Here is a 548,614-nt window from a genome sequence, read left to right as displayed (position 1 = left end):
ACCCACTCCTAGTGTATCCTCACCCATCCACTGTAGACTGTGAGCCCTTGTGGGCAGGGTCCTCTCTCCTCCTGTACTTGTGCGTGCCTTGTTTTACTCATGTTTATTGTACCTGTCTATATTTACCCCGTTCAGAGCACCATAGAATAAATGGTGCTATAAAAATGTATAATAACAATATATATATATATATATATATATATATATATATATATATATATATATATACACACACATATACATACATACATACATACACACAAAGTTTTTCTTGTCATCTTTAGGACAAACTTTAATGAATCATCTCTAATGATATTTAAGAGATCATCTGTAATTGTCACACGACAACAATTTTAACATGGTTGGTAAACACAGGGAATATTAATAATGTATATAATCCCATTAAATCCATTTATTCTCCATGTTCATGTGACTGCAAATAAATACATTTTAAATAAGAATCAACATGGAAAACCAACAAGACGATGCTTGTATTATTTATTAAAAGATTCACTGAACATATTCATGAATATTTTTCATATGTAAAAACTGTAACAACAAAAGCCACAGGCATTAAATAAATAGCATGGATACATATTCTAAATTAAAGATTCATCTCAGTGATTGAACGATACTCAAAGCCTGATTAAATATCTATTAGCAATTTTACATTTGGGTTTACTTGAAAGGAGCCTGCTATACTAATTGTCCTTGCTAAACATGTCCCTGGTTAAATAGAGTAGAGAATTGACTTGCTTTGCTCATTCCAGTTGTATGGCTGTTGCTGCAGAGGGTCTCCTCCCCATTAGCACGCCCACTCGGCTTTGAACCATGTCCCACCCAATCTGCGCTACTTCCCTGATGACTGGAAAGAGCAACAGTTTTGAAAATTAAAAGGGGTTCTCTGGGAATATACAGTGGGTACGGAAAGTATTCAGACCCCTTTATATTTTTCACTTTTGTTCCACTGCAGCCATTTGGTAAATTCATTTTTTTCTAATTAATGTACACTCTGCACCCCATCTTGACTGAAAACAAACAGAAATGTAGTAATTTTTGCAAAATTATTAAAAAAGAAAAACTGAAATATCACATGGTCATAAGTATTCAGACCCTTTGCTCAGTATTGAGTAGAAGCACCTTTTGAGCTAGTACAGCCATGACTCTTCTTGGGAATGATGCAACAAGTTTTTCACACGTGGATTTGGGGATCCTCTGCCATTCTTCCTTGCAGATCCTCTCCAGTTACGTCAGGTTGGATGTGAACATTGGTGGACAGCCATTTTCAGGTCTCTCCAGAGATGCTGAATTGGGTTTAGGTCAGGGCTCTGTCTGGGCCAGTAAAGAATGGTCACAGAGTTGTTCTGAAGCCACTCCTTTGCTATTTTAGCTGTTTGCTTAGGGTCATTGTCTTGTTGGAAGGTGAACCTTAGGCCAAGATTAAGGTCCAGAGCACTCTGAAAGAGGTTTTCATCCAGGATATCTCTGTACTTGGCCGCATTCATGTTTCCTTCAATGCCAACCAAGTCATCCTGTCCATGCAGCTGAAAATCACCCCATAGCATGATGCTGCCACCATCATGTTTCACTGTTGGGATTGTATTGGGCAGATGATGAGCAGTGCCTGGTTTTCTCCACACATACCACTTAGAATTATCACCAAAAAGGTCTATCTTTGTCTCATCAGACCAGAGAATCTTATTTCTCATAGTCTGGGAGTTCTTTATGTGTTTTTTGTAACAAACTCTATGCTGGCTTTCATATGTCTTGCACTGAGGAGAGGCTTCAGTCAGGCCCCTCTGCCATAAAGGCCCGACTGGTGGAGATCTGCAGTGATAGTTGACTTTGTGGAACTTTCTCCCATCTCCCTACTGCATCTCTGGAGCTCAGCCACAGTGATCTTGGGCTTCTTCTTTACCTCTCTCACCAAGGCTCTTCTCCCACGATTGCTCAGTTTGGCTGGATGGCCAGGTCTAGGAAGTCTTCTGGTGGTCCCAAACTTCATCCATTTAAGGATTAAGGAGGCCACTGTGCTCTTAGGAACCTTACTGTACTGCAGACATTCTGTTGTAACCTTGGCCAGATCTTTGCCTTGCCACAATTCTGTCTCTGAGCTCCTTGACCAGTTCCTTTGGCCTCATGATTCTCATTTGGTCTGACATGCACTGTGAGCTGTGAGGTCTTATATAGACAGGTGTGCGCCTTTCCAAATCAAGTCCTATCAGTTTAATTAAGCACATCTGGACTCCAATGAAGGAGTAGAACCATCTCAAGGAGGATGACAAGGAAATGGACAGCATGTGACTTAAATGAGTGTCTGAGCAAAGGGTCTGTATACTTATGACCATGTGATATTTCAGTTTTTCTTTATTAAATTTGAAAAAAATTCTACATTTCTGTTTTTTTTTCAGTCAAGATGGGGTGCAGAGTGTACATTAAAAAATGAAAAAATAAATAAATAAATGAACTTTTTTGAATTTACCAAATGGCTGCAATGAAACAGAGTGAAAAATTTTAAGGGGTCTGAATACTTTCCGTACCCACCGTATATAAACAAAAATGCAAAACGTAAGCATCATTATATCTAGATTCCTACATAACTTTAATTACTAGATATAACACTTAATGTGTCTAGGGAGGTAATAACTGTGAAATTAAAATGGCCACTACCTTGTTACACTGACAGAAAAACATCCTAGATTTTTAATACTACATGTGCAGAAGGAAACTGCGCCCCCTCCTGGATGTGAAGGAAGATGTGCTACCAATGGGTATTCTAATCTAATACAGGAGATATCTGAGGTAAGAAGAGGCTGCTCACACTACTGTCCACGCTGTCTAACTCGTCTTATACTGCAGATACAAGGGGTGCTGACATAAGAGGCTGCTCACACTGCTGTCCACCATATCTATCTGATCTAATACTGGAGACATCAGGAGTGGTGTGTAAGAAGAGGCAGCTCACATTGCTGTCCATCCTGTGCATCTTATCTAATACTAGCTACAGAAGGGTCACTGAGGTAAGAAGAGGCTGCTCACACTGCGGTCCACCTTGTCAATCTGATCTAGTACTAGAGATACCAGCAGTGCTGAGGTAAGAAGAGGCTGCTCACACTGCTGTCCACCCTGTCTGTCTATCTGAATGCTGAGAAGCTAGAAGAAGAAGCTGTGGGAGTATAATATTGAGTCATCCAAGGAGAAATCCAGTCAGATAGGTCCATTTTAAAATTAATTTTGTTGAAATTTGTATTAAAGAAAAAGTTTTCCATTAAAAATATCCACACATCATTAAAAAATCACAACCCCCATGTGGGAATAATAGTAATAATAATATTGAGTGGGAGGATCATACTGCCAAGTCATCATATTGTGATACTGTGGGGTATCATGATACTGTGGGGAAACTACATGGATATCATGCTGTGAGGGTATTATGCAGTGTTGGTGGCACTGTGGGGTCATCATACTTTGCTGGAGGTATTGCAGAGTCATGATAATGTACGTATAGGGTGAAATTGTATAGGGGGATTCACTGTAGGAATACCATATAGATTGAGTGTAGTTGGAGGCATTTTTGGGAGCGTCATACCCTATAATGGCCATAAGAATATTGTTTGTGAGAACACTAAGGGGCTTCAATAGAGACATCAACACACGGTATGTGCCACAAAACACGTCCTTCTCCCTGTTTTTAAAGGTTGTGAGATATGACTCTGTTCAATATATATATATAACACACTTTTTGGGGGTGGAGGGGTCATGGGAGTGGGCAGTTAGAAACTTCAGGGCTCCATGGTCAAAATTCTATGTTGGCCCCTGTTGATGGACTTATATTTTTTAACCTATGCAATTATGTCACCGTAGTGGAGCTTCCTACTGCACATACTCTGAGGCTCCTGTCCTATTAACATTCTAGGACATTTTTCTGTTGGTACAACAAGATGGCGGCCATTTTAATTCCATACTGATTACCTCCCTAAACAAACACGCATGATTTGCTCATTAGAGCTATTTCGGAATTTCTTCCTAAGGACATTCCCACTAGTTTTTTTTTCTATTCCCCGAAGAACCTCTAAGTTTGTGCATCATGCTAAGGCTGTACATTTATCCAGGGGCAAGTTTAGCACTGAATTAGGCTCGTTAAAGGGTCGACATTGACTGTTAGGATTGCTACTTCCAATAGGTAGCACTAGAGTTCTAGTCCTCTTCCTTTCTGAAAAGACAATTTGCATATTTCCCAGCGGAGCATTGCGGCTTTAAGTCTCCTCACCTCGACATGCTTATCATGTCACTCTCCGCAAGGAGAAACGATACTTCTTGGATCCCACACAGTACAGTGGCATGCTCCTGGTTTGGTTGGATTGGATGGACAGGTGGAGTATTACTGCATGGTAAATCCAGTAATTCATTATTAGAGTGGGAAGTGGTGTAGATGGTGCAGAGATAGTGGTTGCATGTGGGTCCTTCTGCCTGACGAGGCCCAAAGGATCCTTAGACTTATAAGAGAACAAAGATTTTGGACTGAACCCTGCAGTCATGTATTACAGTACTTTCTTCCATCGGCCCTGTCTTATAAATGGCCACTTGAATATCAATTTTTTTTATCCTATTGTATTATCTTGCAAACACCAGGTGACAATACTTCATAGAATCGCATTATATAAACCATCCTACAGGTAGGATCCAGCACGATGTGCTTCAAGATGAAATGCAAATATGCTTTGCAGATAATTGTAGTATGAAGTTTCACTTGAAGAGTCTACATGATGGTATCTGACAGCAACTGGAGACGATCGGGAATAATAAAAGTCATTTCTGACAGTATATACACATGAAAGTAATGTTCTTCTCATCCATTCATTCCTGCTTTCCCGTACTGTATAATTACAGCTCCTTGATCTAACCACAAATGAAAGACATGAGAACAGACAACGCACAAACACAAAGGCTGTAAAATATATATACGGTATATATATTGTATTATACCCTACATATATTCTCTGCTGACAAATATATGAATATTAATCAGAGAACTGCATGAATATTAGTGGGAAAATGGTCATTTGTAAGAAACAATTCATAATACTATTAACAAAACTAGTGATCCAATTTAGATCTAGACGGACGTATACATTTCTGCAACCAATTCAAAAGATAAACTGTTGATACATCCTGAGGTCCAGTAGAAGGAGTATCCTTTATTTTTTTGCTGAGTCTAAACAATGACGCGTTTTGTAGCTGTCTGCTCCTTTTTCAAATGACAAGACTGTCATATTTTTCGATAAAGGAGCAGACACATTCCGAAACGTGCCATGGTATAGGCTCATCCAGAAAAAAAACAATGAGCGAATACTCTTTCCTGATACATCCTGAGGTCCAGTAGAAAGAGTATCCGGTTATTTTTTTTTTTAAGGAGTCTAAACCATGATGCGTTTCGGAATCTGTCTGCTCCTTTATCAAACTACAAGACAGTAGTGATGAGCGAGTGTACTCGGGTTTTCCCGAGCACGCTCGGGTGGTCTCCGAGTATTTGTTATTGCTCGGAGATTTTGTTTTCATCACCGCAGCTGCATGATTTACAGCTGCTAGACAGGCTGAATACATGTGAGGAATGCCTGTTTGTTAGGGAATTCCCACATGTATTCAGGCTGTCCAGTAGCCATAAATCATGCAGCTGCTGCGAGGAAAACTAAATCTCCGAGCACTAACAATACTCGGAGATCACCCAAGCTTGCTCGGGAAAACTCGAGCAACGAGTATACTCGCTCATCACTATAAGACAGTCTTGTCATTTGAAAGAGGAGCAGACAGCTACAAAACATATCATGTTTTAGACTCATCCAAAAAAACAAATGGATGCTCCTTCTACTGGACCTCAGGATGTATCAAAACTTTACGTTTTGATCGGATGCGCCAATTTATACGTCTACCTGGATCCAGATTGGATGACTATTTTTGTTGTTTTTCCTCCGTAGTTTCATATCCACTCTACACTCCCGGATAAAGACTATCGGCAGCTCATCAACTGTTCAGTGGTGTTGTGCCTATCTGTAGTGTGAATATAAAAATTGCTATTTTGAGTCCATATTGAAATATACAGAATGCTTCAGACCATTACAAATCAGCATTTCTGGTCATACATTTACAGACAGACAATGCTTACAGTGACACTCTTGAGAACTGTTTTCTTATTGTCTGAAAGCTTTTAAATCACAAACAGTTCTGTTTCTCTATGTTTGCTGTTTGTTTTTGTTAAACATGAAGGTCTATTTAACCTCTATCTGTGGTGGAGTTATCTATTCATTGTAGCTTTTATATTCAGGGTTTATGGCCCATCCTTTGATGCTCGCCTGGTATCTCTGTTTCATCTTATCTTGAAAGTTGGCCACTGGAAGGGCATGGTGAAACCAGAGTTACAGTGTAAATCACTATATAAGGCCAGACAAACCAGTCTAAGATAGAAGCAGAAACTTGGGTACCTATACACGTGTACAGTTTTGTGATACCTGCATAAGTGGGGATGCCCGTGCAGTGTTGTGAATTTCCCAGGGGTTCTCTATATTGGTGTTGCTTCTCTGATATTCCAGATGGATGATGTTTAAACGCCTCTTGGTGATGATGTGAGTATATGTAGTTAATCTTTATATGTACTTAATCATTATATGTATTTAATCTTTATTTGTACTTAACCTTTGTATGTTAAAATATACAAAAGTGTACACAATCATACTATTCTTTTAATTTTGTACTTTGAAATAAAATTGTGTTATATTGCAAGTAGTAGCCTTCTTTAAAGCCGTATCCGAACCTTAGTGTTAAAAACTTGGCAATGCACTATCTCAGCATAACCAAGTATGGTGAGCCTTTAAATTCTATGCTGCTTATTATAGATATCAGAACATACTTACTCTATAAGTGCCTCTTTTTCTTGTTATGGTCCACTTCCCTCCACATAGACAGATATTCTGAATAATGCTATTACCACTTATTTAGTAATAAAAGATTATTTAAACACAGGGAAACACATAACGTTTCAGAGCTCCCTGTCAAATTCCTCTTATTCCCATTTCTGCATTCAGGGGAAAATATATAGAACTGCGAAAAAAGGCACGTGGCACCTCCTAGCCCAGTCCAATTTGAAAAGGAACAGCAGCTGCTCAGGAGCTTACTTGATGTTTCCTAGGCTCACCTGGTGAGGTGGATACACAAAGTCTCAGGTCCGGGTTGGTACATGGACCCTGAGTATTGGTGCAACTGGCTGAAGACCATATGGAACTCTGAGGAAATGGATAATCAGGTTATCACAGAATCAGGAAGAACAGATGAAGTGGAACCCAGCAAAGATAAATGCATGACTGAACAGAGACCAGCAATAGTACATATACTGTAGCTAGTGGGTAATTTCAGTAAAAGGAAAAGGTCAGGGTTAACCGACTAGGTTGCAGGTATGCAGGATTACAGAGGGTTTTGCAAGTAGTAATACACTAAGCACAGATGGTGGAGCAGAAACACAGGACTCTAGAGTCTTATTCCCAAGACACAGATATATGTCTTCGTGGACCTTAAGATGGCTAGGGAGATAATATCATAGAGCCACATCAGGCAATTTGCAAAAGCCGGAGTGGAGCACAAAAGAGGGCAGTGGTCTCAGGGGAAGGAAGTGGAGCACAGAATTCCAGGGACATGTGCTTAACAAATGTCTGGGAATCCACAGAAATAATTATCATAATGTCTGGAAAAAATATACTAAACATTGGATGCTGCTGGTTGGTGAAGAAGTACAGGTGGAATACAAACTGGTTCCAGTGCAATGCAGTTTTGATTGGCATTTTACTGTTAAAATGTCTATGTTAGATCTTTAATTTTATACCCATTTGTTAATTTTTATCATACTTTTGAATAACATTTTAACAATTAAATAACTATCAAATTTACGTCTTACTGGATCCACTTTGAATTTGATCTGGATTTGTCCAACTTGTTGCGCCCAAGGCTCAGCATATTTTTCTCCAGACTTCACGTTAAGCACTGCGTAAGGCAAGGAAGCGGTTTTATATATTTGGTGATTTAAAGAGGTCGTTCAGAAATATAAAAAAAAAAAGCATCAAATAATCAAAAGAAAAATAATTGTTAATATATTTCTAAATACGGTAACTTTAATTAGCAGCCCACATTCATTACAATAGAATTAAAATGAGGAGAGCTAAAGGGTTAATGTCATCATCCACCGTGGTCTAGTACATTGCAGACATTTATATCATCATGCCTAGTGATTTAGGACAATCCTATAAAAAGGGTATTATTAGATTTCCTGGTGGTTTAGGGAAGTAAATGAATTAATATCTCCATACGTAATATTTTATGAGAGTGAACAGGTAAATATCATAACATCTGTGGTAGCTGTAAAATACTATTATCCATTATTATAGCGCCATTTACAGTATTCCATGGCACTTTACATGTGGAAGGCAATATACATAACAAAAACAAATAAAATAGTCTTGAACAATATGAGTCACCGACTGGTACAGAAGGAGAGGACCCTGCCCGTGAGGGCTCACAGTCTACAAGGGATGGGCGCGGATACAATAGGTTAGGGTAGAGCTGGTCGTGCAGCGGTTTGGTGGTTCAGAGGTTACTGTAGGTTGTAGGTCTGTCGGAAGAGGTAGGTCTTCAGGTTCTTTTTGAAGGATTCCATGGTAGGTGAGAGTCTGATATGTTGGGTTAGAGCGTTTCAGAGTAAGGGTGATGTACAGGAGAAATCTTGTATGCGATTGAGGGAAGAGGAGATAAGAGGGGAGTAGAGAAGGAGATCTTGTGAGCATCAGAGGTTGCGTGCAGGTGAGTACCAGGAGACGAGGTCACAGATGAATGGAGGAGACAAGTTGTAGATGGCTTTGTATGCCAAGGTTAGGGTTTTGAACTGGAGTCTCTGGGCAATGGGGAGCTAGAGAAGGGATAGCGGGGGTAATAGCTGGATTAGTTGGGCAGCGGAGTTTAGGATAGATTGGAGGGGTGCGAGAGTGTTTGAAAGGAGCACACAAAACAGGAGGTTGCAGTAGTCAAGGCAGGAGATGAGGGCAACTACTACAAAAGATAATAAAAAGTAATGACAAGCAGTGCAGCAAAACATTATATAATGTTTATTTTATGACCATTCAAAGCTTGTATCAAACATGAAAAAGTTGAACAGGCGCTGACAGGTTTTCACCTCGATTAAATTTTATATATAGAAGTCACCCTTATGTAAGGAAAATAATGATCCCATATTTATCGCCCTCTAAACTAGCTCTACCAGACCAGAAGTGATGATAACAAGACCACCAGTGACTGAGAAAATGGATTGGTTGCAGGGTCAGTGACACTGACAGTGACGACATAATCTAATTTGCCAAGGGTGCTCGGGTACGCATCGAGTATCAGGGTGCTCGAGTGGCATGTTCGAGTCCTCTCCACCGTATGTTTTGTAACACAGCCATAAAACATGAGGGGATTGCCTGACATGCATGGTAACCCCTGCATGTTTTATGTTTGCTTAACAGCGGGCATGGGGACTCGAACATGTAACTCGAGCACCCACGATATTCTGTGCATACCCGAGCACCCTAGGCAAATTCGAGCAGCGAGCCCCCGCAATCATCACTAGTTGTAGTGAGTGTGCTTTAGTCTGTTTTCACCTTGGGGGTATATTATGAGATTTTAAGAAATCTTATGTACAGTTTGACAAGGTATCTGCAGTTTACACCGACCAGAGATGCCCGCTAATCGGCAGCACGCCAATCTATGCTGCAGATTTCATTCTTTGCAATCCAAAATGCTGCACAGTGGAAGCGTCACACGTGAAAGTATCACACGTGAAAGTACCCTAAAAAACGATTTATGATATAAAGTAAATGTGACGAGTTAAATGTAACACAAAAGAAAACCAAAAAGCTTATGTAAATATGTAAACAAATTACTGTAACAGTCAATTAGTAGAGACCCCGGGGCGGACAAAAGGCCACGATTTCAGTAGTAGCGTATCTTCTAGTCAATGTGACTCCTGTCCTCTGAAACTTTCCTGCTTGTTTGTGGGTCTCCGGCTTGTGAACCAGGGTCAGTCTGGTTTGGTGTCCTGGATAACAGTCTAAATGAAAGAAGATCAAATAGTTTAGTGTAGCTGGTAAGAGTCGTAGAAGACTAGAAAGTCGGAGGGGGGTTATTTTCCAAGAAACAGCACCACTCTGATTTTTGGGTTGCATCTGATATTATATTAACCTCTTTGGACGTTAATGAAGATGATGTGCAATACCAGACACTGTCCATGGGAAAAGTGAAGTGCCGTTTCCCCCCAAAAAAAGAGAAATTAAGAATAGAATTAATTAAACATTACCTTAAAGGGCCACGAGGTTCATTAAATGAGTGGTTGTCTCTATCTTTTTCAATGAAACAGTGTCAAGATGGTGTAAAAATATAGGACAGAGACTGGCTCTGGATAGCTTGTTTTGGCATACAGATATGTGATGCTTTAATTACCTCTGCAGCCAGTGATTGGTTGCAGTGGTCTTGAAGACCAGTGTTGGTATTTGGTAGTGCCAGGAAAGGAGTAGCGAAAGATCAGTTCGTATATACAGATTTATTAAGAAATATATATATCTAATTAAAGAGTAACTCCTGATTTACCATCCAGTTATTAGGGATTCTTGACAAATCCATTATGTAGGGGCCTTTCTCATATTTAGAGGTTAAATGGGACAATTGCTATAGGTTCACATTTTGTCCCTTCTCTACCAAAGGAGCCAGTGGTGGGGATTGGCACAAGATATTTGGACTGTTGCAGTGAATGGGTTTGTTGGAAAGCCATGGGAGGGTAATTCAAGATTATGGAGAGGAACAGCACATGCATGCCCTGCTCTCCAGCAACTACAAAATGAGGGGCATTAATGGCCCCTCATTCTCATTACTGGTGGGGTCCTAGAGGTTCATAACTTAAAGAACACATTTTAAATGTAAAAAATAAAGTACAACCCCTGTAATACAGGGAGTTCCTCTGTTGTAGCTCCTCTTAACCCGTGTGTGGAGCAGTTATATAATTAGGGTCACTTGCTTTGGATGACCTAAGAGAACCGGTCAGCAGGATTTATCACTATAAGGCCGGCGTCACACTTGGCGTAAGACAATACGCCACGTATTATATGTCCGTACTACGGCCGTAATACGGAGAAATGTTCCCAAAATATTGATCCGTAGTCAGGGTGTTTCAGCATATTTTGCGCATGGCATCCTCCGTATGTAATCCGTATGGCATCCGTACTGCGAGATTTTCGCGCAGGCTTGCAAAACCGACATCTAATGGATTTATGTGCTCAAATGTTAGGGAAAACATATATACAGTATATATATATATATATATATATATATATATATATATATATATATATATGTGTCATTGAGACACATATATATATATTCTGTATTTAGATTTCATTCAGTGCGATATCTGTGATAAGCCGGTAATTCAATTGCCGGCTTTTCATTTCTCCTGCACAAACCCGACAGGATATGAGACATGGTTTACATACAGTAAACCATCTCATATCCCCCTTTTTTTTGCATATTCCACACTACTAATGTTAGTAGTGTGTATGTGCAAAATTTCAGTGCTGTAGCTGCTAAAATAAAGGGTTAAATGGCGGGAAAAAATTGGCGTGGGCTCCCGCGCAATTTTCTCCACCAGAATGGTAAAGCCAGTGACTGAGGGCAGATATTAATAGCTAGGAGAGGGTCCATGGTTATTGGCCCCCCCGTGGCTACAAACATCTGCCCCCAGCCACCGCAGAAAAGGCACATCTGGAAGATGCGCCTATTCTGGCACTTGGCCACTCTCCTCCCACTCCCTGTAGCGGTGGGATATGGGGTAATGAAGGGTTAATGCCACCTTGCTATTGTAAGGTGACATTAAGCCAGATTAATAATGGAGAGGCGTCAATTATGTCACCTATCCATTATTAATCCAATTGTTTGAAAGGGTTAAAAAACACACACACACATGATTTAAAAGTATTTTAATGAAATAAACACAGCGGTTGTTGTAATAATTTATTGCTCTCTCAATCCAGCTGCAGACCCTCGCTTGGCAAAATAATAAACGCACAAGATACATACCCTCAGCTGAACCGTCACGTCCCACGAAGTAATCCATCTGAAGGGGTTAAAATAATATACAAGCAGGAGCCCTGCTAATGCAGCTGTGCTCCGTGCCTGTAATCCCCGGCGAATGAATGAAATGTAGGTCATTGACCTACATTTCCTTCAGTCGCGGTGATGCGCCCCCTGGTGGATGTCCTCATATGACCTGGAGCGTGGGAAAAAGTTCCCAGGCTGCAGTTCATGAGAACATCCACCAGGGGCGCATCACCGCGACTCAATGTAAGTACAGATCCAGCTTTCCTTTCAGCACCCGGGGATTACAGGCACGAGCGAGTGGTTTATCGCAGCTCGTGCCTGTAATATTAGTTAACCCCTTCAGATGGATTACCTCGTTGGACGTGATCGGACATCAGAAGGTATGTATATTGTGTGTTTATTATTTTGCCAAGCGAGGGCCTGGAAATGGATTGAGAGAGCAATAAAATATTACAACAACCGCTGTGTTTATTTCATTAAAATACTTTTAAATCATGTGTGTGTGTGTTTTTTAACCCTTTCAAACAATTGGATTAATAATGGATAGGTGTTATAATTGACGCCTCTCCATTATTAATCTGGCTTAATGTCACCTTACAATAGCAAGGTGGCATTAACCCTTCATTACCCCATATCCCACCGCTACAGGGAGTGGGAAGAGAGTGGCCAAGTGCCAGAATAGGCGCATCTTCCAGATGTGCCTTTTCTGGGGTGGCTGGGGGCAGATGTTTTTAGCCACGGGGGGGCCAATAACCATGGACCCTCTCCTGGCTATTAATATCTGCCCTCAGTCACTGGCTTTACCATTCTGGCGGAGAAAATTGCGCGGGAGCCCACGCCAATTTTTTCCGCCATTTAACCCTTTATTTTAGCAGCTACAGCGCTGAAATTTTGCACATACACACTACTAACATTAGTAGTGTGGAATATGCAAAAAAAAAAGGGGATATGAGATGGTTTACTGTATGTAAACCATGTCTCATATCCTGTCGGGTTTGTGCAGGAGAAATGAAAAGCCGGCAATTGAATTACCGACTTTTCACTAACACCGCTGCGTTTTTCTCGCAAGTCACACTGCTGGTCCGTGTGTAATCCGTATTTTTCTCGCCCCCATAGACTTTCATTGGCGATTTTTTTGCGCAATACGCTGACAAACGCAGCATGCTGCGATTTTGTACGGCCGTAGAAAGCCGTATAATACTGAACCGTAATATACGGCTGATAGGAGCAGCCCTATTGAGAATAATTGTGCCGTTTATTTTGCGAGTTTTACGGACGTAATTTCTGCGCTCTTACGTCCGTAAAACTCGCCAGTGTGACGCCGGCCTAATGGTAAAGCCATGGCCATATTGGCGCTATTACACTGATTACATTGATACCCTTGTTGAAGGAATCCAATCAGTGGTTCTTTTTTAATCATGATTTTAAGTTTTCTTCTGATGACGTCTTCTGTGCATCTGGGTGGGATGAGTCTTCTGCTCCGGCCCCTCCGCCTGCCTCCTGTGTTTCTACAGGTCACTGATTATTTAGACTATAAACATAAGGGTGAATGACCTCGGGGAGATCAAAACATCCAAACACCGCGGAGACACCATCACGTGTTTCTCAACGCAGTGATCCAGAACACTGCCCCCATCCCTTATGGGAAATATGCAAATGCATGTAGAAAAGCCGCGGAGACACCATCACGTGTTTCTCAACGCAAGCAATGAATAGCCAGGAACAACCACGGGAAGGGCAGCATCCAATAAAGGAAAACCACCTATGTCAAAACATGGTATCCATCCACAGACAGCTGTTTCGGGGTATTTGCCCCTCATCAGTGTGGAGTAGGAAACTGGCTGTCTATGGATGGATACCATGTTTTGGCATAGGTGGTTTTCCTTTATTGGATGCTGCCCTTCCCGTGGTTGTTCCTTCTCGGTGAAAGGCCTGGATATTCATTGCTTGCGTTGAGAAACACGTGATGGTGTCTCCGCAGCTTTTCTACATGCATTTGCATATTTCCCATAAGGGATGGGGGGAGTGTTCTGGATCACTGCGTTGAGAAACACATGATGGTGTCTCCGCGGTGTTGGATGTTTTGATCTCCCCGAGGTCATTCACCCTTATGTTTATAGTCTTTTCACTAGGCACTGCTCCTAATAGCCAGTTTCCTACTCCACACTGATGAGGGGCAAATACCCTGAAACTGCTGTCTGTGGATGCATACCATGTTTTGGCATAGGTGGTTTTCCTTTATTGGATGCTGCCTTTCCCGTGGTTGTTCCTTCCCGGTGAAAGACCTGGCTATTCATTGCTTGCATTGAGAAACACGTGATGGTGTCTCCGCTGCTTTTCTACATGCATTTACTGATTATTTAGAGACCTGTCTCAGCTTTAACATTTTGCGCCTCCATCATTATGCAGTGTGAGAGTCCACAGGTCTTCAGTAAAATGACAGAGTCGGCGCAGATCAAGATCTGAGCTGATATACTGGTCTGCCCATGCGCCCACTCTGGTGCCATTTTATTGATGACCCAAAAGACCAGATATGGAATCTCACACTGTGAACGTGCTACACACACACCGAATAATGGCGGCAGCGTGAAATTTCAAAACGGAGGCAAGTCACAATATTCAGTGACCTGTCGAAACCCGAGAAGCAGACATAGGGGCCGGAACAGAAAAAGACCCAACCCTCCGAGCCCCACCAAGATGCACAGAAAAGGTCATCAGAAGAAAACTTAAAACAATGATTAAAAAAAGAACCACAGATAAGATTCCTTCAACAAAAGTATTAATTTATTCAGTGTAATAGCGCCATTATGGCCGTACCTTTACTTTATAGTGATAAATCCTGATGACAGGGTTATTTTCACATGTAAGCGCTGCTCTGAAGCTTTAGTACTACTGCACTTTTATGATGCTGCAGAGGCTGTAAAACTGATTTTGCTTTTAGCTTTAGGGAGAATACAGTTCACGCAAGCGGCATGTCAATGACACTGGTCTGAACGGTCAACCAAGCAGGAGCACACTGCAAACCACCAAGCATAAAGCCAGGAGGCTGGGACGCAGTGTGGCCTGAAGCATGAACATAAGAAAACCCTTTTAAAAGGGAATCTGACAGTAGGATCAACCCTCCTAAGCCGTCTATATGGGCATGTAGGTTATAGAAAGCTGAATAAAATGATACCATGATATCTGCGATCTGATATCTTATTCCAGAGAAATCCAAGTTTTTCTTATATGTACTGTAAATGAGTTGTTGAGATCTCTGGGCGGGACATAGATCTCCCCGAGAATCTGCCTCCAGGGCTAATTCTAAATAAAAGGAGTCGTTACCCTTGTGAGACATGTAATGACTGACAGTCTGCTCTTCTGATCTATGCGCCTTACACAGGTAACACCCTGTTTTATTTACAATGATTTCAGAAGGAAGATTCTCAGAGATCTATATCCAGATGATAGATCTCAACAGCTCTTTCGCATATTGATTTCTCTGGAATAAGATCTGATCGCAGATATCATGGTATAATTTTATTTAACTTTCTATGACCTACGTGCCCAGATAGACGGCTTAGGAGGGTTGATCCTAGTGACAAATTCTCTATAACAACTGGTTGATTTCAATGAGCACTATGTAAAACTGTATTATTCGTGCAGTGACGTTGCATGGAAATTGAACACTTGCGGATGAATTTCCCCACAGGTTACTGACGATCTCATTGGAGTTCAAGCACCGAATCAAAACACACTTCAAATTAAAATAAATAAAAAAAAAAAAAAAAAGATATTGCAAAATAGACAACCCCTTTACGGTAATTATAATCATATAGAAAATGTATAAATGCCATGAGTAAGAAATCAATATTATTAGTCAATGAGTAACATTTACTGAACTCTATTTTTACTTTATAATTTCACAGTTTATTCGTCTTGTAATACGAGCTCGGAATGTCAGTAATAAGCAGGCACTCTTAGTGAACAGATATGGCCGGCTTCATACTGTGATGCCTACAACAAGCAAGATTGTTCGGGCGAAGCTAATATTTCCAACAAATGTGACAAAGGTCTCCCACCGGGGGAAAGTAAATAGAGTTTAGAGGATTTATTCTGAAAGACATTTTTTTTCCCTAGAATACAGGGCTACCTGCTATAAGAATATGCTACGCTACCAAGCGGAGGTTCACCGCTCCCCTCTGTGCTATAAAGCCTCACACTGCGAGGACCTTTGACAAATTAATATCATATTAATGCCAAATCGCCTCCTGCTACAAATGAATCTCTAAGCCAATGCATTTTGTCTGGATGCGGCATATAGGTTGCAGGCCTCACTTGTAAGACATCTAATGTATATATACAAGAGGGATTAGAGTGAAATGATGGAGATTATAGAGGAATAACACGGAGATAAGGCAAAATAAAACATGAAATCTTTAGCCATTTCACCCACATTTTTCCCATATAGAGCTCAGTATAAAGCTAAATCCACACATCTGATATACAGTATATATACACATACACACAGCCCAATCTCCAGCCCTGAACCCCAATGAAAACCTCTGGAATGTAATCAAGAAGATGATGGATAGTCACAAGCCATCAAACAAAGAAGAACTGCTTACATTTTTAAGCCAGAAGCAGTGTGAAAGACTGGTGGAAAGCATGCCAAGACGCATGAAAGCTGTGATTAAAAATCATGGTTATTCCACAAAATATTGATTTCTAAACTCTTCCTGAGTTGTTTCTAAATGATTATGAACTTGGTTTTTTTGCATTATTTGAGGTCTGAAAGCACTGGTTTGTTTTTTTATTTTGACTATTTCTCCTTTTCAGAAAAAAAATACAAAATTTATTGATTGGAAATTCGGAGACATGTTGTCAGAAGTTTATAGAACAAAAGAACAATTTGCATTTTACTCAAAAATATACCTAAAAAGAGAAAAATCAGACAAACTAAACATTTTGCAGTGGTCTCAAATTTTGCCAGAGCTGTATATGTGATATACTTATTTATATACATTATATATATATATATCTACATCTATTTGTATATCTATATGTATATCTCTATCTCTATCATATATACAGTACAGAACAGTTTGGACACACCTTCTCATTTAAAGATTTTTCTGTATTTTCGTGACTATGAAAATTGTAAATTCACACTGAAGGCATCAAAACTGAATTAACACATGTGGAATTATATATATTCTAGGTTCTTCAAAGTAGCCACCTTTTGCTTTGATGACTGCTTTGCACACTCTTGGCATTCTCTTGATGAGGTTAAAGAGGTAGTCACCGGGAATGGTCTTCCAACAATCTTGAAGGAGTTCCCAGAGATGCTTAGAACTTTTTGGCCCTTTTGCCTTCACTCTGCAGTCCAGCTCACCCCAAACCATCTCGATTGGGTTCAGGTCTGGTGACTGTGGAGGCCAGGTCATCTGGTGTAGCACCCCATCACTCTCCTTTTTGGTCAAATAGCCCTTACACAGCCTGGAGGTGTGTTTGGGGTCATTGTCCTGTTGAAAAATAAATAATGGTCCAACTAAACGCAAACCGGATGGAACAGCATGCCGCTGCAAGATGCTGTGGTAGCCATGCTGGTTCAGTATGTCTTCAATTTTGAATAAATCCCCAAGAGTGTCACCAGCAAAGCACCCCCACACCATCACACCTCCTCCTCCATGCTTCACGGTGGGAACCAGGCATGTAGAGTCCATCCGTTCACCTTTTCTGCGTCGCACAAAGTCACGGTGGTTGGAACCAAAGATCTCAAATTTGGACTCATCAGACCAAAGCACAGATTTCCACTGGTCTAATGTCCATTCCATGCGTTCTTTAGCCCAAACAAGTCTCTTCTGCTTGTTGCCTGTCCTTAGCAGTGCGATTTCTGAGGCTGATGATTCAGATAAACTTATCCTCAGAAGCAGAGGTGACTCTTGGTCTTCCTTTCCTGGGGCGGTCCTCATGTGAGTCAGTTTCTTTGTAGCACTTGATGGTTTTTGCAATTGCACTTGGGGACACTTTCAAAGTTTTCCCAATTTTTCGGACTGACTGACCTTCATTTCTTAAAGTAATGATGGCCACTCGTTTTTCTTTACTTAGCTGCATTTTTCTTGCCATAATACAAATTCTAACAGTCTATTCAGTAGGACTATCAGCTGTGTATCCACCAGACTTCTGCTCAACACAACTGATGGTCCCAACGCCATTTATAAGGCAAGAAATCCCACTTATTAAACCTGACAGGGCACACCTGTGAAGTGAAAACTATTTCCAGTGACTACCTCTTGAAGCGCATCAAGAGAATGCCAAGAGTGTGCAAAGCAGTCATCAAAGCAAAAGGTGGCTACTTTGAAGAACCTAGAATATAAGACATATTTTCAGTTGTTTCACACTTTTTGTTAAGTATATAATTCCACATATGTTACTTCATAGTTTTGATGCCTTCAGTGTGAATTTACAATTTTCAGAGTCATGAAAATACAGAAAAATCTTTAAATGAGAAGGTGTGTCCAAACCTTTGCTCTGTACTGCATCTATATATATAGGCATAGAGGTGTGTCAGTACGTGTGTATATACACAATATATAAATATACACACACCTCTAAGCATATCTATATAGATATATGTGACAGATATATATATATATATATATATATATATATATATATATATTATTATTATTTATTTATATAGCACCATTAATTCCATGGTGCTGTACATGAGAAAGGGGTTACATACAGAGTTATAGATATCATATACAGTAAACAGGTTTACAGTGACACACTGGTACAGAGGGGAGAGACCTGTTCTTGCGGACTTACATTCTATGGGATAGTGGGGAAGAGACAGAAGGTAGGGGGCGAGGCGATGCGGTGGCTCTGGCGATGGAGAGGCGGCGGCTCTGGCGATGGCGAGGCGGCAGAATGGTTATTGCAGGCTGTAGGCTTTCCTGAAGAGATGGGTTTTCAGGTTCCGTCTGAAGGATCCGAGGGTGGTGGATAGTCGGACAGGTTGAGGCATGGAATTCCAGAGGATGGGGGATATTCGGGAGAAATCTTGGAGGCGATTGTGTGAGGAACGAATAAGTGTGGAGGAGAGAAGGAGGTCTTGGGATGAACGAAGATTACGTGAGGGAAGATAGTGGGAGATTAGTTCAGAGATATAGGAAGGGGACAGGTTGTGGATGGCTTTGTAGATCAGTGTTAGTAGTTTGAAATGGATTCGTTGGGGAATTGGGAGCCAGTGGAGGGATTTGCAGAGGGGAGAAGCAGGGGAGTAGCGAGGAGAGAGGTGGATTAGGCGGGCAGCAGAGTTGAGCACAGACTGGAGCGGTGCAAGAGAGTTAGCAGGGAGGCCACAGAGGAGGGTGTTGCAGTAATCGAGGCGGGAGATGATATATATTATATATATATATATATATCTTATACCCATTTCAGTCTATAGGCAGTTTCAAGTGCTCATGTTTTTTGTGCAGTCCGAACGAAAAAAAAATGCATAAAAGAAAATAACACTTAAATGCATGATTTTTACTATTGTATATCATGAGTAAGAAAAAAACAATTTGCTTATGGTTCATTCTCACATCTGGGCAGATTGTCTGTATTTGAAGTGTGAAAAACTATTGATTAAAAAATAGTTTTCCATATTTTTAAGGATTTAAGCACGATCAGTCTATATACAGTGCTGTATTACTTAAAGAGCAGTGTTAGACACAACTGATGTTATAGAAATATTCCTAAAGAAAATGTTAAAAATATAGGTTATTTTGGATTTCAATTCCATCATGTCTCTGGATTGCTCAAGAAACTCAGATGTATTTTTAAAAAATTTGGAGGAGTTTATTGTTAATCCTTGCTGAAAAAATGCACCACAAAAGGATCAGGGAAGTGATGGCTATAATGCAGCTCATTTCTGGATCAAAAACATGGCTGTCACTTCTTGCCCTAAAAATCTAAACTGCATATATTATGACCCAGACATAACTTATAGGGTTGAATCCCCAGTAAATGAAGTTGCTCTTTAATGGCTTTTTATTATGGCTGCAGTTGTTACAAGACACCAAAGTATGCAAGTTATTTAAACAAATGGTTCAGTGCTTCTCTATACGAGTACTCCTTAAATTACTTGTTTCATATGTTAGCGAAAAAAAAGACAAAATTGAATTAAAGAAAATCACAAAATGAAGAATAGATACCATGAGCAGAAGGACCAATTTTCCTTTTGAATTTAGATACTAAAGACAATAAACTGGTTTGAGTAGTTGGGGTCTATATAAAGCACAGAAACGCTCATATCTGATATGACACATTATTTTCTGGGTCATATAATCCCAAATACATAACATCTCTTAATATATAACTGCAGCCGGCAATAGGCAGCAGCACATTCAACTCTCCTTTTGCCTCTCAGAGAGGGGCTATTTGCACGGACAAGGTGTAGGCGATAATGAAGAGTAATCTAGGACACACATCAGCTGGCACCAACCATGGGTAGTAAAGGGAGATGAAAAAAGAATCACAGTGGAAACGTGATGGCTGTTTAACAAGAATCTGTCACCAGATTTTGCTATTTCATCTGAGAGCAGAATAATAAAATAAAAGTGACCATTTCCAGCCATGTATCACTTAGTTTACTGGGTATAGCAATTGTGACACAATCAGAGCTTTCTCTGATGTAAATTTAGCAGAGCTCAGAAAGCAAACCCTGCCTATACCACAGCTTTCTATGTGCATTGTCTATTGACAGTGAGCTGCTAATCAGTGCTGGGGGCGTGGTCAGACCAGGTGTCACCTGAACACTAGTCCGGACAGTGAATTTCCTGCTGATGAAACATTAATTGTATACCTCTGAAGTCAGTATCTCAGCCCTTACCTCATGCTGCCCTCAATTTACATGACCAAAACTCTATCTGCTTCCCTATAGGGTCTATTCTTGATGCTATCAGATATATCCATTACTTCATTACTTCTGCTTAAAGTAAACTTGTCTTCTGAATCATGCCCCCCAAAGCATTGGCACAATGAAATAGAACCCGGTATATCGCTCTGGTATTTCAGAATAAAATATAGTTTGCACATCTGACAGGGTACTGCAGTCATTGGTGGGACTATTCAGGCACTACTCCAGGCTGGCTTCTCCCAGCGCCGTTCCAGGTGACGGACTGGTCTCTCACATACTGAATGACATGACAATCACCTCTAGCAGAGCCAAGAGACGCCGCCTGGGGAATTGCTGGATTAGTCTCATATCTGGCAACAATCCCCCATAGGGACGTCTAACTATATTTTCTCTGAGATGCCGGAGCAAGTGCAGTCACTCTCATGATGCTCAAACCACGGGCAGCATGAATTAAACAGCTGACCAGTTCCCTTTAATTATGAGATTTATGTATTATGTTTTTTCTTAAATTTAATGTTAAAGGGGTTATTGTTATGACCCCAGTGGACAGGGTCTCAGAGGAACGTGTAAGTCTGCAAGATACAAAAATCCAGCTCATAGGCTGTGGTAACTGGGTTGACCAAATAGCTACTCCTAACGCCAACACTAGAAGTAGCCGGGGATCATGCCTACGGTGATCGCTAGATGACTCGCGCCAGCCGGAGAATCTAACTACCCCTGGGAGAAGAAAACAAAGACCTCTCTTGCCTCCAGAGAAAGGGACCCCAAAGCAAGATACAAGCCCCCCACAAATAATAACGGTGAGGTAAGAGGAAATGACAAACACAGAAATGAACCAGGTTCAGCAAAGAGAGGCCAGCTTACTAATAGCAGAATATAGCAAGAAAACTTATCTGGTCAACAAAAACCCTATAAAAATCCACGCTGGAGATTCAAGAACCCCTGAACCGTCTAACGGTCCGGGGGGAGAACACCAGCCCCCTAGAGCTTCCAGCAAAGGTCAGGATACAGATAGGAACAAGCTGGACAAAAATACCAAACAAAACAAAAGCAAAAAGCAAAGAAGCAGACTTAGCTTGAAAAACAGGAACCAGGATCAGAGGACAAGAGCACAGCAGATTAGCTCTGATTTCAACGATGCCAGGCATTGAACTGAAGGTCCAGGGAGCTTATATAGCAACGCCCCTGAACTAACGGCCCAGGTGAGGATATAGGAAAAGACAGACGCTCCAGAGTCAAATCACTAATGACCACTAGAGGGAGCAAAAAGCAAAATCACAACAGTACCCCCCCCTTAGTGAGGGGTCACCGAACCCTCACCACGACCACCAGGGCGATCAGGATGAGCGGCATGAAAGGCACGAACTAAATCGGCCGCATGAACATCAGAGGCGACCACCCAGGAATTATCTTCCTGACCATAGCCCTTCCACTTGACCAGGTACTGAAGCCTCCGCCTGGAGAGACGAGAATCCAAGATCTTCTCCACCACGTACTCCAACTCGCCCTCAACCAACACCGGAGCAGGAGGCTCAGCAGAAGGAACCACAGGCACAACGTACCGCCGCAACAAGGACCTATGAAACACGTTGTGGATAGCAAACGACACAGGTAGATCCAGGCGAAAGGATACAGGATTAAGAATTTCCAATATCTTGTAAGGACCAATAAAACGAGGTTTAAATTTGGGAGAGGAAACCTTCATAGGAACAAAGCGGGAAGAAAGCCACACCAAATCCCCAACACGTAGTTGGGGACCCACACCGCGGCGGCGGTTGGCAAAGCGCTGAGCCCTCTCCTGTGACAACTTCAAGTTGTCCACCACAAGATTCCAGATTCGCTGCAACCTATCCACCACAGAATCCACCCCAGGGCAGTCAGAAGGTTCCACATGACCCGAAGAAAAACGAGGGTGGAAACCAGAGTTGCAGAAAAACGGCGAAACCAAGGTGGCGGAACTAGCCCGATTATTAAGGGCAAACTCAGCTAACGGCAAGAAGGTCACCCAATCGTCCTGATCAGCAGAGACAAAACACCTCAAATAAGCCTCCAAAGTCTGATTAGTTCGCTCCGTCTGTCCATTAGTCTGAGGATGGAAAGCAGACGAAAACGACAAGTCAATGCCCATCCTACTACAAAAGGATCGCCAGAATCTGGAAACGAACTGGGATCCTCTGTCTGACACAATATTCTCAGGGATGCCGTGCAAACGAACCACGTTCTGGAAAAACACAGGAACCAGATCGGAAGAGGAAGGCAGTTTAGGCAAAGGAACCAAATGGACCATCTTGGAGAAGCGATCACATATCACCCAGATAACAGACATGCCCTGAGACACCGGAAGATCAGAAATGAAATCCATGGAGATATGTGTCCAAGGTCTCTTAGGGACAGGCAAGGGCAAGAGCAACCCGCTGGCACGAGAACAGCAAGGCTTAGCTCGAGCACAAGTCCCACAGGACTGTACAAATGACCGCACATCCCTAGACAAGGAAGGCCACCAAAAGGATCTGGCCACCAGATCTCTGGTGCCAAAAATTCCTGAGTGACCTGCCAACACCGAGGAATGAACCTCGGAAATGACTCTGCTGGTCCACTTATCAGGCACAAACAGTCTGTCAGGTGGACAAGAATCAGGCCTATCAGCCTGAAATCTCTGCAACACACGTCGCAGATCAGGAGAAATAGCTGACAAGATAATACCATCCTTAAGAATACCAACAGGTTCAGCGACTCCAGGAGCATCAGGCACAAAGCTCCTGGAAAGAGCATCGGCCTTCACATTCTTTGAACCTGGTAAATACGAGACAACAAAGTCAAAACGGGAGAAAAACAATGACCAGCAGGCCTGTCTAGGATTCAGGCGTTTAGCAGACTCGAGATACATCAGATTTTTGTGATCAGTCAAGACCACCACACGATGCTTAGCACCCTCGAGCCAATGACGCCACTCCTCAAATGCCCATTTCATGGCCAACAACTCCCGATTGCCCACATCATAATTTCGCTCCGCAGGCGAAAACTTCCTAGAGAAAAAGGCGCAAGGTCTCATAACAGAGCAACCAGGGCCTCTCTGCGACAAAACGGCCCCTGCTCCAATCTCTGAAGCATCCACCTCAACTTGAAAGGGAAGCGAGACATCAGGCTGGCACAAAACAGGCGCCGAAGTAAACCGACGTTTCAACTCCTGGAAAGCCTCCACGGCAGCAGGAGCCCAATTAACCACATCGGAGCCCTTCTTGGTCATATCCGTCAAAGGTTTCACAATGCTAGAAAAGTTAGCGATAAAACGACGGTAGAAGTTAGCGAAACCCAAGAACTTCTGAAGACTCTTAACTGACGAGGGCTGAGTCCAATCAAGAATAGCTCGGACCTTGACTGGGTCCATCTCCACAGCAGAAGGGGAAAAAATGAACCCCAAAAAGGGAACCTTCTGTACACCAAAAAGACACTTTGAGCCCTTGACAAACAAAGAATTTTCACGCAAAATTTTAAAGACCATCCTGACCTGCTTCACATGCGAGTCCCAATTATCAGAAAAAAACAGAATATCATCCAGATAAACGATCAGAAATTTATCCAGATAGTTCCGGAAAATGTCATGCATAAAGGACTGAAAAACTGAAGGGGCATTAGAGAGCCCAAAAGGCATCACCAAGTACTCAAAATGACCTTCGGGCGTATTGAATGCGGTTTTCCATTCATCCCCTTGCTTAATGCGCACAAGGTTGTACGCACCACGAAGGTCTATCTTGGTAAACCACTTGGCACCTTTAATCCGGGCAAACAAGTCAGACAACAGCGGCAAAGGATACTGAAATTTGACAGTGATCTTATTTAAAAGCCGATAGTCAATACAAGGCCTCAAAGATCCGTCCTTTTTAGCCACAAAAAAGAATCCCGCACCAAGAGGGGAAGAAGACGGACGGATGTGTCCTTTCTCCAGAGACTCCTTGATATATGAACGCATAGCGGTATGTTCAGGTATCGACAGATTAAACAGTCTTCCCTTAGGAAATTTACTGCCTGGAATCAAATCTATTGCACAGTCACATTCCCTATGAGGAGGCAATGCACTGGACCTGGACTCGCTAAAGACATCCTGATAATCAGACAAGTACTCCGGAACTTCCGAAGGCGTAGAAGAAGCAATAGACACAGGCAGGGAATCCTCATGAATACCACGACAGCCCCAACTAGACACTGACATAGCCTTCCAGTCAAGGACTGGATTATGGGTCTGTAACCATGGCAGCCCCAAAACAACCAAATCATGCATTTTATGTAGAACGAGAAAACGTATCACCTCGCGGTGTTCAGGAGTCATGCACATGGTAACCTGTGTCCAATACTGCGGCTTATTTTCTGCCAATGGCGTAGCATCAATACCCCTAAGAGGGATAGGATTTTCTAATGGTTCAAGAATAAAACCACAGCGCTTAGCAAATGAGAGATCCATAAGACTCAGGGCAGCACCTGAATCTACAAACGCCATGACAGGATAAGATGACAGTGAGCAAATCAAAGTTACAGACAGAATAAACTTAGGATGCAAATTACCAATGGTGACCGGACTAACAACCTTAGTAAGACGTTTAGAGCATGCTGAGATAACATGTGTAGAATCACCACAGTAGTAGCACAAGCCATTCCGGCGTCTATGAATTTTCCTCTCATTTCGAGTCAGGATTCTATCACATTGCATCACATCAGGTGTCTGTTCAGACAACAACATGAGGGAATTTGCGGTTTTGCGCTCCCGCAACCGCCGGTCAATTTGAATAGCCAGGGACATGGTATCATTCAGACCTGTGGGAATGGGAAAACCCACCATAACATTCTTAATGGCCTCAGAAAGGCCATTTCTAAAATTAGCGGCCAGTGCACACTCGTTCCAATGTGTCAGCACGGACCATTTCCGAAATTTTTGGCAATACACCTCAGCCTCGTCCTGGCCCTGAGACATAGCCAGCAAGGCTTTCTCTGCCTGAATCTCAAGATTGGGTTCCTCATAAAGTAAACCGAGCGCCAGAAAAAACGCATCAATATCAGCCAATGCCGGATCTCCTGGCGCCAACGAAAAAGCCCAATCCTGAGGGTCACCCCGTAAGAATGAAATAACAATTTTTACTTGTTGAGCAGAGTCTCCAGACGAACAAGGTTTCAGGGACAAAAAAAATTTACAATTATTCCTGAAATTCCTAAACTTAAATCGGTCTCCTGAAAACAGTTCAGGAATCGGAATCTTGGGTTCAGACCTAGGATTTCTGGTAACATAATCTTGTATACCCTGCACACGAGCGGCAAGCTGGTCCACACTTGTAATCAAGGTCTGGACATTCATGTCTGCAGCAAGCTTAAGCCACTCTGAGGTAAAGGGGAAAAGAAAAAAAAAAAAATGAGAGAGGGAAAAAAAAAACTCAAAATTTTCTTTCTTATAATCCCACTTCTGCAATGCATTAAACATTTAATACTGGCCTGGCATACTATTATGACCCCAGTGGACAGGGTCTCAGAGGAACGTGTAAGTCTGCAAGATACAAAAATCCAGCTCATAGGCTGTGGTAACTGGGTTGACCAAATAGCTACTCCTAACGCCAACACTAGAAGTAGCCGGGGATCATGCCTACGGTGATCGCTAGATGACTCGCGCCAGCCGGAGAATCTAACTACCCCTGGGAGAAGAAAACAAAGACCTCTCTTGCCTCCAGAGAAAGGGACCCCAAAGCAAGATACAAGCCCCCCACAAATAATAACGGTGAGGTAAGAGGAAATGACAAACACAGAAATGAACCAGGTTCAGCAAAGAGAGGCCAGCTTACTAATAGCAGAATATAGCAAGAAAACTTATCTGGTCAACAAAAACCCTATAAAAATCCACGCTGGAGATTCAAGAACCCCTGAACCGTCTAACGGTCCGGGGGGAGAACACCAGCCCCCTAGAGCTTCCAGCAAAGGTCAGGATACAGATAGGAACAAGCTGGACAAAAATACCAAACAAAACAAAAGCAAAAAGCAAAGAAGCAGACTTAGCTTGAAAAACAGGAACCAGGATCAGAGGACAAGAGCACAGCAGATTAGCTCTGATTTCAACGATGCCAGGCATTGAACTGAAGGTCCAGGGAGCTTATATAGCAACGCCCCTGAACTAACGGCCCAGGTGAGGATATAGGAAAAGACAGACGCTCCAGAGTCAAATCACTAATGACCACTAGAGGGAGCAAAAAGCAAAATCACAACAGTACCCCCCCCCTTAGTGAGGGGTCACCGAACCCTCACCACGACCACCAGGGCGATCAGGATGAGCGGCATGAAAGGCACGAACTAAATCGGCCGCATGAACATCAGAGGCGACCACCCAGGAATTATCTTCCTGACCATAGCCCTTCCACTTGACCAGGTACTGAAGCCTCCGCCTGGAGAGACGAGAATCCAAGATCTTCTCCACCACGTACTCCAACTCGCCCTCAACCAACACCGGAGCAGGAGGCTCAGCAGAAGGAACCACAGGCACAACGTACCGCCGCAACAAGGACCTATGAAACACGTTGTGGATAGCAAACGACACAGGTAGATCCAGGCGAAAGGATACAGGATTAAGAATTTCCAATATCTTGTAAGGACCAATAAAACGAGGTTTAAATTTGGGAGAGGAAACCTTCATAGGAACAAAGCGGGAAGAAAGCCACACCAAATCCCCAACACGTAGTTGGGGACCCACACCGCGGCGGCGGTTGGCAAAGCGCTGAGCCCTCTCCTGTGACAACTTCAAGTTGTCCACCACAAGATTCCAGATTCGCTGCAACCTATCCACCACAGAATCCACCCCAGGGCAGTCAGAAGGTTCCACATGACCCGAAGAAAAACGAGGGTGGAAACCAGAGTTGCAGAAAAACGGCGAAACCAAGGTGGCGGAACTAGCCCGATTATTAAGGGCAAACTCAGCTAACGGCAAGAAGGTCACCCAATCGTCCTGATCAGCAGAGACAAAACACCTCAAATAAGCCTCCAAAGTCTGATTAGTTCGCTCCGTCTGTCCATTAGTCTGAGGATGGAAAGCAGACGAAAACGACAAGTCAATGCCCATCCTACTACAAAAGGATCGCCAGAATCTGGAAACGAACTGGGATCCTCTGTCTGACACAATATTCTCAGGGATGCCGTGCAAACGAACCACGTTCTGGAAAAACACAGGAACCAGATCGGAAGAGGAAGGCAGTTTAGGCAAAGGAACCAAATGGACCATCTTGGAGAAGCGATCACATATCACCCAGATAACAGACATGCCCTGAGACACCGGAAGATCAGAAATGAAATCCATGGAGATATGTGTCCAAGGTCTCTTAGGGACAGGCAAGGGCAAGAGCAACCCGCTGGCACGAGAACAGCAAGGCTTAGCTCGAGCACAAGTCCCACAGGACTGTACAAATGACCGCACATCCCTAGACAAGGAAGGCCACCAAAAGGATCTGGCCACCAGATCTCTGGTGCCAAAAATTCCTGAGTGACCTGCCAACACCGAGGAATGAACCTCGGAAATGACTCTGCTGGTCCACTTATCAGGCACAAACAGTCTGTCAGGTGGACAAGAATCAGGCCTATCAGCCTGAAATCTCTGCAACACACGTCGCAGATCAGGAGAAATAGCTGACAAGATAATACCATCCTTAAGAATACCAACAGGTTCAGCGACTCCAGGAGCATCAGGCACAAAGCTCCTGGAAAGAGCATCGGCCTTCACATTCTTTGAACCTGGTAAATACGAGACAACAAAGTCAAAACGGGAGAAAAACAATGACCAGCAGGCCTGTCTAGGATTCAGGCGTTTAGCAGACTCGAGATACATCAGATTTTTGTGATCAGTCAAGACCACCACACGATGCTTAGCACCCTCGAGCCAATGACGCCACTCCTCAAATGCCCATTTCATGGCCAACAACTCCCGATTGCCCACATCATAATTTCGCTCCGCAGGCGAAAACTTCCTAGAGAAAAAGGCGCAAGGTCTCATAACAGAGCAACCAGGGCCTCTCTGCGACAAAACGGCCCCTGCTCCAATCTCTGAAGCATCCACCTCAACTTGAAAGGGAAGCGAGACATCAGGCTGGCACAAAACAGGCGCCGAAGTAAACCGACGTTTCAACTCCTGGAAAGCCTCCACGGCAGCAGGAGCCCAATTAACCACATCGGAGCCCTTCTTGGTCATATCCGTCAAAGGTTTCACAATGCTAGAAAAGTTAGCGATAAAACGACGGTAGAAGTTAGCGAAACCCAAGAACTTCTGAAGACTCTTAACTGACGAGGGCTGAGTCCAATCAAGAATAGCTCGGACCTTGACTGGGTCCATCTCCACAGCAGAAGGGGAAAAAATGAACCCCAAAAAGGGAACCTTCTGTACACCAAAAAGACACTTTGAGCCCTTGACAAACAAAGAATTTTCACGCAAAATTTTAAAGACCATCCTGACCTGCTTCACATGCGAGTCCCAATTATCAGAAAAAAACAGAATATCATCCAGATAAACGATCAGAAATTTATCCAGATAGTTCCGGAAAATGTCATGCATAAAGGACTGAAAAACTGAAGGGGCATTAGAGAGCCCAAAAGGCATCACCAAGTACTCAAAATGACCTTCGGGCGTATTGAATGCGGTTTTCCATTCATCCCCTTGCTTAATGCGCACAAGGTTGTACGCACCACGAAGGTCTATCTTGGTAAACCACTTGGCACCTTTAATCCGGGCAAACAAGTCAGACAACAGCGGCAAAGGATACTGAAATTTGACAGTGATCTTATTTAAAAGCCGATAGTCAATACAAGGCCTCAAAGATCCGTCCTTTTTAGCCACAAAAAAGAATCCCACACCAAGAGGGGAAGAAGACGGACGGATGTGTCCTTTCTCCAGAGACTCCTTGATATATGAACGCATAGCGGTATGTTCAGGTATCGACAGATTAAACAGTCTTCCCTTAGGAAATTTACTGCCTGGAATCAAATCTATTGCACAGTCACATTCCCTATGAGGAGGCAATGCACTGGACCTGGACTCGCTAAAGACATCCTGATAATCAGACAAGTACTCCGGAACTTCCGAAGGCGTAGAAGAAGCAATAGACACAGGCAGGGAATCCTCATGAATACCACGACAGCCCCAACTAGACACTGACATAGCCTTCCAGTCAAGGACTGGATTATGGGTCTGTAACCATGGCAGCCCCAAAACAACCAAATCATGCATTTTATGTAGAACGAGAAAACGTATCACCTCGCGGTGTTCAGGAGTCATGCACATGGTAACCTGTGTCCAATACTGCGGCTTATTTTCTGCCAATGGCGTAGCATCAATACCCCTAAGAGGGATAGGATTTTCTAATGGTTCAAGAATAAAACCACAGCGCTTAGCAAATGAGAGATCCATAAGACTCAGGGCAGCACCTGAATCTACAAACGCCATGACAGGATAAGATGACAGTGAGCAAATCAAAGTTACAGACAGAATAAACTTAGGATGCAAATTACCAATGGTGACCGGACTAACAACCTTAGTAAGACGTTTAGAGCATGCTGAGATAACATGTGTAGAATCACCACAGTAGTAGCACAAGCCATTCCGGCGTCTATGAATTTTCCTCTCATTTCTAGTCAGGATTCTATCACATTGCATCACATCAGGTGTCTGTTCAGACAACAACATGAGGGAATTTGCGGTTTTGCGCTCCCGCAACCGCCGGTCAATTTGAATAGCCAGGGACATGGTATCATTCAGACCTGTGGGAATGGGAAAACCCACCATAACATTCTTAATGGCCTCAGAAAGGCCATTTCTAAAATTAGCGGCCAGTGCACACTCGTTCCAATGTGTCAGCACGGACCATTTCCGAAATTTTTGGCAATACACCTCAGCCTCGTCCTGGCCCTGAGACATAGCCAGCAAGGCTTTCTCTGCCTGAATCTCAAGATTGGGTTCCTCATAAAGTAAACCGAGCGCCAGAAAAAACGCATCAATATCAGCCAATGCCGGATCTCCTGGCGCCAACGAAAAAGCCCAATCCTGAGGGTCACCCCGTAAGAATGAAATAACAATTTTTACTTGTTGAGCAGAGTCTCCAGACGAACAAGGTTTCAGGGACAAAAATAATTTACAATTATTCCTGAAATTCCTAAACTTAAATCGGTCTCCTGAAAACAGTTCAGGAATCGGAATCTTGGGTTCAGACCTAGGATTTCTGGTAACATAATCTTGTATACCCTGCACACGAGCGGCAAGCTGGTCCACACTTGTAATCAAGGTCTGGACATTCATGTCTGCAGCAAGCTTAAGCCACTCTGAGGTAAAGGGGAAAAGAAAAAAAAAAAAATGAGAGAGGGAAAAAAAAAACTCAAAATTTTCTTTCTTATAATCCCACTTCTGCAATGCATTAAACATTTAATACTGGCCTGGCATACTATTATGACCCCAGTGGACAGGGTCTCAGAGGAACGTGTAAGTCTGCAAGATACAAAAATCCAGCTCATAGGCTGTGGTAACTGGGTTGACCAAATAGCTACTCCTAACGCCAACACTAGAAGTAGCCGGGGATCATGCCTACGGTGATCGCTAGATGACTCGCGCCAGCCGGAGAATCTAACTACCCCTGGGAGAAGAAAACAAAGACCTCTCTTGCCTCCAGAGAAAGGGACCCCAAAGCAAGATACAAGCCCCCCACAAATAATAACGGTGAGGTAAGAGGAAATGACAAACACAGAAATGAACCAGGTTCAGCAAAGAGAGGCCAGCTTACTAATAGCAGAATATAGCAAGAAAACTTATCTGGTCAACAAAAACCCTATAAAAATCCACGCTGGAGATTCAAGAACCCCTGAACCGTCTAACGGTCCGGGGGGAGAACACCAGCCCCCTAGAGCTTCCAGCAAAGGTCAGGATACAGATAGGAACAAGCTGGACAAAAATACCAAACAAAACAAAAGCAAAAAGCAAAGAAGCAGACTTAGCTTGAAAAACAGGAACCAGGATCAGAGGACAAGAGCACAGCAGATTAGCTCTGATTTCAACGATGCCAGGCATTGAACTGAAGGTCCAGGGAGCTTATATAGCAACGCCCCTGAACTAACGGCCCAGGTGAGGATATAGGAAAAGACAGACGCTCCAGAGTCAAATCACTAATGACCACTAGAGGGAGCAAAAAGCAAAATCACAACAGGTTATTGGGCTTTAGCAAAAATAACACAAGTATGTCACATTCGCACAGACACATCCTTCCCATATATTTTGTCTGGCTCGCTTTGTATGAACCCCATTTTCTAACAGAGGGACCAGCAGACACCAGTACAAACTACATTTTTCTTGATTTCACTCGTAATGGAAAGGTTTGGTTTAATGGTTCGGTTTCATTCTACTCCTAAAATTTTCTGCTCCATCAATCTGGCCCCATCCCTAGGCTGGAGAACGAAGGAATAACTCCCCCAGGTATGGTGGCTGAGTACAATACAGAACTTATTTATCTTGTGTCTTGATACATGGTCTGGTTGGCTGTTGATAATATCTTTTGGTATCTTCTATTTTTTTTATATTCTATTGCATGGATTTTTCACTATTATGCTAGTAAACTGTATTATTTCATGTAACCATGGGTGCATGAATCCATTTAGTCTTACATCTACAAATCCATTATAAAAACGTGTGTGGGTAGCGGTGGGATACTTGAATAAATTGTTACTCAAATGAATAGAGAGTTCCATTGGTTTAACACCGTCTTCTAGATTAGTTGTGGAAGAATGTGTGTTGGGACAGTATTGTGAATTCCGGACACTTTCATAGTTTTAAGATTGACAGTAGAAATGATCGAATTTACTCGGGTTCCCTCTTATTCGGCAAGCGCTATAGGTTGCCGAATACCCGGCTTCCTGGATCACAACAGATGCATGGAGAACCTGCTTGTTGTGCTCTCCATGCTTGTGTCGTGACCGTGACACAGCTGCAACACATGCAGTTGTGGCGCCGATCAGCTGATCGGCCAGCGCGATCCATGGATCTGGGTTCCCTCTGTAGCTTATTCAGCAAGCGCGTGTGCAGCGCCCAACCCACAGCGTCCATGTGTTACGGCATAGTGGATGGGATTTCAAGAAATCCTATGCCCATAATGCATCCAGAGACGCCCGCGTATCCCCCACAGAGACAGACGTGCAGCGTGTCTCTCCAGACCGCAGCATGTCTATTTCACCCTTAAAATGTATTGGACAGGGTGAATCCACATAGTCCAGTGAACACATGTGGAATCACCTGAGTTCAATAGCCGGCAGAGCTTTGGACACAGAGGCACCCAAAGCACTGCCAGTTCCTGATCGTCTGCACATACCCTTACAGTCGGGTTTTCCACTACTTGGACAACTCATTCACATTCCTCATGTTTGACCCAGTTTAAGTAAATGCACTTATACTCACCTCCGGTGCCGTTCCAGAGGTGTCAACACTCACGTTCACGGGCTCACGCGAGGATGTTATGTCATGTGAACCCTGTGCCCAATCAGCGCTGGCGTCACTAGCCAGGCCTTCGGACAAAACAAACATCAAGAGGAAGTTAGAGCAGCCACAGCCCCGGCTTCCTATAGACGTTCATGTCTGAAGGCGGGGACAGGAACTCCAGCACTGACATAACCTCACATGAGCCCTGGAAACAAGAGTGCCGACACCTCTGGAACGGCATCGGTTTTTAATTTACTGGGCCAAACATGAGGAATGAGAAGGGGCTGTCCTAGTAGTCGACAACCCATTTAAGAGATAAAGAGAATCAGAACATCTAAGACTTTTGTTCCTCAGAACCAGGAATTTATATTATTTGTTGGGTTTTGATGATAAAGTTATCTACACTCCAATTATATCTGTAAGGAGAGAAGATGGCAAAAGTATAGGGTTTATTTACTAGCACAAGGTCTGTGCACATGTTGCCTTTTTGTCGCATTTTTTCTGCGCCGTTTTGTCACAAAACTTGATGATTTCATAGTCCCGGCAAAGTGAATGCGATTCTTGAAGTCTCATGCACACGTTGCTTATTTTTTACTTACAGCTTTACAGCAGATTTACATCTGCAGCATGTCAATTCTTTCAATGTTATTGATGCAGATTTCACCCAAACTAATGGACAGGAAAAACGCATAAAAAACACGCCTATTTTATGCTGCCTTTTTCCTTCCAACGCATCAGTATTTGCAGCAGAAAAATCTGCTGCAAATCCCAAACGTGTGAACGTACCCCAAGGATGGTGAATCATCATTTCTCTATAATCGGCCAGTGTAAACAGGCTGCCAATAAACTAGCAAAATACTTGAGTACGTTGAGTGAAATGATAACGTGCTGCCCACTACTTTCACATTGATGGCCTATGTTTTTTATAGATCATCAAAGTCTGGTCGGTAGGGGTATGACACCCTGCACCCCCGCCAATCAGCTGTTCCTGGTGTCGGCGGCAGCTGGAACTGACCAGTTACGGAGCTGCACAGCACAGCTCCATCTACTGTATAGTAGCCGCGGCTCGGTTCTGCACTTTGTATTGATATGAATAGGTGGCAGATGTGCAGTACCGGCCGCGGCCACTGTAGAGTAGGCGGAGCTGTGCTGAGCAGCTCGGTAACTGGTCAGTTCTGTCCGCCACCGACATGGAACAGCTGATCGGAGGGGATACCGGGTGTCGCACCCCCACGGATTAGACATTGATGACCTATCCTAAGGATAGGCCATCAATGGTAGAGTGGAGGACAACCTCTTTAAGCTTGCTTTAAAAGCACTGTATATAAATTGAACTTGTACTACCATGAAAAATGACAGTCTGTGCACAAAGAACAGCCTATTACGATCACTTTTTGCACTTGCCTGTCTAAACAAGCAAGTAAATGGCTGCCGATCAGTGGTTACTTAATGCCGTAACCTGGGAACTGTAAACTTCTCCCAAAGGCCACCAATATTGGATGGCAGCCTAATGTGTAGGCGCATCCCAGCTCTCTCCCTACAGATGATATTGGGGGGTAGAAAGCAATAATCCAGGATATCCTATTTCAAAAAACAAAAAATTGAAAACAGAAAATTTCCAAAAAGTTTTAAAAAAAAACATAAAAAATGATATCACACTGAATAATAAGGGTCCCAAATTTTGAAATAATTATAAAAAGATTGCCAATTAGCACGCTATTCTAATTAATATGGCCCAAGTATCCTTTTTTTCTTACAAGTGCAATCATTTATTTTGGTAAAAGAAGATTGGATACTTGCAATTTTACATGACAATATGATTACTAGCTCGTGGTCGCAACCTGTCTGCTCTCTCAGGCGCTCCAATACAATGTCTACCGGAGAAATCAATTTTGAAGAGCAAGTATCCCATCTTATTAGTATGGGTATATTCATCCCTAATACCATGCATTTAGTTTTCTCAGAATTGTGTTGATATATGAAAAGCTCTGGGGTTTTCCTATGCGCACTATCATTGTAAAACCAATTTTATTCTACTATAAAAGGGTAGAAAAAAAGACAAACAGCTTACAACAAACTGTTGATTTAATCTGGTCATGCCCGAATTGTTTTTATATCACTTTTGCACTTGAGAAATCCCCTAAAGACATAGAGAGGGTGGATTTTCTTTAAATAGGGATGTCTATGGCTTTCCAAGTAGAAACAGATAATTCCATACAAAGCAAAGAAACATAAAAAAACATTAGATTGTTTCAATACATTTTATGCATTTTTATGCTTTACTTGTGGGTTTTTGTTACTTTTTGTGGACATTTTAGCACATCTTCAACTTCTAGTAATTTTGATGATCTCCTCATTTAGGATTTTATTGCCTGCCCCAAGACATTTTGTAATTATCAATGGGATAATCACTTGGAAAGTCGTATGCATATTGTTAGATTTCTTCACTTATTTAGGAATAGTTTATATATTATAATAAATGTTACTTATTTTCATTCATTTTGATTTGTTTTGTGTATTATATATTTTTTACAGTTTTGTGTAGGATGACTGTGGGGGCATCATACTGTGTGTGGAGGGGCTGAAGGAGCATCATGCTGTGTATGGTAATGTGTTAGAATAATACTGTGTGGATGCTCTGAGGGCATCATACTGAGTTGAGTAGCTGTGACGGCATCATACTGTGTGGGGGACGTTGTGGGGGCATCATACTTTGTGGAAGATGCTGTATGCTCTCAACATATCATGCGTGGGGCTTTGGAGGCACCTGTGTGGGGGGACTGTAAGAGCATCATACTGTAATGGGGGTCACTGTGTGGCCATCATACAGTGTGTAGGGGCAACTGTGAGAATTATGCTGCATGGGTAGGGGACCGTATGGGCATCATACTGTGGGCGGGGCTCGACGGGCATAATACTGTATGTAGTGGGACCACAAAGTGGTATTGTACTGTGTAGGAACATTATTGGGCTTCAGTAGGAGTAATATTTCTGTGTGAGCGCATATAAAGTACTGTGACAAAGTTAGGGAACTGACTGCAGTAAGAGTCCCCTCTGTCCTATCCTTCAAAGTTAGGATGTATGTTGAGAGATACAAAGTACAACAAACATGCAGTGCAAATAACATTGTATTCAATGCATGTGCTTACCTGGATGTGTGCATGTAATTTATAATACTAGATACTGCTAAGTAACCGACACTCAGGACTCCCGACACCCCAAATGACAGAAGCACAAGTCCACAAAGGACACAGAGCAAGGTCACACCGCACACTGCTACCACAATACCTAACAAAACAAAAACAGTAATAAAATTAAGTCACAATGATAAAGTAAAAAATTTCCAGTAAGACGTTTTTGACTTGTTACAAATTAGGAACAGTTTGCTGTCGAAAGGATATAGATAACTTTTATGAAAATTTATTTATTAATTTACATCCGCTTCATTCTTTGAGACTGTTGAACAAAGGCGAGCCCTGTACTCCCCAATCTCAGGATCCCTCAGGTCCCAGTAGTCAGACCCGTCACAATCAGTAAATTGTCCCCTATCTTATATATAGGAGAAAACACCATGCTGTAGTTTAGTTAGATCACAACCTGGAATCACATTTGGTAGCGGATAGTTAAAGGGTTTGTCCAGGCTTAGGCTACAAGTGTGCAGTCACCCTATATGACTGCAGACTTGTGAATCCTCACATTAAGCACTGGGCACTGTGAGGATCCTCCTCTGCCGATGCCGGCAGCGGCTAGTCATGGACCACAAGTATGCGATTTGCATACTCCCGGCCACATCCTAACTTGCTCTTCTTGTGATCACTGTGCTCCCTCCCTGCTTCATGTAGATGATGTGTCCTACTTCATCCACACAGTGCCCGCCATCGCCCTCCTGCAGCAGTGTACTTTTCTCTGCCCCGCCAAGGGCAGAGCAAAGTATTGTAGTGTGCATGCGCTGGCACTCTTTGTCCTTTCTCCGCGGATGTGCATTATGGTACTTTGCTGGCAGAGAGAAGTGCACATGCAGAGGAGCACGATGGAGGACATTGTGTGGATGATGTAGGAAGCGTCATCCACATAAAGCAAGAAGTGGACAGTGATTGCAAAAAGAGAGGAGGCTGTTGTGAATTTGGATTCTGGGCTCCCCCGGTGGCTACTGGTGGAATTGAACTTGTGACATCATCTTCCCTGTTCACCTGTTCTGATTAGATCTGGGTGTCGCTATATAACCTGGCTTCTCTGTTAGATGCTTGCCGGTCATCAATGTTATCAGAAGCCTCTCTGTGCTTGTTCCTGCTCCCAGACATCTACTAGATAAGTTGGGCATTCGTCCATGTTTTGTTTTTGTATTTTGGTTCCAGTTCACAGCTGCAGTTTCGTTACTGTGTCTGGAAAGCTCTTGTTGATCAGGAATTGCCACTCTGGTATTATGAGTTAATGCCAGAGTCCTAAAGTAATTTCTGGATGTGTTTTGTTAGGGTTTTCTACTGACCATGAAAGTATGCTTTCTGTCTTCTGCTATCTAGAAAGCGGACCTCAAATTTGCTAAAACTATTTTCCTGCTGCGTTTGTTGTTTCATCTCATATCACCGCCAATATATGTGGGGGGCTTCTGTCTCCTTTTTTTGGGCATTTCTCTAGAGGTGAGTCAGGTCTTATATTTCCCTCTGCTAGCATTATTTAGTTCTCCGGCCGGCGCTGGGCATATAGGGATAAAAAGTAGGACATGCTACCTGGCTACTTCTAGATGATGCGGTAGGTTTAGTTCATGGTCAGTATAGTTACATCTTCCAAGAGCTTGTTCCTATAGAGGCTTATGCTAGTTCTCTGGCCATGGAGATCATGACAGTTTGACCGGCCAACTAAAGGGTTAAAATCCTTGGCTGAGAAAGGAGAGAAATAAGAAGTCTGCTGAGAGTTTTTTTTTTTTTCCTCTGTGCTCTTGATTGGATCACTTGCCAGTCTGTCTATGCTGCAGTCTTTCTTTTTTTTCTCTCTCCTTATAATCTTTGAATGGCTTTGTGTTCACCTGTTAATAATGGATCTTCAGAGTGTAACTGCAGGTTTGAATAATCTCACCACGAAAGTACAAAATTTGCAAGATTTTATTATTCATGCTCCGGTATCTGAGCCGAGAATTCCTTTGCCGGAATTCTTCTCAGGGAATAGATCTAGCTTTCAGAATTTTAGAAATAATTGTAAGCTATTTTTGTCCCTGAAATCTCGTTCTGCTGGAGACCCTGCACAGCAGGTTGGGATTGTGATTTCCTTGCTCCGCGGCGACCCTCAAGACTGGGCTTTTGCATTGGCACCAGGGGATCCTGCGTTGCGCAATGTGGATGCGTTTTTTTTGGCCTTGGGCTTGCTGTATGAGGAACCTCATTTGGAACTTCAGGCAGAAAAAACTTTGATGTCCCTATCGCAGGGGCAAGATGAAGCTGAAATTTACTGCCAAAGATTCCGTAAATGGTCTGTGCTTACTCAGTGGAATGAGTGTGCCTTGGCGGCTACTTTCAGAGAGGGTCTCTCTGATGCCATTAAGGATGTTATGGTGGGGTTCCCTGTGCCTGCGGGTCTGAATGAGTCCATGACAATGGCCATTCAGATCGATAGGCGTCTGCGGGAGCGCAAACCAGTGCACCATCTGGCGGTGTCCACTGAGAAGACGCCAGAAAGCATGCAGTGTGATAGAATTCTGTCCAGAAGCGAGCGGCAGAATTTTAGACGGAAAAATGGGTTGTGTTTCTATTGTGGGGATTCTACTCATGTTATATCAGCATGCTCTAAACGTACTAAAAAGCTTGATAAATCTGTTTCCATTGGCACTTTACAGTCTAAATTTATTTTGTCTGTGACCCTGATTTGCTCTTTGTCATCTATTACTACTGACGCCTATATCGACTCTGGCGCCGCTTTGAGTCTTATGGATTGGTCCTTTGCCAATCGTTGTGGGTATGATTTAGAGCCTTTGGAAACTCTTATTCCTCTGAAGGGGATTGACTCCACCCCATTGGCTAATAATAAACCACAATACTGGACACAAGTGACTATGTGTATTAATCCGGATCACCAGGAGACATATCTGAGGTGTTTTGTGTCTGCTGACCAGGATGATTGGGTTGCTTTTTTGCCATTGGCGGAGTTCGCCCTCAATAATCGGGCCAGCTCTGCCACCTTGGTTTCCCCGTTTTTCTGTAATTCGGGGTTCCATCCTCGATTTTCCTCCGGTCAGATGGAATCCTCGGATTGTCCTGGAGTGGATGCGGTGGTGGAGAGATTGCATCATATCTGGGGGCAGGTGATGGACAATTTAAAGTTGTCCCAGGAGAAGACTCAGCTTTTTGCCAACCGTCACCGTCGTGTTGGTCCTCGGCTTTGTGTTGGAGATTTGGTGTGGTTGTCTTCTCGTTTTGTCCCTATGAGGGTCTCATCTCCTAAGTTTAAGCCTCGGTTCATCGGTCCGTATAAAATATTGGAGATTCTTAACCCTGTTTCCTTCCGTTTGGACCTCCCTGCATCCTTTTCTATTCATAACGTTTTTCATCGGTCGTTATTGCGCAGGTATGAGGCACCGGTTGTGCCTTCCGTTGAGCCTCCTGCTCCGGTGTTGGTTGAGGGTGAGTTGGAGTACGTTGTGGAAAAAATCCTAGACTCCCGTGTTTCCAGACGGAGACTCCAGTATCTGGTCAAGTGGAAGGGATATGGCCAGGAGGATAATTCTTGGGTCACTGCATCTGATGTTCATGCCTCTGATCTGGTTCGTGCCTTTCATAGGGCCCATCCTGATCGCCCTGGTGGTTCTGGTGAGGGTTCGGTGCCCCCTCCTTGAGGGGGGGGTACTGTTGTGAATTTGGATTCTGGGCTCCCCCGGTGGCTACTGGTGGAATTGAACTTGTGACATCATCTTCCCTGTTCACCTGTTCTGATTAGATCTGGGTGTCGCTATATAACCTGGCTTCTCTGTTAGATGCTTGCCGGTCATCAATGTTATCAGAAGCCTCTCTGTGCTTGTTCCTGCTCCCAGACATCTACTAGATAAGTTGGGCATTCGTCCATGTTTTGTTTTTGTATTTTGGTTCCAGTTCACAGCTGCAGTTTCGTTACTGTGTCTGGAAAGCTCTTGTTGATCAGGAATTGCCACTCTGGTATTATGAGTTAATGCCAGAGTCCTAAAGTAATTTCTGGATGTGTTTTGTTAGGGTTTTCTACTGACCATGAAAGTATGCTTTCTGTCTTCTGCTATCTAGAAAGCGGACCTCAAATTTGCTAAAACTATTTTCCTGCTGCGTTTGTTGTTTCATCTCATATCACCGCCAATATATGTGGGGGGCTTCTGTCTCCTTTTTTTGGGCATTTCTCTAGAGGTGAGTCAGGTCTTATATTTCCCTCTGCTAGCATTATTTAGTTCTCCGGCCGGCGCTGGGCATATAGGGATAAAAAGTAGGACATGCTACCTGGCTACTTCTAGATGATGCGGTAGGTTTAGTTCATGGTCAGTATAGTTACATCTTCCAAGAGCTTGTTCCTATAGAGGCTTATGCTAGTTCTCTGGCCATGGAGATCATGACAGGAGGCGCCGAATCAAGACCAGTGACTCTCATCGGACCGGACCGCCCCATAGACAAGTATAATAAAAGTTATTTTTTGTGTTATGCAGAGCACATTGAGGACATACTGTACAGTCATGGCCAAAAGTGTTGGCACTCTTGAATTTTTTCAAGAAAATGAAGTATTTCTTCCACAAAGTTATTGCAATTACATGTTTTGTTATACGCATGTTTTTTTCCTGTGTGTATTGCAACAGCACAAAAAAAATGAAAATAATGGCAAATTGGACATCATTTCATACAATACCCCAAACATGGGATGGACTCAGTTGTTTAAAAAGGGGAGAAGTTGACTCAATCGTTGCATTGTGTGTGTAAGAACTATTTGAGGACTTGAGAAGAAAATTGTTGAACAATATCAACAATCTCAAGGTTACAAGGCTTTCTCCAGAGATCTTGATGTTCTTTTGTCCACGGTGCACAACATAAATTAAGAAGTTTACAACCCATGGTGCTGTAGCTAATCTCCCTGAACGTGGACAGCAGAGAAAATTTTACAAAAGTTGCAACGCAATATAGTCCGAATGGTGGATAAGCAGCCCCAATCAAGTTCCAAAGAAATTCAAGCTTGCCTGCAGGTTCAGGGTGCATCAGTATCAGCACAAACTATCCATCGACATTTGAATGAAATGAAACTCTAAGGCAGGATAACCAGGAGGACCCCACTGCTTACACAGAGACATAAAAATTCTAGACTACAGTTTGTCAACATGTACGTGAATAAGGCAAAATACTTCTGGGAAAGTATCTTAGGGACAGATGAGACGATGCTGGAGCTTTTTGCTAAAGCATATCGTTCTACTGTTTACCGAAAACGGAATGAGAAAAGAACAGTACCTACAGTCAAATATGGTGGAGGTTCAAAGATGTTTTGGGGTTGTTTTGCTGCGTTTGGCACTGGGCATCTTTATTGTGTGCAAGGCATCATGAAATCTGAAGATTATCAAAGAATTTTGGGTCGCAATGTAGTGCCCAGTGTCAGAAAGCTGGGTTTGCATCTTAGAAGAAGTACCCACAAATGGATGGAAATAAAGTGCTGGATAGTTCTGAAGTGGCCAACAATGAGTCCTGATCAAATACACATTGAACCCCTGTGGAGATATCTTAAAATTGCTGTTGAGAGAAGGCGCCTTCACATATGAGAGACCTGGAACAGTTTGTAAAAGAAGAATGGACCAAAATTCCAGTTGAGAGTTGTAAGAAGCTTCTCCACGGTTATAGGAAGAGATTGATTGCAGTTACTTATTCCAAAGGGTGTGCAACCAAATATTAAGTTAAGGGTGCCAACAAGTTTGTACATCCCATTTTTGGGGTTGTGTGTGAAATGATGTCCAACTTGCCTTTTTTTCTCTGTTTTTTGTGTTGTCCCAATACACACAAAAGGAAATAATCATGTACAAACCAAATGTGTAATTGTAATTATTTTCTGGAAAAAAGCACTTTTTTTGAATATACAGAATTCTAGAAGTTGTACAGGTGATGACTTTACTTTATATAGGGAAAACCTTGTGACAGGTTGCCTATTCTGTAAGGTATATCTGTTTTAATGATATATATAATTAAAGAAAAACTGAAGAGAACTTTACGCCTTGACAGAAGATGAAAGGACTGTTTAAGAAAGGTAGGAGAAAATATTGCCAGATATTTAAAAAATGTAACATAAATGAACAATAAATGAGATGAAGTCTTGAGAAGCGTGGCTAGACAAAGCAAAAATGGGATTCAAACAATTGTTGCCAGAGCTCAGAAATAAGAATGAAAGAAAAACAGTATAATAATTTGTATAGAAGATTCAAAGTGCTTAAACATAATAAAGAATTATACGCATCAAATATCCAACAGTGCAAAAAAAGAGTATTCTGTCATGTACTAGCAAAGATAATTATGGGAAACAAATGCAAAGTATACAATGTGATTTCTGTGATTAACCGAAATAGGAAAAATTAAAAGGAAAGGAAATAAAAGCAGCGCATATAGGTGAAGATAGGCCAATGAACAGTCAATAATATGCATTGTTGAGTTAATCAAAAGCAATCATGCTGCTTGTCCACCCACTGACATTACCTGTATGGGGCTCCCAAGATAATTCTTTGTATGCAATGTGCAGAATTTGAATGAATTCCATTAATCTTTGTCTTGTTAGTACAAACCAGGGATTTAAATCAAATCACGGATATTTGCTTACATTACACCCAGCCACACTGTTTTATTAGGCATGCATTCAATAAAAAAAGTGCAAAATGTTTCATGCATACAACCATATTACAACTCTGTCCTAGTTCTGAGTTCATTGGCCATGTGCAAATACCTTTTTAGCAAAGTTTTAGCTCTAGAAGGGAAAACTATATTGAAATTACTATAGGGCAGAGGTAGCCACCCTACAAGTCAATGTCGGGCACTTTAACAAGCCTCGCAACATGACCAGGGATAAATGCCAAGTCAGAAACTTGACTACAAACACCTATTTAAAGGTGCTTGCTCCTCATGTGACTAGAGCAGAGTTATCGGCTGTATTTTTCAGTTTCGTTTCGCTGCTCTAGAGCTAGAAAAACAGAACTCAGATGACAAACAGATCTGTTCAATAACTGATGAAAACTAAAGCAGAAAAGCCATATTGATTATAATGTGGTTTATCTGGTTTGGATGCCCTGAATTAAAGACTGAGCTATTTGTACAGTGAATATTCAGTTGGCCCTTGAAGTCAACAGGCGAAACCCAGGGTTGAGCAAGAGAATGGCATGCTAGGTGCTTGGTATTTACTAGCTTGTATTATTGTGAGTAAAGTTAAAGTATTTTACTTGAAAATTTTATCGGGTGATAAACAGCCCCAACCAGTGTCATTGTGGCTGATAGATTAACTTCTGGAACCAAAAAATATTTTAAAACCTCTCCCAACATCTTTCTTTAGTCTCTTCTGACCCAGCCTGTCTTCAGTGGGGATGAATAGCTGACAAATTCCATTGTGAGATAACAATAGTCAAGACCCACACTCATGGTAAAGAATGTGCAAGTGAAGTTACCCGAAAGGATTATTCATCTGTATTCAAGTCTATTTGGGTCGTAAAATTGAATTTACTCACATTTTGTTTTACCATTTATTGGACTATCTGTTAATTTTCCCCATTCCGGTCTGAAGACATTTGTTCAACAGACCCAACTTCCCCATACACAAATGCTCGGCTCCTGTGTTCTCTTGTAAGAGACTCTACCAGCGGTGTCTTATCTTCCTTCTCTTTCCCAACATTATCTGTCTAGGAAGAGTTGGGAGGCCCTTTTAGATATTACACCATCGACTAATCCCACCGACTGTGGGGGAATGTTTATGGAGGCCTTTAGAGGAGTAAAGTGCGCTGTTAAAGGGATTTTACCGTGAACATGATTAACAAGAAACCCAGCCTACATCGGAGCCATATGCACTACAAAGCATACTATGTATTTTCCTACCACAAATCAGTGTTTTTACAGGATTTCAATCAACAGAATATGCCCATCAATTTCAGAGGGCACCACCAACATTACATGACCTTCTTCAGGCTATTCTTACTTCGTTTCCCAGAGTTCCCAGCTTTTTGGTGTGCTTCCGTTTTGATCCTAAGAGCAAGGCAAGCTAAGGAGCGCATACTTGGTATATACTGCCAACATTGGCCTTTTTATGATCTTATGAACAATGCAGCCATTGCTTCTGACACTTTGGGGAACGTAGTTAGACCATACATGCTACCGAAGGGGTCAAATTCACTGGCTGAAATATTCACTCGATCTAAAGAGATCTACAATGGTAATACATACTATCTATCTGTATACATGGGCTATAAGCTCCACAGGGTGTCTTGAGTTCTAGATAGTTTATTTTGGAAGAACATAGCCTCCACTTTTGATCTTACGAACAGTGCATTAGATCCTTCTGATACCCAACAGAGCGTGTATGCTTGCTCCCCAGGATGTTAGGAGCCATGATTGCATTGTACACAATATCAAAAGAGAGCATCGGTGTTGGCAATAACACTATATATGTGCTGGCAGAAAGTTTGCAGTGCGCATAAGCAAGCCACGCACATTCACGCGAGAAGCCGGCTGGCCACGATGGTGTGGTGGTGTATCATGACGATTCCTAGAGAAACTGGCTTCAAGAGGCCACATTATGGTAGCTACTCAAAAGACGGTCTGTAACAGCATATATATCAAAATACTATACTTTAGAAAAAAAAAAAAAGTCTCATTTGCAAAATTTCTGTATTATGAAAAGGTATTACTAAAATATATATAATCACCTGATACAGATTAAGGAAAAAAAAAAAAACCTAAACGTATCGTACCTTCCAAAATTATCACCCCAAGGCAGGCAGTCACTGCCGTTCCAGCAATTACAGTCAGAAATAAGCCAACAGGAACAGCGGACAGTGCAATAAAGACCAGGAGTGACAAGGAGAGAAATGGACGCTCATCCAAGTACTGTCCAACAGGGGAGTTCATAAAGGCGGCCACCTACACCAACATGAAAAAAAGTAAATAATGAAAACCATAATTACACAGGTATGCAAAACTTGGGTTTATGAAAATTGTTTCAAATCCAATACCTGATTCTTACACTTTCTTATGCCCGGCTGTCAAAAACACTTGTATTTTTAAGCATCACGTATGGATTTTGCACATAATGCACATGAAACTATATATAAGGGAAAAATCTTTATTCTAGCCAAAACTTTACACAATGTTCTACATAAAACATATACATTCATTCTGAAACTTTATTGGAAATTCTTGTGCCTTTCCTTTTCTCTTCAAAGCTTTTCTTGACACCTTTTCTCTTATAGAAGGCCTGTGGATCTCCTCTGTGAAGAATCCAGCAATTGCCCCCATGTTCACGTTCCATCTATCTTGATATTGTTGTTCCAACTCCTTGATATCCTGATGAAATCTTGTCCCTGCTTTTCACTAACAGCACCAAGGTTTTCAGGAAAGTGGTCCAAATGGGAATGTAGCTTCAAATTCATCGGACATCCCAGACATTTCAGCATGTTCTCCATGATGGACTTAAATTTTGGATCTTGGTTTTTCCCTAGAAATGTCTTCACTACTTAAAAATGAAAACTGTTGAGAAAAGGGCTTGGGATTCTTTTGTTTCGAACACGTTGTCCTTCTTGAGTTTCCAAATATCAGGACCCACAAAAATGCCTTCCTTCAGTTTTTCTTTGGACAGTCCCGGAAACTTGGTACACAGGTGCTTAAAAGTCTTTCCATCTTTTGGTAGAGCTTTCACAAACTGCTTCATCAGTCCAAGCTTTACGTGGAGTGGTGGCAGGATAACTTTAGTGGTATCAAACTTTACACAACTATGTTCTTGAGTCCATTAATTTCTATCTAAGCTAATGACACCAAAAATCAGCCACGAAAGGTCACACAAAGATCAAAATATGGTTCAAGAAAAGCCTATGTAGTCAGTGTTCGTAAAAAAAACTCTGAAAGATTTTTTCAATATTTTCACGGAGTTCAGCAATCGAAAGTATATAAAAAATCACCTCTTACTTTTCAACCAATTTTACCATTGCAGACCTGTGCTATAATTCTTAAACATCAGGGACGTGGGCTGAGTTCATACAACTGCCGATGTCAGTGGTAATGATGGTGCTCCCTTTCTTAGAACAGATGTAAGATCACACAATATTATCATCAACAAGTAATAAAACATACTGCAGGACATCTTAGGCTATGCGTGCAAAACCTTTTTCAGACAGATACTACCTGAAAAAAAGAAAAATCACAAAAATGCCCTATAAAATGGATGTAAGGCACAGATGCTGCAAGAATGACGGCAAAACCACCAGCAGACGTTTTCCTGAAGCTGCTTTGCCTGGGAAAACTCGCCGGCGTCTAAGAGGAGCCATGTGCACATGGCCTTATAAGGGTTTTCCAGTGGTGCAGAGGGTGTTGGATCCACACAACGGGTAGTCCAACAGCTACGTGTATGATGTATAAGATTTATATGTGTGATTACAAAGTACATATTGGTAAAAACGGCTTCAATTGCCTTTATATATTCATACATTCCTATTGCAGAACGGTTCCTATTGATGCCAAAATAAGTAGAAAGCCTAGATAGAACTTTCTGCGCTACTGAAGGAGATCTCAAAGAAATCCCAGGAGACTATCAACACCTTTCAAAGTCATCTGACTTCATTAGGACAACCCACACAGTCTAGAATTTTTTGGGATCTCCTTCACCAACGCAGAAAGTCCACCTATTTTCTTCTAGCATATCTCCATTTTTTTAACCCGTGGTCTGCATCAGCTGATAATTGCTCTTTCATTCTTTGTTGTCTGGCACAAAACTTTACCAGTTGAGCACCTCCCTGCATCTTTATGTCCCTCTCCACCATATAAGAGCCTATTGTGCTTTTTGTTCCCCCCAGCATATTTCTGTGGTTTTATCTTTTTAAACCAAGCATTGGTCTTCTTCACCAGTTATGCTTGGAGCACTTGGTCTGAGAGGTTTACACTGCCCATACATTTTTTATAGCTCCATTTATTCCATGGCGCTTTACACGTGGAAGGGGCAATTATAGACCAGTACAATAAACATGAGCAAAACAAGGCACTAAAAGGTACAGAGGGAGGGAGGACCCTGCCTGCGAGGGCTCACAGTCTACAGGGGATGGGTGAGGAAACACTAGGAGAGGGTAGAGCTGGTCTGTTATATATATATATACACACTCACCGGCCACTTTATTAGGTACACCATGCTAGTAACGGGTTGGACCCCCTTTTGCCTTCAGAACTGCCTCAATTCTTCATGGCATAGATTCAACAAGGTGCTGGAAGCATTCCTCAGAGATTTTGGTCCATATTGACATGATGGCATCACACAGTTGCCGCAGATTTGTCGGCTGCACATCCCAAAGATGCTCCATACAAGGCAGGATGGATCCATGCTTTCATGTTGTTTACGCCAAATTCTGACCCTACCATCCGAATGTCGCAGCAGAAATCGAGACTCATCAGACCAAGCAACGTTTTTCCAATCTTCTACTGTCCAATTTCGATGAGCTTGTACAAATTGTAGCCTCAGTTTTCTGTTCTTAGCTGAAAGGAGTGGTACCCGGTGTGGTCTTCTGCTGCTGTAGCCCATCTGCCTCAAAGTTCGACGCACTGTGCGTTCAGAGATGCTCTTAGGCCTACTTTGGTTGTAACGGGTGGCGATTTGAGTCACTGTTGCCTTTCTATCAGCTCGAACCAGTCTGCCCATTCTCCTCTGACCTCTGGCATCAACAAGGCATTTCCGCCCACAGAACTGCCGCTCACTGGATTTTTTTTCTTTTTCGGACCATTCTCTGTAAACCCTAGAGATGGTTGTGCGTGAAAATCCCAGTAGATCAGCAGTTTCTGAAATACTCAGACCAGCCCTTCTGGCACCAACAACCATGCCATGTTCAAAGGCACTCAAATCACCTTTCTTCCCCATACTGATGCTCGGTTTGAACTGCAGGAGATTGTCTTGACCATGTCTACATGCCTAAATGCACTGAGTTGCCGCCATGTGATTGGCTGATTAGAAATTAAGTGTTAACAAGAAGTTGGACAGGTGTACCTAATAAAGTGGCCAGTGAGTGTATATATATATCAGGTTCTATTGTCCCTAGTGGTGCCTCTCTATCATATCGTTTTCTGATTTTCTGTTGCCATCTTCTGAGACCCATAACTATGGAATGTTTCTGTCAATAGAGCCATATAACAACTTGCTTTTTGCATAAAAAACTCACATTTCTAATTATACCATTTTGGAATACATATGACTTTTTGATCACTTTTATTGTACATTTTGGAGAACATATATATATGTATATACAGTGTGGGAGAAGTATTTGATCCCTTGCTGATTTTGTACGTTTGCCCACTGACAAAGACGTGAACAGTCTATAACACTATGTAACACAATTTTTGTTCCTGGCTTCCAAGTGTAATATTTCAACTGCTTATGTTTAAAGACTATGGAAACCAACTTCATTCAGCACAAGCTTTGATTTTATGACCACAGGCCAGACCATTATTGTGGTCTACCTATGATGTCAATTACAGACCTCTCTCATCTTTTTAAGTGGGAGAACTTGCACAATTGGTGGCTGACTAAATACTTTTTTTCCCCACTGTATGTGCGTAAGGCCACTTAAGAGATTTTTGGGATTGGGAGATTCATTTGGTGTCTAATAAATGGAGCCTTTGAGGTGCTGGACCATCTCTGAAGGGTGCAGGGCCAGCAAAAATTCCAAATGGATGAGCCCTGGACTAAAGGATTGGTACAATGTGCATTTAGATCCTCATATCAAAAAATGCATGTGGTAGGCTTAAATGACCTATATCATAGTATCTAATGCAGCCAGGAGAGCGTATAAGTACAGTCAGCAATTTTTCCAAGTCCCGAATAGTCTATTATAAATAGTTACCGTACTTAGATATGAAGCAGTTATTTCAGATAATGTACTTGAAATCATAAAAGTCTGCAATTCTACAGTGCTCGATTCCTCAAAGGTGCATGTGCAGAATACTAATATAGTAGCGGAATGTTTTTACTGCTAATGTGTTACAATTGCAATCAAAATTATTCACCCTCCATTGCAAATTAGGCTGATTAGCAAAATTTACAAACTTTCTCCTGTTTGCAGTAAACCAAATCAAACAAGAACAATTTGACACACCCTTTCCCGACCGGGCGATTTTCCATTTTTTTTGCATTCCTCCCCTTCTTCCAAGAGTCATTACTTTCAATTTTTCCCTCCACAAGGGCTTGTTTTGGGTGGCACAACTTGTAGCTTTCAATGACACCATTCATTTTACCATTCAATGTGCTGGAAAACGAGGAAACAAATTCCACAGTGTGCAAAAATTTTAATTCCGCAATTAAGCAGTCACTGTAATAAAATTAGATGTCAACAATTTTAGCCCATTTGATTTTTTCCCAAATTGTTGTTACCCCAGAAGTCCAACAATTAATTGACCACCAAACCACTTTACATGGCCAACAATATATTTCCCAAAAACCTATATCCTTTCATTCCCATTCATGGATCCCCACAAATGTCCCTGAATAAAAAATTGGGGGGGGGGGGCCTTACCCTCAACATGGGTTTATTAAAAAAATCCACTCTGCTTTCCTATTGGGCAACAGAATCGGTCCACAGAACCCCTATATTTGCAGATGTCATGTCCGGAGCCCAGTTCAACGAATTTCATTAGGGCTTCAATTTTAGTGATAATTCTCCAGCCACACCAAGAAATGATCCCAACTACGATCGCCTTAAATTAAGAACCCTAATTTCCCTCATAAAAGATTAATTTCTAAATTCCTATTCCCCAGAACAAAATGTTGCAGTTGATGAGTCCCTCGTGAGTTTCAAGGGCAGTCCGTCATACCGTCAATTTATTCCCTTCAAGCGCACCAAATACAATGTCAAACTATACAAAATGTGTGAGACCACAACAAGGTACATAAGCGCCTTTCTAACTTATGAAGGTAGGGACCGCCAAATAAACCCACCAAACTGCCCCCAGACAACTGGCATCCTGGGTAAAATTGTCTGGGAACTAATGACCCATTTCTTCACCAAGATTACTATGTGTACACCGACAATTACTACAAAAACTACAATAAAGTTTACAAAACAATTCATGAAAGTGAATTGGAAAAAATGCAAATTGTGGTTTTTCAAAATAGTGTTGCCTTAACTGCATTAAAAAAATGGTGGTGTCAAACTACTCACTATCTCCCTAGAAAAATACATTAGATTGTATAAATTAACAAAAAAAAAAAAAAGAGAGAGCCCTTTATGGAGGTTTGCTGTTGTTCTTGAACCACACGGACTCTGCAAATATGACAATCTATTTCATAAAGAGCCAAATCTGGGTTCCTAAATTCAAATTTTGCCCCTTTCGTTCCGAGCCCTGCCGTTTGTCCAAACAGAACTTTTTGACTACCTGTGGGGTATCGCCGTGCTCATAAGAAAGTGGGTAACAAACTGTGGGGCCCAGTTTTTGGTGTGACCTCTGGCAAAAGTGAAAAATTTGGGGCTCAAGCAATATTTTGGAAGTAAAATTTTAATTTATTTTTCTTCATTACGATTTGCATCAATTCCTGTGTAGCACCTGAAAGGTTAATAAACTTATTGAATGTGGTTTTGGGAACTTTGAGGGCTGCAGTTTTTAGAATGGTGTCGCTTTTAGGTATTTTATTTCATATAGGCACAACAATGTCACTTTAAATGTGATGTGGCCCCTAAAAAAAAATGGTTTTGTAAATTTTGCTGCAAAAATGAGAAGAGAAAAAAAAAAATTGCTGGTCAACCCTTCTAATTTCCTAACAAAAACAAAAATTGTGTTTCACAAAATGTGCTGATGCAATGTAGACATGTGGGAAATGTTACTTATTAACTATTTTGTGTGACATACGGTAACTCTCTGATTTAAGGGCATAAAAATGTAAAAAGTTTGAAAATTGCAAAATTTTCTACATTTTTGTTATATTTTTTTCACAAATAAACGCAAGTCATATCGAACAAATCTTAACACTATCATGACGTGCAATAGGTCACAAAAAAACAATATCAGAATCATACAGATTTTTTTCTCCACTTACATCTCAGAATTAAAGAGGTTGTCCGGCTTTAAGCTACAAGTCTGCAGCCACTATGTGACTGCACACTGGTGAATCCTCACATCGCTCAAACTGTGCGCTGTGAGGATTCTCCAGTGCCGGGAGCTGCAGTCACGTGACTGCAAGTACGGTATGTGATTTGCATACATGTGATCATGTGCCGACTAGACGCGCGCGTCCTCGCTCATTGCAACTTTATTGAGTGAGGACAAACAGTCTAATCGGAATGTGGCGAAATTGCATACTTGCAGTTGCAGGAGCGCTTGATCCCTGGGCCAGCACAATGTGAGGATTCGCAAGTCTGTAGTCCCATAGGCTACAAGTCTACAGGCCCATAGGCAGCAAGTCTGCAGACCCATAGGCAGCAAGTCTGCAGGCCCATAGGCTGCAAGTCTACAGGCCCATAGGCTGCAAGTCTACAGGCCCATAGGCTGCAAGTCTACAGGCCCATAGGCTGCAAGTCTACAGGCCCATAGGCTGCAAGTCTACAGGCCCATAGGCTGCAAGTCTACAGGCCCATAGGCTGCAAGTCTACAGGCCCATAGGCTGCAAGTCTACAGGCCCATAGGCTGCAAGTCTACAGGCCCATAGGCTGCAAGTCTACAGGCCCATAGGCTGCAAGTCTACAGGCCCATAGGCTGCAAGTCTACAGGCCCATAGGCTGCAAGTCTACAGGCCCATAGGCTGCAAGTCTACAGGCCCATAGGCTGCAAGTCTACAGGCCCATAGGCTGCTAGTCTACAGGCCCATAGGCTGCTAGTCTACAGGCCCATAGGCTGCTAGTCTACAGGCCCATAGGCTGCTAGTCTACAGGCCCATAGGCTGCTAGTCTACAGGCCCATAGGCTGCAAGTCTACAGGCCCATAGGCTGCTAGTCTACAGGCCCATAGGCTGCAAGTCTACAGGCCCATAGGCTGCAAGTCTACAGGCCCAAAGGCTACAAGTCTGCAGTCAGTCTACAGGCCCATAGGCTACAAGTCTACAGGCCCATAGGCTACAGGCCCATAGGCTACACGTCTGCAGTCACTCAGTCAAGACCCCTATTAGTTTCTACTACTGATAATTGACTATTAATAAATCGCAATATTCATTAAAGTTTTTGTTGTTGAAGTAGTAAAAATGAAGAACCTTGGAGTTATTATTGATTGTCCCCATGACAGAGTTTATCTGCTTCTGTAGTCCATTCATTTTCTCTCCACATGTAGTTTCTGGACTGGCCATGCCGATTTCTTGTCAGTTTCCACAAGTGAGTTTCTAATGGCAACAATATCTTGAAAGAGAAAAGAAAAAGTGTTTTTATGGTCAGATTATATTCAGATTTAATATTATACTATATTTTGTTTCAGAGCCATCAATAACCTAAAACTAAGATATCTGTAACATACACATATACATGATTTAACAGTAGGAAAAATTAATTGGTTGCTGTTGTTTATACAAACATCACATAAAAAAATAGTACAGGTGAATACATTAAACTTTGTAAATATAGGTTATCAGGAAAAAAAATGCTTCTTTCTGCACTTACGAGCCACTTCTCCCCCCCCCCCCCCCGCCTACTGAACTCATCATCTACACCAGAAAAAAAGCTCCAAAGAGAATGGATTGCATGCTCACTGAGGGGTCAGATTGCAGCTGCACGGGTCTGTAGAGAGGGTAAAGAGGAGAAGGAAGAACCACAGTCACAGACACAGACAGATCATGCTGACACTTTCTAGTAAGTGTTTATCTCACCCTACACAGATATACAGGACAACATTGCTTATAATGTACTTCATACTGCTGGTAATGCTTAATATGTGCTAACTAGAGATAGGGGCATGAAGACCTCATGTCTCTGCTCAGACATAACTGAAAAATAGTAAAAGTATATGACTTATGCATACTCCTGGCCAGTGGGTGCAGCCTCGCTGTTCATACACTTGTATAGAACGAGGCCGCGCCCTCTAGCTCAGGCACACCATTGGCCGGTGTGTCTAGATGGGCGTGGCCTCAGTTCAATTCAAGTGTATGGAGTGAGGCCGCACCCACTGGCCGGGAGTATGTATAAGTCATACAAATTCTCCGGTCCCGGGCTGGAAACTGGCGAATTCACACAGCGCACAGTGCGTGTGCTGGGGGGGGAGGATTCATAAATCTGCAGTCATTTAAAGGGATTGTCTACTACTCACCATATACAAAAGAGTGGGTGAGAAACCTGCTATCTGTATGTAAGGAGGTGGATTGTTCCTGTTGCATTCTGTTCCCTGAAACACCAATTGTAATGCCATGTGTATTGTGTCCTGTAAATATTGTTGTGTGATGCGATACGTGAGTAATATTGGTAATATGTGTAGTTTGACCATAGGGATAGTTAGAGTTAGATGTAATGTTAGGGACTAGCCCAGAGTGGGAAGGGCAGAGTTACCGGTAAAACGACAATTTCCTGTCAGAAATTCAGTTAGGGCCTGGAATGCATAGTAAGTTGAGCAGTGACACATTCTGGGGTGACCCTAAGTGAAAGGAGACCAAAGACAAAAGGATAGCGAAATCTGGGGCACTAAGAGATAGAGTGACCTTCCAGGAACGGACCCTAGGAGATGACGCCTAGCCACGAGACCCTGAGTTTATAATGTTAGGATATAACGAGCCTAAAGCAGGACTGAATACGCGGGATGAGCAAAGTGTCCAGAGCGGGAGATCCAGAGCATTATCGCACATACTGGAAAGCTGAAGGGAATAGAGGACGGGGAACCGCAGAACATGTAGATGACACTCGTTGATCAGGATTGTTTTATTAAAGCTGGGATGTGGTGAAGTTGGAAATACAGAGGACACAGAACCCTGGAGTAAACTACTGAGGAAGGAAACTGTTGAAAACGTTCACAAGGCTGTGTACCCACTATACAACCTGGTATACAACCCTCATCAAGCTGCCGATCAGTAAGAAGCTTATTTTTGAATGGTGGTCTCCCTGTGTCCGTCATTGGACGTTAACAGGTTAAGTCATGTATTTGTGGCCATCTGTGCAGTACATTTCCATGTTACCACCTTAACATTTCATTGACCCATATTGTACCTCTGAGGTTTTTCTCAGGCTGTTTCATGGAGGCAACATACGACGGCATACAAGATGTCTAAAGGACAATAAAACAGATCTGCAAGGACTTTCATGGATGCACACATCCTACGCTAAAAATGATAAAGCTACAAAGTAAAAAAAAAAAAATCTAACTAATCTAACCCCTTTTAACAATGACATCTAGAAAATGGGAGAAAATACATAATTTCCCTCTAAGTGCTCCTACTAATGCATCTACCATGAGAATATCACACCGGAGGGATGGCCGGGAGCCTCTGCGGGAGTCCAGAACACCTTCTGCCTACGTGTATAATGTCTAGGGCAGGGCTCAGCAGGCACTTTTCTGTCGTTAATTGGAGGGCGATTAGTAGCTTTGTACAGATCCCCCACTTAAACATAGCAGGGTTTATATAGAGAGATCTATAAATGCAATATTAATTACATAGAAATGCCACCGGCTTCCATTTCACCCCATGCATTGTGTATAGTCATCAGTCATCTCGGTAGAACATAGCTATAATTCACTACCCCTAGAATAAAGAGCCGGTGTCTGAGGAATCATACTAAAGCCTATCAGTCCAAAATTATAACAATAAGAAACTATTAAAATATTGAAAAACTTTTGCACTTTCCTCCCATTCTTCCAAGTGCCATCAGTTTTTCCATTTTATGGCAATACAAGGGCTTTTTTTGACGAGTTGCAGTTTGGAATGACCCCGTTCATTTGTAAGGCCTCGTTCACATGTCAGTATTTTACATCAGTGTTTGTATGCCAAAACCAGGAGCAAAACTGTAATTGATAGATTGTCACCTGTTCTGTGTTTTGGAGACACTCCTAGTTTAGGCAATGAAATACTGATGAAAAACTGATAAAAAAAAAAATGTTGATGTGTGAATAAAGCCTAACACATAAGGCAAATCAAATGTGATTTTGCTACACAAGAAATCCTACCAAGATGCTTACACTGCGAGAAAATCTAAGCCTTAAAAAACAGAATTAGGCCAGAGTCACACTAGAGAGGAATACGGACGAGTGCTATTTAAAAAATAAATGAATAAATAAATAAAAAATTGCATAGCACTCGGACCAATGTTAATCTTGACAGCGTAGGAAAATGTAACGGATGAAATTTATTGGTTATTTTAAATTTTTGTGGAAATTGAAAAACTGAAAAATGCGGCGTGCAATATTATTCGGCCCCTTTAACTTAATACTTTGTTGCGCCACCTTTTGCTGCGATTACAGCTGCAAGTCGCTTGGGGTATGTCTCTATCAGTTTTGTTCATCAAGAGACTGAAATTCTTGCCCATTCTTCCTTGGCAAACAGCTCGAGCTCAGTGAGGTTTGATGGAGATCGTTTGTGAACAGCAGTTTTCAGCTCTTTCCACAGATTCTCGATTGGATTGAGGTCTGGACTTTGACTTGGCCATTCTAACACCTGGATACGTTTATTTGTGAACCATTCCATTGTAGATTTTGCTTTATGTTTGGGATCATTGTCTTGTTGGAAGACAAATCTCCATCCCAGTCTCAGGTCTTTTGCAAATGCATGTAGAAAAGCCGCGGAGACACCATCACGTGTTTCTCAACGCAAGCAATAAATAGCCAGGTCTTTCACCGGGAAGGAACAACCACGGGAAGGGCAGCATCCAATAAAGGAAAACCACCTATGCCAAAACATGGTATCCATCCACAGACTGCTTTTTCGGGGTATTTTCCCCTCATCAGTGTGGAGTAGGAAACTGGCTATTAGGAGCAGTGCCTAGTGAAAGGACTATAAACATAAGGGTGAATGACCTCGGGGAGATCAAAACATCCAACACTGCAGAGACACCATCACGTGTTTCTCAATGCAGTGATCCAGAACACTGCCCCTTTCCCTTATGGGAAATATGCAAATGCATGTAGAAAAGCAGCGGAGACACCATCACGTGTTTCTCAACGCAAGCAATGAATAGCCAGGTCCTTCACCGGGAAGGAACAACCACGCGAAGGGCAGCATCCAATAAAGGAAAACCACCTATGCCAAAACATGGTATCCATCCACAGACAGCTGTTTCAGGTCTTTTGCAGACTCCAAAAGGTTTTCTTCATGAATGGTCCTGTATTTGGCTCCATCCATCTTCCCATCAATTTTAACCATCTTCTCTGTCCCTGCTGAAGAAAAGCAGGCCCAAACCATGATGCTGCCACCACCATGTTTGACAGTGGGGATGGTGTGTTCAGGGTGATGAGCTGTGTTGCCTTTACGCCAAACATATCGTTTGGCATTGTTGCCAAAAAGTTCGATTTTGGACCTTCTTCCACATGTTTGGTATGTCTCCCAGGTGGCTTGTTGCAAACTTTAAAGGACACTTTTTATGGATATCTCTGAGAAATGGCTTTCTTCTTGCCACTCTTCCATAAAGGCCAGATTTGTGCAGGGTACGACTGATTGTTGTCCTATGGACAGACTGTCCCACCTCAGCTGTAGATCTCTGCAGTTCATCCTGCGTGATCATAGGCCTCTTGGCTGCATCTCTGATCAGTCTTCTCCTTGTTTGAGATGAAAGTTTAGAGGGACGGCCGGGTCTTGGTAGATTTGCAATGGTATGATACTCCTTCCATTTCAATATGATCGCTTGCACAGTGCTCCTTGGGATGTTTAAAGTTTTGGAAATCATTTTGTATCCAAATCCGGCTTTAAACTTCTCCACAACAGTATCACGGACCTGCCTGTTGTGTTCCTTGGTCTTCATGATGCTCTCTGTGCTTCAAACAGAACCCTGAGACTATCACAGAGCAGGTGCATTTATACGGAGACTTGATTACACACAGGTGGATTATATTTATCATCATTAGGCATTTAGGACAACATTGGATCATTCAGAGATCCACAATGAACTTCTGGAGTGAGTTTGCTGCACTGAAAGTAAAGGGGCCAAATAATATTGCACGCCGCACTTTTCAGTTTTTGAATTTCCACAAAAATTTTAAATAACCAATAAATTTCGTTCAACTTCACAATTGTGTTCCACTTGTTGTTGATTCTTCACCAAAAATTTACATTTGGTATCTTTATGTTTGAAGCATGATATGTGGAAAAAGGTTGAAAAGTTCCAGGGGGCTGAATACTTTCACAAGGCACTGTATATTATAAAGTTTCTCATATTCTGCACTATTGCTTTATGCAAAGTTTCTTGAAATGACAGTGACCACTTAAACTTTATATTGATTTTCCAGTATAATAAACGGTGTAGGTGTTACTCTCCTTCCTTACAAGTCGAAGTAACACTTCATCTCGTAGATATTGCATTTTCTCAGCTGTCAAACAGCACTTACTGCAAATCAGCAGGAAATGCACTAAACGGAGCAAAATACAAACGTCATAGTATCTAGAAGTGTGCAGATTAATTGTAACCTGGAAATGATTAATTTGCGGATAATGAATAGAAATGCTTCTCTCTTGGTTGGAGTTGCAATAATCGTTAAATTCAAAAATTAAATAAGCACTCTCCATGGCAACGATGATGAGTAAAGGGAACCTGTCACCCCCCCCCCTCCAGGCGTTTGTAACTAGAAGAGCCATCTTGTGCAGCACTAATGCTGCATTCTGACAAGGTGGCTCTTTTACTGTAGTTCAAGTTCCTGGCACTGCTGAAAGGATCGTTTTTGAAATTTGTTCCTCATACCGTGAAATCGCCAAGGAGACAGGTCTTTCCCCCCTAATCCAGACGCCTCACAGCAGTCAATCATGGCCTCTGCGCGCCGGGCGCCGCCTCCTCTTCCTTCATTAGCGTCCCCGGCACCTGCACACTTATTTTTTTGGGGCATGCACAGTTGCGCTGCCTTTCAAACTTACAGCTCAGGCGCCTGGGACGCTAATGAAGGAAGAGGAGGCGGCGCCCGTCGCGCAGAGGCCATGATTGACTGCTGTGAGGCGTCTAGATTATGGGGGAAAGACCTGCCTCCCTGGCGATTTCACGGTATGAGGGACAAATTTAAAAAACGATTCTTTCATCAGTGCCAGGGACCCGAACTAAAAGAGCCACCTTGTCAGAATGCAGCATTCAACCCACACTAATTGTGTACAGTGGAAAGCATGTATTAGAACCCTCCCCTAGTGTGTTGAATTCCAGATTAGGGTATGCTGGTTTATGGACTGGGTGGGAGATCCGTGTTTGGGAAAGTACCAGAAACAAGTGAAGCCAAGAGAATCGTGGCATGGTAGTGCACCCCGGAGAAAAGTGCTAGCCACAGTCTAGCCGAAAAGACCTTACTCCAGTATCACTGCTCTCCATCAGAAAGTGTCATAGGAACATACAACTGGTGATAGGTAACATGTCTCTTCCAATCCCACTGCTAGTTTCACCTTACCTTCGATCAACTCCATGGAACATTATAGAAGTAGTCAGGGATATATTATCCTTGTCAGACTCCTACTTTTTCAAGATTTCCAACATTAAAAAGGGAATATGTCAGAGTTTCGACATGCAATCTGAGAGCAGCATGAAGTAGAGGCCAATTGAGTTCAAATGTTAGAATTGTTGTAATAACTCCCACTTGCAAAATTGGTACCCATTCCAATTGTAAAATATCCCACAGCATTTAATTAGTCAATCTGAATTCTATTTCTTAGTTACCCAATCTGTTGTGTTAGATAAAATAATAATCTTTGGTTAAGTTAATACTTTGTCTTCATCTTCTGCGCCTTTTCATCCATGCACCTGTTTACACTCACTCACAGGGGCAGCACTGCAGTTACTTTTTTCTTGCATCACCGCCCCCTCTGAAGACATCCTGGATCCTGAGTGATGGACGCTGTGGGAGATGCGAGTACAGAGTCGGCAATTTGCCAGTATCTGTCTCTGCAGCCAATGGGGCTTCTGTAAAACAAGTCACCATCAGGGGGTGGAAATACAAACAGTGAGTGAACAGCAGCACCATAGTTTCTAGCACTGCCCCAAACGAATGGTCATCAAGTGGTGACACTTGTCATTCACTGCTTCTATCACTGCTCCCTGCTGAAAAATCATTTCAGGTAAATGCTAGAAGATATGCTAGAAGATGTGGGGCAGTACTGGTGTCAGACACTGTTTCTATTTCTCCCTCTTGACAACATCTTTAACAGTTAGGAGCTATGGCAAAAGAGATAGAAGGAGAGTGCCAGCACTGCACTCGCCATTCCCACAGCATCCGTCAGCCAGGATCAAGGATGTCTTCAGAGGAGGCCGTGATGCAAGAAACTAGTGAGTAACTGAAGTGTGCCCCCTGTTACATCCTGTTCCAAGAGAGGCGATAGACACTGTGGGGAATAAGTGCAGCCCTAGCCTCCTGTGATGTATCGTCCTAAGAGGGCCAGATGGACACTGCAAGGAGTGAATGCAGCCCCAGCCTCCTGCGACATGACATTTGAGACTCTTTTCAAATGAAACATCACAGTAAGTATAGTAAAAAAAACACATACAGGGATTAGCTATATAGGGAGAAGTGTAGGGTATTGTATAATAAAGGAAATTACTAAAGTGGTTTGGGGTGTAAATATATAAATTTTAAAAATACATTTTAGGTGCCAGACTACCCCTATAAATACTCAAGTAATCTGTTATGCAATGGTTGCTGGGCATGTCTTTTTCTGAACAGAGGCATTAGTACAGTGGTCACAGAGGTAGCAGTCGAACTTTAGCTCTAGCTCTTTAGGATATCTTTACCGAATACAGTTATAGGAAAGCAGCAATATAAATGGCACTTAGTAGGTGTAGGAGGCCATGGTTCAAATTTGCTGTTGTACCCACATGCTTAAATGTACAATCCCATATCTGACAGCTCCATTGAGAAGACTAGGATTGCTAGGCTTTGCTGCAACCTTTGTAACTACCCTGTCAGTCACAACTTTTGGCTCATCTTCAAAATGAAGATGGGCTGGCAGTAAACATACAGCGAAAAAATGAGGATGAGCTTGGCAGTGATCAGGTCAGGCCATTCCAAGTTCCAACAAAGCTAATAAAATAATACAAATGTTACTGTATTTCTGATTGAACAAAATCCATGGTAAGTTTGAAAAGACAAGTTGAAAAGTGATGTATACCCCTTGGCTGCAGGCAATCACACTCCAGGCTCACAGAGCAAGTCAAAAGAAAGTCATGGCTTTGCCCACAACAATGACTGTAAAAGAGAATAGGATAAGTGGACCATGGGGACACTGGTTCCTGGCCTCGTTGCATTTGGGATTTGAGTTAATAAGTCCTGTGTTAGAAAGGTCAATAAGCTGAATAGGTAATTGGATTAGCAACACCCAACATATACAATATAGGGGTCATAAGCAAGTCCACCACTAACAAACAGATTAGGTAGATCAAGAAATTTCAATCCATACATCTGTCCCAGAGGGAGGATGCCAGAAATTAGTCCATAGCAAAAAATGTTGATGGTTTATGGGTCAAGCTTGCAAAAAAAATTGACGAGAAAAATAAAAACAGCACAAGGTCGGGGACAAAGACAAGCAGAGAAGAGACAAAATTAGAAGGGAGAACAAAGAGAAGAAAAGCGTTGGAAGAGAATAGAATGATTAAGGAAAAATTAAATTGGGGATTAAGAAAAAAAGTATTGGGCAAAAGTGTAAAGAGGAGGGAATCAAGTTTGTATGAACATAATTAATCCATGATTCCCATTTGTACGAAAACAAGTACCGGTAATTTTTCTAGCAATATTTTATATATGTGAACCCCTATATTTTTTAGAAATGGTTATGTTAGGGCTTATTCAGACAGTTTTCCATATACGCGTTCTGCGTTTTTCCTGGATAGAACTTGTAAGTGTTATATTCTATGGGGCTGTTCACTTGTCTGTGTATTTTTCCATACCAAGTGTTGTGCACCAAAACAAAGACATGTTTATCCTACTTACAGATCAAACTCAGCAATGCAAGTCTATGGGTTTATTGAAAAAAAATAAAATTACTCAGATTCTACCCTTGTGCTGTCCAATTTTCTTGTTAGTTTGATATGAGAAGCTTTAAAAAACGTCTTGTACACAAAGAACATGATGAAACCGATGCTAAATGCTGACACACTGATCAAAGACTAATGAGTATCTGATCCAAAACACTTGTGAAAATCAGTCAATCACTGACAATTGAGTGAAGCATAAGGCTCAGTTCATGTTGTATTTAGCCTCCAAACCCAGAACTCCCAAAAAACACTTATCGGTGAACTGGAGTGGTGTTAACCACCCCGCCACTGAACTCTGGAGCAGTGCATGCATGTTTTGTGCAGTGAGAATTCATCAATCTTTATCGGACAGTCTTATGGACGAGTTTGGGTTTGGTAAATGCCAGGAGAATGTTACGTGGGCTGCTTCACTGCATTGTGTCAACAGTAGTTTGGTGGAGGAGAAATACTTGTATGGGTTGTTTTTGTGGGGGTTTGCCTAATGCTCCTTAGTTCCAATGAAGATAAATCCTATTGCTTCAGCATACCAAGACAATTGGACAATTATAGCTTCCAACTTAGTGGGGGTAGTTTGGAGAAGGTCCTTTTCAGTTCCAGCATTACTGTGGCCCAGAGCACAAAGGAAGGTCCACAAAGACATAGTTGGGCAAGGTAGATGAAGAAGAATTTGAGTGCCAACCCCACTCAACACCTACGAAATAAAGAAGAACACAAATTGCAACACTGTCCCTCTCCTCCAACATCAGTGTCTGACCTCACAAATGCTCTTCTGTATGAAGGAGCAAAATTCACTGCACGGGATGTGGGTTGTTCCTTCGCATTGGATGTGAATGCTGAAGCACATGTTAATGTCTGAAAATGTGTTACAGGATTTACACTCGAGGCTAAATGTGGAATAACGCTAAATAATTAACAGGAATGAAAGGTTTCACTGAATATAGCTTTGTAGCTTTGGAATCTGCTGCCCCACTTACACATGCCAAAGCTCGCAAAATCAACAGACAGCCCTGGCACACCAGCCTGACCAAAGAACTGAGGCGAGCTTCCAGGGCTGCTGAGCGCAGTTGGAAAAGATCCCACTCCAACGACCACTTAATCGCATTCAAACAGTCCCTCACTACTTTCAAGACCGCACTCGCCACAGCTAAACAAACCTACTTCTTATCTCTCATATCCTCCCTGTCTCACAACCCTAAACAGTTATTCAACACCTTCAATTCTCTCCTCCGTCCCCCAGCACCTCCTCCCTCCCCACTTATCTCTGCTGAAGACTTTGCCTCATTCTTCAAGCAGAAGATTGATAACATCAGAGACAGTTTTGGTCAACAAGCCCCAGAGCCCTTCCTCCCAACTTCCCTACCCTCCACCTCCAAAACCAACTACTCCACCATTACAGAAGATCAACTCGCCACTCTACTCTCAAGATCGCATCTCACCACCTGTGCACTTGACCTGCTCCCATCCCACCTCATCCCAAACCTCACCACAATCTTCATCCCAACCCTAACCCATCTCTTCAACCTATCACTAACAACTGGTGTTTTCCCCTCAAGCTTTAAACATGCCTCCATCACACCTATCCTCAAAAAGCCCTCTCTTGACCCATCCTCTGTATCTAGCTATCGCCCTATATCACTTCTCCCCTATGCCTCAAAACTACTGGAACAACACGTCTACCTTGAACTGTCCTCCCATCTCTCTTCTTGCTCCCTCTTTGACCGCTTACAATCTGGCTTCCGGTCACACCATTCCACTGAAACTGCCCTAACTAAGGTCACCAATGACCTCTTAACCGCCAAGAGCAAGCGACACTACTCTGTTCTCCTCCTCCTCGACCTGTCGGCTGCCTTTGACACAGTGGACCATTCCCTATTATTACAGACCCTCTCATCCCTTGGCATCACAGACTTGGCCCTATCCTGGATCTCATCATACCTAACAGACCGGACATTCAGCGTCTCCCACTCACACACCACCTCCTCACCTCGCCCCCTATCTGTCGGAGTCCCACAAGGTTCAGTCCTTGGGCCCCTGCTCTTCTCCATTTACACCTTTGGCCTGGGACAGCTCATAGAATCTCATGGCTTTCAGTATCACCTCTATGCTGATGACACACAGATCTACATCTCTGGACCAGATATCACCTCCCTACTAACCAGAATCCCTCAATGTCTGTCCACTATTTAATCCTTCTTCTCCGCTAGATTTCTGAAACTTAACATGGACAAAACAGAATTCATCATCTTTCCCCCATCTCACGTGACCCCCCAACGAACCTATCCATTACAGTAAATGGCTGCCCACTCTCCCCAGTCCCACAAGCTCGCTGCCTCGGGGTTATCCTTGACGTTGATCTCTCCTTCAAACCACATATCCAAGCCCTTTCCACTTCCTGCCGACTTCAACTCAAAAATATTGCACGAATCCGTTCATTCCTCAACTAAGAATCTGCAAAAACCCTAGTCCATGCCCTCATCATCTCTCGCCTTGACTACTGCAACCTCCTGCTCTGTGGCCTCCCCTCAAACACTCTCGCACCCCTCCAATCTATTCTAAACTCTGCTGCCCGACTAATCCACCTGTCCCCCCGCTATTCTCCGGCCTCTCACCTCTGTCAATCCCTTCACTGGCTCCCCATTGCCCAGAGACTCCAGTACAAAACCCTAACCATGACGTACAAAGCCATCCACAACCTGTCTCCTCCTTACATCTGTGACCTCATCTCCCGGTACTTTCCTACACGCAACCTCCGATCCTCACAAGATCTCCTTCTCTACTCCCCTCTTATCTCCTCTTCCCACAATCGTATACAAGATTTCTCTCGCGTATCACCCCTACTCTGGAACCCTCTACCACAACACATCAGACTCTCGCCCACCATCGAAACCTTCAAAAAGAATCTGAAGACCCACCTCTTCCGACAAGCCTACAACCTGCAGTAACCATCGATCGACCAAACCGCTGCATGACCAGCTCTACCCTCACCTACTGTATTCTCACCCATCCCTTGTAGATTGTGAGCCTTCGCGGGCAGGGTCCTCTCTCCTACTGTACCAGTTATGACTTGTATTGTTCAAGATTATTGTACTTGTTTTTATTATGTATACCCCTCCTCACTTGTAAAGCGCCATGGAATAAATGGCGCTATAACAATAAATAATAATAATAATAATAATAATATTTCTTGAAATGGGCTAATATATAGTACCAAGAACTTAAAGGGGATATCCACTTCTAGGGCAACCCCTTCTCGATCTGAATGTTGCCCTCTTGAAAATTAAAAAAGCTTATACTCCCCTCCTGCGTCGGCGCCATTCCAGTGGTATAGACACTCACGTTCCTAGGGCTCACGTGAGTTTGTTATGACATGTGAGCCCTGCGCCCAATCAGCATTAGTGTGACTGTCCCCACCTTTGGACATTTTAGTAATAAAAAGAAGTGAGCGGTCAGCCGCAGCTCTCACTCTTTCTACATTATGTATACGTCCAAAGGCGGGGAAAGTGATTGAGGGCCAGGCTCACGCGTCATAAAAACCTCACGAGCCCCAGGAACGTGAGTGCCGACCCTACTAGAACGACACCGACACGGAAGGTGAGAAGAAGTCTTTTTATTTTTACTGGGGCAAACATTCAGATTGAGAAGGGATTCTCCTGGGAGTGGACAACTCCTTTAAAAAGATTGCTGGTTTCAAACTCTGGCCAAATAAAGGAAACAATACAATAGTATAATTGTGTGTGGTAGGGCAATTTAAAAATAGTAGGTTTTAGCAGTATATTTAGTTGAGACAGGGGTGCTTAATACAAGGTAGCCCCTGTGCTGCGTCAATGACTCCTACAACAAATGCCTTATTTGTTACTATGGTTTTAACTGGGGTAGTACAAAAGGGGTCATATCTTACATTATAGAGGTCTTCTAAAAGCTAGCCTTAAAAAGAGAACATGCTCCATGTGGGTTATATGGCATAGAGATTTAGGTCAAATAAGTGATACGTAGGAGGAGGTATTGCAGAGTTTGATGAAGGTTTCTCTTAGTGAGGTATCTATGAATTAGATATAGTTGCAAAATTCTAGAGTCTCCAGAACTCATCAATTTCTATTCAAGATGGAGTATAAATGAGATTCACGGTACTGGAAGTGTAGTATGCCAGATATGGATTTAATACATGCAACGTGGAACTGTCCTCCACTATGTTGATTGGAGAGAAAAGAGAAGAGAGAATTAATAAATACTGTCAAAGTTTTATGGACAATATGATTTGTATTCTTGGCTATATGGTTGATCATCACGTGATGGACAGCCATCAGCTAGCTAACAGATCAAGCCCAAAAACATGGCCTCGTTTTGGAAAAACCCTGAACCTATTACTAAAAGGGAATTGGTAGCTAAGGTAAATAATATTCTAAGACTTGAGAAACATTTGAACCAAAAAAGGAGTACATTTGAAAACTTGTGGTCTCTGTGGTTGAATTCTCCAAATTTAGCTCCTCTGTCTGACTTGGTCCAGGTTGTTTTCTATTCAACCCTTTTAGCTCAATGTGCCTGGATACGTGGCAAGTGATTCTGTTGCTTTTCATGTTTTATATAAAAGATGTGTTACCTGGGACATGCATTGTTGGGTTGAAAGGATAGCATTTATGGGGTTTGATGATGTCCACCCTAGTCAAATCCACCTGGTTGAGGAACTCTACTTTCATCTATCAACTCCAGCACTGTGTGGACATATATTAATTGGGCTATCAGTTCTCTATATTATGTGGTTGCATTCAGGGCTGTGGAGTCCTTAAGCCAAACCTCTGACTCTGACTCCTCAATTTCATGACACCGACTTCACCAAAATGGGCTCCGACTCCACGGACCTGGTTGCATTGACTGCATACTTCCCATAATGGCATTTGGAGGATGGGAATGTGGGAGTTATTGAATAGGGTCTCTAAAGTTGTAGTTTTTCCAGAAAACTTGAAGGGGTTATATCGGCAAAGGGAGAATCAACTCAATATCAATGCCTTTGGATTTAGGATTGGATGTCGTACAAGGATAATCTACTGTAGGTGTTATTTCAGCTTTTTCTTCTGATTTCATTATAGAACTTTAATTTTGCAATGTTCCTGGCATAATACTGCTTCGGTAACGTCCCAAAATCAATCTCCTCGTAACAATAAAAAGCTTTAGTATTTTTGTAGATAAATTAACAGAAAAAGGAAGAAGAGATGGTTAAACTGGCGTCTTATTTTCTTGTAAAGCATCTTTTATAATAAGTTTTTGTCTTCTGAATGCTTAATGAAGCCCTTTGCATAGTAATGCAATCTATAGCACGTGGGCGTAATGAATGGATTTTTAAAGGTGTATTTGTTCCTGGCAGTTTGTGAAAATATAAGGAGGTTATTGGAAGTGAGCTACATTTATATGTAAAACCTGTTGCATTCTAGTCACCATAATGAGGAGTAATGAAAAGTTAAACAGAAAATATGCAAGGTCTCAAATTGTAGATAATAAGGCAGGAAGAATACACTGTCATCAAAGACATTCCTGAAATTCAGGTATATAATATGCATAGAAAGTAAATAAATGATATAGAAACGCTGAAAGAGTGAAGGGCAAAAGACTCATTACAATATACACAATACTACAGCTGTGTTTCATAGCAATGTCACATTCATGTTATCGTGTAGGAGGTCTAAATATCCCCATTATAATAAACTATAGTACAGATAAGAATTTAATCAAGGCAGAAAAACGTAAAAGGACAATACCGCTGAAAAGTAAGCAAAAAAAAAAAAATAACGAATTGGAAAAAGGTTAAAGAAATATTTCACACATAAAAGATCTGAACCACAATCATTTCATTAAATCCTATTACCAAATTTCTATAATACCCGGCCACTCGCCTGCATTTACTGTGACGGAATGGCTAGTGGTAAATATCTCCCTGATACCGGCGCGGTCCTGTAATAGGAGCCACCGGGATAATAAGTCATTACATTTCTTCCCTCCTAAATATTCCATCATCCCATGTGAGTGGTATTATTGAAAAGTGGAAGAAACCGCAGTAACTCAGTCACAAAGTGGAGAACATCTAAAGTTACAGAGCGAGATCAACAGTGCTGAGGAGCAGAGCACAGAAAAGTCACCAACGCATTGCTAACTCCATAACTCCAGACCTACTCTTGTGTTAACATCAGGGCAAAAACTGTGCACCGGGAGCTTCATGGCATGGATTTCCGTGGCAGAACAGCTACATGTATCCACACATCACCAAACACATTGACAAATGTAGGATGAAGTGGTGTAAAGCCACCACCACTGGACCCTGGAGCAGTGGAAACCCCATCCAACATCTATGTCATGAACTAAAACTGAGATTGTTAGCCAGACTCTCATTCAACTTGAGTGTCTGGCCTCACAAATGCTCTCCTGGATATAAGGGCTAAAATTCCCAAACACTCTAAAGTCTTGAAAAAAAACCTTCCCAGAAGAGTGGAAGCCGTTATATCGGCAAAGGGCGGACCTACTCCATATTAAAGGTCTATGAAATTAGAGTGGGAAGTCATAAAATATTCTGTCGGTGTGATGTGTAGGTGCCCCAATTCTTTTTTCTATATGGTTTATATCTATTCATATTAGCACATTGTGTACTTTTTATATAGAACATCAGTTCAAATAGACCATCCGAGTCTCATTCAGAGTTACAGCGTCATGACACTCAACCACTAGCCATTTCTACCTTTCCTCCTACTTTAGGTCTTGTTCGGGACTGAAACGCATTGACATGAAAAAGTAAACCGCCTCTTTGATGGCATCTATTGGGGGTTCATAGAGTCCTTTACTGTACCTACCAAAAAATAGAGAAGATCAGCATCCAATCCGGGTGAAAAAATAAAATTAACTCTTTAATTTGCCAAAATGAAATGTTTCGACCATTACAGGTCTTTTTCAGTATGGCCATGTGAGGACTTATGTTTTGCGGGACGAGTTTACTTTTGGACGACATCATTGGTTTTACCATGTCGTGTACTAGAAAGTGGGAAAAAAATTCCAAGTGCGGTGAAATTGCAAAAAAAGTGCAATCCCATGTGTGTTTTTTGTTTGGCTTTTTTGCTAACTTCACTAAATGCTAAAACTGACCTGCCATTATGATTCTCCAGGTCATTACGAGTTCATAGACACCAAACATGTCTAGGTTATTTTTTATCCAAGTGGTGAAAAAAATTCCAAACTTTGCTTAAAAAAAACAAAAAAAAAAACATTTTCCGATACCCCGTAGCGTCTCCATTTTTCGTGATCTGGGGTCGGGGGAGGGCTTATTTTTTGCATGCCGAGCTGATGTTTTTAGTGATACCATTTTGGTGCAGATACATTCTTTTGATCGCCCGTTATTGCATTTTACTGCAATGTCGCGGCGAACAAAAAAACTTAATTTTGGAGATTTTAATTTTTTTCTTGCTACGCCGTTTAGCGATCAGGTTAATCCTTTTTTTTTATTGATAGATCGGGCGGTTCTGAACACGGCAATATTTTTATTATTTTATTTTTATTGTTTTATTTTGAATGGGGCGAAAGGGGGGTGATTTAAACGTTTATATATTTTTTTTTATTTCATATTTTTTTAAACATTTTTTTTTGTACTTTTGCCATGCTTCAATAGCCTCCATGGGAGGATAGAAGCTGGCATAGCCTGATTGGCTCTGCTACATAGCAGCGATCATCAGATCGCTCCTATGTAGCTTAATTCCAGGCGTGCTATGAGCGCCGACCACAGGGTGGCGCTCACAGCAAGCCGGCATCAGTAACCATAGAGGTCTCAAGGGCCTCTATGGTTACTATCCTAACGTATTGCTGACCCCCGATTATGTGACGGGGGTCGGCAATGAGCGCATTTCTGGCCTCGCGGCGAGAAGCCGTAGTTAAATGCCACTGTCAGCATTTGACAGCGGCATTTAACTAGTTAATAGCGGCGGGTGGATCATGATTCCACTCGCCGCTATTGCGCGCACATGTCAGCTGTTCAAAACAGCTGACATGTTGCGGCTTTGATGTGGGCTCACCGCCGGAGCCCACATCAAAGCAGGGGATCTGAAAGTGGTTAAATCTCTCACTGGTTTATTAAGGGTGCTGCGTAAGCCAGTTCAGACTTAGCAAACATAAACATGGCTTTTCTGGCCTAAGGAAAAACATAAAATCGTGTTGTTGCGGGGATCCACCTGCTCAGAAGAACAACCACACAGCCCTACTGAACACAATGTCCCAGAAGGCTTACTATTAACCCCTTCCCGACGCCGGACGTAATAATACGTCCAGCGTCGGCAACCCTGCTTTGATGTGCGCTCCGGCGGTGGGCGCACATCAAAGCCGGGACATGTCAGCTGTTTTGAACAGCTGACATGTGCCCGCAATAGGCGCGAGCAGAATCGCGATCTGCACGCGCCTATTAACTAGTTAAATGCCGCTGTCAAACGCAGACAGCGGCATTTAACTACCGCATCCGGCCGTGCGGCCGGATATGAGCGCATCGTCGACCCCCGTCACATGATCGGGGGTCGGCGATGCTCCTCCATTGTAACCATAGAGGTCCTTGAGACCTCTATGGTTACTGATCGCCGGTAGCTGTGAGCGCCACCCTGTGGTCGGCGCTCACAGCACACCGGCATTTCTGCTGCATTGCAGCGATCTAATGATCGCTGCAATGTAGCAGAGCCGATCGGGCTGTGCCTGCTTCTAGCCTCCTATGGAGGCTATAGAAGCATGGCAAAAGTAAAAAAAAAAAGTAAAAAAAATGTGAAAAAAATAAAAAAAATATAAAAGTTTAAATCACGTCTCTTTCGCCCCAATCAAAATAAATCAATAAAAAAAAAAACCCAACCTACATATATTTGGTATCGCCGCATTCAGAATCGCCCGATCTATCAATAAAAAAAAGTATTAACCTGATCGCTAAACGGCGTAATGAGAAAAAAAATCGAAACGCCAGATTTAAGTTTTTTTGGTCGCCACAACATTGCATTAAAATGCAATAACGGGCGATCAAAAGAACGTGTCTGCACCAAAATGCTATAATTAAAAATGCCAGCTCGGCACGCAAAAAATAAGCCCTCACCTGACCCCAGATCACGAAAAATGGAGACGCTACGAGTATCGGAAAATGGCGCAATTTTGTTTTGTTTTGTTTTTTGCAAAGTTTGGAATTTTTTTTCACCACTTAGGTGAAAAATAACCTAGACATGTTAGGTGTCTATGAACTCGTACTGACCTGGAGAATCATAATGGCAGGTCAGTTTTAGCATTTAGTGAACCTAGCAAAATAGCCAAGCAAAAAACAAGTGTGGGAGTGCACTTTTTTTGCAATTTCACTGCACTTGGAATTTTTTTCCCGTTTTCTAGTACACGACATGCTAAAACCAATGATGTCTTTCAAAAGTACAACTCGTCCCGCAAAAAATAAGCCCTCACATGGCCAAATTGACAGAAAAATAAAAAAGTTATGGTTCTGGGAAGGAGGGGAGCGAAAAACGAAAACGGAAAAAGCTCCGGGGGTGAAGGGGTTAATGTCCCAAACCACATCCTGGGGTGGAGATATGGAGAAACACATCCTACCCACTCTATGGTTGTTCAAAAAAACAGACATTTTAAAATGGCTGCTTAACCTATCTCAACACTTGTGCTGGGGCAAAACCTGCCCTCTTGGCAGTAAGAAACTTGCTTCAGAAAAATCAGATTTTGCTGTTTTTTTTTGTTGTGTGTTTTTTTGGCAGCTTTTTTGTCAGGGCACATTTGTCTCTTGTGCATGCTGATAAGAGTTTCGTGCATAAAAAGATCTGATTCTACTTCAACAAGTTTTGACACTAAAAACACAGCAAAATCTGATACTTGCATTTTTTGCAGCGTTTTTGCACCACCAATTGCTTTCAATGGGTGAAAAAAAAATGCTCAAAGAAGTGACATGCTGCATTTTGCAAAAAAACAAGGTATTGCACAAAATACTGAGGACAAAAAAAACAAGCTGTGTGCATGAGATTTCTGAAATCTCATAGGACCAGTGATGGCGTACCTTTTAGAGACCGAGTGCCCCTATGGCAGCCCAAAAGCCACTTTTTTTATGGCAAAATGAGAACACAACAATTTAACCTAAATACTAAGGTTTTAGTTTAGAAACAACTTGTACAGAGAGAAGGCGGGGGCAGCAGAAAGCAGCCACAGACAGAAGCAGGAGTACCAGACTGCAGATACAGTGGGGCAAAAAAGTATTTAGTCAGTCAGCAATAGTGCAAGTTCCACCACTTAAAAAGATGAGAGGTGTCTGTAATTTACATCATAGGTAGACCTCAACTATGGGAGACAAACTGAGAAAAAAAAATCCAGAAAATCACATTGTCTGTTTTTTTATCATTTTATTTGTATATTATGATGGAAAATAAGTATTTGGTCAGAAACAAAATTTCATCTCAATACTTTGTAATATATCCTTTGTTGGCAATGACAGAGGTCAAACATTTTCTGTAAGTCTTCACAAGGTTGCCACACACTGTTGTTGGTATGTTGGCCCATTCCTCCAAGCAGATCTCCTCTAGAGCAGTGATGTTTTTGGCTTTTCGCTTGGCAACACGGACTTTCAACTCCCTCCAAAGGTTTTCTATAGGGTTGAGATCTGGAGACTGGCTAGGCCACTCCAGGACCTTGAAATGCTTCTTACGAAGCCACTCCTTCGTTGCCCTGGCGGTGTGCTTTGGATCATTGTCATGTTGAAAGACCCAGCCACGTTTCATCTTCAATGCCCTTGCTGATGGAAGGAGGTTTGCACTCAAAATCTCACGATACATGGCCCCATTCATTCTTTCATGTACCCGGATCAGTCGTCCTGGCCCCTTTGCAGAGAAACAGCCCCAAAGCATGATGTTTCCACCACCATGCTTTACAGTAGGTATGGTGTTTGATGCATGCAACTCAGTATTCTTTTTCCTCCAAACACGACAAGTTGTGTTTCTAACAAACAGTTCCAGTTTAGTTTCATCAGACCATAGGACATTTTCCCAAAACTCCTCTGGATCATCCAAATGCTCTCTAGCAAACTTCAGATGGGCCCGGACATGTACTGGCTTAAGCAGTGGGACACGTCTGGCACTGCAGGATCTGAGTCCATGGTGGCGTAGTGTGTTACTTATGGTAGGCCTTGTTACATTGGTCCCAGCTCTCTGCAGTTCATTCACTAGGTCCCCCCGCGTGGTTCTGGGATTTTTGCTCACCGTTCTTGTGATCATTCTGACCCCACGGGGTGGGATTTTGCGTGGAGCCCCAGATCGAGGGAGATTATCAGTGGTCTTGAATGTCTTCCATTTTCTAATTATTGCTCCCACTGTTGATTTCTTCACTCCAAGCTGGTTGGCTATTGCAGATTCAGTCTTCCCAGCCTGGTGCAGGGCTACAATTTTGTTTCTGGTGTCCTTTGACAGCTCTTTGGTCTTCACCATAGTGGAGTTTGGAGTCAGACTGTTTGAGAGTGTGCGCAGGTGTCTTTTTATACTGATAACAAGTTTAAACAGGTGCCATTACTACAGGTAATGAGTGGAGGAAAGAGGAGACTCTTAAAGAAGAAGTTACAGGTCTGTGAGAGCCAGAAATCTTGATTGTTTGTTTCTGACCAAATACTTATTTTCCACCATAATATGCAAATAAAATGATAAAAAAACAGACAATGTGATTTTCTGGATTTTTTTTTCTCAGTTTGTCTCTCATAGTTGAGGTCTACCTATGATGTAAATTACAGACGCCTCTCATCTTTTTAAGTGGTGGAACTTGCACTATTGCTGAATGACTAAATACTTTTTTGCCCCACTGTATAAAGGAATATGTCCCCACATCCTGATATAGGCACCCACCATCCTTGTGGTATAGGCTCCCCTCATCCTTGTATATGCCCCGGCAGCCATGAAAATGCTTCTCCAATCCATGTATATCCCTCCAGTTATGTGTATATGCCCCCCATCCTGGTATATGACCCCTAATCCTTGTATATCCTTCCCCAACCTGCCGGCGCCACTGTTGTTCAACACATAGAAAAAAAAACACTCATACTCACCTTCCTTCCTCTACCTCGCCACGTGGTCTTCTGAAGCTGGCAGCTGACTTACCATAGGTATTTAACCCCTTTACGACCTTGGAAGTATCCATACATCCAGGTCGCCAGGTACTTAATGACCTTGGATATATCGATACATCATAGCTTTAATGCGACACTGAAAAAGAGGTGACGAGTGCGTTACAGAAGGGGGATTAGCAAGGACACCACTTCTCAATGAGACACCTGCCCCGACAAACCTGGCCTGTGTATAAAAGAATGCTTCAGACTGTACCACACATCCATGGACTACTAAGATCATTTCTGACTCACGTATACCAACCTGAGAAACACTACTCATGTGCCAACCTACCGAACACTACACTACTCACGTATGCCAACCTGATGCACTCTACACAACTTGCGTATGCCACTACATTATAAAATTCACATACAAGGAAACAGTTGGTCAGTTCCAAAATGGGGTCACTTGTAGGGCATTTCCATTGTTTAGGTACATCAGGGGCTCTCCAAACACAACATAACGCCAGTAGACCATTCCATCAAAGTCCGCATTCCAAAAGTCACTCCTTCCCTTCCGAGCCCTGCTGTGTATTCAAACAATGGTTTTCCTCCACATATAGGGTATCCGCATACTCAGGAGAAATTGTACAACAGATTATGGGGTTTATTTTTTCCTGTCACCCTTATGAAAATAAACATTTGGGTCTAAAGTAACATTTATGAGAAAAAAAAAGGTAAATGTTCATTTTTCCTTCCACATTGCTTCAGTTCCTGTGGAGCCCTTGAAAGGTTAATAAACTTCTTGAATGTGGTTTTGAGCACCTTGAAAGGTGCAGTTTTTAGGCTGGCCTCACACTAGCGAGTTTTACGGACGTAAGAGCGCAGAAATTACGTCCGTAAAACTCGCAAAATAAACGGCACAATTATTCTCAATGGGGCTGCTCCTATTAGCCGTATATTACGGTTCAGTATTATACGGCTTTCTTTCGGGGCATGTGCAATTGGTCTACTGGCACTCTGGTAATGTATGCTTGCATTTACCTTTGACTATCTAGGCACTTTGATATGGGGCACGGAGCATGGACTCAGCCCCCTGCCCTGAGTGATTGTATACCCATAGATCATCAGTGTGATTAGGATCAAGTGTGACTTAGGTTGAATACCAAACATACGTGTACAAATTACCTGCACTGAATGCATATGGGTTAGGTCGCATGGGACCATTGCTATCAGGTGTATATTGCTTGCATATATGTTATTTGCACCTCTATTATTCATATAGGTTTTTTCCTTTTCTTACCAGACTACTTTCTGTGTGGTAGACCTTTCTTGTCTGGTGTCTTTTTGCATTTTTGTATGTCTATGGCACCATCACTATATGATGGTTGCCTTTGGTTTTAATATGTCATTGTTAATAAAGATCATTTTCTAACTTTTAATATAAAACTTCCAATTGTCCTTCTTTTCATATTGATTCATGGAAGTATATAGTACTGTTTGTGACTGATGGGAGTCACAAAAATGTATCTGGAAATTTTGGTATTCATTATACGGCTTTCTACGGCCGTACAAAATCGCAGCATGCTGCGTTTGTCAGCGTATTGCGCAAAAAATCGCTAATGAAAGTCTATGGGGGCGAGAAAAATACGGATTCCACACGGACCAGCAGTGTGACTTGCGAGAAATACGCAGCGCTGTTAGTGAAAAGTCGGTAATTCAATTGCCGGCTTTTCATTTCTCCTGCACAAACCCGACAGGATATGAGACATGGTTTACATACAGTAAACCATCTCATATCCCCTTTTTTTTTGCATATTCCACACTACTAATGTTAGTAGTGTGTATGTGCAAAATTTCAGCACTGTAGCTGCTGAAATAAAGGGTTAAATGGCGGAAAAAATTGGCGTGGGCTCCCGCGCAATTTTTTCCGCCAGAATGGTAAAGCCAGTGACTGAGGGCAGATATTAATAGCCAGGAGAGGGTCCATGGTTATTGGCCCCCCCGTGGCTAAAAACATCTGCCCCCAGCCACCCCAGAAAAGGCACATCTGGAAGATGCGCCTATTCTGGCACTTGGCCACTCTCTTCCCACTCCCTGTAGCGGTGGGATATGGGGTAATGAAGGGTTAATGCCACCTTGCTATTGGAAGGTGACATTAAGCCAGATTAATAATGGAGAGGCGTCAATTATGTCACCTATCCATTATTAATCCAATTGTTGGAAAGGGTTAAAAAACACACACACATGATTTAAAAGTAGTTTAATGAAATAAACACAGCGGTTGTTGTAATAATTTATTGTTCTCTCAATCCATCAGGAACACCCTCGCTTGGAAAAATAATAAACGCACAAGATACATACCTTCTGATGTCCGATCAATTCCCACGATGTAATCCATCTGAAGGGGTTAACTAATATTACAGGCACGAGCTGCGATAAACCACTCGCTCGTGCCTGTAATCCCCGGGTGCTGAAAGGAAAGCTGGATCTGTACTTACATTGAGTCGCGGTGAGGCGCCCTCTGGTGGATGTTCTCATGAACTGCAGCCTGGGAACTTTTTCCCACGCTCCAGGTCATATGAGGACATCCACCAGGGGGCGCATTACCGCGACTGAAGGAAATGTAGGTCAATGACCTACATTTCATTCATTCGCTGGGGATTACAGGCACGAGCACAGCTGCATTTAGCAGGGCTCCTGCCTGTAATATTAGTTAACCCCTTCAGATGGATTACTTCGTGGGACGAGACGGTTCACCAGAAGGTATGTATCTTGTGCGTTTATTATTTTTCCAAGCGAGGGTTTCCTAATGGATTGAGAGAACAATAAATTATTACAACAACCGCACTGTTTATTTCATTAAACTACTTTTAAATCATGTGTGTGTGTTTTTTAACCCTTTCCAACAATTGGATTAATAATGGATAGGTGTCATAATTGACGCCTCTCCATTATTAATCTGGCTTAATGTCACCTTCCAATAGCAAGGTGGCATTAACCCTTCATTACCCCATATCCCACCGCTACAGGGAGTGGGAAGAGAGTGGCCAAGTGCCAGAATAGGCGCATCTTCCAGATGTGCCTTTTCTGGGGTGGCTGGGGGCAGATGTTTTTAGCCACGGGGGGGCCAATAACCATGGACCCTCTCCTGGCTATTAATATCTGCCCTCAGTCACTGGCTTTACCGCTCTGGCGGAGAAAATTGCGCGGGAGCCCACGCCAATTTTTTCCGCCATTTAACCCTTTATTTTAGCAGCTACAGCGCTGAAATTTTGCACATACACACTACTAACATTAGTAGTGTGGAATATGCAAAAAAAAAGGGGATATGAGATGGTTTACTGTATGAAAACCATGTCTCATATCCTGTAGGGTTTGTGCAGGAGAAATGAAAAGCCGGCAATTGAATTACTGGCTGTTCACAGATATCGCGCTGAATGAAATCTAAATACAGAATATATATATATATGTGTCTCAATGACATATATATATATATATATATATATATACTGTATATATGTTTCCCCGAACATTTGAGCACATAAATCCATTAGATGTCGGTTTTGCAAGCCTGCGCGAAAATCTCGCAGTACGGATGCCATACGGATTACATACGGAGGATGCCATGCGCAAAATACGCTGACACACCCTGCCTACGGATCAATATTTTGGTAACATTTCTCCGTATTACGGCCGTAGTACGGACGTATAATACGTGGCGTATTGTCTTACGCCAAGTGTGACGCCGGCCTTAGAATGGTGTCACTTTTGTGTATTTTCTATCATGTAGGCAGGGCCGTATTTAGAGTTTCTGCTGCCCTAGGCACTTTTAGTGCTGCCTCCCCTTTGGTGAGTATGACACTATCGGCAGTGACTTTGTCAAGAATCGCTGATGTGAAAGTCGCCTTTTGCAGCAGATCCGGCAGTTTTTCTGCATCTGCCGCATAACAGATCACTTATAGCAACACTGCGTTTGGCCTCATTCATTCCTTTTGGGATTTGCGGCACTTGCCGTGATCTGGCAAATGCAGTACCATACCCCCCAACTTTTGATGAAGGGAAGGAGGTATAAAGTTTGCGGCACGCATAGTGCGCCGCGGCAAATTTTAGGCCACGCCTCTGACCACACCCATTTCACAACTAGTCACACCCATATCCACGTCCCAACCACAGCCTTTTAGCACTGCTGATCATGCTGTTTCACATACAATAATTATAAACAAAAAAATATGGCCACACATGATGCCCAATACTGTATAATGGCCACACAGTGCTCCATCTATATATATAATTGTCTAAGGGTTTTTCTGACAGTCTGTCGGTCTGTCTGTCCTGGAAATCCCGCGTCTCTGATTGGTCGAGGCCGCCAGGCCTCGACCAATCAGCGACGGGCACAGCATGGCGATGATGTCATAAAGGTTGCCTCGACCAATCAGCGACGGGCACAGCATGGCGATGATGTCATAAAGGTTGCCTCGACCAATCAGCGACGGGCACAGTCTTCCGCGAATTCTGGAATCATCTTTGTCCATATACTATGGGGACATGCATATTCTAAAACACCCAATGCGTTAGAATCGGGCCACAATCTAGTACTGTATAATGGCCACACAGTGCTCCATACTGTATAATGACCACACAGTGCTCCATACTGTATAACGGCCACACATGATGCTCCATAATGTATAATGGCCACACAAAGTTCTCCATACTGTATAATGATCCCACATGATGCTCCATACTGTATAATGGCCACACAGTGCTCCATACTGTATAATGGCCACACATGATGTTCCATACTGTATAATGGCCACACATGATGTTCCATACTGTATAATGGCCACACATGATGCTCCATACTGTATAATGGCCACACATGATGCTCCATACTGTATAATGGCCACACAGTGCTCCATACTGTATAATGGCCACACATGATGTTCCATACTGTATAATGGCCACACAGTTCTCTATACTGTATAACGGCCACAGTCCTCCATACTGTATAACGGCCACACATGATGCTCCATAATGTATAATGGCCACACAAAGTTCTCCATACTGTATAATGATCCCACAAAAAAGTGTGAAACAACTGAAATTATGTCTTATATTCTAGGTTCTTCAAAGTAGCCACCTTTTGCTTTGCACACTCTTGGTATTCTCTTGATGAGCTTCAAGAGGTAGTCACCGGGAATGGTTTTCACTTCACAGGTGTGCCCTGTCAGGTTTAATAAGTGGGATTTCTTGCCTTATAAATGGGGTTGGGACCATCAGTTGTGTTGTGCAGAAGTCTGGTGGATACACAGCTGATAGTCCTACTGAATAGACTGTTAGAATTTGTATTATGGCAATAAAAAAAGCAGCTAAGTAAAGAAACACGAGTGGCCAGCATTACTTTAAGGCCGGCGTCACACTAGCGAGTTTTACGGATGTATGAGCGCCGAAAATACGTCCGTAAAAATCGCATTACACACGGCCCAATTATTCTCTATGGGGCTGCTCCTATCAGCCGTATATTACGGTTCAGTATTATACGGTCTTGTACGGCCGTAGAAAATCGCAGCATGCTGCGTTTGTAACCGTATAGCGCAAAAAAAACACCAATGAAAGTCTATGGGGGCGAGAAAAATATGGATTCCACATGGACCAGCAGTGTGACTTACGAGAAATACGCGGCGGTGTTAGTGAAAAGCCGGGCGGTAATTCAATTGCCGGCTTTTCATTTCTCCTGCCTAAACCCGACAGGATATGAGACATGGTTTTCATACAGTAAACCATCTCATATCCCCTTTTTTTTTTGCATATTCAACACTACTAATGTTAGTAGTGTGTATGTGCAAAATTTGGGCACTGTAGCTGCTAAAATAAAGGGTTAAATGGCGGAAAAAATTGGCGTGGGCTCCCGCGCAATTTTTTCCGCCAGAATGGTAAAGCCAGTGACTGAGGGCAGATATTAATAGCCAGGAGAGGGTCCATGGTTATTGGCCCCCCCGTGGCTAAAAACATCTGCCCCCAGCCACCACAGAAAAGGCACATCTGGAAGATGCGCCTATTCTGGCACTTGGCCACTCTCTTCCCACTCCCGTGTAGCGGTGGGATATATGGTAATGAAGGGTTAATGTCACCTTGCTATTGTAAGGTGGCATTAAGCCAGATTAATAATGGAGAGGCGTCAATTATGACACCTAGCCATTATTAATCCAATTGTCTGAAAGGGTTTAAAAACACACACACACACACATTATTAAAAATTATTTTAATGAAATAAACACACAGGTTGTTTTAGTATTTTATTGTTCTCTCAATCCATCAGAACACCCTCGCTTGGCAAAATAATAAACCCACAAAATACATACCTTCCGATGATCTGTCACGTCCAACGAGGTAATCCATCTGAAGGGGTTAATTATTTTACAGCCAGGAGCTGCGCTAAAGCACTCGCTCGTGGTTGTAATCCCCGGGTAATGAAAGGAAATCTGAGTGATCTGTACTTACATTGAGTTGCGGTGAGGCGCCCTCTGGTGGATGTTCTCATGAACTGGAGCCTTGGAAAAGTTCCCACGCTCGAGTTCATATGAGTTCATCCACCAGAGGGCGCCTCACCGCAACTCAATGTAAGTACAGATCACTCAGATTTCCTTTCATTACCCGGGGATTACAACCACGAGCGAGTGCTTTAGCGCAGCTCCTGGCTGTAAAATAATTAACCCCTTCAGATGGATTACCTCGGAAGGTATGTATCTTGTGGGTTTATTATTTTGCCAAGCGAGGGTGTTCTGATGGATTGAGAGAACAATAAAATACTAAAACAACCTGTGTGTTTATTTCATTAAAATAATTTTTAATAATGTGTGTGTGTGTTTAACCCTTTCAGACAATTGGATTAATAATGGATAGGTGTCATAATTGACGCCTCTCCATTATTAATCTGGCTTAATGTCACCTTACAATAGCAAGGTGGCATTAACCCTTCATTACCCCATATCCCACCGCTACAGGGAGTGGGAAGAGAGTGGCCAAGTGCCAGAATAAGCGCATCTTCCAGATGTGCCTTTTCTGGGGTGGCTGGGGGCAGATGTTTTTAGCCACGGGGGGACCCCAATAACCATGGACCCTCTCTAGGCTATTAATATCTGCCCTCAGTCACTAGCTTTCTCACTCTGGCGGAGAAAATTGCGCGGGAGCCCACGCCAATTTTTCCGCTATTTAACCCTTTATTTTAGCAGCTACAGCGCCCAAATTTTGCACATACACACTACTAACACTACTAACATTAGTAGTGTGGAATATGCAAAAAAAAGGGGGATATGAGATGGTTTACTGTATGTAAACCATGTCTCATATCCTGTCGGGTTTAGGCAGGAGAAGTGAAAAGTCGGCAATTGAATTACCGGCTTTTCACATATATCGCGCTGAATGAAATATAAATACAGAATATATATATATGTGTCTCAATGACATATATGTATATATATACTGTATATATGTTTTACCGAACATTTGAGCACATAAATCCATTAGATGACGCTTTTGCAAGCCTGCGAGAAAATCTCGCAGTACGGATGCCATACGGATTACATACGGAGGATGCCATGCGCAAAATACGCTGACACACCCTGACTACGGATCACTGTTTTGGGAACATTTCTCCGTATTACGGACGTATTTCGGCCGTAAAAAACAGACCGTATTGTCTTACGCTGAGTGTGACGCCGGCCTAAGAAATGAAGGTCAGTCAGTCCGAAAAATTGGGAAAACTTTGAAAGTGTCCCCAAGTGCAGTGGCAAAAACCATCAAGCGCTACAAAGAAACTGGCTCACATGAGGACTGCCACAGGAAAGGAAGACCAAGAGTCAACTCTGCTTCTGAGGATAAGTTTATTCGAGTCACCAGCCTCAGAAATCGCAGGTTAAAAGCAGCTCAGATTAGAGACCAGGTCAATGCCACACAGAGTTCTATCAGCAGACACATCTCTACAACAACTGTTAGGCCGAAGTCACACACAACGTATAAAAATATGGTCCGTTTTTGATGGCCGAGGTACGCAGAAAATTTCCTGAACAGTGATCCGTATTCATTGCGAGGATGTGATTTTTTCTCCAAAAATTATCCGTGTGTCATCCGTATGGCGAGATTCTCTCGCTGGCTTGCAAAATGTACATAGAATGCACCCATGGCCTCAAATATTCGTAAAAACATTTATACAGTGTGTGTGTATATATATACACTCACCGGCCACTTTATTAGGTACACCATGCTAGTAACGGGTTGGACCCCCTTTTGCCTTCAGAACTGCCTCAATTCTTCGTGGCATAGATTCAACAAGGTGCTGGAAGCATTCCTCAGAGATTTTGGTCCATATTGACATGATGGCATCACACAGTTGCCGCAGATTTGTCGGCTGCACATCCCAAAGATGCTCCATACAAGGCAGGATGGATCCATGCTTTCATGTTGTTTACGCCAAATTCTGACCCTACCATCCGAATGTCGCAGCAGAAATCGAGACTCATCAGACCAAGCAACGTTTTTCCAATCTTCTACTGTCCAATTTCGATGAGCTTGTACAAATTGTAGCCTCAGTTTCCTGTTCTTAGCTGAAAGGAGTGGTACCCGGTGTGGTCTTCTGCTGCTGTAGCCCATCTGCCTCAAAGTTCGACGCACTGTGCGTTCAGAGATGCTCTTAGGCCTACCTTGGTTGTAACGGGTGGCGATTTGAGTCACTGTTGCCTTTCTATCAGCTCGAACCAGTCTGCCCATTCTCCTCTGACCTCTGGCTTCAACAAGGCATTTCCGCCCACAGAACTGCCGCTCACTGGATTTTTTTTCTTTTTCGGACCATTCTCTGTAAACCCTAGAGATGGTTGTGCGTGAAAATCCCAGTAGATCAGCAGTTTCTGAAATACTCAGACCAGCCCTTCTGGCACCAACAACCATGCCACGTTCAAAGGCACTCAAATCACCTTTCTTCCCCATACTGATGCTCGGTTTGAACTGCAGGAGATTGTCTTGACCATGTCTACATGCCTAAATGCACTGAGTTGCCGCCATGTGATTGGCTGATTAGAAATTAAGTGTTAACAAGAAGTTGGACAGGTGTACCTAATAAAGTGGCCAGTGAGTGTATGTGTATATATATATATATATATATATATATATATATATATATATACACACGGTATATATATCCCAGTTCTACCAATCAAAAATAAATCCAGACTTTAATATACGGTACTTAGTATCATCGGGTAGTTAGACTTGCACTCAAAACAAAGTTATTTAAACCGTACAATAAATGCTGAACAGAAAAAAAATAGAAGTATTGTTTTTCAGTTGCTGCACTTACCGTAAAAAAAGTACGGTAATTAAAATAATGAAAACGTGTTAAGTAGTCTAACTTGGTATCAATAAAGAAAAAAAAGCAAATACAAAGTGTATAAATAAAAAAATAAAACCCTTTTATCATGAGCAGACTTCAAGACTTGTGATCTCAGTGCCCAGAGCTAGTTTTTGTAAGTGAAACAAAAATGGTTTATAAGTGTGTGTTGAATTCTGCTCCAGTGCGAGGAATCCAAGTCATGTGTTTAAGATGCCACGTGGGTGTCAGATGTCACGTTACGGATTCTTTTGAAGCACCTTATGATTCCCCCTGGTACATTATCTACAGTATACGGTAGTTTTCTGTAATGCTTAAAGCCACTCTCAAATGCCCTATAAAGCAACTCTGAGTTAAAAGTAAAGGGTTCCCTTAATCCCATCCCTTGTTCTATTTCCCCGGAGAGGATGGCAGCTACAAAGAGTCTCTAGCTTTCCAAGACAATTCATCATCACGTATTAAAGGGAACCTGTCAGCATGTTTTTCCATATAAAATGACTGGTTTGACTACACAGGTGCTTGTCTCCCAATAAAAATGTCCTTTTTTCATAGAGATTAGTGATGCGCGAAGGTGCTGGGATAAGGCGTTATCTGAGCATGCTTGGGTGCCAACCCAGTGACTGACGTGCTCGAATATTATGTTCGAGTCTAAAGCATGTGTCTCGGCTGTTCGACAGCAACAACACATGCAGAGATTGCTTAACAACTGTCGAACAGCCACGAGACATGTAGCCGCGGGGACTCGAACATAATATTCGAGCACGCCGAAGTCACTGGGTTAGCAGCTGAGCATGCTCAGATAACACCTCATCCCAGCACGTTCGCTCATCACTAGTAGAGATCTAATAAGTCAATCAAGAGAAATCATATGCAAATTAGGTTGGAAGTTCACTCAGGGCGTGGAATGCTTCTCCCAAGTGCTTAGACACACCCCTAGTGCATTTACAGCCTGATTTGTATAGGCCTCCTACGCTATATTTCTTATGACTTGCACAGCAAATATCAAAAGGGAAAAAAAAAGGTACATTTTTTATTGGGAAACAAGAGCCGCCCTCTATGCAGCCGTTCCACTAATTCCATATGTTAAAAGTAGTGCTGACTCATACCCTTTAAACAAAAAGCCCATATAATTAAATAAAAACAGTGCAATTACCCTGATTACCTGTAGTGACAGTGCTGGAAGAATGAACACTTGTAGGCAGGTCTCCTCACAGATTGGAGGCAATTGATGGTGTTCCCAATAGGTGAGTTTTTGGTGCTGCGTATTTTAGCAAAAAATGCAAGTAACCCATTTTACTTAACCCCTTCACGAACGATGACGTATATGTCCCTGCCTTTGATATGAGCTCACACGCTGAGCCCGCATCTTTCCCTGCACTTGATGCCTGTCATCACAATCCCCCGTGGCCGGCGTTCAAAGGAGACGGTGATTTTTACTATAAACAACAGTGCTACATAGCACAGGCGATCGGACAATCAAGTCTCCTAAGGGGACTATGGAACTATTAAATACAGTAAAAAATTCTTTAAAAAAGTTAGGAAAAAAAAAAAAAAAAAATTATATATATAGATAGATAGATAGATAGATAGATAGATAGATAGAGAGAGAGTTCAATTCACCCCTTTTGCCCCATTTAAAAAAATTAAAAAAATAATTCAGAAATGTCCAATCCAATTATAAAAAAATTTGAAGCATTATATCTACCCCAAAATGGTATCAGTAAAAATGTCAACTCAGGGCACATAAAATAAGCCTCGTCCCAGATCCCAAAAAATTTGAATATTATGGGTTTTGGAAAATAGCAACAAAGCAAAAAAAAAAAATTTGACATTTCTGATTTTTTTTTTCACTGCTTAAATAAAAAACACAAACAAAAAAATAAAACTATGCAAATTTGGTATCTGCGTACTTGTACTGACCTGGGGAATCATATTGCCTGGTCAGTTTTACCATATATTGAACATGGCAAATGCAAAAAACATTTTTTGCAATTTTACCGCATTTTTTTCCCGATTTCCAGTACACTATGTGGCAGAATGGAATGAGGTCATTCAAAAGTACAATTCATCCAGCCAAAAACAAGTCCTAATACTGCTATATGGCTGGAAAAACTAAAAAAAAAAACCTAAAAAAACAAACAAACAAAAAAAAATGTATGGCTTTTGGAAGAAGAGGAGAAAAAAAAAGAAAAATCGTTTGGGTATGAAAGCAGAAAATCTGCAACTTCAGAAACTCACCGAAAACTTATCGTGGGAACGTAACCTTACCATGTGAACACCTTCAGTATTTGGACAGTATTTTACCTCAGTATTTGTTCCACTCCTGATTTTGGCTTACAATCAGAGGAAAAGTATAATAGAAACACGTCACCACTTCTGTATATCACCCACTCCTGGTTTTGGTATACAAATACTGAGGTAAAAAACTCACCAAATACTCAATGTGTGCACGTGGCCTGAGAGATTAGACCTGAAGTTGAGCAAAATGATTTCTAGAACCGTGGTCCAGCTGCCATGTTGGTAGTCAGTGACCACTAATCCAGGACTGTGACATCCCTGGCACCTCTTATGATATGTAGGCCACCCCTTGACGTCTTGCGTTTGCTGTGCTGCAAAGTAATGATGACGAAGGGACTACTAATCAGAAGAGGCATAGAGGATGCCGAAAATAGGAGGTTTTCATGGCTCTGACCCAGTGACCAAGGACTACCAACGTTGCCTCTACACAAGAGGTGCGCCTATAGGTATAGTGCACCTGTCCTATGCAGCGGGATTATATCTGGTCTCTTCAGTGCTGAAGCTCTTTTTTCACTTCCAGCCCTGTTTTCCCCATGAGTCGCTTGGTAACATCAGGCCCTGAGACAAAGGAGTCCAGGTGCGATTGTAGATATGGCCACCCCTATTGCTACACCGAAAATTAATGATTAGTGATGACTGATGAGCGAATTTGGTGCTAACCGAGTGACTTCGGAGTGCTTGAAAAATATGCATGTCTCGTGGCTGTTCGACGGACGCAACCCAGGCAGGGATTCCCTGTTTGTTAGTCAATCCCTGCATGTGTTGTAGCTGCCAAACAGGCACAGGCGAGACATGCAGGCGTGAGGACTCGAACATTTTTCGAGCACGCCGAAGTCACTCGGTTAGCACCTGAGCATGATAACACCTTATCCCACACGTTCGCTCATCACTATTAATGATGTATCTGCTATATACGTTCATTTGTTAAATTTTATACCATAAGCCCCGATTGTCAGCTCCTGTGCCAAACAAGCAGAACCTAGGTCATTCAGAGGGTACAGTGCTCAGGAAATCAACATGTCAAGAAACAGCAGACAGCGACAACAAGTGAATGGGTTAGAAAAGTAACCTAATCCTCCCTCCTCTTACCTCTGCAGCTGCCTGTCAGATCCCCTCCATACTCATGAGCAGCATTTCCTATCCACTCCCCGCCCCAGGGTTCTGCTCAGACACAGGAGCGGCCTTGTGAAGTGGGAGCTCCTTACAGCGCCTGCCTGATCACTCCTCCTTCCTTGTCTGTTTGGCATGGCACACTTTCTTCCTGCTGTTATTAAAGTCACAATAATAGCAAAGCCAAAAAGTTATCCGTTCCCGTCTATTATAAGTAGGATATATACAGTTGCCTGAATAGATCAGCAATGCGGAGATGGTATATATTTATATATGTGTCAGAGGTGACCGCACCATTCTTCTACAACCGTATAATCAATCTCACGCTGTCTACTAAATTGCAAAAGGAGAAGCAAATATTTCTAGTCTTGAAAGGAAGTTCTTATCTCTTTTATAAACTTTTGAAAAGCATTTATTTTTCTATTGCCGGGAAGGAGACATATTATTGGTGCAACCTGTGCAGTCACATAAGGGCCCAAGAAGTGAGGGGGCCTGCTACCAGCTCCTTGTGCATTATGATGAGCTTTTGGGCTGCAAAGGGCCCATATATTGTTATTGCACAGGGGCCCTCTTCTGTCTGTGTGCACTAGTGGTAACAAGTATGAAAAATGGTTCCATTTTCATCCTAATTTTCAAAGTACCCGTGCATCATGTGATTTTTTTTTTCCCACGGGCACTGAGTCCATGTGAAAAATACTACCATCTGAAACACACAATTGAGCTAGTTGAATTACTTTGGTCAGTGTGGTGTCCGATTTTTACTTGGAGAGCACACATCCTTATAATATGCTTGTGTGAACGAGCCCTTGCAGATTAAGGCCGGCCTCACACTGGGCGTAAGACAATACGCCACGTATTATACGTCCGTACTACGGCCGTAATACGGAGAAATGTTCCCAAAATATTGATCCGTAGTCAGGGTGTGTCAGCGTATTTTGAGCATGGCATCCTCCGTATGTAATCCGTATGGCATCCGTACTGCGAGATTTTCGCGCAGGCTTGCAAAACCGACATCTAATAGATTTATGTGCTCAAATGTTCGGGAAAACATATATACAGTATATATATATATATATATATATATATATGTCATTGAGACATATATATATATATTCTGTATTTAGATTTCATTCAGCGCGATGTATGTTAAAAGCCGGTAATTCAATTGCCGGCTTTTCATTTCTCCTGCACAAACCCGACAGGATATGAGACATGGTTTACATACAGTAAACCATCTCATATCCCTTTTTTTTTGCATATTCCACACTACTAATGTTAGTAGTGTGTATGTGCAAAATTTCAGCGCTGTAGCTGCTAAAATAAAGGGTTAAATGGCGGGAAAAATTGGCGTGGGCTCCCGCGCAATTTTCTCCGCCAGAATGGTAAAGCCAGTGACTGAGGGCAGATATTAATAGCCTAGAGAGGGTCCATGGTTATTGGCCCCCCCGTGGCTAAAAACATCTGCCCCCAGCCACCCCAGAAAAGGCACATCTGGAAGATGCGCCTATTCTGGCACTTGGCCACTCTCTTCCCACTCCCTGTAGCGGTGGGATATGGGGTAATGAAGGGTTAATGCCACCTTGCTATTGTAAGGTGACATTAAGCCAGATTAATAATGGAGAGGCGTCAATTATGACACCTATCCATTATTAATCCAATTGTTTGAAAGGGTTAAAAAACACACACACATGATTTAAAAGTATTTTAATGAAATAAACACAGCGGTTGTTTTAATAATTTATTGCTCTCTCAATCCATTTGCAGGCCCTCGCTTGGCAAAATAATAAACGCACAAGATACATACCTTCTGATGTCCGATCACGTCCCACGAGGTAATCCATCTGAAGGGGTTAACTAATATTACAGGCACGAGCTGCGATAAACCACTCGCTCGTGTCTGTAATCCCCGGGTGCTGAAAGGAAAGCTGGATCTGTACTTACATTGAGTCGCGGTGATGCGCCCCTGCTGGATGTTCTCATGAACTGCAGCCTGGGAACTTTTTCCCACGCTCCAGGTCATATGAGGACATCCACCAGGGGGCGCCTCACCGCGACTGAAGGAAATGTAGGTCAATGATCTACATTTCATTCATTCGCCGGGGAATTACAAGCACGAGCACACCGCTGAATTAGCAGGGCTCCTGCTTGTAAATTATTTTAACCCCTTCAGATGGATTACATCGTGGGACGTGACGGTTCAGCTGAGGGTATGTATCTTGTGCGTTTATTATTTTGCCAAGCGAGGGCCTGGAAATGGATTGAGAGAGCAATAAATTATTAAAACAACCGCTGTGTTTATTTCATTAAAATACTTTTAAATCATGTGTGTGTGTGTTTTTTAACCCTTTCAAACAATTGGATTAATAATGGATAGGTGTCATAATTGACGCCTCTCCATTATTAATCTGGCTTAATGTCACCTTACAATAGCAAGGTGGCATTAACCCTTCATTACCCCATATCCCACCGCTACAGGGAGTGGGAAGAGAGTGGCCAAGTGCCAGAATAGGCGCATCTTCCAGATGTGCCTTTTCTGGGGTGGCTGGGGGCAGATGTTTGTAGCCACGGGGGGGCCAATAACCATGGACCCTCTCCTGGCTATTAATATCTGCCCTCAGTCACTGGCTTTACCATTCTGGCGGAGAAAATTGTGCGGGAGCCCACGCCAATTTTTTCCGCCATTTAACCCTTTATTTTAGCAGCTACAGCGCTGAAATTTTGCACATACACACTACTAACATTAGTAGTGTGGAATATGCAAAAAAAAAGGGGATATGAGATGGTTTACTATATGTAAACCATGTCTCATATCCTGTCGGGTTTGTGCAGGAGAAATGAAAAGCCGGCAATTGAATTACCGACTTTTCACTAACACCGCTGCGTATTTCTCGCAAGTCACACTGCTGGTCCGTGTGGAATCCGTATTTTTCTCGCCCCCATAGACTTTCATTGGCAAATTTTTTGCGCAATACGCTGACAAACGCAGCATGCTGCGATTTTGTACGGCCGTAGAAAGCCGTATAATACTGAACCGTAATATACGGCTGATAGGAGCAGCCCCATTGAGAATAATTGTGCCGTTTATTTTGCGAGTTTTACGGACGTAATTTCTGCGCTCTTACGTCCGTAAAACTCGCTAGTGTGACGCCGGCCTGAGGCCGGCCTTAGCGTCATGTTACCTAATAGACGTTTAGCCACCACTTGTTTCTAGCTCTCCGCTCTAGTTAAGGCCGCATTCAGACATCAGTTTCTAAAGGATAAATGAAGCCCACAGCAGAGCCATGAGCGTACTGACCCATCACTCAGCTTCGCAGGGCAAACATGGGTTAAATTAATAAATGGTGAAGAAGCTTGGGCTCTGTGGGGTCAAACGTTTAAGGAGCTTAAGAAAAGGGGGGTGTTAACAGTAAGGCTGGGCTATATATAATTTGAGAGGGGGTGGGAGCTATTAATCGGCATGAGACACCAAGAGTAAAGGTCCTATCCTAAGTAATGTTGAGTTATGGGAAGTGGTGGATGGGGTTGTCGTTGGGTCATTTAGGCGAGCGGGGGTGAGGGGGTTACTGGAGTTGGTGGTGAACATTGTGGTGGGGATTGTACATCAAGTGGATGGTAACCTCCCCTTTGCGTTTGGATTTTGGTAATTTGCCTGGTAGATTTTGGGACTCTTCAGGATGTGGGGTCCCTGTGAGTCAGTGATATGGATAAGGTTTTTCGGCAACAAAGCTTCCCCCGAGCCTGTGGCCACTTTGAGTAATGCTGGATGGTTCATCATTATTATATTGGTTTCGATCAGTTTTTCAAACTCCAAAAACCTCCTTACTGACAAGTTATTTATTGTCGTAATGTTTGTATAATAAAAGACCGATTTGGCCAATTAAGCCAAAGAAAGGTGGTATGAGTGTTTCTTGGGTCTGGATCCGTGGTAGTGGGGTTTGTGGTGTGAAATGGTTGGGTGGTAGCAAGAAGGGCTCAGTCGGATGGGAAGCCTCACAATACTGCAGTCTATCTATAAGATAGAGCCAAGGCTAGAACTCATGCTCACGATAGTTCATGTGGCTGTTCATATCCCGTGTATTTTTTGCAGACTGAGTGATTTCAATCAAAACACAGAGACATGTTCAGTGGCTCAATTTGGCCAATGCAAGTCTATGTGCCCATGAAAAAAAATCGGACAGAAGGTGAAGCTTGTACTGGTGACGAGTACATTTTTTAAAGCATACAATCTAAATCAGAATGAGTCCTTGGGCCTCCGTCACACGTCCTGGTGATTCCTGTACAGGAAAAACCAGTTCTGGTGAGATCCGTGGTCCATGTCCGTGTGCCATCCCTATGAATGTATGTGACATCCGTGTGTCCGTTTGATGTTCGTGTTTCACATCAGTGTGGCATCCATGTGCAGTCCGTCAGACACGTACCAAACCCCTCTGAAGAAGCGGTAGAGTTTGTGCTGTTCCCAGGCACCTGTGGCTAAAGGCAGCTCTCAGCATTGTTTCCTGCTCACGTTGAGATCAGCATGACCAGGAGACAGTGATGGGAGTTGTTTTCTGCCCCCACTGTGTCCCTCCTGTGTAAAATAAAGAATTACATTTAAAAAGTACAAGCCCAAAATAAAGCTATTTTCTTGTAACTTTGTGACTTTTTTCCTCTCCTTTTGCCCCTCTGCAACCACCTTCACTTTGCTAAAAGGGAGGTCCTATTCTGACACTGCTAAATACATGTGTTGTGATTACACAGGACTAGCACATGACTTAATCCTTCCAAAGACAATAAAAAGGACTAGGGAACACTCACTACGGGTGGAAAAAGGCAATTTCAGCAGCTGAATAGGAAAGAGTTCTTTACAGTTAGAGCAGTCGGACTGTGGAATGCCGACCACAAGAGGTAGTAATGGCAGGCACTATAAGGGTATGTGCACACGTTGCAGATTTACTGCGGATCCGCAGCGTTTTTTCCATGCAGAAACAATGCAAAACCGCAAGTGATTTACAGTACAATGTAAATCAATGGGAAAATAAAAATGCTGTGCTAATGGTGCGGAAAATTCCTCACGGAATCAGCAGTGGTTTTAAAAAAGGACCATGTCAATTCTTTGCGCGTTTCTGCACCCATTCCATTATAGGAAAATGCAGAGGTAAAAACGCATGAAATCTGCACAGAATCCGCAGTAAATCCGCAGTAAAAAGCACAAAATCTGCATTAAAAAACACGCAGATTTTGACCTGCGTTTTCTGCCAGGAGATGCAGAATCCGCACAGAAAATTCCACAGGCAAATCCGCAATGTGTGCACATAGCCAGCTTTTTACAAAAGGGTGGATGCTTTCCTCAGCACAAATAGCATTTTGGGGTATAGATAATAAGTGATAAAGAATTTATCATTTGTAGAGAAAGGTTGAACTTGATGGTCTTTTTTTCAACCTATGTAACTTTTAAACTATGTAAAACTACATTACCCAACAGCACACTGTCTCTTCTCAGTGCTGCAGACCCACTCCCTCTGCTCTCCAGTTTGCTTCCTGTAAATTAGGGGTGGGGAATATTTTTTCTGCCAAGGGCCATTTGGATATTTACACGACCCTTCGGCGGCCATTCAAACTCCTCCCACAAAGTGCATCATGACTCTGGCACTGGTTTCAGGATGAAATCTTTCACTGCATGCCCTTCAATATTCAGTAGTGAACACTGCATGTGTGTGCTAACAGAGCAAGAAGAAATTAATGAGCTGGTTGTAATCAAAATACACCTCTCTGCCCAAGAATGTGGTCCCTGAGAATCTGCTCGGGGGCCTGATAAAAGGTCATCAAGGGCTGTAAATGGCCCTGGGGTCTGATGTTCCCCACCCCTGCTGTAAGTGGTAGATAGAGCTCAATATGAGAAACTATTATTTATATGGATGAGGTGACCTCTGCGAGTTTTAAATGAATTGACTGTGACCCACTATTTTACCAATATTCTTTAACCCCTTTCTGACCTCGGACGGGATAGTACGTCCGAGGTCAGATCCCCCTCTTTGATGCAGGGCTCCGGCGGTGAGCCCGCATCAAAGCCGAGACATGTCAGATGTTCTGAACAGCTGACATGTGCCCACAATAGTGGCGGGTGAAATCGCGATTCACCCGCCACTATTAACTAGTTAAATGCCGCTGTCAAACGCAGACAGCGGCATTTAACCGGCGCTTCCGGCCGGAAATGAGCGCATCGCTGACCCCCGTCACATGATCGGGGGTCAGCGATGCTTCTGCATTGTACCATAGAGGTCCTTGAGAACTCTATGGTTTCTGATCCCCGGTAGCTGTGAGCGCCACCCTGTGGTCGGCGCTCATAGCACACCTGCATTTCTGCTGCATAGCAGCGATCTGATGATCGCTGCTATGTAGCAGAGCCGATCGCGTTGTGCCAGCTTCTAGCCTCCTATGGAGGCTATTGAAGCATGGCAAAAGTAAAAAAAATGTGAAAAAAATAAAAAAAAATAAAAGTTTAAATCACCCACCCTTTCGCCCCATTCAAAATAAATCAATAAAGAAAAATCGAACCTACACATATTTGGTATCGCCGCATTCAGAATCGCCTGATCTATCAATAAAAAAAGCATTAAGCTGATCGCTAAACAGCGTAGTGAGAAAAAAATTCAAAACGCCAGAATTACGTTTTTTTGGTCGCCTCGACATTGCATTAAAATGCAATAACGGGCGATCAAAAGAACGTATCTGCACCAAAATGGAATCATTAAAAACACCAGCTCGGCATGCAAAAAATAAGCCCTCACCCGACCCCAGGTCACGAAAAATGAAGACACTACGGGTATCGGAAAATGGCGCAATTTTTTTTTTTTTTAGCAAAGTTTGGAATTTTTTTTCACCACTTGGATAAAAAATAACCTAGTCATATTAGGTGTCTATGAACTCATAATGACCTGGAGAATCATTATGGCAGTGTGAGGACTCCTGCTATAAAACTCCACCCCAGCCTTCAGTCTGTGCTAGAGTATTCTGCCTTGAATCCAGCTCCTGACCTCTGATGACTCCCTGGCTATATACCTGCTCCTGTGAACCTGTGTGGTGATCCTGCTACTCTGCTCTGAGTTCCTGCTGCATACACCAGTTCCAGTAATCCTCCTTCATCTGCTGCTCGTATTTACTTCCATCTGCATTTGCTGGACATGTAAGCGTTTGCTGCTCTGCAAAAACCTGAGACTATTAACCAGGCCTCCCTGGTTGAGCTAAGATATTATTTGAACTGCCTCATAAGCTTATCTATCTGTGTTTGGACTAAGACAAGGATTTATTCGTGTCAAGTATCCTCAAGAATAATTGTGCTTCATAGACTTTCTGTGTGATTGCATTTTCCTCTGAAGTTTCCTATAGACTGCTGAGCTGCATTTGATATTTACTCCAAGTGTTGTGGACTTGAATGTCTCTCTGCACCTGTTTGAATCACCGTGTGATAATATAGACTTTACCACTTATAAAACCGTGTCCTGTTGTCTTGTTCCACGCAAAGAGTCTCCTGAGTTATCCCCTATAATTATTACAGGCAGGTCAGTTTTAGCATTTAGTGAACCTAGCAAAAAAGCCAAACAAAAAACAAGTCTGGGATTGCACTTTTTTTGCAATTTCACCGCACTTGGAATTTTTTACCCATTTTCTAGTACACGACATGCTAAAACCACTGATGTCGTTCCAAAGTACAACTTGTTTCGCAAAAAAAGAAGCCCTCACATGGACATATTGATGGAAAAATGAAAAAGTTATGGCTCTGGGAAGGAGGGGAGCGAAAAACCAACACAGAAAAATGGAAAATCCTAAGGTCATGAAGGGGTTAAAAAGGCTATCTACTACTTAGACAACCCCCTTCTCAATCTTCATGTTTCCCCCTGTAAAATAATGACACCTATACTCACGTCTGTTGCCAGCGCCGTTCCAGCGATGTCAGCATTAGCTGTGGCTCTCTCATTTCCTCCTGGACCGAAGATGAGTATAATGGCGCAATCAGGCAGCAGTATAACACAGACGACGATTGCATTGCAATGCTTGGACTGGCCGCTGGCTCTACTAACCTCTAGTGTAACAGAATATATTTTTATGCAGCTGTCATGTTCGGGCCAGGATAGCCGCTGGCCAGTCCGAGCATTGCAATGTGATCATTGTATGTCTGACTGCACTTTAAGTATTATTATTTTACAGGGGGCAACATAGGTATTGAGAAGTGGACAACCCCTTAAATATTAACAAACTTTACATTTAATTGGTGGATCATGGATCTTCAGAGCATAATCATAATCTCCAAAGAGCAGATTTCTCAGGGCAGCACGGTGGCTCAGTGGTTAGCATTGCAGCGCTGGGGTTGAATCCCACCAAGGACAACATCTGCAAGGAGTTTGTATGTTCTCCCCGTGTTTGTGTGGGTTTCCTCTGGGTTCTCCGGTTTCCTCCCACATTCCAAAGACATACTGATAGGAAATCTAGATTGTGAGCCCCAATGGGGGACAGTGATGATAATGTGTGCAAACTGTAAAGCGCTGCGGAATATGTTAGCGATATATAAAAATAAAGATTATTTATTATTATTAAATGTGGATTATTCAGTAACAGAGGAACGGACCGGCTATATAAAGGTATTGCCAATCTAGTCTTTGAAATAGCTAAATGCTCATATAAATAGTTTAGGGTGTGAAATCCTGCTGATAGGTTCACTTTAAAGTGGTGTTATGGGAGTTGAAAAACAGGTCATAGGTCATAAGTGACTGACCCGGTATAAAATGACCCAACCGTAGGTCTGTCACGAATAGCACAACACACAAGGGGACAAAACTACAACGGTGGACCCTGTCGGTAGGGACTGGGGGAATGGGCACCTCCTGCACTGGCCTGCAGATGTGCCCTGATCTTGCTACTGTCCCTATATGGGTTCTTTCAACCCGTCGCCGACCAGGATACCTAGTCCCTCCCTTGCCCTGCACCTATCCCTAAGTAGGGAACTGGCAGGTGAGAGCACTGGTCCCACCGCTGCACTAATACAACACGGGGTAAGGAAATACAGACAAGGTAAAGGAAAACAACACTTAGCATAATGCTACAAGGCACAGCACAGCAGGAAGAAACACCAGATTCCCCAGACATAGCAATAGAACAACAGTTCCCAGCAAGCTCCTACTCCCAGCTTGGTCGCTGAAGAATGAACTAACACCGACAGTCAGCTGATGAACCAGGTGACCTCTTAAAGGATGGAGGGAGTGGTAACCACAAACATCAGCTGACCCAGCAGCAATGCAATAACACCAGCGGCCACCGGGGGGGAGGGAGAGAAACTGCAGTAACCCCCAATGACCAGAAAGGAAAAAAGGTCTTAAACTGAGTGAAACCAGATCTGCCACAAATCCAAAATTGGATCGTGACATCATATTTTCCAAAAACAGCACCACACTTTTTTTTTGAACAACTGTTTCACAATACGTTGCAAGCAAAACAGATCTGCACCACAATAATTCGTTACATTTTACATCCAACTGATCCATTATATTGACCTGGATTTGTATAGCTCGCAAAGCATTGTGCAGACTGGATACAATTGTAGCAAATCTTCAGCTGTGAGAATTACTAATGCTATACTGATTTTTGTTGATGTCAGTAAGAATGTTACTACTGTATTTACTGACACGAGAAATGGTGGGCATTGAAACATTGGTGTAATGAAAACTGAAGAAGCTGATTCAATAACTATTAAGTGTTAAGTGTATTAAGTTATACAATTTCTAATTTCCTCGCTGTTTCTAAGTCTTAAGATTATTCAATAAGAAGCATTAATAGTCTGTTGGTGTCACTTGATCATCATGTGTTACACGCCACAGTTCTGATAATTGCAATTATGACAGCAGGATCAAAATACACAGGGGTTGTTTTTTTTGCCACTTTTGAATATGATTGCATAGATTCTTCTGCTGATACACAAGTCTATAAACGATGTGATCACCTTCATAAATAATTGAAATATCTTTGCAACAAAGTTATATTTATAAGGGTTTTCCCATCCCGGCATATTACTTTATGATCATTTAAGGTTCGACCCATTGATTCCTACTCCGTCTGTCAAATTCCAGAAACACCCAGACTACCTTTTAACCCCGGTACAGGTATCTGGTCTGACAATGGCATCCAGTGGATTGGTTCCGCTGAAGGGTTGCCGTCTGGAAGAGTGAACCAGAGGCAGGAAAGGTCGCCAATAGTGATGAGCGAATATACTCGTTTCTCGAGATTTCTTGAGCACGCTCGGGTGTCCTCCGAGTATTTTTTAGTGCTTGGAGTTTTACTTTTATCGCCGCAGCTGAATGATTTACATCTGTTAGCCAGCATAAGTACATGTGGGGGTTGCCTGGTTGCTAGGGAATTCCCACATGTACTTATGCTGGCTAACAGACGTAAATCATTCAGCTGCGGCAATAAAAACTAAAACTCCGAGCACTAAAAAATACTCAGAGGACACCCGAGCGTGCTCGGCAAATCTCGAGTAACGAGTATATTCACTCATCACTAGTCACCAAGCTGGGTCAAAGATGAGAAATCACATCAAGGACAAAATCAGGAAACAAGCGGATGGTTAAAATATGAGAAATACAAAACAGAACAGAACACAGGAGCCAAGTCAGAGAGCCTAGGTCACTAGATGAACAATAAATGATAACTGGCAGCTAGAGTCAGTTTGCTATAGAGGGAGCCCTGCCCATGGCTTCCAGCAGTGAGTTAATTAGCTACCGGCTCACTGCAGCAAAACACAAGCGTATAGGAAAGGAGCAACTAATCTCAGCAATCTGAAACATAAACACCCATATATAGATTGCTAATGGTGAATTCGGCAGGAAGTAGATATTCCACCCAGTCAGACAGATGGTCAGAGACATAACGCCGAAGAAATTGTTCAGATGAGAAATGCTCTTTTAATTCAGTGAAGGCATGGATGGCCCCAGGCTTCTGAGTCGCCCCACGGGCTAGGGGTACTTGGTACCGGGTCCTGCGGTTCACAGGGGGATGTCACGGTGGCTGTGACCCGGTCCGCGGCCCTGGGCGCCCATGTAAAAGGGAAAGGTCTTTAAAGGTATAAAGTTTATGTTCGTGACGCCACCTGTGGTATTCGGTCAGGGTGATGACGCTGCTTTAAGGGGTCCGCTGGGGTGATGTTATGGCAGCTAGATGGTATACCTTCTCACAGGTGAAGTATATCCCCAGGGCTCCCGGTGTGTAGATGGTGGTATGGTGAGAGGTGCAGTAAGGAACGACGACACAGGTTTGCAGTCTCTTTACCTCGTTTACTGAAGTCTTCAGCAACCACAGTCCAGGGCACCAGATCACAGGGCAGGCAGCTTCCGGCCGATTTGGAGGCAAGATCAGAGTCCCCTTGTCCAGGTGGAAAACAATAGCCTTCCCTTGCGCTGTAGTGGTGTAGTCCCTTACTGCTAAGCCTTTCGTAAGGTCCTCACAGATGTAGTGTTTCTCTCGCTCTCTGTCCCCCGTATAGGACAAAACCCGTATGACTGGTGACTTGAGCCTGTTTATGGTAACTACCTCGGTGACCCGGCTACCGGTTATCTGCGCCTCAGAACGAGGCAGCCCGCTCGGGGCTGGTCCAGTTCTGGTATCCTCTCCCGTGCTTTGCTTTCCTTCACGCTCACTGCAATCAGTTCTGCTTTCCAAAGGTCTCTTTCTGGAAGCTGCAGCTCTTAGGGCATGCACAGCTCCGTGAACCCTCTGTCCTCCTCAGACGGATGTCTGGAACTAACTCCTGGAGCTCTGTCAGGAACTAACTAACTTTCCCTATAGACTACCAGTTATATATATGGGGAGTCACCTAGTAAATAGGATCAAAAGCTCCCCCTGGTGGCCTGGAGTGTGAATGTGTTGCATGTTTGTGGTACTTGGCGACAGTTATCCTTTCTTGCCTACGAATGTAGCATATCCAGGAAAAAGATGTGCACACTGTCACTGGGTTGGTGCAGGCATGAACAAAAATAGTCCAAGTATAGGAAAAATCAGCCGCACTCAATTGGTTGAAAGTTCAGCAAACTGTGTACTTTCTTTATTAACATATACAATAAACATCACCAGATGCTTTTTTAGGAGGTAAATGGGTGGCGGACTATTCAATTCGGGTAACGTTTCGACCCCAGCGGGTCTTTATCAAAACCTCACTTATGCCAAAGAGGTAGAGGAGAGGAGAAAGAGCCGAGTTCCCATAGGGCAGCTCTGGTGGAGTTGTGTGGAAGCGCGTCCGCCTGGTGGGTGATGACATCACCCACCAGGCGGACGCGCTTCCACACAACTCCACCAGAGCTGCCCTATGGGAACTCGGCTCTTTCTCCTCTCCTCTACCTCTTTGGCATAAGTGAGGTTTTGATAAAGACCCGCTGGGGTCGAAACGTTACCCGAATTGAATAGTCCGCCACCCATTTACCTCCTAAAAAAGCACCTGGTGATGTTTATTGTATATGTTAATAAAGAAACTACACAGTTTGCTGAACTTTCAACCAATTGAGTGCGGCTGATTTTTCCTATACTACGAATGTAGCATCACTCTCCCCGAGAGGTAAGTAATGCCACTGTGACGACCAGGACCCTGGGGCGCCACACTTCCAGTTAGCTACGTCTTCACTTTTCTTGGTCAGAATAGCTAAAAAGTGACCAAAACCGCACAATAGGGCATGACCAGGGCAATAAAAATAGTAGATTGGATGATATTGCTTATCTGGCAGGGTTGTGTCAGGCACAACTCCTAAGCAGATATAGATTCCAGCTGCTGCTGCTCCATATGCTGGAGTAAAACTAGCAGTAAATGCAATAGTAGAAAGTGATATGTGAATAAATCTGCTCTGCTGCTGGTCAAGAAGTTTTTGGGCACCACAGGTCAAAATAACTGTTATTGTGATCAGTTTAAGCGTGCTGAAGATAAAATGATCCCTAAAAGGCCTAAGGTTAAAGATGACATATTTCCTTTGTATTTTAGGCAAAAAATATATACATAGTCATAGTTTACATTTTAGAAAGTATAAAAAGGAAAATGGGCAAAAGTTTGGGCACTCTGCATTGTTAGTACCTAGTAGCACCCCGTTTTGAAAGTATCACAGTTTGTAAACGCTTTTTTTGCCAGCCAAGAGTCTTCCAATTCTTGTTTGAGGGATTTTCATCCATTTTTCCTTGGACAATTCTTCCAGTTCTGTGAGATTCCTGGGCCGTCTTGCATGCACTGCTATTTTGAGCTCTAGCCACAGATTTTCAATGATGTTCATTCAGATCAGGGGACTGTGAGGGTCATTGTAAAACTTTCAGCTTGCACCTTTTGAGGTCATCTATTGTGGATTTATGTTTAGTATCATTATCCATTTGTAGAAGCCATCCTCTTTTCAACTTCAGCTTTTTTTACAGATGGTGTTATGTTTGCATCAAGAATTTGTTGAAATTTCATTGAATCCATTTCTTCGCTCCACCCGTGAAATGTGCCCTGTGCAACACAACCCCAAGTCCACAGGATTTGTTTCCAAAATGCATCAGCCTTGTTTAGATGTTCTTGTGCATACTTCTGACTCTGAATTTTATAGTGGGTATGCAAGAGAGGTTTTCTTCTGATGACTCTTCCATGAAGGCCATATTTGTGCAGGAGTCTCTGAACAGTAGAACAATATAACACAACTCCAAAGTCTGCAACATTTTTCTGATGGTCTTTTGTAGCATAGTGGGGGTTTTGATTTGCCTCTCTAGCAATTCTACGAGGATTGAAATTTTGATTGGTCTTCCAGACTTTATCTTGACCTCCACTGTTTCTGGTAAACTGTAATTTCTGAATTACATTTTGAACTGAGAAAAGGGCAAGCCGAAAACGCTTTGCTATCTTCTTATAGCCTTCTCCTGCTTTTTGGGCCTCCGCCATTTTCATTTCAGAGTGCAAGACAGCTTCTTAAAAGAACCCATGGCTGTTGTTTTTTGGCACCAGATAAGAGGAGGCTGTGTTTTTATAAAGCTGGACATTTTAGCCTTCCCTAACAATAGTGATAGTGAACAAGCCATAACCCTACCAAGCTAATTAAAGGGTATATCCGGAACTTTACAAAACAACAAAAAATGCATCTAAGCACTAACAGGCAGGTAATTACAATTTTTCTGCCTGTTGTGTCTGGCGGCGTTCTTCCGCAGCACAGAGCAGTCACAGACCGCTTCAGCCAGGGATTCAGAAACCTCTGCTGATGACACGTCTACAGAGTGGAGGCTTTTTTCCAGTTCCCTCTGTCAACGGGGTAGGACTTCTGAGGTCACTCTGATTGACAGCTGGATCCCCGCTGGCTTATGCAGGGAAAGAAGAACACACCAGCGCAACAGCATAGAGCAGGTTTCTCAGTGTTTTAATAGCTCATTTACATATAAAGAAAAACATTGATTTCTCTGGAATAACATATCAGATCACAATTATCAAGGTATGAGTTTATTCAACTTTCTATGATAAAAAGAAATCAATGATTTAGGCAAGATGCCATTAATGTATGTGAGTGCAGTTTGAAGATGTAATGACGTCTGTAAGTCGCCCTCTCAAGTATTTTATTTTACTGATACACATAGGAAGATCGGCGATTACAACAATGAGATCACATTAATACTTGGTTGCATAAGCTTATTATGGCACTATTGAGAAGATTAGGGCTTAAATCATTAAGCTCTGGATTGAAAATCTATGAGTAGAAGTGTAAATCTTTAAGACCAAACTACGGAGAGTTTTGTTATATGTATGGTCATTTAATGATCTAGATAATTAGTAATTATAGCCTAACAAAGTGATATAAGGGGGCTGTCCCCATATGGAATCTGTTGGGCTTGGGTCCTGTTGTCTGCGGCCATAATTTTACATGAAGAATGTTAATATATTACATAAAGAATATTTTAATAGAATACATGCAATGATCAGATAAATTGCACTTTTCTTACACAAAACTGGAGTAAAGGGCATAAGAGTAGGAATGCTTTTTGCACAACCAAGGGATTCCTGTGCATATTGGAACCTGACTCAGAAGCCACGTATGCAGCTAAGGTTAGGTAAAGAGTGATGGTTTTGTTGGTGAACTTGTGAACGCTATGTCCTACGAGCTGAAATTTACCTCCAATACCATCATAACTCTTTGAAAAGCCATCAGATTCCCTGTTACTTTGGCAAAGGCTCCTTTACACAAGCCAAATTGCTAAATGACCATTCATATGTAAACGTGCCGTCGATAAGTCTACAAACAGGCAAAAAAACTCATACGTTGAGTGTTTGGATAGTTTATGCAGGTCAATACATAATCGTTGTGAAAGTGGAAAAAGCTGCTGGTCACTGGTCGTCAGTTCTTCTATTGAGATACACTACAAATCAATGGATGAAACTTTCCATAGTACACCTCTAGTTATTCATGATGCCAATAGGTCATGATACCAGACCTTTCAAATAAGTTAAGAATAAGCTGTCAGGTGTTTGGGGTCCTGGGTTTAAATCCCACCAAGGACAGTAACTGCAAGGAGTTTGTATGTTCTCCTTGTGTTTATGTGAGTTTCCTCTTGGTACTGTTTTTCGCCTACACTCCAAAGACATACTGATAGGAGATTTAGATTGTGAGCCCCAATGGAGACCGTGATGGTAAAGTCTGTAAAGCACTGTGCAGTATAATGATTCTATATAAGTAAGTATAATAATAATTTCTGGCCATTTTTTTCCACTTTCAATTGTCTCTGAGCTAGTGGGAGGATACTAGGCTCTATGAGGTCTTCCATGCATATCACAGCAAAAAGAGAGAGATGGATTTCTGCTATACATGATCTGTATCACACCGACAGAAGCAGCAAAAGCACAGTGGACAACACAGTATACAGCAGTACTGAGCTGTGTGGCTGTAAATCCAGCAGTGAGTAAAACAGTTGCTTGAGACTGCAGCATGATGTGCCTATGTCTTCCTGTCTATTTGTTCTCAGTCCTTATCCCCTCTCCCTAGAAAAGGAGGAGACCCTCTCATTGTGCTGAAATCTATCTAGCTTGACCAAGATGGATTTGATCTGGGGTTTTTTTTAATAGCGAATGAGTTCAGGACACGTAAGGGAGAGGGGGTTTATAAGTAGAGCAAGAAACAAATTTCAACTGCTGATATACAGTATAAAGTTTTCTTATATTCACAAGTTGATTTATGCAGTTTGTTGAAATGATAAAAACTATTTAATTTAATGTACAACTTTTTATTTAGCGTTGAATGATGAAGCTAATGTCAATACACAGAGACTAAAACCACAGATAATATAAAATAAAGGACCTCAGGAATAAATGGAAAGTAATGTGAATTGTGCATTTGTTATCATTGGTATGTGGCTGATGCATTAGTAACAGTACAGACTGAATGTAAAGCAAATTCAGTTAGTGAATAATAAATAGTGAATGATGAATAGAAAGTTCTGTAGAAGTATACATTTCTGAAAATGTCTTTTTGTATTGCAGTTTATACTGTAGTCTGGATTTATACAATTATGATTATGTCCGCTGAGTTGATTATTCATGAGTGTCATGATTTACTGTCTGTTTATATGTCCTTACATATTAGAGGAAAGTTGAGTAGATTGAACAGGACTCACCCCCAAAAGCAGATCTTTGTTCACACTAGAAATAAATCTTAAAGGGGTTTTCCACTACTAGGACAACCCCTTCTTAAACTAAATGTCCAAATAGAAGAAAAAATGAATGGCACTGAGATAAATGTAATGAGTTACTTACTGGTATAGAGGGATACACTCTGAATCATTGGCACATTATGGGAGTAGTCACTTGGTGGAGGGTGCTTGCCAGGAAGAAACATGTAGATAAAAGCAAACGAAGAGGAAAGCAGCAACACTTCCGTTTTGTGTTGAAGAAACCTTAGTCCTTTATTTCCGATATAAATTCATGGACAAGGTAAACAGGGCAGGGACAGTGCAAGTAAAAAGGACGACGGCCGTTTCGAGTTAACCACGCTTCTGGACCCGTGGAAGTGTGGTTAACGCGAAACGGCCGTCGTCCTTTTTACTTGCACTGTCCCTGCCCTGTTTACCTTGTCCATGAATTTATATTGGAAATAAAGGACTAAGGTTTCTTCGTCACAAAACGGAAGTGTTACTGCTTTCCTCTTCGTTTGGATTCCTTCTTAAACTAAATGTCCAGCCTCGATAAAATAATAAATCCTATACTCACCTCCTGTGCTGGCTCCGTTCCAGCGATGTCGGCATCACATCCCCAGAGAGAGAATGAGTGAGAGAATGAGTGACGACACCGTAGGAACGGCACCGGCACGGGAGCTGAGTACAGGCTTTATTATTTTATTGGGGAAGAACATTTAGTTTAAGAAGGGGTTGTCCTAGTAGTGGACAACCCCTTTAAAGTCCCCATACACATTAGATGGCTGTCAACCGAACAATTCTTCAGCCAATTGTTCGGCCGACATCCATCTCAGCCTATTATCCCATTCACAAGAGTGCTAATTTGGCCAAGCATTAATATGTTCTATTTGATAAAGCCACTGACGGACACATCGGCCGGTGTTTTATCCCTGGGAAAATAATACGACTGGCAGTCCAAAATTGGACATGTGCAATCAACACCTCCCCTGACCATTAGACCGTAGGTCGAACCCATCAATACCAACATTAGTCTAATGTGTATTGGGGGTCTTTATTCCCTTGTACCCTTTGGAAACACATACCCACTTGCCATACGTGCTGTTATGATCTGGTGGCCTAAGAGCAGCATGGGACGTACTCTGGAGAAGGTGTTACCTGTACTGACCGCAGACCCTGAACTTAACACCGCAACTAGAAGTAGCCGTGGAATGTACCTTTCACTCCCTAGACATCTCGACACAGCCGGAGGACTAATTACCCCTAGAGATGGAAACGGGAAAACTATCTTGCCTCAGAGAAAATCCCCAAAGGATAGACAGCCCCCCACAAATATTGACTGTGAGAGGAGAGGGAAAAGACATACACAGACTGAAATCAGAATTTAGCAAAGGAGGCCACTTCTAGCTAAATAGAAAAGATAGGACAGAGTACTATGCGGTCAGTATTAAAACACTAGAAAATATCCACCACAGAAAATACAAAATCTCCACATCTAACTAAACATATGGAGGTTATATCTGCATCTCCAGAGATTGTTATGACCCCAATGGCGAGGGTCTCAGAGAAACAAGTAAGTCTGCGACGTACAAAAATCCAGCTCATAGGGCAGTGGTAACTGGGTTGACCATATATCTACTCCTAACGCCAACACTAGCAGTAGCCGGGGAACATGCCTACGTTGGTCGCTAGATGTCTCGCACCAGCCGGAGGACTAACTACCCCTAGAAGAGGAAAACAAAGACCTCTCTTGCCTCCAGAGAATAGACCCCAAAAGTAGGATAGTAGCCCCCCACAAATAATAACGGTGAGGTAAGAGGAAATGACAAACACAGAGATGAACTAGATTTTAGCAAAGAGAGGCCCACTAACTAATAGCAGAATGTAGTAAGATAACTTATATGGTCAACAAAAACCCTATCAAAATCCACGCTGGAGATTCAAGAACCCCCGAACCGTCTAACGGCCCGGGGGGAGAACACCAGCCACCCTAGAGCTTCCAGCAAGGTCAGGAAACAGATTATATACAAGCTGGACAAAAATGCAAACAAAAACAAATAGCAAAAAGCAAGAAAGCAGACTTAGCTTAATCAAGCAGGAACCAGGATCAGTAGACAAGAGCACTACAGATTAGCTCTGATATCAACGTTGCCAGGCATTGAACTGAAGGTCCAGGGAGCTTATATAGCAACACCCCTGACCTAACGACCCAGGTGAGCATACAAGGGATGAATGACATACCCAGAGTAAAATCACTAGTAGCCACTAGAGGGAGCCAAAAGGTAAATTCACAACAGTACCCCCCCCCCCCTTAGTGAGGGGTCACCGAACCCTCACCAAGACCACCAGGGCGATCAGGATGAGCGGCGTGAAAGGCACAAACTAAATCGGCCGCATGCACATCAGAGGCGACCACCCAGGAATTATCCTCCTGACCATAGCCCTTCCACTTGACCAGGTACTGAAGCCTCCGCCTGGAGAGACGAGAATCCAAGATCTTCTCCACCACGTACTCCAACTCGCCCTCAACCAACACCGGAGCAGGAGGCTCAGCAGAAGGAACCACAGGCACAACGTACCGCCGCAACAAGGACCTATGAAATACGTTGTGGATGGCAAACGACACCGGAAGATCCAGGCGAAAGGATACAGGATTAATGATTTCCAATATCTTGTAAGGACCAATGAAGCGAGGCTTAAACTTGGGAGAGGAGACCTTCATAGGAACAAATCGAGAAGACAGCCATACCAAATCCCCAACGCGAAGTCGGGGACCCACACCGCGGCGGCGGTTGGCAAAACGCTGAGCCTTCTCCTGTGACAACTTCAAGTTGTCCACCACATGCCCCCAGATCCGCTGCAACCTATCCACCACGAAATCCACCCCAGGACAGTCAGAAGGCTCCACATGTCCCGAGGAAAAACGAGGATGGAAACCAGAGTTGCAGAAAAATGGCGAAACCAAGGTGGCGGAACTAGCCCGATTATTAAGGGCAAATTCAGCCAACGGCAAGAAGGTCACCCAATCATCCTGATCAGAAGAGACAAAACACCTCAAATAAGCCTCCAGAGTCTGATTAGTTCGCTCCGTTTGTCCGTTAGTCTGGGGATGGAAAGCGGATGAAAACGACAACTCAATGCCCATCCTACCACAAAAGGATCGCCAGAACCTGGAAACAAACTGGGATCCTCTGTCCGACACAATATTCTCAGGAATGCCGTGCAAACGAACCACGTTCTGGAAGAACACAGGAACCAGATCAGAAGAAGAGGGCAGCTTAGGCAAAGGAACCAAATGGACCATCTTGGAGAAACGATCACATATCACCCAGATGACAGACATGCCCTGAGACACCGGAAGATCAGAAATGAAATCCATAGAGATGTGTGTCCAAGGTCTCTTCGGGACAGGCAAGGGCAAGAGCAACCCGCTGGCACGAGAGCAGCAAGGCTTAGCTCGAGCACAAGTACCACAGGACTGTACAAATGACCGCACATCCCTTGACAAGGAAGGCCACCAAAAGGACCTGGCCACCAGATCTCTGGTGCCAAAAATTCCCGGGTGCCCTGCCAACACCGAGGAATGAACCTCGGAAATGACTCTGCTGGTCCACTTATCAGGCACAAACAATCTGTCAGGAGGACAAGAGTCAGGCCTACCAGCCTGAAATCTCTGCAACACACGTCGCAGATCTGGAGAAATAGCAGACACGATAACTCCTTCCTTAAGAATACCCACAGGAGAAGGGGAAAAAATGAACCCCAAAAAGGGAACCTTCTGTACACCAAAGAGACACTTTGAGCCTTTTACAAACAAAGAATTTTCACGCAGAATCTCAAAAACCATCCTGACCTGCTCCACATGCGAGTCCCAATCATCAGAAAAAACCAGAATATCATCCAGATAAACAATCAAAAATTTATCCAGATACTTCCGGAAAATGTCATGCATGAAGGACTGAAAAACTGAAGGTGCATTAGAGAGACCGAATGGCATCACCAAGTACTCAAAATGACCTTCGGGCGTATTGAATGCGGTTTTCCATTCATCGCCCTGCCTAATGCGCACAAGGTTGTACGCACCACGAAGGTCTATCTTGGTGAACCACTTGGCACCTTTAATCCGGGCAAACAAATCTGACAACAGCGGCAAAGGATACTGAAATTTGACAGTGATCTTATTTAAAAGCCGATAGTCAATACAAGGCCTCAAAGATCCGTCCTTTTTGGCCACAAAAAAGAATCCCGCACCAAGAGGGGAAGAAGAAGGACGGATATGCCCCTTCTCAAGAGACTCCTTGATATATGAACGCATCGCGGTATGTTCAGGTACCGACAGATTAAACAGTCTCCCCTTAGGAAACTTACTGCCAGGAATCAAATCTATTGCACAGTCACATTCCCTATGAGGAGGCAGTGCACTGGACTTAGACTCGCTGAAGACATCCTGATAATCAGACAAATACGCCGGAACTTCCGAAGGCGTAGAAGAAGCAATAGACAAGGGCAGGGAATCTCCATGAATTCCATGGCAGCCCCAACTTGACACTGACATTGCCTTCCAGTCCAAGACTGGATTATGGGTCTGTAACCATGGCAAACCCAAAACAACCAAATCATGCATTTTATGCAGAACAAGAAAACGTATTACCTCCCGATGTTCGGGAGTCATGCACATGGTAACCTGTGTCCAAAACTGCGGTTTATTTTTTGCCAAAGGCGTAGAATCAATACCCCTAAGAGGGATAGGATTTTCCAATGGCTCAAGAACAAATCCGCAGCGCTTGGCAAATGACAGATCCATAAGGCTCAGAGCAGCACCCGAGTCCACAAACGCCATGACAGGATACGATGACAGTGAGCAAATCAAAGTTACAGATAGAATAAATTTAGGTTGCAAATTACCAATGGCGACCGGACTAACAACCTTAGTAAGACGTTTAGAGCATGCTGAGATAACATGTGTAGAATCACCACAGTAGTAACACAAGCCATTCTGGCGTCTATGAATTTTCCGCTCATTTCTAGTCAGGATTCTATCACATTGCATTAAATCAGGTGTCTGTTCAGACAACACCATGAGGGAATTAGCGGTTTTGCGCTCCCGCAACCGCCAGTCGATTTGAATAGCCAGGGCCATAGAATCATTCAGACCTGTGGGAATGGGAAAACCCACCATCACATTCTTAATGGCTTCAGAAAGGCCATTTCTAAAATTAGCAGCCAATGCACACTCGTTCCACTGGGTCAGCACGGACCATTTCCGAAATTTTTGGCAATACACTTCAGCCTCGTCTTGGCCCTGAGACATAGCCAGCAAGGCCTTTTCTGCCTGAATCTCAAGATTGGGTTCCTCATAAAGCAAACCGAGCGCCAGAAAAAACGCATCAATGTCAGCCAATGCCGGATCTCCTGGCGCCAACACTAGCAGTAGCCGGGGAACATGCCTACGTTGGTCGCTAGATGTCTCGCGCCAGCCGGAGGACTAACTACCCCTAGAAGAGGAAAACAAAGACCTCTCTTGCCTCCAGAGAATAGACCCCAAAAGTAGGATAGTAGCCCCCCACAAATAATAACGGTGAGGTAAGAGGAAATGACAAACACAGAGATGAACTAGATTTTAGCAAAGAGAGGCCCACTAACTAATAGCAGAATGTAGTAAGATAACTTATATGGTCAACAAAAACCCTATCAAAATCCACGCTGGAGATTCAAGAACCCCCGAACCGTCTAACGGCCCGGGGGGAGAACACCAGCCACCCTAGAGCTTCCAGCAAGGTCAGGAAACAGATTATATACAAGCTGGACAAAAATGCAAACAAAAACAAATAGCAAAAAGCAAGAAAGCAGACTTAGCTTAATCAAGCAGGAACCAGGATCAGTAGACAAGAGCACTACAGATTAGCTCTGATATCAACGTTGCCAGGCATTGAACTGAAGGTCCAGGGAGCTTATATAGCAACACCCCTGACCTAACGACCCAGGTGAGCATACAAGGGATGAATGACATACCCAGAGTAAAATCACTAGTAGCCACTAGAGGGAGCCAAAAGGTAAATTCACAACAGAGATACCAGCTTGGCTAAACAAATCCTTATACAGACCAAGCTGGACTAGACAAAAACATGGAAAAGAACTGAATAAGGCCCACAGCATGTGGACAGCAAAAAATCAAGGCCAGAACTTATCTTGGTTGAAATGAACAGCAAAGCAGAAGAGACCAGGCAGGGATGTGAATCCTCCAGGAACAATGGACAACTGGCACTGACTAAAGGGTGAAGCAAGGCTAAATAGCCCAGTCAGAATTACAAAAAGGAACACACCTGATAAATGCTGCGATCCAGAGACAGCAGCACTACCACTTATAACCACCGGAGGGAGCCCAAGAGCAGAATTCACAACAACGTGCATCAAGGTGGAAAATAGATAAAGTTAACAATGCATATGTAGGTTTATCTCCATTTACTTTTACAGGAGTTAATAAAACATGTTTTCCGAGGAAGGACTATCATTAGTTGATAAGTGGGTAGGTATAAACAGTGAACCTGCTGATCAGCAAAGTGAAGTGATTGTGAAGATCCAGCAACCAGCGATCCCTGCATACCTTTCATTGTTTGCCTAGTCACAGCCACTTGTCATGATCTCTGCAGGCAGAGATCATAGCAAGCCTATAGAGGGACAAGCTCTCGGAAGATGGAACTATACTGACCATGAACTAAGCCTGCCGCGCAACTAGAAATAGCCAGGTAGCATTTCCTATTTATCGCTAGATGCCCAGCTCTGGCCTAAGACCTAAATAGCTAGCAGAGGGAAATATAAGACCTGGCTCACCTCTAGAGAAATATTCCAAAGAAGACAGTAGCCCCCCACATATAATGACGGTGAGTTCAGATGAAACAACAAACGCAGCAGGAAAATAGTCTTAGCAAATTTGAGGTCCGCTTACTAGATAGCAGAAGACAGATAGTATACTTTCATGGTCAGCAGAAAAACACTAACAAAACACCATCCAGAGATTACCTTAAACTCTGGCATTAACTCATAACGCCAGAGTAGCAATCCCTGATCAACGAGAGCTTTCCAGACACAGTAACAAAACTTCAGCTGTGAACTGGAACAAATAGGCAAAACAAAACATGGACAAAAGTCCAACTTATCTAGTAGTTGTCTAGAAGCAGGAACAAGCACTGAGAGGCATCAGATAACATTGTTGACCGGCAAGAAACCACCAGAGAAATGAGCTTAAATAGCGACACCCACTACTGATGGAATCAGGTGAAACAGGAAAGAGGATGACAAGTCCAATTCCACAAGCGGCCACCGGGGGAGCCCAGAATCCAAATTCACAACAGTACCCCCCCCTCAAGGAGGGGGCACCGAACCCTCACCAGATCCACCAGGGCGACCAGGATGAGCCCTATGGAAGGCACGAACAAGATCAGAAGCATGAACATCAGATGCATTGACCCAAGAATTATCCTCCTGGCCGTAACCCTTCCAGTTGACCAGATATTGGAGTTTCCGTCTGGAAACACGAGAGTCCAAAATTTTCTCCACAACGTACTCCAACTCACCCTCAACCAACACCGGAGCAGGAGGCTCAACTGAAGGTACAACAGGTACCTCATACCTGCGCAATAACGACCGATGAAAAACGTTATGAATGGAAAAGGACGCAGGGAGGTCCAAACGGAAAGAAACAGGATTAAGAATCTCCAATATTCTATAAGGGCCGATGAACCGAGGTTTAAACTTAGGAGAAGAGACCCTCATAGGGACAAAACGAGAAGACAACCACACTAAATCTCCAACACAAAGCCGAGAACCAACACGACGATGACGGTTGGCAAAACGCTGAGTCTTCTCCTGGGACAACTTCAAATTGTCCATAACCTGCCCCCAGATGTGATGCAATCTCTCCACCACCGCATCCACTCCAGGACAATCCGAGGATTCCACCTGACCGGAGGAAAATCGAGGGTGAAACCCCGAATTACAGAAAAACGGGGACACCAAGGTGGAAGAACTGGCCCGATTATTGAGGGCGAACTCTGCCAATGGCAAAAAAGCAACCCAATCATCCTGGTCAGCAGAGACAAAACACCTCAGATATGTCTCAAGGGTCTGATTAGTCCGCTCGGTCTGGCCATTAGTCTGAGGGTGAAAAGCAGATGAAAAAGACAAATCTATGCCCATCCTAGCACAGAATGCCCGCCAAAATCTAGACACAAATTGGGTACCTCTGTCAGAAACAATATTCTCAGGAATACCGTGCAATCGGACAACATTCTGAAAAAACAGAGGAACCAACTCAGAAGAAGAAGGCAACTTGGGCAGAGGAACCAAATGGACCATTTTAGAGAAACGGTCACAGACCACCCAGATGACAGACATCTTCTGGGAAACAGGCAGATCTGAAATAAAATCCATCGAGATGTGTGTCCAAGGCCTCTTAGGAATAGGCAAGGGCAACAGCAGTCCGCTAGCCCGAGAACTACAAGACTTGGCCCGAGCACAAACGTCACATGACTGCACAAAGACTCGCACATCTCGTGACAGAGAAGGCCACCAGAAGGATCTTGCCACCAAATCCCTGGTACCAAAAATTCCGGGATGACCTGCCAATGCAGAAGAATGTACCTCAGAGATGACTCTGCTGGTCCAATCATCCGGAACAAACAGTCTATCAGGCGGACAACGATCCGGTCTATCCGCCTGAAACTCTTGCAAGGACCGCCGCAGATCAGGAGAAACGGCCGACAAAATTACTCCCTCCCTAAGGATACCTGTGGGTTCAGAATTACCAGGAGAGTCCGGGTCAAAACTCCTAGAAAGGGCATCAGCCTTAACATTCTTAGAACCCGGTAGGTATGACACCACAAAATTAAAGCGAGAAAAAAATAAAGACCAGCGCGCCTGTCTAGGATTCAGGCGTCTGGCAGTCTCAAGATAAATCAAATTTTTGTGGTCAGTCAATACCACCACCTGATGCCTAGCCCCCTCGAGCCAATGGCGCCACTCCTCAAACGCCCACTTCATGGCCAAAAGCTCCCGATTCCCAACATCATAATTCCGCTCTGCGGGCGAAAATTTGCGAGAAAAGAAGGCACAAGGCCTAATGACGGAGCAGTCGGAACCTTTCTGCGACAACACTGCCCCAGCTCCGATCTCCGAAGCGTCAACCTCAACCTGAAAAGGCAGATTCACATCAGGCTGACGCAACACAGGGGCAGAGGCAAAACGGCGCTTAAGCTCCTGAAAGGCCTCTACAGCATGAGGGGACCAATTAGCAACATCAGCGCCTTGTCTGGTCAAATCAGTCAGTGGTTTAACGACATCCGAAAAACCAGCAATAAATCGGCGGTAAAAGTTGGCAAAGCCCAAAAATCTCTGAAGACCCTTAAGAGAGGAGGGCTGAGTCCAGTCACAAATAGCTTGCACCTTGACGGGATCCATCTCAATGGAAGAGGGAGAAAAAATATACCCCAAAAAGGAAATTTTCTGGACCCCAAAAACGCACTTAGACCCCTTCACACATAAAGAATTAGACCGCAGAACCTGAAAAACTCTCCTGACCTGCTGGACATGAGAGTCCCAGTCATCAGAAAAAATCAGAATATCATCCAGATATATTATCATAAATTTATCCAGAAAATCGCGGAAAATATCATGCATAAAAGACTGGAAAACTGAAGGGGCATTAGAAAGACCAAAAGGCATGACCAAATACTCAAAGTGGCCCTCGGGCGTATTAAATGCGGTCTTCCACTCATCCCCCTGCCTGATCCGCACCAAATTATACGCCCCACGAAGATCAATTTTAGAGAACCACTTAGCACCCTCTATACGAGCAAACAAATCAGTAAGCAATGGCAATGGGTATTGATACTTAACAGTGATCTTATTCAGAAGCCGATAATCAATACATGGTCTCAAAGAGCCGTCTTTTTTTGAGACAAAGAAAAACCCAGCTCCCAAGGGAGAAGAAGATGGACGAATATGTCCCTTTTCCAAAGACTCCTTTATATATTCCCGCATAGCAGCATGTTCCGGCACAGACAAATTAAACAAACGACCCTTTGGATATTTACAACCCGGTATCAAATCTATGGCACAATCGCACTCACGGTGCGGAGGTAACGACCCAAGCTTGGGTTCGTCAAAGACGTCTTGATAATCAGAGAGGAACTCAGGGACTTCAGAGGGAATGGACGACGAAATAGAAACCAAAGGTACGTCCCCATGAATACCCTTACATCCCCAGCTCAACACAGACACTGCTCTCCAGTCCAAGACTGGGTTGTGAGACTGCAACCATGGCAATCCCAGTACCAAATCGTCATGTAAATTATACAGCACCAGGAAACGAATAATCTCCTGGTGATCCGGATTGATACGCATGGTTACTTGTGTCCAGTATTGTGGTTTATTATTAGCCAATGGGGTGGAGTCAATCCCCTTCAGAGGAATAAGAGTCTCCAAAGGCTCTAAATCAAAACCACAACGATTGGCAAAGGACCAATCCATAAGACTCAGAGCGGCGCCAGAGTCAACATAGGCGTCCGTGGCAATGGATGACAAAGAGCAAATCAGGGTTACAGACAAAATAAACTTAGACTGAAAGGTGCCAATGGAAACAGACTTATCAAGCTTCTTTGTACGCCTAGAGCATGCCGATATAACATGAGTAGAATCCCCACAATAGAAACACAATCCATTCTTCCGTCTAAAATTCTGTCGCTCGCTCCTGGACAGAATTCTATCACACTGCATACTTTCTGGCGTCTTTTCCATAGACACCGCCAGATGGTGCACCGGTTTGCGCTCCCGCAGACGCCTATCAATCTGAATAGCCATTGTCATGGACTCATTCAGACCTGCAGGCAAAGGGAACCCCACCATAACATCCTTAACGGCATCAGAGAGACCTTCTCTGAAAGTTGCCGCCAAGGCGCACTCATTCCACTGAGTAAGCACAGACCATTTACGGAATTTTTGGCAGAAAACTTCAGCTTCGTCTTGCCCCTGAGATAGTGCCATCAAAGTTTTTTCTGCCTGAAGTTCCAAATGAGGTTCCTCATAAAGCAAGCCCAAGGCCAGAAAAAACGCATCCACATCGCGTAACGCAGGATCCCCTGCTGGCAATGAGAAGGCCCAATCTTGAGGGTCACCCCTGAGCAAGGAAATCACAATCCTAACCTGCTGAGCAGGGTCTCCAGCTGAACGAGACTTCAGGGACAAATAAAGCTTACAATTATTTCGGAAATTCTGGAAGCTAGCTCTATTCCCTGTGAAGAACTCCGGCAAAGGAATTCTCGGCTCAGATACCGGAGCATGTACCACAAAATCTTGTAAATTTTGTACTTTCGTGATGAGATTATTCAAACCCGCAGTTACACTCTGGAGATCCATTATTGTCAGGTGCACACAGAGCATACAGAGATTAGGAGGAGAGAGAGAAAAAAGACTGCAGCAAGGCAGACTGGAGGAAAAAAAAAAAAAAATTCCAGCAGACTTCTTATAACTCTCCTTTCTCAACCTGGGTCTTTAACACTTTACTGTCCGGTCAAACTGTCATGATCTCTGCAGGCAGAGATCATAGCAAGCCTATAGAGGGACAAGCTCTCGGAAGATGGAACTATACTGACCATGAACTAAGCCTGCCGCGCAACTAGAAATAGCCAGGTAGCATTTCCTATTTATCGCTAGATGCCCAGCTCTGGCCTAAGACCTAAATAGCTAGCAGAGGGAAATATAAGACCTGGCTCACCTCTAGAGAAATATTCCAAAGAAGACAGTAGCCCCCCACATATAATGACGGTGAGTTCAGATGAAACAACAAACGCAGCAGGAAAATAGTCTTAGCAAATTTGAGGTCCGCTTACTAGATAGCAGAAGACAGATAGTATACTTTCATGGTCAGCAGAAAAACACTAACAAAACACCATCCAGAGATTACCTTAAACTCTGGCATTAACTCATAACGCCAGAGTAGCAATCCCTGATCAACGAGAGCTTTCCAGACACAGTAACAAAACTTCAGCTGTGAACTGGAACAAATAGGCAAAACAAAACATGGACAAAAGTCCAACTTATCTAGTAGTTGTCTAGAAGCAGGAACAAGCACTGAGAGGCATCAGATAACATTGTTGACCGGCAAGAAACCACCAGAGAAATGAGCTTAAATAGCGACACCCACTACTGATGGAATCAGGTGAAACAGGAAAGAGGATGACAAGTCCAATTCCACAAGCGGCCACCGGGGGAGCCCAGAATCCAAATTCACAACAGCCACTCTGATCTGGGTAAATTATGAAGGTTTTATAGAGATTTTACCTCGGGGCTCCCTCCCGCCATTAAGGAGCAGTAGGTGGAACTTTTAAAACAAGGGCACTGAACCCCTAGGTGAGCAACACCTTTTTTCATTTTTTCTCCCTCCTTAAATAGGGTCACACAATTGTGGGTGCTTTCTCCACAGTTCTCATTATAGACTATAAAGATAATACAGTCCTGCAAAAGGCAAAAATCAAGAGAATTTTTTATTTTGCACAAAATTATTGGACCCCATGCGCCACTTTGAAGAATGTAAGTAATACGAGTTGGGAAAGCGCAAACAATAGGGTAACGCTATTTAAGGAGGAAGAATAAAATGAAAAAAATGGAGAAAGAATAAAAGGTTCTTTTATTAGGACAACGCATTTCAATTTCATTTTTTTTTACTTGATAAAGACATCTGTCTAGTATAGAAACGCGTTGTCCTAATAAAAGAACCGTCATCGTCCATCTTTGCTGCAAGTGATTCTTTTACCATCAGCGCAGCCTTTTACAGTTTTATTTTTTCCTTTTCTTTGGACGCTTTGAAGAAATTGTCGCAAGAAATGTCAATAAATAACAGAAGGCAAAAACAAATACGGTAAGTGATAATGAATCATTTGTGTCAAATGTCGCAAATCAATGCAAAATTATTCGCAACTTGCAACTATTAATTCCTGCTAATTGGTACCAATGTTAGAAAAGAGAGGGAGATCAATGTATTACAGTAAATGTTGGACGTTACTGCAGAAGTTTCCCCAAATTGCGGCTTTTTATGAAGCGTAAAAATGACGCCTTTTTTCAGGCAGCTGCGACCTGTATAGAATATGTGATTTTTATGTTAAAACGAAATCATAAATATGTCGAAGTTCACGACAAATGGTTCACCATGCGCCCTTTTACTTGTCGTTTATCATTTTGGTGTAGCAACTAAAAAAAAGATGGAGTAATAAACGGGATAAACATTAATAGATTTGGCATGGGCCTTTATGACAATGAAAGGTCGCCATTTGTACACAGAAAAATGGGTGTACATGCTATTGACTTGTCACTTTTCCTAAATTAAACTCTGTCTGTTTTGGGAAAAGCTGGGTGACAGTCAATATGGCTTAAACAGGAGTGATCACAAAGCTTTCCTTGGCTCCTGAACAGACGTGTTATCCTTTTATAACCAGTCAGATTATATAACTAAACTGGGTTTAAACGTGAAATACTTGACAGAATCTGCTATTTATGAGGTAAAAGTTATCTCTTTTTTATTTTTCTGTCCTTTTTTCCTGAGAAGATTTGTCACCTCACACTCCCACTAAGGCTTTCTTATGCTAATAAACTACAGGGCCTTTCACAGGAGTGGAGAAGCTCCAGGCGGCCATGATGTCTGTACACAGGCGCCATGGTAACCCAAGGACCTGTGTGTGTGCAGCAAGTTTCACTTTTCAGGGGGCAGCTACTTCCAGGACAGGGGGCAGCGCTTGTTCCCTTGTTCCCTTATACACTTTGCTATTTCTGCCTTTTTATAGTGTAGTGAAGGGATTATATGTGACTGACGGGGTTAATTGCACGGCTACACAAACACACCTTGTGGTCTGGGTCCCATAGAGCGTTACTTAGTTACCAGAGTTGTTCCTCTGTAAATCCATAACAGAGGTGCTGCTGAGCCCTATAGAGAGCTGTGCAATAATCCCTGTATGGGACAGGGAGGACTATAGTCACAGATCCCACCAGATCCAGGCGATCCACCATGGATTCTTCCCTCTCTCCGAGGATTCAGAAGGTAATTTACATTTTGTTTTTTAATCCAATTTTCAGTAATTGCAAGGAATGTTAATATTACACAAGCTATAAAGCGCCGATCACATGTCGTGAATGTCTCTGTGAAAAATAACATGATCATCCCCAACCACTTATATTGGAAGGCGACGATCATGCAAAAAGTTAAATCATATCCTTGTAACCTAAGGATTGTGCGATAATATACTGACGACAGACTCGTAGCCATATTTCTTTTTCACCTGCGGTAAAGGTTGTGGCTGCTGCCCCAGCTCTATATCTAAATACTCTTCTCTCAAAAAGTTATCCCCTAGTTACGATCACTGGGGGTCCGACCACCATGGTCCTCACCGATGCCGAGAACCGAAGATTGCCAGGCTTAGCGCTCGACTGATCTTTGGCGCTCGTACTAGAATGAATGGTGCAGCAGTGCACATAATTAACATCCCTCCTATCAGGGGCCACGGTGGACGGACCCCAGTGATCAGAAAGTTATCCCTTATGTTTTGGCTAAGTGGTGTCTGTCAAACTTGAGAACACCCCTTTAAGTCCCCCATACGTGTTAACAGCTTATGTAATGAAGAACAAAGGGGTCAGCAATACAAAATTGGACATGTGAATCCTCAGTTACCCCACAACATCTTCTGTCGGGGAATAGTCAGATGGCCCCCTGTACACATTAGGTGGCTGCGCCAGCAGATGCTGCCCGATGTTATTCTAATGTGTTTGGGGGCCTCCTCATTATGCCCTGAGAGCACAGGAGAGCTCGCTCTGCGGAGGAATCAGGAAAGATGGCTGTCATCTGAACCATCGCTCGGCTGACAGCAATGTATTGCATATGGGACCCATAGGGTGCTTTCACATTGCGATTTTCTGCACGTTTGTGGGTCCCTTCCGCATTTGCATCTGAATCCCCTAGCAAAATGGAATTCAGACGTATGTGCCGACAGGGCCATAGACTATAATGGTGCTGGCAGAGTGAGCGTGCTCTCTGTCATGCATCATTTTCTGGTGTATACACCTACTGGAGGCTTACACTCAATAGACTGTAGACCAGTAAACTCCAGTCCTCATGGACCCCACAGGTCATGTTTTCAGGATTTCCATAGTGTTGCACAGGTGAGACATTTCCTGATGCCTTGATGATACTTTCACTACTTGTGCAATACTAAGGAAATCCTGAAAACATTACCCGTGGGGTCCATGAGGACTGGAGTTTGGGAAACACTGCTGTAGACTGACTGGGAATCTCAGTGAAAACGCCCAAAAATGATGCACGTCTACTCTGCTGGCATCATTATAGTCTATGGCCCCGTCAGTGCTTACGTCTGAAACCCGTTTTGCAGGGTGGTTTGGACGCAGGCCCAGATGAGACCCAGGAACATGCAGTAAAAGCGCTGTTAGATCTCATTCAGACATAAGGGGTTTTTTTCGGCCCGGTTTGCCCATGAGAAAAAAAGTAATAGGACCGATTTACTGATTTTCATCAATGTGCCGGATCTGAATTCCTTCCATTCTTGTCATATGCAAAAAGAAAAAACTGAGTGGTCCTTTTTTTATAGCTGAAAAAAAAACCAGACTGATTTTCATCCATGTTCTGGATCCGATTTTCATCCGTGTTTGATCAGTGTGCCTGTTTTTACCTTCAGTGTTTTTCTTGTATGCCAAAAAAAAAATAATAATAATAATTGTAATGGTACGTGCAGACGATCAGTACTTGTGCAGTGTCCAACCCACAGCTTCCAGCTGTTACAGCATAGTGGATGGGATTTCAAGAAATACCATGCACACTATGCGTCCACAGACGGCCGCGGCTCACCTGAGGAGACGGACATGTGGCACGTCTCTCCAAACCGTCAATAGCGCCTCTGCAAGAGAAACTTCACCCATAGAATGTATTGAACGCGGTGAATCCGCACGGTTCAGTGAACATATGTGGCTTCACCTGCGTTCAGTAGACCGCATACGCTGCGTCCAAAGCGCTGACAGTTCTGGATCATGGGCATATACCCTAAAGCTTCTCTCCTGCCCATTACAATGTTAAAAACAGACATCACGCAGATGGCAGATGGATGGCAGCCATGTACTGTGAGTGTTATTCACACTTCTTGCTTCATCGTCTGCTGCATAGGAACTGAAGACATTTCGCTCCGGTGCAGATATCGGCAGTAAAATCTCCTGTATCTGCACTGTACTGACTGCTTCAGTATTGTGCCTATAGGTCTACTCTGTGTTTAGTAATGAGGCGGTTTAGCGTTTCGTATGTAGAAATTTCAATAGAAAATGGATAACCCCTGCAGCCCCTTGTAACAATAAGGGATAGGGAAGGGGGAATGTGGCCCAAAGTGTCTACTGTCAGTCCTCAACGTCTGCACTGGCGTATATGACAGGTATCACATAAAAGTGCTGTCAAGCCTGAACAGATATCTCACATTTGACCCTTTTTCTGACTTAATTTATGCCGCTTTGCTGCATATTTTATTTTAATCATAAACCTTCATGTACCATGTCTCTATTGGACCAGAACAGCACAGTTACAGGTATATCAATCAGGCTAGTAAAAATATAGAAATCCTTCTAAAATATAAATCCTTTCTCTTTTTCTTCTATCAAGTTGTTTCTGGGAAGGCTGTTTGACATTCATTATGGCGGCTGTTCGAATATTGGCTAATATATTGAATATAGGCTGATCAGCCTTTTGATTAAAGTCGATTTCATACAGTCATGGCCAAAAGTGTTGGCATCCTTGAAATTGTTCCAGAAAATGAAGTATTTCTCCCAGAAAATTAATACAATGACTCTTTTTTGTTATACCCATGTTTATTTTCTTTGTGTGTATTGGAACAACACAAAAAAAAACACAGAGAAAAGGCAACTTGGACATTATTTCACACAAAACCCCCAAAATGGGCCAGAAAATTTGTTTGCACCCTCAACGTCATATTTGGTTGCACACCCTTTGGAATAGATATCTGCAATCAATGGCTTCCTATAACCATCAACAAGCTTCTTACACCTCACAACTGGAATTTTGATCCACTCTTCTTTTGCAAAGTGCTCCAGGTCTCTCATATTTGAAGGTGGTGTTTCTCCCAATAGCAATTTTAAGATCTCTCCAAATGTGTTCTATGGGATTTAAATCCAGGCTTATTGATGTCACTTCAGAACTATCCAGTGCTTTGTTTCCATCCATTTCTAGGTGCTTCTTGAAGTATATTTGGGGTCATTGTCCTGCTGGAATACCCATGAACTAGGACACAAACCCAGCTTTCTGACACTGTCTGACTCTTCTGATTTCATGATGTCCTGTCCACAGTCAAAGCACCCCATACCAGCGGCTGCAAAACAACCATAAAACATCTTTGATCTTTCACCATATTTGATTGTAGGTACTGTGTTCTTTTCTCTGTAGACCTCATTCCATTCTCGGTACATAGTAGAATGATGTGCTTTACCAAAAGGCTCTATCTTGGTTCCACCGGTCCACAAGACAGTTTCCCAGAAGGATTTTCGCTTACTCACATATATTTTCCCAAACTGTGGTCTAGCTTTTTTATGTCTCTGTGTCAGCAGTGGGGTTCTTCTGGGTCTCCTGCCATAGTATTTAATTCCATTCAAATATTGATGGATAGTTTGTGCTGACACTAATACACCATGAACCCGCAGGGCAACTTGAATTACTTGGAACTTGATTGAGGCTGCTTATCCACCATTCGGTCTATCCTGCGCTGCAACCTTTCATTCAACTTCTCCCCTTTTTATCTGGTATCAGGTGGTATTTTCATATTGTCCACACCTGTTACTTCCCACAGGTGAGTTTGAACGAGCATCACATGCTTGAAACAAAGTTGTTTACCAACAATTTTGGAAAGGTGCCAACCATTTTGTCCAGCCATTATTTGAGGTGTTCTGTGAAATTATGATCCCTTCACAATTTGTGGCTAGGAAGACCACTGTGCAGGAACAACTTTGAAAGGAGAATTAATTTTCTTGCCTCTTTAGTCTTTTGATGGACTTCATTAATCTCAAGAAATTACCTTCCCTGTTGCTGTAGCGGTTTTTACCATCTACATTTCACAGTCGTTGAGCTCATGATGTCACCGCTACAGCCAGTAAATAGTGACCCGAGCAGTATTAGAGAAGCAGCACTGGAAAAGGAACAGAAACACTTTGGTATATTTTGGGTAAACCGTCTAATTGTTCTGTACAGATGGCAGTATTTACAGGATCGCACAATGTATCCGTGTGCCAGAAACGAAACAATTGCAGCGTATTCACTCCCAAGCTTGGTATCTTTCAGAATGGTAATTCTTTGTGTACTGAATTGCTTTCCTGCCAAACGCTGTGTGGGTGGGTGTTCGGATCGGCAATGTAGAGGTTCTATTTCAGCCTGGCATATGGTCTGGGTGCATTTGTTTGCTCTAATTGCTGGTTGGTATGCTGAATGCACAACACTCTAATGGTTTACATCTCTTATTACTACTATTACCCTCATTTTTTTCCGGCTTTTATAAAAAAGTATCTTTTAATTGATATTTATTGCTTTAAGAAAGATTGCAGGCTTTTAGGACAGGTTCACTCAGGGATAGTGAGATAGTTTGAGATTATGTGAGGGGTTGTCCCCTGTAGACAGGGCCAGTTTTAGACAAAATGGGGCCCTGGGCAAAAGTTTAAAGTGGGGCCCTATATGCTCACCTATTGCACCATCACACAGAAACATTTTGGTTGCATTTACATGCGCTGAGTTCAGACCGTTAAATGAGCAAGATTGACAATATTGAAGTCGTTCGACGCTTCTTTCCCGTCCTCTTTACGCTGCCTGAGGAAGAATGATGGACAAAGAACGATCACTAGCAGCTCAGTGGTTCTGCAGTTCACACCAAGCGATGAGAACAATGATTTTGTTCTGGCATAAACAATCCAATATAGATAATGCACTTCATAGTCATCCATATAGTATAATGCACACCCCATCGTCTTCCATATAGTATAACGCATCATAGATTTACATTATAATATAAAGCACCCCATAGTCTTCCATAAAGTATAATGCACACCCCATAGTCCTCCATATCATATAATGCGACTCATAGTTCTTCATATAGTGTAATGTGGCCCATAGTACTATATATATATATATATATAGTATAATGCATTCACCATAGTCTTCCGTACAGTATAATGCACTCACCATAGACCTCCATACAGTATAATGCACCCTCAAAAGAGTATAATGCAGCCACATACAGTACACATAGTATAATGCACACCCCATAGTCCTCAATAGAGTATAATGCAGCCCCCATATAGTACATAGTATAATATGGTATAATGCAGCCCCCATATGGTACATTGTAGCCCTATATCGTATAATTGAGCCCCCATATAGTATAACGCAGCCCTATAGTCCTGCAGTATTATGACCACCACGTACCAATGTAAAAAAACCACATACTCAGCTCTCCCCATTCCCCTACTGCTCCAGTGTCGGCATCGCATCGACCTAAAAAGCTCCACTGCCCGACACAGCATGGCATGATGAAGTGATGTAATTACACCAGCTGGCTGAGACATTAGATGCAGAGATGGAATGATCGGAGATAAAGCGTCACCTTATGCTCCCTCCTCCATCATTGTTTTCAACTGCATAAGCATCTAGGATGCTAATACAATTGAATGCGCGATGATGGGTGCGGGGAGGGATGTGTGGAGCCGGCGCTGGCATTGGGCCCCATAGCGGCTGCGTGGTCTGCCACCATTAGTGGCATGCCACTGACTGTGAGCCCGTGGGAAAGTGGTGGCCCTAGGCAAATGCCTAATTTGCCTGCTCATAACGCTGGTCCTGCCTGTAGATAATCTCTTCTGTAATGGCTATCATGAGAAAATTATTTATTGTTTAAATCAGCTTTTTGATGTTATATATGTTTATTTTTTTTAAATTTGGCATTTTTTCCATATTATTATCATTAGTTAAAAACAAAAGAACAAAGAAAATTAGCCCACTGGGGCTTTTTTAGACTTATACTTCCTATCTACTATATAATCGTCTAAGGGTCACTTCCGTCTTTCTGTTTGTCTGTCTGTAACGGAAATCCCGCGTCGCTGATTGGTCGCGGCCGGTAGCACAGTCCGGCCACAAATTCGCCCCTTCCTACTCTCTGTCAGTGCCCCCTCCAGTCAGCGCTCACACAGGGTTAATGGCTGCGTTACACTGCGTTATGCCGCGGTGTTTCGCAGTCTGTTATCGCTGCTATTAACCCTGTGTGACCAACTTTTTACTATTGATGCTGCCTATGCAGCATCAATAGTAAAAAGATCTAATGTTAAAAACGATAAACAAAATAAAAAATGATTATATTCTCACGAGACCGCTACATCATCATCTCGTGAGACCACAATGCATTTTTGGGACCGGAGCGTCGCGAGGAGCATCGGTAAACGCCTGGGCTGGATCTGGGGGCCGACGGAAGGTGAGTATATAACAATTTTTTATTTTAATTCTTTTTTTTAACAGGGATATAGTGCTCACACTGCTGTATACTACGTGGGCTGTGTTAGATACTACGTGGGCTGTGTTATATACTGCATGGGCTGTGTTATATGCTACATTTCTGTGCTATATACTACGTGGCTGTGGTATATATTACGTGGCTGGGCAATATACTACATCGCTGTGCTCTATACTACGTGGCCTGTGTTATATACTGCATGGGCTGTGTTATATACTACGTCCCTGTGCTATATACTACGTGGCTGTGCTATATATTACGTGGCTGTGCAATATATTACGTGGCTGTGCAATATATTATGTGGCTGGGCAATATACTACGTGGGCTGTGTTATATACTGCATGGGCTGTGTTATATACTGCATGGGCTGTGTAATATACTACGTCTCTGTGCTATATACTACGTGGCTGTGGTATATATTGCGTGGCTGGGCAATATACTACATTGCTGTGCTCTATACTACATGGCCTGTATTATATACTGCATGGGCTGTGTTATATACTACGTCTCTGTGCTATATTCTATGTGGCTGTGCTATATACTACGTGGCTGTGCAATATATTACGTGGCTGTGCAATATATTACGTGGCTGTGCAATACATTACGTGGCTGGGCAATATACTACGTGTCTGTGCTATATACTACGTGGGCTGTGCTATATACTATGTGGGCTGTGCTATATACTACGTGGGCTGTGCTATATACTACGTGGGCTGTGTTATATACTACGTGGGCTGTGTTATATACTACGTGGGCTGTATGCTACTTGGCTGTGCTATATTTCTCTGCTGTATCTGTGCATCGTGAATCGTGGTATGTGTTAAAGAGGGGGGCCCACTGAGACTCTTTCGCCCAGGGCCCTCAAAAACCTGGAGCAAGCCCTGGCTTCACTGATTGTTCGCGGCCGGGCGTGACCAATCAACGACAGAATTGGTGCGGAATTTGAACCACGCTTCGCTAATTGGTCGCGCCCGGCTGGATGAATCCTGTGTATAAATTGCATTATTCTGAAAACTTCATAAATAAACTACATACATATTCTAGAATACCCGGTGCGTTAGAATCGGGCCACCATCTAGTCCTTTCAATAAGAGTTTATACAAGGTTCCATATTATATTTATGCTTTGTTCTTATTTATGTACTCGATCTGCTCGATGGGAGACAAATCCGGAGATGCTGCCAGCCATGGTAGCACATTAAGGTCATGCAGTCACAGTAAGATGTGGCCTGGCATTGTTGTGTTGAAAAACAGTTCCTGGGACACTTTAAAGAAATGTCTGTACCATTGTTTCCACAACAGAACTAAATGTAAGGCCGAGCTGGTAACATGCATGGGATGAAGACTAGGTGAGTTTGGCTGCCATACATCATGCCATTCCACACCATAATGTTTGGAGTAGGACTGGTATGACATTCCCTTGTGAAGACCTCTTCATGGCGTTACCCTCGTGGTCTACAGATAAAGATCTGAGACTGGAATGGAGCAAAATCCTGAATTTGTCTTGGACGCTATGATAACCAGAGATTGGTCTGGAGACCTTCACGAGGGTCCTACTCCTGGGATTATGGTGTGGGTTAGCATAATGTACAGTAGCCGGACCCTCTAGTCTTCATTTCATTCATTCCTGGTACACGAACATCCCAACGTTACATTGATTTGGTTGTGGAACCAGTGGTTCAGTCATTTCTCCAAAGTGTCCCAGGAGCTGTTTTTGAACATGACACTGCCAGGCCGCATGTTTGACGTGCTGCTGTGAGCAGCCTGAATGGCCTAAACATGTTACCATGGCCGGCCCGTCAGCATTCCTGGAATTGTCTCCCATCAAGCACTTCTGGGACATCATTGGTTGGTGATTGCACATAAGCTGCCAGCAGTGGATCTTGATGATTTGCTCAAGTGCATTCAGCATGGCTGAACATGCCTCATACAACCATTAATAACCTCACTGCTAGCTGCCGAGATGTGTGTAAGAGCGGGAATTTTTGCATGTGGCGCTCATACTCTACTGAATAATTTGAAATTTTTGAAAATGTGCATATCATTAAAATGTCTATTGGTCGTGTGATTTTGATGAGTCCACGATTTTTCATTCTTGGTGTTGCAATTTCAGTAGTGAGTGTAGGTAGTGACATATAGGTGTATAGCAAAAATTACTAGCAATTTTAAAAAAATATATGTTTAATATAAAGGCTACACTTTCACATAAAACCTGTAGAAAAGTATAGTCTTGCTGCCCTGATCCCCCACAATAAATCCAATCTTTTGGGGTTCACAAAGCAATCTAATTTGTCCAGGGACATTCCTGATTTTCATCATACTGCCAGCACTATAGGTGATGGGACATCCGTCCACTCACTTCCAGCATTTCACCTGCTTTTGTCCATTGTTTTTCCTGCTTTGAGGTGAAAACTCCCCTCTCTGTTCTGCCTGTATGCAGAGAGAACGAAGAGAGCAGAAGCAGAGAGACAAAGACCCTTTGTCATGACTCAGCTGTCTGGTGACCAGGGACCAGGAGCTCCTTCCCTGTCCCTAACACTAGGGGCATCCTAACTTGCCCTATTCCTTGGGATACTTCTGAAGGTGAAGATGCCGGGGCCACCAACCTTGCCTTATCTCCTGAATCCGCCCTAGGTCTGTTCCCTTACTCCACACAGGGAAGGCGGGAGCTGCCGTGCACCGCAGTATACCAACCAGATAAACAAGGCATCATGAACAAGGGCAGCTGAAAATACCAGGCATACAAATATTCACTCACATATAACAGAGGAATGCATCGGGAAGTGGAGGATGGGTTAAAACCAATGTAAGAGGAGGAAAGGGAGTTATCACACTTACAAACCCAAGCAACAGTCATAGATAAATCCACCAAACTCCTTCTCATATAAGCAACAAACAACTATCCTCCCAGCCATGCAGCATAAGCTAGCTCTGACGATGTGTTTCAGTCAGGACCCAGATTATATTTGGGATAGGAGTGGCTAACCGAGCCAGCTGAGAGCTCAGACTTCCATAGCTCCCAACATGGCCAATTAACCAGTTTTGCCAAAAGAAACGTACACCATTTAAAACGAATGTGAAGTGCTTCTTTTCAGAGCAGGAGCAAACAGACGCTGTGGTCTTCTGGCTCTTCTCTGTCGTGATAACCCTGTGACATCCTTCCTCACTTCCTGTAAATCTCGGTGTTTCTGATGTTAGAGATGGATTATACTTTACAACAGGCAGCGAAACCCAAGTTAGACAGAAGCGAGACAGCTAGTGCCTGGCACTTTGGAGTCATTAAAAGAAATGATTTGCAGATTGTCTGTTTTCACAGTATCGAATAAGATCAAGTTGTCTGAAAGCATATAGTAATCAGCATAAGTTATAACTATATATATATATATATATATATATATATATATATATATAATTCTTTTTTTTCCCCATACAATTAGCTTGTTTCGTATGCGTACACTGGTCTTCTGTTGTGATTTCTGCTACAAGTTGGTGGCACAACAGTCTTTAGTTGATTTGAAGTACCGATAATAAGACAAAAGGAGCATTGCCGCATTAGATTTAACCTTTATTTGGAATTATCATTATGAAGTGAGGACAAGATGAAAGGACAAGCAAACATTGAATCTGTATACAGGGAAACCCAAGGGAAATATAAGACAGTCCTTCTCAGAAACACAGTCTATCATAGAGCGACCTTAGAAGAAAGTGGGCACTGAGCAGATGGGACTCCTATGGGACCCCAAATACAAAACAAATATATATAAAAGGGCCACACCATCTCCAATGCTTATAGGCCAGCAGCAGAGAATGTTATACTTCATGAATTGTTCTCATTTATCATTTATATTGCACTGGCAATGCCCGATCACAAAAATGGAAAAAATGAACATCAATAAATAAGAAAAGTGTAATAAATGGCACTGTAGGTCACATATACAGTGGGAATTCTGATGGCTTGTATGTGAATTCAAAACATTTTTAGAAGTAAAGGTACCTTCACACGAAGCGACGCTGCAGCGATAGCGACAACGATGTCGATCGCTGCAGCGTCGCTGTTTGGTCGCTGGAGAGCTGTCACACAGACCGCTCTCCAGCGATCAACTATGCCGAGGTCCCCTGGTAACCAGGGTAAACATCGGGTAACTAAGCGCAGGGCCGCGCTTAGTAACCCGATGTTTACCCTGGTTACCAGCGTAAAATCTAAAAAAAACAAACAGCACATACTTACATTCACGTCCCCCTGCGTCCACTTCCTGACTGACTGAGCGCCGTACAGTGAGAGCAGAGCGGTGACGTCACCGCTGTGCTGCTTTCACTTTCACTTTGCGGCGCTGAGTCAGAGGAGGAAGCAGACTGCAGGGGACGCAATGTGAGTATGTGCTGTTTGTTTTTTTTACATTTTACGCTAGTAACCAGGGTAAACATCGGGTAACTAAGCGCGGCCCTGCGCTTAGTAACCCGATGTTTACCCTGGTTACCAGTGTAAAATATCGCTGGTATCGTTGCTTTTGCTTTCAAACACAACGATACACAGCGATCGGACGACCAAATAAAGTTCTGGACTTTATTCAGCGACCAGCGACATCACAGCAGGATCCTGATCGCTGCTGCGTGTCAAACGAAACGATATCGCTAGCGAGGACGCTGCAACGTCACGGATTGCTAGCGATATCGTTATAATGTCGTTTCGTGTGAAGGTACCTTAAGACAAGGATGATTTATCAAACGAGAAGTATGTGAGAAAGTGATCAATACTAACCAATTGGATTGCACCTTTGTTTGGGGTGAATTCACACATGGCAGATTTGTTGCAGAAGTTGTAGCTACTGTCCCACTGGTCTGAATTGGAGTTTCCTAAGGGTACTGTCACACAGTACCATTTTGATCGCTACGACGGCACGATCCGTGACGTCGCAGCGATTGTATGATTATCGCTCCAGCGTCGTAGACTGCGGTCACACGTTGCAATCACGGCGCTGGAGCGATGCCGAAGTCCCCGGTAACCAGGGTAAACATCGGGTAACTAAGCGCAGGGCCGCGCTTAGTAACCCGATGTTTACCGTGGTTACCAGCGTAAACGTAAAAAAAACAAACAGTACATACTTACATTCCGGTGACTGTCCCCCAGCGTTCTGCTTCTCTCCACTGTGTAAGCGCCATAGCCGGCAAGCACAGCGGTGACGTCAGACGTCACCGCTGTGCTTTCCGGCTGGCAGACGCTCACACAGTGGAGAGAAGCTGAGACGCTGGAGGACAGTCACCGGAATGTAAGTATGTACTGTTTGTTTTTTTACGTTTACGCTGGTAACCAGGGTAAACATCGGGTTACTAAGCGCGGCCCTGCGCTTAGTTACCCGATGTTTACCCTGGTTACAAGCGAACACATCGCTGGATCGCTGTCACACACAACGATCCAGCGATGTCAGCGGGTGATCAAGCGACGAAAGAAAGTTCCACACGATCTGCTACGACGTACGATTCTCAGCAGGATCCCTGATCGCTGCTGCGTGTCAGACACTGCGATATCGTAACGATATCGCTAGAACGTCACGAATCGTACCGTCGTAGCGATCAAAATGGTACTGTGTGACAGTACCCTAACACTGACTTTTCTGTAACAAATCCATGGACCCACATCCCACCGATCCAGAACGTCTGGGGTGGAAAGGAGTTGTATAGAGTAGCAACTTTATAGAACGTAGTGCCAAGTGAGAACTGACAGAGAAATGCCCTGCTAATGAATAATTATAATTGCAAGCTCCACATATTTTCTGATCACTGATGCAGTTTATTTTAAAGAAAAAGCATAAAAGAAACTTTGTAATGTTTTGCATCAAATAAATGTGCTTCGTTCTCCACTGATGAGCCATTTCTTTTTCCTATCTCCTGAACTCATCATCCACTCTGAAAAACTGATAAAAATCTGTCCTGCTCCAGACAAGGTGGACTGTCAGCTCACTGAGATTTCAGATTGTAGCTACCTATTGAGGTCTATGGAGAGGGGAGGAGGAAGGAGGAGCAGAGTGAAACATACAGAGAGAAAGACCCTGACCTGTGCATCTGCCTTCTAGAAAGTGTTTATCTCAGCCACAGAGCTGCAGTCACAGCTACGCTGCTCAATACTGCTATGTTATGTTCTCCAGGTAGTGTTGCTCCTGATCATGTGCTACATAGAAACAGGAGAGCAGTAATCTCTTGTGTCTCTGTTTACTTTGTATGGGCGACATCACAGCAGCTAGTCTCCACCCAGTAGCTCAGAGACAACTGAAAATTAAAAAGAGAGCCTGCAGAGGGGGAAAGTGGTATGCAATGCAGAATACGAGTCATATAATGGCCAAAAATAATGTGATTCCTCAAGTACACAGTCATGACAGCTTATACTGCAAAGTCATCTAAAATGACAGCTACATTTAAGGCTATGTGCACAAGCTGCGGATTACTCTGCAGATTTTTCCGGACTGATTTTGGTAAATCCGCAGGTAATCTGCACTGCGGATTTCCTGCGGAATTACCCCGGTTTTTTTTTGCAGATTTTGTGCGGATTTCACCTGCGGTTTTACACCTGCGGATTCCTATTATGGAGCAGGTGTAAACCACTGCGGAATCCGCACAAAGAATTGACATGCTGCGGAATAAACAATGCTGCGTTTCCACGCATTTTTTTCTGCAGCATGTGCACTGCGGATTTTGTTTTCCATAGGTTTACATGGTAGTGTAACTGCAACGAAACCTGCTCGGAATCTGCAGCGGCCAATCCGCTGTGGATTCACAGCAAAATCCGCAGCGTGTGCACATACCCTTAAAGTTTTCCTTTTCTAAACTGGATTACTATCAATATGGCTGCCACGACAGTCTGAAAAGGAGTGGTTGCCCACAGTCTTAAATCAACCTCGTTATTGTCATGATCCAGGCCGGGGTTTGTTTCTTGTTATTTTCTCCCCGGTCTGATCATGCGGGGGTTAACCTTATTTGCCTCATTTTGGGTTCTGTGTGGCTATTTCAGTCTGCTGTGGCCTGCAGACCAATGTCAGTGATAGTTCATGCTCCTAGGCTAGAGCAGCTGATATCGTGTTTTGTCCTCTACCCGTGTACTCTGTTCCCGTGACTTCCCTTTCCTGCCATCCCGCTTTGACTTAGTGTTCGCTCCCTGTGCTTGGACCTCTTGGTATGTGACCCAGCTTGTCTTCTGACCTGTTTGACTGTCTCTCGTCTTGGGTATATCTGCTCCCGCCTGGCTCTGACTTCTGGCTTGTATTTGACCACGTGTATTGCTGTGACCTCTGGTACTTCTTGTCCTGACAGTTTCTGACTCTGCTCATCCGACCACTCTTTCACCACTTGGTGGCGCTTGTGCAACTGCTCAGTGGTGTTACGCTGTGTGTGCAACCTCTCTTCCCTCATCAGCATCCCCTGGTGGAGGTTGCGCTATACTGCACTGCAGCAGCATTACAATTATGCAGTAAAATGTAGTAAAATATCCTCAGCTCCCGTATGAACGCATAAACTAAGATCTTCATATGTTTCTGGTTGGATTCAGTAAATCTCATTTTCTGGAGTTATTGATCACGCTCAGGATTAAGTTGTATGATAAATGAAAAGGGAATAATGACTTTCACACTGGATAGTCTCATCACAGTGATGAACATAATATATAATGGCTCTGCGCGACCTGGTTCTGAAAACACAAATAGACAAGTAAAGCAAGTTGAGAAATATACTCTTCCGTTATCATCATAAAGGACCCAAATTCATTTTTACGCCAAGATTACCATTGCAGCCAGCGTTAATCTGAAAGAATTGGCAATGCTATGGGATTTTTATAGTGCTACTCATCATGGTCTCTGTCTGGCCAATACTTTTCTCCTAAATTCTTGGATAGGATAACTTTTACAAGTCGGGAGTTGTCGGTCATATAACCACAGTATGCAATTTGCATACTTTCGGCCACATCCCGACTAGACGTGTCCTGCCTTGCTCCACACACTTGCATTGATCGAGGCTATGAATGTCTAGTTGGCATGTGACCGCATGTATGCAAATGACATACTTGCGGTCACGCGTCTGCCTCTCCCGGCACGAGCACTGAAGAATCCTCACAGCTCGCAATTTGAGGACTCACAAGTCATACTGTAGCCGTGTACCCCAAGGCTGGACAACCGCTTTTATCTTCTGATAGCATGGTGCAATTCATATCCATTGAATATGGTTCCGATTTTCTTGTATGGTTTGAATTTTTCACATTTTTTTTTACTTTTCTCACTTTTTTAAAAAACGTGTTTTCTTTACTTTTTAATAGAATTGTTCTTTACATTTTTCTCCCTTGATAAGAATAGTTCTACCTGTACAACTATAATGGGGATATTTAGACATCCTACGAGATACCATGATACAACACAAATGGGACATTACTGTGAAGCACAGCTGTAGTATTGTGTATAATGTAATGAGTCTTTTGCCTGTCATTCTTTCAGTGCTAAATCCATGTGTTTCTATATCGTTCTTTTAGTTTCTATGCAAATTCTATATCTGAGTATCAAGAAATTCTCAGAAGACAATGTATAGTAACTGCCATATTATCTGTAATCCTCATTGATTGTGGATTCATCTTGCATATTTCCAGTTTAACTTTTCATCACTCTACTTTGTTGTGACTAAGATGTTGCAGGTTTTATACAGAAATGTCTTTCACTTCTATAAACCTCTTATTTTTGTTAACTGCCAATAAAAAAATACATTTTAAAAAGCCATTCATTACACCCACGTGCTATAGATTGCATTACTATAAAAAGGGCTACATTAGATATTTAGACAAAAACCTATTATAAAGATGCCTTACAAGAAAGTAAAAGTCACTTTAACCCTCTCTTCTTCCAATTTCTCTTAATTTATCTGGAGAAATGATAAAGCTTTTTATTATGTTACATTGAGATTGATTTTAGGACATTACCGAAGCAGCATAAATGCCAGGAACATTGCGAAATTGAAGATCAATAATGAATTCAGAAGAAAATGCTGAATGTACATCTACTGCTATAAGCAAAGCTTGGCCTTGTATGACTTCCCAACCTTAATCCAAAGGTATTGACCTGGAATTGGCCCCTCTTTTTGAAACTATAACATTTTCCCCTCTACTGGGAAGACTTTCTACAAGATTGTGCCTTTGGGTATTTTGCCCAGTCATCTTGAAGAGCATTTGAGTTCAGACACTGACTTTTAGACGAGAAGGCCAGGCTTGTATGTTCTTCTATGCCAAACTGACCCAATCATGTCGTTATGGACCTTGCTTTATACACTGAGGAGCAGTCATGCTTCAACACAAAAGGGCACAAAAAGGCCCTTACTAAACTGTCTTCCCAAAGTTGGAAGCATACAGTTGTCCAAAATGTCTTGGTATACTGAAGAATTAAGATTTCCTTCACTGGAACTAAAGGGCCAAAGTCAACCCCTGATATCTACCCCATAGCATTATCCCTCATCCATCAGTCTTTACAGCAGGTACAAAGTAGTCAGGTAGGTAATATTCTTCTGGAAATGGCAAAACCCAGACCATCCACCAACCTGCCAGATGGAGAAGCATGATTCATCACTCCATAGGAGATGTTTCCATGGCTCCAGAGTCCACTAGCGGCAACTTTACACCACTCCATCCGACAATTGCCATTGTTATTGATGATGTAAGGCGTGTAACTTGTTGTGACATGAAGCTCTGATGCACAGTTCATGTGCTGATGTTAATGGTAGAGGAGGCTTGGAAGTCTGGAGTTATTGAGTCAGCAAAGTGTTGGCGACTATGGTCTCAGCAATAAGCGACCATCTGAGTTGTCTGGTTATGACATTCCCCCTCTTTTAATTGGATCTACATACATGTTCTGTTGCCCATTTTGTGAGGTCTCCGGGCTGAGGTTTTCCAGTGTAAGCGACAACCCTTGGTGGTAATTTTATCACTACGGTTCACATATCTTCTGCCCGTATTCCCCACACAATCTCAGCAGCTTGCTTTTACAATTCAATGGTCTAAAACTATATCTACTGTATACGCATCTTTCGCATAATGCTCATAATTAAAGGCCAATTTACATGGACTGATTTGCCAAGCAGATTATCATACGAATATTTGTTCCCAATCATTTCCCTGCGCAAACATGTATGACCATAAAATGAGCAAATTATCGTTTTCTGTTGAACCACATCTTTTATGCAGAAATACAGATCATTACTTTTATCAGCACATCAAAAATAATGAAACTGGATGGGCACTGGATGAACAGTTCATCTAAGAATAATCTTGCATTTCCGATTTCACCATGTCCTATCATTTTGTTATGTCAACAGACAGGGGCGTAACTATAATAGGTGCAGGGGTTGCAATTGCACCCGGGCCATGGAGGCTAAAGAGTCTAAAAAGTCCCTTTGCCTACATGAAAAGACCAATACTATTAATGATTTCCAATAATTGGGTGTCCCGTTGAAGTTTTTGCGTTGAGGTCCATGAGCTTCAAGTTACGCCACTGCATGCTCAGCTTAACCAGCAACTATCTCAAATTTACAGCTAATCTAAAAGATTTGTGCCATGAACAACGTTTATCACCTGTCGACAGGATAGGTGATTAAATGTATGATTAACAAGGGTCCAGCTGCTGACACCTTTGCCTACCCTGAGAAAAAAGGTCCAAAATTCACCTGTGTGAATGAAGCAGCAAGGAACATGTGCGAGCACCACTCCGACAGGCAGTGAACGATTCAGTGGCCACATGGTCACTACCACTCCCCATGAGTGGACACTGACCCTGAAGGGTCAAGCCTTGCATAAATATATGTAAATTAGCATGCATAATCACACTAGGCACCCATAGAAAATATACCCATGCTAATTAGAGATGAGCGAGTGTGCTCATTGCTCGGGTTTTCCCGAGAACGCTCGGGTGACCTCCGAGTATTTGTTAGTGTTCGGAGACTTAGTTTTCATCACGGCGGCTGAATGATTTACAGCTACTAGCCAGGCTGAGTACATGTGGGGGTTGCCTGGTTGCTAGGGAATCCCCAAATGTAATCAAGCTGGCTAATAGCTGTAAATCATGCTGCTGAGTCAACGAAAACTAAATCTCCGAGCAGTTATAAATACACGAAGACCACCCGAGCGTGCTCGGGAAAACCCGAGCAACGAGTATATTCACTCATCACTAATGCTAATACATTTCTCACTCATTTCACTCAAATACACAGTACTCATATGCACTTAATCATATATAAGAAAGAACGTAGACACACACAGTGACATTTTTGTGATGCACTTGCTCATATGACTAGATGATTTTTTTCTTTCATTCATAGTTCTAATAACCATAACTTTTATGTTTATGTAAGATTCACTATATGAGTGCTTGTTGTTGACTTTTATTTTATCCCTGATTTACATATGCATAGAGATGTACAGGCATATAGAAATACATCTCAGTATTTACTAGTACCTTATGCCTGTAAAGAAGAAGAATGCTATTTAGAGCTTTAGGCAACGAACATGCTCCTCCCAGTGCAGCCTTTGGCTCACTGCTAAAGCTGCTTCCTGCCATGCCACAGGTTGTGAGTTTGACTCTAAAGGAATGCCATCCTCTCTCCATAATATCCTGAGTCAGAGCATTCAATGCAACTGGGCCCCTCTCCACCATGGGTCCATGTTCAGCTGCACATGTAGTATGACCCACCCTGGTTCTCCAATCACACAGGGAACTTTTAGACCCTATTCATGTCCATAGAACACCCCCATAAATGTGTCAGTAGTAGACTCTTTAGAGACAAGAATTGACCAATATGATAACTTTTGACGGGTGCATATGGAATGAGATCCGCCACATGTTTATTAGCATATGTAGTTAGTTATTTTTCTTGACTAGTATTGCATAGAGGTTATCATTTACCTTTTAGTTCGTTGTTGATAGGGTTTCTCCATTCTATATACAGTATAATAAAATATTACCATAACTAAATTGTGAGCATATAGAATGTGAAAGTATAACAAATATCACTTGGAAACAAAAAGTCTTCATTATTCGAAGATATTACACACAGAGTTGATGAGCAGGTGATAATGCCTCATTAAAACCGCAGTACACGATATAGCCCAATTATTATACCGTCACACAATGATAGTGTCGTCATGGTAACAGATTTTGTTCTTATTTTCCCGATATCATCCTCTAAGTCTGAGAAAAGTGTTTTTTAATGGAAAGAGTCATCTGTTTGTTTTGCGCAGCGAAGCTCTATTTGTTTTCCCATATTGAAGCAATTTCCGAGTCATGTCATGTCATGTCAGTCATGTACTAGACTTTGTAGAAATATGTCACTGAGAGTAGACCCCTGCTGTCATGAGCTCAGGAGGAGAGGTGACCCCTTAGTGAAAGCAAAATTGAGCCTTCTATTAGAGCTGGTTCACGTTGCTATTCTTCTAACTCTATCTCTTGCTCTAATTTTTCCTTATTTGTTAATATGTAGGTCCCAGATTTGCAGGTTCACAGCACCCATGGGGAAGAATTACAATGCAGCCAGAATTAGTACTGTGTATCAGATGTGTTGGGGTCTGACACCCGTCAGCCTTACCGATCACCTGTTATTAGCTCCAGCAGGTGGTTGGATGCAAATATCGAATTGATCTGCAGTACTCGGCACTTGCCGTTGAACATTGAATGATCTAAAATTGATAACTATCCCAAGGTCATCAATATAATGTGACCAGATAACCCCTTTAACTTTTTAAAGATGAATTATGTACATTTTCATCATAGTTGGCCAAGGAAAGTATTCAGTTGGCTCAGGAGCTGAGTGCGTCAACCAGGCATATGCGTGACATAGCCGTTATCTGCCTGTCAATAGACTCTTGCTCCAGTAGCTGCAGTTTAACCATCTAAATGTCACCGTCATCAACCTCTGATAGGGCATTTAGATGACATCACGCATCGGTTACCACTGGCTCTCTGCAACACGATTGCGGGGAACCGATTTGTTACCATGGCAGTCGGGGGACTGCTCATCACCCCTATAACTGCCATCTTAGTCCTCCTGTGGTTAGAAATCTGTGATATTGCAGAATATAGTATACTAGCTATTGGATCCGTTCTACACCCAGGTGATGAACATCTTTATTAGTACATTTCCGGTGCCATTTTTTTGAAGACACTATGTCTGTGAATTCGCATATACAGTGTCTTCAATAAAATGGCGCTGGAGATCGCGGTATGCGCACGCACTGACTCTGGCGCCATTTTATTGAAGTAATGTCCTCTAATACTGATCCTTTTGTCAGTCAGTTCCAGGGGCAAGTCTTACACCCGCCGCTCTCTATACACAGAGCAGTGGCTGAAACCGTTCCGGCACCATGAACGCTGCCGTAATAAAGTTAATTTCCTCCCGGCAGCGGAAGTCTGAGTGCTGGAGCAGGGCAGGTTCAGAACGCTATTAACCTGGAGATTAACCCCATATCCACAGGTTAATAGTAACAGGTTCCCTTTAACCTATCTCAAGTGGCACATTTACAGGCAAATCGGCATCAAATTTGGTGTGCATTTGGGACTTTGGATGTCCCTGAGGTTTCTTGTGAAATTGCTGCAGAGAGTTGACGCAGCATTTTGTCCAGTGTGAGCCCTAAGAGTAGCTGTAGTAAAGCATAGTGGCATGGAGCTTCTTATTAATTACGGCTCAAAAAAAGCACTTATCATTGTGGTTTGGTCCTGATGAAGAGGTTCAAAAAACCTTGAAACGCGTTGACAAAATAAATCGCATTCATGCTTCAGTTTTGTGTGTGATCGTATCTTTAAACCTTGGGCAGCGCGGACCCTGAAACACCATATTCCTCATTTATTGCAATGTATCTCCTTGGTGGTCCTACTGCAACTTTTACATGCTTCTACAGGAGTTGTGACTGTCACACCCCTAGCAGATGAGGGTACCTAGAATTTTTTTATACCACTTGATTAGCAGATAAGACCCTATTTGGGTTTTTGTCTTTCCAGTTTCAGCATTTCATTTAGTATGCTTAGTGCCCATATGAGATTTTTGCCGCTTGTTACTGTTGGACACCTCTATGGCGTCTTGTTAGCGAAGTAGCTCACTGTATTATTATGCTGTGGGTTTCTGTTCATATGAGGCAAGAGAAATGCCGGATTTCTGTCACATGAGAGCTGATAAGCTGCAGAAGACCTGCTAACTGTCAGACGACTGGACCTCAATACTATTAGCAGGAAAATACATGGTTATTGCTCAGTGCAGCTTTAGCTTAACTAACAGACACAGCAGGCGTTCTGTGACCATTTCCTAAAGTATCAATGCAACATTAATCCAGTGAAAAAACGGTTATCTTGTCCAACACTCACTCCAAATCTCCAAGTAAAAAAAGAGCTTATTGATCCATTAAAAAGATACAAAAAAAATAAAAAAAATACAACGCGTTTCAAACCTAGAAGTGTGTATGGTTCTAAGTCATGATATGACTAAGAACCGTACATATTTAGTGGTTCAAAATGTGTAGGATTTTTGGTGGCATGGCCTAGTTCTCCCTCAATCCCCACCCTTCCTGGTAAGTGCGGGTCACAGTGCTATCTACAGTATAATCAATTAGGTGTCAAGACCCCCCCGTGTATTCACCCACACATGTTATTATTATTATTTATTTATATAGCACCATTGATTCCATGGTGCTGTACATGAGAAGGGGTTACATACAAATTACAGATATCACTTACAGTTAGCAAACTAACAATTACAGACTGATACAGAGGGGCGAGGACCCTGCCCTTGCGGGCTTACATTCTACAGGATGGTGGGGAAGGAGACAATAGGTTGAGGGTTGTAGGAGCTCCGGTGTTGGTAAGGCGGTAGGTTCGGTAGTGGTGAGGAGGCAGAGGGGTCAGTGCAGGCTGTAGGCTTTCCTGAAGAGGTGGGTTTTCAGGTTCCGTCTGAAGGATCCGAATGTGGTTGATAGTCGGACGTGTTGGGGCAAAGAATTCCATAGGATGGGGGATATTCGGGAGAAGTCTTGGAGGCGGCCGGGTTATGAGCGAATAAGTGTGGAGGAGAGAAGGAGGTCTTGGGAGGACCGGAGATTACGTGAGGGAAGATATCGGGAGATTAGTTCAGAGATATATGGAGGAGACAGGTTATGGTTGGCTTTGTAGGTTAGTATTAGTAATTTGAACTTAACATGTCACATGGTCATCCAACCACACGGTGGAAGTATTTAAGTATTTGTTACAAATTGGCTCAAATCAAAAACCCTTTAAAGCATATATATATATATATATATATATATATATATATATATCATGACCAAAAGTGGTGGCACCCTTGAAATTGTTCCAGAAAATGAAGTGTTTTCCCAGAAAATTATTGCAATTACACTTTTTGTTATACACGTTTAATTCCTTTGTGTGCATTGGAACCACACAAAAAAAATCAAAGAAAAAAATTGGACATAATTTCACACAAAACTCCCAAAATGGGCTGGACAAAATTGTTGCCACTTTTCAAAAATTGTGGGTTAACAACTTTGTTTCAAGCACGTGAAACTCAACTGTGGCAAGAAATAGGTGTGGACAATATGAAAATCACACCTGAAACCGGATAAAAAGGGGAGAAGTTGACTCAATCTTTGCATTGTATGTTTGTGTGTGCCACACCAGCATGAAGAACAGAAAGAGGAGAAGAGAACAGAAAGAGGACTTGAGAACCAAAATTATTGAAAAATGTCAGCAGTCTCAAGGTTACAAGTCCTTTTACAAAGATCTGATGTTCCTTTGTCCACGGTGCACAATATAATCAAGAAGTTTACAACCCATGGCACTGTATAGTGCTATTGACAGCTCCCCTGCATGGTGTCCTCTTCTCCCTCCAAGCAGGAATGCCAGCTTACACACTGTCATGGTTCTCGGCATGGTTCCCCGGGTGTGTTTATGCTACTTCCTGTGTGTGCGCGCCGTAGTTCCCGGCGGTGCACTTAGTGTGCATGCTCCCCTGCTCTTAAAGAGGCAGTGCGCAAATATAGTAAATGCACTACGCTTATTGCAGCCAGAGCATAAACATTGTGCCCAGGTCCTGGATTGGCCAGTCTTGAATCCTAAGACCCGTGGTCCCGCTGTGGTCAGTCCTGTTCCCAAAGTCCCCTGGTTCCAGTGCAGCCAGGCCCTGAATATTGTCCCCCAGTCCATGTGTGGCCATTCCCTGATCCAGTATCCTAGACCGCTGTGTCTGAACACAGCCCTAATCAGTGTCAGCGAACCTGAACCCTGGGGTCAGTAGCTGCAGTAGCGGAATCTACCCAAGAGTGGTACCTGGTGGCTACCTGCAGCCCAGTCTGACTCCACAATCAGGAGGTCCAGCGAACACCAGGTAGTCACTTAGCTATGCCCCTTCCTAGGCAGGCCTGGTCCTGTGACACAGTGGGTCCACAAATTCATGTGTGCCACCGTTGGGCGTAACACAGTGTAGCTAATCTCCCTGGAAGTGGATGGGAGAGAAAAATTGATAAAAGGTTGCAATGCAGGATAGTCTGGATGTTGGATAAGTAGCCCCAATCAAGTTCCAAAGAAATTCAAGCTGTCCTACAGACTCAGGGTGCATCAGTGTCAGCTCAAACTATCTGTTGACATATGGATGAAATGAAACGCTATGGCAGGAGACCCAGAAGGATGCCCATGCTGACAAAGAGACATAAAAAAGCTAGACTACAGTTTGCCATAATGTACATTCGTAAGCCAAAATTATTCTGAGGAAGCGTCTTGTGGACAGATGAGACCAAGATAAGCTGTTTGGTGAAGCACATCATTCTATTGTTTACTGAAAACTGAACGAGGCCTACAAAAAAAAAAACACAGTGCCTACAGTCAAATATGGTGGAGCTTAAAATATGTTTTGGGGTTGCTTTGCTTCCTCTGGCACTGGATGCCTTGACTGTGAGAAAAGCATCATGAAATCTGAAGATTACAAAAGGATTTTGTAGTACACAGTGTCAGAATGCTGGGTTTGCGTCCTAGGTCATGGGTCTTACAGCAGGACAATGACCCCAAACATATTTCAAGAAGCACCCAGAAATGGATGGAAACAAAGCGCCCGAGAGTTCGGAAGTGGCCAGCAATGAGTCTGGATCTAAATCCCATTGAACACTTGTGGCGAGATCTTAACATTTCTGTTGGGAGAAGGCACCCTCAGATATGAGAGACCTGGAGCAGTTTGGTCTAAAATTCCAGTTGAGAGAGGTGTAGCAAGCTTGTTGATAGTTGTAGGAAGTGTTTCATTGCAGTAATTTATTAAAAAGGGTGTGCAACCAAACATTAAGCTGAGGCTACCCACAATTTTGTCCTGCTCATTTTGGGGGTTTTGTGTGAAATTATGTCCAATTTACTTTTTTATTTGTTTGTTTTTTTTGTTGCTCCAATACACACAAAGGAAATAAACATGTGTATAGCAAAGCAAGCATGTGTAATTGATGTAATAATCTGGGAGAAATACTTTCGGCAGTATTGAAGTTAGTATTGAATATGTCACCAATTTTCTAAATAAATGTATTATCTTATTCTGGGTTTACACTTTGTTTTTTCCCTACATTTAGTATACGTCTCCATGGGGATCCATTAGTTAGGATGAAATCCATTTAACCTGTAACGGGAATAGTGGTGGAACAGAAGAGAGCCTGGAGGGGCATGACTCTTCGCTAGAGCTTCCGATTGTGAAGTTAGACTTGGCTCTGGATGGGCACCAGGAAGAGACCTCGAACACACGGCAGCTGACCCCCAAAGAGGCAGGTAGTTGGTAGAGCCAGGAATGAGTGGATTTTTACAAGTACTGGCAGGCACGGCAAGAATACTGCAAGAAAAGGCAGGTGTAGGTACGGCTGGTATACAGACTGACAGGGCAGGTGCTGGCAGGTACCGCTGGTACACAGACTGGCATGACTAATTCAGGCACGACAGGTGCAGGCAGGTATGGCTGGTATACAGGCAAGCAGTTGCTGTAAGGCACAAGCAGGGATAGGCAGGAACGAGTAAGAAAAAGTGGGTACTGGCAGGTACTAATAAAAACTAGTGGATACTGGCAATTACTAACCGACAAGGCACCTGAGAACCAGCAAGCGTGCAGACTAACTCACCAAACACATTTCTCAGGCACCTCCCAACAGGTGGAGGTGCCTTAAATGTTAAGTGTCTCCCAGCCATTGGCTGAGGACACGTTTGGACGATGTGCACTGTGTCTTTACTAGATCAGGGGCACGCGATCCTAAGGGACCTGCCAGGCATGCGCAGACCCCTGGAAGCAGGAGGAGGAGGACACGGGGGATGAGGGCCTGGGCAGTGAGTGAATCAGCATCCCTGCCAGGGAGGAAAGGATGCAAGGACGCCAACACTACATGTCTTTGTCTGTTGTTACTACACCTCAAAAAAAGTAGAAAGGAATTGTATAGTAGACTATCATATTTCCAGAAATGGTAAATACACACATTCGTTTAATAGCTACCATATTAACCTATTGGTGATATGACATCTTTAATGGACACATCATAAGCATTTCAATAGTTTTTCATGATCTGTCCATTAAATCGCAGCAATTATAGCCCATGGGTGACTTATACTGGCATCATTTTAATGAATGTGTTACGAAAAACTTACAATGTATCCAATAAATGAATCCCATATCAGTCCATTGCTGATGATGATGATGAATGTCACCATTGGGCATCCATCACTGATTCCGGTAACATCGGATGAAGTCCCAGGTCATTTGTTAAACAGAGGCCAAATGTGCAACCTGAACATTTTCTTAGATAAGCCCCTATAATATACAGGAGATTGGGGTACAGCTCTCAGAATGCAAATCACAAGTTTAAGATATGTGTAGACACCGAGCCAGCAAGGAATTGAGATTTCAGCTCTGGACTGTTTATTACAGACTCAGAACAAGATAACTAAAATATAAAATGTTTTTTTTCAACTCAGCAATATTCTTTAATGAATTTGGATAAATTGAATAGTAAACTGAGGTTCAAAAAAATATTTTCAATTTTAATGTCTATGCATATTATTGGTGTTATACTTGCAATTATGTTACAGGCACTATGGCTATTATCTGTCAGGCACAGAACTTTCCATGTAATCAGAAATAAATATGTTCTTGTATCGTCTTGTCTTTTTTTTTATATATCAGACCATCAGACAATAAATCTTCTCTGCGGGTTTTCCATAATTGCAAATCGGCATCATCTCAGCAGAGTCACAAGCTCATAATTCCAGTATTGTGATTTGCATTAAGCGGCTGCTGAAAAGATGTAAAGTGATTTCTAAAGGAAAAACTCATTTCCTGACTTTTCTTTTATTAAAAAAATATATTTCAAGCAACTAAGGTTCTGCAGAGTTAAATGTAACAGCAAGAAAAAAAACAAAGAAAGGGATCTCATAGGTTTAATACATCCAGGGTATATCTTGGTAAATGGATTAAGGGCTCATGCACGCATCAATGATTTTCTTGTACCGGGAAATCGCATCGAGTTTCATGAGTAATTCGGATCAGAATTTCGTCCGAGTTTTTCAATCAGTGTCATAAGAATTTGGTCTGAGTTTCATTAGTTTTTCTCTAGTGATATAAATAAAAAATAAAAAAGTTTCTCCACCTTCTCCTATCATTCCGTTATGGTTTCCAAGTGATATCCAACTTTTTTCACGAACCTATAGACCTTCATTGCTATGTTTGATCCAACACTCAGATTAACATTGGACACGTCTCCACGATTTTTCAAGGACCACTCGGTGCACATAAAACCACGGACATATGAACAGCCCCATAGTCTATCCCAGGTATGAGTGCCATCTGTAAAAAAAAACCTAAATAGCACTTGTACGTCTAAAACTGACCATATATGTAGAGCTATGTAAACCCTCTTATTCTGGCGAGTGTCAGTATTTTCAAACACTTCTTACTCATCTGAACATTGGTCCCAACTCTTAGGCATGAGTGCTTCAATTTATATGAATCCTTCAGAGCCAAGATATGTACAAATCTAGATATACCTAAGTAATTTTCCATAAATAGAGGAACGAGGTAGAGGCGCCCATTATCCCTTCATTTTTTTTTTTCGCTCTGGCCAATGTTTATACACCAAGATCAATATAAAAGGTCTTGTTTAACCCTGTATAACTGAAATACAGGGTGGACCATTTATATGATACACCTGGGTGGGCCATTTATAAAGTTGCATTAAAAAATGGCCGACTTCAAAATGGCCGCCATGGTCACCACCCGTCTTGAAAAGTTTTCCCCCTCCCATATACTAATGTGCCACAAACAGGAAGTTGATATCACCAACCATTCCCATTTTATTTAGGTGTATCTATATACATGGCCCACCCAGGTCTATCCATATAAATGGCCCACCCTGTAGTATATCTATACATTGATGACACGTTGGTGTATCTGGTGGATCATGAGATTTCCCTGGCATTTCTCTTAGGCTTGGTAGAGAGGTTTGGGTCATTCTTGGGTAATTGGTCAATAAATATGTAAGATTTAATATACTAATAGAAAATGTGCATACATATATATTTAAAAAAGGATTGGGGAGGTAGATGGAAACAGTCACTGTAAAGGAGAAGGCGGGCCAATCTATTGAAAAGTTTAATTAAAGACACACTCCTCCTCCCATCAAAGTTTTTATCATCTTAATATATTGCAGTCATCATATTATATAGCCCTTACAATTGCTCATTTTGCCTTTCTACCCACTAAATTCTTCTATTTTCTCTACTCTGTGTAGAAACAGGAAGTCTCTTGTCCCTACATTTACCATCCCCCTCCTGACTCTGCTGCTCCCTCTTCCCCTGTCAGGAACTTTTGCAGTTAATTATGACTTGTGCAGAGAAAATTGACCTCCCGTTTTTACATAGAGCTAAGGATTCAGCTAGTCAGTTTTTAAACATGTGATGTCATAGACCTAATGGAAAACAGAAGAATTAACTGGGTAGAAAGGCAAAATGAGCAATTGTAAATACACAGTGCTCTATAGTATGATGATTGAAATATGTTAAGAGGATAAAATCTTTGATGGGAGGGCTTCTTTAATGTGCATAAGCATGATAATGGGGCAACGGGGATGGGGGATCGGAGTGGTAACTTGTAAGACTGACTGGTTTTTAAATCATGTACATTTATGTAACCTCACATATATTCCATGTGTTATTCTCACCTTTAATTTAGATGAACACTACGTCCAAATTGCTCTGTTCTATCTTCTTTATGTTACGTGATGCTGAAAAACGGGATCATACTTTATACATGACTGAAAGAATGTCAAACACAATGTTATTGAATTGCTACGTTGAGTTTTTTGCTTTATTGGAAATTAAAAACCTATTTCTAAAATAGAAAATGATCACCTCTTCATAGGATAGGGGAAAACTTTCTGATCACTAGGGGTCTGACAGCTGGAAGTCCTAGCGATCCCAAGAACTTGGGTCTGGTTTCCAAAATCCTAGGCTTTGTGAATGTTGGAGAGATTGACATGTAAAACCTTTTGCTCCATTCATTGTGTTTTGGATTGCCAGCTAAAGCTCAGTACAGCACTTGGCTATTTCGGCAGTCCTATAGACAATGAATAGAGGTTGAGCATGTGGACTTCTTCTCCATTCAAGAAGCAGAGCCCCATGCTATGGTAATCAGTGGCGGACCACCGGCCATCAGAAAGTTATCCACTATCCTATTCTGGGAATACCCATTTAAGACTTTTCATTAACACTGTGATTTGTAACCATGTGGTGGGACAAGTTGAGAACCTTGGCTTAGAATGTCTGGAATATTTTCTTGTATTTTTTCTTATTATTTTTTTATGACCAATGTTCTAACCAACAACAGAGAAGTCCATCAATAAACAATACAGCTTGTACATTATATAGGAGAAGAAGTCGACGACCTTTCCATCTATTGACATTTCTCATATATTCACTTCTAAACTTTTCAGCATACTATTTATTTCCCGTAAGCAAATAACATCAGTAAATGTATATTCATGTTCATAAGCCTTTGATGTGCCGATTGACATCAATCCTGGTGAATACATGAAAGGCATGCGCATCTAAGTAAGAGACTCAAGAATTGACTATTTGACGATACCTCGGGAATGTCAGGAGAAATAAATTGATATCTCCCTAAGGCATGACGGTGCTGCCGTGTACTTTTGTTACTCAGATTTCTTTCATATATGTAGTGCATAAAGTTTGTCTCATAATTCCTATGGCTCTATTATACAGTGCCTTTAAAAAGTATTAATTTCCACAATTTTTCACGTTACCCTCATAAATTTAAAGGGGTATTCCCAACTCCAATATCCTGTCCCAATATATAGTAGGTGTAATAATAATAATATTAGCAGTTAACTCCAATTAGAAATGTTGTAAAGTTTTTTCTGATTGGTTATGCCAATTACCCCATGTGCAGGGCATTGCAGTAGTTTTGGTATAAATGGTTACAGGAAGAAAATGATACAAGGTTTTCTAATCATTTATAACATATATATCTGAGATTTGTGGCATGCAAATATTCCATAAGGCCTCAGTCGCTGTAATTTTGGTCACCTTATTAAGTGGTGGGTACTAGGGTTCAGACCCACCGCGATCCTATGGATATGGGATAGCTACCAAATTTGGTGCAACTCCTTCCCCTTTCTTCATGAATATCAAATCCACATTTGATACAACCCCTGTAACTGCCTAGGTCCAACCTCAAAGAGCCAGAGCAGAGAACCACTACCGTGGCTCCTGCGCTGGTAGACTTGGCATATTATGTATTACTTCGTATAAATGGGGTTCAATTAATACTACACTTCCCCTACAATGGTAAGAGGGAATATGTTGTAGATCGTCACCCCCCCATTAGCCCTTTTCCTGACACTAACATTCTATTTACAGCTGCTGTTCTGTTTCAATATATACTCAGGTCAGTTAGTAGACATAGAACCTCTCCCTATGGCAGATTTGTGCCGTGTTAAACAGACTGCTGGTTTGGACGGCACTTTGACAGCCCCTGACAGAGCCTGGGCCGGCGGTGAGGCGGTGCAAGCAACTAGGTGGAAGTGCATCACAGGAAGGGGCGGATCGCAGTGATTTTGAGAATAAAATGAGAGCTAGAGGAGGGAGGATGTGTTGCATCTCCATCCAACACCATCCGCAAAGCCATGTGTCCTTGGAAGGCAAAGACCGCTCTGAATAACAGAGAATATCGTCCCATTCAATTTCCATGGTCAGGGGAGAAGTTTGCTGTGACTACGTCAAATGGAGGGAGATGAGCCGTAGTCCCCGGGAGTCGGTATCAGCGATGCAGCTAGAAGCCCCTCCAGCAAGCTAGCAGTGGTACCACGCATCGGTTGGAGATGGGCCATCTCCTTCAGTTGTCGGTCAGGCGCACACAACTCTGCAGTGTTAGAGCGACTACAACCAGGTTGGTAAGTCCTGAGCTCAGGCCTCCTGCAGGGATCACGGTGGGAGCGTGCACACACACACACACAGTTAGTTCGATGCCAAACTCAGACAGGCAGAAAATAGAATTATTCTTACCGTTAATTCGGTTTCTAGGAACCTTCCACGACGGCATATGGAGGTTGCCTCTTTGCCCTAATGGGGAACAGGAAATGGAGAGGTTAAAAGGCCCTCCCACCTCCCTCTCACCAGTGACTTATAACTGAAAACCATAGCACCGGTTTACCTTGAATCCCAGATTTAAATCCAGGAGTATAGGGAGGGAACTAGCGCCGTCGTGGAAGGTTCCTAGAAACCGAATTAACGGTAAGAATAATTCTATTTTCTAGTCACCTTCCACGACGGCATATGGAGGAATACCAACTGATTGGCGCTAGGGAGGGACAACGGCCTGGAGTACTTTCCGGCCGAAGGCTAAATCCTTGTTGGGCATTACATCCAATCTGTAATGCCTGGAGAAAGTATGCAATGAAGACCATGTGGCTGCCCTGCAGATTTGCTCTGCTGATGCACCTGCTCTTTCTGCCCAGGAGACTGAGGTTGATCTAGTCGAATGAGCCTTGATTCCCACTGGAGGAGTTTTGTCTTGAGCAAGGTATGCCTCTGCTATTGCTTTCTTTATCCAGTTGGCAATAGTACTTTTGGCTACCTTTTTTCCCTTATTTTGTCCTGATGGATGGATAAATAGATTGTGGTCAATTCTGTAAGAACTGGTTTGTTCTAAGTAAAACAATACAGTGCGCCTGACATCCAGCATATGGAATCTCTCTTCTTTGGAATTTGCAGGATTTTGGCAAAAAGAAGGTAGAATAATTTCCTGGGAGCGGTGGAAGTCCGATACGACCTTTGGAAGAAAGGAAGGGTCTAGGCGCAGTACTATAGAGTCATCTCGAATGGTTAGGTATGGTTCTCTTATTGAGAGAGCTTGTAATTCTCCCACTCTCCTTGCTGATGTAATAGCCACTAGAAAAATTGTTTTGTAGATTAGGTTTTTCTGGGAGCAGGAGGATAATGGTTCGAAGGGGGGACCTGTGAGCCCCTGTAATACTAGGTTGAGATCCCACAGTGGTACTGTTATTTGCTTCTTAGGGTTCATTCTAGAAGCCGATATCATGAATCTCTTGATCCAGCGATGATTTGCCAGATCTTGATCAAATATTGAACTGAGGGCGGACACCTGGACTTTTAAGGTGCTAGGCCTGAGGCCTATTTCTAAGCCCTTTTGCAAAAAGTCTAGAATTTTTGAAATATTCGGGTTGAAGGGATCCGGCACCTCAGGGAGACAAAAGGATGAGAATTTCTTCCAGATTTTATTATATATTGCAATGGTTACAGGTTTCCTAGATTTTTGAAGTGTGGAAACCACTGCTTCTGATAGTCCTCTGGCTCTTAATATTTGGGCTTCAGTAGCCATGCCGCCAGATTCCACTTGTGGGCATCTAGGAGATGGATTGGTCCTTGAGAAAGAAGGTCTTCTTCTATCGGAAAGTGGAGCGGCCCATCCACCTGAAGGTCCACTATCAGGTTGTACCAACTCCTCTTGGGCCACAGCGGAGCTACCAATATGGTAGGCGTTTGTTCTTCTCGCACTTTCTGTAAGACTTTCGCCAGTATTGGGATTGGTGGAAACGCATAAGCCAGCCGGAAATTCCACTTCTGGACCAGTGCATCCACTCCTTTGGAGCCGTCTCTGGGGTTCAGAGAGAAGAATGCTTCGACTTTCGCATTTCAGCTGGATGCAAAGAGGTCGATTTCTGGGAGACCCCATTTGTTCACCAGCATCTCGAAGCTTCGGTTGCTCAGGCACCATTCCCCCGGATGTATGTCTTGGCGACTTAGATAGTCTGCCTGAATGTTGGACGAGCCTTTCAGGTGAACCGCTGTCAGAGATAAGAGATGTCTTTCTGCCCAGGAGCATATCCGGGCAGATATATTCTTCAGGCAATTGTTTTTTGAACTGCCCTGATGTCTGATGTGGGCCACCGTGGTCACATTGTCCGAATATATCCGAACGTGATGTCCCTTGATCAGATGACCTCCTACTAGTAGGGCTTCTTCTACAGCCTTTAGCTCTCTGTAGTTGGAAGATTTCTTGCTTGTTGACTGGTCCCAGAGACCTTGGAAAGGGGTGTGATTTATCATGGCCCCCCAGCCTCTCTGGCTGGCGTCTGTTGTTACTGTGGTCAGTGGGACTTGCGTCCAGCTGACCCCTTTTTGTAAATTTTTTGGGGACATCCACCATGCCAGGGAGGCTTTGACACGGCCCGACGTGTACAGTCTTTTGTTCAAAGAACTGGGATGGCCATCCCAATTCTGCAGGATATGTGCCTGAAGAATTCTGGAATGGGCCTGGGCCCATGGTACCGATTGAATGCAGGCTGTCATCGAGCCTACAAGAGACATGCCTTCTCTGATTGTAGGGGATCTGGTGTCCCTGAACGTTTTGACCTTTGATAAAAGGGTTTGACGGTGTTCCACTGGGAGGAAGGACATTTGTCTTGCAGAGTCCAGGAGAACTCCCAGGAATTTCCTGCATTTGGAGGGTCGTAGGTGTGATTTTTCCAGATTCGGCACCCATCCAAGAGATGTCAGGATTTCGAGAGTCTTGGATACATGAGACTCCAGGGCCTGTTTGGAAGGAGCTATTAACAGAAGGTCGTCTAGGTACGGCACTATACAGACGCCTTGCTTCCGGATAAAGGAGACTACCTCCCCCATTATTTTGGAAAATACCCTTGGAGCCGAGGAAATTCCAAATGGGAGGACGTTGAATTGATAGTGCTCTATCAGACGCCCTTTCTGTACAGCAAATTTGAGATATTGGCGATGTCTTTGGTGAATGGGGATGTGAAAGTAGGCATCTTTCAGATCGAGAGTGGCCATGAAGGAGTGTGGACCTATCAAGGGGATGGCATTCTTCACTGATTCCATCTTGAATCTTCGGTACTTTATATGCCGATTGAGATTCTTTAGATTTATAATGACACGGGACTCGCCCGATGGCTTGGGAACCAGGAATAAGCGAGAGTAGTGGCCTCGATCCCTCTCCGATTCCGGTATCTGGGATATCGCACCTGACATCTTTAGGGCTCTGAGACCGGACGCCAATTTTGACTGATCTTTCAGGGAAGGTAGGGAGGTGACTTTTAGACCCCGTGGGGGGGAGGAAATGAATTCTATTAGGAGACCCTCTTTGATGACATTGAGGATCCAGGGGCAAGAGGTGATGTTTTGCCACTGGGAGTAAAAATTTGAAAGTCTCCCCCCCACTGGATCGAAGTCACCGTTTCTCCTGTTGAGACTGCTGCTGCTGTTGTTGAGGGATGAGGATGTTTCTCCCCCCTCCCTTCGGGTAACTCCACCTCCCGGACTTGCCTTTCCCTCTCTGAGAGGTTTGGGCCTGAAAGGGACGAAAAAACTTCTTTTTGGGGGTTTTTTGTTCTGGGAGGGCTTTCTTTTTATCGGTTGCTTTCTCCAAGATGTCATCAAGAGAAGGCCCGAAGACGTAGTTACCTTTAAATGGTATGGCGCATAACTTGGCTTTGGAGGTGATATCACCAGACCACATTTTTAACCACAGCGCCCTTCTGGCCGAGTTAGTCTGTACTAACGACCTTGCAGCAATTCTGATAGTTTCCATCGAAGAATCTGCTAGGAAACCCGTGGCTCTAAGGAGACTAGGAAGGGAGTCTAATAATTCAGCTCTTGAAGTGCCCTGGGATATGTGAGACTCCAGTTCACCTATCCAGCGGAATAGAGCTCTAGCCACGCATGTTGATGCGATATTAGCTTTGAGGGCTACCGAGGAGGTCTCCCATGATTTCTTTAATAGACTCTCTATCTTCCTGTCCATCGGATCCTTTAATTGTGACGAGTCTTCGAATGGAAGAGCCGTTCTTTTAGCCACTCTTGCCACCTGAGAGTCAACTTTAGGGACATCCCATTTGGTCATTTCGCCTTCTAAGGGGAATCTACGCTTCATCTCGGATGGAGTACTGAGGCGTTTTTCAGGTAATTCCCACTCTTGGTCAATCATATCAGAAATATTCTGGTGGATTGGAAACCCCACCCGTTTACCCTTAGTTATGCCACCAAACATCTGGTCCTGTATGGACTGGGGTTCTGGCTCCTCCTCCAGCCCCATAGTACTGCGTACTGCGGCTACTAAGTCCTCAATCCAGTCTGAAGAAAAGAGATATTTTCTGGCCTCAGATGTAATAGAGGATGCAGATTCCTCCTGACGACCTGAGGATGAGGCATAAGAGAGGTCTGACTCAGATTCAGAATCCTCTTCCTGGATCTTCCTTTTTTTGGCTGGAGAGGGTGGCGGAGGGGGTGGCGGAGGAGGTGGAGGGGTAAAGGCTGCTAGGGAGGATTGCACCTCTTGCTTGACCAGGGACCGGATTTCCTCTAGTAAAGAAGGTTGCTCTGCCCTGACAACTTTGTCAGTACAGGTCCTGCAGAGTTTTTTCTCCCATGAAGGTGGCAGCTTAATATTACAGATGGCACACTTCTTTTTAACAGTAGTTTTGGGGGTAGACCTTTCTCCCTGCAATGAGAGGGGAGAGAGAGAGTGACCAAGGATACCCCAAAGTTACTACCTAAGGACCCCTGTCCCTGCGGCACTTACTGTGGCAGGGGCAGCGCTGGGCTCTGCAAGCGCAGGGCAGGTACTGCTCTCCATGATAGGAACGGTCTTACCTGCGACGTTTTCTGGCAGGTTTTATACGCAGCGGTATGCACCTGCCCCCAGCGATGTGGATACACCTCTTCCCCTCCATGGTCCAGCGTGGAGGACGCCGTCCTGCACGAGACACCGCCGGCGGAAGTGCCTCCAGGGAGCGCAGAAAGGACCGGAAGTGACGCGCGCGATCACTTCCGGGTTGCCAGCAGCATGTTGGAGGGGAAGGAGACCGGAGAGCTCCAGGAGGACTCCGGTCAGGAAACACTAGCCTGCTTTGCCCTCACGGGGGCGCGGGAAGGCTAGGCACAGGTCCCGAGGACACCGCAGCGCGGCGCGACGGGAGCAGCATAGGCGGGGAGGTAAGATACGACCCCATGCTGCCCGGTTACACACAAGCCGACGCTTGTTAGATGCAGCAGTCACCGGCCACCACTGCATACGAAAGTAAACCTCTCCTGTCCCATGGGGAACAGGAAAGACACTGGTGAGAGGGAGGTGGGAGGGCCTTTTAACCTCTCCATTTCCTGTTCCCCATTAGGGCAAAGAGGCAACCTCCATATGCCGTCGTGGAAGGTGACTAGAGAAACAGGCACTTGATAGCATCAGTGTCAGTGCAGAACTAGATCGATAACTGGATTCTACCTAGGAGCATCCAACTCCACCATGCGTGCCTGCTCCGATTAAGGAGCGCTTCTTTACCCATGGAGTGGGGAGAAGTGGGTTTAGAGTTATTTGGTTTAAGTTTGTTAGCTCCTGTTCTGCACCACCAATAGGCCATCCCTGACATACATTTGATTATTCCAGAATCCTAGGCAAACATGCAGTGACCGTACTGGGCGGGTGCCCAATTAACGTAGGTAAATTATAGCATTGTAGTTATTACTTCCAAGACCACGGAGTTGTGGAGCACAGAGGTCCTGGTCAGTCTTGGCTGGGTGTGTGTGAGTTAACTTGGTTCACCATTTTTTGGGGTTGGAAAAGTATTCTATCCAAATTGGTCAGTAAAAGTTAATCCGGCAAGTTTGTTGTTGGCTGTTTTCCTCTTTCCCGGTTTCTCTGTATCCTGGAGAGCCCACCTCAGTACACGGTCTACACTGCCACAGAGCAGTCTGCAAAGTATTTAAATTTTTTTTCACTTTAGATTGTGATTTATTGTTAATAGTTACATTACAGCTGAAGCTATTTGGGACCATATAATAAAAGTATTGATTCCGTTATGTAACATTATATATTTTTTTCAGAGTCATTAACTTACAATGTAATTTTCTATAATCAAATCCTAAACATGTCCACAATATTGAAACCATATATTAAGATGTGGAGAAGTTTTGTTATGTGTTTTAGTTATTGCTTTCATTTTGTTTTTCAGGGTATAAAGTTTTACTATTCTTTTTAATAACTTGTTAACAAATTATTGTATTTTGTTTCATACGGTGACTTTGCCTTTCCCAGTAATAATTTTATTAACTTTTTTAGTTGAAGGTGGACTCTGAACGCTACATGAGTAATTCCAGTAATTTGCCAGGATTACCTCCTCTGCCCGCAGCACCTACAAGAGAACCTTCAGAGCTGTATCAGGTATGTCAGTAAGGTGAAAGCATTCAAAAAGCACCAAATATAGTCTATGGTTCAGCTGGGTGCCAGTAAGGAGTACCAAAAATCCTCTCCGCCTTTGTCTTGTTTTTCAATAAAAAGCTATAGCCAAAAGAAATATATATATTTTCCCAGGATTAAATAAAATGTCAGTTTGACTAAATGTGCACCTAGCTTTATTAATGTTGTAACTCAACCTTTATTGAATATTATACCCCCTTTCCCTAATATTTTTTGGTATTCAGCTGCGCTAGTGGAGGTGTGGAGGTCTCAGGGGCATTATGCTTTTTGGTGGGCCTATGGGGGCATCATAATAGGTAGGTGGGGGTGACTGGGGGATCATGCTGTGTATAAATGGATGTCATTATGGGGCATCGTTTTTGGGGCTATCATAAAGAGTAGGTGAGGGTATGTAGGGGGTGACTGGGGGCATCATTCTCTGCGCGGGATGGTGTTATTATTGGGGCATCATCCTATGTCGGAGGACTGTAGGGGTGTCATACTGTGTGTAGAGGGGTCATTGTGGAGGCATGATACTGTGTTGGGGGTCACTTTGGGGCCTTACAATTCGTGGGTGATCTGTGGGGGCATTATACTGTGAGGAGTCACTGTAGGGACATCATACCGTGTGGGGGGAACTGATGGGGTCATCATATTGTGAAGGCTCATTGTAGGGACATCATACCGTGTGGGGGGAACTGATGGGGACATCATATTTGTGAGTGCTCATTGTAGGGACATCATACCGTGTGGGGGGAACTCATGGGGACATTATATTGTGAGGGCTCATTGTAGGGACATCATACCGTGTGGGGGGAACTGATGGGGACATCATATTTGTGAGGGCTGATCGTAGGGACATCATACCGTGAGGGGGGAACAGATGGGGCATCATCTTGTATTGAGTAGCACTGTGGGGACATCATACTATTGTGAGAGCACTGTGGCTGCCTCATAATCTATTGGGCACAGTGGGGGCATCATACTTGCTGCGGGCACTGTGGGGTTATCATACTTTATGTGTGTATGGAGGCAAATTGTGTGGGGTAATTTACAGTGGCGGGTATCATACTCTGTGTGTGGGGGAGACATTTTGGGGTGAGGGGACAATGAAATGGGAATTGTTGTGGGTTAGAATCCTAAAGGAGTTCAGAAGGGGAATGAATTTTATGCACACACCACAATACATGTTCCTATTTTTAAAAGTCAGGCGCCTTCTCATTTTCCCCAAACCTTCTGAGTTTAAAACAATGACCCTGATTGCAGGAAGGAAGCAAACACTTCGCCGCTCTCCTGAAAATGAGTTAAAATACTGCACTAAAATATTCATCGAGTCTGAAGAGATAATTATTCAACTGGTGAAGCAAAGTGGAAAGCTATTGTTCACTAGCACAACAGCACTTAGGATAGCGGCTGATGGGTATCATTAATGCATTACAGGAGCTGCTGCCAGAAATGAGGACTTAATAGCCGCGGCATCATAGAACATAAGCTGTTCTCATAGGGATGGGTATCACCTACACACCTAGGAATGTGAGGACAGCTGGAGTTAGCACGCTCCGAGCAGAAAAACCTATTGGGAATGTGCAGATAAACGGATCGAAACGGTGAAAACAGACTGGCTAATCTATGCAAGAATTGTCTATATTTTTAAGACATCTGAGAATGTACAAAAGAAAAATTACAATTAACTTTTTAGTGTCAGAATTGTAAGAAATCTATGAAGAATTCTTCTTCTGCTGCTGCTCATAGTCGATAGTGAATGATTAAGATGTTTTGAATATTTTGTTTCCATTTTTTATCGTTTGCATATAATTAACTTATCTATCCATCCTGTGATTTCCATTACTCCACTATTTTGTCTTCTTGGTGTTGTGATTTAAATGTGTATAATTTGGTCAGAATCAATATGGGTGTAGTTATCAGCGCTTTTTCATTGCTTGGAAAAAACCCACATGAAATAATACATGAGTGAAATACATGGTTAAGAATTGACCTGATGCTTTTTTTAAAATATTAAAACATACAATTGCAAAAATGCAATCTTTATTGGACATATTCATAAATCTGACCTATTATTTCTGCTTTATATAAAAGAACCTCAATTTAGTAGGTGAGATAGTCAGAAGCTGCATGACATAGGTTACACCAAGACTGCTGTCTACATCACATAGGATACACCAAGACTGCTCTTTACATCGCATGGGATACACCGAGACTGCTGTATATATCGCATATGATACACCAAGACTGCTGTGTATATAGCATATGATACACCAAGACTGCTATAAACATCACATAGGATACACTGAGACTGTGCTGTATGCATCACATAGTATAAGGAAACATCCAGCTCAATGAGATAGTGAAAAAACGTGTCGTTCCTTTATTCACTTCAATATATGTGGAGGATAAAACATCAGCAACAACAGAAATAAAAACAGTATCAACGCGTTTCTGGTGACAGAGCACCCTTAGTCATGATAAGTCATATCATGACTAAGGGTGCTCGGTCACCAGAAACGCGTTGATACTGTTTTTATTTCTGTTGTTGCTGATGTTTTATCCTCCACATATATTGAAGTGAATAAAGGAACGACACGTTTTTTCACTATCTCGTTGAGCTGGATGTTTCCTTCTTCCTTGATCCTTCTACGCCCTGACACAGCGGTTCCGTGCTCCGAGTATCCAGAGATGTTAACTATGGTGAGCTGGACTTTGCTTTGTTCTATCACATAGTATACACTGATACTGTTCTATATACATTAAATAGGATTCACTCAGACTGTGCTCTATACATCATATAGGATTAACTGAGACTGCTGTATACACTACATAGGATTCACTGAGACTGCTCTTTATATCACGTAATATACACTAAGACTACTGTAGGCACATCACATAGGATACACTGATACTGTGCTGTATACATTACATAGGATACACTGAGACTGTGCTGTATACATTATATGGGATTCCCTGAGTCTGCTGTATACATTATATAAGATTAACTGAGACTGCTGTTTATATCACATAACATACACTGAGACTGCTGTTTACAACACATAATGTACACTGAAACTGTTGTATATAAATCACATATGATACACTTAGACTGCTGTATACACATCACATAGGATACATTGAGACTGTGCTGTATGCATCAGGATAAGCAACTCTATGTCACTAATATGTTACTGGTTGCCATTAGATAGGAGCAAAAGCATTATGATGAGACTATGACATCTTGGAAAATGTAGTCTGATCTAGGGGAGCCACATCCGAGGGGAAGAAGGAATTAAGATGGCAGACTCACGAGACACAGCACATTAACCACAACAGATATACATCAGGCATCCGAAAAAAAAAATTATAATTTTTTTTTCACAAACTTGCTGTATGAGGCTTTGTTTTATGTGGGACAAATTGTATTTGTAATTGTGTTTTTTAGTGCTTTTTTTGGGCACATATCCTGTACATTGATGTGTAGTTTATATATAATTTTGGTAACCAAATTTAGTAAAAAGCAGCTTTTGGTTTCATTTTGTAAAATCTTTTTTACTGTTCAAACATCACTCCAAATAATACAGTTGAATAGATTCTTGGAGGTATGGTTGTATGGACACCTAATATGTGTAGATCTTTTTTTCGTTTGTTTTCTGTATACATTAAAATGTATTATGGATGAAAATAGCATTTTTTTCATATTTTAGCTCAGGGGACTTTACATTTGTGTATCACCTTTTTTATTAATTTTCCCAGATGCTTTATATATCATTTTTTAAACAATTTTTTTCTTCCAAGAGTAAAAAAATATCCCTGGGGTATTCAACAAAAGAAGAAAGGAAGGATATATTGGATTCCTATCTACTGTTCACAAATAGAACTGCCTCGGCTTTCACACTATTACTAAATCAGGCAATAATTAAATTGCACGTGAGGAGATAATTGCATTTCAATGATCATCTTATAGTTGTCCTGTAACCATGACTTCGGAATATGTGACTGTATAGGCCCATACGTAAATAAATCTAAGGACCCAAATTCTCTCATCTAATTTAATAAAACACCACGCTGCGTGACGTTGAAGATACTGGCCACAGCAGCCTCATTTTATTGAATAAATCTAAACATAATTTATAACATTAAAACGACATTAATTACCTATCAATACGCATACATGGCTTAACCGCCAGAAAGGAGAGGGGAATTGAAGGTTTAGAATTATTTTTCGTTAACCATAACTAACATTTCCTTTACACCATCCTCAGCCTCAATGCACTGGCTTGAGGGCACCTGGTTGAGTGTTGCCCATAGCACTGGCGGATACAGACAGAAAAGGACCCCTGTGAAAGAACACTAATGGGCTCTTTGCGACCCAAGAGCTCCTAAAAATGCAAAATTGTACTTGCTTTGGAGATAGAAATGGGCCCCCCTTTACTTCTTGAGCCCCTGTGGGCCGCACAGGTTGCGCCAATGATATGTCCGCCCCTAGCCCATGCCATAATGTCCCCCTGAGACCTAGCCCAGTAGAGACCTGCTTACATTTCTGTAAGAACCTTGAAGCACATGGGAGTCATCCATCCCTGCACTTGTCTCCCCCATCTTCAGTGCAATCAACCTCCTTCAAAACCCTCCTTTTCCACCACAGCGAGCGTGCATGACCCTTTATGCATGCGAGTCCCACCACAAAAATAAAGCCTTCTCAATCCCTTTCATCAGAGAAAAAGACCAACTATCTATACCAATTGTATTCGAATGAATTCCACCTGACTTCAAAAATTCCTGAAAAGGAACTTCCATATTATAGTGCCATACCACGTTTCCCCATGACGTGCAATAAAATGGGACACCACTCTGTTGACTTTACTGCGGGTCTTGTTCATCCTTTTGACCACTTGCCCATGTTTCCATGATAGGCGTGAAACGATGTTACACCAAATGAGTAGAACACCCGGGTGGGAAGACCAGAGTCTATGACAATCGTACTTGATGTCACGGATCAGCTCCCTTGAAGCTCTGGTGACCAAATCATTCCTGCCCACGTGAAGAAGTACTGGAGTGCCGACGTCCCGGAACGCTGTCACCTCCCCCCGGCAGGGACGCCGACTCACTTACTGCCACGGGCTCGCACTAACTCCACCTTCTCCTCTTGCTGCCTGCGGCCTGTGCATGGCTCACAGATCCCTGGACACTGTATTACAATTATGGCAAAGGAGAATAGAAACAGCTGCTCTGTCAACGAGACTTCAGCAGATGCTCCAGAATCGCCGGCAGGAGTGGTCAATGACCGCTCGGTGTCAGGCAGAACAGGCATGTAGTTATCACCTACCAGTCTGTTAGTTCTTTGGCACATAGTAAAAACTTAATATAATCCTGGATAATCCCTTAAAATTGTCAGGGAAACAAAGATCCTTCAAAAGATCAACCATGCAAAATGTAGGTAAAAATAAAAAACAAAAGCTTTTTCTAGCTCCAAATGTCCGTAAAGAAGGACAACCCCTTTGATCTTCTGAGTGGTTCCCATTAATCACTTAAAACAACACAATAGATCACTGGAAGCCAGAGCAATTAAAATTCAGGATTTTTCTCATTCCTGCTTGCCCTTAGATAAAGTTTTCCCTCCGACACTACCCAACTCCAACACTACCCAACTCCAACATGGAAGAATGATGAACTTGTGATTCGGGTTCTCCTCAAAGCTTCTCCATCTTTTATACAACAGTGGAGTTTCTAACGCTTCTTCAAAGTGAGGATTACTGCCCTTCTTCGATGCTGCTCTCTTATTCACAGACTTGTTCTTATTACTACTATTAATAAAACAGGGAATGACTTATCGGCTGTAAATGCGTAACTTTACCATTTACAGATGTACAGCAGGGTGATCTATGGCATCGGGTGTTGAAGGCGAATTTTCTCCAAATTGGTCTCTGGGGGATAATGAGAAGACTGCAGGAACTTTAATCAAAGGGAAAAGTAAACCGTATTGTATTTTGCACAGATCTGTCATTTCTTAGACCACGAAGCATGTCGCTTTGACTTCAGAATGTCATACTTTGATCAATATTCTCTGCTCAAGTTTCGATGCCTGATAGAAGGATCATAGGAGGGGGCATCAGGTGACTTGCGATGTCCATGTCTCATAAATGTAAAATAATCACATGGGATTCGCAACGTATTTCTTTCATCGGTCAATTCATACATGAATAAAGATGTGCTAATGAAGACGTATTACAGAGGTTTTTCAGGAAAGATCATCAATGGCTTGTTCATAAAATGGATCAATGTAATCTGATCGCATCGAAACCTTGGGAGATTCACATATCAGCAAAGCAATAGGGGCTACTGGAACATGCATAAAAAAGCAAGGACCCCATAACCAAAGAAAAAGGGGCTCGGTGTTTGTTTTCCCTTTTATGCTATTTTTTGGCCAATTCTACAATCTCTTGTTTGCTGACAACGCTGTTCCTATATAGAGGTAAAGGCTGAAGACGTTCTTCAATTGCATAATTTATCATTACTGCAAAGTAATACAATCTCAGCAGCATGATGTTGGGGGCAGAGAACCTGATTCTAGCGATGTGTCACTTACTGGATGGCTCGGTGCAGTTTTGATAAAATCCTGCTGACCTATGTATATCCCCGCCCACATCACTGATTGGCAGATTTCTGTATACACTGTACATTTTGAGCAAACAGCCAACCAGTGTTGGGGGCGTGATTACACAAATTAGTTGGACTTCCTGGCACGTAACACTTAGTCCTGCAGTGTTAATCTCCTGCTGATAAAACACTGACTGTATTAAAACTACAGCAAGCTGATGAAGCTGCCTCCAGAACTGATACGTGTGAGGTTCTAACCATGATACCCTAATCATTAGGTTTCTATTGTAATCTTTCCAGACATTTGGATACGATATCTTAATGGTCTGTTATACAGGGCGGGCCATTTATATGGATACACCTAAATTAAATGGGAATGGTTGGTGTTTATGGCACATTAGTATATCGGAGGGGGGAAACTTTTCAAGATGGGTGGTGACCATGGCGGCCATTTTGAAGTTAGCCATTTTGGATCCAGCTTTATGTTTTTCAATGGGAAGAGGGTCATGTGATACATCAAACTTATTGAATTATTGAAGAAAAACAATGGTGTGCTTGGTATTAATGTAACTTTACTCTTTCATGAGTTACTTACAAATTTATGACCACTTATAAAATGTGTTCAAAGCGCTGCCCATTGTGTTGGATTGTCCATGCAACCCTCTTCTCCCACTCTTGACACACTGATAGCAACACTGCAGAAGAAATACTAGCACAGGCTTCCAGTATCTGTTGTTTCAGATGCTGCACATCTCGTATCTTCACAGCATAGACAATTGCCTTCAGAAGACCCCATAGATAAAAGTTTAATGGGGTCAGATTGGGAGAACTTGGTTGAAATTCAACTGGCCCACGACGACCAATCCACTTTCCAGGAAACTGTTCATGTAGGAATGCTCGGACCTGACATCCATATATTTTTCTTTGATTCTCAGTTGGGCATCATCTGGCATATTTAGCACATTATCTTTATGGAATTGCACTTTATCATTCTGTTGTCTCAATTGCATATGGGGTTATTATGACATTATCAGATATATTTTTGCATTAATGATATTTATTATATTATTTACAAACTTCTCCTAAGTTGCACCAATTGTCTGGAATGCTCTACCACAAGAAATTAGGACTAACCACAACTTACAGAGATTTAGGCGCTCCTTAAAAACACATCTGTTTATGGCGACCTATCATATTCCCTAATCCTAAAGTCCTTTTATATATAGCCCATTCACTATTTCTCTGAACATAATTCTCCATCAAACTGTTGAAATTTTCAGACTTTACATTCAGTCTGGCTCAGGGTTTTATCTGAATCCCCTTTTTCTGGGCTTTACATGGAAGCCCCTGATGGAGATAGAGAAAATGGTGTGAAACAGTAGTTCAGTAATGTGTAATTCATGGCAATGTTGGGTGGAAATCTTTATTGCCCCGAAACATCACAAGACGGTTCATTAGAATGCAAGTGGATGAAACAATCATATTCTTTACCCCTTGCGAAATAATTTCCTCCCTGATAGCAGCGTGGATCGATTCTTCTGATGGAAATGAGTTTAAGATCTTTGACATATACTTTTCAGCTGAGGGTGTAAGGGGTAGTTGGATGTTAAGGACCAAACATCTGAAGGTTGAAGAGTTTATTGGCAACAGTCTGTAGGTTTGAAAGCATGCAGCGACATATAATATTCCGTTTGTTACGAAGTTGTCTCAGATACATGTCTACAAGTGGTAATGTTGCATCCTTTCATTCACATTCTTGATTACTTAGTTCTGTAATGATAAAGAAAATACCTCTATCCATCCTATTCTGTTTTTGTATTTTAGCTCGTTCTTATGCACAGTATCTACCCTCCATTGATGCAAAGCAAATCATGGACCCTGGCTGCTCCATTCAAAGAACAAAGGTATCACCGTAATCCCAGTAACTCCATAGCCAATAATTACTCACCGACAGCTCGTGACCTGAAGCTCCCAGAGATGTCAAAGAAGATGCCATCTCCTAGGCCGAGCACAGCAAAGATGTCACCTAGACTCAGAGCCGACTCGCGTATCCTTTACCTTGTTAGAACTTCAATGAAAACGTCCTTACTTATATATGGGTTGTTAGTACTTCTATGGTCTATCCATTGTGACCATGGAGTTATTAACATCTATTCAAGGTGTTGTCTACTACTTGCACAACCTCTGCCGAATCCCTATGTTTCCTTACACTCACCTCCAGTGCCGGCACAGTTCCTGCGGTGTGGCACTGGTTCTCCCGAAGATCGCGCTACAATCCCAGTGATATCTGAGGCCAGTCAGTGTTGGCTTCACTTTCACCTCCTTCGGACAAATCAAGACATCTGGAGGAAGTGCCACAGCCGATGTCAATTACATCTGTAGGAGAGGAGAGTGAAGCCAGTGCTTATTGGCCTCAGGGATTCCCGGGAGAGCCCATCCCAACACTGCTGGAAGGGCGCCTCACCAGGGGTCAGTATAGGTGTTATTATTTTACTGTGGGGAAACAGGGATTCTGGAGAGGTTGTCCGGGTAGTAAGCAGAGGTTTTTATTTGGTGGCCTTTACTAATATATATAAGTATTACCTTTTCTCTCTATGTAAATCAACGTTCACTTGTTAGTGTTGCCATGACGTGAGGGGTATACGTGACTCACGACCACCTTTGCCGACCTAAATTGACCACCCTTAAATACCTAATGATTTTTCCTTTGATCTAGAAGAAAAATTACCCTATTATAAACCCAATCCCAAATAAAGACATTACACCACATTTGGATTAAATGGCCACAGCAGCCTTTTATTAAACATCAAATACAACAAGTAAACAATATCCCCCCAGGGAGTGGTGGTCCTTGAAGCCTCAAAGTAAACCTTGCAGATATTCAAATGATGTATCTTGGCCTCCAGGCTTAGTCTTGCCTCCAGCCGCTGTGCACCAGCTCGGAGGCAGATAATGACCAACCCGGCCAAACCAACTGATTACCAAATCCTTTAATCAGCCCCTCCACGGGCTGATCTACCACATCCAGTCACAATCCACTCTGGGGGAGTCCAGGACCACTAGAGATCCCCACCCCCTTACAATCCGCCATTCCCCCCTTTCCACCAACTTCGAGGACCTCCCTCCCCCGCCTTACTGCTATGACAAAATTATTCGTTCCTCAAAACAAAACAAAGAACCCTAACTACAAGTGAGAATAAACAAAAAACCAAAAAAGAGGGAGGGTGGGTGGGAGCTTCTGTAAGCGCTAGGATCAGTGAGGTGAGCTCGGCAGTTAATGGGGCAAATTGGCGGTTTTCCACGATCCCCTTCACTATGCTCCACCTCGCTTGCTCCTCCCTGTCTCCTCTGGACCCCACCCCCCTTTTCAAATTCAAAATTACCTACTCCGAAATTTTAACCCCGCATTGTCCTCCACCGCCCCGGGCTCTGCATTCCCCCGTGACCCCGTCATGCTGGCCTCCCTTGAGGGCCAGGGGCCCAGTACGTCCTTTCCTTCCTCATAAGTATTCTCTTCTTGCATTGGTAGTTAATGCGGGAGCATGTGAGCAGATCTATCCATTAGCCTCCTAAAATACTGTGCATGGGGAAGGTGGTTTTTAATAGAAAGATCTGGTCACATGCCCCTATTTCAGCTATCAGGGCAAAGTCAGAAGACTGGATAATGTAGACAAATATCGCATCGCAATGCTCGGACTGGCTGGTAGCTCTCCTCACCTGAGCGTGACAGCTACAGAGAAATACAGGCTGCCACACTTGGGTCAGGAGAGCCACTGGCCAGCCGAGCATTGCAATACAATCTTCGCCCGTGTTATACGCCTGTCTGACTACACCCTCAATGTGAGAACTGGGCAGACTGCGAAGAAGCTGTGCTAACAAGTGGGCAGCGCTGCACAAAGGAGGAGAACCTGAAATACTGATATATTAGCAAGTGCCTCAAAATTAGGTTCCCAACTCATTTATTAAAATGAAAATGAAAATAGCCAATCCTTAGAATGAATAGTTAGGGTTTTTTAAAGATCTAGAAATTGTGATCCTAAAAATGTGTAAGGCGTATTACAAAGTTGTTTATCTTCACCTGTGCTATTGATTTGTGGGAAATAAAATTAAATTGACAATTATTCTTTAAGTGGGAAAAAGATCTGAAAATGTATCTTCTTTCTTGACTAGTCATATTTTCATTTTTTTCATAAATGCTGTTTAAAGGCCTATAAAAAAAATTTCTCGTTCAGATATTCAAATACAAACTTTTCTTCCAATGCTTCTTTACATCATAGTACATATAAACTTCCCCAATGCACATAAATCTTCAGGGCAAAAATGTAATAGAAAAGTTCATCACAATTCTCACCAAGGTGACATCAATCTTTCTTGATGGGGTATAAAGGTCTCCATTCTAGACATGTTTAGCAGAAACGCTGCATCAGGGACCTGAAGGTCCCTGAAACGTCATAACAGGTGGAAGACTGGTATGCAGCGTCTCTCATGAACATCTCGCTAGACTGGAGCCCATAATATTCCATCGAATTGGATTAAGGAAGCACTCCCATTAATTTTTTTATTACTTAAATGTGTATATGTGAATGTACTGTATATGTGTGAGTGTATTAATATATTCACCTACCACTGTTCTCTCCGGTGGCCAGCGTCGTTCTTCTTTTCTCGGCGACGCCACTGTTCTGCAGACGCTCCCAGTCATACTGCATTTTGCATGACCCGGAAATTACTTCTACAGTATAATCCTGTGGAGGGTCAGAACGTGGTCCCACAGGTTTTCATTGTAAAAGAGACTTAGAATCATAGAATCATAGAATATTAGAGTTGGAATGGACCTCCAGGGTCATTGTGTCCTGCTCTATGCAGGATTCACTAAACCACCTCAGACAGATGTCTGTCCAGCCTCTGTTTGAAGATTTCCATTGAAGGAGAACTCACCACCTCTCGCGGCAGCCTGTTCCACTCTTTGATCACCCTCATTGTCAAAAAGTTTTTTTCTAATATCTAATCTGTATCTTCTCCCTTTCAGTTTCATTCCACTGCTTCTCATGTTTCCATGTGCAAATGAGAATAAGGATGATCCCTCTACACTGTGACATCCCATCAGATATTTCTAGACAGCTATTAAGTCTCCTCTTAGCCTTCATTCTTGCAAGCTAAATATTCTCAGATCCTTTAACCATTCTGAGTGAGTAGGACATACTTTGCAGTCTGCTCACCATCCTGGTAGCTCTTCTCTGAACTTCTCTGAACGTCCGGCTGATGCATATAGCACAGAGTGACCTGGATAATCGCGGTCACGTCACTCGGAAGCTGAGAAGATCGGTGCTGGACACCAGAGAGCGCAGTGGTAGGCGAGTATATTAATACACTCACACTACATTACGTGCATACATACACATATGTAGTGAGTAAAAAACCTAATGTGACTGCTTCACTAACTACACTTTGGTGAGAATGGTGATGGACTTTTCTATTAAATTTTTGTGCTGAAGATTTTTGTGCGTTGGGCAAGTTGATCTTTACTGTGACTTAAAGACGCATTAAAAGAAAAGTTTGTTCATACCGACTTTTTATTGAATGACTTCCATTACAATCAGTCGAGGCTCTGCCTCCACACATAGCCCTTTTAATAAAGACTAATTGCAAAGTGGTCTAATTTTTTATTTTTAATTGAATTCAAACAATAGAAAAATAGTAAGTCTTTGTATGCAGCATATCAGAAGATTTTCTTTAAATCTCACATTATTATTAACGATAGTATCATACACTGCCTAATTCAATAGTATCCTATGATACCAGAGCAATTTTGCCATTAGGTGTTCACACCCATATTGCCATGGCTTGCACCTCTGACTTACCTGTCCTTCCTAATGGACTGTGTTTGCTGGCTGCCTTGTGTAAGCTACTTCCAGTCTTCCACCCTTTGTGTATATGAGGCACTTTTCAGCCACCCACAGCTACCTAGTCACCAATGCTTTAAAATCCAAACACTCCATTGATGAGACCAGAAACATTTGGAGAATGCAATGTTGAAGGCCATAATGTGTGTGGCTTCAAGTGGAGGTGACTCTGTAAGGTGCTCTATTTGTTCTTAAAGTAAGAAATACTTGGTGAGAATACCTCCATAATACGTGCTGGATTATATCATGATTTTATTTTAAATTTCCAGGGATTTATATGGAATCCATGGGAGAAGAAAACACTAATTAAAGGGAGCAAAATGCAAGCCACAAGTTAGAGCCTTGAGATGTTCTCCTAACCTTTAGTTGTCAGTCATTACACTTTTCAATGTCCTCGAAGGAGTTAAGTATGGTTTTCCGGTGGTGTTCTCTGCAGAGACATATTGCGTCATCTGCTAGAAAAGTGAATTAATGTTTTCTAAGCATATCCTCAAAGTCATTCCTGCTGATCTGCCACTGGAGAAATAATTGAAAGAAAAAGAAAGTCTGCCTTGAGCTTTTTTTTTTTTTTTAGACACCTCTGTCTTCAAAATTATTACCTACAAAACGTGCGCTCCTGAGATGGGTTATTAGAAGTTTGTCCTTTCAACGTGCTCTGCAAATCCAACACCATGGGTTTTTAGGCTGTGTCTTATTTACCTCCACTGCAGTCATCCAACAACCTAAAATGTCTGCTGGTGAAAAGTTTCTTTTTACAGCTTATAAAAAATATGTAAAAAAAAAAAATACAAAAGACTTAAACTGTGTGAGTATAATAAAAATGCTAAATAAGTATTATGATATATCCTACCTTGAGCATAGTAGTTCTGCACTATTATAGCACTCTCAGTTTAATGTATAAGGATCCTCATCTATTAGCTAAGTGAACAGAAGAGCTTCTCCCGCTCTGGAGGACTCAAAACATTTGTGGATATCCCTCTACATTAATTTATAAGAGAACTCTGTGATGTTTTATTTTTCCTGTGGAAGCACTACAGGGAAATCGAACATTTGATGATGTATTCCTTTACAGATTACCAGTGAGGTCACAACAATGTAATGCCCTGTCAACTGGGATCCATTTAAAGGAGCCATCTAGGACTAAATTATTTTTTACTACAAGCCTAAGAACTAACAGGTAGGTAGTTGATAACTACCTAGCACTGATCTCTGCCGGCACAGAGCAGTCACAGACTAATACGTCACGTCAACAGAACAGCCGCTTCCCTTCCGCTCTGCTCGGTTGATGAGGCATTACTGCCAACATTATGCTGATTGATCGCTGGCTCCCTGCTCTCTAATTAGGGGCAACAGGCTGTCAATCAGCATTGCGTCAGCAGTCACGCCCTGTCGACAGAGCAGCCCAGAAGAAAAAGAGCTGCTCTGTTGATGTTGAGCAGCTAAATCGCCTGCAAGAGCGGTTGGTGACCGCTCTGACCAGTGCTGGGTACAACAGGCAGGTAGCTGCCTACTATTATTAACTGTTAGTTGCTAACTGTTGCCTCTGTTAGCAACTAGTTGCCTGTTAATGTTTAGGCCCATAGTAAGAAATAAAATAGTCCCGGACAACCCCTATAAAAGCCAACATAACTATTAAGGAACTCTGAGTTAATAGAGAGGGTCTCTCATAAAAGATCCACATTAGTGGAGAGCTAAAAAGATTTTCCCACTCTAAAGCCCCCAATAGATTTTAGACACCTATCGGTCAAACGATGATTCATCTAGCAGCTATATCGCCCAACTTTCCCATACACACTCACTCTGCTGTATGGCTTTAATCATGCCGCCAGTGTCTCATACATGTTGCCCATGTATTCTCTGGCAGATTCCCTTCAATACAAGCCTTGGTATTAATACTATAACTTTCCAGGGATTTTAGTTGCATATTTGTGACCCAGGTTCCCTCCCATCTACAAAGTCCAAATACTAAAACATCAAAACCGCACCCTTATCCTTGTGAGCAAAAGGTCTCAATGGACACAAGGGCGCACATCCAAAACCAGGGAGTCCAACCTGGATAACGTACCAAAGCCAAAAATCACAAAAGGACAGCACCACAATGGATGGTGAAAAAAATAGAAGCTTACATCTTTATTCTGCCTTCTGTAGCGACGTTTCGGTCAACAGACCTTTATCGCTTGATAAAGGTCTGTTGACCGAAACATCGCTACAGAAGGCAGAATAAAGATGTAAGCTTCTATTTTTTTCACCATCCATTGTGGCACTGTCCTTTTGTGATTTTTGCCCTCCCATCTACAATCCTGGTCAGAATGCATTGTGATAACTGGTGTTGATCGACTGGCAAATGATACTTTACATTGGTCACTAAAAAAATAAAATAAAGTAATTTTAGGATAATAATAATATAAGCTGCTATGACTCATATTCTCTTTGGCTGTTTTGTATGCTCTTTCTTTTGTAGGTACAAGCTGTCGGTTTCCTTAACTAATAGATTCAGCTTCAAAGGATGTTTCATGCCTTCCGAAAAAGTCAAAATTGTCTCCCAGGAACAAACACAACACTGATAGGTAATAAAGCTTGTCTCTCATAGAAGTGTTAGGCTTCTATAGACTCTTCTGAAGACCCATTTTACACATAGAAGCATAACTTTTATGAGATGACTTCTAGATAAGTCCTGGAATCATATATATTATAACAATTGGAGATAAGCAAATCAATTTATATCAAATTTGGCGTGATTTTTTTAGGAATTTGGTGAATTTGCCAAAAATAGCTGCTACCATTTTACATATAGTAGAAGATTGCATCGGCCAATGAAGTCTTGACCGTGGGTGGGCTTCTCTACATTGCCTTGCAGCTATCACATCTCGTGGTATGACACAGTCAATCAGTTGACAGCAGCCCATTGAGCCATTGTCTTGAACAGCAGTAACGTACTTCTGCAAGCAGTCCAGGTGGTGACTGGTGACATCTCTACACTGGGTCACACTTATGAACCTCCTCCATGTTCTCCTCAAAGAACATCTCCGCTCTCCAATAGCAGCAAGGCAGTACGTTGCATCAAATGTCACGCTGGATGGCTCCACATTAACTACAACTGAGCACCTTTGCAAGCAACAGTGCCGAGAACCTTGTGACTCCCATACATTTGGGCAAATTAGACCATGCTGTCTGCAACTTTCTGCGTGTAGTAGGTGCACATTTTATAACAGATATAATCCCTTGAACATGGCCATGCTCTTGGCCAGTAGAGTGTATGGACATTTCAACTGTTCTTATGTGGCATAGAATGTCCTCCAGAATTTACAATGAAGAAGCGGTATGACTGAACCCCATCTTATTTCTGACACTGCAACAAGATGGAATGTAATGCTACATATGTTAGAGCATCTGTACAAGCAACATAAGATGGAGAAGTAACCAATTATTTCACGTAGCAAAGAAACTGAAGCTTGTGTTACCCCATAATTCTTCTTTGGCAAGTGATGTGGATGAGGGACGCTTGACCCTTACTGAGGCCCTTCAAAGAGGCTACAAATTTTGTTAGCAGGAACAACTGTGGTACCATCAAAGTCACTCTACTTCCACTTTTTTATATAAAAATTGGTATCTTATGGGCGCAGGCCCCTGCGCAGGATTCGACACTGAAAAGGCTAGTTTTTCTTTACCTTCATCCTGATATTTGTAAAAATGAGTGTCTTATCACCTTTGACTAATAAGAATTCCCCCTGAACCCTGCACAGGATTAGTCACAAAAGGCGAAATTTGCAAAAATAAAATTCACGGCTTCCATGATTACATGAGTCTTTTTTTTTTTTTTTTTGCATTGACTAATGTGAGTTCTTGTGCTCTTGACCGGGATGGGGAACATAAAATGCTGTGGTAGTTTTATTCTTCATCATTGTCTCCCGTAGTCGGAGAGGGTAATAGTCTCAGGAATCAAACCCTGATTTTCCATTCTCCATGGTCTGGACACATAAAACAACCTAAAAAGTTGACAGGACAGGCAGTGATAGAAGAATGAATGGTCATCATCAAGTCCTGGCTTCTTCATACATCGTTTATAAAAATGCATTCTCAAACAAGTTTGGCGTGGACCATAGACCTAGGCAGGAGAATTCTTAGTAGGCCTGAGCACAGGAAATTTCAGTTGTTTGCCTAGACTTGCAGGCAGTGACGGAACCATCTAACTGATCACAAAAAGGCATAATTTTTGGATTGTTTTTAAATAGTCCATTAGTGAAATGTGTTATAAAACAGGCTGTTGGTTAGCACCCATCTACCCATGCCTATATATGTTGAGGTTGCCTTGACATTACTAAGTTGGTGTTTGCATTAAAGTGCTTGGATACAGCATAATAGACTTCAGAGTGTCATACTCTTCTTTTCATACGAAGCTGGAGAATTCGAATTTTAAAAGATTTGCTCATCTCTAATAACAATATGTTCTATTATATAATCTTACTGATGGATAAAATGTGGATGGAGTGTAAGCAGTACATTGAATAGGTATTATTGTTATAGTTGCTCAATATGATGCCTAGAAATAATTTCCTTTGTTATTATGCAGATGGATAGCCAGGTATAGCTCTTTAGAGCCGCCGTCTGTAGATGAGACCATGCAGCAGATAGAGACCATGACCTACCCAGAGAGCAGGCCCATTACTCCAGAGGAACAATTACAGATTATGCTACAGCATGAAGCAGATACGGATAAACAGGAAAAGCCGACTCAAAGAGACTTGGAGGTGAGTGGGTACAAATGGCAGCACTATTAATGGAACAATACATGAGGACCTTCTGCACATGTCCTACCACCAAATTCTGTCTCTTAGCTCAATTTCTCCATAGATTTTTATCGTACTATCATACAAAATTTAAGAACACATTTACCCTTATTTAAAGATTTGTAGTTAAAGACAACTTGTCTCTAGGAGAAACATTTCTTACCCATGACACATTTTGGATGCCATTTAAATGTGATACTTGTAGGTGTCCAAGCTTGTAGGTGTCCAAGATACCCTGTAACCCTCTGCCTGTCTTCAGATCCACAGATAAAAGCTGGAAAGGGCTCATATGTAAAACTCTACCTTTACAATGTGCTGAAACGGCTCTAAAATAGGAAGAGTCAAGTTGTCAGAGTGGAATAGTTGGCTGCCAATAATTTATTTGCTGTACTCTGCTCATTCCACTTATTGGAGGGCATCTACTGAGTCCACCTGGTTTTCACTGAAAGGCCAACTAAAGATGTCCTCTTGTAGAAGACAAGATACAGGGATTTTTGTTGTGAATTCTGCTCTTGGGCTCCCTCCGGTGGTTGTTGGTAGTAGTGCAGTTGTCTTGGGGTTGTAATCCAGGGCAGGTGTTTCCGCTGATTGCAGCTCTATTAGGTATTTAGGTGTGCAGGATCCCTGAGTCCTTGCCAGTTGTCCATTGTTCTTTGAGGGATTGCATCTCTCTCTGGTTCCTCATGCCCTGCTGCCAATTCAGCTAAGATAAGTGTCTGGTTTTTTGTCTCTGTGCACACATGCAGTGTGCTTTGCAATTCAGTGCAATTCATTGTGTTTTTGTCCAGCTTAGACTTTGTTTGGATTTTTCAGTCATGCTGGATTCTCAGGAGATGCAGATATACTTTCTATGTCTTTAGTTAGATGAGAATATTTGTATTATCTGCTGTGGATATTTTTAGGATTTTAATACTGACCGCTTAGAATTCTGTCCTATCCTTTTCTATTTAGCTAGAAGTGCCTCTTATGCTAAATCCTGTTTTTCTGCCTGCGTGTGTCTTTCCTCTTATACTCACAGTCAATATTTGTGGGGGGCTGCCTATCCTTTGGGGTTCTGCTCTGAGGCAAGATAGAATTCCCATTTCCATCTATAGGGGTATTTAGTCCTACGGCTGTGTCGAGGTGTCTAGGACGTGTTAGGTACATACCACGGCTACTTCTAGTTGCGGTGTTAGTTTAGGGTTTGCGGTCAGTACAGGTTCCACCTACTCCTAAGAAAGTCTCTCATGCGGCTCCAAGGTCACCGGATCATAACAGTACAACTGGCCAACAATGAGTTAAATGCATCTCAGAAGAAGGGAAGAAAGAGCCATTTTTTTTTCTGTAGCCTGCTTTGTCTTTTCTTCCCTCTTTTCCTCTGGGTGACTGAGGAGTCTTGTGCTAGCATGGATGTTCAGGGATTGGTTTCTCGTGTGGACCAGCTTGCTGCTAGGGTACAGGGTATTTCTGATTATATTGTTCAGACTCCGCTTTTAGAGCCTAGGATTCCTACTCCTGATTTGTTTTTTGGGGATAGGTCCATATTTTTGAGTTTTAAAAACAACTGTAAACTGTTTTTTGCTCTGAAGCCTCGTTCCTCTGGTGATCCCATTCAGCAGGTTAAAATTGTCATCTCCCTGCTGCGTGGCGACCCTCAGGATTGGGCATTTTCCCTGGAATCCGGGAATCCGGCCTTGCTTAATGTAGATGCCTTTTTTCAGGCTCTAGGATTATTATATGATGAACCAAATTCTGTGGATCAAGCGGAGAAGACCTTGTTGGCCCTGTCTCAGGGTCAAGAAGCGGCAGAATTGTATTGTCAGAAATTTAGAAAATGGCCTGTGCTGACTAAATGGAATGAGGATGCTTTGGCGGCTATTTTCAGAAAGGGTCTTTCTGAATCTGTTAAAGATGTTATGGTGGGGTTTCCCACGCCTGTTGGTCTGAGTGATTCTATGTCTCTGGCCATTCAGATTGATCGGCGCTTGCGGGAGCGCAGAACTGTGCGCGCTGTGGCGTTGTCCTCAGAGCAGATGCCTGAGCCTATGCAGTGTGATAGGATTCTGTCTAGAACGGAACAACAAGGATTCAGACGTCAGAATAGGTTGTGTTTTTATTGTGGTGATGCTTCTCATGTCATTTCAGTCTGCCCAAAGTGTATAAAGAGAATCGCTAGTTCAGTTACCATCGGAACTGTACAACCTAAATTTCTGTTATCTGTGACCTTGATCTGCTCATTGTCGTCATTTTCTCTCATGGCGTTTGTGGATTCAGGCGCCGCTTTGAACTTAATGGACTTTGAATTTGCCAAGCCTTGTGGTTTCCCCTTGCAGTCTTTGCAGAACCCTATTCCTTTAAGGGGCATTGATGCTACACCTTTGGCTAAAAATAAACCCCAGTTTTGGATACAGGTGACCATGTGCATGGCGCCAGCCCATCAGGAAGATTGTCGTTTTCTGGTGTTGCATAATTTGCATGATGCTATTGTGCTGGGTTTTCCATGGTTGCAGATACATAATCCTGTGTTGGATTGGAAGACTATGTCTGTGACTAGTTGGGGTTGTCAGGGGGTTCATAATGATGTTCCTGTGATGTCAATCTCCTCTTCCTCCTCTTCTGAAGTTCCAGAGTTTTTGTCTGATTTTCAGCATGTATTCGATGAGCCCAAGTCCAGTTCCCTTCCACCGCATAGGGACTGTGATTGTGCTATTGACTTGATTCCAGGCTGTAAGTTTCCTAAGGGCCGACGTTTCAACCTGTCTGTGCCGGAACATACCGCCATGCGGAGTTATGTTAAGGAGTCTTTGGAGAAAGGGCATATTCGGCCATCTTCTTCACTGTTGGGAGCGGGATTTTTTTTTGTTGCTAAGAAGGATGGCTCCTTGAGACCCTGTATTGATTATCGCCTCTTGAATAAGATCACGGTCAAGTTTCAATACCCTTTACCTTTGCTTTCCGATTTGTTTGCCAGGATTAAGGGGGCTAGTTGGTTTACTAAAATTGACCTTCGGGGGGCATATAATCTTGTTCGTATTAAGCAGGGTGACGAATGGAAAACTGCGTTTAATACGCCCGAAGGCCATTTTGAATACCTTGTGATGCCATTCGGGCTCTCTAGTGCTCCATCTGTTTTTCAGTCCTTCATGCATGATATCTTCCGGAATTATCTTGATAAATTCATGATTGTATATTTGGATGACATCTTGATTTTTTCCGATGATTGGGAGTCTCATGTGAAACAGGTCAGGATGGTATTTCAGATCTTTCGTGATAATTCTTTGTTTGTGAAGGGGTCTAAGTGTCTCTTTGGAGTGCAGAAGGTTTCTTTTTTGGGCTTCATTTTTTCTCCCTCATCTATAGAAATGGATCCGGTTAAGGTTCAGGCCATTCATGATTGGATTCAGCCCACATCCGTGAAGAGCCTTCAGAAATTTTTGGGCTTTGCTAATTTTTATCGCCGTTTCATTGCTAACTTCTCCAGTGTGGTTAAACCCCTGACCGATTTGACGAAGAAAGGCGCTGATGTAACGAATTGGTCCTCTGTGGCTGTCTCTGCCTTTCAGGAGCTTAAACGCCGATTTACTTCTGCCCCGGTGTTGCGTCAGCCAGATGTTTCTCTTCCGTTTCAGGTTGAGGTTGATGCTTCTGAGATTGGGGCAGGGGCCGTTTTGTCTCAGAGGAATTCTGATGGTTCCTTGATGAAACAGTGTGCCTTCTTTTCCCGTAAGTTTTCGCCTGCTGAACGCAATTATGATGTCGGCAATCGGGAGTTGTTGGCTATGAAGTGGGCGTTTGAGGAATGGCAACATTGGCTTGAGGGAGCCAAGCACCGTATTGTGGTCTTGACCGATCATAAAAATCTGATTTACCTCGAATCTGCCAAACGGCTGAATCCTAGACAGGCTCGATGGTCCTTGTTTTTCTCCTGTTTTGATTTTGTGGTCTCGTATCTTCCGGGTTCTAAGAATATTAAGGCTGATGCCCTCTCTAGGAGTTTTTTTGCCTGATTCTCCTGAGGTACTTGAGCCGGTTGGCATTCTGAAGGAAGGGGTGGTCCTTTCTGCCATTTCCCCTGATTTGCGACGGGTTCTGCAGGAATTTCAGGCTGACAAGCCTGACCGCTGTCCAGTGGGGAAACTGTTTGTTCCTGCTAGATGGACTAGTAGAGTGATTTCTGAGGTTCATTGTTCTGTGTTGGCTGGCCATCCTGGTATTTTTGGTACCAGAGATTTGGTTGGTAGGTCCTTTTGGCCTTCTTTGTCGCGTGATGTGCGTTCTTTTGTGCAGTCCTGTGGGACTTGTGCGCGGGCCAAGCCTTGTTGTTCCCATGCTAGTGGGTTGCTTTTGCCTTTGCCGGTCCCTGAGAGGCCCTGGACGCATATTTCTATGGATTTTATTTCAGATCTTCCGGTTTCCCAGAGGATGTCGGTAATTATCTGGGTGGTTTGTGACCGGTTTTCTAAGATGATTCTTTTGGTGCCTTTGCCTAAATTGCCTTCGCCCTTCTTTTGTAATTTTGGTTTTCATCCTCGTTTTTCTTCGGGGCAAGTTGAACCTTCTGATTGTCCTGGTGTGGATTCTGTGGTTGACAGGTTGCAGCAGATTTGGGCTCATGTGGTGGACAATTTGGTGTTGTCTCAGGAGGAGGCTCAGCGTTTTGCTAACCGTCGTCGGTGTGTTGGTTCCCGGCTTCGGGTTGGGGATTTGGTCTGGTTGTCTTCCCGTCCTGTTCCTATGAAGGTTTCTTCCCCTAAGTTTAAGCCTCGGTTTATTGGTCCTTATAAGATTTCTGAGATTATCAATCCGGTGTCTTTTCGTTTGGCCCTTCCGGCCTCTTTTGCCATCCATAATGTTTTCCATAGATCTTTATTGCGGAAATATGTGGTGCCCGTTGTTCCCTCTTGTTGACCCTCCTGCTCCTGTGTTGGTTGATGGGGAGTTGGAGTATGTGGTTGAGAAGATTTTGGATTCTCGCTTTTCGAGGCGGAGGCTTCAGTACCTTGTCAAATGGAAGGGTTATGGCCAGGAGGATAATTCTTGGGTTTTTGCCTCTGATGTCCATGCTGCTGATTTGGTCCGTGCCTTTCATCTGGCTTGTCCTGATCGGCCTGGGGGCTCTGGTGAGGGTTCGGTGACCCCTCTTCAAGGGGGGGTAATGTTGTGAATTCTGCTCTTGGGCTCCCTCCGGTGGTTGTTGGTGGTAGTGCAGTTGTCTTGGGGTTGTAATCCAGGGCAGGTGTTTCTTGGTGGATGTCGGATCCCCACAGATCTGGTATTGATGACTTACATTAAGGGTAGGTAGTTGATATCATATGACCCCCAAAAAACCTTTAAAAGTGGAGTTGATGATTGCTACATCTGAAGCTGAGCTTCGGCTTCGGGACACGTTCGCTCCAACGGTGCTGAGTTTTTCATCCCCCGGCAGATATGCTAAGTGTTATGATGTACCGTATATTAATCTTGCAGGAAGTGAATGCACAAACAGAAGTTTCCTTAAGAAGAAATATTACATAATCAACAAATCCTCTCAAGAGAGAAATCTGCATGATTATAACTGTTCTTAACGAGAAGTGAAATTACATAATGAGAACAGCTCTTCATTTGGGGGAAGCTCGATACACATCACAACAAGGCAATAAGATCACTGCATCCGCTGCATTTACAGGCAGGAAACAGCCTGCTGGGCCTCAGTCAGTTTGCATCCTGAAAAATATAGTTCTCATTTACTGCTTTCGATATCATTGAAAAGTCTATATTCCTATTATTATTTCTTCCCTTGTGAGTGATAAAAGTGGTTAATTATTCAGTTGCTTCTACCAAGGCTGTCACTAAAACTTTACATACTGCATAACAGAGAATCTTAATGATTCTGAAAAGTTACCACCCTTCTCGAATATATAGTTGTGGTATTACATGGTGGTTATTCAAGTGAATGGCAGTCAGTGTAATACATAGTCGAGACTGGCCTTCCAGAGCCTGCCCTTTATTAGCAGCTCTCCTCCCTAGATCATAAAAGGGAAAATGGGCTCCGACCTGTTGACCCTCCTCTATGACCTCTATTTGTCCTAACAGGGCTTATGGAGAAAGGTATGCCTTCAGGAGAACCTCTTTACGTAGGAAGTCTAGGGTACTTCGATATTTCTCACTGGAGAAGTACCCTCCATAGTTAGATTGTCGCTGGCCAGACTGGACTGCAGATTCTAAGCCCTGTTGAATTTCCAGGTTTTGATCCTCAGAATAGTCCCCGATTGTCAGCAGGTGTGCAGTAAGTAATAGCAAAGCCAGGAACATAGTGGCAGTAAGGATGAAACAAGCTGGTGGGTATGACAGGACTAGTGTTGAGCGATACCGTCCGATACTTGAAAGTATCGGTATCGGAAAGTATCGGCCGATACCGGCAAAGTATCGGATCCAATCCGATACCGATACCCGATACCAATACAAGTCAATGGGACTCAAGTATCGGACGGTATTCCTGATGGTTCTCAGGGTCTGAAGGAGAGAAAACTCTCCTTCAGGCCCTGGGATCCATATTAATGTGTAAAAGAAAGAATTAAAATAAAAAATATTGCTATACTCACCTCACCGAGGGAACCGGCAGCGTTGTTTGCTTAAAATTCGCGCTTTTCTTTCCTTACGTGAAGTCCCGGCTTGTGATTGGTCGCGTGCCGCCCATGTGGCGGCGACGCAACCAATCACAGCAAGCCGTGACGTAATTTCAGGTCATTCAGTATTTTAAAATTACGCTCCGGCTTTGTGATTGGTTGCGTCGCAGTCACATGGGCGACGCAACCAATCACAGCAAGCCGTGACGTAATTTCAGGTCCTTAAGGATTTTAAAATTACGTCCCGGCTTTGTGATTGGTTGCGTCGCAGTCACATGGGCGACGCAACCAATCACAAGCTGGGACGTCACGGGAGGCTGGACACGCGCGCATTTTAAACAAAAAACGCTGCCGCTTCCCTCGCTGAGGTCCAGGCTGCGTCGGAGAGGTGAGTATAGCAATCTTTTTTATTTTAATTCTTTCTTTTACACATTTTTACATTAATGTTGTTTCGATACCGATACCCGATACCACAAAAGTATCGGATCTCGGTATCGGAATTCCGATACCCGCAAGTATCGGCCGATACCCGATACTTGCGGTATCGGAATGCTCAACACTAGACAGGACTGAAGAATCCAGGAGTTGACATCATGAATGGAACCAGGCAACTAATCCAAAGAATGAGACAGGATCATAACATAGGAAGAAGCCTTAGGTCAAGGTCAGGGTCAAAATTAGGAGTCAGTAGCAGAGTCAACATACAGGAACAATAAGCAAAGCAAGAGATATTGGAGCGCCCCCAGAGTAGGGCAATGGGGTACTCGGTACCAGGTCCCTCTGTCTCAGTTCTGGGGATGTCACGGTGGCCCGACCCGGTCCTTGGCCCTGCTAAGGGGCATCCAATTAAAGGTGTAGTTGAAAGTTTGTCAAGTGTTCGTGACGCCACCTGTGGTGTTCAGTCAGAGTGACCGACGCTGCTGGGGGTCCGCTGGGGTGATGGAGAGGCAGCTAGATGGTATACCTTCCCACAGGTGAAGTATGTCCCCAGGGCTTCCCTTGATGTGTAGATGGTGATGGTGTAGGTCGCAGTAAATGAAGAGGACACAGGGTTGCAGTCTCTTACCTTTTACTGTAGACTTCGGTATCCACAATCCAGAGCACTGCTAACAGGGCTGGCTGAGACCGGCCGGTCCGAAGGCACATCCAGAGTTCCCTTTGCAGGTGGAAATCAGTAGCCTTCCTACTAGTGCCTGTGTGTTGTAGTACCTCCCTGCTGAGCACCACGGGATAGTCCTCACAACTCTTGTATCTGTTTCTGATGTTCTCTCTCCGTCCCCCAAATGATATGGGTAGGACGCACCCGTATGACTGGGTAGGCCTGGAGTTATTTTATAGGGACCCTAGAGACATCCCTCTCCCACAATTGCCTCTGTTGTCTGCATAGGTGTAAAGGTGAGACAGCCAACCTAAAGTTAACTGCCCTGCCGCGATTCGGAGTAATGCGTAGAGCCAGTACTCCCTCGGTGTTCCGGCCACCGGCTACGCGCCTCAGAAGGATGTTGCCACGATCTTAGGGCACGACTCCTCCTGGTATTATCTCTTAGTGCTGTGATCTCGTTTCTCACTTCACCACAATATACTCCGCTTCTTGTCCTTTCTTAGGATGCCGCCGCAATGAGGTGCAGGCACGGCTCCGCAACAATCTTTCTTGCTAGGCCACTGTCAGGATCCCACCCCTGACAGGGACCTCCCTGAGTCTTCCCAAGCAACGCTCTCTCTCACTAGATGTTACCTGGGCAAAACCCAGTCAGCTTCTCCCTCACTTCCTATCCAACCCCCAGTTTTACCCGAGTGTGAGGAGTGGCCTAGTAAATAGAACCTTTTGCTCCCCCTGGTGGCCGGAGTGTGATGTGTAATGTGTGACTGTGATACCTGGTCAGGTGAACTCTTTTAGTACAATCAGACGTACCATCACTCCCCTTAGTGGCAGAGCGACAATACTGCACGACCAGGACTCTGGGGCGCTGCACTATAACTTAATCTGCAGGTCCAAGTCACTTTGAATAGTCTACCAATCACTTCCACAGTAGAGAGCAAGAGAACCATGGTCTGCTAGGGAGTAGAGAGGCCACAATGCACTGGAGAGTGTCTGGGTGCTCTGTAACTGGGCTCAAACACCCTTCAGAGCCATGGACAGCAGCACAGACATGGCACAGGAAAGAGTACAGATAAGTAACATTAGGCCATACAAATGCATTTTAATATTGAATAAATAATGAAACCAGGACACATAAATGCGGCTTAGACTGCTCACAGACAAGGAGGGAAAAAGACATGAGTTTTGCATACGTATGCTCATTCTTGACAACTTTTTAGAATGTCCACCTCATGTAAATTGCCTAAATTTTGCTGCTGAAACCTCCCGGAAAGCAGATTTGGCAATGAATGAGGAGACAGTGAATCAAGTGTGTTGTGCCAATTACTGGTCAGTAGGGAGCCCACTTATATACAGGGGCCTACGGGGAGATTCCCCTGCTCCGTGTGGGCCAGTCCGAGACTGTCCAGACTTACATCCAGTCTGTAGTCATTTTGCTCCTCCAGGGTTAACAGGGAGCAAACTGCCAAATGTAGTGGAAAAAACCTTCTTTCATACACATCATATTATGCGCAACCCTCTTATTCTACATACTAAACAACAATCTTGATAACTGTTTCAGAGGTATTTCTACTACATGCACCAGGGGATTCAGAGCGAAATGCTGGCACCCCAGGAGAAGCAGCAGATGGACAGAATCTTAACAAGTGTTCTCAGCCAACTCCCAAAAAACGCGTCTCTGGAGAAATTGCTTCAACAAATAAAAGAAGAGATTGGATATGATTACTACATCAGCCTTAGGAAAAGTATAGGTGAGCATTAATTCTTCATTCTTCATCTTCTGTCTCCTTAAAAATTGTAATCACATCCATATCATTATGCCAACTTTGGATGGGGCAGTAAACTAGTACTTATTTTGTTCATCTTCAGGGGTGGACACTGACAGCTTTGGGTCCCTGTGCAAGAAATTAGTTTGGGGTCCCCTCCTTTAATGGCGACAAAGCTACATATACATATATACAGTTTATATATATATCCACAAACACACACATGTATATATATTACATAGTCTCCTTTATTATGTATATTGCCGTCCCTTATTACGTACAGCACCATCCCTTACATATCGGATTATATAGAGCCCTGTCTTTATTACATACCTTCCTCTCTTGTTAGATGTATAATGCAATGATGGCTGATGGAGCATGGGAAAGCTTCTTTTCTAATGGAGGAGCTGGTGGACTGGTCGTCTAGTCACCGACTGCTCCATCAACAGTCAATTTATATCTAACGAGAGAGGAGACTATGTAATAAAAGAGGGTGCTGTGAATAACAAAAACAACAAGAATGCACTATGTAAGAGACAGCACTGTACATAACAGCAGAGGAAGCTATGTAATAAGGGACAGCCCCATATATAACTAGAGAGGATAGTACTAAATAAGGGATGGTGTTATACATAATAAAAGAGGAAACTATGTAACTAAGGACTGTGCTATACATAATAAGTGACTACACTATATACTACGGGACTGTGCTATACATAATAAGTGAGTACACTATATACTAAGGGACTGTGCTATACATAATAAGTGACTACACTATATACTACAGGAATGTGCTATACATAATAAGTGAGTACACTATATACTAAGGGACTGTGCTATACATAATAAGGCTACATTCCTGTATCCGTGTGCAATGTCGGTGTGCTGTGTGCTTTTACAGATGCTTTGAGCATGTCCTATTCTGATCCTCAAAATTGGATCAGAACAGAACATTCTCTGACCCTCACGGATCTCATTCTCAGATCCATGATTTTCATGTATGTGTGAATGGACCTATAAAACTCTGAGTCCGTGTGCCATATGATAAAAAACCTGGAAGTACATGGACATTTCACATGAACGCGAGAATTTAGATAGGATTTTACAGATAACATTATCACTCCACGTCACACAGTGCAGATACAGAATAATATTTACATCCAGGCACTTACTGCTGACGTCTCGCCTAATGAGAGCCACTTTATCCTGCTTGTTCTCCATCTGGTCAGACCTTCATGTCGACATCTCCCAGCCACGAGTCACGACAAGTCTTGTCATGATGATCATTGCAGCCCTGAAAATAACAAGGTCACATACATTGTATACCTACTGTACATGTGTCTTCCCCTGAATACAGATATGTACCCCACCATTAAAAATCTGAAGTGATAAGCAGCACTGTGTCCCCCCTTAACTGTAATCTCTGACTCCCAATAATATATATTATTCAGTCTGTGACTCTCCCCAATTACCTGTAAGGCTTTGTGCACACGGAATATATATAAGTTTTTACAGTACAGGAAAAGTGAATGAGATCCCTGAAGTCTCATGCCCACACTCCTTTTTTCCTTGCAGATTTGCAGCAGATTAAAATCTGCATAATGTCAATTCTTGCAGCGTATTTCACCCATACTAATGGGGAAAAATACATAACAAAAGTATGGCAAAAATATGGAAAAAATGTATTTTACGCAACTTTCTTCCTGCCAACACATTAGGACATGCAGCAGAATTATCTCCTGCAAATCCTGAACATGTGCACACAGCCTTACTCCCTGTCCTGTCTCCCTCTCATTCAATATAAGTCCTTTATAGCATCATAATGAATTTGGGGGTGGGAGAAGACGCCATCAGGTCCTGAGCCTCCTCCGTCACCTCCCAATTCATTTCAAGTCCCTGACAGCATCTTTTTCCACATTTTAATTCATTATAAAGGGTCCTATGCACCTTACCGCCTCCTCTCCCCAATAAATGTTAAGTCCCTGATAGCATCACAATGAATTGTGAGATGGGGGAGGACGCTATCAGGGGCTTAGCACGCTCCTCAGAGCACTTGGTCTGCGGAAAAAAAATTGGACATATGTATAGCTCCATAGACTAACATGGGGAAGAGTGCTATCCGTGAAAACTACAGATAGCACTCATCCAATTTATACGGTCAGTAGGTAGGTAGATAGCCATCTATCTGATAATTACCTATCTGACCATCAGTAACCCCACAGATCAACCGATCGGAGCAGAGGCAGTACAATGGAGCTAGTACAGCGCTGTACATTGCGTGGTGGCCATGAATGGTACTGCAGCTCTCCTATTCATGTGAATCAGAAAAGGCTAAATACAGAACACAATGTACAGGACTTGCCCCAGTTTCGGTGCTCTACGGCCCCTTTAATCAGTTGATTGTTGAGAATCAATATTAAAAGATTTTTTTAAAAACCGGACAACTTTCACATACAAGAAAAACAGAGAAAAAGTACAGGGTGCAAATAATTGCCGAGCAGACATTTGAACAGAGACATCCACATATAGCTTTAGCATATCGGGAAGATGCGAGTTAAGAGTGGCTCTGTTATTCCAGATTGCAGATTTTATTGGACTGTGACAATGCATAGAAAACCAAAATTGCTAAACCCGGGGATCTCATCAGCAGGCCTCCCTGTGTCTAGCTAATTTCCAGGGTCCTGTAATATAGAAAGGAGCTCTTACCATGGGATATACACAGATTTTAATTCATCACAGTGATAGAGCTTGCTTTCCCTGAAGAGTACAGATTGACATGCAGTTTTATTAAATGCATTTACTCGCTGGTCCACAATTAATGCTGTGCCAACATGTTCGCCCCTGGCCTGTCCTGACAAATCGAGACTGACAGTGTAAATTCTGATTGATTAATCAATTACTCGGAAGGCTGATCAATCACTAGACATGTAATCTTACTGCAGACTAGACTCTGTTATGATCTTTCAAAACCGAAATCAAGAAATCATGTGCTACCTGCACATCTCCAAAGCTGCACGTAGCCTGCAGGTCCTGACTAGCTAAAGGACCAATCTGGTTATATTATCAGTCCCATGCCAGGAAGGAACTTCAAAATGTGGTAATGTTTACACTTCAGTTAAAATCAGCGTGTATGTTTATGTAGCAGAGCTTTGTTTGAGTATATGGGACAGCTGTGTGTGTGTATGTAGCAGAGCTGTGTGTATGTATGTAGCAGGACTGTGTGTGTGTAGATATAGCAAAGCTGTGTGAGTATATAAAGCACAGCTGTGTGAGTGTATTTAGCAGAGCTGTGTGTGTATCTGGCAGTGTGTGTATGTAAAGCAGAGCTGAGTGTGCATGCAGCAGTGTTCTGTATATGTGTGTGCTGCAGATATACAACACAGCTGTGTGTGTATGTGGCAGAACTGTGTGTATGCAGCAGAGCTGTGTATGTATGTAGCAGAACTTTGTATGTGTATATACAGCAGAGTTGAGTCTGCATTTAGTGTGCATGCAGCAATGTTATGTGTATCTGTGCGCTGCAGATATACAGCATAGCTGTGTGAGTGTATGTAGCACAGCTGTGTGTGTATGTAGCAGAAGTGTGTATATTGTGAGGCAGTGACCCCTGTTACAGCTAGGGGGTGCTGTATGTGCACTCCAGAATGTGCATGGAAGCGTAGTGAGGCCATGAGGGCGTACTACGGCCATGAGGGCGTACTACAGACACAGGTGTGGCCGTAATTAGAAGAGTGAAGCAGTGACTGATTAAAAAGCCCTGTAGTAGTGAGGGAGGTGTCAGTGTCTTTTTGGAAGCAGGCAGGGCAGTTGTCTGCAGAGCTCTCTCTGTGTGGAGCAACACAGAGGCTAAAGGAACCAGAGAGACTGACATCCTGCGTCTTGGGCTGTCTTATGTGTACCCGGCTGCACTCCAGAGGATAAAGAGTGCAGTGCGCTGAGTGAGTACAGAGACTTGTTACCGGCGTGCGGTCACCCAGGGAAACTGGACAGAGGGAAGTTCGGCCTGTGTATTGACTGCATCATATAGCCATGCATTATTAATGGACTGAATGAAGAAGCCGTATACTATATTGACTGTGGGAAGTAACACAATAAAAGAACGTTTTGTTTGAACTTGCTTGGGTCACTGCCGTTTCAATGTGTATGGTCCTACCGCTGCATCACAGTATATACAGCAGATCTGAGAGTACATAACGTGCCTGCTGTAAAACCATATGTGCATAATACACACTGTTGAGAAACACAAACATAGGAACTACGACCTCCCTATTCTCCCAAGTGCATTAAAATTTGTGGTATTGATCCCTCTACATTTTTTTTTACACCTACAGGGACGTTTTAACAGGAAAGAAACATGTTTTTTCTGTTTTCTGATATCTAAACTAGGCTGCATCTTATTCTGTAAAGATAAATCTGTAATGGACTACTTAGAAATGTCTACATTTGACGTGAAGAGAGAGTAATTCAGGTGCCACGGATGAAGCAGCCCACACAGAATCAATCCTATATGCTCAGTTCATTGCTGCCATCTTTTCTCTAACCTTGTAATATATTTCTCACTCTGTATCCAACTTGTCCTGAGAGCTGCATACATAAATATGGCGGTATAAACTGACAGACATGTGCCTGGATTGTACCTTTGCCCTTTTTCGTTGGGCTGTGTCCCTATGCACTCTGGCACTGTCCAACCTGAGCTAACATTGTCAGGCCTCATTCACACATCCGATATTCTCGTAGGAGTGCTATCCATGATTTTCACAGATGGCATTCGTGCCTGTGATAGTCTATGGGGCCATTCACATTTTCACCATTCTTCGCTGACCAAATCCTAGAGACATGGCCGATTTTGATCTAAGCGTCGGATCAAAATCAGCAATGCAAGTCTATGGATCTGAGAAAAAATTGTATCGCACTCTTATGGCATCCGAGTGAGGTCCGATTTTCATGGACTGTCACATAGTAGAAGATGGTTAAAAAAAAATGTCTCCATGTACGAAAAAATAACTCATGACAATTGGACCACCCTCTGATCTAGGTCTGATCAAAATATTTGGTCTCATTTTCTCGTACATGAGAAATAAGGACGTGTGAATGAGCCTTCAGACTGTGCAGGAGCAAATCCTATGGGAAAGACTAATGGTGTGTCACTCGTACATTTCCAGGAGGAACATCAGAGGAATAGCACTATGCAGAGTACCGAGAAGAATTACTCCCGAATTACAGGGGCAACAACTGTGTAATAAACAGATATATCAGGAGATCTGAAATTTGGACCCTTTATCAGATTTTTCCTTGAAGTGTTGCATCTTACGAGCTATGGGGTAGTTGTTATCTCTGTTTCATAAAAACATTTTTGGAAAACAATGTTTTTTTGGAATAAAAGAACACATCAAATCCCCCGAGACAGAGAGAACAAGATTCTCTATAGACTTGAAGAAAATGAAAGGTCATCTGGGAATTCAGCAAGACACCACAATCCTCACGATCTCAAGCTCCCAGTATAGGGCACCATTGTGTTATAAACTAGTCCTACTTTATGCAGTTTAGCTCCACGTTTAAAGCGGAGAGTCAAGCAATTTAATTCTTTATTGTCGATGCCAGCTGATATAATGGGTCATAAAGGCACAATGTAATCGTATGCAATTTGGCTGCCTGCAAAGCTCCTCTGTGTTCTCGTAATATTGCTTCCCTGCGTTCAGAGATGTGCAGTAATCATATTCACACAAAGCGAGGTGTGGAATCGCAGACACTGAGAGCTGCAATGACATCCCGCACCTGTTTCCTGTTAGTACATGGTAGAAAAAACATAAAGGGTTTTTAAAAGGGGGTGTCTACGATAAAAAATGCGAAAAATATTCAAACACGGAAAACAAGATGGTGGGTGAGCCAAAAAGGTGCATATTGCCCATATGTAGAAGGAATGACCATGTAACACTGAGGAATCACAAGCAAAAAATACATGTATAGAGAGTCAAAATAATGCCAAGTCAATTAATATTATAGACCAGGGAAGAAGGATTGATGATAAGGTCCCTGTGGACAAAATCATTAATGCCCTGGTAGTGTAAGGATTCCAAACAATGCCCAAAAGAGCAGCAAAGAATGCACAGGCTCACCAACCATCCACCCAACAAGCGTTTCGCAACAGCTTCATCTGGGGAACATGCAAATCTTCCTATTAATTTCTAATATTATAGACCAGGGAAGAAAGATTGATAATAAGGTCCCTGTGGACAAAATCAATAATGTCCTGGTAGTGTAAGGATTCTAAACAGTGCCCAAAAGGGCAGCAAAGAGTGCACAGGCTCACCAACCATCCACCCGATGAGCGTTTCGCAACAGCTTCATCTAGGGAACATGCAAATCTTCCTATTAATTTCTAATATTATAGACCAGGGAAGAAGGATTGATAATAAGGTCCCTGTGGACAAAATCAATAATGTCCTGGTAGTGTAAGGATTCAAAACAGTGCCCAAAAGGGCAGCAAAGAGTGTACAGGCTCACCAAGCATCCACCCGACAAGCGTTTCGCAGCAGCTTCATCTGGGGAACATGCAAATCTTCCTATTAATTTCTAAAATTATAGACCAGGGAAGAAGGATTGATAATAAGGTCCCTGTGGACAAAATCAATAATGCCCTGTGTTATGACCTGGTGGTTACGGAGCAGCACTGATATGACCTGGTGGGTAAAATGAATCATGGGACAAGCTCTGAGGAGGTGGTAGCTTTACTGACCGCAGTTCCTACTCCTAACACCAACACTAGAAATAGCCGTGGAGTGTTCCTGACTCTCCCTAGACACCTTGTCACAGCCTAAGAACTAACTACCCCTAAAGATGGAAATAGAAAACTATCTTGCCTCAGAGAAATTCCCAAAAGGAAAGATAGCCCCCCACAAATATTGCCTGTAAGTGGAAAGGGAAATGACACACACAGAAATGAAAACAGATTTTAGCAAAGGAGGCCAATTCTATCTAGATAGACAGAAATAGAAAAGGATACTGTGCGGTCAGTATTAAAAACTAAAAATCCACGCAGAGTTTACAAAATGATCTCCACACCGACTCACGGTGTGGAGGGGCAAATCTGCTTCCCCAGAGCTTCCAGCTAGCCTGAATATTTCATAATGACAAGCTGGACAAAAAGAAACATAATCCAAACAGAGCAGCAAAGTCCAAAGCAAAGGAACAACCAAAGAACTAGCAAGAACTTATCTTATGCTGAAATGGACAGGCCATCAGAGAAATCCAAGGAGAGATCTGAATCCAACCTAGAGAACATTGACAGCTGGCATGGACTACAGACAAGAGCCAAGTTAAATAGCAAGGTGTTGTGAATTTGGATTCTGGGCTCCCCCGGTGGCCGCTTGTGGAATTGGACTTGTCATCCTCTTTCCTGTTTCACCTGGTTCCATCAGTAGTGGGTGTCGCTATTTAAGCTCATTTCTCTGGTGGTTTCTTGCCGGTCAACAATGTTATCTGATGCCTCTCAGTGCTTGTTCCTGCTTCTGACAACTACTAGATAAGTTGGACTTTTGTCCATGTTTCATTTTGCCTATTTGTTCCAGTTCACAGCTGAAGTTTTGTTACTGTGTCTGGAAAGCTCTCGTTGATCAGGGATTGCTACTCTGGCGTTATGAGTTAATGCCAGAGTTTAAGGTAATCTCTGGATGGTGTTTTGTTAGTGTTTTTCTGCTGACCATGAAAGTATACTATCTGTCTTCTGCTATCTAGTAAGCGGACCTCAAATTTGCTAAGACTATTTTCCTGCTGCGTTTGTTGTTTCATCTGAACTCACCGTCATTATATGTGGGGGACTACTGTCTTCTTTGGAATATTTCTCTAGAGGTGAGCCAGGTCTTATATTTCCCTCTGCTAGCTATTTAGGTCTTAGGCCAGAGCTGGGCATCTAGCAATAAATAGGAAATGCTACCTGGCTATTTCTAGTTGCGCGGCAGGCTTAGTTCATGGTCAGTATAGTTCCATCTTCCGAGAGCTTGTCCCTCTATAGGCTTGCTATGATCTCTGCCCGCAGAGATCATGACAGTTTGACCGGCCAATAAAGTGTTAAAGACCCAGGTTGAGAAAGGAGAGTTATTAGAAGTCTGCTGGAATTTTTTTTTTTTTTTTTTCCTCCAGTTTGCCTTGCTGCAGTCTTTTTTCTCTCTCTCCTCCTAATCTCTGTATTGCTCTGTGTGCACCTGACGATAATGGATCTTCAGAGTGTAACTGCGGGTTTGAATAATCTCATCACGAAAGTACAAAATTTACAAGATTTTGTGGTACATGCTCCAGTATCTGAGCCGAGAATTCCTTTGCCGGAGTTCTTCACAGGGAATAGAGCTAGCTTCCAGAATTTCCGAAATAATTGTAAGCTTTATTTGTCCCTGAAGTCTCGTTCAGCTGGAGACCCTGCTCAGCAGGTTAGGATTGTGATTTCCTTGCTCAGGGGTGACCCTCAAGATTGGGCCTTCTCATTGCCAGCAGGGGATCCTGCGTTGCGCGATGTGGATGCGTTTTTTCTGGCCTTGGGCTTGCTTTATGAGGAACCTCATTTGGAACTTCAGGCAGAAAAAACTTTGATGGCACTATCTCAGGGGCAAGACGAAGCTGAGGTTTACTGCCAAAAATTCCGTAAATGGTCTGTGCTTACTCAGTGGAATGAGTGCGCCTTGGCGGCAACTTTCAGAGAAGGTCTCTCTGATGCCGTTAAGGATGTTATGGTGGGGTTCCCTGTGCCTGCAGGTCTGAATGAGTCCATGACAATGGCTATTCAGATTGATAGGCGTCTGCGGGAGCGCAAACCGGTGCACCATCTGGCGGTGTCTATGGAAAAGACGCCAGAAAGTATGCAGTGTGATAGAATTCTGTCCAGGAGCGAGCGACAGAATTTTAGACGGAAGAATGGATTGTGCTTCTATTGTGGGGATTCTACTCATGTTATATCAGCATGCTCTAGGCGTACAAAGAAGCTTGATAAGTCTGTTTCCATTGGCACCATTCAGTCTAAGTTTATTTTGTCTGTAACCCTGATTTGCTCTTTGTCATCCATTGCCACGGACGCCTATGTTGACTCTGGCGCCGCTCTGAGTCTTATGGATTGGTCCTTTGCCAATCGTTGTGGTTTTGATTTAGAGCCTTTGGAGACTCTTATTCCTCTGAAGGGGATTGACTCCACCCCATTGGCTAATAATAAACCACAATACTGGACACAAGTAACCATGCGTATCAATCCGGTTCACCAGGAGATTATTCGTTTCCTGGTGCTGTATAATTTACATGACGATTTGGTACTGGGATTGCCATGGTTGCAGTCTCACAATCCAGTCTTGGACTGGAGAGCAATGTCTGTGTTGAGCTGGGGATGTAAGGGTATTCATGGGGACTTACCTTTGGTTTCTATTTCGTCGTCCATTCCCTCTGAAGTCCCTGAGTTCCTCTCTGATTATCAAGACGTCTTTGACGAACCCAAGCTTGGGTCGTTACCTCCGCACCGTGAGTGCGATTGTGCCATAGATTTGATACCGGGTTGCAAATATCCAAAGGGTCGTTTGTTTAATCTGTCTGTGCCGGAACATGCTGCTATGCGGGAATATGTAAAGGAGTCTTTGGAAAAGGGACATATTCGTCCATCTTCTTCTCCCTTGGGAGCTGGGTTTTTCTTTGTCTCAAAAAAGGACGGCTCTTTGAGACCATGTATTGATTATCGGCTTCTGAATAAGATCACTGTTAAGTACCAATACCCATTGCCATTGCTTACTGATTTGTTTGCTCGTATAGAGGGTGCTAAGTGGTTCTCCAAAATTGATCTTCGTGGGGCGTATAATTTGGTGCGGATCAGGCAGGGGGATGAGTGGAAGACCGCATTTAATACGCCCGAGGGCCACTTTGAGTATTTGGTCATGCCTTTTGGTCTATCTAATGCCCCTTCAGTTTTCCAGTCTTTTATGCATGATATTTTCCGCGATTTTCTGGATAAATTTATGATAATATATCTGGATGATATTCTGATTTTTTCTGATGACTGGGACTCTCATGTCCAGCAGGTCAGGAGAGTTTTTCAGGTTCTGCGGTCTAATTCTTTATGTGTGAAGGGGTCTAAGTGCGTTTTTGGGGTCCAGAAAATTTCCTTTTTGGGGTATATTTTTTCTCCCTCTTCCATTGAGATGGATCCCGTCAAGGTGCAAGCTATTTGTGACTGGACTCAGCCCTCCTCTCTTAAGGGTCTTCAGAGATTTTTGGGCTTTGCCAACTTTTACCGCCGATTTATTGCTGGTTTTTCGGATGTCGTTAAACCACTGACTGATTTGACCAGACATGGCGCTGATGTTGCTAATTGGTCCCCTCATGCTGTAGAGGCCTTTCAGGAGCTTAAGCACCGTTTTGCCTCTGCCCCTGTGTTACGTCAGCCTGATGTGAATCTGCCTTTTCAGGTTGAGGTTGACGCTTCGGAGATCGGAGCTGGGGCAGTGTTGTCGCAGAAAGGTTCCGACTGCTCCGTCATTAGGCCTTGTGCTTTCTTTTCTCGCAAATTTTCGCCCGCAGAGCGGAATTATGATGTTGGGAATAGGGAGCTTTTGGCCATGAAGTGGGCGTTTGAGGAGTGGCGCCATTGGCTAGAGGGGGCTAAGCATCAGGTGGTGGTATTGACTGACCACAAAAATTTGATTTATCTTGAGACTGCCAGGCGCCTGAATCCTAGACAGGCGCGCTGGTCTTTATTTTTTTCTCGCTTTAATTTTGTGGTGTCATACCTACCGGGTTCTAAGAATGTTAAGGCAGATGCCCTTTCTAGGAGTTTTGACCCGGATTCTCCTGGTAATGCTGAACCCACAGGTATCCTTAGGGAGGGAGTAATTTTGTCGGCCGTTTCTCCTGATCTGCGGCGGTCCTTGCAAGAGTTTCAGGCGGATAGACCGGATCGTTGTCCGCCTGATAGACTGTTTGTTCCGGATGATTGGACCAGTAGAGTCATCTCTGAGGTACATTCTTCTGCATTGGCAGGTCATCCCGGAATTTTTGGTACCAGGGATTTGGTGGCAAGATCCTTCTGGTGGCCTTCCCTGTCACGAGATGTGCGAGTCTTTGTGCAGTCATGTGACATTTGTGCTCGGGCCAAGTCTTGTAGTTCTCGGGCTAGCGGACTGCTGTTGCCCTTGCCTATTCCTAAGAGGCCTTGGACACACATCTCGATGGATTTTATTTCAGATCTGCCTGTTTCCCAGAAGATGTCTGTCATCTGGGTGGTCTGTGACCGTTTCTCTAAAATGGTCCATTTGGTTCCTCTGCCCAAGTTGCCTTCTTCTTCTGAGTTGGTTCCTCTGTTTTTTCAGAATGTTGTCCGATTGCACGGTATTCCTGAGAATATTGTTTCTGACAGAGGTACCCAATTTGTGTCTAGATTTTGGCGGGCATTCTGTGCTAGGATGGGCATAGATTTGTCTTTTTCATCTGCTTTTCACCCTCAGACTAATGGCCAGACCGAGCGGACTAATCAGACCCTGGAGACATATCTGAGGTGTTTTGTCTCTGCTGACCAGGATGATTGGGTTGCTTTTTTGCCATTGGCAGAGTTCGCCCTCAATAATCGGGCCAGCTCTTCCACCTTGGTGTCCCCGTTTTTCTGTAATTCGGGGTTTCACCCTCGATTTTCCTCCGGTCAGGTGGAATCCTCGGATTGTCCTGGAGTGGATGCGGTGGTGGAGAGATTGCATCACATCTGGGGGCAGGTTATGGACAATTTGAAGTTGTCCCAGGAGAAGACTCAGCGTTTTGCCAACCGTCATCGTCGTGTTGGTTCTCGGCTTTGTGTTGGAGATTTGGTGTGGTTGTCTTCTCGTTTTGTCCCTATGAGGGTCTCTTCTCCTAAGTTTAAACCTCGGTTCATCGGCCCTTATAGAATATTGGAGATTCTTAATCCTGTTTCTTTCCGTTTGGACCTCCCTGCGTCCTTTTCCATTCATAACGTTTTTCATCGGTCGTTATTGCGCAGGTATGAGGTACCTGTTGTACCTTCAGTTGAGCCTCCTGCTCCGGTGTTGGTTGAGGGTGAGTTGGAGTACGTTGTGGAAAAAATTTTGGACTCTCGTGTTTCCAGACGGAGACTCCAGTATCTGGTCAACTGGAAGGGTTACGGCCAGGAGGATAATTCTTGGGTCAATGCATCTGATGTTCATGCTTCTGATCTTGTTCGTGCCTTCCATAGGGCTCATCCTGGTCGCCCTGGTGGATCTGGTGAGGGTTCGGTGCCCCCTCCTTGAGGGGGGGGTACTGTTGTGAATTTGGATTCTGGGCTCCCCCGGTGGCCGCTTGTGGAATTGGACTTGTCATCCTCTTTCCTGTTTCACCTGGTTCCATCAGTAGTGGGTGTCGCTATTTAAGCTCATTTCTCTGGTGGTTTCTTGCCGGTCAACAATGTTATCTGATGCCTCTCAGTGCTTGTTCCTGCTTCTGACAACTACTAGATAAGTTGGACTTTTGTCCATGTTTCATTTTGCCTATTTGTTCCAGTTCACAGCTGAAGTTTTGTTACTGTGTCTGGAAAGCTCTCGTTGATCAGGGATTGCTACTCTGGCGTTATGAGTTAATGCCAGAGTTTAAGGTAATCTCTGGATGGTGTTTTGTTAGTGTTTTTCTGCTGACCATGAAAGTATACTATCTGTCTTCTGCTATCTAGTAAGCGGACCTCAAATTTGCTAAGACTATTTTCCTGCTGCGTTTGTTGTTTCATCTGAACTCACCGTCATTATATGTGGGGGACTACTGTCTTCTTTGGAATATTTCTCTAGAGGTGAGCCAGGTCTTATATTTCCCTCTGCTAGCTATTTAGGTCTTAGGCCAGAGCTGGGCATCTAGCAATAAATAGGAAATGCTACCTGGCTATTTCTAGTTGCGCGGCAGGCTTAGTTCATGGTCAGTATAGTTCCATCTTCCGAGAGCTTGTCCCTCTATAGGCTTGCTATGATCTCTGCCCGCAGAGATCATGACAGCAAGGCCAGGGGAGCCGATTAGTGAAAGCAGCTGCTAAGGCTAAACTCAAGGAGCAGCAGTTCCACTCGAAACCACCAGAGGGAGCCCAAGGGCAGAACTCTCAAAAGTACCATTCATAACCACAGGATGGAGCCCAAGAACGGAATTCACAACAGCCCTGGTTGTGTAAGGATTCCAAACAATGCCCAAAAGGGCAGCAAAGAGTGCACAGGCTCACCAACCATCCACCAGACAAGCGTTTCGCAGCAGCTTCATCTGGGGAGCATGCAAATCTTCCTATTAATTTCTATAAACAAACCAACTCGCCGTTTATATGTTCAGGAATTTGAGCATCTTTTAGGCTATGTGCTCATGAAGTCTTTTTCTATGGGGTTAATTCTGAAACCTGCTTGAAAAAGTGCGTAATAAAAGCTAAAAAGAATGAACATATGTATGGCAATGTAAGAACGGCTTACTGCTGATATGTTCAGTCTTTTCAGCTTTTTTTTTAACCTTTTCACATTTGTAAAGCCACAAGTTGGTTAAAAGTGACCTGACCATTCTTTCAGGTGGCTTCCTCCTGGAAACCGCTCACTATTTTATACATACATGTGTAAAAAGATGACTGCAAAGATGCCAAAAAAGACACTTTGGTAAAAACACCATTGGCTGAACATTCCAAGAATGCCCTATCTTATATTTTACGATTTATGATATTTTCTATGGACCTATAAATGTAAACACCCCCCTTGAACCATGAGGTTGCAGAATCTTAGCGCTAAGATACAAGAATTGTAGTATTCTAGTACCTTAGCATAGCCATTGGCAAACATTGGCCTATTTCGGCAGAACTGATTCAAATTGGCATGAAAATGCTAAAGGGTCACAAAACTTTCAAAACTTTTACACCACGTTTTTGGAGTAAAAACTTTTATGAATCGGCCCCATAGGGTTTCGCCCAGCAGCTGATCACCACGCGCTTCTCCAGGAGAATTACCATGTGCAATGTGTTACGCTGGGCTTCTTGGGACTGGAGGGATTACCGCGTGTCTGTGCTTATCTGCCCATAACATTTTCATATTCAATAAGGAATTAGAGAAGCAGCTGTTAATCCTAAGCCCCTCACCTACCAGGTAAAGATGCCATGCATTTGTACAGTACTCTCCTTCCAGCCTGAATCGTGCATTATCCTGCAGAGAATGGGTTTGTAATAAAGAAGGAGAATATGTAGCACAGCATATAAGGTTTAATCAAATGTGGCTGGAAAGAGATTTTCAGCCTTGCATAATAATAAAAGCTAAACCCAATTGTTTCCACTCTTCAGTATGAAATCGTGGAGTCCATGTTGGATCATTGTGAATGGGAAGAAGTGGAATACCTGAGGCTGCAATGCACCGCATTGTAATATGTCTGTGCATCTTTCTTATACGTGCATGTTATGTCTCGTATAGATCAACCTGCATAGATTTTGTGTATTATTGTGAATGCTCGGACATGGAACACAAGAGTCCATAAAGCGTCAATATTCCTGGACAGCTATTATTGCTTCTTGTCATATAAGGGTTTGTGTGATCTTGTAGCAAACCTGAATAATCCCATAGTAGGAGAAAAGGAAGAATGTGAAGGAAGCATGGAAGGACGCATACGGTAGTGAGCAATATAGGCTAACAATATTGAGCCTAAAATCAAAATTAAATCGTGACCAGGGAACGTTAGGAGCACCTTTGTGCATCCAGTCCATCTTGAAGATGTGCAAAATCCAGAGTTATATGCAAAATATCTCCCTCATAAAGCTTGTGGGGGCGACTCAAGTTGAAATATATCAGTTAAAAGGAAACTGTCAGCAGGTAGGGCCATCAGCTTTTAGAAGACTGTTAAAGCATTGTAGTTTTCTGTATATATTTCCCCAATGCCCTCTGCAAGTCACAAAAAAGAGCTTTTATTATACCCACAGATGGCGCACTCCGGTCCAAATGGCGTCTCTGGTCTTGAACCGGCGTCTTCTCTCTTCTTAGGATCGCTGTCCTCCCTCCTTGCTTCATGTGGATGACGTGTCCAATGTCATCCACACAGTGTCCTCCAATGAGCTCCTGTACAGACTCACTTCTCTCTGCCATGCCTAGGGCAGAGCAAAGTACTGTAGTGCTCATGCGCTGGCTTTACCTACAGGTCTTCGGCGCTCTTTGACCTTTCCCCGCGCATATGTACTACAGTACTTTGTTCTTCTGCGTCATCCACATGAAGCAGGGAAGGAGGACAGGACCACATGAAGAGAGGAGGCACGGGATCAAGACCAGAGACGCCCGTCAGAATGGACCGCGCCATCTGTAGGTATAATAAAAGCTCTTTTTTTGGGCCTTGCGGAGCAGATTGGGGACATACAGACAACATTCCGGAAAGCTGTAAAAGAGGGCTAAAAATGCGGTCTGTAGTTTTTTATGGGGAAAACCTGGTGACCTGATGCCCCTTATAAACATTTCCGTAATGCAAAAAAAAGCATGAAGTGCTTAAAGACTGCAGCACAGATCTCCCAATGTGTTCTTGAAAACTTGTAGTCTCATAAACATGTCAAAATAGAGAGACAGTGGAGAGCCCAATTTTTTTTTTTGCCAACTCCAGTTTCTTTTTCTTACAGGGCCATAGATTTAATTACCAAATCAGAAGGGTAATATTTTACCTTTCTTAATCATATATCTGAGAAGTGTTCTATATCTTATTCTGTTTTCACTTCATGACATTTCTCATCTTTAAAGAATCACTTCCATCAAAATTTGTATTCTCTAAATATATTGCAGTTATCATATTATACAGCACTGTGTACTTTCAATTGCTCATTTTGTCTTTCTACCCAGCTAATTCTCCTCTTTTCCATTAGGTCTATGACATCACTTGATTAAAAACAGACAAATTGAATCCCTCTAAGCTCTACGTAAATACAGGAGGTCAATTTTCTCTGCAAAAGTCATGAGTCACTGCAAAAGTCCTTGGCAGGGGGAGAAGGGGGCAGTTGGGTCAAGAGTTGAAGAGGGGGATGATAATGCAAGGACAAGAGACTTCCTGTTTCTAGCTAGAGGAGAGAAAATACAAGAATTATCTGGGTAGAAAGGCAAAATGAGCAATTGTAAGTATACAGTGCTGTCTAATATGATGAATGCAAAAATTTGATGAGAGGAGCAGTGCTTCTTTAAGGGTCTTTCTTCGTGGTTTAAATAGAAACATAGTAGTGTGCTTACAGGTCATTATTCGTATCATCTTTCCAAAATCTAAGTATCATATACTGTGGCTCAGTTATGCCATGTGTATTTCCTAGTAAGTTAAAAGTGTTATATCTCTGTTTCTTCTACAGGTAAATCACTATTTTTTCATGGCCTGTCACATTAATATTTCACAATCCCATTGCTGATTGTTTGATGATGAGGATATTGATTTTTTTTTCTATTTCCCAGTTGATTACATCCTAAAGGATCCAGATGAGAGAGAGAGGCTGTTGATCGGCAACATACCTCGTTCTTTTCCTCATCGGGTAATTCGTGCCCCTGTTCCTTGGCACTCTTCATACAATGATGCTCATTATTGGATTGAAGATCACCTTTTCACCACCAACCCTATGATGTTGACTTTGCAAGAACTTTGGGCTACTCAGTAAGTAATGTTATAGCTTATTGTAAAGCTGCTGGAAATACTGTATAATCTGTAAGAAAGGCTGTATGATCTACAAAGTTGAACTTCATAACATGGGACCCCATCGAGCAAGCTACAAGGAAAACCTCTGGATTCAAGGCAAACCTCTGTGTGTCTCCATATAAAATATAGGCATATGGAGCTGCAGTAAAGCCTCATAGAAGTTTTGGGACACTTTAAAACAGCTTAGTGCCACTTGAGTTCAAATATTATGGAGTCTTCCGCTAGATCATTGTTTCCCAAACTTCATTCCTCGCGACCCCCAACAGGTCATGTTCTCAGGATTTATTTAGTAATGTAACAGGTGGTGGAAGTATCATCCAGGCACCAGGAATTCTCTCACTTGTGCAATACTAAGGGAAATCCTTAAAACATGACCTGAGGGGGGCTGTGGGGACTGGAGTTTTAAAGTCACTGGGCTAGATCATTTTCTAAGCCCCCACCCATACTGTGGTCTAAAATAAGTAAAAGGAATAAAACTAGCCTCACCAATCCCTTGATCTTAATGCTTCTCTGGTTTCCCGCTAGTCTTTGTTTACCATACTGTAGTCATGACGTGGCTTGTCAATACGTGACTGATGCAGCTAGTCTCTAGGGCCAGGTTAAATGAGACTAGAACGGGTCTAGAAAAGTGTTGGAGCAGGAGCAACAGTTGATTAGTAGGGTGAGTTTGGGTACGTTAGACCATTGTAAGCTGTTTGTAAAAAACTTTACAGTCTCTTTAAAGGGGTTGTCCAGTACTTGGTCAATTGCTTCTAAAAACCTATGTTTCCCCCCAGTAAAATAATAACACTTATTTTTACCTCTAGTATCGGAGCTGGATCTCCTGGGGTTCGTGTGACATTATTAAGTCATGCAATCCCTGCGACCAATCAATACTGGCTTCTCTCTCCCTTCCTTTGGACTACTCAAGACTTCCAGCGCAAGTGATAGACCAGCTACACCTCTCAATTTCTCCAAATATCATTTATGTACGTAGGAAAGGAGATTGAAGCTAGCGCTAATTGGCGGCACAGATCGCATGACATAGCAATGTCACATAATCCCCAGGAGGGCCAGCGCCAGTACCAGAGGTGAGTATAAGAGGTATTATTTTACTCAGGGTAAAACATAGGGTATTGGGCAACACCTTTAAGGCACTTTTGTTCCTTCAAGTGGATGTCTCTGTCTTTCACATTGATGGCCTATCCTTAGACTAGATCATCAATATCTGATCAGTGGGGGTACAAGACCCGGAACCCTCTCTGATCAGCCGCTCCTGGTTCTGGTGGTGTCCGGAAGTGCTCAGTTACAGAGAGACCTATCAATTAATTGGAATAGGGTGGGGAGACGTTGGCCGGGGATGTCATCAAACTAGTTAGGACTGTATTTTCAAACCATGTTTGGTTCCTGTAAAGCTTGTTCTTATTCTAAGATGTGTGGAACCTAAGGTATGCATGCCATTTTATAGAAATGACAGTTCTTTTACTAGGGGAGGACAAGCGACTTGTGAGTGTGGCGCCCCTAGGGGTATTTACCATCTCCGACCAGAAGGGGGAGCTCCAGAGACTCCCCTTGATCTATTCTGGTCTGAGAAAAGGACTGGCAGTTGGGTTGAGGAGCTGAAAGTGAGAGGTCGTATAACTGAACTCCTAACAGCCCTATGACGGATTATAGGCCCGTGATACCCATAGTAGGAAAAGAGGAATAGAGAAAAAGGACACTGTGCGAACCGGGTAGCAATAACCCCTACCCAGAATAGGCGCAGAGACGGATACCGGATCCGTGGCTATATTCATTATATATAATACAGCAACCGGAAGGAAGTGAGGTGATATCAGCTTCACCAGGGTAAGACGCAGCAACAGACACAGAGTTCAGCAGTACTCCCAGAGGGGGTAAGCCGACAAAAAAAGGACTCGGGTTCTCCGTCGAACCAGAGCACAGAAGAGACAGATTGGGTCGGCAGCCAGTTCACAAACAGCAGCAGGGCCATACAGAAACTGCGCATAATAAGAGGTGGAAATCCAGACAGGGTCAAAGTAATTCAGAGTTCTTAAACAGACTCCGGTGACAGTATTGGTTGCAAATCCCTTTTTGTTGAAGTAAACTGGTTAAACGTTTCAGCGCCTCAGTCTTTCATTTGGACAATAGCCATCGATCCAGAATCGGGGTCATCACAGCTGAGAGGACCTGCTGCTGATCAAGTAAGTGTCTGTTCCTTCATGATATCCCTTACATTGTGCATCGCCTGAGGCCACAGCACCGGGTCAAGCCACTAGTGACATCCCCCTCAAGAGACGGACCTCATTGATCTGGTGCTGGGTACCTCGGTCTCCCGGGCGTAACATGAGTATTCTTTGGTACCGGCATCGGGAGCGGGCAGTCAAATGACAATTTGCATGTTTCCAGACACATTCCGACTAGATGTGTCCTGCCTTGCTCAGTACACTTACACTGAGCAAGGCCACGCAAGACTAGTGGGCATGTGACCTCATGTATGCAAATCGCATACTTGCGGTCACATGGCCACCGTTCCGGCACAGGAGAGTCCTAATAGCACGCAGATTTGTTGCCTAAGGGGTCAACAACCTCTTTAATGTGTAGAAGTAGGACAAAGGTCTTGGATCAAATCTGTCATTCAAGAAATAAGGAGACGGCGTAGCTCTGAGCTGCTCATGAGACAACTTGAGAATACCAGCAGCTTCGTTTTATCATGCGATTCAAAGATCATGGCAAAAATGCAAAGGTTTTGCCGATGCCAGATCTAGCGCGCATGCGTAATTCATGTACATCCAGTGTCGGGATAGTGCCAATTTCTATGCATGTGCCCTTGTGTCTTTATGGTTAGGATCTGAAATGTTATGCTGGATATATATCACCGCAGCGATTGAAGACACATTACAGCTTTTGTATTGGGTCATCAATTCTGACATTTTAGTGATCTCGCCTCTAACCTTTCTTATCAAGTCCATTCGTGCAGAATACAGAACAGTCCTCTGAGTCTTTTATGTATTGTGTTTTAGGTTCAGCGAGTTGAGATTTGTACGGATAGAAGAATTGCTGTGTGGGAGCTTACCGCTGCTTCCTGCTGAGTTTGAAGATCTGGTTCAAAAGCATTGTCTGGAAGGCCGCACTACACTGCGGAACAAGTAGGTTCATCGTGCCCAAGTGTGGGCTGCATTGTTAGTGTATACATCCTATACCGCTAATGATAGTTATTAGCCTGCAATTACACCCAACACGGCTGAACTGCCACGGCCACTCATTATTCCTGATCTTTGCTCCTGTTGCTATCGGTGAATGGAACTCGCTCCGCAGCATTATTTTGTTGGATCCCAGGTAATTATAAGCCATGTAGTGTATAGTGTAGGTGCCACATCTCCAGCTTAATAGCATGGGCATTAATGGAACTGCACAAATGTAAGCTGACGCAGTAACAAATGCAGGGAATAAAATTCGATTTACATTGATCCAAATAATTATCGTTTCCCTAGAGATAGATTTGTATATGTGTAATATCTCTAAGTCACATGCAGGGCTTTAAGGAGGACCGGATAGCTCTCCTGACATGGCTGTTCTACTAATAACAAATATATATTTTTAAAAAGCTCTGCGTTATGCTATTTCTCTGTTATTCCTCCTGGAAATGTGTGAATAAATTGACAACTGGGTGTTACCATTGCCTTTTTAAAACTGGCGTGACTCTACACAGTCTGGGCTTGCCAGCACTGTTGTACTGTGTTCGACTGTGTAGAGACAACTCCCCCTCTGGTAACACCCAGTTGCCAATTTATTCATATATTTCTATAAAAGATTAATAAAGTAAAGGCACCTTACAGAGCTCTGAGAAAAGTCCCTTTAGAATTGTTTTTATTTCAAATATACCGCATTTAGGCAACCGTAATAATCGGACAAGTGCTATTTGACGTTTTGATGGATAACAGTGTTATTCTATGGGGCCGTGCAAATGTCCTACTTAGATTGCACTCGGCCATGCTTGTCTTTGGAAACCATCGAACTGCACTTGGATAACATCTAAGTACAAGTCCAATTTCCACAGACTGACACAATGGAGAAGATGGAGATGCAGGTGGCGGCAACTGTATGTCTTCTCACCTGAGAAAATGTTGTCAATTATGCAAATCCGAGCAGAGTGTGATCACAGTGTACGCCAATTTTCCACGATGAGAAGGGACAGGGGGTTGGACACGATGACCCTTGAGGACCCTTCTAACTCTAACATTCTATGATTCTATGAAGATGGAGAAAAAAATGTCTTCATCTTCTCCATTCTTTCAGTCTGTGGAAATCGGACTGTACTCAGATGTCATCCATGTTCAGCTCAATGTTTTCCACAGACTCCAAGACTTGCTTGGCTGAGTGAGAACCAAATATCGGCTATATAGTGAATGTGGAGCTGGATCATGTCCTATGCATGGCGACCCTGATTCATCATGGCCTTTGCGCCTGTTTTTTTCCTGGCCTTTTTTTCTGTTTGTACCCAATTCTATTTGCTCCTTTTAAAGTGTATTTTATATTAGCATATCTTAGTTTTTTTTTGTTTTTTTCCCTCCTCTTTGTGGGTGGAGTTTAGTGATTACAGATGTTTTCACCCAATTCATCAAAATGTGACACAACTTCACACCCACCTGATGTATTTTTGAGTAATTAGGAGAATAAACAAAAAAATGAGCGGCACTCACCACTGGCTCATTATTTTGTGCTTTTTTATTCTAAGGTCATATGAGAATAATGAGTGAAGACTCACAGACTGGGCTACAGCTGTTTCGTGTCTAATTATGCTTCATCAATGAAGCATCAGATGAAGCGTAATTGGATGCGAAACAACTGAAATCCAATCTGCGTGTCTTCACTCTGTATTTCCATATGACCTTGGAATAAAAAAAAGTACAAACTACTGTGCCAGTGGTGAGTGCCAAACCTTTTTTCTTCTACTCTTGTAAATTTTGAAGATTGTATTGGTGCACAGTTGAGCACCACCACGTCTGGCCTTCTCTTTTAACCAGCATTGCAGAGTCGAGCAGCATATACTTGCTACAGTGCCTGTCTGCTGATCTTTTGAAATGAATGTATTTTTGAGTCGGCCAACACTTTTTCGGCAATGTTAACAACTTTTGACTCCAAAATTTGCAAAAACTGTTTAAGCGCATTTTTTACACTTTGCGCCAAAAAACGACAATTAATTCCAGAAGACAAAGGAAAGTAACTTTAAACCCCCCTTTCCCCCCTAAATAATGAGTCAGGGTCTTTGTTTTCATTTTAATTTCTATAATTTTTCTCTTGATTTTTCCGGTGGTTGCAGATGGATACCACGTTGCGCTTCACTCTTTAAATCGGAGAAGGATAAGTGGATTCATTTAGTCCCGCAGAATGACAACGACTCCACTATTCAGGTTCAAGAGTTTTTCGCCTGTGTTTCCTCTTTGATGTCCCTGCAGCTGCGTGGGATGGTCATCAATTCTCTTCAGGACTTGCTGTCTTTTTTCACAATCCAGAAGGTAATTAGGACACAGGATAATGGTGAATAGTCTTCCAATATGGTTTAAGCCTGGCAAACAAGAAAATGGGGACAGCTACATTATGGAGGTTGTATCTTATTTCCAAATTTAAGGTCTCCCTTCAGTTCTTTACGTTCACCTTTGTTCATTATGCATTACAAATATTGTCTTAACTCAATACTCTGCAATCACAAGGCTTGTAATAAACCTTAGAAAATAACATAGAACAACCCCGGGTTATTAGTCTGGCTGTTGAAGTAAAAGAGTGCGATGCTAATAATTACATCCTTTAGGTATAAGGCTAAAACATTTTTCCTTACTGTGCTAATGGATATTTTTACATCCGTATAATTGGTACTTGTTCCTTTTATTCCTGACTTTCAAGAACTAATTAAGTTACATCTTGTTCCTTTAATGGACGGGTAAAACTGAGGTTAGGTCTTGTTTGTACTTTATACTAATTGTCTAGATTTATAGAGAAGAAATAAAGGTGTAGAAATAGTATAAGGCAATAACAGAAAAGTCTTCAAAAAATAGTTTCCAAAAAGTGACCATAAGCCTTTGGCCATCAAATACAATACTGCTATTTCTGTGTTTTCATTGAAATATTTTCAACAAGAAAAACAACAATATTAAAGAATACAATAGGTCAGCTGTATAAGTATGAGGCCGGATTCACACATCTGTGCTCCACTGTCCGAGTATGGTTGCGATGCATTGACCGGTTGCGGGTTGCCTAACTCGACAGCCTCATGGACATATTTGAAGGCTGTCGGTCGAGATAGGCTTCATCCAGACATCTGTTTTTTTATGTTTTTTTTCCACACAGGAGACAAGCTGTCCTAGTTTTTTCAGTTATTTTGTCCAACGTTGTATTAGATTTTCATCAGATCTTCATCTGAGTTTGGTCCAAGTTTCATCGGTTTTTGCACAAGGAACAAAAAAGTTCCTCAACCTTCTCCGATAAAGTAGTCCGTGAATAGCGGACTGCACTCAAATGGCATTCAAGTCACGTCCATTTTTTTTGACAGGCCCATAGATACTCGGATCAATACCAGGCATGTCTCTGCGATATAGCGCGGACAACTCTGTCTTCAAAAAAAGGGGACGTGTGAACAGCTCCTTAGATTACACTAGGTGCAAGTGCTATCCTTAAAAAACACGGATAGAACTTGTATGTAAAAAACGGACGTCTGAATGAGCCCCTTGAGTCCGGAGACCCACAGCTGGTCCGTACTCAAAACACAGATGTGTGAATTCATCCTACATGCCAGGAATCGTTCTTTTTGGGCTTTTTTCACATCTTTCAAGGACTATTGCATTTTGAGATTAACAGAAAGTGTCATCAGAAAATGCCATAATGTTCAAAGGGAACCTGTCATGTTATAAATTTTATCCGACACGTGGACAGTATGATATGTAGAAGGAGAAGCTGAGCAGAATGACCTATAGGTTTGTTGGAAAAGATTCAGTATACACTATCTCGTATTTTATTCATTGGAATCCCTGGTGTTTCTATGTATATGAGTCCAGTGGGCGGTCCTTCCAGTGATTGACAGCTATCTCATGGAAGCTGTATTAAGAGGTACCAGAAGTCCACCACCAGGCCACATAGCAATATACACCTCACTAACAACCCACCTGTTAGGTTTACCTGGTGAGGTGGGTACTGCAAGCCCAAAGTCTGACCATGGGCGTCACTGTAGCAGGCAGATGAGAAGAAGCCGCAGGCAGACAGGTGATGTCCTGAAGGCCGCAGACAGGTAGCAGAGGTACTGCCTGCCACAGGCAGAAAGGTCTCAGGAGCAGTAAAATCTTAATCCCAAGACCCAGGTGGTCAACTTTACATAGGCCCAGGCAGACTATCACATGGCATCATGCCGGACCACCTGCAAAGCCAACGTGGAGCATAACAGAGTACAGCGGACAGGTGTGGGGGGAGCATAGCCGAGATTCAGGACAGCTGTGTAACACCACCACTTTGGTTTTGACACTTCCTCGGCCCCCACCAATTGCTGTACTTATGTAAAGCTGACCAAATGTTGTCTATAGTCATGTGACTGCTGCAGTCAATCACTGTTAATGGCACATGAAGTCTCTGAACTTCCTCTGTAGCCGATCATGTGTTTTCTAGCCGCTTGACCCCTGCAACTAATCACTAGTTAGTTTTGGTCATCATGTGACTTGACAACACTTGATCAGGGGTGGAGAAAGTACAGAAACTTCATGTGCCATCAATCAGTGATTGATAACAGCGGTCACATAGCTAGACAGCATGTGACCATCTATGTAGAAGGACATAGATCAGTGGGGATCAGTGAGTTGAGTATGTTATAATAAGTTAATTGTATCCTATCGTTTTCCCATCTGAATACTGCATTTTTCACTCTGCAGCGGCTTCTGCAGCCGCCATAATTCTTTACTAAACTCCATTTTTGGAGATTTACTGTTCTTACCAAAGTAAAAAAAAAACAAAACAGAACAATCACGCTGTATAGCCTCTGTTTTCTGTATCTTCTGATTAGATCCAGTTCAGAATGTTCAGTGATCCCTAAAATTAGTTGTGGAGAGCTGTATTCACTGAGATGAGCTCAGATGACAGAGAAATGGCCTCTATCTGCCGGAGCCCTAACACAGGTCTGATAAGCCATTTACAATACGAGCGCACGTAGAACTGGAATCGTGACTGGAACAGCAACGAGGTATACAGAAGTACAGAAGACGGGAAGAATGAGGCTCATCATCAATGCTATATGTGTGTATGGGGACACACCTGTCAATAAAAAGGGGTTTTGAAGGCAGAACTTGACATTGACCCATGCCGGTGATTTGTCTTCTCAGTCACCTCTTTTTTAACTCCCATTTAAACCATCCTCTTTCTAAACTGTGCAACATACCTGTTTGCAATAAGGGAGCCGTGATTTGGCAAAACGAATCACTCAACATGTTCCCTTTGATCTACAGGGTGGGCCAAAATTTGACATACAGTACTGATCAGGTCATCATATTTTTATTCTATTTTTCATGAATATTTCTCTTTATTTTACTGATAAGGAGTCTGAGTCCAACATTGGAAGATTGAAAATCACAAGCAGATGTTCAGAGAATGGCAAGAGGCATCTGACATTGTTCCACCAACAGGTCTGACAATTTATTGTATCTGATGAGCTCGGTGGTAAATGCACCTCTTGAGATGAACGTTGCATGGTCTTCTTCGGAGTGTGTATAAATGTCAGGGTTACTCATCTCATTCTCCTTGGCCACAGACAACGAAGGACTTACAGATTTCGGTGTTTTAATCACTGAACCCATTGCGCCAAATGTATCTCTGAAACAATTTCCAGACGTGTTGGTGGAGACGTTCCGATGCCGCTTTCCGCTCTCTTCGCATCTTTGGTCTTCCAATGCTGCATCAGAATCCACTTACTTTGTACTTTGCTCATTGTTCTCAATACTTGTAACATAATAAGAAATAAAATACAGGGTGGGCCATGTATATGGATACACCTAAATAAAATGGTGTATCCATATAAAAATAAAGTTTGATCCAAAATGTCCAACTTCAAAATGGCCGCCATGGTCACCACCCATCTTGAAAAGGTTTCCCCCTCCCATATACTAATGTGCCGCAAACAGGAAGTTGATATCACCAACCATTCCCATTTTATTTAGGTGTTATCCATATAAATGGCCCACCCTGTACAGTACAGACCAAAAGTTTGGACACACCTTCTCATTTAAAGATTTTTCTGTATTTTCATGACTATGAAAATTGTACATTCACACTGAAGGCATCAAAACTATGAATTAACACATTATTATTATTATTATTATTATTTATTATTATAGTGCCATTTATTCCATGGCACTTTACATGTGAGGAGGGGTATACATAATAAAAACAGATACAATAATCTTGAACAATATAAGTCGCAACAGAAGGAGAGAGGACCCTGCCCGCGAGGGCTCACAATCTACAAGGGATGGGTGAGGATACAGTAGGTGAGGGTAGAGCTGGTCGTGCAGTTGTTTGGTCGATCGGTGGATACTGCAGGTTGTAGGCTTGTCGGAAGAGGTGGGTCTTCAGGTTCTTTTTGAAGGTTTCGATGGTAGGTGAGAGACTAATATGTTGTGGTAGAGAGTTCCAGAGTAGAGGTGATGTGCGAGAGAAATCTTGTATGCGATTGTGGGAAGAGGAGATAAGTGGGGAGTAGAGAAGGAGATCTTGTGAGGATCGGAGGTTGCGTGCAGGTAAGTACCAGGAGACGAGGTCACAGATGTATGGAGGAGACAGGTGGAATTATATACTTAACAAAAAAGTGTGAAACAACTGAAATTATGTCTTATATTCTAGGTTCTTCAAAGTAGCCACCTTTTGCTTTGATGACTGCTTTGCACACTCTTGGCATTCTCTTGATGAGCTTCAAGAGGTAGTCACCGGGAATGGTCTTCCAACAATCTTGAAGGCGTTCCCAGAGATGCTTAGCACTTGTTGGCCCTTTTGCCTTCACTCTGCGGCCCAGCTCACCCCAAACCATCTCGATTGGGTTCAGGTCTGGTGACTGTGGAGGCCAGGTCATCTGGCGTAGCACCCCATCACTCTCCTTCTTGGTCAAATAGCCCTTACACAGCCTGGAGGTGTGTTTGGGGTCATTGTCCTGTTGTAAAATAAATGAAGGTCCAACTAAACGCAAACCGGATGGAACAGCATGCCGCTGCAAGATGCTGTGGTAGCCATGCTGGTTCAGTATGCCTTCAATTTTGAATAAATCCTCAAAAGTGTCACCAGCAAAGCACCCCCACACCATCACACCTCCTCCTCCATGCTTCACGGTGGCAATCAGGCATGTAGAGTCCATCCGTTCACCTTTTCTGTGTTGCACAAAGTCATAGTGGTTGGAACCACAGATCTCAAATGTGGACTCATCAGACCAAAGCACAGATTTCCACTGGTCTAATGTCCATTTCTTGTGTTCTTTAGCCCAAACAAGTCTCTTCTGCTTGTTGCCTGTCCTTAGCAGTGGTTTCCTAGCAGCTATTTTACCATGAAGGCCTGCTGCACAAAGTCTCCTCTTAACAGTTGTTGTAGAGATGTGTCTGCTGCTAGAACTCTGTGTGGCATTGACCTGGTCTCTAATCTGAGCTGCTGTTAACCTGCGATTTCTGAGGCTGGTGACTCGGATAAACTTATCCTCAGAAGCAGAGGTGACTCTTGGTCTTCCTTTCCTGAGGTGGTCCTCATGTGAGCCAGTTTCTTTGTAGCGCTTGATGGTTTTTGCCACTGCACTTGGGGACACTTTGAAAGTTTTCCCAATTTTTCTGACTGGCTGACCTTCATTTCTTAAAGTAATGATGGCCACTCATTTTTCTTTACTTAGCTGCTTTTTTCTTGCCATAATGCAAATTCTAACAGTCTATTCAGTAGGACTATCAGCTGTGTATCCACCAGACTTCTGCACAACACAACTGATGGTCCCAACCCCATTTATAAAGCAAGAAATCCCACTTATTAAACCTGACAGGGCACACCTGTGAAGTGAAAACCATTCCCGGTGACTACCTCTTGAAGCTCATCAAGAGAATGCCATGAGTAGTGTTGAGCATTCCGATACCGCAAGTATCGGGTATCGGCCGATATTTGCGGTATCGGAATTCCGATACCGAGATCCGATACTTTTGTGATATCGGGAATCGGTATCGGGATCGATATTAATGTGTAAAATAAAGAATAAAAATAAAAAATATTGATATACTCACCTCTCCGACGCAGCCTGGACCTTACCGATGTAACCGGCAGCTTCCGTTCCTAAGAATGAGCGCTTGAAAGACCTTAGATGACGTCGCGGCTTGTGATTGGTCGCGTGAGCGGTCACGTGACCGCCACGCGACCAATCACAAGCCGCGACGTCATCTGTTGTGAATTTGGATTCTGGGCTCCCCCGGTGGCTACTGGTGGAATTGAACTGGTGTCTTCATCTTCTCTGTTCACCTGTTCCCATCAAGATGTGGGAGTCGCTATATAACCTTGCTGCTCTGTTAGTTGCTTGCCGGTCAACAATGTTATCAGAAGCTTCTCTGTGCTTGTTCCTGCTCCTAGACAACTACTAGATAAGTTGGACTCTTGTCCATGTTTGTTTTTGCATTTTTGTTCCAGTTCACAGCTGTAGTTTCGTTACTGTGTCTGGAAAGCTCTTGTGAACAGGAATTGCCACTCTGGTGTTATGAGTTAATGCCAGAGTTTTAAAGTAATTTCTGGATGGTGTTTTGATAGGGTTTTTAGCTGACCATGAAAGTGTCCTTCCTGTCTTCTGCTATGTAGTAAGTGGACCTCAAATTTGCTAAACCTATTTTCATACTACGTTTGTTATTTCATCTTGATTCACCGCCAATACATGTGGGGGGCCTCTGTCTCCTTTCGGGGTATTTCTCTAGAGGTGAGCTAGGACTAATATTTTCCTCTGCTAGTTTTATTTAGTCCTCCGGCTGGTGCTGGGCATCTAGAATCAACGTAGGCATGCTACCCGGCCACTGCTAGTTGTGCGTTAGGTTTAGTTCATGGTCAGCTCAGTTTCCATCTTCCAAGAGCTAGTTCCTATATATGCTGATGCTATGATCTCTTGCCATTGAGATCATGACAGTTTGACCGGCCCACTAAAGGGTTAAAATCCTTGGCTGAGAAAGGAGAGAAATAAGTAGTCTGCTGAAATTTTTTTTTTTTTTTTTTTCTCTCCTTTGAATGGCTCTGTGTTCACCTGTTTGCAATGGATCTTCAGAGTGTAACTGCAGGTTTGAATAATCTCGCCACGAAGGTACAAAATTTGCAAGATTTTGTTTGTCATGCACCTGTATCTGAGCCGAGAATTCCTTTGCCGGAATTTTTCTCGGGGAATAGATCTGGGTTTCAGAATTTTCGAAATAATTGCAAATTATTTTTGTCCCTGAAATCTCGCTCTGCCGGAGATCCTGCACAGCAGGTCAGGATTGTGATTTCCTTGCTCCGGGGCGACCCTCAAGACTGGGCTTTTTCATTGACACCAGGGGATCCTGCGTTGCTCAATGTGGATGCGTTTTTTCTGGCCTTGGGGTTGCTTTATGACGAACCTCATTTGGAGCTTCAGGCAGAAAAAACTTTGATGTCCCTATCTCAGGGGCAAGATGAAGCGGAAATTTACTGCCAAAGATTCCGTAAATGGTCTGTGCTTACTCAGTGGAATGAGTGCGCCCTGGCGGCGACTTTCAGAGAGGGTCTCTCTGATGCCATTAAGGATGTTATGGTGGGGTTCCCTGTGCCTGCGGGTCTGAATGAGTCCATGACAATGGCTATTCAGATCGATAGGCGTTTGCGGGAGCGCAAACCAGTGCACCATCTGGCGGTGTCCACTGAGAAATCGCCAGAGAGTATGCAGTGTGATAGAATTCTGTCCCGAAGCGAGCGGCAGAATTTTAGACGGAAAAATGGGTTGTGTTTCTATTGTGGTGATTCTACTCATGTTATATCAGCATGCTCTAAGCGCACTAAAAAGCTTGGTAAATCTGTTTCCATTTGCACCTTACCGTCTAAGTTTATTCTATCTGTGACCCTGATTTGCTCTTTGTCATCCATTACCACGGACGCCTATGTCGACTCTGGCGCCGCTTTGAGTCTTATGGATTGGTCCTTTGCCAAACGCTGTGGGTATGATTTAGAGCCTTTGGAGACTCCTATTCCTCTGAAGGGGATTGACTCCACCCCATTGGCTAATAATAAACCACAATACTGGACACAAGTAACTATGCGTATTAATCCGGATCACCAGGAGATTATTCGCTTTCTGGTGCTGTATAATCTACATGATGATTTGGTGCTAGGATTGCCTTGGCTGCAATCTCACAACCCAGTCCTCGACTGGAAAGCTATGTCTGTGTTGAGCTGGGGATGTAAGGGGGCTCATGGGGATGTACCTGTGGTTTCCATTTCATCATCTATTCCCTCTGAAATTCCTGAGTTCCTGTCTGACTATCGTGACGTCTTTGAAGAATCCAAGCTTGGTTCGTTACCTCCGCACCGAGAGTGCGATTGTGCCATAGATTTAATCCCGGGTAGTAAATACCCAAAGGGTCGTTTATTTAATCTGTCTGTGCCTGAACATGCTGCTATGCGTGAATATATAAAGGAGTCCTTGGAAAAGGGACATATTCGTCCATCGTCATCTCCCTTAGGAGCCGGTTTTTTCTTTGTGTCAAAAAAAGACGGCTCTTTGAGACCATGTATTGATTATCGGCTTTTGAATAAAATCACTGTTAAATATCAATACCCATTGCCGTTGCTGACTGATTTGTTTGCTCGCATAAAGGGGGCCAAGTGGTTCTCTAAGATTGACCTTCGTGGGGCGTATAATTTGGTGCGAATCAGGCAGGGGGATGAGTGGAAAACCGCATTTAATACGCCCGAGGGCCACTTTGAGTATTTAGTGATGCCTTTTGGTCTTTCAAATGCTCCGTCAGTTTTCCAGTCCTTTATGCATGATATTTTTCGCGATTATTTGGATAAATTTATGATTGTGTATCTGGATGATATTCTGATTTTTTCGGATGACTGGGACTCTCATGTCCAGCAAGTCAGGAGGGTTTTTCAGGTTTTGCGGTCTAATTCTTTGTGTGTGAAGGGTTCTAAGTGTGTTTTTGGGGTACAGAGGATTTCCTTTTTGGGATATATTTTTTCCCCCTCTTCCATTGAAATGGATCCTGTCAAGGTTCAAGCTATTTGTGATTGGACGCAGCCCTCTTCTCTTAAGAGTCTTCAGAAATTTTTGGGCTTTGCTAACTTTTATCGTCGATTTATTGCTGGTTTTTCGGATATTGCTAAGCCATTGACCGATTTGACTAAGAAGGGTGCTGATGTTGCTGATTGGTCCCCTGATGCTGTGGAGGCCTTTCGGGAGCTTAAGCGCCGTTTTTCCTCTGCCCCTGTGTTGCGTCAGCCTGATGTTGCTCTACCTTTTCAGGTTGAGGTCGACGCTTCTGAGATCGGAGCTGGGGCAGTGTTGTCGCAGAAAAGTTCTGACTGCTCCGTTATGAGGCCTTGTGCCTTCTTTTCCCGTAAATTTTCGCCCGCTGAGCGGAATTATGATGTTGGGAATCGGGAGCTTTTGGCCATGAAGTGGGCTTTTGAGGAGTGGCGCCATTGGCTTGAGGGGGCCAGACATCAGGTGGTGGTATTGACTGACCACAAAAATTTGGTTTATCTTGAGACCGCCAGGCGCCTGAATCCTAGACAGGCGCGCTGGTCATTATTTTTCTCTCGGTTTAATTTTGTGGTGTCATACCTACCGGGTTCTAAGAATGTTAAGGCGGATGCCCTTTCTAGGAGTTTTGAGCCTGACTCGCCTGGTAACTCTGAGCCCACAGGTATCCTTAAGGATGGAGTGGTATTGTCAGCCGTTTCTCCAGACCTGCGGCGGGCCTTGCAGGAGTTTCAGGCGGATAGACCTGATCGTTGCCCACCTGATAAACTGTTTGTTCCTGATGATTGGACCAGTAGAGTCATCTCTGAGGTTCATTCTTCTGCGTTGGCAGGTCATCCTGGCATTTTTGGTACCAGGGATTTGGTGGCAAGGTCCTTCTGGTGGCCTTCCCTGTCACGAGATGTGCGAGGCTTTGTGCAGTCTTGTGACGTTTGTGCTCGGGCCAAGCCTTGTTGTTCTCGGGCTAGTGGATTGTTGTTGCCCTTGCCTATTCCTAAGAGGCCTTGGACGCACATCTCGATGGATTTTATTTCAGATCTGCCTGTTTCTCAGAAGATGTCTGTCATCTGGGTGGTGTGTGACCGTTTCTCTAAGATGGTCCATTTGGTTCCTCTGCCCAAGTTGCCTTCTTCTTCCGAGTTGGTTCCTCTGTTTTTTCAAAATGTTGTTCGTTTGCATGGTATTCCTGAGAATATCGTTTCTGACAGAGGGACCCAATTCGTGTCTAGATTTTGGCGGGCATTCTGTGCTAGGATGGGCATAGATTTATCTTTTTCGTCCGCTTTCCATCCTCAGACGAATGGCCAGACTGAGCGGATTAATCAGACCCTGGAGACATATCTGAGGTGTTTTGTGTCTGCTGACCAGGATGATTGGGTTGCTTTTTTGCCATTGGCGGAGTTCGCTCTCAATAATCGGGCCAGCTCTGCCACTTTGGTGTCCCCGTTTTTCTGTAATTCGGGGTTTCATCCTCGATTTTCCTCTGGTCAGGTGGAATCTTCGGATTGTCCTGGAGTGGATGCTGTGGTGGAGAGATTGCATCAGATCTGGGGGCAGGTGGTGGACAATTTGAGGTTGTCCCAGGAGAAGACTCAGCTTTTTGCTAACCGCCGTCGTCGTGTCGGTCCTCGTCTTCGTGTTGGGGACTTGGTGTGGTTGTCTTCTCGTTTTGTCCCTATGAGGGTCTCTTCTCCTAAGTTTAAGCCTCGGTTCATCGGCCCGTATAAGATATTGGAGATTCTTAACCCTGTTTCCTTCCGTTTGGACCTCCCTGCATCCTTTTCTATTCATAACGTTTTTCATCGGTCATTATTGCGCAGGTATGAGGTACCGGTTGTGCCTTCCGTTGAGCCTCCTGCTCCGGTGTTGGTTGAGGGTGAGTTGGAGTACGTTGTGGAGAAAATCTTAGACTCTCGTGTTTCCAGACGGAGACTCCAGTATCTGGTCAAGTGGAAGGGATACGGCCAGGAGGATAATTCTTGGGTGAATGCATCTGATGTTCATGCCTCTGATCTGGTTCGTGCCTTTCATAGGGCCCATCCTGATCGCCCTGGTGGTTCTGGTGAGGGTTCGGTGCCCCCTCCTTGAGGGGGGGGTACTGTTGTGAATTTGGATTCTGGGCTCCCCCGGTGGCTACTGGTGGAATTGAACTGGTGTCTTCATCTTCTCTGTTCACCTGTTCCCATCAAGATGTGGGAGTCGCTATATAACCTTGCTGCTCTGTTAGTTGCTTGCCGGTCAACAATGTTATCAGAAGCTTCTCTGTGCTTGTTCCTGCTCCTAGACAACTACTAGATAAGTTGGACTCTTGTCCATGTTTGTTTTTGCATTTTTGTTCCAGTTCACAGCTGTAGTTTCGTTACTGTGTCTGGAAAGCTCTTGTGAACAGGAATTGCCACTCTGGTGTTATGAGTTAATGCCAGAGTTTTAAAGTAATTTCTGGATGGTGTTTTGATAGGGTTTTTAGCTGACCATGAAAGTGTCCTTCCTGTCTTCTGCTATGTAGTAAGTGGACCTCAAATTTGCTAAACCTATTTTCATACTACGTTTGTTATTTCATCTTGATTCACCGCCAATACATGTGGGGGGCCTCTGTCTCCTTTCGGGGTATTTCTCTAGAGGTGAGCTAGGACTAATATTTTCCTCTGCTAGTTTTATTTAGTCCTCCGGCTGGTGCTGGGCATCTAGAATCAACGTAGGCATGCTACCCGGCCACTGCTAGTTGTGCGTTAGGTTTAGTTCATGGTCAGCTCAGTTTCCATCTTCCAAGAGCTAGTTCCTATATATGCTGATGCTATGATCTCTTGCCATTGAGATCATGACAGTCATCTAAGGTCTTTCAAGCGCTCATTCTTAGGAACGGAAGCTGCCGGTTACATCGGTAAGGTCCAGGCTGCGTCGGAGAGGTGAGTATATCAATATTTTTTATTTTTATTCTTTATTTTACACATTAATATCGATCCCAGGGCCTGAAGGAGAGTTTCCTCTCCTTCAGACCCTGGGAACCATACAGGATACCTTCCGATACTTGGTGTCCCATTGACTTGTATTGGTATCGGGTATCGGTATCGGTGATATCCGATACTTTTCGGGTATCGGCCGATACTATCCGATACCGATACTTTCAAGTATCGGACGGTATCGCTCCACACTAGCCGTGAGTGTGCAAAGCAGTCATCAAAGCAAAAGGTGGCTACTTTGAAGAACCTAGAATATAAGACATAATTTCAGTTGTTTCACACTTTTTTGTTAAGTATATAATTCCACATGTGTTAATTCATAGTTTTGATGCCTTCAGTGTGAATGTACAATTTTCATAGTCATGAAAATACAGGAAAATCTTTAAATGAGAAGGTGTGTCCAAACTTTTGGTCTGTACTGTACATATTTGATCACAGAAAGATTCACCGATGCTTAACTGTCAATTATATTACAACAGCCAGCTGGTTCACTAATGGCTCCCCCTGAAAAAGTGCCCCATAAAATGAACATAATGCACAGCAATGTCAAAACGACTTTGCTGTGCACATGTTCAGTTGTATGTCATTTATGTTAACATTCAGTCTACGTTCCCAAGATTAATAATTAGGGAGGTTTTGATGTTGCCCCCCCCCCCCCCCCTCTATACTTGACAGTATAGAGCAAGAAACGCTAGTGGTGGAGTCACCGCAACAACTTTTTGGGAAGATGGGAACCTTTCTTGGGGAGTTTCCTTTTCCGATCTTTTTGCCATCTTGAAACTATGGATATTGTTTAAGAACGTTTTCTTTCATGGGTTTTTAGAACTGGAAGATCAAATAGATTCGTTGACCACAGTGATGACATTTCAGCAATAGTATGGTAATATTCCATGGCCAGCATGTGTGTGCTACAGTCACCTCGTGATAGGAAATTAGTAACGGGAGGACCCTAGTGATAGGTGAAGTGGGAACACCACTGATATCCTCAAGGACCAGGCGGGTGCTTCTGCTCTTTGGAGGCCTTATGAAAATATTCGCCCTAATATGTTGTACAGTTTGCCACCTCCTAAATCCAGTCCTGCCACAATAGCAATATTTACATTTTTGAGGATTTTTTTTCCCTAGAACTACCTTTGATGATAGATGTGGGGAGGGTGTTAAAGATGCATTACTCCTCCCTCTCCCATCAAAATATTATCTTCTTAATATATTGGAATCATCATATGATGCAACACTGTGTACTTATAATTGCTCATTTTGCCTTTCTACCCAGCTAATTCTTATCTTTTCAATTAGGTCTATGACATCACATGGTTAAAAATGGACTATCTGACTCCTTCTAAGGGTACCGTCACACAGTGCCATTTTCATCGCTACGACGGCACGATTCGTGACGTTGCAGCGTCGTATGATTATCGCTCCAGCGTCGTAGACTGCGGTCACACGTTGCAATACACGGCGCTGGAGCGATAATTTCATGATGTATTTGCGATGTAGAAGCCGTTGGTTACTGTGCGCACATCGTATACAACCTGTGTCACACGATGCAATCATGCCGCCACAGCGGGACACTAGACGACGAAAGAAAGTTTCAAACGATCTGCTACGACGTACGATTCTCAGCGGGGTTCCGGATCGCAGTAGCGTGTCAGACACTACGATATCGTAACGATATCGCTAGAACGTCACGAATCGTGCCGTCGTAGCGATGAAAATGGCACTGTGTGACGGTACCCTAAGCTCTATGTAGAAACAGGAGGTCAATTTTCCCTGCATGACTCATGAGTCATTGCAAAAGTCCCTGGTAGGGTTAGGGTTGAAGCAGCTGGGTCAGGAGTTGAAAAGGGGATTGATTTTTGCAGGGAAAGAGACTTCCTGTGTCTGTGTCTACATAGACCAGAGAGAAAAAAGAACAATTTACAGTGTAGAAAGGCAAAATGAGCAATTGTAAGTACACAGTTCTATATGATATGATGACTGCAATGCATGAAGAGGATAAAAGCTTTGATGGGAGTTCTTCTTTAAGAAAATATTTTGTTTTGGTAAAGATATCACAGTACCTGGGTTACTGTTGTGGAAATGAAGAATCCTCAATAGTATAAGATAAAGGTTTTAATTACCCACTAACGTGTTTTGGCACCGGACTGGAGCCTTTTTCAAGGTAAAAAAAAAAAAAGTGTGACTTTAAGGTACTGTCACTGTGTTACGAGGACAAAAAATATGCCATGAATAAGGTGAAAACATCCTGTGTTGGGGGTTTTTGGAATCGTATATAGAATCTTGTTTGATTCTTTCATGTATATAATATTGGACATTAATTGGAAGCTAATTTTGAGCTTCGAGTAGCTTACTATGTTTGTTATTAGCTGAAAAAAAATGGAAATCAGCATGTAGTCAGCTCTACAGTCAGTTGGCGACCACTGTGCTGCGGCACTGCTCCCAGGAGCGCAGAGTCCACCTCCTGGCTCACTGGTGGTGGCTCCTTCACACTCATCGAATAGCCACTACAGATATTGTTCCGTAAAACTTCCATCCATTGATTTGCACCATGTGGTTTATTGTATTTCACCACAAGTAAAATGAAGAAAATTTACATGAATTCTATTTCATGTGGAGAACAGAAAGGTCTGTATGAGTAATGAATGAATCCATATACTGCGACAAGAGTGAACGGTTATTAGATGCAATTATGGTCATATGTTTTCACTACAGATTTTATCGGTATTTTTCTTGTTAAAGCATACTTTTTGTCTTTTCACACAAAAAGCAGGGTCCTGCTGCCCTCAAACTCCACAACTGTAAGACACTTTTGGCTCACATACCAGTCTAATATGTCCAGGAACTGTCTCGGTTCTTATGCCATTAAACTTGCCATCTGCTCTTTTTCAATGGGAGGTTCTTCTTCATTAGCATTCTGCCAGCACTAGAGGTGCTGGAACATTTCTACCCTCACTTCCCAGCATGCACTGCTCTTGCCATTGCCCAATGACAGCAGAGAAGCAAACACCCTTCTCTGTTTCCTGTAAACTGTGTCGTGTTCACTGTTAGAGAAGTATTACAGTTGAAGGGAACGTGGATAAGATAGTCAGAAGGAAGACACCTAGTCGCTGGCACTTTACAGTTATTTTTTTAGGGCTAAGACAGCATAGTATTAACCCCTTCACCCCACTAGACATACTGTACAGGTACATGCAATTTCAGTCCTTGTGTATGAGGCGGGCTCAGGAACTTATTCTGGCTATGATTTTCAGCCGGTGCCGGCCTCTATCAGGAGCGAGTGGAGCTATGCTCCGATCGCTGCTGTTAACCCTTTAAATGCCACTGTTGATCTTTAACAGCGGCATTTAGTGAGTTGTCTAACGGTCATACTATTCTAGGCCTCCATCTGCCCATGATCGCAAGGAGCAATAGCTTGCTATGGCAGCCAGGGGTCTTCTGTGGGCCACCATGCATGCCATAACAGTACTTCTGTAAAGACCAGCCCGTAGTTAAGCTTCTAGGAGCCTACAATATTCACAATATTCTGCAATATTACAGTATTCTAATATAAAGAACAAGTGATAAGGCAATTGCAATTTCAAGTCCCCAAAGGGGACTAAAAAATAAAGATGATGGAAAAAAGATGGAAAAAACAAAAACAATTCGGATCACTCTCTGTTCCTTATTAAAAATAAATAAATAAATATATTTCCTATTGCTGCACCTGTAAAAGTCTGATCCATTAATATAGAAAATTAATTAGTCCGTAATGTACAAAGAGAAATGGAGCGCTCCCACGCAAGGGCAATGGGGTACTCGGCACCGGGTCCTTCAGTTCAGGGGATGTCACGGTGGCCCGACCCGTTCTGTGGCCCTTTGAGAGACGTCCAATAAAGAAAAGAGTTTTTATGGTTTTGGGAAAGGTCTTTAAAGGGGTAGTTCGTGACGCCACCTGTGGTATTCGGTCAGGGTGACCGACGCTGCTTAGGGGTCCGCTGGGGTGATGTTATGGCAGCAAGATGGTACACCTTCCCACAGGTGAAGTGTGCCCCCAGGATGGCGGATGATGTAAGGCGCAGTGAATAACGAGGACACAAGGTTGCAGTCTCTTTACCTTTACTGAAGACTTCAGCATCCACAGTCCAGGGTACGGACCACAGGGTAGGCAGAGTCCGGCCGGTCCGAAGGCAAATCCAGAGTCCCCTTATCCAGGTGGAAATCAGTAGCCTTCCTCTAGCGCCTGTGTGTTGTAGTACCTCCCTGCTGAGCTTCTCGGTAAGGTCCTCACAACTGTTGTAGATGTTCTAGATGTTATGTCTTCCTCTCTGTCCCCCAGATGGTATGGATAGGACAAACCTGTATGACTGATGGCCTGAGGCTTTTTACAGGGACCCTAGAGACGCCCCGGCCCCCACAAGTTGCCACAGTGCCTCCTGGGTATATGGTCAGGCAGCCAACGTGGAATTAACTGTCCTGCCAGTCTCTGAAGTAAAGCATAGAGACTATTACTCCCTCGGTGTTCTGGCTACCGGCTTCTGCGCCTCAGAAGGAGGCAGCCTTTTACAGGGCAGAACTCCTTCTGGTGTTATCTCCTTGTGCTATGACTTCGTTTCTCACCCGCTACAATACAATTCTCTTCGTGTCCTTCTTTAGGATGCTGCCGCACGTGGGGCAGGCGCAGCTCCGTGACCTTCTATCTAGGCCTCTGACAGGATCCCACCCCTGTAAGGGACCTCTCTGTCTGCAGCTCTGATGTTCTTCCTTCCCTTCTGTCTGCCTGACAGGAACTGACTCGATGTTACCTGGGCGAAGCCCAGCCAGCCTCTCACTCTTAGGCTGCTGCCCGGTTGAAGCCCAGTCAGCTTCTGACTAACTTCCTATCCAGCCCACCAGTTTTACCCTTCTGTGAGGAGTGCCCTAGTAGATAGGAGCAAGGCTCCCCCTGGTGGACTGGAGTGTAACGTGTGGTGTACGGTTTGTGATACCTGGTAGGAAGATCTCCTTTATTGCCATCAGACGTAACATCACTCCCCCTGGTGGAAGAACGACATTACTGCAACGACCAGGACTCTGGGGCGCTGCAGAAACAAGAATAGAAATGCCAGAATTACGGGGGTTTTGGGGGGGTCACTGCGACTTAGCCAAAAAAAATGAATTAAAAGAGATCATAAGAAACCATTTTTTTTAAACAAATTTCTGTTTTTGTTTTTTAACTTTACAACAAAACCCAAAAAAGAATGGCGGAACTGCATTTTTGTGGGGGTTTATTTGCAATTTTATTTATTACACTTTTTTTTTTTTTTCAAGTAAATCATATGCTAAAATAAATGAGGTCATTCCAAACTACAATTTGTCCTGCAAAAAAATAAGCCTTTATATGATATGGCTATGATGACGGGTAAAAAAAAAAGCTATGGTAGATGAAAAACAGGGAAAAAAAGGGCAAAAATGGAAAATCGCCCAGTTTGGAAGGGGTTAAATAAAATGATTTGTAGATTGTATATTTATCAAATTATCTATAAAATGAGATGAAGCTGCCTGAGGGTCTGTTCACACTGAGTTTTCCAGGATTTTCCTGGCTGTAAAATCCATGTCTTTCAAAAATCACATTTTTTTTTGTAAGGACACATGTTTTTGACACTATTTTGTGTAAATAAAGTTTATTAAGTTGCAAATAAAGATACATGGAAGTCAAAGTAGCAATTTGCATTCACAAACACAGTCAAAAATGTGAGATAATCACAATGATTAAATAGCTTTCTGTATAAGCAACATTTGTCTCTCTAACAATATGAAAATACAATTGTAACTGTCTCTTTATAAGAGAGTCAAGGTAATGTAGACTGATTGTTATGATTTCAATCTTGTGGGAAAACTACTTTTGGCTACATTATAAATGTATTAGTTTTCACAGTAGAAGTTTACAGATATTACATGTCTTGAACTCCCGTTGTTCTGCTTTCATCGAACTTTTAAATATTATTTATTTATCAATTGGGAGTGATGGTGTCTAGGTTCTCTATAGCACTTTTCAACCAAAAGAAATCTAGAAGTAACCTAGATTATAGCGTGGGATTAAATTGCGTGCGGCTGTTAAGAAGTGTCTTAGTAGACCTCTCTTGAATTTGGCTATAGATAGATCACATATAGATAGTAAGGCCAATTCCATTGTAGGATGCATTTCATGGAGGGATAGTTTATTGTGAAGTTCAAAGATGCTCATCCAAAAATTATATATAGGTGGACAGGACCACCAGATGTGTGAATATGTCCCTTTATCCCTCCAGCACCTCCAGCAAGTATCTGGGGTAGTGGGAAACATAATATGGATACTGGATGAACGTCTGTACCACCTAGACAAAAGTTTATAACCTCTTTCTTGATAATGTAAACATAATGAAGATCTGTGGGTGAAGAGAAGACTTTTACAACGATCCTCTGATGTCAGTGGTTTGCCCATTTCACTTTCCCACCTCGAAAAAAACATTGGGGAATCAAGTGAAGTTATTTGGTGCTCTTGAAACATTTTGTATAGTAGTGATACCGTACGAGTCAGAGGACCCCCACCCAGGCACACAGACTCGAAGGGGGTAAGCCGTCTAAAGATGTCAGTCCGGTCAGACAACTTAGTAAGATAACTTTTAATTTGTTCATGAAAAAACCATGAACCTGGCGGGGGTTCAGTTTCAGTGAAGAGCGCCCGCAGGGGCTTTATTGAGGCCTGATCTAAGTAATCATAGACTATTGGGTAGTTATCTTTGTATTTATGTAGAAAATAGGCTTTGTCTAAACCCGCTGGAAAGTCCGAATTATCGGAGATTGGGGTTAAGGGGCCTGGTATGGAAGAAATATTAAGCTTTTGATTACCATATTTAATAAAAAGAATTAGGTTTCTTGTAATAAAGGGTAGATCATTTCGCTGAGCATTCAACTATCTCTCCCTCCAAATTTGTGCTATCGGATTATGCTTTGAGAGCTTTATCTCTAAATCCACCCATTTTTTACTGAGTTTGTGATGGAATAGGTCTAGAATACATGTTCCGAGAGATGCGTAATTGTAAAGTGAGAAGTCTGGAAGACTCAGCCCCCCGGTTTGTTTAGTTCTGCTCAGGATATGGTATGCCAGACGTGGACGTTTACCCGACCAGATAAATCTGGTTATTGCTGTCTTGAGTCTAGAGAAAAAAGATGCTGGGAGGAACAAAGGGATGGTCTGGAAGAAGTAAAGAAGGCGCGGAAGTAGATCCATTTTGATAGTATTAATTCTTCCCAGCCATGATAGGTGTAATTTGTTCCATCTCTCCAAGTCAAGCTCCGCCTTGTTCAGGGCTATCTTGTAATTGGCGTCATATAATTGTAGTCACAGTTTTTTAAGTGGGCACCATCTAATGATAATATAATAAATAGTGTGGGTTCACCACCAAGCATGTATAGTACATATCTTAATTTAAAAGAAAAAAGCACATGCTCAAAGGTATAGGAACTCCACCAAACAGGGTTATTTAAATTACAAAAGTTTATTTCCACATAAAGGCACTACACACATTTAAAATCATTTAAAATTACTCCCAAGAGTAAATAGCTCCAAATATTTTTGTAATTTGTACAGAATACACCTAGTATACAAAACGTTATCTATAATTAACAAAGTTGCTGCACAAATTTCAATTAATGGTACTGCACATGCTGCATATCTATAATCCTGCATAAATTTCAGTAAATGGGACCCTTAGGTTGGCGACCTTAGTGTAAGGAAATTATATCATGTGATTTCAAACACTTTCTTTTACAAAGACCAACATGAATAATTCAGCAATCTCATTCGTTATGTCTGCCAATGAAGTATATCGGTGCGTTTGTGTGCCCCTAATATTAGACCTCCAGAGATGCCCATACACAAAGCAATGTCAAAATAGATCTTGGAGACCCAAGTTAGGTTAGGGTTAAGTATACAACTTTCTCCTATTTTGACAATTGAGCCCTCACATGGGTCTCCAAGATCTATTTTGACATTGCTTTGTGTATGGGCATCTCTGGAGGTCTAATATTAGGGGCACACAAACGCACCGATATACTTCATTGGCAGACATAACGAATGAGATTGCTGAATTATTCATGTTGGTCTTTGTAAAAGAAAGTGTTTGAAATCACATGATATAATTTCCTTACACTAAGGTCGCCAACCTAAGGGTCCCATTTACTGAAATTTATGCAGGATTATAGATATGCAGCATGTGCAGTACCATTAATTGAAATTTGTGCAGCAACTTTGTTAATTATAGATAACGTTTTGTATACTAGGTGTATTCTGTACAAATTACAAAAATATTTGGAGCTATTTACTCTTGGGAGTAATTTTAAATGATTTTAAATGTGTGTAGTGCCTTTATGTGGAAATAAACTTTTGTAATTTAAATAACCCTGTTTGGTGGAGTTCCTATACCTTTGAGCATGTGCTTTTTTCTTTTAAATTAAGATATAATTGTAGTGACTTGGCAGTTAGTTTTATACCCAAGTAGGTAAGGGAATCAGATCGCCATCTGAATGGGAAAGAGAAGCTCAGCTGGGAGACTAAGGAGGGTGATAATGAAATATTTAGTATTTCGGACTTATGTGAATTGATTTTAAAATTACTTACTGAGCCAAATCTGTGCAATTCTGCCAGGATATTGGGTAGGCAAATAATGCCAATTTATGTTCCTCCGATTGGATCCTCATCCCTGCTATAGATGGGTTGTTGCGAATTGCAACTGCCAAGTGTTCCATGGTTAATACATATAGCAAGGGGGACAGAGGACACCCCTGTCTCGTACCGTTTCGTATATGAAAAGGATCTGACAGCGAGCCGTTCACCTTAACCCTAGCAGAAGGGAACTCATAGAGGGCCTTGATACTCCACAACGCCTTCCCCTGCAAGCCAATTCCTTCAAGCGTTTGATACATAAATTCCCATCCCACTCTATCTAGAGAATACATAAAGGATCACCTCCTTTATTAGCTTTGTCAATCAAAGAAATGGATCTAATGGTGCTATCCCTTGCTTCTCTTCTAGGAATAAAACCAACCTGATCCTGATTGTTCAAGTGAGGCAAGAGGCTACTAAGTCTCTTTGAGATCATTTTGGCATAGATTTTTACGTCTATATTTATTAGTGAGATAGGGCGGTAATTGCTACAAAGCGACGGATCCTTTTCCGGCTTTGGAATGACTATAATATGAGCAATCAAGGCTTGTGGAGGGAAAGAACCCCCTGAGGAAATAAAATTGCACGCTGATAGGAATGGAGGGCATAGTAAATCTGAGAACTGCTTATAGAAGCCTGCCGTGTAACCGTCGGGGCCTGGACTTTTACCTAGTTTTAAGTCCTTAACCACGGAATAGACCTCTTCTAATGAGAAGTCATTCTCTAGATCAGCCAAGATATCTTCAGAGATTGTGGGTAGTCTGTTTTGCTGGATATAGGATTTAATTTTCTCTTGTAGGGAATGGGTGGGAAGATCTCTAAATTGACCATTTATATTATAGAGAGATTTATAATAATCATGGAAGCTAGATAAGATGTCTTTGGTGCTATGAACCTTCTTACCCTTGGCATTTTTGATGTGGGATATAAATGTTTGTGGGCCTCGTGGGTGTAAGGCTCTCAATAGAAATTTGCCACTTTTGTTCCCTATATGGTACAAACGACTTCTAATTCTTTCTCTAAAACAGTGAGATTTCTGGTCTAAGATTGTAAGTAGCTTCTGTCTAGCCGTGGATAAACTTGACAGAGTAAGCAGGGAGAGGTCCTGTTTATGTTGCATCTCAAGTTTATGAATTTGGGAGGAGAGATCAGTGATATTTGCTAATCGTTCTTTTTTAAGACGGGCCCCCTGTGAGATGAACACACCCCGTAAAACGCTCTTCAGAGCCTCCCACTGCATGGAGGGGGACGTTGGGTCGCCGATATGGTCAGCCATAAAACCCTCAATCAAACGTTTCACCTCTGATATACAGATCTGATCCTGCAACAGGCTATCATTTAACCACCAGAAAAAGCTGCCCGGGTGGAGGACCCTCCACACATCCACCAGATGTAAGTCATATATCTGCTTCTTCACTTTTTTGATGGAGGATGGTGAGTAAGAAGTCCTGCCTGATGAAACATCAATTAGTGGGTTCATTGGGAGGTTAAAGTCACCTCCTAGGACTATCGGTAATGCACCTGCAAACTTCTCCAGAAGTCGTTTACATTTATAGCCAAATTTCTGCTGGCCTTGATTAGGAAAGTAGACATTTGCTAAGATAAGTGTACGTGAGCCCCAAGCCACCTTCAAGAAAATATATCTTCCCTCCGTATCGATTAATGAGTCAAGAATCTCGGGTAGGAAGGATTTATGGAAGCCTATAGACACTCCTTTAGACTTAGAGCAAGGATTGGTGCTGTGGAACCATTTTGGGTAATAATAGGAAGTACAGTTAGGGGTTACCCCAGTCTTAAAGTGTGTCTCCTGGAACATCAAAATTGATATATGTTGTTTATGATTGGAGTACAAGATCTGTCTCCTTTTCTCAGGCACATTCAACCCTTTAACATTATGGGAGCAAAATTTAATTCCAGTCATGACTAGTGTAACTTCCAATGGATTGGTAGTGTGGACATCGGGACCAGAACCTGAAGAGAATTTTGTGTGGTTGTTGGGATGGGGGTAGGTCAGAGGGTTGAAGGAAGGAGGGTGAAGAAAAGAAAAGGGAGAAGCAAGAAATTTAAAAATAGTAGAGAGAAGCTAAGTGTGTGGTGAATAAACACCTAGAGTAAGTAGTCATGGTGTGATTATTTGGCGGTAAACCACCAAGTCAACAAACGGGGTGGGAAGAAGCCGAAGGTGAGAACCAGCCTGTTTGTCACCCCACAACCTAAGCAATAAAATGTTAAACCAAACTTTGTTAACTAATGTCCGGTCTTGTCCACACTAGATTCAAATTTAAACTTAACAATATAGACAATAAGGCAAATAGGCAAACCATCTATCTTTCCATATTATCCCGGTAATAGGTACTGGGTTCAGAGGTCTAAAGAAAAGTGTTCCACATGACGGAACACAGGTAACTGGGATCAAAATCGCCGCAAAATTAAATGCTGCACATTTAAATTAGTGTGTGTATGATATTACACGCTGCGAGATAGGAGAAGGCAGAAGGAGAGAAAGGCTTCTCTCATGCTACGACTAGGGAAGAGCCGTTCTTCTTGTGTTGCTTGGTGCGCTGTGTTTTCAGCCATCTAGGAGGGATATCTGGAAGTTGGGGAGAATGAGGCCATTCGGGAAGATCAGTCATCGGCAACTCAAAGGTACCCAGAAAATTAGTCAGATCCCCTAGATTGCGGAAGATGGCAGTTTTCCCCCCTTTAAGGGCTATCAGCTGGAACGGGAATCCCCACCTGTATGTAATGTCTCTTTCCTTGAGAAGGGATAATAAAGGTCGTAGCGCTCTCCTGAGCTGTAGAGTGCACCTAGATAGGTCTGAGAGTAGTAAAATCTGAGTTCCACAATAATTGATGGTACCTCTTTGTCTGGCGGCCAACATGATGGCCTCCTTGACTTTATAGTAGTGTACTCTGCAGATAACATCCCTGGGTCTTGATTCTGACGACGGTTTAGGTCCAAGAGATCTATGTATACGGTCAAATTCTATGGAACCTGCTTCCTCATCATTTAACAATTCCAGCAACAGTTTTTGTACTGTGGGATCTAGATCAGATGAACTTACAGATTCAGGAAGACCGTGTATTCTGATGTTGTTTCGTCTATTACGATTTTCAAAATCTCGATTTTCTCGCATGAGAGAATCACAGTACAGGTATGGAGAAGATGGAGAAATTAATTTCTCCATCTTCTCAATTGTCTCCGTGAGTGTACACAGGACTGCACTCTGATGACATTGGAGTGCAGTCCGATGTTTCACACGTACCCGTAGACTTGTATGGGTGCTCGTGATCTGAATATCGAAGCCACTTTTGCTTTCTCTTGCCGAATTGGCATGAGAAAATAATCGCGGATCGGCACTGCCCCATAGTATAACACTGGGCCAAGTGCTATCCGATAAAACATTGCACTTGGCCGTGTTATATGCCAGTGTGAGTGAACCCTGAGCCAGACTTATTTTTTGTGTCTATACTATTTACCAATGTGAATGGCACAATCAATGCCAATGTTAATACTAGTATCTTTGTTTCAGATTTATTGGGTTTATCATACGTATATTACTACAGTAATTTTATTATACATCTATTCCTATTTTGTCTTCACCAGGATGGCAATGATTTTGGAGAAACATATGACGAGATGAAATTCTTCACCCCTCAAATTCTCATAATTAAGCTCAAGGTTGAAGAACCAAAAATAGCTTTTGAGCCAGTTCTGGAGGAGTGTTGGAACCTAATAAAACGCTGCTTCCAGGAGATTATTCGGAGCGCAGAAGGACTTCCTAAAGTATGTCATGTAGAGAAATTAAAGGAGGTGCAATTTACTGGGTGCAACATTTAAGAAAGGTTGTCTAGTCATGTGCCGATGGGTGTCCCAGACAAGAGTGTAAAGCCCCATACACATTAGAACAATGACTTTCGAACCCATCAATATCAATGGGACCAGTCTAATGAATATGGTGCATTCAGACTCTCCCCAGGCATCATCTAATAATAAAACGACAGGTCCAATTTCGGACTGACGATCCTTTTTGTTCTCTTAGGCCATGTTCACACCATCAGTATTTGGTCAGCAGTTTACCTCAGTATTTGTAAGACAAAACCAGTGGAACAATCAGAGCAAAAGTATAATAGAAACACGTCACCACTTCTGTATTTATCACCCACTCCTGGTTTTAGAAATACTGAGGTAAAATACTCATCAAACACTGAATGTGTGAATGTGGCCTGAAAATACACTCCATTTTCATTGTGGAAATGTAAAGCCACTTGCACACGTTGAATATTTGGTGAGTTTTTTACCTCAGTATTTGTAAGACAAAACCAGGAGTGGAACAATCAGAGGAAAGGTATAATAGAAACACACGTCACCACTTCTGCATTTATCAGCCACTCCTTGTTTTGTCTTACAAATACTGAGGTATAAAACTCACCAAATATTCAACGTGTGCACGTGGCTTTACATTTCCACAATGAAAATGGAGTGTATTTTCAGGCCACATTCACACATTCAGTGTTTGATGAGTATTTTACCTCAGTATTTGTAAGCCAAACCAGCAGTGGCTGATAAATACAGAAGTGATGGTGACGTGTTTCTATTATACTTTTCCTCTGATTGTTCACTCCTGGTTTTGGCTTACTAATACTGAGGTAAAAAAGTCACCAAATACTGAATGCGTGAGCATGGTCTAAGGGTATGTGTCCACGTTCAGGATTGCTTCAGGATTTGGTCAGGATTTTATGCAGGTAAAATCCTGACCAAATCTGCACCTGAGGTCACTGGCAGGTCACCTGCATTGTCCTTGAGTTTTTTCTGCAATGTAAGGACATGCTGCGTTGTTAAAAGACGCGACGCATGTGAGTTTTCTCCGGTGTGCTGCATGCGTCTTTTACTGCATAGTGGAGACAGGATTTCATGAAATCCCCTCCACTATGCTATAACATCTGGACGCTGCGTTTTTTATGCATGCTGCTCAATGCTGCGTCAAGAATGCAGCGTTTCCTGAACGTGGACACATACCCTAAGGCTATGTCTCCACGTTCAGGATGGCCGGCGGTATCGCCGCTCGGCGCTAAGCCCCGCCCCCTTTCTGGGACGCGATCATGCCGGATGTGTTAACTCTTCACATCCGGGATGATCGCTCTGTCCCATAGGGCCCTGTGATATGCCTTGCGGGGACGCTGCGTCCCCGCAAGGTGTACGGACATGCTGCGATCTGAAAAGACGCGCAGCATGTCCGGAGTCGCAGGGCCGCCGCGTGCGGGTTTCCACGCATAGTGGAGACGGGATTTCATAAAATCCCCTCCACTATGCTGGAACATCTGGACGCTGCTTGTTTGACGCTGCAGCTCTGCGCAGCGTCAAACAAGCAGCGTTTCCTGACCGTGGAAACATACCCTAAGGTTACGTTCCCACGATGAGTATTTGGTGCATTTTTGATGATGCAGATTGTCTGCACCTAGTAGGTAAATTATGTTATTTGCCTTCTTTATTGTGTTTTTGACTGTGTTTGTTTAGTTGCATTTTTATTGTCTCTTGTCGGTATGTCATGTTTTAAATAAAGCAGCTTTGTTTTTGATACTTCATGGAATTTTTCTTTTCGACAAAACTTTATCGATACAGTCGTATTTGGATTACATTGGTTTTTCGGGCATTTTGCAGCGTATGCTAAAAAAATCATATGCATTTCTTTACCTGTGGATTTTATGCAACTAATGCAATACTGTTGAGAAAATACGCACATAAAACTCAGTGGACCCCCAAGAGAAATTGACACGCTGCCACTGGTCAGAATACGCAGCATAAAAAAGCACAGTGGGCATGTGGGCATGAGATTTCTATTAATCCCATCCAATTTGCTAAAACTGTAACACACCATAATTTTTTGCATTGAGAAAATATGTACCGTAGCATCAAAAACTCATCAAAACCTAAGAGATAATCCATTAGAGATGACTGGGAGCGGCTGTCTCCTAGAGATTAGAGAGCTCGGCCGAGAGAGCGCTTCTGTGTATGGGAGAGTCGAGAGAGTCAGATGTAGGCAGAACAATTGGCCAAATCATCATTTGTCCAAAGGCTATCTAAGTGTATGGGGGGCTGTAGAGTGGCTGCCTCTTTGGTAGACACGGTCTGACATTCATCTGAATGGACGCCATGTAATGCTACATTTTGTCAGAATTGTGTGGATTCCCATGACTTAGCCCTCAGTAAAATGAACTATTTCTGAGAGATGTTTTGACCCTCCAATGTGGATGAGGTCCTCTATGATGAGATAATCGAGTCTCCTGAAATAGAGATCCATTGTATTCTGTATTTTTAACGAAAAGCACCAAGTCTGTTAATTGTCCAGGCTTTGGATACAAATCTGCAGTCACTCTATACTGCTTACTGTTCATTGCGAGGATTTTCCGGTGCTGCCGGCCTCGTGAACAGTGGGCTCGTTACACCAAGTATAGTATTTGCATACATACGGTCACATGCCAACTAGACGTGCGCGACCTCATTCGATCCAAGTGAATTGAGCTAGGACGGTCACGTCTAGTCGGAATGTGACTGAAAGTAAGCAAATGAATTGTACCCCAAGGCTGGACAGCCCCTGTAAGTACTAGCAGACTTTAGGAAACATGTTATAGACAACCTATGATTCACTATGTGCGAAGAAGGATGGTAGTTTATCATCCATCTGTTACATTGGTTATAAATGTTATCTTTCATCATTTACTTTCTGGCACACCACTCCCCAGATAATGTCAAGGTTGAAGTTATCTATTCATACCATGACCTTTTATTAATATTTATCCACCCTCCCTTCGGGCTTGATTTATTACTGCCACTCCATGTAGTATGGTAATACATTTTCTATAAGAAGTATATTCCCTGGACACAATCCTACTCCCATCAGAATTTAGAAAATTATATATAATTCATGAACATTAGTTGTTTGGAAATTCGTTTTTACCGACCCTCAACATCTCCAGTGAATTGTGCGCTGAGCCGTTATGCTACATACTTAACAAATCAAGTGACCTGCAAGATTGTTAATCCACTTACTTAAATCAAGATTTATTCTTCACTTATAGGTGGAAGTTGAGCTTTTTCCAGATCTTCAAGTAGAGAACCTTATTCTGAGCTCTGTAAAGCAAGAGGAATCCTTAGTGTCTGAATATATTAACAAAACCAGAGAGATCTTTAACAAGAATATAATTGGCCCACAAAAGTAAGTATCTGCAGCACTATTTATCATCTATCTATCTATCTATCTATCTATCTATCTATCTATCTATCTATCTATCTATCTATCTGTCTATTATCTATCTACAGTATCTATCTATCTATCTATCTATCTATCTATCTATCTATCTATCTATCTATTTATCATCTATTATCTATCTATCTATCTATCTATCTATCTATCTATCTATCTATCTATCTAAATAGAAAAGACAGATAGGAGCACAAACTTTTGCAGATTTTGGGTGCAATACTTCCTGAATAATGCGGTTGTCCAACGCAAAATATAAATGGAAAAAAATCAACTGGAGTTCTGCCTGATTTTTTTCTATCTATCTATCTATCTATCTATCTATCTATCTATCTATCTATCTATCTATCTATCTATCTATCATTTATTTATCATCTATCTATTATCTATCTATCATCTATCTATGTATCTATCATCTATTATCTATCTATCTATCTATCTATATATTATCTATCTATATATTATCTGTCTACCTACCTACCTACCTACCTATCTAGACATAGGAAAAAATGCAGGCAGCACTCCATAGCTTAATGTGAAAAAAAAATGTGGTTTTATTTCAAACCCAGATGCTGTGGCAACGTTTCAGCTCAAATGAGCCTTTTTCAAGCAGTGATTAACACACCTACCCAAGGTTTATATACATAGCTCTTAACAATACTTATTATGTTACATTTCATCAAAAATGTGTTAAAAAACATATTCCAAGACAATTATATCCAAGTGCAATTACATCAGTACAAAGATCTTTTCATATAATGTGACTCGTGCAATAAAGTAATACATATATCAGATATAGTGCTCAAAAACATTTAATTCAGTCTAATTATACAATGCATACATATGTGCAAAATCGGACTTACATTACACCCAGTTATGTTTTATCATTAGCTCATAGAGGACACTAGAAAACACCATATTCAGCTTCTCTAAACACTAACTCGGCATTTCAGAGCACTTGATTGCTTCCACTTGGGCTGCTGGCCAATCGTCAAGCTTGTGTGGCCAAATCCGGGTTCGCACATGTGCAGCACCAATTTCTGGACATGTTGACACCATCTTGGATGTGGAACCACATTCTTTCATACAGAGCCGATCTATTCACATTATAATACCTAGAAAAATTCTCCAAGTGTCCATCATTCGTATTTAGATCACTTTCCTTCACTCCAGTAGATCAACATATATGTAAACTTATATTTAGAGATGCTTTAACATCCACCGCATCGCTCTGCATATTAGAATGCAACCCTCCATTTCTTAAGGGTGCATCATCTTGTCATAAGCCAGCTATGCAATCTGCAACATGGGTACATTTTTCAAAGTGAACATAAGGAAAATATTTGCTTAAAGGTATACCTATACAAATATATGCCCTGACTTCATAGGAATACCACCTATCTCTAGGCGGCATCCTATTGTCTGTGCCACTGGTGGGAGGTATACACCCCTATAAGACCGGGGTCACACTAGAGAGGAATATGGACGTATGAGAGGCGCAAAAAATCGCATTGCACACGGACCAATGATTCTCTATGGAGCAGCTCCTATCTGCCGTATATTTATCGGTCGTATTTTACGGGCTGAGAAAATTGTAGCATGCTGCGTTTGTCAGCATATTGCGCAAAAAATCCGCAAATGAAAGTCTATGGAGCGAGAAAAATACGGATTACACACGGACCATGCGTGTGACTTGCGAGAAATACGCACCGGTGTTCTATAGAAAAGCCGGCAATTCAGTGCGGTGTAAAGTAAAATCACACTGACAGGTTAGAAAAGAATAGATAGAATAAATGTCTGCACATAGTATAGGTGTGTGTATATATATATATATATATATATATATATATATATATCAGTGAGACACATATATATTTTTATTTCATACAGCACTAGATAGCAGAAAAGCCTGTAATTCAATTGCAGGCTTTTGCTATCTCCTTATCAAACCCGACAGAATATGAGACATGGTTTACATACAGTAAACCATTTTATATCCCTTATATGTTTACATATTCCTCACTAATAATGTTAGAAGTGTCTGTGGGCAAAATTTGGGAGTTCTAGGTGTTAAAATAACGGGTTAAATCATGGGAAAACTGGCGTGGACTCCCGCGCAATTTTCTCTGCCAGAGTGGGAAAGCCAGTGACTGAGGGCAGATATTAATAGCCTAGAGAGGGACCATGGATATTTCCCCCCCCACCCGGCTAAAAACATCTGCCCCCAGCCACCCCAGAATAGGCACATCTGTAAGATGCACCTATACCTCTCTCTTCCCACTCCCCTGTAGCGGTGGGATATGGGGTAATGAAGGGTTAATGTCACCTTGCTAATGTAAGGTGACATTAAGCCTGGTTAATAATGGAGAGGAGTCAATAAGACACTTATAGATTATTAATCCAATATTAATAAAGGGTTAAAAAACACACATTTGGAAAAAAGTATTTTATTGAAATAAATACACGTGGTGTTGTAATAGCTTTATTATATGCTCAATCCAAATGACGACCCTTGTCTTCTGAAAAAAAAAAGGGAAAATAAAAAACAACAATATCCCATACCTGTCCGCCATACAGTCATGTCCCACTATGTAAATCCATCTGAAGGGGTTAAATAATTTTACAACCAGGAGCCTGCTAATGCAGCTGTTGCCCCTGGCTGTAAAAACTGGGGAGTGAATGGAAAGCAGGGGAACGTAGCTACCTAGACTTGCGGTGCTGCGCCCCATGCTGGCATAACCTCATATGAACTCTAGAGTGGGAAAATATTCTGAAAAATTCCCACGCTAGAGTTCACATGCTGTGGAAAAAAACGGGCGGAAACGTAGCGTTGTTTATTCCGCAGCATGTCAATTCTTTGTGCGGATTCCGCAGTGGTTTACACCTGCCAATGGTTAACCAATGGTGTGGAGAGAGCCAAAAAATCATCATGATGACTGTTATTTATGGTAAACACAGGTACAGGCACATCTTCACAATGAGGGACAGGCCTTCTTGCAGATTCCATGTTACTCCCATTTTCGTTTCTTATGCTTATTGAATCCTTGCACTTGCACTGCACAGAAATAACAGTCATCATGATGATTTTTTGGCTCTCTCCACACCATTGGAACACCAAATTTGAAGCTTTTTCTTTGTCCTTTGCTCCATTTTCGTAATAATTCGATACATGCTTTGCACACTATGCGTGGTGCCCAAAACTTGTCTTGGTCCCCAAGCATAACCCCAAAATAGGCAAAATACACTTTTTTTACGAAGTCTGTTATGTTTCTTCTATGTTTTGGCAGTGTGTATTCACCACAAATGTAACAGAATGAGTCTGGATCGTTAAGACAACTTCTTCTTGATGAGTTCATGCTTTTCACTGGAAAACAGACAACAACATAAAGTTAGTGCAAAAATCAAGCTATGAACAAACTTTTAGAACACTAATTAACACAAAACTATATTGAGAACTGCTCAGTTCAAGTACTAATCCAAAGAAATTAATGAGATGATGCGTCGCATTTACCAACAAGTGCTATAAATAAGATACCAAAAATGTCAAAAACTTGAGCCAATCTGGCAAAACTGATAGCATATTCAGAATCAGCACCCCAAAAATACCCCAAATTCATTAAAATATTTTGGACACCAGAAAAAAAATTTTTTTTTTGTTGACCTGTGTTATCTATCTATCAATCTATCATCTATCATCTATCTATTATCTATCATCTCTCTATCTATTATCTATTTATCTATCTATCTATCTATCTATATATCTATTATCTATCTATTATCTATCTACAGTATCTATTATCTATCTATCTATCTATCTATCTATCTATCTATCTATCTATCTATGAGTTTTAGTTATTTTACACACTCCCGATGACGCTCATTCCAGAATTTCTGCAGGTCTAAACATGCCTGTTTCTGATGCTTAGTGGTGAGCGAACATCTTATCCGAGCATGCTCTAGTGCTAATAGAGTGTCTTCGGCGTGCTCGAATACTATGATGAAGTCGCCGCGGCTGCAACACATGCAGGGATTCCCTAACAAACAGGATATCCCTGCATGTGTTGCAGCTGTCGAACAGCAGCAAGACATGCAGCCACAGCGATTCGAACATAGTATTCGAGCACGCCGAAGACACTCTATAAGCACAAGAGCATGCTCAGATAACACCTTTTCTGAACATGTTCGCTCATCAATACTGATGATCCAGGAAAACATTCGTCCATTGTAATAATCGTCGTTATCGGCAGCACATCATCCTATGTAGTCACGTGATGTGCTGCCAATAACGTGCACTGTGTAGAGCAGTGGTCCTCCAGTTTTCTTGCCATGAGAGTCACATGCAGCTCTGAGAAATGGTCTCATGCTACATTTTATCGTAGGAGCCACATAATTGATAGTGCACAGCTTAAAAAAAAATACGGAGCTACCCCTGACTAATTCTTCAGCTGACATAGTGACTATTGACCTTGGATAGTGGCTTTCTGCCCATTAGTATCATTTAAACATGATAATTAATTCATTGACGGATCTGGAATTAGCTTACCTATACAAGCAGGCAATCCCTGCATGGTTGCGGCTATCGAACAGCCCCAAGACATGCAGCCGCTGGTAATCGGACATATTTTTAGAGCACGCCGAAGACACTTGGTTATCACCCTAGCATGCTCAGATAACACCTGATCCCAGCCCGTTTGCTCGTCATCACTAATAGGCAATGAATAGCACTTTATTCAATATATGTGCAAAAACCTGTGGGAGGAAGCATAGCCTAGATGGCCTGAGATGGCGCTGATCGTGAGGACTGGCCACAGGGTATCTGTACTGTACTTCCTTGCACCTGTTTTTGCAGATAAATTGGATAAAGTGCTTTTTAGTGCCAGATCCATTCTATCTATGTAGAGTCGTTCTGATTGATCCATCAATCCCATTTGAAACTGACATTGTAGGAAACCAGTTGCCACTGGGAGCTCGTTAGATACGTAATGTAAGTAAATCTAGCCAGTAAATCCTACCCTAAATTTTTTTTAAAGGGAGCGTATCCCCACACTGATTGGACAGCGTCAGACTTTGTAACAACACACCCACAACTGGTAACACCCAATTGTCACTTTCTGTGAGTTTTCAGGAGGAATAACCGCGGAACGGTGCAGAGCGATAAGAAAACATGTCCTGAAATTGTTATTTTATGGAGAATACGATAATTTACAAAAACTGTTATCAGGAGAGGCGACCGGCCTTTGTTTGCATCGTTTTAATACAGTGGCTGTATTGTATCACATAGCTCTATGGATGGGGATATTTCACGGGAAATTACTTTTCTGTAATCTTGTACTGATTTAAAGCTTTTCCTGTCTCCGATTTCCTTAGGTATCTAAATGTTTATAAGAAACACAGCGATCTTTTGAACAACAAAGCTCAGCAAGATATTACGGGGTTCCTTAAGGAAGAGCATTCACTGCAGGCCTTCACTAAGGTAAAGAAAGGATCGAGCTTGTTAAGGAGGCTTCTGTTTCCGATATCCTTGTACTGGACCACGGAGGGTAGAATTAGGATTTATTCTAGAGTACAGTGATCCGTTCAATATATGATGGAATAAAAGTGGTCTTTATCCAAAATAAAATGTACATTTATGTATAATAAATATAAAAGTCATTAAAACAAAAGAAAGATCAAGAAAATAAATCTCAGACAGAAGGACATCAATACAAAGGTATCATCACCGGGAGCTTTCGAGACTACACAGGTCTCTTCATCAGGCATAGATTAATAGAAATCCTGAAGAATCACATATTTATGCACAATACAGCCCAGAAATAATGCCATAGATAAGACAGGTGATGTGAAGCAGAACTATCATGATGTGAGAGTGATAAACAGTCGTGTCCATAAATATTGGAACAGTTCATAGATAAGGAGTGTGAATGTTTTATTGTCCTCTGATTGGGATCTGGTTCTACATTCACTCTATGGCATTATTTCCGGGCTGTATTGTGCATAAATATGTGATTCTTCAGAATTTGTTTTAGTCTATGAACAATAATGCTAAAGCAGAACACATGATACCTCAGCCATATAATTGCGAATACTGCTAAGACATAATGTCTAAAGCGGCCCAATAGGTTCAGGACACTCCATAAATACAAGAGAACCGGAGTAAAGGTCCAAAAAATTACACTTTATTAATACAAAAAATGCGTAAATCAAAAATGATTATAAAAACTACTGCATAAGTAAAGACTAGATGACATGGGAGGGCATAATGAGAACTAAGAAACAACAGAACAAAAATATATATTAAAAGTGGATATGGGAAGCGTATACTGAGAAAATTATATTTATGTAGTACCAAATAGGTTATCTATGGAATGCCAATAAATCTAGCAGTCAACACAGGTTTAGTAGAGGGTATCTCACATAATGTAATCAGAGTCAAAAAACAACAAAAGGTCCCACATAATATCAATCAAATACCACACTACCCCTGTTCACGTTTACGTACTGCCAAAAAATGCCATCTCTCATTGTATAGTCTTACCCATATTAGTGCCACTTAGATGAACCGGTGTGGCCCCTACATGCGTTTCACGTGGGCTTTTTCGGGGGCCTGTCGTGCTCACAGAAGGACTGTATTTGTTCTGCCACCATTTTGTTTTGTTTTCCTGTTTTGCCCAGAGGGCTGTATTTTCTTTACAACACCTTGGTTTGTGCTGCCTGTGTAAGGAGTTAAAAGCACAAGAAGATTCTGGGGGCGGTTACCTTCTTGGCTCTGTGCCCGGAACCATTGAGCTGTGCTGCGGGTTCCCTAGGGAGAGACTGATAGACTGGGACAGAAAGGAAGCAGCCACAGGGCGGGAAAGGGATGCGCGCAGGAGACAGAGCAGCGTGCAGAGCAGGGTGCAGCTGCGCTTCAGAAGAGAGAGAGAGAGAGCTCCCGGTCTGAGGACAAATAGAGAGAGACTGCCCAGAAAGACTGTATCTCGTGAGTACATAAAGCGGACTCTGCTGTGACTGGAGAGGGGCACTTTGAGACCCGTTTTAGAGACTATGACACCCTGGTCCCCGCGGTAACAGTACAGAGCCCCTGACTCCTGGTACAGAGACTTAACATTGCGGAGCCCCTGTTTTCCTGGTACAGAGACTTAACATTGCGGAGCCCCTGTTTTCCTGGTACAGAGACTTAACATTGCGGAGCCCCGACTTCCAGGTTGTGCTGTAAAAGTTAAAGACTCAGAGCCTGTGCATACCACATTAACTCCCGAAACCCCAGGCAGCAGGCTCTCAGAGACTACTCTGCCCACGGACAACAGAGGGACGTCAAGTGCCACTGTTTCTCGGCGCCTACATTGGAGAAGACGACCCAAGTCATCTCCAGACTGATAAGTGTTCTTTTCTCAAGGAATCCTGCTTAATTCGGTTATATTGTTTAACTCCCGTATTTTTGCATTGTTTTATTGTTAGTTATTTTGCATTGCTTCCTCCCTGCGAGGAGAACCATATCCCTGTTATTAAACCCCTCAACTGTTGGTCTGTCTGTTCCGTGGTGACATACTCAGTACCTGCATTCTATTACATTTGGCGTAGTCGGCAGGATGTCACACGGTAGCGCGGACAGGGCAGACCAAGCAGCTGGGGAAGCTCCCAGGTCTAGCATTTCCCTGGGAGCCATGTTGAATAATTTACCAAGGTTCACTGGGAACAATGTAATGTTGTGGAGTTGGACAGAGCGTATCCGGGGAATGATGCGTATGCACCCCATGACACCAGCCCTGGAGGCAGAAATTGCATTGATGGCCCTGGAGGGGGAGGCGCGGGATTCTGTCATGCATAGGTCCCCCCGGGAGAGAGATACCCTGGACAAAGTGCTGCGCATACTTGAAGAAACGCATGGGGACCCCACTGACGTAGGGGAACTTCGCATGCGACTGTTTCACCGGGTACAACGGGAGGGGGAGACCGTGACCCAATTCATGAACGCCCTACAAGAGCTTCACACTGCTATCAGACGAAAGGACGGTGTAGGAGTAGGGTCAGTTGATGTGGTGCTCAGAGATCAGCTAGTGACAGGACTGCGTGACGCAATGATGAAACAGGCACTGCGAGAGCGCATGCGAGTAAAGCCAGACATGACTTTCTCTGAGGTTGGCAGTGAGGCGCGTGTGCGAGAACAAGAACAGGGAGTGACGGGGCTGGTAGGAAGGGTGCAGAGCGGGGAGGTAACCACCACCGCAGACAATATTCCCCAGTGGGTGGAGGACCTGAGAATGGAGATTAGACAGGTCCGTGAAGAAATGGCGGCCACCAGAAGAACTCTGGCAGAGGGGCCTGGCCCTCTGGTGCGAGACAGAGAAGCTGCCCCCCGAAGGGAGGGTGAAACTATCAGGAGGAGAAGCCCTCTTACATGCTACACTTGTGGAGAGTCCGGCCACATTGCTCGATGGTGTCCCCGGTGGAGCCGACCATCCCCACATCCTCCTTTAAACTAGGTGGCTCAGGGCTTGAGGGGCACCGCTCAGAGCGTGAAGAACAGAGGAGGAGGAGTAAAAGTCCCCACAGCCTTGTTTCCATGTGCCCTCTGGTCTGGGCAGAAATCAATGGAAGAGCAGTGCGATGCTTGATGGACACCGGCTCACAAGTGACCACCATGCCTGAGAGATATTTCCGCCATCACTTAACAGAGGCGCTACGGCCCAAATGGGGCCCTGTGATCAAACTTATGGCGGCCAATCACTTGCCCATCCCGGTCGCAGGGGTGGTATGGATGAACATAGAAGTCTGCGGAAAAGACCTCGGGAGGAGAGGAGTGGTACTGGTGGATGGAGAGGTAGCTAAAGACCATACCGTGACCCTGGGCATGAATGTGTTAAAAGACCTCGGAAGCCTCGTTTTCAACGAGTCCCCGGAACAGTTCCTACGACAATGGAGCGATCAAACCCCCCAGAGGAGTGTCTTCCAACAACTGATACGGACCGCCCAGGTCCGGGAAGCATCCAGCGACGGAAAGGAACTCGGCAAAGTCGTCGTCCCCGCCTCCGTCAATCGAGTGTTGCCCCCTGGGCAGACAGTGCTTCCCCTGCCTGTACGAGCTGGCATCCCGCTGGAGGGGGTCGAAGTCCAAATTGAGCCCAGCAAAGCCGACCAGCTGCCGTCAGGAATATTGGTTGCACGGTCCCTGGCTACCGTGCGGGATGGAACTGTCCTTGTGCACTGTATCAATTTGGGGGAGACAGATACAACGTTGCCCCCTAGAAGTGAAGTCGCTCAAGTCCTGGGCCTTCCAGACGAGTTGGTCCCCTGTTATGACCCCAATGGCGAGGGTCTCAGAGATATCAGCAAGTCTGCGAAGTACAAAAATCCAGCTCATAGGGCAGTGGTAACTGGGTTGACCATATATCTACTCCTAACGCCAACACTAGAAGTAGCCGGGGAACATGCCTACGTTGGTCGCTAGATGTCTCGCGCCAGCCGGAGGACTAACTACCCCTAGAAGAGGAAAACAAAGACCTCTCTTGCCTCCAGAGAATAGACCCCAAAAGTTGGATACAAGCCCCCCACAAATAATAACGGTGAGGTAAGAGGAAATGACAAACACAGAGATGAACTAGGTTTAGCAAAGAGAGGCCCACTCACTAATAGCAGAATGTAGTAAGATAACTTATATGGTCAACGAAAACCCTAACAAAATCCACACTGGAGGTTCAAGAACCCCCGAACCGTCTAACGGCCCGGGGGGAGAACTCCAGCCTCCCTAGAGCTTCCAGCAAGGACAGGATACAGATTATGTACAAGCTGGACAAAAATGTAAACAAAAACAATAGCAAAAAAGCAAGAAAGCAGACTTAGCTTAATCAAGCAGGAACCAGGATCAGTAGACAAGAGCACTACAGATTAGCTCTGATATCAACGTTGCCAGGCATTGAACTGAAGGTCCAGGGAGCTAATATAGCAACACCCCTGACCTAACGACCCAGGTGAGCATACAAGGGATGATAGACATACCCAGAGTAAAAACACTAGTAGCCACTAGAGGGAGCCAAAAGGTAAATTCACAACAGTACCCCCCCCTTAGTGAGGGGTCACCGAACCCTCACCAAGACCACCAGGGCGATCAGGATGAGCGGCGTGAAAGGCGCGAACTAAATCGGCCGCATGCACATCAGAGGCGACCACCCAGGAATTATCCTCCTGACCATAGCCCTTCCACTTGACCAGGTACTGAAGCCTCCGCCTGGAGAGACGAGAATCTAAGATCTTCTCCACCACGTACTCCAACTCGCCCTCAACCAACACCGGAGCAGGAGGCTCAGCAGAAGGAACCACAGGCACAACGTACCGCCGCAACAAGGACCTATGAAATACGTTGTGAATGGCAAACGACACCGGAAGATCCAGGCGAAAGGATACAGGATTAAGGATCTCCAATATCTTGTAAGGACCAATGAATCGAGGCTTAAACTTGGGAGAGGAGACCTTCATAGGAACAAATCGAGAAGACAGCCATACCAAATCCCCAACACGAAGTCGGGGACCCACACCGCGGCGGCGATTGGCAAAACGCTGAGCCTTCTCCTGTGACAACTTCAAGTTGTCCACCACATGATTCCAGATCCGCTGCAACCTATCCACCACAGAATCCACTCCAGGACAGTCAGAAGGCTCCACATGTCCCGAGGAAAAACAAGGATGGAAACCGGAGTTGCAGAAAAATGGCGAAACCAAGGTGGCAGAACTAGCCCGATTATTAAGGGCAAATTCAGCCAACGGCAAGAAGGTCACCCAATCATCCTGATCAGAAGAGACAAAACACCTCAAATACGCCTCCAGAGTCTGATTAGTTCGTTCCGTTTGTCCGTTAGTCTGTGGATGAAAAGCGGACGAAAACGACAAATCAATGCCCATCCTACCACAAAAGGATCGCCAGAACCTGGAAACAAACTGGGATCCTCTGTCCGACACAATATTCTCAGGAATGCCGTGCAAACGAACCACGTTCTGGAAGAACACAGGAACCAGATCAGCAGAGGAAGGCAGCTTAGGCAAAGGAACCAGATGGACCATCTTGGAGAAACGATCACATATCACCCAGATGACAGACATGCCTTTAGACACCGGGAGATCCGAAATGAAATCCATAGAGATGTGTGTCCAAGGTCTCTTCGGGACAGGCAAGGGCAAGAGCAACCCGCTGGCACGAGAACAGCAAGGCTTAGCTCGAGCACAAGTACCGCAGGACTGCACCAATGACCGCACATCCCTTGACAAGGAAGGCCACCAAAAGGAACTGGCCACCAGATCTCTGGTGCCAAAAATTCCCGGGTGCCCTGCCAACACTGAGGAATGAACCTCGGAAATGACTCTGCTGGTCCATTTAGCAGGCACAAACAATCTGTCAGGTGGACAAGAGTCAGGCCTACCAGCCTGAAATCTCTGCAACACACGTCGCAGATCTGGAGAAATCGCTGACAAGATAACTCCTTCCTTAAGAATACCCTCCGGTTCAGCGACTCCAGGAGCATCAGGCACAAAGCTCCTAGACAGAGCATCGGCCTTCACATTCTTAGAACCTGGTAAATACGAGACCACAAAGTCAAAACGGGAGAAAAACAATGACCAGCGGGCCTGTCTAGGATTCAGGCGTGTAGCAGACTCGAGATACATCAAATTTTTGTGATCAGTCAAGACCACCACCCGATGCTTAGCACCCTCGAGCCAATGACGCCACTCCTCAAATGCCCACTTCATGGCCAATAACTCCCGATTGCCCACATCATAATTTCGCTCTGCCGGCGAAAACTTCCTAGAGAAAAAGGCACAAGGTCTCATAGTAGAGCAACCAGGGCCTCTCTGCGACAAAACGGCCCCTGCCCCAATCTCCGAAGCATCCACCTCAACCTGAAAGGGAAGTGAGACGTCAGGCTGGCACAAAACAGGCGCCGAAGTAAACCGGCGTTTCAACTCCTGGAAAGCCTCCACGGCAGCAGGAGCCCAGTTAGCTACATCAGAGCCTTTCTTGGTCATATCCGTCAGCGGTTTAACAACGCTAGAGAAATTTGCGATAAAACGACGGTAGAAGTTAGCAAAACCCAAGAACTTCTGAAGACTCTTAACTGACGAGGGTTGAGTCTAATCATGAATAGCTCGGACCTTGACTGGATCCATCTCCACAGCAGAAGGGGAAAAAATGAACCCCAAAAAGGGAACCTTCTGTACACCAAAGAGACACTTTGAGCCTTTTACAAACAAAGAATTTTCACGCAAAATCTCAAAAACCATCCTGACCTGCTCCACATGCGAGTCCCAATCATCAGAAAAAAACAGAATATCATCCAGATAAACAATCAAAAATTTATCCAGATACTTCCGGAAAATGTCATGCATGAAGGACTGAAAAACTGAAGGTGCATTAGAGAGCCCAAATGGCATCACCAAGTACTCAAAATGACCTTCGGGCGTATTGAATGCGGTTTTCCATTCATCGCCCTGCCTAATGCGCACAAGGTTGTACGCACCCCGAAGGTCTATCTTGGTGAACCACTTGGCACCTTTAATCCGGGCAAACAAATCTGACAACAACGGCAAAGGATACTGAAATTTGACAGTGATCTTATTTAAAAGCCGATAGTCAATACAAGGCCTCAAAGATCCGTCCTTTTTGGCCACAAAAAAGAATCCCGCACCAAGAGGGGAAGAAGAAGGACGGATATGCCCCTTCTCAAGAGACTCCTTGATATATGAACGCATCGCGGTATGTTCAGGTACCGACAGATTAAACAGTCTCCCCTTAGGAAACTTACTGCCAGGGATCAAATCTATTGCACAGTCACATTCCCTATGAGGAGGCAGTGCACTGGACTTAGACTCGCTGAAGACATCCTGATAATCAGACAAATACGCCGGAACTTCCGAAGGCGTAGAAGAAGCAATAGACAAGGGCAGGGAATCTCCATGAATTCCATGGCAGCCCCAACTTGACACTGACATAGCCTTCCAGTCCAAGACTGGATTATGGGTCTGTAACCATGGCAAACCCAAAACAACCAAATCATGCATTTTATGCAGAACAAGAAAACGTATTACCTCCCGATGTTCGGGAGTCATGCACATGGTAACCTGTGTCCAAAACTGCGGTTTATTTTTTGCCAATGGCGTAGAATCAATACCCCTAAGAGGGATAGGATTTTCCAATGGCTCAAGAACAAATCCGCAGCGCTTGGCAAATGACAGATCCATAAGGCTCAGGGCCGCACCTGAGTCCACAAACGCCATGACAGGATACGATGACAGTGAGCAAATCAAAGTTACAGATAGAATAAATTTAGGTTGCAAATTACCAATGACGACCGGACTAACAACCTTAGTAAGACGTTTAGAGCATGCTGAGATAACATGTGTAGAATCACCACAGTAGTAACACAAGCCATTCTGGCGTCTATGAATTTTCCGCTCATTTCTAGTCAGGATTCTATCACATTGCATTAATTCAGGTGCCTGTTCAGACAACACCATGAGGGAATTTGCGGTTTTGCGCTCCCGCAACCGCCTATCGATTTGAATAGCCAGGGCCATAGAATCATTCAGACCTGTGGGAATGGGAAAACCCACCATCACATTCTTAATGGATTCAGAAAGACCATTTCTAAAATTTGCAGCCAATGCACACTCGTTCCACTGGGTCAGCACGGACCATTTCCGAAATTTTTGGCAATACACTTCAGCCTCATCCTGGCCCTGAGACATAGCCAGCAAGGCTTTTTCTGCCTGAATCTCAAGATTGGGTTCCTCATAAAGCAAACCGAGCGCCAGAAAAAACGCATCAATATCAGCCAATGCCGGATCTCCTGGCGCCAGCGAGAAAGCCCAATCCTGAGGGTCGCCCCGTAAAAAAGAAATAACAATTTTCACTTGCTGAGCGGAGTCTCCAGAGGAACAGGGTCTCAGGGACAAAAACAATTTACAATTATTCCTGAAATTTCTAAACTTAAATCGGTCTCCGGAAAACAGTTCAGGAATCGGTATCTTAGGTTCTGACATAGGATTTCTGATAACATAATCTTGTATGCCCTGCACACGAGCAGCAAGCTGGCCCACACTTGTAATCAAGGTCTGGACATTCATGTCTGCAGCAATCACAAGCCACTCAGATGTAAAGGGGAAAAGAAAAAAAAAAAAAAAAAAAAAATGAGAGAGAGAAAAAAAAAACTCAGAACTTTCTTTCTTATAATCCCGCTTCTGCAATGCATTTAACATTTAATACTGGCCTGGCAAACTGTTATGACCCCAATGGCGAGGGTCTCAGAGATATCAGCAAGTCTGCGAAGTACAAAAATCCAGCTCATAGGGCAGTGGTAACTGGGTTGACCATATATCTACTCCTAACGCCAACACTAGAAGTAGCCGGGGAACATGCCTACGTTGGTCGCTAGATGTCTCGCGCCAGCCGGAGGACTAACTACCCCTAGAAGAGGAAAACAAAGACCTCTCTTGCCTCCAGAGAATAGACCCCAAAAGTTGGATACAAGCCCCCCACAAATAATAACGGTGAGGTAAGAGGAAATGACAAACACAGAGATGAACTAGGTTTAGCAAAGAGAGGCCCACTCACTAATAGCAGAATGTAGTAAGATAACTTATATGGTCAACGAAAACCCTAACAAAATCCACACTGGAGGTTCAAGAACCCCCGAACCGTCTAACGGCCCGGGGGGAGAACTCCAGCCTCCCTAGAGCTTCCAGCAAGGACAGGATACAGATTATGTACAAGCTGGACAAAAATGTAAACAAAAACAATAGCAAAAAAGCAAGAAAGCAGACTTTAAGACCCGTAGATGAACGCAACATCAATCGACTATTCCGCAATTTCATATGGCAGGGAAGGAGACCTAGAATTGGACTGTACATCCTCCAACAGCCTAAGACTAATGGGGGAATCAATTTCCCAGGTGTTAAATTATATAATCTGGCAGCCAATATGCGGATCCTTAAGGACTGGCTGAACGGTACATCCACGTATTCATCCAATACCGTAGAATCATCTCTGATAGATAATAGGTCCCTGGTAAGCTTATTACATTCCCCATATCCCTCATTAACATCAGACCATAAAAATAACCCCTTATTTATGTCAATGTGGAGGACGTGGGTGGTGGTGCGTAGGAGGCTACACTTGTCCAGTGGTGTTTCACTTGCACAGTCATTTTCCAATAATCCTAGTTTCCATGATGGAAAGGCACACCCCATCTTCTCTAGATGGCAGAGAGAGGGTTTACAATCCATTGGAGACATAGTTGACACACAGACAAGGACCGTCATTTCATTTGCTCAGGCATGCACTTTATTTGACTATATACGCACACACCCTTTCCACTACATGCAGTTGCAAAGCTACGCACATAGTGTCATACACGCTTTCAATGACAATGACTGGCAGGACGAATTACTGAGCAAGTTGAATACATGCACTCAGAATAAGGGTCTGGTCTCGGAGTACTATACATTCCTTCGTCCTCTGATACAGTATGATACCGTAGGGGTGGGAATTACAAAATGGCAGGTGGATGATGTCTCCTTTACACCATCTCTTATCTTGCGGGCATTACAGAAAGCACTCAAATATATATCTTCTGTCTCTTATTGGGAAATGGCGTTACAGATCCTACACAAGACCTATGTTTCACCAAAACGTAGTTATCTGATGGGGAATCTGGCGAGCCCGGCCTGTTCTAGATGTGGGGAATCTGAAGCGGACCACTATCACTGCTTTTGGGCTTGTCCACAAATTCAATTGTTCTGGCAGCGTATATATACCTTCGTGTCGACGCACACCTCATATAACATCACACTTACTTCAGCCTGGGCTCTCTTTGGTCATATTACGGATAATGATGTCCATATACCATACCATGGTAAAAAATTCCTTTTTATTATCTCAGCTGCAGCTCGTAAAACAGTTCTGCAAAACTGGTTGGCGCCTAAAGTGCCCACATTGCGACTTTTCCTAGAGAAACTTGCTTTTCTGTTTAGAATGGACTGGATAGACGCTTCCCTCCAAAAAGAGAGAAGGACTCAGACATTCTTTGACACATGGGAACCATTTATAGCGATCCTTCCGGCTCACACTAAGCAAGGAATCAGAGATTGTTTTGAGATGACTACTTGGTTCTTGGAACAAACAATAGCAGGTCGTCCGCCTCTGTGAGGATGACTCGCGGATTGGGACATATAAACCTGAGGATGTAGGAGTGGAAGCCGGGTGCTCTCCCCCCCTTCCCCCTTCTTTCATTTTCCCCAGATGTTCTCCTCCCCCCCCCCCCTTCATTTTCCTAAATATTTTCTTCATACTTCTCTGTCTTTTTGCCCATTCCGGCATAACGTCAAAATATGGCAATGACAGATAATAAGGACCAAAAACAGACCTTTTAAATTAGCCATTCTACTTATTTGTTATGTTTATGCAAATTATTTTATTTACTTACACCGTATTGCTCGAGATGTGACGTAACATTGACTGATTGATACAAGAATGTGCAAATTTTATATTTGTATTGTCAAAAAAGTTTAATAAAAGCATTATTGAAAAAAAAAAAAAAAAGAAAGCAGACTTAGCTTAATCAAGCAGGAACCAGGATCAGTAGACAAGAGCACTACAGATTAGCTCTGATATCAACGTTGCCAGGCATTGAACTGAAGGTCCAGGGAGCTAATATAGCAACACCCCTGACCTAACGACCCAGGTGAGCATACAAGGGATGATAGACATACCCAGAGTAAAAACACTAGTAGCCACTAGAGGGAGCCAAAAGGTAAATTCACAACAGTCCCCACTTAGGCGGTACAGCTGACAGCAAGGCCAGAAGACCCGTGGCTGGTGACCGTCAAGGCAGAGGCAGCCCCGGACCCCAGATTAATGCAAGAAGGGCGCCAGATACTGGAACGCATGAGGGCGGAGCTCTCGGAACTTACTCCGCAGCAGGTACCTCAGGTAGAAGCTGTATTGGGGAAATTTCAGGATGCGTTCGCCAAAGATGAAGATGACTTTGGACGTACCACGGCCATCACCCACGAGATACCCACCGGGGATGCGGCACCAATCCGGGAACGGTACCGCCAAATACCCCCACAGATGTACCAGGAGGTGAAGGGAATGCTGTCACACATGCTGAAGAAGGGAGTTATACGTGAGAGTCAGAGCCCGTGGGCTGCCCCTATCGTCTTGGTGAGAAAGAAAGACGGGTCCCTGCGGTTCTGTGTGGACTATCGGCGGCTCAACGCTTGCACAGTGCGGGACTCATACCCACTGCCCAGGATAGAGGAGTCCCTGACGGCACTAGGGAATGCCAGATATTTCTCCATGTTAGACTTGGCCAGCGGCTACTGGCAGGTGCCCATGTCTGAGCAAGACCGCGCCAAGACGGCTTTCATCCTTCCGATGGGACTGTATGAGTTTGACCGGATGCCCTTCGGCCTAGCAAATGCCCCAGGAACATTTCAGCGACTCATGGAGAGATGTCTGGGAGACCTGAACTTTGAAGCCACTTTGATCTACTTGGATGATATCATCGTCTTTGCCCCCACCTTTGAGGAGCATCTGCAGAGGTTAGAGCAAGTTCTGAGTCGGCTACAGAAGTATGGCTTGAAAGTGAAACCCCAGAAATGCCACCTCTTCCGTACCGAGATTGAATACTTGGGACATGTTGTCTCCGCTGAGGGGGTGAGGCCTTCCCAGGAGAAGATCGCTGCGGTACAAGAGTGGCCAACTCCAAAAACGGTGAAAGATGTGCGTGCGTTCCTGGGACTCACGGGATATTTCAGACGCTTTGTAAAAGACTTTACACGCCTTGCTAATCCACTCCAGGAGTTGTTGAGGGGAGTGCCCTCTTGCGCCAAAAACAGGAACATACAGTGGGGGAAGCATCAGGAGGAGGCATTCTTGGCTTTGAAGAAGGCATTAACGGAGGCCCCCGTGCTGGCCTGACTTCACACAACCGTTCATCTTGCACACTGATGGGAGCCTGCAGGGCCTCTGGGCTGTACTGTCGCAGATGCAGGACGGGAAAGAGCGCGTCATCGCATACGCCAGTCGGTCTCTGCATGACTCAGAAAGGAATCCAGAAAACTACAGTTCATTTAAGTTGGAGCTGTTTGCGCTGGTGTGGGCAATGACTGAGAAGTTCGCGGAATATCTGGCTGGCTCAGAAGTTCATGTACGCACCGATAACAATCCGTTGGCCCATCTCGAGAATGCCAAGTTAGGCGCCCTAGAACAACGTTGGGTAGCCCGAATGGCCAAGTTCCGATACAGAATTTCGTATAAAAGAGGAGCTGAGAATGTACATGCGGATGCCCTCTCCCGAGTAAACTATCGCAAACCAGCACCCAGCCAGGATGAAGAACTGGAAGATGTAGAGGTTCCAGGTTTTGGAGAGACTGCCAGGACGGTGGCAGCGGCGCGGGAAATTGAACAGGAAGAGGCCTGTGTGAACTTGCTGGAGCAGCCTCTGTCATGGTTCCCAATGGCAAGGGAACGTAAGAAACATATAAGTAACGAACGAGCTCTCGGGTGATGGAAACTCGAGTTGACCGTGAGCTAAATCTACCACACAACTAACAGTAGCCAGGGAGCATACCTACGGCTTCCTATATGCCACGCGCCAGCCGGAGGACTAACTACGCCTGGTAGAGGAAGAAACAGACCTGGCTTACCTCTAGGGAAATCCCCCAAAAGATGATAGCAGCCCCCCACATGTAATAACGGTGAATTAAGAGGAAAAGACATACACAGTATGAAAGTAGATTTAGCAAAGAGAGGTCCACTTACTAGATAGCAGAAGGATACAAAAGAGGACTTCACGGTCAACTGAAAACCCTTTCAAAAACCATCCTGAAATTACTTTAAGACTCCTGTGTCAACTCATGACACAGGAGTGGCAATTTCAGCCCGCAAGAGCTTCCAGCTACAGAGAATTACAAAAACTGCAAACTGGACAAAAGGTACAAAACAAAAGGACAAAGTCCACTTAGCTGATCAGCAGACTAGTAGCAGGAACATGCAACCGAAGGCTCTGGTTACAATGATGACCGGCAAGGAAATGACTGGAGAGCAAGGCTAAATAGGAAACTCCCAAACACTGATGGAAGCAGGTGAACAGAAGCAGCAAAGTGCAAACAAGTCACCAGTACCACCAGCAACCACCAGGGGAGCCCAAAAAGCGGATACACAACAGTACCCTCCCCTTAAGGAGGGGGCACCGAACCCTCACAAGAACCGCCAGGGCGATCTGGATGAGCCCTATGAAAGGCACGAACCAAATCCGAGGCATGAACATCAGAGGCAGTTACCCAAGAATTATCTTCCTGACCATAGCCTTTCCATTTAACCAGATATTGAAGTCTCCGTCTGGAAATACGGGAGTCCAAGATCTTCTCTACGACGTACTCCAATTCACCCTCCACCAGCACAGGAGCAGGAGGTTCAGTAGAAGGAACCACCGGTACCTCATATCTCCGCAACAACGACCGATGGAACACATTATGGACAGCGAAAGATGCCGGGAGGTCCAAACGAAAGGAAACAGGGTTAAGAATCTCCAAAATCCTATAAGGACCGATGAACCGAGGCTTAAATTTGGGAGAAGAAACCCTCATAGGGACAAAACGGGAAGACAACCACACCAAGTCCCCAACGCGAAGGTGGGGACCAACACGACGACGACGGTTAGCAAACTGCTGAGTCCTCTCCTGGGACAATTCCAAATTATCCACCACTTGTCCCCAAATCCGATGCAACCGATCCACCACCACATCCACTCCAGGACAATCCGAAGATTCAACCTGACCAGATGAAAAACGCGGATGAAACCCTGAATTGCAAAAGAAAGGAGAAACCAAAGTGGCAGAACTAGCCCGATTATTAAGAGCAAACTCCGCCAACGGCAGAAAGGCAACCCAATCATCCTGATCCGCAGACACAAAACACCTCAAATAAGTCTCCAAAGTTTGATTAGTTCGCTCCGTCTGGCCATTGGTCTGAGGATGGAATGCAGACGAAAAGGACAAATCAATGCCCAACCTGGCACAGACTGCCCGCCAAAATCTAGACACGAACTGGGTACCCCTGTCAGAAACGATGTTTTCCGGAATACCATGCAAGCGAACCACATTTTGAAAAAACAGAGGGACCAACTCAGATGAGGAAGGCAACTTAGGCAATGGCACCAAATGAACCATTTTAGATAAACGGTCACACACCACCCAGATGACAGACATCTTCTGAGAAACAGGGAGATCCGAGATAAAGTCCATAGAGATGTGCGTCCAAGGCCTCTTCGGAATAGGCAAGGGCAACAACAACCCACTAGCCCTAGAACAACAAGGCTTGGCCCGAGCACACACATCGCAAGACTGCACAAAAACACGCACATCTCGAGACAGGGAAGGCCACCAGAAGGATCTAGCCACCAAATCTCTGGTGCCAAAAATTCCCGGATGACCTGCCAGAGTAGAAGAATGAACTTCCGAGATGACTCTAGTGGTCCACTCGTCAGGAACAAACAGTCTACCAGACGGACAACGATCAGGTCTATCCGCCTGAAATTCTTGCAAAGCACGTCGCAAATCTGGAGAGACAGCAGACAAAACCACTCCCTCCTTAAGGACACCAGCAGGTTCAGAATTCCCAAGAGAGTCAGGCTCAAAACTCCTAGAAAGAGCATCTGCTTTCACATTCCTAGAACCCGGTAAGTACGAGACCACAAAATTAAACCGGGAAAAGAACAACGACCAACGTGCCTGTCTAGGATTCAGGCGCCTGGCAGACTCCAAATAAATTAAATTCTTGTGATCAGTCAAAACTACCACCTGATGTCTGGCACCCTCAAGCCAATGACGCCACTCCTCAAATGCCCACTTCATGGCCAAAAGCTCCCGATTACCAACATCATAGTTTCGCTCGGCGGCCGAAAATTTTCGCGAAAAGAACGCACAAGGTCTCATCACTGAGCAGTCGGAACTTTTCTGCAAGAAAACCGCCCCCGCTCCGATCTCGGAAGCATCGACCTCAACCTGAAAGGGAAGAGAAACATCAGGCTGGCGCAACACAGGGGCAGACAAAAAGCGGTGCTTAAGCTCCCGAAAGGCCTCCACGGCAGCAGGGGACCAATTGGCAACATCAGCACCCTTTTTAGTCAAATCCGTCAGAGGTTTAGCAACGCCAGAAAAACCAGCTATAAATCGACGATAAAAATTAGCAAAGCCCAAGAATTTCTGGAGACTCTTCAGAGAAGTAGGCTGCGTCCAGTCGTAAATAGCCCGAACCTTGACAGGGTCCATCTCAATAGAAGAAGGGGAGAAAATATACCCCAAAAATGAAATTTTTTGAACCCCAAAAACACACTTCGAACCCTTCACACACAAAGAATTCTCCCGCAAAACCTGAAAAACCCTCCTGACCTGCTGAACATGAGACTCCCAGTCATCAGAAAAAATCAAAATATCATCCAAGTACACAATCATAAATTTATCCAAATATTCACGGAAAATATCATGCATTAAGGACTGAAAGACAGAAGGTGCATTAGAAAGGCCGAAAGGCATTACCAAATACTCAAAATGGCCCTCAGGCGTATTAAATGCGGTCTTCCACTCATCCCCCTGCTTAATTCGCACCAAATTATACGCCCCACGAAGATCAATCTTAGAGAACCACTTAGCCCCCCTTATGCGAGCAAACAAATCAGTCAGCAAAGGCAACGGATACTGATATTTGACTGTAATTTTATTCAGGAGACGATAATCAATACAAGGCCTCAGAGAGCCATCCTTTTTAGAGACAAAGAAAAAAACGGCTCCTAAAGGTGATGAAGAAGGACGAATATGTCCCTTTTCCAGGGACTCCTTAATATACTCGCGCATAGCAGCATGTTCAGGTACAGATAGGTTAAACAAACGACCCTTTGGAAATTTACTGCCAGGAATCAGATCTATGGCGCAATCACAATCCCTGTGAGGAGGGAGTGAACCAATTTTAGGCTCTTCAAAAATATCACGATAATCAGACAAAAATGCCGGAATCTCAGATGGAATAGATGACGAAATGGAAACCAAAGGTATGTCCCCATGAGCCCCCCGACATCCCCAGCTTAACACAGACATAGCCTTCCAGTCAAGGACTGGGTTATGAGACTGTAACCATGGTAATCCAAGCACCAAAACATCATGTAAATTGTACAACACAAGGAAGCGAATCACCTCCTGATGGTCTGGAGTCATACGCATAGTCACTTGCGTCCAGAACTGTGGTTTATTACAAGCCAAAGGTGTAGAATCAATACCCTTCAGAGGTATAGGGACTTCCAGAGGCTCTAAATCAAACCCACAGCGCCTGGCAAAGGACCAGTCCATAAGACTCAGAGCGGCGCCAGAGTCCACATAGGCATCCACGGTAATAACTGATAATGAACAAATCAAGGTTACAGACAAAATAAATTTGGACTGTAAAGTGCCAATTGAAATGGACTTGTCAACCTTCCTAGTACGCTTAGAGCATGCCGATATAACATGAGCAGAATCACCACAATAGAAGCATAACCCATTTTTACGCCTATAATTCTGCCGCTCGCTTCTGGACATAACTCTGTCACATTGCATTTTCTCTGGCGTCTCTTCAGAAGATACCGCCAAATGGTGCACGGGTTTGCGCTCCCGCAAACGCCGATCAATCTGAATTGCCATTGTCATGGACTCATTCAGACCTGTAGGCGCAGGGAACCCGACCATAACATCTTTAACGGCATCAGAAAGGCCCTCTCTGAAATTTGCCGCTAAGGCGCACTCATTCCACTGAGTAAGCACAGACCACCTACGAAATTTTTGGCAGTATATCTCCGCTTCATCTTGCCCTTGAGATAGGGCTATCAAAGCTTTTTCAGCTTGAATCTCCAAATTAGGTTCCTCATAAGGCAACCCTAAAGCCAGGAAAAACGCATCCACATTGAGCAACGCAGGATCCCCTGGTGCCAATGAAAATGCCCAATTTTGAGGGTCACCTCGCAGCAAAGAGATTACAATCTTAACCTGCTGGACAGGATCTCCTGAGGAGTGAGGTCTGAGAGAAAGGAATAATTTACAATTATATTTGAAATTCAAAAACCGAGATCTATCTCCGGAAAACACCTCTGGTGTAGGGATTTTAGGTTCAGAAATAGGAGCATGTATAACAAAATCTTGTAAATTTTGAACCTTCGTAGCAAGATTATTTAAACCTGCAGCCAAACTCTGAGGATCCATCTTTAAACAGGTGAGCTCAGAGCCATTCAAGGATTATAAGGAGAGAAAGGCAAAGGCTGTAATTAAAGCTGAAATACAACTGATCCAACTATGGAGCAAGCATAGAGGAAAAAGGGAAAAAAAAAAAAATGTACAGACTTCTTTTTTCTCTCCTTTCTTCTGCCAATAAGTTTAACACGGGGCCGGTCATACTGTCATGGTTCCCAATGGCAAGGGAACGTAAGAAACATATAAGTAACGAACGAGCTCTCGGGTGATGGAAACTCGAGTTGACCGTGAGCTAAATCTACCACACAACTAACAGTAGCCAGGGAGCATACCTACGGCTTCCTATATGCCACGCGCCAGCCGGAGGACTAACTACGCCTGGTAGAGGAAGAAACAGACCTGGCTTACCTCTAGGGAAATCCCCCAAAAGATGATAGCAGCCCCCCACATGTAATAACGGTGAATTAAGAGGAAAAGACATACACAGTATGAAAGTAGATTTAGCAAAGAGAGGTCCACTTACTAGATAGCAGAAGGATACAAAAGAGGACTTCACGGTCAACTGAAAACCCTTTCAAAAACCATCCTGAAATTACTTTAAGACTCCTGTGTCAACTCATGACACAGGAGTGGCAATTTCAGCCCGCAAGAGCTTCCAGCTACAGAGAATTACAAAAACTGCAAACTGGACAAAAGGTACAAAACAAAAGGACAAAGTCCACTTAGCTGATCAGCAGACTAGTAGCAGGAACATGCAACCGAAGCCTCTGGTTACAATGATGACCGGCAAGGAAATGACTGGAGAGCAAGGCTAAATAGGAAACTCCCAAACACTGATGGAAGCAGGTGAACAGAAGCAGCAAAGTGCAAACAAGTCACCAGTACCACCAGCAACCACCAGGGGAGCCCAAAAAGCGGATACACAACAAGCCTCGCGATGAATGGGTCCGAGTACAGCAGGAGGATCCGGAGCTAGCTCAGTTGAGAAGGTGGGTCGTGTCCGAACAAATGCCCAATCGACAAGAGAGGAGGTCCATGTCACCTGAAGTACTGAAGATGCTACGCCAGTGGGAGAGGCTCGAGTTGCGGGATGGTATCCTGTACCGGAAGGTATTCCTGCAAACAGAACTCAGTCTTGTATGGCAGACAGTGATTCCCTCGTCCATGATAGACCAGGTGGCTAAGGAAGCACATGAGAAAGGAGTACACTTTGGGCCAGAAAAGACTATGCAGTGGTTACAGCGCCTATTTTATCACCCCCACTTAAGGAAAACTGTGGATAAAGTATGTCGGCAATGCAGAAGTTGTGAGCTGGTCAAACCACCAGAACAACGAGCTCCCACAGAGACGGTGAGGTCTTCTGGCCCCATGGACCTACTGGCAATAGATTACTGGACAATTGGACCAGCACACCAAGGTTATGAGCATTGTTTAGTGATGATAGACCACTTTACTAAATTTGCCGTAGTGATGCCCACGCGGGACCAGACTGCCGAGTCTGCGGCTCACGCAATCTGCAAACACTTCATCCAGGTGTACGGGTGTCCCAAGCGCATTCATTCTGATCAAGGGGCCTGCTTCCTCGGAAGAGTGATGGAGGAGCTGCACCAGCTGTACAAAATCGATAAGTCCCGGACCACCCCTTATCATCCACAGGGGAATGGGGCTTGTGAAAGATTTAACCGCACTCTGATTCAAATGCTGAGGACCCTGGAGGAGGACCAGAAGGCGAAGTGGACTGAGTCCGTCCCTGAATTGGTGTGGGCGTATAACAATCGTAAACACAGCACCACCGGATTCACCCCTACTCTCTGTTCTTTGGCCGACCCGGGAAGGGACTGGCAGAGCTGGCGCTGGAACCCGAGGAGGACTACCCACGGACGGGGGTGTACTCCTGGGTTCAAGAACATCGTCGTCGGCTGCGGACAATTCAACGTCTAGTGCAGGACCGGCTGCAAGAATTGGAGCATCCCCAGGTAGCTCCTCAAAAGGGGACAGCCCTGCGGCCTGGAGACCGAGTCTTAGTGAGGGAAAAGTGCCCACACAACAAACTAGAGTACCGGTGGGAGAAAAGGCCGTACCGAGTGAAGCGGCGGCTCGGCAACGGGGGCCCCGTTTATGAGGTCCAGCCCGAAACGGAAGAAGGGACTCCCACCCGCACGCTGCACAGGAATATGTTGTGCCCATGTTTGTCTCAAGATCCTGAATCAGTCCAATTGACTCCAGCACCCCCACCGGCGGCGCCAGTGATCAATGTAGATGTGGAAGACGAGGAAGACTCCGAATCTCTTCCAGTGAACCCAGGGACAGGGCTGGTGCCAGATTCTACCAACATATCGGAGGAAGCCTCGACTCCTCCCACAGCAGCTGACACCACCACCCCTGCTGGTTTGAGACGCTCTGAACGTTCAACGGCTGGTGTACCCCCTGTTCGCTACAATCAGGACGAGTTCATCTGGCAGCAGATTGTGCAAGGACTGGAAGATTGCCAACAGGAACTCCTGAAGATGTCGCCCGTGGAATGGCGAGCAGAAAGAGGGGGGGAATGTAAGGAGTTAAAAGCACAAGAAGAGCCTGGGGGCGGTTACCTTCTTGGCTCTGTGCCTGGAACCATTGAGCTGTGCTGCGGGTTCCCTAGGGAGAGACTGATAGACTGGGACAGAAAGGAAGCAGCCACAGGGCGGGAAAGGGACGCGCGCAGGAGACAGAGCAGCGTGCAGAGCAGGGTGCAGCTGCACTTCAGAAGAGAGAGAGAGCTCCCGGTCTGAGGACAAATAGAGAGAGACTGCCCAGAAAGACTGTATCTCGTGAGTACATAAAGCGGACTCTGCTGTGACTGGAGAGGGGCACTTTGAGACCCGTTTTAGAGACTATGACACCCTGGTCCCCGCGGTAACAGTACAGAGCCCCTGACTCCTGGTACAGAGACTTAACATTGTGGAGCCCCTGTTTTCCTGGTACAGAGACTTAACATTGCGGAGCCCCTGTTTTCCTGGTACAGAGACTTAACATTGCGGAGCCCCGACTTCCAGGTTGTGCTGTAAAAGTTAAAGACTCAGAGCCTGTGCATACCACATTAACTCCTGAAACCCCAGGCAGCAGGCTCTCAGAGACTACTCTGCCCACGGACAACAGAGGGACGTCAAGTGCCACTGTTTCTCGGCGCCTACGTTGGAGAAGACGACCCTCCAAGCAAGTCATCTCCAGACTGATAAGTGTTCTTTTCTCAAGGAATCCTGCTTAATTCGGTTATATTGTTTAACTCCCGTATTTTTGCATTGTTTTATTGTTAGTTATTTTGCATTGCTTCCTCCCTGCGAGGAGAACCATATCCCTGTTATTAAACCCCTCAACTGTTGGTCTGTCTGTTCCGTGGTGACATACTCAGTACCTGCATTCTATTACACCTGCAATAAAACAAAGGAAGTTCTTAAAGCCGCAGTGTACCCATGTCTACCTCTGTGTGCAGCCGAGTGAGCCGATCTACCACACACTGTAGTATGACATTATTAGGTGCATTATCCCAGTACCGTTGCATCATTACAGATATAGTGCCTGTACTGTGACATTATCATGAACAATTTTTCTTTTCTGTGACATGACTTTGCAAATGTGACATAACTATATAATTTATCCCACCACTGGGACACCATAACTATCTTTTCTGAGTGGAATATTCCTGCAATATTTCATCCTTTATGTGTTGTCTCTGTGATGTTATGTTTCTGGGAGTAGTGAGTGAATCTTACACTTAACCAAGAATTGTAAACAAAAAACGGTAACAATGCTTGCGTCTAGTTGTCACAAATCATATATTTTTTTAACACGTTTTACAGGTTTATATATTTTTATTATTATGATGATGATGATGATAACTAGTAACATTACATTTATTCCATTTATGTCAAACTTTAATAGTATTTAATTGAGGCCTGTTCATTTCTTATGCACAGAAAATCAATAACTTATCACAACTCCGTGGGGAAATTGCATCCATGCATGTTACGGTTCCCCTGGCCATGTTCTGCTTGGATGCCTTGCGTCTCAATGAAGATCTGTGTGCCAGAGCCCAAAAACTGAAGGATCGTCTTATTCAGTTTGAAGTGGATGAAAACAGGGAGCTCAATAAGAGGTGAGATGTATGAACGTATGGATATGGATGTCCCAATCAACCGATCACGATGTTTAGGTGTATATACTGTGTGTGTGTGTATATATATATATATATATATATATATATATATATATATATATATATATATATATATATATATATATATATATTTGTATGTATACAAACTCCTCAACATTGAAATTGCTACACCAAGATGTTATGGAGATCAGAGGATGAGTAGACATGTTAATGATAAGTAAATGATGAAAAAATGCAAGTGAAATTTTCAAAACATCTTGATGTATTCAGTATTGAGTATGAGCGCCATATGCAGAAATCCCTTAACTTACAGCCTTGGTGCTAACGGTGAGATTAATAATGGTTGTCTGGGGAATGTTCTGCTGTGCTGAATGCATTTGGACAAATCATCAAGATCTGCTGCTGGCAGCTCCTTTTGCAGTTGTCAACTGATGTCAACCCAGATGTGTTTGATGGGAGACAACTGTGGAGACACAAGGAGTTTGAATGTTATCCCCACACTCCAAAAACATACTGAAAGGGAATGTAGATTGTAAGCCCCGATGGGCACAGTGATGACCATGTCTGTAAAGTGCTGCGGAATGAATGGCGCTACATAAGTGAGTAAAATAAATATATATATATCAGAGTAGAACAAAAAGATTCTCGGGATCCTGGTCCGACATCCATATCTGTACTCTGTGGCATGTGGCAGCCAGACCACCTTCTTGCAAACTTCTTTGTCTGGCATAGGCATTCGAATGTTGGCATCCTTGGTACCTCTTTTGCGTAAAATACTAAGCTAAGCCCCCGCAGAGTCATGACATCAAGCAAGGCCTCACACAACATTATGACATGCATCCCGATGTCATAGAGGCTAGCACTCACAAGAGGCGGCCAGGATGCCAGCATTGATTTAAAATATAATATATCTATTATAGTCAAGGGGGCTGCATTTGAAATTCTAGTAGTTGCAATTGAAAGCAGCGGACAAGATCGTCCTGCACAAACTTCCCCGTCCAACAGTCTTGCTGCCCTTTTTTAGTGACGGAGCCAAATTTTTGAAATCTGACCAGTGTCACTTTATGTCGTAATAACTCTGCAACACTTCAACAAATCCCAGTGATTTTGAGACTGTTTTTTCATGACACATTATACTTTATGATAATGGTAAATTTAGGTCAATATGTTTTGTGTTTATTTATAAAAAATATCAAAAATTTGAGAAAAATGTTAAAAAATTAGCAATTTTCGAAATTTGAATGTTTATCCCTTTAATCCAGATGGCCACACCACAGCAAACCATTAATAAATACCATTTCCCACATGTCTGCTTTACACTAGGACCATTTGTAAAATGTTATTTTATTTTGTTAGCATTTTAGGAGGGTTAAAAATGTAGCAGCAATTTTTCATATTTTCAAGGAAATTTACTAAATTTTTTTTTAGGGACTTATCCATGTTTGAAGTGACTTTAGGGGTCTCATATATTGGAAAACCTCCAAACGTGATACCATTTTAAAAACAGCACCCCCTGACATATTGAAAACTGCAGTCAGGTAGTTTATTAACCCTTCAGGTGCTTTACAGGAATTAATGCAAAGTGGTGTGACAGAAATGAAAATGTGTATTTTTACCACCTAAATGCCTCTAACGTCTGAACAGATTACTACAGCAGTCAGACTCTAAAGGTACCGTCACACTAGGCGATATCGCCAGCGATCCGTGACGTTGCAGCGACCTGGATAGCGATATCGCTGTATTTGACACGCAGCAGCGATCTGGATCCCGCTGTGAAATTGCTGGTCGCTGCTAGAAGGTCTGCACTTTATTTGGTCGCTAGGTCGCCGTGTATCGCCGTGTTTGACAGCAAAAGCAAGGATACCAGCGATATTTTACACTGGTAACCAGGGTAAACATCGGGTTACTAAGCGCAGGGCCGCGCTTAGTAACCCGATGTTTACCCTGGTTACCAGCGTAAAAGTTAAAAAAACAAACAGCACATACTCACCAACGCGTCCCCCAGCCTCTGCTTCCTGACACTGACTGAGCGCCGGCCCTAAACTGAAAGTGAAAGCACAGCGGTGACGTCACCGCTGTGCTGTTAGGGCCGGAGCTCAGTCAGTGTCAGGAAGCAGAGGCTGGGGGACGCGCAGGTGAGTATGTGCTGTTTGTTTTTTTAACTTTTACGCTGGTAACCAGGGTAAACATCGGGTTACTAAGCGCGGCCCTGCGCTTAGCAACCCGATGCTTACCCTGGTTACCCGGGGACCTCGGCATCGTTGGTCGCTGGAGAGCGGTCTGTGTGACAGCTCTCCAGCGACCAAACAGCGACGCTGCAGCGATCGGCATCGCTGTCGCTATCGCTGCAGCGTCGCTTAATGTGACGGTACCTTAAGGCCGCTATTTGGTCATGAAGTGCCATGGCAAACATCAGGACCACACAATCATGATCTGAGGGCACCAATTTGGATAAAGAGGAAGCCCCCACACTCTGTTAACCATATATAATGATGTAGTCACTATTGACAGCAGCATCTAAGGGGTTAAACAGATTTGGATGGTGCAAACACTGATCGTGGCTGATACAGCAAGTTGTCAGCTATAGTGTACAGCCGACAGCTGCTGGATTGTCTCCTGTATGGGGAGGCTATTCTCTTATATCTCAGGTCAGTTAAAAGACGTATTGGCTGTCATTAAGGGGTTAAAACCCCTTTATAAGATATACTCAGTGCTGTGTGTAAGGATAACGCATCCCAAATTTCACGTGTCTGTACAGAAATTACACCAGTAGGAAATGGTGGGAGGTTCAGCTCCGAAGCCTCCACATTGCCATAATGAACCTGCAGAGGATTAGATGCAGTGCAATTTTCCTGGCTTAACGTAACCTGTGACTTAGGAGCAATGCAAAATAAGTGGTCATTCTAATAAAGATAGTCCCTTTTCTACAAGTCTATAATCGGCCAAATGAGCCTCCGTAAGAAAATTTGTCCTGGAACCTTGGTCCATGTAAACATGGGAGCGATCATCTGGTTGTTCATCAGCTGATCGTATGTTTTAGGTAGTCTGAAATTCATTGTCATCACCTCGTGTGACCAGCTATTTATTAACTGTTTGGGGTCCGATTGATCATAAATAGTAAATAAATGTGGTCCATCCCCATATTCTTAGCATCAGCCTGTGTAAGAGGGCTTGAACTTGTTTTAATTGGACAACCTCACCTAACCACCGGAACCTGCAATGATCGGCATATTGGGCAAATTTTCTCACCCGATGGAGAAGCAGTTGGACAACGACTGGCTCTTCATTTATTCTCTATGGGTCTGCCGGAATAAGCCAAGCGCAACATTCAGTAGCACCATAGGTGATGAATAGAGCGCAGGTCAAGCATGGTCACCTCCACTCCATCCTAACAGGTATAAAAGTTCCTCCATCTGCTATTTGGTGCAAGTTCCAGCAGTCAGACCCCCACTTATTACGTATGGTGTGGATAGGTGATAACTAAGGATTAAGGTTTATAGTTATAACTATGGTAATACCGCCTTGATTCTACCATCCACCCAAAATTGCGCTGAAAATTGGTTTTCTAGGGGGATTGTCCTCCTAAACAAGAGAGCCAGTATGTACTATATATGATTAAATTGAAAATCTTTAATAGGAAATCAGGTCTGGGTGAGGGGATGGTCTTCTATGAGAGGTGGTCTATTGGGGAGCCATCATTATACAGAGGCCTTCAGTCCAAAAAGTGAACCATCCACCATAATGGCTTGTAACAAGCTCATTTATAGCATTTCAAAGGTTTACAGTATTCACTACAAATGTGTAGTCAATGATTAGAAAAGTGATATTTGTTTTCCTTTCATCACCTGTCATCCGTTCCGTGGACCGCGGTAATGTAGCCTTTTAGACTTGTTAGCTCTGTGATCTAACATGACAGCAGAGCTTTACTATTAATTATACCTAGTTCAATTTTCTATCCTTTGATTAATGTGAGATAAAGAAAAATCAACATGAAATGCACAATGGATGGTTCTTCTTTTATTATGTGCCTAATGGGCAGATTATTTGATATTTTGGCTTTGCATTATGAGTAAATTGGAAAGTTCATTAAGGGGTGTTCCCATCCTGCACATTTATGGCATATCCACTGGCTACAGAAGCTGCATCTGTCTTGGAAGTGGCACCCTAAACACGTCGGTGTTAGTGGAGAGGTGGTTGGAAGTCCCATTCATTTGTGTCGGAATCCCAAGCAACTTTCCACTGGTAGCAGTTCACGATGAGGCCCCCGTTCTAGATATTCTTCTTCGCTGATCCTTGCTGGTCTCTACTTCTTGGTCCCATCACTATACATCACCAGATATGCCCACTCTGAGAATCAGTGGCTGTGCCGGGTCATTTCTGTGGCCAGTGATTGGTTAATTAGGAATTTTTGGCAAATTTCTGGTGCATCGAAATGAGACCTGGTAGAAACTGGCAGTGGGTAAAGGTTCGAAACGGGAGCTTTTAAAAAAAAATTTCAACCTCTAGGTAATCCCATTAATGAAAATAGTGAGGTAGTAGCTGCTTGCACTGATTATATCGACCATGCTAAATGAGCTTTTTCCTCTGTCCTTCCAGTATCTGTTTAAAGTACAGCAGGATAGCAGACCGAGTCAGCGAGGTGCCCGCAACTACCGAAGATCTGGTTGCTCTTGCTGACTTCTTGAGGACCTCAAGTGACGTGACTGTTTATAAGCTGAAGGATGAGATTGCAGAGGCCGCGAGCCGGTTAGCATTTCTTCTGGATTATGCAACTCTTCAGTGTAAGAATGGTCACTGTACTTTCACATAAATTATGTCAATATGCTTGTAAACAACTTTCATAAAATCGTTCCAGACTGCTTGCCATTAGGAGTCTCCTTTGTTCCTAATTTGCTGTCCAATGCCTGTTGTTGGGGCAAGTCTCAGCACTTCCAAATAACTGAAATCTAGCGTATGGCTAGTGCTGCAGAATCAGGGCTCTATGGTGTAAGTCCTAAAAATGGTTTTAACAACTGAGAAGCTTTAAACAAAGACATATCTAGGGGGTGGGTTTCAATTTCAGATAAAAGGACATGCTGAAAATGTATTAAGTACATTTCAGAAAGATTTTAGTTTAGTACCAACAGTGCAGAAGCGATTGCTGTAAAAAAAAATATATACGCAAGATACATCCATGTGTACGCTTCGCCCCTAATAAATTAATGTGCCAGTTGGCTTTGCTTGATGGCATTGCCACCGCCTATGGAGTGCCATAACGGGGTCAGTCTGTCCATCTGACAGCCCGCCCCTGTATCAGTGATGCTAAATTTTATATCACCAAAGTGAAATTATGGTCTGATCACATCGCAGTAATTGCATATTACCTGTTTATTTAATGCCATCAATATTTATCTAGCACCAATTGCAGATTTTCCTATATGATGCCCTTTATCATTGCCCCTTCTAATCATATGGCAGAAGAGAGATTCAATTGAAGGCAAAAAATAAAAGGATTTTAAATTATAAAATCAAATTTATAGACTTGGCATTCATGGGTGATATATATATAGAGAGAGAGAGAGAGACCGCCAAAGGCATTCCTGAAGGGGGATGTAAACATAGTAGCCGACCGTGTCTTTATTTATTATTCAGAAACACATTAAAATATATCTACAGACAATTGTGGCTGCGGTTGACCTTTCTATGTCCTTTTTTTCTACTACTGCATTTCTGTTTCTTTGATTGCAAAACCAACATGTTGTACTGTAAGTGATTGCCTTTTGGTGCTATATGAATAACCATATGCAGTGTTATAGTTTAATAATCACCCTTTCCTTTAAATAAAAATGTTGTACTGATACATTTTATAATATATACAGTGCCTTGCGAAAGTATTCAGCTCCCTTGAACTTTTCAACCTTTTCCCACATATCATGCTTCAAACATAAAGATATCAAATGTAAATTTTTGGTGAAGAATCAACAACAAGTGGAACACAATTGTGAAGTTTAACGAAATTTATTGGTTATTTTAAATTTTTGTGGAAATTCAAAAACTGAAAAGTGGGGAGTGCAATATTATTCGGCCCCTTTACTTTCAGTGCAGCAAACTTACTCCAGAAGTTCATTGTGGATCTCTGAATGATCCAATGTTGTCCTAAATGCCTAATGATGATAAATATAATCCACCTGTGTGTAATCAAGTCTCCGTATAAATGCACCTGCTCTGTGATAGTCTCAGGGTTCTGTTTGAAGCACAGAGAGCATCATGAAGACCAAGGAACACAACAGGCAGGTCCGTGATACTGTTGTGGAGAAGTTTATAAGCCGGATTTGGATGCAAAATTATTTCCAAAACTTTAAACATCCCAAGGAGCACTGTGCAAGCGATCATATTGAAATGGAAGGAGTATCATACCACTGCAAATCTACAAAGACCCGGCCGTCCCTCTAAACTTTCATCTCAAACAAGGAGAAGACTGATCAGAGATGCAGCCAAGAGGCCCATGATCACTCTGGATGAACTGCAGAGATCTACAGCTGAGGTGGGACAGTCTGTCCATAGGACAACAATCAGTCGTACACTGCACAAATCTGGCCTTTATGGAAGAGTGGCAAGAAGAAAACCATTTCTCAAAGATATCCATAAACAACAAGCCACCTGGGAGACACCAAACATGTGGAAGAAGGTGCTGTGGTCAGATGAAACCAAAATTAAACTTTATGGCAACAATGCCAAACGATATGTTTGGTTAAAGGCAACACAGCTCATCACCCTGAACACACCATCCCCACTGTCAAACATGATGGTGGCAGCATCATGGTTTGGGCCTGCTTTTCTTCAGCAGGGACAGGGAAGATGGTTACAATTGATGGGAAGATGAATGGAGCCAAATACAGGACCATTCTTGAAGAAAACCTTTTGGAGTCTGCAAAAGACCTGAGACTGGGATGGAGATTTGTCTTCCAACAAGACAATGATCCCAAACATAAAGCAAAATCTACAATGGAATGGTTCACAAATAAAGATATCCAGGTGTTAGAATGGCCAAGTCAAAGTCCAGACCTCAATCCAATCGAGAATCTGTAGAAAGAGCTGAAAACTGCTGTTCACAAACGATATCCATCAAACCTCACTGAGCTCGAGCTGTTTGCCAAGGAAGAATGGGCAAGAATTTCAGTCTCTCGATGTACAAAACTGAGAGAGAGATACCCCAAGCAACTTGCAGCTGTAATTGCAGCAAAAGGTGGCTCAACAAAGTATTAACTTAAAGGGGCCGAATAATATTGCACGCCCCACTTTTTAGTTTTTGAATTTCCACAAAAATTTAAAATAAGCAATACATTTTGTTCAACTTCACAATTGTGTTCCACTTGTTGTTGATTCTCCACCAAAGATTTACATTTGGTATCTTTATGTTTGAAGCATGATATGTGGGAAAAGGTTGAAAAGTTCCAGGGAGCCGAATACTTTTGCAAGGCACGGTATCTATAGATATTGAGGCTACAAGCCCTGGACAACTAAATAATTAAATTTGACTTCCTGCTGCCGCCACTAGGTGGAGCTCCCATTGAACTCAAAGAAAACTACCGTATATACTCGACTATAAGCCAAGATTTTCAGCCCATTTTTTTGGGCTGAAAGTGCTCCTCTCGGCTTATACTCAAGTCGTTGTCCCAGGGGGTCGGCGGGGCAGGGGGAACGGCAGCTTTCAAATCATACTTACCTGCTCCTGGCTCGTCTCTGCATCTCTGATAGTCTCCAGGCACCGGCAGCTCTTCCGGTGTTCAGCAGTCACATGGTACTGCTCATTAAAGTAATGAATATGAACACATATTCATTACTTTAATGAGCGGTACGATGTGACCGCTGAACACCGGAACAAGCTACCGGCGCCGGAGGCCATCTGTCACTGACAAGCAGGGACCACGCCGGAAGCAGGTGAGTATAACGGGGGAGGGTGAGCATTGTGCGATATTCACCTGTCCCCGTTCCACCGCCGGGTGCCGCTCCGTCTTCTGCATCCTCTGGCTGTGACTGTTCAGGTCAGAGGGCGCGATGATGTGTTTAGTGTGCGCTGCCCACTGCCTGAACAGTTACTGAGGGGGACGCGGATGACAGAGCGGCGCCCGGCGGTGGAACGGGGAAGGTGAATATCGCAAGTGTCGGGGGCCTGAGCGACAAGAGGCGAGTATGTGATTTTTATTTTTTTTTTATCGCAGCAACAGCATATGGAGCATAATCTATGGAGCATCTTATGGGGCATAATCTATGGAGCATCTTATGGGGCCATAATCTATGGAGCATTTTATGGGGCCATTATTAACCTTTATGCACAATTGTATGGGGCAAATGTTTCTATGGAGCATCTTATGGGGCCATCAACCTTTGTGCAGCATTATAAGGGGCAAATGTTTCTATAGAGCATCTAATTTGGCCATCATAAACTGTATTGAGCATTATATGGGGCGTATTTTGTATGGAGCATCTTATGCGACCCATCATAAACTTTATGGAGCATTATATGGGGCTCCTGATTCAATATGGATATTCAAAAACACTTAACCAACTGATGTCTCAATTAATTTTATTTTTATTGGTATCTATTTTTATTTTTGAAATTTACCAGTAGCAGCTGCATTTCCCACCCTAGGCTTATACTCGAGTCATTAAGTTTTTCCAGTTTTTTGTGGCAAAATTATACTCGGGTCGACTTATACTCGAGTATATACGGTATATTAACCACTTCACGACCAGAGGTATTTCCATTTTTGCTTTTAATTTTTTTTTTTGCTCCTGTTCTTCCCAGAGCCATAACTTTTTATTTTTAGGTCAAAATGGCCATAAGATGGCTTGTTTTTTGCGGGACAAGTTGTACTTTTGAACGACACAATTGGTTTTAACATATTGTGCACTAGAAAACGGGAAAAAAATTCCAAGTATGGTGAAATTGAAAAAAACGTGCAATTCCACAGTTGTTGTTTTTTTCTTACAGTGTTCACTAAATTATAAAACTGACCTGTCGTTATGATTCTCCAGGTCATTACAAATTCATAGACGCCAAACATGTCTAAGTTCTTTTTTATTTAAGTGGTGGAAAAAGAATCCAAACTTTGGTAAAAAAAAATGACGACCTGTAGTCAGGTCTCCATTTTTCATGATCTGGGGCTGAATTAGGGCTTATTTTTTGTGCGCCTAGCTGATGTTTTTATTGATATAATTTTGGTGTGTATATGATCTTTTGATTGCCCGTTACTGCATTTTATTGCAATGAAGCGAGGACCAAAAAAAGGTAATTCTCACGTTTTTAATTTTTTTCCCGTTATGCCTTTTTAGCAATCGGGTTCTTTTCATATATTGATAGGTCAGGCGATCCTGAACATGGCGATGCCAAGTATGTGAATGTTTGATTTTTTTTTTTTTTTTAATTGCTTTATTTTGAATGGGGGTGATTTGAACTTTTATATATTTTTTAAAACTTTTTTTTTACTTTTTGCATGCTTCAATAGTCTACATAGGAGACTAGAAGCAGCAGTAGTCTGATCTCCTCTGCTACTCACAGGCGATGATCAAGTGAGGCGATGATCAAGTGAGGTGATGGGTGGTGCTCATAGCAATCTGGCAATGACAAGTTGACAACCATAGAGGTCTTCTGGAGACCATCGGTGACCTGGGATCATGGGAGGTCACCGGTGGGCGGGATTTATGATTCACTTCCAGTTAGTGCAAGATAAATGCTGCTGTCAGAGATTGACAGCGGAATTGAACTAGTTAACAGCCGCGGGTGGATCATGATTCCACCCTCGGCTGTTGCAGGCACATGTCAGCTGTACAGATTTTTTGTTTACTTGTGTTATCTTTGTCTAATAATCATATTGGCCTTTTTTATCTGAAATGTTTAAGTGTGACAAACATGCAAAAGAATCAGGAAGGGGCAAACACTTTTTCACACAATTGTGTGCGTGATAAATAAATATATCTATATATATAATTGTCTAAGGGTTTTTCCGTCTGTCTGTCTGTCTGTCTTTCTGTCTGTCTGTCCTGGAAATCCCGCGTCTCTGATTGGTCGAGGCCGCCAGGCCTCGACCAATCAGCGACGGGCACAGTATCAACGTAGATGTCATAATGGTTGCCATGGCGACGATGATGTCATAAAGGTTGCCTTGACCAATCAGCGACGGCACAGTCTGCCGCGAATTCTGGAATCATGATTGTCCATATACTACGGGGACATGCATATTCTAGAATACCCGATGCATTAGAATCGGGCCACAGTCTAGTATACTATATAATTGTCTAAGGGACACTTCCGTCTTTCTGTCTGTCCTTCTGTCTTTCTGTCTGTCTGTCTGTCACAGATATTCATTGGTCACTGCCTCTGTCTGTCATGGAAATCCAATCGCTGATTGGTCGAGGCAAAACGCCCACGACCATTGCCACGACCAATCAGCGACGGCCATAGTCTGGCAGCGAAATGGCCGCTGCTTTACTGCCCTGCAGTCAGTGCTGAGTGCTCACACAGGGTTAATGCCAGCGTTAACAGACCGCGGTGTAGCGCACTCCGTTCGCGCAGCTATTAACCCTGTGTGACCAACTTTTTACTATTGATGCCTCGTATGCAGCATCAATAGTAAAAAGATCTAATGTTACAAATAATAATAATAAAAAAAAACCCTTATTCTCACCATCCGACGTCGCGTGCTGTCCTCGGCAGTGCAAGCGGCAGATTCTGGTGCCAAGGATGCTATGCGAGAAGGACCTGCCATGACGTCACGGTCATGTGACCGTGACGTCATCACAGGTCCTGCGCTCATACCAACCCTGGGACTTCAAGGGGCCTTCGGAAGGTGAGTATATGTTTATTTTTTATTTTAAGTCTTTTTTAACCACGCATATAGTGCCCACATTGCTATATACTACGTGGGCTGTGTTACATACTGCGTGGGCTCTGTTATAAACTACATCTCTGTGCTATATACTATGTAGCTGGACAATATACAACGTGACTGTGCAATATACAATGTGACTGTCCAATATACTACGTGGCTGTGCAATATACTACGTGCTCTGTTATATACTACGTAGCTGTGCAATATACTATGTGGCTGTGTCGGTTCTGTTATATAGTACGTCGACTGTGCAATATACTACGTGGCTCTGTTATATACTACGTGCCTCTACAATATACTACGTGGCTATGTTATATACTGCGTGGCTGTGCAATATACTACGTAGCTATGCAATATACTACGTCCCTCTACAATATACTACATGGCTATGTTATATACTACGTGGCTCTGCTATATACTATGTCGCTGACCAATATACTGCATAGCTGTGCAATACACTATGTGACTGTGTTATATACTACGTGGCTGTGCAATACACTACGTAGCTGTGCAATACACTACGTGACTGTGTTATATACTACGTGGCTGTGCAATATACTACGTGCCTGGTCAATATACTACGTGGCTCTACAATATGCTACGTGGCTATGTTATATACTACGTGGCTCTGCTATATACTATGTGGCTGACCAATATACTACGTGCCTGAGGCTGTGCAATACACTACGTGGCTATGTTATATACTACGTAGCTATGTTATATACTACGTAGCTATGTTATATACTACGTAGCTATGTTATATACTACGTCGGTTGTGTTATATAGTACGTAGTCTGTGCTATATACTACCTACATATTCTAGAATACCCTATACGTTAGAATCGGGCCACCATCTAGTAAATATATATATAGTATATGTATAAATTTGTGTGTATACATATATATGAAATAGTTTTCAGAGGGTGATATTGGGGGATATTAGTATAACACACAGACATTTGGCTTCTGCTTTAACCTAATGTTCTTTTTGTCCTGTTCTTACTTGATTTTGTGCAGAAAAAAATTTAGAGCAGTGAAAATAAAATTATGTATGTATCTTCTGCAGTGCCACCAGCATCATTTTAACGGCGAAGAGGCTATAGCAATAGAAAGATCTCAAATATTCTATGCAGGAGAAATATCTCCAGGGAAATACTGTGAATATTAGAAATTAGGAGAATGTGAAAAACTGCAAATATTTTATCGCTTTTTAAAAATATGTGCATATAAATCATAATAAAAGTTACAGAATATTTCCCTTAGCACAGCAAAATCACAGATAATAAGGTAATAAATTGTCCTCTTCCTGGGTATCTGATTCATTTTAAAGGTAACCTGTCAGGCGTTTCATGCTGCCCAAACCACGGGCATCAAGAATCACTCCCTGGCTGAAGTGAAGCACTGTAGTGTTTCAGAGAGATTATACTTTGAAGATCACATCACAGCTGAATGTGATTTACAGGTCTATCCCTATGAGACCTGTCAGTCATCTGCGGTGGCTATTCTGGCTCCATAACTGAGCTGCAAGTATAGGGCGCAGTACGAACCAGTACTTACACGTAGATATATCATCCAGTACGAACCAGTACTTACACATAGATATATCATCCAGTACGAACCAGTACTTACACATAGATATATCATCCAGTACGAACCAGTACTTACACATAGATATATCATCCAGTACGAACCAATACTTACACATAGATATATCATACAGTACGAACCAGTACTTACACATAGATATATCATCCAGTACGAACCAGTACTTACACATAGATATATCATCCAGTACGAACCAGTACTTACACATAGATATATCATCCAGTACTTACACATAGATATATCATCCAGTACGAACCAGTACTTACACATAGATATATCATCCATTACGAACCAGTACTTACACGTAGATATATCATCCAGTACGAACCAGTACTTACACGTAGATATATCATCCAGTACGAACCAGTACTTACACGTAGATATATCATCCAGTACGAACCAGTACTTACACATAGATATATCATCCAGTACGAACCAGTACTTACACATAGATTTATCATCCAGTATGAACCAGTACTTACACGTAGATATATCATCCAGTACGAACCAGTACTTACACGTAGATATATCATCCAGTACGAACCAGTACTTACATGTAGATATATCATCCAGTACTTACACGTAGATATATCATCCAGTACGAACCAGTACTTACACGTAGATATATCATCCAGTACGAACCAGTACTTACACATAGATATATCATCAAGTAGCTTGAACTCGACTGCAGGAGGCACATATAAAGATTCCAGAAGATTTATTTTCCAGCTGAATTCTAGCAGTTACGCAAAAGTACAGTAGGTAAAAAATACTTTTTTTGAACCAGAAATGCAAACTCATGAGCTTCTAGGATGGCTGACAAACAGTGAATGAGGAAAAAGGGAGGAGTTACTGACATCAGTTATATGGAGAGATGGGGAGAGAGGAAGAAGAAACTTATCAGGAAGGCAAACCTTACTGCATAGCAATGAAACAGCGCAATAAAACGACAATAGAATACTGTCTGTATTATTCCCATGTCGTGAGATATGACAGTGGACAGTGGCTGTGGTGTAGCCGAACTAACGTGTTCCAAGTTGTTAGTCACTGTAAGAGAAATTTAATCAGTTCTATAATATCCATATGAATTGTATACAGGTCCTTCTCAAAAAATTAGCATATAGTGTTAAATTTCATTATTTACCATAATGTAATGATTACAATTAAACTTTCATATATTATAGATTCATTATCCACCAACTGAAATTTGTCAGGTCTTTTATTGTTTTAATACTGATGATTTTGGCATACAACTCCTGATAACCCAAAAAACCTGTCTCAATAAATTAGCATATCAAGAAAAGGTTCTCTAAACGACCTATTACCCTAATCTTCTGAATCAACTAATTAACTCTAAACACATGCAAAAGATACCTGAGGCTTTTAAAAACTTAAAAACCTGCCTGGTTCATTACTCAAAACCCCCATCATGGGTAAGACTAGCGACCTGACAGATGTCAAGAAGGCCATCATTGACACCCTCAAGCAAGAAGGTAAGACCCAGAAAGAAATTTCTCAACAAATAGGCTGTTCCCAGAGTGCTGTATCAAGGCACCTCAATGGTAAGTCTGTTGGAAGGAAACAATGTGGCAGAAAACGCTGTACAACGAGAAGAGGTGACCGGACCCTGAGGAAGATTGTGGAGAAGGACCGATTCCAGACCTTGGGGAACCTGAGGAAGCAGTGGACTGAGTCTGGTGTGGAAACATCCAGATCCACCGTGCACAGGCGTGTGCAGGAAATGGGCTACAGGTGCCGCATTCCCCAGGTAAAGCCACTTTTGAACCATAAACAGCGGCAGAAGCGCCTGACCTGGGCTACAGAGAAGCAGCACTGGACTGTTGCTAAGTGGTCCCAAGTACTTTTTTCTGATGAAAGCAAATTTTGCATGTCATTCGGAAATCAAGGTGCCAGAGTCTGGAGGAAGACTGGGGAGAAGGAAATGCCAAAATGCCTGAAGTCCAGTGTCAAGTACCCACAGTCAGTGATGGTGTGGGGTGCCATGTCAGCTGCTGGTGTTGGTCCACTGTGTTTCATCAAGGGCAGGGTCAATGCAGCTAGCTATCAGGAGATTTTGGAGCACTTCATGCTTCCATCGGCTGAAATGCTTTATGGAGATGAAGATTTCATTTTTCAGCACGACCTGGCACCTGCTCACAGTGCCAAAACCACTGGTAAATGGTTTACTGACCATGGTATTACTGTGCTCAATTGGCTTGCCAACTCTCCTGACCGGAACCCCATAGAGAATCTGTGGGATATTGTGAAGAGAAAGTTGAGAGACGCAAGACCCAACACTCTGGATGAGCTTAAGGCCGCTATTGAAGCATCCTGGGCCTCCATAACATCTCAGCAGTGTCACAGGCTGATTGCCTCCATGCCACGCCGCATTGAAGCAGTCATTTCTGCCAAAGGATTCCCGACCAAGTATTGAGTGCATAACTGAACATTATTATTTGATGGTTTTTTTGTTTGTTATTAAAAAACACTTTTATTTGATTGGACGGGTGAAATATGCTAATTTATTGAGACAGGTTTTTTGGGTTATCAGGAGTTGTATGCCAAAATCATCAGTATTAAAACAATAAAAGACCTGACAAATTTCAGTTGGTGGATAATGAATCTATAATATATGAAAGTTTAATTGTAATCATTACATTATGGTAAATAATGAAATTTAACACTATATGCAAATTTTTTGAGAAGGACCTGTATATCCCAAGTGGTCACGTGTTCTAAATAAATGACTACTTTATTTTAGGCTTATACACAGTATAAGGAGTCTAGATAGAAAGTTATAAAAATACAGTATATTACAGAAAATTATAAAAGAGACATTGCCAAAAATATCATAAGCCTACAAATTTTGTATTTGGCCGTACCTCATAAATATGTAAGAAAACCATAGCAGGCACTATAAAGAAAAAACAGCCTTTAAATGGTTATCCGGTCCAAATCAATAAGTCTGCAATCACTCTGTGTGACTGCAGAATTAAGAATCCCTGTACACGTACTGTGTGGCGATTCCGACCCGGAACCAGAGGCTATGTATGAGTTATACATACTCCCGGCCAGTGGGCGCAGCCTCAGTCCATACACTTGTATAGAGGCGAGGCCGCGCCGCGACTAGTGACATGGACGGTTAGTGGGCATGTCCCGCCAGAGGGCGAGGCCTTGCTCCATACAACTGGCTCTCATACATACCCTCCAGTCCCAGGTCAGAAAACAGTGAATTCCTGCAGCGCAAAGTGGGTGGGCTGGTGGGATTCATAAGTCTGCAGTCACAAAGAGTGACTGCAGACTTATTGATTCGGACCGAACAACCCCTTTAAATAGAAGACATTATATATTATCTAATTGCCTTTCATGCAGAATACATATCTATGCCTCTCATAAACACATATATATACTACATACATATTTAGTGTATATACAGTATATTTTGATAATGTATACATTCAATATATATGGTATATATGTCTGCATACTGAACTCATTATATATAAATACTAATAAAACGTGTGGTGTTGTGATATATTCTAATATATTTAATTTACTAAAATATTAGAATGAATAATATAAAACTATAATTAAACTTAAAATCTAAGATAATATGCTCATATTCTGGGGATCAGTGTGGGTCTCAGCAGTGAAATCCCCACCGATCTACTAGTTATCACTTATCTTGGAGATAACTTGTTATGACCGAGATGCCACTTTCATGTCAGGTTTCCTCACAGACTACAGGTTCCGGGTGGTCCCAACAAAGGGGCATGCCTGTTGACAAAAGATTGAAGAGATTATGAACCCTTTGAATAGTGACTAAACTTTTTTCATTTACTTGTTGATCAGCCTTTGCAAAGTTATGAATCTTTGTAATATACTTCCTTCTGTTAATATGCTTCCTTCTTTCTAGAATCCCAGGCTGAAAGAGATGTTTAAACTGCATACTTCATGCTCTTTTAAAAGATGCTTTAAACTGCATACTTCATGCTCTTTTAAAAGATGCTTTGAACTGCTGCTCTAGGATGAATCTATACTCATATAATATTTACAAACATTCTCCCTGTGAGAGCTCTCTGCTCCCCACCCCCATGCTCAGACAAGGAGAGTGTTTGTAAATAGTGTTTTGTGTACAGATTTGGGATAGAATAGCTGTTCAAAGTAGCTCCTTAAAGACCATGAAGTAGATAGATAAAACAGCCCTTTCAGGATAGAGTTTGAGTGAGAAGTAAGATACGATTTTGGAGTGTATTACAAAGATTCAAAACTTTGCAGAGGCCGATCAATAATTAACAATAAGAAAAGTTTACTTACTCTACTGGTTTCCTGGTTTCATTCGTTTTTGGGAAACACGTAATGGCGCGATTTATCAGTATATCCCCAACACCTTGACAATACATGAATCAAGAACCTAAGTTTCCTGTTGATGCTTTGACTGAGGGAGAAGGGAATAATGTTCTCTAATGTTCTTTTATTTCATTTGAAACAAATGTTCAGATTTATTTTATTTTTTATCCTCATTTTTTTCTTCTCTATGGTATTATTTTATATATATGTGTAATTGCTGCTTATTTCCTGGCAGATGATGACTTGAAGTTAAACAGCACAGTATTCCATTGGCCGGAACAGATAGAAACAGTCTTTGAAGTCAATAACAACCGTTTACTGGCCAGGAGAGATCAAGCTGAAGCTGAACTTCGGAAACGGTAAAAATGATCAAAACCTCTATTTTCATAATCAAAGATGCAACTGAGGTAGGAAACAAAGCTTCTGTTACTGCCATGGGGAGTACATAGAGATGAGGGTGACCCATAGAAAAGATCACTATTTCTCCTTGCAGAGAGTGACGTGCCTAACATGCCATGGTAAGGAGACTTATAGGCCATTTCCAGAGGGGCATTGCTTGGTCTACAAGTTTCCTTACACTGGCATGTCAGGCATGTCGCTCTCCACAAATAGAAATGTTACCCCTTAGACTCTAATCAGAGGCATCTCATTCAACCAAATCAGATTTCATGCTTTGCTCTGAGGAGGGGCAACACTCTGAAACAAGTTCCTGCAAATTGAGATTCTGGTTTGGCTAAGTCATGTGGTAAGGCTTGTTAAAGGTTCGATGTTGACCTTTAGGATTGCTACTTCCAATACGTGGCACAAGTCCTCCACCTCTCTGAAGAGGCACTGTCCATATATAAAAGATTTACATGCACCCTTCCTAGTTGTCATGTTCCAGGGTTTGAACCCTTGAGTCTGAGTTTTGTGGTCGGCTTCTCTTCTGCCGAGCTGCAGCAGACACACCTTTTCTCTGTGTGTTTATGTTCTGTTATTCTGGCTGCAGTATGTTTTGCATAACACGGGTGTTTTTATTTGTCTGCCCTATCACCTTTTAGGTACGGCTTTATATTTGTTCCCCCTGCTATCATTTTCTGCTGGTGATATTCTCATTTGGATGTTCAGCCATTCTACTGTATTTTAAAGCTAGTCATTGTAATTCCAGCTAGGGTTTATCTATTTGCTGTTTATGTTCTTTACTCTGCTCCTGTCTTCTGTTTCTTCTAGGAAGTAGGCAGCAAATTGTCTAACAGTACATGGTTTATACTTTATTTTATATTGCGTGGTTTATTTTACTCACTCTGGGATCTTTCCTTTTTTCAGCACACTTTCCCTTTTAACACAAAAAAGGATAACCAGTATCCACAAAACACCACTCAAAAAAGAAAATAGTGATATATCATAAAATACCGTATATACTCGAGTATAAGCTGAGATTTTCAGCCCATTTTTTTGGGCTGAAAGTCCCCCTCTCGGCTTATACTCGAGTCATACCCAGGGGTCGGCAGGGGAGGGGAAGCAGGGGCTGTCTAATTATACTCACCTACACCTGGCGTGGTCCCGGCAGGTCCCTGGCTCCCCGGCGCCCCAGCTTCTTCCTGTACTGAGCGGTCACATGGTACCGCTCATTACAGTAATGAATATGTGGCTCCACCTCCCATAGGGGTGGAGCCGCATATTCATTACTGTAATGAGCTGTAACGGTGACCGCTCAGTACAGGAACAAGCTGTGGCGCCGGGGAAGCAGGGACTGCACTGAGCCAGGAGCAGGTGAGTATAAGGGGACGGGAGCGCAGTGCTGCACGATATTCACCTGCTCCTTGTTCCGGCGCCACTACGTCTTCAGCGTTTTCTGCAGTGACGCTCAGGTCAGAGGGCACGGTGACGTGGTTAGTGCGTGCCCTCTGCCTGAATGTCAGTGCAGAAGACGCTGAAGATGGAGCGGCGCCGGAATGAAGTCAGGTGAATATTGAAAGTGCCGGGGCCTGAGCGACGAGAGGTGAGTATGTGATTTTTTTTTTTTATCGCAGCAGCAACAGCAAATGGGGCAAGTGTCTGTATGGAGCATCTACTGGGGCCATAAAATTTATGCAGCACTATAATGGGGCAAGTGTCTGTATAGAGCATCTTATGGGGCCATAACGTTTGTGCAGCACTGTATGGGACAAATGTCTGTATGGAGTATCTTATGGGGCCATAACGTTTGTGCAGCACTATATGGGGCAAATGTCTGTATGGAGCATCTTATGGGGCCATAAAGTTTGTGCAGCATTATATGGGGCAAATATCTGTATGGAGTATCTTATGGGGCCATAACGTTTGTGCAGCATTATATGGGGCAAATATCTATATGGAGTATCTTATGGGGCCATATTAACGTTTGTGCAGCATTATTTGGGGCAAATATCTGTATGGAGTATCTTATGGGGCCATAAAATTTTGTGCAGCACTATATGGTGCAAATATCTTTATGGAGCATCTTATGGGGCCATTATTAACCTTTATGTATGATTATATGGGGCATATTTTAATATGGAGCATCTTATGGGGCCATCATAAACTTTAAGGCGCATTATATGGGGCTCCTGATTCAATATGGATATTCAAAAACTCTTAACCTACTGATGTCTCAATGAATTTTACTTTTATTGGTATCTATTTTTACTTTTGACATTTACCGGTAGCTGCTGCATTTCCTACCCTAGGCTTATACTCGAGTCATTAAGTTTTCCCAGTTTTTTGTAGCAAAATTAGGGGGGTCGGCTTATACTCGGGTCGGCTTATACTCGAGTATATACGGTAATCAAATTTTATTGCAAATAATATACATTATAAAAACCATGAATCACAAATAAACATGATACATGTAAAGAGGAATCCAAAAAACAAAGGAAGTAATCAAGTCAACATAGGTGGTGAAGCGGAAAGGAGTCAAGCTGCAAATAATGGTGGTATTAATATGGCTAAGTTCCTAGGGCCACAGGTATAAGGAGTCATGAGCAAGTGCGTGCAATATGAACCAGTGTTAAACAAACCACGTGGAAACAAATAAAACATATAGCTTACCCATGCTCCTGTAAACTGCCCGTCTGCCACACCACAGACACCCCGACGCGCGTTTCACGGATGTGCTTTCTTTATTTTATATTTCATGGTTTATTTTACTCACTCTGGGATCTTTCCTTTTTTCACGACACTTTCCCTTTTGTGTACTATCTGATACTGATGTGAATACCCAGGGGTCCCTATTTCTTCCATGATTCTCACCTATATGCAGCTATTGATTCTAGAAGAGACAATCGATACTGTAGAGAAACTTTACAGTTGTGTTTTTGGAGCATGGAAAATAAACTTTACGATTTGGAGTTTTTAACAGTATTAGGTAAGGTTCAGATTGCCATATTTCCCAATGTCTCTTGATCAAAGGTCTTTGAAAAAAATGTTTCTTTTACCACAAGACTATAGAAAAAGATTTCAGCTTTTCTCTACCTGTATGTACTGAATGGGAGTGCACTAGAGAAGAAGCTATACAGAACAAGCTCTGCTTTCCTACATTTGGTCAATTTGCTGTAAGCACAGAAAGCTTTGTGTTATATATTAGTTATAGAGAAAAGGTCAAAATTAATATTAGGCAAGTTAGTAGTTCAAAGTAGTTGGTTACAATAAGAAAAGTGACAGACTACAACATCCTGATTCCTGCCGTTTGCAGTAATTGGAGTTGCAAATGTGCACATAGGAGTAGGAGTATTTTGTACGAACTTTTACAGGACTTTCCTCTCCAGAGGAGCAACTTTGTAAGTAAGCAAGGAGGTAGGAAATTGGCCCGAGTGGAGTGAAGAAGAAAACAAAAACCAGGCCCTTCTGTCCTGGCCGGGAAAACCCAAGACCTTAATGGGTAGCGTATTTTAAAAGGGTTCTCAACTACTTGGGCAACCCCTTCTTAAATGTTGTACTCTCCAAAGTAAAATAATAAAAACTTTATTGTTACAATTCCTCCTATCAGTGTGTCTGGACGCAGTGAATGACAGTTCTGCTGCCCAATCTTGGACGCTGGGGCGGATTGTATCGTATCCTGGGGTTCGCTGAGCTGTCGGTGACTTGAATGACAGTTTAGCCATTCAATCAGGACCAGATTGTGCCGTGACTTCATCCATGGGTCTCCTATTCAGAGTAATTACCTGGCGATTTAACCAGCTCTCTGCCTTAGATTTCTGCCAATTGGTGTGTGTTTGTTTTTTGCTTCTAGTCTTGTATTCTGAACTTTGCTGCTCGACTTTGGATTTGCCTTCACCATCCGTTTGCCTAGCCCTTTTGTTGTAATCCACTTCCTTCTTGGATGGTTACCTTACTATGCCTTTTGTCTCACCCCTCTGTCTATGACATAACCCCCTGGCTTTTGACCTCGGACTTCTTGACTACGGTACTTAGCTTCACATCTTGTCCTTGATCAGTGACTAGCATCACACTTATACTCACCTCCCACATTGGAATAATTACAATGATGTCTACCTTGGGTCTCCCAGTGCTTATGTGACATTCTTTCACGTAAGTGCTGCAGCCAGTTAGCGGCCACTAATGCGCTGCTTTTCTCACACTTCCCTCTGACAAAACTCTGACTAGTGATGAACAGTCTGGCTCTTTTTGGTAATCTGGATTATTTGGCCCCACTCACCAAAAATAGACATTTTTTTGGATCCCAAAAAGGATCCCTTTTAAATATGTGCTCACGTACAGGTGATCAAATATTTATAGAAAAACCACACCAGTCCGATACAGTTGAAACCCCACATAGGCAGCCAGTAACCAAATATTGTCATTTTACATCCATGGGAAACATTAAGAAACCCCCAGGGGCTGTTAGCGGGGTGCCAGCTCCCATCACTCACAGAAGGAAGCCAGCTCTTTGTGCCGAATTGGATGCCAACGATCCATCGCTAACTGGGATGTCTGGGAGAGATGTGAGCGCTGCAACCCATTAGTGCAATGATGACGTTGCTGGAACGGTGCAAGTGTGGGAGGCGAATGTAATTTTTTTTTAATTTACTCAGGGGACAATAGTATTTAAGAAGGGATTGACATATAAAGGACAATCCCTATAATCTTTGCTATGAGCCCCCATCCCAAACTTTCAATGAAAAAGAATCAGAAGTAGTAGTGTGCATTTTTAGTCTTTGTTGTCTCTTCCAGAGACATTTATTCTTTGCCAAAAAACGCGATTGGGTCAACTAACATAGTATATAATTGGTTGTATCTTCAGCGCCTGAGATTGGGAAATTACATTGCATAGGACCAAGGTCGGGATGGAGATTTTGCACTCTATTAATAACTGGCAGTAGATATATTTTACTCTTGGACTCAATTTCTTAACCTGTCAGAACAGTTCAGAATATTTAATTGTGTGCTTAGATATAAATCCCTGCAGAATAAAGCCTGGCTGTATAAAGGACTGATTAGAAGTAAATCCAGGAGAATAAGACCAGGGGATTATATGAATTTTCCGATACAATTCTTGTATCCTCCGTTAGAAATTTTGCAGCTAAAATAGGCCGTACGCTGTATGGGGTAAGGACGAAGACAAGCCGCAGAATATTTTTCTAACTCTTATATGCCACACTTGTTAACAGTAATATGTCAAGGAATCCCATTGTGAATAGATGCCTCTTCAGTGTCTGTAACTCTGAAGCCTTCCCGCTAGCAATGTAAGGGATTGTATTATTTTTACCGGTTGAATAACTGAGCGATAGTACCCGACAAGTAATTGAAGCCTTGGTATTTGTCCAAAACAAGGACTGCATCAATTAGTTTTCTGTTCTTTTTTTCTACTCCGTACCTGTATTTGTGAACCCTAGGAGTCTCGTGATTAATATGGTACAGTTGTCAGAGTGAGAAAGGAGACAAGAATATACCGCACGACCGTGTCAGGTGTAAACCAGGCACAGCGGTACACCGTACTTTGTCAAATAAGACTATAGTAATGAGATAAAGTTGTGGAATAAAAAGAAGACTTATTCAGTCTTCATTCGAGGCATATCACCCTTTTGTGTCTTGTAGTAAATCTCGCTTTTCTCCATCCAGGGTAATATTAGTAATATATCCCCATCTGGTTCTTAGGGACGGGGACAACATGGGCCTGTATGATTTCAAATGCCAGGGCTGAACTTCATCCCCAGTCCGTACCTGCCAGTTACAATGTGGCACTTTACAGACAAACGGTATCCCAGTCCCAGTCCCAGTCCCAGTGTGCTGTAGGGTGTAAGGTGCATCACACTCACTTGTTGGCCGCAGGCCTCCGCTGCCTCCAGGCTTCCACCCTCAGGACCTGCTGCACACAATTCAGGGGACATCAAGTTTTATACAACAGGCAAACGTTTACTGTTTAGTTCAAGTTCGTCAGGTGGTGACAGGTGGTACAGGGCACAGCATTTCTCCTGTTTTCCTTCCTTAGTACAGTACCTCTTCAATCCTGCCACCTATTTGTCCTGGACTTCCCCCAAGCTCGCTGATTGTCTGCCTCAGGGATTTCTTGTCCATTTCGACAGTGCACCCAGGACCGGCCACCTGCCCCCCACGTAATACCATGTCCACCAACCTTTAGATGTCAGAAGACCAGGCTCGCTCCTTGGTATTTGGCCTGAGCCCTACGCTCCAGACATTATAGGAATTTTTGTGTCTGCCCCCGATGCTACCTATTGGGTGTAGCAATTTGCAAATTTAAATTCTCAAAGAAGCAATGCATGGCCTATAAGTCTCCTGACTCTGGCTTAGCACTCTCCACAGATAGAAACCTTTTTCTTTAGACCCCCTGTCTGAGGCCTCTCACCCAGCCAAATCAGATTTCCTGCCTTGCACTAATGAGCGGCAAACACCTCAAAACATGTATCTGCAAATGGAGTGTCTGGTTTGGCTTTTTATCCTAAGTCATGTGGCAAGGCTAGTCAACATTGACGGTTAGGATTGCTACCTCCAATATGTGGCACTAAAGTTCAAGTCCTCTTCCTCTCTGAAGAGGTTGTTTTACATGTTTTTTGCATTTTTCATGCTGAAAAAAAACCTGCGTTTTACATCAACGCCAAAATGAATGAGATTTCTAAGATCTCATACACACTGTGTGTTTCCTTGCATTATTTTTTTTTATCCTGTGGTGCATTTTTTTTTAATTAAAGACCCTTTGTATTCCATAAAGAAACCAAGCACTGAAATAACACTTCATACCTTTTCTCTTTAGGCGCACGGATTTTGATAAACTGCTCAAAGGCTACAAGTCTGAAATCGAGACCTTTAAGAAGCGCGAGACGATGACCATGGACGAGATGAAGAATAATGTCGAAAAACTAAATGAGCTGGACAAGAACCTGAGCGCAGCCCTAGTAGAGTTTGAGGTCGGTGATCTCGCCGTGAGCGGCTTTTGGAGAGTTTGATTCATACACTTATTTTCGATTACTTGCTAGTAGTTCATTATGTTCTCCTTCACTATTTGCAGCAAGAAAACTTTATAGAATCTTTTTCAGTTTAGCACTCTGAGGATAATGTATTAGCGTTTAATAGCAGGCGCGCTTCCAGGAGATGAATGCGGATCTGCTATTTCTGTATAGCGGGGCGAGATGAGTGCATATGGAAAAAGGTCAATGGAGCTTTCATTCAGTACGATATGTCCCATCACACAAACAAACAACATTAAGAATATTGTGAGAATGCACTTGATATCCTTCCTGCTTGTGAGATAAGATACAAGTATGTAAAGCGAACCTGTCACGTGCAGGAACATGCAGCCCGACCCATGGACGGTATAGAGAAGAAGAAGCTGAGCAGAATGATGTATAGGTTTATTGGAAAATATTTAGCATAACCTGTATTTTGCTGTTTCAATGTCTAGGAGTCCAGTAGGTGGTCCTACTAGTGAGTAAAGGGGTTGTCCACTACTAGGACAACCCCTTCTTGATCAAAATGTTTGGCTTCTATAAAGTGAAAAAGCCTATACTCACCTCCCATGCTGTTGCCGTTAACGCAGTGTCGGAACTTGCTCTCCGCGGGCTCCCGTGCAATTGTTGTGACACATGACCCAGGCGCCCAAACAGCTCTGGCGTCATTGTCCACGCCTTTGGACAAATCGAACATGGACAGTGTCTGTGTCGATAAGGTGAATGGGAGTAATTCCAAGCTCTCAATACAATGTTCTGGATGAATGCCATTGAGTACGATTGAAGGGGTTGTGCGCTACTTTGATTTTGATGACTTATCCTATGTCAACTGCCATGATATCGATTTCATAAAGGGGTTATCTACTGCTTTGATACATTGGCCTATGACCTTTTCCTTTGGATAGGTCAACAATATCAGATCAATGGTTCTTCACCAAACAGAACCCCTACCAATAAAATGTTTTCTGTCCGTTGCTGAGAACTGCAGATCAGCTCCTATTCAATATAATAGCTAATCTGCAGTACAAAAAAAGCCACTGATCTGCCAGAGCTAATAAAAGCTGATCGGTGAAGGTTATGGGTGTCCGACCCCTCACCCATCTGATATTGATGACCTACCTTAAGGATAGATCATCAGTAAGAGATGGGAGAATCATTTCGCAGAACTCCGGTCTATCGGACAGGTCAGTAATCTATGACCGCCAGACAGGAGACATGTGAATCTCCTCACCTCCTGGCATTCCTGGCTCTTGTTGTGATTAGCTGGGTTGACATCATCAATGCAGCGTTACACACACAACACGCCAATCCAATCCGACTAATCAAAGGAAGAGCCAAGAATACCAGGAGGTGAGTGGAGATTCGCCCAGTGGTCACAGATTACTGACCTGGTCAATGGTCTGCAAATTGATTTTCCCATCTCATGTCAACAGTATACAACCCCTTTAAGAAATCAGTTTCTAAGCAGGGGCTAATCCCTTTAAATACAACCCTGTAGAGTGTAGTAATATTTTTTGTACGACATTATAGTATATGGCAGTGCATTGTTGCAGCCTTCACAATGCTATGGGATGCTCATTGGGGCAGCCTACATGACTCGCCCCTAAGAGGTAAGAAGACCCCATAGTGTGGGCAAGTTGGGCAGTTAGTTTTTCCTCTATCTGACTATTGTAAAGATAACGCATCCAAGAATATCGTTCACCAGTAGAACTGAACCGTTCATACAGATGAGTTCTAGACGTCAGATGGTGCCACAGGTAAACCCATTCTTATAAATGCTATATCTATGTCCTGAATGCAACGCTGGTCACCAGCTATCGTAAGCTTTATTCATAGCGTTTAGGTTAATTGCAGCTTTGCAAAGCCTGTCTCCCTAATAATGCAACGGTGATCTCTCTTAGGCCATCAATAAAGAAGAAGAGCTGCTTGAATGGGAGAAAAGTCAATTTCCTTTGTTGCAAGAGACAATACTAAATAAGGCGCCGTTCGAACAACTCTGGGAAACGGCCTACAATTTCCACTGTAAATCTGAGCAGTGGATGAATGGTGAGTCTGTTCATTTATCAATGCAGATCGCTCCCCGGGCCCCATTGTGTAACTCAGACATGATAAATTTATACAGGAATGAAAAGCCATTTTTAATCAATTTTCTGTAGATGAAGCCAGGACAATGTAAGATTTGCTGCCTGGCATCATGAGCTTTTAATTTTATGAGCTATTTGAGTGATACTTTCACTCCTCACTTCATGGTGTCCTGTAGAGCTGGTACAATTACACATTACATTATTATTTAGAGTGAACCTGTCTCCAGAAATCACTATACAACTCCACAAATTATTAAATAGATCTCCTAGACGTGATGAGACTGGTGTACTTACCTTAAAAATCCATTTCTGTAAAATTCTGATATTAAAATTAGTTGGTTTTTTTTGAGAGAGCACATGGGTCAAGTGTAGAGTTGGTGCGAATCAATCACTGTCAGTCAGACCGGTTGGGTACAGACTAAGTGACTAGAGTTGGTACAATCGATTCGTAGGGCCCTGTCCAGCAGCCATGTCTTTAATCTCTGACCGCTGTACAGGAACATAAATTGGCCAATTCATATGTGTCCAACAGCCATGACACGGCGACCTTCTTTGCTGGGACCTAACCTAATTTGATACCTCTCCTGGGATGAATAGCCTACAGTTATAAGGGTAGGTAGGATGGAGCGGGATTAAATCCGCCATAGGCTGATGGGTGCAGTGCTCAGTCATAAAACCTATGTATACAAATAACAAAAGACTGACCGTAAGAAAGAAACACTAAGGAAGAGAGAAAAGCTCAGTAGGGTCTTATCCGGGTAAAGTGGATAAAACAAATTAAGGTTATGCTAGCCTAGTTATGTTGGGATCACACTACGTGTGAATGAGCATGTAATCCCAGCTGCAGCAGGTCCACGGGTCCAGGGACCAAGTAGTGTTAAAAGAAAAAGTGAAAAATCCCCACTGCTGGTGGATGGTAATAAATCCAGGTACACACTAGGATAATGTGTGCTTTTTTATTTTGTCTATATGTTTCGAAGTACCATACTTCTTCTTCACAGGTGCAAGCGAGTTTGTGTAACTAACAAATAAAGCTGCACACTGTAACGCTATAGTATGCGAACATGGAATATAGGAAATTGGAATCTAGATGATAGGTTAAAATGAAGATACTTAGCGCATAATATAGCGTTAGAGTGCAGCTTTATTTATTAGTTACATATGGAAGTGGCTCTCTTCCCTTGCACCTGTTCACACCTGTTTTTCTGTTTGGTTGTGACAATCAGTCTTTGATATTTGCACCAAGTGTGACAGTCTTGCCATGCCCACCAAGTGTGACAGTCTTGCCATGCCCACCATGTACGACAGCATCGCCATGCCCACCATGTACAACAGTCTCGCCATGCCCACCAAGTACGACAGTCTCACCCTGCCCACTAAGTGACAGTCTCTCCATGCCCACCATGTATGACAGTCTCTCCATGCCCACCATGTATGACAGTCTCTCCATGCCCACCAAGTGTGACAGTCTTGCCATGCCCACCAAGTGTGACAGTCTATCCATGCCCACCAAGTGTGACAGTCTCCATGCCCACCAAGTGTGACAGTCTTGCCATGCCCACCAAGTGTGACAGTCTCTCCATGCCCACCAAGTGTGACAGTCTTGCCATGCCCACCAAGTGTCAGTTTCTCCATGCCTTCCAAGTGTCACAGTCTCACCATGCCCACCAAGTGTTACAGTCTCTCCATGCCCACCAAGTGTGACAGTCTCTCCATGCCCACCGTGTGACAGTCTTGCCATGCCCACCAAGTGTCAGTTTCTCCATGCCTTCCAAGTGTCACAGTCTCACCATGCCCACCAAGTGTTACAGTCTCTCCATGCCCAAGTGTGACAGTCTCTCCATGCCCACCAAGTGTGACAGTCTTGCCATGCCCACCAAGTGTCAGTTTCTCCATGCCCTCCAAGTGTCACAGTCTCTCCATGCCCTCCAAGTGTCACAGTCTCACCATGCCCACCAAGTGTGACAGTCTCACCATGCCCACCAAGTGTGACAGTCTCCCCTTTCCCACAAAGTACGACAGTCTCGCCATGCCCACCAAGTGTGATAGTCTCGCCATGCCCACCGAGTACAACAGTCTCACCCTGCCCACCAAGTGTGACTCTCACCCTGCCCACCAAGTGTGACAGTCTCACCATGCCCACCAAGTGTGACAGTCCCATGTATAGACTGTAACTATTATGTCTTGCGATAATTAAAGGTACAGTAACTGCTAAGATCCTGGTGCCTTTTTGTACCCCATTCTTTAATCTGTTAGGTAAAACTATACATTAAATGCTCCAGAGATCCCATTCCATTTAAACCCAAGCAATAATTACAGCGGACTGTTTTGCTTTCTAATACGGCTATATGTAAAAACCCCGGATTTGTGTATTAGACTTGTGTAATCTTTACAACAGTTGGTTTCTTTGCTTTTAATGAACCATTTGCGTTATAATTACTTAACAGCATTAATTTATTGAATAGAAGTTACACATAGATCATTTTTACGGTCGGCGTGTTCTTAGATGCAAATGCGTGTACTAATTCAGCCTGGCAGCTCCGATTAAAATGTGTTGGCCCAAAAGATTAGTTACACAGCAGCACATCACAGGCTTGGATACTCACTTTTTGTATTGTAAGGGAACAGAAATAAATAATACCTCTATGGACTTATACATTAGACATATGTTGGCTGAACCTGCCAATATCAACTGGTTCTGCAGACCGTCTAGTGTGTATGGAGGTTCTGGCCAAATGATGGTCGCGATGATGTTCACCAGACATGTCCAATTTCGGACCGCCGATTGCATTGTTCTACCGGCTGATGTGTTAGACGGCAGCTTTCTCATAGAGAACACATTAGTGCTTGGCTGATAGACCGTTCCTATGTAGGGGAGAGTCATCTGAGATGCCTGAACGATCTTTCGGCCAACCGCCATCTAATGTGTATGGCTGGCCTTAGTCAATCTCTGATGACAATCATTTTGCTAATTTAGTGTGTGGCAGCCCACCTAAGAATATGCGACCTTGTCATGCATGATTGAGTTGAGTCCTCAAGGGCAGGGACCACTCTATCTGTTTTTAAAACACTAATTATATGAATGTTTAATATATTTTTTATATACTATTATGTCTTGTGCCATGAACATAATGTACTTGTCCTACTCCCACTACTTAGAGGGGTCTGATAATCGGCACCCCCACTGATCAGCAGTTAACAGTGTACGGAGTAGAATAGCACAGGTCGATGCACTGTTTAATGGCTGCTGTCAGATTAGCGCCTACTGAAGACAATAGGATATAACCTGCAGTATACGGAAGCAGCCACAAAACAATGGATGTGGATCCACGCCGCACACTGTGTACATCCGGTGACCATCAGTGCTGATCAGTGGGTTGTGTCGGGTGTTGGACCCTCACGAGCTTGTATTGGTCACCTACCGGACTGATAGGTCACCTGTCTATACCCTTGTTGCTGGGACAATATCTTAAGGCTTCTTCAGACTTGTGGGTGATCAAAAAAATTCACCAAAAGTGTGAAAAAAAACTCACGAATGTCTCTGATGATAGAACATTAAATATTTTCTCATTTGCTTATCATACGACGCATAGTTCCCAAAAAACACATTATGTAAAATTAGTCATAAATGGATTTTTTACATATTCAAGACCTGTTTTAAAAAATTATTATTATTATTATTATTATTTATTGTTATAGCGCCATTTATTCCATGGCGCTTTACAAGTGAGGAGGGGTATACATAATAAAAACAAGTACAATAATCTTGAACAATACAAGTCATAACTGGTACAGTAGGAGAGAGGACCCTGCCCGCGAAGGCTCACAATCTACAAGGGATGGGTGAGGATACAGTAGGTGAGGGTAGAGCTGGTCATGCAGCGGTTTGGTCGATCGGTGGTTACTGCAGGTTGTAGGCTTGTCGGAAGAGGTGGGTCTTCAGGCTCTTTTTGAAGGTTTCGATGGTAGGCGAGAATCTGATGTGTTGTGGTAGAGGGTTCCAGAGTAGGGGTGATACGCGAGAGAAATCTTGTATACGATTGTGGGAAGAGGAGATAAGAGGGGAGTAGAGAAGGAGATCTTGTGAGGATCGGAGGTTGCGTGTAGGAAAGTACCGGGAGACGAGGTCACAGATGTAAGGAGGAGACAGGTTGTGGATGGCTTTGTACGTCATGGTTAGGGTTTTGTACTGGAGTCTCTGGGCAATGGGGAGCCAGTGAAGGGATTGACAGAGGGGAGAGGCCGGAGAATAGCGGGGGGACAGGTGGATTAGTCGGGCAGCAGAGTTTAGAATAGATTGGAGGGGTGCGAGAGTGTTTGAGGGGAGGCCACAGAGCAGGAGGTTGCAGTAGTCAAGGCGAGAGATGATGAGGGCATGGACTAGGGTTTTTGCAGGTTCTTGGTTGAAAAATGTGAACACCTCTGTGCTAAGCTGCTTATATTAACTAACATCTTTTTTTTTCACAATGTCAACCATTAAATGGGTTGTCAAGTCTTGAACTACAAGTCTTCAATCATGCGCACTGTGAGGATTCTCCGGTGCCGATGCCAGGAATGAGTGGTCATGTGACCGCAGGTATGCGATATGCTTACTCCTGGACACATTACGGCTAGACTATATCTGGTCTTTGTTATTACATTTACATTGAGCAAAGGCCATCTAGTCAGACTGTGGCCTGCAGTATGCATATCGCGTACTTGGGGTCACTTGACTGCCATTCTGGACATCGGAAAATCCTCACAGTGCGCAGTGGGCACGATGTGAGGAGTGACATAGACGATCCCTTTAAACCCATTGCTACTTCTATCATTTTGTCCATAGTAAAGCATGTACATAACAGTCAATCATACTACAGGTCTTAGTTTTCCAAGTACCTTTGGCGAATTAAAGCTGCAACATGATAAAGAGAAACTAAACTTTAATATTTTTCTTTAGAATTTTGTCCGGCATGGAAGGTATTAAACTTCTGCCAATAACTTGATTACGGTATTTATCTTCATTCTCGTAAAAAAAAAAAATTGCAGTTAATTGGCTTCCAACTCCCTGCTTTTCCCCAGTCTATTTTTCTCCATTCAGCTACTCAGATATCATAACATACTCATTTGGAGTACAGATGATGGCAGTGATGAGGCAGCTCAGCCCCTGTGACTCACTAGACAGGTGATGACACCTCACTGCCATCATCTGTACTCCACATGAGTATGACCTAATATCAATGCAGCTCAAGGCAGGGAAATAGACAGGAGAAAGCAGGGAGTTTGGAAGTCACTTACTTGCAATCTTTTTTCTACAGGAATAAAGATAAATCCCCTAATAAACTGATTTGCAAAGCTTTATGATTTTCCATGCTTAACAAAATTACTGAAAAGTAAAAAAAATCTGAAAGTTTAGTAATTCTTTAATTGTTTTTAGCTACTGCACCACTTTTCCTTTGTGCTAGTCAATTGATAAATGTCAAGTGCAACTAACGTCGGAAATGCCATACAGCACATCTCTGAAACTGAGCCTACCATCCGGCTGAGCTGTCAGCACATTCCGATTTTTAGCTAAAGTAGCGCTTCAGATCAGAAAGAATGAATGATTTCTTTAAGAATTTGACATTTATATAATACATCTACTATCAGAAAAAGTAGGTCAGGAAGAAGAAGAGTATTAAACCAAGCAGAATTGTGTCATGATGACTTACCGGAAACTTTTTTTGCCTTGACTTCCTCCTGTGATATAGGGGCCTTCCAAGATATAAATGCAGAAGAGATCACGGAGGAGGTGGGGAACATGTGGAGAACTTTATACAAGCTGGCAAAGAGTTTTACTGACCTACCCGGACCTAAGCGAGTGGCGGAAAATGTCAAGTTCAAAATTGAGAAGTTCAAAGTTCACCTTCCCATCGTTTCTGTCATCTGTAACCGTGGGATGAAGCCGCGCCATTGGAAACAGGTGTCATATCGAGTCCTCATTTCATATGTAGACTAATGTTCTCATGAATAATGGTGATGGAACTATAATTTCCTAATGTGACTCATTATGGCGGCACCGCATAGCCACATGTGCCTTCATACAGCCCTCATTTTATATAGTTTGCATAGTTTTGGCACACTACAGCCCAATAATCCAGAATCTTGTCAAAAAATTGTGCAGAAGTCATGACGTAGAGATAAGAGCATATTTTACATTTGTATTATTTTAGCAAAACCCAAAAAACTCAGCTGTACTATCAGCCGCTATACATGCAAAGTGTAAGGGATCGGCCCTTATTCACATTGACGTTGCTTGACATATGGTAAGGTTTTAATGCTAGAGACAGGTTAGGACCGTCCCAATAGAGTACACCTTGTCGTGGTGGGATGTCTTTTATGCTTTTTTTTTTTTAAATCAAAAATAGCATTAACTAAGTACCTGATGTGATTTACAGGAACTGTTACTATTTACTGATTTACTTGCTGTACGGTATATGTTCTTTTTTATTTTTGTTTTTTGGCTTCATATTGTTTTAGACTGAATTCAGGCAAATTAAAAATTATTGGTTTTTCAAACAATTCCTAATCTGGCTGGCATTTATATAATTTGTATATCTGCTCGAAATGTGGCGCCACAAATTATTATTCATAAGGAGATTCCCTTGCTTAGAGTTTACACCTCTTCTGTGCATCTGAAGAAGGTCAATGATTTGACCGAAACATAATGCATTTACTGTGGATTGCACCTGTAAAAAAAGAAAACATCTTGATTCCCATCTTTCAAGTGCCAAGTTCTTCAATATTATCTCAACAAGGGTTTGGGCCCTAATGGTGCATCAACGAAACTGAAGTGCCTTATTCTGTCACATGAATGAAGCCTTAGGTTACTCTTCAGGTTCAGCATAAGTAGATGTTTCGCTAGCCTTGTCTAACATTCATTTTACTAAATGTTTGATATTTTTTTCTTCTCAGATTGGCGAAATAGTAGGATTTGATATAACCCCAGAGCCGAATACATCACTCATTAGCATGCTGGAATACGGACTGTCCAAATACATAGAAAAGTAAGAAATTATATTGATGCCATCACATGTCACATAACCAGTTCTTTGTGCATGTGTCTTTGAGTAATATACAAGGACACTTACATAAGGCTTTAACCCAATTTCAGAATTCTGGTCCAAATTCAAATTTTATTAACTCTTGTTGCAAGTACAACCAGTCCTTGGTGTCAAAAGCTTTGGGTTTAACTAATGTGGAGAGTGCCCATTCTTCTTGTAAATCATGTCCTATTTGTGTTAGAACCTGAACTCTCCTAATGTTATATCGGTCTATAAGATCCACGCTCTTCTGGAGTTTGTCAGGCCCAAGTTTCACCATTATGGTAGCATCATGTAGGTATGGTGGATGATTCCCAACATCTAGACCAAAGTTTCCCCACTACAGTCCTCGAGAGGCACCAACCGATCATGTTTTCAGGATTTCCTTAGTGTTGTCTAGGTCAGTGGTCCCCAACCTTTCTAACTTTGAGAGCTACATTCAGCTCTGAGAGAGGGTCGTGAGCCACATTTAGCTCCGAGGTAAGGTTGTGAGCCACATCCAACTCCCAACCACCTCATAGAAGTGGTATCCAAACCCCCCATTACAGGTATGATACCCAAAGCTTTTCCACAGAAATCACCTTGAAGCAGTAAACCAAGATCCAATCGTTCCCACAATGCCCCCATTCAGTATTCTCTCATGAAGCCTTCCCAACACACTGTCGCATCCAGCTTCAAGCACCTCCTCTGACAGGCAAAATCATCTTGTCGCCAGTGTCCCATACTTAAATTATCTCTAAACTACTGAGAACAGAATATGTGCATCCAGATCTGTTCTTCTGTGCAGCGCTACTCACAAAATTCATCATTTTGAGATGTGCTCTTCATACCTGTTTGCTAGACCTGGAGCTAATGCACCAAGCTGGCAGACAACCGCGAGCCACAATTCATGGGAACATGAGCCACATATGGCTCCCGAGCTACAGGTTGGAGACCCCTGACCTAGGTCACAATTCGATCACCTGTGCAACACTAGGGGAATCCTGAAAACATGATCTGTTTGTAGGACTTGAGGTCTGGAGTTGGGAAACACTGCTCTAGACCCTCATTATACATTTGCAGCAAAGCCAGACTGAGTTGATCAAGATATTTTTTAAAAAAAAACTCAACAGGAATGCCATCTGGTTCTCCTAGGGCCTTACTGTTGGTCATAGCCATTGTCGCTTCTGATCCCACATTTATAAGAATTTTATCTAATGTTTGTTGAGCCCTCAGATGAGAACTGAGGAAAATCAATCTGGGCCAGATAATCCTGAAGGTCCTCATCTGAACAATGTGATTGGGTTTCATACAAGTGTGATTAGGAATCCTTAAACCTGTTACCAAAATCAGATGAAGCCAAAAGTGAATCCCATTCTGTTTAATTAATACTAGGAATGGATGGAGAAGCCTGATTTAATTATATAGACAAGGAATTTGCTGGTTTGATTACCTAATTCAAAATGTGCCTGCTTTGTAAAGAACCAGCGTCTCTGGGCCTTTTCTTGGAGATTAAGTATTTTCTTCCAAATAGCAACCAAGTCATGATCCCTTTAATTGAAAGCTAGTTCTACTTCTCTTCTGGAAGAGTCCCTTTTAATAAAGGATTTTGTAGATTTCACAATTCAACAATATTTTCTTGTTCTATGGAGGGGCACTTTTTCTCGTTGTGGAGACCACTGGCTGGCATAGGAAGTCTTACAAGCCAGGCAAAGCTCCTTGGGAAATGTGTATGTAATTTAACTCTTGTTCAGAAGGAAGAAAAATGCTCCTTTAATGCCATCTATAGGTTGCTACCTAGTGTCTGACCCAGGCTTATGTCATAACCAGGGATTTTATCCAGAGTATGGGACCTTTATCACCACATCGCCCCATTCCCCAACCTCGTGACCATTTATTGAAGAACCCTTTGTCAAAAGTGCCGGCAGTCACACCATTTACACCCCAGTCGGGGGAGATGGTTAATCCACGTGTACATTAGAAACAATAGTGCAAAAGTTATTGTGAAAGGAGAGGAGGAACAGCTCTAACATCACCTATTGTGAATATTGAATCCTGTGTTATCAGCTGTTACCTGTCACTGTTATCCTGCCTGTGATGGTAATGAGACTTCTGAAAAAGTCTTTTGTGCAGATGAGGAAAATAGCCCCAGTGACCAGTGTGAAAATTGCAAGATTTCTAATTTTTATGTATTAACCCATGGTGATATTAGAATATTTAAAAAAAAAATAATACCAAACCGCTTTAAACATTTAATCACAACGTCATTGTCTGATGACAAATTCTCTTTAAAGGGAATATGTCAGGGAATTGGTGCTGTCCAAACCTCGGGTAACATAAATCAGAGCCTGGCAGCACAATGTCTCCAAAGTTTTAGAGAAAATATACTTTGACGATCCGGCCGGAGACCAGACTAGTCCGGCTCCGCCCCTGGCCGGCTCTTACCAGCGCCGCTGCAGATGATTGACAGGTCTCTCCTTATGTACATGTGGGGGAAAGATCTGTTAATCACCTGCAGCAGTACTGGAAGAGCCAGACGGTCCTCTTAATATGTTTCGCTGTCATTATTTTTCTCCGGGAATTTTTTTTCTACCATGCAAACTTTAATTTCACAAACAAAATGTAAACACCATATGTTACATGGGGAGGAATTACAGAACTGAGTTTAGGAGTTTCTCACGCTGCACTTTAAATTAGCTTCTAGAATGAAAGAGATTAATTTATATATTTCATTATGCATGTGGCTTTATATCTATGCAGTTTTATGCAAAAGTTTATGCACCATTTTACATGAAAGGACCCTCCAATCATAAGATGATCACAGGGGGTCCAGTTTATTTAATCTTCATCTGTAATAGAAAGACATAGCCGAATTCCCCTGCAGCGCCACCACAGGGGAAATAAAGCATTGCACAGTTCTTATTGAAATCAATAAGAGGCCAGATTATTGCACGGACACAGATTTTCCAGGAATAAAGAAGATCTTTGTCGCTGATTTTTATAGTTAACTACAAATATCCTATTGGTGCATTTGTAAATAGGATTTTTAAATCAGACAACCCATCTAATTAAAAGCAGTTAATCAGCAGGACTGGCCCCTTAAATTTCTTTTATGATAAGTTTGGGCAAATAAGCAGTAATGGTGCATTATATTTTGTAGATTATATTATGAGTAGAACATGTATGATTTGTGCATTGTAGGCTGGAACAGATCGGAGCATCAGCAAGCAAAGAATATTCTTTGGAGAAAGCCATGGAAAAGATGAAATCGGAGTGGTCTATGATGACCTTCAACTTTGTCCAGTATCGCGATACAGTAAGTCACAATGTGTGTGACATATCCAGCGATCGGCACTTGTTTTCTGGCCTCTTGCACAGACTGATGAGAGGTTACGGGGACAGAACAATCGCTAATATGACCTTCTGACCTCGTATACAGTACATGCTATCAGCAGAACATCGCCTGCTTACACAGGGACATGCGCTGATGATAAAGGTCATTTTTATGCTAGCTTAAAAGTCAAATCACTCGTAACGCAAGTGTCTTGCATATTTATGGGTAGTTTGCCGCCATGTTTGCCCTTTTTATTAACTAGGATAAACATGCCGGAAATGAACCCATAAATATGCAAGACACTTGCGTTACGAGTGACTTGACTATACTCAGCTCCTACAAAGCGTTTCTGGTTCATCTAAGAGGTCCTAAAGAAGCATTCACAAGAAGCTTTTTAATTCACTTTTTATTTCATGAACTTTCAATTTACCAGCAATCGTGATATATACATATATATCCTATAGGTAAGTGAGAGTCACTGAATACTACCTTTAAGAGCTCATGCAGAGCGGCCATGTTATCAGTCCCAGTGTAATCTGACAAAACATTGGATCGCACCCTGATCAATGTTATTCTAAGGGGCCGTGCACATGTCTGAGTTTGATCATCCAGTATTCGAACCAAGTCAATGAGCGCGTAGAAATCATTGGACTGCACTCAGATGACATCCACAGAGTGACACAATGGAGAAGATGGAGAAATGTTGTTCTCCATCTTATCCTCAGTGTGCACTGATTCTCTCATCTGAGAAAATCGGATGACGCTATCCTGATACCCTGATCAGTCTCTGATTAGAGTTTGATCTGAGTGCCATTTGCATAACCGGCCCATTTCTCACGGATGAAAGAATTTACGACCATCTGACCCTAGCCTAACAGCAAGTGTCCAAATTCGCTGCTGCTCCACCAAAGAGAACATTAAGAATTTCCTGGTGCCCTGATGTGCTGGGTCCACCTTTTCTTCTGTTTTTTTTTTTAGTGCTATGCCATTACTTTTTTTTTACGCAAGCTTGCTGCAATATAATTTGGTTAATAAAAAAACCCAGAAAACTCAACACTACTGTGTGAATATTGTGCAATCTCACGATGGCTGAGTTTTTTTCTACCTCTACATGTTCTCCACAGGCGTGCGATCCATATGTATTGTCTGATTTTGTTTACAGCCATGATCTTCAGATTTGCGCTCGCCGCTCTGGGAAAGGTCTCTTGTTCCTTTGTCCGCGCAGCACCAACCTTTTCAATAATTGGCCTTTGAGAGCTTGTTGAACATCCCTAATCTTGGATGATTTCAAGCGCAGCAGCGCTGTTTGTTGTTTAGCACATACCTGATAATGGTTAATACCCTTGATCCCTGTTAGTTGGTTGGGGAATTAGAGAAAAGCAAATGGCTTTGTTTAGCGGGTTTCAAAGATGAACGAAACAACAGAAAGCCAAGTTCTGACTCTGCGGGAAAAATTCTGAATGGCAAGGAATGTTGTAGATTCCATTGTTAATGTAGAATACAAAGATGATGAATACATGTAAAGGGCCTTGTAAACAACACAGTACAATATTATTACTATATTTACAGAGTCAGTTCTGTAAAATATTCCTTTATCTGTGAGGGAGAAAATAGTAAAATAGTTGAGAAAATAGTTGGGCTTAATAAGTGTTTCATGCACCAGTCTTGGAAAAAAGCTTGCTGCTAGACTAAAATGCTCTAAATTTATTAAGATGCACTTGCCACTTAATAGCTTTGATGCACTTTGGGCTGTCTACATTATATAAAATTGTATCTATGTCAGCTATGATGATCCAGCTTGTTCCTGGGTCGCTTGGCGGCACTAGTACACGATCTCCTGACTGGAGTTGTCCACCCAACATCGGGGATCGATCTGAATGTTCCACTTCCCTAAACTTCTACTCAACCAGCTTTCTTACAGTCAAAAGTCGGTGTCGATATTCTCGGATCCGGCACTTGGACTACTGCCCGGACAATGGTGCTCTGAATCTAGCTCCAGTTCAATGATCTCTCGTCCACTTCCCCCAAACAGCAGCATGTAAGGGGTGTAACCAGTAATCGCATGAACTCGATTGTTATAAACCCACACCAACTCAGACACAAATTCGGGCCACCTCATCTTCTTGTCTTCTTCCAGGATCCACAACATTTTTAACAGTATCCTGTTAACCCCTTTCTGACATTAGATGTAATATTCTGTCCAAGTGCCCTTGGCCTATTTGACCTCGGAGGGAGTATTACGTCTGCACAATCGCCCTGATTCTGACAGCTTACACCCGCATTAAGTGCCAGGAGCGGTCACAGAATGCTCCCGGAACTTTAACCCGATCAAACACGATCGTAGCATTCCGGGTGCCGGCAGAGGACTGACAGCCCCTCTGTCATGGATCAGAGACCCGTGGTGTGACGCAGGGTCCCAATCGTTGCCATGGTGACCGGATGTCGATGACATCTGGGTCACCAGAGCTAGGCAACATGCTGATCGTGCATGGTACATGATCATCAAATCTTTCTGTCAGTGCAGAGCTGACAGTTTGGAGCGCAGGCCTCTTATATTCAGGAACTCTGGGATGCCGACCACCTGATCAGGTCCAGCACCCGAAGTACCTCACCCTTCAAATCTTTCAGAGCAAATTGGTGCCGTTTCATTTCGCCGGACCAGCAGATAGCAGCCTTTCTCCACTAATGTGACCTTCTGCAATCACTCTTCAGGAATCTCTCCGCTTCCCCTTACATGTGAACAGCACCTTCGAGTGGCAAGGTAATGTATGCAGTTAGACACTTTGGTACAGCAGAGCTGAGTGTGCAGACAGCACCTTAGAACAGTAGAGTCAAGTAGACAGACAAGTACTGTCATGTTCCAGAGCTAAGTGTGTGAACAGCACCTTGGTAAAGCAGAGCCTAGTTGGCAAATAGGCAACTTAATATAGCCAAGCCACTTGTGAGGGCAGCACTTTGGAGCAGCAGAACCAAGTTGGCAGTCAGGCACCTTGCAGTAGCAGAGCCAAGTGTGTGAACAACTCCTTGGTACAGCAGAGCTGAGTTTGCAGACATGCACTTTGATTTAGCGAAGCCAAGTGTGCAAACAGCTCACCTTGGAACAACAGAGGCCATTTAGTCTTGTGGCTATACTTGAGAGCAAGCATGGGGTAGCAGCATGCATTAACTGACTGAATACTCAGGCAGTGTGCAGTTGCATGAACTGGCCATAAAAGGTTTAAGTTGATTACATCAGAGTTGTGCACTGGGTTAATGTGGTAATCCAACACACACTAGAGCAAAGAGAGCTGGCTGTCAGGTAAGGAAGATCCCCAGGCCCTTGCTGGATCCAGGACAGCTGATTAACAATCTGGTGTAAATTATAGTAAATCTATTTTGCAGCGGGTGGCTAAGCCTCACACATGTTTTAAAAAAGTTTGAAGGCTAGCACAAGCATGGAAATGTTTGTGAAATTATACGGTAGCTTGCTAAAAAAATTAGTTACTTTTCTGTCATTCATGTATTAAGAAATTCCACATAATGTGTTTTATCCTCTTGCAGCACCATTAAAGGGGATGTCCGGTCCAAATCAGTAAGTCTGCAGTCACTCTTTGAGCACTGCGGGATTTCGCCAGTTTCAGACCCACAGGGTGACTGCGGACTTATTGGTTTGGACCGGACAACCCCTTTAAGCTTTGCACAGGGAAATTAGGCAATGTACAGTTACAATTTAAGTCAATGGTCAGTGTCCAAGCAATGCAAACATGCCTCAGCTGCAGGTCTATGATTGTCTGGCAGCATGTATTGCAGTGCAGGGACCCGGTGGGTCTCTGCACCTCAATACATTTCAACTGAATTTCATCCTCGAATCGGACACTTATTCAGCTGAAATGACCATTGGTGCCTGTGGGTCCCCTTCCAATTGGGCCCGGTCATGGTTGCCCTCTATGGCACCGCGATTGTTGCACTCCTGGAAAGCAGTATGAGAATCCTCTTCTAACCTAAGCACTCCTGGTATCTTCAGCATTAGTTCACAAAGACATGGTGGGCAGCAGTGTGAGCAGCTTCTTCTTACCTCAGCCCCCCTGGCATCTTCAAAGAAGGTGTACTTAATTTTTCTTATGCCTAATGCTAGTAGAGTTGAGCGGAAGTCCATGGCTACTGGACCAGAGCCCTGTAAACCTCCTCAAACCTGCCGGCATCACCGGCACGTCTTCTGCGCAGGATGTTGTGCCAGTTTTACTAATCAGAAACTCCTCCCGGATGCCCAGGAATCATTTTGCTCATCCTTAATGGCTACCCCCAATATTAGAAGTTTAAGAAACAGGAACCCTTCATTCTAGGAAGAGTTTATGTAATGGGACAATTGCTATAAAATTTTTTACACAATTTGAAAAACAGCGGCTGCTTATATTCCAAAAGTAGCTGAGATGTAATAACTGATACAACCCATGGATGGGGGGATTCTGGAAAAAATCCATATTTTTCTAATCATCCAACATCCCTGAAAAGTCAACTGAGGTGAACTTATTAACCAATGCCATTGCCGTCACACGTCATACAATAGAAATGTTATTTTCTTGGCCATCACATGCTGAAAACACCTACTCGCATCTGTGATTAACTACGTGTTTCATATAACCTTTCTTTTCCACAGAGTACAAGCATCCTCTCAGCTGTTGATGATATTCAATTACTGCTCGACGACCACATTATTAAAACCCAAACAATGTGTGGTTCACCATTCATTAAACCAATTGAGGCTGAAGCTAGGGTAAGAGGAAAATGCAATAGCTACGTACGACCTACCCGCTTACTATGAGTACATTATGTGCTTTAATTATTTCTCTGATTAACGATTCCATCTTTATTTAAAGCAGACAAACAAATTAAAAAAGGACTTGACACAGATTAAAGATCTAGCAGTAAACAATACATGTCTAGTATGGTACAGGAGACATTATGGCAGCGAGAGGTCATAGCCGTGGGGAGCGAGAAATCTATGCGAAGGATAGAGTAGGAATTTAACACCACAACAATAAAATATTCTAATTATATAAAGTGTTAAAGGGGTTGTCTGGGACTTTAATATTGATGGCCTTTTTTTAGGATAGGTCATCAATGTCCGAACAGTGGGGGTGCGACACTCGGTATCACCTCCGATCAACTGCTCCCGATGGAATCGTCAGTGGAAACTGCTCAGTTACGGAGCTACACAGCACAGCTACGTCCACTCAGTGGCCATTATTCCGTCAATGGAGCTGTGATGTGCAGCTCCTTAACTGAGCAGTTCTGTCCTGCACCAGGAACAGCTTAACGGCAGGGTGCCAGATGTCGCACCCCCATGATCAGGCATTGATGCCCAATCCTAAGTGTAGGTCATTAATGTTTGAACGGTGGGGGTGCGACACCCTGCATGCCCTTCGATCAACTGCTCCTGATTTCGTCGTCGGCTGAAACTGCTCCGGCCATTATTCCATCAGTGGAGCTGTGATGTGCAGCTCCATAACTGAACAGTTCTGGACGCTGCCGACCCCAGGAACAGCTTGACGGCATAGTGACGGGTGTCGCACCCAGATGGATCAGGCATTGATGCCCAATCTTAAGTATAGGCCATCAATGTTAAAATCCCGGACAACCCCTTTAAGTAACTTGGCATACTTATAGTTCTAAGTAATGGGGGAGGACGAGTGCCATTTATGTAGAGAAAGCGCCCCCAGCAAGTGTTGGAGGAAGTGTTTCAATGCCTTGTACCTTATAATACAATTTTTTTTTAAAGTTTCTAAAGTTTTACTAAACCCTATGTCAGGTTCCGAGATGAGACCAGAGAAACTAAAAATTCTAGTCCTATACATGGACATTGCTAGAACCATAAAATAAAGCAGTTAAATGTTACATTATTATCATGATCGTAGGCTGCAGATACATAGGTAATATAATAAATACAGCCCAGTATGGACCAAAGAAGAAGCGATCTCTTACACACGCTAATAGCCATGTGTTATATGTGTCAAAGACAGAGGTCGCATTACCTACACATAACAAGGACACTCCAGCAAACATAGATCAATACCAAAAGAATATATGGAGTACACATCCAAATCTTTTTAAAAAAAAGATATTAATACAATTTTTATTAAACAAAATCAATACATATATAGTAACAAAATCACAAATAGTATCAAAAAATTCAGTAAGGGAAAAACATTGGAACAACACTGAAAAAACGGTGATAGCCCCTAGGTATATCTGCAACTATTCCATAAGTAAAGTGCTAATAGTGCATATCACAAAAAAGAGAGGGGATTAAGAGAACAGGTTACTGCCATATTGCGTGTAGTACATCCCATAGTCCAAATATCATTAGGTATCGTGCACTAGATACCACAACCCAGTTCCTCCAATCTTACCCAAAATGCAGATTACCAGGGGTCACCGTCGAAGCCCCAACGCGCGTTTCGCGTTGGCTTCGTCATTGTTCCAATGTTTTTCCCTTACTGAATTTTTTGATACTATTTGTGATTTTGTTACTATACAGGTCCTTCTCAAAAAATTAGCATATAGTGTTAAATTTCATTATTTACCATAATGTAATGATTACAATTAAACTTTCATATATTATAGATTCATTATCCACCAACTGAAATTTGTCAGGTCTTTTATTGTTTTAATACTGATGATTTTGGCCTACAACTCCTGATAACCCAAAAAACCTGTCTCAATAAATTAGCATATCAAGAAAAGGTTCTCTAAACGACCTATTACCCTAATCTTCTGAATCAACTAATTAACTCTAAACACATGCAAAAGATACCTGAGGCTTTTAAAAACTCCCTGCCTGGTTCATTACTCAAAACCCCCATCATGGGTAAGACTAGCGACCTGACAGATGTCAAGAAGGCCATCATTGACACCCTCAAGCAAGAGGGTAAGACCCAGAAAGAAATTTCTCAACAAATAGGCTGTTCCCAGAGTGCTGTATCAAGGCACCTCAATGGTAAGTCTGTTGGAAGGAAACAATGTGGCAGAAAACGCTGTACAACGAGAAGAGGTGACCGGACCCTGAGGAAGATTGTGGAGAAGGACCGATTCCAGACCTTGGGGAACCTGAGGAAGCAGTGGACTGAGTCTGGTGTGGAAACATCCAGAGCCACCGTGCACAGGCGTGTGCAGGAAATGGGCTACAGGTGCCGCATTCCCCAGGTAAAGCCACTTTTGAACCATAAACAGCGGCAGAAGCGCCTGACCTGGGCTACAGAGAAGCAGCACTGGACTGTTGCTAAGTGGTCCCAAGTACTTTTTTCTGATGAAAGCAAATTTTGCATGTCATTCGGATATCAAGGTGCCAGAGTCTGGAGGAAGACTGGGGAGAAGGAAATGCCAAAATGCCTGAAGTCCAGTGTCAAGTACCCAGTCAGTGATGGTGTGGGGTGCCATGTCAGCTGCTGGTGTTGGTCCACTGTGTTTCATCAAGGGCAGGGTCAATGCAGCTAGCTATCAGGAGATTTTGGAGCACTTCATGCTTCCTGGCACCTGCTCACAGTGCCAAAACCACTGGTAAATGGTTTACTGACCATGGTATTACTGTGCTCAATTGGCCTGCCAACTCTCCTGACCTGAACCCCATAGAGAATCTGTGGGATATTGTGAAGAGAAAGTTGAGAGACGCAAGACCCAACACTCTGGATGAGCTTAAGGCCGCTATTGAAGCATCCTGGGCCTCCATAACATCTCAGCAGTGTCACAGGCTGATTGCCTCCATGCCACGCCGCATTGAAGCAGTCATTTCTGCCAAAGGATTCCCGACCAAGTATTGAGTACATAACTGAACATTATTATTTGATGTTTTTTTTGTTTGTTATTAAAAAACACTTTTATTTGATTGGACGGTTGAAATATGCTAATTTATTGAGACAGGTTTTTTGGGTTATCAGGAGTTGTAGGCCAAAATCATCAGTATTAAAACAATAAAAGACCTGACAAATTTCAGTTGGTGGATAATGAATCTATAATATATGAAAGTTTAATTGTAATCATTACATTATGGTAAATAATTAAATTTAACACTATATGCTAATTTTTTGAGAAGGACCTGTATATGTATTGATTTTGTTTAATAAAAATTGTATTAATATCTTTTTAAAAAAAAGATTTGGACGTGTACTCCGTATATTCTTTTGGTATTGAGATACATAGGTAAGCATGAAAAATTCAATATTGACTGATCCCGCAAGTGTGTTCCTATTCTGCCAACTTCTCAATGATACCCCCTACCTTGCTCCTCAAACAGTGAACCCTTTCTCAGCTATAACGCTGGTTGGATGTGATGTTTCCAGAACAAGATAGCAGAGGCATAAAAAAATGATAAATACAAGTCAAGGAAAAAAGGTCGATGCCTTGACTAGATGCGTTATTCCAAACATAACATTATGCACTACAGACTGCCATAGAGAGTAGAAGAAGCCGTGATGCACATGCGCGGCCAAAGCTCCATTCCAACTTGACATTTTAAAGCCCCGTTCTCTAGATCAGTCGGTGTCCCAGTAATTGGTAGGTCATCACTTATCCTTTGGATTGTTGGGAATAACCCTTTAAAATAGTATTCTCATCCTGTAATGTGATGATGTCACTAGGATATGCTATCGCTCTATAATTGGAGGAGGTTTGTCCTCTTGGATCCCCATGGGTCCGGGGAATTAAGGGCCTCCAATGCTGTTTTTCAACAGCCTCCTCTTCCCTGTTTTTCCTTGTCCACTATCAGTCAAGTCAGTGATGGTGTCCGCCGTTCCCTGCGCAGTCCGGAGGCTGGTAGTACCGCTGCACAGGAGAAACTTAGAATGGGCACAGCGCTAAATCAGCGCGGTAACTTCATCACTCTTAGGATCATTGCAGGTTATGGCATTGTCCTAGTGCTATGCAATACATTTATAAAATGGCTGAAAAAATATGAAATGTGTAGACAGAAATTTTGCCAAAGTAAAGGACACTAGAGACGGGGGAAGGTGGTAGCAAACAAGTGTTTTTTAAGGCAGAATAGCTTTCCTTCAGAAGGAAGAAAACTGTCTCTAAGCCACCTATCTGTGGTGACCCTGTAAGATGAAATTCACAACCTTTCCAACATTGACATTCAGGGTCACCAATTATAAACACTAGAGTACTAGGTGTACTGTCTTCAGGAGAAGAGATTATTTTGCATACTTTTTCCCAGGGGACCAATTGCCAAAACTTCCTACAGGATGCATTTTGTAAAGCTCTGTACTCAAGGGTAGATATTGGGGTTTAAGGTCAACTAATACACCCGATATATGTAACATTTTCTTCAGGAGTGGGAGCAGACGCTAGTTCTGATTCAAGATATTCTGGACTCCTGGCTAAAGTGCCAGGCGACGTGGCTCTACCTAGAACCCATATTTAGCTCTGAAGACATCATTGCTCAAATGCCAGAAGAAGGACGCAAATTTGGGATCGTGGACAGCACCTGGAAGGACATTATGTCCGAATCGGTATGTAAAGGAGTTTTTTCATTGCCCCTGGGCGAATCTAAGTGATGTAAGAATAAAGACCGGTGCCTTTATCACATCCGTCATCCACAGAGATGGTTCTGCTCTTAACACAGAGTGGACATGATTTGTGTGTGTCAATGACCAAAGTCCTTTGGTGATCAACACATAACCAGATGTGACTGATAAACGTGCTCCACAAGAGCATAAAACCCACCGAGCGGAGGCTCAGACGCAAGGATATTTCTGTTTATCTTCCTTCATTAGCGGTAATGTATTATTATCGCTGCATATTCAATGTTCTTTCATTTGTATGAATCCAACAAATCCAAGGACAGAGGACCACCCGCCAAAACAGCGAGGTAACATTCACTATAAATTCAGATGTTCCCTACTGAAATGTTAGACTTGTTTGGCCGATAAGAGAAAATAATCTAATTTATACTGATTTTCTAAATGCTCGGAAGAAGAAAATCATAAACAGAAATTACAATCTAATGAGTATAAAAGTAGCGTGGTACGTCAGGAGCCATAAAGGTAGGATGGTGTATGTGTGGGCACATCATTCTGTTATCAGAGCCAAAATAGATGATGTAACATAAGTGTCTCTGTAGTCCTCTGGCTGACTGGTTCATTCAGACCCTTAAAGGGGTTGTTCATGCCTATATTGGTGACCTATCCTTGGAATAGGTCATCAGTATCAGGTCGGAGAGCATCCGACACCGGTAACCCCACAAATCAGCTGTACAACTCTGGAACAACACAGCTCCGTATGCTATATGGTGGCCGTTCTTAGGTATTGTACATTGTATATTGTATTTTTTGTACGTTTTCCCTGCGTTCTATACAGGGTCAATAGCAGATTCATTTTACCTTGGGAACTAAATTTCTTGATTTTTTTTTCTAGATTATTTTTAATTTTTCACTTACATATCCATTCATTTTAATCCCTCTCTGTTTTCCTGTGCTCCAAGAAATGAATCTTCCTAGGGCCAAGCTGGCGTACAATGCAATGCTGATAGATATGAAAAGCATTCATGACATAATACAGTTTCTGTCTAATTTCTGAGCACAATGAAGCCTCTCCTAACTACAGGTCCTTAATTTTTATCAGGTAAAAGATACCAGAGTGCTTATCGCAACCAAACAGCCAAACATGTTAGAAAGGCTTCAAGAATCCAATATCCTCTTGGAAGATATTCAGAAGGGATTGAATTCTTATTTGGAGAAGAAAAGATTATTTTTTCCAAGGTAAATGCTTTTTCTTCCAAAGGAAACATAAAACATTTGATATGTTTCTTTCCACATAGACATTTATGGTTGTAAGTAAGCATTAATATGTCATTGATATTATTTTTATTAGACCGCCAGTGTATATAGTTTGTCTGCTCCTATAGAGATAATAAAGCACAAGTGAATTTCTTTGATGTATCTATATGGAAACAGCTGATTTGGAGAGATCGACCTTGACAGATCTAATATTAATGGCCTGTTGTAAGGATAGGTTATTCATTTTAAAGCTAAAGGAAATCCCTTTAACTACTTAAAGAGTTGTTCCCTTTCAATTAAATTTCCTTCCCGCTGGTCTACTCTGGGAATAGAGTAATAGCGCTCACGACATTGACCCTTATAAACAGTTAAAAGGGCTATCCATTGAAAACAAGTTTCTGTCGAAAGGATAGGTAGTGACTTCCTGATTGGTGGGTGTCCCTCTGTAGGGACCGGATTGGGTAACTTCTATCTTGACCGCCGCTCTATTTATTCTTTAATGGGGCTACCGGATAAGCCGAGTGCAGCACGCAACGCAACAGGTCAAGAATGGAGCACAGGTTGCACATGCCCACTTCCCTTCCCTTCTAATAGGGATAAAAGTTATCACCTTTCCTGTGGAGGTGATAACTTGTCACTGGACAACCTCTGTCATGGAGCAGCGCTTGCACATGCTCATTGCCACTCCATTCACACAGAGGACTTTGGCAACCCTGTTCTTGGAATAGGGGATAAATTATTAAATGGGTTGTCCGGGACATTAACATTGATGGCCTATCCTTAGGATAGGTCAACAATATCTGATCGATGAGAGTGCACCCCTGATGATCAGCTGTTACCGGTGTTGGCAGCGGCCAGAACTGCTCAGTTATGGAGCTGCACAGCACAGCTGTCACAACCCACAAGGGTCGGACCAGCGGATGGCACAACAAACACCAACAATGGGGATGGAAAAAGGGGAACAAAGGCCCTAACAATAGGGAACGAGGGGTGGGGCACCTCCTAAACAACAACCTGTGCCTATCCCTAAGCTCCCCCAACGCCCTATGTGGGTCTATCCCCCTGCCGCCGTCACGTGCCTCGTCTCTAGCTGTCAGCTCACTATACCCTGGCTAGTTCACTGGCCGGCAGGGACGCTAGCCTCACCACTGTAGATGGTGTAAACACAGGGGGAAGTGACAAGCATGAGACAAAGACAGGGAATAAGCAAACTTAGCTTTCAAGCTGCTGCTGCAAGCTCCACACAGCAGAGGATTTGGAACCAAGACCTCAAGCAGCTGATACACACTGACACCAGAGAGCTCCACACTCATAGGCTGTTCTCCAGTGAAAAATTCTATCCCCAACAGTCAGCTGATGTGTCAGGTGATTATTTAAAGATGGTGGGAGTGGTGACCACCCACATCAACTGACCAGCAAAGCAGCGGCTGCCAGCAAGGAAAACTGACATTAACCCTTGCTGGCCTGCAAGGAAAAAAGCTATATTTAAATTATAGCGGAACCAGAGCTGCCACGAATCCAAAAATTAATCTTGACAACAGCTCTGTCGACAGAATAGTGGCTGCGGCCGGGTACTGCACATCCACCCCCTATTGATTTGAGTAGGTGTCAGATGTACAGTTCCCGACCGTGGCCACTATACTCCTGTGCAGCTCCATAACTGAGCAGTCCCGACTGTCGATGACACCAGAAACAGCTGTGCACTCCCCCCGATCAGACATTGATGACCTATCCTGAGGATAGGCCTTCAATGTTAAAGTCCCGGACAACCCCTTTAATAGAGAAAGCCCCTATGGAAGTATTTTTCCCTGCAAGTATTGCTTTCAGAAGAGCATATGATATTTCACAGAGGCAGCACACAGGATGGTGATAGACCCATAATACATTTTATAGGGTCCTTACGTGTGCCATCACATTAAGCATGAGCCATTAAGACAAAGCCATGAAAGCAGTGTGTGAAGAAATAATTTGTCAGCTTGGAAATACATGCATCTCTATAAATATAGATCAGTATGACATAATTTCTCGGATTACCCCATGGAGCTCTTTTTGGAGATTATGCAGGAAGTGTATTTTTTTGCATTTCAAATGAAGACATTTCACATTGGGGATTTTAAGCTTAGAGCAAAAGTAAATTTATGCTGCAGAGAATCATTTGTGCGGATTGTGTACAGCGTTCAGGCAACAGACTGATTTGGAAGAAAACGAGCTGTTCTATACCCTCTAGGATAGAATATTGAGCATAGGATAAATTTTTGTATTGAAAAACTGTGGATTAAAAGAGTCCTACAGCTGCTAGAATGATAATACATGACGGGTAGCAATAGGATCACATGAACTTTGAGTCAGATGACTGTCGGTAATTCCCTCATGCTAAGACATGCAAAACCTCTTCCTTAGGTTAGAGAGCAACAATTCTTACATTTCAGAGACTATACAAACCAGGACCGCCTGAGGACTGCGTTATGGACACCTACTGCCGTACTCTTTACTAGAACTCTGAAACAGCTGTCTGTGGCGGTTCCAGCTGTCAAGGCTTCACCCCTTACCTAACGGCATTCCCGGCTCCTTTTATCATTAGCCGGTCTAGCGCAACGTCATCATTGCGATGTGATAAGCGTGTTGTCGTGCCAGGCCGGCTGATCAAAAGAAGTGCCACGGAGAGGTCGTTTTTAGGTCTCCCATCCAGCAGTCACAGATTACTGATGGACTGGATCCTGCACATCACAATCATTGCCTGTAAGACATTGTATACTAATTGGTTCTCTGCAAGTAGAACCACTTTCCCCAAAAGAGCAAAATCTCAGAGTTCACCCACAATTATTGCCGATTATTGAGTGTCTCACCACGAGAACTGAAGTACATGAACAGAGCATTTATTGTCTGTAAGACTGACGAAGGTAGTTGAGTGCTGCACTTGTCTATGTTTGCCAGTACCATGGACTTTGAATGGAGTAGACGTGCCCATGCTCAATCACCACTTTTATTTAAATGGGAAATCGGGACCTTGTTCTGGAGATCAGTAGGCCTCCGACCGATCAGCAACTATCCTGTGGTTACCAATTTATAACACGAAACCCAGGGACTGGGTGCAATGCCTCTGATGGGCAACGGTTTTTGGATTATGAGCTGAGGACCAAGCGAGATGTAGTCTACAGTACAACATATGAAGATAGGTCAGTGGTTCTGTCATGGGTCTACGTACAGCCGGAGCAATAGCTACTGGCCAGCAGTTGCTGCCCAAGTAAATGTCTGCATGAGTATAGTCCAGGTTCCACTTTTTGGGATGCCATGAATATTAGTAATGCCAAAGAAAGTGGGCAAAGAAAGTGTCACCCCTGGGCCACTGCCACTACATGTTAGGCAAAATCAGCGGGATTCAGATGATGTCGCAATTTTCCCAAATTACAACTGTAATATTACATTCGCCCATCCATCGATGTTCAGAAATGTACAATTAACCATCCAACATCCAGATATTATATAAAGTCATTTAGAATAATTATTGCTTTATTAGTACTTTAAGATTTTTTTTTTTAATTCGTGTATTTTTTTTCATTAAGGTTTTTTTTCCTCTCCAATGACGAACTCCTTGAAATCCTGTCTGAAACTAAAGACCCTTTACGGGTACAACCTCATCTGAAGAAGTGTTTTGAAGGGATTGCAAAGTTGGAATTTACTGATGATATGGAGATCACTGGCATCATCAGCTCCGAGATGGAAACTGTTCCTTTAACGCAGAAGATCTACCCGGCAAAGGCTAAAGTAATGTACCTGTGTTCTATTCAATTTATGCATCTTATTCCGATTATTAACCTTAACTCATTGGAAAAAGGAAATACTTTACTATACAGCTACAACTAAAATCCATCCATCCAGTATCCGGTCCTGAGAATTGAAACTAATAAATAATGTTCTGTTCTTTGACTAATGCGTAGCGCACTAGATCTCCAGTATTAAGAATGCGGTGTACTGACCTTGTCTGTATGAAATGAAATGCTAGAATAAGAGCAGGATAAATAGACATATAAAATATTTTTTTAAATTGCCATGTGATGAGATTGGGTGGGAAGTTGCGTACAAAAAAATTACTGTTCTTTAAAATATATTAAAATTGATGTCCAGTCATAAGCCATAAAATTACAGTATATGCAAGCAAGCTTGTATATGGGATGATGGTGCGAATCGATTTGCCAGACCCGGTGTAGAAGCCCAGCCAAGTGAGTATCCTGTGGCCATCGGACCGGAGCCCAGCCAACCATCTTCTATCTGGTCTTCTTTTCGTTAACTGGCCTGGCATGACAACATATGTGCGTCACGCCAAAACTATGACGTCTTGCCAGGCCGGCTAATCTAAAGAGGAGTCAGGGATGCTGTTGGGTAAGAGGCGGTTGTCAGGACTCCCGTCTTTCGGCCACAGAGTACTGATATGGCCATTGGACCAGGTCCTACAAATCGATTTTATCTGTGACTACAGCTTAGCTACAGTGTCTACAGGGATTTTGAACATACAAAAAAACCAGCAATATATCAATGGATACATATACTAAACTCAAATTAATCATAAATAAATAAAGAGAATCAGAGTTTTTTTCATATATAAAAAATTGTAATTTTTATTGTTACATATAGTATTAACAATTAATCATTATATTACGTACAAAAGACAATCTGTCCATATGGAAAGGAAGATGATCCAACTAGGTGATAAATCCAGTGAAAAATGCTACAACACAGGACTGACTATATATGCGGCTTCTAGCTAATTACCAACAGCCCTATAGGCATAATCTAAACCAGTCTTTTCTGAATAAGAGCGATAACACCTGATATGTGTCAATAATAATTGCGTTATAAAAATAATTGCACTAATTCAATGACTTATAGGTGTCGCATCATATTCAGAGTGAGATTACACATATAGATATGAAAAAAATAGGGGTTAATTACCCATAATATCACAATGTCAGATCTGGGAGCGCTTGATGAAAGCGCTACAACACAAAACTGACTATATGTTATCACTTCTAGCAAATTGCCAAAGAAGTCCTATCAACATATATAAGGTAATCCTAAATAAATCCTCTCTGAATGAGAGCGACAGAACATGGTATATATCGGTAATGGTCACACTATTAAGGTGACTGCACTGGTTCAATGACCTATGAGCGTCGCATCTCATTTAGAAGTAAACCGCATGTAAACATCTAACAAAATATAAAGGTTAATTACCCATTTTATCAGATAGTCAGACCTGGGAGCGTTCACTGTTCCCCGACGCGCGTTTCGCGAGAAAATAGCCTCTCGCTTCCTCAAGGGGGCGTGGTCTTAATGGGGTAAGCGTCAGCCTTAAGTATAGCATCATTCCGGTCACATGGTAACAGACCGGCAAATAGCATGGCGCCTATGAGCGTCCAGTTTGTATATCGTTCCTAAGCTACCAACTGCCTATCAGCGATCCCCATGCACTCGCCGGGAGCAGTGGCCGGCGCCAGGCTTCATGACACCCGACAAGCAACAGGAGACCACCAAATGACAGCGCAGAGAAGGAAAATGACATATTCACACAAAAATTAAGGACGGTCAGAGATATTAATATCATTTCCATGTCTGAGCAGAAATAAAACACTAACAAATGACAATACCGGTTTAAAAATATACAATCGCAATATATGAACGGCTGTAATTATTAAAAGTATGTGATGAACATAAGACCTTGAAATAAAAATTCAAGGAATTAATAATCATAAAATATTATAATGAATATAAAGTGCAAAGAATAATCAATGTGCAATACATGAATTTAAGAAATTAATAATCATGAAATTTTATAATAAATATAAAGTGCAATGAATAATTAATGTGCAATACATAATACACATTTATGTGAATTGAGCGAGAAAATACTTCCATATTAACAAAATATTGAACTTCATAAAAATACCATGTACAACAAATGACAGTTGTAATACATATTACAAAATATACCCTATAAAAACAAAAGAACAATAATTTTACAATGTATAAAAATTCTTGCATAAGCATAATCTCCATAGGTGAGTAGTGGATAAGTGACTGTGATGGATTGCCAGCCGTATACATATGACGATTGCAAAAATTCTAAAAATAACAAGAGAAATAAAGAAATGAATAAAAACACAGAAAATATACAGACTAAAACCCCACCATAGACCCTAATTCTGGAAGGTGGCATATCTGGAGAAGGTATCATAACGGGAACAATAGAATTGTACAATTATAGGTATGACGAATATCCGTTTGTCTCATTTAGTCCGTCTGGTACCATTGTGCCTAAAGTAAAAATCCATCTACACTCCCTTTGTGCTAACAGGCCTTTTATATTCCCACCTCTAATTCCGCATTGTACATGTTCTATGCCTCGAACTGTAAGATGGTTAGGGTTACAGTTATGGAACGTATGAAAATGTCGAGGTAATGTTTTTAAAAGGGAAATGTCTTTTTCTGATTTTGCCGCCGCAATATCACGAACATGTTCTCGAACACGGGTACCTAGACGTCTGGAGGTTAGGCCTACGTAGATTTTGGGGCATGTGCAAGTTGCATAATAAATAACTTGTGTAGTGTTACAAGTTATGCGATGTTTGATGTTGAATTCTTTTCCGTCTACCGAATAAAATTTGGCAGATCGGACAATATTTTTACATGATATACAATCACCACATGAAAGGCAACCCTTTACCGGTCCATTTGAGTCTAAAAAAGTACCACCTTGTTTGGTGGTTGGGACGTAGTGGCTATTCATCAGTAGGTCACCCAGATTTTTACTGCGTCTAGGAGTCATAAGTGGTGAGCTAGTTAGATTTCTTGCCAATAATGGATCAGCTTTCAACACATGCCAATACTTTTGAATACAGGTTCTCATTTCCTGCCAATGTCCGTTGTAAGTTGAGATATAACGGATTTCGTTTTCTCTCTTACTGTTTTTAATTTTGGGGCACAGTAAGTCCTCTCTTGAACAAGATTTTGCTCTGTTATAACCTGCTTTGATACTTTTCTTGGAGTATCCCCTTTCCAAAAATCTCTCTCGGAGATCTCTAGCCTGAGATTGAAAATTGGATTCAGAGGAGCAGATCCGCTTCATTCTGAGGAATTGACCAACTGGGATGGCTCTAATAGTGCTATAAGGATGACTTGAATTTGCATGCAGCAATGAATTTGTAGAAGTAGGTTTTCTATGTACATCGGTCTGTAAAAATTGATTTTTATCCACCTGAATGTTAATGTCCAAGAAATCAATAGATTTCTTACTGCAAGAATATGTCAGTTTGATGTTCATGTCATTACAATTTAATTGCTGCATGAATTCCTGTAATTCCATTTCAGTACCCTGCCAAATTATAAGTAAATCATCAATATAACGTAACCAGCACTGCACATGGTCCGCGCCCCGGACGCCATCCCCACCGAAAACCTCCCTCTCCCAGTAGCCCAGGAAAAGGCCGGCGAAAGATGGTGCACAGGCCGCGCCCGGCTAATCTAAAGAGGAGTCAGGGATGCTGTTGGGTAAGAGGCGGTTGTCAGGACTCCCGTCTTTCGGCCACAGAGTACTGATATGGCCATTGGACCAGGTCCTACAAATCGATTTTATCTGTGACTACAGCTTAGCTACAGTGTCTACAGGGAGTCTGTGGTAGCCTGAAACACACCCCAATCTCATTATTGGTTCATGTATGGAGTGGTGTCACGGGGTGACTCCACCCCTTACCCAACAGGTCTTGGTTGTGTTGTACAGCCAGGACCTGCGTGTAAAAGTTGTGAACTTGTTAAATGCCGCTGTCAAACTCTGCTGTCAGGTTAACAACAGGGGCACGTCATTCCATGCACCCATCAATGCCGGTGTTGACTTGATCGTGGTTCTCTGATGGGTTTCTATGACAGCCGGGGGTCTGTTGAAGACCTTTGTGCTTGTCATTATGGAGCTCCTTTGTAGCCCTGACTGTGGTCCTCTCTAAGGCCTCATTCAGATGTGCTATTTTTGCTTACAAGAAAAAACTGACTCTTTCAGCAGCATGTTGGACGCCGTTTTCATCCATTTTTGGTCGGTGAGTCCAATTTTACCATCAGTGGCATCCGATTTTTTCATGGAAAAAAAAAGAGCCTCTAGTAAAAATGAGACAGTAAAAAATAGGCAGTGATCAGATGACACATGGATAGCATTCGCGCTTTATCTGTTTCTGTTGGGGGACTTATTTGCAAGAATGGGCGAGTTGAATCCGTAAATCAGATGAAATACGGATGTCTCCTTTTTTGCTGGCCGATCGGTTTGGAAATGGATATGTGAACATGCTCATAGGCTATAATGAGTACTTGTTCTGTCCATGAAAAATATGTGCGTGAAACACGGATTTATGAATGGGGCCTTAAGATAATACTTGTATTTTTCATAAAATAACAATTTTGAAGCGCTTTTCTTAAAACTTTGCATTATGCTATTCTTTTTATGTCTCCCACAATAAATTGACATCTAGGTTCCCCATTAAAAGGGTGTGTACCTACAGAGTCATTACTGTCAGCACACTATGTGTGGGGACATGCCCACAACTGGTAACACCCAGCTGTCAATCATTTCAAAGAGGAATAACAGAGGAATGACACAATGCGGAGTCTTAAGAAAAGAAGTTGCATAATTGGTATTTTTGGGGGTGAATATATTTATTTATTGAATAGAGAATAACTTCCCAATCACTGGGGGTCCGATCACTGGGGTCCCCACCGATCCCAAGAACCTGAATGGAGGGGAAGATCTATCATGTGCATTCATTCTAATGAGAGTGCCAAAAACCAGCCAAGTGCAGTAATTGGCAAAAATTAAGAATGAATGGAGTGGCACTGCGCATGATTGATCTCTGCTCCAATCTGAAGCGCCGTGGGTGGGAGCACCAGTAATCGGACCCCCAGCTTATTGGAAATGATCCCCATGCCCTAATTATCATCTAATCTACGGTATATGCAATCATAGAATACAATGTCTATATTAACAATAAATTGGGCTGAATTACCACACTGAAAACGTTATATAATGTACAGATCCAAGCGCCAACACTATGTGGCTTATGTACATATATTTGGCGCGCGTATTTTGCAGAACTCATTAATAAACCTCACATATTTGTTGCGTTCCAGTAACTATGACCATTAATTAGATATTACTCGAGTATAAAACAGATATTCTTTATTATTGCTTTTTTGTGTGTCTTAAGTACGTACTTGTCAGCAGAGACGGTAGACAGCTGTCTTCACCTCCCCATCCTATAAGTCATCAGGAATGGACCTGTAGTAATGAGCCTGGGCCGGGAAACGTCATTCATGAAGACAGATGTATCTATATGGTTGCCCCCGGTCAAACCTCACTAGATTAATTATTCAGATTAGGTTATTTCTTACAAAACGGTTTCCTAGAGGTATTGTTTTCCTACATATAACGCAGAACATCAAATGGTTAGAGTGCAGGGAACCGACATGAGTAATATATCTCTGTGCTAATGAAGGTGTACGTGTCTCATGGCATATCACTGTAATGTGCTCGTGTGTCTGCCTTGCAGGGTATGGTGGAAAAATGGCTTTTGCAAGTGGAAGAAAATATGTTGGGCAGCATGAGACAAGTCATTTATGATGGGATTGAGGGATACATTGAGGTAAGGCTTTTACTGTCTCTATTTTTTTATTATAACAGTTGCTTTAAAGCGGATTTATCACGAGATCTCACAATTAGGGATGAGCGGACCCGTGGAAGTTCGGCTTCTGGTACCCAACCTGAACTTTAATCCAAAGTTCAGTTTGGGAACCAGAACTCTCTCTCCTTCCCCGGAACTCTGATCTTAGCAACAGACTTCCTGGAGAAGTCCATGTTCTTCGTTCAGCGCCCTGCACTAACGATCCTGTACGAACCCCAAACTTTTAAGCTTGGGTTAGCTCATCTCTACTCACAATAGACCTGATGAGAATGCTATACTTACTTAGATCATGCATGCCAGAATGGCTGTATAACCCTTGGAGTTAAAGCACTTATCCTGATTACCAGATCCTCAGTGTCACTCCTCCCTGCTGTTGTGGACCATTTCTATGTGTTCTAAGTTACCCATTTTAGACATAGGTTTTCCATCCTTTAAAATGGTGTCTTCCTGCATGTGCACCTACATCATAGTCGCATGTGTTCCCTGTGGTCTATAGAACGTTAGGGCTATGCCGTGGTTGAGACTACCGGGCAGGCACAGGACGTCAGAGTCCCGGCGTGGTGACGATGGTGGACTCGTCAGGATCCTGGATTAGGTGAGTATATGATGGCTGTGAGGGCATCATAAAGTATGGGGGACCCTCATACTGTGAGTATGGGGGTTCTCACACATTGTAGGGGCTACTGTGGGGGCAGTTGGTCAACTGTCGTCAAAAGGTAAAAATCACCACCCTATGACGAATGCAAGGATCTCGCACCCCCCAAAGATGGTGCTGTCTGTACTCTGGTTGGCACACTTTTGTGACGCCTTTGACAGTGGAAATAGGGGTCATATCCTCGGCCTCATCAAATATGACACGTTAAATGCCGGTTACAGATGGGATGTTGCGTTATTATTGGATGTAATAGGCCACCCAAAGAAGTGGCAATGTGCAACAATTGCACTAAGCTGTGTTTTGCAGTCGGCACCCATCAACTGGCCGAGGTAGGATATATTGTATTGTAATTTTCTGCACTGGGTTCAGTTTAGTCCGCTTTAGTGATGAGCGAACGTGCGCGGATAACATGTTATTTGAGCACACTAGGGTGTTATCCGAGCTTCTGGGTGTGCTCGTATATTATGTTCCAGTCCCTGCGGCTGTAGACAGGAGCCGGGGAGCAGAACGCACACACCCGTAGTGTTTTCGTGCACACACTGACATGTGTGATATCTGTGCTCAGGCAGTGTTAATACGTATGCGCAGACACGTGGGCTGAGTTCAGACACCACTAACTTTGGGCACTCAATTGCTGTGAATCCGAAGTTGGGAAAGTCCTCAAAATGCAAATTGTGGGGGTGCAAGCAGCTCTTTGCCGCGTCAGTGGTGCACCGAAACTTCCTCATTTGCGTTTGAATTAATAGTTATTTTCTTAGGCCCTACACCACTAAAATGTACTGTGCTAGTTTGATTATGTAAGGCTAAGTTCTCAATAAAACAGTTCCGCTAGTTAAATTTTGGGATGGCATATAAAGTTATCACCTATCGTAAGGGTAGCTGAAATCTTGCAGATTGGTGGCTATCCAACTTCCGGCACTCCAAAGAACGGGGCTTTAAAAAGCCTCATCAGACTGGAGCAGGCAGTAAAAGTAGTGGTGATATACGTGTGCAGACCAACGGGCATTGCACAGCCCAATTTTGTGGAGTGGTGAGGGACCCAACGATCAAACCCCCACCAATCATTGGATGCAGGAAAGGTAATAACTTGCAGTTTTGTGAAGATCATCAAACTGCAGCTAGTAGAAAATGGTTGGACGGGCAAAATTGGCACATAAAATGTTTTCATATCTAAATGTTTTAAAAGGACGGTTCTATGTGATTGCTATATTACCACTTCTCCAACGCCTGATAATAAGAAGTGCGGCTCCAGCTTTGAGTTAGGAACATTACACTTTAATGAATTCTTAACTACTGTTTCCTATAGATCAGTCGGCCCTGCTCATTTATATCTTGTTGTATCAGTAAAATATAGAATTGCACAGCTTTACCATCTAAAAATGCATTCAATAGGCATTAAACAGTGTAATATAAACTCACAGCGGTGGAACATTTCCCACAACTGGACTCAGCAAGGGCTCATCATATTATCTACACAGACTAGTGAAATCCATCTGCTAATCTGTTATAGCAATGTAATGAATGTGCGAGTCAATCTCTGACAGCGGCATTTAAGATTTTAACAGCCGTGGGTGGATCGCAGATTCACCCATGTCTGTTAAAGGCACATAATAACTGATCAGATCAGCTGTCATGTGCAGGGAAAGATGCGAGCTCAGTGCCGGAGCATGAATCAGAGGCAGGGAGACTACCTTGGATGTATCTATAAGTCAGAATTCGTAAAGGGGGTAACCTAAATTATCACTATCCTTTCAACAAAATTTGCGTAAATCAATACCACAAGCATATGTGTAATATAGTGAAAAAAGAAAAAAAAACAAAAACAGAATGGCACTAAGAAAAAGGTTTATATTCACTAGTGGAGAAGGTAATTTCTGAGTCAGCGTCACCTTGCCCGGTGAATCCTCGGTAGTGGGTGTGCTTGCCTGGAGACATATGTACAAAGATCCAAAGAAAAAAGGCCGCACCACTCCAACTTTCCGAATAGTTAAAAAACCTTTGTCCTTTATTTCTTTCAATGTGGTATGGACATGGTTACAGAGGGCAGTACGTTTGCAGAAAATGCCGGTACAAGGAGAGGACTACGGCCGTTTCACGTATTACACGCTTCTACAGGTCCATGTCGTCTACTTGTAGTGCCAGCCGCGGGGTACTACGCATCCGCCTCCTATTCCATTGCATAGCAGGTGGATGTGCAGAAACAAGCCCCAGCCACTACAAGTAGACGACCAAGCTCCGCTAATAAGTACTACTGGCCAGCGGCCACTGCCGCTGGTGCCGATTGCCGGACCCAAGCCGATCAGACATTGATGTCCTGTCCTAAGAATAAAGCATCAATATAAAAGTAGTGGACAACTTCTTTAATTTATTGTATGGCTATAGACATTTTGAACACTATACAGTATTAACCCGTAAATACCCATCATACCTACTATTGCTGATATGTTTACATTTAATCAATGATTGGTGCATTTTAATTATTGGCGCTCCCACCTACCAATCTGTCCTTTTCTCGTATTGTTGGGACTTTTTGCATATATTCTGTTAAAGTTTACCCTTTTAAATTATTGTCATGTTTTCAATCCTGGCACATACTTTGTTTTGGGTTTTCCTGTATCTTTAGTGCCTTTTGGGACCTTTTGCCCCTTCCAGGATTACAATCTTCTGTAGCTCAGATTTCAGCAGAATCATCAGAACTTAGACTTTGTGGGAGAATAAACCCTTTTAGTTAGTACTTTTCCCTCTGTATTGGGATTTAGATTTTAAAGTACTTCACCGATGTATGTGTAAAGATAGTGTAAAATATCAGCCGATATTACAATTCTATACTTCCAAAATCTATGTGAAATAACAGTAGCGTTCTGTCCTGATAGGTTCCTAGAAAGCAGTGGGTTCTTCAGTGGCCTGGACAAGTAGTTATATGCGTTTCCTCAATATATTGGACTAAAGAAGTATCAGAAGCTATTACTGAGGGCACTTTATCAGTAAGTAAGACCCTCAGTACCATTACTATGATACATTTACCTATCATTTAGTGTCATGAATTGCATGTAAGGAACCTTACTTGCACTGTATACTGACCATTTGTCAACGGTTGACAGTCTCTTTTCAGCTATGTGCTAGTCACCAATTGGCCGCTTTATAGACACCCATTGGGATATTCCTAGAGATAAGTGTTAACTTACCATTATATATGTGATTTTTCACAGGATTTCTTGAAGAAAAGCAATAAGCAGATCAGTGAGATAGTTGAGCTGGTCAGAGGAAAATTGTCTGGAGGTGCGCGAGCAACTTTAGGAGCTCTTACGGTTATTGATGTACACGGTAAGATTTATTTCCAAGATTACTGCCACTGCGGATTACTCGTTTAGCAGTTTTCTCTGATATTGAAGAAGACTTCTCAATGCCTGCGTATGATTACTTTCTCCTCTACATCATATAAGAAGGTGCAGAGCAAACATTCCAGGAGGATCAAAAACTTGCAGAAATGTGAACGTATTTCAGTTAGAAGTTATAGAGCTGTCAGCGTATGGCTGTGTGAAAACGGGGTACTTTACATAATTATATTTAGCTTATAATATAAGGTAGATGGATACAAAGATAGACATGAGAGATAGATAGATAGATAGATAGATAGATAGATAGATAGATAGATAGACAGATAGATATTAGATAGTTAGATAGATAGATAATAGCTAGATAGATATTAGATAGATAGGTATTGTGATGCAGCGGTAGCAGACTTATGCAGTGATGAGGCAGTGACCCAGCAAAGTTGAAAAGAAAACGTATCTTTAATGTTCAACTCAACAAAACACAGCACACGATATCCTCCGGATCGCAGCCTGGCACATATCCTCTGGATTACAGTCACTAAACACACCAGTCCACCTCTGACCGGTTGTTGTGGGCGACTACACCGCTGTGTTAATGTGCTACTCACAGCTTTACACAGTACACAATATCCTTCAGTTTACAGTCACTAAACACACCAGTCCTCCTCTTGAGACCAGTTGCTGTGGACGACTGCTCCGTGCTAATGTTCTACTCACAGCATTACACAGTACATGATATCCTCCGGTTCGCAGCCAGGCACCATATCCTCCAGTTGGCAGTCACTAAACATGCCAGTCCTCCTTTTGGGCACAGGACAGTCTACCTCCGGTTCACCGCTGGGCACAAGACAGTCCACCTCCGAGACCAGTTCCACTGTGTACGCTGTGGGTGCCAGGCGTCTTTGCTCCCCTGGCTGCTTGGCTCCATTTGCTTGTGTTGCAACACACAGGAGCTCTGCAGAGCCGACTGCTCTGCCCTCTAACATACACCAGACTGACTCTGACTCTGGCCCTGACACACCCAAACCGTATACTGCAGGGTTTTTAACTAACAACTTGTGGCCTTGGGCCACATGGAAAACCCGGGCCAGGAATGAAATGGACTGCACCAATACCATATGCAGTCTGTTTCAAAACACCCAAAACCCAGAGCAGGTTTTCCCTAAATCTGCCTTGGACAACTAGCATGTCCGAGACCTATACTTATTTTAGTCTGCATTGCAACCACAGCTATGCCTGTGACTGCAATGTCCTCTCATGACGTCAATACGCCTCTGTGCACATCCTTGGGGTAAACATACAGCGACCCCTACAGGTAACACCAGTCACTGCCTCTCAGTAGATAGATAGATTGATTTTAAATAGATAGATAGATAGATAGATAGATAGATAGATAGATATGAGATGTACTGATAAGAATCATGTATTGATAACATGTGATTATGCACTTGTATGTTATATGTAAAATTTCACTAATGATTGTATCAATTAATGATGATGTGAGGCATTGTATATATCTGATGTTTGTACCTATTCACTGCTTGAGAAATGCTGGTCACAGTCGAAACCTTGCTACACCATATGGGCTAATAAAGTCCAATTTTTTATCATTGATTGGATTGCTGCCTCCTTTTTTCGTTTTTTATGATTTATACAAATAGATAGATAGATCCAAAAAAATGAAGGCAACACGCCAAACAGCTGAAAACTCACGTGCGGTTTATTGGTCCCAAGTGTGGACCTTTCTCAAGCTTGAAAAAGGTCCACACTTGGGACCGAAATGTTGCACTTGGGCCAATAAACCGCACGTGAATTTTCAGCTGTTTGGTGTGCTGCCTTCATTTTTTGGGGATTTATTGCAAAGGATTGGTACATGCCCGGAAGGTGTTTGCACCCTATCATTTTTTTGTGCTGCTTTTTGTTTTTCATTTTTAGATAGCTAGATAGTGCATCAGTGTTACTCAGTTAGGAGCAATCTGAGATCTTACAGGAACCGTTTCTATTTGAAGTCCGGCTGGTTTATTTCAACCTGTGGGCAGCATGAACAACAGCCTGAGTGCATGATTGCAGCAGTGTGTGTTTTTGTCTGTAGCACCCTGGCAATTCAGAGAAAAAACAGTTTGACGAGCCAGCCAAGGATTATAGGAAGAGATGAGACTTGTCCGGCACCGCCTCCATCCCGCTTCTCCCCGCACTTCTCTGGTTGATTGACAAGTCTCTCCCATGTGTGTTCCTAGCTATAACAATGCGAGGAGAAGCTGGGTGAGGACGGCCAGGACTAGTCTCATCTCTGCATATAGTCCCTAGTCAGATCTTCAAATTATGTTTTTTCTAAAATACTGACGCATCTCAGAGAAAAAGATAACTGGCTGCGATTGTGTGGCCGGACTCATAAGTCATGCTGCGCACCGTTTGAGCAGCATGAATTAGCTGACAGTTTCCCTTTAACAGTAGTGGGGGATGCAGGCAGGTATATGGTAAATTTTACAGATGTCCTCTGATCAAAAAGGTAAATTTGGCAGTGGACAATCAGGTGGTCTTTGACACTGCCATAATAATGAATAAAGCAACAATGTGCATGATCATCCCCCCCATTCTATTCACTCGGGGCTCTGGTTCTCAGCTCTGGAGGTCCTATAAGCCATAGGGCATAACTTCCAAATTTTAGAATATCCCTTTAAATCTCTATCACTGCATGGGATCTGGAGCTCTGTACCAGGAAAATCTAGCTCCCAGCTTTATATAATCAATCACTTTTATGGATTTATATCTGTTTTTTTTTCTGAATTGTATACCTATAATAGATTTTATACCTATTAAAACATGGCAAGAATATAAAATAACAGGGTTTATTCTGACCTAAAACCACGACTCTCTATCACAGCATAGAGATATGATTGCAGGAGACGCTTTACTCAGAAAATGATGGAATTAGAGGTTTCAGTCCATTGTTTGTGTCCTAGCAATAATATCCACCAGCGTGATCCTTCCAGTGCCCTCGGAGTGACGCAGCGGCTCCTTACGCGGCAACAAGACCTAATTGATATGTTACTTGCAGAGTGCAGCTTGTTTATATGGCATTTACCAGAAAATACCTGTAATTAAAGATGTTCAGAAGAGATCAGCGAACAAATGTGAACAGGGGATTAAATAATCTCCTGTAATCATGGTTATTGGCTTGTCGGAATGTAAAACAGGCAAACAGCGTCATTCAATAAATATAGAAATAAAGAAAAAGGGTAAAAGTGAACTCATACCTTATCGAGACCGGCATTTCATACTTGAACCAAAAACCTTGAGTACATTTTGCCAAACTTATTAAGAGGTGGAAAAATGTTAGTAAATTTGGCTAATCTTTTTTTAGAGGGACTGCGTATGCTACTGTTTAGAGGACAGGTTAAAAAAAAAACATCAATTTTTCTGTAAATCTACCTTGTTCCAAATGTTTCCTTTTTTTCTACTATGAAAAAAGGATCTGATTAATTTTTCCCCATATTTTTTTATATTTTTATTTATTTTGTAAGAAATGCGCATTAATTCCAATGGCAATCACAACTATCATACATCAATTTGTAAAATGGACTTTGCTATGGAATAAAGGCATTTAGGCTTCAGGAGACAATAGTGTCTGCAAACTGTGGACCCTCTAAAGTGAGGCGTTGTGTACAGTAATTCATTAAACCAATATGTAAGGATGCGTCCACTACAACTTGCAAATATGAAAATCTGGTGTGTTTTTGTTTGGTCAGTCTCTAGAAGGGCATGCAGCTTACATAGTCCTTCTGTATAAGCTCCAGTACTCTATACTATTAATGGAGTCCTGGGGTTGGATGTCCAAGGAGTACAGCATAAATTCATACTCCAAAAATGCTTCTTTACTTACTTATCATTCACCCTGCTCAAATCTGTCTACAAATCTGTCTACAGTGAAAAATTGTTCCTTCTACCTATGAAATGTAAACAATAGGAAAAAGGAGAAGCTGCTGAGGCTTTCAGTACAGGGGGAAAAACAGAACCCTTGTAACTACACCCAATACACAACCAATGTTTCTTCTTCCGCAGCCCGTGATGTTGTTGCTAATTTGGCTAAGGACAACGTATCCAGCCTGACTGACTTCCAGTGGATCTCTCAACTGAGATATTACTGGGAAGGCCGAGATGTCATGGTCAGAATGATCACTACTGAGGTCAAGTATGGCTATGAGTATCTGGGCAATTCACCACGACTTGTCATTACTCCTCTGACTGACCGGTGTTACAGGTATGGGCTACTTGTATGTGTACGAGCACTAATGTAATGTAGCAAATTATATTCCGATAGTGGGTACCGATATAAAGTCACTTCATTAATTTTCATGGTGTTGACCTCGCATTTCTCTGTATAGTTTCTTCATTTGTTTACTAGCCAACCTCATGCATGTTGATACACCCACGTTATTTATGAAAATTGAGTCGTGAACAGGAGGCTTCATTTTCTCGTCACTTAATATGCCATTAGTTTTAGCAAATTATTATTATAATTATTTATTGTTAGAGCACCATTGATTCCATGGTGCTGTACATGAGAAGGGGTTACATACATGATACAAATATAAAATGCGGTGAACAAAAAACAATGACAGACTGGTACAGAAAGGAGAGGACCCTGCCCTTGCGGGCTTACAGGATAATGGGGAAGGAGATAGAAGGTTGGGGGAGTTGCGGCAGCACCAGTGGTAGTGAGGCGGCAGCGGGGTCATGGCAGGCTGTAAGCTTTCTTAAAGAGGTGAGTTTCCAAGTTTTGTGTGAAAGCTCCAACTGTGGCGGCTAATCAGATCTGTTGAGACACAGAATTTCAGAGTATGGGGGCCACTTGGGAGAAATCTTGGAGGCGATTATGTGAGGAACGTAAGAGTGTGAAGGAGAGGAGGAGGTTTTGGGAGGACCGGAGGTTGTGGATTGGAACATATTGGGTCTCTCTCCTCAATACACGGCACTGCTGACGGCACTCGTGGTCAGAGCGTTCAGCTGCATAGAAATACATGCAGCTGCACGCTCCGGTCCTGAGTGCCAGCAGCAGTGCTGGGTATTGAGGCGAGAGACTCGCTTGAGTTTCTCGCATTGCACTTGCAAGTGTGACCCCAGCCTTAATGATGGACTGGAAAGGTGCGAGAGTATTGACAGCAAGGCCACAAAGGAGGATGTTGCAGTAGTTGAGGTGGGAGATGATGAGGGCATGTACTAATATTTTAGTAGATTCAGGGTGAAGGAAAGTACGGATTCTGGAAGTATTTTTGAGTTGGAGGCAGCAGGAGGTGGCAAGAGCTTGGATGTGCAGTTTGAAGGACAGGGCAGAGTCAAGGGTTACTCCCAGGAAGCAGACTTCTGATACTATGGAAGGGTCATGTCGTGGGGTCAGATGCTTGTTGACCATATGTAGCACAATAGACTTTATTAATAGACTGTTGTCCTTTCTATAGAACTTTAATGGGTGCACTCAAGTTAAGTCTTGGTGGAGCTCCAGAGGGTCCTGCCGGGACGGGGAAAACCGAAACAACAAAAGATCTGGCCAAAGCTTTGGCCAAACAGGTAATATAACTGCTAATAATCTGCTTTCTTGGGTAATCTCATAGTGCATTTACACTGGCTGACCTGCTGCCATTAAGGAAGTCGATCCATGCTCCATGATGGATATATTCATCATGGTGCGGGTCAATGTGTGTAGGGATGAGCCCACTCCACACAGGACAGAAACTGGCAGTGGAGCACAGCCGACATCTGCCTGTAATAGCAGCTATTAAAGCAAGCTCCTACCTCTGATGTTACTTCTTTTAATAACTATGTCACTCACTGACAACAGCATTTTAGCTGTTTTAGGCATCTGTCCTGGAGCGCCTATTGGTTCCCCCACAACATGTTTGCTGGGTATGAATAGGTTGACATGGCTGCTGAATACCCCCGTCGCTGCCATACTCCTGTAAGTTATCCACAAATTGGGCTTAAGAGAAAAACATGATTTTTAGTATATTCTACAACACTATAGTTTGTCAGGAGAAAATGAAATACAGTTGAAACCAGGAGTTTCCATCCACTATATAAAATACACATCTGCATGTTTTTCTCAATAACTGACATGAAATCAGAATAAACCTTTCCCGTTTTAGGTCAGTTAGGATTACCATAATTATTAATATTTGCCAAATGCCAGAATAATGAGAGAGAGAATGCTTTAAGGCATTTTTATTACTTACTGCAGAGTCAAAAGTTTCCATCCACTTCATTACTATTTGGTACCATTGCCCTTAAAGTGAATGACTTGGGTGGAAAGTTTGGGATATCCTTTCACAAGCTTCTCACAATAGTTGGTCGGAATTTGGGCCCATTCCGCCTGACAAAGCTGGTGTAACTGATCCAGGTTTGTAGGTCGCCTTACTCGCACCAGCCGTTTCAACTTTGCCCATAAATTTTCAATAGGATTGAGATCAGGGCTTTGTGATGGCCTCTACAAAACATTGACTTTGTTATCCTTAAGCCACTTTGTTAACATTTTGTCAGTATGCTTCTGGTCATTGTCCATTTGGAAGACCCATTTCTGCCCAAGCTTTAACCCCTTCACCCCCGGAGCTTTTTCCGTTTTTCCGTTTTTGTTTTTCGCTCCCCTCCTTCCCAGAGCCATAACTTTTTTATTTTTCTGTCAATTTGGCCATGTGAGGGCTTATTTTTTGCGGGACGAGTTGTACTTTTGAACGACATCATTGGTTTTACCATGTCGTGTACTAGAAATTGGGAAAAAAATTCCAAGTGCAGTGAAATTGCAAAAAAAGTGCAATCCCACACTTGTTTTTTGCTTGCCTATTTTGCTAGGTTCACTAAATGCTAAAACTGACCTGCCATTATGATTCTCCAGGTCAGTACGAGTTCATAGACACCTAACATGACTAGGTTCTTTTTTACCTAAGTGGTGAAAAAAAATTCCAAACTTTGCAAAAAACAAAACAAAACAAAATTGCGCCATTTTCCGATACTTGTAGCGTCTCCATTTTTCGTGATCTGGGGTCAGGTGAGGGCTTATTTTTTGCATGCCGAGCTGGCATTTTTAATGATAGCATTTTGGTGCAGATATGTTCTTTTGATCGCCCGTTATTGCATTTTAATGCAATGTCGTGGCGACCAAAAAAACGTAAATCTGGCGTTTCGATTTTTTTTCTCATTACGCCGTTTAGCGATCAGGTTAATGCTTTTTTTTTATTGATAGATCGGGCGATTCTGAACGCGGCGATACCAAATATGTGTAGGTTGGTTTTTTTTTTATTGATTTATTTTGATTGGGGCGAAAGGGGGGTGATTTAAACTTTTATATTTTTTTTATTTTTTTCACAATTTTTTTTACTTTTTTTTTTAACTTTTGCCATGCTTCTATAGCCTCCATGGGAGGCTAGAAGCAGGCACAGCCCGATCGGCTCTGCTACATAACACCGATCATCAGATCGCTGCTATGCAGCAGAAATGCCGGTGTGCTGTGAGCGCCGACCACAGGGGGGCGCTCACAGCGACCGGCGATCAGTAACCATAGAGGTCTCCAGGACCTCTATGGTTACCTTCCTGATGCATCGCCGACCCCCGATCATGTGACGGGGGTCGGCGATGCGCTCATATCCGGCCGCACGGCCGGATGCGGTAGTTAAGTGCCGCTGTCTGCGTTTGACAGCGGCATTTAACTAGTTAATAGCGGCGGGTGATCGCGATTTCACCCGCCGCTATTGCGCGCACATGTCAGCTGTAAAAAATAGCTGACATGTCGCGACTTTGATGTGCGCTCACCGCCGGAGCGCACATCAAAGCAGGGGACCCGACATCTGACGTACTATAACGTCAGATGTCGGGAAGGGGTTAACTTCCTAGCTGATGTCTAGAGATGTTGTTTCAGTATTGCCACATAATCTTCTTTTCTCATGATGCCATCTATTTTGTGAAGAGCACCAGTCCTTCCTGCAGCAAAACAACTCCACAACATGATGCTGCCACCCCCATGTTTCACAGTTGGGATGGTGTTCTTAGACTTCCAAGCGTCTCCCTTTTCCCACCAAACGTAACAATGGTCATTATGCCCAAAAGTTCAATTTTAGTTTCCTCAGACCACAAGACATGTCTCCAGAAATTAAGGTCTTTGTTCCTGTGTGCATTGGAAAACATTAATCTGGCTTTTTTATGTTTCTTTTGGAGTAATGGCTTCTTCCTGGCAGAGTGGCCTTCCAGCCCTTGTTGATACAGTATTTGTTTCACTGTGGATATTTGCACAATCTTACCAGCTTCCACCATCATCTTCACAAGGTCTTTTTCTTTTGTCCTTGGGTTGATATGCACACATCGGACACATTCATCTCTGGGACACAGAACCTGTCTCCTTCTTGAGCCGTATGATGGCTGGACATTCCCATCTTGTTTGTACTTGCATGTAATTCATTATACAGATGCACGAGGCACCTTCAGGTATGTTGAAATTGTACCCAAAGGTGAGCCAGACTTGTGCAAGTCCACAATTCTCTTCCTGATATCTTGGCTGATTTCTTGAAACTTTCCCATGTTGCTACACAAGGAAGCAGTGTGTTTCAGGTGTGCATTAAAATACATCCACAGGTGTGTCCCTAATTAATTATGGTAATCTTAATTTACCTAAAACGAGAAAGGTTTATTATGATTTCATGACAGATTTTGAGAAATGTGTCTTTTTATATAGCGCATGTACAGTAAACTTCTGGTTTCAACTGTAGTTATGGCTCTTTGAAAAAGCGGAGGGAAAAAAAAAAAATTGGCTGCCTCCTTAAGGGTTTAATCCCCTATTTAGACAGGCCATGCACACAGAATGATTGTTAACGCAATTGTTTTTTGTGCCTGGAGTCTCATTGTTCTCGTCAGCACCTGTTCTGTTTACATGCTTAAAAATCATCTCACCTGACGAACAAGGATTTTGCACGTTCCTTAGGTTATCAGAAGCCTGTTAAGACAGGACAATAATCGTGAAACAACCATTATTCCCAATAATCGAGAAGTGTAAATGCACCCTTACGTGCTGAAAAATTGTAAATGTGAGATTAATTGGATCTTGGAGATAGCAACTAAGATAAAGTAACATGGTGAAATGTGCTCTGAAAGCTTGCAAACATATTATTTTCTGGTTAGCTAATAAAGGCATCAGTCCCAGAATACTTTTGTCGTCATTGGGCAGAAAAGTATTCACATGGTGAAGTAAAGAATGTTATAATGCACAAAGTGATCCCCGGGTACAGTCCATCAGATGACATAACAATCAAGTTCAGTGAAACCTCTGAGAGGAGCACCAAAGATTGTAGTCTTCTACAGGGATGGTCCTCTAAAAAAAGGTGAAGAACGTACATGAGATATACAGATATTTAAAATCTGTCTGCTTTAGATCAGCAGCCATCTAATAATTCATTAATGAAGGTTTCTATGACCATAATAACAATGCCTGATGCCTGACACATGCTGAAATAAACCACTGTGAAATTTTCACAACTTCCTGAAATTCTCTGATCTTTGATGTTATTCATGTGATGTTGCCTCCAGAGAACCTTCTTACTTGTGAAATTTCACATGCCTGATCTTTCTCTCATGTGACATGATCTGTTGGAGATGAGTGACCCCATTCACCTTTTCTGATTAATCAGTTTTTATTGAGAAGAACAGTATAAGAAGGTGGCAGCAGACTAGACATGTAGAAACAAAAAACATGCATAACAGTCATTGTGGTTATCGGGCCCTCATCTCATTGACCAAACTAGGTAGTCCCAAAGAGGTTGGATATCCGCAGTGTGCAAATGATTATCAGATCCCCAAAAGAGAGCACTTTATTACTATGGTAATATTAAAGGGAACCTGCCATTTGATGCACACTGTATTTTTTTTCACTGTATACGGTATATTTTACTCTGAAACGCTGCGGCATTAACTACAAAAAACCTTCTGTGAACGATGGGTCTTGGATGACCAGTCCTAGAGCAGTGTTTCTCAACTCCAGTCCTCAGGAGCCACTAACAGGTAAAGTTTTCTGGATATCCTTAGTATTGCACAGGTGATAATGTCATCACCAGCTCAAGCATTAATTCCATCACATATGTAATACTAAGGAAATTCTGAAAACTTGACCTGTTGGTGAGTCTTGAGGACTGGAGTTGAGAAACACTTCCCTAGAGGTTTGTCTCTGGTGGCTTCTCTCTGCCCTGCTGCCCATGACTGATAGGCGTCTCCGTACACACACATATACATCGGATTTAAGGATAGATCTGGTAGGGACTGGCCTAGGACTAGTCATGGTCCCCAGACAACTTTTCAAAGTATGTTTCCTATGAAAGATGCAAAAACCAGAGCCATTCTCTGATTTTTGCTGCAAGTTGTTTGGGTGGCACTCTTCGCCTCTGTTTGGTTACGAGTACTGGGGGGTTGCTCTTGTTCTTGGCTTAGGAAGGGACTAAGCAGTTAGGCTCAGCCAACATGGCGACTTTGTCCACAACAGCTATCGCGCAATTAATGATTTGTGTCTCTGCTACATCGCAAGGCAATACAGGTGAATGGGATCGCATCAGAATGTTTGTGACTTGCTTGACGCAGTCGCAGAACTCTCGGAATCCCATTGCCTTGCGATGTACCAGGGACACATAGCGAAATTTGGCAACGTGACTGGTGTCGAGGCTAAAGTTGCCGTGAAGGCCTGGCATTATCTTATTGACCGATATGTCTATGAATCACCATCAGAGGCCCCCGACATGGGTAAGCACAAAAAATCTTTAGGTGAAGAGCTTCTGAAACTCTTCAGGATCCATGTTTGCCAGACCTTCAAAAATGTAGCATTATTGCTCATATTTTCAGCTGATAGGATCTACAATATAAATGGGAAGATACTACCAGGTTTGCAGCATCAAGAGACTGGAAAAGCCACTCTGAGATTTTAAAGGTTTTGTCCACCTTTAGGGACGGACATTTTTTTTCTTTTAACTTAAATGCATGTATTTGACAGTAAAGTAAGTTTTGCCATTGTGTTTCATTAAAAACTTTATACCGTTTGGCTTTCACACAAGCTTTTTATTTCTTTGCACATTCAACTTTGATGAGGTCCTTTGTCATAAATCAGTTAAGAGGAGCTCAGGAAAGGACAGATGAAAGCACTACAAGCTCCCGATCAGACCATCATTGTGGGTTGACTGACAGAGTATTAACTCATTCTCCAGCCTTCAGTAGACATTTCAACACATAGGTTTTAGGCAGCAAACTGTGCAAAATTGTTAATGAAACCAAATAGCAAAAAAAAATTTTTTAGATCCAATTATATGTATTTAAGTAGAAAAAAACATGTGCCCATACACAGAAACAAGAACAACTCCCAGAACCATTGTAGGAGCTTTATCAATATAGCCCTGACCCTCAAACTGTTACTGCTCCCCAAAAAACAAATCCTTCTTGCTCCATACACACATTCTGGGTGCATCTGCTACAGATGGAGGCACAAGGGCATTTATGAATTTGTCTATTTTGTCTTAGAGATGTTCATAGAATGATATCTTGCAATCCTGAATTGCCATTTTATTTCATTCCCTCTTGTATACAGTGCATGAGATCTGACAAATTCTTCCATTAGTTTTGGTTTAGCTCAGTCACTGACCTGTTACTATAGGAATTACTTTTTGTTGTGATTTCTACATTAGAACTCAGTGAGAAAATGTGTCTGTCTCCTAACTGTTTTTATTAAGAGTAATGAGCTGGTTTATTCTGCTGATTGTTTGTGGTTACACATCTGCGCTTCTCACTTATGTTTTATTTGCTGATTTGTACTCTTAAAGACAAATTTGGACACTTTGGGGAGATTTTGTTTTTTTAATTCAGCGCATGCATTTTTAGCTGAAAAACAATTTTGAAATAGAATTAAATTAAAAATGTGACACCATATGGTTTCTCAATCCTCCACGTATCCATGTATCACCCTCTACTCTTAAAGGGAATCTGTCAGCAGGTTTTTGGTACCTCATCTGGGAGCAGCCTGATATAGGCAAACAGAAGCTGATTCCAGCGATATATCACTTAGTTTACTGGGTGCATCCGTTCTCACACAATCAGAGTTTTTAGCTTTAGCAATGCAGCAGAGCTGAGGAAGCTAACCCCGCCCACACCAGGCGCTTTGTATACAAAGTCTATAAAAGGGGGCGTGTCGGACTAGCATGCACGCACTGGCATGCTGCTGTGTCCCAGCAGTGATAAGCTCCTGATGCTAAAACAATCATTGCAAGCAAACAGGGGTGGATTAAGGGTAGCCAGGGCCCCGGGCTGTTCAGACACTGTGGGCCCCCCGGTCATGCGACGGGGTCATGTGATGGGGTCATGTGACGGGGTCATGCAGCGGGGTCATCATATACTTGAACCAGATTATTCCAGAAAAATAGTTGCTGTGTGAAACTATAACCTGTCAAACATCCATTGATCTAGTCAATTTACCCCTCAGTTAGGAAGGAAAGAAAAAAAAAGAACACAATACTATCACCATAAGTGCCAGTATTCACTGGAGATCTGTACTTAGTATGCAAGTGTCTGTGTAGAGGTAATACAGTGATCACCGGTGACATTATACACAGGACCTCTGTATATAGTATACAGTGTATAGTGTCAGTGTATAGGTAACACTGACTCACCAGTGACGTCTCTAGATGAAGTCCTTCATCTTTCATCCAGCACAGACCGCCATCACTTCTTCCAGCCAGGGCTTGTCTCTACAGGAAATAACAGTTATCTCGAGCTCCGCTTGCAGAACACATTACTTAATTTTTCCCAACTTCTACATAACACCACATGAAGAAAAAGAGGCAACATAGTGTCACCCTGCACAGTAACAGGACCGCCCCCCCATTTAAAACAGTGTCATCAAAAAATAAAATAAATACATCACTGCAGTAATAATATCCCTTAATTAGCCCCTATGGTAATAATAATATCCCCCATCCTGGCCCCATGTATCTCATTCCTGGCTCCAGCCATATGTTCTCCCATCCTGCCCTCATGAGTATCCATTCTGCCCCATATGAACTCCCCATCCTGCCCCATCTGTCTCCATCGTATCCATCCTGCCCCATGATCCTGCACGATCTGTCTCCAATCCTGCCCCATGTCTTTCATTCTGCCCCGTGTCTCCAATCATGCCCCATATCTACATTCTGCCCATGTCTCCAATCCTGCTCCATCTGTCTCCAGTCCTGCCCCCAGTGTCCAGCATCTCTGCCCCAGTGTCCAGCATCTCTGCCCCCAGTGTCCAGTATCTCTGCCCCCAGTGTCCAGCATCTCTGCCCCCAGTGCCCAGCATCCTGCCCCCAGTGTGTCCAGCATCCTGCCCCCCATGTCCAGCATCTCTGCCCCCCATGTCTAGCATCCTGCCCCCAGTGTGTCCAGCATCCTGCCCCCAGTGTGTCCAGCATATTGCCCCCAGTGTGTCCAGCATTCTGCCCCCAGTGTGTCGAGCATATTGCGCCCCGTGTCTCCAGCATCCTGCCCCCAATGTGTGCATCATATTGCCCCCAGTGTCTCCAGCAAATTGCCCCCAGTGTGTCCAGCATCCTGCCCCCAGTGTGTCCAGCATATTGCCCCCAGTGTGTCCAGCATATTGCCCCCAGTGTGTCCAGCATATTGCCCCCAGTGTGTCCAGCATATTGCCCCCAGTGTGTCCAGCATCCTGCCCCCAGTGTGTCCAGCATTCTGCCCCCAGTGTGTCCAGCATTCTGCCCCCAGTGTGTCCAGCATATTGCCCCAGTGTGTCCAGCATATTTCCCCCAGTGTGTCCAGCATCCTGCCCCCAATGTGTCCAGCATATTGCCCCCCGTGTGTCCAGCAATCTGCCCCAGTGTGTCCAGCATATTGCCCCCAGTTTGTCCAGCATTCTGCCCCCAGTGTGTCCAGCATATTGCCCCCAGTGTCCAGTATATTGCCCCCACTGTGTCCAGCATATTGCCCCCAGTGTGTCCAGCATATTGCGCCCCGTGTCTCCAGCATCCTGCCCCCAATGTGTGCATCATATTGCCCCCAGTGTCTCCAGCAAATTGCCCCCAGTGTGTCCAGCATCCTGCCCCCAGTGTGTCCAGCATATTGCCCCCAGTGTGTCCAGCATATTGCCCCCAGTGTGTCCAGCATATTGCCCCCAGTGTGTCCAGCATATTGCCCCCAGTGTGTCCAGCATCCTGCCCCCAGTGTGTCCAGCATTCTGCCCCCAGTGTGTCCAGCATTCTGCCCCCAGTGTGTCCAGCATATTGCCCCAGTGTGTCCAGCATATTTCCCCCAGTGTGTCCAGCATCCTGCCCCCAATGTGTCCAGCATATTGCCCCCCGTGTGTCCAGCAATCTGCCCCAGTGTGTCCAGCATATTGCCCCCAGTTTGTCCAGCATTCTGCCCCCAGTGTGTCCAGCATATTGCCCCCAGTGTCCAGTATATTGCCCCCACTGTGTCCAGCATATTGCCCCCAGTGTGTCCAGCAATCTGCCCCAGTGTGTCCAGCATATTGCCCCCAGTGTGTCCAGCATATTGCCCCCAGTGTGTCCAGCATATTGCCCCCAGTGTGTCCAGCATATTGCCCCCAGTGTGTCCAGCATCCTGCCCCCAGTGTGTCCAGCATCTCTGCCCCCAGTGTCCAGCATTCTGGCCCGGCCCCCTGAATTGCCGTCCGCAATAAAAAAAATAAATGAATTCTCCTCACCTGTCCGCACTCCAGCGGCGAAGCTCCCTCCAGCAGCGCGTACTCGCCGGCGACTGACAATGACATCAGACGCCGGCGACCAGGAGTGGATTAAGAGTAGCCAGGGCCCCGGGCTGTTCAGACACTGTGGGCCCCCCGGTCATGTGACTGGGTCATGTAACGGGTCATCATATACCTGAACCAGATTATTCCAGAAAAATAGTTGCTGTGTGAAACTATAACCTATCAAACATCCATTGATCTAGTCAATCTACCCTTCAGTTCAGTATATAGTATACAGTGTATAGTGTCAGTGTATAGGTCACACTGACTCACCAGTGACGTCTCTAGGTGAAGTCCTTCATCTTTCATCCAGCACAGACCGCCATCACTTCATCCAGCCAGGACTCGTCTCTGCAGGAAATAACACAGTTATCTCGAGCTCCGCTTGCAGAACACATTACTTAATTTTTCCTAACTTCTACATTATACCACATGAAGAAAAAGAGGTGACATAGTGTCACTCTACACAGTAACAGGACCGCCCCCCCATTTAAAACAGTGTCCTCAAAAAATAAAATAAATACATCACTGCAGTAATAATATCCCTTAATTAGCCCCTATGGTAATAATAATATCCCCCATCCTGGCCCCGTGTATCTCATTCCTGGCTCCAGCCATATGTTCTCCCATCCAGCCCTCATGAGTATCCATCCTGCCCCATATGATCTCCCCATCCTGCCCCATCAGTCTCCATTGTATCCATCCTGCCCCATGATCCTGCATGATCTGTCTCCAATCCTGCCCCATGTCTTTCATTCTGCCCCGTGTCTCCAATTATGCCCCGTATCTACATTCTGTCCATGTCTCTAGCATCTCTGCCCCCAGTGTCCAGCATCTTTGCCCCGCCCCCAGTGTCCAGCATCTCAGCCCCCAGTGTCCAGCATCTCTGCCCCCAGTGTCCAGCATCTCAGCCCCGTCTCCAGCATCTCTGCCCCCAATGTGTCCAGCATCCTGCCCCCAGTGTGTCCAGCATATTGCCCCCACTGTGTCCAGCATATTGCCCCAGTGTCCAGCAATCTGGCCCAGCTTCTCCAGCATATTGCCCCCAGTGTGTCCAGCAATCTGCCCCAGTGTCTCCAGCATATTGCCCCCAGTGTGTCCAGCAAACTGCCCCAGTGTGTCCAGCATTCTGCCCCAGTGTCTCCAGCATCCTGCCCCCAGTGTGTCCAGCATCCTGCCCCCAGTGTGTCCAGCATCCTGCCCCCAGTGTGTCCAGCATCCTGCCTCCAGTGTGTCCAGCATCCTGCCCCCAGTGTGTCCAGCCTATTGCCCCCAGTGTGTCCAGCATCCTGCCCCCAGTGTGTCCAGCATCCTGCCCCCAGTGTGTCCAGCATCCTGCCCCCAGTGTGTCCAGCATATTGCCCCCAGTGTGTCCAGCATCCTGCCCCCAGTGTGTCCAGCATCCTGCCCCCAATGTCTCCAGCATATTGCCCCAGTGTGTCCAGCAATCTGCCCCAGTGTGTCCAGCATTCTGCCCCCAGTGTCTCCAGCTTTCTACCCCAGTGTGTCCAGCATTTCTGCCCCCAGCATTCTGCCCCGGGATCGCCGCTCTAAAAAACAAACAAACAAAAAAAAACCAGCAAAACACACGAGTTCTTACTTACCTAGCCGCGCTCCTGAGGCGGCCGAAGCTTCCTCCCTCCACTCAGGTGAAGCGCGCACTCGCCGGCGGCTGACAATGACGTCAGTCGCCGGCGACGTGCTCCCTGCGGCACACGTCAGCAGCCAGCCTCCGATTGGCTGGCGGCTGTTAACTATTGACATGCGGGCCCGCACCCGCACGTCAATAGCCTAACTGCCACAGCGCCTGTAGGGGGGGGGGGCGGTGAGCAGATGAGACATGGCCGATGCGGGTCCCCTCTGCCCACCGGGCCCATACGCCAGACAGGGTAGTAATGCCCTGATGGCGGCTGAGGTCAATCTGAGCGGTTGCCCAGGGTCCCCCCCACACCACTGGGCCCTGGGCTACCGCCCAGATTGACCTCATTATAATCCGCCACTGCCGGCGACATGCGCGCTGCGGCTGACGTCAGCTGCCAGCCTCCAATTGGCTGGCGGCTGTTAACTATTGACGTGCGGGTGTGCGCCCGCACGTCAATAGCGTTAAACTGCCGCAGCGCCGGTAGGGGCCGGGCCGCCCGGTGAACAGATGAGACGGGGCCTGATGCGGGCCCCCTCTGCCCACAGTAATGGCGGCGGTCAATCTGAGCGGTAGCCCAGGGCCCCCCCACACCACTGGGTCCTGGGCTACCGCCCAGATTGACCTTATTATAATCCGCCACTGCAAGCAAACAACACCACGGAGCTTGGTAAGAGAGGCATCACTGAATTCTGTGTGTCAAACCCTATCTCCTGCTGTCTTCAGTTTACATAGCAAAAACCTGCTGACAGATTCTCTTTAAGTGATGGCCCCGTCCTCAAGCTGATTCACAAAAATAAAGAAATTGCAGCAGTCTATTTCAAGACTTGGATGAGACTCGCCTATTCAAGAAAAATATCGGATCCCTATGGATCACCTGTATAGCATCAGATTTTTACCAATACAGTGTCATTATTTTATCTTGCACATTTTAAATTGTTGATGTATAAAGTTGGATGCCACAGACACATGGATGGCTCCCAGATAGCAATATCGATAGAAATCGTTCCACAATTTTTCATACATCTGTCTGACCCCGGCGTTAATGAGAAAGTGATAGGAGATGATAGTTGGTGCTTTTAAAATTTGATGGAGAGAGGAGCTTGAGGCCGACACAGACATGCTGAAATGATAGTGACAGTTCTCCATAGAAACTTATAAGCACTAACGGTCATCTCCTATTCTCAGTAATGGGAAACCCTGCATTCACAGATGACAGATTTTAACGTTGAATTGAGAATGAATGATCAGTTAAAGAGAAGAAAGAAGTAGATTTTTCTAATACGATATATTGCAAAATTTCTTATTTTAGATTTTCTTAATTTAGCGGAAAAAAATATATTTATCTATTTACCGTATGCTACTACTAATACTAGGTGCAACTCTTTCTGTCTGTCTGCCAGGTTATTAATTAGTGCCCCCTACACTTACCAACACTTGGGGCAAATACCCTCCTGCCCCTTCTCCTAGCTACGGCCCTGCTCTGGCATGTTAGGTCCTATGTAACCTCCTCGTTGCAGTGACTTTACCTCTTTGAAGCCATACATTATGCTTTTTAATTACATGTCATGTGTGAACAACTAGTCTATACTTTGCGCATTTTGCAGTTTTGTCTCGTGCAAGAACCTCCGGTTAATTACCTGTTTCCAATTACCTGTGTAATTGAATGGAAAAGACGGAGTAATTCCTGACGTATTATAGTGTAGATGTTAATCACAATGTAAGCTGTTTAATATAATAGTGAATTGTCCTTTTCTTGTCTCCCATTCAGTGCGTCGTGTTTAATTGCTCCGATGGCCTCGACTATAAAGCTATGGGTAAATTCTTCAAAGGCCTTGCACAGTCTGGAGCCTGGGCTTGTTTCGATGAATTCAACAGAATTGAGGTAAAATCTACTAACGGGGTATTTCCGTGGTCTAATTGATGGTTTTATAGTCCCTAACCATATCATTTTAAATCTTTTTTCGGTATATTAATGTTTCAAATATTCAGCATTTTTGAGCACTGACCACCAGGTACTAAAAGTGCAGGCAGCTTGTATCCCCTGTTACAAATAAACCCATTCTCCATTGGTTCTGTAACATTTGTGCCTTCTTTTTCCATTTTTTTCCGCTGAAAAGTGGCATGCCTTTATTGCTTGCGACACATGACGGCGCCAGTCCTATTTTGCTCCCTGGGACGTTTTGTGCTGCTTGATAAGGGAGCTATTGGATTAATTTTGGTCTAGGTTTTGATCACTCCTCCCTGAGAGCCTTGGGAGGGACAGTCAGCTATTTAAACCCCTGAAGCTCTGACTCCCAGTGCCAGTTTTTAGCTGTCCTGGTATATACTACTTTGCTGTGATCCTGATTGTTTGTCCTGATTATTCCCATTCTTTGATTTTGGCTTGACTTTTGACTACCCATTTGCTTTACGATTTTGTCACTCTATGTGGTAAGGAAGGGGGCCTCTATTGAGTCCCTGGAACTGGGACCCTAACTATCCCTGTCCCGGGGGTACTCTTGATGGTAGAGAGGCCCGAGTCTCCAACCTTACTATGCTCCTGATATGCCCTAAGCAGTCACCTCACCCTCTCTTGGACAAGCAGGGATAACAAAAAGCAACTTAAATACAAAAAACACTTACCAAAGGTAGAGAGAAATCAAGGGAAGGATAGGCATGTATTAACCAAATGGGAATAGGATAATGGAGAAAGCATACACCCAAAAACAGAACACAACAATCTCCAGGAGCAACTGCGAACTCCAACTTCAGCACACCAACTCCAGCAAGTCAGGAACAAAACTTTTACAGGCGGGGATGAAAAGGTATAGCCAGGTTTTATAGACGGAGAAAATGAGTAGGTCAGGAACGTCTTTGAGATGAAGCTGCATGTCTCCAACTAGCATACAAAAGATGTTAACCTCTTCAAGGCCAAAGGAAACAACGTCCATTTAATATCAGGCACAAAACACGCAGGCTAAATAGAAGACCTGCGATTACCAATACGTAGTGATTGCCTAACCCCTGATCTCTCAGGAGAATGTGACACACTTGTGACAGATTTAATCTCAGACATGACTTCTTGGCTTTGACCCTACTTGGTGACTCTTCTTGCCTCTGGATCCCTCCTCTGGACAGCAGCCTTTTCGTGGAAGCAATCCAGTAGACTCCCATTATAAGACCAGATTCCTGTACAAGAACTAAAGGGTTCCCCTGGAATCTGTCAGATGGAGTGGCTTGTGCCAAGTCTGTCCTAGGTAGCCTTTTTTGTTCCTGTTCCCTCTGACAGACGTGACAGGTTCCAGACACATTAGTCAAGCTTGCACAGTTTTTCTACCATTTTCCTTCTTTATTGTGTGGTCTGTCACTTTGCAGCAAGGCCGCGCACCTTTGCAGCACAGGTTGAGCATGTGCAGAGTGGACCGCTGGGTGCTTCTCTGCTCTGTAGACATATCTTGTAATTATGTGCCATTTGTATGGTGCTAATAGACAGCTGAGGGATACATAATGAATACAAGGGGGCGCCTGCAGAGCATAGAGGCACGTCGGTGGTGTGCAGTGAGGACAGACGAGCAGTGCAAATGCGGTGTCACTGCACAAGGAGGGGAAAAAAGGATTGTGATAGGATTGGTACAGAAGTTGAAATCTGCACCAAATTTTGTTATGCATATTTCAATATAATAATGCTCCAGACTGTAAAATTCACCCTTTATGTCTGAAAGGTTGAAATCCCTGGAAAAAAATCAGAAGCATAAATTGATATTTAAAAATTGGCAACGCTGAACATTTTCTGGTGTAGATTTTATTCACATTTGTGGATAAAGTTTTGTAAAATTTCAGCCACAATCCTTCCAGATTTTCTGCCCGAGGTTAAGTTTCCACAATTAGTTTTTGATTACCGTAGTTTTTGACACTGCGCAAAAAAATTTGTGTCTTACAGTTCCAGCAAAGTGGATGGGATTTAGGCTAGGTTCAGATTGCGTTAGGGCAATCCGTTTTTATTGCTAAGCGCTAGCGGATTGCGCTAACGCAATGTCTTTTAAGGGGTCGCGTTAAACGTCCCCGCTAGCGCAGATCCCCGATCTGCGAGAGCGGGGAATGGACCTCGGGCGTGCCGCGGACGCTGCAAGCAGCGTCCGAGGCGCGCTACAAAAGAACGGTACATCGCTAGCGCGTGCCGAAAATGACATGCGCTAGCAATGCGCTTAAACATTGCTGGCAATGGGAGCGCTAACGGACGCGGTGCACGGCGTTAATTTCGCCGTGCAACGCTGTCCGTTAGCGCTCGCAATGGGAACCTAGCCTTATAGAAATGTCATGCCTACTGGGCTTTTTTTAATTAAAAATAAAAAGATTAAACTGACCTGCTGTGCGTTTTTGATATCCACAACATGTCAATTTCTCTTGCGGGTACGCCGAGTTTTTAGTGCGGATTTTACCCATAAAATTGCATTACATGATTAGAATCTGCATGTAAAAAAATGTGTTATTGTGCATTTTCTGCTGTGTATCCCTCTGCGTGCAGATACACAAACGTGACCAACCACCGAAGACCAAGTCACCATCAGGAGATAAGGGGAGAAGAAGCATGATGAATGACAGGCTGATGTTGCTCCTTCTTCTTATGCATTATGCCATGTGTCACACTGTGTGATGACTGTATCATATACATAAGCACTATCTCTCTATACCCAGGTGGAGGTATTGTCAGTAGTGGCCCAGCAGATCCTCAGCATACAACAGGCAATCATAAGAAACATGAAGACATTCTTGTTCGAGGGAACTGAGCTGACACTCAACCCAACATGTTCTGTATTCATCACCATGAATCCTGGCTATGCTGGTCGTGCTGAACTCCCTGATAATCTAAAGGTATGCAGCGGACATTTCCTAATATCATATTCCAACAATAAAAATCATATTTATTAGAATTAAAAACCTTAAATAATGCACAATAAATAAAATTTTGCCAAACCCGCCCATTTTGGCCAGATTGGCCAACCTTCTCATGGTGGCTTCTTGACTGCTCCACAACTTATTATGTCAAGGGTTGAAATTCAGTCGGTCAATCCTTTTGTTTGGCAGGAAGATAACCTGATTTTGGCAGCAACTTTCTGTTAGAGACCACAGGAGAGCTAGCTGAGAGAAATAGGAGAAATAGCTGTCGGCTGGATGATAATGTGCATGGCCAGCTTTAAGATGTTTGTTCCCTGGATAGAAATATCCAAATTGGCTCTCCTCCAGGAGGAAGAAAGCCAACTCTAATGCAATCTGTTGGAAGCGGCTAGCCTATAAGTCAATGTCCAGCCCTTTCTAAAGCCTTGTCACATGACTTAAGATACTCGAGTGTAGCCAAACTAGGGTCTTCTGCTAAAGGACGGCCATTTCTGGGTTCTTGGCCATTATCACTTCCTGTAGTAGAGCTAGTGGGTTTTGTGGACATGACACTCACCCTTTTGTGGGTTCGGCTGACAAAGCATGATATGCCTGCTGGTTAGTAAATGGAACTTTGATTATATTAGTTGCTATAAGGAATGCTATTTTTGATAGATGCTTCCTTTTGATTATTTTATATAGACCAACAGGTTGGATGTTTGAACACACCAATTATACATTTATATATTAAGGATGAATTTAGTTGAGTACATTTTTGTTTTTCAGGCATTGTTTAGGACAGTGGCTATGATGGTCCCGGACTATGCTCTTATTGGGGAAATATCCCTTTATTCAATGGGATTCTTGGATTCTAGAAGGTAAGAGCACACACATTGCCAGGTTCACATGAGTGTATGGAAAATCTTCTGTTTCTCATCCAGAAAAGAAAAATAGATGTTTTTTCATGGATATTGTCATCAGTATACCATCAGTATTCCATCCGTTTGGCAATTTTTTACTTTTCTATGACACCCTCCCACCAATCAGACATTGATGACCTATCCTAAGGATAGGCCATCAATATTAAAGTCCTGGTCAGCCCCCTTAATAATTGCAATGGATAAAAACAAATGGATGTCAAACAGATTTGGGTGTTTTGCTCACCCATCGACTTATAATGGCCGAGTCTGATCTGAAATACAGATTAAAGTAGTTCATGCTGCGTTTTTATGTAAAAATGTTCACACGGACTAGCACGTTGACTTGCGTTGGTCAGAATGCTGTCCATATGCTGCCGATTTTGCATACGGACAGCACAAGGACCAATAATACGCTTACCTAAATGACTAACTTTGTCCAGTTTCCTGCCACTGATGTAAGGTCTAAGGTAATACAGGGGGCACTATGGGTGCCCCAAGCCTATTTGAGGCTGAACTTCCTGAAAAAGGCAAACAAGTGATGGGGGACCAGTCCAAGTTAAAGGAGAATAAGGAACAGGGTACACAATCATCTTGTGGTTATAGAATATTCATTGTGATGGCATTCATTATTAATAATAAAGATGGGGATAAGGAACAGGGTACATGGTCATCTTGTTGTTGTAGAATACTCATTGTGATGGCATTCATTAGTAATACTAAAGATGGGGATAAGGAACAGGGTACACGGTCATCTTGTGGTTGTAGAATATTCATTATGATGGCATTCATCAGTAATAATAAAGATGGGAATAAAGAATAGGGAACATGGTCATCTTGTGGTTGTAGAATATTCATTGTGATGGCATTCATCTATCTATATATATAATTGTCTAAGGGTTTTTCCGTCTGTCTGTCTTTCTGTCTGTCTTTCCTGGAAATCCCGCGTCTCTGATTGACCAATCAGCGACGGGCACAGCATGGCGACGATGATGTCATAATGGAAATCCCACGTCTCTGATTGGTCGAGACCAATCAGCGACGGGCACAGTATCGACGTAGATGTCATAATGGTTGCCATGGCGACAATGATGTCATAAAGGTTGCCTCGACCAATCAGCGACGGGCACAGTCTGCCGCGAATTCTGGAATCATGATTGTCCATATACTAAGGGGACATGCATATTCTAGAATACCCGATGCATTAGAATCGGGCCACAGTCTAGTTAGTAATAATACTGATGGGGATAAGGAACAGGGTACATGGTCATCTTGTTGTTGTAGAATACTCATTGTGATGACATTCATTAGTAATACTTAAGATGGGGATAAGGAACAGGGTACATGGTCATCTTGTGGTTGTAGAATATCTATTGTGATGGCATTCATTAGTAATACTAAAGATGGGGATAAGGAACAGGGTACACGATCATCTTCTGGTTGTAGACTGTTCATTGTGATGGCATTCATCAGTAATAATAAAGATGGGAATAAAGAACAGGGTACACGGTCATCTTGTGGTTGTAGAATACTCACTGTAATGGCATTCATTAGTAATAATACTGATGGAGATAAGGAACAGGGTACATGGTCATCTTGTTGTTGTAGAATATTCATTGTGATGGCATTCATTAGTAATAATAAAGATAGGGATAATGAACAGGGTACACGATCATCTTGTGGTTGTAGAATATTCATTGTGATGGCATTCATCAGTAATAATAAAGATGGGGATAATGAACAGGGTACACGATCATCTTGTGGTTGTAGAATATTCATTGTGATGGCATTCATCAGTAATAATAAAGATGGGGATAAGGAACAGGGTACATGGTCATCTTGTGGTTGTAGAATATTCATTGTGATGGCATTCATCAGTAATAATAAAGATGGGGATAATGAACAGGGTACACGATCATCTTGTGGTTGTAGAATACTCATTGTGATGGCATTCATCAGTAATAATAAAGATGGGGATAAGGAACAGGGTACACGGTCATCTTGTGGTTGTAGAATACTCATTGTGATGGCATTCATCAGTAATAATAAAGATGGGGATAAGGAACAGGGTACACGATCATCTTGTGGTTGTAGAATATTCATTGTGATGGCATTCATCAGTAATAATAAAGATGGGGATAAGGAACAGGGTACACGATCATCTTGTGGTTGTAGAATATTCATTGTGATGGCATTCATTAGTAATAATAAAGATGGTTTAATTTTTTTATTTTTAGAAGAAGAAATGGTATTTTATATTAATCATTTTATCAAGCAAAGAACAGAACGCCTATTAGAAGAACACATCAATAGATCTTTTCTTTACATTTTGCATTGAATTAAGCAGAGAGGGAATATTCTTTACCTGATACTACTAAATGATTCAGATGGAAGATTAAGAATTCTGATTATCTGCTCCCTGAAATGTATAATCCAATTACCAGCTAAATATTTCACAGTACGATCATTTCCTTTAATTGCTCTATACTGGCGACATTAGCGTGAGTTTCCAATCCATGATTGAAGCAATTTATTAAGCCAATAAGTCACATATTCTCCTATAGTAAATGAATCCTACAGCAGTTACAGGGTTTTCTTATTACTTATGTTAAAGGGGAAGTTTACCTGTAAAGAATAACTACACCTTATATTTAATTTTCTTTTATAATTCTACATTACAAGTGAAAATAAGAAACTTTGTAATATTTCTTATCAGAGAAAAATGCCTCTTTCCCAACTTACTAGATCGGGTTCAGATGGCCATATGGAAAAAATGGGCCAGACACGTCCACAAATTGCAGATGTCACTGGCTCCATGTGCTCCGTGCCAGAAATGCTATTACATTGCATGCATTATTCGGCTCCATGAAACGGACCAGAATAGTGCATGCTTAGATTATTTTCTCCTTAGGTCCGCATGGGAAATTGGCCATGTGAACTCTGGCGTTAAAGGATCCATTGTGCACATGGACAGTACACGGACCTGTTATAAGCTTGTCTGAACAAGTTACGTCTCTCATACCTGTGCCTCTGTCAAAGGAATCCAATTTTTGTGGTTTATTGGTCAACCCAAGTTTCGAAGTTTCAATCTTCTGGTGAAGTCCAATAATTAAGGAGAAGCCGCTTCACCGGAAGCTTGAAACCTCGAAACGCATTGGCCTGTAAAGTGCAGAATTGGATTCCTGTCATTATTGATGCAGTAATTGATGCAAAAGGAGCCCAGACCAAGTACTGAGTGCATTTACTCAACATACATCTCAGTAGGCCAACATTTTGGATGTTAAAATCATTTTTTTCAAGCTGGTGTTATAAAGTATTCTAATTTATTGAGATAACGACTTTTGGGTTTTCATTGGCTGTAAGCCATAATCATCAACATTAACAGAAATAAACGCTTGAAATACAGCTCTGGCAAAAATTAAGAGACCACTGCAAAATGTTCAGTTTGTCTGATTTTTTTCTTTGTAGGTATATTTTTGAGTAAAATGTAAATTGTAAAGAAAACAAGTTCATAATCATTTAGTAACAACAAAACTAATGTTTTAACTCAGGAAGAGTTCAGAAATCAATATTTTGTGGAATAACCATGATTTTTAATCACAGCTTTCATGCATCTTGGCATGCTTTCCACCAGTCTTTCACACTGCTTCTGGCTCAAAAATTTAAGCAGCTCTTCTTTGTTTGATGGCTTGTGACTATCCATCATCTTCTTGATTACATTCCAGAGGTTTTCAATGGGGTTCAGGTCTGGAGATTGGGCTGCCCATGACAGAGTTTTGATGTGGTGGTCTCTTAATTTTTGCCACAGCTGTATATCAATCTCTATATAATATATGAGTTTCACTTTTTGTAGTGAAAAACTGAAATAAATTAACTTTTTGATGATATTCTAATTTTGTGAGAAGCACCTGTAACTTATTTAGTAATGTTTTTTTTCATGGATTCAAATAAAAATAATTTTATTAAGGATTTCTGGCATTTTTTCCTTTTTACTGTATAGTAAAAAAATATATTTTTTATCTTTAAAAAAGAATCATTTTTATTGAAAAGTTGATGGCACCATTTTTTCTTAATTGCAGATTTTGGCCTAATAAGCTGGTACTTGTGGCCTTTGTTAGGCCCCTATCCGCCAATTTTCGCACAAGTCACAACATACACTAAGCAATGACACTTCTTCCATTTCTTTATCAGCATCATCTGTTATCTGACATTCCGGAAATATAAAAATACATTTGAAATCCCATTTGCCAGAACTGCCTTATTTTGTAAAAGAACTTTTTCATGCAGATAAACTTTTTCAGTAATGGACTAGAGTAGTAATGGAAAACAGCGTGGTGATGTACAAATTTTAGGAAAATGATTTGTGAAGAGATGAAAGATGAAATTTGATATCTCCTAGCAGCAGGCGTCTTCTGTAACTTTCCATGTACAATCACAGTTATTTTTTTTTACATTTAGATCTGTAGGGATTGGGACGCAATGATAACATTTTTGCATCACCGGGCCCCTAGTAGATTAGCGCATTTTTAATGCTGATCGTTAGTGATGAGCGAGCGTGCTGGGATGAGGTGTTATCTGAGCATGCTTGAAAAATGTTCGAGTCCCCGTGGCTGCATGTCTCTGGCTCTTTGACAGCCACAACACATGCAGGGATTGTCTGTTTGTTAGACAGGCGCAACACATGCAGGGATGGCCTAACATATAATTCAAGCACGCTGAAGACACTCGGTTAGCACCCGAGCATGCTCAGATAACACCTTATCCCAGCACGTTTGCTCAGCACTATTGATCATGGATATGAAAAAAGTTGAATTCATTTTTGGTTATCACATCAGCTGTTTCCTCTTATCCCTTTTAAAGTCATTTTCTTTATTTAAGGATCCGTAATTTCCCTGAGTTGAAATAACAGCTCTACTAGTTATCAGTAATGAGAACAGATCAGGAAGGGAACAGAACCTCTGTGTAAATGTTAATATCTGGTGGATTCATGGTACATATGAGGAAATCTATAATGTGCGTATTCGTAAGTTCTTGTATTTTCCATAAAATAACCCATTTTTACGAAAACTCATCATTTCTCTGTTATTACTTCTGAAAATGTATGAATAACATGACAATTAGTTGTTAGCATTTATCTTTTAAATTTGGCGGGTCTCGACACACTACAAAAGGGTCAGACTGTGCCGGGATACACTGTGGTGACAAGGAGAATGGTAACATTCAGTTTTAAAGGGTGTCTGTCATTAGGTTTTTGCTACCTTATCTGATGTAGGAAAATAGACCCTGATTCCAGCGATGTATCACTTAGATTACTGTGTGCAGCGATTCTGACACACTCAGAGTTTTTTAATTTAGCAATGCAGCAGAGCTGAGAAAGCTAACCCTGCCCACATCAAGCTCTGCTTATCACATGAGGGGGCGGAGTCAGACTAGCATGCATGGCCCTGCTGTAACTGATGTAGTCCAGACATAATCACCAGGTGATAAAACCTCCAGTATAAGTAAACAACCACACACAGCCTGACATGTGACACATCATTGAATTCTGTGTTTTAACCCCTACCTCATGCTGTCCTCAGATTACATAGCAAAACCCTGCTGACAGATTCCCTTTAACATATTCATACATTTCCTGGAGGAATAACAGAGAAACATCTCAATGAAGAGTTCTAAGAAAATGTGCTCCAAAATTGTTATTTTATGGGGAATAAAAGTACCGCATTTACTAAAGACATTTCAGGAGAGCTGAATGCCATCTGCTACCATTTACTTTGGTCTTATAGCAAAGCATATGAATTGTTGCATGTTTGGACTGGCCCACAGGAGAAGAGGAGAATCCTCCGGTGGGCCACCACCCTCTTGTATGAGCATACATGGCACTATATACTGGAATCACTATGTACAGACAATGGCGGCATCTTATTTATTTAACAAACACCCAGTCCATTGTTATATACATTTGTCATTGAGGATAATGTCACATTTGCATGTGTCTGAAAAGTGGGGCCCTGGAGTTGGTTACTGGTGGGCCCTTGGCGACACCCTAGTCCAACACTGATTGTGTGATATTATAGCTCCACTAATAAGCAAATGTCAGGTTAAAGAAAATTGGTCACCAGGATTTTGCTATGTGATCTGAAATCAGCATGATAAACTCATGAAATACAGAAATTACATAGAATAAATAGAGAACGATTATTGGTTCGATGCGAATAATGCCAAGTGCAGAAACAATAATAAGTCTGTGCAAGTAAATGTCCTTAAAGGGGGTTTTCCCCTAGGATTTTGCGACTAATCTGAGATCATCATAATGTAGGAGCAGAGACCCTGATTCCAGCAATGCATCATACCGGGCTGCTTGCTGTAATTTTTATAAAATCACAGTTTTATCATCTGCAGATTTACTAGTTCTCTAAACACTGAGCTTAGTATAACCACAACCACACCCCTGATTGGCAGCAGCTTTCTGTGTACACTGTGCATAGGCAGAAAGTTGCTAACCAGTGGTGGAGGCGAGGTTACACAGAACAGAGGAATATGGAGGACTACATGGCAGCAGATCTACTAGTCCTCCAGTGATAGTCTCCAGTAATTTTATCACAGCTACAGCAAGCAGCCTAGTAAGTGACATATCACTGGAATCAGGGTCTCTGCGTTACATTATGCTGCTCTCAGAATAGATGTTAAAAATCTGGTGACAGATCCCTGTTAAGGACACTAACTTTCACGGACTAATTATTATTGTTTTTGCACTTGGCATTGCTCCGATCGAACAAATAGTCTCTCTTTATTCATTCTATATAATTTCTGTTTTTAATGAGATTATTAGATGCCGTTATAAAGAACAATAAGCGTGATGGGTTTTGCTGCCTGTGTAGATGAGCTACTTAATTTTTCTTTTATTTCTCAGCCTGGCTCAGAAGATTGTCGCCACTTACCGGCTGTGTTCTGAGCAGCTGTCATCTCAGCACCACTATGACTATGGGATGCGGGCCGTGAAATCTGTCCTCACTGCTGCCGGCAACCTGAAGCTTAAGTATCCAGAAGAGGATGAGAGCGTGCTTCTCCTGCGAGCGCTACTAGACGTCAACCTGGCGAAATTCTTGGCACAAGACGTCCCTCTCTTTGAGGTAATGAGACAATGAGCCATGACAAGTTCTTGTGATATGAACAATGGCTCGCTATCATCATTTTCCTTGAGTGCAGAGATAAGCAAAACTCACTTTGTCTCTGTACTTTCAGATAATGTGATCGCATTTGATAGCTGATGTGATAAATCTACAATAAATAATATTTTCTTACCCCCCAAAAAAATCATATAAAGCATCAGCCACTAGTTCTGTGCCCTTCTATGTATTTCCCTGTCCACTGCCTGTTGCCAAGTGTAATCAGTCTGTATCAGCAGAGAAGCAGACATGGATTACAGTAAGACGGTGGTACGTTTTTTGCTTCACTGCTCTCAAACTTCAGACAGCTTTCAGTTGGGTGATAGAAATGCATGCTGGGAAGTGATAAAAAGGAGGTTGCAGCACCGATAGTGCTGGCAGAATGATGATGAAGAGGAACCACCCTAGAAGAGGAATGGAGGTAATGAGAATTGGGATAATTTACAGCGTTAATTTCATTACGACCGAACTCATTTCTTACGCATTTGTGGATTTTATCCAACTTTCATGAAAAAAAGAAGAAACAACTGCTCAAAAACCACATAAAAATCACTTAAAAAATGAATGGAAACAGCACAAAACCCATATAAACCACAGATGGAAAAGTCATATAATTTTTTTTACCATACCTTATTAGTGTGCTTTTCTCCCGTCATGGGTTATCTTGCCCTAATTCCACCACAGTTGTATATTTGTGACATAGTTTTGGTAAAATACTGCCGTGTACATTTCTTCCCCTTCATTAATAGTTGTAAACACTCCAGTAAAATGCACTTTTATTAATCCGGGGGTGCATGGATTTTCTGTCGTCTATTGTAAAACACAAAACCACCTCACTTATATTAATAGATTTTTCTCACTAGCAATGTAATAACATACACCGGTAAGTCTGCTAAGCTCTGCAAGAGCCTTAATGCTCCATTATACTGTCAGAACGTGTAAGAACGATCCATCTCGTACGCATCCATCCATTATCTCCGTGACTGGCATTAATGACATCTTAAATGAGTAGTGATCTACGATAACTCAAATGTCAAAAGTGTAAGACAGAAGACATTGCCAGGGCCATTGTGAGCTTTTCAGTAAAATTTACCCTTATTAACCTCATCATTTAAAAGATGATTGGTTAAACTCGTTCTTCTGCTGAGATACAATTACTAGAACGCCTGTCTATAGTTTTTGCTGTCCATGTTCATTAATGAGCATTGGAAGACCATGACCTTGTCACTTTTAAATCTTGCTTGGATCACTTTTCGGTACTTGCTAAATACCAGCTGTTTTAGAAATACTCTGACCATATCATCTAGTCATCACAAAATTGCCCTTGTCAAAGTAGCTCAGATCCTTACCTTTGGCCATCTTTCCTGTTTCCAACATGTCAAGATCAAGAAGTGATGGTTCACTTGCCCTTTGGCCATCTTTCCAGCTTCCAACACATCAACATCAAGAAGTGACAGTTCACTTGCCCTTTAGCCATCTTTCCAGCTTCCAACACATCAACATCAAGAAGTGACAGTTCACTTGCCCTTTAGCCATCTTTCCAGCTTCCAACATATCAACGTCAAGAAGTGACGGTTCACTTGCCTTTTGGCCATCTTTCTAACTTCCAACACATCAACGTCAAGAAGTGATGGTTCACTTGCCTTTTGGCTATCTTTCCAACTTCCAACACTTCAACGTCAAGAAGTGACGGTTCACTTGCCCTTTGGACATCTTTCCAACTTCCAACACTTTAACGTCAAGAAGTGACAGTTCACTTGCCCATTGGCGATCTTTCCTGCTTCCAACACATCAATGTCAAGAAGTGACGGTTCACTTGCTGCCTAATACATCTCATCTTTCGACAGGAACCATTCTCACATGATAATCAATGCGAGGCGACATTTGGCCATCTTAGTAATTTTAAAGTGAATTATTCTAAATCAGAGGCCCTTAATATAACTTTATCTAGAGATGAAGTTCAACATCTTAAAGATAATTTTCCCTTTAAATGGCAGGAAACAGCATTAAGATACTTGGGAGTAACCATCCCGACAGATCATACTAAACTATATTCTTTAAACTTCCAACCCCTTTTGGATAAGACTTTGAAAGACTTAGGTAGCTATGATAAGCGGAAGCTCTCATGGTTCGGCCGTATAAATGCGATAAAAATGGATGTCCTTACTCGTTTCCTGTATATTTTCCAGACAGTTCCTCTAATTCCTCCTCCTTCTTTCTTTTCCAGAATCCAATCAGCTATCTCGAGATTTGTGTGTGTGTGGGGGGGGGGAGTAGTCCCCGGATCGGCATGGGTACTTTATATAGGCTCAAAGGCTCAGGGGGCGTGGGTCTTCCGAATTTCAAATTGTATCACAGAGCAGCGCTATTGACAATGCATGCTAGACTGGCAGTTCCACAGTTCAGACAAACAATGGGTGGGAATAGAACAAATTAGCTCTACAATTCCACTCCATAACCTTCCCTGGATCAGCCCTAAAAGTAGAGGTCAATTCAGTTCTGAAGCTGACCTCCTTAAAGATACACTTAGAGGATGGGATCTGGAGACCCTCAGAGGCTCTCTGTCCTTAGGCAGTGGACCGCTTACGCCTCTCTTCTCTAATCCAGAGTTTCCCCCGGGGGTGGAGAGGGATCGTTTTCTTGGGTGGGAGAGAGGGGACAATACCAGATTCTTTCATGTCCTCAAGGGTTCGGCCATGCCCGCTTTCGAATCAGTGCAGCCATTAGAGGGAGGGGGCCCTTCTGATTAATTGGAATACCTCCAACTAAAATCCTTCCTCTCGTCTCCAGAGGGCGCAGGCTCATACTCCTCCCTTCCTACGCCGTTTGAAAAGCTTTTCCTGTTGGGGTCGCCGCCTGCACATGCTGTCTCCTTAATATATGCTCTTTTGAACCAAAATACCAAAGACAAGTTCCCCAAGTAGAATAAACATAAATAAGGGCGCTGCACTATATTCACTTAGCCTGCTGCAGCAAATATTAAGAACTAACTACCAAATAGTTCAAAAATATAGGCAAAAAAAAGCCAAACATAATAGCTTATGGGGAAATATCTGCGCTGCAGGTATATTGGGTGTCCCCCAAAAAAAGGGCAGAATCAGAATAACAAAAGTGGTTAGAGATAATACCAATATTTGTACAGAAAAATGCTTAATAATACATCTTACACTTACTCTTCACTTGCTACAATGCAGCGATAATGATGATCATGAGGCGTTTCAGGGATGTCCCTGAGGAAGGAGTCTGCCGACTCCGAAACGCGTTGGATTAGCTTTTTGGTCTATGGTGCGATCTGTACTCATCCTTCAGCCGATCACGTGATACCCCACGTGCTTGTGACGTCACGCGAGGTCCTGCAGCTTTGCTGCACCTCGTCGGCCAACTGTTACTGGAAGCGCGCATTACCGTCTCGTGAGTGGATTATCATCTACAACATTATACAGGTGCCTGTTACCGACCGGGACAGGTTCACACCTTGGTATTTCATATCTTGGAGCAACTACAGATTTATTCAAGTTAAACGCGGACATCCTGATAGAGTTACTTTAAAGCCAAAAGGACCTTTCTGAAACGCCTCATGATCATCATTATCGCTGCATTGTAGCAAGTGAAGAGTAAGTGTAAGATGTATTATTAAGCATTTTTCTGTACAAATATTGGTATTATCTCTAACCACTTTTGTTATTCTGATTCTGCCCTTTTTTTGGGGGACACCCAATATACCTGCAGCGCAGATATTTCCCCATAAGGTATTAAGTTCCCCAAGTATGTGGAGAAGTGGCGGGGTGAGTTGGGAGTTGCCATATCGGAGGCGGAGTGGAGGAAGGTGTTCGTATATTCACATAAATTCTCTATTGCCTGTGCCGCACAGGAAAAGAATTACAAAATTCTCACCAGGTGGTATCGCTGTCCTGATGTCTTACACGCCGCTTTTCCCTCCGTCTCCGATAGGTGCTGGCGTTGTAGAGTAGAGAGAGGTACCATGCTACACATTTGGTGGGGATGTAAGCTTGTTAAGCCATTTTGGAATTCTGTCTTTTCCGCTTATCAAGCCATTAGGTCATTTGGTGACCAACTCCCCCCAGGTGGCTTTATTATCTATCCTCCCGGGCTCGTTTCACTTCCAGAAAAAGGGGCTCCTAAGATTGTGCTTAACTGCTGCGCACACTGTGATCCCGAGACATTGGAAATCCTCCCAATCTCCTAGTGTGTCTGAATGGGTCAAGGAGATGACCAGCCTTCAAAGTATGGAGGAATTGTCCGCTGAGGTTAACGGTTCAATGGAGAAATATCTGCAGGCCTGGAGTCCTTGGATTTTGTTTATGGACTCTCAGGACTTCCAATCCCTTTTTTCTAAGCCATAAGGAAGATAGATTGAACAATACGGGTTAGATGGACATCATTATAGGGGTGCAAGTTGCCCCCTTCTATATCAGACTCCATGGTTCCTCCCCCTCCCCCCTTTTTTTTTCATCCTCTCTCCTCCCCCATATTCCTCTTCTTAGTCTCATTCTTTCCGTTCCTGTTTATACCATTATTACTTGGAGTGACCTAGCTCCTCTTGTTTGGGTCGCTCTCTTTCAGAGGATACCTCATATGTATCACCAAAGGTCCTACAGTCTCCCTGGATAGGGGATACCTACATCCGCCATGGATTTATTTTTTCTTTTCAGATCTTGTTGGACTTGATTGAAAATGATTTTGACCTGAAAGTTATACTATTTCGGGACTTGTTGGTTACAGGTCTTGATATACAGTTGTATATGAGATTTCTTTTTGTACTCAATACTTTTTATGTTGTTAAATCCTTTGTTCCTTGTTTGTTTTGAAGTTCTTTTCAATAAAAACCAGATCAAACATAATCAATGTTAGTCACTTCACATCTCAGTGATTTTATTGGTACGGCTGATTAGTGTATACTCATAGAGAACATATTGACATGCCAGTAATGTTTACAGACTAGCTGTCCATACCGGGCAGTTGTGGGATTGACATAAACTGTAGGCATAGTGGCTTAAACAACAAAATTACATCTGGCTTTATCAAAATATCATCATTATAGGCTCTTCACACTTATCAGGCCAATAGCATTTGTCTGCAGACCTCTTTTAAATTAAGTGCATATGTTAGATATCCTTTAAAAAAAGTATCCACGTTCATGCAGTAGTATCTATATGTTTTGGGGACTATTTTTGGAGTTCTTGTTATATAAATGTATCATAGAGCTTCCATCAATGAGTCTTTGCACTAGCCCAATAGCTTAGCAGGTCCAAGGGTATGTTTTGGTGTTCATTCTTTTGCTCCTCTATGGGGATCAGGCCTTTGCTGCAATGTCTTCTGGCTTGCATACATGGAGTAGGTGCTGGTCGGTGCAGCGAGTTGGAAGTAGAATAGTGTTCCCGCAAGATCAAAGCCAGAGGAACAAGCCCAAGGATCAAAACCAGCAGAACAGATGCAGAGACTAAGTCAGCAGGCAAAACAAGGATTAAAGTCCAAGTAGCAATCCAAGTACAAAGATCAGGCAGAAGAGTTGTGGCAAACAAGCCGAATCAAGTTTCAGAACAATAGTGTATATATCACACCCGGGGCAGAGTAAAATAAATGGGAAAGGATGTCAAGGGTATGGTCATATGGGGTGCCATACTCCCTAAGCCTACATTTACACCGAATTTACTGCAGACCTCCTGCAGCAGAAGTCCCACAGTGATATCCACAGAAGCATTTACTGCTGTAGACATTGCCAAGTAGGTGCAGGGGAGCTGTACATATTTTTCTTTGCTGTATGTAGGGTACAATTCACAATGTAAATATCAATGGGTAAAAGATAATAGAAAAACCACTGAAGGTAAGTAGTATTCTAGCAGTATGTGGTCATATAAAACTTAGCTTTTAATCATAAATATAAAAAACATATAACAAGTATAGTCCAGCTGGACTGAAAGTGCAGAAACAGTGCAACACAACATAAACAAAAAACAATTCATATATTAACACATAAAGATATCATGTCACTAACAGTGAGTAAGTGCCAACAAAGGGGAGAGGAAGGGGGGAGCCCAAACACTAGGGAAGTGGGGGGTGGTGACCCCTAGGCAGATCTAAAATCATCCTGTCTGCCCTAAACGTCCCTATATAGGTTCTGCACCTATCACCGAGCAGGAACCTAATCCCTGCCTGACCCTAGTGATAGGGCCTTGGTTAGGGAGAGGTTGGATGGGGTGTTGCTAGTCAGTCCCCACTACAACTACAGACAGAAAGGGTAGACGAACAAAGGAAAACACTTAGCTTGAAGACCACAGAGATGTCACGCCAGCAATCCTCCAAAAGTCTTCTGAGAAGATACAAACCAACTGTTAGTACTTCCAACTAGACAGAGACAAGTAAGCGGTAACACCAGCAACATGCTGCAGACACGGAATAAATATAAACCCTCAGTAAAGTTGTCTAATTAGCAGCAGAAGGTGGAGGTAACCATTGGGTCCTAAAGGGAGAGGAATATTGCTCCATAATAGAGATACAAAAATCAAGAAGGTGCTTGAGCTAAAGGCAAAGAGCTTCTACAGCTGGATCCAGAATGACTATGTGTCACACCTGACACACCTGAACGGGGCACTGAAAGCCCAAATTGAAATCACTAAAAGAAATCTCACAGGAACCTGAGTTCATAGCCAAAGAAACAATCCTCCAGAATACCCTTGAAAGGTTTCAGTTTCACGTTGGGAGCAGCGCACCTTGATATTTTTCTATATCCCCAGCCATCATTTGATGGATTACTTTTGCAGTCCTACTTATCTGACTGGATAAGAGTGTTCCTTTTTATCTTCCATGGTATATGCTCTCATACGGTAATGGGTATATTTTCATGACCTGTAGGTCAGTATATATGTCATTATCTGAGGCTGCAGTGAGTTTACCAGCAATAAGGCATATGACACATGACTACCTGATACTTACATTAACGTCTCCTATCATATTATTTACATTATGTCGCTAGTTGCAGGCTGCCAGGAATCATAGTCCTATATGTTGGTCAGTGTTAGTGGCATGATAGAAGAGGAAAGTTTATTAGACAGTGACCATAAGAGAAAAGTTTATTAGGAAGCGAGGAGAAGAGGAAAGTTTATTAGAATTAAGTGGAGAGAGGTGCTGGCACCAACAACCTGTGTGTTTCCATCTAAATTGAAATAGAGGACCCATTGAAGAGCAGTTATGCTCAAAATGGCCATTGTCCTTTCCATGTGCTTCTTCCCTCGCTGCAGCCAATTTTAATATTACACATTAGTTTATTAGACAGCTTGGAGAGGAGGAAAGTCTACTAGGAAGCGAGGAGAAGAGGAAAGTCTACTAGGAAGCGAGGAGAAGAGGAAAGTTTATTAGGAAGCTAGCAAGAAGAGGTAAAAGTTTATTAGAAAGTGAGCGGGAAAGGAAAGTTTACTGGGAAGGGAAAAGAAGAAGAAAGTTTATTAGGAAGCCAGCTGGAAGAGGAAAGCTTATTAGGAAACGAACAGAAGAGGAAAGTTTATTAGAAAGTGAGCAGAAAAGGAAAGATTATGAGCCGAAGAAGAAAGTTTATTAAAATGTGAGCTGAAAAGGAAAGTTTACTAAGAGGGGAACATAAGAGGAAATTTTGTTAGAGAGCGAGCAGAAGAGAAAAGTTTATTAGAAAGTGAGCAACAAAGGAAGTTTACCAGGAAGGGAACAGAAGAGGAAAGTTTATTAGGAAGCCAGCTGGAAGAGGAAAGTTCATTAGGAATCAAGGAGAAGAGGAAAGTTTATTAGGAAGCATGGAGAAGAGGAAAGTTTATTAGGAAGTGAGCAGAATAGAAAAGTTTATTAGGAAGCATGCAGAATAAGAACGTTTATTAGGAAGCCAGCTGGAAGAGGAAAGTTAATTAGGAATCAAGGAGAAGAGGAAAGTTTATTAGGAAGCATGGAGAAGAGGAAAGTTTATTAGGAAGTGAGCAGAATAGAAAAGTTTATTAGGAAGCATGCAGAATAAGAAAGTTTATTAGGAAGCACGCGGAAGAGGAAAGTTTATTAGGAAGCTAGCAGAATAAGAAAGTTTATTAGAAAGCATGCAGAAGAGGAAAGGTTATTAGGAAACATGCAGAAGAGGAAAGTTTATTAGAAAGCATGCAGAAGAGGAACATTTATTAAGCAATCAGAAGAGGAACATTTATTAGGAAGCAAGCAGAAGAATAATGTTTATTAGGAAGCGAGCAGAAAAGGAAAGTTTACTAGGAAGGGAACAGAAGAGGAAAGTTTATTAGACAGCGAGCAGAAGCGGAAAGTTTATTAGGAAACTAACAGAAAAGTAAAGTATTAGAAAGTATGCAGAAGAGGAAAGTCTATTAGGAAGCGAGAAGAGGAAAGTGTATTAGGAAGCGAGTAAAATAGGAAAGTTTATTAGGAAGGATGCAGAAGAGGAAAGTCTATTAGGAAGCGAGGAGAAGAGGAAAGTTTATTAGAAAGCAAGCAGAAGAGTAATATTTATTAGGAAGCGAGAAAAGGAAAGTTTATTTAAAAATCAATCAGAAGAGGAAAGTTTATTAGGAAGCAAGTAAAATAGGAATGTTTATTAGGAAAGATGCAGAAGAGGAAAGTCTATTAGGAAGCGAGGAGAAGAGGAAAGTTTATTAGAAAGCAAGCAGAAGAGTAATATTTATTAAGAAGCGAGAAAAGGAAAGTTTATTTAAAAATCAATCAGAAGAGGAAAGTTTATTAGGAAGCGAGCAGAAGATTTATAATTATTAGGAAGCGAGAAGAGGAAAGTGTATTAGGAAGCGAGCAGGAAAGGAAACTTTACCCAAATATTCATGATGAGCAGGATGGTGAGGGCAGCACCTAGCGCTATCAGAGCAGCAGCGCATGACAGTGGAGGCAGACAGCACTTGAGCACAGGCGGGTAAGTATGTGACACCATGGAAATACCCCTGAAGTTCCAATTTCAAAGCTGAAAAACAGGGGAATACTAGCAGATAGGCGGACTGAGGAAATCGTGGAGACATTATACAGTTAGAAGACCAAAAATATTAAAGTTAAAAAATGTTCTTCCAAAGTTGTGGTCCTCCCAAATAAAGGGGCCTATATACATAGTGAGCTAAAGAACCTCAGCTTCCATACCTAATGCAATCTGCTACTTTCAATCTGATCTTGAAACTACTAGTAGATGTCCAGAGGTCTTTACGTCCTTGTGTTCTCTTTACAGGGCATCATCTCAGATCTTTTTCCTGGAGTGGTTCTACCAAAGCCAGATTATGACCTTTTTATTCAAGCCCTGAAAGAAAATATTGCCAAAGTGAATCTGCAGCCTGTTCCATGGTTTATAGGGAAGATAATTCAGGTAATGTTATATAATTAGGCTGACTTTGCCTTGTGAAATGGTTTAACCTTGCTTTTTTATAATGTTTCATAGAAATTAGTAGAAACTGACCTGTGTCTCTTTCTGCATACATCCACACGATACTCTATACATTCTTACTCAGAGTGTCCAAACCTGGATATATAACCAAATACAGTATATATATATATATATATATATATATATATATATATATATATATATAAATATAGTCCTCCTTCAGAATGTAACTGATATAAAACAGATAACCCCTTTACCAATATACACTGATACCTGTTAAAGGGGTATTGCTGCAATGGACATTTATTGCATATAATAAGGGATAAATGTCTAATCTCTAGGACCCCCGCTGATCACTAGATCAAGGGTTCTTGCCACCTCTTCGCTATTAAGCTCTTTAGTGAGTAGGAATGTAAGTGATGCCCCTTACTTACTGCTGGGTATTTGCTCATTTTGTTTCTAGCTTAGGTTTTGCCTGTTAAATTGCTTCTCATGGCTGGGTGCACGACCAGCCAGACCCTGGTCCTGACCTGCCCCATCTACATTGAGGTTGTCTAACATTAGGTGAGGTTTTAATATTAGACGATAGGACCGTAGTGATTGGGGTACACCTTGTTGCAGTAGGATGGCTTTTACGCTTTTTTGATCAAAAACAGTGTTTACTACTAAGTACCTTATGTTATTTTTATGAAAGAAAGGTATACGGCACACTTGGTTGTGAGATGAGGTGTCCAAGTTGGGTTCCAACCCATAGTCGAAGTAAATCGAAGAACTTGCCACTAAAATCACAGTGAATGAAAACAAGTTTTAATTGGCAATCTTTATAGTTAACGTTTCAGTCCTACATATGGTCCTTCATCAAAACTGATTACCACTTGAGTTGTGGTTGATAGTCCTCGTGTAGCAGCGCTGGGGAATTGCGACATGCGTTTTGGACCTACATATAGTCCTTCGTCAGCATTGATTACTACTTGAGTTATGTTTGATAGTCCGCATGTAGTAGCGCTGGGGAATTGTGACATTCGTCACTGTGTAGGAAGTGCTGACTCATCTCGTGATTCCCCAGCACTACTACACGGGGACTATCAACCATAACTCAAGTGGCAATCAGGGCTGATGAAGGACCATATGTAGGACCGAAACGTTAACTATAAAGATTACCAATTAAAACTTGTTTTCATTCACTGCAATTTTTGAGTGCCAAGTTCTTTGATTTACAATGTTATTTTTATATACTATCACTATTTACTTACTACGGGATATATGCTTATTTTGTTTCAATGTTTTTTCTGTTTAATGGCCACAGTGTGAACATGCTTCTATATGTTGCACATATACCAACTTATGCTCTGGCTCATATTTTTTGTTTTCCCTCATTTAGTGACTGTTGATCTGAAAGAAATAGCTGAGTGCTGCACTTGTCCGTCCCTCTCGGTCCATTAGTCCCATTTTCTTTGGTTGGAGAGGTTTTGTGCATGCTCTTCCGTCTGTACATTTAAAGTTCTCCCCACTTCACTCATATTGTTCTAGTGATTATGGGGGTCCCAACACTACCCCCTCGTAATCAGATATTGATCACTGTTCTCACTTCTGTTATGCTCTTGGGTTTGAACCCTTGAGTCTATGTTTTGGGGTCGGCTTCTAAGTCCGCCGAGCCACAACAGAGACACCTTTTCTCTGGGTGTTTAGGTTCTGTTATTCTGGCTGCAGTCTGTTTAGCATAACACAGTTGTTTTCATTTGTCTTCCCTATCACCTTTCGGGTCCGACTTTATTTTCTTCCTCCTGACAGCGATTTCTGCTCATGATAGTTTCTTCTACCTTTAAAGCCATTCAGTGAAATTCCAGCAAGGGTTTATCTCTTTGCTATTTCTGTTTTTTTACTCTGCACCTACCTTCTGTTTGTTTTAGGATGTAGGCAGCATATACTCTAACAGTAAGTATTTTATACTTTATTTTGTATCTCGTGGTTTACTTTACTCACTCTGGGATCTTTCCTTTTTTTCAGCACATTTTTCCTTTTGTAGGTAATTCATACTCTGCTCTGCCCTCTTGTTATTTTCAGAGGAACGTGAAATGCTTTTCAGGCAGCATAGGTCTGAGTTGATCTTTTAGTCTGTAGTTTGGGCGATCTCTGCTCACACATGAACCATTGGGAATGCGGGTCTGGATCTCTAGTCCGTACAGAAACCGGCAGGGACCATTGCAGTTTTTAGTTTGCTACCTATTTTCCCGAGTGAGTTCCTACTGTATCATAAGAAATACCATGTCTACTAGTATTAGCACCATCCCAGTATTAGCATATACACTTTTGTATACATCTTGCCTTGCACAACATATACTCAGGACAGGTAGGGCAGGGAAGAGGAAAACCGAATAAGGGTATTGCATTTTGGTCACATGATATAATATTATACCTGCTGACCACTGGGTTGGGAACGTGTTGGACATTACCACTAACAACCAATCACACTGCACTATAAATGCTCTCTATGAATCTTGACTGCACATCGCATGCACAGGATGAGAGAGGGGGGAAAAGGAGAAGAAAAGAGGGGTAGTGCATTTTGATCACATAATACTATGTGGTCACACGATACTATGACATGCCAAACATCGAGAATCGATGGACAGGAGCACTGACATAGTGACCAATGGTAAAAATGATATAATACCACATCTAAACCCTAGTACATACAGGTCCTTCTCAAAAAATTAGCATATAGTGTTAAATTTCATTATTTACCATAATGTAATGATTACAATTAAACTTTCATATATTATAGATTCATTATCCACCAACTGAAATTTGTCAGGTCTTTTATTGTTTTAATACTGATGATTTTGGCCTACAACTCCTGATAACCCAAAAAACCTGTCTCAATAAATTAGCATATCAAGAAAAGGTTCTCTAAACGACCTATTACCCTAATCTTCTGAATCAACTAATTAACTCTAAACACATGCAAAAGATACCTGAGGCTTTTAAAAACTCCCTGCCTGGTTCATTACTCAAAACCCCCATCATGGGTAAGACTAGCAACCTGACAGATGTCAAGAAGGCCATCATTGACACCCTCAAGCAAGAGGGTAAGACCCAGAAAGAAATTTCTCAACAAATAGGCTGTTCCCAGAGTGCTGTATCAAGGCACCTCAATGGTAAGTCTGTTGGAAGGAAACAATGTGGCAGAAAACGCTGTACAACGAGAAGAGGTGACCGGACCCTGAGGAAGATTGTGGAGAAGGACCGATTCCAGACCTTGGGGAACCTGAGGAAGCAGTGGACTGAGTCTGGTGTGGAAACATCCAGAGCCACTGTGCACAGGCGTGTGCAGGAAATGGGCTACAGGTGCCGCATTCCCCAGGTAAAGCCACTTTTGAACCATAAACAGCGGCAGAAGCGCCTGACCTGGGCTACAGAGAAGCAGCACTGGACTGTTGCTACGTGGTCCCAAGTACTTTTTTCTGATGAAAGCAAATTTTGCATGTCATTCGGAAATCATGGTGCCAGAGTCTGGAGGAAGACTGGGGAGAAGGAAATGCCAAAATGCCTGAAGTCCAGTGTCAAGTACCCAGTCAGTGATGGTGTGGGGTGCCATGTCAGCTGCTGGTGTTGGTCCACTGTGTTTCATCAAGGGCAGGGTCAATGCAGCTAGCTATCAGGAGATTTTGGAGCACTTCATGCTTCCTGGCACCTGCTCACAGTGCCAAAACCACTGGTAAATGGTTTACTGACCATGGTATTACTGTGCTCAATTGGCCTGCCAACTCTCCTGACCTGAACCCCATAGAGAATCTGTGGGATATTGTGAAGAGAAAGTTGAGAGACGCAAGACCCAACACTCTGGATGAGCTTAAGGCCGCTATTGAAGCATCCTGGGCCTCCATAACATCTCAGCAGTGTCACAGGCTGATTGCCTCCATGCCACGCCGCATTGAAGCAGTCATTTCTGCCAAAGGATTCCCGACCAAGTATTGAGTACATAACTGAACATTATTATTTGATGTTTTTTTTGTTTGTTATTAAAAAACACTTTTATTTGATTGGACGGTTGAAATATGCTAATTTATTGAGACAGGTTTTTTGGGTTATCAGGAGTTGTAGGCCAAAATCATCAGTATTAAAACAATAAAAGACCTGACAAATTTCAGTTGGTGGATAATGAATCTATAATATATGAAAGTTTAATTGTAATCATTACATTATGGTAAATAATGAAATTTAACACTATATGCTAATTTTTTGAGAAGGACCTGTATATAGCAAAGTAGGGTAAACCCTAGTACTGATATATAGTAAAAGTAAAACTTTAATGTGGAATAAATTGTTACTTTTTTTAAGAACTTTTTTTGTCACAACTTTTTTCGTTTTTCCTGTGAGTTTCCCAAGTGGATTCTTGGCCTTGGTGAACCTTGCATCCAGTTGCGTCTTCTACTGTGTATGTGTGCTGCGGACCAACTGTCTATATATGAGCACTCATCATATTGCATTTATGCGGGCAAATAGAAAGTAATATCCTTCATTACAGCTGCTGCTACCTTATTATACGCCACATTCTTCCGCTTCTTCCCGTGGGCCAACATTTTTCTTCTTCCTGCTCTTGCCTATAACTATGGATGTAATGAATGTACAGGTGCAGCAGCCGATACGGGCCTTACTCCTCACCGCAAAACGACAACTTCAATTGTTAGTAAATGACAGAAGCCAAAGACACCGAAGTAATAAAGTAGCTGAATAATGTGTAAACACAGCGCTTAATGAGGTGAATCATAGCATCCGCAGAGCCATCATTTTCCTTGTCCTCTTGGGTGATTTTATGGAAATCTAGAACATCGGAATTATTGCGCGTATAAACACTAAGGGTTAGAGATCATAAATCTGTACAACTGAGGTTATCATTAATTCAGTGTTGATCCATGAAATTTTGTTTTACCAACTTCCTTATACACTAGAAGAAGTAATTCATGTCTCATCTTTTATTACTTCGCTCACATTTTATTTATGTGTTGGAATTTGTTGTCAGGTGTTTATAGAATCCAGCGTTACTCTACATTTACTTATTATTTCATACCTACACCTCTCCACTGTAAAAGAGATGAACGCTAGATCTGTGGGAATACAATTCTGGGACCCCAATGGATCATCCAAAAAGGTGGTCTCATTGTAAGACTGTTCCCTTAGTGATCAGCCAAGAGTGATGCAGACATATCCTTCTTTCTTAATACTTTAACAGGAACTTGTTATCATTGTCTGCCATGTGACACATGAGCACTGTTCGTCATCACCTGGCAACTAGAAAATAGCTACCAGAAACAGCCTTGGCACACGTACCCCGACGCGCGTTTCGCATTTAAATATCGTTTCCTCACCATGGCCCCTGAGGAAGCAAGATTTAAACGTGAAACGCACGTCGAGGTACATGGCCGAGGTCAAGGCAGGACGGATCATCAATATGGGTAATTTTTCCCTATGTTATTAACATTACTCTTGTTAGGTATGGGGTGTAACAGAGGTATTCAGAGACCATTATGTTGAATGCATTTAGTCTTGGCTACTTATATACCTAATGATTATGTGGAATACTGGTACATATAAGCATTTGACACTCTTTTTTACTAAGTTTTTACTAAGTCCCTTGAATTGGATTACATATCCCTTTTTCCTTCTGTTTGCCTTTTATTACAAATCCTGACCTTCTCTTCTGCCCTTTTTTTACACCTAGGCATTTAATCACTTTTTTTCAGTTACAACCCATCTATTACATTTTTTGCATTTATATTTTTTGTATTTATTTGAACTGTTGATTATTTATTTGTAATAATAAGCTTTGGTAATTTTTTATTGGCACATTTTTTGACTCCACTTTCTCCTTGTTTTGCATTATTTGGTGAGCTGCCATTTACATGGGTACATGGTGATATATTTTTAGTATTTATATACAGATAGAACCCTCTTAGTGTTTGTTTTTTTTGTCTATGGATGTAATGTTGACTGGTGTGGCCGGAAAGAAATCTTACACAGCTAATGTATGTGGATAAAGAAAGTTATTTTTTCCATCATAGATCACCTGTTTGAAAAAAGTTTTCCAAAAGTACACACAACCCCTTCAAAAGGGAACATGTCACAGTGTACCTACAAAATAATTTGGGGACAGTGCGGTAAAGCGAAGGAGAAACTGATGGGTTTGTTGAAAAAGATTCAGTATAACTTGTATTTTTTTCACCGAAATCCCTGGTGTTTGTATGTATAGGAGTCCAGTGGGCGGTACTAGTAATGATTGACAGATATCTCTGCATGCACTGTCATACACTGAAGACTGTCAGTCACTGAGACTCCTGCATACAATCACCAAGGATTTCAATGAATAAAATGCAAGTTCAAACTTTTCCTTAAAAATGACTATCAATCTTATCAACTTTTCCTGCTCTATAATATCCTTCCTGCAGATTAGAAACCATTTCTAACATGACAAGGTCACTTTAAAGGGAATCTGTCACCTGGTTTTACCTGCCCCATCTGAGAGCAGCATAATGTAGGGAAAGAGACCCTGAATCCAGCAATGTATCATTTAGTTTACTGGGTGGAGCAGTTGTGATACAATCAGAGTTGTTTAGATGTAGCATGTAGCAGAGCTCAGAAATCTGACCCAACCACACCACAGCTTTCTGTGTACATTAAGCCGCTAATCAGTTCTGGGGGCGTGATCAGACCAGGGTTCACGCAGGCACCAGTCCAGGCGGTGATCATCTCCTGCTGGTAAAACACTCATTGTATTGAAATAACAGCACACAGCCTATTAAATGATACATCGCTGGAATTAGGCTCTCTGTCCCGACCTCATGCTGCCCTCAGATTACAAAGCACAAACCTGCTGACAGATTCCCTTTAAGGTGGCTTATATTTTGGCATATGTTATGGAAATTGAGCAGAGAAGTACTGTTTTCTTCTGAAGAATTCACAGCTAGCAACTCTGCATCTCCATCAGTGGTTTTACCGCTATGTTTACAGAGTCTGGAATTTAAACTACAATTTTTTCTTTTATTTTGTCATTATATAGTTAAATGGAACTTATGATCCTTTCTGTGTACCACCCTAATGGACTCCTCATAGTTTCCATTAGCAATTCAGCAAAAGATCAGAAAGTTCTCATTCATCAGGCATAGTGTCTGATAGAAAATAAATGATGCCGGTGCATATCATAGATCGGATCCCGACTGCAGCCATTTACTCGTATTTCAGCCTTCCTGTCTTAACGAGGATGTACAGTCTTATGATCTCAGCAGGAAATTGCAAGATGTTTCCCAGGAAAATGAAATGAAAGATTTTATATGAACTCCAGATGTGTTTTCTTGCCCGATAGTTTAAAGTAATTTCCATAAATTTGTCTTGTTTTCAAAACTACAGATCTATGAAATGATGCTCGTGCGGCACGGCTTCATGATTGTCGGAGATCCCATGGGGGGGAAGACTTGTGCATATAAAGTCCTGGCAGGGGCGCTTGCTGATTTACACACAGGTAAAGCTGACATTAAATAATTTAAAAAAACACAAGAAATCCCATCCACTTTGCTGCAACTGTAAGACGCTGCGTTTTTTTTGTGCAGCGAAAATACAAAAACTCATCATGGGAGCTTAAAAGAGTATTCCCATCTCCAAGATCCTATCCCAATATGTAGTAATAATAATATTAGCAAATACCTCCAATTACAAATGTAGTATAGTTCTTCTGATTCGCTATGTCGCTTACCCCATGTCCAGGTATCCAAGGTTACGACCACTAGCAAAAAGCTAATTAACTGTCACTATATTTGTGGTCGTAACTATGGATACCTAAACTACTGTAATGCCCTGGACATGGGGTAAGCGACATAGCGAATCAGGAGAACTATACTACATTTCTAATTGGAGGTAATGGCTAATATTATTATTACACCGATCTTGGAAATGAGAATACCACTTTAACCTAAAAGATAATGATTTTATTTCGGATCATGGGTATTTCACTTTTTTTTTTCTGTGCCCCAAACCATGCTTAGGTTATCGGTTTGTTTTATGTTGATATATGGTGTAGTATTCTCGTCCGATTTTGGTCTATATATGAAATATCTGCAAATCTGACCGTATACTGACCCAGGGGAGGCCACAGACAGAAGAGGGCCCCTATACAAGAACAGTATATGGGCTCTTTACAGTCCAATAGCTCATTATAATGCACACGTCCACCTGTTTTGGAAGTAGACATGGCCCCCTTACCTCTTTGGCCCCTGTGAGGCTGCAGAGATTGTACCAATGGTGTGTCTGCCCCTGCACTGACCCTATTATAGTCAATGGCCCCATTCAGACTAATTATATTGAAATCGAACAAATACAGAGTTAGAATAAGTCACAAAAGGCAATTGGATTCTGATTTCTCAAACAAAATTGCTGATTAAAGTCAAATTAAACAAGAAATAATTGGATCAAAATTTCATGCTCTTTTGTTTACCATAAATTGGTTCTAATTGAAGAATCGATGGGCTGAGACGAGAGAAGAGCATTTTTTTTAATTCAAAAGGGATAAGAAAAACATACAATACAATGTATAAAGATCAAAAAACTGAGCTAATACTATCAAAGGGATGAAAAGCTCGTACAAAACGGTTGTCAAAGCGTGCAATTTTTTTGAGAATATGGTTCTGGCAGTGATAATTTCCTGGTGATAATAACACATTCATTGTATTGAAACAGCACACAGCCTAATAAGTGATACATCCCTGAAATATGTGCCTCTGCCCCTATCTCATGTTGTCCTCAGATTATATAGCAAAAACCTTCTGACGGATTCCTTTAAGGGTTTGGATTCCAGAATTGATCCAATCTTAAATAATAGGGTTAGTTCTGGCATCAGTTTACCTCTGGCTTTTTTTATACTACACTAAACAAAAAAAAACTATCTGGCCTCATATTCAGTATGTGAACACATATCAGAAGAAAAAACAGAGCACTTTCTGCCAGTTTTTTCAGCACTTGGATCCCCACCAATGAAAACTTCTGACCTCTGACACCTGTTAAAGGGTTGTTTGACAACTTTAATATTGACAGGATAGGTCATCTATATCAGATTGTTAGAGGGCCGACGCCGCGCGCCCCCGCTCAATGCCAACAGCAGGTGGATGTAAGTGATTTCAGAGCTGAACAGCACAGCGCCATCGACTACTTGGTGGCCACTGCCAGGAACTGCAGATCTGCTCTTGTTTAGATGAATAGGTTGTAAACTTCATTGTATGGAACAACCTTTTAAATATTCTGGGTGACATTATTTTTTGCTGTTTACCAGCTAAATCAATGGATGAGTTTGCTGTGGACTTCAGAGTGATCAATCCAAAAGCCATCACCATGGGTCAGCTGTACGGATGCTTTGACCCCGTGAGTCACGAGTGGACGGACGGAGTATTGGCGACCACCTTCAGAGAGCAGGCATCTTCTACTACGGATGATAGGAAGTGGATCGTGTTTGACGGCCCAGTAGACGCTGTTTGGATAGAGAATATGAACACGGTCCTGGACGACAATAAGAAGGTAACGAGATCTTTATTCCAATTTCGTTTATGGTGCGACATCATTAGATCAGCCCTCTGTCTTTATTATTGACGTGTGATTTCTAATTATTGAGGGACATTCGGGAGAGCGAGGCGGGGAATTAAAAGTAGAGGTTTCGATGAAGAACGGTCGATATGTGATAATTGGCACCATGCCCGCTTTCCTCCCCTTTAGCTGTGCTTGATGAGCGGTGAAATCATTCAGATGAATTCAAAGATGAGTTTAATTTTTGAGCCCGCTGACTTGGAGCAAGCTTCTCCGGCAACCGTGAGCAGGTAATTGGATTCCGCTTCCAATGGTCAGGTCGGAGCAGTCGCTGTCTTATTTGCTCAGCGTGTTGTCATCCTTTTTTTCGCTTGAGGGTGTTGTGTTTTTCTCACTCAGGTGTGGGATGATCTATATGGAGCCCCACCAACTTGGATGGAATCCTCTGAAAGATTCCTACATGAGCGCTCTGCCGGAGCATCTGACGAGCGAGCACAAGGAACTGGTAAGAGCATGAATGACTCAAGATGAAATAAGAACACGACGATCGAATTCTGTATTTCTGGTTGTCAAGTATCCAGTTACCGTAGCTTCGCTGTTTTATATTCTGTTTAGAGGTATATTCCCAGGATCGTACACTATGTCCTCACTGTAAAATAAAGATTTTTCTCAAAATATATATCACATTTTACAAAATTCATCATATCAGCTTCTCCTTCTCCACCCAAAAATAGTGAAAGCCCAGGAAATGTTAACCCTTGTATATGAGCACAGTGGATACTCTACTCTTACACAGTCCCCTGTGTTCATTATGCACCTGACACAGTCCCCTATATTCACTATGCTCCGCTCTTTTGCACCTGACACAATCCCCTATATTCACTATGCTCCGCTCAGCTGCACCAGACACAGTCCCCTATATTCACTATGCTCTGCTCTTTTAAACCTGACACAGTCCCCTATATTCACTATGCTCCGCTCTTTTGCACCTGACACAGTCCCCTATATTCACTATGCTCTGCTCTTTTGCACCTGACACAATCCCCTATATTCACTATGCTCCGCTCAGCTGCACCAGACACAGTCCCCTATATTCACTATGCTCTGCTCTTTTGCACCTGACACAGTCCCCTATATTCACTATGCTCCGCTCTTTTGCACCTGACACAGTCCCCTATATTCACTATGCTCCGCTCTTTTGCACCTGACACAGTCCCCTATATTCACTATGCTCCGCTCTTTTGCACCTGACACAATCCCCTATATTCACTATGCTCCGCTCAGCTGCACCTGACACAGTCCCCTATATTCACTATGCTCTGCTCTTTTGCACCTGACACAGTCCCCTATATTCACTATGCTCCGCTCAGCTGCACCTGACACAGTCCCCTATATTCACTATGCTCTGCTCTTTTGCACCTGACACAGTCCCCTATATTCACTATGCTCCGCTCTTTTGCACCAGACACAGTACCCTATATTCACTATGCTCTGCTCTTTTGCACCTGACACAGTCCCCTATATTCACTATGCTCCGCTCTTTTGCACCAGACACAGTACCCTATATTCACTATGCTCCGCTCTTTTGCACCTGACACAATCCCCTATATTCACTATGCTCCGCTCAGCTGCACCTGACACAGTCCCCTATATTCACTATGCTCTGCTCTTTTGCACCTGACACAGTCCCCTATATTCACTATGCTCCGCTCAGCTGCACCTGACACAGTCCCCTATATTCACTATGCTCTGCTCTTTTGCACCTGACACAGTCCCCTATATTCACTATGCTCCGCTCTTTTGCACCAGACACAGTACCCTATATTCACTATGCTCTGCTCTTTTAAACCTGACACAGTCCCCTATATTCACTATGCTCCGCTCTTTTGCACCTGACACAGTCCCCTATATTCACTATGCTCTGCTCTTTTGCACCTGACACAATCCCCTATATTCACTATGCTCCGCTCAGCTGCACCAGACACAGTCCCCTATATTCACTATGCTCTGCTCTTTTGCACCTGACACAGTCCCCTATATTCACTATGCTCCGCTCTTTTGCACCTGACACAGTCCCCTATATTCACTATGCTCCGCTCTTTTGCACCTGACACAGTCCCCTATATTCACTATGCTCCGCTCTTTTGCACCTGACACAATCCCCTATATTCACTATGCTCCGCTCAGCTGCACCTGACACAGTCCCCTATATTCACTATGCTCTGCTCTTTTGCACCTGACACAGTCCCCTATATTCACTATGCTCCGCTCTTTTGCACCTGACACAATCCCCTATATTCACTATGCTCCGCTCAGCTGCACCTGACACAGTCCCCTATATTCACTATGCTCTGCTCTTTTGCACCTGACACAGTCCCCTATATTCACTATGCTCCGCTCAGCTGCACCTGACACAGTCCCCTATATTCACTATGCTCTGCTCTTTTGCACCTGACACAGTCCCCTATATTCACTATGCTCCGCTCTTTTGCACCAGACACAGTACCCTATATTCACTATGCTCTGCTCTTTTGCACCTGACACAGTCCCCTATATTCACTATGCTTCGCTCTTTTGCACCAGACACAGTACCCTATATTCACTATGCTCCGCTCTTTTGCACCTGACACAATCCCCTATATTCACTATGCTCCGCTCAGCTGCACCTGACACAGTCCCCTATATTCACTATGCTCTGCTCTTTTGCACCTGACACAGTCCCCTATATTCACTATGCTCCGCTCAGCTGCACCTGACACAGTCCCCTATATTCACTATGCTCTGCTCTTTTGCACCTGACACAGTCCCCTATATTCACTATGCTCCGCTCTTTTGCACCAGACACAGTACCCTATATTCACTATGCTCCGCTCTTTTGCACCTGACACAGTCCCCTATATTCACTATGCTCCGCTCAGCTGCACCTGACACAGTCCCCTATATTCACTATGCTCTGCTCTTTTGCACCTGACACAGTCCCCTATATTCACTATGCTCTGCTCTTTTGCACCTGACACAGTCCCCTATATTCACTATGCTCCGCTCAGCTGCACCAGACACAGTCCCCTATATTCACTATGCTCCGCTCAGCTGCACCTGACACAGTCCCCTATATTCACTATGCTCTGCTCTTTTGCACCTGACACAGTCCCCTATATTCACTATGCTCCGCTCAGCTGCACCTGACACAGTCCCCTATATTCACTATGCTCTGCTCTTTTGCACCTGACACAATCCCCTATATTCACTATGCTCCGCTCAGCTGCACCTGACACAGTCCCCTATATTCACTATGCTCTGCTCTTTTGCACCTGACACAGTCCCCTATATTCACTATGCTCTGCTCTTTTGCACCTGACACAGTCCCCTATATTCACTATGCTCTGCTCTTTTGCACCTGACACAGTCCCCTATATTCACTATGCTCTGCTCTTTTGCACCTGACACAATCCCCTATATTCACTATGCTCCGCTCAGCTGCACCTGACACAGTCCCCTATATTCACTATGCTCTGCTCTTTTGCACCTGACACAGTCCCCTATATTCACTATGCACCGCTCAGCTGGAGCTGCCACAGTCCCCTGTATTCACATATGGGTCGCTCACTTACACCTACCTTCTCTATGATTTTCATTAGCTTTGTCTCACAGGTTGTAGATGTAGAATTTATCTTTTTTCCACCATAACAAGGAAACTCCGTACATTTCAGGTTGCATTTATATCTGTGTCTGTCGCAGATAATGTCATTTTAGTGATCTGCCTCGTTCCCTGTCACTAGTGGTTGGAATTCTCCTCAATAGTGATATCATGGAAGTCAGTTCTGATCTACTGTATACAGTTGAAATCAGAAGTTTCCATACATTATATAAAAAGACACATCTGCAAGTTTTTCTCATTATCTGACATGAAATCAGAATAAACCTTTCCCATTTTAGGTCAATTAGGATTACCATAATTATTGATATTTGCCAAATGCCAGAATAATGAGAGAGAGAATGTTTTAAGGCATTTTATTACTTACTGCAAAGTCAAAAGTTTACATACTCTATGATTACTATGCCTTTAAACCATCCTGCACTGCCCATATGATAATGTCATGTGTTTTGACAACATATGAGTTAATTAGGGACACACCTGTGGATGTATTTTAATTCACACCTGAAACACACTGCTTTTTTGTGTAGCATCATAGGAAAGTCTAAAGAAATCAGTCAAGATATGAGGAAGAGAATTGTGGACTTGCACAAGTCTGGCTCATCCTTTGGTACAATTTCAAGATAACTGAAGGTGCCTTGTTCATTTGTACAATCAATTATACGCAAGTACAAACAAGATGGGAATGTCCAGTCATGATACCGCTCAGGAAGGAGACAGGTTCTGTGTCAGAGAGATGAACCTGCTTTGGTCCGACATGTGCATATCAACTCAAGGACAAAAGCAAAAGACCTTGTAAAGATGAAGACGGAAGCTGGTAAGATTGTGTCAATATCCACAGTCAAACGAATACTGTATCAACATGGGCTGAAGGCCAATCTGTCAGAAAGAAGCCATTTTGCTCCAAAAGAAACATAAAAAAAGCCAGATTAATGTTTGAAAATGCACACAGGAAAAAATACCTTAATTTTTGGAGACATGTCCTGAGGTCTGATGAAACTAAGATTGAACTTTTTGGGCATAATGACCATCGTTACATTTGGAGGAAAAAGGAGCAGCTTGGAAGCCTAGAACACCATCCTAACTGTGAAACACAGGGGTGGCAGCATCATGTTGTGGGGTTGTTTTGCTGCAGGGGGGACTGGTGCGCTCATAAAATAGATGGCATCATGAGAAAAGAAGATTATGTGGCAATATTGAAGCAACATCTCAAGACATCAGCCAGGAAGATAAAGCTTTAGCGGAAATGGGTCTTCCAGATGGACAATGACCCGAAGCATACTGACAAAATGGTAATAAAGTGGCTTAAGGAAAACAAAGTCAATGTTTTGGAGCGGCCATCACAAAGCCCTGATCTCAATCCTATCGAAAATTTATGGGCAAAGCTGAAAAGGCCGGTGCAAGTAAGGAGACCTACAAACCTGGATCAGTGACACCAGTTTTGTCAGGAGGAATCTGCCTAAATTCCGACCAACTATTGTGAGAGGCTTGTGGAAGGATATCCCAAACATATGACCCAAGTCATTCAGTTTAAGGGCAATGGTACCAAATTTTAATGAAATGTATGTAAACTTTTGATTTTGCAGTAAGTAATAAAAATGCATTAAAACTTTATTTCTGTTTGAGAACCCCCATGTTCCCTCCGGGTGTAGCTTCCAAGAATCACACTTGGTGGAAACAAAACAAGCTAACTAGGTTACAGCGCTTAACTTCCCACTTTAAATTAATGTCGAAACAAGAGTTCATCACAAAATATCAAGTACCAACAACTGAAAATTTCAGACTAAAACAAATTTTTCACTTTTTACATACTTTAACCACCAATGCACCAAATCCAAAACCTACAAATTTTGAATGAAAATATCTATATGATCCATTGGGAAATGGCCTCATATCACAGCTATAGTCTATATTTAATCAACCAAGAGATGATTCGAAATTAAAGGCCATGGAACAATGGGAGGAAGACCTACGAATCTCTCTTACACCTCAAAGATGGTATAAATGTTATGAAAATATCCTAAAGGGAAGTAACCAAATCTCGCTTACCGAGACATCCCTTAAATTATTCCGTAGAATTCATTATGTTCCCAGCTTTTTGCACAATATTTACCATACAATCCCTAACAAATGTTTTAGAAGATGTATCGATGTGGGAGATACACTTCACATCTGGTGGACATGCCCAATAGTGAAGTCTCTCTGGAAAGATGTAATAAAAATAATTAACACAGTTCTAAAAAAGGAATTGCTCCTAACATCGACAGTATTACTTTTGGGAGACAGACCAATTAAGGCCAACAATAAAATTTGTTGTCTTATTGACTTTATTACTATGGCAACCAGAAACCATATAGCCGGACAATGGAAAACTAATACGCTGTCGATAACCCAAGTGAAGAGACAGATTAACGTAATAATGCTATATGAAAAAATCGAGGCCACTAAGTCCAACTCTATCGATACCTTTCGAAGCATATGGGATCCTTGGATCCAAGCACAGAATGATAACGACCTTTCTAGAATAATGTCTCTAGCCACAAAACACACAACTATACCAATACTTATTGATAACTTTAACTTTTGATTTATGAAATTTAGTAACTCACGTCAACTTAACTCTCATCGATAACACTCAATGTTCTTTATCCCCCCCTTTTTCCCTTCCCCTTTTCATAAACCCAGAAATATTTGCGTTAAAATAGTTATACATTGGATTTATACAACTATGACTATACCGTCAAGGATATTGTACCTCTTTTTCCTTAATCCGTCAAATATTTCCCCCTGCGAGGGGATCCTTGAACTTTATGATCTATGTTATTCATGTTTAATTACGGTATATTTTCTAAAATAAAAATTGTTGAAACTAAAACATTCTCTCTCTTTCTCTCATTATTCTGGCATTTGGCAAATATTAATAATCATGGTAATCCTAATTGACCTAAAACGGGAAAGGTTCATTCTGATTTCATGTCAGATATTGAGAAAAACATGCAAATGTGTCTTTTTATATAGTGTATGGAAACTCCTGGTTTCAACTGTATCTGTACATCAAGGAACAATGAACATCTGAGATCCTGTATCCGCCATGTGTTTTATTCATAATTTATGATCATGACAGATCAGTGCAGTAAATGAAGGCGGACACATGTAGAGTCGTCTGACAGCGGCTCCGTTCTCTATACCAATACCAAGTCAGAAGAAATGATTACATTTCCCTACATACGGCATATCTACACATATGTATAGTTTATATACTATTGTGGTCAGCATTCTGATATACTTTTTACCTTTCTATTCTTTGGCTTGCCTAGATCCCACACGGTAGGTATCGGTATATTACAGTATTTGGTGATTTCCTGCCCTGTTCTATGTTTCTATGTTCAAAAAGTCTTAAGAGACGATATGAATGAAAAGCAGATGTGATGTGACACATGATGGACTGTACTCTAAGAAATGGCTAGATTTACCTCCACATGGGGCAAAGCGGCAGTTCCCAGCCCTATTCTGTATCTAAACACCCTGAATGAGCCATATTGACTGGTTGGGACTGGCCCCCGGGACTACTGGAGGATCATCTGGTAGGCCTGAGCCTTGAAATAACAATGGACTCTAAAGCTTCAGTAGATGACAACCCCACTTACAGTTGACTTAGGAACCAATCACTTGCATCCAGGGTCTTTTTCTTTAAAGGGATTTTTAAGATTATAGAAATTAATGCTAAAAAAATTGTCACAAAAAGGCATTTAACAGATTATTTAAATAAAATAAAAACTTATCCCCTGTCTGACTGCTTGGACCCCTTGTGGTCTCAAAAACTGGGCTCTGGAACCCAGAGAATGTTGGTGCAGAGCCCTTATTATGTGAAGAAGAGGTGCGAATTCTTGGCCTCCACTCCATTCATTGTCTTTAGGACTGTCGGAGAAAGCCGAGTGCTGTACTATGCCTTTTCCAGCAGTCCCATAGACAATGAATGGAGCAGAGGCCACAAATACACACCTCTTCTCCACATAATACAGGGCTCTGCAGAGCACCATTCTCGGAGTTTCATTTAGTTCCCTTTATAAAATAAGAATTCTGTATGCGATGTTCTTTTTGTGCAGACTTGTAATCACTCCCTGAATCTGACAGGTACAAAAGGAGAGTGTTCCCAGTTTTATGATGTATCGTAAAGGATTGCCGGGTTATTTTAGTCGATCATCTTTTTTTAGTGATCGCCAATTTCAAGCTTTTGTCTTGTGCTTTATTTTACTTTTAGATTAATGACATGTTTAACTGGCTTGTTCAGCCATGCCTGAATTTTATCCGTCTGGAATGTAAATTTCTGGTGCAGACTTCTCCTATCCACCTGACATACAGCATGATGAGGCTTTACACCTGCTTGATCGGTACGGTTCTTCGTTTTCATTCTTGCACAGAATTTAATTTTTAGTTTGACAGTGTGAATTATTTATGTCTTATCAGTCCACATACTAGATATGTAATAGCCATTACTTTATGCTTAATTTTATTACCAAATTTGTGTGTGTGTGTGTGTGTGTGTATATATAATAAAAAAAGATACAGTGCAAAATATTAATTATTAATTTTAGTTTAAAAAGTCACATGTTTGGCAAAATGTTTTTAAAAATGCGTCTTTTTAACTGGCGTACTTGAAATCACTCCAAGGAGGTACTGGAGTAGAGTTGCGCCAAATTTTGAGACTTTCATTTTTTGTAAAAAAAAAAAGAAAGTCACATTTCATATATCAGTCTAAGGGTAAGTTCACACAGGGCGTTTTTGCTGGGTTTTTTTCTGCAGCAAAACTTGATCATCTTGGCAGGAAATAAGCTACAACAAAAACACAGGTTTAGGTGCATTCTTTGCCGCGTTTTTGGTGCGTTTTTTTTATGCGTTTTTTTTCTCTTTGCGCATGACAATAAAGTTGAGTGCACACAGAGAAAAAAAAAACTTCCTGTAGGTAGAATGAATAGATAGGATGAATAGATGGATAGATAGATAGATAGATAATAGATAGATAGATAGAAAGATAGATAGATAAAATAGAGTAGAATAGATACATTACCTGCGGTATCCTCTTCCCCTTCATTTTCCCACGGTGCAGAGGTCACCTCCGGTCAGGCAGTGAGGGAGCGCAGGCTCGGTGACGTCACCGCTAGTTACTGAGCCTGCACCTGCTCCGTCTCTTCATTCCCCAGTCGCTCACAGCCGGGAGCGGTCACATTAGCAGCGGTCACATTAGCAGCGCTCTCAATTGTAGCTTTATCTCCCCCAGTTTCGTCGTGGGACACTCGGTATATTGGACTACGATGGATCAGGGAGTATACTTTTGCTTTTTTATTTTATTTTTATTACAGAAGATTGAGGGCTTTGCTTTGGAATGGCAGAACAATAAAAAGATAGTCAGAACTGTGTTATTTCATTAAAATACTTTTTTCTTACTGTGTGCGTTTATTTAACCATTTAATTACTATAGGATTAGTAATGGATAGGTGTCTTATTGACGCCTCTCCATTACTAAGCCAGCTTAATGTCACCTTACAATAGCAAGGTGACATTAACCCCTTACTACCCTGCTTGCCACCGCTACAGGGCAAGTGGAAAGAGCCAGGCAAAGCGCCAGAATTGGCTTATCTAATAGATGTGCCTTTTCTGGGCAGCTGAGGGCTGCTATTTTTAGGCTGGGGGGCCTATATCAGTGGCCCCTTGCCAGCCTGAGAATAGCAGCCCCCGGCTGTGAGCTGTAGGAAGGCTGGTTGTCAAAAATGGGGGGGACCCCACGCCATTTTTTTAAATTATTTATTTAAATAATTTTTTTAAAAAAGCGTGAGGACCCCTCTATTCTTGATAACTAGCCTTACTGAAGCTGACTGCTGAGGGTTGCAGCCCCCAGCTGTGAGTTTTGTCTGGCTGGTTATCAAAATTAGGGGGGAACCCAGGTCAGTTTTTTTTTAATTATTATTTATTTATAGCGCAGGAGTGGCAGATGAATACTCCCATCCGCAGCTCCTGTTCTCACAGTAATTAGCAGCTGTAGGTGTCAGATGATGGGAGCAGTAGTCAGCTGACACTCAGAGACCTGAGGTGAAGTTTACACCTTTGATCACAGCTGATCGCTCCCGCTGTCTTCTGACAGTGGGGAGCCGCGGCTCTCTGACTGGCCAGGGAGGATTTTCCCGCCGATCAGAAGCGGTGTTTGCGGCGCTGTCATGCATATGACAGCGTGGCAAACACTAATGTCGGACTCCCCATTCAAGTGAATGGGGGGGTCCGCTGCTGGATGACAGGCTGCATGAACGCATCATGCAGCCTGTCATCTAGATGTAGCAGAGCCGAGTGTGATGATGTCTCTCCTTGACTTTCCTGCAGCAAATACACTGCAAGAAAAGTCAACCTAGCGTATTTGCAGCGTTTTTTCACCATCCATTCAAGTCAATGGGTGAAAAACGCTGAAAAAACACTGAAAGAAGTGACATACCCTATGTCAACAAAACGCTGCAAAGCACAAAATACTAATCAAACAAAAAAACAATCTGTGCGCTTGAGATTGCTGAAATCTCATAGGCTTTGCTGGTACTGTAAAAAGCAGCTGAAAATTAGCATAAAAAAAGCAGCAAAGCAACGCAGCAAAAATGCCCTGTGTGAACTTACCCTAAACCATCTGTAAAAGTCACATTGACATAAAAATAACAAAAACTAACTGAACCACACCACAAAAGACAGCTTGACAAAAAAGGCCCAAATCGTTTGATGAATGTGTCGTAAATCAAAAAGTCACTAATTTAGCTGTTATTCATGCCAAAAAATTGCCGGAAATGCAATAAATGAGTAATACGGTGAATCAGAGTCCTCGCTGCCCAAGGTTCAAAAGTACGATCACACACAAATGTGCGGTTTATTATGTCAACGCGTTTCAGGGTTTTCAAACTTCTCCATCAGGACCAAACCACGATTCATCATTGGAAATGTAATGATGAATCGGCGCCCTTTGACTTTCTGCTCAGCTTTGAAAACTCAGCAAAATGACTCCGTGTGCACACAGCCTCCGAGGGATTAATTTGACAAATTATGTCTGTATGCTGCATAATGTTGCCGAGCATGGCAGATGCTGGAAACTCCACATTTACGAGAATAATCAAGACTGTGACTGATTAGACCACTTTGTTTTACTTCATGCTAAGGAGAAGCGAATACCTCCATTTTTACACACTTCAGGGTCATGACACATTTGATGTTTCAGCTTGCACTTCTTGTACTGGCCCCCTGTGATTGCCAGAGGAGTTAAAATCAACATACTGTAACTTTGAAGATTTGTACCATTTGGTTTATTTTCTAGCTGCATGATAAAAGAAAATCAGCCAGAGCGAGACAGAATGTGCAATCAATAGATAACAAATGGAGAGATTCTTCTATTTTTTTCCTTAAGTTCCAGTGAAATAATAGCCCAGTAGACTATTTCTGACCTGGATTATTGCTTTGTGTGCAAGCCACAGTTAGGCCCCGTGCACACAATGAGTATTTGGTGACTTTTTTACCTCAGTATTTGTAAGCCAAAATCAGGATTGGAACAATCAGAGGAAAAGTATAATAGAAACACGTCACCATCACCACTTCTGTATTTATCACCCACTCCTGGTTTACAAAAACTGAGGTAAAAAAAGTCACCAAACTCTGAATGTGTGAATGTGGCCTTGTAGAAAAAAATGATTTGAAGTTGTCTTGTGTAAGGCAGAGATAACACATGACAATTTTTCTACCATCTCGCCGTGTATATTGGTCCACACAAGTTTGGAATATCCATCAGGTTGAGAACCTGTTTATACACCACAAGCCTATTTCAAAGGGTTGGCTAAAAAAAAAGAGAATAGGGAATAAGTGTATGATCGATGGTGGTACCCCGCTTTGACCACAAGAACGCGGACCCCTGATTGAATAGAGCAGTGGTTATCCTTGTTCACTACAATGCATTCAATGTCCATGGCTCTGACAGGAGACACAGGACCCCCATTCCATTTTCATGAAAAGTGAGCTCCCCAGTGATATGACCTACGCTAATTACCTCTTGTATGGATGGGTGTTGTTTTTTCATGAGGTAAAACTTTTTCAATTGGAAATTACTCTTTCTCTAACTAAGTACTTTCAGTACGGCCCCCATACATGTTAGGTAAAAGTTGTCAGAACCAGGCGACCATTTGCTGTGTATGGGGGCTTCCTAAGAAATGGACTGTAAGAATCGTTTGGTTTTTGGAGGAGATAAGCCGCTATCAGCATCTGGCGTACTCATCTTTCTCCATTGGAAACACAGGAGTGCTCGGTCAAGCAATGCTATGTATGGAGAGAGTCATTTTTGGCCAAACGATAACACATGTGTACGGCCATCTTTACAGATAAATAATAAATACCCCTACTGTTGTATCATTAAATCCAATAGATTAATTATTTAGTTCCCCATCCTGTCGTACAATGTACATTATTCTCGGCAGCACATCCCCAATTTTCACAAGAGGATGTGCTGCCGACTGTCAGTAAGCCTGCACAAGAGATGTGATTAATGGTGCAAAAGCTAATCGATGGGTAGGTTTACACTTAGTCCAGGATTGTCTATGTGTTCACACTACTGTGTTGCCCAAATCTTCAATTTTACAAAGTTTCACTCATTTTAGTGTAATGCTATGGGCCCGATTCATTCCTTGCGGCTTTTTTAAAGTGACATTTTTTCTTTGCCTTGAAGTGTTCCTTGAAGTTCTTCAAAATGATGTACATAGTTTATGTACTATGCTGTTTATTTTTGTCTTACCTTTTTTGCACCTTTTTTAGAGAAAAAAGTTTCACCTTCAGCTAAAATATCACTACTAGTGTTGATCAAGTGTGCTCGCCACTTGTGTGAGCGTTGGGGTGCTTGGGTAGGCATCGACTATCTCTCGAGCACCATGCTCGAGTATCCACCCCACATGTTTTGCGGGTGTAAGACAGCCTATAAATTTGTAGGAATTGCAAAAAGAAATGTGAAAATTAAAAGTAGAATTTGTCGAATAAACAGGCTAAAGTTACCAAAAACTAGACAAAAATGCAATAATGAATTGGGCCCTATATGTTTTACACTCTACACGCCCACATGTGGCTTGGGTGCAGCTTTGTAGCTTTATGTAATGTCAAAGTCTTTCTTAACTTATGTTTTTTTTATGTTGCAGATGATATAATCCGGTCTGAAGAGGACGGCAGAGAGCCCCTGTCCAGCCAACAGATAACACTGTGGTTACAAGGACTTTTCCTGTTTGCTTTGGTTTGGACTATTGGAGGAACCATAAATGGAGACAGTAGAAGGAAGTTTGATGTTTTCTACCGCAACCTACTAATGGGGATGGACGACCAGCACCCCCGACCCAAAAGTGTTAAATTAACAAAAAACAATGTGTTTCCTGAGCGAGGTAGTCTTCAAGTTTGGGGAAAGACATATCTCACATTTATATATAGAATGAATATCCCTGGACACGTACTATAGGGGCAATGAAAGAAAATATAATATAAACATTAAATTATTTTATTGTAGCTAAAAGAACAGAGGAGACTTGTCATGTCATAGTTCAATGAGTGTAAACCAAACTTGCCAACTTTAGCAGGGTGGCTATGACGTTAGTCACTACTCACGGATAAGCCGTGAGGCAGGGTAGTCAAGAAGGCTGAGATCAAAAGCCAAAAGAGTACGTCATAGACAGAGGGGTGAGAGAGGTGGAAATTTTACAACTGATCAGAAGTAGTGTTTGCTGCACTGTCATGCACATGATAGCACGACAAACACCCGGTGTTCCGGTGGCTGAACCCGAACAGTAACACGGACTTCCTGGTGAAGTCCGTGTGCGGTGTCCTTGCCCGAACAGTAGGTGTTCGGTACAGATGCCGAACTTTACTGTTTGGGTTCGCCCATCTCTAATAATTAAATCCCACAAAGTATTGCTGCTTTATAACACTATGTGACGCTAAATAAAGATATGGAGTTAATTATCCTTCTGATTCACAGGAACCGTTTATGACTTTTATTTCCACAAACATTCCAGCGGACAGTGGAATACATGGACTGATTATATTACCAAAGAGGAAATTACAATTTCTCCTACCGCAAAGGTAAAAATATTCCTGCACTTTATTACAGATGTGTTGCATGCTCGTCACTCAGGATATGAAGGCAACACAAAGGAAACATGAGTTCTTGTTGGAATCCTGGGGAAATCTTACTCAGGGCAACCATTAATTATAATTCTTCACAGTAGAGGGGAGGTAACGGTTGACAGACACACAGCTATGACACAGTTCTGAGCTGAAGTTGATGACAGGGGTTTTATTCAAGACTTCTTTTCATCACACACAATCACTTATCTTCATACAATGCTTCATCAACATATATGAAAGTCTTTTCACATATAACTTCTCTTCACAGATAACTTATCTTCACACACAGTGTTTTCACCTAAGCAGAACTGTATATTGCTCATGCAGTGAGATGGTGGGAGGGGATGAGTACGGTGCTGTAGCTCTCTCACATCTATCTTATATGATTACAGCAATCGCTTCCCAGGAAGAACTGGTCTATATAGCTTGTCTGATTTCAGTCTGACAGGAGACTCTCTAGCACACACCTTACTCTTGGATGCCCCAGACACAATAACAACTTTCCCAGTATGCCCCGGGGCTGAGCTAACCACTCCCTGTCTGCTATAACCCTTTTAACCCCTATAGTTCCTGGATGATTCTAAATCAACATAGCAGCTTCTATCTGTCACAGATGCCAAGAACAATGAATCATCATGTATGTCATAAAAAATAATTGGAAGATGCACAAAGTGTTTCCCTCTATGTGGTGGGTGCACAGGTCATCCTTGCCAATTAAAGATGGGCATTTCAGGTTGCCTGATTTACTGGGAACTTCATCTTCCAGAAAGGAAGGATCCATGTTTGTATTGTAATGGGCACCTATGGAAGAATTGTATATGCATTGCTGATGACGTGCAGAATATAGACAACTCCTATAAGGATGGTATTCAGGTTCCTATAGCGTTGCTCCCAATTCCTGGCTTCCTGTTTGCCAAGGGTTGGGGTGGTGCACTCCTAATGATTTGGGCAGTATAACTGAGCTGCTGGTTCAAAACTATGCGCTCCTCCGCAGCTGCTTCTGTCTGCCGCATCGGAGGCGGAAAATATGGCAGCGATCCAGCAGCTTCATACCAGCGATTGCAAGCTGTGTACTAAATAGCTTTCAATCGCGCACTCCCTGCCTAGGAAACCACCTCTGGGGCGGCCGGTACCTTTAGCAGCTGGATGTAAATTCTAGATTTAAAAATGTCTCCATTCTTATAAGCAGGGAGGATTTTTAATATAAGCTAAATGGCACAGGTGCTCGTTTTTACAAATACTTTAATAAGATGCAACAACCCCATTAACTTCACCATCAATGCATACATATATCCTTCTCCTTAGTTACAGATCAACCTATCACTAATGCATGATGTCACTGCCATGTGATGCCGTGATGGGCAAGCCGATGTCAGCTGCCGGCCTCTGATTTGGCCTGCGGCATGTATTGCAGTGCAGGGAGCTGGCGGGTGTGTGCACCACAGTATATTTCAACTGAATGTACGTCCAAGGATGCACATTCAGGTGAAATAGTCGCTGATGTTGGCAGGCCCCCTCCCATTCAGGCTCGGTCGCGGTCATAACCTCTGCGTCCGTGATCATTGTGCCCTTGATACCTACCTAATGTGCCATTATTACAGAAAATGTCAAGAGATTTCGATACCTTCTTTAAAAGAATCTTGTTAGTAGCTTTTAGGGTCACCAAACTAATTACATTGCTGGTGCGGTAGAAAAGACAACTTCAGACAAACCTTCTGGGTCTCAAATTGATTTTCTAATACTGAGTAAATTAACATTGAATTTTAATGTTAATGTGGATACATGTGCATCGGCCCTTTCTCTGGCTAGTACAGCGATCCTGAGCATTATTCTGTGCTTTGTGCACATAGGGCGGGTGCTTGGTAATAATGCTGGGGATTGCGGCACTAGCTGGATATTGTCCCCCCCTCGGGGCACTTAAAGGCTTATTAATATAAAGATTTTAAGTTGATTTTCTCAGTGATGGAAAATTCACCACGGCTAGTGTCTTAACCTGGGTTTAAAGGGGATGTCCAGGTTTGAGAGCAGTGCCAGCAGTCACTCCATGTAACTGCAGACTTCTGAATTGTTATAGCATGTCTTGCACAAGTTGTTATAATTCCCCTGTATTGCCGATGCAAAAAAGCGGTCACATGACCACATATATGCGGTCACTTGTCGACTAGCCGCACTCGACTTTTCCCAATTCACTTCTATTGAGAGACACTGGATGAAATCAGTCGGCCTGTGACCACATGTATGCAAATCGCATACATGTGGTCATGTGACTGCTTGTTTAGATCGACAATACAGGGGAATCATGACAGCATGCATGCCGAAAAAGTCTGCGGTCACATAGTGTCTGCAGACTTTGCTCTCAAACCTAGACAACCCCTTTAAAAAATGTCTCCTATATGTTGGGTGTGATCGCAGAGAGATTTTTCTGCAGTTGTCCTTAGGCAGGAGTGATGTGTATCAGCCTTTCTGACTCCGTTCCTATGATTTCTATGCTTCGGATTTCCTAGGTATCTGATCTCATCATACCCACCATGGAAACTGCCAGACAGACCTTCTTCCTGAATCTATATGTGCAACATTCTGTTCCTTTGCTGTTTGTGGGACCAACGGGAACAGGGAAATCTGCCATTACCAACAGCTTCTTAATAAAGCTTCCAAAAGATAGATACATTGCCAACTGCATCAACTTCTCAGCCAGAACCTCTGCAAATCAGACCCAGGATATCATATTCTCCAAGCTAGATCGCAGAAGAAAGGGCTTGTATGGCCCGCCTGTCGGAAAGAAAGCTGTTGTGTTTGTAGGTAAGACGTTTTTCCAATTATTGATTAAGTAAGTATTAAATATTAAACGACCCCCTCTGGGGATATTCATTGTTGGCGTGGTGTGCTGTTTTCATCCGTTCTTAAAATTAGGTTACAGTAAAATGATTGTCAAAGACATCGACTTTAGCCAGTGGTATTACTGTACCATACACAAGACCAGACCGGGTCTGAAATTCATCCTTTGGCATTGGAAAGCTCAAATTCCCATAGAGCCTCCCAGATGGGGGTCTGTATTACAAGTATGATGTTGAAGAAAATCATGATTTAACACAAGACCAAAATTACTAATAATACTGCTATATATGGCTAAATACTACCACCGCCCTATAACCACATAATAACAACCACATAGTGACAGAATGCCCCCATACTGATCATTACCAAACATGACTGTACCAAGACCAATATTATTAATAATACTGCTATATAAGGCTAAATAGTACCACCGCCCTATAACCACATAATAACAACCACACAGTGACAGAAAGCCCCCATACTGATCATTACCAAACCTGACTGTACCAAGACCAATATTACTAATAATACTGCTATATATGGCTAAATAGTACCACCGTCCTATAACCACATAACAACCAAATAGTGACAGAATGCCCCCATACTGTTCATTACCAAACATGACTGTACCAAGACCAATTTTACTAATAATACTGCTATATATGGCAAAATAGTACCACCACCCTATAACCACATAATAACAACCACATAGTGACAGAAAGCCCCCATACTGATCATTACCAAACTTGACTGTACCAAGACCAATATTACTAATAATACTGCTATATATGGCTAAATAGTACCACCGTCCTATAACCACATAACAACCACATAGTGACAGAATGCCCCCATACTGATCATTACCAAACCTGTCTGTACCAAGACCAATATTACTAATAATACTGCTATATAAGGCTAAATAGTACCACCGCCCTATAACCACATAATAACAACCACACAGTGACAGAAAACCCCCATACTGATCATTACCAAACCTGACTGTACCAAGACCAATATTACTAATAATACTGCTATATATGGCTAAATAGTACCACCGCCCTATAACCACATAATAACAACACTGTGACAGAAAGCCCCCATACTGATCATTACCAAACATGACTGTACCAAGACCAATATTACTAATAATACTGCTATATATGGCTAAATAGTACCACCGCCCTATAACCACATAATAACAACACTGTGACAGAAAGCCCCCATACTGATCATTACCAAACATGACTGTACCAAGACCAATATTACTAATAATACTGCTATATATGGCTAAATAGTACCACCGCCCTATAACCACATAATAACAACCACACAGTGACAGAATGCCCCCATACTGTTCATTACCAAACCTGACTGTACCAAGACCAATATTACTAATAATACTGCTATATATGGCAAAATAGTACCACCACCCTATAACCACATAATAACAACCACATAGTGACAGAAAGCCCCCATACTGATCATTACCAAACTTGACTGTACCAAGACCAATATTACTAATAATACTGCTATATATGGCTAAATAGTACCACCGCCCTATAACCACATAATAACAACCACACAGTGACAGAATGCCCCCATACTGATCATTACCAAACATGACTGTACCAAGACCAATATTACTAATAATACTGCTATATATGGCTAAATAGTACCACCGCCCTATAACCACATAATAACAACACTGTGACAGAATGCCCCCATACTGATCATTACCAAACATGACTGTACCAAGACCAATATTACTAATAATACTGCTATCTATGGCTAAATAGTACCACCGCCCTATAACCACATAATAACAACCACATAGTGACAGAAAGCCCCCATACTGATCATTACCAAACCTGACTGTACCAAGACCAATATTACTAATAATACTGCTATATATGGCTAAATAGTACCACCGCCCTATAACCACATAATAACAACCACACAGTGACAGAATGCCCCCATACTGATCATTACCAAACATGACTGTACCAAGACCAATATTACTAATAATACTGCTATATATGGCTAAATAGTACCACCGCCCTATAACCACATAATAACAACACTGTGACAGAAAGCCCTCATACTGATCATTACCAAACATGACTGTACCAAGACCAATATTACTAATAATACTGCTATATATGGCTAAATACTACCACCGTCCTATAACCACATAACAACCCAATAGTGACAGAATGCCCCCATACTGATCATTACCAAACATGACTGTACCAAGACCAATATTACTAATAATACTGCTATCTATGGCTAAATAGTACCACCGCCCTATAACCACATAATAACAACCACATAGTGACAGAAAGCCCCCATACTGATCATTACCAAACCTGACTGTACCAAGACCAATATTACTAATAATACTGCTATCTATGGCTAAATAGTACCACCGCCCTATAACCACATAATAACAACCACATAGTGACAGAATGCCCCCATACTGATCATTACCAAACATGACTGTACCAAGACCAATATTACTAATAATACTGCTATCTATGGCTAAATAGTACCACCGCCCTATAACCACATAATAACAACCACATAGTGACAGAATGCCCCCATACTGATCATTACCAAACCTGACTGTACCAAGACCAATATTACTAATAATACTGCTATCTATGGCTAAATAGTACCACCGCCCTATAACCACATAATAACAACCACATAGTGACAGAGTGCCCCCATACTGATCATTGCCAAACCTGACTGTACCAAGACCAATATTTCCATCATAAAAGACAAATAATAGCGCCTGACCATAACCACATCTTACTAGCCTATACATCAGTGTTAACACTACCATACTGATCATTAACAAACACTACTTAGACTGATAGTACCACCATACAGTGAGCAAACGTAAAATGGAAGATATCAGTGATTCACCGGTGACCTTCTCGTTGATCGTAGTCATTGCGCTTTTCTTTTCCTTTCGGCCCAGACCGTCATTACCACTTCTTCCATACCTTACTTTGCTTATGCAAGCACTGCCTAAACTCCTTCATTTGCATACAAATAAAGATTTTTTTTTAATACTACGACAGGTATGGTTTTTATACAGGCAAAGTCCCCTACATACTTGTGTAAGTGGTTTAGTGCGCGTTTTGCAGGTGACGCAATCTCTTTAATTACTTTGGCTTTGCTTTTTTTTTCTGCCAATAAAATGCAATTTTAGGTTTGATCTTAGATAGAACTTAGGACATTAGTAACTTACGCCGCACCACATTTTGGCCCTAGAGATGAAATTATGATAAAAGTCAAAAATGCACTTGAAATAACATAGTGGAATTACATTAAAAGAGTATTCCCTTCTCTAATATCGTATCCCAATATGTATTAGGTGTAATAATAATAATATTAGCAAATGCCTCCAAATAGAAATGTAGTATAGTTCTCCTGATTAGCTATGTCACGTGCCCCATGTGCAGGGCACTGCAGAAGCTTAGGTATCCATGGTCACGACCAATCATATAGTCACAGTTAGTTTTTAATAGTCGTAACCATGGATACCTAAGCTACTGCAATGCCCTGCACATGGGGTAAGCGAAATAACTAATCAGGAGAACTATACTACATCTTTATTTAGAGATATTTCATAATATCATTATTATTATTACATGTACTACATATTGGGATAGGATCCTAGAGATGAGAATATCCCTTTTATAGCAATTTCCTAGTATAATATTATATCTGTTACATTTTAGTAAATCAGTGATCAGATGATCACATTTTACTATTTAAAAAAAAAAAATCTCAAAATATTCCATTGTGACCAGTACCGTAATTGGCGGTTCTTTATTTTTGTCTAGATGATCTGAACATGCCAGCAAAAGAAATTTACGGGGCTCAGCCTCCAATTGAACTGTTGAGGCAGTGCATAGACCATGGACACTGGTACGACAGGAAGGACACCTCGCGGCTAGATATCGTTGATGTCTTATTTTTGTCTGCTATGGGGCCCCCTGGAGGTGGGAGGAATGACATTACTGGTAAGAACTAAAATATTACTGCTAATATGTATTATATAGAACAGAAAGTGTGTCTCCTTTGAGGCTAGATCCTTCCACATCTTATGTGATTAATTATTTTTCAAATCAAAATAAAAAAAGATTCCTACCAGCACGATATAAATATCTGTAATGTTTCATTGGCCAGAGGTAATATTTCACCGCCCATATTCATTTATATGGCCTTCATTGCCAGGTTTACGGCCGTATTTCAAGATTTATAAGGCCTTATACTGCGCCTAGTAATAACATATTCTGGAAGTAAAACATAGCGATTGTTGATTATTCAGTAATAATTTGAGAGTAGAGATAAATTAGATTGGCACACATTGGAGAATCATTGAACAGGGACCGCTATCTATAAATCCACCTTCATACAAATAAACTATGTAGAACCGCCCACCGGACTCCTAAGCTTAGAAAGAAGAAGGGTTTCATGCATAACATACAGGTTATGCTGAATCTTTTCCTAAATACTTACTGTATATAGTTTGAAGAGAAAACATTTCTCCCATAAAAATTATTGCAATTACACTTGTTTTGTTAGACACCTATTTATTTCATTTCTATAAATTAGAGAAAAAGGCAAGTCGGGCATGATTCCACACTAAACCCCTAAGATTGGCCTGACAAAATAGTTGGCACCTTTATAAAAATTTGGAGTAAACAACTTTGTTTCAAGCATGTGATGCTTGTTCAAACTCGCCTGTGGCAAGTAACAGGTGTGGGCAATATGAAAACTAAATCGTGAGCCCAGCTATTGACAGGCTGTGATACAGTATGTAGAGTGGTAACCTCAGTACAGTGATGCAGATTATGTTGGAACTACTGTATATAAGCATCAAGGATTTAATATATATGTCGCACCCAGTTTTCAACATACATAAATGCCTTAATTAAAACTGAATCTGTCAGCAGGTGTTTGCAAACTAATCTGAGAGCAGCATAATGTAGATACCCTGATTCCAGCGATATGTCACTTATTTGGCTGCTTAGTCTAGCGTTTATAAAATCACTGTTTCATTAGCAGGTGATTATCCCCAGAGGACTAGTAAACCTGCTGCCATATAGTCCTCTATATTCATGAGCTCTGCATAACAGCTTTCTGCCTATGCACAGCAGACACAGAAAACCTCCAATCAGTGGTATGGGCGGGGTTATACAGAGCTCAGCATTCAGAGAAGAGCAGATGAGACAGTGATTTTATCAAAACTGCAGCAAGCAGCCCAGTAAGTGATACATCACTGGAATCAGGGTCTCTGCCCATGTTGCTTTCAGATTATATGGCAAAAACGTGACAGATTCCCTGTAAAGCGAATCATGTACAGCACTAGATCACACATCGCGTGAAATGAGAGTCTGAGCTCTGCTTCACCTATATTTTTATTCCAGCATAAATAAAATTATCCCATGCTAAAACATGATTACCAGATCACCATGAGATCCCCTGGTGATCTGATTAGTCTGGTGCCCTGAACATGTATAACAGTAATATTCCCCCTTCCACTTTCATCTTCGCCTCTTGTTATGATCAGATGAATATGTATGATGTGTATGACTGAACTGAGTCAAGCGGCTTCGAAAATATCTGATATTTCCTATTAAAAACAAACAAACACGAAAGCCGTAAACAGCAGCGCAGCAGAAGTGACTCTCAACACGCTGCACAATGACTGGTGCCGTGGATGATTTATTCCGTCACCTACGACTGTTCCACTTTTGCGGAAATTTCCTCATAGAGCCGAATAGTTATTTGATGAGCGATACATGACTGTGAAAGAATCGGGCGCATTTACTGTATTCACATACTGCGCGCTGACTATTAACCCCTAGGGCACTGGCTGGGTGGCGAGAAACAATTATTCATCCGTGTGTGTTGTGTTTCCATCAGTGTGCTCTTTTTATATGGCTCCTGTGGTCCGAGCATTTTTATACTCTGTTTCCTACATTATTGATATACAGTACAGACCAAAAGTTTGGACACACCTTCTCATTTAAAGATTTTTCTGTATTTTCATGACTATGAAAATTGTGCATTCATACTGAAGGCATCAAAACTATGAATTAGCACATATGGAATTATATACTTAACAAAAAAGTGTGAAACAACTGAAAATATGTCTTATATTCTAGGTTCTTCAAAGTAGCCACCTTTTGCTTTGATGACTGCTTTGCACACTCTTGGCATTCTCTTGATGAGCTTCAAGAGGTAGTCATCGGAAATGGTTTTCACTTCACAGGTGTGCCCTGTCAAGTTTAACCCCTTCACCCCCAAGGGTGGTTTGCACGTTAATGACCGGGCCAATTTTTACAATTCTGACCACTGTCCCTTTATGAGGTTATAACTCTGGAACGCTTTGACGGATCTTGGCGATTCTGACATTGTTTTCTCGTGACATATTGTACTTCATGTTAGTGGTAAAATTTATTCGATATAACTTGCGTTTATTTGTGAAAAAAATGGAAATTTGGCGAAAATTTTGAAAATTTTGCAATTTTCCAACTTTGAATTTTTATGCCCTTAAATCACAGACATATGTCACGCAAAATACTTAATAAGTAACATTTCCCACATGTCTACTTTACATCAGTACAATTTTAGAACCAAAATTTTTTTTTGTGACGGAGTTATAAGGGTTAAAAGTTGACCAGCAATTTCTCATTTTTACAACACCATTTTTTTTTAGGGACCACATCTCATTTGAAGTCATTTTGAGGGGTCTATATGATAGAAAATACTCAAGTGTGACACCATTCTAAAAACTGCACCCCTCAAGGTGCTCAAAACCACATTCAAGAAGTTTATTAACCCTTCAGGTGTTTCACAGGAATTTTTGGAATGTTTAAATAAAAATGAACATTTAACTTTTTTCACACAAAATTTATTTCAGCTCCAATTTGTTTTATTTTACCAAGAGTAACAGGAGAAAATGGACCCCCAAAGTTGTTGTACAATTTGTCCTGAGTACGCTGATACCCCATATGTGGGGGTAAACCACTGTTTGGGCGTATGGCAGAGCTCGGAAAGAAAGGAGCGCCATTTGACTTTTCAATGCAAAATTGACTGGAATTGAGATGGGACGCCATGTTGCGTTTGGAGAGCCCCTGATGTGCCTAAACACTGAAACCCCCTACAAGTGACACCATTTTGGAAAGTAGACCCCCTAAGGAACTTATCTTGATGTGTGGTGAGCACTTTGACCCACCAAGTGCTTCACAGAAGTTTATAATGCAGAGCCGTAAAAATAAAAAATCATATTTTTTCACAAAAATGATCTTTTCGCCCCCAATTTTTTATTTTCCCAAGGGTAAGAGAAGAAATTGGACCCCAAAAAATGTTGTGCAATTTGTCCTGAGTACGCTGATACCCCATATGTGGGTGTAAACCATTGTTTGGGCGCATGGCAGAGCTTGGAAGGGAAGGAGCGCCATTTGACTTTTCAATGCAAAATTGACTGGAATTGAGATGGGACGCCATGTTGCATTTGGAGAGCCCCTGATGTGCCTAAACATTGAAACTCCCTACAAGTGACACCATTTTGGAAAGTAGACCCCCTAAGGAACTTATCTAGATGTGTGGTGAGCACTTTGACCCACCAAGTGCTTCACAGAAGTTTATAATGCAGAGCCGTAAAAATAAAAAATCATATTTTTTCACAAAAATGATGTTTTTGCCCCCAATTTTTTATTTTCCCAAGGGTAAGAGAAGAAATTGGACCCCAAAAAATGTTGTGCAATTTGTCCTGAGTACGATGATACCCCATATGTGGGTGTAAACCATTGTTTGGGCGCATGGCAGAGCTTGGAAGGGAAGGAGCGCCATTTGACTTTTCAATGCAAAATTGACTGGAATTGAGATGGGACGCCATGTTGCGTTTGGAGAGCCCCTAATGTGCCTAAACATTGAAACTCCCTACAAGTGACACCATTTTGGAAAGTAGACCCCCTAAGGAACTTATCTAGATGTGTTTTGAGAGCTTTGAACCCACAAGTGTTTCACTACAGATTATAACGCAGAGCCGTGAAAATAATTTTTTTTGTTTTTTCTCAAAAATGATTTTTTAGCCCCCAGCTTTGTATTTTTACAAGGGTAACAGAATAAATTGGACCCCAAAATTTGTTTTCCAATTTGTCCTGAGTACGCTGATACCTCATATGTGGGGGGGAACCACTGTTTGGGCGCATGACAGAGCTCGGAAGGGAAGGAGCGCCATTTGGAATGCAGACTTAAATGGATTGGTCAGCAGCCGTCACGTTGCATTTGCAGAGCCCCTGATGTACCCAAACAGTACAAACCCCCCACAAGTGACCCCATATTGGAAACTAGACCTCCCAAGGAACTTATCTAGATGTGTTGTGAGAACTTTGAACCCCCAAGTGTTTCACTACAGTTTATAACGCAGAGCCGTGAAAATAAAACATCTTTTTTTTCCCACAAAAATGATTTTTAGCCCCCCAAATTTTTATTTTCCTAAGGATAACAAGAGAACTTGGACCCCAGAAGTTGTTGTTCAATTTGTCCCGAGTACGCTGATAACACATATGTTGGGGTAAACCCCTTTTTGGGCGCACGGGAGAGCTCGGAAGGGAAGGAGCACTGTTTTACTTTTTCAACGCAGAATTGGCTGGAATTGAGATTGGACGCCATGTCGCACTTGGAGAGCCCCTGATGTGCCTGGACAGTGGAAACTCCCCAATTCTACCTGAAACCCTAACCCAAACACACCCCTAACCCTAATCCCAACGGTAACCCTAACCACACCCCTAGCCCTGACACACCCATAATTCTAATCCCAACCCTAATCCAAACGTAAATGTAATCCAAACCCTAACCCTAACTTTAGCCCCAACCCTAACTTTAGCCCCAACCCTAACTTTACCTCCAACCCTAGCCCTAACCCTAACCCTAACCCTAAATGTGACTGAAATACGTGGCACTGAAATACGTGGCACTGAAATACGTGGCACTGAAATACGTGGCACTGAAATACGTGATACGTGGCACTGAAATACGTGGCACTGAAACACGTGGCACTGAAATACGTGATACGTGGCACTGAAATACGTGGCACTTAAATACGTGGCACTGAAATACGTGGCACTGAAATACGTGGCACTGAAATATGTGATACGTGGCACTGAAATACGTGGCACTGAAATACGTGGCACTGAAATACGTGGCACTTAAATACGTGGCACTTAAATACGTGGCACTTAAATACGTGGCACTGAAATACGTGGCACTGAAATATGTGATACGTGGCACTTAAATACGTGGCACTGAAACACGTGGCACTGAAATACGTGATACGTGGCACTGAAATACGTGGCACTGAAATACGTGGCACTGAAATACGTGGCACTGAAATACGTGGCACTGAAATACGTGGCACTGAAATACGTGCAACTGAAATACGTGGTACTAAAATATGTGGCACTGAAATACGTGATACGTGGCACTGAAATACGTGATACGTGGCACTGAAATACGTGGCACTGAAACACGTGGCACTGAAATACGTGATACATGGCACTGAAATACGTGGCACTGAAATACGTGGCACTGAAATACGTGGCACTATGACTGTCAGAAAATGTTCATTAAACGGTTAGGGGTGAGGTTAGGGGTAGAGTTAGGGTTAGGGTTTGGATCCCTTTATCACCTTGATGGTGGTGGGTGGCTTTTCAGTGTGTTTTCTGTTTTTTTTCGATAAAAATGCATGCGTTTTTAACGCAAACAAACGCATGTGCTTAAAAACGCAAGAAAATACTGCAGGTTGTATTTCTGAAAATGAACGCATGCAGAAAAAAACCGCATGCGTTTGAAAACGCGACCAAACGCGTACAAAAAAACGCATGCGTTTTCAATGTTAAATATAGGGAAAAAACGCATGCGTTTTTTTGTGCAAAAAACGCTGCAGACAAAAACGCAAGTGTGAAACCAGCGACGCTTTTTATAGCAAAAAAGTTTTTGCGTCTCCACATTTTGAGACCTATAATTTTTCCACATTTTGCTCCACAGAGTCATGTGAGGTCTTGTTTTTTTGCGGGACGAGTTGACGTTTTTATTGGTAACATTTTCGGACACGTGACCGTTTTTGATCGCTTTTTATTCCGATTTTTGTGAGGCAGAGTGATCAAAAACCTGCTATTCATGAATTTCTTTTGGGAGAGGCGTTTATACCATTCCACGTTTGGTAAAATTGATAGAGCAGTTTTATTCTTTGGGTCAGTACGATTACAGCGATATCTCATTTATATCATTTTTTTATGTTTTGGCGCTTTTATACGATAAAAACTATTTTATAGAAAAAATAATTATTTTGGTATCGCTTTATTCTCAGGACTATAACTTTTTTATTTTTTTGCTGATGATGCTGTATGGCGGCTTGTTTTTTGCGGGACAAGATGACGTTTTCAGCGGTACCATGGATATTTATATCAGTCTTTTTGATCGCGTGTTATTCCACTTTTTGTTCGGCGGTATGGTAATAAAGCGTTGTTTTTTGCCTCGTTTTTTTTTTTTTTTTTCTTACGGTGTTTACTGAAGGGGTTAACTAGTGGGGCAGTTTTATAGGTTGGGTCGTTATGGACGCGGCGATACTAAATATGTGTACTTTTATTGTTTTGTTTTTTTTATTTAGATAAAGAAATGTATTTATGGGAATAATATATATTTTTTTTATTATTTATTTAGGAATTTTTTTTTTTTTTTTTTTACACATGTGGAAAATTTTTTTTTTTACTTTGTCCCAGGGGGGGACATCACAGATCATTGATCTGGCAGTGTGCACAGCACTCTGCCAGATCTGCGATCTGCTGTGCAGGGCTTCAGGCTTACCAGCGCCTGCTCTGAGCAGACACTCGGTAAGCCACCTCCTTCCCTGCAGGACCCGGATGCCGCGGCCATCTTGGATCCGGGACCTGCAGCCAGGAAGGAGGTAGGAGACCCTCGCAGCAACGCGATCACATCGCGTTGCTCCGGGGGTCTCAGGGAAGCCCGCAGGGAGCCCCCTCCCTGCGCGATGCTTCCCTATACCGCCGGTACACTGCGATCATGTTTGATCGCGGTGTGCCGGGGGTTAATGTGCCGGGGGCGGTCCATGACCGCTCCTGGCACATAGTGCCGGATGTCAGCTGCGATAGGCAGCTGACACCCGCCCGCGATCGGCCGCGCTCCCCCCGTGAGCGCGGCCGATCGCGTATGATGTACTATCCCGTCGGTGGTCATACGGGCCCACCCCACCTCGACGGGATAGTACGTCTGATGTCAGGAAGGGGTTAATAAATGGGATTTCTTGCCTTATAAATGGTGTTGGGACCATCAGTTTTGTTGAGCAGAAGTCTGGTGGATACACAGCTGATAGTCCTACTGAATAGACTGTTAGAATTTGTATTATGGCAAGAAAAAAGCAGCTCAGTAAAGAAAAATGAGTGGCCATAATTACTTTAAGAAATGAAGGTCAGTCAGTCTGAAAAATTGGGAAAACTTTGAAAGTGTCCCCAAGTGCAGTGGCAAAAACCATCAAGCGCTACAAAGAAACTGGCTCACATGAGGACCGCCCCAGGAAAGGAAGACCAAGAGTCACCTCTGCTTCTGAGGATAAGTTTATCCGAGTCACCAGCCTCAGAAATCGCAGGTTAACAGCAGCTCAGATTAGAGACCAGGTCAATGCCACACAGAGTTCTAGCAGCAGACATATCTCTACAACAACTGTTAAGAAGAGACTTTGTGTAGCAGGCCTTCATGGTAAAATAGCTGCTAGGAAACCACTGCTAAGGACAGGCAACAAGCAGAAGAGACTTGTTTGGGCTAAAGAACACAAGGAATGGACATTAGACCAGTGGAAATCTGTGCTTTGGTCTGATGATTCCAAATTTGAGATCTTTGGTTCCAACCACCGTGTCTTTGTGCGACGCAGAAAAGGTGAACGGATGGACCCTACATGCCTGGTTCCCACCGTGAAGCATGGAGGAGGAGGTGTGATGGTGTGGGGGTGCTTTGCTGCTGACACTGTTGGGGATTTATTCAAAATTGAAGGCATACTGAACCAGTATGGCTACCACAGCATCTTGCAGCGGCATGGTATTCCATCTGGTTTGCGTTTGGTTGGACCATCATATATTTTTCAACAGGACAATGACCCCAAACACACCTCCAGGCTGTGTAAGGGCTATTTGACCAAGAAGGAGAGTGATGAAGTGCTACGCCAGATGACTTGGCCTCCACAGTCACCAGACCTGAACCCAATAGAGATGGTTTGGGGTGAGCTGGACCGCAGAGATGCTAAGCATCTCTGGGAACTCCTTCAAGATTGTTGGAAGACCATTCCCGGTGACTACCTCTTGAAGCTCATCAAGAGAATGCCAAGAGTGTGCAAAGCAGTCATCAAAGCAAAAGGTGGCTACTTTGAAGAACCTAGAATATAAGACATATTTTCAGTTGTTTCACACTTTATTGTTAAGTATATAATTCCACATGTGTTAATTCATAGTTTTGATGTCTTCAGTGTGAATGTACAATTTTCATAGTCATGAAAATGCAGAAAAATCTTTAAATGAGAAGGTGTGTCCAAACTTTTGGTCTGTACTGTATGTACAGATCCCTCCCTGACTATTCTCTTTTTTTTATTCTTCTTTATGCTTTTTTTTTTTTGCAGGTCGCTTCACTCGGCACTTGAATATAGTTTCTATTAACGCTTTTGACGATGAAACATTGACAAAAATATTTTGCTCCATATCAGACTGGCATTTTGGCAAAGGATTTGATATTTCATTTCTCAGGTATTTGCTATGAAGAGTAAACTTCATGTGCAAAAGAACCGCCCACTGGACTCCTAAGCGAAGAAATAGCAAGGATTTTAAGTTATATTGAATCTTTTCATACATACTTACTTTATATGAGTTTTATGGATAAAAGAGTCAGGATAACTTGTAATTTATTCATTCCAATCCCTACTCTTTTTATGCTTAAGAGTCCAGTGGGCGGTCCTAATCAGTGATTGACATTGACTTCTATTTGCGCAGCTCTTTTTATTATTATTTATTTTATTTTTTAATATTACTATATTATTGTTAATGTTGATATTAATTCTAGTATTATTAGTATAATTATTATCTGTTATCTGAAAATGAAATTTACTAATGGTGATTTTGGAAGAGTAATATTATGTGTTCTCTTTCAGATCGGGAAAACTTATGATACAAGCCACTATGGCCATTTACAAGACAGCTGTTGCAAATTTCCTGCCAACTCCTTCCAAATCTCATTATGTTTTCAACTTACGAGACTTCTCCCGGGTTGTGCGAGGAGTGCTGCTGTGTCCCCACACTCACCTACAGGTGACTCAGAACTCATATTTTATGGGTTTGTATACATAGACTAGATATGAAAAGAAAACAAAAAATTGGAGTGCTATACAATATATAAAAAGTATCAAAAAATCTTTATTAAATGATTATAGATACATGTTGAAAAAGATCATTATTAACAAACAATAGCAAAAAAAAGAGAAGAAAAAGGACAAATGACCCTAGTAAAAGGCATGGGTCCAAGACATAAATAACACATATGCAGTCATATGCTGATCGCCGAGACACCGGTGCACCGTGGTAGCAAAACTCCAAATAAACAAAAAAAAAAAATCAAGTCAATTTCAATGATTATGCTGCCACACTGCACATAGTATCAGAGACCAAACCATCTAAAACATGCTGGCTGAGGGTCTTCCCTCAAAACATCATAGTTCTGTTGCAAGTCAAAGACAATAGTACAATTGTATCCATTAGTGCTTACCCATGATGTAGGTGTAAATATGCTGAGGAGCCAGATCCCTGACGCGCGTTTCGCGTTGGCTTTATATATATATGTTTGAACCAGTGATCCCTTTAAAAAAAATCTTTTCACTCCTGTTAAAACCCTACTGCTTTCCATTTTCATATTTCATGGAAGCCTGGTGCAGGAGAAAGTGAAATGATATATAATTTTAGATTTGGGCTTAAATGGTGCCTTCTTCATTGCCAGAGTTTTGTCAGAGTTGCTCAGACAGCTCTGACTATATGGGGAAATCCATGGGGGGCGTACATCAAATAATCCCAGTACAGGTGGTGCCAATAGAGTCTGCCTTTGTCCCAGAAAACAACTGTCTTACCTAGGTCGGCACTATATTCTGTCTTTACACTTGCAGCATTGTACTTGCAGCAGGAGCTGCCGGCCTATGCTGCTGAGAGCTCTTGCTGCAAGTGTAAAGAGAGGCCATGCTGCCTATCTGGGTAAGACCGTTGTTTTGTATGAGCGGTGGAAGAAGGTGACATTAAAATAAGGTGATGATATCTGGGGGAAATGAGAGTGAGAAATCAATGATAATGGAGAAGTAACACTCAAGGAGGAAGAGAGATGATACTGGAGAGGGGTGAGAGTAGAAGACATGATACTTGGGGGGGAAAGGAGTAAATAATTCCTGAAGGGAGGGAGAAAAATTACACCTCGGGGGTGGGAAGAGGAAGGAGAGGTGATCCCTGGCAGGTAAGGTGAGAAGATGGATAAATAATACCTGTGAGTGCTTTTAACTAGGGAGGAATCCGAGTTGACACTGATTTGGGGATGTATTTTTATGGGAAGGGGAGTAGATGGTACTTGGAGAGGAACGATACCTTGGGAGAAGAAGGAGATCTGATACCTAAATGGGGGATAAGATGTAGAGAGGTATTGTAGTTTGGAATCTGAAGGAAGGAGAAAAAGTAGGTGCAAGAGATGGTGGATTTGGTGAAGCGTTCTCTTAGTAAGGGAGGATGATACCTTTGGGGTTGGAGATAACACCATAGGTTGAGATGATCCGAGGTAATAAAGAGGAGAAGAAGAAACATTGTGGACAGCGGTGTACATAATCCTTACATGATCCTATGGGGGGATGATCTTTATTTGGTAGATCAGTAACATGTAGGAGACAAAGCTAAGAAGGTACAACTACAGAATCAGTACTTTGCCATTGGTTTCCTACATCATGAACTAGTAATCCAGAATTCATCCTGGTATTTTTGTTTCTTTTGTTTTTCAGGACAATGATAAGTTAATCCGACTTTGGATACATGAGGTTTACCGTGTGTTTTATGACCGCCTGATTGATCCCGAGGACAGGCAGACTTTCTTCCATATGGTGAAGGAGACAACTTCTAATTGCTTTAAGCAGAGTGTTGACAAGGTGCGGTCCTATGATTTGCTCTGATGGTTTAACACCATATAGTTTATGGAGGACTGGTCAGAATTGTGGTGTCACCAACTGGAGTTATGATATTACCAAGATTATTGAATGGAACATTCTAGAAAAATATTTACACTGTGTGCAGAACTATTAGGCAAGTTGTATTTGGTCACAACACTTTTTATACATGTTGTCCTACTCCAAGCTGTTCAGGCTTGAGAGCCAACTACCAGTTAAGTAAATCAGTTGATCTGCATCTCTGTAATGAGGAGGGGTGTTGTCTAATGACATCAAAACCCTATATAAGGTGTGCTTAATTATTAGGTAACTTCCTTTCCTTTGGCAAAATGGGTCAGAAGAGAATGCAGCAGTCTTGAAATTGCCAAACTTTTGAAGCGTGATCACCGAACAATCAAGCGTTTCATGGCAAATAGCCAACAGGGTCGCAAGAAGCGTGTTGGGCAAAAAAGGTGCAAAATAACTGCCCATGAATTGAGGAAAATCAAGCGTGAAGCTGCCAAGATGCCATTTGCCACCAGTTTTGCCATATTTCAGAGCTGCAACATTACTGGAGTAACAAAAAGCACAAGGTGTGCGATACTCAGGGACATGGCCAAGGTAAGGAAGGCTGAAAAACGACCATCTTTGAACAAGAAACATAACATAAAACCTTAAGACTGACTTCTCAAAGGCTTTATGGACTGATGAAATGAGAGCGACTCTTGATGGGCCAGATGGATGGGCCAGAGGCTGGATCAGTAAAGGGCAGAGAGCTCCACTCCGACTCAGACGCCAGCAAGGTGGAGGTGAGGCACTGGTATGGGCTGGTATAATCAAAGATGAACTTGTGGGATCTTTTCGGGTTGAGGATGGAGTGAAGCTCAACTCCCAGACCTACTGCCAGTTTCTGGAAGACACTTCTTCAAGCAGTGGTACAGGAAGAAGTCGGTATCGTTCAAGAAAAACATGATTTTCGTGCAGGACAATGCTCCATCACATGCCTCCAACTACTCCACAGCGTGGCTGGCCAGTAAAGGTCTCAGAGAAGAAAAAATAATGACATGGCCTCCTTGTTCACCTGATCTGAACCCCATGGAGAACCTGTGGTCCACATAAATTGTGAGATCTACAGGGAGGGAAAACAGTCCACCTCTCGGAGCAGTGTCTGGGAGGCTGTGGTGGCTGCTGCACGCAATGTTCATCGTAAACAGATCAAGCAACTGACAGAATCTATGGATGGAAGGCTGTTGAGTGTCATCGTAAAGAAAGGGGGCTATATTGGTCACTAATTTTTGGGGGTTTTGTGTTTGCATGTCAGACATTTTTTATTTCTAAGTTTTGTGCAGTTATATTGGTTTACCTGGTGAAAATAAACAAGTGAGATGGGAATAGATTTGGTTTTTATTAAGTTGCCTAATAATTCTGCACAGTAATAGTTACCTGCCCAAACAGATATCCTCCTAAGATAACCAAATAAAAAAAAAAACACTCCAACTTCCAAAAATCTTAAACTTTGATATTTATGAGTCTTTTGGGTTGATTGAGAACATAGTTGTTTATCAATAATAAAAATAATCCTCTAAAATACAACTTGCCTAATAATTCTGCACACAGTGTAGAATTGAGAGTCCTCAGTGGTTGATACCTTTCAATGGCTAACTGAAAAGATGGTAACAGATTGCAAGCTTTCGAGACTACTCAGGTCTGTTCATCAGGCTAAGACTAAAAGAAATTCTGGTGAATCAGATATTTATGCACAAAACATCACAGAAAAAAAAAACATGATTAAGACAGGTGGCAGAATTACCATGAGTGATAAACAGTTATGTCCATAAATATTGGCCCAGTTTCTACGTAGATAAGGAATGTTTTATTGTCCTCTGATTGGGGTCTGTGTTGTGAATTAGACTTTTTTGGCTCCCTCTAGTGGTTACTAGTGATATGACTCTGGGATTTCCTTCCCTCTGTCTGCACCCAGCTGGGTCGTTACTTCAGGGGTGTTGCTATATAAACCTCCTGGAACCTTAGTCCAGTGCCTGGCATCGGTGTTATCAGACACATTCTGTTTGCTCCTGTTTGCTGGTCCTGGTTCGTGTTAAATTAAGCTAAGTCTTGCTTCTTTGTTTTTTGGGTTATTTGTTTGCTATCATTTTTGTCCAGCTTGTACTAAATGTGATTCCTGACCTTGCTGGAAGCTCTAGGGGGCTGGTGTTCTCCCCCCGGGCCGTTAGACGGTTCGGGGGTTCTTGAATTTCCAGTGTGGATATTTTTGATAGGATTTTTTGCTGACCATATAAGTTATCTTTCTATATTCTGCTATTAGCTAGTGGGCCTCTCTTTGCTAAATTCCTAGCTCATTCTTATGTTTGTCTTTTCCTCTTGCCTCACCGTTATTATTTGTGGGGGGCTTCTATCCAACTTTTTGGGGTATTTCCTCTGGAGGCAAGAAAGGTCTTTCTTTTCCCTTCTAGGGGTAGTTAGCTCTCCGGCTGGCGCGAGACGTCTAGGATCAACGTAGGAACGTTCCCCGGCTGCTGGTATTTGTGGTGCTAGGATTAGTTATATGGTCAGCCCAGTTACCACTGCCCTATGAGCTGGTTTTCTGTATTTACTGACTTAGCATTATTCCTGAGACCCTCTGCCATTGGGGTCATAACAGTATGCCAGGACAATATTGAATGTTTAAAGCATTGCAGAAGTGGGATAATAAGAAAGGAAATTCTGAGGTTTTTTTTTTCCATCCTTCTCTTCCTCCTCTTTACCTTTGAGTGGCGTGTGCTTGCTGCAGACATGAATGTGCAGACCTTGATTACAAGTGTTGACCAGCTGGCAGCTCGTGTGCAGGGTATACAAGATTTTGTTACCAGTAGTCCTATGTCTGAACCTAAAATACCTATTCCGGAATTGTTTTCTGGAGACCGATTTAGGTTTAGGAATTTCAAGAATAATTGTAAATTGTTTCTTTCTCTGAGACCCCGTTCATCTGGAGATTCTGCTCAGCAAGTTAAAATTGTTATTTCTTTTTTACGGGGCGACCCTCAGGATTGGGCTTTCTCGCTAGCGCCAGGAGATCCGGCATTGGCGAATATTGATGCGTTTTTTCTGGCGGTCGGATTGCTTTACGAGGAACCCAATCTTGAAATTCAGGCAGAAAAAGCCTTGCTGGCTATTTCTCAGGGTCAGGATGAAGCTGAAGTGTATTGCCAAAAATTTCGGAAATGGTCCGTGCTTACTCAGTGGAATGAGTGTGCTCTGGCCGCAAATTTCAGAAATGGCCTTTCTGAAGCCATTAAGAATGTGATGGTGGGTTTCCCCATTCCTACAAGTCTGAATGATTCTATGGCGCTTGCTATTCAAATTGACCGGCGTTTGCGGGAGCGCAAAACCGCTAATCCTCTGGTGGTGTTGTCTGAACAAACACCTGATTTAATGCAATGTGATAGAATTCAGACTAGAAATTAACGGAAAAATCATAGACGTCAGAATGGGTTGTGTTTTTACTGTGGTGATTCTACACATGTTATATCAGCATGCTCTAAACGCCTAACAAGGGTTGTCAGTCCTGTCGCCATTGGTAATTTGCAACCTAAATTTATTTTGTCTGTGACATTAATTTGCTCTTTGTCTTCTTACCCTGTTATGGCGTTTGTGGATTCAGGTGCCGCCCTGAGTCTTATGGATCTGTCATTTGCCAAGCGCTGTGGTTTTGTTCTTGAACCGTTAGTAAATCCTATTCCTCTTAGAGGTATTGATGCTACACCATTGGCGGAAAATAAACCGCAGTTTTGGACGCAGGTGACCATGTGCATGACTCCTGAACATCGGGAGGTGATTCGTTTTCTTGTTCTGCATAAAATGCATGATTTGGTCGTTTTGGGTCTGCCATGGTTACAGACCCACAATCCAGTCCTGGATTGGAAGGCAATGTCTGTGTCAAGTTGGGGCTGTCAGGGAATTCATGCTGATTCCCCGCCGGTGTCTATTGCTTCCTCTACTCCTTCAGAAGTTCCTGAGTATTTGTCTGATTATCAGGATGTATTCAGTGAGTCCAGATCCAGTGCTCTGCCTCCTCATAGGGACTGTGACTGCGCCATAGATTTGATTCCAGGTAGTAAATTTCCTAAGGGAAGATTATTTAATCTGTCAGTACCTGAGCATGCCGCAATGCGTTCATATATCAAGGAGTCTCTGGAGAAGGGGCATATCCGTCCATCCTCTTCCCCTCTTGGTGCGGGATTCTTTTTTGTGGCTAAGAAGGACGGATCTTTGAGACCTTGTATTGACTATCGGCTTCTGAATAAAATCACTGTTAAATTTCAGTATCCTTTGCCTCTCTTGTCGGACTTGTTTGCCCGGATTAAGGGTGCCAAGTGGTTCACCAAGATAGATCTTCGTGGTGCATACAACCTTGTGCGCATTAAGCAAGGTGATGAATGGAAGACTGCATTTAATACGCCCGAAGGTCATTTTGAGTACTTGGTGATGCCTTTTGGGCTTTCTAATGCTCCCTCAGTATTTCAGTCCTTTATGCATGATATTTTCCGGAAGTATCTGGATAAATTTATGATTGTTTATCTGGACGATATTCTGGTTTTCTCTGAAGATTGGGACTCACATGTGGAGCAGGTCAGGATGGTGTTTCAGGTTTTGCGTGAGAATGCCTTGTTTGTTAAAGGCTCAAAGTGTCTCTTTGGAGTACAGAAAGTTCCCTTTTTGGGGTTTATTTTTTCCCCTTCTGCTGTGGAGATGGACCCAGTCAAGGTCCGAGCTATTCATGAGTGGACTCAACCCACGTCAGTTAAGAGTCTTCAGAAGTTCTTGGGTTTTGCTAACTTCTACCGTCGTTTTATCGCTAATTTTTCTAGCGTTGTTAAACCTTTGACGGATATGACCAAGAAAGGTTCTGATGTTGCTAACTGAGCTCCTGCAGCCGTGGAGGCGTTCCAGGAGTTGAAGCGCCGGTTTACTTCGGCGCCTGTTTTGTGCCAGCCTGATGTCTCACTTCCCTTTCAGGTCGAGGTGGATGCTTCTGAGATTGGGGCAGGGGCCGTTTTGTCACAGAGAGGCCCTGGTTGCTCGGTAATGAGACCATGTGCTTTCTTCTCTAGGAAGTTTTCGCCTGCTGAGCGGAATTATGATGTGGGCAATCGGGAATTACTGGCCATAAAGTGGGCATTTGAGGAGTGGCGTCATTGGCTCGAGGGTGCTAAGCATCGTGTGGTGGTCTTGACTGATCACAAAAATTTGATGTATCTCGAGTCTGCTAAACGCTTGAATCCTAGACAGGCCCACTGGTCATTGTTTTTCTCCCGTTTTGACTTTGTGGTCTCGTATTTACCAGGTTCAAAGAATGTGAAAGCTGATGCTCTTTCAAGGAGCTTTGTGCCTGACTCTCCTGGAGTCACAGAACCTGTTGGTATTCTTAAAGAAGGAGTTATTTTGTCAGCCATTTCTCCTGATTTGCGACGTGTGTTGCAGAGATTTCAAGCTGGTAGACCTGACTCTTGTCCACCTGACAGACTGTTTGTTCCTGATAAGTGGACCAGCAGAGTAATTTCCGAGGTTCATTCCTCGGTGTTGGCAGGTCATCCGGGAATTTTTGGCACCAGAGATCTGGTGGCTAGGTCATTTTGGTGGCCTTCCTTGTCACGGGATGTACGGTCATTTGTGCAGTCCTGTGGGACTTGTGCTCGAGCTAAGCCTTGCTGTTCCCGTGCCAGCGGGTTGCTCTTGCCCTTGCCTGTCCCGAAGAGGCCTTGGACACATATTTCCATGGATTTCATTTCTGATCTCCCGGTGTCTCGGGGTATGTCTGTCATCTGGGTGGTATGTGATCGCTTTTCAAAAATGGTCCATTTGGTGCCTTTGCCTAAGCTGCCTTCCTCTTCTGATCTGGTTCCTGTGTTCCTTCAGAATGTGGTTCGTTTACACGGCATTCCTGAGAATATTGTGTCTGACAGAGGATCCCAGTTTGTTTCCAGGTTCTGGCGATCCTTTTGTGCTAGGATGGGCATTGATTTATCGTTCTCGTCTGCCTTTCATCCTCAGACTAATGGATAAACTGAGCGAACTAATCAGACTCTGGAAGCTTACTTGAGGTGTTTTGTTTCGGCAGATCAGGATGATTGGGTGACCTTCTTGCCGTTGGCTGAGTTTGCCCTAAATAATCGGGCTAGTTCCGCTACTTTGGTTTCGCCATTTTTCTGCAACTCTGGTTTCCATCCTCGTTTTTCCTCGGGACATGTGGAGCCTTCTGACTGTCCTGGAGTAGATTCTGTGGTGGATAGGTTGCAGCAGATCTGGAATCATGTGGTGGACAACTTGAAGTTGTCACAGGAGAAGGCTCAGCGTTTTGCCAACCGCCGCCGCGGTGTGGGTCCCCGACTTCGTGTTGGGGATTTGGTGTGGCTGTCTTCTCGATTTGTTCCTATGAAGGTCTCCTCTCCTAAATTTAAGCCTCGCTTCATCGGTCCTTACAAGATATTGGAAATCCTTAATCCTGTGTCCTTTCGCTTGGATCTTCCGGTTTCATTTGCCATTCACAACGTGTTCCATAGGTCTTTGTTACGACGCTACGTTGTGCCTGTGGTTCCTTCTGCTGAGCCTCCTGCTCCGGTGTTGGTTGAGGGCGAGTTGGAGTACGTGGTGGAGAAGATCTTGGATTCTCGTCTCTCCAGGCGGAGGCTTCAGTATTTGGTCAAGTGGAAGGGTTATGGTCAGGAGGATAATTCCTGGGTGGTTGCCTCTGATGTGCATGCGGCCGATTTGGTTCGTGCCTTTCACGCTGCTCATCCTGATCGCCCTGGTGGTCTTGGTGAGGGTTCGGTGACCCCTCCTTAAGGGGGGGTACTGTTGTGAATTAGACTTTTTTGGCTCCCTCTAGTGGTTACTAGTGATATGACTCTGGGATTTCCTTCCCTCTGTCTGCACCCAGCTGGGTCGTTACTTCAGGGGTGTTGCTATATAAACCTCCTGGAACCTTAGTCCAGTGCCTGGCATCGGTGTTATCAGACACATTCTGTTTGCTCCTGTTTGCTGGTCCTGGTTCGTGTTAAATTAAGCTAAGTCTTGCTTCTTTGTTTTTTGGGTTATTTGTTTGCTATCATTTTTGTCCAGCTTGTACTAAATGTGATTCCTGACCTTGCTGGAAGCTCTAGGGGGCTGGTGTTCTCCCCCCGGGCCGTTAGACGGTTCGGGGGTTCTTGAATTTCCAGTGTGGATATTTTTTTGATAGGATTTTTTGCTGACCATATAAGTTATCTTTCTATATTCTGCTATTAGCTAGTGGGCCTCTCTTTGCTAAATTCCTAGCTCATTCTTATGTTTGTCTTTTCCTCTTGCCTCACCGTTATTATTTGTGGGGGGCTTCTATCCAACTTTTTGGGGTATTTCCTCTGGAGGCAAGAAAGGTCTTTCTTTTCCCTTCTAGGGGTAGTTAGCTCTCCGGCTGGCGCGAGACGTCTAGGATCAACGTAGGAACGTTCCCCGGCTGCTGGTATTTGTGGTGCTAGGATTAGTTATATGGTCAGCCCAGTTACCACTGCCCTATGAGCTGGTTTTCTGTATTTACTGACTTAGCATTATTCCTGAGACCCTCTGCCATTGGGGTCATAACAGGTCTGGTTCTGTTGTGATGACCCCAAAAGGCCCAAGGGGCAAATTCCTTAGTTCCTTAGTTGATGTAAAAAGACAAATCCATGTGACACATTCATTCCTGCACTGAGAGTGTCAAAGGTCATCATCAGCTTATATTCCCAAACTCTTCTGTCTCTCTAAGATTTGAAGTTACCTTTTAACACAAGTAATTTCATGTCCATAATGCTATGATTTGGGAGACAGAAATGTATTGCCACAGGTAGATCCATTCTTTTTTCTCTTATTATATGGCGATGAGAGTTCATTCTTGTTCTCAGTTTTTGCCCTGTCTCCACTACATACAGACCCCCAGTTGGACATTTAGTACAAATAATTAGGTACATCACATTAGAAGTGTCACAGCTGAAAGTACCTGGTATCTTGTAGTCCTGATGTGAATTGGGGATCTTTATCTTGTCCGTGGTCATTATAAATGGACAGGTTTTACATTTTTTCTGATTGCAAGGAAAGGTACCTGCAGCTGTTGGAGAGGACAGGGAGCTTCTGACAATGATGCACAGTAGTGGGGGGTCTGGAAAAATGGATTGTAAGCGGGCATCTTTTTGTAGTAAAGGTTGTAATTTCCGTGCAGCTCCCCTTAGTGCCTCCAGATTTGGATTGTAGGTAACTACTAGAGGTACCCGGTTGTTTTCTTCTTTAGCTTTGTAATGTAGCAGGTGATTCCTTGATATTCTGGTGGCTCTTGTAATCTGGTTTTCAATTGTTCTTGGATGGTAGCCCTGATTCTAAAAGGTCTTTCTGAGGCGACCAAGGTGTTCATCTCTATCCATTGTGTTGGACATATACGATTGTATCTGATGGCTTGGCTGTAGACAACGGAGTTTTTTATGTGTTTTGGATGGAAACTGTCCCATTTAAGGTATGTTGGACGGTCGATTGGCTTCTGATACAGAGATGTCTCTATTTTATTGTTCTGCAGCTTAATGATGGTGTCCAAAAAGTTAATTTCAGTGCAGGAGTAGTTGAGTGTCAAGTTGATGGTGGGATGAAATTGATTAAACTGTTCATGGAACGTCTTTAGCTGTGGCTGAGACTCCGTCCAGATGATTAAAATGTCATCAATGTAGTGGTAGTACGCCAGAGGTCTGATGGGACATGAGGACAAAAAGTCGCTTTCAAGCTTGGCCATGATAAGATTTGCATACTGTGGGGCCATTTTACTTCCCATTGCTGTGCCAGTCTCCTGTAGATAGATCTTGTTGTCAAATTCAAAGTTATTGTGGGTGAGGATGAATTTTATAAGTTTCACCACAGAATTTGCATCAGTCCCTGTGTTTTCCAGGAAGAATTTGCAGGCATTTAATCCATCCTGGTGTGGGATATTGGAGTACAAAGATTCCACATCCATGGTGGCCAGGATGGTTCCTTCTGGTAGAGGACCCATTGCTGGTAGTTTATTCAATAGGTCGGTTGTGTCCTGAATGAAGCAGGGTGTATCCTTTACCAGGGGTTTAAGAATACCCTCTACCTCTGTAGGGTCATCACAACAGAACCAGACCCCAATCACAGGACAATAAAACATTCCTTATCTAAGAACTGGTCCAATATTTATGGAAATAACTGTTTATCACTCATGGTAATTCTGCTTCATGTCACCTGTCTTATCCATGTTTTTTTTTCTGTGATGTGTTGTGCATAAATATGTGATTCTTCTGAATTTATTTTAGTCTTTGCCTGATGAAAAAACCTGAGTATTCTTGAAAGCTTGCAATTTGTTACCATCTTTTCAGTTAGCCATTAAAAGGTATCAACCACTGAGGACTCTCAATTCTAAATATGTTTCTATCTACTGGCTAACACGGTACCAAGATATATATCTTTCCTGTATGGAACATTCTAGTCATTCATATAAGTGGCTTTATAATACATGGATAGGCTGAGATGGAGCCACTCTTAACTAACTGATATAAGTGGTTATCCTAAGCGGGAGAAAAGCCCCTCTAAGTCATGTATTTACTCTAATAGAGAATATGGAATGGGCTGTCTTCATGAGAAACCTCCTTTAAATAATTATTCTTTCAGCGGATTCTTTAAGTTTACTTATAGAAAAATCTGATTACTAATCCAAACCGCTAGAGCTTGATTGTAGCCAAGCTGCATTTACCCATATGTATTATTAGTTCAGTTTCTCTATAAAGGATATTTGGAAAGATCGGAACCAAGAGGTTTGGGAGGAATCAAAACACACTTTTCTTGACATCTTGCTGCCATCATACCCAGCTTTTTGTCAGACTGAATTCATACAAAAAAAAACTAAAGTTTAAAGTAACACTCGTTATTCAGTCAATTCAGTCACTGGTAATATAGTAACATAGTAACATAGTAACATAGTTAGTAAGGCCGAAAAAAGACATTTGTCCATCCAGTTCAGCCTATATTCCATCATAATAAATCCCCAGATCTACGTCCATCTACAGAACCTAATAATTGTATGATACAATATTGTTCTGCTCCAGGAAGACATCCAGGCCTCTCTTGAACCCCTCGTCTGAGTTCGCCATCACCACCTCCTCAGGCAAGCAATTCCAGATTCTCACTGCCCTAACAGTAAAGAATCCTCTTCTATGTTGGTGGAAAAACCTTCTCTCCTCCAGACGCAAAGAATGCCCCCTTGTGCCCGTCACCTTCCTTGGTATAAACAGATCCTCAGTGAGATATTTGTATTGTCTCCTTATATACTTATACATGGTTATTAGATCGCCCCTCAGTCGTCTTTTTTCTAGACTAAATAATCCTAATTTCGCTAATCTATCTGGGTATTGTAGTGCTCCCATCCCCCTTATTAATTTTGTTGCCCTCCTTTGTACTCTCTCTAGTTCCATTATATCCTTCCTGAGCACCTGTTCCTTTCTGTCTGAAAATTCATGGCATACTTCCGCTTAGCTAGATACTGTGACCATGTGGGGATCCCATGAAAATTACATCGCTTTATGTTCCCTTCATGGGGTCATCATCTCAGTTACCAAAAGCTCTTGAATGATGAAATTGCATGTGATGTACTAAAACTTTTCTCCACAGGAGAAGTGGGGGGAGAACAAATATCACAGTTTATGATGATGATTATACAGCTAGTGGCACACAGTTATAATGCAGGAATTCACAATTCAGTCTTCTGAATACTGGTAATATCCCAGCTGAATTCCAGTATCTGCTGTGGTTATAGCGTTACCACAGCAAATAGAGCTGGTACTGGTTCTCGATGGCCATGTAATTCTGGACTGAAGCTTCATGAGATTGATAGCAGAGCTCAGAAGAGAAAGGAACAGGGTGAAATTTGAAGCTCAAGATGGAGTCTGAAGAGAAGAAAATTGGTTTGCAGTTCATGGGAGTAAGAAGTGCAGAGATTTATAAGCAATAAGGTTGTGGGTGGCTGCAGGGATACAAAAAAACAAGATCTCTTTTTATAGTGGCCATTATGTACTATAGATTACCATTTAGAAATACATGTACAGGCGTTAGACAAATGTTCCAATTTGTATATTGATTAAACTTATTTCTGCAATTCCTTTTTGTTAGAACACTCCCCCTCCAGAATTTAGCTAATCACAGGACCTTTTGATACTTAAATTCCCACATGATCATCTCTAATCTATTGATTAACCTGGCAATAATTGTTTAATCTTCCTGTAGCGCCACCTCAGGTAAAATGAAGCATTGCACTCTACCTACTTTGCTGTCTGTTAAATACAGAGACATGTTGGGTCCTCCAGAGTACATTGTGAATCATTTTCTAGTTTAGTGGTGGTGGGGGAGTGATTCATTGTGTGCCTTTTACTAAACAAAGACTTTAAGCATTATCTGTGTCATTAAAAAGCCAGGAAAAAATGAAATAGGATTTAGACAATTAATTTGCATATTAATAGGTTCAAAGTTTAGAAAGCAGACATGGATTAGAGACGTTTCATTATAACATACATTTTAATGAATGATTGTATCTTTTTTTATGTTATGTCATAAATTATATACTTTCTGGCTGAGCTCTACTTTTCACTGAGTTAAACTGGCTATACACATTAGTTAGCATTCAGTCGACAGCTATCACTCTGACTCCTCCATACACTGATGCACTCGCCACAGCTGAGTAATCCTGCGTCCTCTATATGGGACACTGATGCACTTGCCACGGCTGAGTAATCCTGCTCCCTCTATGTGGGACACTGATGCACTCGGCACGGCTGAGTAATCCTGCACCCTCTATATGGGACACTGATGCACTCGCCACGGCTGAGTAACCCTGCTCCCTCTATGTGGGCCACTGATGCACTCGGCACAGCTGAGTAATCCTGCTCCCTCTGTGTGGGACACTGATGCACTTGCCACGGCTGAGTAATCCTGCTCCCTCTATGTGGGACACTGATGTACTCAGCACGGCTGAGTAATCCTGCACCCTCTATATGGGACACTGATGCTCTCACCACGCCTGAGTAACCCTGCTCCCTCTGTGTGGGACACTGATGCACTCTGCACGGCTGAGTAATCCTGCACCCTCTATATGGGACACTGATGCACTCTGCATGGCTGAGTAATCCTGCGCCCTCTATATGGGAAACTGATGCACTCGCCACGGCTGAGTAATCCTGCGCCCTCTATATGGGACACTGATGCACTTGCCACGGCTGAGTAATCCTGCTCCCTCTATGTGGGACACTGATGCACTTGGCACGGCTGAGTATTCCTGCGCCATCTATATGGGACACTGATGCACTCGGCACGGCTGAGTAATCCTGCGCCCTCTATATGGGACACTGATGCACTTGCCACGGCTGAGTTATCCTGCTCCCTCTATGTGGGACACTGATGCACTCGGCATGGCTGAGTAATCCTGCGCCCTCTATATGGGACACTGATGCACTTGCCACGGCTGAGTAATCCTGCTCCCTCTATGTGGGACACTGATGCACTCGGCACGGCTGAGTAATCCTGCACCCTCTACAGTATATGGGACACTGATGCACTCGCCACGGCTGAGTAATCCTGCTCCCTCTATATGGGACACTGATGCACTTGCCACGGCTGAGTAATCCTGCGCCCTCCATATGGGACACTGATGCACTTGCCACGGCTGAAAATCCTGCTCCCTCTATGTGGGACACTGATGCACTCGGCACGGCTGAGTAATCCTGCACCCTCTACAGTATATGGGACACTGATGCACTCGCCACAGCTGAGTAATCCTGCGCCCTCTATATGGGACACTGATGCACTTGCCACGTTTGAGTAATCCTGCTCCCTCTATGTGGGACACTGATGCACTCGGCATGGCTGAGTAATCCTGCACCCTCTATATGGGACACTGATGCACTCGCCACGGCTGAGTAATCCTGCTCCCTCTATGTGGGACACTGATGAACTCGGCACCGCTAAGTAATCCTGCACCCTCTACTGTATATGGGACACTGATGCACTCGCCACGGCTGAGTAATCCTGCACCCTCTATATGGGCCACTGATGCACTCGCCACAGCTGAGTAATCCTGCATCCTCTATATGGGACACTGATGCACTTGCCACGGCTGAGTAATCCTGCTCCCTCTATGTGGGACACTGATGTACTCAGCACGGCTGAGTAATCCTGCACCCTCTATATGGGACACTGATGCTCTCACCACGCCTGAGTAACCCTGCTCCCTCTGTGTGGGACACTGATGCACTCTGCACGGCTGAGTAATCCTGCGCCCTCTATATGGGACACTGATGCACTTGCCACGGCTGAGTAATCCTGCTCCCTCTATGTGGGACACTGATGCACTTGGCACGGCTGAGTATTCCTGCGCCCTCTATATGGGACACTGATGCACTCGGCACGGCTGAGTAATCCTGCGCCCTCTATATGGGACACTGATGCACTTGCCACGGTTGAGTAATCCTGCTCCCTCTATGTGGGACACTGATGCACTCGGCATGGCTGAGTAATCCTGCACCCTCTATATGGGACACTGATGCACTCGCCACGGCTGAGTAATCCTGCTCCCTCTATGTGGGACACTGATGAACTCGGCACCGCTAAGTAATCCTGCACCCTCTACTGTATATGGGACACTGATGCACTCGCCACGGCTGAGTAATCCTGCACCCTCTATGTGGGACACTGATGCACTTGCCATGGCTGAGTAATCCTGCACCCTCTATATGGGACACTGATGCTCTCACCACGGCTGAGTAACCCTGCTCCCTCTATGTGGGACACTGATGCACTCGGCACGGCTGAGTAATCCTGCACCCTCTATATGGGACACTGATGCACTCGCCACAGCTGAGTAATCCTGCTCCCTGTTGTGAATTCTGTTTTTGGGCTCCCTCTGGTGGTTACTGGTGGTACTGGCTGACTTTTGTCTTGCACCTGTTCCCATCAGGAAACTGGGAGTTTCCTATTTAGTCTGGCTTCTCAGTCATTCTAGTGCCGGCAATCAATGTTACCAGAGCACCTCTGTTGCTTGCTACCTGCTCCAAGTCTGCAATTCAGCTAAGTTGGATCTTTGGCATTTTTTGTGTTTGTTTGTCCAGCATGCATTTATATTTCTCTTGCTGCTGGGAGCTCTAGTGATCTGAAATTACTACTCCTGTGTCATGAGTTGATAACGGAGTTAAAGTAATTTCAGGATGGCTGTTTAGGGTTTTGAGGTGACCGCGAAGTCCTCTTTTGTATTTTCTGCTATCTAGTCAGAGGGCCTCTCTTTGCTGAATCTATATTCATACTGCGTACGTGTTTTCCTCTTACCTAACCGTTATTATATGTGGGGGGCTACTATCACTTTTGGGGTTTCCCTGGAGGCAAGCCAGGTCTGTGTATTCCTCTACTAGGGGGTAACTAGATCTCCGGCTGGTGCGAGGTGTCTAGGGATAATCGTAGGCACACCCCCTGGCTACTATTAGTTGCGTGTTAGGTTCAGCGTCGCGGTCATCTGAGATTCCATCATTCCTAGAGCTAGTCCGTTTTTGCCTGAGTCCCTGCCATTGGGAACCATGACAGTATTGCCGGCCGCAAATGTATTAAAGGTATTGGCTGAAGAAAGAGAGAAAAGAAGAAGTTTCTGACACTTTTTTTTTTTTTTTACTCAGAAGTTCTGTCTAGCCATAATTGCAATCTGCTGCTTTTTTCTCTCCTCTTAACCCCTGAATGGCTCAGATCTCAGCTGTTGAGAAATGGATATCCAGAGTTTAGCTACAGGCCTGAGTGCTCTTGCTTCTAAGGTTCAAAATATCCAAGACTATGTTATACATGCTCCTATGTCAGAACCCAAGATTCCTATACCTGAGTTCTTTTCTGGAGATAGATCTCGTTTTTTGAATTTTAACCACAATTGTAAATTGTATCTTTCTCTGAGATCTCGATCCGCTGGAGACTCCGCTCAGCAGGTTAAAATTGTGATTTCCTTGTTGCGGGGTGACCCCCAGAATTGGGCATTTGCATTGGCACCAGGGGATCCTGTGCTGCTCAATGTGGATGCGTTTTTTCTGGCACTGGGGTTGCTCTATGAGGAACCTAATTTGGAGATTCAGGCTGAAAAGGCCTTGATAGCCCTCTCTCAAGGGCATGATGAAGCTGAAATATATTGTCAAAAATTTCGAAAATGGTCTGTGCTTACTCAGTGGAATGAGTGCGCCCTTGCGGCGAATTTCAGAGAAGGTCTCTCTGACGCCGTTAAAGATGTCATGGTGGGGTTTCCTACGCCCACAGGTCTGAATGAATCCATGACTATGGCTATTCAGATTGATCGGCGTTTACGGGAGCGCAAACCTGTGCACCATTTGGCGGTGTCTTCTGAGCAGACACCGGAGATTATGCAATGTGATAGAATTCTGTCCAGAAGTGAACGGCAGAATTATAGGCGTAAAAATGGGTTGTGCTTCTACTGTGGTGATTCTGCTCATGTTATATCAGCATGCTCTAAACACACAAAAAAGGTTGATAAGTCTTTTGCAATTGGCACTTTACAGTCTAAGTTTATTTTGTCTGTAACTTTGATCTGTTCATTATCATCTATTACTGTGGATGCCTATGTGGATTCTGGCGCTTCCTTGAGTCTTATGGATTTGTCCTTTGCCAGACGCTGTGGGTTTAGCCTAGAGCCTTTGGAAGTTCCTATCCCTCTGAAGGGTATCAACTCCACACCATTGGCTAGGAATAAACCACAATACTGGACACAAGTGACTATGTGTATGACTCCTGACCATCGGGAGGTGATTCGCTTCCTTGTGTTGCATAACTTGCATGATGTCTTAGTGCTTGGATTGCCATGGTTGCAAACTCATAATCCAGTCCTTGACTGGAAAACAATGTCTGTGTTAAGCTGGGGATGTCAGGGGGCTCATGGGGAAGTACCTTTGGTTTCCATTGCTTCATCTACTCCCTCTGAAATTCCGGCATTTTTGTCTGACTATTGTGATGTTTTTGAGGAGCCCAAACTTAGTTCTCTCCCCCCTCACAGGGATTGTGATTGTGCTATAGACTTGATTCCGGGCAGCAAGTTTCCCAAGGGTCGTTTGTTTAATCTGTCTGTGCCTGAGCATGCTGCTATGCGGGAGTATATTAAGGAGTCCTTGGAAAAGGGACATATCCGTCCATCCTCATCCCCTTTAGGAGCAGGTTTTTTTTTCGTGGGTAAAAAAGATGGCTCCCTGAGGCCCTGTATTGATTATCGCCTGTTGAATAAGATTACAGTCAAATACCAGTATCCTTTGCCACTATTGACTGATTTATTTGCTCGTATTAAAGGGGCAAAGTGGTTCTCTAAGATTGATCTTCGGGGTGCGTATAATTTGGTGCGGATTAAGCAGGGAGATGAGTGGAAAACTGCATTTAATACGCCCGAGGGCCATTTTGAGTATTTGGTAATGCCTTTTGGTCTTTCTAATGCTCCTTCAGTCTTTCAGTCCTTTATGCACGATATTTTCCGTAAATACCTGGATAAATTTATGATTGTGTATTTGGATGATATTTAGATTTTTTCGGATGACTGGGAGTCGCATGTTCAACAGGTTAGGAAGGTTTTTCAGGTTTTGCGGGCCAATTCTTTGTAAAGGGCTCAAAGTGTATTTTTGGGGTTCAGAAGATCTCCTTTTTGGGGTATATTTTTTCCCCTTCTTCTGTTGAGATGGATCCTGTCAAGGTTCGGGCTATTTGTGATTGGACGCAGCCTACTTCCCTGAAGAGTCTTCAGAAGTTCTTGGGCTTTGCTAATTTCTATCGTCGATTTATAACTGGGTTTTCAAGTGTTGCTAAACCTCTGACTGATTTGACTAAGAAGGGTGCTGATGTTGCCAATTGGTCCTCTGCGGCTGTGGAGGCCTTTCGGGAGCTTAAGCGACGCTTTTCTTCCGCCCCTGTGTTGCGCCAGCCTGATGTTTCGCTCCCTTTTCAGGTCGAGGTTGATGCTTCCGACATTGGAGCGGGGGCGGTTTTGTCGCAGAGAAGTCCCGATTGCTCAGTGATGAGACCATGTGCATTCTTCTCTCGAAAGTTTTCGCCCGCCGAGCGAAATTATGATGTCGGTAATCGGGAGCTCTTGGCTATGAAGTGGGCATTTGAGGAGTGGCGTCATTGGCTTGAGGGTGCTAGACATCAGGTGGTGGTCTTGACTGATCACAAGAATCTGATTTACCTTGAGTCTGCCAGGCGTCTGAATCCTAGACAGGCGCGCTGGTCGTTGTTTTTCTCCCGGTTTAATTTTGTGGTTTCATACTTGCCGGGTTCAAAAAATGTGAAGGCAGATGCCCTTTCTAGGAGTTTTGAGCCTGACTCCTCTGGTGATTCTGAGCCTACGGGTATCCTTAAGGATGGGGTGATTTTGTCTGCTGTCTCCCCAGACTTGCGACGTGCTTTGCAGGAGTTTCAGACTGATAGGCCTGATCGTTGTCCGCCTGGGAGACTGTTTGTTCCAGATGAATGGACCAGTAGAGTCATCTCGGAGGTTCATTCTTCTGTGTTGGCAGGTCACCCTGGAATTTTTGGTACCAGAGATTTGGTGGCCAGGTCCTTCTGGTGGCCTTCCCTGTCTCGGGATGTGCGTGCCTTTGTACAGTCTTGTGATGTTTGTGCTCGGGCCAAGCCTTGCTGTTCTCGGGCTAGTGGATTGTTGTTGTCCTTGCCTATTCCGAAGAGGCCGTGGACGCACATCTCTATGGACTTTATCTCGGACCTCCCGGTTTCTCAGAAAATGTCCGTCATTTGGGTGGTGTGTGACCGTTTTTCTAAGATGGTTCATTTGGTACCCTTGCCCAAATTGCCTTCTTCATCTGAGTTGGTTCCTTTATTTTTTCAGAATGTGGTTCCTTTACATGGTATCCCGGAAAACATCGTTTCTGACAGGGGGTCTCAATTTGTGTCTAGGTTCTGGCAAGCGTTCTGTGCCAGGATGGGCATTGATTTGTCTTTTTCGTCTGCATTCCATCCTCAGACTAATGGCCAGACGGAGCAAACTAATCAGACCTTGGAGACTTATTTGAGGTGTTTTGTGTCTGCTGATCAGGATGATTGGGTCGCCTTTTTGCCGTTGGCAGAGTTTGCCCTCAATAATCGGGCCAGTTCTGCCACTCTGGTTTCTCCTTTCTTTTGCAATTCAGGGTTTCACCCTCGTTTTTCATCTGGCCAGGTGGAATCTTCGGATTGCCCTGGAGTGGACACGGTGGTGGATAGACTGCACCGGATTTGGAGTCATGTGGTGGACAATTTGAAGTTGTCTCAGGAGAAGACTCAGCAGTTTGCTAATCGTCATCGTCGTGTGGGTCATCATCTCCGCGTTGGGGACTTGGTGTGGTTGTCTTCTCGTTTTGTCCCTATGAAGGTCTCTTCTCCTAAGTTTAAACCTCGGTTCATAGGTCCTTATAAGATTTTGGAGATTCTTAATCCTGTATCTTTTCGTTTGGACCTACCAGCATCTTTCACCATTCATAATGTCTTCCATCGGTCGTTGTTGCGGAGGTACGAGGTACCGGTTGTTCCTTCTGTTGAGCCTCCTGCTCCTGTGCTGGTGGAGGGTGAATTGGAGTATGTTGTGGAGAAGATTTTGGACTCTCGCGTTTCCAGACGGAGACTTCAATATTTGGTTAAATGGAAGGGATACGGTCAGGAGGATAATTCTTGGGTGACTGCCTCCAATGTTCATGCCTCTGATTTGGTTCGCGCCTTTCATAGGGCGCATCCAGATCGCCCTGGTGGTTCTCATGAGGGTTCGGTGCCCCCTCCTTAAGGGGGGGGTACTGTTGTGAATTCTGTTTTTGGGCTCCCTCTGGTGGTTACTGGTGGTACTGGCTGACTTTTGTCTTGCACCTGTTCCCATCAGGAAACTGGGAGTTTCCTATTTAGTCTGGCTTCTCAGTCATTCTAGTGCCGGCAATCAATGTTACCAGAGCACCTCTGTTGCTTGCTACCTGCTCCAAGTCTGCAATTCAGCTAAGTTGGATCTTTGGCATTTTTTGTGTTTGTTTGTCCAGCATGCATTTATATTTCTCTTGCTGCTGGAAGCTCTAGTGATCTGAAATTACTACTCCGGTGTCATGAGTTGATAACGGAGTTAAAGTAATTTCAGGATGGCTGTTTAGGGTTTTGAGGTGACCGCGAAGTCCTCTTTTGTATTTTCTGCTATCTAGTCAGAGGGCCTCTCTTTGCTGAATCTATATTCATACTGCGTACGTGTTTTCCTCTTACCTAACCGTTATTATATGTGGGGGGCTACTATCACTTTTGGGGTTTCCCTGGAGGCAAGCCAGGTCTGTGTATTCCTCTACTAGGGGGTAACTAGATCTCCGGCTGGTGCGAGGTGTCTAGGGATAATCGTAGGCACACCCCCTGGCTACTATTAGTTGCGTGTTAGGTTCAGCGTCGCGGTCATCTGAGATTCCATCATTCCTAGAGCTAGTCCGTTTTTGCCTGAGTCCCTGCCATTGGGAACCATGACAGCTCCCTCTATGTGGGACACTGATGCACTCAGCGCGGCTGAGTAATCCTGCGCCCTCTATATGGGACACTGATGCACTCGGCACGGCTGAGTAATCCTGCGCCCTCTATATGGGACACTGATGCACTTGCCATGGCTGAGTAATCCTGCTCCCTCTATGTGGGACACTGATGCACTCGGCACGGCTGAGTAATCCTGCACCCTCTACAGTATATGGGACACTGATGCACTCGCCACGGCTGAGTAATCCTGCTCCCTCTATATGGGACACTGATGCACTTGCCACGGCTGAGTAATCCTGCGCCCTCTATATGGGACACTGATGCACTTGCCACGGCTGAGTAATCCTGCTCCCTCTATGTGGGACACTGATGCACTCGGCACGGCTGAGTAATCCTGCACCCTCTACAGTATATGGGACACTGATGCACTCGCCACGGCTGAGTAATCCTGCGCCCTCTATATGGGACACTGATGCACTTGCCACGTTTGAGTAATCCTCCTCCCTTTATGTGGGACACTGATGCACTCGGCATGGCTGAGTAATCCTGCACCCTCTATATGGGACACTGATGCACTCGCCACGGCTGAGTAATCCTGCTCCCTCTATGTGGGACACTGATGAACTCGGCACCGCTAAGTAATCCTGCACCCTCTACTGTATATGGGACACTGATGCACTCGCCACGGCTGAGTAATCCTGCACCCTCTATATGGGACACTGATGCACTCAGCACGGCTGAGTAATCCTGCACCCTCTATATGGGACACTGATGCACTCAGCACGGCTGAGTAATCCTGCGCCCTCTATATGGGACACTGATGCACTCGGCACCGCTGAGTAATCCTGCACCCTCTACTGTATATGGGACACTGATGCACTCGCCACGGCTGAGTAATCCTGCACCCTCTATGTGGGACACTGATGCTCTCACCACGGCTGAGTAACCCTGCTCCCTCTATGTGGGACACTGATGCACTCGGCACGGCTGAGTAATCCTGCACCCTCTATATGGGACACTGATGCACTAATCTTGTGATGCTAGACAGAGGGAGCCATTGAACAGATGAAGTGGAATACAAATGCAGATTAGGTTCAGTTTATTTGTCAACGCGTTTCGAAGTTTCACACTGTACACTGTGTAAGTGGAGAATACTTGCACATTACAGAATTATTCATGTTTACAGATTTAGAAAGTGTCAAACTAAAAACAAATTAATATGAGTGATATTCCACAGTTCTGAAAGGCAGTAACATTTTCAGTCTGTCTGTGCAGATATTAAGGAACCAAGTTGTTTTAGTGTTGGAAGAATTTCACGTTGGCGTCATTGCCTGATATCTTACTAACGATCTTCACAAATCATTTCCAGAAACTTCATGGCAGAAATTTATCAGAAATGAAAGTCCATTTAATAAAATGTCAAATGATGACTTCACCCTTCAGAATTACCAACACTCAAATGGAAAAATTAGCAATGTGAATTATGTAGCAAATTTTGTAAAGCTGTGAGTCGGCTTACGTACTGATTTTACATCCATCAATTGCAGATTAAAAACTTCTTAAAGGGAATCTGTCAGCAGGTTTTTGCTATATAATTTGAGAGCAGAATAACAAAGGGCAAGAAAAACGGATTGCATAGATGTATCACTTACTGGGATGCTTGGTTTAGTTTTCTTGTTTGTCTAATAATGCAACAAGAAAATATAGTCAAAAGTAAGTAAATCAATCTAAATCTTAATTTAGAATATACAAAAAAATCATTGATAAAAAGTCACAGTGAGCTATCTATAAAAGTGACACATAAACAGCTGGAGGAGATGAAATAATTACTTAATGATAATAAATATGGCAAAATTTGCAAAGAGGATAAGTATCTAAGTAAGAGGCAATAGGACAAATATATTATGCATTATTGTCAAAGTGAATGAGCAAAATAGAAAGTTACAAAGAATATAACATATGAATACCTGTATTCATCTCCTCCTGCTGGAAAGGCGCCAGGTCCCAACATGAGTTTCGGCGTATAGCCTTCATCAGGCAATACCTGCATCTGTTGCTGCTGTCTAACAGCCGCAGGGACTCGAACATATTATTCGGCAACGCCTAAGATATTCACCTTATCCGAGCATGTTCGCTCGTCACTAGTTATTATACCTTTGTCACAATATCTCTTCCAAGTCTAAGTCTCTCTCACTTTACTTAAGGCCCCTATACACTTTATACTAATTTCAGATGAATCCATCAATATCCAAATATTCGCCAACAGTGTGATGTGTATGGTGCCCTTCTGACTCTCCCCTGACAGGGAGGAAAAGGATCTGGCACTTTGGATTTCGCCCGAATGATCTTTTTATCCAAAGTCTGGCAGCGGCTCTCTCACAGATAACACAGAGGTGTCCGGCCGAGCTGAGCTGAGCATTCCTGTGGATGTAGGAGAGGTAGCTGTCTGCCGAATGACTCTTCAAAAACATTGTGGCCACCCTAGAGACATAGAGTTATGCCTTCATAAATCCATAGGATCACGCTGTCATAACTCTTTTGTACTAAAATAGATGAATATTTGATATGTAAAATCTTTATTGGTATACCTCTGTATGGGCACCAAAAGTAATTCTAACTTGTCATGAATGAGGGGAGCAAAACCATAGTTTTCTACAGGTTTTATGTGAAAGAACATGTACATGTTAAGTTAGATGTGCTACCTTCAGGGAGCAATCATACTGATTATCATGTTTCTTGTCTTCCAGGTTCTAAGCCACTTGACACCTACTGGAAAAGTGGTTGATGACAACATCAGAAGCCTTTTCTTTGGAGACTTTTTTAAGCCTGACAGTGACTCTAAAATATATGATGAAATAACAGATCTGAAACACTTAACGTCAGTCATGGAACATTACTTAGATGAATTTAATAATGTAAGCAAAGCTCCGATGTCTTTGGTCATGTTTAAGTTCGCCATCGAACACATCTCAAGAATTTGTCGCGTGTTGAAACAAGACAATGGTCATCTGCTCCTAGTTGGAATTGGAGGGAGCGGTAGACAGAGCGCTACCAAACTGGCCACCTTCATGAACGCTTTTGAGCTCTTTCAAATAGAAATAACAAAGAATTACACCATAAATGAATGGCGGGATGACATCAAGAAAGTTATGCTACAGGCTGGGGTGGCTGGGAAGAACACAGTCTTTCTGTTTTGCGACAATCAAATTAAAGATGAGGTGTTCGTTGAAGATATCAACATGTTATTAAACACCGGAGATGTCCCTAATATTTTCCCAGCAGATGAGAAAGCAGAAATAGTTGAGAAAATGCAGTCCACTGCAAGAGCGGAAGGGAAAAAGATTGAAGCTACCCCTATGGCTATGTACAACTACTTCATCGAGAGAGTCAAGGCTAACTTACACATTGTGCTGGGTGAGGAGACTTAAGTGTGGCTGGTTTAATCCAGGCCCTACTTGTTGTGCTGATTGTAACAATGGATTATGTTATTTTCCTTTTAGCAATGAGCCCCATTGGTGATGCCTTCCGAAATCGGCTGAGAATGTTTCCATCATTGATCAATTGTTGCACCATTGACTGGTTCCAGACTTGGCCAACTGATGCCTTAGAAATGGTGGCAAACAAGTTCTTAGAAGATGTGGACCTTGAGGATCACATTAGAAAAGAGTATGTTGTGCAGATGGTTAAGGTGTTTTTCTGGGTTAAATAAAGTGTTTTTCTAGGGGGCTGAAACATTTATGGCTTACTGTAGCCTATCACGGCGTGCTGGGTTGCTTTTTCACAACAGCTGGAGAAGCACAGGTTGAAAAACACAACTCCACAACATTATCTAGACAACACTGAAATCGCTAAACTAAAATCTCTGCATGTCCCTGTTCTTCCTTCTGTGCTACAATATATCACCAGCCTGGCATTCAACATCGGCATCTGATGCTGTTTCCAGGTGTCCATGCACCGAGTCTGTGGATTCTGCTGGAGATGGATGAGGAGATGACAGCTGCTTCACTGGGTGGTGCAGGTGCTGTCTCAGCAAATAGTTGCAACACACTTTCGTAAGTGTATTAGTGTTGTTGGGGATTCCACCAAGCCAGGTTGGTAATGTTTTTGTTGACCAGCATTTCCGGAGCTGGTCAGAAAGTGCAATTGGTTTTCCTTGCTATGACTAATAGGAAACAGCACACCCTATTTAAATTCCCAGGAGTTGCCAGTTATTATTTGGTTAACTCTGGTTTACTTTTCCCGATGTTTTGGTTACAAACTAGTTCAGCTTCAAGTTCAGCTTCAAACTTTATCTGATATTTGACTCCTCTTGATTTTGACTTTTTTTTTTTACTTGACTCTGACAGGTACTTGACCTTGCCAATTCTCTTGACTTTACTATGTCTCCTAATTTTTGCCCTATTTTTGATACTCCAGTTATTGACCTGTTTAGTTTTTCTACCTCAAGCTCAGTTCTTTGGGAAGCAGCTACTCCATGCATGCACACCAATGGGCCCTGGTGTAAGGATCCCCTTTACAGGGTCTAAAGGGGATGGCCACTTTCTTTGGTTAATGCAATGTTCTTCTCAAACTGAACAGCATTTCTGTCCATAAAATGGCTGCTGTTGGAGGAGAAGGTGACCAAACCAGTCAATCAGCCTCCTCCAACAGAAATGCAGCTTTCATGTGTAAGATGTTTTTTAATCGGAGGATGCTGATTGACTGGTTTGGGCATATGCTTCTCTATCAGGAGACATTTTATGGACAGACGTGCTGGTCAGTTGGTGAAGAAAGCTGAAGTAAAAAAAGAAAGTGACCAATGTGCCTCAGGGACCTCCTAAGCAGAGTGGCTTGCACCAAGTCTGCACCAAGAGTCCCTCAGGCTGCATCTCTATCAACACTGAGTCATAATGTCTTTTGTCCCAGAGAGGCAGAGATAATCACTTTGCGACGACTACAACCAAGCAATGGGGACTTCCAAGTACGATTTTACTCCCTGGTCTTATCTGACACTAAGGAAAGGGGATGTTTCTTGTGCTCCCTCTGATGCCATGAAGATTATGAAGATTCTCTGGACACCACCAGGAGCACCAGTGATGGGTGGTTCTTTTCATTGCTACCAGTGAGTGGTTTGACACCAAAGTACGGTATATTTTGGTCTCTAGTTTAGAAGACAGGTGTTTCCCCTTACATCATCACTGGAAGAGCTAGTTTTGTTTCTCAAAACCACCCATGCCGCTCCGGACTACATGACTGACAAATATTGTTGTCTGAAGCAATACTTACCCATCAGTGTAGGACAGTGATGTGTGGATAATGGAAATAGTGAAAGGCTGGTGATACTATGTAACATGGAAACGAGAACACAGACAATGGTTTAGGGATGGCGGTGGCTTCCAGATAATAGAAAGTTGCCCCGTTTTATAATGTACAGAAAAAAAATAGGAAGTTTCTCTTCCAACGAACCTATCTTATTAGAATAGAGAATAACAACTGTATGCCTGTCTCTACAATGTCTAGGGTCGTTTCCATGTGCAAGCTTTTCCAAGAAAGTGTAAAAGAATTGTCTGACAGCTACTATAGCACACTCCGGAGGCACAACTACGTCACGCCGACCTCCTACCTGGAGCTCATCCTTACATTCAAGACACTGCTGAACAGCAAAAGGCATGAGGTTGATACTATGAGGAACCGATACCTTGTCGGACTGGAGAAACTAGACTTTGCAGCCTCTCAAGTAAGTTCAAAATCAGGAGAAGGTCATTTACGGATTAATTACACATTCCGATACTATTATCTGATCTGAAGTCCTTGGAGATCTCCTTTTATTATAGTGCTTTGGAACAAAGCACTATACTGTTATTCCATCGTGGATAACTTCTTCTTCTTATTATTATAGTGCTTTGGAACAAAGCACTATACTGTTATTCCACCGTGGTAAACTTCTTCTTATTCTTATTATTCAGTCCGCACGTAATGCGGCCCGAACCGCTAAACTCACAGACTCCAGTGAGGTGTCATTTCGAAGCCAGCGTTCCTGAGAGGTGTGCTAAGTATTTTTCGTGTCGATCGGATTTGTAGTTTTTGCGCAATTTGTGTTTGAAAAAAGTCTTTCAATGCGTTTCAATGGAGAAATTTTCCTATACGTTTATAATGGGCTGGTTTCTGAGGCAATTTCTAAAAATAACTGCCACCTGGCTGATTAGCTCATTGATATGCGCAGTCAGACACAGTTACTATGCCAACTCCTATGAAATCTACATCAGCTCACCAGGTCACAAGTTTTGTCAGATAATATCAGCTCTTAAAGTGACAGTACAGCACAATTCCAAACCACTATCCGTAGTCTTATGATTATTAGACTGTGGCCCGATTCTAACTCATCGGGTATTCTAGAATATGCATGTCCACGTAGTATATTGCACAGCCACGCAGTATACAGTGCAGAGCCGTGCAGTACACAGCGCAGAGCCGCGCAGTACACAGCGCAGAGCCGCGCAGTACACAGCGCAGAGCCGCGCAGTATAAAGCGCAGAGCCGCGCAGTACACAGCGCAGAGCCGCGCAGTACACAGCGCAGAGCCGTGCAGTACACAGCGCAGAGCCGCGCAGTATAAAGCGCAGAGCCGGGCAGTACACAGCGCAGAGCCGCGCAGTACACAGCGCAGAGCCGTGCAGTACACAGCGCAGAGCCGCGCAGTATAAAGCGCAGAGCCGTGCAGTACACAGCGCAGAGCCGCGCAGTACACAGCGCAGAGCCGCGCAGTACACAGCGCAGAGCCGCGCAGTATAAAGCGCAGAGCCGCGCAGTACACAGCGCAGAGCCGCGCAGTACACAGCGCAGAGCCGCGCAGTACACAGCGCAGAGCCGTGCAGTACAGAGCGCAGAGCCGCACAGTATAAAGCGCAGAGCCGCGCAGTATACCGCGCAGAGCCGTGCAGTACACAGCGCAGAGCCGCGCAGTACACAGCGCAGAGCCGCGCAGTACACAGCGCAGAGCCGCGCAGTACACAGCGCAGAGCCGAGCAGTACACAGCGCAGAGCCGCGCAGTACACAGCGCAGAGCCGCGCAGTACACAGCGCAGAGCCGCGCAGTATACAGCGCAGAGCTGCGCAGTACACAGCGCAGAGCCGCGCAGTACAGAGCGCAGAGCCGCACAGTATAAAGCGCAGAGCCGCGCAGTACACAGCGCAGAGCCGCGCAGTACACAGCGCAGAGCCGCGCAGTACACAGTGCAGAGCCGCACAGTACACAGCACAGAGCCGCGCAGTACACAGCGCAGAGCCACCCAGTATACAGCGCAGAGCCGCGCAGTACGCAGCGTAGAGCCACGCAGTATGCAGCGCAGAGCCGCGCAGTATACAGCGCTGAGCCGCGTAGTATACAGCGCAGAGCCCCGCAGTATACAGTGCAGAGCCCCGCAGTATACAGCGCAGACACGCGCAGTACACAGCACGGACACGCGCAGTACACAGCGCAGAGCCGCGCAGTACACAGCGCAGAGCCGCGTAGTATACAGTGAAGAGCCACGCAGTATATAGCGCAGAGCCGCGCAGTACAAAGCGCAGAGCTGCGCAGAGCTGCGCAGTATACAGCGCAGAGCTGCGCAGTATACAGCGCAGAACGCGCAGTACACAGTGCAGAGCCGCGCAGTACACAGCGCAGAGCCGTGCAGTACACAGCGCAGAGCCGCGCAGTACACAGCGCAGAGCCACGCAGTATACAGCGCAGAGCCGCGTAGTATACAGCGCAGAGCCGCGTAGTATACAGCGCAGAGCCACGCAGTATACAGCACAGAGCCACGCAGTATACAGCGCAGAGCCACGTAGTTATACTGCCCAGTCACGTAGTATATTGTCCAGTCACATAGTATACTGCATATCCCTGTTAAAAAAAAAAAGAATTAAAATAAAAAAGTTACATACTCACCTCCTGGAGCGGCCGGTATCTGATGGTTGTTGCACCTCCTAGAGCGGCCGGTACACGATGCTTGTTGCACCTGGAGTGGCCGGTACCCGATGCTTGTTGCGCGCTCCGGTCCCAAGAGTGCATTGCGGTCTCACGAGATGATGACGTAGCGGTGTTGTGAGACAGAAAGACGGAAGTGCCCTTAGATAATTAGATAGTAGATTACCCCGCTCACCAATTCGGAACCCGAGAGGCCCGGCCCACCAAATCGGACCCCGAGGGGCCCGGCCCACCAAATCGGACCCAGAGTGACCCCGCCCCCTAAATCAGACCCAGAGTGACCCCGCCCACCAAATCAGACCCAGAGTGACCCCTTCCACCAAATCGGACCCAGAGTGACCCCTTCCACCAAATCGGGCCCAGAGTGACCCCGCCCACCAAATCGGACCCAGAGTGACCCCACCCACCAAATCGGACCCTGAGGTGCCCAGCCCACCAAATCAGACCCTGAGGTGCCCAGCCCACCAAATCGGACCGAGTGACCCCACCCACCAAATTGGTCCCTAAGGTGCCCCGCCCACCAAATCGGACCCAGAGTGGCTCCGCCCACCGAATCGGACCCAGAGTGGCCGCGCCCACAGAATCGGACCAAAAGTGACCCCGCCCACCGAATCGGACCTAGATTTACCCCGCCCACAAAATCAGACCCAGATTGACCCAACCCACCAAATCGGACCGCCTGAGGGGCACCCAAGTGTGAAAGTCTTGCAGGGGCAGCCCGGGCACCATTCCAAAGCACTATCTGTAGTTCCTTCAGGAAATACCCATCTAGTTATTATTATTATTCAGTCCGCACGTAATGCGGCCCGAACCGCTTCACTCACAGACTCCAGTGAGGTGTCATTTCGAAGCCAGCGTTCCTGAGAGGTGTGCTAAGTATTTTTCGTGCTGATCGGATTTGTAGTTTTTGCGCAATTTGTGTTTGAAAAAAGTGTCTCAATGCATTTCAATAGGGAAATTTTCCAATACGTTTATAATGGGCCTGATTTCTGAGGCAATTTCTAAAAATAACTGCCACCTGGCTGATTACCTCATTGATATGCGCAGTGAGACCCAGTTACTATGCCAACGCCTATAAACTCTACATCAGCCCACCAGGTCACAAGTTTTGTCAGATAATATCAGCTCTTAAAGTGACAGTACAGCACAATTACAAAACACTATCCGTAGTCTTATGATTATTAGACTGTGGCCCGATTCTAACTCATCGGGTATTCTAGAATATGCATGTCCACGTAGTATATTGCACAGCCACGCAGTATACAGTGCAGAGCCGCGCAGTACACAGCGCAGAGCCGCGCAGTACACAGCGCAGAGCCGCGCAGTATAAAGCGCAGAGCCGCGCAGTACACAGCGCAGAGCCGCGCAGTACACAGCGCAGAGCCGCGCAGTACACAGCGCAGAGCCGCGCAGTATAAAGCGCAGAGCCGTGCAGTACACAGCGCAGAGCCGCGCAGTATACCGCGCAGAGCCGCGCAGTACACAGCGCAGAGCCGCGCAGTACACAGCGCAGAGCCGCACAGTATAAAGAGCAGAGCCGCGCAGTATACCGCGCAGAGCCGCGCAGTACACAGTGCAGAGCCGCGCAGTACACAGCGCAGAGCCGCGCAGTACACAGCGCAGAGCCGCGCAGTACACAGCGCAGAGCGGCGCAGTGCAAAGCGCAGAGCCGCGCAGTACACAGCGCAGAGCCGCGCAGTACACAGCGCAGAGCCGCGCAGTACACAGCGCAGAGCCGCGCAGTATAAAGCGCAGAGCCGCACAGTATAAAGAGCAGAGCCGCGCAGTACACAGCGCAGAGCCGCACAGTACACAGCGCAGAGCCGCGCAGTACACAGCGCAGAGCCGCGCAGTACACAGCGCAGAGCGGCGCAGTGCAAAGCGCAGAGCCGCGCAGTACACAGCGCAGAGCCGCGCAGTACACAGCGCAGAGCCGCGCAGTACACAGCGCAGAGCCGCGCAGTATAAAGCGCAGAGCCGTGCAGTACACAGCGCAGAGCCGCGCAGTATACCGTGCAGAGCCGCGCAGTACACAGCGCAGAGCCGCGCAGTACACAGCGCAGAGCCGCGCAGTACACAGCGCAGAGCGGCGCAGTGCAAAGCGCAGAGCCGCGCAGTACACAGCGCAGAGCCGCACAGTACACAGCGCAGAGCCGCGCAGTACACAGCGCAGAGCCGCACAGTATAAAGAGCAGAGCCGCGCAGTATACCGCGCAGAGCCGCGCAGTACACAGCGCAGAGCCGCGCAGTACACAGCGCAGAGCCGCGCAGTACACAGCGCAGAGCCGCGCAGTATAAAGCGCAGAGCCGTGCAGTACACAGCGCAGAGCCGCGCAGTATACCGCGCAGAGCCGCGCAGTACACAGCGCAGAGCCGCGCAGTACACAGCGCAGAGCCGGGCAGTACACAGCGCAGAGCCGCGCAGTACAGAGCGCAGAGCCGCACAGTATAAAGAGCAGAGCCGCGCAGTATACCGCACAGAGCCACGCAGTACACAGTGCAGAGCCGTGCAGTACACAGCACAGAGCCGCGCAGTATACAGCGCAGACACGCGCAGTACACAGCACGGACACGCGCATTACACAGCGCAGAGCCGCGCAGTACACAGCGCAGAGCCGCGTAGTATACAGCGAAGAGCCACGCAGTATATAGCGCAGAGCCGCACAGTACAAAGCGCAGAGCCGCGCAGTATACAGCGCAGAGCCGCGCAGTATACAGCGCAGAACGCGCAGTATACAGCGCAGAGCCGCGTAGTATACAGCGCAGAGCCGCGTAGTATACAGCGCAGAGCCACGCAGTATACAGCGCAGAGCCACGCAGTATACAGCGCAGAGCCACGTAGTTATACTGCCCAGTCACGTAGTAAATTGTCCAGTCACATAGTATACTGCATATCCCTGTTAAAAAAAAAAAAAAAGAATTAAAATAAAAAAGTTACATACTCACCTCCTGGAGCGGCCGGTATCTGATGGTTGTTGCACCTCCTAGAGCGGCCGGTACACGATGCTTGTTGCACCTGGAGTGGCCGGTACCCGATGCTTGTTGCGCGCTCCGGTCCCAAGAGTGCATTGCGGTCTCACGAGATGATGACGTAGCGGTGTTGTGAGACAGAAAGACGGAAGTGCCCTTAGACAATTATATAGTAGATTACCCCGCTCACCAATTCGGAACCCGAGGGGCCCGGCCCACCAAATCGGACCCCGAGGGGCCCGGCCCACCAAATCGGACCCAGAGTGACCCCGCCCACCAAATCGGACCCAGAGTGACCCCGCCCACCAAATCGGACCCAGAGTGGCTCCGCCCACCAAATCGGACCCAGAGTGACCCCTTCCACCAAATCAGACCCAGAGTGACCCCTTCCACCAAATCAGACCCAGAGTGACCCCGTCCACCAAATCGGGCCCAGAGTGACCCCGCCCACCAAATCGGACCCAGAGTGACCCCACCCACCAAATCGGACCCTGAGGTGCCCAGCCCACCAAATCAGACCCTGAGGTGCCCAGCCCACCAAATCGGACCGAGTGACCCCACCCACCAAATTGGTCCCTAAGGTGCCCCGCCCACCAAATCGGACCCAGAGTGGCTCCGCCCACCGAATCGGACCCAGAGTGGCCGCGCCCACAGAATCGGACCAAAAGTGACCCCGCCCACCGAATCGGACCTAGATTTACCCCGCCCACAAAATCAGACCCAGATTGACCCAACCCACCAAATCGGACCGCCTGAGGGGCACCCAAGTGTGAAAGTCTTGCAGGGGCAGCCCGGGCACCATTCCAAAGCACTATCTGTAGTTCCTTCAGGAAATACCCATCTAGTTTTTGGTAATGTTATGCTCCGAGAGTCTATTTGGCCTCCTAAACTGAATGACCTCGGTACTACTATGCATCGTAAGGGAAATGTGTTCCCGGTTTTTTGTTGTGTGGCCTCTTTCTCCTTGAGGAGTCTGAATGAAAGCAGCTATATTTTTCTTATTTTTGCCTTGGCTATGGTCGTCATACCTCTTATTGGTAAAACACTATTTATCGCACACTAGCCCTTGAGCTGTAGGCTCTGTCCAGGGCTGTTCGAGAGTTTAGTGTCGTAATGATATAACTGATGAATTGTAGAAAAAATGGTTTTAGAAATAAAGCAGCTCTGTTTACTACATTGAGTCCATGGTTGGACCAAGAGGCACGTGGGCAGCTAGTCCGAGCAGTCATAATCTCCTCCAGATAAAACACTTATTGTGTTGAAGCTACAGCACACAGCCTAATAAGTGGTGCATCCCTGAAATCAGTATCTCAGCTCCTACCTCATCAGATTTGACAGCACGGCCATGCAGAGCTGCTGAGATCACTGATTGGTTGCAGCGTTGTCAGACCTGGGAGCAGGAGAAGAGACTCAGCACTGGACCTGGGGAGGATGAGTAAAGGACACAGTTTTTTCTGAAAACCCCTTTAATACTTGCTGGGGCATCATAGAAAGAACTTCTTGTGACAATTTCAGTACGTTTATGGGGTCGCCCAGATAAGAAGTTACCGGTAAGTGGTTGTTTGATCTAAGAGGGAAGCCGGAATTTTATGGGTTTGTTTCTTATGGGGAATGTTTGGGTACAATGTGACAGAAATAATAATGTTTTGCTTCCCTAGGTTTACTTGCCAATTAATTAATTCTCCATAAAGTGACCTAGATTGCTTGACGTGTTTCTTATTCCCCGGTATCTTTGTGTTGCGCACTCGTTAAATTCTTAATCTTCTAAAATTTGATGTAAAAAAGAAAGCCCTTTTCATGTGTGAATGATGGTGTGAAGAACTAGTGAGAGGTGGCTGTTCTGTGCTTCCTTGTTATGTTGCTTTCTTATCGGAAGTTTAATAAGATTTAGTGATTCCCATTGTGGCGGAGTCTGTTGAGTCAAACAATTGCTAGTTATTGCTCCTCTTCATGTAATTTGCATCAGGTCTCGGTTATGCAGAAAGAGCTTACCGCGCTTCAACCGGAATTGATTAAAACGTCAGCAGAAACGGAGAAGATGATGATTAAAATAGAAGAGGAGACGGTGGAAGTTGACGCTAAGAGAGAACTAGTGTCAGCGGATGAAAGGGTGGCCAATGAGGCGGCGGCCGCTTCTCAGGCCATTAAGGTAACCCCAACTTTTGCAAAGACTTCCCGGAACTCCCCATTAATGGCTACAGGTCCATTTTGCGCTACTGATCGCATCACAATTGTCCTATTTGCGTAGACTGGCTGGTACCATGGCGAAAAAAAAGAGAGTATTTGTTTATCACTTGCTACATCTGTTGCCACCTACAAGATGTGGAATGTAAAGATCACCCCTGAGGGTCTCAAACGCCAATCACAGTCTGATCAGAATAATTGGTTTGATTTTCTCATTGGACGTGTGAATGATGCCTTACTGTGATACCAAACAATAACGTTTTTTTTTTCTTTCAGTTTTTGTGGGGAAAAAAATGTTGTCGCTTTCTGACACCCATAACTTTATTATTCCGTCAATAGAGCTGTAGAATTTTTTTTTCTTGTGTGGCGAGCTAATGCAAGTATATATGTTGTGATTGCTTTTACTGTAGCTTTTTGGGGGAGGTGTAGCGACTGAAACTGACAACCCTGGATAGCTGTGTTTGCTGGGAGCGCTGTGTCTGCAGGGAGGGCTGTGTGAGCAGAGAGCGCTGTGTCTGTAGCGAACACTATGTCCATAAAGATTGCTGTGTCTGTAGGGAGAACTATGTCCATAAAGATTGCTGTGTCTGTAGGGAGAACTATGTCCATAAAGATTGCTGTGTCTGAAGAGAGCTGTGTGTCAGCTGGCTGAGCTGTGTCTGCAATGAGCGGTTTGTCTGCAGAGAGAGCTGTGTATGCAGACGTGTGTCTGCAGGGAGCACTGTGTCTGTGGGGAGAGCTGTGTCTGCAGGGAGAGCAGTGTCTGTGGGGAGAGCTGTGTCGGTGGGGAGCGCTGTGTCTGCGGGGAGCGCTGTGTCTGCGGGGAGCGCTGTGTCTGTGGGGGGTGCGGTGTCTGTGGGGAGAGCTGTGTCTGGGGAGAGCTGTGTCTGCGGGGAGAGCTGTGTCTGTGGGGGGTGCGGTGTCTGTGGGGAGAGCTGTGTCTGTGGGGAGAGCTGTGTCTGCGGGGAGAGCTGTGTCTGCGGGGAGCGCTGTGTCTGCGGGGAGCGCTGTGTCTGTGGGGAGAGCTGTGTCTGCGGGGAGCGCTGTGTCTGCGGGGAGCGCTGTGTCTGCGGAGAGAGCTGTGTCTGCGGGGAGAGCTGTGTCGGTGGGGAGAGCTGTGTCTGCGGGGAGCGCTGTGTCTGCGGGGAGCGCTGTGTCTGCGGGGAGCGCTGTGTCTGTGGGGGGTGCAGTGTCTGTGGGGAGAGCTGTGTCTGCGGGGAGCGCTGTGTCTGCGGGGAGCGCTGTGTCTGCGGGGAGCGCTGTGTCTGCGGAGAGAGCTGTGTCTGCGGAGAGAGCTGTGTCTGCGGAGAGAGCTGTGTCTGCGGGGAGAGCTGTGTCGGTGGGGAGCGCTGTGTCTGCGGGGAGCGCTGTGTCTGCGGGGAGCGCTGTGTCTGCGGGGAGAGCTGTGTCTGCGGGGAGAGCTGTGTCTATGGGGGGTGCAGTGTCTGCGGGGAGAGCTGTGTCTGCGGGGAGCGCTGTGTCTGCGGGGAGCGCTGTGTCTGCGGGGAGAGCTGTGTCTATGGGGGGTGCAGTGTCTGCGGGGAGCGCTGTGTCTGCCCAGAAGAATTTGAGAAAACAAAGTATTTACAAAAGTCCTTATCTATGGCAGTTAATTCACATAAAATAGTCTGGTAAAGTAGTAGCCAACCCTTTTACACTGGATTTAGTGACCATATAATAGGTGAAGATTCAGTCCTTAAATCCTTAGAGAACTATAACATCTCTTTTTCTGAAGAAAAATAAACAGAAGACATTTCCTTATAGACTCCCTTCAGCAATTGTACCCCATAACATTTGCTGCAAATATTTCACTTTATTGTTTTTGCTGTGGTTGTCTTTTAATAGCACTCTGGAAAAGTCTCAACTTTGTTATTTCTGAAAAGTGGAGATCTGTTCGCTGAGTATGTCCTGAAAAGGCTTCTCTCCTTTTGGAGATGTGAAGCAGAGAAGAAGAGCAGTCTTGCACACGAACGTCTGCTGACAAGTTTGTGGTAGAGTCTGGAAAATCTTCACATCTTTGCATCCATTTCATCCAAAAACTCCTGGCAAGCATTTATTTACACTGCTGCGCTATATTTTATAAGAAAAATGTAGCAAGTGTGCATATTCTCTTTATAAAAAATTATACTATCTTATATCCAAACTTCCTCTACAGAGCTATATGTTTTTATGGAAATAGACTATGCCCAAACCCTGTGTAGTCTGGTCCTTCAGTAATACTTTCATCTGTCATCCATCCCTTATACATACATTCACTGGGCTAATAAGGACAGTTGTGAGTCAGCACAATTGAAAATCTGATTACGACTACACAAAGTTTGTAGTCTGTTACCATAGGGAAACATTGGACCGCATGGAAGCTGTAGACACAAAACTGTACTTTTTTGGCAAGAGGAGGAGAAAGCAGCTGGGTCAGGAGTTGAAGAGGGGGATGATTCATGCAGGGAAAAGAAAGATCCTGTGTCTACATAGAAAAATGAATGGGAGTGCTTATTTAAAACGTTCGTCCAGTTTTCTTTTTGTTTTGCTTTTTGCTATGAGTCTAGAAACTAACAGGCAGGTAGGTGCTACCCACCAGTCTGTTGTGCCTGGCATCGATCTCTGCCGGTACATAGAAACCACAGACTGCTCCTGCTAGAAATTCAGAAACTTCTGCTGACTTCATGTCGGCAGAGTAGCGCCTTCTTTTCCGCTCCGCCCTGCTCTGGTGATGGGGCGTGACTGCCGACATCATGCAAATTGACAGCTGGCTCCCTGCTGCCTAACTGCAGGGAGCCAGCTGTCAAGCAGACGTTGAACAGCTGAATCGCTGCCACGAGCGGTCATTGACCGTTCCAAGCTGGCACCAGGTAGAATAGTCAGTTACTAAAAAAAAAAACAGGCAGATAGTTGCTAATTACTTGCCTGTTCTGCCCAGGGTTGGGTCAGGGCGGCCATTGACCACTCCTGTTGGCGATTCAGTTGCTCGACATCAAGAGAGCAGCTCTTTCTCTTCTGGGCTGCTCTGTCAAAAGAGCATTACTGCCGACCTCATGCTGATTGACAGGTGGTTTCCCACAGTTGCGCAGCGGGGAGCCGCTTGTCAATCAGCACGACGTCATCAGTCACGACTAGTTAGCAGAGCAGAGCGGAAAAGAAGCTGCAGCTGTTTAAACGTGACGTGGGTGTAAGCCGATGAATCGCCGGCAGGAGTGGTCTGTGATCGCTCTCTGCCAGCAGAAATCAGCGTCGGGCACAAAAGGCAGGTAGGTAGCATCTACCAATCTGCTAGTTTTTTATGCCCATAATGAAAAAAAGAATATTGTTAGTTTTTTATGCCCATAATGAAAAAAAGAATATTCTTGGATAAACCTTTTAAAGTTAGAGAAAGAAGAAAGAACAAGGAAGGAAGGAAGGAGGGAGGAGGAATGAGACATAAAACGGTACATTTGTAATGAAGATTATTGCTTCAAAAAAGTGTATATACCCTGGGAAGTGTTGAGCTGTTCACAGTGGAGGCATTGGAGGACACTGCTACGTTTTACAGAGTCACATAAAATAATGAAAGGAATATAAAAGTCTTCAGATATGACACATTCCCTTTAGTTATAAGTGATACATGTCCATGCAAGAGGCACGGTGACAGTGTGAACAGCTCACATCTCCAATAAGCTGTACCAGGACACCCATCCCGTGTAACCGTGGACCCGCTTGTGGCCGCAAATTATTTCAAAGGCCACCGTTGATCTCAGCGGTGAACTGTCTTTGTGCAGCGCCCCAGAGTCCTGGTCGTTGCAGTAGCATGGTTCAGCCACTAAGGGGGGCCATGCTGCGTTCGATGGCACGGAAGGAGTTCTCTGAGCAGGTATCACAGTCACCAAGACATTTCACAGCTGGGCCTCCGGGGGGAGCTAAGGGTGCTATTCATTAGGCCACTCCCCACCATAGTGGGTAAACTGGGGGTCAGGCAGGAAGTTAGGAAGAACGCTGACGGGATTGAACGGAGCAACACCTGGTGGCAGAGGGTGTTGTGAAGGGAGAGACTGTAGGGTCTCTGCCAGGGGTGGGATCCTGGCAGAGGCTTGGCATGGAAAGAACGTAAAGGGACCGTGCCTGCTCAGCATAGCGGCGGTGCCCAAGGAAGGACTAAGAAGCGAGATAGATTGTGCTGAGTGAGAAACGAAATCAAGCGAAAGGAGATACCAGTGAGGGTTGTGCTGAAAGAGGCAGCACCTTACTGAGGCGCACTACCGGTGGCCGGAACGCCGAGGAGGTAAAGAGTTTCAAGCCATACCTCAGACCTACGGCAGGGCAGTTAGCTTGAGGCGGACTGTCTCACGCATCATCTAGGAAGGCAAAGGGGGGTACCAACAGGAGAGGGGCGCAGATAGAGTCCCGGAAGATCTCCGAGCCTCCCCGTCATACGGGTGCGTTCCTACCATAGTATCTGGAGGGACGAGGAAGATCATTGCGAATTAAGTTGTTGTGAGGGAACACGAGAAACAGACACAACAGTTGTGGGGTACTTTCCGTAAGCACAGCAGGGAAGGACTGCAACACATAGCGCTAGAAGGAAGGCACCGATTTCCACCTGCAAGGAGAGCTCTGGAAGTGCCATTGGACCGGCCGGACTTGCGCAGCCTGGTGAGCCGTATTCCGGACTGAGGACCCAGAGAGCTTCAGTAAAGAGGTAAAGAGACTGCAACCTGGTGTCCTCGTTATTTACCGCGACCTGCACCCCACAACTGCACCGCTACAACATCACTTATTGCACCGGACGTCCCCCACTGACAGACAGGGCCACGGACCGGGTCTAGCCACCGTGACAACCCCAGGACTGAGACCTAGAGGCCCGGCTCCGGGTACCCCTCGGCCCTGCGGCGGTGTGGGGGCGCTCCAACTTGGCGTCACGAACAGGATCTACTTAAGCCTGAAGAATCAGGTCATGTGTGCCTAGAGACTGTGATTTACTGTGCTTGAACTGTACTTTATTGCAAAGACTGTGGATTGTCACTTGCCGCCAAAAGTTCGCGCCAAAACCGCCGCCATTACGGCGCTAAGGAGAGTGCAGGAGAAGAAGAAGGGCGTGGAAGTGGGCGTGAACAAGCTGAAGAGCGCGAAAGACAATGGCCGCCCAGTCTAAGTATTTCTGCCCCTTGAGGACGTGTCCGTCAGCAGCCGAGGTCCGCCTCCTGATCCTCAATGGTGGGCAGAGACAGAGAAAGCGAAACCGCCCACGAAGAAGAGAGCGGGAAAAGGACCAGGAAGAAGGAGCGAGCGACATGGAGGACGCCATGGCGAGCCGCCCGGAGCCGGAGCGTGGGGTCGGAGCAGAGGACTCCCCCAGCCACCCGGAGGGGCACCGCAACCAGGCCTCCACCGCTGATGCTGAATTCCTGCAGGCCGGAGTGGACGAGCTCAGCGACCGACCCCGGCGGACGCAGCTGAGCACCGAGGCCGGGTGGAAGAAGGCCATCATCAGGAGCCTCACCGGACATCTGTCGGCAGCCTCATCTGGTCCGGAGCAGGGAAGAAGTCCCAGCGCTCCGAAGCTGGAAAGCAAGGCCCTGCCGGAAAGCGAGGTGCTGCAAGCAGAGATGACAGCGTCGCAGAACAAGGCCCCGCAGCCAGCGTTCCGGATCCCAGCGGAGACGGAGCAGACCGGCACCGGAGGAACCGCATCTGAAGCAGGTATGAAGGACGACCCTGCCCTGACGACCGACACCACTCCAGTGACTGCTAGTGCCACAGCTGCTGACTCCGTTCCAGTGACTGATCTTGCAGCAGCCGCTACTTCTGCTGCAGCAGATGCCCATACTCAAGCTGCGCAGACCTCCATCGCTGCGCCTGATTTAATCGTACATGAACGACGGATTAACGGCGTTTGTCCAGCACTGGGTGTAACCCTGGACCTCACTCTTCACAGGCCAAGAAGGGTTAAGTGCCAGGTGCAGCCCTGGAAGCCGTCCAACTAAACCTCGGAAACCTGAAACTGTAAATAGTTAACTGTTTATTTCCTTGCTGTTTTGCTGCTAAAACCCGTCCTGGGTTAACTCTTAAAGGGATCCCTTTGTTTACCCGGGATCCCTATTGCTTTTTATTTTTGCTTTCACTTTCATTTTTGCTTTTGGTTCCACAATGTTATAAAAACTGCTGAATCATGGACTGTGCATGATTCGAACTTCCTTTGTAAATAGTGTGCACTTTCTTAAAGGTGCTCCCTACTGGTTTTAGCCAAAGACACTTTGCGAAGATATTTGCCCTATTTGTTTGAGCCAAAGACACTTTGTGAAGATACCTTTCCTACTGGTTCTAGTTAAAGACACTTTGCGAAGATACCATGCCGGAACCTTTGCATGGGCCGGTAGGCTGAGGAGACGAGCTACCTTAGAAAGACTTGGTCTCCTCTTAAAGGGGATGTGAAGAATTGTACTTGAAAGCGATACTGTTACCGAACAGTAATGTGGTAATGATGCCTTGAAAAGAAAATGTAACTGTTTTACATGCCGAGTTATATGTGTTGAATTTGTTAAAATGTGAAATTTGAATAATGTTTTGAAGACAGGAAAGATGCAGAGAGCCCGTAGGGGTAGAAGTAGAGGTCTGCATAGTTGAAAGTAAGAGAAGTAATAATGAGGGTGAGGATAGAAGGTAAACCCTGCGTCCCCATTGAAAAGTTACTTTATTGCTAAGGACAGAGAGTGAACCCGTAGGGGTTAGAGAGTGAGTCCTTAAAGGGGCCGAGTAGAGCTGGCTCAGAGTTCTTCAACCGAAAGGAATGTTATGTCTATACTGTGTATAGTAGCGAAAGGCAGTAGGCCCTGGCTGAACAGGGCGGTCCTGTAGAAGAAAGGAGAGGCAGTAGGTCTGGTGCCGTAGGGACAGGCGGTCCTGCAGGTTCACAAGAAGGAGAATGTAAAGTTGAAATGCCTTATAATGTGATTATAGGAAGGCCTTTGATAGACTAAGAGTGTGAGTTTCTTAAAGGCAATGTTAAGTTATTATTTCAAAAATTGCACTAAATAGAATACCCGGTTGGGTAACAGAAGTTATTTATACTCTGTAAATTATAAGGTTAATTATGTTTGTAACGTTACAAGTGTCCTCACCTCCCATAAAGGGAAGCCTACTTAAGTATACTTATTGTTATTTGCACTCAACAAAATTGTATGTCTTTTTGCTAACCTGTATTGTTGTTTTTCTTCCCAGTCCCGGAGTACTGTGTTTAACCAGGGGGGAGTGCAGCGCCCCAGAGTCCTGGTCGTTGCAGTAGCATGGTTCAGCCACTAAGGGGGGCCATGCTGCGTTCGATGGCACGGAAGGAGTTCTCTGAGCAGGTATCACAGTCACCAAGACATTTCACAGCTGGGCCTCCGGGGGGAGCTAAGGGTGCTATTCATTAGGCCACTCCCCACCATAGTGGGTAAACTGGGGGTCAGGCAGGAAGTTAGGAAGAACGCTGACGGGATTGAACGGAGCAACACCTGGTGGCAGAGGGTGTTGTGAAGGGAGAGACTGTAGGGTCTCTGCCAGGGGTGGGATCCTGGCAGAGGCTTGGCATGGAAAGAACGTAAAGGGACCGTGCCTGCTCAGCATAGCGGCGGTGCCCAAGGAAGGACTAAGAAGCGAGATAGATTGTGCTGAGTGAGAAACGAAATCAAGCGAAAGGAGATACCAGTGAGGGTTGTGCTGAAAGAGGCAGCACCTTACTGAGGCGCACTACCGGTGGCCGGAACGCCGAGGAGGTAAAGAGTTTCAAGCCATACCTCAGACCTACGGCAGGGCAGTTAGCTTGAGGCGGACTGTCTCACGCATCATCCAGGAAGGCAAAGGGGGGTACCAACAGGAGAGGGGCGCAGATAGAGTCCCGGAAGATCTCCGAGCCTCCCCGTCATACGGGTGCGTTCCTACCATAGTATCTGGAGGGACGAGGAAGATCATTGCGAATTAAGTTGTTGTGAGGGAACACGAGAAACAGACACAACAGTTGTGGGGTACTTTCCGTAAGCACAGCAGGGAAGGACTGCAACACATAGCGCTAGAAGGAAGGCACCGATTTCCACCTGCAAGGAGAGCTCTGGAAGTGCCATTGGACCGGCCGGACTTGCGCAGCCTGGTGAGCCGTATTCCGGACTGAGGACCCAGAGAGCTTCAGTAAAGAGGTAAAGAGACTGCAACCTGGTGTCCTCGTTATTTACCGCGACCTGCACCCCACAACTGCACCGCTACAACATCACTTATTGCACCGGACGTCCCCCACTGACAGACAGGGCCACGGACCGGGTCTAGCCACCGTGACAACCCCAGAACTGAGACCTAGAGGCCCGGCTCCGGGTACCCCTCGGCCCTGCGGCGGTGTGGGGGCGCTCCATTTGTATTTCATCGGCGGCGATCTTTTAGTAATGATCATTGTCACACCTCAGACAACCTTCTTGAGCTACCTAGCGGCATAGTAAAAAGCGAGAGCTGCACTCTTTCCGATTATGACAGCTACTGTCCGTAAAAAATACTCTGACAGTCAGCATCATCGCCATCAGCTGGAGAAGCCCAGGCTGTGAGTCCTCTAATCATTATTTCATGGACTGTACTCTACCGCTAAAGGTTGTGTGAATTATACATAAAAGGAGAGACGGGCACTTTTGTCAGATTTTGTAAGTTCTCAGGAATTCAGCACAATGTTTGTCATACAAGCCAGTTCTGGAAGACATACGGAAAAAAGGGGAGTAGAATTTTAGTCCAGATTACCCAGGTGCATTGGCTGTTCAGCAATGGCAACTTGGGCTGATGTTTGAGCCCTGCCGCATTCATAGTGTCTGGGCATGCACAAGTAATACTCCCCAAGCAGCAGGCAGAAATGCCAGTCCCCGCTGCCATCAGTCATCCACTATTGCCATCATGATTGCCCCAAGTAAGAGAAGAGCCACTTTGGATGTCACTTTAAAACAGGTAGTGGCTAACAATTTAATGGGGCCATGAGGGTTATTAGTATTAGGGCACTGAATCTAGCAGTAGTTTGGAGGAAACTGGGACTATCCCTAGTTTGGAGGGCAGCTTAGCTGACCATTTAAAGGGAACCTAACAGCGGATCCTCGGGCAGCATGCATCGGACACTGGCTGTATGAGACACTGCAGAGTTTCAGAGTATAGCTTAAAAATCACCAGGGACTGAGCCACACAAGGGACTAGTCGTCTGGCAGCCGGCTTTTCCCCTTCCACTTCCAGTAACTAACAGGTCTCTCCCTGTGAGTTGCCCGCCATGGCCGTGGGGTACTCGATACCGGGTCCAGTCGCGCTTAAAGGGGATGTCACGGTGGCTGCAACCCGGTCCATGGCCCTGGGTGCCCAAATAAAGGGAAAGGTCTTTAAGGGTATTTGTAATAAAGTCTATGTTCGTGACGCCACCTGTGGTATTCGGTCAGTAGGGACCGACGCTGCTTAAAAGGATCCTCTGGGGTGATGGTATGGCAGCTAGATGGTATAACTTCCACAGGTGGTGTAGTGAAGAACCAGGACACAGGTTTGCAGTCTTTACCTGGTTTACTGATGGCAACAGTCCTCAGTCCAGGGTACCAGGTGCAGGGATAACTGTGGTCCGGCCAGCTTAGAGGCAATAGAGGGTCCCTCTCCCAAGTGAGGTCCGTAAGCCTTTCCTACATGCGCTAGATGGCGAGGTCCCTGCTGCTTGTGGCTTGCTGACAGAGTCCTCTCCTGTCCTGAGACAGATATCTGCACGGTGGGCAGTGTGAGCCGTTTTACAGGGTCTCTATCATAACCCGGGTTCTCAGGTTACTGCTTCACCCCAGACTTGATGTGGGCAACTGACATACAGTCCTATGCTCTCCGGTTCTGTTGCGCGTGCTGGAGAACAACATGACATCAGTCTCCCGGTGCCTGGTTACTACGCTCTGGCTCTGAGGGTGTCCTGATGCTGTTCCCCTCCGAGCCTCTCCCTCCACTGTGCTCCTTTCCTCTAAGCTCCTCCACAATTCAACCCCTAGGGTTCTGTTCCTTTCCCAGAGCTGCAGCTGAGTCTTTGGCTGCACAGCTCTGCACTTTCTCTCCTATCACTCCTCTCTCCTTACTGTCCCCTCCAGACTGATCTGACTCCTCCTCCAGACCAGAACACATATAGTTTAAGGAAGCTCCCCTGAATCCGGGTCCTGAGCTCCCCCTTCTGGCCTGGATTCAGAATATGTTGAATGTGGGTGCGTACCTGGTAAAGAGCATCCTCCTTGCCTCCAAGCGTGATATCACCCTCCCCGAAAGGAAGGCAACATCACTGCAACAACCGGTTACCTGGGGTGTTGCACTTGCACACACACACAGGGAGAGACCTGTCACTTAAGAATAGCGGTCAGGGAGAAGCCACCGGGTGCCTTTTCGACTAGTCTCCTGTGTGACTCGGTCCCCAGCGGTTTGCTTATCTACGAAACTCCGCAGTGTCACATCAAACATATATGGCTGACATTATACAGCCACGGTCTGATGCATGCTACCTGTGGATTGGGCAGCATTTATCAGCTGTCAGGTTCCCTTTAAAGGGGCACTGTGTGTGTGTTACCAGTTTATGGGTGCATTTATGGCTGTCGCTAGTGTAAAGAGCACTACAGTATGGCTGTCACTATTTTGGAGGGCACAGTAGCTGGGAATGTTATGGTGTGTGACCTATCAGACTACACAGTTTTTTTTTGTAGTCTGTTACCATAGAGACACATAGATCTGGATAGAAGATGTAGACACAAAACGGTAAATTTTTAATTAGATTATTGCTTTGTTTTATTTTATAAAATGGATCCATTAAAATAGGGCTGAAAATGTAACTTTTTCAAAAGTAGGAACTATATGTTTTAAATCCATTAAAAAAAACTTTAGGGCGACACACGTATAAGAAAACCACATCTTCCCCTGCAGCGTTGGTCTCTGAGGTCAATGTTCAGGATAATATTTTAACACTTCAAATTTGAGGAAGTTTTAAAACTTACGTTATGTTCTTGCCAATGGCTTAGTTGTACTTACCTTGAGGCTAATGATGGACTAATTCCATGGAGGACGATACGGGTGAAACCAGACGGCAGCAGCAGCAGCAGCCACGGCGGGGAAAGTTTTCTTCCTTCCCTATTGCTGAGCTGTCAGCGCTGTAGATATTCCAGACTTATTTAGGGCAGCTTAGCATACAGAAGTATATTCCTTATGAAGCAGCAGATTCCAAGTTTCCAGTACATTTTTATTTTTTTTTAATCATGGCTCCCATGGGGTTTCTATACCTGTTTATTCCTGCGGTACATATTACCATACCAATCAATGATAAGCCTCTGTTCTTGCTGCTATAAATGATGTTCGTAGTTACCGATGCTGGTTGTAGAGTAGATAGAACTGGAAATTATTAGCAGCAGGATGACGGGAACCAGCTTTCTTCATTTCTTTGGATGAGCATCTTGGGATCCCCTTCTTGGCTTCATGTCCTATTCTTAAACGGAACCTGTCGGCAGGTATTGTACCATAAATCAAACACATTTATGTGGGTTCATTGTAATTGATTAAATGTATATATTTTATTTAGTAATCCTTGCTTTTGTTCTAAAATAATTACTTGGCCAATATTTATGCAAATGACGCGCAACTTAAGTTGGAAGGGACCTCCAGGGTCATCATGTCCAACCCCCCGCTCAATGCAGGATTCACTAAACCATCTCAGGCAGATGTCTGTTCAGCCTATGTTTGAAGACTTCCATTGAAGGAGAACTCACCACCTCTCGTGGCCGCCCATTCCACTCATTGATCACCCTCACTGTCAAAGTTTTTTTTAATATCTAACCTGTGTCTCCTCCCTTTCAGTTTCATTCTATTGCTTCTCGTATTTCCATGTGCACATGAGAATACAGATTATCCCTCTACACTGTGACAACCCTTCAGATATTTGTTGACAGCTATTAAGTCTCCTCTTAGCCTTTTTGCAAGCTAAACATTCTCAGATGCTTTAACCGTTTCTCGTAGGACATAGTTTGCTGTCCGCTCACCATCCTGGTAGCTCTCTGTCCTCTTTTCATCTTCCCCCCCCCATCTGTTCAAAGCCCACTGACCGACGGGTCTCTTTTCTCTAAGTAATCTGCCTCCCCAGTCTGAAATTTTGCATAAGCGCCATTATTCTCCACGCCAATCGTCTTCTCAGAGAGGGTGACACATAAGCAGGTGCATAGGAATAATTCCCTGCTGTCATTCCTCTCCAGGAATGATGGTTCCTGCCTAATATTTCAGCCTGATACTATCTAATCCAATACACATCCTATTGACAAAGGGAATGTCACACTCCACGTATTAATTTATTCAATCATTTCAAGGAGGCGTAATCATTTTTTATTAAAATAGACACAGGTCTTCTTTAAATTACCGTATATCATGGAATAGTTTGACTGCTGGAGTGAAGACGCCTTTACTGATATTTTGTACATTTACGGAATTTCTTTTCATTGTGTTTCATTTTAGTTTTATTGATTTTTTTACAGGACGAATGTGAAGGTGATTTAGCAGAGGCCATGCCAGCTCTGGAGGCGGCAATATCAGCTCTTAATACTCTGAACCAGTCTGACATCACTCTGGTCAAATCTATGCAGAATCCCCCAGCTCCTGTGAAACTGGTTATGGAGAGCATCTGTGTGATGAAAGGCATAAGACCGGACAGGAAGCCTGACCCTGGAGGAACAGGTGAGAGGACAGTGCATGTACCATAAAGGATAGTCATCAACTGGAGGAAGCACTCAAGCGGGCAACCCACTGATTTACAGTACATTATTCATGCCTACAAACCAAATAATGGTAAGGATTTGTGTTAATAAATGAGAGTTGTGAAGAATACAGCAAACCAGGTTTGAATTGAATAAATTAGGGAAAACATAAATAAATATATATACAGTGGGGCAAAAAAGTATTTAGTCAGTCAGCAATAGTGCAAGTTCCACCACTTAAAAAGATGAGAGGCGTCTGTAATTTACATCATAGGTAGACCTCAACTATGGGAGACAAACTGAGAAAAAAAAATCCAGAAAATCACATTGTCTGTTTTTTTATCATTTTATTTGCATATTATGGTGGAAAATAAGTATTTGGTCAGAAACAAAATTTCATCTCAATACTTTGTAATACATCCTTTGTTGGCAATGACAGAGGTCAAACGTTTTCTGTAAGTCTTCACAAGGTTGCCACACACTGTTGTTGGTATGTTGGCCCATTCCTCCATGCAGATCTCCTCTAGAGCAGTGATGTTTTTGGCTTTTCGCTTGGCAACACGGACTTTCAACTCCCTCCAAAGGTTTTCTATAGGGTTGAGATCTGGAGACTGGCTAGGCCACTCCAGGACCTTGAAATGCTTCTTACGAAGCCACTCCTTCGTTGCCCTGGCGGTGTGCTTTGGATCATTGTCATGTTGAAAGACCCAGCCACGTTTCATCTTCAATGCCCTTGCTGATGGAAGGAGGTTGGCACTCAAAATCTCACGATACATGGCTGTCATGATTCTCAATGGCGAGAGAACATAGCCCAGCATATATGAGAACTAGCTCTTGGAAGATGGAAACTATACTGACCATGAACTAAACCTGCCGCACAACTAGAAGTGGCCGGGTAGCATGCCTACGTTTTTTTATCCCTAGATGCCCAGCGCCAGCCGGAGAACTACCTAATCCTAGCAGAGGAAAAGACAGTCCTGGCTCACCTCTAGAGAAATTTTCCCAAAAGGCAGACAGAGGCCCCCACATATATTGGCGGTGATTTTAGATGAAATGACAAACGTAGTATGAAAATAGGTTTAGCAAAAATCGAGGTCCGCTTACTAGATAGAAAGAAGACAGAAAGGGCACTTTCATGGTCAGCAGAAAACTCTATCAAAACACCATCCAGAAATTACTTTAAGACTCTAGCATTAACTCATAACACCAGAGTGGCAATTTCCGCTCACAAGAGCTTTCCAGACACAGTAACGAAACAGCAGCTGTGAACAGGAACAAAATGCAAAAACACACAAGGACAAAAGTCCAACTTAGCTGGGAGTTGTCTAGTAGCAGGAACATGCACAGAAAGGCTTCTGATTACATTGTTGACCGGCATGAAACTGACAAGAGGAGCAAGGTTATATAGCGACTCCCACATCCTGATAGGAGCAGGTGAACAGAGGGGATGATGCACACAAGTACAATTCCACAAGTGGCCACCGGGGGAGCCCAGAATCCAATTTCACAACAGTACCCCCCCCTCAAGGAGGGGGCACCGAACCCTCACCAGAACCACCAGGGCGATCAGGATGAGCCCTATGAAAGGCACGGACAAGATCGGAGGCATGAACATCAGAGGCAGTGACCCAAGAATTATCCTCCTGACCGTATCCCTTCCATTTGACCAGATACTGGAGTTTCCGTCTGGAAACACGAGAGTCCAAGATCTTTTCCACAACGTACTCCAACTCACCCTCAACCAACACCGGAGCAGGAGGCTCAACGGAAGGCACAGCCGGTACCTCATACCTGCGCAACAATGACCGATGAAAAACATTATGAATCGAAAAGGATGCAGGGAGGTCCAAACGGAAGGACACAGGGTTAAGAATCTCCAATATCTTGTACGGGCCGATGAACCGAGGCTTAAACTTAGGAGAAGAAACCCTCATAGGGACAAAACGAGAAGACAACCACACCAAGTCCCCAACACAAAGCTGAGGACCAACACGACGACGGCGGTTGGCAAAAAGCTGAGTCTTCTCCTGGGACAACTTCAAATTGTCCACCACCTGCCCCCAAATCTGATGCAACCTCTCCACCACAGCATCCACTCCAGGACAATCCGAAGATTCCACTTGACCGGAGGAAAATCGAGGATGAAACCCCGAATTACAGAAAAACGGGGACACCAAGGTGGCAGAGCTGGCCCGATTATTGAGGGCGAACTCCGCCAAAGGCAAAAAAGCAACCCAATCATCCTGATCCGCAGACACAAAACACCTCAAATATGTCTCCAAGGTCTGATTAGTCCGCTCGGTCTGGCCATTAGTCTGAGGATGGAAAGCAGACGAAAAAGACAAATCTATGCCCATCCTAGCACAGAATGCCCGCCAAAATCTAGACACGAATTGGGTCCCTCTGTCAGAAACGATATTCTCCGGAATACCATGCAAACGAACAACATTTTGAAAAAACAGAGGAACCAACTCGGAAGAAGAAGGCAACTTAGGCAAGGGAACCAGATGGACCATCTTAGAGAAACGGTCACACACCACCCAGATGACAGACATCTTATGAGAAACAGGCAGATCCGAAATAAAATCCATCGAGATGTGCGTCCAAGGCCTCTTCGGGATAGGCAAGGGTAACAACAATCCACTAGCCCGAGAACAACAAGGCTTGGCCCGAGCACAAACGTCACAAGACTGCACAAAGCCTCGCACATCTCGTGACAGGGAAGGCCACCAGAAGGACCTTGCCACCAAATCCCTGGTACCAAAGATTCCAGGATGACCTGCCAACGCAGAAGAATGAACCTCAGAGATGACTCTACTGGTCCAATCATCAGGAACAAACAGTCTACCAGGTGGGCAACGATCAGGTCTATCCGCCTGAAACTCCTGCAAGGCCCGCCGCAGGTCTGGAGAAACGGCAGACAATATCACTCCATCTTTAAGGATACCTGTGGGCTCAGAATTACCAGGGGAGTCAGGCTCAAAACTCCTAGAAAGGGCATCCGCCTTAACATTCTTAGAACCCGGTAGGTAAGACACCACAAAATTAAACCGAGAGAAAAACAACGACCAGCGCGCCTGTCTAGGATTCAGGCGCCTGGCAGACTCAAGGTAAATTAAATTTTTGTGGTCAGTCAATACCACCACCTGATGTCTGGCCCCCTCAAGCCAGTGACGCCACTCCTCAAAAGCCCACTTCATGGCCAAAAGCTCCCGATTCCCAATATCATAATTCCGCTCGGCGGGCGAAAATTTACGGGAAAAAAAAGCACAAGGTCTCATCACGGAGCAGTCGGAACTTCTCTGCGACAACACCGCCCCAGCTCCGATTTCAGAAGCGTCGACCTCAACCTGAAAAGGAAGAGCAACATCAGGCTGACGCAACACTGGGGCGGAAGAAAAGCGGCGCTTGAGCTCCCGAAAGGCCTCCACAGCATCAGGGGACCAATCAGCAACATCAGCACCCTTCTTAGTCAAATCAGTCAATGGTTTTACAACATCAGAAAAACCAGCAATAAATCGACGATAAAAGTTAGCAAAGCCCAAAAATTTCTGAAGACTCTTAAGAGAAGAGGGTTGCGTCCAATCACCAATAGCCTGAACCTTGACAGGATCCATCTCGATGGAAGAGGGGGAAAAAATGTATCCCAAGAAGGAAATCTTTTGAACCCCAAAAACACACTTAGAACCCTTCACACACAAGGAATTAGACCGCAAAACCTGAAAAACCCTCCTGACCTGCTGGACATGAGAGTCCCAGTCATCCGAAAAAATCAGAATATCATCCAGATACACAATCATAAATTTGTCCAAATAATCGCGGAAAATGTCATGCATAAAGGACTGGAAGACTGAAGGGGCATTTGAAAGACCAAAAGGCATCACCAAATACTCAAAATGGCCCTCGGGCGTATTAAATGCGGTTTTCCACTCATCCCCCTGCTTGATTCGCACCAAATTATACGCCCCACGGAGATCAATCTTAGAGAACCACTTGGCCCCCTTTATACGAGCAAACAAATCAGTAAGCAGTGGTAACGGATATTGATATTTAACCGTGATTTTATTCAAAAGTCGATAATCAATACACGGCCTCAAAGAGCCGTCTTTCTTAGACACAAAGAAAAAACCGGCTCCTAAGGGAGATGACGAAGGACGAATATGTCCCTTTTCCAAGGACTCCTTTATATATTCTCGCATAGCCGCGTGTTCAGGCACAGACAGATTAAATAAACGACCCTTAGGGTATTTACTACCCGGGATCAAGTCTATGGCACAATCGCACTCCCGGTGCGGAGGTAGTGAACCAACCTTGGGTTCTTCAAAAACGTCACGAAAATCAGACAAGAATTCAGGAATCTCAGAGGGAATAGATGATGAAATGGAAACCAAAGGTACGTCCCCATGAGTTCCTTTACATCCCCAGCTTAACACAGACATAGCTCTCCAGTCGAGGACTGGGTTATGAGATTGCAGCCATGGCAATCCCAGCACCAAAACATCATGTAGATTATACAGCACCAGAAAGCGAATAACCTCCTGGTGATCCGGATTAACACGCATAGTCACTTGTGTCCAGTATTGTGGTTTATTACTAGCCAATGGGGTGGAGTCAATCCCTTTCAGAGGTATCGGAGCCTCCAATGGCTCCAAATCATACCCACAGCGTTTGGCAAAGGACCAATCCATAAGACTCAAAGCAGCGCCAGAGTCGACATAGGCGTCCGCGGTAATAGATGACAAAGAACAAATCAGGGTCACAGATAGAATAAACTTAGACTGTAAAGTGCTAATTGAAACAGACTTGTCAGGCTTCTTAGTACGCTTAAAGCATGCTGATATAACATGAGTTGAATCACCACAATAGAAGCACAACCCATTTTTTCGTCTAAAATTCTGCCGCTCGCTTCTGGACAGAATTCTATCACATTGCATATTTTCTGGCGTTTTCTCAGTAGACACCGCCAAATGGTGCACAGGTTTGCGCTCCCGCAGACGCCTATCGATCTGAATAGCCATCGTCATGGACTCATTCAGACTCGCAGGCACAGGGGACCCCACCATAACATCCTTAATGGCATCAGAGAGACCTTCTCTGAAAATCGCCGCCAGGGCGCACTCATTCCACTGAGTAAGCACAGACCATTTGCGGAATTTTTGGCAGTATATTTCAGCTTCATCTTGCCCCTGAGACAAGGACATCAAGGCCTTTTCCGCCTGAAGCTCTAAATGAGGTTCCTCATAAAGCAACCCCAAGGCCAGAAAAAACGCATCCACATTGAGCAACGCAGGATCCCCTGGTGCCAATGCAAAAGCCCAGTCTTGAGGGTCGCCCCGGAGCAAGGAAATTACAATCCTGACCTGCTGTGCAGGGTCTCCGGCAGAGCGAGACTTCAGGGACAAAAACAATTTGCAATTATTTTTAAAATTTTGAAAGTGAGATCTATTCCCCGAGAAGAATTCAGGCAAAGGAATTCTAGGCTCAGACATAGGTGCATGAACAACGAAATCTTGCAAATTTTGTACCTTTGTGGCGAGATTATTCAAACCTGTAGCTACACTCTGAAGATCCATTTGAAACAGGTGAACACAGAGCCATTCAAGGATAAGAAGGAGAGAAAGAGAGGAAGGCTGCAGTATAGGCAGACTAGCAAGTGATTCAATTAAGAGCACACTCAGAACTAGAGGAAAAAAAAAAAAAAAAAAAAAAATTGTAGCAGACTTCTTTTTTCTCTCCTTTCTCAGCCAGTAATTTAACCCTTTTTTTTGGGCCGGTCAAACTGTCATGATTCTCAATGGCGAGAGAACATAGCCCAGCATATATGAGAACTAGCTCTTGGAAGATGGAAACTATACTGACCATGAACTAAACCTGCCGCACAACTAGAAGTGGCCGGGTAGCATGCCTACGTTTTTTTATCCCTAGATGCCCAGCGCCAGCCGGAGAACTACCTAATCCTAGCAGAGGAAAAGACAGTCCTGGCTCACCTCTAGAGAAATTTTCCCAAAAGGCAGACAGAGGCCCCCACATATATTGGCGGTGATTTTAGATGAAATGACAAACGTAGTATGAAAATAGGTTTAGCAAAAATCGAGGTCCGCTTACTAGATAGAAAGAAGACAGAAAGGGCACTTTCATGGTCAGCAGAAAACTCTATCAAAACACCATCCAGAAATTACTTTAAGACTCTAGCATTAACTCATAACACCAGAGTGGCAATTTCCGCTCACAAGAGCTTTCCAGACACAGTAACGAAACAGCAGCTGTGAACAGGAACAAAATGCAAAAACACACAAGGACAAAAGTCCAACTTAGCTGGGAGTTGTCTAGTAGCAGGAACATGCACAGAAAGGCTTCTGATTACATTGTTGACCGGCATGAAACTGACAGAGGAGCAAGGTTATATAGCGACTCCCACATCCTGATAGGAGCAGGTGAACAGAGGGGATGATGCACACAAGTACAATTCCACAAGTGGCCACCGGGGGAGCCCAGAATCCAATTTCACAACACATGGCCCCATTCATTCTTTCATGTACCCGGATCAGTCGTCCTGGCCCCTTTGCAGAGAAACAGCCCCAAAGCATGATGTTTCCACCACCATGCTTTACAGTAGGTATGGTGTTTGATGGATGCAACTCAGTATTCTTTTTCCTCCAAACACGACAAGTTGTGTTTCTACCAAACAGTTCCAGTTTGGTTTCATCAGACCATAGGACATTCTCCCAAAACTCCTCTGGATCATCCAAATGCTCTCTAGCAAACTTCAGACGGGCCCGGACATGTACTGGCTTAAGCAGTGGGACACGTCTGGCACTGCAGGATCTGAGTCCATGGTGGCGTAGTGTGTTACTTATGGTAGGCCTTGTTACATTGGTCCCAGCTCTCTGCAGTTCATTCACTAGGTCCCCCCGCGTGGTTCTGGGATTTTTGCTCACCGTTCTTGTGATCATTCTGACCCCACGGGGTGGGATTTTGCGTGGAGCCCCAGATCGAGGGAGATTATCAGTGGTCTTGAATGTCTTCCATTTTCTAATTATTGCTCCCACTGTTGATTTCTTCACTCCAAGCTGGTTGGCTATTGCAGATTCAGTCTTCCCAGCCTGGTGCAGGGCTACAATTTTGTTTCTGGTGTCCTTTGACAGCTCTTTGGTCTTCACCATAGTGGAGTTTGGAGTCAGACTGTTTGAGGGTGTGCACAGGTGTCTTTTTATACTGATAACAAGTTTAAACAGGTGCCATTACTACAGGTAATGAGTGGAGGAAAGAGGAGACTCTTAAAGAAGAAGTTACAGGTCTGTGAGAGCCAGAAATCTTGATTGTTTGTTTCTGACCAAATACTTATTTTCCACCATAATATGCAAATAAAATGATAAAAAAACAGACAATGTGATTTTCTGGATTTTTTTTTCTCAGTTTGTCTCTCATAGTTGAGGTCTACCTATGATGTAAATTACAGACGCCTCTCATCTTTTTAGGTGGTGGAACTTGCACTATTGCTGACTGACTAAATACTTTTTTGCCCCACTGTATCTATATATATCTATGTGACCCGTAGAAGTGCAGGCACAGCACGAAACGGCCGTCGTCTTGGTTCTCCCCTGCTCACAAGAGCTAAGGCTCTAGTAGCTCTGGCCATGGAATTGATGTGAATATTTTTTCAATAAAGTTTGTATCCTGAGAAGATTGGTGAGTGCCCTCATCTTTTTACTTATTTATTGGACTATATACAGTGCCTACAAGTAGTATTCAACCCCCTGCAGATTTAGCCGGTTTACACATTTGGAATTAACTTGGCATTGTGACATTTGGACTGTAGATCAGCCTGGAAGTGTGAAATGCACTGCAGCAAAAAAGAATGTTATTTCTTTGTTTATTTTTTTTTTTAATTGTGATAAGTTTTTTCAGAGGGTCATTTATTATTCAACCCCTCAACCCACCAGAATTCTGTTTGGTTCCCCTAAAGTATTAAGAAGTAGTTCAGGCACAAAGAACAATGAGCTTCACATGTTTGGATTAATTATCTCTTTTTCCAGCCTTTTCTGACTATTTAAGACCTTCCCCAAACTTGTGAACAGCACTCAAACATGGTCAACATGGGAAAGACAAAGGAGCATTCCAAGGCCATCAGAGACAAGATCGTGGAGGGTCACAAGGCTGTCAAGGGGTACAAAACCCTTTCCAAGGAGTTGGGCCTACCTGTCTCCACTGTTGGGAGCATCATCCGGAAGTGGAAGGCTTATGGAACTACTGTTAGCCTTCCACGGCCTGGACAGCCTTTGAAAGTTTCCTCCCGTGCCGAGGCCAGGCTTGTCCGAAGAGTCAAGGCTAACCCAAGGACAACAAGGAAGGAGCTCCGGGAAGATCTCATGGCAGTGGGGACATTGGTTTCAGTCAATACCATAAGTAACGTACTCCACCGCAATGGTCTCCGTTCCAGACGAGCCTGTAAGGTACCTTTACTTTCAAAGCGTCATGTCAAGGCTCGTCTACAGTTTGCTCATGATCACTTGGAGGACTCTGAGACTGACTGGTTCAAGGTTCTCTGGTCTGATGAGACCAAGATCGAGATCTTTGGTGCCAACCACACACGTGACGTTTGGAGACTGGATGGCACTGCATACGACCCCAAGAATACCTTCCCTACAGTCAAGCATGGTGGTGGCAGCATCATGCTGTGGGGCTGTTTCTCAGCCAAGGGGCCTGGCCATCTGGTCCGCATCCATGGGAAGATGGATAGCACGGCCTACCTGGAGATTTTGGCCAAGAACCTCCGCTCCTCCATCAAGGATCTTAAGATGGGTCGTCATTTCATCTTCCAACAAGACAACGACCCAAAGCACACAGCCAAGAAAACCAAGGCCTGGTTCAAGAGGCAAAAAATCAAGGTGTTGCAGTGGCCTAGTCAGTCTTCTGACCTTAACCCAATTGAAAACTTGTGGAAGGAGCTCAAGATTAAAGTCCACATGAGACACCCAAAGAACCTAGATAACTTGGAGAAGATCTGCATGGAGGAGTGGGCCAAGATAACTCCAGAGACCTGTGCCGGCCTGATCAGGTCTTATAAAGGACGATTATTAGCTGTAATTGCAAACAAAGGTTACTCCACAAAATATTAAACCTAGGGGTTGAATAATAATTGACCCACACTTTTATGTTTAAAATTTATAAAAATTTAACTGAGCAACAAAACTTTTTGGTTTGTAAGATTTATGCATCTGTTAATAAATCCTGCTCTTGTTTGAAGTTTGAAGGCGCTAACTTATTTGCATCTTATTAAACCTGCTAAATCTGCAGGGGGTTGAATACTACTTGTAGGCACTGTATATCTATATATATCTATATATATTTATTTATATATTTGTTTTTTTAAACATTCAAAACAGCACCTCTTTTATTCTCAAGGTATGTCTAGTATTGCAACTCCCAATAAAGAGGTATTCCCAACATCACATTATAATGATGTACACATATATTGATTCATTCGTGCCAATATAATTTTTTAAATCTTCCCCATTTTGCACATATCACCACATTAAGGGCATCCCTCTTGGCTCTATTTACCCTTCAGTTGCATAAGAACTAGCTGGCATTCTGCAAGCATAGCTGTGCCATGCCTAGAATGGAGCTTCTACTGTGAGGGATGATGTCACGGAAATGGACGGAGCTCACTTCATTACTCCGCAAGAGCTCATACCAGCAACCAGCCTTGTGGGTGTGCTGGTAACTAAGAGGAGTGATGTACTGCAGGATGGGGCTGTATACAAGAGGCTGAGAGGAGAGATATACTTTAGGATGGGCTGAATATACAGGGACAATAAGAAGAGATGTACTGTAGGATGGGGCTGTGAACACGGGGCTGAAAGGAGAGATATACTACAATATAGGCTGTACACAGGGGGCTGAGAGGATATACTGCAGGATGGGCTCTGTTTAGGAGGGACAGAAATTAGAGATATACTGCTGGAAGGGTCTGACTACAGGGCGTTGAGAGAATATATTGCAGGATGGGGCTATATACAGGGGTCTGAAAGGAGAGATATACACTGCAAGATGAGCTATATATAGAGGGAGCAAACAAGAGAGATATACAGTATGAATGAGCTGAATACATGGGGCTGAAATTAGAAATATACTGCAGTATGGACAGGCATTCGTTGAGCTGTGTGTGTTGCCTTCTGCGTAGAGATAAGTGATTTGAAACTGCAAATGCCACTCAGTTGATGCATATGACAGAGGATTATCTTCTGCTATATGCATCAACAGAGCAGCATTTGCAGATTCACAAAACTAATGTGTCTGCAGCAGGCAACTAACACCACTCTGCACTGCCATTGTGGTGGAGTGCAGGAGAGTTGCGCTCGGCTAGACCAAGACGAGAGAACACAGAAGTATAAGGTGAGTTATTACGGTAACTTAGATTAGCTTTGATAACTCATAAGTGAGGAGAGAGGGGTTGGCACCATTGAGGAGAAGCAAGTTCTGCTATTTGAAGTGGATGTATTGAGGCCCAAATAGAGATGAAAAAAGACATAAATGTACAAGAAAGATGTTATGTTGTGCTTATTCTGTATATTAACATTACAGTTGCTTGCAAAATTATTTAAAAAAACCCACACACAGACACCCTTTGCATTTTTCGTTTTTTGCTACCTCACAATCTGTAATTTAACTGGGTTTTTTTTTTAGACTTTGCATCAGTTCATGTAAAGAACATGGCTGCAACTGTGAACATTTGTTTTTCTTTTTTTGTGAAGCAAGCAACAAATAGGATAAAATAACTGAAAACTTCAGTGTACATAACTATTCACCCCTCTAAAGTCCGTACTTTGTAGAGCCTCCTTTTGCGGCAATGACAGCTGCAAGTCGCTTTGGATAAGTCTCTATGAGCTTTCCACATCTTGCCACTTGGATGGATTTTTGCCCATTCCCCAAAACTGTTCCAGCTCCTTGAAGTTAGATGGTTTCCTCTGGTGAACAGCAATCTTCAAGTCTGACCACAGATTCTCAATTAGATTAATGTCTGGGCTTTAAGGTACCGTCACATTAAGCGGCGCTGCAGCGATATAGACAACGATGCCAATCGCTGCAGCTTCGCTGTTTCGTCGTTGTGTGGTCGCTGGAGAGCTGTCACACAGACAGCTCTCCAGCGACCAACGATGCCGAAGTCCCCGGGTAACCAGGGTAAACATCGGGTTACTAAGCGCAGGGCCGCGCTTAGTAACCCGATGTTTACCCTGGTTACCATTGTAAATGTAAAAAAAAAAAAAAAAAAACACATACTCACATTCCGGTGCCTGTCACGTCCCCTGGCGTCCGCTTCCCTGCACTCCTCCTGCATCCTGTGTAAGCGCCGCCGGAAAGCAGAGCGGTGACGTCACCGCTGTGCTCTGCTTTACGGCCGGCGCTGACACAGTGCAGGGAAGCGGACGCTGGGGGACGTGACAGACACTAGAATGTAAGTATGTAGTGTTTGGTTTTTTTACATTTACAATGGTAACCGGGATAAATATTGGGTTACTAAGCGCGGCTCTGCGCTTAGCAACCCGATGTTTACCCTGGTTACCAGTGAAGACATCGCTGAATCGGTGTCACACACGCCGACTCAGCGATGTCAGCGGGTGATCCAGCGACGAAATAAGGTGCTGGCCTTCTAGCTCCGACCAACGATGTCACAGCAGGATCCAGATCGCTGCTGCGTGTCAAAAACAACGATATCGCTATCCAGGACGCTGCAACGTCACGGATCGCTGTCATTATCGTTGTTAAGTTGTTCAGTGTGAAGGTACCTTTAATTAGGCCACTTTAAAGCGTTTACTCGTTTCCCATTCAACCACCCGAGTGTTGTTTTAGCAGTATGCTTTGCATCATTGTCTTGTTGGAAGGTGAACCTTTGTCCCAGTCTCAAATCACTGAGAGGCTGAAACAGGTTTTGCTCAAGAATATCCATGTATTTCGCACCATCCATCTTCCCCGCGACGCAGACCCTGCTGCCGAAAGAAATCCACAGAGCATGATGCTGGCATCACCATGTTTCACTGTGGGGATGGTGTTCTTGGGGTGATGAGCTGTGTTGGTTTGGCACCATACATCGCACTTACCTTGCTTGCCAAAAAAGTTCAATTTTGGTCTAATCTGACCTCAGCACCTTCCTCCATACATTTGGGGAGTCTCCCACATGTCTTTTGGCAAACTTAATGCAATTACAAATTACAATTTTTTTGTGTAAGTAAAGACTTTTTTCTGCCCATTCTTTCATAAAGGGCACGTCTATGGAATGTACGGCTAATTGCAGTCGTATGGACAGATACTTCAGTCTCTGCTTGGGAACTCTGCAACTCCTTTGGTCTCTGTGCTTCCTCTCTGATTAATGCCCTCCTTGCCTGGGCTGAGAGTTTTGGTTGGTGGCCCTCTCTTGGCAGCTTTGTTGTGATAGAATGTTTTTTCCATTTGATGATGATGGATTTAATGGTGCTCCAGGGGATCATCAAAGACTGAGATATTTTTTTATAACCCAACACCGACATAGACTTCTTAACATCTTTGTCCCAGACTTGTTTGGAGATCTTGATCTTCATGGTGTTGTTTGCTTAGTGGTGCTTCCTGCTTAATGGTGTTGCAGCCTCTGTGGATTTTCAGAAAAGGTAAAGTATATATACTGACAGACATGTGACACTTAGATTGCACACAGGGGGACTTATTCCTTTCACTAAGCATGTGACTTATGGAGGTAATTGCTTTGCACCAGAAATTTTTAGAAGATTCCTCACATAGGGGGTGAATACATATGCACATGCCAATGTTTAGTTATTTGATCCCATAAATGTAATTTATGCCTATATTTTTCACAATTCACCAACTTAGACTATTTAGTGCTGATGCATCACACACAAACGGGATTACAAAAATATTTAAACACAGGTTGTAATGTATCAAAATAAGTAAAAAGCCAAAGGGGTTGAATACTTTTGCAAGCCACTGTAAATATGTTTACAGTGCTTTGAGAAAAAATAATGTGATTGTCAAAATAACCCTTTAAGTTGAATGGGGTGAGTTGCAATACCAGGCACAGCCGGTGCACAACAATGGTGCTATTTGTGCACTCTTCTCTTTTTTCTTTCCTTATACAACCGCTTTAATTGAAATAATGATTTTCCCCAAATAATTTAAGAAAATTTTTTGCACACATCTGCATTAATTGATTTGACAACTATCGCGAATATATTTGAAATTTACTGAAGTTGGAAAAATTGAGCTGAAAATTTGCCTTTGATTTTGAGCAATGGTTAAAGGTTGTTTTTTTTTATTTGCACTAACTAAATATTGATTTAGTTGCAAAAATGGCAGCAATTCTTTTCCACCAAAAATAATTCTCCCTAGATTTACTGTCTTAGATTGGATTCAGACAGTTATGTTGATAGTGATTTAATGAAAATGAATCGAATGGTGATGTGAGTCCAAATCTCAACCAAATCACCAAGACCCCTTCACTTTAATGACGCTAAGAAAAAGGTGAATGGATAAGTACCGTAAATGGCTGATGATAACTTCAGATGGGTATTTTTAGGATTTGCCATAGACTTAACTTATAAAATTTGCAGCAAAATCCACAAAAAGAATGGAAGCGATGCGGATTTAAAATCAGCACCGCAGTTTCCACATGGACATTTTTTATGTGGTGTTGGGATGAGATTTGTTAAAATCTCATCCACGTTCCTGCTACTGTTCTCCCACCTTCAGATCTGGCAGAAAATCAGCAGCATATCCACTCCATGCACTTGAAGTTTAGTATATACATTTTATTATATGAAGATCCCTTCTCATATTGATTGTTTGTTTTTTTTTCGACTAGGTAAAATGGTGGAAGACTTCTGGGGTCCATCTAAGAAAGTTCTTGGAGATTTGAAGTTTCTAGACAGTTTAAGAGCATTTGATAAGGATAATATTAACGCCGCAATTATGAAAAGAATCCGAGAGAAATTCATCAACAATGAGGACTTCCAACCTTCTGTGATTAAGAACGTGTCTTCCGCTTGTGAAGGTTTGTGTAAGTGGGTCAGAGCCATGGAAGTGTATGATCGTGTTGCAAAAGTGGTAGCTCCAAAACGTGAACGTCTAAAAGAAGCTGAGGCGAAATTAGCAGTCCAAATGAAGGAGCTGAACACAAAGCGAGCAGAACTAAAAGCCGTGGAAGACCGCTTACAAGCTCTGAATGATGACCTGCAAGCTATGAATGCAAAGAAGGCAGAACTAGAGAAGAATATCGAAATATGTTCACAGAAACTTGTACGTGCAGAGAAACTTATCAGTGGCCTCGGAGGAGAGAAAGATAGATGGACAGAAGCTGCTCGATTGTTAGGGGCGAAGTATATAAACCTCACCGGTGATGTCCTTTTGTCTTCCGGTACTGTCGCCTACCTTGGGGCCTTCACAGTAGACTACCGGCAACAATGCCAAAGTAGATGGCTTGTATTATGCAAAGAAAAGAAAATACCAAGCTCAAATGACTTCAGCTTAAGTACCACCCTTGGAGACCCAGTCAAAATCCGTGCTTGGCAAATTGCTGGTCTACCGGTTGATTCATTCTCTATAGATAACGGTATAATCGTATCAAATTCCAGGCGATGGGCTTTGATGATCGACCCTCAAGGACAGGCCAACAAGTGGATTAAGAATATGGAGAAAAACAGCAAACTTTCGGTAATCAAGTTGTCAGACTCAAACTATACAAGAAGTTTAGAAAATGCTATACAGTTTGGTAACCCAGTCTTGATTGAAAATATCGGAGAAGAAATAGATGCCATCTTGGAGCCACTATTACTAAAACAAACATTTAAGCAACAAGGGGTTGAATATATTCGACTTGGTGAAAATATTATAGAGTATTCCAAAGATTTTAGAATGTATATGACTACTCGATTAAGAAATCCCCATTATCTCCCAGAAGTGGCGGTAAAGGTTTGTCTTCTGAATTTCATGATCACGCCGTTGGGTCTTCAAGACCAGCTTCTTGGCATAGTGGCAGCAAAGGAGAAGCCAGAATTAGAGGATAAAAAGAACCAACTCATCATTGAAAGTGCCGCCAACAAGAAGCAGCTGAAAGAGATTGAAGACAAAATTTTAGAAGTTCTGTCCTCTTCAAAAGGAAACATCTTAGAAGATGAAACCGCTATTAAAGTGTTATCTTCTTCCAAACTCCTGTCTGAAGAAATTTCGGAGAAGCAGCAGATTGCTACTGCAACCGAGAAGGAAATCGATGACACCCGAATGGGATACAAGCCGGTGGCTATTCATTCATCTATTGCATTTTTCTGCATTTCTGATTTGGCGAACATTGAGCCAATGTACCAGTATTCCCTGACCTGGTTCATTAACCTCTATGTACACTCGCTCGCCCATAGTGAAAAAAGTGATGACCTTCAGACCAGAATATCAAATATAATACATCATTTTACTAAAAGCACCTACAATAATGTGTGCCGGTCTTTATTTGAAAAGGACAAGCTCTTGTTTTCTCTTCTTCTAACCATAGGAATTATGAAAGGAGCAAATAAAATAGTTGATGAAATCTGGCGTTTCCTCCTGACTGGTGGAGTAGCCCTGGACAACCCTTACCCTAATCCTGCCCCTGAGTGGCTGTCAGATAAATCTTGGTCTGAAATTGTACGTGCTTCCAACCTCCAACCACTCAACGGCTTTATGGAACATGTTCAAAACAATGTTTCAAAATGGAAGAGGCTCTATGACTCCATAAGACCCCAGGGTGAAACCTTTCCAGATGAATGGCAAAAATTAACAGGAATGAATCGCATGGTTATCCTCAGATGTCTTCGCCCTGACAAAATGGTCCCTGCAGTTCAGGAATTCATTGCAGAAAATATGGGCAAGACGTATATCGAGCCTCCAACGTTTGACCTCGCGGGAAGTTACAATGATTCCAACTGTTGTGCACCATTGATTTTTGTGCTTTCTCCTGGAGCCGACCCTATGGCAGGTAAAATGTCTTCACAATCTGCTATGTTAGCTCATTAACCACATCTTAGGTCAGGGGAGGGAAACCTTTTTTTCTGCCAAGGGCCATATTGATATGTAAAGCATCCTTTGGGGGGGGCGTAGGAAGTGTGAGCTAACTCCACCCAGAAAGTAAGTCTTGATGCCGGCACTGGTGTCAGGATGTAATCTTTCATTGCACGCACCTCAGTGGTGAACGCTGCGTGTGTGTAGTCACAGAGCAAAAAGAAATGAAAAGGCTGGTGGCCATCAAAACACCATTGCTGGCCCAAACCCTGTGGTCCTAAGAAATCTTCCTGAGGGCTAGTGAAATGGTCATTGTGGGCTGTAAATGGCCCGTGAGCCTGAGATTCCCCATCCCTGTCTAAAAGTTGAACAAAAGACTCACTGAAAATAGGACAAAACAACGTAAAGGGGTTCAGTCACACTATGTGACTGCAGACTTGTGAATCCTCTCAGCACACTGTGCGCACTGTCAGGATTCTCCAGTGCCAGGAATGATTTGCATACATACAATCACATGCCAACTAGAAGTGCGCAGCCTCGCTCAGTACAAATGAATTGAGCAAGGTCAAACACATTTAGTTGGAATATGGCTGAAAATATGCAAACCTCATATTTGTGATTACATAACCACCCGCTCCCAGTGCCGGCACCGGAGAATCCTGACAGTGTGCGCTGTGAGGAATCACAAGTCTGCCCTCACACTAAGTGACAGCAGACTTGTTCACTAAACCTGGAAAACTCCTTTAATCTGAAAGGGAATCTGTTACCATTTTTTTTGTTCCCTGATCTGAGAGCTCAGTATAAATTTCTGCTGTCACTTTTTGTGACTGCAGATTGTGCACATGGCATACTGTTAAGATTCAACACTGTCCAGATTCGCCTATATTTCTGAGGACAGTTGCGTGACCGCAGCGATGCAATTTGTCACATACTCACTGGCAACTTTTCCTGCTTCTCTCAATGTTCTATGAGAAGCTAGTTGACAAATGATCGCAACTCTTCAAAGGCCATACCTGAGGTCTCGTGAATGGTGCATGTCCGCACGAACTGGAAATATTGAAAAATCCTGGTGCATTGTGCACATTGTCAAGATTGGACAACCTGCGGTCGCATAGGGTGACTGAAGAAATTTATGTTGAGCCCAGAAAACCCTTTTATGTACTGACAACATGGTCCAGTCATGAAGGCTCGATAAAAGGGATCTGCAAAGTTTTTCGGTATCATATGTTAATTTTGTGCAGTCATAAAAACTTAAAAGATTAATGGCAGAAATAGAACACAGTCTTTTTTTTAAATTATTTTTTCCAGTAAAACTATAATTTGTTTTCTTTAGATATTTTTTATTCTGATAATCCTTCTCCATCTGTTAAATATATTCATGTTCATAAAAGTATTTTCACATGTTCACAGTTTGCATAGCAGGATGTGTTATTTTACATCTTGCCGCCACCTACCCTGGATCACAGCACAATCTGCCGTATATACATCACTGTGTTTCCGATTATTAACGAGTGCTTCGCTCGGGTTTACATTTTCTTGCATAACAGTTCTTTACAAAAATACACCAATTTACGATTGAACAATTTTTGTGCCCTCTGTCTTGTGCGTGGATTCCTGGAACGGAAAGGTAGGTGAAACAAGAAGTTAATAGAAATGTTGTTCCATTATTGCTACACAAATTAGATGCGCTCTTCCATTCACATTACAGAGGACTATGCTGCCCTTGTTTTGCTTGTACAACAAACAGGTTGTCATTGCATGGAGGCCTTTCAGATATCCCAGAGCGTAAATCTCTGTAATCCTCTAATTAATATTTGCATTGTTCATTAAAAGTACACACATCTGGAGAAAACCTACGCTATTTGTAGACCAGGGTTTCTTGGGCCCATATGAAGAAATTATTTAAATAAACTCTGTCACCAGATTTTTACTACCCATCTGAGAACAGGATAAAGTAGCAACAGAGATCCTGATTCCAATCAATGTTTATCTGCAGCTCTGCTAGTCTTCTCAGGGATAAGCTCCTGCTATGCAGTCCTTGATTTTCATGAGCTCCACACCCCAACACAGTAGAAGCATGTTATCATGAGCACCGTTATTTATTTCCGATCTCCACAACTTGTGTCTTATGTATATTTATGTATGAGGATTCCCCGTATCCAAAGGGTGTGCTGTCTGTACGTTATTGCGTGTATATATATTTCTTCACTGCATGTAACGATTGGCTCAAAACTGACGTCACTTACTCTGGTCTTTGCTTTTCCTGCACACCTGGTATTCTTCTTACAACACGCACTGACAGTGCGCTCTATTGCCAGCTCATTACTTCTAACAGAGCTGGCAAGGGAGCGCACTGTCACTGTGCATATTGCACAGTGATAAGAATATACTGAGCATAAGTCAGAATTGACAACCGCCGCATGTTCAACGGATGTCACTGATGATGCTTCGTTTCAGGGAGGAGCAGAGACTGTGACAGTGACTGCGGCCTTTGTCCCCTGATGACATCTCGTTTGAGTATCCTAGCATGCACTGGGGATTCTCAATCGAATCATCATCAAAGAGGAAGTAGTAAAAAAAATGTAGCAGAGAGGGAAGTGTAGGGGCTTCATAGATTAGATTAAATAGAGCGGCATTTAGGACTAAAATAAATTTTAGTTTCAGGCCAACCCTTTAATTTTTAAATGGTGTTGTCTTATGTTGGAGCTTTGTAGTCCTGCTCTAGTATGGCCTACTAATGTGTAAGAACCAGGGTAGAGTATACTAGCCATGTATTCGGACTACCTAATATATATATATATATATATATATATATGTATATATATACAACCAAAGCCAATATAGACCAGTATAAAGTCTGCAAGGTTCTTGTATAGTAATCAGGTCTCTGCCTAAAAACAGCTCTTAGATGGGTAGTGGTGGCGTTATGTTCACATCATCAGTTTCGGCCATACAATCGGACTATATAATCCAAGCTTAACATTGTTTTGTTGCCTCCTTTATTATATTACTTGTCTTTAATGTGTTTGCTCTTAACTGAACCTCTCAGGTTTATTAAAGTTTGCCGATGACCTCGGCATGGGAGGAGAAAACATCCAGACCATTTCACTAGGACAGGGCCAAGGGCCGATCGCAGCAAACATGATCAGTCAAGCCATTAAGGACGGGACCTGGGTAGTCCTTCAGAACTGTCACCTGGCCACAAGTTGGATGCCGTCCCTGGAAAAAATATGCGAGGAAACAATTGTGCCCGAGAATACCAATGAGAAGTTCAGGTATGGCATTGCAGTGTGCGGCAGAAAGCGATTAGCTGTGGACAAGTGGAAGTTTTCTTTCCTAAGGAACAATATGCCCTCGGGTGTCATCCATCATGTGCGTGTCGCAAACAGATTACTGATAAGGACGTAAGCAAGAAAACATAAAAAGCTTCTCTCACAGCCGTCATACAAATCATCAGCAAGGGAAGATGGGTGGAAGCAGCAATGAGGATATCGAGCAATGTGGAACATATGTGATGGTTTACCCGTCGCTCTGCGTGCAGCCGTAACTTACACATCAGATTCCCTGCATCCAATTCCTGTAATCCGCTGCCGCCAATAACATGTCATGAAAAAGCCAGTAACTTTACTAAAAGATTTCCTTATGGATCATTTGCAAAATTTGAGATTGGGATATTGCAAAATTTGAGATCAGGCATTGCAAAATTTCAGATCAGGCATTGCAAAATCTGGGGTCCCTTACATATTGATCTTTGACTCCTGGGAGGGTAGAAAAGTGTAAATTTACTCTCATCTGCGAATGATTTCACTGATACACACATTTTACGCCATTTTCAGATCAAAACATCCCCAAATACAATGTATCCCAGGCATTTTCCTTCTGATCTAACCGTTTAGGTAGATCCGTACCTCTTGTTCCTCCACCACAACACTAGAAGTGAGGGGTGGTGGCGGTAATAGTATTTAAGTAGGATTTTCTTCTTTTTACGTACCCAGTAATATGAATCAGAGCCCTTATATCAGTTTGGGGATCACATAGGTGGTCTAAATATTCTTCTTACGTATTAATCCAAAAACACACTATGACTATAAGCAACGTTAGATCCAGATCACAGTAAGAGACATCTTGGAAGTGTTCGGATCCCGGAAATACCGCGTCAAGGCGTGGAACAATTGTGAAATGAAGATGAACGAACTGTGAATAGGCTGTAATTCACACAATGACTACGGGTAGGTTGTCACCCGAAACGCGTTGATGACACATTTTGTCTAGCTGTATTGCTGATTTTGTCATTTGCCCTGAACTACAAGCCTATTCACGGTTCGTTGGGTTGGGTCATGTTCATTTCACGTATGACAATACGGCCTCATTCAGGCTGTCAATTTTATTCTCAAAAGTGAAAAAAAATTATTTTTTTTTCATTTTTTTTCAGTGTGTTAGATCCATATTTGTCCAGGTGTCAGGTTTGCAATCCGTGTGTTTGTAAAAAATTATAGGGGACCCTCAAAGTGTCTCCCATCTAGGTACAAATCGTTGTTTTGACATTCATTTGGCAGGAGTGAGATTCATCTGCAAATTGGATCAGGAATGTACATGACTCTGTTGTTTTTTTTTTTTGTTGTTTTTTTTTTTTTTTTTTTGGGGGGGGGTTGTGCACAATATGCTCTAAGAAAAAAATGGACAAGTATCCAGGAGCATAGGTTACAAAGGATAAAGAACACAACTGGAACACTGCAACAATGACACAAGTCTGAATGAGGCCTAAGAGTGAAATACCCAACACTGTATCCAGCTTTGCAGGGAGATAAAGACACTTACTAGAAATCTGCAGGTAATTCACCGACCACCAACACAACCACATGATATAGAGATTCAAAACATTATCATACAGTATTTTAATCAAACCCCCATGTGGATACTTTCTCATAAACGGACACATCAAAATACTAGCAAACCCAATTCCACTAGGGAACAAAAGATGTACTTGTCCAATTTAAAATTTATATCATCTTTATTGGAAAAATTGCAAAAAAGATTGACAGATGCATGTAATATTACAACTATGAAAAATGCAGTCGTGTTAGGCACAACACCCCCCTGTATATATACCCCACCAAATACCAAATATTATATCACAATATATCCTAATATAAGCACCAAAATAGGGTCCTTTCCCCCCATTGAATATGCACTTCACAATTAAGTAGCATGCCCACACAGGATTTACCATCACTAGGCCATGCCACTATAGTGTACAGCACTTACGGTATATACATAAGTGCAGAGTGCGCAGCTAGAGGTAAGGAAACGAGGGAGTGCGCCTCCGCCCCAACGCACGTTTCGGTCTTGCCTTCGTCTGCTCCCTGATGATTTGCTAGAAATCTGCAGGGCCTTGTCTTTTCCTCTTTCTCACTCTGCACCTCCCTCCTCATCCTCCCCCTATCATTTCCATAGACTTCAATAGGCATCTGTAATCTGACTCCTCAGGGAGTTAGAACTCTGTCTTGTATTGTGCCAGATGGATTTCAGCTGTAATTTCCATAGACATCAATAGACAGCTTTAATCTGACATCTCAGGAAAGTGGCACTCTGTCTTATCTTGAGCAAGATGGATTTTAGCTGTATTTCTGAGCGATGAGTTCAGGAGGAGGGAGAAGTGACTCATAAGTGGAGAAATACGCATATTTCTCTCATAAGTTCTCTTATAAAGTTTTATTATACTCATTTGTACAATTGACACCTTGTCTTGCCTTGAGCAAGATGGATTTTAGCTGCATTTCTGAACGAATGATGAGTTCAGGGTGGGATAAGTGGCTCATAAGTGGAGAAATATGCATATTTCTCTCATAAATTGTATTAATAAAGTTTAAATATACTCATTTGTACTGTTGGCATTCTGTCTTGTCTTGAGCAAAATTGATTTTAGATGTAATTTCCGTGGACTTCAATAGACAGCTGTAATCTGACACCTCAGGGAAGTGGCACTCTGTCTCTTTTGTTACCAAGATGTATATTAGTTATATTTTGGAGTAAATGATGAGTTCAAAGGGGAGGAGAAGTGGCTCATAAATGGAGAAAGAAGCATATTTCTCTGAAAATATATATTATACATTTTCTTATACTCATTTGTGCTATTGATCTATGTAAAGTTTTTGAAAACGACAGTGACCATTTTAAGTCATTTACTTTTCTATATTTATGCGTGGCTTGTTTTAGGCATCCTGTTTTAAAAAAATCAGAGTAATTGTTGCAGATATTAAATATTCATATTAATCCACGAAAGCTCTGAGAAATGTTTAGAATTTATGTAAATGTTGATATTTGGATGAAATGTCATTGTATTGTGGTAGAAACAAAGTCCGACGTTGAGATGCGACAGTGACAGTTCCTGATGCCGTGTAACACTTCTTGTTTCAGGCTATGGCTGACCAGTTATCCTTCAGACAAGTTTCCAGTCAGCATCCTCCAGAACGGGATCAAAATGACCAACGAACCCCCAAAGGGCCTTCGAGCAAATTTGCTGCGCTCATATCTGAACGACCCCATATCTGACCCTGTTTTTTTCAGCAGCTGCCAGAAAGCGGAGATGTGGCAGAAGCTCATGTTCGGACTCTGCTTCTTCCACGCTCTTGTCCAGGAACGACGCAACTTTGGCCCATTAGGTATGACTTTTATATGGTAAAAAATAGGATTAAAAATACCCCAAAAACTATGAAGACAACGTGTGCATTTCAGGAATATGTGTCGTGTTGTCAGATATTTTCCCTAGCGTGCCGATCTGTAAAGATGGTTATATAAGTGTGGCCCTATCTGGATTCCTTCCCTTTTGGGCCCCTGTAATTCTATGTTCCTCCCTTTGCATGTAAAGGGATTTTCTGGTTTCCAAAAACGCTGTCCATATATATAGTTTATTTAAAAAAATAAATAAATAACTGTGATTATTCACCCTTCCCAGGTCCAGCCTTTGCCTCTGATCATGGTGTTTGGTATTGTTTGCAGCGCTGCAGCCAATCAGTGAGCTCATTGACTCTGCCAGAGTTGGCCCAAGCAGCTGAGCTTACTGATTGGTTGCAGCGCTGCAAATGTGACGTCAGCACTGCAAACGATAAAAGACACCGGGAGCAGCGGCAGAAATACAGCCCCGGACCTGGGGAGGATGAGTAAAACTCAGTTTTTGTTTACAAAACAAACTGCAGCTGGGGAACAGGGGTTTTCTGTACATAAGTGTATGGACTTTATTTTATTTTTTTTACATTTCGGGTAACATATATAAGCAGAAGGCCATTTTATACCTACAGCTCCGTACTCAGTGCAGGCAGTCCTGATCACGTACAGTGGTCGTGTATAATCCCCCACATTTTTACCTAGTGATGTATATTCGAGAAATATTATTTTGAAGTTATAGAAATTTCTGAAATAACGGCGACATAACTAATGATACTTGTGAATTATTACTGTGCCATAGAAATGGTCCCGGGATTAGCGGCAGATCTCTACAATAGGGCGCTGGAGCCGTCTGTACATGACAGCATGGGATTGCCCTGTTAGTCACACTTTATTAAGCATGGCTACGTTAGTCACCATCATCCCTGGGAATGCATATTCAGGGTCTCAATACAACACAGTAGGGAAAGCGCTACCTATCCACAAGATAGCTTGGTTGGGGGTCCACTTACTGTGATCCCCACCAATTGCCATAATGGGAGACTTTGGTCCCGCGTTCTCCCTAGCTGAGCTGCCAAGCATGTGCCCTAAAACTCCATCCACAATCTAAGGCATTGGTGATTGATCTATATATAGATTTTTTTTTTTTCATTTTTATATCATTTTCTATATTAGAAAAAAAGCCTTGCAACTTGAACACTGGGCAATAAGCTCAGTATTAAACTCTTACTTCCTGTTGAGCACACGCACATTAGCAGCAATACACTGACTCCATACCCTGTTTATCTGTATAGAAGCATTTTATGCTCATGCTCTAATCTGGGCAAAGGTCATTGTGAAGGGAGAGGGAGGAGGTGAGCTGTGACATTGTCTATTGTGATTGGAGAAATATGTGTTATCTACTATGAATTAGTACATGAGGTGTTAGCTGTCATTACAATCCTGTTTGTGATAATAATAATGACTACTGAAAAGACTTCTTGGCTAGTGGGCAGTGTGAAAATTGCAAGATTTCTGATTTAAAAAAAAAATAGATATTGGTAAATCAAATTGAAAAAAAAAATAAAAAATAAAAATAAAGTCAGTGCTAAAGCTAATATATTACTTCTTGGCCCTATGTATGGCCATATCAATCTTCTCACTAAGTGCCCATACTCTATCTTTGTGTGTTTCAGATTTTGTAAAGTAGCACATTACATTGCTGTGTGAATGAAGCCTAAGGGCTCATTTCCACTGCCGAGAGACAAATCGGTCCGTAATCTGGACCGAAAAAACGGATGTAACGTATGCGATTGTCATGCAAGTGCAATGCGAGTGCAATGCGATTTTTAATCGCATCATCCGTATGACATCAGTATGACATCCGTATTGCTGTCCGATTTTTACGCACCAGTGTCCTTTGAAAAGCCGGCAAATCAGCGCCGTGTACAGTAAAATCACACTGACAGGTTAGAATAGAGTAGATATATGCACATAGAATGTGTGTATATACATATATATATATGTCATTGAGACACCTATATATGTATATTATATTTAATGCAGCGCTAGATAGCATAAAAGCCGCTAATTCAATTGCCGGCTTTTGCTCTCTCCTTCACAAACCCGACATGATATGAGACATGGTTTACATACAGTAAACCATCTCATATCCCCTTTTTTTTTGCATATTCCACACTACTAATGTTACACATGATTTAAAAGTAGTTTAATGAAATAAACACAGCGGTTGTTGTAATAATTTATTGTTCTCTCAATCCATTAGGAAACCCTCGCTTTGAAAAATAATAAACGCACAAGATACATACCTTCTGGTGAACCGTCTCGTCCCACGAAGTAATCCATCTGAAGGGGTTAACTAATATTACAGGCAGGAGCCCTGCTAAATGCAGCTGTGCTCGTGCTTGTAATTCCCCAGCGAATGAATGAAATGTAGGTCATTGACCTACATTTCCTTCAGTCGCGGTGATGCGCCCCCTGGTGGATGTCCTCATATGACCTGGAGCGTGGGAAAAAGTTCCCAGGCTGCAGTTCATGAGAACATCCACCAGAGGGCGCCTCACCGCGACTCAATGTAAGTACAGATCCAGCTTTCCTTTCAGCACCCGGGGATTACAGGTACGAGTGAGTGGTTTATCGCAGCTCGTGCCTGTAATATTAGTTAACCCCTTCAGATGGATTACTTCGTGGGACGAGACGGTTCACCAGAAGGTATGTATCTTGTGCGTTTATTATTTTTCCAAGCGAGGGTGTTCCTGATGGATTGAGAGAACAATAAATTATTACAACAACCGCTGTGTTTATTTCATTAAACTACTTTTAAATCATGTGTGTGTGTGTGTTTTTTAACCCTTTCCAACAATTGGATTAATAATGGATAGGTGTCATAATTGACGCCTCTCCATTATTAACCTGGCTTAATGTCACCTTCCAATAGCAAGGTGGCATTAACCCTTCATTACCCCATATCCCACCGCTACAGGGAGTGGGAAGAGAGTGGCCAAGTGCCACAATAGGCGCATCTTCCAGATGTGCCTTTTCTGGGGTGGCTGGGGGCAGATGTTTTTAGCCACGGGGGGGGGGGGGGGGCCAATAACCATGGACCCTCTCCTGGCTATTAATATCTGCCCTCAGTCACTGGCTTTACCATTCTGGCGGAGAAAATTGCGCGGGAGCCCACGCCAATTTTTTCCGCCATTTAACCCTTTATTTGAGCAGCTACAGCGGCCAAATTTTGCACATACACACTACTAACATTAGTAGTGTGGAATATGCAAAAAAAAAGAGAGGATATGAGATGGTTTACTGTATGTAAACCATGTCTCATATCATGTCGGGTTTGTGAAGGAGAGAGCAAAAGCCGGCAATTGAATTAGCGGCTTTTATGCTATCTAGCGCTGCATTAAATATAAATATACATATATATGTGTCTCACTGACATATATATATGTATATACACACATTCTATGTGCATATATCTACTCTATTCTAACCTGTCAGTGTGATTTTACTGTACACCGCACTGAATTGCCGGCTTTTCAAAGGACACCGGTGCGTAAAAATCGGACAGAACTCGCATGGTGCGAGTGCTGTGCGATTTTTTTCTCGCACCCATTGACTTGCATTGGCGAGTCTCGTCCGAGACTCGCAGCAAATCGCAGCAAGCTGCGATTTTTTTCTCAGTCCGATTTCGGCCGAGAAAAAAATCGCAAATGAAAAGACACCTATTGAATAACATTGGTCCGAGTGCAATCCGATTTTTTATCGGATTGCAGTCGTCCGTTTTCCTCGCCAGTGGAAATGAGCCCTTAGGCTACTTTCACACTAGCGTCGGGAACAACCCGTCGCTGTGCGTCGGGCCGACGTTCCCGACGCTAGCGTGGTCTCCGCCGCACAACGGGGGCAGCGGATGCACTTTTCCCACGCATCCGCTGCCCCATTGTGAGGTGCGGGGAAGTGCGGGGAGGTGGGGGCGGAGTTCCGGCCGCGCATGCGCGGTCGGAAAAAGCGGACCGTCGGGAGCAAAAAACGTTACATGTAACGTTTTTTTCTCCCGACGGTCCGCTACCACACGCCCAAGCGTCGCAAAACGGACGCAACGTTTGGCAATGCGTCGCAAATGCGTCGCTAATGTTAGTCTATGACGAAAAAACGTATCCAGCAAGAACTTTTGCTGGATGCGTATTTTCGGCAAAACGACGCATTTGCGACGTATTGCAGTTAACGCTAGTGTGAAAGTAGCCTTACTTGAAAATGCACCAATCCCCAAGACCTCAATTGTTATTTTATCTTATATCATTTCCTATATTAAAAACATCTTCCTGTTTGGACACTGACCAATAAGCCTAATACATTGTATTAGGCTTCTACTTCCAGTGCACATGCACATCAGCAGAAATAAGCTGACCCCATACCCTATTTATTTGTATAGAAGAATTCTTTGCTCAGGCTCTAATCTAATGTGTACAAATTCATTGTACAGTGAGGGGGAGGAGGCGAGTTGTGACATCGCCTAAGGTGGTTCCTGGATCCGGTGTTATCAGCTGTGTACAGAGGTGTTACCTGTTATTGCAATCCCTGTGAAAATAAAGTCTTCTTGACTAATGGACAGTGTGAGAATTGCAAGATTTGAGTTTTTTTTAAAATAGGTAGTGATATGGAGATGGAAAAAAAGTAAAGTAATATAGTCATTGTATGATGACACATTCCTTTTAAACACTAAAACTAAGGCCGGGGTCACATTTGTAACTGAAATGCGAGAAACTCGTGCATCAATGCCCGTCACTGCCGCCGGTACTCGGGACCGAAGCTGCACACTCCGGTCCCGAGTGCCGGCGGCAGTGATGGGCATTGATGCGAGTTTCTCGCATTGCAGTTGCAAGTGTGACCCCGGATTAATAAATGAGTGGGCAGCACAGTGGCGCAATGGTTAGCACAGCAGCCTTGCAGCGCTGGAGTCCTGGGTTCAAACCCCACCAAGGACAACATCTGCAAAGAGTTTGTATGTTCTCTCCGTGTTTGTGTGGGTTTCCTCTGGGTACCCTGGTTTCCTCCCACATTCCAAAGACATACTGATAGGGAATTTAGATTGTGAGCCCCAACAGGGACAGCGATGATAATGTGTGCAACCTGTAAAGCGCTGTGGAATATGATAGCGCTATATAAAAATAAAGATTATTATTATAAATAAAGATTATTATTATTCTTAGGCCTCAGCATATGGCCATATTAATGATCTGCCAGCTCTGTGGCCGTACAGACATGCTGCGAGTATTTGGGAGGGGATCTTATTTCTCTTATTTTTCCTTTTAGGTTGGAACATCCCATATGAATTCAATGAGTCCGACCTGAGAATCAGCATGAGACAGATCCAGATGTTCCTCAATGAGTATGAGGTGGTTCCATTCCAGGCCCTGACCTACCTGACAGGTAAAATATCATTTACATCAGCAGTTTCCTCATATCTAGCATATTAAAAAACTGAACAAAACCATATAAATCTACATGAATTCCACATTCTATCACTTTGGTGAATCGCACGACGTGTAAGCACCGCCCTACTCATCACGTGCACCGCTCTGCTCCTCCAGGGTCTGACCATCTCGCTGGGCTGCCTCTTGCAGACACTTACAGCACTACTGCTACTCCATCCTGTTGCTGAGAGCCTCCATGCGGCTAAAGGGAGGCACGGCCAGACTTTGTAGGAAATTAAATCACTGTGTCCTGTAGAGTTCTGCTTCCCTGGCCTATTCCCAGCTAGCAGGTGGTATATTAGGCACCTCCTCCCACCACACCCTGCCTGAGCTAAGCTCCTAGTTGCCGGGTTCCTCTAGTGCTCTGTCAAGGTATTGCATTGTTCCAACTTTCCTGTTATTGTCTCGTCTTATCTCGTTTTGTCTGCTCCTGACTCCAGCTTCAGTACGTCTTCTGATCTGTGCTGCCTTCCCTGACCTCGGACTTCCTGACCATATCTCTGCTTATGCCCTCGGTGCCTCTTATCCCTGCCTTGACACGTTGGTCAGCTACTACAGGTCCGAGGCCTCCGCTGGTGTGGTTTCTGATGACTACCCTAATGGCCCAAGCCTATCCTCACCATCAGAGGCTTTAGTGAAGACCAGGTAGTCACTTATTTATGCCCCTCCAGACAGTCCGGAGGGGCCACACACACCACCGTCATCTTTCTCGCTGATCCAGTACTTGGAAAATCAAGAGAAAGAATGCAACAACGTCATTTATAGATCTGAAGGGGTTGTGGTATGTCTACTCAGGACGGATCCGCTCATTAAAATCTGCCGCAATTGCTGAAATGCAGCACATTTGTCAGAGATTTCACTTGCGGCATAAATCATTTTCAGATCGCAGTTACTGCGCAACACGAGTCAAATTTTGCTGCAGATTTTCTTCACAGCATTTGCATGACACTTCGTAAAATTTCATTCACAGTTCTATATTGATGCATGCAGAAAATCAGCTTCAATTTGTCCCACGTGGACTTGGCCTAAAAGGCAAAAACGTAGTCAGGATATCGTCAGATCGTGCAGCAAAGCACGACCCACATATAGGCCCCAATTCATCATAGCTGTTTCTCCACTTTTCTGGAGTAATTTCCTCCATTTTCAGTGGCTTTTGTACTGGCACCTTATTCTATACACATTTTGCGCAACTTTTAAAATCTTTTTTTTTTTAAGTTATTTTTATTTTTTCTGGACAACTTTGCTTATCCAGATTCATGACATGCGACTTATACCAAATGTCATATTTTGTGATGCCTCTCACTCCTGTCCTTCACCCACTGCAGTAAGGTTTCTGAAGGATTTTCAATTTGGCATATTTCTGTGACTTTTTAACGGATTTGCGACTTTTTGTTCTATATACTCTCTAAGACTGGTTAAAGTAAAAAAATGGTGATTTTGTGACAAGATAATGAACCACGTGCATCATTTTGAAGAATTTGGGGCAAGTAAAGAAACAAACACCAGCGAATGCCACAAGACAAAAAAAGTGACTTCAATAAATTGCCAAGGACGAATCGAGTACATACTGTATAACATCAGTTAAAGCAAATGTGTCATTTCAGATACTGTTAAGGATAAGCTGCCTTGTGTGTCTAGATGAGGAACAAAACCCATTATATGACCTGTATCCTGCAGTTTTCTTCTCTGCGGGCTCTAGCTTTAATTTTCAGTTGTCTCTGAGCTAGTGGGTGGTGACAAGCTGTTATCTGCTTTCCCATACATCTATTTTTATTTCCTGCGGTGACTGATAGCTTCTATCTGGATGAATAATATGATAATGATAAAATTGAACGCCCTCACCTCAAAACATGCACTAAAAGCGTCTGATAAATTATAAAGAGATATTAAAAAGAGAAATACAGCACATACGATAACTTATTACATGATTGTATAACAAAAAAAAACCTTCCTGATACAACCAGGACACGTGGGTATTATTATTATTTTTTATCAAAGTTTTATTTATTTCAACAAATTATATACAGTATAAGCTTAAAAAGAGAGGAAAGTAGAAGTCAGTGTTTGCCTAACAAACTGGAGCAAGGAGATGCCAGCATACGGCGCAAAAGAAGGACAAAAAGGGTAAAGGAGGGCCTTGATGACAGGGAAAGAGGAGGGGGAGATTCCCGAAACACTCACCTGAGACTGAACCATGTGCTCCCTTTTCTCCTTAGACTGGTTCCTCGTGCGTGATCACGTGCCTAAGCCCTGGCTGGCCCTGAGCTAGCCGTAACTAGTGAGTAGAGCAGCAAGACACTAGTCTTACTACTACGGTAATAAGACACAGGGAGGGAGACACACAGGGAGAAATCACACAACAACTGGAACTCCACAACTCAAACGGGAACAACTTCTCCCGAGAGGTCAGCATAGAAAACCTATAACCGTCATAGGAGAGAGCTAGGACTGAGTTTAAATAATGGAAGGGAATGGCAGTAAGATGCATCAGCTGAGATTGGAGCCATTGGAAATCCCAGCAGGACCAAAAAGGATCCGCTCCACTCAAGTTAATCTCCAAGCGGACTCCAAAGAGAACCTACGATCTGCCAATCGCTGCAACTTTCTGATCCCAGATACCCCAACGGTCTCAGCAGGATGCAACACATTTGTGATAATGCCATTGTGTAAAAATACTGCCATTCCAATAGAAAAAGAAAAAGTAAACATTTCAGTAGAAGCATAGAACAAAAAATGGCCATGATCCTTGCCAAAGACGTAGGAATAAATTATAAAATCGATTGCACTTTGTTATACAGTAGTCGATATAACCAGAGCGTAATAGGACTTATATAACTATAGCTGTTATATAGCTATATATATATATATATATATATATATATATATAGTTATATAGTTATAGTTATATAGCTATATAACAGTTAACAATGTAGGGTATTACAGCAATGACTTGTGGGCATTATTTTGTAGTGTTATTACTGTATGGGGGTACAATTTAAGCATTGTATAATAGTATTACGTGGGTATGATTTGGTTTATGTATATACAGGTATGTAAAAATGCTGCAAAGTAAGAATGTTTAAAAAAAAAATTGACGTGTTAATAGTTTATTTATACCAATCAACGAAATGCAAAGTGAGTGAAAAATAGATGTTTGGAACAACCACCCTAATTCCTTCCAAAACTGTGTGCAAGTGTCTAGAAGAATTGATGAAGACCAAGGCCGGTCACACCCGATATCGACATGATTTACACTTCTCTTTTGTTCATTTACTTTGCATTTTGTTAATTGATAAAAATTCTTCCTTATGGAAATGTATGAAGGGACCGACCATTGGGGTAACGAGTCTTCTTATTAAAGGAACATGTCCCTATACAGTATGACACTCTGAACCCTGATTGGACAGTGTGAGACCGTTAGTTATTAATTTATTCATTTACGTCTAGGAGGAATAACAGGAACGCGGCATTTCTTACTTTATAAGAAGAGATGCTCCAGCATTGTCTTTCTATGGGCGGCATGACTTCTATCGTTGGTGTCTTGTCTAAGTTATCCTTCCTAGTAAACGCATTTTGTGGGAGGTGTTTGCCGTTCTCAGCATGTAAACCTCTTTATAAACTAATAATTGCGCTATTGTGTCTATATAGGTGAATGTAACTATGGAGGCCGAGTGACAGATGACAAGGACAGGCGTCTCCTGCTGTCGCTGCTCTCGATATTCTACAGCGAGGAAATACAGAAGGACACTTACAGGCTTTCACCAGGAGATACTTACTTCATTCCGCCTTATGGCACTTACCAGGTAGAGATCATGTAAATCTACAGGCGTACTCCAATAATGTTCAAGGGAATCTGTCATCAGGTTTTTGCCACCTAATCTGAAAGTAGCATAATGTAGAGGCAGAACCCCTGATTCCAGCGATGTGTCACTTCCTTTGCTACTTGCTGTAGTTTGGATAAAGTCCCTGATTTACCAGTAGGAGGACTAGTTAACCTGCTGACATGTAGTCCTCCATATTCATAAGCTTTGCGTAACCCTGCTGCCTATGCACAGTGTACACAGAAAGTTGCCAATCAGTGGTGTGAGCGGGGTTATACAGAGCTCAGCATTCACAGCACTGATAAACCTGCAGCAGAAAAATCAGGGATTTTATCAAAACTGCAGCAAGCAGCCCAGTAAGTGATACATCCCTGGAATCAGGGTATCTGCCCCTACATCATGCTGCTTTCATATGGTGTAACAAAAAGCTGGCGACGGATTTCCTTTAAGAGATATGCTGTTCATAACAGTACTGATGAGTACATAAAGGAAGGAAAAAATGTGTTTCAGATTTCTGTGACTCTGCAGCAAATTGTTTTGTATTAAATGTAGATTTTGATGCAGATTTCACCAAGTAGTGAATTCTGTGGTTAAAATCCACAACAGAAAATGGCACGCTGCGGATATGCTTATTATTGGACCTGTGCACTGTCATTGAGCACATGGACAGGACACTGACCGATAACAAGGGCCATCTGAACAAGCCCCAAGACTGACTTCATGCACTCGCATATAACAGACCCCAACTAACAGCCTCATGTATGCCCTATATGCCTCAGAGGCTACTTGGAAACTGGCAAATCCTCTCAGCGCACAGACCAGACAACCCTTTTAGATCAGACAACCCCTTTAAGTGACTACAAGCAGAGATCTTGACCCATCCGGCACTGCAGAGTGTGATCCGATTCTCTTGGATGAAAAGAAGATGGAGAAAAAAATGTCTCCATCTTCTCCATTGTGTCGGTCCGTGAAAATCGGACTGCACTCAGATGTCATCAAAATGCAGTCCAGTGTTTTCCCCAGACTCATTGACTTGCATGGCTGAGTGCGATCAAAATATGAGTTTAAGCTTTGACATGCAGCGATTACTTTTTTTTGCCTAGACTGAGTAAAAAAATCAGACGTGTAATGTTTCGTCTTGTCACTTTTTGCCTTTTCCCTTAGACTTTGGTAGATTATATTAGAGGGTTGCCAATAATTACTCACCCCGAGGTGTTTGGGCTCCATGAGAACGCTGACATCACTAAAGACAACCAGGAGACTAACCAGTTATTTGATGGTGTCCTCCTCACCCTGCCCAGACAAAGCACTGGAAGCGGCCGATCCCCTCAGGTGAGGACGCGTCTCATCAACTGTTCTCATACAGGTCCTTCTCAAAAAATTAGCATATAGTGTTAAATTTCATTATTTACCATAATGTAATGATTACAATTAAACTTTCATATATTATAGATTCATTATCCACCAACTGAAATTTGTCAGGTCTTTTATTGTTTTAATACTGATGATTTTGGCCTACAACTCCTGATAACCCAAAAAACCTGTCTCAATAAATTAGCATATTTCACCCGTCCAATCAAATAAAAGTGTTTTTTAATAACAAACAAAAAAACCATCAAATAATAATGTTCAGTTATGCACTCAATACTTGGTCGGGAATCCTTTGGCAGAAATGACTGCTTCAATGCGGCGTGGCATGGAGGCAATCAGCCTGTGACACTGCTGAGATGTTATGGAGGCCCAGGATGCTTCAATAGCGGCCTTAAGCTCATCCAGAGTGTTGGGTCTTGCGTCTCAACTTTCTCTTCACAATATCCCACAGATTCTCTATGGGGTTCAGGTCAGGAGAGTTGGCAGGCCAATTGAGCACAGTAATACCATGGTCAGTAAACCATTTACCAGTGGTTTTGGCACTGTGAGCAGGTGCCAGGTCGTGCTGAAAAATGAAATCTTCATCTCCATAAAGCATTTCAGCCGATGGAAGCATGAAGTGCTCCAAAATCTCCTGATAGCTAGCTGCATTGACCCTGCCCTTGATGAAACACAGTGGACCAACACCAGCAGCTGACATGGCACCCCACACCATCACTGACTGTGGGTACTTGACACTGGACTTCAGGCATTTTGGCATTTCCTTCTCCCCAGTCTTCCTCCAGACTCTGGCACCTTGATTTCCGAATGACATGCAAAATTTGCTTTCATCAGAAAAAAGTACTTGGGACCACTTAGCAACAGTCCAGTGCTGCTTCTCTGTAGCCCAGGTCAGGCGCTTCTGCCGCTGTTTATGGTTCAAAAGTGGCTTTACCTGGGGAATGCGGCACCTGTAGCCCATTTCCTGCACACGCCTGTGCACGGTGGCTCTGGATGTTTCCACACCAGACTCAGTCCACAATCTTCCTCAGGGTCCGGTCACCTCTTCTCGTTGTACAGCGTTTTCTGCCACATTGTTTCCTTCCAACAGACTTACCATTGAGGTGCCTTGATACAGCACTCTGGGAACAGCCTATTTGTTGAGAAATTTCTTTCTGGGTCTTACCCTCTTGCTTGAGGGTGTCAATGATGGCCTTCTTGACATCTGTCAGGTCGCTAGTCTTACCCATGATGGGGGTTTTGAGTAATGAACCAGGCAGGGAGTTTTTAAAAGCCTCAGGTATCTTTTGCATGTGTTTAGAGTTAATTAGTTGATTCAGAAGATTAGGGTAATAGGTCATTTAGAGAACCTTTTCTTGATATGCTAATTTATTGAGACAGGTTTTTTGGGTTATCAGGAGTTGTAGGCCAAAATCATCAGTATTAAAACAATAAAAGACCTGACAAATTTCAGTTGGTGGATAATGAATCCATAGTATATGAAAGTTTAATTGTAATCATTACATTATGGTAAATAATGAAATTTAACACTATATGCTAATTTTTTGAGAAGGACCTGTACTGTCGTTACCCTGATTTAGGCTTGAATTTGGTGTCACGTCCAAAGACCACTATATGTGACGGGGCTATGTACATGCTACCCGTGCCAGCCAACACCACACACGCACAGTCACGGCCACTCGTGGACCAGTTATGGACCTAGATTTGTGGTGGCGCTCTGCATCCTTCTACTACAGAGGAATACCTCAAAGCCTGAAGCCTGTGACCACCATCACTTCTGTGATGGGACAGGCTGACTGTGGACATGTCCATCATCTCACGGCGTAAGAGCCGCACAGGGACATTTCACATTGTTCATCCATGTCCATCGGCCGCGGCTCTCGCTCCCCTGATCCCGCTGACAGAAGAAGAATGTATAGACCATTACTGATAAGGTGCGAGAGGCGTCCTCCATCTACATCTACACACATCACTGTCACCGGCCCCGGTCTCCAGTCCACTCATGACTGTTACTGAGTGACACAGGCCCCATATTCATTTCATGTCGCTCATATTAACTCTTGTATGACATAGCTTGTTACACTGAGTGTATACGCACATATTACAGTGGAAGCACAACCTTATTAACTATACCAGCACTATGCCTCCATTGAGAATGCTAGCCCCCTGCCTCCATCAGCAGTGCCAGCTCCCTGCCTCCATCAGCAGTGCCAGCTCCCTGCCTCCATCAGCAGTGCCAGCCCCTGCCTCCATCCTTAGTGAGAGCCCCCATCAGCAGTGCCAGCTCCATACTTCTATCTTCAGTGCCAGCCCCCTGCCTCCATCAGCAGTGCCAGCTCCCTGCCTCCATCAGCAGTGCCAGCCCCTGCCTCCATCCTCAGTGCCAGCCCCTGCCTCCATCAGCAGTGCCAGCCCCTGCCTCCATCAGCAGTGCCAGCCCCCTGCCTCCATCAGCAGTGCCAGCCCCCTGCCCCATCACCAGTGCCAGCCCCTGCCTCCATCACCAGTGCCAGTCCCTGCCTCCATCAGCAGTGCCAGCCCCCTGCCTCCATCAACAGTGCTAACCCCCTGCCTCCATCAGCAGTGCCAGCTCCCTGCCTCCATCAGCAGTACCAGCCCCTGCCTCCATCCTCAGTGCAAGCCTCCTGCCCCATCACCAGTGCCAGCCCCTGCCTCCATCAGCAGTGCCAGCCCCCTGTCTCCATCAGCAGTGCCAGCCCCCTGCCTCCATCGCAGTGCCAGCCCCTGCCTCCATCCTCAGTGCAAGCCTCCTGCCCCATCACCAGTGCCAGCCCCCTGCCTCCATCAGCAGTGCCAGCCCCCTGCCTCCATCGCAGTGCCAGCCCCTGCCTCCATCAGCAGTGCAAGCCTCCTGCCCCATCACCAGCCAGTGCCTCCATCAGCAGTGCCAGCCCCCTGCCCCCATTAACAGTGCCAACCCCCTGCTTCCATCAGCAGTGCCAGCCCCCTGCCTCCATCAACAGTGCCAACCCCCTGCCTCCATCAGCAGTGCCAGCTCCCTGCCTCCATCAGCAGTGCCAGCCCCTGCCTCCATCCTCAGTGCCAGCCCCCTGCCTCCATCAGCAGTGCCAGCCCCTGCCTCCATCAGCAGTGCCAGCCCCCTACCTCCATCAACAGTGCTAACCCCCTGCCTCCATCAGCAGTGCCAGCCCCTGCCTCCATCCTCAGTGCCAGCCCCCTGCCTCCATCCGCAGTGCCAGCCCCCTGCCTCCATCAGCAGTGCCAGCTCCCTGCCTCCATCAGCAGTGCCAGCTCCCTGCCTCCATCAGCAGTGCCAGCCCCTGCCTCCATCCTTAGTGAGAGCCCCCATCAGCAGTGCCAGCTCCATACTTCTATCTTCAGTGCCAGCCCCCTGCCTCCATCAGCAGTGCCAGCTCCCTGCCTCCATCAGCAGTGCCAGCCCCTGCCTCCATCCTCAGTGCCAGCCCCTGCCTCCATCAGCAGTGCCAGCCCCTGCCTCCATCAGCAGTGCCAGCCCCCTGCCTCCATCAGCAGTGCCAGCCCCCTGCCCCATCACCAGTGCCAGCCCCTGCCTCCATCACCAGTGCCAGTCCCTGCCTCCATCAGCAGTGCCAGCCCCCTGCCTCCATCAACAGTGCTAACCCCCTGCCTCCATCAGCAGTGCCAGCTCCCTGCCTCCATCAGCAGTACCAGCCCCTGCCTCCATCCTCAGTGCAAGCCTCCTGCCCCATCACCAGTGCCAGCCCCTGCCTCCATCAGCAGTGCCAGCCCCCTGTCTCCATCAGCAGTGCCAGCCCCCTGCCTCCATCGCAGTGCCAGCCCCTGCCTCCATCCTCAGTGCAAGCCTCCTGCCCCATCACCAGTGCCAGCCCCCTGCCTCCATCAGCAGTGCCAGCCCCCTGCCTCCATCGCAGTGCCAGCCCCTGCCTCCATCAGCAGTGCAAGCCTCCTGCCCCATCACCAGCCAGTGCCTCCATCAGCAGTGCCAGCCCCCTGCCCCCATTAACAGTGCCAACCCCCTGCTTCCATCAGCAGTGCCAGCCCCCTGCCTCCATCAACAGTGCCAACCCCCTGCCTCCATCAGCAGTGCCAGCTCCCTGCCTCCATCAGCAGTGCCAGCCCCTGCCTCCATCCTCAGTGCCAGCCCCCTGCCTCCATCAGCAGTGCCAGCCCCTGCCTCCATCAGCAGTGCCAGCCCCCTACCTCCATCAACAGTGCTAACCCCCTGCCTCCATCAGCAGTGCCAGCCCCTGCCTCCATCCTCAGTGCCAGCCCCCTGCCTCCATCAGCAGTGCCAGCCCCTGCCTCCATCAGCAGTACCAGCCCCTGCCTCCATCCTCAGTGCAAGCCCCCTGCCTCCATCAGCAGTGCCAGCCCCTGCCTCCATCAGCAGTACCAGCCCCTGCCTCCATCCTCAGTGCAAGCCTCCTGCCCCATCACCAGTGCCAGCCCCCTGCCTCCATCGCAGTGCCAGCCCCTGCCTCCATCCTCAGTGCAAGCCTCCTGCCCCATCAGCAGTGCCAGCTCCCTGCCTCCATCCTCAGTGCCAGCCCCTGCCTCCATCCTCAGTGCCAGTCCCCTGCCTCCATCACCAGCTCCATACTTCTATCTTCAGTGCCAGCCCATTGCCTGTGTGATATTTCTATCTCCGCCGCCGGCCCCGTGCCCAGAACTGGCACCGTACATCTATCACCAGTACCATCCGGTGCCTATGGCCTCTGTTTGGAGTGCCAGCCCTGCGTCCCTAGGAATGGCAGCCATTGCAGTCCCCTTTGGCTGTGCCACATCGGTCTGGGTATGAGGGAAGACGCCACATATATTCCAGCTCTCATTACCTCTCTTACCAACAGGAAATTGTTGAAGATTTGGCAAGAGACATCCTAAACAAATTACCCAGCGATTTCAATCTGGAGCAGGTGATGGCGAAGTATCCGGTGGTGTATGAGGAGTCTATGAACACGGTGCTCAGACAGGAATTAATCCGCTTTAACAGGTAGTTCCGCAGTGGCGTCGGTGGATGTACAGTGGGTGTTTAGGGCTCAGTGTGACATTTCCAGATTAGAAAACCATGGCTGCATTCTTTCAAAAACAGTTCCATGTCTGTTCATGGGTCATGTTCGGTATTGCAGCTCAGCTCCCTTAAAGTAAATCTGTCAGCGGGTTTTTGCTGTGGAATCCGTGAGCAGCATGTTTATAGGGGTAGAGAGCCTGAATCCAGTGATGTTTCACTTACTGGGCTGCTTATTGCAGTTTTGATAAAATCCCATTTTCTCTGCTATCAGAGCAGTGAAAGCTGAGCTGTGTATAACCCCGCCCACATCACTGATTGGCAGTTTGCTAACAATGTACACAAAAAGCTGCCAATCAGTGGCGGGGGCGGGATTACACAGATTAGCTGGACTGGTTTGCCTAGACACTTAGTCCTGCAGTCATAATCTCCTGTTGATAAAACACTGATTGTATCGAAACTACAGCACACAGCCTAATAAGTGACACATCCCTGGAATCAGGGTCTCTGCCCTTACATTATGCTGTGCTCAGATTAAATAGCAATAATCTGCCTACAGATTCTCTTTAAAGTCAATGGGGATGAGCCGGTATGCCACATATAACCCGTCGCATCATTTTCGGATGAAATCAGACAGTTATTGATTCCTTTAATGTAGGAACCAAAATCGTGGTGGGGATACAAAAAGGTGATCTCACTTATGGGACACAACCTCACAATGGACCATGTGGGGGTCAATGGTGGTGGACGGGGGGTACTGTTGTGCTTTCTGTATCCCCCGCACATTGCCTTCTCTCTCCATCTCCTCTCTGGCAGATGATATCCCGGTTTTCTTCTACATATCCCTCTGCTCGGTGATGAGAGAGACATCTAGGAGATAATCCCTTACTACTTATGTATGCCGGTGCTGCACGCTGGGGCCGACTATGTAGTTTGGCATCAGTGGAGCCTACTGATATAAGATCTAGCCACAAGGTACAAGCAGTTTTGTCCTCGCGAGCCCCCCCTGCTGCCGGATCTGCATGTGTTTAATCCCGAGGGTTTGGGAAGGCGTCACGGGCGCTTTATTCTCGCACAGCTCGTCTGAGTTATCACATAAAACAGGCTGCGTATGCCTCGGCTAATTCCTTGCCAGCACTAATTTATTTTGTCTTTTTCTCACGCTGCAAACCTCCCTCTTGCTTTCTGGCCACAGGCTCACAGAAGTCGTACGGAGCAGTCTCATCAATTTAGGCAAAGCCGTGAAAGGCCAAGTGCTGATGTCATCGGAGCTGGAGAACGTGTTTAACAGCATGCTGGTGGGGCGAGTGCCCGCCATGTGGGCAGCCAAATCCTACCCGTCACTCAAGCCACTGGGCAGCTACGTGTCAGACCTGCTGTCCCGGCTGCAGTTCCTACAGGTAATGCCAACATCCAGTGTTCAGTTATTCGCACATTTCCAGCAGGAATAACAACAGATGCTGCAGAATTGTTATTTAAAGGGAACCTGTCAGGGGTTTAGGGTCCTCAACACTATAATTACATTGCTGGGTATGGTAGAAAAATCTAAATTCCCAGTAAAATCAAGAAATCACCAGTAAGTATAAGACATCAGGACCCTGCCTTCAGCACTTTCCAAATCCTACCTGATTCTCGGAAAGCAGGAACACTGTAAGATACATTTTCATCCAGCTTTTCTGCAGCCCTGAAAAGAATTACGGCTCCCGGCCCGCACTGCTCTAGGTGATTGACAGGTGTCTCCTTCATATGTATACATAGGGAGAGACCTGTCAATCACATGCAGCAGTGCTGGGAATAGCCTGGACTAGTCTCTTCTCTGGCTATGGTCCCCGGCCAGAATTTTAAAGGGGTTGCCACAATTAATTTTTCTTACTTAAATGCATGTAATTGGGGTTAAAAATCATTTTTGCTATTGGGTTTCATTAAAAATGTTGCACCATTTGCCTCCCATAGCCGCTGTATTACACTGAATATTGTTGGCTGCAGAGCTCTCCAGTCCATAAAATAGCTGCCGGTGGGAGGAGCATGTGACCAGACCCGTCCATCCAATCAAAAACCTTGCATGACAAAACACTGCTTTTCTATTGGAGATGACTGATGATCTGGTCTGGTCAGATGCTGCTCCATCAGAAGCCATTGTATGGACCGGAGAACTGTGCAGTCTGGGAGTAATAAGAGCAGGAGGGGAACCTGTTGTACCTATATACCGTATATATATCCATAAAGGGTTAGTAAATATATCCGTGTCCTCATAAAGAAACAATAATGTGACCAGCCCCTTTAACTCTTTCTGCAGCCTGAAATAGACAGGAAAATACCGCGACTATAGGAGGCAAACGGTGCAACATTTTTAATAAAACCCAATTGCAAAAATGATTTTTAGCCCCAATTGCATGCATTTAGGTAAGAAAAAATAGTGCCCAAAGGTGGAGAACCCCTTTAAGGTTTATTTTCTTTGAAAGGTGTGTTAAAGAAAAATGTACCTGGCTGCCACCATGCTGCCTGTGGGTTGAAGAATAAACACAGTTCTGGCTTCCTGCAGCCACCACTAGAGGGAGCTTCTCAGCTTAGTTCCTACTATCTACACTGAGCTCAACACGAAGCCGTGAGCTCCCTCTAGTGGTGACTGCATGCAGTCAGAACTTTACCGTTTACCTTCAGTGGGTTTGGAGCTCGGTATAAGACCATTGGCGCTTCAACCATTATACAGATGGTAAGAAACACAATCAGCACAGCATGCTGCATACTAAAAGGGAATTGTATAGATTTACTCTTCGCTGCAATCCTAGCACTATTATTGACATTGTGACTAGGATTATTACTGGATTTTAGCAGGCCGATCATGCACATCCCTTGATAATATATAGCGATGCTGCACGTCCCATCTCATTGATTATACAGCAGTACAGTGTATTATATAGTGCCCCCCTTCATTGCCGCACACATTTGTCACCAGTCTGCAGGCTGGATCAGTAGTAATTGACTCCCTGGAGAACCTTTTCCTTTAATCTCTTGCATCTCGTGAGCATTGAGCCGGCCTATGCTGGAACGTAAGACGGCAGCGGTTATTGGAGTACAAGGACTCCATGACTCTTAGTATTGGGTCTTTTAGTGGCTCGTATAGATTTAGCTGGGACCCTCTGCAATTTTTAACCCATTGTGCTTTAGGCCATATTTCTATACAGTGTATACAGGAGCGCCACATACTTACTTACAGGCTGCTAGGACCTGCACAGAATACAGAGCACAGATGTGCACAATGTTATAGACCAGTGCTGCCCTCTTGTGGCAGAGTTTAGTAAAAAAAAATAATAAAGTTTTTAATTAATTCTTTAAAGGGGTTATTTTTTTTACAATGAGCCAAAAAACTAACAGGCGGCTGTCACACGTGGTTCGTGGACCCACTGTGCCACGGGGCTGGGCCTGCCTGGAAAGGGCGTAGCTAAGGCTTCTTTCACACGTCTGTCTTCTGCTGTGCCTCGTTGTGCAGTGAAATGACGTATTGACGGACGTCACGAAAATAGTGAAAAATGTAATGACGGATGCGTCGTTGCCACAATGTCAATGGAGAAATTTCCTGTGTGTGAAGGTCAGCGATGGATCCTGTGTCCAAAGGCTTCCATTATAGCCAACGACGGGCAGCGCAGGATGCGTCACTGACCGATTTTCCGTCGTGCAGAAAAAACGTTCCTCTGAACGTTTTCTCCGCACGACGGACCGCTATTTTCCGACGGATCCAGTGCACGACTGATCAAACGGATGGCCAACCGTCACAATCCGTCGCTAATACAAGTCTATGGGAAAATGCAGGATTCTGCATTCTCAAAAAACGACGGATTGTGACGGAAGCTGAAAAATGCAAGTGTGAAAGTAGCCTAACACTCCTAGGCAGTCCCCGGTACTGCAGCTGCTGACCCCAAAGGTCAGGTAAGCTGACACAGACTGGGCTCAGAGTTACTCGGTGAGACAGGATATGGACTCTGTTCAGAGAGCACAGGTTCTGGATCCTCGGACAGAACAGATACTGACCCGGAGTCACAGACAGGGCTGGATTCGGTCCTGGAACAGGCTCCGACAGGTTCCTGTATTGACAGTTAGGTTTCAGGTTCAGATTCATGTGCTGCCCGTGCGGTTTCAGATTCATGTACCACTGGATTCGGTTTCAGAGTTCAGGCCCTGGCCACACAAGGACCAGGGGATTCAGGATCAGGTCCAGGCCACACAAGGACCGGGGATTTAGGATCAGGCCCTGGCCACGCAAGGACCAGGGATTCAGGATCAGGCCCTGGCCACGCAAGGACCAGGGATTCAGGATCAGGCCCTGGCCACGCAAGGACCAGGGATTCAGGATCAGGCCCTGGCCACGAAAGGACCAGGGATTCAAGATCAGGCCCAGGCCACACAAGGACCAGGGATTCAGGATCAGGTCCAGGCCACGCAAGGACCAGGGATTCAGGATCAGGACCAGGGATTCAGGATCAGGTCCAGGCCACACAAGGACCGGGGATTCAGGATCAGGCCCTGGCCACGCAAGGACCAGGGATTCAGGATCAGGTCCAGGCCACACAAGGACCGGGGATTCAGGATCAGGCCCTGGCCACGCAAGGACCAGGGATTCAGGATCAGGCCCTGGCCACGCAAGGACCAGGGATTCAGGATCAGGCCCTGGCCACGCAAGGACCAGGGATTCAGGATCAGGCCCTGGCCACGAAAGGACCAGGGATTCAAGATCAGGCCCAGGCCACACAAGGACCAGGGATTCAGGATCAGGTCCAGGCCACGCAAGGACCAGGGATTCAGGATCAGGTCCAGGCCACGCAAGGACCAGGGATTCAGGATCAGGTCCAGACCACGCAAGGACCAGGGATTCAGGATCAGGTCCAGGCCACGCAAGGACCAGGGATTCAGGATCAGGTCCAGGCCACGCAAGGACCAGGGATTCAGGATCAGGTCCAGGCCACGCAAGGACCAGGGATTCAGGATCAGGTCCAGGCCACGCAAGGACCAGGGATTCAGGATCAGGTCCAGGCCACACAAGGACCAGGGATTCAGGATCAGGCCCTGGCCACACAAGGACCAGGGATTCAGGATCAGGCTCTGGCAGCACAAGGAACAGACGAGTCAGGTACATCGACTGGGAGCTGGTAACTCACTAGTGGCACACTCACTAATAGGACCACGTTGCTCAGGCACCTCCCTATTCATGAAAGTGCCTTTTATATCAGATGCCTCCCAGCTATTGGCTGGGGGCATTTTTAAACTACGCACGCTGCCCCTGTAAGAGCAGAGGACCATGCATGCACTAGGCTCGCTGCCACAAAGGCTGTGCGGTGTGCTGAGAGATGGGGAGGTGACACGCTGTTACGGCGGTATGTCGGCGTCCCTGCATGGAGGTGGAAGGGGAATCATGAAGGAGCGCCAGCATTGGTGTTACAGTAGTTGTTATATAGTTAGCCCCTACCTGCCTGCTCAGAACGGTCACTCGCCACTTTTGTTGGCAGTTCAGCTGCTTCACATCAACAGGGCAGCTCTACCTCTTTCGGACTGCTCTGTCGACGGGGTGTGACTGCTGACATCATGCTTATTGACAGCTGGCTCCCTACAGCTAGGCAGCGAGGAGACGAGTACCATTCAACATTATGTTGGCAGTAACACCCCGTCAACAGAGCAGAGTGGAAAAGAAGTTTCTGCTCTGTAGACTTGACATCAGCGGAAGCCGCTGAATCTCCGGCAGGAGCGGTCTGTGGCCGCTCTGTGCCAGCAGAGACCTGCGATCAGCAGATAGGTAGCAGCTACCTGCCTGCTTGTACTTAGGCCAATAGTAATTATTAATATAGTCCTGGATAACCCTTTTAAGGACTCTACAGTCAGTTGTGACCAAAATGTGCAGATATACAGTGTGCTCTACATGTGGAATACTCCCGCTGAAGAACGTCACTTCTGAGGCTCTGATCTTAGTTCCATAGCCTCATCTTCATCTATGAGACACATGACATATTGGACATATTCCACATCTATAAGTGGATATATACATTTCCCAACACTTCCAAGATCAGCATAGGAAACCAATGAGAAACCAAGTTCATTTACATGGAAATTATGTTCGCCCCCATTGCAGACAGCAAATTGGATTGTGCGGGTCCCAGCTGCTGTAGATGATTTCAGGACTCCGACACTCGGGACTGTCATCAGAAATGACCATTAACTCCCGATTATGACCATCATCCTATATCTTATACTTTATAGCATACAGGTGGTGGCACCGCTGGTAGGTTTTATCCGTCGTCTTAATGTACAGGGAAATGGTAAATCACTTTTTTAGCAGCTGTTCAGCCACAAGTCCATGGAGGGGAGAAGACAAGGTAGTAAGTGAGTTCTGTCCATTGTCCATGAAAAATCAAAAATCAGTGGCATTTGGTTGGGAACCAGGTTCACAATATTCATTCCAAAGATTCTCTTCATTTTACAAGGTAAACTCCATAGTTTCCGTGTGGCAGCTGGCGGTGTTCTGCCCATCAATACTCTCATAGATCTGCCGTGTGTCAGTATAGCTGGATATTTATGACTTTTATGGCTTAAATTGAGACAATACTAATCTGGAAAACTAATGGGAGATACTGTATATGCCTTTCACAGGACTGGATAGACAATGGGCCGCCCAAGGTGTTCTGGATTTCAGGATTTTATTTCACTCAATCATTTCTGACGGGTGTCTCCCAAAATTACGCCAGAAAGTACACCATTCCCATCGACCACATCGGATTTCAGTTTGCGGTAAGAAAATCTGTCGACACCGACCATGTTATAGTCCTAATCCGGTACAGAGAAATAAGCTGTCACTTGATCACTGCCATTATGCATGGGGTTCATGCCCCGATCCCATTACACTTTGCATCCCATTAACTTTGCATAAATTAATAGTACAGGTGAATAGAAGAAACTGTGTAATATATATTATCGAGGAATTCTGCTTCCTTCTCCACTTATGAGCCACTTCTCCACCTCTCCTCTGCCTCCTGAACTCGCCCACCACTATGAAAATAACAGCTCAACGTCATCTTGTCCAATTCAAGACAGACTGACGTGCTGGGTTACTCAGACTATTATGATCTATGGAGAGAGGAGGGGTGAGGAAATACAGAGGGAGACACAGAAAGATCGTGCTGAGGTTTCTAACAAGTCTTTTACCTCTCCCCCGCACTGGATTCATATCTACTACTGCTGTGTAATGTCATCCATGCTGCTGCTTCTTGTGTATTAACTAGGGGAAAAAGAGCAGGAATCCATCCCTGTGTGCCGTGTATGGGAGACATCATAGCTACTAGTCTAACGTTTTGATAAGTTACCTGAAAGTACAGTTACCCATTAAAGCCGAGGGTCTTGAGGTTGTATGGTGTTGCATCTGAGCCCCAATCATATTCTTTGTGCTATAAGTCCCAATCTGTAATTTCAGGTGACCTCTCACGAGAACACAATAGATAAACCTCCAGAAGATGGCGCTTACATCAAAGGACTCTTCCTTGAAGGAGCTCGGTGGGATAGACAGAAGATGCAGTTGGGAGAATCTCACCCCAAAATTCTCTACGATTCCCTACCCATAATATGGCTGAAACCTGGAGAAAGTTCCAAGTTTGTCCCACAGAACTCATACTTTTGTCCAGTGTACAAAACCAGTGCCAGACGAGGAACGCTGTCCACAACAGGACACTCCACGAACTACGTCCTCCCCATAGAGCTCCCCACTGATCAGCCCGAGAAGCACTGGATAAACCGAGGGGTGGCCGCCCTGTGCCAGCTGGATGATTAGTTCAGGGGCCGAGTCTTGATTGTTTGCTTTGCACTATCTGTTATTTTTCAGGACACCCACCAGCATTGTGTCCTTACACTATGCAAAACGGACATTGCTCTGCTCTGTGTCTATACATGAAGGATTTTCTTGTTAATCAGAAATCTAATAAAAATGTTAATATGGTAGTGTGGAAATCTGATCTGTCAGTGGATCTCCTTTTTGTGGCAGGGCTTCCTAGTATGCCAGAAATGCATCAGTGCTGAGGTTTCGGTTTTAAAATGGATTTTTAATTTTTTCTAATAAAGCTTGAATTTTACCAAGTTGGTTGTGTCGGAGGGGCTACGGCACCCACTGGTCTGCAATCATTGCAATGAGTCCACCTATGCTTCCAGCGTGATCCGCCCCAACCTCCATTCCCCTCTTCTCCTTATCTCATGGGGTCTATATTAGGCAGCTCCTCCCAACACTCCTTGCCCAGACGTTGGTTCCCCGCTAGCACCCGTTCATGCAAATCTCCATATTCTGCCTCCCGTTACTGACCCGGCCTGCTTACCCGCTCAGTTTGACTTCTCCATCCCTGACTCCGGCTTTGTATTGTGAACCTCTGCTGCCTGCCCCAACCTTGGACCGTCTGACTACGCTTCCGTTTCGCTCTCCTACACGTTGTACCCGCACCTCTGACCCTCCGGTCAGCTGCTGCAAACGGCCCTAGAGAAGTACCTGATGTTTACAGGCAGCCCACCCTATCCTCACCATCAGAGGCCCTAGTGAAGACCTCACGCCCCTCCAGGGTAAACCTGACCTGTGGCTCAGAGGGTCCACACCCACCAGCGTCACATTGTACATGAACACTTAACCACGATAATCACTGTGCCCCTATGAGATCACTTCTTTTTTTTTAGCCTTTGCAATTCCATGTATTAATTCAGCTCGGATAGGACATTTATTTATTATTTATTATGCATTGCTTATATAGGACATTATTATTATGTTCTACCGTAATCTAATGGAAGTCGTCCTGGTGATGAGTTCCCTTTAAATTAAGGCAGCAGACTTATGAGTACCGCATAGGCATGTTATAAGGCAATGATACAGCAAGTGCCGGTAATATTCACATTTACACTTTACTGTCAATTATCACAGAATAAGTCAGAAATAAAGGCGAAAAGTGACAATGTAGACACTTCTTTTGGTAATAAAAAATTACAAATTTTGACACGTTTTGGCAAAAACGTGTGACCTTTTTCTACCATTCCTAAAAAGATAGGATGGGAAAATATACAAGGTTAGCAATGTTTAAACCAACTATGACTTTTTACAAAGTCACAAAATTCAGTCTAGTAGGGCGGTAGATCTAATCACAAAGCTAATGTGAACGCAGCTATAGACAGCCGTATGTATCTGTGATCAGAACTGTGTGATATACTGGAGTTCACTGCTCCATATCACAGATAACACCCAGAAAACATGTGCACCCCTATCTGTACAAGGGAAACATGGTGGAAGACAGGTGGTGTTAGGTGGACTTTGTATCTGCTAAAACTGATCTTGAGGGGCGCTGGCGAGCTGAGCGTTTCACTTATATCCTTAGTAACGGCACCAGGACTGACAGGTTTAGGAGATTTCGTCATAGGATTTCAGGTACAGGGGTTTGGCTTGTTTCCTCAGCTTCTCCTGGGTGCGCAGGGTTTTACTGTGTGATGCGGTCAGTCCCATCGGAGGTAAGTGAGTCTGAGGGCACAAGAACAGACACAGACAATCCTTTCAGTTCATCAGGCCACGATATTCCGATAATGCAATGAAAAAAGCAGCATCAAGACTATCTACGATGCAGTGTTCCCCAAACTGTGGTTGTCCAGCTGCAGCTAAATTACAACTCCCAGCATTTCACAAAATGTTGGAAGCTGCAGTTTTGTAAATTGTAACAGACGGGATTTCATTGATTGACGTTGTGGAGTCCACTACTGAGGCTGAGCTCTATACCTACCCCATGTCACCAAAAAATGGTCACAGTCATAGCAGAAGGATCCAAGAAAACAGAAGTCCTCAATGGTCTTAGTGTAACGGGAGTGGTGGAACCACTGAGCGGTGGTCTGGAGAGAGCCTAGAGGGACGTGACTATGTGAACACCTGACTTTTCACTAGAGCCCGATGGTGGGGTTAGGCTTGGCTCCCGATGAACACCAGGTGCTACACCAGGACAGACAGAAACTAGCGGACTGGGACCTGAGAACTAGCAAGTGGGTTTGGGAACAATGTTGCCCATCAAGTGGAGGGGTCTTAAATAATTAGTGTCTCTCAGCCATTGGCTGGGGACACTTTAGGATAGTGCGCGCTGTCCCTTTAAGAGGGCAGGACCACGCACGTCCTAAGCACAGTGCCTGGGGATCTGGGAATCCTATGCAGACCCTGGGCAGCAGGAGAAGGAGGAGGGAGTGCAGGACCATGGTGATGAGTGACTCGGCGTCTCTGCTGGGAAAAAGGTGCAGCATGCAGGAACGCTGGCGCTACATTAGATACAAAAATAGGATATCTTTATCGAATAAATACATAGATCAATTATAAAAACACATAAAAAAGAAAGATTCTGCTGAGAAAAATAGGGCTTTTTTTTTTGCATGTTCAACACATATTCATATGTCATAGGCAGATGTGTGACCCAAATGGAGAAATATAAAGATATCAATTCTTATAACAAGATTAAATTAAACTGTAAAAATGCATATATTACATATATTGTATACACATATACATAGATCTATCTACAAGAAGCAAAATCGTACATCTATGTGAGTGAATTTATGTCTTCTACCTCCTGACCCACTCAATATGTATATTTATGTGCTCTGGCATATGCAGATGCTTTCTACGAGAGAGTGGGTCAGTTATATACTGTATACTTACGGTATATATAGCCTTCCATTTCTTACACATTTTTTTTTTCAATTTGATCACTAGGGGGAAACCTTTTAATGTAATATAATATACTTCTATTTTTTGTCTTTGGAAGGGAATATATAACTTAGGCTGGTTTTACACTTGACGTGTTTTTTCGACCCATTTTTGCGGCCCCCAATGCATTTCTATGGGGCCGCAAAAACTCGTAGGAGCGCCGTATGGCCGTGAAAAAATATCGAGCTTGCTCGATATATTTCACGGCTTACAGACACGGCCCCCACAAAAACAAAGGAAGCTTGTTTTTGCTGTACACCGTGACTTCGGTTTTGCGGACCGCCGTTTTTTTTTTTTTTCCAATACTATTTCCATAGTATTGGAAACCTGAAAAACAGCAATCTGCAAGTTTGAGGTCTGTTATTGCAGCACACCATGAAAATTGCGGCGATACGGCCGTAAAAAAGGCCCGCAATACCGGCCCGCAAAAAACACGGTATGTGTAAAAGAAGCCTTAGTGATGTTCGAACGTGCTGGGATTAGGTGTTATCTGTGCATGCTCGGGGGCTAACCAAGTGACTTCGGTGTGCTCTAAATATATGTTCGGGTCCCCGCAGCTGTTCAACAGCTTCAACACATGCAGGGATTTTCTGTTTGTTAGGCAATCTTTGCATGTGTTACAGCTGTCAAACAGCATTGAAACATGCAGCCACAGGGACTTGTACATGGCAAAGTCACTCGGGTATAACCCGAGCATGCTCAGATAACGTCTTATCCCAGCACATTCACTCATCACTAGTAACTATTATCTCTGTTTTGCCATGATTCTATTGTATTTACTTGCAAACAGGTTGTAAACTCATTCTTACAGATCACTCTGCGGACATTGTCTTGTTGCCGAGTCCTACCTTGTCCTGAAAGTATTATAGCTAATAAATAGATGTAGGACTTCTCAGATAGATCTATGTATATGTGTATATGTGCATACACATACATGTGTATATACAGTAGAGACCAAAAGTTTGGACATACCTTCTCATTTAAAGATTTTTCTGTATTTTCATGACTATGAAACTTGTACGTTCACACTGAAGGCATCAAAACTATGAATTAACACATGTGGAATTATATACTTAACAAAAAAGTGTGAAACAACTGAAAATATATCATATTCTAGATTCTTCAAAGTTGCCACCTTTTGCTTTGATTACTGCTTTGCACACTCTTGGCATTCTCTTGATGAGCTTCAAGAGGTAGTCACCGGGAATGATCTTCCAACAATCTTGAAGGAGATCCCAGAGATGCTTAGCATTTGTTGGCCCTTTTCCAGCTCACCCCAAACCATCTCGATTGGGTTCAGGTCTGGTGACTGTGGAGGCCAGGTCATCTGGCGTAGGATCCCATCACTCTCCTTCTTGGTCAAATAGCCCTTACACAGCCTGGAGGTGTGTTTGGGGTCATTGTCCTGTTGAAAAATAAATGATGGTCCAACTAAACGCAAACTGGATGGAATAGCATGTCGCTGCAAGATGCTGTGGTAGCCATGCTGGTTCAGTATGCCTTCAATTTTGAATAAATCCCCAACATTGTCACCAGCAAAGCACCCCCACACCATCACACCTCCTCCTCCATGCTTCACGGTGGGAAACAGGCATGTAGAGTCCATCCGTTCACCTTTTCTGCGTCGCACAAAGACACGGTGGTTGGAACCAAAGATCTCAAATTTGGACTCATCAGACCAAAGCACAGATTTCCACTGGTCTAATGTCCATTCCTTGTGTTCTCACTTATTAAACCTGACATGGCACACCTGTGAAGTGAAGACCACTCCCGGTGACTACCTCTTGAAGCTCATCAAGAGAATGCCAAGAGTGTGCAAAGCGGTCATCAAAGCAAAAGGTGGCTACGTTGAAGAACCTAGAATATAAGACATAATTTCAGTTGTTTCACTTTTTTGTTAAGTATATAATTCCACATGTGTTAATTCATAGTTTTGATGCCTTCAGTGTGAATTAACAATTTTCAAAACTTTCGGCCTGTACTGTATATATATATATATATATATATATATATATATATAATATATATACACACACACATACAGTGCCTTGCGAAAGTATTCGGCCCCCTGGAACGGAACTTTTCAATCTTTTCCCACATATCATGCTTCAAACATGAAGATACCAAATGTAAGAATCAATAACAAGTGGAACACAATTGTGAAGCTGAACAAAATGTATTGGTTATTTTAAATTTTTGTGGAAATTCAAAACTGAAAAGTTGGGTGTGCAATATTATTCGGCCCCTTTAACTTAATACTTTGTTGCGCCACCTTTAGCAGCGATTACAGCTGCAAGTCGCTTGGGGTATGTATCTATCAGTTTTGTACATCGAGAGACTGAAATTCTTGCCCATTCTTCCTTGGCAAACAGCTCGAGCTCAGTGAGGTTTGATGGAGATCGTTTGTGAACAGCAGTTTTCAGCTCTTTCAACAGATTCTCGATTGGATTGAGGTCTGGACTGTGACTTGGCCATTCTAACACCTGGATACGTTTATTTGTGAACCATTCCATTGTAGATTTTGCTTTATGTTTGGGATCATTGTCTTGTTGGAAGACAAATCTCTGTCCCGGTCTCAGGTCTTTTGCAGACTCCAACAGGATTTCTTCAAGAATGGTCCTGTATTTGGCTCCATCCATCTTCCCATCAATTTTAACCATCTTCCCTGTCCCTGATGAAGAAAATCAGGCCCAAACCATGATGCTGCCACCACCATGTTTGACAGTGGGGATGGTGTGTTCAGGGTGATGAGCAGTGTTGCCTTTACACCAAACATATCGTTTGGCATTGTTGCCAAAAAGTTTGATTTTGGCTTCATCTGACCAGAGCACCTTCTTCCACATGTTTGGTGTGTCTCCCAGGAGGCTTGTTGTAAACTTTAAACAACACTTTTTATGGATATCTCTGAGAAATGGCTTTCTTCTTGCCACTCTTCCATTAAGGCCTGATTTGTGCAGTGTACGACTGATTGTTGTCCTATGGACAGACTGTCCCACCTCAGCTGTAGATCTCTGCAGTTCATCCAGAGTGATCATGGGCCTCTTGGCTGCATCTCTGATCTGTCTTCTCCTTGATTGAGATGAAAGTTTAGAGGGACGGCCGGGTCTCGGTAGATTTGCAGTGGTATGATACTCCTTCCATTTCAATATGATCGCTTGCACAGTGCTCCTTGGGATGTTTAAAGTTTTGGAAATCATTTTGTATCCATATCCGGCTGTAAACTTCTCCACAACAGTATCACGGACCTGCCTGTTGTGTTCCTTGGTCTTCATGATGCTCTCTGTGCTTCAAACAGAACCCTGAGACTATCACAGAGCAGGTGCATTTATACGGAGACTTGATTACACACAGGTGGATTATATTTATCATCATTAGGCATTTAGGACAACATTGGATCATTCAGAGATCCACAATGAACTTCTGGAGTGAGTTTGCTGCACTGAAAGTAAAGGGGATGAATAATATTGCACGCCCCACTTTGCAGTTTTTGATTTTCCACAAAAATGTAAAAGAACCAACAAATTTCGTTCAACTTCACAATTGTGTTCCACTTGTTGTTGATTCTTCACCAAAAATTTACATTTGGTATATTTATGTTTGAAGCATGATATGTGGGAAAAGGTGGAAAAGTTCAAGGGAGCGCGCGCGCGTGCGTGTGTGTGTGGCCCTGACGAGCCAGGGGGGCCCACTCACACAGTCATAGATCCATCTGGCCGCTTTAACCCTTTCTACCCTTTTAATTTGCACTGGCACAAGCATCTTCTCACTGTCAGTGCAGGGCCAGGCACGTAGGGGTTAACGACACAGCCAGCATGACATTGTGGGCGGAGAGTTCTCCTGCTCTGAATCTCCTGGCTGTGTGCACTGCTGAACTTATCGGAGGAGACGGAGCTCCTACCAGCACCTGAGTGAGTGCAATGCTATATCGCTGTATGTTCTGACAGTCTGGGACTGGGTGACCTGGGGCGGCCATGGGCTGGGCGGCTGCAGCTGACATATATATATATACTACAGCAGCCGCCCAGCCCAGGACCCCAGCACAGCCTGTATAGATACAGTGTATATAATATATATACACAGGACAGGTGCTGGGGGCCTGGGCTGGGCGGCTGTTGAAGTATATACACTGCACAGTACCACTCCTCTTGTATATATACACTGCACAGTACCTCTCCTCTTGTATATATACACTGCACAGTACCACTCCTCCTGTATATATACACTGCACAGTACCTCTCCTCTTGTATATATACACTGCACAGTACCTCTCCTCCTGTATATATACACTGCACAGTACCTCTCCCCTGTATATATACACTGCACAGTACCTCTCCCCTGTATATATACACTGCACAGTACCACTCCTCCTGTCCTGTATATATACACTGCACAGTACCTCTCCTCCTGTATATATACAGTGCACAGTACCTCTCCTCCTGTATATATACACTGCACAGTACCTCTCCTCCTATATATATACACTGCACAGTACCTCTCCTCCTGTATATATACACTGCACAGTACCTCTCCTCCTGTATATATACACTGCACAGTACCTCTCCTCCTGTATATATACACTGCACAGTACCTCTCCTCCTGTATATATACACTGCACAGTACCACTCCCCTGTATATATACACTGCACAGTACCACTCCTCTTGTATATATACACTGCACAGTACCTCTCCTCCTGTATATATACACTGCACAGTACCTCTCCTCCTGTATATATACACTGCACAGTACCACTCCCCTGTATATATACACTGCACAGTACCTCTCCCCTGTATATATACACTGCACAGTACCACTCCTCCTGTCCTGTATATATACACTGCACAGTACCTCTCCTCCTGTATATATACACTGCACAGTACCTCTCCTCCTGTATATATACACTGCACAGTACCACTCCCCTGTATATATACACTGCACAGTACCTCTCCCCTGTATATATACACTGCACAGTACCTCTCCTCCTGTATATATACACTGCACAGTACCTCTCCTCCTGTATATATACACTGCACAGTACCTCTCCTCCTGTATATATACACTGCACAGTACCACTCCCCTGTATATATACACTGCACAGTACCTCTCCCCTGTATATATATACTGCACAGTACCACTCCTCCTGTCCTGTATATATACACTGCACAGTACCACTCCTCTTGTATATATACACTGCACAGTACCTCTCGTCCTGTATATATACACTGCACAGTACCTCTCCTCCTGTATATATACACTGCACAGTACCTCTCCTCCTGTATATATACACTGCACAGTACCACTCCCCTGTATATATACACTGCACAGTACCACTCCTCTTGTATATATACACTGCACAGTACCACTCCTCCTGTATATATACACTGCACAGTACCTCTCCTCCTGTATATATATACTGCACAGTACCACTCCCCTGTATATATACACTGCACAGTACCTCTCCCCTGTATATACACTGTACAGTACCACTCCTCCTGTCCTGTATATATACACTGCACAGTACCTCTCCTCCTGTATATATACACTGCACAGTACCTCTCCTCCTGTATATATACACTGCACAGTACCTCTCCTCCTGTATATATACACTGCACAGTACCACTCCCCTGTATATATACACTGCACAGTACCTCTCCCCTGTATATATACACTGCACAGTACCTCTCCCCTGTATATATACACTGCACAGTACCTCTCCTCCTGTATATATACACTGCACAGTACCTCTCCTCCTGTATATATACACTGCACAGTACCTCTCCTCCTGTATATATACACTGCACAGTACCACTCCCCTGTATATATACACTGCACAGTACCTCTCCCCTGTATATATACACTGCACAGTACCACTCCTCCTGTCCTGTATATATACACTGCACAGTACCTCTCCTCCTGTATATATACACTGCACAGTACCTCTCCTCCTGTATATATACACTGCACAGTACCTCTCCTCCTGTATATATACAGTGCACAGTACCTCTCCTCCTGTATATATACACTGCACAGTACCTCTCCTCCTATATATATACACTGCACAGTACCTCTCCTCCTGTATATATACACTGCACAGTACCTCTCCTCCTGTATATATACACTGCACAGTACCTCTCCTCCTGTATATATACACTGCACAGTACCTCTCCTCCTGTATATATACACTGCACAGTACCACTCCCCTGTATATATACACTGCACAGTACCACTCCTCTTGTATATATACACTGCACAGTACCTCTCCTCCTGTATATATACACTGCACAGTACCTCTCCTCCTGTATATATACACTGCACAGTACCACTCCCCTGTATATATACACTGCACAGTACCTCTCCCCTGTATATATACACTGCACAGTACCACTCCTCCTGTCCTGTATATATACACTGCACAGTACCTCTCCTCCTGTATATATACACTGCACAGTACCTCTCCTCCTGTATATATACACTGCACAGTACCTCTCCTCCTGTATATATACACTGCACAGTACCTCTCCTCCTGTATATATACACTGCACAGTACCACTCCCCTGTATATATACACTGCACAGTACCACTCCTCTTGTATATATACACTGCACAGTACCTCTCCTCCTGTATATATACACTGCACAGTACCTCTCCTCCTGTATATATACACTGCACAGTACCACTCCCCTGTATATATACACTGCACAGTACCTCTCCCCTGTATATATACACTGCACAGTACCACTCCTCCTGTATATATACACTGCACAGTACCTCTCCTCCTGTATATATACACTGCACAGTACCTCTCCTCCTGTATATATACACTGCACAGTACCACTCCCCTGTATATATACACTGCACAGTACCACTCCTCTTGTATATATACACTGCACAGTACCTCTCCTCCTGTATATATACACTGCACAGTACCTCTCCTCCTGTATATATACACTGCACAGTACCACTCCCCTGTATATATACACTGCACAGTACCTCTCCCCTGTATATATACACTGCACAGTACCACTCCTCCTGTCCTGTATATATACACTGCACAGTACCTCTCCTCCTGTATATATACACTGCACAGTACCTCTCCTCCTGTATATATACACTGCACAGTACCTCTCCTCCTGTATATATACACTGCACAGTACCTCTCCTCCTGTATATATACACTGCACAGTACCACTCCCCTGTATATATACACTGCACAGTACCACTCCTCTTGTATATATACACTGCACAGTACCTCTCCTCCTGTATATATACACTGCACAGTACCTCTCCTCCTGTATATATACACTGCACAGTACCACTCCCCTGTATATATACACTGCACAGTACCTCTCCCCTGTATATATACACTGCACAGTACCACTCCTCCTGTATATATACACTGCACAGTACCTCTCCTCCTGTATATATACACTGCACAGTACCACTCCCCTGTATATATACACTGCAGAGTACCACTCCTCTTGTATATATACACTGCACAGTACCTCTCCTCCTGTATATATACACTGCACAGTACCTCTCCTCCTGTATATATACACTGCACAGTACCACTCCCCTGTATATATACACTGCACAGTACCTCTCCCCTGTATATATACACTGCACAGTACCACTCCTCCTGTCCTGTATATATACACTGCACAGTACCTCTCCTCCTGTATATATACACTGCACAGTACCACTCCCCTGTATATATACACTGCACAGTACCACTCCTCTTGTATATATACACTGCACAGTACCTCTCCTCCTGTATATATACACTGCACAGTACCTCTCCTCCTGTATATATACACTGCACAGTACCTCTCCTCCTGTATATATACACTGCACAGTACCACTCCCCTGTATATATACACTGCACAGTACCACTCCTCTTGTATATATACACTGCACAGTACCTCTCCTCCTGTATATATACACTGCACAGTACCTCTCCTCCTGTATATATACACTGCACAGTACCACTCCCCTGTATATATACACTGCACAGTACCTCTCCCCTGTATATATACACTGCACAGTACCTCTCCTCCTGTATATATACCGTGCACAGTACCATCACTCCCCTGTATATATACACTGCACAGTACCACTCCCCTGTATATATACACTGCACAGTACCTCTCCCCTGTATATATACACTGCACAGTACCACTCCTCCTGTATATATACACTGCACAGTACCACTCCTCCTGTATATATACACTGCACAGTACCACTCCTCCTGTATATATACACTGCACAGTACCACTCCCCTGTATATATACACTGCACAGTACCTCTCCCCTGTATATATACCGTGCACAGTACCATCACTCCCCTGTATATATACACTGCACAGTACCTCTCCTCCTGTATATATACACTGCACAGTACCTCTCCTCCTGTATATATACAGTGCACAGTACCTCTCCTCCTGTATATATACACTGCACAGTACCTCTCCTCCTGTATATATACACTGCACAGTACCTCTCCTCCTGTATATATACACTGCACAGTACCTCTCCTCCTGTATATATACACTGCACAGTACCACTCCCCTGTATATATACACTGCACAGTACCACTCCTCTTGTATATATACACTGCACAGTACCTCTCCTCCTGTATATATACACTGCACAGTACCTCTCCTCCTGTATATATACACTGCACAGTACCACTCCCCTGTATATATACACTGCACAGTACCTCTCCCCTGTATATATACACTGCACAGTACCACGCCTCCTGTCCTGTATATATACACTGCACAGTACCTCTCCTCCTGTATATATACACTGCACAGTACCTCTCCTCCTGTATATATACACTGCACAGTACCTCTCCTCCTGTATATATACACTGCACAGTACCTCTCCTCCTGTATATATACACTGCACAGTACCACTCCCCTGTATATATACACTGCACAGTACCACTCCTCTTGTATATATACACTGCACAGTACCTCTCCTCCTGTATATATACACTGCACAGTACCTCTCCTCCTGTATATATACACTGCACAGTACCACTCCCCTGTATATATACACTGCACAGTACCTCTCCCCTGTATATATACACTGCACAGTACCACTCCTCCTGTCCTGTATATATACACTGCACAGTACCTCTCCTCCTGTATATATACACTGCACAGTACCTCTCCTCCTGTATATATACACTGCACAGTACCTCTCCTCCTGTATATATACACTGCACAGTACCTCTCCTCCTGTATATATACACTGCACAGTACCTCTCCTCCTGTATATATACACTGCACAGTACCTCTCCTCCTGTATATATACACTGCACAGTACCACTCCCCTGTATATATACACTGCACAGTACCACTCCTCTTGTATATATACACTGCACAGTACCTCTCCTCCTGTATATATACACTGCACAGTACCTCTCCTCCTGTATATATACACTGCACAGTACCACTCCCCTGTATATATACACTGCACAGTACCTCTCCCCTGTATATATACACTGCACAGTACCTCTCCCCTGTATATATACACTGCACAGTACCACTCCTCCTGTCCTGTATATATACACTGCACAGTACCTCTCCTCCTGTATATATACACTGCACAGTACCTCTCCTCCTGTATATATACACTGCACAGTACCTCTCCCCTGTATATATACACTGCACAGTACCACTCCTCCTGTCCTGTATATATACACTGCACAGTACCACTCCTCCTGTCCTGTATATATACACTGCACAGTACCTCTCCTCCTGTATATATACACTGCACAGTACCTCTCCTCCTGTATATATACACTGCACAGTACCTCTCCTCCTGTATATATACACTGCACAGTACCACTCCCCTGTATATATACACTGCACAGTACCACTCCTCTTGTATATATACACTGCACAGTATCTCTCCTCCTGTATATATACACTGCACAGTACCTCTCCTCCTGTATATATACACTGCACAGTACCACTCCCCTGTATATATACACTGCACAGTACCTCTCCCCTGTATATATACACTGCACAGTACCACTCCTCCTGTCCTGTATATATACACTGCACAGTACCTCTCCTCCTGTATATATACACTGCACAGTACCTCTCCTCCTGTATATATACACTGCACAGTACCTCTCCTCCTGTATATATACACTGCACAGTACCTCTCCTCCTGTATATATACACTGCACAGTACCTCTCCTCCTGTATATATACACTGCACAGTACCTCTCCTCCTGTATATATACACTGCACAGTACCACTCCCCTGTATATATACACTGCACAGTACCTCTCCTCCTGTATATATACACTGCACAGTACCTCTCCTCCTGTATATATACACTGCACAGTACCACTCCTCCTGTATATATACACTGCACAGTACCGCTCCTCCTGTATATATATACTGCACAGTACCTCTCCTCCAGTGTATATATACACTGCACAGTACCTCTCCTCCTGTATATATACCGTGCACAGTACCATTACTCCCCTGTATATATACACTGCACAGTACCACTCCTCCTGTATATATACACTGCACAGTACCACTCCTCCTGTATATATACACTGCACAGTACCACTCCCCTGTATATATACACTGCACAGTACCTCTCCCCTGTATATATACCGTGCACAGTACCATCACTCCCCTGTATATATACACTGCACAGCACCTCTCCCCTGTATATGTACACTGCACAGCACCTCTCCCCTGTATATATACCGTGCACAGTACCATCACTCCCCTGTATATATACACTGCACAGCACCTCTCCCCTGTATATATACACTGCACAGTACCTCTCCCCTGTATATATACCGTGCACAGTACCATCACTCCCCTGTATATATACACTGCACAGCACCTCTCCCCTGTATATGTACACTGCACAGCACCTCTCCCCTGTATATATACCGTGCACAGTACCATCACTCCCCTGTATATATACACTGCACAGCACCTCTCCCCTGTATATATACACTGCACAGTACCTCTCCCCTGTATATATACCGTGCACAGTACCATCACTCCCCTGTATATATACACTGCACAGCACCTCTCCCCTGTATATGTACACTGCACAGCACCTCTCCCCTGTATATATACCGTGCACAGTACCATCACTCCCCTGTATATATACACTGCACAGCACCTCTCCCCTGTATATATACACTGCACAGCACCTCTCCCCTGTATATATACACTGCACAGTACCTCTCCCCTGTATATATACACTGCACAGCACCTCTCCCCTGTATATATACCGTGCACAGTACCATCACTCCCCTGTATATATACACTGCACAGTACCACTCCTCCTGTCCTCTATATATGCACTGCAGAATTTACAATAGCTATCACTCATGTAAGAAGTGAAATCTGGCATTGTACTTATACCTATATTTCTGTGCTGTATCTGGGCATCATGAATCGTGGTATGTGTTAAAGGGGGGGGGGGGGGGGGGCACTGAGGCTCTTTCGCCCGGGGCCCTCAAAAACCTGGAGGTGTGTGTGTGTGTGTGTGTGTGTGTGTGTGTGTGTGTGTGTGTGTGTGTGTGTGTGTGTGTGTGTGTGTGTGTGTGTATGTATGTATATATATATATATATATATATATATGTATATACACACACATACTGTATATACAGTGTATATATATTGTAGCATAGCGCCTACTACGTGTCTTGGGGAACACTCACTTGGCAGCAGAATCAAAGCACTCGGGCACGGTTTTCTATCAAAAACAGTCTTTTCGGTTTATTTCACACAATGTAAACCACATCCACAGGAACTTGGTAACAGTTTGAACACAGTCTGCATATATTCATCTTTACCACAGTTTGTCTCTTACCCCGGTCAGCATTATACACGGTTTTCAGACCGTTACCCGTTGGCAACCTTTATGGGTTCCTGGACACCCCTTGGCCTCCGAGGTGCCCATACACAACATCTCTCACTCTGACCCCGGTCAGTGTCACACGGTTCCTTCCCGTTATCTGTTGGTGCCGCACAGGTTTCCCGGATCCCTCTTCTCCACAGAGGTATCCATCAGACGTTTCTCACTCACACTGACTTCAGGTCAGTCCCAGGTCCTCAACACAGACCTCCCAGGTCTACGGTCTCCAGGTGCTTCCAGGACAACTCCACTCGCCGGAGCCTCCAACACCAACTGTCCGTGCCATGTCCAGCACGCACGCTCTCCAGCCTGGAACGGTCACTGTGTGCTTCCAGGACGTCTGTCCCCACCTGGGACCGTCCAGCACACAGGCCACTTTGCAGTGTCCTGCCAGGACACACGGAAGTGTGTCCACCCTGACGGACATTTACCCACTAACACTCACATTCCACCATGTGCTCCACACACCTCCTTTACATAGGTGTAACCACACCCAGGTACCTGTCACATGGCTAGTCAGGTGAGCGTGACATCACCACAGGTCCTTGCACACCATATATATGCCTCAATGCATATCTCAAGGAGCACACACAGCGCCCCCTAACTGCCACAGGGGTCGCTATACCACAGTGTATATATATATATATATATATATATATATACACACACACACACACACACACATATACATACATTAGATATATTATGCATTTTTATGGTTTAATTTAATCTTGTTACAGGAATTGATATCTTTATATTTCTCCATTTGGGTCACACATCTGCCTATGATATATGCTACATGTGTTCTGTGGTTATATTCATTATACAATAGTATTGCGCCATAAATATTTAAATTATGAATGTGTTGAACATGCAAAAAAAACACCTTATTTTTCTCTGCAGAATCTCTTTTTTATGTGTTTTTAATTATTTAATATATTTATTCAATAAAGATTTCCTGCTTTTGTACTTTAATACATTGAGGAGTTCTGTTTTCTTGCTTCTTTCTATACACAGCCCAGTCTGACCATAGGGGGGCAGATGGTCCTGTGGTAGGCCTAAGCTCGGTAATCATCATACATAGTGCAGCAGATGGACCGTGGTAGGCCTAAACAGGGGAATTGTCATACATTATTAGAATAACGCCACCTGTGAACAATGGCCTAGACCCCACGCGTTCCATCAGAGGAATGCTGATCTTTGGGGGTTTGAGAAACACACTTCTCTCAAAGTTATGTGTGTACACTTTTGTAACTTCATTTAGTGCACCACGGCATGTAAGTTTGGCCGGATTCACACGAGCGTATTTCACAGTCTGCACACGGACCGTAATGCCCGGATTGACCGCCGCTCTCCCAACTTGCACTTACATTCTCATAGACACATATGGCGCTTTAAATTCAGATCAGCAGAACCGCTGCGAGACCAGATATCGCTGTCCGTCTGCAGACCGTGAAATATGCCCGTGTGAATCCGGCCTTGAGATGGATCCTTGACAATAGCAACAATTAAAATATCTTTCAGTTTTTGCAAAAAACCTCTGCTGTAGAACAATGTATCCATGTAAAAAAAATAGAGAGCAGTGCTAAAAAAAAAAAGTATTGAACGCTCCTAAAATAAATGAGCAAATAATATCATTGTTAATTATATATATTTCTACAAAAAATACAATTGAAAACAATATCACGGCAAAAATAATATGTGATTATAAAAAGGAAAAAGTTAAATAAATCTGCAATGTGTAGTTATGACCAGCAGGTGGCGATACAACAATAAGCAAAAAAAACAATATACTGATTTACCCACAAAGCCGAGACACTGCAAAAAAACCAAACAAAACAAAGGCCACGTTTCATGGTCAGCTCTCTCAAGGGGTTATCTATGGTTACAAACTAGAAAGAAAAAGTACGTGTCACTGAGGAAATGTGCACACGATAACTTTTTCAAGCAGACTGCCTGGAATCCGCCTGTAAAAGTGCTTGATAAATATTGAAAATAATGAACATATGCACAACAATGTCAAAATGACTTTCTTTGCATGTGTTCCGCCTTTTGGATGACGTCTGAGCCGTGAACTGGATTCCACGTCATCTATTTTATCCTCATGGCTGCAAATTATTAGTACAGAAATACTTACAGGTCTGGGGTACGGGATTCCATAATGTAACCCAATTTCAATCCGTGCGTGGCATTCTCCTATACACTGATGGATGGTTTCCGTATGTGTTACCTATAGGCACAGAAATAGGGCACAAACCTTGGTTACATACATGTATGAGACGCCTGTGAAACTCCCTATGTCTGCAGGAGGTCTACGCCAGGAGGAACAGTACCCAAAGCCTAAATCAAAAGGCTGCTAGTGCTACTGTGAGTAGCCTGTGTGGCCTAACCGTGCTACCATGGCCTGCAGTGTCCCCAGACTTGTCTCCCATCGAGCACACCTGGGACGTCATTGGGCGGCAATCACACAGGAGCTGCCAGCAGTGGATCTTGATGATTTGCCCCAAGGGAATTCAGGGAGGCAGAACTTTCCACTGACGACAATCAATAACCTCACTGATAGCTGCTAAGGCTGTAAGTGCGAGGATTTCTGCACATAGCTCATACTCAATACTGAATAAATTGACATTTTATGAAAATTGTGTTTCCATCCTTTCATCATTTACAGACCAGTAACCTGTCTACCCACCCTGTGATCTCCAGAATTCCACCACTTTTCCTATGTTGAGGAGTGTGTATAGCAGGTAAGCAGTGCACCCAGTGGTCAGACACATGGCAGCACAATGTTAGGTGAACAGCGCCCCCGAGTGCTCAGACATACAGAAGTGCAACGTCAGGTGAACGTCTAGATTCTAAAGCCATACCAAGGGCGTGCTTGTTTTCAATGGGTGAAAAGGAGAAAGTCGCACCCAGGAAAACAAAACTCTAGGGCTCTTCTTTTTCAAATGATGGCTCCTTCTCTCACCAAACGTCATCTGCCAGGAAAAAACGAGTTTCTAAAAAACTACAAATCCAATGGTGCTCTGTCAGCCGCAGGTATAAATGTTCTAGAATTCTCCAATGACTGTCCTTCAAATTAAAGAGGACCTCTCCAGTCACAGATCTCCAGATCACAGTCTCCACCTATAGATCTCCAGATCAGTCACAGTCTAAAGCCATAGATCTCCAGATCAGTCAGTCTCCATCCACATATGTCCAGATTACAGTCTCCACATCAGTCAGTCTCCACCCTTAGATCTCCAGATCAGTCAGTCTCCAGTCAAAGATCTTCAGATCACAGCCACAGTCTCCATATCACAGCCACAGTCTCCAGCCAGAGATCTCCAGATCACAGCCAGAGATCTCCAGATCACAGCCACAGTCTCCAGCCAGAGATCTCCAGATCACAGCCACAGTCTCCAGCCAGAGATCTCCAGATCACAGCCACAGTCTCCAGCCAGAGATCTCCAGATCACAGCCACAGTCTCCAGCCAGAGATCTCCAGATCACAGCCACAGTCTCCAGCCAGAGATCTCCAGATCACAGCCACAGTCTCCAGCCAGAGATCTCCAGATCACAGCCAGTCTCCAGCCATAGATCTCCAGATCACAACCACAGTCTCCAGCCATAGATCTCCAGATCACAGCCACAGTCTCTAGCTATAGATCTCCAGATCACAGCCACAGTCTCTAGCCATAGATCTCCAGATCACAGCCACAGTCTCCAGTCATAAATCTCCAGATCACAGCCACAGTCTCCAGCCATAGATCTCCAGACCACAGCCAGTCTCCAGCCATAGATCTCCAGATCACAGCCACAGTCTCCAGCCATAGATCTCCAGACCACAGCCACAGTCTCCAGCCATAGATCTCCAGATCACAGCCACAGTCTCCAGCCATAGATCTCCAGATCTCAGTCACAGTCTCCAGCCATAGATCTCCAGATCACAGCCACAGTCTCCAGCCATAGATCTCCAGATCACAGTCACAGTCTCCAGCCATAGATCTCCAGATCACAGCCAGTCTCCAGCCATAGATCTCCAGATCACAGCCAGTCGCCAGCCATAGATCTCCAGATCACAGTCACAGTCTCCAGATCACAGTCTCCAGCCATAGATCTCCAGATCACAGCCACAGTCTCCAGCCATAGATCTCCAGATCACAATCAGTCTCCAGATCACAGCCACAGTCTCCAGCCATAGATCTCCAGATCACAGCCAGTCTCCAGCCATAGATCTTCAGATCACAGCCACAGTCTCCAGCCATAGATCTCCAGATCACAGTCAGTCTCCAGCCATAGATCTCCAGATCAGTCAGTCTCCAGCCATAGATCTCCAGATCACAGCCAGTCTCCAGCCATAGATCTCCAGATCACAGCCACAGTCTCCAGCCAGAGATCTCCAGATACAGTCACAGTCTCCAGCCATAGATCTCCAGATCACAGTCTCCAGCCATAGATCTCCAGATCACAGTCACAGTCTCCAGCCATAGATCTCCAGATCACAGTCTCCAGCCATAGATCTCCAGATCACAGTCACAGTCTCCAGCCATAGATCTCCAGATCACAGTCACAGTCTCCAGCCATAGATCTCCAGATCATAGTCACAGTCTCCAGCCATAGATCTCCAGATCACAGTCACAGCTTGGCAGACTTTCGTCATCTATCTAACCCCATAAATAAACAGATTTAAAGCTTAGAAGTCTGTGCCACTTTGCCTACTATGTGGGGGGTGTGGTTGCCAGGGCTGTGGAGTCTGTAAGCCAAACCACCGACTCCGACTCCTCAATTTCCCTGACTTCCGACTCCGATTTCACAGCACTGGTCACTGCTGATCATGTACATAAAGTGCAGCACAGATTCATCTCCACTAAAAGCCCAGATCCTTAGATCAGGAACAGAACAGACGTTTCATAATGTTCCCAAATTCTTATGAAAATATTTACAGCACATCCCGCTTTGTACTACTGTACACTATTTATTATATATTTTAGGAGTCGGTCCATTTTATACTGACTCCATCAAAATGGACACTGACTCTATAACTCCGACTCCACAGCCCTGGTGGTAACCTACTGTAGCTTGTTCTTCAAGGGTGGGGCCAATCTGTCTAAACAACTGATTGGTCGATTTCACAGTAGAGAATTAATTCCACACCTTAAAGGGATCCTGTCAGCTGATGCATGCTGCCCAAACTGGCATGTATCAGCCTCTGCGATCACAGCCATGAATTTTTCACTCTGTAATGCTGCGGCGTTTCAGAAAAAAAACACACACTTTTAATCACCGCCGTTGACCAAGACGCATGGGTGACTAGCCATACAGACGGGCCCCCGGTGACTTCTCACCACCCGCTGGCAGTGAGTGATAATCCTCTGCCTTTGCATGCAAGTAGGCAGAGACTTATCAGTTCCTTTGTATTAAGAGAGGCTGGACATGGCTAATGTGACCACATGTATGTAAATCGCATATTTTTGGTCACGTGCCGGCCACTCCTGGAGAATCCTGACAGTGTGCAGTGTAGATTCACAAGTCTGCAGTCACATACAATGACTACAGACTTGTACCCCAGGATCGGTCAACCCCTCTAAAGGACTTGTCCCATAGACATACCACCTCTACAGAGGACAGGTAATAAATGTATGGGGATGTATCTGATGGGACCTCCACCAAAAATGATGTCCAAAGGTCCCTTGCATGAATGGAGCATGACTGAGCATGTGCGACCACTGCAGTATTCACTCTCAATAAGAGTGGTGGTCTCACATGCTCACTGCCGCTCCATTCAGACAGCCCCCATTCCTAGCATCAGAGGGGGTCTCAGCACTCCATAAATCTATCTAGCCTGTGGATGGATGGATATATGCTGTTTATGGCACCGCCCCTTTAATTCCTGCTGACATTGGCTGCCGTCATACACATACATGTTTATTTTTGCGGAACAGCGCTCGGGCCTCCTCTACAATGTACCGCCTCTCCTTCATGGTCTCGTCCTCCAGTCCGGATGAAGACGTCCACTTTCTCGCTATCCGGAATATTTTCCGATAGAGGCCAAGGACTTCCTGACGTGTGACGGCCGCCATTGTAGAAACATGTGAGTCTGGAGGAGAAAGACCGGCATTAGCACAACTAGCGTATACAGTACAGACACAACGGTGACGGCTCTGAATATAGGGGACCCCGTCACCCCCGCTCTTACCCCTCTGATAGGAGGCACACGTTGTGGTGAGGGCTCTGAATATAGGGGACCCCGTCACCCCCAGCTCTTACCCCTCTGATAGGAGGCACACGTTGTGGTGAGGGCTCTGAATATAGGGGACACCGTCACCCCAGCTCTTACCCCTCTGATAGGAGGCACACGTTGTGGTGAGGGCTCTGAATATAGGGGACCCCGTCACCCCAGCTCTTACCCCTCTGATAGGAGGCACACGTTGTGGTGAGGGCTCTGAATATAGGGGACCCCGTCACCCCCAGCTCTTACCCCTCTGACAGGAGGCACACGTTGTGGTGAGGGCTCTGAATATAGGGGACCCCGTCACCCCCAGCTCTTACCCCTCTGACAGGAAGCACACGTTGTGGTGATGGCTCTGAATATAGGGGACCCCGTCACCCCCAGCTCTTACCCCTCTGATAGGAGGCACACGTTGTGGTGATGGCTCTGAATATAGGGGACCCCGTCACCCCCAGCTCTTACCCCTCTGATAGGAGGCACACGTTGTGGTGAGGGCTCTGAATATAGGGGACCCCGTCACCCCCCACTCTTACCTCTCTGATAGGAGGCACACGTTGTGGTGATGGCTCTGAATATAGGGGACCCCGTCACCCCCAGCTCTTACCCCTCTGATAGGAGGCACACGTTGTGGTGAGGGCTCTGAATATAGGGGACCCCGTCACCCCCCACTCTTACCCCTCTGATAGGAGGCACACGTTGTGGTGAGGGCTCTGAATATAGGGGACCCCGTCACCCCCAGCTCTCACCCCTCTGACAGGAGGCACACATTGTGGTGACAGCTCTGAATATAGGGGACCCCGTCACCCCCGCTCTTACCCCTCTGACAGGAGGCACACGTTGTGGTGATGGCTCTGAATATAGGGGACCCCGTCACCCCCAGCTCTTACCCCTCTGACAGGAGGCACACGTTGTGGTGACAGCTCTGAATATAGGGGACCCCGTCACCCCCAGCTCTTACCCCTCTGATAGGAGGCACACGTTGTGGTGAGGGCTCTGAATATAGGGGACCCTGTCACCCCCAGCTCTCACCCCTCTGACAGGAGGCACACATTGTGGTGACAGCTCTGAATATAGGGGACCCCTTCACCCCAGCTCTTACCCCTCTGACAGGAGGCACACGTTGTGGTGAGGGCTCTGAATATAGGGGACCCCGTCACCCCCAGCTCTTACCCCTCTGACAGGCGGCACACATTGTGGTGATGGCTCTGAATATAGGGGACCCCGTCACCCCCAGCTCTTACCCCTCTGACAGGCGGCACACGATGTGGTGACAGCTCTGAATATAGGGGACCCCGTCACCCCCAGCTCTTACCCCTCTGATAGGAGGCACACGTTGTGGTGATGGCTCTGAATATAGGGGACCCCGTCACCCAAGCTCTTACCCCTCTGATAGGAGGCACACGTTGTGGTGATGGCTCTGAATATAGGGGACCCCGTCACCCCAGCTCTTACCCCTCTGACAGGCGGCACACGATGTGGTGACAGCTCTGAATATAGGGGACGCCGTCACCCCCAGCTCTTACCCCTCTGACAGGAGGCACACGTTGTGGTGATGGCTCTGAATATAGGGGACCCCGTCACCCCAGCTCTTACCCCTCTGACAGGCGGCACACGATGTGGTGACAGCTCTGAATATAGGGGACCCCGTCACCCCCAGCTCTTACCCCTCTGATAGGAGGCACACGTTGTGGTGATGGCTCTGAATATAGGGGACCCCGTTACCCAAGCTCTTACCCCTCTGATAGGAGGCACACGTTGTGGTGAGGGCTCTGAATATAGGGGACCCCGTCACCCCCAGCTCTCACCCCTCTGACAGGAGGCACACGTTGTGGTGATAGCTCTGAATATAGGGGACCCCGTCACCCCCAGCTCTCACCCCTCTGATAGGAGGCACACGTTGTGGTGAGGGCTCTGAATATAGGGGACCCCGTCACCCCCAGCTCTCACCCCTCTGACAGGAGGCACACGTTGTGGTGATGGCTCTGAATATAGGGGACCCCGTCACCCCCGCTCTTACCCCTCTGACAGGAGGCACACGATGTGGTGAGGGCTCTGAATATAGGGGACCCCGTCACCCCCCAGCTCTCACCCCTCTGATAGGAGGCACAGGTTGTGGTGAGGGCTCTGAATATAGGGGACCCCGTCACCCCCAGCTCTCACACCTCTGACAGGAGGCACACGTTGTGGTGACAGCTCTGAATATAGGGGACCCCGTCACCCCCAGCTCTCACCCCTCTGACAGGAGGCACACGATGTGGTGAGGGCTCTGAATATAGGGGATCCCGTCACCCCCAGCTCTCACCCCTCTGACAGGAGGCACACGTTGTGGTGATGGCTCTGAATATAGGGGACCCCGTCACCCCCGCTCTTACCCCGCTGACAGGAGGCACACGTTATGGTGACAGCTCTGAATATAGGGGACCCCTTCACCCCAGCTCTTACCCCTCTGATAGGAGGCACACGTTGTGGTGATGGCTCTGAATATAGGCGACCCCGTCACCCCCAGCTCTTACCCCTCTGACAGGAGGCACAGGTTGTGGTGAGGGCTCTGAATATAGGGGACCCCGTCACCCCCAGCTCTTACCCCTCTGACAGGAGGCACACGTTGTGGTGATGGCTCTGAATATAGGCGACCCCGTCACCCCCAGCTCTTACCCCTCTGACAGGAGGCACAGGTTGTGGTGAGGGCTCTGAATATAGGGGACCCCGTCACCCCCAGCTCTCACCCCTCTGACAGGAGGCACACGTTGTGGTGAGGGCTCTGAATATAGGGGACCCCGTCACCCCCAGCTCTTACCCCTCTGACAGGAGGCACACGTTGTGGTGATGGCTCTGAATATAGGGGACCCCGTCACCCCCAGCTCTCACCCCTCTGACAGGAGGCACAGGTTGTGGTGAGGGCTCTGAATATAGGGGACCCCGTCACCCCAGCTCTTACCCCTCTGACAGGAGGCACACTTTGTGGGGATGGCTCTGAATATAGGGGACCCCGTCAACCCCAGCTCTTACCCCTCTGACAGGAGGCACACGTTGTGGTGACGGCTCTGAATATAGGGGACCCCGTCACCCCCCACTCTTACCCCTCTGATAGGAGGCACACGTTGTGGTGATGGCTCTGAATATAGGGGACCCCGTCACCCCCAGCTCTCACCCCTCTGACAGGAGGCACACATTGTGGTGACAGCTCTGAATATAGGGGACCCCGTCACCCCCGCTCTTACCCCTCTGACAGGAGGCACACGTTGTGGTGATGGCTCTGAATATAGGGGACCCCGTCACCCCCAGCTCTTACCCCTCTGACAGGAGGCACACGTTGTGGTGATGGCTCTGAATAGAGGGGACCCCGTCACCCCCAGCTCTAACCCCTCTGACAGGAGGCACACGTTGTGGTGACAGCTCTGAATATAGGGGACCCCGTCACCCCCAGCTCTTACCCCTCTGATAGGAGGCACACGTTGTGGTGAGGGCTCTGAATATAGGGGACCCTGTCACCCCCAGCTCTCACCCCTCTGACAGGAGGCACACATTGTGGTGACAGCTCTGAATATAGGGGACCCCTTCACCCCAGCTCTTACCCCTCTGACAGGAGGCACACGTTGTGGTGAGGGCTCTGAATATAGGGGACCCCGTCACCCCCAGCTCTTACCCCTCTGACAGGCGGCACACATTGTGGTGATGGCTCTGAATATAGGGGACCCCGTCACCCCCAGCTCTTACCCCTCTGACAGGCGGCACACGATGTGGTGACAGCTCTGAATATAGGGGACCCCGTCACCCCCAGCTCTTACCCCTCTGATAGGAGGCACACGTTGTGGTGATGGCTCTGAATATAGGGGACCCCGTCACCCCAGCTCTTACCCCTCTGACAGGCGGCACACGATGTGGTGACAGCTCTGAATATAGGGGACCCCGTCACCCCCAGCTCTTACCCCTCTGACAGGAGGCACACGTTGTGGTGATGGCTCTGAATATAGGGGACCCCGTCACCCCAGCTCTTACCCCTCTGACAGGCGGCACACGATGTGGTGACAGCTCTGAATATAGGGGACCCCGTCACCCCCAGCTCTTACCCCTCTGATAGGAGGCACACGTTGTGGTGATGGCTCTGAATATAGGGGACCCCGTTACCCAAGCTCTTACCCCTCTGATAGGAGGCACACGTTGTGGTGAGGGCTCTGAATATAGGGGACCCCGTCACCCCCAGCTCTCACCCCTCTGACAGGAGGCACACGTTGTGGTGATGGCTCTGAATATAGGGGACCCCGTCACCCCCAGCTCCACCCCTCTGATAGGAGGCACACGTTGTGGTGAGGGCTCTGAATATAGGGGACCCCGTCACCCCCAGCTCTTACCCCTCTGACAGGAGGCACACGTTGTGGTGATGGCTCTGAATATAGGGGACCCCGTCACCCCCAGCTCTTACCCCTCTGACAGGAGGCACACGTTGTGGTGATGGCTCTGAATATAGGGGACCCCGTCACCCCAGCTCTTACCCCTCTGACAGGAGGCACACGTTGTGGTGACAGCTCTGAATATAGGGGACCCCGTCACCCCAGCTCTCACACCTCTGACAGGAGGCACACGATGTGGTGAGGGCCCTGAATATAGGGGATCCCGTCACCCCCAGCTCTCACCCCTCTGACAGGAGACACAGGTTGTGGTGATGGCTCTGAATATAGGGGACCCCGTCACCCCCGCTCTTACCCCGCTGACAGGAGGCACACGTTATGGTGACAGCTCTGAATATAGGGGACCCCTTCACCCCAGCTCTTACCCCTCTGATAGGAGGCACACGTTGTGGTGATGGCTCTGAATATAGGCGACCCCGTCACCCCCAGCTCTTACCCCTCTGACAGGAGGCACAGGTTGTGGTGAGGGCTCTGAATATAGGGGACCCCGTCACCCCCAGCTCTTACCCCTCTGACAGGAGGCACACGTTGTGGTGATGGCTCTGAATATAGGCGACCCCGTCACCCCCAGCTCTTACCCCTCTGACAGGAGGCACAGGTTGTGGTGAGGGCTCTGAATATAGGGGACCCCGTCACCCCCAGCTCTTACCCCTCTGACAGGCGGCACACATTGTGGTGATGGCTCTGAATATAGGGGACCCCGTCACCCCCAGCTCTTACCCCTCTGACAGGCGGCACACGATGTGGTGACAGCTCTGAATATAGGGGACCCCGTCACCCCCAGCTCTTACCCCTCTGATAGGAGGCACACGTTGTGGTGATGGCTCTGAATATAGGGGACCCCGTCACCCAAGCTCTTACCCCTCTGATAGGAGGCACACGTTGTGGTGATGGCTCTGAATATAGGGGACCCCGTCACCCCAGCTCTTACCCCTCTGACAGGCGGCACACGATGTGGTGACAGCTCTGAATATAGGGGACCCCGTCACCCCCAGCTCTTACCCCTCTGACAGGAGGCACACGTTGTGGTGATGGCTCTGAATATAGGGGACCCCGTCACCCCAGCTCTTACCCCTCTGACAGGCGGCACACGATGTGGTGACAGCTCTGAATATAGGGGACCCCGTCACCCCCAGCTCTTACCCCTCTGATAGGAGGCACACGTTGTGGTGATGGCTCTGAATATAGGGGACCCCGTCACCCAAGCTCTTACCCCTCTGATAGGAGGCACACGTTGTGGTGAGGGCTCTGAATATAGGGGACCCCGTCACCCCCAGCTCTCACCCCTCTGACAGGAGGCACACGTTGTGGTGATGGCTCTGAATATAGGGGACCCCGTCACCCCCAGCTCCACCCCTCTGATAGGAGGCACACGTTGTGGTGAGGGCTCTGAATATAGGGGACCCCGTCACCCCCAGCTCTTACCCCTCTGACAGGAGGCACACGTTGTGGTGATGGCTCTGAATATAGGGGACCCCGTCACCCCCAGCTCTTACCCCTCTGACAGGAGGCACACGTTGTGGTGATGGCTCTGAATATAGGGGACCCCGTCACCCCAGCTCTTACCCCTCTGACAGGAGGCACACGTTGTGGTGACAGCTCTGAATATAGGGGACCCCGTCACCCCAGCTCTCACACCTCTGACAGGAGGCACACGATGTGGTGAGGGCCCTGAATATAGGGGATCCCGTCACCCCCAGCTCTCACCCCTCTGACAGGAGACACAGGTTGTGGTGATGGCTCTGAATATAGGGGACCCCGTCACCCCCGCTCTTACCCCGCTGACAGGAGGCACACGTTATGGTGACAGCTCTGAATATAGGGGACCCCTTCACCCCAGCTCTTACCCCTCTGATAGGAGGCACACGTTGTGGTGATGGCTCTGAATATAGGCGACCCCGTCACCCCCAGCTCTTACCCCTCTGACAGGAGGCACAGGTTGTGGTGAGGGCTCTGAATATAGGGGACCCCGTCACCCCCAGCTCTTACCCCTCTGACAGGAGGCACACGTTGTGGTGATGGCTCTGAATATAGGCGACCCCGTCACCCCCAGCTCTTACCCCTCTGACAGGAGGCACAGGTTGTGGTGAGGGCTCTGAATATAGGGGACCCCGTCACCCCCAGCTCTTACCCCTCTGACAGGCGGCACACATTGTGGTGATGGCTCTGAATATAGGGGACCCCGTCACCCCCAGCTCTTACCCCTCTGACAGGCGGCACACGATGTGGTGACAGCTCTGAATATAGGGGACCCCGTCACCCCCAGCTCTTACCCCTCTGATAGGAGGCACACGTTGTGGTGATGGCTCTGAATATAGGGGACCCCGTCACCCAAGCTCTTACCCCTCTGATAGGAGGCACACGTTGTGGTGATGGCTCTGAATATAGGGGACCCCGTCACCCCAGCTCTTACCCCTCTGACAGGCGGCACACGATGTGGTGACAGCTCTGAATATAGGGGACCCCGTCACCCCCAGCTCTTACCCCTCTGACAGGAGGCACACGTTGTGGTGATGGCTCTGAATATAGGGGACCCCGTCACCCCAGCTCTTACCCCTCTGACAGGCGGCACACGATGTGGTGACAGCTCTGAATATAGGGGACCCCGTCACCCCCAGCTCTTACCCCTCTGATAGGAGGCACACGTTGTGGTGATGGCTCTGAATATAGGGGACCCCGTCACCCAAGCTCTTACCCCTCTGATAGGAGGCACACGTTGTGGTGAGGGCTCTGAATATAGGGGACCCCGTCACCCCCAGCTCTCACCCCTCTGACAGGAGGCACACGTTGTGGTGATGGCTCTGAATATAGGGGACCCCGTCACCCCCAGCTCTCACCCCTCTGATAGGAGGCACACGTTGTGGTGAGAGCTCTGAATATAGGGGACCCCGTCACCCCCAGCTCTCACCCCTCTGACAGGAGGCACACGTTGTGGTGATGGCTCTGAATATAGGGGACCCCGTCACCCCCAGCTCTCACCCCTCTGACAGGAGGCACATGTTGTGGTGAGGGCTCTGAATATAGGGGACCCCGTCACCCCCAGCTCTTACCCCTCTGACAGGAGGCACACGTTGTGGTGACAGCTCTGAATATAGGGGACCCCGTCACCCCCGCTCTTACCCCTCTGATAGGAGGCACACGTTGTGGTGACAGCTCTGAATATAGGGGACCCCGTCACCCCCAGCTCTCACCCCGCTGACAGGAGGCACACGTTGTGGTGACAGCTCTGAATATAGGGGACCCCGTCACCCCCAGCTCTTACCCCTCTGACAGGAGGCACAGGTTGTGGTGATGGCTCTGAATATAGGGGACCCCGTCACCCCCAGCTCTCACCCCTCTGACAGGAGGCACAGGTTGTGGTGATGGCTCTGAATATAGGGGACCCCGTCACCCCCGCTCTTACCCCGCTGACAGGAGGCACACGTTATGGTGACAGCTCTGAATATAGGGGACCCCTTCACCCCAGCTCTTACCCCTCTGATAGGAGGCACACGTTGTGGTGATGGCTCTGAATATAGGGGACCCCGTCACCCCCAGCTCTCACCCCTCTGACAGGAGGCACACGTTGTGGTTACAGCTCTGAATATAGGGGACCCCGTCACCCCCAGCTCTCACCCCTCTGACAGGAGGCACACGTTGTGGTGATGGCTCTGAATATAGGGGACCCCGTCACCCCCAGCTCTTACCCCTCTGACAGGAGGCACACGTTGTGGTGATGGCTCTGAATATAGGCGACCCCGTCACCCCCAGCTCTTACCCCTCTGACAGGAGGCACAGGTTGTGGTGAGGGCTCTGAATATAGGGGACCCCGTCACCCCCAGCTCTCACCCCTCTGACAGGAGGCACATGTTGTGGTGAGGGCTCTGAATATAGGGGACCCCGTCACCCCCAGCTCTTACCCCTCTGACAGGAGGCACACGTTGTGGTGATGGCTCTGAATATAGGCGACCCCGTCACCCCCAGCTCTTACCCCTCTGACAGGAGGCACAGGTTGTGGTGAGGGCTCTGAATATAGGGGACCCCGTCACCCCCAGCTCTCAGCCCTCTGACAGGAGGCACACGTTGTGGTGAGGGCTCTGAATATAGGGGACCCCGTCACCCCCAGCTCTTACCCCTCTGACAGGAGGCACACGTTGTGGTGATGGCTCTGAATATAGGGGACCCCGTCACCCCCAGCTCTTACCCCTCTGACAGGAGGCACACGTTGTGGTGACAGCTCTGAATATAGGGGACCCCGTCACCCCAGCTCTTACCCCTCTGACAGGAGGCACACGTTGTGGTGATGGCTCTGAATATAGGGGACCCCGTCACCCCAGCTCTTACCCCTCTGACAGGAGGCACACGTTGTGGTGACAGCTCTGAATATAGGGGACCCCGTCACCCCAGCTCTTACCCCTCTGACAGGAGGCACACGTTGTGGTGACAGCTCTGAATATAGGGGACCCCGTCACCCCCAGCTCTCACCCCTCTGACAGGAGGCACACGATGTGGTGAGGGCTCTGAATATAGGGGATCCCGTCACCCCCAGCTCTCACCCCTCTGACAGGAGGCACACGTTGTGGTGATGGCTCTGAATATAGGGGACCCCGTCACCCCCGCTCTTACCCCTCTGACAGGAGGCACACGATGTGGTGAGGGCTCTGAATATAGGGGACCCCGTCACCCCCCAGCTCTCACCCCTCTGATAGGAGGCACAGGTTGTGGTGAGGGCTCTGAATATAGGGGACCCCGTCACCCCCAGCTCTCACACCTATGACAGGAGGCACACGTTGTGGTGACAGCTCTGAATATAGGGGACCCCGTCACCCCCAGCTCTCACCCCTCTGACAGGAGGCACACGTTGTGGTGACAGCTCTGAATATAGGGGATCCCGTCACCCCCAGCTCTCACCCCTCTGACAGGAGGCACACGTTGTGGTGATGGCTCTGAATATAGGGGACCCCGTCACCCCCGCTCTTACCCCGCTGACAGGAGGCACACGTTATGGTGACAGCTCTGAATATAGGGGACCCCTTCACCCCAGCTCTTACCCCTCTGATAGGAGGCACACGTTGTGGTGATGGCTCTGAATATAGGGGACCCCGTCAACCCCAGCTCTTACCCCTCTGACAGGAGGCACACGTTGTGGTGACGGCTCTGAATATAGGGGATCCCGTCACCCCCAGCTCTCACCCCTCTGACAGGAGGCACACGATGTGGTGAGGGCTCTGAATATAGGGGATCCCGTCACCCCCAGCTCTCACCCCTCTGACAGGAGGCACACGTTGTGGTGATGGCTCTGAATATAGGGGACCCCGTCACCCCCGCTCTTACCCCTCTGACAGGAGGCACACGATGTGGTGAGGGCTCTGAATATAGGGGACCCCGTCACCCCCCAGCTCTCACCCCTCTGATAGGAGGCACAGGTTGTGGTGAGGGCTCTGAATATAGGGGACCCCGTCACCCCCAGCTCTCACACCTCTGACAGGAGGCACACGTTGTGGTGACAGCTCTGAATATAGGGGACCCCGTCACCCCCAGCTCTCACCCCTCTGACAGGAGGCACACGATGTGGTGAGGGCTCTGAATATAGGGGATCCCGTCACCCCCAGCTCTCACCCCTCTGACAGGAGGCACACGTTGTGGTGATGGCTCTGAATATAGGGGACCCCGTCACCCCCGCTCTTACCCCGCTGACAGGAGGCACACGTTATGGTGACAGCTCTGAATATAGGGGACCCCTTCACCCCAGCTCTTACCCCTCTGATAGGAGGCACACGTTGTGGTGATGGCTCTGAATATAGGCGACCCCGTCACCCCCAGCTCTTACCTCTCTGATAGGAGGCACACGTTGTGGTGATGGCTCTGAATATAGGCGACCCCGTCACCCCCAGCTCTTACCCCTCTGACAGGAGGCACAGGTTGTGGTGAGGGCTCTGAATATAGGGGACCCCGTCACCCCCAGCTCTCACCCCTCTGACAGGAGGCACACGTTGTGGTGAGGGCTCTGAATATAGGGGACCCCGTCACCCCCAGCTCTTACCCCTCTGACAGGAGGCACACGTTGTGGTGATGGCTCTGAATATAGGGGACCCCGTCACCCCAGCTCTTACCCCTCTGACAGGAGGCACACGTTGTGGTGACAGCTCTGAATATAGGGGACCCCGTCACCCCCAGCTCTTACCCCTCTGATAGGAGGCACAGGTTGTGGTGAGGGCTCTGAATATAGGGGACCCCGTCACCCCCAGCTCTTACCCCTCTGACAGGAGGCACACGTTGTGGTGACAGCTCTGAATATAGGGGACCCCGTCACCCCCAGCTCTCACCCCTCTGACAGGAGGCACACGTTGTGGTGACAGCTCTGAATATAGGGGACCCCGTCACCCCCAGCTCTCACCCCTCTGATAGGAGGCACACGTTGTGGTGAGGGCTCTGAATATAGGGGACCCCGTCACCCCCAGCTCTCACCCCTCTGACAGGAGGCACACGTTGTAGTGAGGGCCCTGAATATAGGGGACCCCTTCACCCCAGCTCTCACCCCTCTGACAGGAGGCACACGTTGTAGTGAGGGCCCTGAATATAGGGGACCCCGTCACCCCCAGCTCTTACCCCTCTGACAGGAGGCACACGCTTGGGCCCATTGGACACAGATCCCTCAATAATGGGGGTCTCCTCTATCAGACATTCAGAGCGTTTCCCACAAATTATTCCCTCACATTATCACACGTCCACACTAGTGCACAGCAGCTGGTACAACCGTCTGACAACAGGCGTAGCATCACCCGCTGGGTGTCCGACAGTTGCCATGACAACTCTACTGCCACTGGCGTCTCTCTGTTGACTGACGGGGCAGGAGAAGGCGCCTGGACAATCCCTTTAAGTACAACTGTGACCTCCATTCACCACAAGATCAGAATAATGTCACACTGGGGTCCTGAGTAAAACTGTCCCTTTTGTTGTCCTTCATCACCTGAGCTAAATTCCAGATTAAAACAGCTGATAACAGAGAGAAAATAGCTGCAATTGACGGTGGTGACAATAAACCCCCGACATCACTGCTGTGCGACTGGCGCCTCTCCAGAAAACTACATCTCCCAGCATGCCCCTGACCTCCCCCCAGCAGGCAACCTCACCTCTACAACCACCGCTCCCGGTGACGTCATCACGCTCGCTCGTCCGTGCGTCGCGTCCCCTACTAGTGACGTACACGCAGAGAGGCAGCGGTCCTCCCAGTGGAGATGACGTCACACTTGTGCCTCACCCCCCTCCATCTCTGCTTTCTTCCTACTGTAGCCCGTGACGTCATCAGAAGTGCGCGCCGTCGCGCCAGTGACGACACGACGGGCGGAGAAGAAGGTGGGAGAGGTGCGGACGTCGCAACGGAGACAGCTGACTGGGCGACCGCGGCCCCTCCGGCTCCTCTGACACAATGCGGGAGAGCAGGAAGTGATGCGGGGGCTTCATGCACGGCAGACATGGTGAGAGGAAGGGGGTGCAGGGGGGCTGCTGAGTGTGAGGGCAGGGGACCCCCGTGTAAGCCTCAGCCTCCTGCCCTGTGCTGTGGAAAGGGGCGCCCCCTGCTTGTACCCTGGAGGTATACACTGTCTGTGAGGAGGACAGCTCTGGGACTATGACAGTTCTGCTGGGCAATGGAAGTGGTCGGTGTCCTGGTGATAACTACATCCCTCCCAGCGACAAAACGTGCCGGCGACAAATCTGCGCCATTTCTGTAATGTCCTGTGCGGATCGCTCCGCTGTGACGCGTTCACGTCCGTCTCCAGCTCTCACACAAAGGGTTAATCAGGGGCGAGCCCTGCGGCCCCCAACGCTGGGGCTGTGTATATATGTATATATATATATATATATATATATATATATATCCTGAACACCAAGGATTTGTTCACGCAGTTTTTTTTTTTTTTTAGGATTTTTTTAAACGTTGACGCACTGAAATATCCTCCAAAAAAACTCTTAAACTCTTTGTATTCATTTTCGTGGGAAATCCACTTTGTTGTTCCTATGAGGAGTTTTTCCGTTTTTATTTTTTCTGCACGGGTTTACAAAAAAAAAAGTATTTATCCGTTTGTAAAGTGGATTCTGCTCCATACAAGACACCGTCCAATCAAAAGGGTGAAAAAAATAACACTGCAAGGAGAAAGATTGCAAAGACCCTTGTAAAAAACACATCCTGAAGTGGTTTCTGTTAGAAAAACTTGTTTGTTTTGTTTTCTTACAGGCTCAACAATCTCCGTGCTATCACCCCCTTAGGCCATGTTCACACGTTGCATTTTCGCTGCGTACGTTTCTTGCAGATATCAGCTGTGTTTTACAGTACCAGCAAAGGCTGTGAGCTTTCAGAAATCTCATACAGGCACTGTTTATTTGTTTTCCTGATTGGTTTTGAAAACTGCAGCATGTCACTTCTTTCAGCGTTTTTTTTTTTACCTATAGAAATCAATGGGTAAGTGCAAAAAACGCAGATATGGGGTTTTGCTGCATTTTTGGTAAAAAAAAATCTTAAGGAAATTGCATCATGGCTGTGTGAGGGGGAACTAAACGTTATCAGCATGCACAGGAGACAACAAAAAGGCAGCGAAACCTGCTTTATGTCTGCAGAATCTTTACTGCCAAGAGAGCAGGATTTACCTGCAGAAAAAAAAACGCAACGTGTGAACTCGGCCTTAGAGGAGCAGAAACAGAGCAGCCCTTTTAATGGAGAGGTGTAGATGCTCAGTCATGGATCTATGTGATCCTATAAGGTCATATACACATATTTGTTGTTATTTTTTACATCAGTATTTGTAAACAAAACTAGGAAACGGAGGAAAAGTATAATAGAAACCCGTCACCACTTCTGCATTTATCACCCACTCCTGGCTTTGGCTTATAAATACTGATGTAAAATACTGTCGGTGTGAACGTGGCCTAAGAGAAGGTTTCCTGTTCATGTAGATGTGATCCTTGGAGTCTGCAGCGACATGTCCTGACTTGTTCCCTTCCCTTGGTCCATGCCGGCAGTGGTTAAACAGCACAGCAGGGTCCAGTGTGACTCGTGGTCTATTGTTTGGCTACCAGACCTGAGCCTTTTAGTCCTTGGCTAGCACAGACTGCTCCCAGGCTTGTATCAGCCATGGCTTTGATATGTGGTCTCTTTTTCTGTTGTGTTGTGTTTATTCTCCGTCCCTGCCCGACTAGTTAATCACTCACCGAGAACCGGTCCTTTATCTGTTTGTCATTGTGAAGACGAGTTTCATAAATTCTAGAAATAGTTGTCACTTTATAACAGTGCAAAAGGCCACGGAGATGCGGGCACCTGTCAGGGAACTACAACTCCCGCAGCGGTGTATAGAAAGCTGCCGTCAGGGCAGTTTCATGCGTTTGTTTTCTTTTTAGGACTGATGCAGTGGTATATGGATATATTTTCTATTTTTGGGGGATAAGTGCTGAGGTCTGATGTTGTGCTTTGCAAGTTTTATAGAGAAGTCTCTGTAAAATGAAAGAAAAAAAAAAAGTAATTTATGGCATTTTTTCACACGCCTAAGGCTGTGTGCAGATGGAATCTGTCGAGGCTTTGAGAAATGACGAGTTTGTCAAGTGGAAACTGCTTCAGGAAACGTTCCTCGTTTGGGGAGCTTCTGGAGTTTTGCTTTCCCTGTAACATTCCCTGAAGTGTTTCTTTAAAGAGGTTTTTTCCTTAGTTTTTTTTTCTGCAGCCTTTTGATATGATAGGAAAAAAAAAGAAGTCCTTGTGCACCTAGTCTTAGACTTTTCACAAAGAGATTTTTTTTAAGGCCCTTCAAAACAATGCGTTTTTCCAATGGAAACCTCTTCAGGAAATACTCCTATTTGGGGGGAAGTTTCTGGAGTTTTTCTTTTCCTGAAGTAGTTTCACAGAGGTTTTTTCTTGATGGGTATGTACATGCACACTGAGTTTTTTTTTTTATTCTGGAGTTTTCAGATCATAAACACATTCTTTTTTTCATACTGGCCATTTTGGCTTTTTTAGACTCAAGTTCCTGTTTCAGAAAATAACACATGTCTATAGCTACAATGACGAGAGTCTGAATTTCTTTTCTATTGAAGCATCTAATTAGTGTGTGCAAAGGCTATTGTGAAGGGAGGGGGAGCAGGAGAGCTGTGACATCACCTGTTCTGATTGGTGGATTACATGCACAGTGTTCATGTCAGTGGTTACCGCCATCCCGAGGCTTCTGTCCATTGAGTCATATCACAAAACCTCGGCACTAAATCATTGGTCGGTGTGGTGCTTGCACTATGAAAGACACAACGACATAGTGACTAGTGATTGGCTGCAGCGGTCAGGTGACATACCCCTATGCTGGGAAATGTATGAGTTCTTGTCTATACGCTCCATGTGAAGGAAAAAGTGCAGCACACGTGTGTGTGTGTGATATATGTAGGTAGTGATGTCTTCTGCTGGTCATCCCGGGATTCGGAGGGGTGTTATATTGGTTGCAGGGGGCCTGGGAATTATCAGGAGGTGACAAGCTGACCTGCTCAATAAAGGCGATTAAATGATTAACTCTTTTGTCCTGAAAGCATTGAGAGCTCTGTGCCATTGTCGCCTCTGCCAGGAGCGCTGTGTGAAGCGCTGCGTCCTACGGCCGGGTGACCCGCCGCCCCGGCCTCCGCACCCTCACAGCTCGCTTTCCCCGGGACAAAGCTGTCACTTTTTGTCACATTCATTCCCTTAATTGCAGCTCAGTTTCTGGCGGTTGCTAGGGAAGGATCGGTGCCAAGTCCTGACAGTCCGCCGCGCCGTGAGACGGAATAATTTCCCTCCACCTAATCTCTCATTAAATACATCAAAAGGGAAACCTAGGTGGGGCGCTGGGAGACGGCCATTCCCGTGAAGCATCACCCGGGCCTCCATGCTGCCCTTTAACTGCACATTTTAAAGGGGTTGTATAGATTCGAAGATATGGCTGCCTTCTAGAAATGGCGCCAGCCTGGTTGTTCAGCTTCCGAAAACTATACCTATAATTGCCCATACACATGCAGAGGTGGAAAATAGCAAGTCTAGGAATACTCAGCTCCCCATGTCCAATGCTGCTTCTCTGCCACTGTCTAGATGTGACTGCTGCAGACGATCACTGGGCTCAGTGATGGAGATGGCACGAGCTGTTGAGCCCAATGATTGGCTGCAGTGGTCAGGTGCTGTTTGCATGATATCACTGCTGCAGCCTGTCCTGAAATACCTGGGGAAGGTAAGTATTGTGGTTTATTTTCCGCCTATGGACAATTAAAGTTTAACCCTCGCCCGTTTACGGATTGCAGCAAATTCCTTTTAAAACGTGTTGGTGGATTCTGCATGAATTTTTCCGTCGCTTGCTCTGAGCGTCTTTTATCCACTGTAGCATTAATATTTAACTCCAGTTTTTGTGATCTCGCGTTCTGCAGATGGTATTTTAATACTTTCGCTGCATGATGCAATCCTTTAATGATTTTGCATGTTTAAAGCGAACTCCTGTAACTCTAAAAATCCTCCTAGAAACACCCTACAGGGAAATAAACTACTTAGCCATAGAAATAGTTTCAGCTGTAACAAATTTTACAGGTAGGTAAATACCCAGAAGAATAAAGCCGTGTTACGACCTCTCCTGGGTGCTGGTTCCCACTGCGCCTCTCCTGCCATCGCACCGTGTGGAGAGCTGCTCGGTCCGGGGATGCCATTTGAAGTGTCGAAGCCTCGTAATTTAGGAGACAAATTATATTTTTGCTCACCAGATAAAAAAATGTGCGTTATAACTTGTCATATCAGGAAATTCATACCCTGGAGGGCGGACGGTTGGCGGAGGCAGCCTTTTCCCTAGAGGGGTGGATGAGTGGCTTTGGCGTCAGTAGCCTTTGCCCTAGAGGGGTGGACTGGCGATGTCGGCAGTGTCAGCCTTTGCCCTGGAAGGGTGGACAGGCGACGTAGAAAGTTTCAGTCTTCACCCTGGAGGGGTGGACGGGCGACGTCTGCAGTGTCAGCCATTGCCCTGGAGGGGTGGACGGGCGATGTTGGCCTGGAGGGGGTGGATGAGCTGCTGCTGCAGCAGCCTTTGCCCTGGAGGGGTGGACAGATGGCAGCAGCCTTTGCCCTGGAGGGGTGGACAGGCGACGTAGAAAGTTTCAGTCTTTACCCTGGAGGGGTGGATGGATGGCAGCAGCCTTTGCCCTGGAGGGGTGGACGGATGGCAGCAGCCTTTGCCCTGGAGGGGTGGACAGGCGACGTAGAAAGTTTCAGTCTTTACCCTGGAGGGGTGGATGGGCGACGTCGGCAGTGTCAGCCATTGCCCTGGAGGGGTGGACGGGCGATGTTGGCCTGGAGGGGGTGGATGAGCTGCGGCGGCAGCAGCCTTTGCCCTGGAGGGGTGGACGGATGGCAGCAGCCTTTGCCCTGGAGGGGTGGACGGACGGCAGCAGCCTTTGCCCTGGAGGGGTGGACAGGCGACGTTGGCCTGGAGGGGGTGGAAGAGCTGCGGCGGCAGCAACCTTTACTCTGGAGGGGTGGACGGGCATGTTCTGGTTACCTGCAGCCACCAATAGGGGGAGCACAGGAGTTTACGGAAAACATTTCTTCAGTTAAGATTAAAGATAAAATCAGGCTTAGGGATCAGAGATCGGCTCACTGAGACTGGGCTGCCATGTGTGGAGGTTATGGACAGAAACTGCAGCTCATTGGAGTGGAGCCTCATTATTATGGTAATTAAACAACAATGTCCGCTGATAGTATATAGGCGTGTAAAACAATACTATCTGATCCTCAACAACGGAAGGTCAAAAGAAGAGATCCATAATAAAATATTAGATTTCTATTAGATTTTAAATACATGAAAAAATGTGAAAAGCAGAGATGCCAAATAGGGGACGCGAGGTGTAATAATAATAAAATAAGAGTAATTAACTAGTTGGTACGGTACTTTTAGTTTCCATGTTTATAAGTTTTTAGAGAAATAGAATATTATACGGTAAGTGGCAGACTGAAAAGGTATGTGGGTAAAGGATATAGTGGTAAGGTGCACAATATGCAGACACTAAAGTAAGTAAAAAAGGTGATGTCATACTAAATATAGGGTATGGGCAGTTAAATAAAAGTTAGTGATATGCTGTAATAAGCATGTTAAGGACAAAGATACATTTTATTGAAGCCCATATGCCAAAAGCTGTAATTCATTAGTGAGATAGGGTTCTTAACGAGTGCTAGTGTAAACCGTCTCTTAAAGTGCATAGAGTACTTGATGTAATTTATTTTACCTCCAGTTAGCAGTGGCCAAATGGATCCTGTGGACTGTTCACCTCAGCGTCCCCTCACCTCGACGCGCGTTTCGCTGCCAGCTTCTTTTGGGGGCCCGGAACATGCTTATTACAGCATATTACTAACTTTTATTTAACTGCCCATACCCTATATTTAGTATGACAACACCTTTTTACCTACAGGATCAGATCGGGTTTATGCCTTAAGCCAGAAATATATAAAATTGACTTTAGAGCCTTCTAGTTGCCCAATCAATGAGATTAGAAAGTGGCACAGAAGTAAGGGGCCATAGAAAATGTTTGAATTGTGGCATGTAATTCCACATATTCCCTGTAGTGGGCGCTGCAGGAACAATGAGCAGCTCCCATTGTGGCAAGCGATCGGTTGTGATGAGGAACTATTTTATCTTGTGTGCAGGTTTCTTTATGGAGCTTTGATTACTATGGATATACCGTCCATACATCCGCTAAACATTTCCTAATCCCTGGGGGTCTTACTGCCACTAAAAAGGACTGAGTGAAAGCGTTGATTTCCATGTCCCCCCGTTCCGGTAGAGAATGACTGCCCACCTTCCCATCTAGAGCAGTGTTTCTCAACTCCAGTCCTCAAGACCCCACAATAGGTCATGTTTTCAGGATTTCCTTAGTATTGCCCAGGTGATAATTTCATCACCTGCTCAAGCATTAATTCCATCACATATGCAATACTAAGGAAATCCTGAAAACATGACCTGTCGTGGGGTCTTGAGGACTGGAGTTGAGAAACACTGATCTAGAGTAATGACTGGGATCCTTACACCACCAGCTCCTCACATCCTTTATGTCACGTACATCACACTGAGGGCTATTTTTTGCCATTTATTCTGTGACTGGGATAAAATGTCCCTTTAACTCCGTCCTGGTTGCACATTTAGTCGTGTATTGTGAGTAGAGCACAGTGGCCTCTGATTTTAAAATTCTTGAGTGAATGATTCACAAGACAGAGAATGAGCTGCCACAATAAAATGGAGAAGTAATGGAGCCGCGGTGGGAAGTGACTATACACATTGGACTATTTTCCTGTAAAACCCGGCCATGATGCACTGACTGCAATGTGGCGATGGCTTCAGAGCTGCGTGGATGGGGCCGATATGTAGGCAGCTCTATACTACAGATCCAAGTGGCGCTCTGCTCCATAGAGCGCTATACCTCTCTAATATTGGCATAATGGCGCTACGCCAGGCTTATGAACAATCCGATGGGGAAAACCACCTGGTCAGTGATCAGAAGTGTGACCTACACCCGTTGTTCAAGATAAAAAAAACAAAAACATGCAGGAGCTTTAAATAGTAACTACTAATGTAGTTATATTAGCCCAGGGGCTCCAACCCCCCGACAGCCGCCCAATACGGGTTCTGGTCACTTTGCTTTCAGTCTTTTTTAGTCCTGTGCGAAGGAGGCTGGCTGACTACTTATTTCAGTAGCTAGGCCTATGCATATAGCCCCCTTCACTTGTATTTTGGGGCCCTGTCATTCTTGCCCTCCCTTTGTCTTTTTTCGTATTTTTCACTCTCAAGCTCTGTGTCTCTCTGTATCTCGTGCGTGCACTCGTTCCCTATTTGTCACTTTCTGTATCGTGCGTTTACACTTGCTGCGTGTCTGTGTCTCTTCATATCTATTGCTCATGTGGACCCGTTAGGGCTGTGCAATCAGTAAGCCAAACGTTAGACTCCTCAATTTACCTGACTTTCCATTCCACGACTCCACAGCACCTTTCAATACTGCGCATGTACATAAAGTGTAGCTCAGATTCATCTCCCCAACTCTGACTCCCCAGCACTGCCTCACCACTGAGCATGTACATAAAGTGCAGCACAGACTCATCTCCCCGACTCTGGCTCCCCAGCACTGCCTCACTACTGAGCATGTACATAAAGTGCAGCACAGATTCATCTCCACGACTCTGACCCTCCAGCACTGCCTCACTACTGAGCATGTATATAAAGTGCAGCACAGACTCATCTCCATGACTCTGACCCTCCAGCACTGCCTCACTACTGAGCATGTATATAAAGTGCAGCACAGATTCATCTCCACGACTATGGCTCCCCAGCACTGCCTCACTACTGAGCATGTACATAAAGTGCAGTACAGGCTCATCTCAATGACTCCGACTCCCCAGCACTGCCTCACTACTGAGCATGTACATATAATGCAGCACAGGCTCATCTCCATGACTCTGACCCCCCAGCACTGCCTCACTACTGAGCATGTACATAAAGTGCAGCACAGATTCATCTCCACGACTCTGACCCCCCAGCATTGCCTCGCTACTGAGCATGTACATAAAGTGCAGCACAGATTCATCTCCACTAAAAGCCGAGATCCTTAGATCAGGAACAGAACAGACATTTATAGGACATTTTATAACTTTCCCAAATTATTATGAAAATATTTACAGCACATCCTGCATTGTACTACTGTGCCCCGTTTATTATATATTGTTGGGGTCTGTCTATTTTATACCAACTCCACAGCCCTGGCACTCACTCCATGTGTCTCACCTCTGCATCTCATGCGCACTCGCTACCAGTCTTTCTCTGTATCTCCTGCACACTTGCTCCTTATCTGTCTTTCAGTATCTGTAGCGCACTCTCTTCCGAATGCTGTGTCTCTCACTCACTATTTCACTGTGGTATTCACTCGTGTTCTCTCGCTACTTTTTGGTCAACTTCTGTCTCATGCACTCTCCGTGTCTTTCTCCCACACATTCGCAGCTTCATATCTCTCTCTCATGTATGTGCGCTTGCTCCCTGTCTCTCGCGTATGTGCGCTTGCTCCCTGTCTCTCGCGTATGTGCGCTTGCTCCCTGTCTCTCGCGTATGTGCGCTTGCTCCCTGTCTCTCGCGTATGTGCGCTTGCTCCCTGTCTCTCGCGTATGTGCGCTTGCTCCCCGTCTCTCGCATATTGCGCCCTTGCTCCCCGGCTCTGGCGTATTGCGCCCTTGCTCCCCGGCTCTGGCGTATTGCGCCCTTGCTCCCCGGCTCTGGCGTATTGCGCCCTTGCTCCCCGGCTCTGGCGTATTGCGCCCTTGCTCCCCGGCTCTGGCGTATTGCGCCCTTGCTCCCCGGCTCTGGCGTCTTGCGCCCTTGCTCCCTGGCTCTGTCGCTTTCTTGCTGGTGTTTTTATCTGTGGCTGTAAACCCATCATCCCATTATCTTAGTCAGTATACCCGCAGCTGTTTTCCTTGACCGCAGTTGTCGGTATAAGAAGAAACCATTAATTAATAGGACAAATGCTGGTATAGGAAACATCAATACAAGGCTTTTATTACTTCCCTCATCTTGGCAGCTGACGGGTTTGTTTATTTTTTTATTGTGTGTCCCGTGGCATCATTCTTCATTGCCTGTATCTGTAGCTGCAGGAAGTATTAGGAAAGTGTAACGCTCACATAGATGTATTACACCAGTACGTGACCGCAGTAATGCTGAGGTTACGCAGGCTCGGCGAGCACAGATATGTCCATTCGGTGCTCATTTAATAAAGGCCCCTTTATTGGGCTAATACAAGCGGTATGTGCAGATGATGTTACGACCGAAGGTAAATTAGATGAAGTCCCTGCTCATATGATGCTAGGAACCTGACATAAGGGATATGTAAGCGCCATCCTGTGTCAGCACTGCCATCTTGTACAGGGAAGATGTCATCAGAAAATGACCTATTAATAAAAATCAAGATTTTTCTTTTTATTAATATTGCTTAAAATAATAAACTCAGTACTGGCACAACCCCTTCCCATACCCCGATTAAAACGGTGTTGGCACGTGAGGGGAGTATGTGATATATATATATATGTTCCTGATCTAAGCATCTCTGCTTTTAGTGGAGATGAGCCTGTGCTGCACTTTATGTACATGTTCAGTAGTGAGGCAGTGCTGGGGGGTCGGAGTCATGGAGATGAATCTGTGCTGCACTTTATGTACATTCTCAGTATGAAAGGTGCTGTGGAGTCGTGGAATGGAAAGTCAGGTAAATTGAGGAGTCTAATGTTTGGCTTACTGATTCCACAGCCCTAACAGGTCCACATGAGCAATAGATATGAAGAGACCCAGACACGCAGCAAGTGTAAACGCACGATACAGGAAGTTACAGAAATAGGGAATGAGTGCACGCTCGAGATACAGAGACACAGAGCTTGAGAGTGAAAAATACGAAAAAAGACAAAGGGAGGGCAAGAATGACAGGGCCCCAAAATACAAGTGAAGGGGGCTATATGCATAGGCCTAGCTACTGAAATAAGTAGAGTCCAAAAAGTCAGAGGCAGCACAGGCTTGAGAAAGGCTCTCCATGAGCTGAAACGTCGCCATGATGGGCTATTAAAACCTGAACACTTTTTGAAACTTATTTGCAATGGTGTGCTGGCTCTGCCTTTTTGGACTCTTATTATAAAGTTTGTTACATGCCTGAGGGGCTTTGCACTCTGAATTTGTTTTTCTGTGCTGCTCTCACTTTTTGCAAATATATGTGTGTGTGTGTATATATATATATATATATATATATATATATATATATATATATATATATATATATATATATATATATATATATATATTATGATCAAGGCCAAACAGTTAGATCGAGAAGAGGTTATCCTAGTAGTGGCCAGCCCCTTGTAATCTCACTGGCAACTAGACCTATTATTAGGCTCGTACATCCTCTTGGGCATACTGGCATTAGCAGCAACAGACTGACTCAGACCCTGTTCATTTTGTATTGAAGCATACTCTATGGGTCAGGGGTGAGGAGGTGAGCTGTGACATCACCTATTGTGAATTGAAGCATACTCTATGGGCCAGGGATGAGGGGGAGGTGAGCTGTGACATCACCTATTGTGAATTGAAGCATACTCTATGGGCCAGGGATGAGGGGGAGGTGAGCTGTGACATCACCTATTGTGAATTGAAGCATACTCTATGGGCCAGGATGAGGGGGAGGTGAGCTGTGACATCCCCTATTGTGAATTGAAGCATACTCTGTGGGCCAGGGATGAGGGGGAGGTGAGCTGTGACATCCCCTATTGTGAATTGAAGCATACTCTATGGGCCAGGGATGAGGGGGAGGTGAGCTGTGACATCACCTATTGTGAATTGAAGCATACTCTGTGGGCCAGGGATGAGGGGGAGGTGAGCTGTGACATCCCCTATTGTGAATTTAAGCATACTCTATGGGCCAGGGATGAGGGGGAGGTGAGCTGTGACATCACCTATTGTGAATTGAAGCATACTCTATGGGCCAGGAATGAGGGGGAGGTGAGCTGTGACATCACCTATTGTGAATTGATGTCTTCAAAGGGAGATTCGTAGTTAAAATTCTGCGCTGCCGCTGAGATGAATTTCGGGAGAGTATAGTTGATTCACAGTGGTTTTACTCAACGCGTTTCTAGGGTCTCATGCCCCCTTCATCAGGAAATACCACACAGAATATACAGGCATCACAGGTATACATAGTTTTGAAAGGACGCTAGGTTACAAAAAATGAGCGCCAACAGATCAGATGACTCAGTGTCAAAGTTCAATGATATCACACAATTAACAATTCAAATGATTAGAGAGGTATATATAATGAAAAAAAGAATGACTTCTTTTATATTTCTAGATAATAGTTCCAGATTTAAGAAGCATTTAAGAAGCATTTAAGAAGAAATAAAAAAAGAAAAAGAAGAAAACTTTCTTTTTCTTCTTTTTCTTTTTTATTCTTAAATGCTGCAAATCTGGAACTATTATCTACAAATATAAAAGTCATTCTTTTTTTCATTATATATACCTCTCTAATCATTTGAATTGTTAATTGTGTGATATCATTGAACTTTGACACTGAGTCATCTGATCTGTTGACGCTCATTTTTTGTAACCTAGCGTCCTTTCAAAACTATGTATACCTGTGATGCCTGTATATTCTGTGTGGTATTTCCTGATGAAGGGGGCATGAGACCCCTGAAACGCGTTGAGTAAAACCACTGTGAATCAACTATACTCTCCTGAAATTCATCTCAGCGGCATCGCAGAATTTTAACTACGAATCTCCCTTTGAAGACATAATTTTCTCTGGTCGGTGAAGACCTGTGGATCTGCAGCAGCCGCTATCTATATGCTCTAATCTCATCCTAACTAGGTGAGCAAATTTGGTGTATATTCTCCTCTGTGTAACGTGGATAAGACCCCATTGCACGCTTTGTCTCCCCATTGTTTTGCAATAGCTATTGTGAATTGAAGCATACTCTATGGGCCAGGGATGAGGAGGATGGGGATGTGAGCTGTGACCTATTGTGAATGGTGGATCCTGTATTATCTACTGTGTATAGAGGGATCACCTTACATTCTCCTATCAGTGATGACAATGAGACTACAGAAAAGTCATTTGTACAGAATAGGAACTGTGAGCCTGATATTTAGGAAGTGAGAGATTTTTTTGTTTCTTTTTAGATGTTGATATGGAAACTTATAAAAAAATAATATTGCATAAAAACTTGATATAAAAATAGGTCACTTTCTCAAGACACATTCCCGTTAGTATGGGATGATACACTGTTAATAGATTGCCCAGGACTAAGATTCTGATAACCTATCCTCCAGAACCCGTGCAGCGTCCCCCGAGCTCTCCTGCCTGCTGATGTGAACGGTGATTCCTCCATTCTCTGAACTGGCGCTCATCTGGGAGGACCCAACAGATGGCGAGCAGCGCGGAGCTCTCTTAGTTTCTGTTTCTCCATTGGAGGAATCACAGGAGGGTCGCACTAGTCCAGCGAGTCCCCACCCAATCCTACTTGACATATACGAGTATCTATAGTATCTATACTGCGATGCCCCCTATAGTCATACAGCAGAAGCAGAGCCCATGCTGGAGTGTAGCAGATTTAGATGGCTCTTGGCCAAATGTTTGTTTGATCAGTAATTCTGTCTTCCAATAATGTGTTCTTAATAGGAATTTGGGAATAAGTCACTGCAGACCTCTTTGCTAGGGGCACATCTCCCTAAGAACAAAGGATTGGACGCGATTGTTTTTTTTGTCATTACCTTTTTAAGGGAATTGGTCACTAGGCTTTTCTGTTATATGAAAGCAGCATCATGTAGGGACTGAGATCCTGATTCCAACAATGTGTCACTTACTGGGCTTCTTGCTGTTTTATCAGCAGGAGAATACTGAGTCCTGTGTAACCCCGCCCCCAGCACTGATTGGCAGCTTTCTGTGTACACAGCTGCCAATCAGTGCTGGGGGCGGGGTTACACAGAGCAGGACTACTTGACACAACACAACTAGTCCTGTAGTGATAATCTATAAAAATAAAATACACAAAGCAGCCCAGTAAGTGACACATCGCTGGAATCAGGCTCTCGGCCCCTACATCTTGTTGCTCTAAGATTACATAGCAAAACCTGGTGACAGATTCCCTTTAAATACACTCAGAATGGTAACTATCATTTTTAGGTTGGAGGGGGCACAGTGTACTTATGAATGTTCCTCTTTTTTAGCCCTTCTCTGGAATTGAAAATAAAACCTCGACATAGGATACGGCGTGAAACGTCGGCTGCGTCATCTGGTCATTTCATATCTGATTGTATTGTGTGCAATAAACAAATATTAACTGATGTCTAGGGGCTGCAGTACTGATTAGTGCTATTTCCCCCTGGCTCTGTCAATCACTGGAGACTTCATCAAGGTCTATTCACTTAAAGGGGCCAGCTACAGTTCCCTGTACATCCAGATAGCCAAAAGTGCTGTTGTCCAAGGAACGTCTTGAAAGGGACCCCGCACTGTGTCCCCCTTCATGCTCAGGATCGATTGGTTGAACCCCTAGTGATCATAAAGCGATATGACATCAGCTTATAAGAAGGGAATATCCCCTTAAATATTTTCTATGGTTCTAGGTGTACAGCTGCTATACAGACCAATGTGTCTCCATGGTAACAGACTACAATAAACCTTGTGTAGTCTGATCATTTTTTATTCTATCAGTCCCACACTAGTACTAATTCACATTGGTCTCGGGAACTTTTGTGATGTTTCCAGCCTTTTCTAGAACTTGTACTGAGATTGTGAAGGGTTTTCCTACTTTTCTGTCTTGGATCTGCTCTTGTTCCTGAAAAGTAATGCACAAGTGAATCACGGACAAGGACATATGACCAGGAGACAAGATTTAAAGCTTCTCGGTTTATTACATTCCATTATTTGGAAGATATGATAAAAAAAAAATAATTGTGGAACATTTTGAATTTTTTTTTTTTTTTTAATGCAAGGTGTTTCCTTGTGGACAGTGACACGCCAGCGTAAGGAGACTTATAGGCCATGCAATGTTTCTCTGAGAAATTAAAAGTGCAAATTGTAAGGCAGAGGACTTGGTCTCTAGTGCCACCTAAAAAATGCAAGCAAATTCTTCTTTCTCTGCCGAATCAGTAATTCCTTTAAAAAAAAAAAAAAAAAGCTCCGTACTGAAATCAGGGAGACCCGATGCGTCCCAAATTGTGAGCATGAATCAGCTTCTTTGTAACCTGTTCTGCATTAAGAATTCTAGGAATTTCCTTTATTAGGAAATGTGGTGTATATGAAATCCAGAGAGCCGGAGCGCCCCGGTCAGCTCGTGTGTAGGACACTGTTCATCTGGGCAGAATGCAGCAGCGTCCCTCTATACAAGCCCTCTTACATCCTCACGGTCCTGGGCTGCTCGTTAAGGTCGGTGTTACCGAGCAGAGCTGTTCTGATGGAAATGGAGCAGTATTTCTGCACACAAATGGTAGTGATATCCGCAGTATAGAGCTGGCATGGCATGGATGTGAAATCAGTAGTATAGAGCTGGTATGGCGCGGATGTGAAATCCACAGCAGCGGGCAGTTTACACTGTGTATATGGCCCAAGGAAACGGATTCGTAGCCATACAGAACCCTAAAAAAACAACGCCTGAATTCTGGTGTATCATCAGGGCAATGGCAACTTCTTTTTAAAGGGGGTGATATGCCCTACTTCCACATTGGGTGGGGGGCATCTCGCACACCTGTACTATTCATTCCAATAGGGCAAACATGCCACACGTGAACAAAGTCTGTGGGCGCTCACCACCCAATGCGGAATTGAGCATTGCACCCCCGTCTCCTGACCGCCCCCTTATTTAAAATATTTTCCGGAGGCAGATTCTCGGGAAGATCTAGGTCCGGCCCATAGATCTTAACAGCTCATTTACATATTAAAAAAGAGGATTTATCTCGAATAAGGCATCACAAGAAGATGGTAAGCGCCGGACTAGGTCCTGTGACACCCATCAGACCGCCCCCCGGGTGAGTATAATAAAAGTAATTGTTCTTCTCTTGCCGGTCGGATCGGGGGCAGATATACGGCATTATAGAATGCAATGGTCGTAACTCGTATCGGCCAAGCCTGGTGACAGGTTCCCTTTAACTTTGGCCTTTTTTTAAAGATCATTTGATCCTGAAGTTGCTCAGCTGTTCGCAATATCAGTCGTTTCGACCAATGGTGCCAAAACTTTTACATGCCCCTGTATGCATACATAAGGGCTCTATCAAACCCGCGGCCAGTTCAGGGATTGCAATCTACATATGGACCATAAAATATCATGACTGAAAAAGGACTTAAAATGTATTTATTTCTTCAGATCATTTTCTGAATATCTGGTGGAGTTCAGAGACTCATTTCTGTGTAATTATTTTTTAAAGGTTTAGAAAATCATGCTTTCATCCCCCCAAAAAACCAGTGCCACCCCGTCCCGCCACCCAATTGTTCATGGATTGGATATGGTATTGCAGCTCTGGCTCAGCTGCAATACCATGCACAACCTGCAGACTGGGGTGGCACTGTTTTTGGAAGAAAGCAGACATTTTTTTTCACAATCCAGGATAATTTCTTTGGAAAAAAAAAGAGAAGGTTAGCAAATCATGATGTATTTTTTTTTTTTTCCTTCCTACCTCCAGGTCAGACAGCTCCTCGGGATGGTGGCATGGTGACGTGTATCCAACATCCGTTGAGACGGTGTCTGGTACAAGGTGGACGGCTCTAAAACTGGACACACTAAACATGGGCCAGTGTGTCACAAAGTGTAAGAATCCTTCATCCACACTAGGCAGCAAAAATGGTGACCGGGAGTCTAACAAGTCCCATAAGAGAAGCTCAGGACACAAAGAAGAACACACGTCAGCTGGAGGGAAGGCCGCAGGGGACATCTTGGTCAACGGAACAAAGAAAGCGCAGGATGCCGCAGTAGAGCCCAGCCATCTTCAGGGGCCTGCTGCTGATGCCAAGAAGAAGGAGCCAGGCATGGGGGCAGAGGTGTCATCCTTGCAGAGAATCGAAGACCTGTTCAGGAGATACAAAGATGAACGAGAAGATGCCATCTTGGAGGAAGGCATGGAACGGTTTTGCAATGACTTGTGCGTGGACCCTACAGAATTTAGAGTTCTAGTTTTAGCATGGAAATTCCAGGCAGCCACCATGTGCAAATTCACTAGGTCAGTTTCTCTTTTCCTTTGGTTTGATGTGGTAATATTGTATTCACATGCACATGTCTGACAATGTGTGCTCACCTACAGTGCCACCATGGGGGAAATTAAGCCTTACTTGTGGCCTGTTGAGATTTGTAGCAGGAAGTGCTATATTTTTCAGGCCATGTTGGTTCTGTTAGGTGAGGGGTGGGGACTTCCTAGTATTAGATATTGTGCGCCTCTATCCAGGTTCTGGAGCTTGAACCCCAAGTCTGGACAACTTCCGTTATGTGACTGCAGACTTGTGAATCCTCATAGTGCACAAACACTATTCCCCCGTTCTGGGAGCGAATTTCATATATTTGGTTACATGCCGACTAGACATGCGCAGCCTCATTCAATAGAAGTGTATTGAGCGACACCAGGCACATCTAGTCGGAATGTGGCCGAAAGTATGCAAATTGCATACTTGCAATTACATGACAGCCCTCTCCTGGCACCGGAGAATCCTGACACCGTGCACTATGGTCGCTGTGAGGATTCTTAATTGTGCAGTCACATATAGTGACTTGACCCCCAGGCCTGGACAGTCCCCTTCAAAGGCTAAAGCCTAAGTCACACTAAACGACTTACCAACGATCACGACCAGCGATACGACCTGGCCGTGATCGTTGGTAAGTCGCTGTGTGGTCGCTGGGGAGCTGTCACACAGACAGCTCTCTCCAGCGACCAGCGATCAGGGGAACGACTTCGGCATCGTTGAAACTGTGTTCAACGATGCCGAAGTCCCCCTGCAGCACCCGGGTAACCAGGGTAAACATCGGGTTACTAAGTGCAGGGCCGCGCTTAGTAACCCAATATTTACCCTGGTTACCATTGTAAAAGTAAAAAAAAACACTACATACTCTCATTCTGATGTCTGTCACGTCCCCCGCCGGCGTCCACAGGGTTAAAACTGCTTTCGGTAAGAGTGCTGCTAATGCACGCGCTGCTGCCGAGAGCTTCCCTGCACTGAATGTGTCAGCGCCGGCAGTAACAGCGGTGACGTCACCGCTGTGCTCTGCTTTACGGCCGTCAGTAAAAACAAGAAAAAGAAGCGCACATAGAGTAATACCTTCAGGTATCGCAATCACCTGGACCCCCACAAAACAGACTCACCTGGTCTGGTTGTGATAGGTCACAACTCCCTTGGATAAGCACGTATGGTCGCAGCAGGCTCCCGGCAAACAGTATGGATCCACATGGAAAAAGATAGAACCGGAGGATAGAAGCCGCGCAGACCACAATAAAGGTAACAGAGTTACACACACACTCTGTTTATTAGCCTATAAAAGGCTAATAAACAAATAAAGGCTAATAAACAGAGTGTGTGTGTAACTCTGTTACCTTTATTGTGGTCTGCGCGGCTTCTATCCTCCGGTTCTATCTTTTTCCATGTGGATCCTTACGGCCGTCAGTGCAGTGCTGACAGTCAGTCAGTGCAGGGAAGCGCTCCTGCCGAAAGCAGTTTTAACCCTGTGGACGCCGGGGGACGTGACAGACATCGGAATGTGAGTATGTACTGTTTTTTTTTTTTTTTTTTTTTTTTTTTTTTTTACTTTTACAATGGTAACCAGGGTAAATATCGGGTTACTAAGTGCGGCCCTGCGCTTAGTAACCCGATATTTACCCTGGTTACAAGTGAACACATCGCTGGATCGGCGTCACACACGCCGATCCACCGATGACAGCGGGTGATCAGCGACCAAAAAATGGTCCTGATCATTCCCCAACGACCAACGATCTCCCAGCAGGGGCCTGATCGTTGGTCGCTGTCACACATAACGAGATCGTTAGCGGGATCGTTGCAACGATATCGTTAACGATATCGTTATGTGTGACTCAGCCTTTAGTTTAGCCTAAACAAGTTATCACCTAGTTGTTGAATAGTTTATTGTTTAGCTTGGAGTAGGTCCTACTGATCACCAGAACAGAGAATTTGTGTACCTTAATCTCTACTTTGTCTAGGAGTTGAATGGAGCAGCAGGTAGAGGGACGGGTGAGGATGCCGGAGATGATGAGGACATGCACTAGCATTTTTGCAAATTCTTTGTTAAGGAATGTGCAGGGTTGAGAGAGATGGGGGAAAGATGATATATTCTATTTTAACCTTGTTAAGGTTTAGAATTTCAGCAGAGAAAAAGGATGAAACAGCGGACAGACATTGTGGGATTCTGGTTAGTACGGAGGTGATGTCTGGTCTGAAGAGGTAGATCTGTGTCATCAGCATAGAGGTGACTCTGAGCTGTCCAAGGCCAAAGGTGTAGATGAAGAAGAGCTGGGGTCTTAGAACTGATTCTTGGGGGGGACACCGACAGATAGGTGGCGAGATGATGATGATGAGGAGGAGGAGGAGGGGTTGCGTGAGTAGTAGACGCCGAATGTCCAGTCTGTTGGGTATGACGATATCCAAGATAGGACCAGGTCTGTGATGCCAAGAGATGAACTTGGCAATGAGTATCTTCGCTCATCACTAGTAATTACATGAATACACCACTAGAACCAAGTTTTGAGGATTTGGAGGGTTTCTGCTAAGAAAAAAAAAACTGTGTAAAACGCACGCTAACTCTAACTGAGTTTTTGGAGCAGAAACTTGCAAAATCCTCCTCATAATCTCAAATCTCTTAGTTTTGAGGATTTTTAAATTTCAACATAGCCATGAAGCACATTATAGATTGCTATGTGTGCAAGATCAGAACCACCCTCGGCACATGAATGCAGTGCCAGAACCACAGTCGACACGAGTGCAGAACCTGAACCACCATTAGTACATGAATGCGGCACCAGAACCACCATTAGTACATGAATGCGGCACCAGAACCACCATTAGTACATGAATGCAGGTCCAGAAACGCCATCAGTACATCTATACAGCACTAAGCTTAGTACAGCAATAAATTGCAATATCAGGCCAGCCCCATATACAATTGCATGGACGTTTAACTCCTAGTATGTCCTTAACAATACTAGGGAGATGCTGGGAGTTGCTGTTAACTAGTCATCATCAGACTGTATACTATGCCCCCTTTCATATTCCTACAATTGCCCCATAATGTCCTCCATTTACCCCTTTATGTGCCCTCCCCCGGCCCCCTCATCTACAATGAAAACACATTTCATCTTTAGCTCCGCTCTAGAGCGCTTACCAGTACTTGACCTTTCCTCTGCCTGTGCGGCCCCTTTCCAAAATATAACCCTCTACATAATGTCCCCCCACACTGCCCCTCTCCAGACTATAAGCCTTTCTATAATATACCCCCCCCACACACACTGATCCTCTCCAACATTTTCCCCTGAACTGCCCCTTTCAGTAATATCCCCTCCACACTGCGGCCCCCTTCATGACGTCCACCCACCTCACTACCCCTCTCTATATTACGCCCCTTTAATGTGCCTTGGCAGTTACGCAGTCCCCCCCCATCCCTCGGACTCCTCATCTAGAATGATTACTGTTCTCCTCCATTGAGCGCTTACCGAGGTCGGACGTCTCTGCTGCCTGTGCAGTGCCGGCCGCAGTGTGCTGACCTCACCATGTTGCTGCACGCTGGGGCCAACGCGCTGCTCTACCCCGATCCCAGCGCCGCAGCGATCAAATGTCTTCACGTCTGAGAGATGGGAATACATTTGATTACAGGAGGGAGGAGAGACGGGTGCAGCGTCTCCCGGACCGCTGCGTGGGCCGCACAATATCATTTGGCTGGCCGCATGTTATGCAGACCTGTTTTAGGCACACACTCTATCAACAAGGGGAATGATAACACCCATATGTCCATTTATTCATACACTTCCAGGAGGAACAAAGGAGTAATGGCACAATGCAAGTAAAAAGCTCCAGAAGTGATATTTTCTAAGTACCTTCTAGACAGATCCCTTTTTTTAACTAGACATCGCCTAGGAATAGAAAAAACTTGTGTATAGCCGGATGCTGTTCCCATCAGCTCCAGTATTCCTGTTCCCCACATAAAGGATAATGCAGCTGCATTATAAAGCCGTGATCATGGAAGAGGCGATGGAGCTATTTCTACATGTCCAGCTCGGCTTGTTACCCGTAGTTTAATTACTCGTAGATGCCGGCGTTTGCTGAGCCGCAGAGTTGTCCGCTGTTTTACCCTCTTTATTCTTGGCTGCAAAGTAAATGTAATTACACTGATTGCCATAATGAGTCGTGTGAAGGTGCATCTGTATTTTATTTCAAGTTTACATTAACCCTTGTAGCAAAGGCGGCCATGCGCGAGCGGGCTCAGGAGCTGGGTACGGCTGTGCTTCATAGCTGGCACCCAACAGTAACCCAATGCCATCCGAGCAGTGCAGAGCGGGCTCAGGAGCTGGGCACCGGCTGTGCCTCATAGCTGGCACCCAACAGTAACACAATGCCATCCGAGCAGTGCAGAGCAGCCTCAGGAGCTGGGCACCGGCTGTGCTTCATAGCTGGCACCCAACAGTAACACAATGCCATCCGAGCAGTGCGAAGCGAGCTCAGGAGCTGGGTACGGCTGTGCTTCATAGCTGGCACCCAACAGTAACCCAATGCCATCCGAGCAGTGCAGAGCGGGCTCAGGAACTGGGCACCGGCTGTGCCTCATAGCTGGCACCCAACAGTAACCCAATGCCATCCGAGCAGTGCGGAGCGGGCTCAGGAGCTGGGCACCGGCTGTGCCTCATAGCTGGCACCCAACAGTAACCCAATGCCATCCGAGCAGTGCAGAGCAGGCTCAGGAACTGGGCACCGGCTGTGCCTCATAGCTGGCACCCAACAGTAACCCAGTGCCATTCGAGAAGTGCGAAGCGGGCTCAGGAGCTGGGTACGGCTGTGCCTCATAGCTGGCACCCAACAGTAACCCAATGCCATCCGAGCAGTGCGGAGCGGGCTCAGGAGCTGGGCACCGGCTGTGCCTCATAGCTGGCACCCAACAGTAACCCAATGCCATCCGAGCAGTGCAGAGCAGGCTCAGGAACTGGGCACCGGCTGTGCCTCATAGCTGGCACCCAACAGTAACCCAATGCCATCCGAGCAGTGCAGAGCGGGCTCAGGAACTGGGCACCGGCTGTGCCTCATAGCTGGCACCCAACAGTAACCCAATGCCATCCAAGCAGTGCTCAGCGGGCTCAGGGGCTGGGTACCGGCTGTGCTTCATAGCTGGCATCCGACAGTAACCAGATGCCATCCGAGCATTGCTGAGCAGGCTCAGGAGCTGGTTACCGGCTGTGCTTCATAGCTGGCACCCGACAGTAACCCAGTGCCATCCGAGCAGTGCGGAGTGGGCTCAGGAGCTGGGTATCGGCTGTGCTTCATAGCTGGCACCTGACAGTAAGGCTACTTTCACATTAGCGTCGTGCACTGCACGTCGCAATGCGACGTTGCGGCGCACCGACGCACAATGTGGAAGCGCCGCACAACAGGGGCAGCGGATGCACGATGCACCAAAAAACGTTACAAGCAACGTTTTTTGGTGGCAACGGTCCGACGCAAACGTCGCACGACGGTTGCGACGTGTGGCACTGCGTCGCTAATGCAAGTCAATGGAGAAAAAACTCATCCTGCAAGCACTTTTGCAGGATGCGTTTTTTCTACAAAACGACGCATAGCGACGTGCAGTGCACGACGCTAGTGTGAAAGTAGCCTAACCCAATGCCATCCAAGCTGTGCGGATTGGGCTCAGGAGCTGGGTACCGACTGTGCTTCATAGCTGGCACCCGACAGTAACCAGATGCCATCCGAGCAGTGCGAAGCGAGCTCAGGAGCTGGGTACCGGCTATGCTTCATAGCTGGCACCGACAGTAACCAGATGCCATCCGACCAGTGCGAAGTGAGGTCAGGAGATGGGTACCGGCTGTGGTTCATAGCTGGCACCCGACAGTAACCTGATGCCATCTGAGCTCTGCGGATTGGGCTCAGGAGCTGGGTACCGGCTGTGCTTCATAGCAGGCACCCAACAGTAACCCAATGCCATCCGAGCAGCGCGGAGCGGGCTCAGGAGCTGGGTGCTGGCTGTGCTTCACAGCTGGCACCCGACAGTAACCCGATGCCATCTGAGCTAGCTCTGATCGCATCAGTTTAACCTCTTAAATGGCGCTGCTGAACAGTTGCTATGGTCCTGTGTTTGCCATGTGAGACGTTCTATGAAGCCCGGCAACAAGCTGAGTTTCATACATCCATTTCATAGTATATTTCAATAACAATATTTTATACGTAATCAAGTGATTGCAAGTTCAAGTCTCCTATGTGGACTAACAAAAAAGTAAAACATATAATATATATATATATATATATATATATATATATATATATATATATATATCTATATCTATATCTATATCTATATCTATATCTATATCTATATCTATATCTATATCTATATCTATATCTATATATATATATATATATCTATATCTATATATATATATATCTATATATAGATATATATATATATATATACATCCAAACAAAATAAGGCTTAAATCGCTCCTATTTTCCCCAAATGTAAATTATTGTAAATAACGAAATCGTCACCAGTTCGAATGACTGAAAAATACAAAAACAAATTATGTCCCAAGATGTGGCGAGATGAGAAGTTCTGAATTTTTATTAAGTAGAATGTGTGTGTATAATATATGGATATATGATTTTAAGCTGCCAGTAACATTTTTTTCCCTTTTTATTTGTACAGAAAAGAGTTTTTCGAGGGATGCAAGGCAATAAACGCGGACAGCCTTGAGGGGATCTGCAGCCGATTTCCCAGCCTCTTGAATGAAGCCAAGCAGGAAGATAAATTTAAGGATCTTTATCGCTTCACCTTTCAGTTCGGCCTGGACTCAGAAGAGGGTCAGCGGTCGCTTCACCGGGAAATAGCCATCGCCCTCTGGAAGTTGGTGTTCACCCAAAACAAACCCCTCATTTTGGACCACTGGTTAGACTTCCTAACTGAGAACCCCTCAGGAATCAAGGGAATCTCGCGGGACACGTGGAACATGTTCCTAAACTTTACTCAGGTGATCGGCCCCGACCTCAGCAACTACAGCGAGGACGAGGCATGGCCGAGTCTCTTCGATACCTTTGTGGAATGGGAGATGGAGAGAAGGAGAAAAGATGAGGAAACCAAATGTATTAGGTCACCAGGCACAGAGTCCAAGGACGCAGGCGCGCAGACTTAGCACCGTGCCGGCGTCGCATCTCCGTCACCTTCATTAACTCTGGACTTTTCCTGGAAATTTAATGGAGAACCCATTTTTTTTTTTTTTTAAACTACTTTACACCTTTTTCTGCCTTGAATTTGAAAGGGCTCTAAATGCTGGTAACATGTTTCAGGCACTTTCTTACCATTTGGGGTTATTTTAGCTGTTTTTTTTTTTTTTTTTAGTAGGAATATTCCGACGGTGCCAGAAAGTGTTTTCTCCTTTATATTTCAGGTTTAACTGGCTCTAATTAAATTAACTTAATGCTTGGAAGGGGTGATGGGGAGGGGATCCATGGGAGAGGGGATGGACCCATTTATTTAATTTAAACCCTATTGATGTGTGGTTGGGGGAGGGCTTGCAGAGCAATGCATTAGGGGACATGCGGCAGCTGGTTGGTGTGAACTCTGCCCAATTCCATGTCCTGGACCCATTTTATTTTATATGAATATTAACCCCCATTAGTGCCAAAGTGGCTTACAACACATTGTATGCCAATCTGGCGCATGAGGGTTTTGTTTTTTTTTAACAAAGGAAAAAAAAAGCAGTTAATACGAGTGCCAGGGTGGCGTCTTACTCTTAGATCCTGTCGATCAGGGCGGTTGCGTACTGTGTAGTGGTGTTTACATTGTTGGGTTTTCCGAGTTGTGAAACTGTTCCGTGGGGGTTGGATAAAGGAGCACATTTCCTCCCGAAATTCTTTATCAGAGCATTAAGCAGACATGCGTTAACTCCTTATTAAAAAACAAAAACAAATGTATACAAAAAAGAAAAAAAAAAAAATCAGTTTTTCTATGACCTTGTATTCTGAATTACCCAGTGGAGGCAGGGGGACGTCCGACAGCCCCTTTTTATTTCATTCCGTACTTGCGTAGTTTTGATGCCGTGTAATGGAACGAGGCAGAAGCATAGGATTTGGGATACCGGAAATCGGCGCAGGCAGTATTGGAAATACTAGAGTGATTCCTGAGTGCTGTCTCTCACCAATAGGCGGCATTAGGTGGTCCACCTCCAATATATGAGACCCTTATTACACCCTGTAGTCTGCTGCTTTCCGTCAGTCGCTCGCTCACGAGCCGGCAGCAGTTTGATGCTTTATAATAGATTTGGCTATTCCCATATTAAAGGAGAATCTATAAAGTGAATGTCCACCTTTTATCACCTGCTAGTAGAATGCTGACTCCGTACTAATATATCTACGTAGTGGCTGAACCTTGATTTTATGACACCGAGCTTTTTTACAAAAAAAAAAAAAATGTAAAAAATAACATTATCTGCCTGTGGTCACCACTAGAGGGAGCACACTGCATACAAGGACCTGGCACTTGCCATAAAGATCCCATTCTTCACCTGGTGTAAGTACTACTTGTTGAAATGTGGACTTTTTTTTTTCCTTTATGTAAGTTTTGGTCTTGTTAGTTAATGGGGCAAGGTCCTTGACTCTTCCCTGTTGATGAGGGTCCTGCCTAGTGGGCTAAAAAGATGAGATTTACATCCAGAGAGAAGGCGGCTATAGTTCCAAAATAAAAAACAGCCACCAATTCAGGAGAACAGCAGTATTTGCACCAGGTAAAAAAAAAAATTACTATATACCGTAGTAGAAAATAGGAAAAACCTATTTCCTACTAATTAATACTTTCTGGAAGGTGTGAAGGGGTCAATATAACTATTTGTAATGGGGTAGAATAGGGAGGTATAGATCTATTATACACACGCTTTATAAATGTATATATTGTATACACTACAACATTTAGAAGTCCCCTCCGGCATGAACGTACTCACGTGATCTGAAAGGTCCTTCCGCTACTTAGGACCTGCAGCATTTGTGCATGTGCTGGTATCTCCTCTCCTGCCCTTCAGCGATCAGACAGATCAGAGTGGGGCAGTAGGAGAGAGCCGTT

At 43.8% G+C, this 548,614-nt stretch overlaps 4 protein-coding genes across 6 annotated transcripts; 2 read left to right on the top strand and 2 right to left on the bottom strand.

The window, feature by feature from the left end:
* Positions 1-9,120: 9,120 nt before the first annotated feature.
* Positions 9,121-86,973, bottom strand: LDAF1 (lipid droplet assembly factor 1). 2 transcript variants are annotated; one of them, XM_077274963.1, is made up of 5 exons: positions 86,589-86,973; positions 52,890-53,031; positions 45,436-45,604; positions 36,668-36,806; positions 9,121-10,126 (listed from the first exon to the last, which is right to left on the bottom strand). In XM_077274963.1, exons 2-5 carry the CDS (start codon positions 52,980-52,982, stop codon positions 10,027-10,029), a joined length of 501 nt encoding a protein of 166 aa, XP_077131078.1. In that variant the 5' UTR covers positions 52,983-53,031; positions 86,589-86,973; the 3' UTR covers positions 9,121-10,026. The 2 variants fall into 2 exon arrangements, with proteins under 2 accessions (XP_077131078.1, XP_077131079.1); XM_077274964.1 differs by lacking the exon at positions 86,589-86,973 and adding an exon at positions 84,364-84,385.
* A 30,101-nt stretch (positions 86,974-117,074) lies between these two features.
* Positions 117,075-490,521, top strand: DNAH3 (dynein axonemal heavy chain 3). Its single transcript, XM_077274961.1, has 61 exons — positions 117,075-117,333; positions 153,496-153,597; positions 162,040-162,262; positions 168,613-168,682; positions 170,686-170,863; positions 180,147-180,336; positions 196,767-196,962; positions 200,007-200,132; positions 202,307-202,502; positions 226,455-226,634; positions 229,928-230,064; positions 235,477-235,582; positions 257,328-257,506; positions 262,124-262,308; positions 274,589-274,712; positions 281,561-281,714; positions 283,655-283,799; positions 289,564-289,775; positions 290,768-290,859; positions 294,076-294,190; positions 298,845-298,961; positions 303,511-303,690; positions 304,802-304,938; positions 308,520-308,721; positions 314,541-314,633; positions 318,201-318,311; positions 318,537-318,651; positions 322,725-322,923; positions 324,122-324,230; positions 336,834-336,947; positions 339,740-339,916; positions 340,706-340,797; positions 347,747-347,966; positions 357,211-357,345; positions 364,768-364,879; positions 366,680-366,921; positions 367,117-367,217; positions 367,327-367,432; positions 374,844-374,973; positions 379,777-380,013; positions 380,604-380,707; positions 383,257-383,551; positions 387,442-387,621; positions 396,300-396,423; positions 396,825-396,981; positions 398,697-398,840; positions 421,142-421,808; positions 421,895-422,060; positions 423,894-424,110; positions 431,279-431,461; positions 443,979-444,177; positions 458,050-460,191; positions 463,264-463,489; positions 466,632-466,876; positions 472,191-472,307; positions 476,000-476,154; positions 477,337-477,504; positions 482,376-482,518; positions 483,729-483,933; positions 489,170-489,307; positions 489,987-490,521. Exons 1-61 carry the CDS (start codon positions 117,301-117,303, stop codon positions 490,338-490,340), a joined length of 12,201 nt encoding a protein of 4,066 aa, XP_077131076.1. The 5' UTR covers positions 117,075-117,300; the 3' UTR covers positions 490,341-490,521.
* Positions 490,522-491,258: 737 nt separating this feature from the next.
* On the bottom strand, positions 491,259-523,106 carry LYRM1 (LYR motif containing 1). Of its 2 annotated transcripts, none has more exons than XM_077274959.1 (4): positions 522,912-523,106; positions 511,083-511,258; positions 507,320-507,412; positions 491,259-492,053 (listed from the first exon to the last, which is right to left on the bottom strand). In XM_077274959.1, the coding sequence occupies exons 2-4, from the start codon at positions 511,239-511,241 to the stop codon at positions 491,937-491,939; spliced, it is 369 nt and encodes a 122-aa protein (XP_077131074.1). In that variant the 5' UTR covers positions 511,242-511,258; positions 522,912-523,106; the 3' UTR covers positions 491,259-491,936. The 2 variants fall into 2 exon arrangements, with proteins under 2 accessions (XP_077131074.1, XP_077131075.1); XM_077274960.1 differs by lacking the exon at positions 522,912-523,106 and adding an exon at positions 522,749-522,891 and having other exon boundaries at positions 491,260-492,053.
* DCUN1D3 (defective in cullin neddylation 1 domain containing 3) lies at positions 522,991-547,955 on the top strand. Its single transcript, XM_077274958.1, has 3 exons — positions 522,991-523,256; positions 538,995-539,528; positions 546,209-547,955. The coding sequence occupies exons 1-3, from the start codon at positions 523,228-523,230 to the stop codon at positions 546,690-546,692; spliced, it is 1,047 nt and encodes a 348-aa protein (XP_077131073.1). The 5' UTR covers positions 522,991-523,227; the 3' UTR covers positions 546,693-547,955.
* Positions 547,956-548,614: the final 659 nt, after the last annotated feature.

This window comes from Ranitomeya variabilis, chromosome 7, assembly GCF_051348905.1.
Source record: "Ranitomeya variabilis isolate aRanVar5 chromosome 7, aRanVar5.hap1, whole genome shotgun sequence".
Taxonomy (NCBI): domain Eukaryota; kingdom Metazoa; phylum Chordata; class Amphibia; order Anura; family Dendrobatidae; genus Ranitomeya; species Ranitomeya variabilis.
Note: the sequence above shows the minus strand (reverse complement) of the source record. Positions and strands in the feature narration are given on the sequence as shown.

Bases quoted from the DNA above. Each gene is read 5' to 3' on its own strand.
- LDAF1 (XM_077274963.1), bottom strand. From the start codon at position 52,982: ATGGCCAGTCCAGAAACTACATGTGGAGAGAAAATGAATGGACTACAG. The intron at 36,807-45,435 runs GTACGATACGTT...TTGTTTTGTTAG, and splicing joins TGGGGTGATAATTTTGGAAG to GTATTGTGGTAGCAGTGTGC. The intron at 10,127-36,667 runs GTAAGCACATGC...TCTTTCATTTAG, and splicing joins AATTACATGCACACATCCAG to ACTGTTATCCAGGACACCAA.
- DNAH3 (XM_077274961.1), top strand. From the start codon at position 117,301: ATGGATTCTTCCCTCTCTCCGAGGATTCAGAAG. The intron at 162,263-168,612 runs GTATCCTTTACC...TAATAGATTCAG, and splicing joins TAGACTCAGAGCCGACTCGC to CTTCAAAGGATGTTTCATGC. The intron at 463,490-466,631 runs GTATGGCATTGC...TTCTTGTTTCAG, and splicing joins AATACCAATGAGAAGTTCAG to GCTATGGCTGACCAGTTATC.
- LYRM1 (XM_077274959.1), bottom strand. From the start codon at position 511,241: ATGGCGGCCGTCACACGTCAGGAAGTCCTTGGCCTCTATCGGAAAATA. The intron at 507,413-511,082 runs GTATGTGTATGA...CTGTGCCTATAG, and splicing joins TGTTCCGCAAAAATAAACAT to GTAACACATACGGAAACCAT. The intron at 492,054-507,319 runs GTAAGTATTTCT...TTGTGCCCTCAG, and splicing joins GAATCCCGTACCCCAGACCT to ACTCACTTACCTCCGATGGG.
- DCUN1D3 (XM_077274958.1), top strand. From the start codon at position 523,228: ATGCGGGGGCTTCATGCACGGCAGACATG. The intron at 523,257-538,994 runs GTGAGAGGAAGG...TCCTACCTCCAG, and splicing joins CTTCATGCACGGCAGACATG to GTCAGACAGCTCCTCGGGAT. The intron at 539,529-546,208 runs GTCAGTTTCTCT...TTATTTGTACAG, and splicing joins ACCATGTGCAAATTCACTAG to AAAAGAGTTTTTCGAGGGAT.